Here is a 576,716-nt window from a genome sequence, read left to right as displayed (position 1 = left end):
AGTTGTATGGCAGTGAACCTCTTTATGTTGTAGTTTCCTCATCTCCAAAATGGGGATAATAATGGGACCTAATTCATAGAGTTTTTGTGACCATTTATCAAGTTAATGTATGTAGGGTCTGGTCTGGACAATGAATAAATGCTATATTAACGTTATTATCTATACTCTTCATAAGAAATAAATGAAAGTTAAAACAATTTCCTGTTCCAACAAGAAATCATCAAGCATCAGAAACTTTCAAACTCTTACTTTCCCTCAACTGATCTAGAACTTGAAGATATTCTCCACCTGGACTTCCTTGCTTGGAGCAAAGCAAATGAAGCCATTGTTTATAAAATACCTAAATTTTAGTAGTCCTCAATAAGACTTTGAAGCCTGCACTTTTTTCTTATCTGTCCAATTTTCCATTCTTTTATCCTTTTTTTCTGAATTTTCTATGTCATCCTTCTTAAATGCAAGATTCTAAACAATATGTAAGGACCTGGCCAGGAGTGGGAGTGAAAGCAGGATTGGCTGGGCTGATAAATCTTGGGCACAGGGACCAAATCTGTTTTGTTCAGTGTTGAATCCTATGCCTCGCCCACATCTGACATGTAGGAAGAGACCAATCAAAGAAGCAATGACTTGTGGCCTCCCAGGTCATCCTTCATCACAACCCATCAGTGTTGCTATTACAAATTCAAAGGAGCAGATAATGACTTGATAAGAGACAAGAGATCATTGCCTATGGCAGCATTGATAGGGAGGACCTCAGGAAAAATTTTTAATGAAAAATCTGAATTGGAAGAATATTATCAGACCTCCAACAACTACAGAGTTTAATAATTTATGAGCCAAAGTAGGGCTGGGAAAACAATGGAGATAAATAGAAGGGAAGAAAGGCAGGAAAGAAAAAAGGAAACATTAAAAATACAAAATAAAAATGATAAACTATATTTTGTCTTACGAGTAAACCTCTAGGCACATGCATGTTTAGAACAGCAGCAATTTATCAGGGAGAATTACTCACTAAGTACTGGCCATAGACGTTTCTCAGAGGTAACCATCATTAGGAAATATTTTGAAAGTTTATAATCAAGCAGAGACTAGACAAGTGGATCTGTTAATGTGACCAGTGTTCTCAGGGCCATACATTCAGTGTTTTAAATCATTGACCCGCTTTGACCCCCACTGAGCTCCTGAAGGTAGTCAGAGCATGAGGCCCCACAAATTCAGGACTTTCTGAATCGTGTTCATTAGTGAGACTTTACAAAAGGGAAGCACCGCAGGGGCAGCACGATGCTCTTCAGAGCCCATTAATGCTTCTGGGCTGTGATTGTTGAGGCTCCCATTTGGCTCAATGATAGAAAACTCTAAGAGCTGTGGATTCATTCATGAACCAAATCAAACCTCTGAAAAGGTAGTAAGAACAAAATACTAGAAGACCTGCAAACCCTCTCTTAAAAAATCCAAGATGAGTAGCCTAGGACTTGGCAGGGCCGCGGGTCACCAAGGCACAGCTAAGCCACAACTAGGCAACATCCCTCATGTCGAGTGGCAAGAAGCCAAACATCTTTCCTGACCCTGAAGACAGCCCTGGATATCATAAAAGAGCACTGCTTTTCAGGGCTGGCCCAGTGGTGTAGCGATTAAGTGTGCACGCTCCGCCGCTTCAGCGGCCTGGGGTTTGCAGGTTCGGATCCCGGGCGTGCACCGATGCACTGCTTGTCAAGCCATGCTGTGGCAGCGTCCCATATAAAGTAGAGGAAGCTGGGCATGGATGTTAGCCCAGGGCCAATCTTCCTCAGCAAAAAGAGGAGGATTGGCATAGGATGTTAGCTCAGGGCTACTTTCCTTCACACACACAAAAATAATAATAATGAGCACTGCTTTCTTTGATTACACAGTCAGGATTATCTTTGTATTATAAAACAAAACTATGTGAGTTTGGGAGGTGTGATGGTTAGTTTTATGTGTCAACTTGGCTAGGCTACGGGACCAAGTTATTCAGTCAATCACTAAGCTAGGTGTTTCTGCAAAGGCATTTTATAGATGTGGTTAACACCCACAACCAGTTAACTTTAAGTAGAGGAGATTACCCTTTGGAACATGGTGGGCCTCATCCAATCAAAACTGAGATTTCCTTGAGAAAGAAGAAATTCCACCTGTGGACTACATCATCCACTCCTGCCTTTGTAAGCTAATTCCTTGAAATCTAGCTATCCATCCATCCATCCATCCATCCATCCATCCATCCTCTACTGGTTCTGTTTCTCTGCATCCATCCACCCATCCATCCCTCCATCCACCCATCCATCCATCCATCCATCCATCCTCTACTGGTTCTGTTTCTCTGCATCCATCCATCCACCCATCCATCCATCCATCCATCCATCCATCCATCCATCCTCTACTGGTTCTGTTTCTCTGCATCTACCCATCCACCCATCCACCCATCCATCCATCCATCCATCCATCCTCTACTGGTTCTGTTTCTCTGCATCCACCCATCCATCCATCCATCCATCTTCCACTGGTTCTGTTTCTCTGTAGAACCCTGACCAACATAAGAGGGAGTCATTAAGAAAGCTAAAACTCCATAGGGGAAAATTGTTTTAACTAACAACAACAACAACAAAAGCCAATGGCCTCATTGCTGTCCTAGACCATCAAGTCCTAAACCAAGACCAAAACCTCCAAAACAAAATCATGTGCTTCTGAGATGATTCACAGAGAATTCCACTCTGGCCATCTCACTTATAGACCTGCTCTGCCACAGACCATGTATCTGGAGCAAATTTCTAAAACACACAGAGTCTTAGTTTCCTCATCTGTAAATGAGGAATTATCTATTTAAAATACACAATAAAGAGAGCAGCACTTGATAGGTATAATAAATATAAGTTCCTGTCTCTTCCCCCTCTGAAATGCTTCTCCGAAAGATCGAGCTTCAACTGTTTTGCTCCTTTCAAATAACCTCATGTAGAAATTGAGCCATTAAAACAGACACCTTGGATGTCCGTGATACCATTTTGGATTGCTTGCTTGCTTGTTTTGAGGTCTTCCTTTGGTATCGAACACTTGAGATTAATAAATCAGGGAAATTCAAAAGATAGACCCACACTCACGCATTTCCTTCCATAATTAATAACAAAGTCAGGCTCTCAGTCATTCACAAGAATACGTACGTGAGCACCAAAGTCCAGCTAAAGTATATAGAGTTCACTTATCCCATCTTGCTGATCTGAACACACTTCCATCGGAAAACAGAATTCTTCTTAAATTCACAGTTTCAACATGACAACACAAAAGAAGGAGAAATATTTTTAAGGCATCCGCTTTGCCAATCTCTCCCTAATCCTGCCATGTTCTGTTATGAGACCCAGCCCTGCCTTCAGCCCCATCCTACAAACTCCATCTAGTTGTTGCCCACACGAATTTTCTGCTCTCGTTGGTTCCAACTCCTACCTCATGAACAAGACTTAGTCCTACCTCCTTCTATATCCCAGGTGGAAAGCTGGTGGCACGAGGCCCATATATGGTCCCAACACCTGTTTTGTGTGGCGTTTGTGTCAAGTCCAAGGTGATTAAGGTACTAAGCTTGGAAGTACTGGCAGCAGCCTGGCCTTCTTCCTACCTGACCCATCAGTGCATGTCCCATCTGGGATCGTGCCACCTCACTCTCTACCTCTGTCCAGATTGCTCCATTTGCTCTGTCTCCCCTTCTCCCCATATCCTAAATGTCCTTCCAAACCTGATGGGCTCCCTGCTTTCCCTTGCCAACCCTCTGGGTCTTGGGTACCATTTCAGGCCATCTGTAATGGGAATGGCCTTCATAGCTTAGTCCTGGATTTTTTTCTATTTTAACACAAATAGCTATGCATATGCAAAAAGCTCCTTTTAATTCTTTGAACTGACAAGATGAGTAAAAGCATATGATTACCATATCCTAAGATCATTGTCATTGTTTCTATAGCAGTGGTGATGGATTGTCTGGGGCAATCTGTCGACTCAGTGACTCAAGCAGAACCAAAGGACACATTCAGAGGGCCCTGCCCGATTCAATCATGTCCTCAACGACGCTTTCTTTTGTTCCATGTCAGGAATTTGCTCCAGTTTCTGAAGTGGTTGCTCACCTCTTGACAGAATGCAGAAGGATTCCTGTTTCCCTGTTGTTTCCTGAAGAATAAACACTGACCCAAAGTCCCTTTAGTCAATAAGTCTGGAAGGAATCCGTCTTCACGTGAGCGCTTTTTCCGGTCCTGCTGGGGTTGTTTGTCGCCTCAAAGGCCACAGCAGGATGTTTCTCTCCTATGTTCCTCAAGGCTTCTCATCCCTCAGATGTCCTTGAACAACTAAACAGGCATGATGTAATGCTCCAGAGGTCTCCGAACCTACATCGACGAGGGTAAAATACCTCCCTCTGCCTGACCACGTAGCTTTGTCTTAGTAAATGGAGAACTATGTACATATGTGTATAGACGCATGCATATTTATATGTGCTTGTATTCATACATATGTATCTATAATATACACATATATATGCACAAATAATCATATGTGTGCATATATATGTATATGTATACGTGTGTGTGTGTGTGTTTGGAGTTTTATCTACTACTACAGTCCTACACAAACACTGCCACAAAACTATTCAGCTCACTGCTGAGGGCACCTTAACTTGTTTTTTGTTGAGGTCACACTGGTTTATAACATTATGGAAATTTCAGGTGTACGCATTGTATTTCAGCTTCTGTATAGACTGCATCCCGTCACCACCAAAAGAATGGCTATTATCAAAAAGACAAGAAATAACAAGGGTTGGAGAGGATGTGGAGAAAAGGGAACCCTCATATATTGCTGGTGGGAATGTAAACTGGTGCAGCCACTATGGAAAACAGTATGGAGATTCCTCAAAAAATTAAAAACAGGGCCGGCCCTGTGGCGTAGTGGTTAAGTCCATGCACTCTACTTTGGTGGCCCAGGGTTCATGGATTTGGATCCCGGGCATGGACCTACACACCGCTTATCAAGCCATGCTGTGGCAGGGATCCCATATATAAAGTAGAGGAAGATGGGCACAGATGTTAGCTCAGGGCCAATCTTCCTCGGCAAAAAGAGGAGGATTGGCAATGGATGTTAGCTCAGGGCTAATCTTCCTCAGCAAAAAGAGGAGGATTGGCAATGGATGTTAGCTCAGGGCTAATCTTCCTCACACACACACACACACACACACACAAAATTAACAACAGAAATACAATATGATCCAGCTATCCTACTTCTGGGTATTTATCCAAAGAACGTGAAAACACGAATGCATAAAGATTTATGCACCTCTATGTTCATTGCAGCATTATTCACAATAGCCAAGATTTGGAAGCAATCTAAGTGCCCATCAGTGGATGAATGGATAAAGAAGATGCGGTATATGTACACAAAGGAAAACTGTTCAGCCATAAAAAAGACAAAATTGTCCCATTTGCGACAACATGGATGCACCTTAACATTTTTGAGCGTCTACTATGTACCAAGTAACATGACTGTGTCCTATGATCCTGTGTGATGGGTACTGTTTTACAGATGAGCAAACTGAGGTCCAGATCACACAGCTCCTAAGTGACTGCACGGAGACACGAGCTCGGGTCCATCTGGCTCGTGGTCTTTCTCTCCACTTCCTCTGCTGCTCCTTACTCAAGCTGCTTCTTGTGGAAGGCTCTTTCCCTTCCTCCTGAACGTGCCCATCCTTTAGAACCTGCTAAGATTCTCTTTCCTCCTGAAGCCTTCCTTTCTCCGGCCCTTAGAGTTCTCTTCCTCAGTGGGATGCTGGAACCAGCACACACTGACTCCCAGGGGCCAACTGTCAGCGTCTCTTCCTGCTCCCTGTTCCGTGACGTCACATCGGAAGCTTGAAAGTGGCCATGGTGGGAATATTTACACCACAGAAATTGTGAAACAGTACAAATTAGGGTTTTCTTTTTGGAAAGCCAGTTATTATATATTTGCCAGGACAACACCCTCCTCCTCTTAAATTTAAACTTATATCCATGTGCCATGTATATATTCCTTTCAAGATTATTCTTTACATATGCAGGCCCCATCTCTCAATATTATTACATGAACTTCTTGAGGGGCGGGATTTCATTTCTCTACCTCTTTATCATCTTGAGAGACTCAGGGTTGTGGAACTAGAAGGCATCAATGAACTCTTGGTAGACAAATGGTGATGCACAAAATGTACGCTGATTCCCCTTCTGACCCATCTCCCTGCTATGCCCACTTATGCCTAAAACTTGGTGAGTTAAAACCCAGCTTCCCATCCTTTCTAACCCCTCCGAACACCCTGCCCCACCCTTACTGCCCCCAGCAGCACATCCTCCAGCTCTTCAGCCCTGGAGTGAGTATTGTCTTTTCTTTTCTCTCACCACCTGTATTATTTTCTTAGGGCTGCTGTAACAAATTACCAAGAACCTGGTGGCTTAAGACAACAGAAATTTATTCTCTTGCTGTTCCTTAGGATACAAGTCCAAAATCAAGATGTCAGCAAGAGCCATGCTCCCTCTGAAGGCTCTAGGGAAGAAGCCTTCCTTGCCCCTTCTAGCTCCTGGTGGTTGCCAGACTCCTCGGTGTTCCTTGGCTTGAAGCTGCATTGCTCCAATCTCTGTCTCTGTTGTCACATGGCCTTCTTCCCTGTGTCTCTGTGTGTCTCTCCACCTTAGTATCCACATTTCCCTCTTCTTAGACACCAATCATATTGGATTTAGGGTGGGCTCTAAATCCAATATGACCTCATTTTAACTTGATTACATCTACAAAGACCCTATTTCCAAATAAGGTCACATTCACAGGTGCCAGGGGTCAGGACTTGTACATATCTTTTGGGGGGACACGATTCAACCCACAACACCATCCCAGCTGACAGCACAATTTTTTGCTTCCACAGGTGGTGATGGCAAGGTTGCATCCAGAGGCGGGTAAAACAACTGGGATAGAATGAGTTGACTGGGGCTGAGGAGGTTTGGGCTCACACCCTGCTGAATTCACCTCATTCAATACACCACTTATAATAGCTTCTAGCGACTCTTTTACTCTCCACAAAATGGGTAAAACGGTGCTCTATCTGCTTCTTATTTCACAAAGACCTCAAAAAGAAACAAAAAGTGACTCAAACTCGGAGATAAAGGCAGTAAAAAGGTCTAAAGGTACTATTTTAAGACTGAACACAGCCTTCAGAGCAGCGCCACTAAGGTGAACCACAAGTAGGACGTGGGGGTTTTAACCTGGTTAGTCATTAACCCAGTTTGCCAAGTGAGCTTAAACTCACTCCTTAATAGAAATGAGATGGGCCTTGTGTTAGTTCTGAGCAAATGTGAAAGTTTGGACTCTTGCCTGGACGTTTCCTGAACCTTTGAAGACCCCTAATCACATTTGGTCAGGGGCATATGTGATTTTTGAAAAAGTACTTTCTGTGTTTACCTGAGATCACATCACTAACAGCTCAAGAACAGAAACCTTGGGCTGTCTTTTCAGGGGTGTGAAAGTCATGGGACAGCGGGTTGCAGCTCCCTCTCCCCCCAGTTCTTAGCAGGGCTTCCGGGCACTGGTGTATTTGAGGGGTTTAGAGAGCCTAAGACATGAATGTGTGTGCAGTTATGTTTTCACATCAAGGGTCAAACCAAAAAACCACAGGTTAAAAGGAACCAGGAAAAGGAAAAAACACACACACTTTTCCACAAAACGTATTTTTAAACATCTATTTTTCCTGTGCAGCTGTCTGGCCTGATTCCTCCACTGAACAGCAAAAAGTCAAAAATAATAATAGTAATTAAAAATAATTTTTTTCTACTTACCTGAGGATTAGAATATGTTAGCATTGGAAAAGACCTTATAGTTCATTTAATCAAACTCTTGTATGTAGGTGAAGAAATGGCACCAGGAACATGACTTGCTGGTTAGTGATGGGACCCAATTCTGCTGATACAGGGTGGCCCTAATCTCTTATGTGGGACTAACAATCTCACCTGCGAATTTCCAGGTCCTCCAGGAGGTGGGGAAAGTGTTGTCTCTTCCAGGTAACAGAGTATTGGAAACATTAGGTGACATGCTTCAAATCTCGCGGGGAATAACTTATCACACCCCTGTTTAAAATTCTTCAACGGTTCTCCATACATTTTGAGATGAAGTGCTGCCCAGCTCGCCCTCTCGCTGGCTCCGCCCTCTCGCTGGCTCTGCCCCTCACGTCCCTCCCACTTGTTGGCCCCACCCTCTCACTGGCCCCTCCTTCTCTCTGGTCCCTCACATCCTTCCAGGCCCTGTCTCAGCCCCAGCATGGTTTCCCACCTCAGCCCTCCTGCACCTGCCGTGCCTCCGATGGCATGCCCTCCCATGCAGAGGCTGCTGGAGCCAACAGCAGAGTCCCCCCCGGGGCAGGGCTGGGGCCTCAACTCCAACACTAGCTGTGCCAGTGAGCCGAGTGGCCCTCTGAAATCCAGCTTCCTCAGCCGTGGAATGGGAAGCTGAGACTAGCCCACCTCTAGGGCTGCCTTCTAGAAGGCTGACCTCTGGCTCTGACACCATACCCACTGTGTGGCTCAGTCATACAAAGCCCAAGGCCCACAGCCTTCTTAGCTCACCTCCCTGAGTCCCCTTCACTCACTTTTTCTATTAACATGTCAGGTGAAACTAAAAATGGGCTCCCGGGAAAGCTGTCTTCCCATTATCAATCTGAAGCAGCCACCAAGTGGTGGGTGTGCACTGTTTAAAGCTTAAGGCTATTTCCCAAAGGTTCTTTTCAATGCAGAAATTTTATTTTCTTCCATGGGGATTGTTGAATGAATGAATGAAAAATATAAATGTTTCCTTCAGAACTCAGTTGAAATGTCACTTTCTCAAGGATGCATTCCCTGATATCCTTAAGCGCCCTATTATTTCCTGGCATAATATCTAGTAATTTTCCTTATCACGACTGTAATTAAATAATTATGTGTGCAACTGTTTAACATCCACCTATCCAACTAGAATATAAATGTCATTTCTTTTTTCATTGTTTTATGAACAGCACCTAGTACAGTGTGTGACGCAGAGTAGAACCTCAATAAATATTTGTTGAATGAATGAATAGCCAACCTCATCCTAGTTTTCAAAGTGTGATTGGTCTGCTGATCAGCAGCAGCCAGCCACTCCTCGGAACTTTTTAATGGGCGGGGGAGCAGGAAGGAATGGAACCCAGCAATCTATGTATTAATAAGCCTTCCAGATGATTCTGATGCACACTCAAGGGTTGTCATGCAATAGGTTAAGGTTTAGTACAAGACTCTATTCCGTAAGGGATCTGAACTATAGGCAGAGGGGAAGACAGAAAGATACCTAAACCTGTGGTTTGGGCAAGCAAAACAGAGATAAGGAAGAGGGGGTAAATGTGCGTGTGTGTGTGTGTGTGTGTGTGTGTAGACTGAAGCTGCAGCTGCCTGGGCACAAAGGACCCCAACATACTAAATACACATTTGAGGACCAATTCCGATCCCCAACTAGCTAACAGTGTTCAGATTTGAGACTGTCCCCATGCATACTGAGTATACACGTCCCCAAGGAACAGGTTCCCTGGCCTCTTAAGATCTGTTTTTTCGAGAAGCCAAGTGTGATGGGGTCCAGATTTGTGACCTTTTGGTAGAAGAGATTGCTGGCCTGTAAGATCCCCAAAAAGTATCCTGGAAATTGCTCCCTTCAGCCTGGGAAATAAGGATGACTGTTAGTAATTTTAAAATCTGTTGTTCCTCCCTCAACAGCTGTTAGGTGGCTCCCCACAAGTCCTGTCTTGTGGTCTGAGGACTCCTGGCTCAAGACTGCCCCGCTCAGCTCCATATCCCCTCTTTCCAGAATTAGTTATCTTCAAAAATTATTTAGAAAATTTGACTTAGAAATTATAATTTTATAATGCTTAAGATTATTTTACTCATATGAATAAGAAAGAGTGAATGGATTTAACATTAGAGAAAAGGAGACTGGGACTCAACCACTTGGATGACTGTCCCCAAATGAACCAGATTCAAGTCCACCATCTTCCCCTGGACTTGAGGATTTGGACTCCGAGCCCCTCCTGGAGGGCGCCTGCCTTTCTGTTCCAGGTAGTGTTCTGTCCTCCCTACTGCCCCCTCACCTACTCCCCCCTCACCTACTCCCCCAACTCATCTTCACTTGCTACCCTGAGCATGGTCTCCTTCCCTACCTGGAACTCCCAGCATGCCATGAGGTTGAGGCTCTGCTCAGCCAAATTTGTGTCTTTTTTTATTGCTTTTTTCATTTAAAGAAGGTCAATGGCTATGTTTGTTTAGAAAACAGATTCATATTGGATACAGAGATTTTAATGGGAGAGAGAAGAGTCCTAATAAAGAGGAGTGCCCGACCATCAGCTGGACATTGTCAGGTCCGCGAAATCATAAGGTCTGATGGACGCATCAGCAATGTATCATACTGTGGAAATGGTACATTCGAGATCGGGTTGGAAAGGGGAACTTCTCAAGTAAGTTACATGAGTAGGTGACCAGAACCCCCCCATCACCAATCTCTGAAGCTCTGCAGCCTCTGTCTTTGTTCATGATTTATGGCCTCGTGAGTGTTCCCTATATCCCTCTAGGTGACAGCGGGAATTTAAAATGGGATACAGGAGCAAAATGCCAAACATCAAGTTTCACTTCTAAGAAAATTACCAACTGATTAAAATACACATAAAGTATCCACAGTGCCTTTGGAACAAATGTAAAACTTCGTTGTCTTTCTGGTCTCTTTCATTATCTGAACTGCTCTGTTTATTCTTTCAGACTATTTCCGGTAGTGAGAATGTTCTTCCCAAAATACTCAATTCTATTTCCAGTAAGTAAGAAAAAATGAGCAAAAGAGAAGCCAGAGACTGGGCTGGCCTGTGGGTCTTTGTAGCCCACCATTATATTAATAATCATTTCTTCATAAGTCTGTATTTATTCCCTATGGGCGTGTCCTGGATTCCACTGCAAACATCCTTGATGACCACAGCAGTGTCCTCTGATGAAGACCCAACCTTTTATCCTAAACGCCCCCACTGACTCAGCTCAGCCCCTGGGATGGATCACTCTTGAAACAGATGTTTGGCTTGCCCTGGCCGAGGAGTTTCAGTCCCTCCCAGGAGATGAGACACTTCTTCCCTTGGACATCAGAAGGACCTTCCTAATTTCATCAGACGAGATGAGATATTTATCTGGGGGATGACTCCAATGTCTTGGCTTAAGCAAACAAACCAAACATATCAACTTAGTAAGAGCCCAAACCTGATACATAAAATGTAGTATAAGAAAATTATATTGGGGCCTGCCCCGTGGCTTAGCGGTTAAGTGCACGCTCTCAGCCGCTGGCAGCCCAGGTTCGGATCCCGGGCGCGCAGTGACGCACCGCTTCTCCAGCCATGCTGAGGCCGCGTCCCACATACAGCAACTAGAAGGACGTGCAGCTGTGACATACAACTATCTACTGGGGCTTTGGGGGAAAAAAAATAAATAAACAAAATTAAAAAAAAAATTATATTGAACTGAAAATAACACATTCTTCTTCTGGTCAGCCAGTAACATCCCAAGATGATTTTGTAAAGGGAAGGATAAAATAATCTCAGTAAGAAATCTTCACTTTATGGGGGCCGGCCCGGTGGCATAGCGGTTAAGTGCGCACACTCCGCTGCTGGTGGCCTGGGTTCGGATCCCGGGCGCGCACCGAGGCACCATTTGTCAAGCCATGCTGTGGCGGCATCCCATATAAAGTGGAGGAAGATGGGCACAGATGTTAGCCCAGGGCCAGTCTTCCTCAGCAAAAAGAGGAGGATTGGCATGGATGTTAGCTCAGAGTTGATCTTCCTCAGAAAAAAAAAAAGAAATCTTCATGTTCTGGAGAAGGTAACCAAATGGGAGAATTATGGATGATGTATAATATTTCTCAATAAGAACTTTAAAATTTAGGGGCCAGCCCTGTGGTGTAGCGGTTAAGTGCACACGCTCTGCTGCTGGCAGCCCGGGTTTGGATCCTGGGTGCACACCAACGCACGGTTTGTCAGGCCATGCTGTGGCGGCATCCCACATAAAGTGGAGTAAGATAGGCACAGATGTCAGCCCAGGGCCAGTCTTCCTCAGCAAAAAGAGGAGGATTGGCGTGAATGTTAGCTCAGGTCTGATCTTCCTCACACACACAAAAAAAGAACTTTAAAATTTAATTAAAGCTTCAAAGCAACGATAGAGCCTTTACTAAATTCTGTGGTTAAAATATGTCTTCTGTGTTATCCAATCAGCACTTCTCAAACCTTAACGTGCCCTCGACTCACCTGGGATCTTGTTACAAGGCAGATTCTGATTCAGAAGGTCTCAGGTGGGGCCTCAGCTTCTGCATTTCTAACCAGCTCCATATACTGCAGATCCTGCTGGTCCGTGGCCCACATTTTGAGTAGCAAGGATGTACACTATTCTTAAAGCAGTGTTTCTCCAAGGGTAGTCATTGGATCCCTTGTATGAGAATCTCCTGGGTAGCCTGTTAAAACACAGAATCCCATGCTCCATCATAGTTTCCTAAATCCAGTGTCTAGGCGATGCCCAGGAATCTGTAATTAACAAACTGCCCACATGATTCTTGTCAATGGTAAAGCTTGACAACAGCACTGTCTAACGGATAAATGACGAATTTGGGATAACCAGGAAACGAGTGGGGTAGGCTTCGGCTGTGGAAGGAGGCTCTCGTGCAATCAACGGGAAGGGAAGGAACCAAGCAGCTAGGCAGGTGGGGCATTCATAGACTGGCAGGTGCAAGCCATTCAGGAAGTCTAGATGACAGGGAAGAAGCTCATATAAGCACTCGTGATGATGGGATACTGCACTAATTTCTATTGCTAAAATAAACTTTAATTTTCAGTACTGAGCAGATGCTCTTCACTTTAAAAAAATAATTATGACTTGGAAAAAGTTGCAGAAAATTAAGTTTTTATTTTCCTATCTTCTCATTGACTTACTTGATTATTTTAGAGACGTTTATCAGCATTTATGCGGATTCTTCAGTTGGCCATGTGCCCTCGTGTCTTAGCTTTTATGTGTTTCCAGTCCTCAGTCCCTATCTCCTTGATGGAGGAGAAAACAATCTGTAAACAAATGCTAACTTTGATCAAGTTCATTGCTTGTCAAAAAAATAAATCTGTTAATGATTGTACTTATATGGTAATAATAGCTAAGATTTCCCATGCATTTATGATGCATATAGAACTGTAGCAAGTAAATTAAGTTTACAATTGCAATTAATCCTAAATGTGAGATATGTGCCATTATTACCCCCAAGGGCAGAGGAGCTTCAAAGGGTCTAGTGAGCTGAGGGAGCCAGCATTCCTGGCTGGCTTTTGGCCAGTACATTGTCCCACACTGCTCTCTCGATCTTTTTCCCTTGCACAGAAACTTCCCAGGTTGCCAGAGCCAGGAGTTGCCTGCTCCCAAATCCAGACACACAGGCCCAAAGGGAGAGCTTGTGTTTGCCAGCGCCGCCCTACACCACGTAGAAAAGTCATCCCTAAGAGAAGCCAAACGTGATCCCTTGGTTTCTAAGCTTCTCACAGAGAATTATCGTCATGTTACGTTGGAAGAGGTGAAATTGATAGAGGTGACAAACTGCTTTACTTGGTGTCACCTTAGAAATGAACAGCCCCAGGGCCAGCCCCAGTTGCCTGGTGGTTAAGTTCGGCGCACTCTGCAACCATGGCCCGGGTTCGGTTCCCAGGCGTGGACCTACACCACTCATCTGTCAGTGGCCATGCTGTGCAAGCAGCTCACATACAAAAAGAGGAAGATTGGCAACAGATGTTAGCTCAGGGCCACTCTTCCTCAGCAAAAAAAAAGAAAGGAATGCCCCATCCTTCCCATATCAATTACCATTTATGATGGAGGAGAAATCAGTAGATGGAGAACATTTAAAATGAAATTTTTACATAGTGCTGACTACCAACTGGGGACAGTTCTAAGTTGTGGGTGGATTCAAACAAGGGTGCGACACCCTTATCCTGAAATAAACAGTCCCCTTGGGAAGATAGAGTTCACAAATGCAAAACTGTTAGAGAAAGACAGAGGAAGTAGAGATTAAGAGAGAGAAATTCTCTTTTGTCTGGAATTAATATAGCCATGGCTGCTGTCTTTGATATTTGTCTCATAGCTTTTTTCATCTTTTTAGTTGTTTTTTTTTTTTTCTGGTGAGGAAGATTGGCCCTGAGCTAACATCTGTTGCCAATCTTCCTCTTTTTGCTTGAGGGAGATTGGCCCTGAGCTAACATCTGTGCCAATCTTCCTTTATTTCGTATGTGGGATGCCACCACAGCATGGCTTGATGAGTGGTGTGTAGATCCACGCCCGGGATCCAAACCCTCGAACCCCGGGCCACCAAAGTGAAATGCATGAACCTAACACCACGCCAGCCCCACATCTTTTTAGTTTTAACCTTTCTGTGTGTTCATATTTTATGTGCTATTGTAACAGCATATCACTGGGGATTTTTTTTTAATCCAAGGCAACAATCTCTGCCTTTTGACTGGCAGGTTTATTGTTTTTACATTCATTGTCACTGCTGAGATATTTGTTCTGGCAAAACCTTGGGAGTCATCCTTGACTGTCTCTTTCACAACGCACGTGTAATCTCACAGCAAATCTTATGGACTCCACCTTCGCAGTCTAGCCAGACTCCCTAGCCCTTCTCACCACCTTCACCTGCCCAACTTACAGTCGCCTCTCACCTGGATTCCTGCAGTAGCCACCCAACTAGTCTATGATTTTTCTTCTTTCGCTCTGTTTGCATCACAGCAGCCAGAGTGATCCTCCTAAAAACATAAATAAATCAGATCATCTCCCTCCTTCCAAGGACTATCCATTTCACTCAGAGTAAAAGCCAAGTATTTTGAGTGGCCCCCAAGGTCCTATGTGATCTGGTGCTGCCGCACCTCTGATCTAACCTCTTCCTACTCTCCCCTCTGCTCTATGTGGCCTCCTCAAGCACATGCTAGCCTCAGGATATTTGCACTTCCTTCATCTGGAATCCTTTTCCCCCATACAACCACATGGTTCAATGCCTTACCTCCCTCATATTTTTTGCCATACCACTTTCTCAGCGAGGCCGCCCCTGATGAGCCCTCTTCTACCCTTAACATATCCATTGCACCTGTTTATCTTCTGCATATCATCATAAGACATGCCACATGGGATTTATTCATTTATCTTGTCTATTATGTTTCCCTCTGCTAGGATAGAAACTTCATGAAGGCAGGTGTTTTTCTATGTTTTGTTTACTGCTGTATTGCCAGTTCCTAAAACAGTGTCTGGATTTCAGTAGACACTCCATAGTATAATTGTTGAATGAATGCATTTGGGATTTTTCTACCATCTTAAACTTTGTACTTTGTATGGGGTTTCTCTCTTTTCTTGCCTTGTTTTTGGATTGAGTTAGCTTGTTTTAGTTATTCATTTGTTCCTTTCCACTCGTCTAAAAGATGTATTACTCCTCTATGTATATTTCTGTTCTTAGAGTGGCTAACTTTTCCATTTTAATTTTTAATTTTACTGTGCATAAATTTAATTGCATCTGATCAGAATCTTACCCCTGCAGAACAATATAGTTTTTACCTTTAAGCTACTGATTTCAAACTGGCTTCCTGGATCACCTCAGTACTTAATTATTTTTATAAGATGTGAATGTTCAACAACAAAACTAGTAGTTGTTATTAAAAGAAAGAAAAAGAAAAGCACCCATCTCTCCAGATGTTCATGTTTGCTGCCATAGAATTGCAGCAAAATATTCTAACGTTTCTCTTTGACTTGGGAGTTTTTAACCATAAATTCCACCTTATTTGATGCAAATAATAAGTAAGTAGGAGTGGCAATTGTATATTTTCTATATATATTTATTTGTTCTTTTCCTTTCTCTCTTTCCTTAAACTTTATATGTAGTGTTTATAAACAAAAAAATGCCTGTCGATCTTTTAATAGGAGAATTTAACCCATTTATATTTAATGGACTTACCAATGAACTTAACTTTATTCTTTCCATCTGGCTTTATGACTTTTATTTATGTCACTTTTTTTGGTTCTTTCTTCCTTTTTTTTTTTTTTTTCTGGTTCAGTCAAGTTATTATTTCTTCCCTATTTCCCCCTATTTTCAGAAGTCCTATTCTGTTTTACTATTGGGCTAAATGTTATCACCTCTGACCCTATACTCATAACACAACCCTTATTTTTCTACCATTACAATAAAGCAAATATTAGCCAGATAATGCCAACACCCACCACTGTTCATACTTAGACAATAGGGAGCCTAAAGAGCAAAAATAGGAATAAGGGGCAAAATTGAATCCTTTCTGTACCTTCTAAACTTCTTGGCAGCTATTTATTATTAATGCTTTTTCATATAAAATTCCTTCATTGATCTGGTTCCACTCTTTATAAAGGTAAGAACTGAAGAGGCTTCCAAAAGTAGGGTCCAAGGCAGAAGTAGAATATTCCAGTGAAAAGTGCACATAGGAGAGAATGACAGAGCAGGCTGGGTAATATTACGGCAGAAGGGAGAATGAGTCTTGCTCTCATCTCCAGCTTGGAAACTGACCAAGCCAGGCTGTGTGAGAAGAAAACTATCCACTGTTTTACTGGAGAATTCACACTAGATTCCAAAGACTAAAAGCTGCCATTTTTTAGAGGTTATTTGTACACTCATTATTATTATATTTATACTTTATGTTTACTAAAATAATATGTGCTCCTTGCAGGAAAGTTGGACAACAGAAGAAGTAATAAGAAGAAAAGAGAAATCATCATAAGCCCACTATATAGAGAAAACAATTGCTAATCTTTAGGTGTCTATTCTTTCAGTGTGGTTATTTTTTCCTGTGTTCACATGCATTTAGAATTTTGACTGTCTCACTTACTGTGTAACTTTGATCTAGTTAGTTAACCTCTCTGAATCTCACCTTCTCTTCTGAAAACTGGATATAAAAATGATACTAACCTGGGCCAGCCCCGTGGCCTGGTGGTCAGGTTCGGCATGCTCTGCTTAGGCAGCCTGGGTTTTGGTTCCCGGATGTGGACCTGCATCACTTGTTGGCAGCCATGCTGTGGAGACGACCCACATACAAAATGAAGGATGATTGGCACAGATGTTAGCTCAGGGCGAATCTTCCTCAAGCAAAAAGAGAAAGATTGGCGACAGATGTTAGCTAAGGGCGAATCTTCCTCAGGAAAAAAATAAATAGTACTAACCTCATAGAGTTGTTAGGAGAGTTAAATAGGTAAGGCACGTACAGTGTTTAGTACAGACCCTAACACAGAGTAGACACTCAGTAAATGTTAGCTCTCTCCTCCTCCTCCTCCTCTTCCTCCTCCTTCATCTTCCTCCATTGTCATGATGATAGAGCCTTTCTCAGATTGCTAACTTTATACATTATAAAGTTGTGAGAATAAAAAGAGATCATGACCATAGATGTCATCTTTGTAATCCACAGGTTCCCAAATTTATTTCTAGTATATAGAATGCCACAGATTTACAATATCCAAGACCAAATGTTTCCTCTTTCAAAAAATACTTTGCAATCACCACCATGTCCACAAAAGTTAGCTAGATTCTAGGGGGAATACAAAAGTATTTAAGACAGTCTCTCTCTCCTTGAATTCTAATAATTGGTTTCCTACATTATTTCCTAGGAGGACTCCAGATATGAAGTCATACTCTAAAATTAAGAAATTAAACATTGTGTTATTGGCACAGATATAAGAAAATAAATCAGCAGAACATATTACAGAGTCCAGAAGCAAACTCTTGTGCATATGGGAATTTAATTCATGAAAACCATGGCATTTCAAATCAGTAGTGAAAGAAACTGCAATAAATAGTGTTGAGAAAATTGGCCATACATTTAATAAAAGAAATAAAGACCCCTTAACTACCTCACACCATGCACAAAAATAAACTTTATATGGATGAAAGAATTAAGAACAAAAAACCCCGGGGGCCGACCCAGTGGCACAGCGGTTAAGTTCTCTCACTCCACTTCAGGGGCCCAGGGTTCGTAGGTTCGGATCCCGGGCGCACACCAAAGCTCCGCTTGTCAAGCCATGCTGTGGCGGTGTCCCATATAAAGTAGAGGAAGATGGGCATGAATGTTAGCCCAGGGCCAATCTTCCTCAACAAAATGAGGAGGATTGGCAATGGATGTTAGCTCAGGGCTAATCTTCCTCACACACACACAAAAAAAACGAAAAAACAAAACAAAACAAAACAAAATCTGGTGTTAGAAGAAAATATAGATGGTTCAGTTATTTACTGCCTCAAAATGAACTGCCCCAAAACTTAATGCTTTAAAGCAACTGTCATTTATTGTACATGTCTGCGTGTCTTACATGTACATGTCTTATAAGTCTGCAGATCATCTGGGCAGTTCTGCTGATCTGGACCAGAAGTAGCTGATCTCAGCTGGACTTGCTCATGAGGGTATGGTCAGCTTGCAGGCTGCCTGGGGCTGGCTGTCTAGGATGGCCTTACCCACGTCTGCTGGTTGGCTGGACCCTGGCGTGGGTGAGGGCAGCTAGGCCCCATGTCTCTTATCTTCCAGCATACTGCCAGCCTGGATTTTTCCACATAGCAGAGGTAGCGTTTCAAGAAAGAGAACAGGGCCGGCCCCGTGGCTTAGCGGTTAGGTGCGCGCGCTCTGCTACTGGCGGCCCAAGTTTGGATCCCGGGCGCGCTCCGAGGCACCGCTTCTCCAGCCATGCTGAGGCCGCATCCCATATACAGCAATTAGAAGGATGTGCAACTATGACGTACAACTATCTACTGGGGCTTTGGGGAAAAAAATGGAGGAGGATTGGCAGTGGATGTTAGCTCAGAGCCAGTCTTCCTCAGCAAAAAAAGAGGAAGATTAGCATGGATGTTAGCTCAGGGCTGATCTTCCTCACAAAAAAAAAAAAAAAGAAAGAGAGCAAATGGTGCATATTGTCACTTCTTCTGCATTCCATTGGCCAATGCAAGTCACAAGTGGGGAAAATAGGTGCCATCTCTTGAAATAAGAAGCAGCAAACTTACATTGCAAAGAGTTTAGATACAAGGAGTGAAAAACTGGCCATTTTTGCAATCTTCCACAACAGGAAGTTATTTTTTATTTTTATGCTTTCAGGATTGATTTCATAAAAATTTAAAACTTAGGCACAGTTGGGCCAGCCCTGTGGCTTAGCGGTTAATTGTGCGCACGCTCTGCTGCTGGCGGCCTGGGTTCGGATCCCGGGCGCGCACCGATGCACCGCATCTCTGGCCATGCTGAGGCCGCGTCCCACATACAGCAACTAGAAGGATGTGCAGCTATAACATACAACTACCTACTGGAGCTTTGGGGGAAAATAAATAAATAAATAAAAATTATTTTTAAAAAATAATGATTAGAAACACTTTAAAAAAAATTAAACTTAGGCACAGCAAGAGATTCTATAAAAAATGTTAAGAGAGAAATGCCAAATTGAGAAAAATACGAGCAGTGTATATGGCAGACAAAATGTTCCCAATAAACAGTAAAAAAGACAATATTCTGATCTAAAAATAAGCAAAGGTCCAAAACGGTAAATTCTCTAAAAGAAGAACACAAACCTCCAACAAACATATGGAAAGATGCTCAATCTCACTAGTAATCTAGAAAAGCAAATTGAAAGGATAAAAAATAAAATAAGGGGCCGGCCCAGTGGAGTAGCAGTTAAGTTCACGCGTTCCGCTTTGGTAGCCCATGGTTCACCGCTTTGGACCCTGGTCACGGACCTACTCACTGCTCATCAAGCCATGCTGAAGCGGCGTCCTACATAGAAGAACTAGAAGGATCTACAACTAAGATATACAACTATGTACTGGGGCTTTGGGAAGAAAAAAAGAAAAAGAGGAAGATTGGCAACAGATGTTAGCTCAGGGCCAATCTTCCTCAAAAAAAAAATAAAATAAAACTCATCACTGAAATGTTTGGCAAAGATGAACATAATTCAAAGTATTCAGAGTTGCAAGCATGCAAAGAAATGGACTTTCATATACTATTGGGAGGTATAAATTTGCATATCTTTCTGGAGGCCAATCAGCAATATGTATAAAAATATGTTTAGCATGTGGGTACTTTGTGTCCCAGCAATTTCCCTTCCAGGGATATTTCTTAGGGGAATGATTGGGCAATTGTTTATAACAACTTAAAACAACCTAAATGTTTAGTAATAGAGAGCGGGATACCCGAATTATGGCCGCATGTCCATGCATTGTGCTGATGTGAGTCTTAGTCCGTTCAGGCTGCTATAACAAAATACCAGGACTGGGTGGTACATAAACAACAGAAATTTATTTCTTACAATTCTGGAGGCAGGAAGTCTGAGATCAGGGTCCCAGCACGGTCAAGTGAGGACTCTCTTCCAAGTGGCAGACTTCTTGCTGTGTCCTCATGTGGCATAAAGGGCTCAGAAACTCTGTGGGGTCTCTTTTATAAAGGCACTAATCCCATTCATGAGGGCTCCACCCTCATGACCTAATCACCTCCCAAAGGCCCCACCTCCTTGTACCATCACCTTGGGGGTTAGGATTTCAACATATGAATTTGGGGGGACACAAACATGTAGACCATAGCAATGTGCAACCATTAAAAAGAATATGACAGGGGCTGGCCCCATGGCATAGTGGTTAAGTTCTCACGCTCCGCTTCAGCGGCCCGGGGTTCGCAGGTGCAGATCCTGGGTGCGGACCAATGCACTGCTTGTCAAGCCATGCTGTAGCAGTGTCCCATATAAAGTAGACGAAGATGGGCACGGGTGTTAGCCCAGGGCCAATCTTTCTCATCAAAAAGAGGAGGATTGGCATCAAATGTTAGCTCAGGGCTAATCTTCCTCACAAAAAAAAAAAAAAAAGAATGAGACAGATCTATGTGAACGATTGGAGAAAGACACCATGATACATTGGTAAGTGAAAAAAAAAGACAATATGTATCATAAGATCCTATTTTAATGATGGCCACCTTGGTTCAACCTCCAGGACATTACCCATGATATTCCTTCTGCTGGGAAACATTCTTCTCAACCGCCTATTTTTCAAAACACAACATGAGAGTCCATCCTGAATAGCCTCCAGCTGACACATCTTTCTCTGCCAGGAGAATTGATAACTTCCTCCTTGGAACTCCCTGCACCAGCATATAATTCTTCAGGGGCATTTTCGTGTTTATCTCTTCTACTGCCTAATCTATTTCTCTCTCTCTCTCTCTCTCTCTCTCTCTCTCACACACACACACACACACACACACACACACTCTATCTCTCTCTCTCTTTGTTGTTGGTTTGTTTTATGAGGGAGCGATACCCTAGGCTAGGATAGTGGAATGTACCTCCCAGCTGAAAGAGTGCTGGGGGACATTTCACCATATTAGTCTGCAAGAGGCAGGCCTGCTAGATGCTATACTGTGGCCTCAAGTCCACTCACATGCTATGTAGGTCTGAGCCCCTTCAGAAAATAAGTGGATTTATCTGGCATACGAACTTTATTTATTTTTATTTATATGAGTTAATCTACTGAAGCTTTATTTCAATTCCCATAATTCATAGGAATTAGAAGGCACTTAGAGTTTGAGGGAAAAAGGAGTCTGTTTGCTTGAACTATGCCCAGAAAGGTGGAGTGGGAACAAAGTTAAAATTCCATAGAAATAGAGAGAAGAAAGCAACGGTACAGCCCCCAGGAAAACCTGATTTGGAAAGAAGAGATGATTTTTGTGAGATGAGGTCACTTGGCGTGACAAAAAAAAGAAAGCACCACTTAGGGAAAAAATACACGTCGCTCGTTATACATTAAAGTGCAGAATTCCTGGTGCATTGCAATGTACATGCTTGTCTGAATTTTGAGTCTTAAAGTATGTGTACATTTTGTTAAAGTGTAACCATCTAGTGGTATTCTTTCCATATCGCCCCACCTTGAAATATATCCTCCGTAATGGTTACATTTTAAATCATGTATTCCTCTCTTCCCCTACTAGTGCAAACCCAAGAAAATAGACTTCAGTGATTTTTTTAAAACTATGATCACGTGGAGACTTGCATCAATTTCCAGATATGAGACAATATTCTAAAACCACTGCAGGCATAATACCTATCAAATATGGCACTGGTTTGGATGTCAGTTAGAATAATGATGATATATGGAACCTTGACAGTCTTTACTTGGTATAAAAATTACAGAAGACTAACAACTAAACCATGTCAGCATTCTTTCACTTTTCTGAAAGCATGAGATTTCATCTTAACATGGGAATGAAATCCCCCCAGGTGAAAGCACTCACAATTTCCCCATATTGTACACATCAACTTAAGTTCACTGGGTTACTTACAAGACATGTACCTTTTGGGGCCGGCCCGGTGGCGCAAGCAGTTAAGTGCGCGCGCTCCGCTGTGGCTGCCCCGGGTTCGCCGGTTCGGATCCCGGGCAGGCACCGACGCACTGCTTCGTCAAGCCATGCTGTGGCGGCGTCCCACATAAAGTGGAGGAAGATGGGCAAGGATGTTAGCCCAGGGCCAGTCTTCCTCACCAAAAAAAGAGGAGGATTGGCAGATGTTAGCACAGGGCTGATCTCCTCACAAAAAAACAAACAAAAAAATAAAACAAAAACAAAAAGACATGTACATTTTATGGTTAGATGTTACAGATTAGCTGTTGGCTTACTGCTTTTAATGATTCCCAAAGCATGGACGTGGGCTAATTTTTCTTTGTTATATCCGTATTTTCTAAGTTTTTCTCCTGCCTGTTCTCCTAGGACTGGACCCCATCTGGAAGGGACAGAAACTGGAGTTTTGGAAAGAAATGGAACAGGCATGAGGGCTATCACCTCCTGTTGATCCATGGTAAAAGAGGTGCACTTCTTATTCTTCCAGAGTTGAGAAATATCGCCAAATAGTTTATTTAGAAATTCCATCAACCTATTGAGATTACTTTTGTGTTGTTTCTGCATGGTGAGAAACAATGAAAAGAGTTCCTGCAAAATACAAGTCTAAATTTCATCATTTTATTCCTTTTGTTGATAAACTGCTTGAGAGTCATGGCCATATCTTGAATTTCTTTCATATCCTTCATATAGAAAGCGTAGAATCTCAAAATTTTTAAGTTCTAAAAGATCTCTACAATATATTGACAACAATATGCATAGCATTTGTACAAGGCTGTTCATTGTAAAACTACCTGTAAAAGCAAAAGACTGAAAACAACATAAGTCTCATTAAAAAGAAACTGGTTAGATGGAACATCTACACAATGGAGTACTATGCAGCTATAAAAAATAATGGAGACACCGATATGTTGCAATGGAGTGATCTCCACATATGTTAAGTTAAAAGGCTTAATACTAAAAGGTATGAAGAAAAAAGAAACCTGAAATTCTACCACCCAGAGGTAGCCTCTGTTAACAGTCAGAAATTTCTTCTAGGTAATTCTCTCTACATATTGTAATAATTGGATATAGAATCCTATATTACTTTTTACAAAAATGGTATGATACCTGCTGTGTTAGACCTTGTCTTTACGCTCAACAACATGTTGTGGATACCTTTTTGTAACATTACATTTTAATTCTATGTCATCACTTTAACAGTTGAACGCTATTTCATGGAACAGGTTACCCTTATTTATTAAAGTCTCTTGTAGAGGAACATTTAGACTAATTGCATTTTTTCTTGCTATAAACAACACTACAATGAATATCCTTTTCCATCGGTATTTTCCTATTCTCTGAAGTAAAATTATCGTGTGAAATTTTACTGTTTTAAGACTTTGGATACAATCGCTTTCCAGAAAATTTTCCACAATTTGTACTTATACCAGTAGTGTATGCTTATGCTTGTTTTCTAACACTTTGACCAAAATTATATATTTTTATACTTTTGATAGACAGAGATATTTGTCTGCTGTGTTATAACATATTAAGCAAATCCTATAAAATTGCTGCCACTCAACCTCTGTTGACCTATAAATGATCATTTCATATGGATAAACCTAATAGAAATTTCTATAAATATATTTCATCATCTTACTCTTACATATTATATTTTGTTAACCTAAAGAAAGTAATTCAATCAGTGATGAAGTCTTAGATTAACCTTGTTAACAGCCACCACTCAATTCTCTCCTCTCAGCTGTAAATATCCTGACCCCACACTGTTGCCAGGACGATACCTATAAATAAGTCAAGCTGGCCATCATTCTCTGATAAAAACCCTTCAACATCTCCTTGGGATATGGGGGTGCAGTCTGCGGAAATGAGAAAAAATGGGGAGGATCATGTTTATGGAGGCGGGAGAGAGAAATCACAAGTTCCATTTTAGACATGTCAAGTTTGAGACAGTGTGAAATATCCAAGTGGAGATGTCAAATAGCCAGTTAGATATTTGATTCTAGAGTTCAGAAGTGTTAACTGAACATAAAAATTTGGGTAACACCAGCCTAGGAACCGCATTTATATCTGTAAATATACCTGTTCCTCCCTCTGCAGTGCACTCGGTATGAACTGGTTCAGTGACTTTCTCCTAAGCAAACCTGTGCGGAATGACAGGCTTTCTCCCAGCCTGTCAACAAGTATAATTTATTAAGGAACATTTACACGCACAGAGGAAAGGGAGCGTAAATTCTCCCACCCTAAAGGAGGCACAACAAAAGTCATTGCAAAGATCAGTTAAGAGGTTGGCCAAATTTGCAAGAAAAATCCTTTAAGCAATGTTTCTTTTTTTTTTTTTTTTTTTTTAATTTTTTTTTTTTTTTTTTAAAGATTTATTTATTTTTTATTTTTTCCCCCCAAAGCCCCAGTAGATAGTTGTATGTCATAGCTGCACATCCTTCTAGTTGTTGTATGTGGGACTCGGCCTCAGGATGGACGGAGAAGTGGTGCCTCGATGTGCACCCGGGATCCGAACCCAGGCCACCAGCATTGCAGCGCGCGCACTTAACCACCAAGCCACAGGGCCGGCCCGCAATGTTTCTTTTTTTCAACTTTTGTCACTAACTTCTACATGAGAAGAGCTGCCATTTGTTGTTTAATTTGGTTTAGAAATGACTCCACCCTGATTTATGAGATGTGAAGAAATGCGACGTTATCAGGAAATGGGAGGATTTCCTAGTCAGAGAGACAACATGAATTCTCCATTACCCTTGCCCAGCACTGTAGCTTTGAGCATCCTTAACTTCTCTGCACCTCCTCACGTGTAAATTCAGGATAATAATGCCTGCTCTGATTTAGAGATTAAATACGTTCACAGTATAACACACTCTCGGGCCCATAACAGACCTTCAGTGAGTGTAGAATGTTATTTTCAGTGAGAAAGGTATAAAACTCTTCTTAGCACAGAGTTTTTCACCTGGAATATGGCAGCACATCTGCGTGACATTAATGGCTAGTTTATATATCTGCACCAACTCAGCCCAGGGGTGGGGGCGGGGGTGGGGGAGACCAAGAGGATGGCATTCAGAGCTCTGTCATGTGTGAGGGGGATGGAATATTCCCTGAAGGGCCTCCACCATGCCTGTACCCACCATCCACATGGTTACTTCTTATTCTGCTGTTGAAATTCAAGACGTATCTGTGGACACTAGAAGTCAATGCATACGCGTGCTGCTAGGTGGAAGGGGATAAAATGCTCTGCCTTCATCTCCTGGTGCTTGGAGGAGAGAGAAAAAAAGGCACATGTGAAAGCTTCTGTCTTTTTTCCCAGAGTGATATCTTAAAATTGTTGAAGTTGGAAAAACTGCCATTTGGGGGTGGGGGCTGCAAGTGATTCTGCATTTCGGGATGGGGGTGGTGGGGTGAACTATCTTCCCTCCCTTTGTTCTGGGAAAGAAACCTATGTTTTCTTAGTCATGAGGGTGTTAGGCAAGAGTGCGTTCTGTTCTTGGGAAAGACTTGAACCAGGGAAATCGTCCAAATGCAGATGTCTCAGACAGTGCGTGTTGACATGTGAGCAGAGGTAGAGATCTGCAGAGATTAGGAAGATGGTGCCTGACCCCTCTGCCTCCAAATGGCGTTGAGGAGGGACAGACACTCAGACAGGACATGGACAAGGAACTCCCACTGAAGAGCCCTCTTTAGAGAAAGACAGCCAGTCGGAGACTCCCGGGGTAGGCATGACTCACGGATTTTGGTGGCAATATCTGATTTTGACCTAAGTTTTCCTTTTTTACCAGTTCTACTAAACTCCTACACAACCACTAACAGCAACAATAATAATAAAGGCTAACACTTTTAAAGTGCTGTTCTAAGCACTGTACATAAACAAGCACACATAATCCTCACAACCGCAAGGGGAAAGTACTCTTATTATGCCCACTTTTCAGAGGAGGAAACTGACGCACAGAGAGATTAAGTAATTTACTCAAGGTCACTCAGATAAGATCTGTCTTCCCTGCACTATAATCTCCACACACGTTAGAGCCAAACTTTTGTTAAACTTCTATTGAACTCTTGAGTCGATTGCTAGCTGAGTTTTGGGGAATTGAGGTAGGAACTATGTCTACACCTTGGGTCAATCAGTGAAGGGCAAAGAGCAGGCGTAAAAAGGAGATGATGAAACAGAGAGAGTGAGTATAGAATATAGAATATTCTTGCAAGAAACTTGGCTGAGAAGGAAATGGGAAAGATGAGGCTATAGCTAGAGGGAGGCAAAGGGTCAACTGATACCTTTTTAGGATTGGAGATACTTGTGCATATTTAGAAGATCAAAAGAAAGAGATAGGGCCGACCCCGTGGCTTCGTGGTTAAGTGCGCGCACTCTGCTGCTGGCGGCCCGGGTTCGGATCCCGGGCGCCCACCGACGCACTGCTTCTCCGGCCATGCTGAGGCCGCGTCCCACATACAGCAACTAGAAGGATGTGCAGCTATGACATACAACTATCTACTGGGGCTTTGGGGGCGGGAAATAAATAAATAAATAAATAAATAAAAGAGATAGTAAAATGGGAGGAGGGTTGAAGATATGAGAGAGAAAGGGGATAATTACAAGATCTTTCCATTGGAGGTGGGAGGAAGTGGGATTAAGAGGGTAGGTGATGGGCCGGCCCTGTGGCTTAGCGGTTAAGTGCACTCGCTCTGCTGCTGGCGGCCCGGGTTCGGATCCCGGGCGCGCACCGACGCACCGCTTCTCCAGCCATGCTGAGGCCGCATCCCACATACAGCAACTAGAAGGATGTGTAACTATGAACATACAACTATCTACTGGGGTTTTGGGGGAAACATAAATAAATAAAATTATTTAAAAAAAAAAAAGAGTGTAGGTGATGAGCCCTTGGACAGAAGGTGGCATGACTCACCGGGAGTGCCTGGAGGGATGGAGGGAAGGAGGTATGTAGGTGATCCTTAAATTGATGTGGTTTTCAGAAAGTTGATGTAATTCACACTTGATGACTTTAGTTTTCTGTTTTTTTTACAACTTAATACCAATTTTTTTTGGAAGGGAAAGATTCGCCCTGAGCTAACATCTGTTGCCAATCTTCCTTTTTTTTTTTTTGCTCCCCCAAGCATACAACCAGTACATGGTTGTGTATGCTAGTTCTAAGCCATTCTAGTTCTTCTGTGTGAGCTGCCACCACAGCATGGCTACTGACAGGCAGGTGATGAGGTTCTGAGACTGGGAAGCGAACCCAGACTGCCAAAGCAGAGCACACTGAACTTTAATCACTAGGCCATCAGGGCTGGCTCATGACTTTAGTTTTCTTGATGAAATAGGACATGTCTTTGGCCAAGGGTAAAGACTAGAGTTTGGGTAGGGAATTAGAGGAGAGAAGTAAAGATTTGAAACAGTTGCTGAGTGGTCAGGGTAAGAGGCCAACAAAGGACAAGAAAAAGTATATTTGAAAGGTGTTAAGGGTCCAACTGAGGGAAGAGACCAGGAGTTTGCAGTGGATCCAGTATATTCCGTTGTGTGATTTGCTCCAGTGACACTTAGCAGCATTAGTGACAGATTGTCAGACTGATCCAGGGGTTTTGCTGGGCTGGGGAAGGGCAGGGGAAGGACAGGGGATTAAAGAGATGAGAACGTAAGAAAGAATGTGGTTTAGAGGATCAACACTGTGGCCCAAGTTGGATCAAGAGGTTAGACAAGGATAGGTCTGCTAGGTTGGAAGAAGTGAAGGGATATGTAGCAGCTATAGTCAAGAGCAGGTGTAGCAGGGACAAAGCTGAGAGAACGTTAGGTTGTGGCCAGAGAAGAGGATACCAGCACTTACAATTCCAGAGGGGAAACCCTTCTGGGTGATGACCAGGCCTGGGGTGTGGAAATACAACTGGGTAGCAGAGACAGAAAGGAGAAGAGGCCACTGGAGAGCAGGATATCAAGACTCTGAGGATGTGGCTGTGTGTGCTGCCCACTGGACACTGCTGTGACCTAAGAATGGTGGCAGGACATAAGACAGAGAGGAAGGCTGTGGTCCATGTGCTAAGGTCCTCTGGGAAGGTGGGGAGTGACCAGGATGTCAACAGAGAGCAGTGTTGAGCCCGTTGACATGAGCCACCAAGGAAGCAGCCTTAACTATGGGAAAGGGGAGAGTCCAGCAGAAAACCCTTGTGGGTAAGGGAATAGGTTTTGGAGTGATGCAAACATCAGTTCAAATCCCAATTTGGCTACTTAAAAGTCATGGAACTTGGGCTGGGTTACACAGCCTTGCAGTCCTTAGTTTTCTCATACCCAGAAGTAGGGATAATAGCACATACTCTGAGAGTTTTCTCGAGAACTGAGACCGGAGGTGTAGTGCGGCCAGCACAGTCCTGACACATGATGAGCCCCTGAGAAAAGGCAGCTGCCCTCTGCCTGGAATGCCGGTATTTTTCTCATTTATTGAAAATCCTACCTTTCAATTAGGATTCAGGTCAAACGTCAGCTCTTCTCCATGAAGTTTTCTGTATTCCATGAGCTCAAACTGCTCTTTCTCCTCACTGAACTCCCACAGCAGCTGTGTTGACTTTTCTCCTGCTGTTATAGTTCTTATAGTCCTCTGTTGTTTAGTTCTTTCTGAACATCTTTTACCCCTGCTGGATTACAAACTTATGGAGAGAGGGGATAATAGCTTACTTGTCTGTATTTCAACCAAATGATCAACAAGTATTTGTTGAATTTTTCCTATTTCCCTCTCAACATTATTCTAATAAATTGTATTATAAAGCCTTATAATCAGAAAAAAAACCAAAAACTTTTTAAGTTACTGACAAAAATCTTGGCATCAGATACTCTAAACACAAAGCCTACAGACTTTAAGGGAAAAATTGTGAGATCACACCCACGAATTATAGTATGTGGTGGTTCTGGGATTAAAAGATTCCACGTGAAAGAGACAAGTCATTCATAACCTTCACTGACAGTAAAAATGTTCCAAAATCAGTCAGTGCATTACAATTCAAGGCATATGTCTTTTTTTTTTTTTTTTGGTGAGGAAGGTTAGCCCTGAGCTAACATCTGTTGCCAATCCTCCTCTTTTTGCTGAGGAAGATTGGCCCTGGGCTAACATCCGTGCCCATCTTCTTCTACTTTATATGTGGGACGCCACCACAGTGTGGATTGATGAGCAGTGCATAGGTCCTGCAAACCTGCAAACCCCGGACCACCAAAGCAGAGTGCGTGAACCTAACCACTATGCCACTGGGCGAGCCCCAAAGCATATGTCTTATTATTAGTAGTATTATTTTTGTGTGTGAGGAGGATCAGCCCTGAGCTAACATCCATGCTAATCCTGTTCTTTTTGCTGAGGAAGACTGGCTCTGAGATAACATCTATTGCCAATCCTCCTCCTTTTTTTTCCCCAAAACCCCAGTAGATAGTTGTATGTCATAGTTGCACATCCTTCTAGTTGCTGTATGTGGGACGCGGCCTCAGCATGGCCGGAGAAGCGGTGCGTCAGTGCGCGCCCAGATCCAGACCCGGGCCGCCCGTAGCGGAGCGCGCGCGCTTAACCGTTAAGCCACGGGGCTGGCCCGCATATGTCTTATTTTGAGCCAATGCTTTAATTTATTTTCTATTGTACCTTAAACCATATAGAAATCCCGTTCATTTCAGGCAAAGGAAACAGTGTAGAATTTTATCCTTTCTTACTAGAGTATACAAGAATGCCCTGAAAGATAGAAATCAGATCTTCATTAAAATCTCCTTGACAGTAAGTACATGGTTTCACAAGGAAGCTTCTTTCCCCCTTACATATATAAAAGGCCACAAAAAAGAAGGAACTACTGATACACACAACATGGATGAATCTCAAAAATGGTATGTTGAACAAAGGAAGCCAGTCCCAAGAATAAACACTGCATGATTGCATTATGTGATATTCTAGAAAAGGCAAAACTAGTCTACAGTGACAGAAAGCATTGGTTGTCTAGGGGCTGGGAAATGATTGCAAAGGAGCAAATGGAACATTTGGGGATGATGGAAGAGATCTGTATCTTGACAGGAGTGTGGGTAACCTGGGTATATGCATTTGTCAAATTCATAGAGCTGTACATTTTAAATGAGTGCATTTTATTTTAAGTAAGTTATACCTCAATAAAGGTGATTTTAAAATAAAATTTTTAAGAAACTCTAGTGTAAATCAGGTTAGTCTGACCAATTCTGTATGCATCAGGACCCTCTGAGAACGATGTTATCAGCAATGTTTCTAGATAGTTGATGGGATGGAGAAGGCTCCCAGTGAGTTAATTAAAAAATTGTAAAATGTTTGTTTTGTGGCAATAAGAACAACAAAATAGAAGTTTTTTCCAAGGCAGGAATTTTCCTTTCTCTTCCTGTTGGACCCACAGAGATGGCGGAAGTAAACAACCGAGGGTAAAGAGGGCTTTCCCCCAAAAGGCCGCATATCCGGGTCCTTCCTGATCCACAGCAAGCACACCTTGGATGGGAGGCTCCTGTGGGTGCTTTGGGAGCAAAGTCGCATGGAGGATCCACAAATTGAGGAGCTAGGAACAAATCCCAGGACATTCTATAACCCATTAAACACACTTAAGAGTGGCGTACTGAGCAGTAATTGATAACAGCTGAAAATTAGAAAATTCGTTCATAACATCTTTGATGGGTGTTTCTTAAAATTTTTCTATACATGAATCATCTAACTAAATATAATAATTTGAAATCTTATCAAATTTCGTACTCGGTTTAACAAAGTTTTTGTTTTTTTGTTTTTTTTTCATTTAAAAAAATCAGATGTCATTGGTGGAAAAATTCTCCAGTCCTGTGTCTGGAAGGAATCCATTTGTTTAGACCAGGAGGCTTTTGCCCAGGCACAACCAGAAGTTGCTAACCAACTGGTGTAGACCAGGGTAGCTAGGCTTTGGAAGGCTAACCTGGCAAGTCTTAATCAAGAAAACAGAATTATCAGACGCTTAAATCTGGCGTTTTATAAAATGCTGTTTTCTGTGCTCCCCAATGGTCTCATTTGTCTTTTATTAGTTTTGTCTCCCAAACCAGGGGGCAGGGATCCTAGTTCGTGTCTCCCAGAATCCTTACCATATGCAAATTTGGCCCATAGACCCATAGTGCTCTCTTTCTAATGACTAATCTATTCGCATTCTCAACTCAGGCCCTCACCTGAAGCTTGAAGCTTGTCCCCACTTACTCGGCTCCAACCTTTGCTATGTTGGTTTCTAACATCCTGAGTACACACTTCTCCTTGACTTCAAACCCAGACCTAGGACTCCACATTTCTGCACAGTGCCCGAGAGGCACTCACTTCTCCTCTTCTTCCCCACCCTCAGCCAGATGGCCTGAGGCCCCATGTCTTTCCTTGATGCTGCTAAGACTCCCTGTATGCATCTTCATTCTCCAAAGAGATTTTGCTTTGCTAGACAGCATGAACAGGGAAAGTGAGTCACCTGTGGCCCAATGCAGGTGTATGTAGCTGCAAACACCAGGAGTCCCAGAATACAAACATACAGATTTAATTTTATTTATTTATTTATTTATTTTTGTGAGGCAGATCAGCCCTGAGCTAACATCCGTGCTAATCCTCCTCTTTTTGCTGAGGAAGACCGGCTCTGAGCTAACATCTATTGCCAATCCTCCTCCTTTTTTTCCCCAAAGCCCCAGTGGATAGTTGTATGTCATAGTTGTACATCCTTCTAGCTGCTGTATGTGGGACGCGGCCTCAGCATGGCCAGAGAAGCGGTGCGTCAGTGCGCGCCTGGGATTCGAACCCGGGCCGCCAGCAGCGGAGTGCGCACACTTAACCACCAAGCCATGGGGCCAGCCCCAGATTTAATTTTAAGAAAGCAATATTACCTGAGTATAACAAGTGTCTGTGACCTCATCTATATTTGGCATCCCTGCCCAAGTGTGATTGGTGACTCTTTATACTCCGAGTCCCCATTGTGAACTGAATCGCACCAGGCAATCACATTCCCACTCTCCAGGGATCACAGAAGATTGAAGCTTGGAACAGCACTCAATTCCCCACACAATGCAGAGATGCTGTACATGGAGTTTTTGTTTTTTTCCAAAAAGGAACTTTCTCTTTTATAGTGGAATTTATTCAGAAAATTGATTGTGATTCTCAGTTCTATAAGTTGGCAGTCCTATACTACAAAGCATTTTTTTCCCCCAAAAAATCTCATTTCCACTAATTCTAAAGCTTTAGGGAGTAAATATGCATTCTGAGAGAAGTCATCTTCCCTGTGGAAAAAAATAGTAAGATGTTTTCTTTCTATAAAAATTAGAGACCATCAAATATTCTTCCTACTCCATTAAGAAGGACACATAGGGCCGGCCCCGTGGCTTAGCGGTTAAGTGCACGTGCTCTGCTACTGGCGGCCCGGGTTCGGATCCTGGGCGCGCACTGACGCACCGCTTCTCCGGCCATGCTGAGGCCACGTCCCACATACAGCAACTAGAAGCATGTGCAACTATGACACACAACTATCTACTAGGGCTTTGGGGAAAAAAAGGAGGAGGATTGGCAATAGATGTTAGCTCAGAGCCGGTCTTCCTCAACAAAAAAAAAGAGGAGGATTAGCATGGATGTTAGCTCAGGGCTGATCTTCCTCACAAAAAAAAAAAAAAAAAGAAGGACACATAAAGTATAATCCTGAAATAGCTGCTATTCTAGAACAGAAGAGACAATCTAGAGTTCTCTGGCTCCCAAATACAGTTGGGAGGCAGGAAGAAAATGGGAAAATCTCAGAAAGAGCAGGACTATTTCTTTATTATCTTTGACAATGGGCAAATGCTTACAAAGAGAAATGTGCAGAAGAAATTAATCATAAGGGCAGGGACCTTTGCCAAATACTTTAAAACCATAATATTTGATGGTCATTTCACAGGATGGAAGGCTTTAAGTGAGAAGTCACATCATTTTATGATTAGCAGACACAAAACAAGAGAGAAAAGTTCTAAACAGTCATTGTAACCTAGCCGGTCCTCTAGCTGAGGACATCTAATGAATTTTTCACAGGGTTTTTAGAAGCCAATTTGGCCATTTTCATTAGTTCACTTTACGTTCAATTCACCACAAAACGGACAGATGGGAAAGCTGCACGACCCCTTACTAGTGTAGAAAAGAAAAAATATTTCTCTCTTCATGTGAGATGGCAAAAGCATGTGATCATTTTCAAAAAAAAATTATTTTTACTTGTTTCTGTTTTCTCTCCTTTGAAGAAAGCATGAGTATGGGGAATTTACATAAACACAGGGCCAAATAATTTACGACTTCAAACATGTTTTCTGTCTATATTCAAATAAAGGTGTGCCTTAAGTTCTAGGAATTCACATTTCTGGTTACCATCATATTTTCCATACATGCACAGAGCCTTGTTTCATCCAGTCCAGGGCTTGGTGTCTGATAAAAGCTATCAGTTACACACGAAAGACACAGTTAGCATCTCTCAAATGTTAGGACTGTAAAGGAAAAGTACCCATTTTCTTTAATAATCCAACATGGCGCTGACATTCTCTATATACCATTCCTTTCAGCCACCACACCTGTCCCGTAAAGGAGAACTAGAGTCCACGACCTTAGTTCTGATCCAAACTGTTCCAACCTCTTCTCGTCTTCCAGCTCTGGTTGTGGTTTCTCACCATTTCCATCCTGACTTTATCCTTCCAATGTGACCCTCTGCACAATTTCCCTACCTTGTGTCTTGTCTCCTTTCAACAGAGATCCTGGTTCTCCATCTTGGCTGCTCTCCCTCAGCCCCTTCCAAACTGTCTGCTTTAGACCTTCCTGTCCCAGGTTTATTATTGCCCTTTCTGCACAAATAAGCCCAAACAAATTGTAAATATGTATTTATGTGCCCATTCTGATCCTTTCTGGAGGTAATAAGTACAACTTATTCATTGTAGAATTTTGAATATGTAGAAAATTATGTAGACTAGAATAATCTTCCTGTTTTTCCAATACCCTTCCTAGTAATGTTTACTACTTGGCTGTTTTTGTGGTTCCAGCATGCCAATGGGTTGAACATTCTGTAGATGACTCCTAAATTCTTTCCTAGGTTGTGACAATTATTTCAGTGTTTATCATTTATGAGATAGAGTCATTTCCCTGCATGGACTAATTTGCACAAACCCACATGCAAACTCAACGCTACTCTTCGGCCACTCTATGAGTCTCTGGTAATTTTCTGGTTCATTAATGTCAGATCAACATTTGACTATATAAAACTGATTAGTACCATCTGCACTCTTTGAAAATTCATTGTGCATTTTCTCTTTATTTCTAATAAATAAATCAAAAATTCTTAGGTTCTGTTCCAATCTCATCTCAATTTTTAAAATCTAGCCTGTTTGGGATAAATAGTCCAGTCATTTGGTCAACTGGTCAATCAACTAGAGTTTATTGACAATGGGCATTAACGTGCAGGGGATGGTGGAGATCAGGATATTTACATCTGACCAGTTTGTAGAGATTGGAAGTTTGAGTCACAGTTTTTGGCTCCCAGGGTGCCCCTGAGTGCCTGCCTAGGGCTATAAATAACACTGACAGCTCAGCAGTTGTCTATGAAACACTGTGTTCCTATAAAATTAGGGTTGCATAAGTTGGTCAATAAGTCCACAATTTCATTCCACCCCTTCCAATGGCTAAGCTTCACCTCTTTTGTTAATAGATCTGCTATATCCTGTTTATCCACTTACCCATTTCAAAAGACAATTTAGGAGTTGGAATCTCCCTCTAGCTTTTTCTCCAAGGGTAATTCTGGAGAAGAGCACATTCTTCCTTGCCTTTTAAAAAAAATCAGACAATGAACAATCAGCAGCATCAAGTGCCAGCCCTGAGTAGCTTCTATTCTTTGAACAGCCTCTTAGTATTGTATTTGGATTCCTCTCAAAGGAGCTCTTCCTTTGCTTGGGAAGCCAGTCTGATTTTTCGTTGTTCCTGACCTGGAACACTGTCAGAAGTTCTTCTGGCTTGGGCCAACAAGGCATGCTCTCCAGCCTCCCTGGAGCCCCTGACACCGCCTGGAAAACTCGCTGCATTTTCTCAGAAGGCGTTCTCACTCGTCCTCCACAAGAACATTTCCAGTCTAACCTCTCCTTTACAGAAAGTGAAGACAAACCGTGGGATGAAATAGTGGTTAAGAGCCAGGTGACCTGGTGTGAATCTGGGCTACGTACAACCTTGGGCTGATTAGTGAACCTGTCTCCATGCTTCCGTTTCCTCGGCTTTAATGTGGAGATAATAATAGAACAGCCCCTCATAGGGCATTTCAGAGGATAAAATGAGTTAATATAGATGAAACGCTCAGAATAGTGTAGAATACAGCAAGTATTAATAATTTGCTAGTGTTGTTTAGAGTTGTTTAGAGCTAGTGTTGTTTAGACTATGTCAGTTGGAAAACCACTCAACTCCTGACACCAAACCTACCAACTAATTTGCATTTACTTAGATCTTTTCCTCTGTCCACCTATTATCAAAGGAGGGGTTCTTTTAGGCTGTCTAAGGCTAATTCCTCCCCCTATACTTCAGATATATCCCATGACCCCTGCTTTCTCAGGGACCTTACGCATTGTTACCCCTCACCCTCTCTCCCCTATATCTTACATCCCACCCCCCTCTTCACGATAATTTCTCTCATCAGCATTAAACATATTCAAGACTTTCTCATCAAGAAAATAACAAAGAGCCAGCCCCATGGCCTAGTGATTAAGTTTGGCATGCTCTGCTTCAGTGTCCCAGGTTCAGCGCCCGGGCGCAGACCTACACCACTCTGCAGTGGCCATGCTGTGGTGGTGACCCACATACAAAATAGAAGAAGTTTGGCACAGATGCTATCTCAGGGTGAATCTTTCTCATCAAAAAGAAATAAATAAAAATAAAATAAAATAAATAACAATAAACCCACATAACTCCTACTCCTACACTTTAATGATTACTTGATCTCTCACCATCTCTGCAAAGACGGAATGCTGGAAAGAGCTAGTTGTCTCCACGCTCTGGTACTCCCTCACCTCCCATCATGCCTCAACCCCTGCAGTCTGGCTCACTGTTCTCTCCCTCCGCTAAAACCGCTCTCATCCATGTCCCTTCCTTCTCATTAAGTCCAGTGGATGCTTTTCAGTCCTTCTAATCACTTGATCTCTCGACAGCATTTGACACCATTGAGCACTCTCTCCTTACAGCAGCCTCTTCCCTCAGTTCCTCACACTCCACACATCCTTAACTTTCCTTCATTCTCTCTAGTTGTTTTTCTCAGTTAAAACTGCTGGTGCATTTCCTCTGTCTTGAACTGGTATTCAGTGGGCCTCTTCTTGGTCTCTCTCCTTTTTCGATCAATATTTTCTTTGTAGTTAATGCTTTTGGAGTTTTGTTTAAGAAATTTTCCTTACCCTGAGGTCAAAGATATTATTCCATATTATCCTATAAAGCTTTATTTTTTTGCCATTCATGTCTAAAGCTCAATCCAACTGGAACTTACTGGTTTCTGTATAGTGTGATGAAGGGATCAATTTTATTTTTCTCCATGTGGATATCCAATTGATGCAGCATCATTTAATGAAAGACCATCATTTACCCACTGCTCTGTTGTGCCACCCTTGTCATAAATAGAGCATACATATTCATGTGTGTGGCTGTTCCTGGGCTCTGCATTCTGTTGCATGGTCTACTTGATGATACTTCCACCAATACCAAGCTTTGTAATAGGTCTTGATAACCAAAAGAGCAAGTCTCCCCATATTTTTTCTTCTTCATCAATTTTGTTGGGATTTTTTAATTGGGATTGGGTTTGCATTGAATGTATACATCAATTTGAGGAGGACTGATGTCTTTACAATATTGGCAATCCATGAACTTGGTATATCCCCTCATTTATTTAGGTTTTTTTAATTGATCTTGATAATGCTTATTTATTTAAAAGAAGTTTGCACATCTTTGTTGGATTTATTCCTAAGCATTCTATATTTTTTGATACAATTTAAATTATATTTTCTAATTGTTTATTGCTGGCATATAGAAATGAAATCAATTTTTGCAGTTTGTCACAAGGTCCAGCTCATAGACATGCTAAACTCACTTTATTTATTCTAATAATGTATTTGATGAATATTTTTTGGATGTCTGCATAAATCTGCACATAATCATAGTATCAGTTTTATTTCTTTTTTTTCAGTACTTGTATATTTCATTCCTTTATCTTCCCTTAATACACTGGCTTGAACCTCTAGTGTAATGTTGAATAGAAATGATGACAATGGGTATACTTGTTTCTTACCCTAATATTATTTTTCTAATATTATTTTCTCTAATATTATTTCTTTGATTAATCCTAAAGAGTAATAGTAGAATTACAGAATAATAGACCTGGAAGAAACCTTGAAAATCATCAGTTCAGATACCAAGACGTGAACTGAGTTCCTTAATCACCCAACAAGAGTGAACAGGGATCAGAACCCAGATATTCTGACTACTGATTTAGTTTTCTTTTCCCTATAGCAAAAAGTCTTTCCAAAAAAGGGATACAATCAAGGCCATTTCTTTTTATCTCCTAAAGTTAGGAAATGCTTGAAGCTCATAGGATTTAGAGTTGAATAACCAGTGGGCCACACCATTAGCAAAGCCACCACAGTGAGGCCAGAAACAGGGATGCCTCATTGCCAAGCCCAACTCATTCCACTAAGAGCTCCAGGCCTGTTTTACCTCCAGGGAGCTCCCAGAATGGGCACTGACTCTATTCAGTTAGGGAGTCTCTAGTCATTTCACTGACCTTTCTCCTTGATCCTATGTCAACCTAGCCTGGCAACGTAAGAGCAGTTGGTGGTGAACAAAGCTATTTATAGATACCTATTTATAGCCTGATTTCCCATGCTATCAAAGGACATATTGTGTCCAGTTTTCTCGTTTCTCTTTGGAGTTAAGAGCAGGACCCAGTGAAACTTTCATCTGTCCTCTTCCATTGCCAGCACCTCAATGCCATTGTCCCCTAGTCCTCTCACTGGCCTCTGCTTGGTAAACCCTAGCCCAATCTCACGTTCGGATTGCACTACTCCTTATAACTGGGTTGCTGAGCACTGCTGGGGCCTAGTAGGTATTAAATAGTGTAATTAATTGATTTCAAGAGTCCGCCTCAAAAGGCAGTGTAAATATCATACATAGTGCCAGACCTTAAAGAGTTTACAATCTAATTGAGGAGACAAGATTAACACACACGAATTAATTAAAGAGCAGTAAATGATGATGTACATTTAATCTCCGTTAGCAAATAAACATACAAATAAACAGCTCCAACAGTTGAACAAGTTCAGGAGTGTTTCAGCCTGATGCCCACAGTCCTGACTTCTATGTTGTAAGTGCTCCTACAGTCTCACGAACTGTTACCTCTCATCATCTTGGCTCCACTTACTGGTTCTTTCTTCCTCCCTCCCCAACCTACGTCGTTGAGGGAAGTGTTTGCTTTGGGTATTCTTGGTTGGAACTTGGAACGCATTTTACTCCAAGAAAGAGTGGTTAGGAATGACGTAAATAATACTTCAGTCACGTTACAGGTTCAATGGGCTTTTGTGAACTGACTATAGCTATTTCTTTGGAAAAGCTGTTTTGAATACAAAACGACCTGCTTTCAAATGAAGTTGCAGAACACAGACTCTTCTTTTAGCTCCAAGTACTCAAAACTAAGCACTTAGGAAATGTGTCCCACCAGTGTCATGATGTTCTTCATCAGCAATGTTGACTGTCTTCTTATTATATACATGCAAAAGAATAAATATGGCTGTATCCAGCAATAAAGCACGGTGGGACACATGTTCTTTGTTTTCATGGATTCTAGCACTCTTCTGCTCTTCATGGTCTTTTCCCGCACAAGGACAAAAGGATTAAAAACGTTGCAGGAGAACTGAGAATGGACTGCACATGCTTTGTGTACAACCATAGGTCTCAATCTGCAAAATGAACAATGTTACCTTGATTTGCCTCCTTGGCCTAACCCAAGGAAGTCAGCTGTTAGAATACATGTTGTTCATAATCCCGAGGCTGCTAAATAATACAAGTGGAGTCAGAACTGAGAAGAACAAATTACCAGCATGTCATTTGGCTACTCAGAGTGTGTTCTGTGGATCAATAATATCAGTCTCATTTGGGGGGTTGCCAGAAATGTAGATTCTCAGGCCTACCCAGAGTCAGAATCTCTGGGGTAAGGCCCAAGTATCTGGGCTTTAACACCTTCTTCAAGTGATTTTTACACACACCAAAGAGAACTGGTGCTAGGCTCGTCTTCTCTCAGTTCTGAGAACCAGCATTGGTGGTAGTCTGCTGGGACTTGGAAAGGTCCCATAGCCCCTGGGGGTGCCCTACCTGGCAGTGATAGGTCAGACAGTCTGCTGAGCACAGGGCCTGACATGGAGCAGAATGAATGAATGTGGCATGGCCCCCATGTAACTTCTTCTTCTCCGTATACTCTATATACTTCTTATTTTCTGTTATGGGCTGAATTATATCCCCCTCCAATTCACATGTTGAAGTGCTAACCCTTAGTACCTCAGAAAATAATCTTATTTGGAGATAAAGTCTTTAAAGAGGTAATTAGGTTAAAATGAGATCATTAGGGTGGATCTTAATCTGATATGACTGATGTCCTTATAAGAAGAGGAGACTAGAACACAGACCCACACAGAAGAAAGACCATGAAAGACACAGGGAGGAGACAACCATCCTCAAGCCAAGGAGAGAGGCCTCAGAAGAAACCAAGCCTGCTGACACTTTGATCTTGGACTTCTAGCCTCCAGAACTATGATAGAATAAATCGCTGTTGTTTAAGCCACCCAGTCTGTGCTACTTTGTCAGGACAGCCTTACCAAACTAACACACTACCCCGCCTCACACACCCGGAGTGCCATACACACAGCTCTGCCCTGAGTAGTTGCTAATTCCTATAGCAACACATCACTGGGCTGTAGAGTGGGGTTGGCGCATGAGATTTTCTGTGTTGGACCATATGTGCAGAACACCTGTGCCCGGTCCTGACTCAGGTAGAGTGTGCTCTTCTGTGCTCTGATGGCCAACCGGGGAGCAAGGGCAGCATCAGCCTAAGACCCGAGAGGCCAGAGTTCGTGTTTACCACTAACTACATGTGTGTCTGTGGGAAAATGCCCTCACTCTGGACTTGTTTCTTCATGCGTAAAATGGAAACACTAATGACCTTCATACTGGCAACAATTCTCTCTCTCTTACAGGGTTGTTGGAAAGGTCAAATGAGGTAACATACGTAAGAGCATTAAAATGCATTGTAGGGCCGGCCCCGTGGCTTAGCGGTTAAGTGCGCGTGCTCTGCTGCTGGCGGCCCAGGTTCGGATCCCGGGCGCGCACCGACGCACTGCCTCTCCGGCCATGCTGAGGCCGAGTCCCACATACAGCAACTAGGATGTGCAGCTATGACATACAACTATCTACTGGGGCTTTGGGGAAAAAAATAAATAAATAAAAATTTAAAAAAATAAAAATAAAAATAAAATGCATTGTAAATGGAAGGTGGGGATGTGGACTATTGTTTTCATTTTATTATTAGGAGTATTATCAGCAAACCTGCTCTAGTTCTACAACTTGGGCAGAGCAACAGCTGAGAGCCCGTAATAGAATATCTGCTTCCTTCAGCTCAGTCACCTGGTGGAACTTAAGGACCCTCAGATTCAACATGGCAGTCATATATTTGGAAACTTGCCAAAGGGTCACATAAATGTATTTGTATTTTTGTAATCTATTTGTCACTATACCTTTCCATCTCAACTTCAGAGTGTATGTGTGCATGTGCTCCAACTCTGAGCAGGCCAAGTCAACTGTCTATAATTTGGGTTCCATCTCGCCTGTCTCCTTAGTATAAACCATCACATTCCTTCCTACTCTCAATAAAGAATGCCTGTATCTTGGACCAATATGGGTACAATTTAATTGAAGAGAAAGGCCCCCTTATTTCTGAGTTTAAGTCATCAGAACAAAGAAATCATATCAAGGACTCTGTTCAGCCAGGAAATGCAGCAGATTGAGTGCTGACACCAGACAAAACAAGGGAATGTTTGGAGAGCTCATTGGTGGAGTTTAGACTCAAAGACTTCTATTTAATTCAAACCACATAACAAATGATGGTGATATCATTAAAATAAATATCCCACATGGACCATCCCTTTCCCTCCCATATCATAGCACTGACATCATTTTTGCATATTATATCAACGGCATTTTCCAAGCTCTGCTGAAAGGTCACAATTCTGTCAGTAATGAGATTCAGCCCCCAGTCAAGCTGTTCCAAGACACCCCCGCCCATTTCCAAAACAATGTTGAGGGTGGCTCCCCAGCAGTATGAATTCCAGAGAGCAGATGTCTCCTTGGGTGTGAGCCACAAGTTGAAGTGGAGGAGTCCACTCCAGATTACTCTGGTCATTGGAGCTGTGGCCAGGCCACCTAGGAGGACACATAGTAGCACGCAATATCCGAGAGGAGAGGGGTTCCACAGAGCCAGTGGAGGGAAGCCGAAAGGGCTCAGTGGCACCATGTCTCTGGGCTGACCCCTAGAATCTTTGATAGGACAGCCACAGTTGTCAAACAATGAATCCCGAAAACGAGACTGGTAGGCATAATTTGTCTAAAGATTGAGTTCTTTAGAGTGATGCAGAACTAGGATAGAGAACTAGCTCTGTTCCTTGCATAGCTGTGTGTCTTTAAGAAAATTGTCTAGCTTCTCTGAGCCTCAGTTTCCCCAGCTGTAAGATAGGGATGACAACAGTCCCTCCCTCATAGGGTTGTTGTGAGGATTACAAGATAATGCATGTAAGTCCTCCATAAATGCTGGCTGCTGTTGTCACAGTTAATGGGAATTTTAGGGTTGGGCTGAACTTGAAATCTGCTGCAATTGGGACCTACCACCCCTCTTGTCCCCTGCTGGGGCTGGAGGAAGGGACATAAGGCGCAATTGACGATGCTTGTTGAATTTGGTGATTCTTAGAACAGAAGGGGAGAGAAGAGCATATTTGTGAGCGTGCATTGGAATCCTCAGAAGCTATGTAATCAGTTACGTCTTTACTTCTTTGTAAATGTGGATCTGTGCATGGGTCCGTTCTTGAGCTCATTTACTAAGTCAGTAAGATCTATTTTCATTCCCCAATCTGTGACCACACACTTTTTACATTTATATTAACAACCTTCCCTTCACTTCCCTGAGTATCCAGTGACTTTCCCACTTCCACCTGAGTCAAATAGAAAGGGGTCTGTTACATCACTACCATGTTAGTGTGAATTAATGCCATTTGTTAGCCCTCCCAGGAGTATTTGCCTTTCAAAAGAGAATGCACAGGAGAGAGAGGATCTTTTGATTACTGTATCGGGGGAACGATACAGACATAGACTACCTGGATTTCAGCAGGGCGACTGACAAAAGCTCTCACAATATCCATGTGGAAGAGATGGAGAAATATAGACCATAAAAAAACACAGTTCTATTTATAACTGGTTCAACATCCCTGACCAAAGAATGCTTATTAAGAAAAGAAAGTAGAAGAGTTTGGTGTCCTTGCGGAGGGTCACAGAGCTCTTTCCAAGGCCATACCCTTGCCAACATTTTTATCGATAACTTCAAGGAAAACACAGATGGCATGCTGAACAAGGTCACAGATGGTTGGATTTGTAGCTGATACATTTTGATGATCAAGACTATTCTATGCCCTTATTTGATCTCATAGCACGGCATAATAGGCCCACCAGTTCTCCTTGATTGAGCTCCTGCTCAGTCCAAGAAATTTACAGGCAATTTACACATATTTACAGCCAGGCAATCTACACATATTATCTCTACAGCCTGCCAAATGTGGACTACTGTCTCCACGTTATAAATAAGGAGATTGATGCTCATCATGGTTAAGAAATGAGACAGGATCCCACAGCTAAAAGGAAGGACAGAACTGGAATTTGAATTCAGATCCATATAACTCCAAAGTCTATGCTCTTTCATGACTTCACTCAGCCTGTGGTAAGTTCTGCACTTCCCTGTAAAATACATGTGCAAGTTGTATAGTGGAGGAGGAAAGTGTCTAGCAGCATATCTGGCACATATAGATGCAGAAGTATTTGTGGGGAGAAAAAAAGGAGCAAGTGTGAGGAAGACAGACAGGAAGAGAATATCTGCTTCAATCTGTGCTAGCAATCATGACCAATGGAAAACAGCTGATGACATTTAGTCTGGCAAATGGAGACACACTGGTTCTCTTCAAACATTTAAAGGGCTATTATGTGCAAGAAGTATTTATGATTCCCACGGAGGTGGATTTTAATTCAATGTGAGCTGGAACTTTCTAAAATAACGAACATTGTTTGCACACGCTGCAAGCTCCCTCCTGAGGTGGCATCTCATCCCTGGAGCTCTCTAAGCTGGATCAGATCTCTGCTCACTGGAGGTGACAGAGCTGGGCCATAGAGCAGAGGCAGTGGGATAGATGTCCCCTACTTTTATAAGGCTTGTAGCCGTATTTCAGATACTTTAGTTCTTGGGGTGGGGACACATTTTGGAGCAGAGGAAGTTCTCTCTCTCCTTAAATATATCACACGGGTTTCTGCCTCTTCCACCGAATGTGCAAAAATTATGAGATAGCGATGGCCTCTCATCATACCAAATGCCAGCAAAACAGTGGCCTAATTTAGTTCTTTGTTTGAAGGAAAGGGCTAAAAATCCCTCAGGCAGGCTTCTGGGGAAAAGTAAAACCCTCGAAAGTGCAGCAGGGGTGCTTCGGGAAGCACAAAACAGGCTTTGTTCTGTGGCTGGAAGCTTGTGCCAGAGGCGCAGTGAGCAAATGGAAAAACGCCCTGACAGGCCATGTTCATACCCATGCCATCCTACGTTATTCACAGATTCTTGCAGACCTTGCTGGGGTGCTCCTGCTGATGAATTTGATCTATATGGAGATTTCTTTTTTTCTTTTAATCGTCAAGGCAGTCAACCAGGAAGACCTTTAGACATCCTCCGAGTAACTGGAATACTAACAATGAAATACACCAAGACCACGGCCTGCTTGATTATTTCCTAATTTTCTCTTTATGCTGGTTCCAGCCCGGAGACCCTGCCAGATGCAGAAAGCTTCCTTCATGGCAGCACAAATAGTTTCCATTTCCCAGTGGAGAGCCAGCGTCCAAGAGGATCTTCTGATTTGAAACTGAATGAAACAAAGGATGGCCCAGCACTAGACTGCCGCCAGGAAACAAAGGCTCAGTAGCCAGGGAATCTCTGCAATGTTCCAGAAGCCCCCATGGGGCAGAGAGAGAGGGCACATTGGCTACTCGACACAAGTAAGCGTGCCTGCAATATACAGCCCCCCAGCTACTTTTCCATCAAAGTTTTCTGCAAGTTCTTGGTGAAATTTTGTAAAAGTGCTTCCATGTTGTATTCCCAGTAGCATGCCCTCAGTCTTACTCCCTTCTCATTCATCTGTACAGGACTTCATAAATTCACCATCCACTCATGTATTTTTCCATTCACTTCTTTCATTTATTAATTCAGCAAACACACAGAACATCTTATAATTCATTCATTTCTTCAACATTTCTTGAGCACCCATCACAAGCAAGAATGGGGTTGGGTTAAAGAGATGAATACAACACGGTTTCGGTGAGTATCATCACCCTCACACATTGCACCCTTGCTAAATCCTCTGCACTTTCTCGAAGGGCTGTCACTTCCATGCAAAATGTTCTCAGCTGAGTATCTCTAATTCTGACAGCTTTCCAGAGCCACAGCCAGATTTCAGCATGCCTCTTAGATACAGTCTCATCACAAATGTCCCTCTGACACCTAAACTTCAACATGTTCAGAACTGAACTCATGCCCTACTCCTCTAAGCCTGCTCTTCTTCGTGACTTCCCATTTCTGTTAGGGCTGGCCATCTTCTCATTATATGGCCTCAGTCTCAGGGTTACCTACGTTCCTTTCCCTTTTACCCAAGATGATAGTGACTTTCACCTCCAAAATGTCTCTCAAACATTTGTTTTGTTCCATTTCTAGTGATACCATTCAAGACAGAACAAGAGCCTACTGTTTCTTACCTGGAACTTTGCCGTGGCCTTTCAACTGGTCATCCCACCTTCATGTTACCACACTCTGGTCCCTCCTGAACTTTGCCACCCGAATAATCTCCTTAATTCACATTCTCACAACGTCACTCTCCTACCATTACCTACAAGCTATTATCCTGGGGCGGCAGATCCTCTACAATATAGCCTTATCCTCCACTTCTCCCCAGACTTAGCCTTCCGGCCCAGGTCCTCCACGAAACCTTCTTCCCACCTCTCTTGTGATAAGTGCTCTCTGCTTCCTTGAACTCTCATTGCACTGATGGCAGCTCTCAAGTTTGTGCAACACTAATTCATATCTCGTCTCCCTTTCAGAGTCTGAGCTTCGTGAGGTCAGCACTGTGCCAAAAAAATCATTGAGAGGGATTGTCAAATTAAGTAAAATGTTAGTTTGCACAAGAGGGTAAATGGACACAACATTTTTCATGAAAAGGAATGAGTAGAGAATGAAAGATCCAAGATACAAAAGAGAAAATGGAAGGAAGAAGAACCTTGTAGCACAGAAAAGGATTGAATCAAGAGAAAGAGTTTTGTTAGTTTTAGATCAGAGGGGAAACATTTCTTTTTTTTTTTTTGTGAGGAAGATCAGTGCTGAGCTAACATCCATGCCAATCCTCCTCTTTTTGCTGAGGAAGACTGGCCCTGAGCTAACATCTATTGCCAATCCTTCGCCCTTTTTTTTTCCCCCAAAGCCCCAGTAGATAGTTGTATGTCATAGTTGCACATCCTTCTAGTTGCTGTATGTGGGATGCAGCCTCAGCATGGTGGGAGAAGTGGTGCCTCAGTGCGCACCCGGGATCCGAACCCGGGCCGCCAGTAGCGGAGCGCGCGCACTAAACCGCTAAGCCACGAGGCTGGCCCTCTTTCTTCTGACTTCTCAGGGAAGGATGAAGAGCGGAGGAAATGTTAAGGTGGTGATGTGCCTGGTGGAAGAAGCAGCACTTCTGTTGTGATGAGGGAGGGGTATGGCAGAGTCAAGGACGCATGTGCCACACTCTGGGACACAGGCAAGTCACACACACTCCAAGCCTGTTTCCTCCTCTGTGGCCCGAGGAGAAGAGTGGTACCCACCTGATGCATTTGGTGTGAGGAGTGTATGAAATAATGTAAGTAGAGGGCTTAGCACAGTGCCTGGCCCCAGTCACATTAACTGATGTGGGTGCTTGCTACATTGTGGGCGAAAGGGGTGGAGCTGAAGGTCTGGAGTCTAGAAATGGCAGCAAGTGTAAGGGAGGTGTAAATGGCAAGCTATGAAAGCAAGTGTTACAATTGAGAATATCACAAATCGGGGAGAGCGTGATTAGGCAGCAAAGTAAGTGATCAGTTCAGACAATCCCTGCCTTTATCTGGGGGACTGAGATAGGGACCGGCTATTGACCAACATTTCCCTAGGATGATAAGGTAGTTAGGTAGGCATTCGTAAGCAACTGGCTATCATATGAAGCCATTGTAGACAAGGATACAAACAAAAGGGAAATGCTTCCCTTCTGCATGCAATTCCCTTCATTGCATCATCAGTAAACCTCACTTCTTAATTCTTTCCTTCCTAGGACTCATCTCTCTCCTTCTGTTTGGACTCCAGTACTGTCACAGGCTCTTCATAGTGCATGAGGGACAAACTTCGATGGCCAGAGCTCCCGGCCACTTTTGCTTCTCTAACAGCCCACCTGGGGGTTCGCACTTCCCTATAGTATGATGATTTGGGGACTGAGGACAGGAATTAAAGGCAACTGCCCACCCAGGGGAGGACACTCAATTAATTATTAATCAGATACAGGAATTCTAGGACATCTACAGAGAGAATTATTTAGGTAGCCCCTGCAAGAAATTCCTCTGTCGCTTTACATGGTCCTAGTCTCCTTGTTAGAAAGATTTTCAGCGTCTCTAGGGTGCTGGGAGCAATCAGGTGGTTTTCCAACCTGTCTTAATAGAACTGTGATTGCAGATAAAAGCGATAAACCTGGGATTGTCCCAGAGCCCTAATGAGTGGCTCCAGCTGGCCTGATCAGTTGGGAGTGACCTGAGAAGCCAGCAGGCCCAGGACGACCCTCTCTGCCTTGGGAGGATTCATTTTCTAGTTCTGACTCCCACATCAGGATCAAGAGTAGAAAATTAACTCCAGGCAGTCACCTCATCATATGTGTTCTGGCAAATTGGCATCTCAGGGTAGACAGATGTCAGATTTAACTTGGGAAGACCAAAAACAGCACCTTTTCAACAGAAGCTGGTGGCTGAATTAGGACTGCAGGTTCTGAAACAGAAGGCATGGGCTCACTATTTTGGTTTATACTTCCTGGATACGAAAGGAAGAGTAAATTTCCATGCACTTTAACACAGAACTTCTGGGAGTTGTTGCAAAGAGCACATTCTTCCTCTCTTGGTTTTATTTTCTTTCAATATGCCTAATTCTTTTGTTGAAAGGTAAAGGTGAGGTTCAGTAACAGGGAGCTGATATTATTTTCCTTTCATATTCTCAAAAACATATGTATATTAGTCTTCTCAGGCTGCCATAACAAAATGCCATAGACCAAGTGGCTTAAACAACAGAAATTTGTTTTCTCACAGTTCTGGAGACTGGAAAGTCCACGATCAGGGTGCCAGCATGGTTGGTTCCTGGTGAAGCCTCTCTTTCTGGCTCACAGATGGCTGCCTTCTCTATGTGTCCTTACACGGCTGCGAGGGATGGGGGCTCGCTGGTGTCTCTTCTTATAAGGATATTAATCCTATCACATGGGGGCCCCACCCTTATGACTTCAATTAACCTTAATTTCTTCTGTAAAGGCCCCATCTCCAAATATAGTCACATTGGGTTTGTTGTTTTTTTGTTTTTTTTAATTTATTTTTCCCCCAAAGCCCCAGTAGATAGTTGTATGTCATAGCTGCACGTCCTTCTAGTTGCTGTATGTGGGACGCGGCCTCAGCATGGCAGGAGAAGTGGTGCATCGGTGCGCGCCCGGGATCCCAACCCCGGCCACCAGTAGCGGAGTGCGCGCACTTAACCGCTAAGCCACGGGGCTGGCCCCACATTGGGGGTTAAGGCTTCAACATATGAATTCAGGGGGAATACAACATTCAGTCCATAACAATATATGAAGTCTTATCATGAGTTAGAAATGCCAACAAGCAGTTAGGTTGTTAAGCATAAGCCCATTACTTGGGCTCCTAATACAGTTTCTCTTTCATCTCCAGCCCCTAGATGAAGAAAAAATAAATGTGTTACATAAATGCAAAGCCTAGTCTCACAAATTTTTTTTTCCCGAGTTTAATGTGATTCTTTATTCTTTCGACAATAAGTAGACCTTATTTTATTCAATACAATCTGCCTGAAAACAATATAAATACTAATTTGGTTTTATTTATTGTTTATTTCTACCCTACCTCATTCCAAACAGAAGTGTTTGAGGAGGTTTATAGAAATGCAGATAGAACAATAGAATTTTTAAATGAAATGATGGAAAGAGGAAACAAGTGTGGGAAAAGAAGACGGAGCCAAAAGTAAGGTTGGAACACAAAATATTTGCCATAAACTCCTGAGCAATTGCCCATGGCAGACCTCAAATTTAAGGTTGAGCTCCCCTAGTAGCCAAAGCAAGAAGAGAATCAGGAAGATAGGTTTTCTATGTTGATGATCAACAGCAAGTCCATGTTCTTTGAAGATTGACTAAGTGGGAGAAAGAGGAAAGGAAGACAGTTGACATGCTCTTAATGAAATTAAGGAACCTAATTAGAAGACAGACTAACCACAGGTGTGCCAAGAGCATATCTATGGGTAAGACCAAAATTTTCCTAAGACTGTCTTTTTTGACATAGAGCAGGGGTTCTCAAGCTTTCACATGCAAAGGAATCACCTGGGGGTAGTTTGTTAAAATAAAGCAGATTGTGGAGTCAGTCCCCAGAGATCTTGTTATAGGAAGTCAAGGATGGGACCTAGATATCTGTATGCTTGCTCAAGTTTTTCAGGTGGTGCTAATTCTGGTGGTCCACAGGCCACACTTTGAGAAACACTACCAGAGAGAGCTTGTCTGTGATAACTTTTCCAAGAAAATTTTTCAAAGCAAAAAAAACAAATTGCTTGCTGTACATAGAAGCATACGTCTGTGTGTGTGTGTGTGTGTATATGTATATATATAGCTGTATACACATATACACAAAGAGTCCATAGAAAGCTAATTTTAAGCAATGCTACTTCCTAGTTAACCTTCCAACATAAACTAGTTGTAAAATGTATCCCTAGGAAGCTAAATAAGTTGATTTGCTACACATGGATTTTGGATAGAAGCCAATTAAAACTCTCAGGTCTTTTTCACATGAGCTGTCCTTGAGTTATTGATTTTTTTTTTAACTCAAACAGAGGACTTTACATTTATCCTTGTTATTTTCCACCCACGGCTTCATTTGATTGGCTGGCCTAGGTCCACAGAGTTGGCCTCATGTGCCTGATACTCTAAACAGCTGAACTCATAGAGGACACTCCTACATTTAAGTCTGTTTATTAAAGCCAGTCAATTTTCTTGAATTGACAATGAACCACATATTCTATTTAAAGTTTCTTATTTTCTTCCTAAATTTAATTTCTTATTCAGGCAGTTAAGAACTAAAAAAAAAAGAAATGACTTAATGCTTCTTGAAGTCTCTCAGCTCATGGGCAATAATCATGTTCCATTCATCTTTAGGTGTCTCCAGTCTTCAGTGAAAGAGGGTAACAATTGATGGCTAAATGGGGGAACGAAGAAGGAATAAATTCACGTAAAAATTCATCTAGAATTCAAACTAAACTTTTCAAGAAGTTTTATACCTGATGCAAACAACCACAGTAGCACCAAAAACCAATAATCAATTAACCAACTAATTAACGCAGATCAGCTGTTCTCAAACTGGGTTTCTCCCCCACCCCCAACCCCACAACCAGCAGCGGCAACAGCGTCACTTAGAAACTTGTTGGAAACGCAGATTATAAATCCCACCCCAGACCAACTCAATTAGAAACTGTGGGTACAGACCCAGCAAACTGAGTTTTAACATGCTCTCCAGCTGATTCTGATGCAACAAAGTTTGAGAACCACTAAGAGATAGTATTAATCTCTCAGAGGGTGCACACATTACTGGTGTCTTATAAGGTGCCTTGCTCAATACACGTATATTTGTTGTTCAAAAAAATTTCACTGAGCATTTACTACGTGCTAGGAACTGTGCTAGGCGTTCAGGATAAAAATAATAAAGATGAACTAATACTTTACCACGTTACATTTTTCCTGGTCGTCAACATAATCTATATTCACGGTAAAAATTTTGAAGTATAAAGAAAGGGTACATAAGCAGGAGAGAAAAAGCTTTGCGTAATCCCACCACCTGGGGGATTATTCCAGTGACATTTAAATAGCAGTATTTAAATAGCAGTACCAACAGTGACCCTGAGTTCTGGACCTGGGGATGGTTTGAGAAGCTTCCAGAACTTGGGCCTCCTCTGCAAGCGTCAGCACAGAACAGCCCTGGAGAGGCCAGGGTTGAAGCAGGTAATTGGTACATGCTGGTCACTTTTCAGCCAGCTCACTGGGCGACAAACTGCCTCCCGGTGTGCCCAGCACTCTCCTAGTTTTAGCACTGAAAGTCCGGTCCCAGGGAGCCCCTCGTTCCCCAGCAAAGTAGGACAGTTGATGACTGTGGCAGATGTGTCTGCATTTAGATAGGCGTTCTCCTCTTAGCTTCTTCCTGTCCTGAAGAGAGAAAGGACGAGCACTTCAGCTACGGAATGAGGAAAGAACCCTGGAGTCAGAAGTTCTGATTTCACGCTGGGCTCTGCCACTTACTAACTGTGAGATCCTGGCAATTTATGGAACTTCCCAGAGGCTGTGAAGATTAAATAAGCTCAATTGGCTTCCTACATAGCTCGGAGTAAAAGCTAAAGTATTTACAGTGGCCTCCAGGGCCCCACACACCCACTCCCTCCCTCTGCTCCTCTCAGACCTCATCTCCTACTGTTCCTCCCATTGCCCACTCCATTCCAGCCACACTAGCCTTCTTGCTATTCCCCAAACATGCTGGCTGCTTCCACCTCAGGGCCTTTGCACTGGCTCCTCTCTGCCTGGAGCACTCTTCACCAAGAAATATACAGGCTTACTCCCATACTTCCTCAGGTCACCCAAGTGCCACCTTATCTGTGAGGCTTTCCCCAAATACCCACTACAAAAAAGGAACGACCTCCCCCTTCCCTTTTGTCCTCAACCCCAGCCCACACACATCCAGCAGTTCCTCGTCACTTCTTCTGCTTTATTTTCCTCTGTTATACTTATCACCAGCTGGCCTATACTTTATTTGTTGCTGGTGTATTTTATGTTATCTCCCATTAGAACATAGGCTCCATCATGGCAGAGATATCTGCAGTCTTGGTGGCTTCAGTAGTGCCAAGCACTGTGAGCAATAAATATTTGGTGAATGAATGAATGGTTGACATAGCATAAGTGAAAGTGCTTTGGAAAATGTAAAGATGCCACCATAAACAAGCTCCACAAATAAGTGGAAGGCTGGGGGACATTACTTGCAACATGTAGAGTAGACCAAAAAAATGGCATCTATACTATATTTTTAAAATCCTAGATATCAATAGGAAAAAGATCAGCAACACAATAGAAAATTGGATAAAGGATATTAATAGGAAATGTACAGCAGAGGGAATGTGGTGGTCAATGACCTTGGGCAGGTAACTTGAACTCTGTGTCTAGTTTTCTTAACCTGGTAAAATAGCTTCCTGCCTCCTAGGGTTGGAGAAAAAAATGAGTTAATAAAAATTAACTGCTTGAAAAAGTGGCTGGCACATACGTACTGCTATACAAATGCTAGCAAGTATCATTGTCAGCGGTAATCAGAGAAATATAACTGAAAACAAAATACCATTTTCACCAGATTGGTAAAAAATTTTCAAGTCTGAAAATAGCAAATATTAAGGCGATTCAATGGAACAGTCCCTTCAGAGAGCACTGTAGTTGTATCTAATAAAATTGGAAATATGCCCAACCTATAACCCATTCAACTTTTGAGTATATAACCTAGGGCAGCACTTCCCAGACGTTCTTAACTCTCAGAACTTGGAATGGTGGTTAATCATGCAGATTCCTGGAGCACACCCCAGACACACTGACTCAGAATCACCAGGGAAAGGACTGGGGAATCTAGAAAATTCACTAGTACCACAAGGGATTCTTGTTATCAGACAAATCTGGGAAACACTGAGCTAAAAAAGTTCTTGTCCTTTCATTCAAGACTTGTAGGAGGCCAAATGCAACATTCTTAGTAAAAACGAAATGATGGAAACAACCTAATGAGTATCAATAGGTGCATTAATTAATAAAATGTGATGCATACATATAATGGAATAGTCATAGTAGTTTAGAGTTATAGCTCTATATGTAAATACGAATGGGTCATAACAAAAATTGGGTGAAAAAGCCAAGACGTGGAACTATACAGCCACATGCCAGATAATGACGTTTCAGTCAACGACGGACCATATATATGATGGTGGTCCCATGAGATTAGTACCATAGAGCCTAGGTGTGTAGTAGGCTACACCATCTAGGTTTGTGTAAGTACTCTGTGATGTTCACACAACAACGAAATCACCTAACGACGCATTTCTCAGACTGTATCCCCGTCGTTAGGTGACACATGACTGTATATGGCACTATTTCATACTATAACTAGAGTATGGTATTATCTCAATACATTTTTTTTCTTTTTTTTTTTTTTGTGAGGAAGATCAGCCCTGAGCTAACATCTGTTGCCAATCCTCCTCTTTTTGCTGAGGAAGACTGGCCCTGGGCTAACATCTGTGCCCATCTTCCTCCATTTTATATGGGACGCCGCCAGAGCATGGCCTGATAAATGGTGCATCGGTGCGCACCTGGGATCTGAACCTGGGCCGCCAGCAGCGGAGTGCAGGCACTTAACCACTACGCCATGTGGCCAGCCCCTCAATACATTTCTTAAAACAACACAAATTGTTGGAAATGTAAATTGGCATTAGCACCTTGTAAAATAGTTTAGCAATGCTTACTAAAGCTTATTATAATCATATCATATGACCCAGCAATTCCACTCCTAGTTATATACCCAATAGAAATGTATACATGAACATCAAAAAAATCTGGACAAGGGGCTGGCCCTGTGGCCTAGTGGTTAAGTTCTGCACACTCTGCTTCAGCAGCCTGGGTTCGGTTCCCTGGCACAGACCTACACCACTCATCAGTGGCCATGCTGTGGCATCAACCCACATACAAAATGGAGGAAGACTGGCACAAATGTTAGCTCAGGGTGAATCTTCCTCAGGAAAAAACAAAACCCAGACAAGACTGTTCATAGCAGCATTATAATGACCTGAAACTGGAAACAACCCAAATGCCTATCTATGATAGAATGAATAAATAAATTTTAGTGGATTAATGTGACTGGATACCACACAGCAGTGAAAATGAATGAATTGGAGCTATTGGCAAAAGCATGTATGAATTCCACATAAATGTTGAGCAAAAGAAGCCAGACACAGGGGCCAGCCCAGCAGTGCAAGTGGTTTAGTGCGCACACTCCGCTGCGGCAGCCCGGGGTTCGCAGGTTCGGATCCCGGGCTTGCCCCAACGCACCTCTTATCAAGCCAGGCTGTGGTGGCGTCCCATATAAAGTAGAGAAAGATGGGCACAGATGTCAGCCCAGGGCCAGTCTTCCTCAAAACAAAAAAGAAGCCAGACACAAAAGATTCCATTTATACAGAATTCAGAAATAAGCAAAATTAACATATGATGTTACAACATGAGAGTGGGAGTGAGTAGAAGATGACACAAAGAGGGCTTCTGGGGGGCTGATAATATTCTGGGTTTTTTCTGGGTATTGGGTGCAAGAGTATGTGTGCTGCATAGAAACTTATGGAGCTGTAACTTTGATATGTATACTTTATACACACACACAGCTTTTGCTTCAGTAAAAAGCAAAATACACGTAAAAATGTGCCCTATATTTTATGGGTATGTAGTTCATGTAAAATATGAAAATGGGCTTGAATTATATACTCCAGGCTCGTCAAACCCATGGTATAATTGCATAGTTGGGGTGGTGGGTATGACAAAGGTTGGTGGGACCAACAATGGTGGTTAAAATGAACTTTTGCTACATCTGTCATGCTTTAATTATTTAAAAAATGAAAAACAGGGGTTGACCCCGTGGCATAGTGGTTAAGTGTCGTGTTCTGCTTTAGTGGCCTGGAGTCTACAGGTTCGGATTCCAGGTGCGGACCTACACATCACTTATCAAGCCATGCTGTGGCAGCATCCCACACATGAAGTAGAGGAAGATGGGCACGGATGTCAGCCGAGGGCCAATCTTCCTCAGCAAAAAGAGGAGGATTGGCAATGGCTGTTAGCTCAGGGCTAATCTTCCTCACCAAAAAGAAAAAAGAAAGAAAGAAGGAAAGAAAAGAAAAACAAAGAGAAGAAAAAAAAACTAGCAGCAAATATAATAAATATAAAATTGATGATTCTGGGTAACAGAAATATGTGTGTCTTAATTGTTATATGATTCTTTTTTTTTTTTTTTTTGGTGAGGAGATAGCCCTGTGCTAACATCTGCCAATCCTCCTCTTTTTTTGCTGAGGAAGACTGGCCCTGGGCTAACATCCGTGCCCATCCTCCTCCACTTTATATGGGACGCCACCACAGCATGGCTTGACAAGCAGTGTGCCGGTGCGCGCCCGATGTCCGAACTGGCGAACCCTGGGCCGTGGCAGTGGAGCGCGCGCACTTAACCACTTGCGCCACCGGGCCGGCCCCTGTTATATTATTCTTTATTCTTTATTTTTAGAACTCAAAATTTAAAAAAATATAAGAAAAACAAAACATTCTACAGAGCAAAATTTTAAAATATTCATGTTTTATAGATGAGCCACAAAGACATGAAGTAATTTTTCTAAGTCATTTTACTAAGAGTGACATTTCTTTAAAATCTTCATTAACAACTGAATTTGGAGAATAAAATGAAGCAGAATAGTTATACCCATCACCCCATCCCCCCACTGCTTATAATATGCCACAGAAATTCCCTGGACATTCACAATGTCTTTTGTTCTATTGTTAGTAACAAAACTGAGAAAATCTTGTTTGCTTGGAGGGACACAAAGGTTGGAGGTCACCCACTCCGGCTGATAGAGCTGCAGAAATAGAGAGGGATTAAAAGGATATAGAATAAGATGACGCTTAACCTTCTCATCTGAAGGAGAAAAATCATATTTCACATACAAGACGGAAACATTGTGAACGCTGTGGGACTCTTAGATGGACTTCTGGAAAGGCCTGTGCTGGCCCTGAGCAAACAGTTCACAAGTGCCAGAGGCTATGGGGCTGTCTGCAGCCCAAGACGTGGCTTGGCCCAGAGGATGCTCCAGCCAGCACAATTGACTTCCTGGTCTCTGCACTGAGATAAAGCCATCCTCAAGGAAGGATGCCGAAAATAGGAAGTCTTAAAATACAAAGGAAACAAACACTGTTTTTTCCTGACATTGATCCTCTTGACGTGGGCCACCAGAAGATAAGTTACCCCCCTTAAGAGAACATCTCCCAGAAAAAGAGAAAAAAATCCAACTACACCTGTGAGCCACCTGATTCTAGATTGGACACATCCGAGCTCAGCGGCAGCTTTGACTGTGGTCAAAATCTACCCAACAGCTGGATTTCAAGCATCAACACTTTTTCCTGTGTCTCCAAACACCTCCATGGCAGCTTTTAATGTCTGTAATTTACAACCAATGATTAAGCTTTTAATTGTTGTTCTTTTCCTGTGTGTTTGCTTAGAAGTGAAAACTACACTGCTCGTTTTTACTTAGCTTGATGGAGGGCCAGCCAGAGATGAACAGGCTGACTCAACAGTGGAGGGGTGAATTTGTGATCAGGCCCATCAAACGTTCATTCTGAAGACAAAGTCCCCTGCATAAGCCCTGAAACCGTGCTATGTTGGTTTGTTGGCTTGTGTTCTGTCCAGAATTCTTTTCTTTCCTTTCGGCCAGAAGTTGCTATCTGCACGTAGCATTAGGAGCAGAGGAAACCGGTGGTCCAGCGGCTCCAGCCTGATTCTCTAAGGATTTGGTTTCTTGCTTTCAGACAGCCACCACTCGCGTGTACGTTTTGGAAAATGTGAAAATAGATGCGTCAGTCGGCTTCGAGAAATGCTGCTCCTTGTAAAGTGCTCCCTACTCCTCCGGGGTCAGGCTGGCCCCTCAGTCCTGTCCTCTGCGTGGACCTCAGTTCCACGCGAACATCTGCACAACTCATTTCTCCAGGCCCTTGTGTCTTGTATCCAGGTGGCTGCCAAGGAGGGGGAGAGAGAAGGAAGGAAGAGAGGGAGGAAGGAAAAAAAAGAGGGAGAGAGAGGAGGAAGGAGGGAAGGAAGGGAGGAGGAGGGTGGATGGGGTCCAGGAGCATGGAGTCCCTGGAGGTGAAGGAGAGGAAGACCAGTTGGGGGTCGCGGGGGTGACTGTAAATAAGAAGCTGGTTTCTAATGTGGCTGGAAACGTTCTGAAAGGGAGAAGTTTGAAAAACTAAACTTAAGTGGATTTTGAAGCGGTGTTTTGGTACCGGGAGAAATCTCATGACCTTAGATAGATGCGTCTTAGTCAATCCTTATGTATACTTGGCAAGCAGAAAATAGAGACCTGGCAAAAGTTGCCAGAGGGATGTTCAGTGCAGGAAATGTGACAGGAACAAATAGACTCCTGATTTTCCAGCTTCAAGCACAAACTCTGTACCACATGCCTTAGACTTCAGTTCCAACTTCAGTCAAAATTTGAAGCTCCTTGACAATGGGAAGCTCCTTGACAATGTGCTGAAGGATCAAAAGTTGGACTATTTGATGTCTGACATGAAGGAATGAGCTGAAATGGCCCGTGACCATAAGAGGGAGACCACAGAGGACCCAAAGGCCCATCTCTATTGCCTGGGGGCATATTTACAATGAGAAGGAGGGGCAGCAAAGCCTTGGTCTGACAGAATTCTTCAGAGGTAGCTGTCAAAGTCAATTCAAATCAGCCTTCCTGAGTTCTAAGAGTTGATTGTTGCAGTGATCACATACACATATTATGTCACATAGAACACGTGTGACTGGTTACCACATAGCATTTTAGAGTTATATTCTCTTTAGGAATCTCCTTGGAGATGGAGGAAAGTGGATCTGGAGGGGCAAATGGAAGATATCAAGTCCATGCCCAGATCACTCTCTCTTCCCACGCTTGCCGATGTCTTCCATTGACCAAGCCCAGTGGGTCCCAGCGAGCAAACAAGCCCGTTGGCTCTGTCCATAAAGGTCAGCTTCTGAGGCACAGAGCAGGGTGACCAGAGTGGAGATGCATCTGGAAGAGCAAAGAGAGACGATCCAATACACCGCCCAGCTCTTTGTCTTGGGGGATGGGGGACCCCACCATTAGTGGCCCTAGAGGTTGAAGGGATTGCCAGCCCTTTGCCACAGAGCAAACAGAGGTGGCATTTAGGCTCATCTCATGGCCTGAATGGCCTGCAGAACCAGCCCATGCCGCCTCATGGCGACACCTCCAGCCTGCACTGATGTCCGCAGGCACCAGGTGACGTCTCCAGCTGTCATCAGAAGAAGGCAAAGGGGCCCTCCTCGGGTGTCTGAGGGGTCCACAGCTCTACTGGGTCCATCCCACCCTGCAGCAGCCCAAGTTTGGGAGCCATGGGGAGAATTGGATCAGCCATGTACAGAGAAACATCCACATATGAGGCTAGTGCCTCTGAAAATCGTGACAAAAAAATCCCACTAGGGACTGGCCCAGTGGCGTAGCGGTGAAGTTCACACATTTCACTTCAGCGGTCCTGGGTTCAGCGGTTCGGATCCTGGCCGTGGACCTACTCACCACTCATCAAGCCATACTGAGGCGGCGTCCCACATAGAAGAACCAGAAGAACATACAACTAGGATATACAACTATGTACTGGGGCTTTGGGGAGAAAAAAGAAAAAAAAGAGGAAGATTGGCAACAGATGTTAGCTCAGGGCCAATCTTCCCAAAGAAAAAAATAAAATCCAACCAAAAAGGCAATCAGAAACTTATAAAAGTATTGTCACAGGGTCTAAAACCAAAACTAAGTCTCATCCTCACATTTCAGGTCAACAATCATTCTCTCAGACCTTTGGCCTCACAGGCCCTTCTTGCTCTGGTGAGTTGATGACACATGAGGATGTGGTTTTTAGTCACCCTCAAGTCTTAGTCAGACAACGGTTTTTGGCTCTGGCTGTCTGGACCTCTTCATAGCACATGGGCTACTGTAGGATACAAGCCTCAGTCTTAAAGGACCTCTGCCCACTGGGCGTTCCCTCCCAGCAAAGTCCTCCCTCCATCTCTTATTATGAAATTCTAAAAATCAGAGCTGAGAGGACCACACTAGTCCTCTCATCCAACCTTCTCCTTCCCCAGGAGGAGCTGAGGCCACAGATTTGCACTGGATCACACAGCCACTCAAGCTAGGCCAGAAGTACATGGTGGACCCACACATCTAGCCCAGTGAGCTTTCCACCAGGATGCGTTCTCCTTTGAGAAAAGCTGTAGCTATGACCTTATTTTCCTACTTGGCTGCTTTGGAGGATGTCATAGGACTAATCATATTGCACCACCCCCTCATACTCTGTCTCTCCCACATCTCTTGGCCCTCATCCTCCTCCTTTTCTCTCCTCTCTTTACCCCTCCTTCTCCCACTTTTGATCATCTCTGCCTCTACTCTATCTCGGCTTCTCCCAACTGCTTACAAGAGATTTTTCTAGGGTAGGGAGCAAGAAAAAGGCAAAGAACAGGCAGGACTGGGGAGTGGGCAGAGGGAGGAAGTACCTGGAGCTTCCAATGAGCTGACTTTGTATTACTGCACTTTGAATAAATGACCTCATTTCCCAGGGAGTCTGTTTACGTGAATTTTTCATCGCACTCTATAACAAAGTTCTCCACATTCCAGTGACTAGAAGGCCCGTCTGGGTGCTCTCTCTTTAATTAAGTGCACCACTCTTGATCCACTTACTGCCTTGGAAAATTCTTCCAGAGTGACTACATCCCTTCTTTGTTGAACCAGTCTGGAAGAGAGGGGTGGGAAGGAGGATGGTGAGACGGAAAGGCTAGGCAGCAGGCTACGGCCCTGCCTCGCCCTGCTTGGGGCCTGACCAAGCCCCACAGTGGACACCACACACAGTGGGCACAGCTCACCTAAACGTGGCCTGTCGCCCTGCCCTGGTGTCCTCTGCTGCTCGATTTCCCAGACCCCTCCTTTCACCGAATATGGCGTGTTCCCTAAAAGACTGGCCTTCGACCTCCAATCTGCACACAGATTGGTTTTGTCAATCCCTAAATTCCTTCTAGCTCTAACCTTCTCTGAATCAAAAGTAGATTAGTTAATGGTACTGTTTGCACGCACGCGCACGTGCCCACACACAGACTCCAGGGCCTTCTTTATCAAATGTGCATTTATCATTATATTTTTTACACATGCATTTTGTTGTTTAACCCACAGTGGCAATTCTGGTAGTGCTCACTTCAAGCCAGATGGGCAGAATCTCTATTGCTGATGAGTAACAAATATATTTGGACAGGGGAAGCTCTTCAGTGAGGATGTCCCTGCAGTGACCGTGTAGCCACTACACCACATATGGGCCAAGATGGGCTCAGTACTCCCTTCTGGAGCCTGATGACTGCTTCTGGTCAGTAAGAATGTGCAATTCAGCCAAAGGGCCATTCATAGCCTCAAGGCAAGAAATTTGTCTTATTTTTCCTAGTGTAGCAGAAGTGTGTCTCATGGAAAACAGTCTTTAAGATTTTTCTAAAGCAGGAACAAAATTGCTACCCGAGAATTGCCAACAGATTCTGCTTTGAATGTAAAGGCTTGATTTTATGTTGTGGTAAAATGTCCTTTTTACGGGAAAAGCGGCTTGATCAGGCCATTTTAGTTCATTGGTTCAATTATTCAATATCGACTAAGTGCCAACACTAAGTTTCTAGGCTTGTGGTGGTGAATAACAGAGCCACTGCCATCCCAAAGCTTGCAGCATAGTGAAGTATAAATACAATCACGTAACCAAACAAATAATGAATTGCTCTGGCGGAAACAAATAGGGTCCATGATGCATAACAATAGAGGATGATCAATTTAGACAAGAGGTTCATAGTTCATGGAAAGTAAAGACCTAAAGAACGAAAAATTGTCAGTCAAGCAGACAGGGAAGGGAGGATGTCCCGAGCAAAGGAATGTTCCAAGCAAAGAAAACAACATGCATAAAGGGCTGGGTGGGGGGAGGCGGCAGCAGTGGCTATGGGGTAGACTTAGCTTGTTCAAGGAAATGAAAGGAGGTTAGTGTAGCTGAGGTATAGTGTGTGAAGTAGAAGGTGAGGGAGAAGGCCAGGAGGTTGGAGAAGAGGACAGAGGTTAGATCACGCGGCACTGTGGAAATCGGTTTCTATTCTATTCAAAATGCAATGGGAAACCATTGCACAGTTTTAAACAGAAGGGCAACACAGTTCAGTTTGGGTCTGGCAAAGATAACTGGCTGCTGGGAAAAACAAGTCAGAGGGAGGCAGGGGTATATGATGGAGACCAGTGGGGAGGAAAATGCCAGGTCTGGGCAGGAGATGGTCACTCGACCAGTGGGATGGAAAGAAGTAAACAGATATGAAACACTGGCTCCTGAAGGAAAAGATACAGTAGAAGTTGCTGAGGCATTAGATGTGGTGGGTGAGGAAGGAAGGAATTAAGAGTAAGATGTAGGTCTTGGGCATGAAAAACTGAGTTCATGGGGTACCATTCACGAAAATAAAGAAGCCCGGGAGAGTAGGAATTTGAAGCGACTATAGGGGTGAGTCAGGGTTTCCATTTTGAGGTGTATATGAGCCATTCTATTTCTGGACTTAGCCCATGCCTGTTAATTGTTGCTTGTTCCTGTGGCTATACATGCACGCTCTTTGAGCACTCTTTGCAGAAGAGGTGAGGTTTGGGCGAGGAGGAATGCAGGAGAGCCAGTTCTTCACCTCAGCAGACTTGCTGCTGAGATGGCCCAGTGTGATTTGGTGTTTTACACAAGATGTTAAATCTGATATTTGTGACATGGACTCTAGGCCCTGACTACACCCTGTGGATGAGTTGAGGGTGGGGGAGAATCACTACAGGAAATAGATATCTACACTCTTGGTCATCCTTAGAAGTCAGTGTGAAGGCAGAACATGAGGACTTGATGATGCCCCTCTTGAGTAATCATGTCTTCTCAATCTAAACATTCCACCTGTCACCTGAGACAGAATAATTGACACCTCAGCTCTCTCTTTTTTCAGAGTGTTCAAGGAACACTATGTTGCAGCATAGTGAAGTATAAATACAATCAAGTAACCAAACAAATAATGAATTACTCTAGCGGAAACAAATAGGTCGGAGTTTTTTGTGTGTGTGTGAAGAAGGGCAGCCCTGAGCTAACATCCATGCCAATCCTCCTCTTTTTGCTGAGGAAGACCAGCCCTGAGCTAATATCTATTGCCAATCCTCCTCCTTTTTTTCCATTTTTCTCCCCAAAGCCCCAGTAGATAGCTGTATGTCATAGTTGCTCCTCCTTCTAGTTGCTGTATGTGGGATGCTGCCTCAACATGGCTGGACAAGCGGTGCATCAGTGCACGCCTGGGATCCGAACCTGGGCCGCCAGTAGCAGAGCGCGAGCACTTAACCGCTAAGCCACGGGGCAGGCCCCAACACACCTCAGCTCTTAAAGCAACTACTAGACAATAGAAATTTACAAATAGTTCTGGAGTAGATATTGTTTTTATACCAGGGATATATGCATATAAACAGCTGCATATAGATATATAATTCATTTGAAACCAACTCAAGTATTTCAAGGTAGTTAAAAAATATAATCTATCCTAAATGACTACTTAATATACAACAAGTAAACTTTCACTTCCTCATCCAAATTGGGGAAAACACCCCTTAGAATTACTAAAAAGCTAAAATACAAGGACTTTAATCCATTTTGCAATCTACAACTCTAAGCAAATACTTCATTGTGCTATCTACACATCTAAGCAAATATTTCAGCAACGCTTAATGAATAAATAAACATTATATACAAGAGAATAACAGTAAAGACAGTGGCTGACTTCTCATTGGCAAAAATGCAGGCCAGAAAATAATATTACAATATCTTTACAGTGCCAAAACAAACAAACAAAAAACCTTGTTATTTTAAATGATATGGCCAAAGAAAATATCCTTCAAAAATAAGCAGTAAAACTACACTAATCAAAACAGTGTGATACTGGCATAAAGACAGACATATAGACCAATAGAATAAAATAGTCCAGAAATAAATCCTTGCATATGTAATCAAATGATTTTCAACAGGGCTGCCAAGACCATTTAATGGGGAAAGAACAGTCTTTTCAACAAATGATGCTGGGAAAACAGGATATCTACATGCAAAAGACTGAAGTTGGACATTTACCTTGCACCATATACAAAAATTAACTCATAATGGATCAAAGACCTCAATGCAAGAGCTAAAGCTGTAAATTCTTAGAAGAAAACAAGGAAAGGTTTCATGAATTGGATATGGCAATAATTTCTTGAATATGATGCCAGAAGTACAGACAACAAAAGTAAAAAGAGATAAATGGAACTGCAACAAAATTTAAAGCTTCTGTGCATCAAAAGACACAGTCAATAGAGTGAAAAGGTAACCTACGGAATGGGAGAAAATATTTGCAAATCATATATCTGATAAGGGAGATAGATAGATGATATATGGATAGATAGATTAGATAGATAGATAGATAGATCCAGAATATATAAAGAACTCCTCCAACTCAATTACAGCAAAAAAACCCCACAAATAACCCAATTTAAAATGAGCAAAGGACTTGAATAGACATTTCTCCAAAGAAGATATACACATGGCCAACAAACACAAGAAAATATGCTCAACATCACTAATCATTAGGGAAATACGAAAAAGAAAACAATGAAATATCACCTCATATACATTTGGATGGCTACTGAAAAAAAAGCAAAAATCAACACAAAATAACAAGTGTTGGCAAGGATGGGGAAAAATTGGAACCCTTGTACACTGATGGGAATGTAAAATGGTGCAGCTGCAATGGAAAATAGTATGAGAGTTCCTCAAAAAATGAAAAATAGAATTACCATATAATCTAGCAACTCAACTTCTGAGTATATATCCAGAAGAATTGAAAGCAGAGTCTCAAAGAGATATTTGTACACTGTGTTAATAGCAGCATTATTTATAACAACTAAAAGGTGGAAACAACCCAAGTGTCTATTGATGGATAAACAAAATGTGATATATACACACAACGGAATATTATTCAGCCTTAAGAAGGACAGAAATTCTTTTTTTTTTTTTTAATTTACCGTCTTAAACATTTATTTATTTATTTATTTGTGAGGAAGATCAGCCCTGAGGTAACATCTGCCAATCCTCCTCTTTTTGCCGAGGAAGACTGGCCCTGAGCTAACATCGTGCCCATCTTCCTCCACTTTATATGGGACGCCGCCACAGCATGGCCTGACAAGCAGTGCGTCAGTGCGCACCTGGGATCCAAAGCCAGGCTGCCAGCAAGGGAGCATGTGTACTTAGCCGCTACGCCACGGGGCCGGCCTCAGGACAGAAATTCTGACATATGCTACAACTTTGATGAATGTGGAGGACACTGAGCAGAATGAAATAAGCCAGTCACAAAAAATCAAATACTATGACTCCGCTTATATAAGGTACCTACAGTAGTCAAATTCACAGAGACAAAAAGTAGAATGACAGTTGCCAGGGGCTGGGGGGGAGGGGGGAATTGGGAGTTGTTGTTTAATGGGTACAGAGTTTTAGCTTTGCAAGACGAAAAGAGTTCTGGAGACTGGTTGCATAGCAATGTGAATGTACTTAACACTACTGAACTGTACACTTAAAATGGTTAGGGTGGTAAATTTTATATTATGTGTATTTTACCACAATAAAATATGAAAAAAATTAAGCAATGTCATTTTCAGGAAAAAAAAAAACCTGAGAGATTTTGTTTCTAGCATAAATCCACTATAAAAATACTAAAGGAAGTTCTTCTGGCTAAAGGGAAATGCCGTTAGCTTACAACTTGCATCCACATGAAGAAACAAAGAGCACAGAAAATGGTAAGTTTGTTATAACTATTTTTTTCTTAATTTCTTGAAAAGATAACTGAACTAACTAAAATAATAACAACATACTGTGGGCTTTATAAAGTAAATTGTAAGACAGTGATAGAATAAAGGAAGGGAGTAGATGGAAGTTATACTGTTTTAAGGTTCTTATACATGAAGCAGTATAATAATGATTCAGGACAAATTGTAATAAGTTAAGAAAGCACAGTGAAATCTTCAGAGCAACAACTAAAAACATAAAACAAAGAGGTACAGGTAATGTGCTAATAGAGAAGAAAAAATGGAATACTACAGAATATATAATTAATGCAAAAGAAGTGAGAAAAATAAGAAAAAAAACAACAACAAAGAAGGTGATGTGATAAATAGAAAACAAATAGCAAAATGGTAGTCTTAAATATGACACATTTCATAATGATAAAAGAACCAATTCATCAAGAAGAGACAACAATCTTAAATATACATGTACCTAATAACAGAGCTTCAAAATACATGAAGCAAAAAGAGAAATAGACTAATCCGTAAATATAGTTTGATATTTTAACACTCCTCCCTCAATGGTTGATAGAACAAGTGCACAAACTCAGTCTCAATCAATTTGACCTAATTGACATTTATGGAACACTCCACACAGAGTATTCACATTCTTGCAAGTACATGTGGAACTTTTTCCAAGGTAGATCATATGTCGGGCCATTAAAAAGTTCATAAATTTAAGATAATTAAATTATACAAAATATGTTCTCTGACTATAATGAAATTACATCAGGAATCAATAAGAAAAAGATATCTGGAGAATCTCTAAATATTTGGAAGTTACATTGTGAGATATAGCTAAAGCAGTGAAATAGAAAATAGAGAAATTTGATGAACCACATCTGTTTCTTTAAAAAAAACAATAAAATTGATACACTCAAGCTGGATTGATCAAAGAAAAAAGAAGAGAGAAGACACAAATTACCAACATGTAGTGTAGAGAAGAGACACCACTACAGATATTACAGACATTAAAAGGAAATAAGATGATATGAAAAAAAGTTTAGTCTAATAAATTCTACAACCTAGATAAAATGGACAAATTCCTTGAAATACACAAATTAGCAATACTGACCCATGAAGAAATTAAAAAATTGAATATCTCTATATCAGTAAAAGGAATTGGTTTTATATTTAACATTCCCACAAAGAAAACTCCAGACCTAGATCCTATCAAATATGTGAGGAGAAAGTTTATCTATCACACAAATCTCCTCCAGAAAATAGAAAAGGGTTAAACACTTCCAAACTCATTTTATGATGGCAGCATCACCATGATATGAAAACTAGACCATAATATAACAAAGAAAGAAAACTACAGACCTATGTCCTTCACGATCATAGATGCAAAAATCCTTAACCCAATATTAGCACATCAATTCCCCAAAAGAATAATATATCATGACCAATTGGGGTTTATTCCAGGAATGCAAGATTGGTTTAACATTTAAAAATCAATCACTATGAGTCATCGTAGTAACAGAATAAAGGAGAAAAACCATATGATCATATTAACAGATGTAGCAAAATCATTTGACAAAATTCAATGCCTATTCATGATAAAAATTAAACAAATTAGAAGTAGAAGGAAACTTCTTCAATCTGAAAAGGAAAAAAGCTTAGAATTACCATCAAACTTAATGGTAGAAGCCTGAATACTTTCCTCTTATGACTGAAAACAAAGATGTCTGCTCTCACAATGTCTATTTAACAGTGTACTGGATGTTCTAGCCACGGCAATAGGGCTAGAAAAGTCAATTAGATTGAAAAGAAAAATTTTACACCCTCTTTATTAACAAATGACGTGATTGTGTACATAGAAAACCCTATGAGACCTATGAAGAAATACTAGAACAAATAATAGAATTTAGAAAGGCCACAGGATATATAATTAGTACACAAAACATAATTTTATTTTTATATTCTAGCAGCAATTGGAAAACACAATTTAAAAATAATACCATTTATTTGGACATCAAAAAAATAAAATACTTCAGGGTAAATTTACCAAAAATATGAACAAAGCCTGCACACTTTAAACAATAATGCATTGCAGAGAGAAATTGCAGAAAGACCTAATAAATGGAGAAATATATTCATGGATTGAAAGTCTTCATATGGTTAAAATATCAATTCTTCCCAAATTGATTTACAGATTTAACATTCCTGTCTAAACTCTAGCAGGGTTTTTATAGAACTTGAGAGAAGCTTAATCTAAAATTTATATGCAGGGCCGGCCCCGTGGCTTAGCGGTTAAGTGCGCGCACTCTGCTGCTGGTGGCCCGGGGTTCGGATCCCGGGCCTCACTGATGCACCGCTTCTCCGGCCATACTGAGGCCGTGTCCCACATACAGCAACTAGAAGGATGTGCAGCTGTGACATACAACTATCTACTGGGGCTTTGGGGAAAATAAAAATAAATAAATAAAAATTATAAAATTTATATGGAAATGCAAAGGATCTAGAATAGCCAAAACAATTTTGAAAAACAAGAACAAACGTAGAGGAATTACAATACTGGATTTTCAAAACTTATTATAAAACCACAGTAATCAAAATGATACACCAGTTCTGGCATAATGGTAGACAAATAGGTAAGGAAATACAATAGACAATCTAAAAATATTACACACATATATATTGTCAATTGATTTTTGACAATGGTACCAAGGGAATTCAATGAAGAAAGGATAGATTTTCCAACAAATGGTGGTGAAAAACCTAGCTATTCATATCAGGTGAAAAAATGAATCCTGACTCATATTTCATACCATACATAAAAATTAATTTGAAATAGATTATAGACCAAAATGTAAGAGCTAAAACTTTTTAAAGATTTTATTTATTTTATTTTTTCCCCCCAAAGCCCCAGTAGATAGTTGTATGTCATAGCTGCACATCCCTCCAGCTGCTGTATGTGGGACTCGGCCTCAGGATGGACGGAGAAGCGGTGCCTCGATGCGCACCCGGGATCCGAACCCGGGCCACCAGCATCGCAGCGCGCGCACTCAACCACCAAGCCACAGGGCCGGCCTAAAACTTTTTAAATTCTAGAAAAAAACAGGAAAAAAAATCATTGTGTTAAGCAAAGATTTCTTAAATAGAACACAAAAACATGAACCATAAAACAAAAAAGAATGATAAATTAGACTTAACCAAAATGTAAAACTTTTGTCCTTCCAAATGCATAGTTAATATAAAAATGCAGAGGCCGGCCAGGTGGCCCAAGCAGTTAACTGCTCGCACTCCACTGCGGCTGTCCGGGCTTCCCTGGTTCGGATCCCGGGTGCCACCGATGCACTGCTTGTCAGGCCATGCTGTGGCGGCATCCCATATAAAGTGGAGGAAAATGGGCATGGATGTTAGCCCAGGGCCAGTCTTCCTCAGCAAAAAGAGGAGGATTGGCAGATGTTAGCTCATGGCTGATCTTCCTCACCAAAAAAAAAAAAAAAAAGAAGAATATAAAAATGCGGGACACAGACTGGGGAAAACACATCACAAAATATACATCTGATGAAGGACTTGTATTCCGAATATGAAAAAGACTCGTACAACCCAACAATAAGAAGATAACCTGATTTTTTTAGAGTTGACTAACACTTCACCAAATAAGTTACGCAAACGGAAAAAGCACATGAAAAGATAAACATTATTAGCCATTGCAAGAAATAAAAATTTAAATCACAGTGAGATAGTACTATATAGCTGCTAGAACGGCTAAAATTAAAAAGACTGACCAAACCAAGTGTGAAGACATATATGGAAGAAATGGAACTTTTATACATTGCTGCTGGGAATGCAAGATGATATTGCAAAAAGTTCTAGGACCCAATTCCAACGTGTGTGTGTGTGTGTGTGTGTGTGTGTGTGTGTAGGCTTCCCCACGTCAACAAGTAGTTCTTGGACTGTCAGCAGGGTGTCCAAGAATTCACCTCAATTCTGACACTATCTACCCAGAGAAAGCATCAGATTCCAGAGGTAAAGGGCTCAGTCCCACAAGACCATCCTCCACTTCAGACTCCAGTCACAAGCCCAGGTTGTCACCTGTGCTTCTGACCAACTGGCTACAAACAGGAGGTTCCAACAATCCCCTCCAACTCAGGATGCCAATCACAAGTCCAGGTTGTTCCCTGTCCTTCTGACCAACAGGCCGTTGTTGACACAAAATAAACAATAACCATTCTATAGATAAGAGAGGTGGGTGAGTTTTACTTGAGCCAAATTGAGGATGATAACCCAGGAAGGCCTTTTCCAGAAAGGAAGAAAGTGTACCTGAGAAGCATGGCCTTCAGTACAGCCTTATACTTTTTAGAACAAAGAACATACATTAAAGACGCCCAGGATACATAATCAAAGTTTGCAAAGAGGTATTCAGTCGCAAATTATCAGGTCAACGTGACCCTGAGGTTGGGAAAGGGACTAATCCCCAAGTTACCAATAGGGTGTTACCAATAGGGCGTGGGAGAAGTATGCATTCTTATCTTAAGAGAGTGAATTCTTTACTTTCAAGGTTAAAGCAGATGTACAATGTATGCTTGCTAGGCCATTAAGTCAGGCATCTTTTGTTCAAGCCGAATCAGTTTTGAACCATATAGTTAATCCATATACCTCAATATGTGAAAATCTCGTCACTATAAATCAGAGGTTCCCACCACCCCCTCCTCAGGTTCAATTAATTTGCTTGAATGGTTCACAGAACTCAGGAAAACCCATTTACTCGCTAGATTACTGATTTATTACAAAGGATATTAAAAGATACGAATCAATAGCCAGATGAAAAGATACATAGGGCAAGGTCCCAAACAAAGGAACTTCTGTCCTCATAAAGCTTGCCCAGCACAGTGGCACGTGGAAATGTTCTGGTTCCCGGGCATGGAAGCTCTTGGAAAAGATTTATAAGCTGTCCTTTTGGATTTTTATGGAGGCTTCATTACCAAGTCATGTTTGATTAAGTCATTGGCCATTGGCCATTGATTCAACCGCAAGCCCCCGTCCCCTCCCTGGAGATCAGGGATGGGGACTGAAAGTTCCCATCCTCTGGTCACTTGGCTGGTTCTCCTGGCAACAAGCCCCCACCCTTGGATGAGGCCCAACGTCACCTTCATTAACATAAACAAGACACCCACTTCACCTTTATGGCTCTGAAGCGTTTTCAGGAACTGAGGACAAAAGACCAGCTATTATAACAAAAGATGCTTCCATCGCTCTTATCGCTCAGGAAATTCCCAAGGTCTGGGAAGCTGTGAGCCAGGAACGTGGATGAAGACCAAATATATCCAAGAAATGTATTTCTTATAAGTCACAGTATCGTCGCAGATACAATCACTTTTGAAAACAATTTGTGGTTTCTTATAAGGTTAAACATACGCTTACATTATACCATAAATTCCACAATTGGGCATTTGCCCAAGAAAACTTATGTCTACAACAATACTTGAGCATGAACATTGACAGAAGCCTTATTCATAATTGCCAAAAAGTAGAAGCAACCCAAATGTCCATCAACAGACGAATAAATAAACAAAATATGGTATATTCATATACTGGAATGCTATTCAGCAATAAAGTATTGATACACATGTCAACGCAAGATAACCAATGACCATTCTATAGATAAGAGAAAGAAGGTGAGTTTACTTGAGCCAGAGTGAGGATTATAACCTGGGAAGGCCTTAGAAAGCGTTCCGGAGAAGCAGGGTTTTCAGTACAATCTTATATCTTTTTAGAACAAAGAACATACATTAAACACACCCAGGATACATTTTTATCAAAATTTCAAAGAAGTATTCAATTGCAAAATAGCAGGTGATGTCAGGAAAGGGACTAATTCAGGCGTTACCAATAGGGCATAGGAGGGGAAGTAGGCATTCTTATCTTAAGAGAGTGTATTCTTTACTTTAATGGTTAAGCATGTGTACAATGCATGTTTGATAGGCCATAAATCAAGCTTTTTAGTTCAAGCTAAATCTGTTTTGAACCCAAATAGTTACATATACCATATACCTCAATATGTGAAAATCTCGTCATACACGACAACTTGCGTTAATCTCAAGAACATTATACCGAACCAAAGAAGCCAGCCACAAATAGGTATATACTGTTTGGTTTTATTTTATGAAATCTTTGGACAGGCAAAACTAATCTATAGAGACAAAAAACTGATCAGTGGTGGCCTGGAGCATTTACTGCAGGGGGCAACAACACTTTGGAGGGATGGAGATATTCTATTTCATGGTTGGACGGTGCCTCCACAGGTGTAACCATTTTCAAATACATGGAACTTAGAATGGGTGCAATTTATTGTAGGTAGATTGCACCTCAATAAGGTGGAATTAAAAAGAAGAAAAAAAATACACATTGAGATATTACTGCATACCTACTTGAACGGCTAAAAATAATTAAAAGTAGTGACAATACTAAGTGTTAGCAAGTGTGGGAGCAAATGAACTCTCATTTGCTGTTGATGAGTGTGTAAACTGGTAAAATCATTCTGGAAAACTGTATTGCATTGATCATATGTGTAACCTTTGATACAGAAGTTCCTTTTCTAAGTACATGCCTAACAAAAATGTGTGCATATATGCACCAAAAGAATGCTCATAGGAGCAATAGCTAAAAACTGGAAACAACCTAATTGCCTGTAAATAGTAGAATGGATTAATAACTAGTGGTGTATTCCTATGATGGAATACTATATGGTAGTGAAAAATGAATGAACTTTTCATATATGCCAGAAACATGGGTGAATCTCACAAACTTTACACTGAGGGAAAGAAGCCAGATACAAAAGTCTGCATATTTTATGATTCCATTTATATAAAATTTTAAAATATGTAAAACTAATCCAGGATGTTGAAAGTTTGAATAGCAGTTTCCTTTGGTGATGAGGGAAGGGTTAATGATGGGAAAGGAGCATGAGAGAAGCTTCTGGAAATTGGTAACCTTCTATTTCATAACCCAGGTTGTTACTGGAGTGTGTTCACTTCATGACGACTCATTGAGTTATACACTTATGGTTTGTGCCTTTTCTGTATGTTCTATACTTTCATTTATACAAAAAAAAACTTTTTTAAGGGATTTATGAGTAAATGGGAATCAAGGGAGAGGAAAAAGTATTGACTTACTCGTCAATAAATTCACTGCTAAATGGAAGGATAAAAAAAGGAAGAAGATTGGGGTGTAGTAAGATTACTAAAAGATATTTTTCAGATTAGAAAAGATTTGAGCATGCTCATATTCTGATTTTTTTTAAAGCCAGTGAAGAGGAGGAATTAATGTGATAGGAAGTAAATGATTAAAATGATGAAATAGTGTTTCAAAAAAATTATGAAGCCGGGGCTCATAAGAAAGCAAAGAGGGTACACGTGGAAATGCTAATCTTGCACAAGAATGAATTTTTTCCCTCAAATCTCAAAAAAAAGATAATGATGGGAGCCACTCAGGGAACCTACAAAAGGATGGATGAAAAGTGGGAAATTTGGGGAACAAAGCTAAGGGAGTTTGTCAAATACAAAGGACAGCCATATGCTGGGAAGCTGTGGATCAAGCTCAGAATCTTAAGAAAAAAGTGATCAAAGGAGGCCCATCCACCACAGGGAAGAGTGAAGGGCAGCTGCTTAGAGATAAAAAAAGAAAAGAAAAATTGAGCTGTATTGAGGGCTCAGCTACATTTGGAAACTATGTTTCTTCTTGTGCTCGTTGGCACAGTCATTCTCCCGGACACCCTGGCGGGAAACCTTGACATCATTGATTTATGATACCCCTTTATTCCTCCTGCTCTTTTCTTCTCACATCCAACACTCCTTCCCTTTTAGTCTTCCACAATGCAGGCCCTATCAGAGAAAACCTAAACCGCAGTAACATCGTCCTGTTACCACCCAAGGGGAGTCATCTGCCCACCACGAGACATGCCAGTAGTTGAGAGGTAAGACAATAGGAAAGAAAGGGTTTTATTACAGCTGGCTAGCAAGGGGGAAGATGGCTGACTAACGTCTGAAAGAACCATCTTACAGAACAAAGACTACAGGCCAGTTGCATAGGGGGCTGGTCTCCAGGTGGGGGAGGCACCTGGTCTTTAGGTGGGGCAGATACCTAGTCTCCGGGTGGGGCAGACACCTGGTCTTAGTTCCTGATAATCTTTTGTTTTACTGGATATGCAGAGACCAGGGCAACGCCCTATACCCTGATTTAGTTTAAAGATAATAAGAATCAGAGGTCATTCAAAGTTACAATATAGTCTCTTTTCTACAATATGGCTTCCCTTATGTCAACCTTGGGTCAACCTCTGCCTCCAGTCTCTCCCAACCACATTTATTTTCCTGATAGGAACACTTAGATATTTGCACACTCATGTGCAAAAACCCTCAGTGGCTCCTGGTGTTGGATGCCAGTTAAACTAAAAAGCTTAGTTAACTGAACCTACCTCACCTCTCAGACCATGTTGGAATCTGAGAACATGGCACCTTCGCGGACCAGACATTAGCTTAGTCATCCCACAGTCAAGCCTTCATCTAGCTAAGTATAAACCAGTAAGAATTGCCATTTTTTGGTTCTTATGGTGTGTGAGACATTGTTCTAAGCACCTGGCCTGTGTTGGCCCATATAATTCTCATAACAACCTCTGGGGTGGGTTCTAGTTTTCTCATGGGCTCCAAAACCATGCACTTCAGCTCTACACTAAGAACAAGCATTTGTTTGGCTTCCAACACCTCTGTCTTCGGGTCTGCCTATTCAGGTCAAAATTTTGGTTCTGCAACCCACCTTCAGCATGGCCTGAGAGGATGTTGGTTTTCCTCTGGTTCCAGGAGCTACCTGCAGTCTTTTTGTGTGTGTGTGTGTGTGAGGAATATCAGCCCTGAGCTAACATCTGCCAATCCTCCTTTTTTTTTTTTTTTTTTTTGCTGAGGAAGACTGGCCCTGGACTAACATCCGTGCCCATCTTCCTCCACTTTATGTGGGACGCCACATAAAGTGGTGTGGCCTGACAAGCGGTGCGTCGGTGCAAGCCCGGGATCCGAACCTGGGCCGCCAGCAGCTGAGCGCTTGCACTTAACTGCTACACCACGGGGCCGGCCCCCTACCTGCTGTCTTGAAGCAGAACTCTCCCCCTCTTCCTCCCTCAGCTCTGTTCATTGGGGTCTAACTACCAGCAGCAGCCTTTGTCTGTGATGTTTTCAATGCTGTGATCATGTTTCTCAGTAGTGAGAAACTCAGTAGTGAGAAATGGTTACTAATTTTTAAATGCTGGAAATAAATATTAGGAAGTTAAAAAAAAAGAGAGAATAAGGATCAGAGGGGGAAATCCCATCCTTGTCATGAATAAGCGGTCCCCTAAAAGATTATTTTCATCTCCCCCGGTGCTCTGTAGCCAATTTCAACACAAAACGATCTTTATCTATTTTATTAATATCTCACCCAGTTCTGTTGGCTTGATTCTCATTCGCAAAAAAGGCTTGTTCTTTTATTCCTTGCTTTTCTTAAGAAAATCGTGGTTTGAGAAAGAAATGCTTAAAGAATCGGTTTATTTGCCCCCAGAAGCTTGCTCCCCCTTTCCAAACTAAAGTTACCCCTTTTTTTCACCCAGCACATTTTTTCCAGGATTTTTTTAGCGAGTTAGAGGTTACAACAATCTTTGCCATCTGAGACGCTCTTAAGATTCCATTGTAGATATCATCCTTATCAGTTTAAGTGTGTTTACCAAGTCACACAGCTCTGGTACAGTCAAAGACAAATGCTAATATTCTACAAACTAAAATACTCTAGCTTTTGAAAGTGAGGTTTTTCAGGCACAGCTCTGTCCCTTAATGTACTTCTTTCTTCCCTCAAGACAGAACGAAAGAGCTTGTCATGAATAGCACGAAACCTCCACCTTCCCACGCTGCAATGTGAAAACCCTATCATAAAAACATGGTACATTATCCTTAAAACAAATTTCTCTCTGACTTCAGTGACACTAAAATGCACGGCAAACAATGATGCTGGCATAGTTCCAGTGTTTCTGGACACTGCCTCTTAACATAAAGTGAGTTCACAGAGGCTAGGATTTCATTTCTGAGGATAACGGATACTTTAAATACTGCACACTTTTGTACCTACACATACAAAGTAAAGCAATGAATTAGGGCAATTATCCTTGTAATTCTAGTGCGCCCTTTCCTCCCCACATACATATTTTGGTTTTAATTATTTGAGCGTTTCAGACAAAAAGTGTCTTTTCTCCCATTCGATAATTGCTTCATTTCTCTACTTTATTTTGTGTATTAAATTCAAAGTATTCCCTAGTCCATATACATAGATGAGACTTTCCCAAGTAAATCGTTTCAGAAGCCTCTTCTTTTTTCTAATGGAGAACCATATAGAACCTCAAATGTGGTTCAAAACAGGCAAAAGATAGTTTACCTATGAGGTCGGAATCCCACCCAGGCAGGGACATCCTGTTCCCCATCCTCCTGGCCCTGAGGACAGTAGAGGCCCTGTCACCCGGGATCTGACAGAAGCTGTCATCCAGTAGGCAGGAACACAATTCACCTGTGGCCTGCGTGTTATCATCAGACGTGTTGACAGGCATGGGGGCTGGGGAGCAAGGCAAGGTCTTCCATGCCAGCCCGTGAAAGGCTGGAAGGCTCCCTCTCTTCTCATGCAGCAGGAGGGAGATACTGCTGTCAGCGTCGTTGATGGGCATGAACTTTCTAAGACATGGACAGAAAGTTCCTAGACGCTTTGTGGCGTCCTTCACAGGGCTTCGGGGTGGGGAGAGGGATTTGCAGGATGGAATTTGAAATTGTGCACTGGTCTTAAATGTTGCAGCACACACATTGTGTGATTAGCTGGTGACCTGAGGGCCTGGATGAATCACCCATCCCGATGTGCTTGCATTAGTTCAAGGAAAAAGTGCTGTGGTTTGGCAGGTGGACCAAGTAATCCTTTTGTTATTGTTGCTTGTCCTTTTCACTAAGCTATGAAAGGAATGTGTCGCTTTCTTTCAAAACAGTGTAGACATAGATAAAGACTTTTCCCAGGAACCCTTGATGGACTACAGTTGAGTAAAAGGAACACATGTTTAAAATACGTATTAAGTTCATTCTCAGAATTCTTACAATATGCCAGAATCTCTGAAAATGACTGATGTTTCGTGTTACGAAACATAGGACAGGGCAGTGTAATTCTAAAAGACCTCACGTAGATGAAGGGGAAATCTGCATGGTTTTTATTGTATTGTGGCTACGATTCCAAGGTTTCAGACTACAAGAGACTCAAAAATGTTCTTGTTTCCCTTGGTATTGAGCAGGAGTTTGTTGATCCCAAATAAACGCAGAGGGAATGAGCGTGGGTGTCTTCTGCTCGGAAGTCAGTTCTTTCGTAAACCCGCTGATAATGAAAACAAGATGCCCCGTTTCTGAAAATGAGGAATCTGTGGGGCCACATACCCAAGAGATGTCAAGAGGCTCCATTCATGAAAGCTGGGAAGAACGAGCTGACTGCTGGGAGCCGTCTGTGATGAATGGCCCGGATGAGAGGTCTGTTACCAAGCCCTGGGAATTGTCAGCAGCTGATGTGGCCACAAGGATGGAAGAAAGATTATCTCATGATGCTAAGGTTTTCGTTTTCTGGTTATAAATCAATATTTGTGTATGTCAGCTTACCTTAAAAGGAACTTTAGTCACACAAGATATTTTAACATAATTTATTATTGCTTCAGTCCCAAAGTACCAGAGGAGGCCGGAGATGCAAGGCCCTGTAGGGAATGAGTCCTCGCTCGGTGCTTGGATGTTCGGTTCAGTGCTCAGGAACACCAGCCACTTACTGAATGCCTGCGGGCTTCCTTCGCTTCCTCCATCGACAGGTTTAGGGACATTGGAAAACCATCCATTGCTTAAACTTAAGCCCTGTCTACCTACCTGCTATCCAGCCTCTCACATTTCCCTGCTAAAATCTGTGCCCACCCATTTAGTCCCTTCTTCCACCCCTGTAATTTCCAGGTGGGACTTCCCTTTTCAAAGTCTCGATCTCCCTCTCGCTCCTCCTACTCCTCCTCGACTTCCTCCTTCCTCCTCCTTTCTCTCTTCCCCCAACTTTCTCTCACTCAAATTCAGTGAGTTGGCTAATGTCTCGTTTTTCTCAGCCCTTCTTTGATCTTGGACACCTTTTTTTTATTGAGGTCACATTGGATTAGAACATTAGATCAATTTCAGGTGTACCTCATTATATTTCAACTTCCATGGAGACTACATCACGCTCACCACCAAAAGTCTAGTTTCCATCTGTCATCGTACAAATGTGCTCCTTTACCCCTGTGCCCTCCCCTCGCCCACTCTTCCCCTCTGGTAACCACCAATCTATTTTCTGTGTCTAAGTATTTGTTGTTGTTTTTATCTTCCACATATGAGTGAAGTCATACGGTATTTGACTTTCTCTGTCTGACTTATCTCGCTTAGCATAATACTCTCCAGGTCCAGCCATGTTGTCGCAAATGGCAAGATTTCATTTTTTTATGGCTGAGTAGTATTCCATTATATAATGATCTTGGACACTTTTGATCTCTATATCCTTTTAAAAATAATTCTTTGCCTTCCATGTTCTTAGCCTTTCTCTCTGTTTTGATCCTGTGTCAACTCTGCATCTCCCTTCTTCAACATCCTGCCATCCCTTACCTGTGAGTGCCTTCAAGTCTCTATCTTTGGCATTCTTCCCTCTCCCTGCCTCCTTCCCAAGACCCTTCATATACTCTCCAGCTCCATCTAAATCCTCATCTCCAGTATTAATCCCTTAAGTGCCAACAGTCAATTCAACCAACTCAGCTGGTGTTGGGCACCATCCCACGTGCCCAGCTGCCTACAAGATAGCTCTCACTGTCTGTCCTGATGGTACTGTAAGCCAAAAATTACCAAACTTAGCATCTTCCCTTCTAAAACTGCCTCCCCTTCCCGATGGCCTCATTTCTGGTACCTCTCATCCTACTTCCTGGCTTTGAAGTTAAAACCCCTGACATTGGATTCTTTCCTATTCCTCAATCCTCATATCCAAGGTGTCATGTTTCTCACTTCACCAGGGCTCCTCTGTACAGCCTGTGTACCCCCTCTCCCCACCTACAATTTTCATTTGGTTTCTTCCCTCTTTGACAGTTATTTCTACATCTCCGTACCGGTGTCTCTTCTGCTGCTTCTTCCTACACCAAGCCAACCTTTGGTCCTCCATATCTATCCCTCTGCCATCATTGCAGCCAGCCTATGGCAGCGACTATAACCCCTGCGTGAGAAGTCACAAGTCTCTCTGCAGGCTGTGAGATTCAGTGGCCAGTGTTTGAAGGCTAACTATAGTACTTACGGACTATTTACTGCCCATCCCTAAGAGATGTAGCTTCTTCCTTTGCAATGTCTCTGACATTTTCCTCTTCCTTCCCATTCCCGCTCCCACCACTTCAGCTCAGGCCTGCTCCATGGCTCACCTGGACGATGGCATCAGTTCCCCAACAAGTCCTCATCCAGGCTCCCCTTCTCAATCCATCATCATCATCATCATCATCATCATCATCATCATCATCATCATCATCATCATCCTTGTTATGGTTCTCTGCATCAGAGTTTACTGAAGGCTTTCATATGTATTCCTATCACATCATCCTCATAATAACTTTGCGGTATAGAGAGGAGAGGAGCAGATGAGTAAACTACGGATGAAGAAACTAATGTTTAGGATAGTTCAATGGTTGCCCAAGATTTCAGGGCAGGAGACCCACATCCCTCAAGTCCCGGAATCTGAGCCCTGCATTCCCTTAGAGCTTTCATAAGCTAAACGACAATCATGTCACTTAGCTGCTTTAATCTTCCAACAGTTCCTCACTGTCTCCAAAAAGCTAACATCATTAGCCTGGCTTTCAAGGTAGAACATCCATGTTCTGGTTCCAAACTACTTCTCCAGGTTTTTTTTCCTGGAGAAATAAACTAATTCCTTATGTACCAAATCTGTACACCATGCTTCAGGAAAAGGAAAACTATACAACTCTTAGCTCATCTCCCAGCTTCAGCCTATTTTCCAGTCTATTCTACTCTAGAAATGTGAGCGAGATCACGTCACTGCTCTGCTCAAAATGGTCAGAATAAAATACCAAGTAATTACTATGGTGCACAGAGCCCCACATGATCTGGTCCCAGTGCTCTCTCTAGCATCATCCCCTGTAATTCACCATCTCAAACACTTGCCCCCGTTGGCTCATCTGTGCTCCTCAGACACACCCAGTACATTCCCTCCACACCTGCTATTTTCCCTGCCTTGGGGGCTTCAGCCCCTGAAATCTGCATGGTGGCCTTTCTCTCTTCCAGCAGGTTTTTGTTTGTCAGAATGGCTTTGCCAACCACCTTCTTTAAAATAACACTTCCCTTGTCTCTCTCTGCCCCCTTATCCTGCTTTAAGTTTCTTTTCAGGGCCTAACACTACCTGGTATGTTATAGTTTTATTTGTTGCATGTCTTTCTCCCGCCACCAGAGAGTAAGCTCAATGAGAGCAGGGACTTTGTGTGTTTAGTTTATTCCTGGATGCCCAACACCCAGGACCATGCCTGGCCCACAGTAGGTGCTTAATAAACATTTCCCCAATGAATCAGTGAAGGAAAATGAGGCTGCTTGTCCTTTACTGTGTCCACATTCTTACTCATGCTGCTCTTTCTACCTGGAATGTGTGAAGTGTCTACAAATATAGAAATAGAAAGATAAATATAAATGAAAGATAATAGGATAAGTATAAAAGCATAAGTAACAAAGGGTAGAGAAAAATGGAAAGAAAAACCAAGAGAAGCATAGATTTATGATCTTTTCAAAGAATACACACCCTTCTTTGAGTTCAACTCTTTCCTTGAGAAAATGATCTGGGGAATGTGATTGGTTGATTTAAGATGACCTCAACTACAATTTGCTTATGCAAAGTCAAGGGGCTTGGCTGAGGAAGCTGGGAGAGCCGAGATAAGGGCAGATAGCTATCAGTCTTCCGTGTGAGGAGCCTGCTTTGCAAATGCCCATGATTGTCAGCACTTTTCCCCACTGGCCCTGCTGACTCTGTTCTGACGGACCTGTGCACCACCAGAAAGTTCACTGACCCTCGGCAAGCAGAGGTCGTAGGTCCGTTTCCTAGCGTCACTGGGGATCACTCCAGGCTGTGCACTGACCCGGCTCAGTGGTCAGCCAAGTCAGCCAGCAGGAGCCCAGCAGAACAGTCTCAGAACCATCCAAAACCTTTATTGCAGAGTCCCACGTGGTGGCCTCTGAGGGGAAGTCATCAGGAGCAAGAGGCAGGGGTGGAAGTGGAGGAGGTCTCTCAGCACTTAGGTGACAGCAGCAGAGCTTCCTGGTTTTCCAGGTGATGGGGCATCAGGACGAGGAGGACGAGTCCACAGAGAGCAGGCTAGCCTGGGTCTGACAGCAGCCCAGGAGCGCACAGGCAGGCACGGCTTTCCTCCGAGGGGTGTGGTAGTTGCAACAGCTGTGCTGGCAGCTGGTCAGCAGCTCTTGTGGCTTTGTTTCTTGCTGGCTCTATGCCAGCAGCCTTCTGCCTTCACCTCAAGCTCCTCTGCACCCATCCCCTGTCCACCTTTACCCCTCACCCCCTCCCATGAGAGGCAGTATGGAATAGGCACGAAGTGGCGTCTATAAAACTTCAAGACCTCGAGGAGAGCCAGATACCCCCACACTCCAATGTCCCCATCTATAAGATGGGTAGGATAATGCTTATGTCCTCCCTGTCTCAAATGAAGTACTTACGACAAACTGCCTGGTAGACCTTTGTGCTTACAGTTCTGATGTTAGCTTTCTTCAACATCCCAATTTATTCATTCCTTACCTTCCTCATTTTTCCTTTCCTTCTTCATTTTTCATTTCATTACCTGCCCCTTTACAAATCTATTCTCGTGTGATCAAATCATATTTGTAAAAATACAATTAAACCAAACATAAAGGTGCCAAATTTACTAAAGGAGATAGCTTTGTGTATAAACCAAAGCCAAAATTTTATTTTTGTTCAATATTCAAAAAAATTACAGATATTATGCTTTAGAATTTAAAATTATTAGTTACTTAAAATTGATTGAAATGAGGTTGCACTAATTTTATTTCAAATCACCTCTGGTGGGTGCAGGAAACTGAGCCTGTTCAGTGGATCCGAGCACCAAGGGTGACTTGTACAAAAGCAGAGTCCCAGGTTGCCTTTGTGGTATGAAATCTAAGTGTTGGCAGGAATCGTTCTGGACCAGCTGTATACCTCCTTCCCCAAAACTTTTTCTCTCTAGCCAATCTGTGATACCTGCAATGTCACCATCATTTAGACAAGGCAAGAGTTCCATGCTAAAATGGGAAACTGTTCACTCACTGGCATGATTGAATTCTAGCTCCTTTCCAACTAAGAACAGCTTTCTAGAAAATGATACAGATGATAAACATCCATTTGTGCATCTGACACAGAAGAAGGAGTTGTTAAAAAATGTTTGTGAAGGGAGAAAAAAAAGAAAGGAGGCAATTAGACACTGCTTTTGTCCTCAGAGGACGCCTGAGGGGGGAGGGAGAAGGGATTTGGAATTAGCCCAAAGGAGGAAAAAGTCAGATGGGATGTTCTTTTTTTTTTTTTTTTTTTTTTGAGGAAGATCAGGCCTGAGCTAACATCCATGCCAAGCCTCCTCTTTTTTCGCTGAGGAAGACTGGCCCTGGGCTATCATCTGTGCCTATCTTCCTCCACTTTATATGGGACGCTGCCACAGCATGGCCTGACAAGCGGTGCCTCAGTGGGCGCCCAGGATCCAAACCCGGGCTGCCAGCAGCGGAGCGCGCGCACTTAACTACTACGCCACGGGGCCGGCCCCTGATGGGATATTCTTGAATGCTGTCCTTGTCAATGGCTGAGTTTGGTCTGGTCATATGAGATTAATAAGAAGGAGGAGACATGATCTTGTATTTATTGTGTCCTATTCTAATAAAAACAGCTACTATTTATTGGTTACTCTCTCTGTGCCAAGTGCTATTCTAAGCACTTTCATTTAAGCTGTTACAGTAACTTTATGAGGAAGGACTGTCCCCATTTCACAGATGAGGAAACTGAGGCCCGGAGTTGTTAAACTAGCTGCCACAAGCCTCCCAGCCAGGAGGTGACAGAACCAGGATTTGAACCCAGGCACTCGGACTCCAGGGTCCACTCTCTGAGCCAGCTACCTGACTACCCTGTGCAAGGTAGTTTACACAAGGCCAGTGGAAGTTTTCCTCCTCTCAGGACACTGACACAGCCCGAACTACATCCTTCTCCTCTCTGCCCTCACCCGCCAGCTCCCCAGGGCACAGCCTAGCTCCATCTCATTTCTCTTTCATTCTTCTAATGGCTAAATATGTTCTCAAGAGTGCCCACCGCAAGGAGCTAGTCGGGGGCTGGAGTCTTCATCTTCCCTCCACCCTGAGATAGGGGCCAGGCCTTAAAGCCGCTGGTGGGGAAGGGCTCACAGGACCCAGAAGTCCTGCGGCCAGAGCCTAGTCCTCCTGCAACCCATCCAAGGAGGAAGGCCGAGTGAGGACTCGAAGCACCACAGGTTTCCCACAGCTGTTTCTCTTCAGACACACACATACACACGTACATTCACACGCACGCGCACACACACACGTGCACATGAGGGAGCAGAGAACTTGCCATGTTTACCTGTCTCCCCAGTGATCACACGGGTAAGTTACTGATTTCTGCTTCCATGACTGAATTGCTCACCTCTGTGTTATTTTACGCTGCCCTCTTCCCTCTCCACTGGAAAGGTGGGCTCGCCTCTGGTGTTCTACCCATGTCCATTGGCTCTGAGCAGAATGAGTCTTTCTCCAGTTTTGAGACACGGAGTTTGCAAAGAAGAGGTCAGACTCACGTGTTCCAAGAGTGGGTCAAGTGGGTAGAGACTGTGAATTTGGGAGCTGGGGGTCCATTGTCCTTCCCCAGCAATGTTGGTAATTATCTGGATCTCTAAACTATCAACTCCAGGAGAATGGGGACAATTCCTCGTCCATTTGTATTTCTCCAGATCCAAGGAAGGACGCAGGAATGGAACGTGTAACTCCAACAACACCTTGCCTTCACGGGGCTCACGCTCTCCCAGGGAGAATGTGACATGTGCATTTCTAACTAGACGTGGAGACGCTTCAGATGATGACAGGGGTTGGGGGAAGAATAAATGATGTCTGGTTAGGCAGATTCAGAAAGACTAGACGTAGACTCTGGCGCTGGAGATGGCCTTTGAAAGCCAAGTAGGATTTCAGTAGCCAGAAGAATAGGCGTGAATAAGGCGTGCTCCGGGAAAGCATGGGAATATTCAGGAAACAGGACTGGTTTCCTTTGTCTGGAGCACGAGGTGCATATAAAAGAGCCGTAGGAGGCAGAGGGAGGCGGGGTTTGGGCCAGGCTGGGAGGACATGATGCCTCTAGCAGCGAGGAGCTGACTGGGAGGGCAGGAAGGCCAAGGTGAAGGGGGCGGGCTGGCTTCTGTGTTGCCCCACCTCTATTTCTCATCTGGTTCCGAGAATCAGTTGTTCTGCGTGAAGTGGATGGAGGGACTTTCCAAGCCTCCTATCTGAGCCTGCAACTAGACTTAGTGGAGCCTGCAACAATGGCTTTCTATTTAGGACCAGAAATCAGGCCTCGGGATGGCATTCTCCAAGGAGGAGGAAGAGAGTGGATTGTTATCTATTTGTGGAAAGACTCTGTGGAGAATGTAACAATTCTGATTCTATCAAACTCCAACAGGCTGCTTTCTTTTATTAATAACATAATCATTTGGTCAAAAAGTATATACTCAACTCCCCAAAACTGAATTATTCAACTGGACTCCTAAGTGGGGAATGCTGAGGTGTAGGAATAATTGGCAAGCCTGCAGGGGTTTCTAGAAATAAGGCAAATGAGTAAAAAGTCTTCTCCATGTAAGATATTAAAATGTTACAAATAGGCTGAAGTCCCCTTTGACCAGTCCTTGCTCCAGCCTTGTTCCTCCATCCGTCCTCTCCCATCCCCTCAACTGAGTTACCATTATTATCATTCTGTTGTATATATTTCTGGAACTTTTTCCTATGTATTTACATATTTAGAAAAGTTATACTCAGGTTTTGTGCTTATATACCTAAATGTATTGCTTATGTGGTTTGGAAATTAGTTTTTGAAAAGCCTGAAGGCAGAAAATGAACAGAATACTGAGTGCATGCTCAGTGGAAATATGAAGCTTTTCATATTCTATAAACAAAAGCGTCTGCCCACTTAAACTTGGATTTTCCTTCCATGCTTAGGAAGATGTGGAAGGACAAAGTTGGTCCTGTATTTCCCTTCTTGGATTTTTTACCCTCTTCTGGAAATCTCTGCTAGATTCCCTGCCCCACACAATAGTCAGCGCATCTAACAGGTATAAGCAGAGGGAAAAACCCAAGATGGGCAGGACTGTCATCCATTCTGCTCACACAGAGGTGGAAAACCCTCTCTCAACCAACTGCTGGAGGGAGACTAGATGTGGGGGGGGTCTCCCAACACATGAAAACACACATTTTCAATAAGGAAAACCTGTCTCAGCCCAAGGGCATGGGAGTTCATCTCCACGTCTTGCTTAGATCTCTAGTTTGTTAGTAATATTGGGCAAGTTCTCATGCCACCTTTGAACTCAAAATTCTCTTCTCACACCAGGAGACACAGGGTTCAAAAGCCTTGCAGATAGAGGCTTTCCATCAAGAAAGACAAACAGGCTGGTTAGATAACTCCTAGACTGGAAACATTTAGGTGAATTATTAATAAATTTCACAATAAGGAAAACATCCTCACTTAAATCCTATAGCATAAAACTTAGAAAGTTAGAATGCATTTTCGTGTCACCTGTTGCCAAAGATCAGCTCTCACTCTGGAGGCATTAATGCTGATTCTTACTCTGCTTTCCTCAAGTGACACGGCTAATTTAGCCTATGAGAATTTCATTAGAGGGCAAGCTAAGGGCACCTCATCCTCCCCTGCAATTTGTCTTCCTCTTTAGTCCCATGTGGTCCGTGTTGGTTATTGTCAAGTATCACAAAAATTTCTCCTGCTTTCATTGAAAAGGCAAATGACAAATTGCTTTGGGGTCAGGTTTTATGATGATGATAAAATCCTCTAATGGGTTTCAGGTGCTTCTGTACCACCAGTCATGAGGCCACCTTGAGGTCACTGCACGGACATTATCATAGCTCAGTGATATTGATATGACAGGTGTGCCTGATGCTTTTCTTCTATCATCTCTTTTAAAGGATTTCCATTGAAATCTGGAGGACTTAGATGCTGAGATTTGCTATATGAAGGGAAAATGATTTTACCTTCCACCCTTCCTCAAAGATTCTATTTCTGTTGTGACTTTATAATCCTCAAGAGCAATTTTCCCTGCTGCCTCTCTTGTGCTATGAAGCGATGCATCTCTGCTTAGCACCAAGCATGGTTCCCCATCCATACATGGACCATGCCTGATGACAGTATTCCAATGGCCCACCAAGGCAGCATTGGCTTTGGAAGTCAGAAGGTCCTTTGCCTCCTATAGCTGCTCTCTTGCATGTGAGTAAGCGGTGAGGCAGCACTGCAGATTCCGGAATCTGAGGTCCAATCGGATATGGCAGCATCAGGAAAGCATATCTTAAAAAAGGATTGTGCTATTCTGAAATAACATTTTCTATATGCCCGTCCTGTAAATGACAATGTATCCATTACACTCAACTGTAACTTTTGTTTAATTTTTAAAGCTTCATATTAAAATGTTCAAGATTTATATTAAAATAGTTACCTCCAGGGGACTCTAAGCCTGATGAGTGAAGGCAATGGGGTTAGTGTTCCCTTTATCACACCTTAGAGTGACAAGCACACCCAGTGGGTGCCTCTGGAGCATCTCAGAAGGCATAGATGATAGAACTCTGCTCGTCCTGACTGTCATCCTCAGAAAACCAACGAGGGGCAGCGTTGCAGTGCCTCGTGGAACATCATCCTCTCGCTTGGTTTCTACAGCTCCTTCCCTGGCAGAGCACCACTCTCGTCCTCCACTTTCGCCTCCCACCCACTCCCCCTCATGCCTGGCTGAAGGGAAGAATGAACCCCCTGTTCTCAGCAGCTCACCCCAAGTGGCTCCTGACAGCCCCTCTCCGGCAGCTACAGCCAGTGATGACAAGGATTGTGGCCTCTCCTCACACTCCCCGAGGCTGGCAGGCCCCAGGCCACACCCCATCAGGACCTGGGTCTAGATCAAGCCAAAGGAAAGGATGTCCGTATGACGTCACTTGTCTGTCTGGTGTGGTTTCCTCTTCTGAAGAAAAGGCCTTTCAAGGAGTTCAGCCTGCCTTTAAAGCACAGCTTCCTTTCTACTGGGAGGTTATTACAGGCCATTATATTATGCATCACTGCCTAGTACATCCATCACCAGCCTTACAGCACCAGTGTCAAATAGAACTGCACTCAGATCTGAGCTCCAGCACCTTCTTGCTGGGTGGCCCTGGGAAAATTCCTAACCTCTCTAGTCCTCCATTTCTTTATCAGTAAAACGGAGGTGATGATGATGATGATGTGACATCTTTTTCATAAGGTTCTTTGTTGTATTAAATGAAATAATACAAGCAAAACACTTAGCAATACCTAGCACCATAGAAATCTCTCAATAAACAGTAGCTGTTATTAAATTTTCTTTTCCACCTCCCATGTTGTTACATATATTCTATAGCACACACATGTACTTTTGTCCTTTTTTCAAATTATTAAAAAATGCTAGCCAATGGGATGTTGGAGAACATGTCAGTCATCCAGATACTAAGTAGACCTCGGTTAAATAGTAGATGCATTGTGTGTGTTCCACTCATGGAGAAAGCTGTAAACTCAAAGAAACTAAGATATCAGAGACACAGGGTATTTTTAAAAGTGCCTTTTTACGATGAAGCCTGAGTGTCAGTTCAGTCTACCCTCAGCATGATCATCCTCAGCATTACACAGTAAGAATTAATATTCAGAAAGGTAACCTTGAGCTACTACAAGATCTGTATCAGTGAGAAAAAGATCCAGTTATTTTAAGATGACATTTTAAGGCACCAATATGTCTAAAGATTTTCTATATCATGTATTGCAAAGGAATGAGAGTTCTGGTGACCCCAAAATTCAGTAAGCAATAATACCCCATTTCCCAAGGTTTTATTTAATCCCGACTTTACTGAACCGAGTGGGTGAAGAACATATGTGGATTGGAAGATTTCTGGCTCCCATGGCTGAACTAGCATATGTCACATTTCTTTTTTCTGTCCTCCTCGAAGACTATGTCATTAGTCATTATCTGTGGCTTAGGCCTTGGAGTAGAGCACAAAAAATGCATAATCCCCAGATAATATGCTCCACGCAAAGCATTTCTTTTTCATGCTATAACATTAACCCTGAACATACTCCAATGAGGCAAATATGCATATGCAGAAATTAGTAATTCCTTTCTATTGCTGGAGAAATGAGGAACAGTAAGTAGTTGAAAGGCAGCTGGAAACTCACAATAGGAGCTACTCTTCTCCAACTAATACCCATATTTAGGTCTGTGGCTCCCCCATCACCTGTCCCCTACCACCTTGCCTTTGAAGGCTTGTGATGAGCTACAGTTCTGACTTCGCCTTAACCTGGATATTACTGATTGATGGGAGAATGACCATTTCAGGGAGGGTGTGCTCCGTCTCCCGGGTGGAAACACAGTAGCCCATTCACTGTGCTGATCTCCAAGTGACTCATAATGTAGCTGCTTAGATTTATGACCAGTTGATGGATTTAAGGACTGTTGGCTCTTTTGTTGAAATTCATATTAATAAAGAAGGGGGCTCTATAAAAACTTACTGTTGCATGGAGGGAATGCATAAAGCATCACAGTGCAAGGATTGTGATGTCTTCACAACTAAAGAAAACCATGCTTTCTTTCATCAGGTTCTGCAGTAACCCATCTTAAAAGCGGGTAGCTTTTGAGGGAATTTACCCATAAAATTTGCAGGACAAACTAAACTCCAGCAGTTATATATAAACCCCTGTTTTCCTCTTACCCACCACCACCAGCAAGAAGTTACTTCTACCGCCAAGACATATGTGTTTGTTTGTTTTTTTTAAAGATCAGATGCAAACACCCCAAGGTTGAATTCTGGCATGTTCAGCTCTTGTCCAAGTTCTTAATTTATAGCTACATGCAGCAAACATCGGTTTCCAACTACGAAGGAGAAATCAAATCTCGCTTATGCAATACAGAACATCCAAACTTGTAAGCAAGAGGACCCAATTGTCTCTCTCTCTCTCTCTTTTTTTTTTGTGAGGAAGATTGGCCCTGGCCTAACATCTGTGCCAATCTTCCTCTATTTTTTTTTTTTTTTTTGTATATGGAACACCGCCACAGCATGGCTTAATGAGCAGTGTGTAGGTCCACACCCAGGATCCAAATCCATGAACCCCGGGCCACCGAAGTAGAGCATATGAACTTAACCACTATGCCACTGGGCCAGCCTCCCAATCCTCTTTTTATAGAAAATTTTCTCTGGCATTAGGCATTTTCCAGGCTCTCAACGTACAAAAGTGCATGGGAGGTGCCAGGGAAAGGGCATTCACATTTGTTGCATATCTGCTACATTGTAGGCACAATGTCTGCTGTATTTTACTTATCAACATGATGATGCTTCAAGGCACAATTTCACTCCATTGTACAGATGAGGAAACTTAGACCAATAGAGGTTAAGTAAATCTCATCAAGGGCACCTTGAGAAATTGTGGTAGGCAGAATTCTGAAAATGGCTCCTAAGATTCCATGTCCTGGTCTCCGGAACCTGTGAATATGATGAGATATCACTCCTATTATTATGTTATACCATGTGGCTCAGTTGCCCTTAAAATAAAGGAGATTATCTGAGGACCGGATTTAATCACATAAATCCTTAAGAGCAGAGAGCTTTCTCTGCCTGCTACTGAAAAAAGAAGATGGAGAGATTCAAAGCATGAAAATGCCTGATGCACCACTGCTGGCTTGAAGATGGAGGACGGAGGGGCCACATGCAAGGACTAAAGAGATGCCTCTAGGAGCTGAGAATGACCCTTGGCTGACAGCCAGCAAGAAAACCAGGACCTCAGTCGTACAACCACAAGAAACTGAATTCTGCCAACAATCTGAATGAGTTTGGAAGTAGATTCTTCCCCAGAACCTAGATGAGAACACAGCTAGCCAATACCTTGCATGTGAGGCCCTCAGCAGAGAACCCAGTCGAGCCATGCCATATTTCTTTCTTTTTTTTTTTTTTTGGTGGGGAAGATTAGCCCTGAGCTAACATTCGATGCGAATCCTGCTCTTTGTGCTGAGGAAGATTGGCCCTGGGCTAACATCCATGCCCACCTTCCTCCACTTTATATGGGACGCCACCACAGCATGGCTTGATAAGCTGTGCATAGGTCCACACCCGGGATCCAAACCTGCAAACCCCGGGCCGCTGAAGCAGAAGGCACAGACTTAACTACTAGGCCATCAAGCTGGCCCCACCATTCCAGATTTCTGACCTATAGAAATTGTGAGATAATAAATGGGTGTAGTTTTAACCTGCTAAACGTGCGGAAATTTGTTATGCAATAGAAAACAAATACAGCAATTGAGTGGAGGAGCTGAGATTCAAACTCAGATCCATTTGGCTTCAACCAAGTGGCTGAGACAACTTCCAGTCTAAGCACAAAACTGGCTTCAATAGATTAACATGGAATAAAGAACTAACTCAGGGGCCGGCCCCGTGGCATAGTGGTTAAGTGCGTGTGCTCTGCTGCTGGCGGCCCGGGTTCTGATCCCGGGCGCGCACCGACGCACCACTTGTCAGGCTATGCTGTGGTGGCGTCCCACATAAAGCGGAGGAAGATGGGTACGGATGTTAGCCCAGGACCAGTCTTCCTCAGCAAAAAGAGGAGGATTAGCATCAGATGTTAGCTCAGGGCTGATCTTCCTCCCCTGCAAAAAAAAGAACTCATTTCCATAACAGATTAGAAAAGTTAGCTCTCGGCTTAGTATTTGTCTTCTCCCCTATCCCTTACCTCGTCCTCAGGAGCAACCACATTTCTGCTGCTGAACCTCTGTTTATCAATATTGTTTTTTTTTTTTAAGATTTTATTTATTTATTTTTCCCCCAAAGCCCCAGTAGATAGTTGTATGTCATAGCTGCACATCCTTCTAGTTGCTGTATGTGGGACGCGGCCTCAGCATGGCCGGAGAAGTGGTGCGTCGGTGCGCGCCTGGGATCCGAACCCGGGCCGCCAGCAGCAGAGCGCAAGCACTTACCCGCTAAGCTGCGGGGCCGGCCCTATCAATATTGTTATTTGTGTTATGTTATTACCTTCCTTATATCATGCTTCCCAATTTTTTAAAGTGCTTTCCCGTCTATTATCTAATTCTCTCTTCACGACTACGTTGTAAAGCAGACAGGGCAGGAATAATTATTCTCGCTCTCTGGACGACAAAACTGAAGAGCAAAGGAGTTAGCTGTTTTTTCTAATAGTCACTCTATCAGTAAGTAGGAGAGCCGGGAACCAATTCTGGCTTTCCTCCAAATGCAATCTTCGCCTAGAGATTAAGAAACCGAAACGCAGAGAAATCAAGTGACGAGCCCAAGGCCACAAATCTATTGGCCTCACAAATTCCAATCTCCACAGCACACTGACCTGGAATTCCTTCCGTCTCAGCCATCTGACCCCAATTGCTCTGCCTCCTGCAGCCAATGACTCAGCTCAAGCACCCACAGCCTCCATCCTAGTGACACCCTCCTGACTCGGGTCCCCTCCTTGCTCAAGCCCCTCCAACGATACAGACCTTTTTCCCAGCGGCTACCCACTCCTGCCTCAGGGCCTTTGTACTGGCTGCAAATGTTCTCTCTGCCTGGGACACTCTGTCTTGGCCCCTTCGCCTTTGCCATGTTGACTCCTGCTCATTCTTCTGATCTTGGTTCAAAGGAGTTTTAGGGACAACTCCCCTGAACCTCTAGGGTGGGTTAATTTCTCTGTATACATCCTCATAGTATCCTTTACTCTCCATGGTTGGCAATCTATGCTGATTCAGGTATTATGTCACTGAGGTCTGTTTCCTCCATTATGTGGCAATTCCGTAGGGACTAGAACGGGATCACTTTTACTCACCTGTGCCTTTTAAGGCTTTTAAGGTTGTTCTTGCATCAACTGCAAAATATTGTTTAAAATGTTTGGTAATAGGAATAAAATGATCTAGAACCAGGTTTTCATATTACAAATTTAATAAGTTACAACATGAACTTTCAAACTTAGCTCAATGTAGCTCAATCAATCCTGTAAGACAAATATAAAATTTAACAAAAAAATTTAATCTCATGAAATTCTCAAAAAAAAAAAAAAAAGGAAAATTCATTTTGAATGGGGAACATTGATATTTGAAAATATGAAGGCCTGAAATTGAAACAGAGTTTAATAATGAGAGAAGCAGTTATCAGTAAGTTCATAATGCTCAGTCTTGGAAGAACAATGTGACACTAGGGGAGCAAAGGTGAATTAAACAGCACATAGAGAAAGATTAAATTTCCATTTTATCTCTGGGAGCTTCTTGAAAAAGGAGAATTGAAGATGAAATCATTTTAACCCCAAGATACTTTCTTCAAGTTAGCATGGTCAAACTTTCTGATTTGCTAAAATATTATGGTGAACTGAGTTTTTGCCATATACGCAATTTATAATAAAATATCTCAAACTCACTGTTTTCTTTAAATTCTTTTGTTATTGAACTCGGGAACGATTTTATTCATCACCTTTAGCCATCAGACTCCATTAATGTAGAGTATCCTGGATAAACTTAGGAATTATTAAGAATTAATGAGCCAGCCCTCATGGCCTAGCAGTTAAAGTTCAGCTCAACTTTATTTACATTATCAAAATCTTTATTCCGTGAGCCTTTTCCTTCCATCTTAAATCAGCAAAACTTTATTACATAATATCAACATATTACGTATGAATTCTGAGATGTTCCACTTTTCTTTGGAGTTTTGTGATAGAAAAAATTAAACCAGAAGCCACAGAAACGTCACGCTTTTTCTAAATTTATCTTAAAAAAATCGTTCTTTTAAAAATTGATTTCCTCAGTTTTATGACTTGCTTTGACTTATTCACCATAGTTGGACAATGGACTTAGGTACAGTCAAAGACCACCCACCAAATATCTAGACAGAAACATGATAGAAGATGGAAACCCCACACGATCCGTGGACTCAACTGCCTGTGTAGATTGCAGTCTTTTGTAATGCCGTTAACTTCGGGCACACTCAGTATACGGGTTTCAGAGTAACTTTTCCTGTAATTACAGAAGGACTTTGTTTACGAAGAACCCAACTTCATGATCACTTTCCAGCAAGCAAATACTTTCCTGAGAGTTGACTCCCACATTCCTAGCAAGATGTTTTGAGCTCCTATTTCTTTGAGGAAATATATCCTCCAGCCTTTCAAGAACAGAAGGGGTCTTGTAAAACTATTCAGCAAGTAAAAAACAAATTTAAAAAAAAAGCTATTCATCAACAGAAGACAACCTAGATGTGGGCTAATTAAATTAACAAACATCTCCTGTAATCTTACAAGTGAAAATATAATATGTAGAGATGAAATAAGCATATACCTCCTGGGAGAACTACCATCTATTTCTCCTTTCCAGTCCTCTTACTAGGTTTTAGTTCAAGTCAAGAATCGCGTAATTCCCAGACTGGGATATGTCGACTTTCCGGCTCCCAAACACTCTGCACACGGCTGCCACCAGCCCAATCTCGGTAGGACACTGTTTGCTTAGCCAACAACACATAAAGGGCCCCCAAATGGTTAAAAGCAAAATTGAGCTGCATGGCCAGCGAGGGTTTTGAAAGGTGACCCAGAGAGTAAGCAAAGACTCAAAGACCTTTGAGTAGTGGAGAGACTTGTCCAATCGCCTGCAGCCTGCGCATTCTCTTCCTCCACGCTAACCCCTGGCCACTGCTCCTCCCAAGCCATGAGCGGCATCACCACCACCCCAGCCCCACCATTGCTGAGGTCCTGTCCAGAAAGGAGGCTGTTCCCTGGACAGTCACTTGGAGCTGGGGCTGGTGGTTCTGCAGAGCTCACATTGGAGGCGAACACAGTTAATTAAATGCCAGCATTGTCCAGACTTGCACAGGGGTTAAGCAGAAAAAACGTAGCTAGACTTTAGCATTATAGTTGAGGAAGTCTCTCTACTTACACACTTAACTTTGAAAAATTGCAAGCTTGGTTGAGAATTGATCTCTGAATAATATTCTGTTTTATCTCCAGTGCAAGGAAATAATCAACCTGTTGTGGGTTGTCATGGCATGGGGACCAGTTAGGTACCTGCGAGGATCACCAAATTATCCTAAATCAGGAAGATGAGAGAAGAGCTTTTTTTTTTTTCAGCGAAGGAGATTACCCTGAGCTAACATCTGTTGCCAATTCTCCTGTTTTTGCTGAAGAAGATTGGCCCTGGGCTAACATCCATGCCCATCTTCCTCTACTTTATATGTGGAACGCCACCACAGCATGGCTTGATAAGTGGTGCATAGGTCCACGCCCAGGGTCCGAACTCGCGGAACTCGCAAACCCTGGGCTGCTGAAGCAGAGCACTCAAACTTAACTACTACACCACTGGCTGGCCCAGAGAGAAGAAGAGCTTGACAGGCCTTGGACAAAGAGCTTTCCCTTCAAAGAAGGTGATGGATGTGAATCTTCATAATATCAATTAGTCTTCTTTTTTTGTGTGTGAGGAAGATTAGCCCTGAGCTAACATCCATGCTAATCCTCCTCTTTTTGCTGAGGAAGACCAGCTCTGAGCCAACATCTATTGCCAATCCTCCTCCTTTTTTCCCCCAAAGCCCCAGTAGATAGTTGTATCTCATAGTTGCACATCCTTCTAGTTGCTGTATGTGGGTCGAGGCCTCAGCATCGCCAGAGAAGCAGTGCGTCGGTGCGCGCCCGGGATCCGAACCCAGGCCGCCATTATTGGAGCGCGCGTACTTAACCGCTAAGCCATGGGGCTGGCCCTCAATTAGTCTTGTTTCACAAATATCTTAGTAAGCAGGACACTTATCTAAGATGTCTGCATACTATTTACAGTTCATTGTTTACATATTTACTTACATTCATTGCTTTAAAAAACTGGATATGGGTCATCCCTTAATATGTTAATTTTCAATTAATTTCTTGTTTGATGACTTCACAATACTATGTGTTCAAAGAATCTTTCAGATGGTTAAAGAAAGATGCTTGAACCAAGGGGACCCTGCTTGCAATTTGATACTCAAAGTGTACAGACATGGTAAGGAACACCTGATCTTCGACTAGGGAGCCACTGAAGTTTGCTCAAGGGGTGGCTGATGTGCATATAAGTGAGGTACACCCAGCCCTCTCCTGTTCTTCAGTGGCCCCATAGGTTAGAATCCAGTTCAAATGCCTTAGCCCAACATTCAAGGCCTGTTAATCTAGCCCCTATCTGACCACCTTGCTTTCCATTATTATTATTGTTGTTGTTGTTATTATTCCACCCACAGTTTCAGTTAACCACGTCTACCAATGAGTAGTATCCCGCATCATATCATATGTTGCGAATTTCTGTGTTTGTGACTTTCCTGTGTTCTTTGAGGAGATGTGCTCTTCCTCCAAGGAGAAGTTCTAGTTCCACATTTTTTTTTTTTTTTTGCTGAGGAAGATTTGCCCTGAGCTAACATCTGTTGCCCATCTTCCTCTTTATTCTTGAGGAAGATTCGCCCTGACCTAACATCTGTGCTGATCTTCCTCTGTTTTGTATGTGAGATGCTGCCACAGCATGGCCACTAACAAGTGGTGTAGGTCCATGCCCAGGAACTGAACCTGGTCCGCTGAAGTGGAGCGTGCCGAATTTAACCACTAGGCCACAGGGCCAGCCCCTAGTTCCACTTCTTGTATTAGGTTTTCCTAAACATCCCAGGGGTAAGCTCCTCACTCAGAATGTCCAAACCATGCATTGCCTAGATCCTCTTCCCCGCAAACTGTGACAAAGACCAAAATACTTTACCGAGTATACACTCAAAGTGTGATTTTTTTAAATAGAGTTTTTCATTGTCCTTATTTATTTTTGACAAGTAAAATGATGTACATTTATTCATTTATTCAACAGCTATCTTTGAGAACATACTACATATGAGTCACTCACTGTTCAAGGACCATACTCAACAGAACAAAGTGCCTGTCCTCATGGAGCTTACATTCTATATGGAGGAACTTCAGAGTGTGATTATCGACAGCGACAGACTAAGACAGTGAGACATTTAATTTCGTGAAGATCAGGCTTGCATGTGCATGATTTTTTGTTTTTTAAAAAACCCTATCGGGGCCAGCCCAGTGGCACAGCAGTTAAGCGCGTGAGCTCCGCTTCAGCGGCCCGGGGTTCACAGGTTCAGATCCTGGGCGTGCACCAATGCGCCAATTGTCAAGCCATGCTGTGGCAGCATTCCATGTAAAGTAGAGGAAGATGGGCACAGATGGGGCCAATCTTCCTCAGCAAAAAGGAGGAGGATTGGTATTGGATATTATCTCAGGGCTGGTCTTCCTCACACACACACACACAAAATATCCTAGCAAACAACATTGATGTAAGTGAAGCTAGCTACTCACATAACAAAATGTTTCTGGGGCCGGCCCCGTGGCTTAGCGGTTAAGTGTGCACGCTCCGCTGCTGGTGGCCCGGGTTCGGATCCCGGGCACGCACCGAAGCACCGCTTGTCCGGCCATGCTGAGGCTGCGTCCCACATACAGCAACTAGAAGGATGTGCAACTATGACGCACAACTATCTACTGGGGCTTAGGAGAAAAACAAGCAGGAGGATTGGCAATAGATGTTAGCTCAGAGCTGGTCTTCCTCAGCAAAAAGAGGAGGATTAGCATGGATGTTAGCTCAGGGCTGATCTTCCTCACACACACACAAAAAATGATTCTTTGATCACTTCTTTAAAGTCACAGCCTCTCTACCAAAGTATTTATTAATAGACAGCTAACTACGTAACTACTTACAGCAGAAGTATAGGCGATGAAGCTTAAAGTAGATTAAAAGTAACTTTAGTGCGTTACTCACATCCCTCTTCATAGAAGAGGGCATTCTCAAGTTAACCGTGTAACTTTCTGGAACCTGATGCTCTTCGGCTTCTTTCAGTGAGCGAGACGATGCTGTAAATCTACGGCTGCTCCATCTGAGGTGCAAAACCAGTAAATCACAGACGGATAGAACTTTTCAGAACTGGAAAGAAACTTAGAGACTGTCTAGTGCAACCTTTCAAAGAATTTTCCAAATAACTCTTGTCAAGAAAATGAAAAAAAAAGCCAATTTCTTCACGAATGACTAACATGTGGAGCAGTTTTTTTAACTGAACTCTGCTGTGAGAAGAGATAGACCCAGTCATGGGAGTAACAGTCTACACAGCAGCTTCCAGTGTGCATCTGGGTTACAGCCTGTTGCCTGGGGGAGGGGGAGGGTGGCTCTTTCCAGCATGTCTGTTAGAAGAGCTGTAAGTGTGAGGAAGTAAGAAATACTGTCCACACTAGCCCATGAAATGGAGGAAGTACTCGGGCAGTACAGGTTACTGTCCAGTCAGGATTGAGAAAGGATTTTTTGAGAGATGAGGATGTAACATTTTTACTGGAAAGGGCCTACACTCAACTTCTTGGGCTTGGTGTAGGAATAGTGCAGGTAGAAAGGCTTGATCTAGTATAGCCAAAGTATCCTTGCTAGCTGATCACTTGGAAGGGCAGTCCTTGATGTAACGGCTTGCCTACCTAAAGAGTAGCTACATTATTTTGTTCATGCATAAATGCAAGAATGCATCCATTAATTCATCCAATATTTGCTGAGCCCCATGTAGGTGCCAGGACCATGCGTTTTGGAACTTTTCCTTATAGAGTTTTTGCTTGGAATAAGGTATTTTTTATTCTTCAGGAAACATAGCCTGGCACCATTTAAAATGGAAATGAAAAAAGGAATAGCATTCTATTGAATATTTCAAGTCTCCAAATTTGCCAGCAGCTTCTAAGAGTTGTTACAGAGTCCTCGTTGATGGCCCTAGATAATTATTTCTAAGATGCTGTTGTGTCTGAAAGAACACTGCCAATTTATAGTCTCAAAGACCTTTTTTGGCATTAATAAATATGCGTAATTATGGGGCTTTCCCCCTTTCTGCTGATCACTTTGCTCTCTATAATTAGTCAGTTCCCTTTTTACCCCTCTCTACAGCATGCGCATTCAGGTTTGAATGTAAAATTCCTTTCCTCACAGGTAGTAAGGTTAAGTCTGAAGATGTGTAGAAGAGAAGAGAGCTAGATAATCAATAAACTCTATTTGAAGGCAGCAACATACAAGGGCTTCTATGGACTAAAAATATTTTCCCTCCAAATGTGGGTTAGTTTGTGTGTTAACCCCTTCTCCCACGTGCTCTTCTCTCAACCCATAAACTCCCCACGGCAAATAAGGTCCAAGCATCTTGCCTGGTTGAGTGTAAGGAAGGATGGGACCCAGGAGTCCCTATTACCAGCAACACCATAGGTGGCGCCATTCACTGGTCCTCTGCTCTGCCTCTGCCTAACATCCCAGAGCCCCTGTGTTTTTGGTGGCCTTTGGTGAACCATCTTTGCACGGTAAAACCTTAATCTTACTATTTTTCATGTCTTCCTTTAAAAAAAGGAGAGAGAAGAGAGAAGAAATTCACATCTTGGTCTTCATCACAACGCTTGTAAAACTGAGATTGCTCCATCACGCAAGCAAAAATTTTTTGCAATACCGAACTCCCTGGAGAGAATTTGGATGGACATTCTAAGGCAATTCCACAGGATCTTTTATGGATGCACCACTAAAACGTACTTCAAATGTATAACTCCTTCTTCCCTTGGACCTCCGAATTCCTGCTCTGCTCCTTACTCATCAGGAAACCTCGGCCACATTACTCTCTAAGCCCTAGTTTCCTGATGAGCCTAAATACATCAAAGAATCTTATTCTAGCACTGTTAAAATTACCCCCAAGACAAAAAGATAAAAAGCGTCTATGAAAAGTGGTCTTGGGGCCGGCCCGGTGGCGCAAGCGGTTGGGTGAGCGCGCTCCGCTGCGGCGGCCCGGGGTTCGCTGGTTCGGATCCCGGGCGCGCACCGACGCACCGCTTGGCAAGCCATGCTGTGGCGGCGTCCCATATAAAGTGGAGGAAGATGGGCACAGATGTTAGCCCAGGGCCGTCTTCCTCAGCAAAAAAAAAAAAAAAAAAAAAAAAAGAGGAGGATTGGCGGATGTTAGCACAGGGCTGATCTCCTCACAAAAAAAAAAAAAAAAGAAAAGTGGTCTGCTTGTGAGTGAAACCAAAACATTTTTCTCTTTCTCCGTCCTAGACCCTCCCTAACACCTTCCAACCTGCAGGGAAGGATCTACTGGGAAGAACCCATTGTATGACATTTTTTCCCCTTTCCTACCTCATTCCTTTTCAAGTGGTGTGCTGGTAAATGTTTAACATCCCCAACTCGGGGGAAGAGGGAGGCCCTGATGTGTAGCATTTTCCAATTTCCATGGTATAAATACTCCCACCATGGCTGATTTCAAGCTACCAACTTGACAGCAACTGGCTCACAAAATTCCTGAAATTTCAACAATCAGCTCTTGCAAACTAGTACAAACCAACTCCAACAGGCCACTGCTTCTTACCATTCATAAAACATAGTTTTAATAATCTCTACTGGATATAATGTGGGCTCTTTAAAATTTCAGATTCATAATCCCTAATTCAAGATTTTAGGGGTTTTTTGATGGGGGATTTTACAAAAGCAAAACAGTGCATATACCATATATTATGCAACAGTCCTACCGGAGGCTGGGGCAGCACTCCAAAATCAAAACCCCTTAATGTTTCTGCAGTTAAGTGAACAGAAATTCACAGTAAATGGGATTTAAAGAAGAAAAAAAACTACCAATAATCTCCAACCATTAAACGTGAGGTTTTATTGTGAAATGGGTTCAGGTCAGGCCAGATTTTGGTATAAATGGTTTAAGAAAAAACTTCCTACATGCAGGGTTGCTGGAGTTTAGAATTGAGGGGAAAAGACTGTAAACTGTAGCTGTGTGGAGTATATTCTTATCAGGGCACGCGTGTGCATTTGTCCATGAACTAGTATTCAGAAGTCATAGAAGTCATGTGACTATTGGTCATGAAGTCACAGAAGAAGGTGACCACAACGGAGAGATGAAGATGGCCAAGGCACATGGAATCTTACCTTGTGTTGACAAACCTCAACGGCACAGGGCACTAAAGGGAACAGGTTTGGGGTCACAGACCTGGTTCCAAATGCCTGCACTGCTTCTTCCTACTCATAAAACCTTGGCCACATTACCTGAGCTGTCTAAGCCTTAGTGTCCCCATTCATCAAATGGAGAAAATACCTAGTTGTGAGGATTCAACAAGATAATGCACGTGGAACACTTAATGTCTAGTTGGGACATGGTAGGGGTTCCAAAACCAGTAGGGACCATTACCGTGTCTACTAACTTGTAAGGACTTGTTGTACATGATCAAGATTGGAAAAGAGAAGAGATACTGGAGAATGAACGAGAGAAAACGCTTGAGGCCTCTGTCACCAGTTTATTGTTGATATTTTTAATTAATTTAATTTTTCATGAGTAAAAATAGTCTTATTTTTCCCACACATTTTTTTATTTCTGTTATAGCATTCATGGCATTGAATTCTTAGAGGAGGAGAAAACTATTTTCTATCAATCTTTCTGCATGTAGTTGACTATGTCTTTAAGAAAAGAAGAAGAGGAGAAGGTCAGGGAGGAGGAGAGGAAGGAGGGAGGAGTGATTCCTTCTTTTATTTTTGTCGGGAAAGTTATTCAAAAGCAATTGGGAATGAAAAAGAAGAAGCAAACTGGAGGTCCACAGGAAGAACTTGGCTTGAGAGAATGTGTTTGGCCAAACCAGTGTTTAAGAAAATTTGAATTCATATGCCTTAAGTGTGTACCACATGCTCACAACTCTGAGCTACTGAACCAATTTTTTTACGGACCAGGCCCCTGAAAGTGTTTAAATTTGAGATACTCAATCACAGTGCATGATTAGGAGATGCTGTTGGTCATGGGATAACCTTTGTGGTGCAGGACTGTTCCAACATGGCAGAAAGTTTAGCGACAACCCAAAAGACCCCCTACCACCACCACATTTGTCCTGCGGAGAACTTTTAAACTTCTAAACAAAATCAAGTTGGAAGTAGCTCCTCTCTCTAACCCATCTGACACGGAAAAAACAGCTCAAAAAATAAACTAACTTTCTAGGGCGGGCCCAGTGGCACAAGCGGTTAAGTGCTGCGCTCCGCTGCGGCGGCCCGGGGTTCACAGGTTCGGATCCCGGGCGCGCACCGATGCACTGCTTGGGAAGCCATGCTGTGGCGGCGTCCCATATAAAGTGGAGGAAGATGGGCACGGATGTTAGCCCAGGGCCAGTCTTCCTCAGCAAAAAGAAGAGGATTGGCAGATGTTAGCTCAGGGCTGGTCTTCCTCACAAAAATAAAAATAAATAAATAAAATAAACTAACTTTCAAAGCTCCTAAATGTATACCCTACTATCAACTTGTATCTAAAGGTAAGTTTGAAGCGGAAGCATGAACTGTCCAGTGTTGCTTTATTTCAGTATAATACAATTGAGAATGTTCTTTATTTCAAAGATGTTCCAACTATCTGCATAAAATAATATTGGATTTTGTTTAATCAAGATGAATTAACTCTAAGTTTAAAAGTTTCAAGTTCTGGATTATTCTTCTACAAATATAAATATTTATAAATAATGTACATATACATCTTACTTTACTATATTGGTCAAAATTGAGAAAATAGGCAATTAGAGGAATAGATCAAATTAGGATGCTGACTGCAAGCTATTTACACTTCTTATTTTCATAGGTTTCGGTTATCCAAGCACATTTCTGTCGTTCTTTTTGCATTTCTTGGTGTCTCTTTACTTTCTTCTTGCCCGGGCTGATATCTGGGCTCCTCCTTCTCTCCTGGGAACTTCTTTTTTTGTGTGTAAGGAAGATCAGCCCTCAGCTAACATCCGATGCCAATCCTCCTTCTTTTTTTTTTTGCTGAGGAAGACTGGCCCTGGGCTAACATCCATGCCCATCTTCCTCTACTTTATTATTTTTTTTGTGTGTGAGGAATACCAGCCCTGAGCTAATATCTGCCAATCTTCCTCTTTTTTGCTAAGGAAGACTGGCCCTGGGCTAACATCCATGCCCATCTTCCTCTATTTTATATGGAACAGCGCCACAGCATGGCTTAACAAGCGGTGCCTCGGTGTGCACCTAGGATCCCAACCGGCGAACCCCAGGCTGCCGCAACAGAGTGCGAGCACTTAACCGCTTGCGCCACCAGGCCAGCCCCTTCCTCCACTTTATATGGGACGCCGCCACAGCATGGCTTGACAAGCGGTGCGTCAGTGCGCGCCCGGGATCCGAACCGGTGAACTCCGGGCTGCCACAGCAGAGCACATGCACTTAACCGCTGAGCCACTGGGCCAGCCCCTGGGACCTTCTTTACTGGCAGGATATTATGCTTTTTAAGAAGATCTGATTGGGCTGGCCCCATGGCTTACCGGTTAAGTGCTCGCGCTCCGCTGCTGGCAGCCCGGGTTCGGATCCCGGGCGCGCACCGACACACCACTTCTCCGGCCATGCTGAGGTCGCGTCCCACATACAGCAACTAGAAGGATGTGCAGCTATGATGTACAACTATCTACTGGGGCTTTAAGGGGAAAAAAATAAATAAATAAAATCTTTAAAAAAAAAGAAGATCTGATGCACTCACTGTTCTAGTCCAGTAATGGGCAGGATAATCCTTCACTATATCATCCTTGATGGATAATGAATTTGCACTTGACTCCTGGACACCAGGTCCTAACCCACGAGGCTACTAGTGAGGGGAATTGTAGGCACACAGTGCACCCAGCAATGGAGAGCCGAAGTATCAGGATTTTCAGGTGGCCTCAAATTCCTCTACCTACTCTTAGGCGCAATTCAGCTAGATAATAACAATCATGGACATTTCTTATTTTATCTTTCACCCTTTGAGGTCAGCACAGCTTCTTGGTTTTTAAATCTTCTAGCTAATTAGAGGCTTGAGAACAAGGAGCGCCAGCACCAACATAGACTCTGATCACCACTCCTAGCTGGAGAGAACTTGAAGACACGTGTCACCTCATGCACTTACTTAACATTCTTGGCTTTCTGTCTTCCTACATGAGACTCAACCATAAGTCCCTAATCTCTCTAACTCGGTCAGAATATTCTAGATAGTTTCCAAACCAAATCTGAAATTGAAATAGCTTTTTTTTTTTTGCTGAGGAATATTGGCAACATTGTTAGCTCAGCCCATGTGAGCCACCACCCCAGGATGGCCACTGGCAGACGAGTGGTATGGGTCCTCGCCTGGGAACCGAACCCAGGCCGCTGAAGTGGAGTGCGCCAAACTTAACCACTAAGCCACCAGGGTTGGCCCTGAAATAGCTTTTTCAAAAAAAAAAAAAAAATGGGTAAATGTTGCCCATGTTCTTCCTGAGGTGCTCCTGTAATCCAGTGGACACGGTATTTCTGATCATGTGTGATCATAAATGCAATACAGCCACCGTCGGCATCATAAAAGTGATCGTCATAAGTCATAAAATGAAAGTGAGGCGTGAGTTAGCCTTTTAACTCCGTAAGCTTTGCAAACATTAACTCCCACATGTGCGAGGATTGGTGACCCTGAAATGTATTCTGTATAAGACTGTGCATGATTACGCTGCCTTTCATTAGAAACAGCTGAGGTAGTGGGACACCCAGAGACGGGGAATGCAGAGCTCCCTGTCTGAAACCTGCTCCGCCACGTACAGCTGTGTGGCCTTGAGCCAGTCACTGAGACTTCCTGAATCTCTGTGACCTCATATGTAATTTAGGGATTATGGTATTTACCTTACCGGGGCTGTATGAGGAATGAATGAAATGCTTTGGGAGACACCCAATCATCTCAAAAAGCAAAGACATTTCTTCTACAGAAATATAATTGATAGACCCAATCTTATTTGAGAAGGAAAAAAGTATGATTCGAGGGATATGCGAGGCCTAGGCTGGTTGCCCTCAGATCCTTCTTGCCCTTTTCCTGCTCAGCGTCACAGGATGGCAAGGGTGGCAGTGGGGATACCCCTACAGGCTGAAGGTTCCAAGTTCCCCTGTCAGCTGGGTTCAACCCATGGAAAGCAGTGGAAGGAGGGAAGAAACCAGGGTATTCTTTCCCCCTCTCTGCCAGTGTCTATGGCAGTGGCTATGTTTCCAGCTCCCACAGACAGCTTCCACCTGGAACACCCCCTCTCCCTGCCCCTCCAGCCTAGGGGTGGTGGTGGCTTTCTGCCATGGTTAATTTCTGGCCTGTGTCACTGTCTCCTTTCGGATTCTTGGTTCTTCCATCACCGATGGAGCCAATTCTATGCATTAAAGTCTCTCTTTTATAAATACTTTAAGTGGTCTCTGTTTCCCTTCTTTGACCTTGACTGATATTAGTGCTAGGAAGACCTCTCACCAAAAGAGTTTTCCTAATACTGGATATGCATCATTAGAAAGTCATTCCGTTGGATTCTTTTCCTTAAAGGGGGAGGGTAGCATATTACTAGCCTGGAATGCTACATAATAGCTTTTTTACAACCCTTAGGCTGTCCTGCATCCACCCATCCATCCACCCACCCATCAAACATTTTATATCTATTGTGAGTTAGGAGTTGAGCTAAGAGCCAGGCACACACAGATAAACTAGACACACAGTGTGTCAGACCAGGTGATTTCAAGATTATACTCTCTAATGATCTGAAGGGCAGAGTGCATTCACTTCTGAGTCAGGAAGGACAAGGCGGGTTAGATGTCTAGTGATGTGCTTGGCACTCAGTATCAACAAAAGAGATTTCACATTCCTGTTTCTATTTCCCACCTCCCACCTCATGAATAAACTGAGGCGAAGTGAAGTGGGCTGGATAGGAAATATACTAACCATTCTATCCATAAAGAAACAAAGTTCAGGGCCGGCCCTGTGGCTTGGTGGTTGAGTGCGCGCGCTGCGATGCTGGTGGCCCGGGTTCGGATCCCGGGTGCGCATCGAGGCACCACTTCTCCGTTCATCCTGAGGCCGAGTCCCGCATGCAGCAGCTAGAAGGATGTGCAGCTACGACATACAACTATCCACTGGGGCTTTGGGGGGAAAAATAAAATAAATAAAATCTTAAAAAAAAAAAAAAAGAAACAAAGTTCAGAATTGTTATCTGCCTAAGGGTGACAGCTAGTAAGCTGCAGTCTGCAACTGGTGCTCAGATCACACTGTTTCACTCTAAAGAAATGTGTGACTATGTGGGGCCGGGGGGTGGGGGAGCAGAGAAAGCATTTTGCAGGGAATCAGGAAACCCTGGTTCTCCTCTCTTCCTCTCCAAGTTGTCCTCAAACCCCATGGTTAGACGCAAACACACTCATCAATTAGCTTCTTTGAACCTTAGGTCTTTTGAAGCCAGTACCTAGCTCCCAGGATTGATGGAGACCAAAAATGGGGTACTAGTTCACAAACGTGCCGTCCAGGTGTGAGGCGCTTCTGCTCGCTTCTGTTGCAAATAACAACAGAGAAATGGGGTGACAGGCACATGTGAGCTCCTGCGTGAGCTCCACGTACTGGAAAGGGTCTCATTCAGCCTCCCGAGCCTCAGTTTCCTGTCTGTGAAAGGAAACTGGCACCTCTCCTGTCCACCTCACAAGGTTATTGCAAGACCAACTGAGACGATGCCTTGAAGACGGCAAATATCTGTTTTAGTCCTATTGTAAATCTTCCGTGGTCAATGTATTCCAAGCATAACCCAGTCTCGTAGCTTTAGGTAATACAAGTCAGTTGTGGAGACAAAATAAATTGTAAAACAGAACATAAACTGCACGTTGGAGGGAGAGAACTGTGACACTGTGTGGCCCTACTGCCCAAAACCTTATTTTGTTTCAAATATTTATTATAATTTCCATAACCACGAACATGCATAAAGGCCGATAAAAAGGGGAAATCAACAATAACAGCTAACTTTTTATCCAGGCTTTATTATGAGCCACGCAGTGTCCTAAGCTTTTCCTGCGCATTATCCTATCTAAATCACACACAGCAACTCTATGACAGAGGCGCTGTCATCATCATCTCCGTTTTACAGACGCGGGAATTGAGGCACAGAGAGGTTAAATAATTCCTTCAAGGCCACACAGCTAGTAACTGTTAAAGCTGAAAGTCTGTAAAGAAGTAATGTCAGAGCGCATTCTCACAAATTACAAAACCTAATGGAGTCAAACACGATATGTCTGCCTTTGAAGGGAGATAAGTTAAGAAATCACTTCGCTTGTCTTCGCCGTTCATCTTACCTTTGACTGAAGTCATAATTTTACTACAGAGCCGGTGCCTTTGAAGACCTATCTGGCAATTACAAAGGTTAGTCTTCCTTTTCGCTTTTACTTTCTCGAGGCAAAGGTTATTTGGTATATTAGCTGAGGTGATTAGGGTAACGATGCCTGAAAAAAGCGAACATCCCCCTCTTTTTACATATTATTGCCCCAGAGCTTCTGTGTCATACTACAATGTTGACTTAAAAGAATGACTTTTGGTATGACTCTCAAGAAATCCTACGGAAAAGGATCACGCCCAAGAGAAAGCTAAACCTGAGGCTCCCGGAAAATGAAGAAAAGTGATGTGCCTGCGAAAACAGTAGCAGGGATTTTTTTAAAAAAATTTTTCCCCCAGGGGCTGTAATTTGACTGCTCTCTTTGGCGACGCGCCAGAGACAAGTCCAAGGGCTTAATCTCTCTCTCTCCCCCTCCGCGCTCCTCCCCACCTTGCTCGCCGCGGGCCAGAGGGGCGGGGGCCGGGGAGCCGCTGCTCGCGCCGGCGGAGCCCGCAGCCCGGCGCAGGGAGGGGCGCGGCCGAGCGGGGAGCGCGGCCGAGCGGCGGGGCCGAGCCCGAGGAAGAGGAAGTCGGAGCCCGGGCGGCGCTGCAGGGCGCTCGGCGGGCGGGAGCCGGCGCAGCGCAGCCGCACCTTCCCGGCCCGACCTGCGCGCGCCCCCCGCGCCGGGAGCCGCCCCGCTCCGGTAAGCGCCCGCGGTGCCCGACACCCGGGGTCCTTTTCCAGGGATGGGACCGCTCGCCGGGAGCCCCGGGGAACGGGGAGGGGACCCGGGGAGCCTCCTCGGCGCGGCGCCCCAGATCCGCAGGTGGAGGCGGGCGGAGCCTGCTGCCCGGGCCCCTCTCCGGTGCGCGCTCCTCCTGGGGTGGGGGCACACCGGGTTGCGGGAGCGCCCCGCCGCCGGGATCCGGGGCCGGCCGTGCCCGCCGCCGCCGGGAGGGGGCGACCCGCCGCCGCCGCCGCCGCCCGGCTCCGGGCTCCCGGCCCCCGAGTCCCAGCCCCGGTCCCGGCGCTCCCGCTAGTCCGCCCGCAGCCGCGGTGGCTGCAACATTGGCTCCTCGGAGGAGGGGTTTCTGCGTGCACCCAGGAGTGTTGCAATACCCAGGCCCCACGAGTCAAACGGGACACTCCGAACGGGACCTGATTGCCACCTGAGGTCAACCCCCCAGCCCCGGTCCCCGCGCCTGGCCCCCCAGGACCGGTGAGCCGCGGTGCGAGGCGGAGGCCGGGTTGCGGCGGCGCGTTGGGCTTGGAGGATGCCTGCCTTTGTAGAAACGAGCCTTGATGTCCCGGCTTTGCAAATATGGCCCTTTTGGGGGCGGGGGTGGGAAGGAGGGCGAAAGCTGGTGACTCGTCCGTCACGGGGGTAAATGGTAACACCTGATCTGCTGGGACTTGGCCGACCTTTCTGGCCTCGGAGGACAGCGGGGTCTGCTGGTGATGCCCGCAGCCCGCCCCCTCTTTGTGTCCTCTGTTGAGAGTCTGGTTCTTAAACCAGAAGCTTAAGGAGATTCTAACCGGGAAAAGTTAAGCTGTTCAATTTCGTTCTTCCTGGGAAACAATGAGGTGAATGACTTTTTTTAAATGCGCTGGTGGAGCCTTGTTTGTGGAGCCGGTATTTCATTAAGTTCTGGTCCTCCACGCTCCCTTTGTACCACCCTCAGGTGGCCACGGCTATTGCACGTATTTTTGAAATATGTGAGTGTGAGTCCGGTGGAAGGCTGTTTCCAGCCGGCATCGCAGGAGACAGGGTCGATCTCAGAGCGCGAGTTGGTTTCGGGGTTTTCCGACGGGTTGGATACGGAACTACCTTGTGTTTCCTGTTTCAACCAGGAGAAGACCAGCATGTCGGCTCTAGGTCAGATTTGTCATCTCACCGAATTCCAGGCCTAGATAGGTCGTGCCATGCTCTCAGAATACTTATCAGGTGTTGAAATCGGCATCTTCTGGCTTCTCAATTTCTGAAGTTGGCATAGTTTTAAAGAATTTAGAGACTTTGGACTTTGATTAAACGCTATTAAAACATTCCCAAGCCCATCGTGTCAGGGAGTATGAAAACAGTCCTAACTTCGGCTTTGCTGGGTGAGATCTGAACAAGCCACCCCACCTCTGGTGTCCTTGGCTTCCTGCTTATAAAGTGAGTTATATGAACCAGATAGTTTCTAAAGCTTCATGCTCATTCCTCACCCCCCACCCCCGCCCCCTGGTATCTGTTTGGTCTACAGTATTTAAGACTTCCATACAAAAGTGATGGTTTGATGTTTGACCCTTTAAAATCTTTGAGTCTGTCTTCCCGGTTCCTCCTTTTGTTTTTTGTGCTATTTGAGGCCTGTGTCTAAGCCAGGAAGCCACCTGAAGAAATATTTTCCGAATTCTCCCGCCTCTCTGGCCTCGTCCTCCAATAGGTCTTCCACAGCAGTCACTGAATGACCTTCCTTTTCCCAAGTGTAGCAGCTCCCTGAAGCTCTCAGCTGAGGGCAGAGCACAGTGGGAAACAGTTATGTGGCAGTCAGATCCATGCCCCAGTCCTGCTTTTCCTTGATCGAATCTTCCTGCTCATCTCCATGTGCCCCATGGGCACCACCTTCCTTCAGTGACTTTAAGATGGATGATGTTGCCAGATACAGGCATAAATATTTCCGTGGAAGATGCAGTCTGTACTGCCAAGACGTTAAATGATCACATTTGAACCAATCAGTAGGAAGTGGCAACACAATTTTTCAAAGCCAAGAATAACCGGTACTATTTTGTTCTCCTCCTTGGAGGATATGATTTTTAAGTGATTTAATAAAGATTTAATGGTTCGTAGACTGACCCATAAATATGGGAAATGCTTGAGTAGCACTAAATCTTTTGAGCCCTTAGAAAACTAAAAGCAATTCCTGGGGCTATCCTCTGATTTTTAATGGCTGCAATCCACTTTTTTGCAGATTTCTTCCCCCTGCCCCCCTTCATTGCTGGTAGTTGGTCTTTCAAAACAGTTGTCATCTTGTAATCCTCCCGGAAGGGTGATTAGATGCGTGGAATATTAAAGCTAGAATGGATCTTGGATGATCTAGTTCAGCCGCTGCATCTTAAAGATTTAGGCAAATGCCAGCGGTGAAGATCCAGTGCTCTGGAATTAGCCGACCTGTGTATGAAGTCTGCCTCTGCAGCTCATTAGCACTGAGACCTTGACCCTCTAAGAAAATTATTTAGACGTAGATAGTGATCACTCTCTCTGGATTATCTCACCTTTGCTCATTTCTCCTCTGTAATTTCTGAAATTGTGGCCTTTCCATCTGGAGTCATGCTGAGCACTTGATGATGATTAATGAAAGAATCTATAGTAAGCATTTGGCACATTGTGTGCTTGAAAGGTGATTGTTGATAAACTGAGTCCCAGGAGTGATTTTGCTGGAGGTTACATGGCTGGCAGAGCCATGATTTAACCCAGGTTCACTTTTCTTTCCCCCAAAATGCATTACCTGGGAATGATGGTGGCATGGAGACTTTTTTTTTTTTTTTTTTTTTTGGTGAGGAAGATTCACCCTGAGCTAACATCTCAGGGTGCCAGTCTTCCTCTACTTTCTATATGGGTCGCCGCCACAGTGTGGCTGATGAGTGGTATAGGTCTATGCCCGGGATCCAAACCCAGGAGCCCAGGCTGCCGAAGAGAAACGTGCTGAACTCAACCACTACGACACGGGGCAGCCCCAGGAGACATTTTTAATTAAATGTAATGGTTCACTCTTTTTTTTTTTTTTTAAGATTTTATTTATTCAGTTTTTTTCCCCCCAAAGCCCCAGTAGATAGTTGTATGTCATAGGTTCACATCCTTCTAGTTGCTGTACGTGGGACTCGGCCTCACGTTGGATGGAGAAGTGGTGCCTCGGGGCGCTCCCGGGATCCGAACCCAGGCCGCCAGCATCAGAGCGCGCACACTTAACCGCTAAGCCACGGAGCCGGCCCTGGTTCACTCTTTTTTTTTTTTTAAAGATTTTTTATTTATTTTATTTTTTCCCCCCAAAGCCCCAGTGGATAGTTGTGTGTCGTAGCTGCACATCCTTCTAGTTGCTGCATGTGGGACTCGGCCCCAGGATGAACGGAGAAGTGGTGCCTCGATGCGCACCCGGGATCCGAACCCGGGCCGCCAGCATCGCAGCGCGCGCACTTAACCACCAAGCCACAGGGCCGGCCCTGGTTCACTCTTTAAGGACAAAAAAAATCACATGTCTCTTTTGATTTAGGAAAAATGCGGTTTCTAAAGCAAAATGTTGGGCCGGCCCCGTGGCTTAGCAGTTAAGTGCGCGCGCTCTGCTGCTGGCAGCCCGGGTTTGGATCCCGGGCGCGCACCGATGCACCGCTTCTCCGGCCATGCTGAGGCCGCGTCCCACATACAGCAACTAGAAGGATGTGCAGCTATGACATACAACTATCTACTGGGGCTTTGGGGGAAAAATAAATAAATAAATAAAATTAAAAACTAAAGCAAAATGTTCATGTATTCAAGCAGAGATGGGAATGTAAACATTTTCTAGACAAAAACCCCAAGCAACCTGGTACTTGTGTGTGGCAGGCGTCTCAAATATTAATATTTCATCACAGCCTGCATCAATCTTGCATTCTAAAATGAAAAGCTGATCCCAAACGATTCGGGCATTCAGAGCCACGAGCATCTGTGCCAAGTAGAACTCACCGACGGAAGAGCCAGCTTTCAAGTAATTCAGAGATGACTACATGTTCAGCTTGATATTGCTCATGCCGATGAAAAGCAACATATGCTTTAGCAAAGATGATAGAAATAGAGGCTAATCATCCTAGTGAGGGGGCCCAGGTTTGTTGCAGAATGACTGGGCTACAGATTATCCAGATGCGGCAGAACGGCTTCAAGTGTCCCCGGATGATTTCTATCCCAGTGATTAGAAGTTGACTGTATATCTAGAATTTCATGTTTGAGTCACGTTTGAGTATCTTTTCAATCTGTTTACACAGGGTTACCCAAAAATGTTTTTCCGATAAGATACAAGCCAAGTAAGAATTTCCAAGCCTAAACATCTTCTTTTGGTAAATATTGAATTACTGTTTGATGGAAAGTTAAAGTATGCTGGATTCGTGGATCCGCAAATCCATAACCCTCCTCTTCTCTCCCCCTCCCCGTATAATCCTAGAGGAAAGGCAATTTGAAGATTCAGGGTTAATGTTAGGCTAAGTTTTAAAAAGATTCCAGCTACGCCCACTTGGTGTCCTAACCTGATGGGAGGAGAGTCAGGGTTTTCACGGGTCTTTAATTAAGACAGTTGTTTGGGTAAACTTTAATAACCAGGGTGCTGGGGAGCCTACAGAAGCCACTTATCACCAGCCTTAGGAAGATCAAACCATTACAGCATTTGGCACAAAGTGAGTAAGCCCTTAAGTATAAGAAGGACATCTTTTTAAAATATCAAAGACAAAGTTAAAATGGGTATGAGTCTAATAATCACGAAAACTTTAGAATTCTCATAAGAGGAGTTACTAAATCAAGAAATCATCATACTGTTAAATTAGCCCTAATTTTTGAAGCGGTAAATAGATCTACTTCTCTATGTGCCTAGTCACGTTGAACACTGATGGTTAAATGACCTGTGTCTGAATAGAGATGGAGGAGGACAAAGAGAAGTTCTAGATTGGGGGTGGTAAACCTTTTTCTCTAAAGAGCCAGATACTAAGTATTTTTGGCTTTGTGGTCTGTGTGTGTGTCTCTGTTATATATTCTCTGATTTGGGAGGGGAGGGGGTTGTTTGCTTACGACCCTTTAAAAATGTAAAAACCAATCTTTGCTCACAAGCCATACAAAGCAGGCTGCAGGCTGGGCTTGTCTGCAGCCATAGTTTGCCAACTCTATTCTAAATGAAATATTTTATGTTTGTGATATCCTTTAGTATTTTCGTGGAGACCCAAAATGACAGATTTCGTAGGCTCTATCTAAGCTGACTTAACACCGACTGACTTAGAGTCAAAACTCTTTTGTCACTCCTTTGTCCAGCGGCTCTTCTTTATTTTCTTTCTTCGCAGGGTTTAGACGTCTCTGTTGGACATAGTCATCAGTTGACATAGGAATGGCAGTGCCAGATTTTAGCATTCTTCCTTGGGTGAGATGCTGAATGGGAAAGGAACTTGGCTGGGATGGAATAAAGCTCACAGTGAAACAGGTCATTGATGAAGATCATGGATCTTGTGAGATGAACTTCAAACCCTTGAGCATGGGCCTGAGCATGGCACCGAAGGTCCACGTACCTACTTTTCTTCCGGCACTTTCCCATGCACTTTCCCTAGCATTCAAGATAACTGGCTGAGCCCTAGGTGAGCTGCTCTTGTTCTCACAGATGGTGGGATCCTTCCATACAAAGTGTAAATATCCATCTCTTTCGTGGATGAGGTTCATCTTATTGGGTTGACACCTCCACCTCCATATTAACACGGGACCTTCTACGGGAAGCACTTAGAAAAACAGAGGAATGTGGTGATGCAGTAGACAAATGCTACCTTTCAAGGGTGGTGGAACGGTTTTATTCCTCCTTGTAGCTTTAGGGATCTCGCCTTATATCTTTGGACCAGTCACAGAATCAAGCACAAAACTGTTTCCAGGGCTTGTATGTGATACACACTATAGCATGATGCTTATGTGTCTGGCTTTGAAGTCAGCCTGAGCTGAGGTCCTGTCCTGTGGCTTCTCCACTTACCTCTTGCAAGTTCTCCCATCTTTAAAGTAGATAATAAGAATGACCTCTTAATTGCTTGGAATAAATGAAATTTTCCTCTGTAGAGCATTTAGTTCAGGGTCTGATATGTAGTCATTGCTCAATAAATGGTAACTTTTCTTCATTCCAGAGCCATTTATTGAGAACCTGCTATGCCTAGAATGATGCCTGATGTGGTTCTAGACATAGCAGTGAACACAAGAGAGACAGTCTCCGTAGAGATGTGATCAGTAAGTGGGGAAGAATCAGGGTGATGGATGGGCCACCTTAGACTGGTGCTCCAAGGAAGTCTCTTAGAGAAGGCAACATCTGAACCGTGACTTTAATGATATTGATGAGTTCCTGTTTCATCGAATTTAAGTAGCTTTTGAAATACACCATTTTAATGTACCACTAGGAAAAGAAATGCTGTCAATAAAATTGACACCACCTCCAGTAAGATGCATCCACAAGTTGTGAAAAATGTGCATCTTAGTATCAATGAAATGCGTTAAAATTGTGCTCAGTAAACATCCATCAAATGAATTAGTGTCACCCTATGGTTGCACACAAGACTTGGCTCCAATGGTTTACATCGTAGCTGAGTTTCTCTCTTCCGTTTCTTAGCTCGGAGCGGGTGACTTGGACTTGGCAAAGAGTAAAATAATAATCTAGTAAACAAAAGTATTGTAAGATGCTTGTGATCTGATGTATTTTAAAAATAGTTTAAAACAACTTTGGTCGCTTAAATGAACGGAGTGTATTAATGAATGCTGTCTAAGTGACGCTGACCTACGCATAACTCGAGTAGGAGTGTTGCCGAGCCACTCTTGCAGCTGGACAATTCCTTTTGGCAGCTGTCTGCAGAGATGTGTGAATCTTTAATGCACATAAATGCCTTCCTAAGGGCAATGAAGGCATTAGCCCGAGCTTACTTACTTCTGTTTTCTGGATTTAATTTAACATAAATACCCTATCTCTCCCTTGTATCCCAAGGGGCTGATCATCCCTCTTAACGGAGTAGGTCCTTTCTGACAATGAAATGGAGGGGCTCCGTTTAGAGCCAGCCTCCTTCCCTCCGTTGGTAAGTCTCCGGTTTTCATACTCCAAGTGATGTTCTCTTCCCATATTTCCCCATCCTCCTCCCTGTTTAGAGAGAAAAATACTGCTTGAGTCTTTGCTTTCTGACCACCCTCTAAACTCTGAATCCTCGTCAAGATCTTTCTCTGCTCCCGGTTTGGAGCCCATTGTTCCTCCTTCTCCAGCTCCCTTCTTCTGTCCCAGTTTCCTTTAAGTCCTCTGTTTCTGGATGACTTAGTGGGCGCTTTGGCAATACTTGGCTGTTTCTAGCTGTAATAAAGTGTACTTTCATGCTCTTTTGATTTGAATGTCAGCGTGTCACCAGAACCCTAGCACTCTGCAGCGTGCTGGCCCTCCACACGGGGTGCGCATGCCTTTCCTCATACCCCCTGGAATCTGTCCCTTTGGGACAGTTTTCAGCTCCTCCCATCCTCTTCCAACTCTGGGACTGAAGCCTGAGCAAAGTTCCCTTCCTGCGCCCTGCCTGACTGGGAGGGGTGGGTCAGCGTCCGGCCAAGGAGGAAGCAAAGGGCAGACATTTTGCCCTTCCTGATCCACCTCCTTCTTCCCTCCACCTTTTCGTGTGATCGAAGCCCTCATCCTTCAGGAGGTCCTCAGAACCGACAGCAACTCTAGCTGAAGTAGGAGTCTTTGGAAACAAGTAGATGCAAAGGAAAAGTCATTTGTAGGCAGTCCAGGGATGCGTATGAACCGCAGTCCAGCCTTAGGATGATTTAAGGCTGTCTCCAGCCTGTGACGAGAAAGCTGTTGGGGTGGAGGGAATGGTGAGGATGGGAGGCCACGGAGGAGTGGGTGGAGAGGCTGATCTGGGGCCATCACAGAGTTCAGCTTCCCGTGGCTGTGTCATTACAGACAGTCCTCAAACACTAACATCTGTGCTTCTCTGATGTGCTGGGAGAGAGGAAAAACTGTAATCTGGGGCATAAGTATACGATCCTGCGTTTGTTCCTTTAACCATGTAAACCTGTTATTAGTTTAAGCATCTATGTTGTGCTAAAATATTATAGCTGCCTCCAAGGAGGATATGGTAGCTGGTCTGAAACAGCTTATGGTTTAAATACTCAGATGTCTCACACTTTTAAAAATTTGAATCAACTAAATGCATGAAGTGTGAAGCATAAGACTCAAAATCAGAAATATCGGATTACTGAGTGGGTGGTGGAGAAGCCTGTGAGAGGAGACCTAGACTTTAAAAGTTAATTTTTTTAGAATAAAAACCTTCCCTTACATTGTGCCCTTCCCATCCTAGATCAGAGTTTTTAGAGAGTTACTTGCTATGGAATAATGAGGGTGGGGCTGTAAGGGTGATGAGATGGGCAGGGAGCTGATGGGAATGGGTGCGTGGAAGGGCTGATTAGGATCGGCTCTGTCTAGGAAAGTGCTTTGGGAAATCTTTGGAAGCATTTGGAGTATAGTTATGGAGGAAAATCTTGGTGGTCTTGGCTTTTTTCCACTTTTTTTCCCTGACTATATAAGATAAATGCTTATTTTCCCCCTCTTCTTTCACAGTTGTTTAAACACTAAGGAATGCCACTTAATCACAATATTTAATGATATCTGATCTTGAAACTAAAATGGCAAAGAAAGTAATGTGGAAATAATGTTTTTGTGGCACGTGGAACCCTTGTGGCCCACAGGTGTAGCCTATCGCTATGAAATATTACCTCTAGCAACTTAGAATCTAGATGGCTTTCAAAAAGTGTCATTATTATGAAGCACTCGTATTTTTTTTTGTTTCTTTCTTTTTAGAACTTATCCTGATATGAAAGCATATCCTATGAAGTTCTAAAAATTGAGTTGTGTTAAGCTCCATCATAGCAATGCCTTTCAAAATCCAGAATACCCCTGTGGAGCAAAAAGAGATTTGTTTCTCTTTGTGATCTGCCGTATGGTCTAGACTATTGTCTAGTCTAATACTATAGTTTAAGAAATTTCCATGGGCCGGCCCCGTGGCTTAGCGGTTAAGTGCGTGCGCTCCGCTGCTGGAGGCCCGGGGTTCGGATCCCGGGCGTGCACCGTCGCGCCACTTCTCCAGCCATGCTGAGGCCGCGTCCCACATACAGCAACTAGAAGGATGTGCAACTATGACCTACAACTATCTACTGGGGCTTTGGGGAGAAAAAATAAATAAATAAAAATTATTAAAAAAAAAAATTTCCAAATAGGAAGTTGACAGGTATTTATTTTTGACTTCTTATATAAATGAAGAAAGAACACATTTCTGCACTGCTAAAGACATGATAGCTTGCAATAACTATTCTAAAAACCCCCTTGGTTTTGGATTACTAGTATATGCAGAAAACATTCTTGGCACATGTTCAGAAACTATAGACCATACTTTGAATGAGAAAATTCTTACTTGGTGCTCCAATTTGCGTAAGAGATAGAGCAATCAAATCTAATACTTTATTGCTTTCTTTGCTTACTTATTGTCATACTAGTTCAAACACTGTTTCTGTGACATTGATATGGGAAAAAGGGTGTGCATGGAAGAGATAAGTTGTTTTTCTAACGTCTCAATACTCAGAGTTGAAATGTAGGAATAGGCAGTCTGTATGTCATTTGGAAGTTATTTGACAATGCCTTCCAAAATGGGGATAAAAATCATATAATAAAGATGTTATAAGATTTAAATGCATGATGTATACACAGCGCCTAGTACCTAATCAGCCTTTGATAAATAGTGGCTCTTGTATTGTGTTTACTGGGTGTGACACTTAAGTTTTATTCCCTGCTGCTAGACGACTGGAACAATAAATCAACATGAAAATAACTAGGCAAAGCCATCCAGGTGGTTGAAGAAGGGCCTTCAGTTTCCTTTGGCAAAAGTCAACCGTAAGAAAGGGAAGAGGAATGCATTTCTTTGTTTGTTTTACTGTAGTAGAGACATAACATTCATTACACTTGGGAATTCAGATTAGAGTTAGCTTATTCAACAAATATAATTTCCTAAATTCTGGGGATACAGTGATGAACAAAACAGATTGAAACTGGAGTGAAGGAAAAGGTCTATGGAACCAGTGCTTTCAAGAAGGGAAACAGGGGCATGGGTCGGGGGTGGGGGGACTCCATTTGCCTGGGTGGTCAGAAGGGCCTATGTGAGCTGGTTACATTGAGCCTAAATATGAAGAAGTAACACCGAGATGATCTGAGGGAAGACTGTTCTAGGCAGAGGAAAACAAATCAGTATGAAGGGCCTAAGAGAGAAATAAGGTCGGTGAGTTCTAGGAACAGAAAGGCAGCCTGTGTGTGTGAACGAAGGGAGCAGGGTTAGTGGGAGGTGAAGTTGGAGGGGTAGGCAGGGCCTGGATTGCATAGGTCTATAATAGCAAAGATCTCTACCGTGGCTAAGTAGTGCGATACAAAACAACTGAAGGGTTTGAAGCAGGGGAGTGATTAATGCCCAATTATCACTCTGGCTGCTGTGACTATAGTGGGAAGTTCTGGAAACAGGTAGAAAGGTTGGGAAGCTATCGCAGTGCTACAGAGAGGATGCTAGCAGAGGAGATGGCGAGAAATGGATTGATTCAGAACTGGAATGTCAGCCAAGACAATGCAGCTCAAGGAGAAGGCATTGATGAGAATTAGGAAGCAGTGTGGCACTATTATTTGCTTTGTCCTACCTGCCTACCGGTCTCCACCTTTTACTTCCACTGCCTTCCTCCTTCCACTGCCCTAAGTGAAGTAACCAAGGCAGCAGGTGGCCATGAGTGGTGCTCTCTGGGAAGCCATGACGGATAAGCTCACCTCCTCGTACACCCCTCAAATCTGAGTACCCCTTCCTTCCAGCTCCTTAGCGTCCTCGTTACCTCATTTCTAGCACTTATGATGTGGTATTTTTGCTTACCATTTAGTTGTCTGCCTTCCCTCACTAGACTATGAGCTCCTTAAGAGCAAGTGTTTGAACAAAATAATTTTTCCTTCTACTCATTGAAATGAGCTTTAAGAAATCTAGGCCAGGGCCGGCCCTGTGGCTTGGTGGTTAAGTGCGCGCGCTGCGATGCTGGCGGCCCGGGTTCGGATCCTGGGTGCGCATCGAGGCACCACTTCTCTGTCCATCCTGAGGCCGAGTCCCACATACAGCAACAAGAAGGGTGTGCAGCTGTGACATACAACTATCTACTGGGGCTTTGGGGGCAAAAAATAAATAAAATCTTTGGAAAAAAAAAAGAGAAATCTAGGCCAAAATCTCAGTTTTCACAAATTAGTTGAAGAAAGGAAATTCTGAGTAGGTAGCTAAATATTCAAAGGAGGAGGAGGAGGTGGAGGAGGAGGAAGGAAGGGAGAAAAAGGAAGAGGAGAGGAAGAGGAAAAGGAAGGAAACCCACTGGAGAAATCCAGAGGGGCTCTGAGTTAACACTTCATAAAAGTTTCTTTAGAAAAGTGTTTTGTTCAAATCATTTTGAGTAAGAAGAGTCCAGTAGCTATTGGTTTAAAAGTTGTATGAGTCTGCCGTAAACGTGATGCTCTATAAATACGTGTGTTCATTGCCTGCCTTTCACTGGTTTAGAGTGTACTTGGAAACTCAATACTGTTTATCCCTGAATAGCAACAACTATCACAGCAATTGTAGTGGTAAGGAGTCTTTCTAATGTTCCAAGCCGGCTGAGTGACAGCTATGCATTTCCACACAGGACATCAGCCTTACTCTGACCTATGCCTTCTTATGCATGGGGAGGGTACTCTAGACCTTTTGGTAGGTTGTGAATCTCCTGAGGCATAGAGATTATGCCATATGCATCCTTGTGTTCCCAGCAGAGAGCATGGTCACTGACACACTGTTGACCTTTAATCAATTGTTTGACTTGAAGTTGGGTCCAGTTCTCAATTTCCACTGTAAAGATGTTCAGTGCTATTCAAGATGTTCATTGTCTGATGTTCAATGCTAGTGTGTGGGTTTTGGATGAAAATCTTAATTCTGTTTTACCAACTTGGCACTTAGAAGTGTAAAAACCAGTTTGAGAAGTCTATATTTATGATTCTCATATTCAGAATTTAGCACTCTTACTGGAAAAAAAATGAACATAGCTAAACCACATTGTTTAGTGTTTTTTAAGTGGTACAATATTGCTCTGTTATTTGTAAATTTAGTTTATTAAGACAGGTTTTCGAAGGATCCCTTCATGTTAAAAGGGAATGGATTCTGGTAGCCTGGTTTTAGTTACTATGCCTATTAGAAAATAGTGAAATGAAATTTCTCTTGCAATATTCTGATTTAAATTTTCTGGCTCAAATAGTGAGGCCCAATTGTGTTTCAAAATAAATCAAGAGAAAAACTGTGCAGTAGGCCTGTCTGAGCCTCCCACTCTTATTCACATGCCTTCTGGGATTTTATTGGCTTTTGCACAATTGATTCCAAGTCACCCACCCAGAATTGGACTCATAATCTCTATTTCCAGACCTACCTCTAACTTCCTGGGGTTTTTTTTTCCCCTCCTTTTTCACTTCACCATAATTCATTGGTCACAGCAAGCCATTTTTCTTCCCTTTCCTGCCTTGTCCAATCAGTTAGCAATAACTTCCTAAATAGTTCTCAATCCATATTCACTTATTCATGCCTCCTTCCCATCCTTTTAGATGCTAATCTCTTGCCTAATCCATTAGAATAATTGCTGAGCCAGCATTGACTGCTCTTTTTTTTTTTTTTTTTTTTTTTTGTGGGGAAGATCAACCCTCAGCTAACATCTGTGCTAATCCTCCTCTTTTTGCTAAGGAAGACCGCCTCTGAGATAACATCTATTGCCAATCCTCCTCCTTTTTTTTTTTTTTCCCCACAGCCCCAGTAGATAGCTGTATGTCATAGTTGCACATCCTTCTAGTTGCTGTATGTGGGACGCGGCCTCAGCATGACTGGAGAAGCAGTGCGTCAGTGCATGCCCGGGATCCCAACCCAGGCCGCCAGCAGCAGAGCGCGCGCACTTAACCACTAAGCTACGGGGCCGGCCCTGACTGCTCTATCTAGAACACAAGTCTCACCAGTGAATGCATTTTCGTAGAGGCCTCTTCTAATGGCTTAACCTAAAGGAAAGGATGATGGTAGAACCTAAGGCAGAGATAAAAGTCCCAGTTAGAGAGCTTTTAGGGTTTCTCTGGTCACATTCCCGCTCTGATACGTCGGGTCCAATCCACAGGCAAACCCTGTGGCCTCTGCCTCCAAAACATCCAGAATCCTACAACTTCTCCCAGTCTTCACTGCTCCCACTTGCTGCAGTCCACTTACCTTCTCTCCCTGGATTAGTGCATTAGGTTCCTAACTGGTCTTTTTGCTCAGACCCATGCCCCCTATCTCTTTTCTATACCAGCCCAAGTGATCCTGTTCGTATCTCGGCTAATTCAGACTCTTCTAATGGTTTCCCATCTCACTCAAAGTCAAAAGCAAGTCCATGGGACAGCCTTCGAGAGCCTCCCCAATCTGGCCCTGCTCTGATTTCTCTCCCTCTGATCTCATCTCCTGCTCCTCCCCACGTGCTCACTGCCTCAGCTTGCTGGCTGCCAGACCAGCTCCAGCCTCAGAGTGTTTTCATTACCTCTCCCTGGAACATTCTTCCCCAGATGTCAAAGCATTACTGCCTCGCTTCATCCAGTTGCCCGCTCAAGTGTCCCCTTATCAAAGAAGTCTCCTGATCGTGCGTTATAAAACAGGAGCCCCGGGACCTTGCAAGCCACATCCTTCTTACCCCGCTTCATTTTTATGTATACCATTCATCCACACCCAGCAAAGGATATATTTGTTTGTTGTCTGTCCTACTGCTTCATGAGAGCAGCGACCTTGTGTTGTTCACACTGTATTTCCCATGTTTTGGAACAGTGCCCAGCACAGACAGAAACTTAAAAATTTTTGAATAAGTCGTATCACCTCGGCAATTGCCATCTCTTGCTCTAAGTAAGGTAGGTTCTGGGTGTCTGATGTTGCTCTACCATGTTCTAGAAGAGAGACGGACAGGCTAAGGTGTTGTGTGTGGATGTGGGTGGGTGGTGGTGGTGGTGAGTACATAGGAGTAGAAGTGGTGGAGAACCTGCTTTCCAACTGTGCCTTCCTCCGTTCCCACCCCCGTACGCCTGGGCTCCTGAAGAAGCTTCCTTAGGAGCTCCACCTGGGCCTTTTGCCTGCAGTGTCTGTTCTCTAGCTCTGTCCTACCCAGAAAACCTCACTCTTGGCTGTTCTCCCACATCTGCCGTCCGCTCCACTCAGTTTGCTCCCCCATACTCGGCCTCATTCGTCTATGGTACCCACAGCACTGCGTGTGGCAGACACTCAGAAAATATCAAGTCGCTGCTTGATATTTAGGCCTACTCTTTCACCCTTCGTTATCCAAATGCTGCTTATCCATCAAAATAGGCAGAGTGGTGTGACAGGTAAACATTCGGACTCTGGAGGTGGACCAACTGGATTCACACCATGTTCCACCACTTAGGGTTTGCATGACCTTGGACAACTGTTCAGCCTCCCTAAGCTTAGGGAGAGCATCTTACAGATGAGAGAAACAGTACCAGCTCCTGGGGTTATGATGAGGATCAGACCCAGTCATTCTTTAACATGCTTGCAAAACCTAGTTCTAATATATAAAAAAAGTTAGGTAAATGTTAGCCATTATTTTCATCAACATTTCTTCAAAACTGATCTCTTTCAGAAAACTCAAATTGTTCTCTTCTTTCTCAGAAAACCAGGTGTCCTTTAATTACCATTTTATTCAACTTCATGTGTATTAATGCCTTACACTGATGCAGGTTATTAACTCATCCATGTCTTATATTAATTTATAGGTATAAAATAAGTAAATCTTACATGCACATAGAAATATTATATTTATCCACCCTCCTCTCAGCATTTTCCACCTCCCTTCCTTGCTGATTTTTCTGCAGAGCATGTATAGCTGTCTGATTGACACACCATAAATTACTGTTTGTTTATCTTTTTAAGCTCCATGGAGGGAGGAGTTCATCTTTCATTAAGGAAATTTCCAAATAAACACAAGTAGAGAAAATAGTATAATGAACCCCCATGTACCCATCTTCCAGATTTAACAATTATAAACATTTGCCAGTCTTGTTTCGAGTGTTTCCCCACATGGTGCCCCCTCCCCCACTTTGACTATTAAAAGCGAATCCCAGATATCATGTTATTGAATCCATTTATACTTCAATATGCATTTCCAACTGATAAGGACAGATTTTTCCATATAACCACCACACAATTAATACACCTAATAAAAATAACAATAGAGCCAGTCCTGATGGCCGTTAAAGTTCAGCGAGCTCCGCTTCGGCACCCAGGTTCAATTCCTGGATGCAAAACCACACCACCCATCTGTCAGTAGCCATGCTATGGCGCCAGATCACGTAGAAGAACTAGAAGGACCTACAGCTAGAATATACAACTATGTACTGGGGCTTTGGGGAGGGAAAAAAAAAAAAAAGAGGAAAATTGGGAACAGATGTTAGCTGAGGATGACTCTTTCCCAGCAAAAAAATAAATAAATAAATAAAATAACAATAGTTCCTTACTATCAATTCTTACCCCATCCAAGGTCAAATTTCCCTGTTAGAACCTGGGATTTTTGCCTGTTTTGTTCACTGCTGCATCCCGAGTACATAATAGACACTGCAATATTTAAATGAATGAGTGGATAGGTTGTATTCTACAATTTTATTTTTGGAAGACAACTCCATAAAAATATTATAAATGGGGGTGATGATCTTGGGCTAATCAAAGAAAGCTGTCTTTAAACCCGCCTCTTTGCCTCAGAGGAGTCTGAAATTCCACCTTTCCTCCCCTTCTTGAGCAGGGAATGAAGATAGCATGATTCCTACTTTTCGAGTGAGTGGACTGTCTTTTGAATATAAACTGTACCACTTACTAGTTATTTCTTCATCCATCAAAGGGGGAAAATTATAACTACTGTATAGGATTGTTATGAACACGTAATAATAGTGGATAAACTCTTACACTTGGCCTCTAGCAGCTGTTTAATGGACAGTTGTGACCTCTCCCTTGTCACCAAGCTACTGTTGTTGACAATCTCCAGGGCCAACTTGGAGAACTTGGAGAGTTCCCAAGACAGAGGGGAAGGCCCCAAGGGTCGACTGGGGGCGAGAGAGGCTACCAAGTGGAAGCTAGCCCTCAACAGTGTCGCCTCCCCAGGCCCTGCCTCTCCATGCAGACTCTTTCTCTCTCTCTTTCTGTCCAGCTTGGCTCTTTAGGGTTTCTCACTTCTGCTGTGCTCAACTGTGGAATGGGAAAGCAGCATTGCAGTTTTACTTCTGGGCAGTACACTGTCCTTTTGAAAGTTGATTTGAAGAGCTTTTACTTCTAATAGTGAGACTTAAAGAAATCCTTAGAGCTCTACCTTCTCTTTTGAGTAAACACTAGGGGAAAAGAGTTACATGGAAATCAGGTTTTGCGCTATCCTGTTAAGTTTAGGTGGTTGTATCATTTCTCTGAATTCGAGCTCTATTCCTGCAAACCCCTGAATGAATGACTGCGTTACGTTTGAGATTCCTATCCAAGTAAGATTACTGTCAGGCACGCTGGGCTCCCTAATAAATTTTGAGGTCACAACTAGTCTTGTCAATAACACATTGGCAAATCATTTCCTGTAATAAGTTTAGATATGAGGTTCGTTTTCCTTTCCATCATTTATCTAATGGAGGCATGGAAATGCCTCCATTTCAAGTAGTTGCTCTCTATTTCCAAGACCACACCTTGCTCTGAGGCAGATTAACCTGGTATTTGAGGGGACAAAAGCTTTGGATAACCTATAACCTCAGCAGAGCTCAGCCCCTCTCCACAGCACAGAGGGTTTCAAAGCATTAGATCCGCCTCTGATAGCTTTGTGCCAGAACTTACACCATTGAGCCCTTGTCTGCATTACATGTCTGTGCTCCTCCCCTCAAACCAACCCCAGAGTTCAATCCAGAGTGTTCTGCTTGCTCTCGCTTGGCCTCCTTGACCCCCCGAAAGCTGGCATCTGCTTTATTGCCCTTTCTCCTCATCTGCCCCTTCTTTCTAAATCTCCCCAATGGAAATCTTGTAATATGTGTTTACTTAGATTCTCACAACAGGAAAAATATACAGATGCAAATTCACCTAGGCTAGAATTTCTTGTGAAAAGAATCAGAGCGAGGGGGGACTACAGTGGGTGAAGTCTGCCATAAGGAATAGAGAGGAAATTCTAAATAATGAATAAAACTGGAAGAAGCAAGGCATCTGGGGAGTGGGTATGAGGAGAGTGAAAGGCAGTGTAGAGGGCGAGGGTGGTGATTATGAGGCTTCACCTTCTGGTTCCCATTTGCCTCCTGTCTTGCAGCTCCCTGTTCTACCAAGGAGCAGCAGACCCTGGATTGATTGATGTGGTGGCGGTGGCAGTGGTCATGATAGCCGACATTGATTGAGTACTTACTAGTCCAGGCTTTGCATATATTTACTAATTTCATGCTCACAGGCACTTTGAATGTGTGCAATCATTCCCATTTCATAGATGAGGAAACTGAGGTATCAAAAAGGTTAAATAACTTATGCAAAGACACCCAGCTAATCAATGGCAGCGTTGGGATCAGCACCCAACAGAGTGGCTCCAGTTCTCATGCTCGTCGCACACTTGGCGTGTGGGTTAGAATTGGATTCAGCTGCAAGTGGGGAGGAGAAGGGAACAGAGGACTCTCAGATCTGAGTAGGTCCAAGGCTAGTAGGTAGCACTCTGCTCATGGGGACCCAGGCTCCTTCTATCTTGTTGCCTTGAGAGATGTCATCTTAAGTATGGGCAGCCATATACTAGTTAAAATTGAAGATTGCATTATGGTAGAAAAAAAGAATGGCTAGTTGGGGGACAACTCAGTTGATAAGAGACGGGAGGCGACATTGCAAGGTCAGTTGGCAGTCCGGAGAAGGAGCCAGGGTTGTAGAACTGTACTATTTGCATGCCTTGCAAAGCCGTTGCTCACAGTAGCTACTAGAGTACTTGAGTGACTACTGGGGTGTCTTTTCTAAAGGAAAAAACCCTATCTAAAATGTTTAACATCTGGTGGGATGCTCTCTTTAAATACAAATAAATATTAGATGCTAATGTTTGATTAACAACTGGGCATTTCCAGTGAACATTTCATTTTGGCAAGGGCCATTTACTAACAGTCAGAAGCAGTCTCTTCTGGAGAGGAAACGTCTCGAGATGCTAATCATCATAGGATGTCAGTCATTCATGGTACATCAGGAAACACCTGAAAATTGATATGGTCTACTTGCCTCTTTCAGCTTAAAGTCTTGTAAGAACTTGCTCTTCTGTCAAAGAGGTATAAGACGCTTGCTTGAAGGACTCCACATTTGAATTGATTAATCCAAGAAATAATTGAGGTTGCGAGAGTCTCGATCTCCTATGATCAAAAAAATTGGTACATGTTGAAGTTCTAGAATTAAGACTTAAATGGAAGGAGAGATGATTTAAATATTATTGAGAAGATTAGAAAGAAAATCAAGAATTTGAAAAACATGAGTTTCGCCAAGATTAAGAATTTGAAGACGTGTAATTGAGTTAAATCGTGTATTTTCAGAAATTTAAATTCAGTGAATTTTCGTCTATTGCATGTTCCCAGAGAATTACAGGAAATCCTTTGTAACGGGGTATCCTGAGTTGGAGGGCTTGTTACCTTAAAAAAACACTCATTTGGTGGTATGCTTCTGGTGAAGATTATAGAATCCATTATGCTTCACTGAATCTGAAGATAACAACCACTTTAATCACCAGTGGTGATTGTTTTCGTGGTGGCCCAGGGAAGAATTAAGAGACTTCCTTTTTAAAAGGTTTTTGCTGAGACAGCACTTTTAGTCTCCAGTTGAGTCAACGGAATTGTCTTCTATTAGAATTCCAAAGTCAAATTGATGTCCTCGTGAAATTTAAAAGTATACTGATAAGCAGTAATTAACCAGGTAATTCCTGGTGTGGCAAAATAGACTCATAGTTTGAAATGTTTAACTGCTCAAATGGCTGGGGACCTTTAGAAGAAGGCTGTTTGTTAATGTCATGAAACCTTTGCAAGTACAGAACTCGAAACCTCCTTGGCAATCTTTCCCATAGAACTCAGTAAGGTGTGGGTCTAATTTAAAGGTGTTTATCTCTTTCCAAGCTGCCTGAGGAAGTTAAGCACAGTGATGCTGAGGGTGAGTGGTGAATAAAGCTGCCAACTCCTGTGAGTGCGCTGTGCAGCGGAGCAACAGAGCGCTCACCAGGGCTTATAAATGCAAAGGATTTCCTTCCATTCTCTGAGGACGTTTGACAGGCAAACTATTGCAACTTATTGATGGGCATATCAGCAGGCATTGTTTTGTGGAGAGCCTGGGGTGTGGGAACAGGTCTTAGGGGGTGAGGGAGTATAGCCAAACACAGGAGGGATGGAAAGCTAATACAGTGTGTGCTGTAAATGTTTAACAACGTACTGGGGTGGGAGTGGGGGGCTGTGTGTGTGTGTGTGTGCGCATGTGTGTGTTCGTGCATGTGTACACCCACACACAGGAGACATACATATACACATATATGCATATAAGTTTATTATGAACTACTGATAGAAAGGACGTATAGCACACAATTGCAAATAATAATAAAAATGCAAACTGATTCTCATAGAAGGCTTTTATTGCTATTCGCCAAACTTCTCATATTCGTAACCAACTTATTAATAAGTGAATGTAGTTTTGACATGCATATTGTTAGATATTTTCTTTCATATTAATAAGACAAAAGTTGGGCGGGCCCCGTGGCTTAGCGGTTAAGTGCGCGCGCTTTGCTGCTGGGGGCCCGGGTTCGGATCCCCGGGCGCCCACCGACGCACCGCTTCTCCGGCTACACTGAGGCCTGTCCCACATACAGCAACCAGAAAGATGTGCAGTTATGACATACAACTATCTACTGGGGCTTTGGGGGAAAAAAATAAATAAATAAAATTATAAAAAAAAAAAAAAGACAAAAGTGAAACAATGAAGATGTATGTCAGAGCTTCACTCATTCATTAATGGCATGAGTGACTCCGTTGCTGAATTGAATGCTGGGTGAATATTTCTTCATTTTTTTGTGCTATTTATGCAATGTAACAGCTACAGGCATAACACTGTTTTATGTTTTAATCTGCATCATTAACATTTTTTCCATCACTGTCTTAGACATCAAGCCCAGATTTGTAGTGTTTGCCAACTTCCCTGGTGTAAATATGCCCACTGTGGCTGCTTTCAAGCTACTGATGTGACATTATTGAATGCAGAGTTGGGAAGAAATGTGCAATAGCATCCTATTAATATAGGATTTCTACCAGATAAAATAGATGTCAACAACTTCGAGAGCATAGGTAACAATAAAATACAGTAAAATAATTAAGCAGTGATGAGTTTTGAGCATTTATACCTTTGTTTTTAAAACAATTTATTTCATTTTAATTTATATTATTTGCATTATTATTTTTTTGTGTGAGGAAGATCAGCCCTGAGCTAACATCCGATGCCAATCCTCCTTTTTGCTGAGGAAGATTGGCCCTGGGCTAACATCTGTGCCCATCTTCCTCTACTTTATATGGGATGCCGCACAGCATGGCCTGACAAGCAGTGCATTGGTGCGCCCCCAGGATCCAAACCTGTGAACCCCGGGCCACCGAAGCGGAGCGCGCACACTTAACTGCTACGCCACAGGCCAGCCCCTATTTGTGTTTTAATGATGGCTTTATTTAGCAACTGGCTTCAACATTCCTGAAATTTAATAGTTGATTCTTGTGAGTTGCTGAGGAAAAGAGTCTTGAGTAGGAGAGTGTTGACTTGCACAGTATAAAGAAGCATAGAGAGAGCATAACTCAGAGTGGTCATCTGGAAGTTTTTGACCTGAGGAAACTTATTTTGGAAAGCAATGGTGACTTCCCTCCAAGTGTGGGGCAAATGCATTTAGGTAACTAAATCAAGGTGGTCTCCAAGTTACTAGTGACAATTAAAATCCAGAGGGTGTGCAGCCCCTGCCAGCCATTGCTGGAAATCTCCCTCTGGTTACCCCAAGGCTTTTTGCTTCCTTGGAGGTGAGAGGGGTAGTGAGTGAGGAGGGAATGTTAAGCTTGTGAAAAACCTGATTGTTCAGAAATCAAAGGAAACAAACTATGGAAAGTAAAAAACAGTGTAGACCTGCTTTGGGGACAGATCCTAGACCACTTGATTCAAGTGATGACTTTTCTCCAGACTATCTATTGTGAGATGTAAGTGGGTTAACGACTGGGGGTGGAGGTGGGGTCAAAGGTCATCTCTGTTCTGTGCCCAGGACCCCTCCACACTGCTTCAGTGCTCCTGCCTTCCTTAAGCCTTTCGCACCTCCACAAGTCCCTCCTCTTTGCCCCTGTAAATGAATTCACATTCTTTCACATTCTCCCCTATTCCGGCCTTGTAGAGAGATTTTTAGCTTTTTCCATCCTTGCCTTTGCTCATACCCAGCACCCAGCCCAACAAACAGCAGACCATCAGAATTCATACTCCCTTAGAGGGCAATAGAAGATTGTAAAAATAGATATATATTTTTTCTGACACATTTTTATTTGAATTAATTCAGTGTTAATTGCTTTATTCCTAATACCCACCAAGACCTTCCATACTAAGGGAGCAGATGATGACGTGGGAAGGAAGGCAGTTTTGGAGCAGGGAGCCCATGAGGACCCAAGGGCGGCTTTTATGGAGCAGGTGGAGGGGTAAAGAAAATAAAATGCATGCTTCTAGATGCTTTCTTTAGCAGACATGAAAGAAGAGATGTTCTTTTTTCCTCCCTCCCACTTTGTGCTGCCCACAGCTCCAGTGACCCATTGGCTGCTTGGACTGCTTATAGTTTTCGGCATAAATTGATTTCTCTTTCCCAAAAGATGAGTTTTGAGTTAAGGAGGCTGTTTTTGTAGCATTAACACTAACGTTTATGCTGTTGCATCTCATTAACGCTAGCATTAGAAATGATTCTAAACCCGTACTCCTCAAAGTCCTTGCCCTGCCATCAGCAGGAAGCCCCAGACACACCCCTGACTCAGTGGCCCCTCAGCTCTGCCCACCCCCGGCCACACCCAGGCCAGACCTGCAGGAGACTGGTGCAGCCGCCTAGCCTGTGCTTTGTCCCCCCAGACCCTTTCGGTATTTATGCCAGCGGGGAAGGGCTCTGGGTAAACACCGTCACTCCCTCTGTGACCATCGCACACTCCACACCCACTTAATCCAGCTGGGGGTGAACCGGGCCAATTGCGTGTTTTATTTTGCTTGTCTTTGAAATTGCCATATCTTTTTGACTGACCTAGCTATTTTTTTTAAGTTGTCTAGACTTCTGCTGTCATGAGGAGTACGTGTGTGTGTTTCATTCAGTAAATATCCGCGTGCCTGTGCTGTATGAGGCGTCATTCATTCATTGTGCAGACACTTGGGCTACAAGCATGAATAAAATTGAGGGTCTGCCCTTGCAAAGTCTGCATTCTCTGTGGGAGACAGATACAGACAAGTAAACATCAAATGTTCTGAGGAATGACCAGTGCATTGAAGGAAAGTAAAGCAGGGTGACAGGATAGAGAAGAATTTGGATTGGGGAGGGAGGGCGCTTTTTCTCCAGTCTCCCATGTTCATGTTAACAGTGGTAGCCAGAAGGAGTAAATAAAACTCTGCAATTTATCCTGCCTCTCTAAAGAAGAGAAGACCTCTGGCTTCTCTTTCTTGGATCGAATCTCCAAGGTTCCTGCTTTCATTTCTGTGTCTCAGTTTTCTAATTTTAAAATGAATTTAATACTAGTAACACGTTCCCGGAGTTGTTGCAAAGAGTAATTGCGTTAATACTTGTAATGTGCTTAGAACAGTGCCTGGCAAATAGTAAGTCCTCAAATGTTAGCTCTAATTCGGTATAATAATGGTATTTGGTGAGTGTCTAGTGCTTCTGCAAGGAGACTGTGTTCCAGAAAGTCAGGATGATGGAGCTGCTGCTTCGCTGGGAGATAGTGAGTGAGCACAATCTCTGTGGGATCCTGTTAGTCCCCCTTGAGTCACAGGGTTTTATTGTGCAATCAATTTAGATAATGTGAGAGCACAGTTTGAAAACTGGGAAATACCATATGAATATAATGGTGATACTGAGCCCTAATAGGGACCAAGGATGACCTTTTTAAAGTATCTAATTATGACTGCTATCAGCATATACATCTGTCATCATTTATGCTACACATCTTGTCTTCCTTACTTTATGATGACTGTTTTCCATTGATCATTGTTTTCCATCTTGTCGCCTGAACACCTTACAATTTACTGCGTGGTGCAGGGGTTATGCCTTATCACATTGTGCTCCTCACTGCTCACGTCCACTTGTGTCAAGTTAGTACAGTTGACCTTGAGCTGGAGATGAGAGAGGAATTCCTCCCCTGGGAATTCTCTCAACCTCTGGGGTCTGCTTGGTTGTGCCAACCAGCTCTTCACATTGTCCCAGGTGGAAGGAAGCAAAGGGCTGAATGAGAATATCATACTGTGGGGTGTCAGAAGTATACTTTGTTAAATGAATGGATCTCAATAAAAGCAAAAATATTACATGAACATTTATTATATATAAGGCACTATTCTAGATGCTATATGATAAGTGGCAATTTTAGCCCAAAGGTAAAGAATAACGGTTATATTACCTATAATAACAAAGAGGAAGCCTTCCCAGTGACAGACTTTTTTGGAAATTTGCAAAAATCAAAATAAGTGAAGACACCAGGCTGTGTTCCAGCGTGTGGGGCGGTGTGGTGGGGTGCCCATCCTGTGCCCTGTCTCTCCAGCTCACCCCACCCGCCATGGGGCAGTCTTTGGTGCCAAAGCTTCTCAGGCAGCATTGAGCTGCCTCAAGAATTCTCCCCGCTGTGCCGCAGTTCTTCAGCCAGGAAACCGAGCTGGACTCTGGGAGCCCACCCTTCAGGCAGGCCAACGAGATGTACGTTCCTCGGAAGGTGTTCCATTCCCTGGCCACCTCACCTCTCCCCAGCTAGAATCGGCAGGCACCTTCCCTTAATCCCCTCCAGAGATGTGTCCAGAGGGTGTGTTTTTGGAGATCCCCATAAAATTTGCTTGTTTCACTGCCACAGGAAATTGGGTACTTTTCCCTTAAATTGAAATAAGAGATCAACCAATATTTGTTTCAATACCTGCTAAGTGCCTAAGAGTGTGTAAGGCCGTTTTAGGGAGTAGAAAAACAAAGGAGGGGTTTTATAGTCGCACCGTCCCCCCTCCTAAGGAGAAAGACCTAGTCAACTGCATTGTTTCAGCCCCTCTGTCCAAGAGGGGTGGCACTTCCTTTTGTGTCCAATAGATACGGAGTCTTAATTAGCATCGTTTTTTTGTTGCCCTGTAGGAAATGAGTGAGCTTGCTGGGTGACTTCTGTCGTTTGTTAAGTATCCTGTATGTCAGGGACACGTACTTGAAGTTTCACTTCCCTCCACCCCTAGCCTCATTCTAGTGTAATTTGTCAAGTGACACTGAAGTCACATTTGATGTTATCGTGCATTCAACCATGCAGGTGCAGCCAGAAAGAGGAAAACAGATGGGGAGATTTTATTTTTTTCATTTTGCAAGTTAAATAACCCTGGGGAGGAAACATCACATAGTTTTATGAGAGCTTGTGCTGTTGGGGCCAATGACCGTGCCATCTTTTGGTAGGACTTTGTGAGGACCTGGGCACCATTTGAAATATTCCTCAGTGAAAAGCATCAGCATGGCATTTTGATGTTCGTACTTAGCCACATTTCCCCCATTCTCCACCCCTTAAAATTATTAGGATCCAGATCAGCAGTCTTCAAAGTGTGGTCTAGGGTCCACATGTGGGTTTCTAAGATCTTTCAGGGGGGTCCACAAAGCCAAAACAATTTTTATAATAATACTGAGACATTATTTACTTTTTTTGTGTGTGTGTGAGGACGATTGGCCCTGAGCTAACATCTGTGCCAATCTTCCTCTGTTTTGTATGTGGGACGCTGCTGGAGCATGGCTTGATGAGTGGTGTGTATGTCTGCGCCTGGGATCCGAAGCTGTGAACCCCACACCACTGAAGCAGAGTGCACGACCTTAACCACTATGCCACCAGCTGGCCCCCATTATTTGCCTTTTTTACTCTCTTCTTTCATGAGGGTACAGTGGAGTTTTCCAGAGACTATATTACATTTGATATCATCACAGGTTGAATTCAGAAGTAGATAAGAGCATCCCGCTGTCTTCCATAAAGCCAGATGTTCAAGAGACTTACAAAGCTGTAAAACAATACTGCTCTTCTCACTAAATGTTTTTGGCTTAAAACGTATTATTTTTCACTCAAATCTTCTTTATATGAATATGTCATGGGTTTATGATTGTTAATTTAAAATAAATTAATACATATTTAAAAATTTCAGGGCCGGCCCTGTGGCTTGGTGGTTAAGTGCGCGCGCTGCAATGCTGGTGGCGCGGGTTCGGATCCCGGGTGCACATTGAGGCACCACTTCTCCGTCCATCCTGGGGCCAAGTCCCACATACAGCAACTAGAAGGATGTGCAGCTATGACATACAACTATCTACTGGGGCTTTGGGGGGAAAAAAAAATAAAATAAATAAAATCTTTAAAAATTTCAGTTTTAGTTTCTAATGTGATAAATGTTAGAATTCATAACCCACATAGTCAAGAGCTGTGTCGGGTCCTCAGTAGTTTTAAGGATATAGAAGGATCCTGAAAAGTTTGAGAACCGCTGATCTAATTCAAGAGCTCTTCACAGAAGAGTAGGGAAGATCTGGATTTTCTATCCTGTTCTGCAGCATGCAGCGCTTAGGAGGGTACCATACCCGTGTAAGGTCCTACAGTGGTTGCCTATGCCTGTAGAATTTATTACACATTTCTCACTCTGACGCCGCAGCCTCTTCTCCCAGCTCTTCCTCGCACTACTGCCCTAGTCACAGCCCTATGCCCCAGGCAATCTGGAAGTACCTGAGCCGTGGCATGCTGGTGCCTTCAGTCAGGTGCCCTCCTCCTGGACTCATCTCTGCTCCTTGTCCCCGGGGTCCTGTCCCACCCCCCCAAGGGACACCCGCTACAGGAGAACCCTGCCTCCCTCCCCATACCCTCAACACCTGAGCCTCAGTTTTCCTCTTTGCTATATTCTATCAGGAGAAAATAGTACCGACCTCACAGAGTTGTTGTGGAGAACAGGTGAGTTTATTTCCAAAGTATTGTGCACAGGACCTAACACAAAGGGAGTGCTCAAATATCACCATCCATTCTGAATAAAATGATTCAATCATATACGTTCATCCCCATTCCGGTTGTAACTCCTCATGGGTGGAGGAGGTCTTGCATACTATGCAGGACCTGGTGACGTGGCTGCTGTAGGACAGTCTCTTTCAAGAATTTCAACCAGGAAGTTTTAGTTTGCAAAAGAAAAGTGGGGAGAGTCTGTTATCATCTTCATGCTTCTTACCGGCATAGTGATCAATTCTTCATTCTTACTTTTTGGATTTCTGTTTGGATTAAGGAATGAGAGGGTCATTTACTGACTCTCTACGCACCAGACACTTTCTGTAGTTTTGCTTGCTTTCTTAGTCATCACCACAGTTGGCCAAACTTCAGTAGGGGCTGGCAGTGTTAGCTGTGGTCTCTGATGAGGAAACTGAGCCCAGAAATCAGGAACTCACCTCAAAGTTGCCTGGCACCAAGGAAGAACTCTGTATTGAAGTCCAGTTTGTCTGAAATAAATGCCTGTAATTTTTCCATCGCAACCAGATGTAATGAGTGAACCTTGATTGAGCCATAGATCAAAAAAACTATAAAATAATCTTAGGATAGTATTTAGCTTGCTAGGGCTACCATAACACAGTACCACAGACTAGGTGGCTTTAAACAACAGAAATTTATTTTCTCACAGTTCTAGAGGTTAGAAGTCCAAGATCAAGGTGTTAGCAGAGCTGGTTTCATGTTGAGGCCTCTCTCCTTGGGCTTGTAGATGGCTGTCTTTCTATATTTTCACATGGTCTTCCCTCTGTGTATGTCTGTCCAAATTTCCTTATCTTATGAGGACAGGAGTCATATTGAATTAGGATCTACCTTAATGGCCTCATTTAAATTTAATTACCTCTTTAAAAACCCTATCTCAAACACAGTCACATTCTGGGCTATTGGGGGTTAAGACTTCAACATATGAATTTGGGAGGATTTGATTCAGCCCATAACAGACAACTGGTTAACTTTGAACATGGCCTGGATATGAGATGGCATTATAGAATTCTTGTTAGTTTTCTTAGGTGCAGTAATGGATTGTGGTTCTATAGGAAAATGTCACTTTGTGGAGGTGCATGATAAATGCATATGGGCACAGAGCGATATCTGCACATTACTTTCAAACAGTTCAGCAACCACAAAAAAGTTGCGTAAGTGATGAAAAGATACAAAAGACACCATCATGAGGACAGACTCGGAGAAAGTGTCTGCGACATAGGCAATAGATAGGGGTTTATTGTCCAAAATATATAAGAACTCCTGCTGGTCATTAAGAAAGACCAAAATAAAGAAAGGCCCATATTTTGCATATTTTGTTTCCAGTAATGAAGGGTGTATAGAAATATGGCCTATTTCCCCAAAGAGAGGATGTTAGCGTCTCCAGAGGTCTTCAGGCGAAGGTTCAGAGTTCCTTTGGCCTGGCTGAGTTTCAGTCTGGTCTTTCTTCAAGGCTAAGGATTAAACTCTGGCCTTGAAAGATCCATCCAACACCTTGAAACAGGGGCCTGTCTTGGTCTCCCTGGGTTTCTGTCTGTGAAGGGAGGCATTGGGGACACTGGGAAATGGGTTCAATTCACCACTTGGTGCTCAAGTGAAGGGAAAGCTCCCAGAACCACTGCACCCAGGTTGGCCAACTCCCTTTTCCTGACCCCGCAGGGCTCAGATGAACCCCGTAGGCAAGTGTTTTTTTATATTTTTAAGGTTCAGCTGTGACACCAGCCAGGGATTATGGGATAGGACTAAGGTAAGTAAAGCTCTTTGAGGAGATGTTCATCAATTCCATTTCAAAAGGCTTAAAGGCCTAATATCAAAGAACTCAAGCTTATTTTTGGTATGCTTGAGGAACAATAGCCTATCAAGTATTAGGAGTAGTTCCATTTTCATCCTGAAACTTTGTGTGTTTGTGCGTTGTGTGTGTATGTGTGTGTGGTATTTTTACCCTCATTTTAGGTCAAGGCTATGGAAAACTATTTAAAGTTAAATATCTTTGCATTCAGCTGTTAGTAAACTCAGGAAAGCTTATGAATGAAAAGTAGCACATAAACCATGCTTTATGGTGAATGGGAGACTGTGAGAGGAAGGGAAGACAGAAAGCCACTGTCTAGACTTCGTGGTGTGGTGAGTTCTCTTGTAATAGATCAAGGGAAGAGTTTACTCCCAGAAACCTGTTTCTAGAGATGTGATTTAACAAATTAAGTCAGCAAGTCCATAAACAGACATGTTTGTTTATACTATGTCAAATTCTGGACAAAATATTTATTTGAAAAATGAAAAATATTTAGGTCTTGAAAGGCATTTTTGTGGCCGACAGAGATGGAAAGAAAGTGTTTAATCATTTTCCTTCCTAAGCTCTATTATAAGCTGCAAAATCTGCTTTTAAATAACTTACACTTATGAGAGAATCAAAGGCGTCATTATCTCGATCCCTGAATTTCGCTAACGTTGCAACAAATCTCTGCTCCGAATTGAAAATTTTTCTTTGTTCAAAAATAAGGTTATTGTGGTTTCTTCCATTAAGAAGAGTGAACATTTCCATGGATTGTGATGCACCTCTCCGCAGTGAAGAGCAATGAAATTTGAGCTTACAAATAACAGTGGTCTTTTTTTTTTAATCAACGCTAACATCATTTTTGAGAAGAAAACTTAAACATCTGGTTTCCTTCTGGGAAACTGCACTGTTTTTTTGACCTTCATCTTAAAAAGAAAAAAGTCTTTACTAGTCTAGTCTGCAAGTATGAAGTTAAAAGACTTGCTACATACCCGAAAAATCCAACATTGACACATAGGTTTTGTTTATTAGGATTACAGGGTTAACAAATTGGAGATACATGTGTCCTGCCTAGAAGAAATGAATATAAATATCTGTGTCAACCTATGCATGCCACAGCTAGGAAGGATTTCCATCACTCTCTTGCCTTGAGCCATATTGGAGGGGTTTATTGCCATTTGCAATCATTAGAAACTTAAAATCCCAGATTACATAGATAATAATAAACAATTGCTCCTTTGTTGCCTTCCATACATGGTGCTGTGTAACATGCAGAGCGTTTTATGGAATGCAGGCTTTATTCTGTCCTTCAAGAACAGATATAGGCCTCCATTAATATTTATTTTTAATGAGATCCTTGTAACCAGATGATAATGGGATTTTTAAAGAGAACCGGTGCTTGTTCAAAATAACTATTGCAAATTTAACCATTCTCTTGTCTGACATATGGGAAACAGATTGAACCCAAAGTAAATGTTTTAAAGGTTTGGTAATATTGGAATGATTGTCTGAGGAAATGCTGGTTCTGGAGTAAAACTGAACAATGAAGCAATGATGTAGGCATTTGAACTCCCACTTTCAGAGGTTTGAAATGTAATATGTTTCTGGTTGTTTTCTTCCTTGAGTAGGGTTTTCTGTTTTACTGTAAATTGCCAGTGCTGTTTAATAGGTGTATATTTTTCTTGGTATAAACTTCAAGAAGGATGTTGACCTGGTAGAAAACCCCTCCCCTCGAAAAATAGCATAAGGCAGCAGCTCTGGCATTTTAATCCTGGTTTCTCTTTAGATTCCTTTGAGATCAATTTTCAAAGAGTCTTCAGCAAAATGGACATTTGTTTTGGGATGGTATGTAGGTAGGAAAACACACACTTGCTCACACATATACACTTGTCCTTGCCCTGGTGTATAATCCCTCTATATCTAGATTATATATTAACTTGACTCCGCTGGAGGGACTCAGAGTTGAATTCATTTAGTTCAATAGAGTTGGTTAATATTCTGCCCCAACTATTAATAGCTTTATAATCTAGCAGAGAGGATAAGATGATTGCGCAATCATTGTATTACCCTGTAGAATAAGAATTTGCGTTGTAACAGTCTTCCCCGCTGATTCACAGGCACATAACCTTAAGAAGGTCTGTCTGCGGCTGGCCCGGTGGTGCAAGTGGTTAAGTGCGCGCGCTCCGCTGCAGTGGCCTGGGGTTCGCTGGTTCGGATCCCGGGCGCGCACTGACGCACCGCTTGTCAAGCCGTGCAGTGGCAGCATCCCATATAAAGTAGAGGAAGATGGGCACGGATTAGCTCAGGGCCAATCTTCCTCAGCAAAAAAGGAGGATTGGCACCAGATGGTAGCTCAAGGCTAGTCCTTCTCACAAAAACAATTAAAAAATTTTTAAAAAAAAGGTCTGCCTAGATGACAAGTGGAAATTTCAGTGCTGTCACCCACGTGCAGATGATGAGGCCTCAAAGTAGACTGGAGAGCAGTGGAAATGGAGAAGTTAACCCAAGAGAAAGAGTGTATGTGTGTACACGTTGCACACCCATGCATGCTGGGGATGAGGGGGACCTGCTGAGAGACCAATAGAGAAAGAGCTGAGGATTCTAGCATGGAAGACTAGACTGACATTGGCCGCAGTGGAGTAATTGGCCAAGGAGCCAGTATGAACGTGAAAGGTAGGTTTCACCACACCGGCTCAGGGCTTGAGTCGACCTCAGTACCTCCAGGTGGGGCGTACGCAGGGCAGTTTGAAATAAAGGACTGAGCACAGGGACACATTGCTGCTTGAAGTATATGCTTCTGAAAGCCATTTGACAATATGTATCAAGGCCTCAATGTCTGTACTCTTTGACCCAGTACTTCCATTTTTAGGATTATACCCTAAAGAAATAAACCTTTCCGTACACTTGATTATGTGCGAAGTTTTACATTGCTGCAGTAAACAACCTAAACTGTCAAGAGTAAAGGATTGGGTAGTTTATAGTACATTCATCCAAGGGACTATTATGTGTCATTAAGATTTCCCAAGAACTATATGATAAAAGTAAAACATTTAAAATGTGTTAGAAAGGAGAGGATAAAATCAACATAGAATAATCAATTTAAAAAAATCTGTACTGCATTAAAGAGAATGGCAGGCAATTAGACCAAAATTGTAGAGCAAATAATAGTTATCTTTGGGCTTTGACGCTTTGATTTTTATTTTATTTAACTTTTCTGTATTTTTTAGGATTTTCAAGATTTCTACAATCAAAAAAAATTGTTGTATTTAAGTAGATAACAAATAAAATGGTGTTTATTTGATAAGGAGACTTATCTGGGCAGGCTTTTCCTGGCCAGAGAGGTTGAGGCCAAAGGCTGTTTGAGGGGGGGGATCATTGATGAGACCATTCTTTATATTTGAGCAATGCTATCCATGTGCTTTCTTCAAAGAGTTTCTACTTGTTCATTTGGGAGGCCAAGGGAAGAATGGTACTGGGGAATGGGTCTCAGTTAGGACTTCACTTTACCCTGGGTGTGATGGGAAGTCACTGGAGGAGTTTGACCCCGGAGTGCCATAATCTTGCCATATGAATGGAATTGCTCTGGCTTCTGTGTATAGAATCAGGCCTGGGGAGGCACGAGTTAGTCACACAGGGAGGTCAGTTAGTAGGAGGCCTGTAGCGGTCCAGGTGAGAGACAGTGGGGTTGGATCAGGGTGGGAGCTGTTGAAGTGGTGAGCCATGGTTGAGTATCTGCTGAGAGTGGAGCCAACGGGATTTGAGGATGGCTTAGTTGTGGGGCACTGGAAAGAAAAGAGTCAAGGATGAGGCAGAGGACATTAGCCTGAACATCTGAGTGCAGCTGGCATTGTTTGCTGAGTTAGGAAACACAGCGGAAAGGCAGGTTAGCAAGTGAGAAATTGGGAGTCTGTGGTCACGCTGGATCTCAAACAGGCATCTCGGCTTTAAGTGGTGATGCCAAGTGGGCACTTGGATGTGTGAATCTGGGTTCAGGAGAGAGGTCTGGGGAGGAGATATACACCTGGAAACTATCAGCAAATCAGTGGTATTTACAACCATGGGGCTAAATAAGATCTCTTAGAGCGAGTGTATAAAGAGGCCGGAAGGTAGATCCTGGGGCACCCCAGCCCTTAAAGGATAGATGAGGAGGAAGACCCAGCCCAGGAGACTGGGAAGGAGCAGCCAGCAGGGGAGGGAAGCCAGGAGTCTGTGGTCTCCTGGAAGCCAAGTGGAGAAAGTATATCATAACGCCTGCTAAGCGAAGTAAGATGCTGAGGCTCCATTATTGCATTTTGTGGCAAGGAGGTCATTGGTGACCTCGATGATGTTTTGATGGAGTGGAGCCGGTGAAAGCCTGATTATTCCTCTTACTCAGAAGAGAAAGCTGAAAAAAAAAAGAAGAGAAAGCTGAAACTCTCCAAGATTTTACTAAATATCGTGGAAGAGTAAGAGAGGCAAAGAAAATCTCATAGGCACAGGAATACGAAAGCTCGTAGAGTACAGGTTTCTGGATCTTCAGGGGCTGTGCCGTCCCAAGGCGTATAGGCCCCGGGGCTCTAGCCTGTTTTGAAAGAAATCTACTCTTCCGCTCCAACTCTGCAGTCGTCTGTCTCTGTTGCACCATAGTTGGTCCCCATAATTTCTCTCTTTTCTTTTATTTTTTCAAATTTTTATTGTGTTTGCTTGATTTTGGTGAGGAAGATTGGTTCTGGGCAAACCCCTATTGCCAATCTTCCTCTTTTTGCTTGAGGAAGAGTGGCCCTGAGCTAACATCTGTGCCCATCTTCCTCTATTTTGTATATGGGACGCCCCACAGCATGGCTTGGTGAGTGGTGTGGGTCCGCACCCAGGATCTGAACCTGCGAACCCCAGGCCACCAAAGCGGAGCACGCCGAACTTAACCATTGCACCACCGGGCCGGCCCCCCCTCTCTCTTTTCTAGCTATAACCAAGAAACCAATTCCACCTGCCCTCCATCTAACACCCTCCTTCCCAGGTCTGCTTTCAAGTGACAGACAGAGAGGACCATGTGGAGTGATGCAATGGATGATGTGGCCCCCAGAGGCCCAGCGTGACAGCCACACCTCACCCCTAGTGTCGTCTGACAGTCTTGAAGCTTGGACACTCATGTCATGGGAGCGTCTTTAGGTCACCCAGAAAGATGCCCAAAGTAACTGAACTACCATGCGCAGTGGGAGTTCAAGGAGAATCCCAGTGCTAAGTTTGCATTTCAGAGCACTTCTTCCCCTGCTACCATCGATTCAGGGTTCTCTTTCTTCTTGCCAGCAACCCCTCGCCACTTGGCTAGCAGGAGGATTACACATGCTTCAGAGCATGGGTGGGGGCTCTGAAGATGGGGATGAAGGGTTGAATCGGGCTGGTGAGAAGAAGAGCATTTGGGCTGGTGGGGGGGTGCATATAAGGGGGAGGGCCCCAGATAGCGGGGAACAGGGCCTTATAGGGGCCAGCTTCCTGCCAGGGCTTCTTGGCCCCAGCTGCCCCCAGGAGCAGGCTGCCTGCTTTCTCTGCCACTGCCACCAGGCTGTCCACCAGAGTTTCCCTGCTCGCTGGCCTACTGAGAATGGGAACAGTCTCACCACTTTCAGGGCTCTCTGGCTCTGAAAACAGGCATGCAGCATTTCTGCCATTTTCTGAAGAGTCTTTACTGCGAGTAGCAAAAGGTCAACAGTTTAAAGTTCCCTCCTAAGAAATGCCTGTGTTATAAGGCTCAGTAAAAAAAAAAAGGTCACAGTGCACTAAATTGTTTAATCCCAGTTCTCCATTATAAACAAACAAGACTGGAAGGAAAGTACCACAGTATTAGCCATGATTGTCTCTAAGTTATAAGAGATGGTATTTCCTTGTTTTTCTTTACTCTAGACTTTTGACAGTGTGCATCTATTATTTTTATAACTAAAAAAAATAGTAAATTTAAAGATTTCTTCCAGAGTTCAATTCTCTCTCTCTCTCTCTTTTTTTTTTTTTTGTGAGGAAGATCAGCCCTGAGCTAACATCCTTTGCCAATCCTCCTCTTTTTGCTGAGGAAGTTTGACCCTGGGCTAACATCCGTGCCCATCTTCCTCTGCTTTATATGGGATGCCGCCACAGCATGGCTTGATGAGTAGTGTGTAGGTCCACGCCCGGGATCCGAACCTGTGAACCCCGGGCCGCTGAAGCTGAGCATGAGAACTTAACCACTACACCACCGGGCCAGCCCCTCGATTCCCTTTTTATCCACTGTTAGTACCTGCCTTGGCAAGTTGGATACCCAGCGGGCTGCTCTCAGAGTCTTGGGTGCTGCAGTGGACGGTCAGACTTGGTGTGCCCTGGCCATTGGGCGCAGGCTGGGATGGGAATGGGAGAGAGAAGAGAGCTGAAGCTGTTGCCCAGGGTGGCCCCAGGGTGGCAGGGGCATGTGCCACTGGTAGAGAAGATTGTCCAGGGGGCATCATACATGAGGGACATAAATGTCAGGACTAATGTGCATTTTCTCTCTTGATCTACCAGGAGCCCTGTGAGGTAGGTAAGAAGGGTCCTCTTGCTTCTTGGCCAGTTATGAGGAAACTGATGTCTTGAGGGATTACACCGCTAGTAAATTCCAAAGCTGGGACCAGAAACTCGGAACCTTTGTTTCCCTGCACTGGTCATCAACGGTTTTCAAATCTTTTTAAGCTGTAAAATCTATGTTGAAACAATTTTTTTTTTTGTTTTTTGGTGAGGAAGATTACCCCCGAGCCAACCTCTATTGCCAATCTTCCTCCCTTTACTGGGGAAAATTGGCCCTGAGCTAACATCTGTGCCCATTGTCCTCTATTTTACATGTGGGACACCTGCCACAGCATGGCTTGATGAGCGGTGCATAGGTCTGCATCCGGGATCTGATCCTGCCAACCCTGGGTCACCAAAGCGGAGTGTGGTAACTTAACCACTGTGCCACCAGGCCAGGCCCTATATTGAAACAAAATTTTATATGGAAAAATGCATATGTATGTGAAAAGCCAGAAAATAGAACTGCTTGTAGCAGGGGTGAGAAGTAGGCATTTCTCTTCCCCATAAGGAGGGGGTCTTTATGATTTCCAGTGCTCAAGGAGCAAAGATGGAGACCCACTGACTCAACCCATGCTGAGCCAAGAGGGATGGAAAAAGGAAATCAAAGCCAGCAAAGGGCATGGAGAAGAGAGCAGAGCCCTGGGAGGTGCTTCAGGCAAACTCAGTATCAGACAACTTAGAGGAAACAACTTAGAGGAAACTCTCGTAGTTCAGTGTTGTTCAGTGTTTTTGCAGAGGGGTGAAAGATGATTGATGCCAGGTAAGAGCTGAACTTGCAGCAAAAGGAGGCTCGCATCAGTTATGGAAGAGACTCTGGAGTGGGAAACAGATGAATCTGCCCCAGGGAACTGATGTGTAAGAAGTATGTGGACTGAAAATTCTCTGCTGGTTGCTGTTTTCCTTTAAAAATGAACACAAACAGGACTCGCCAAAAGGATGAGCAGGCATTAAAAGAATATGGCCCTGAGCCCTATCTGGGAAATGAAGAGAAAGAAACTCATGGAGAGGACCAGATGAGGGATTGGTGGGAGTGGGAGGGGAGACGAGAAGGACAGAAATACATTCTGTTTCAGGGCATGCTTTCAGACTCACTTTATTGAAGAGAGAAACCCCTTCTTCTGAGAACGGGTGTGAGGATGAGAGGAAAACTGGAGGATCTGTTTGTTGAGGTGAAGTCCAGGGGGCTCTGGACTGATGGTCGCCATCTTGTCTGAAGTCAGAGGTGAGCGCATCCATGAAGATGAGTGTAGAAGGGGAGACATAGAGATATTGAGGGCCAAGGTTCTGCAGTGTGTTAGCACATCTAATATAGCTTTCTTCTTCCAGCTCAGCAAGACAGAATTTATCTGTAGCTCCCCCAGCTTGTCATTGGTCCAGCCATCCTTCCCCTGCCCCCACTACCATCATGTGTCTAGAATCTCAGGTGGGAGGCTGTGTATTTATGTCCCTGCACCTAACTCAAAAGCTGCTTCCAAAGCTTTGACTATGGGTATCCTTGACTCATGTAGTTCAATCCGTTTTTATTGAGTTCCAGATGTGTTCTGAACTCTTTGCCCCTTCTGACTTCCAAAAGCTATCAATCGTTAGACTCTCAACTGTCTTTGTGACTCCCTGACCTGTTTGCTTCCTGGCGGTAAGTTCCTTCAGACACTTTGTCTTCGCAGCGCCTGGCTTATTAATCATTGCCAGTCCTTTGGCCTAAGGCCATGTTGGGCGCCGTAATCCCGAGTCTTGATAGTGGCCTGGCCTCTGCTTCCAGAGCTCACTGCTGCTGCCTGGGTTCCAGCAGGAGAGAGGAACTGACAGGCCTGCTGAGGGCCATCTCCCAGGGGATATCCACAGCCTGGGAGCCCAAGGGAGATGGGCTAGGGCTGTGGGTTGACCCTGCAGGGTTGGGTACTAGCTGAGGAAGAAGAGAAAGTGTCTAGTGCTTCCGAGGGTAACATTACAGAAACTGGAAGGAAGGAGGGTCTATGATGGGCAGTGTGAAGGGAGACCACTCCTGAGTTCTGGAGAAGAAAGAAAATAGGCCTTTGGGTGCGTATGTGGTAGGGTGAGGGGATCTGTGAAGAAGCTGTTGTTAGAGAATCTTCTTCGGACATAGAGGCCACAAATGAAGCCCTGTCTTGTGTGGTAAAGTCTGGACTAGCACTGCTCCACTTTATTCTGCGTAGGCATTACCTGGGGAACTGGTGGAAATGCAGGTTGTGATTCACGAGGTCTGGGGCGGGGCTGAGAGCTGCATTTCCCACAGTGCGGCCCGGGGTCCCTCTTTGAGGAGCGAGGCTCCGAGAGCCCTCCCAGGTGTGGCTGATGGAGGTCTGCGCTGAGAGAGGCTGAGGCAGCTGGACGTGGCATAAAGGTAGGTGGTGCCAATGAGACCCCCTCTGTGGAGACCTGGACTTTCAGAAACATTCATTTTGATCTGACTTGAGAATGATGGGAACTCTTTGAATGTTCATGTTCTTTGGTCCAGTCATAACTCTTTTTTGACCAAAAGTCATACAGTGAAGCTAGTTGGCTTCTGTATGACTCTCCATTATTTTGGTGAATAGTAATACTTTTGTCATGAGAGAGCCAATTTCTGAGTATAAAGAACTTGTTATTTGCTGGAGAGCAACTTGTGCACACTGGCTATCAAATGTCCTGAATTTTAGACAGACCACTTGGCTGTTTGTGTCTATACTGTAGGCTCCGACTTTCAGAGCAGCGATATATTTATATATAGGTGTTGTACATATTTACATACGTGAATATACATAATTTATGTAAATATTATATATACATATACATAAAAATCACAGTATATAAATCCATGAATCTTGGAGCTAACTGGTAATTTAAAGATTAGTCCATCCTCTTATTTTGAACCATTAAGTTACAGAAAGAACAATAAATGACTTGGGCATGCTCATGTTTTGAAGTCTTACTGGTTCATTTAAGATCTAAAGTACTAATCCAGACCACATTATCACATTCTATTATGAATAGGATGGAGAGGGACCACTTCCCTTTTGAGAAAAGAAAAAGCAGTGTCAGGCTTAATAGTAAGGCTGAGTTTTACATTTCCATGGTCACCATCTGTTGGTGGCCTGGCATCCAAATCCTGGGAAGGGTCATCTTCTGCATAAATTGTATACACGGGCTGTGATATTGTAATTTTTAGTATTAAAAAAAAAAAACCCTTGCTATTTATTCTTGTAATTACTTTTTCATAAACCCTCTCTTCTTCATTATAAAACAAAATAGTCCTTTCCTTGTGTGGAGAATGGACATTTGAAAGTGACAAGGGTTCTGCTGGCCCTGATTGCCCTGAGGTTGGTGTCCACTCGTGAGTGTCAGCTGCCTGGGGGACATGGCTCAGAACAAGGTCTGTCTTTTGAATAGTTTGCCTCTATTTACTTGCTTTTCAAGGATGCAGCAGAGCTTTCCATGGTAACAAACACAGTGTAAACTTGTTCTAATAAATATATGCAGTTCAACTAAGTGAATAGTGACAACTCCTGACTGTTTAGCTGGTGGAGATAAAGGGGAACATAAGGAAAGAGACTCCCCTCTGACAATAGGTCTGCCAATACTGAGATGTGATTTGCCTGCCAAACAGGTGCAGAGACCGCGCAGGTAAATTCACTCAGCTTCTAACAGGCATCGCAGGGCTTATCATAGGAGAGCAGGAATGATGGCCAACCATCATTCCTGCTAAGAAATGAGCAGAGGAAGTCTGCTCAAGTCCTACATACTCCTTGATCCAGCAGAGCCTGAAGTTGCCTCTGTGACTATGAAAACTGCCTGACTGCTGTTCTGTGACCCAGCTGCAGCACAGTTCTGTAATAAGCTTGTGCCTCTTGCATGTTAGGTGAGATTCTTGTTCAGATATGAATCGGTCCAACGTGTTTGAGTATTACCACGTGAATGGCACTTTGGGAACACCCCAAATTGAGGTTATAACACTGTTCTCTGGCATATGTAGTAGGATAAAGGATGTATCCACGCTCGTCCATCTACAAAATAACACAAAGGTGTGTGGGGCGCTGTACGTGATTTATTGTCTGTATAGAAAGTGAGCACTGAGTTAAGTGGCAGGTGAGATCACTGTTGATCTGAAGAAGAATGACATCTTCCCTGCTCCCCAGGGGCTTCATCTGAGAGCGAGAAAGACAGAGAATAATGATGAGAAAGGCAGTGAGGAATTAGGCCACGTGGGGAGGGTGGGGAGGTTTAGAGAGATGTGTAATGTGCTTACTTAGGAGGCGTCTTTGTCTCAAACACACTGTGTTTTTTCCTGCCTCTGACCTTTGCTCTCAACATTCTCCTTTTAGGAGTTCTTCTTTCTGTTTCAAAGACCTGCGTGAGCTTCAGGACACACCCTCCTGCTGCCTTCCCGTGAGCATTCCTGGGCTATTCCAATCTAACTAGGAGGACTTCTGGTCGCTTGTTAGGCCAGTTTGTTGGGTATCCTGTTTCCACTGCTTCTGGGAAGGCAGAGTATTGCATACCCATCCTGGAAGGGCAACCACCCCACTATACCTGGGACCCAGCAGAGTACTCTGCTAATTCATTAGTTACATTGAACGCCTGTTACCATGTGTCAAACACAGTTCTTGGGCTGTAGATGATGAGAAAAGAGGAAAGTAGCCGCCCCCTTGGAGCGCAGAGTCTAGTTGGGAATACAGACGGGAATACAGTATTACAATGCAAGGGCGAGAATGCCAGGGAGGTTGGAGTGTGCAGAGTTCAAGAGCTCTTAGCTCAACCCAGACTAATCAGGGAAGGATTCCCAGAGGAGGTTACGTATGAACTGAGTCTTGAAGAATTAGGCATTAAGTAGAGATGTAATTATATACTTTACATTGAACGTGTAAAAGGCATTTAGAAAATCTTGTCAGACACAAATATGCAAATCCCTGAGTTTCAATCCCTTTCCTACATTATTATATTAACCCTTCTCAGCCCTCAGAAACATTGTCACCATTTTCTGACGGATCTGACTGGTGTCAAGGCTGATCTCAGGGCTCACTCAGGATGATGCCCCTCCAGTGAACCGTGTCAGGGAGACTCAGAGTGTCAAGAGCTTCTGAGGTCTGTGAAATGCATTTCAGTTTATTTATTATTTAAAGGACCACAAAAAAAAAAAAAGAATATATAAGTGATGCATGATGATTGGGGATGAGGAGGAAAAAACTCTCATACACTTATCCTACCAGCTGGAGGCATCACTGGTAACATTGTTTTACATTCTTCCAGATGTTTTCCTGCAAGCATATCTTCTTTTTTTCCTTCCAAAAATGGGATCCAACTATCCTATACATCTTGGTCTGCAGCCTGCCTTTTGCAGCTAATGTTTTGTGACCGTATTGAGCATTTCTTAGAGTATAAGCTTTGTAGAGAAGGAATTCCAAGGACTTCGTCAGCCATAACACCTACAGTTTGCTTTGTGAGTCCAACTTCAGGAAGCAAACAGAGACACAGATAATCATTTTTCAAACTTTTTGTTCTTACATAGGCGGTGTTGGTGATAGGGATACTGATGGTTAAAAGACAAGGAGCAGGGCCGGCCCAGTGGCTCAAGTGGTTAGGTGCGCGAGCTCTGCTGTGGTGGCCCAGGGTTCACTGGTTCGGATCCCAGGTGCGCACCGATGCACCACTTGGCAAGCCATGCTGTGGCAGAGTCCCATATAAAGTGGAGGAAGATGGGCATGGATGTTAGCCCACGGCCAGTCTTCCGCAGCAAAAAGAGGAGGATTGGCAGATGTTAGCTCAGGGCCAAACTTCCTCACAAAAAAAAAAAAAAAGACAAGGAGGAAGGGAAATGAAGATCTTTACCTCGAAGGGACATTTTAAAGAATACTTTCTAAGACATTTTGCCATCAAGTGATACAGATCACTAATCATTGATTTTATTGACCAAGAAGTTTCTGGAGAAACTAGCTGGCTTTAAGTTCAAGGATATCAGAGACTAAAAAAGTTCGCATGCACTTCTAGTATGATTTCATTTGAATTTCCCTTTTCTCACTTAGTTGATATTTTGGTAATGACTTAATTATTTATTTAGGCTTTTAAGCTATTCTGTGCAAATACCTTATGCAATGCCTCTTTTTTTTAAGCGCCGTTTGTGTATTTTGATTAAACCGAAAAACACACTTCACATCTGGGAGCAACCGATGAACAGATTTGCCCTCCTTTGAAGACTCGTAATTCAGTTTCACATTTTTGAATAGTGACTCTGGGCCTGAGGTCCCACAGAAGAGACGGAGTTTCTGCCCTTGAGGTCACAGTTCTATGAGGAGGCAGAGCAGCAGTATCATCTGGAAGCACTGTTCGGGGGTGCCCTCCTGGAGGAGGTTATTGGTGAAGGAGCTGAGTCTTGATGGGGGAGAGAGAATCGTGAAGGGTGGGAGTGACACGCCAGGCAGAGGCGAGAGCAGGACAGAGTCCAGAGGGGCTGGAAGAGGTGCATCCGGCAGAGGTGGCTGCAGACGGGGCAGCATTGCTAGAGCATGCAGCGCAGTGTAAGGCTTGCAGGAGCTGGAGTAGAGCTGGCCAGGATCAGGTGGGACGTGGGGCTTTACCCTGCTGGGTAATTAGCCCAGAGAGGGTCATAGAGCTGTTCTCCAGGCAGTTGAAGATACAAGTCTGAAGGCTTTGCTTAAAGCTGTAAGTGAAAATTCAGGAGCCGCTGAAGACCTGTGCCTCTGGTCATCTCAGTGGTGGACCAAGAGAATAGAAGCGTGGAGTCAATGAGAGATGAGCAAGCAGAGGGCCATAAACAGTGACTAAAACAATGTGCTTGAGTGAGGAAGATGATGCTAGTCGAGGGGAGGAGAGAGGGGGTACGGGGTCCAAAGGGGACACTTTTTAGCATGGTTGCGATGCCATTGTATGTATAGGCTGAGAGAAAACAGCCAATGGAGAAGCAGAGTTTGGATGCGTGGGAGAAAGTGGTGTGTAGACAAGATCGAGCATGCTGGTGAGGAGGTGTCCCTCCTTAGTTCTGACCATCGTCTCCTCTGAGTCTGTGTGCAGACAGGAAGGAAGAGGGGCGGAGGAGGTGGATTGCAAGTGCAAGGCTCAGCAAGGTGAGAGAGTTCATTCCTGATGGGCTCGTTTTCCCGAACATAGGAGACTGGGCTATCTTCTGAGACGAGGGGATGGGGTGAGTTAGAAGGTGGGAGGGGCAAAGTGAATGATACACTTGCTGCAGAGAGGAACTCGAGAAAGAGCTGAAGAAGGATCAAGGCAGGAACAGCTGATTCCAGCACAGTCCCTAGCACACACTAGGTGTTCCGTTAACATTCAATAAAAAAATAATGTCAAGAGATGGGTGAAGAACCTCAAGAACCCAACTGAGATTGGCAACCATGGATTTATCGTGGTATCGTGATGTGTGCATGGTTTTTCTTCAGTTTCCGTCCTCAGAGATATGTAAGTTAAAACAGAAAGATGGAAACTAACCCAGTGTTGGTCTTTTCTGGGCAATTGCAAAGTTTCTGGGCAGTCTTGCAACTTCGAGAATGGAAGGGAGTGAAGGATATTAAGAGAGTGGGTAGGGGGTGAGCCAGGCAGGGTCTGATCTACTTAGGAGAAAAAGGAGGGGTTCAGGGGTGAGAGGGGATGGAGGCGGTAAGAGTTGGGAAAGTGAGACTCACTTTTTGTTATGTGTCCATAACAAATTCCCTAAATACGTTTCCTCATTTTTCAAGTGATGATATTCATATATTGTTCATTTTAAGTTTTTGTAAGATAAAATGAGAAGCAGTCTAAACTTCCAACAACAGCAAAATATAAACTCAAGTTCAAGGTGATAATGAGAGAAACCATCCATGATGTCCCTGGGGATTTGTGATGGTATCACATTTGACTCAGGTAGATGTGACTGGGAGAATCTCAATGTGCAGCACAGTATTAAAAATCAGACCTCCTTATTTCTCTCTTCTGAGAATAGAGGACTGTGCTGAATGCACATTGATGGCTATGACATGTACTCACCCATTCAAAAACATGTGAGGACCTACTGTGTGCCGGTCACTATGTGGGACACCACTTATGTGCTGAGTGCCATGAGTAATTAGGAGGCGTGGGTGAGACTGCCTGACCATCAGACTGGTTTTTAGTTTGGTTTAGAAGAAAAGGTCAACTAACCTATATGCCTTTTAAAATAAAGTGTGTGATCAAGTGGCCACATGAGTGGGAGAGATTAATAAATATGAAAATGACTTTGTAGCGTAGGAATTAGGGTAGTCTAGGAAATCTTGATGGATTTGGTCAAATTTTAAACAGTAGTCGGAGAAAAAAAGGATGGGAAGCTCAAAAGGCACAAAGTATGCCCTCGATAAGTTTTCCGTTTCCGTTTTCTATTGATTTCTGTAATTGAACCACGTTCAAGACTAACTTGAAAACTACATAGAAGCCTGAGACTTAGCAATAAAGCTTTTTTATATTTTTAATAAAATGCATAGAAATAAACATAATATTTTAACTGAAAGAATAAATCCATTTCTCCATTGCTGGGGCAAATGGTTTCAATTCAGACATATGGAAAAATTTAACTTTCAATTCCAGCCTTTAAGCCTAATTTGGGGAGAAAATCCATTAAAGTAATGAAATAATTGAACAATAAATCTTTACTTTGTAGAGAATACAGTGAGTGCTTCGAGATACATCATCGTTTTTGTGCTTTTGGATAATTACAAACACCAGCATCTCTGCCTGAGAATGACAAGGCTGTGGTTTGTAAAAGACTTCAGGGTAGGGGAGGGGAGGGATTTATAGGATGTTATGCTTCCAAGAAGAGTTAGGAGAATTTTTTTTTGGATGCAGAAACTTAAAACAACCCGGATTTTAAAGGAGTGAGTGATGCTACCCCTGGAAAAATAATTAGTTCTCCATCCTGTTTAATTTGAATATTCAATAGAGCTGTCATTGGAATCAAAGGAAATGAAATTGTAGGCGGATATGGTTCCTACCTATAAAGGGCTTATACCAGAATACTTTGAGCTTCACACAAATGTTTTACATTATTTCATTAAGTTTACTCCAGTACATTTCAATTAATTTCCTGGAGAGCAAGTAAATTGCAGCTTTTAGTGCCTTTTTAAAATTTTATTTTGGGAAGTTGTGGTGATTTAACCTACTACAAATTCTACTTTTCATAAATGACATTGAAATGTTTTTAATGCCTTGAAATAATTGAATGAGAATTTTCGGAGTCTAGTAATTAAAATAAAAAATATAAAAGCCATGAATGGACATTTTAGAGGAATCAGAGTTCTGTTGTTTTTTCTTTTGGAGTTTGCGGGTCGATTATACGTGATTTGTAGCACAAAAGAATTAAGCAATGTGTCTGTTTAGGTCTAATTTTGTCCTTTTTAATGTTTCTAACCTCAGTTGTCTTCACTTGTAGGACCAGTATCTCAGTTTATCTGGAGCCACATTTTTATTATATTCGTTTCTTGGGTTTAAATATGTTATTCATCATAATGCCCATTTGCAGTCAGTTATGAATGTGGTAATTTTGGATTTTCTCACTTTCTAGACTCTGAATTTTTAAGACACACAGTGGATTTAACAGCTTTACAGGGAACCTAAGTAAACTCAGCCCCGTTAAATGGTCCTGTTAATTATAAGCTACATCCTGATTTCAGGTGTGTTTTAAAAATGTTAAGTGTATCTTAAAATAAGGAAACTTGACAGATGGGCGGTGATTTGGCAGGTACGCATTAAGTCGTTAAATGTATCGAGGGCCCTAGTTTCGTGCACCGTACAACACTCATAATGGATTTTGATTATGTCCTTGGTAGTTAGTGACTTAAAGAAGGCAGGACTGTGGGCTTTTTCCTTTTCGAATTTAAAATACATATCCTATCTTTTGGGTGTTAACAGAGGCCATTCTTAAGTTGAAGAGAATAAAACAATTGTTATCTTTCATGGTTGTGTTATCATTTGTAGATAAGTTAATGGCTTCCTGTGCAAATAATTGTGGATCAGTATACCTAAGATTTGGGTTCTCTTTAAAGACCAAGAAAACACGTTTATCTATAGAATCCCTCTTCAGGGTCATTAGACAAACTTCAAAGTGTTAATGCTCATGAAAAGAAACCCTATTTTGAGTTTTTTATATGAGTAACAATTTTGGCATAAAACAGCCACATCACGGTATATCATTTATGGCTTTTTTAAAAAGTTAGTGGAGTGTATACATTCATAAATAGTCACACTTCCAGAGAGAGAGTAGCGGGTCTTTTGAGCAGCCGTTAGGTGGAGGGACCCGGGCCACCCTGGTTTATCCAGCAGCAGCTGTGATGACAGTGTAGCATCTAATGGCCTGTTATGTGATTAACTTGGCTCACTTGGTCCCTTTTCTTGGTTTATCAAGAAATTCCTCCTGCCCTCTCCTGTGACCACCCATTCTTCATGAGAGTACAGGCCCTGCCCCTGGACGAGAGAACAGATCTTCCTGTCCTTGGTTTTGTTTAAATTCTTGCTTTCAAATCAGAATTTAGATAAAAATCCCTTGTTTCATCATTTTTAGTTAGCCTCCCGTGTTTGGAGCCCTACATTTATCTCATTTTGAAACATTCTCTTTGTTAGATGTTAGATGCCTCTGAATAAGAATTGACTTATTCTCCTCTAAATGGATGTATTGTTTTAAAAATCTAAATCGATTGGAAGAGGATGAAATCAAATATAAAAACCTCATTCCTCAAGTGCAGCCACCACTGAGAGTTGCTATATCCATGTTGGTTGTCACCAGCTTATTTCTTTTCTAAAGCATTTATTGAACCTCTGCTCTGCAAATTGAGGATATTAGCATCCTTCATTCATCTCTTGTCCCTTGTGACTAAGGTGACAAACGAGTCCTGGTTTACTCAGGACTTTCCCAGAGATAGCCCTGAAAGTCCCACGTCTGGGAACCCCCTCGGTCCCAGGAGAGTTGGCCCCTACCTATAACCTCCCAGTGTGTTAGACTGTAGTTTTTATAGTATCGTGGTTTAATACTGTTGTACTTATTACAGCGTTAACTGAGAATGTTTGATTTGTCCATGGATTATTTCTAAAAATCGAAAGCCAATATGCAAATATTATCACTATGGAGCCAAGTAATATAATTAGATGCATAGAGAAAGATTCCCATCCTGGATCACTGAATTTTGCTGCTTAAAGGAGATTTTTACAACGGCTTCATTTCTTTATAGACACCTTACTTTTTTTTTTTGCTTTTTTCTCTCTCTCTCTTTTTTTTTATTGATGTTTTAATAGTTTATAACATTGTGAAATTTTGGATTGTACATTTTTGTTTGTCCATCACCATATATATGTCTCCCTTCACTCCTTGTGTCCACCCCCTACCCCCATTGCCCCTGGTAACCACAATACAGTTTTCTCTGTCCATGTGTTGGTTTATATTCCACATATGAGTGAGATCATACAGTGTTTGTCTTTCTCTTTCTGGCTTATTTCACTTAACATAATACCCTCCAGGCCCATCCCTGTTGTTGCAAATGGGACGATTTTTTCTTTTTTTATGGCTGAGTAGTATTCCATGGTATATATATACCACATCTTCTTGATCCAGTCATCAGTCGAGGGACACTTAGGTTGCTTCCACTTCTTGGCTATGGTGAATAATGCTGCAATGAACGTAGGGGTGCATAAGCCTCTTTGGATTGTTGATTTCAGGTTCGTTGGATAGATTCCCAGTAGTGGGATAGCTGAATCATAGGGTATTTCTATTTTTAATTCTTTGAGAAATCTCCATACTGTTTTCCATAGAGGCTGCACCAGTTTGCATTCCCACCAGCTGTGTATGAGGGTTCCTGTTTCTCCACATCCTCTCCAACATTTGTTGTTTTTTGTCTTGGTGATTATAGCCATTCTAACGGGCATGAGGTGATATCTTAGTGTTGTTTTCATTTGCATTTCCCTGTGGAGTGATGTTGAACATCTTTTCATGTGCCTATTGGCCATCTGTATATCTTCTTTGGAGAAGTGTCTGTTCATTTCCTCTGCCCATTTTTTGATCAGGTTGTTTGGTTTTTTGTTGTTCAGTTGTGTGAGTTCTTTATATATTATGGAGATTAACCCTTTGTCAGATATATGTTTTGTAAATATTTTCTCCCAGCTGGTGGGTTGTCTGTTCATCTTGATTCTGGTTTCTTTTGTCTTGTAGAAGCTCTTTATTCTGATAAAGTCCCACTTGCTTGTTTTTTCTTTAGTTTCCCTAGTCTGGGTGGGCATGATAGACACCCTACTTTTGCGTTATATTTGGCTCCTACCATACTTTGCATTCTCTTCCTTAGATTCCTGTTCTCATTTGGCAGAATAGTCCCTCTGAGTAACTTTTTATATATAATATGCATGGATGGTAAGCTCTGTTACTGCATGTTTGAAAATGTCTGATTTTGCCTTCACACTTGATTGATAATTTCAGTCTAGATTCAAAATGATAGTTCAGCTTTGCAGGCATTGCCCCATGATACATACAATCTAGTGTAGCCAATAAGTCTGGTGCTAGACCAATTATTATTATTTTTTAATGTATTTTTTTTTGGGTGGGGGGCAGGGAAGATTAGGCCTGAGCTAACATCTGTCGCCAATCCTCCTCTTTTTGCTGAAGAAGATTGGCCCTGGGCTAATATCCGTGCCCATCTTCCTCTACTTTATATGTGGGACGCCTGCCACAGCATGGCTTATTTTAGCGGTATGTAGGTCCATGCCCGGGATCCAAACCTGCGAACCCTGGGCCACTGAAGCGGTGCTCGTGAACTTAACCACTATGCCACTGGGCTGGCCCTGCTAGACCAAGTCTTATAACAGTTGATTGTGTGTGCATGTACGTGTGTGTCTATCTCTCTACCTCTTTGAAGCTTTCAGGAATTTTTACTTTATCCTTAGTTCTGATATTTCATCAGTGATCTTTTTTTTCATCAATCCTTTTTTTGGCTTTTATGATCTGAAGTCTTCTCTAGCTCAAGATGTTTCTCCCCACTAATACTTACATGCTCTTCACCTAGAACGCCAATAGATGGATTTTGGACCTTTTGAAATTGATTCTCCATGGCTTTCACATTTTCTTTCTCTTTGTTTTTTGCTATATGTTCTGGAGATTTCTTGGCTTAAATTTTGCAGCCTACTGGATGAGTCTTTTGTCATATAACTTCTATTACTTAGTTCATTGAGTTTTCTGTTTTGGCACTTCTTTGTTTAATACTCTAAGAACTTTCCCATTCTTATTCTTTTTTCCATGAAATGAATGTGAATATCTATGAATATTATTGCAGCTCTTAAGAAAGTATTGTTCTTGGGCCGGCCCGTGGCTTAGCGGTTAAGTGCGCGCTCCACTACTGGCGGCCCGGGTTCAGATCCGGGGCGCGCACCGATGCACCGCTTCTCCCGCCATGCTGAGGCCGCGTCCCACATACAGCAACTAGAAGGATGTGCAACTACGACGTACAACTATCTACCGGGGCTTTGGGGAAAAAAGAAAAAAAAAGAAAGTATTGTTCTTGACAGTGATGATCTTGGATTGCTCAGGATTTTTCTTTTCCAGCATCAAACAATTTTCTAATTTGTTATTTTTAGATAGCATGTATTACTGTTTTCCACCAAAACTCCAGCTCCAATTAAGTTGCCTGTCTTGGTTCCTTGGAACAGTTTAGGCTTTTTCTACTTTCCTAAGCTCTCCCTCTGTTTTTGAATGTCTTTCCTTCCATCTCCAAACTCTTCCCTAAAAGCTAGTCTGATTGCCCTCCCCCAACCCCATTTACACAGAAGGTTCTGGGACCCCCCCCCCAGCCGGAAGCAGTTCCCCCCTTCTCTTAACATTTATTGACCCTTGCTTGAAACTTTCTTGTCATTGCTCCTCCCACTTTCTTGCTGAGGGTCACCACAGCTAGAGTAGGATTCCTGAAATGAAGGCAAATAAGACTGTCAAGAGAACAAAAATTCCCAGGCCTGGGAGAGAGAGGATGGAGAGTTCTCGTGAGCAGGGAGAGGCTGCCCCTGCAGGTACCTCTTGTGTAAAAATGGCCAATCGGTGGTGAGGAACTTATATTTCTACCTCTTATCTAGAAACTTAATTGGACTGAAACTTAATTTTTCAGATTATTTTATATTCCACGGTTCTTTAAGTAACAATTAGTCAATAGATGACCAAAATAGAAACTATTAAAATTCTCTTTATATAGCAGGGAATAGAATTATATAACCTGCACGCATTCCTGAAATTTCTTTGTGGTTTGGCTGCAGTAAATTACTACTTTACATACAGCTTTTAAAATATATTTAGACTTAAGTTTAAAGAGTGAGAACCACTTGTGTAAACATCATTGAATACCATTCTTTTAATGAATAGGGTAATGTTATTTATATTCTTTCTTCACTTCCTTTGGAAAGCCCACTTCTTTTGGGAAGGCTTTAACTTACATTGTACTACCCCTGAAACGTGAAAGGAATTCACTTTAGTATATTTTAACTCAGCCACAAAATTCTCACTATTGCTACTGAGAAGTACTTGGCCCACATCTCTGGATATGATGTTTTTCAATCGGACTCTGTCCTAAAACAGCAAATGACAATACACAGATCCCTAAAGTAGTGAATAGGTATGTTTAGGGGATCAGAACAACCCTTATTTTATTTATGCTTTGATAGAGAAAATCCTCTTTCTCTTTTTTTGAAAAACAGTTTTGCAATTAAGTAGTTCAATGAAGTGATGAGCATGGCAGGAACCGATGACAAAGGGCTTCCTAGGCTGGGCTGAGGAGTCTGGTTCATCCAAACAGCAACGGGGGGACCTTTTGAAGGATTGAGGCAAAGATGTCACATGATCATATTTGTCATAGAGATGACAGGATGGAAGTAGGATTGGAGGCTGACCAGAGGGGAGGTCGTGGTGTAATCCGTGTCAGAAATTAATGAAGCCATGGCCCAAGGCAGTCAACATGGTTCCTGTCCAATTCTAAATTTTTGTTCTGTATTAATTGTGCTGCCATTAGACTAACTTACTGGTTATTTTATAAAGACTTAGCCCTTTTTGAGCTGGGAGGGACCTTGGAGGTTCTTACACAACGTGTCATTTTACAATTGGCAAAAGCTAAGTCCTAAAGAAGTGAAGTGATGGCTCCAAGTCAGACAACTCATTACCAGTGGAGCCTGGGCTTGGACCCAAGTCTCCTGATTCCACAGCCAAAGCTTTGCCTGATGCTACTCGCCTGTCCTACCTGCTCTCTGCTAGGCACATGTGCGGGCCAGCGTCCCACCCAGGGATCTGTCACTGGTGGTTGATGACACCAAGTGTGATATTGACAGTTACTATGTTTCTCTAGTCAGCTCATGCTCAACTCTTCCAAATGACTTAATTCTGATTTTCCTTACTCTTCCCAAGTGCACATTCTTGCTCATCACATTCAGAAGATGACCGTGTCTCTTATTCCCAGACAAGGTAGAAATCACCTGGGAACACACTGGGTTACTGCCTCGCATCAAATCTAATACTTGTTATCTGCCTGCCCCTTGTTATGACAGCACAAGTGTCCTGGCCTTATGTAATGCTGGGTCCTGGGCCCTGGGTCCCAGTTCCTCCTGTCTTTTGGTACTTTTGATGATTTTTCCCCGTTCCAGTATTGTCAACCCCTTCTTCTCTAGAAGATCTGTCTTGTCAACATTTATATATCATCTGGACTTTTCCATTTAAACTTCTGCTTCGAATACCTATCCAGTGAGCGCATTTCACTCAGTTATTCGTTTAATAATTATTTGTCAGCAGTCACCACGTGCTAAGCATTGGGCCTGCTGTCGTGCACGAAAGAAATGGGGTCTTGTGTAGTCTAATGGGGGAAACAGATGCTAAACAAATGTCTGTACTTGCTGAGCACTTAGATTGGAAAGTGCAGTTCTAACTAATTTTATGGCAGTAGGTACTCTATTTCAGATTTTTTAGGTATTCTATTTCAGTTTCATAGTGAAATTTGTGGCAGTGTGTTCTCTCTAGCATATCTGTGCACTGCTAGATTCCCACCCCTGGTTCTGGGTTTAATATCACGTGACCCAATGCCCATGTTATTATAGACTGTTGTAACTTGTATATACCCAAGTATCTAGGCTAAAAATGCGCATAAGGGGAATCTGAAGAAATATTAATGTGCTCATGATGTTAGAAACTAGAAACCACATTGAATAATTAAATAAGTTTAATTCTTAAACCATAATTAAGTAAAATTAATTATTCAGTAAATAAACCCTATTTAATATAATCTAAACTTGTAAGATAGATTGAAGAAAATCCTAATGGTTTTCTGTGAAGGAAACCAAAACCATTAGGCAGAAAAGATGCTCTGTTAAGGTCAGACTTCTGGAAATATTTTTGAAATGGTATTCATATTAAGTTAGAACCTTTTTAAATCAGCAAAATCACTGGGTAAGTACACACTACATATGCTAATGACACGTTTAATAAAAAGAAAATTCATTTTCTCAAGGACGGATTTAAAACAACAAGGTTTCTTTGCATATGTCAATGATCACCCTCCAATTTTCCTCATAGGCTACATAATTCAATTTTAGCATTTCCTCTCTTTTTAGAAGTAAAAACAGACCACATTAGCAAAACCAAATATTTCCAGGAAGTACTAGTTGCTGTAATGGTGAGGTACAGAGAGATGAAAAAATCACTGTCTAGTAGGAACTGAAAAATGTTTTATTGGAAGTCTGCCCTCCATATTCATTTTCCGTTTTTTTACCCCTGAACCTGAAAGCTTGCTGAAATATCCTCAAGATGGATGTTAAATAAAAACTCTGTGATATATTTGGTAGTTCATTTTACAAACACTGATATGTCAAAGCCTGTTTTTCTTGACTGATGTGGAAAGGTTAAAAAAAAAAGACCTTTAGGAAAAGGAAATTACCTTTCTAAATATAACATTCTAAAGTGATGTAACAGTTTTTTCCATATGTTGCCTGAATAAAAGTAGTGTTTTTACAGAAGCCTGGTTTTAAAAAAAAAATAAGTACTTCCCTATTAAATAAACAGGCAAGCACAAATTCAGGTTTCTAAAGCTATCTCCCCAAATATTAGATTATTAAATAACTAGAATAAGAAACACGATATCTTATGTTTCCCTTTACTAAAATCTCTTTTACTGCTGAGACATTCCAACTTTGAAAACCACTACCATTGGAATTCTCTGTTCACTTTAGGGAATTTCACTATGTTAATTAACATTGTCCATTTTCACTGCTTGCTAACACATCTGAATTGCTTAAATTTATTGATCTAGGTTGGAAGAAGCTCTTGGACTCTAATCTAGAAAGATGTTGCTTATAAAATTTTTCTGCTTAGGAATATTCATCCATTTCTGTGAGTTCCTCCATTTTATTGAGTGCAGAGTCTGCCAAAACCTTATTAACGTTCATAGTCATCTCCCTTCTCTTTATTGATGTCTGGACTTGAGGATCTTTGGAAAGTCTTGCCTTACCATAATATTCTTTCACTCGGGTGCTATCAAGCCCCAAATTTTGTGTTTGTTTTTTTGTGTGAGGAAGATCAGCCCTGAACTACCATCTGATGCTAATCCTCCTCCTTTTTTTTTTTTTTTTTTTGCTGAGGAAGACTGGCCCTGGGCTAACATCCGTGCCCGTCTTCCTCTACTTTATATGGGACGCCGCCACGGCATGGCTCCACAAGCAGTGCGTCTGTGCGCGCCCGAGATCCGAACCGGCAAACCCCGAGTCGCTGCAGCAGAGCACACGCACTTAACCGCTTGGGTCACCGGGCTGGCCCCAAGCCCCAAATTTTGATATTAGAATTGTATTGTTTTTATGTTTTCAAGAGCACACTGTATAGCTGCAGCTGTCTCTGGGCATTGTTGCTAGCTAAATCTGTGCCCCCCGACCCCTCGCCTGGCTGGAAGTTCCATGAGGGTAAGGACTGCGTCTGTCCTAGTCATTGTTGGGTCCTCGGCACCTGTGCCTGGTGCATCGTTGATGCTCTGAGGCTGGATGCATTCCAGGCATTTTAGGAGTAGCACAGGTTGCGTGTGTGATAGGAAAGTGAGTTAGGAAGGTGTTAATAACTGTAGTATAGCCCTTGCAATATAGCAGCCATCCAGTCTGCTCGCTGGTGTGCCTCATTTCAAAGCCTGCTGTCTGGGGCAGAGGCTACATATTTTTCTTTGTAATCCTAGTGACTGTAACAGCGCTTGAATGAAGGTCATTCATCAAGAAATATTCACTACTTCACATTTTTGCCCAGTGTCATCGCCAGCATTGAAAAATAAAGGAAAATGGTGCTGGAATCCCCAGTTCTATTTGGCCAGATTTTCTTATTAAGAGGCCCACTTTTCTATAAAAATGAAAGAGAGGGACATGGAGGAGAATATGTGGAAGGAGTCACTGCTGGAACCCCAAGTCTCTGATCATTAGAATTAGTGATTCAAGTAATTATGCCAACTGTTAGTCTCTTTAAAAAACTAAGCAAGAAATGGCAACATCTAAGGTAGGGGCCATCAAAATCTGATAAGCAGAATTTTTGTTGTCTATCTGCTTTTGATTTCCTTTTTAAAAAACTCACAGCCAACTTACCATGAAATATAGCCCAGATTTGGGAAGCATGTGGTATCAGCATAACACATCTTAATAATGTACGTAGAACTTTAATCAATTCTCCCTAGTATTGATATGTGATCTTGTGGGACCCGGGAATTGGTTAAAAAACTCACTTTGTAACCCCGTGTCTGCCGTAGTGCCTGGCACATATCAGGTACTCACTACATAATTTAATCAAATTGTGGGTAAAACTAGTATAGTGTATTTACTTACTGGTTAGGAAATCAATAAATATTAGCTATTGAAAGATTTGTACTCCTTCTCCATAGTCTTCACTTCCAAATTCTAGGGTTTGGTTTTTTTCAGTGGTTGAGACCCACTGGGTTTCTTTCGACACAGAAACTGGCCAATTAGAGATGTCAAATTAGAAATTGAAATTGACTTGAGTTTGCAAGGAAAGCTATAGAGTGTCTGTCTTTGGAGGTCTCTATGAAAAGAGAAATGTGTGTCCGTAGATAATGGATCTTAAGTACTTGTTGAATGAATAAATAAAAACCAATTCTGAGGTTTTAAATAATGACCTACATGAATGAAAAATTCATGTGATTGTTTAACATTCTTATTCTAAAGTGTTTGATCATTTTAATTCTCCCCCCACTCTTCCTACCTTTGTCAACCAGTTTCTATTGTGGATTCTGTTGTTAGTGGGTTTTCTTGCTTATATTGAACAATTAAATGTACATATAGCATTCCAGAACCAAAACTTGGTTCTATGAAAGGACTAATACAATAAACTTCTGAAAAGAAAGAGCTAGGAAAAGAGAGTGTTCTTTATACACTTCTTATTTTTGCAACTTTTCCATATATTTCCATATATAATTTTTTTTAAGTTAATATCCTTCTAGAAGAAAGATACTTTTTAAAAAGATATCTTCTTAGGCCAGCCCCGGCGGCCTAGTGGTTAAGTTCAGTGCTCTCCACTTAAGTGGTCCAGGTTCGGTTCCTGGGCGTGGGCCTACACCACTCATCTATCAATTGCCATGCTGTGACGGTGGCTCACATACAAAAAATAGAGGAGAATTGGCAACACACGTTAGCTCAGGGCTAATCTTCCTCAGCAAAAAAAGGAAGACTGGCAACAGATGTTAGCTCAGGGCAGATCTTCCTCAGTAAAAATAAATAAAAGGTATCTTCTCCAGTAATAGTAAAAATAGTGTTCCTAGAAATATATCTAATGAAAGATGTAGAAAATGGAATAATTTATGTAAAAAATGGAATAATTTAACTTTATTGGAAGATATTTTTGAAAGACCTAAATAAATGGAGGGGGGATAATATATTCATAGGTAATCTCATTATTTTAAAGATGTCAGTTCTCCCAGATATAGAGCTAAAGAGGTCCCAATCAAAATCCAACATGTTTTTAGTGGAACTTAGGTTGACTCTAAAATTTATACAAAGATCCAGAAATAGCCAAAAGAATCCTGAAGAAGGATCAAGTAGAAGGATTTAGAGATGTTATTTATATTGTATAAAGGCATAGTAATTTAGACAATGTGATTTTGGCAGTAGAGGTAAGCAATTAGACCAGTAAAACAGTAGTTCTGAAACATGCCCCCATTTATAAAGAAACCTGATATGTGACAGAGCTGAACTGCAAATCAGTGGAAAGAATAAATTAATAAATGATACTGGGGTAATTGGTTATCTTTATGGAAAAGTGAAAATGGATCCCTGCCTCACAGCATACAAAGTAATCAATTTCAAATGGATCAAGGACTTAAATGTGAACTACACAATTATAAAGCTTTTAAAAGATATATAAAATATCTTCATGTCCTTGGGGTAGGAAAAGAATTTATTTATTTATTTTTTTAAATAATTTTATTTATTTATTTATTTATTCCCCCAAAGCCCCGGTGTATAGTTGTATGTCACAGCTGCACATCCTTCCAGTTGCTGTATGTGGGACGTGGCCTCAGCATGGCCAGAGAAGCGGTGCACGCCTGGGATCTGAACCCCGGGCCGCCAGCAGCAGAGCGCGCGCACTTAACCACTAAGCCACGGAGCCGGCCCCGGAAAGAATTTATTAAACAAGACAAAAAAGTCATTAAACCGTAAAGAGACATAAATAATTGCATCATATTTAAGAACTTCTGTTTGTGTAGAGAGAGACTGAAGATAAACCATAATCCATAACAGACATATGGATTTATATACTGAGGAATATATAAAGAACACCCACAAAGTCATAAGAAAAAGATAATTCAGTAGAAGAGTGGGCAAAATGTATGAACAAGTTTTTCACGGGGAAGGAAACATGAATGGCCAACACACATATGAAAACCTGCTCAATCTCATTAGTAATTAGGAAAATGCAATTTAAACCACAAAGATACCATTTCTCACCCATCAGAATAGCTATAATTAAAATTTTTTAGTATCAGGTTGGCTATAATATGGAACAAAGCGAACTCTCATATACTGTGGGTGGAGTGTAAATTGGTACAATTACTCTTGAAAAAAATTTGGCATTACCCAGTAAAGTTCAACATGTGTATGATGAACAACCCAGCAGGTCCAGTTCAGGTAAATACAATGTAGAAACATGAATACAGAGGCCTTGTACAACATAGCTTGTAATAGGGGGAAAAATGGAAATAGTCTAAAAGTCCAACATTAGAGCATGTAAATACACCACAAAGTATTCAGTGAAATGCAATGAAATACTGTCCATCAGGGGAAACCATTGCACTATATAGTTAGCAAAGCAACATGGAGGAATCTAACAAACATAGTATTGAGTGGGAGAAAGCAAGTCACACTGGAGCATGTATAAGTCTATTTTATGGTTCAAAAACACACAACATTTATCAGAATGGGATTCTTGCACGTTGGCCCATTTTCAGGCCTCACCTGTTTGCAGGATGACTGCAGCAGCTCTGGCCTCTAAATCCTCTTTTCCATATCTAGTAGGAGCAGGAAAGGGTCTGTTTCCCCAGTAATTTTAATAAAATACCCCAAATTAGGTCTCATTGGCCCTGATTGGTCTGGCTTAGGCCACGTGCCTATCCAGGAACCAATCACAGTGATCAGGGGGATGAAACATGATGAATGACTTAGCCTAATTAATATCATCAGAGCAGCGGGCTAGGAGTAGGACACGAAAGAGGAAAATGCTGATATGGTTGCCAGAAGGAGGGTAGATGGTTGTTGGATTTCTGAAACGAGGGAGGATAATATTCCGCCTGCTTTCACCTTCCAATTTGAGAAGGTTTGCATTACACTAGCTCTTGTTACTCGCTTCTGATCTATGAAGGACACAGTGAGGCAGCTCAAAACGGGCAGGTAGAAACGAGAAAAGGGTTTTTATGTTGCATGGACCTAAAGTCACAAGTTACTTTGCACCCCCAGATCAGAATGGACAGACGTGGAGTGACCCTCCGGGTGTGGGGCAGAAGCAGGTCTTGAGTCCACGTAAGAGATTCCTTTTGGATGTACGTGATCAAATTGTGTATCCCCTCAAAAATACTCAAATACTTTCTAGATACTTCGGGAGGAACATTGAGAGATTTGCTCCTCTTTGGCGTTATTACTATTGACTACGTTATAGTCTACACTGGTCTGAGGTTCTGTGATTTCTGGTGTGGATTTCCACCCCGCTTTGCTTCTTTTATGAAGTTCATGTGTTTTACCCAAGAAATAAAGATAACAGATTTCACGTTTATGAACAAATCTTTGGGGCTGCTGTATCTCAAATGGTTGATGTTTTAGGGAAAATGGTTATGCTTTTGGTGTTTGCACAGTCACTATCATAAGTTGAGTGTTGTTTATTTCAGATATGACTTTAAATAATTCCTTGTTTAAACCAGCCAAACTCAGACCATTAAAAGCTGCTTTACCTAGTCACTGGGTATTGTGGTCTTCCAAAGCTAACAGGCGTTTTATTTTTGTCCTACATAGAAAGAGCAAAATTGATCTCTTTTGTGGGTAATTTTCATTAACATTCATTCTTGAAGAACTAGAATTGATCACATAGTTATTGTCAGGGACACATAACTTTTAGTTTCTTTCCTCACTCTGTTGTCTAAAATGAAAGGGAAGCTTATTTTAGACACTGTAGCTAAAAGGGCATGGTGACGTATTGGACTTGTGTCTCTTTTTTATAAAACCAACCCTGACATTTTATTTATTTTTATTCTCAAACTCACATTCGTTGTGTTTTGCCTATATAACTTATTTTAAACATCACCTTGCATGTACTCCAGACTATCAAATAAGTTTAGCGTTGTTCTTTGGCCAAAAGCAATAAAACGTGACCGATTTTGATTCGGTGAAGTGCAATCAGCATTTTCTCTTCATAAATATAACATTGATGGCTATTTATAACATCTCCCCAGCCTTCAAAAGTGTAATGAAGTATTTAGGGTTTTTTAAACATCAAAGTTCTATTTGTAGTTGATGCCTTGAGTATGTATATTAGTGGATTTTTGCACTTAAGGCCGGATAATCAAATATTCTTAATGTGTTTTTTTCTAAAAATCCTGTCTTGAATTTATAGAACAGCCTCTGGGGTCCTCAAGCATTCACCCATAAATAAGCATCACTGATTCTAAAAGCTTCTTCCTATTCTCATATTCCTATAATGATAGGTCACCTTCTACAGAACAAAAATATAAATTCATTAGTTTACCTAATATTGAATTTCCTGGCTAGATGATGCTTTTGTTCCTTTTCTGAAGAAGTACATTTGTACTTATCATTTCTCCTGAGGAAAGCAGTGTTCTAAAGATTTCCTTAAATGTTTTTTACATAGATTCTTTACTATAAATATAGTTTTTCTGAATATGATCTATTTGCAGACCATCTCTGTTGTCATTTGTTTGTGACTGGTCATTTCTGCCGTTGCTTTTTACGTCCTGTGTTTCAGATCATCTTATGGTGCCTTTACTATTTCCAATAGGGGTTTTTAGATATTTCTTTTGCATTTTCTGTGTATTCAACCTTGTCACCTGCTGATGATGGTATTTGGTCTGTTCATTGCCTTTTACTATTGCATTCTGGGCATCTTTTATTTTATTCCTGACTTTTTCATTAAAATGTTGTCTGTTGGTTTCAGATCTTTGTAAAAATCATGGTAAATGATCTTTCTATTTCTAGCTTACTAAGAGGTGCTGAGTTCATCATATGCCGTCTTGACATCTTTGAAAATAAGAATATGTGTGGATCTCTTGTGACCTATTGATGGAGCAAAATAGATCCATTTATATAGTATTTTTGGGATAAGCCCAATTTATAGTTGTGCCATTATTTTAGTATCCTAGAAATTGAGTTTTCTGAGTACTTTATTTAGTATCCTTCTATCTTATTTAAGTCAAACAAGCCTCTTACTTTTTTTCTCTCCTTGTGTCTGGTCAGATTTGGTTGTCAGGCTTGGGCTAGCTTTGTCAAACCAACTGGGGAACCTCATTTGTTCTAAACCCTGAAAGCTTCTTATATAGTTTGGGAATTATCTAATCCTCAAAGTCAACCATATTTGTTAGTTTTTCAGCTTCGATATTTTTGGTTCAGTTTTTTGTTGTTTTTTTTTTGAGGAGGACTAGCCCTGAGCTAACATCCGACGCCAATCTTCCCCTTTTTTCTTGAGGAAGATTGGCCCTGGGCTAACATCCGTGCCTGTCTTCCTCTACTTTATATGGGACGCCGCCACAGCATGGCTTAGCAAGTGGTGCATCGGTGTGTGCCCGGGATCCGAACCTGCAAACCCCGGGCCACCGCAGCGGAGCGTGTGCACTTAACCGCTGTGCCACTGGCCGGCCCTTTGGTTCAGTTTTTTTTTTTTTTTCTGTGAGGAAGATCAGCCCTGAGCTAACATCCATGCCAATCCTTCTCTTTTTGCTGAGGAAGACTGGCCCTGAGCTAACATCCACTGCCAATCCTCCTCCTTTTTGTTTTCCCCAAAGCCCCAGTAGATAGTTGTATGTCATAGTTGCTCATCCTTCTAGTTGCTGTATGTGGGACGCAGCCTCAGCATGGCCGGACAAGCGGTGCGTCAGTGCGCGCCCGGGATCCGAACCCGGGCAGCCAGTAGCGGAGCGCGCGCACTTAACTGCTAAGCCACAGGGCGGCCCCCTTGGTTCAGTTTTAATAATTAAATGCTACCTTAGAAAACTTTCCGTTGAGATGTTCAAATTGATTCACAAGGATGTTTTTATATGGCACTCTTCGATTTTTAATCCTCTCCAAGTCTGTGATCTATTCCTCTAATAGTTCTAGTTTCGTGTTGGATTTTAAGACTAGATTTCCCTGAAATCTGTCTATGAGATATTTCATTCTGTAATGAAACATTGACTGCTTTTTAAATAATCTAAATCACAAATTCCTGCTTTTACTTTTATTTCTGCCTTTCCTGTATTATATTTATTGCTGTTTTCAAACTTGACTAAATTTAAATGTGTAGTTCGTATCTTTGTTCTCTCCAATTTAAAAAAAAACAAAAACCAGTTTCTAGTGTCACAAGTAAAACTACATTTTTTTACTCCTCATATACAAAATGAAATTAACTCGCTTTTACTGTCTACCCCCACTCATTTCCCCATTTTTCATAACATGATCTAGAATTTCAGACTTAGATGGAACTAGTTAGTGTAGTAAAGTTTTTTTATTAGATATTTTTTCAAAAGTTTTGAAAGTTCGCAGTCTATTTGGACTGGTTTTAGAAAAATTAACATACTTTATCCTTCATTTACCTGCTTTTTATGCTCTCTACCAGCTACTATGTGACTACTTTTCACTCTTAACTTTTTATTTTGATTCGTCCCTTATCAACTGGAATATTTTCAAGTGACTTTTTTTCATGAAGATAAATTTCTAGGCACATTTATTTGTCCTTTTAAACTCTACAAACATTGAAATGTCTGTGATTCTTTCTTTTCATAAATAGTGACCAGCAGAACAGCAACCCCAAATTTTATCAGATGTAAGCATCTCCCCCATGAACTTCTACCCCCGACCCCAATGACTTTGGAAAGATAGAAACTGAGAGGAATGATGGGATACAACCGTGGAGAGGAACTCAGGGATAGAGTAGCCAGGGCCTTAGAAAGTTGTTCCTATCCTGTGGAGGACTTGTGTTTCAGAGATAGGGATACACTATGGTTGAGACTGAGTGAATTCATCCATTCTCCTTCTGTTCCTCGGGTTCATCTCTCCTTTGGCTAGGAGAAATTCTTCCTGGCTTCTGGCAAGTCACTGAACTTAGTTTTTAGTGCTAGCGAAGGTTCAAGTCTGGAATTTTCTGAGTATTGGACAGCGTTTCAGAGATTGGACATCAGTAACTTTCTAACACCACACCCTGTTTGTTTTTTTTGTTTTTTAATTAAATTGTTATGATTATTGCCATATGTCTGTTATAGACCAGTATCCTAGATGTGGCATTTCCCTGGAAAAATTCTGGCCTTTTTTTGCATCCAATCTTTCTTTTGTCACTTAAAATTAACCCTGATATCTCATTCATGTTGCACTAAAATCATTCTGGAACAGTAATATTTGAGGAAAAAGCAATTTATTTTTTGTGTTTCTGCTACAGGTAAAGACTGGAAGTGAAGAAGTGGCCGGAGGTGAAGAAGTTAGGAGTTTGTGGGTGAAGACATCGGAAAAACTTCAGCTATAAAAGTGAGCTGTTTCATTTTTTTCGCCACTTGAGTATGAAACTTGTTAAAAGATTAATATATTCATAATTTAGGTTTGTTAGGTTGTTTTTGTATAAGTACCCTCTGTAGGCAAAATTTTTCTTGCTGTTAACTATTTTGTAAGATAAGATGACAAATATTGTAACCAAAGGATGAAATGCAAAAGAAAATGCATACTTCAAAATACATACGTGAGGAATAAAAATGGACCCCAGGAGAATAAACCATAGCGTGACCCAATAGGGAGTCGTTTTTTCTCGTTGGCCTTCCACTGTTGATGAGTCAGTCTTCTAGGTAATCTGTTAAATGCTTTTCATTGGCCAGAAAAGTTTTTCTTGTCCTTTTCACCTTTGTCTTCAAGACTTAAAATCTCAGTCCAATTTTGTGGTGAGAGTTCTTGAAAAACCACAATGAATGATAAAAGGCAAAGGAAGGAAGGAGATAGGCCTTTTTTTTTTTTTTAATCTAGGCAATTATTTTATTCTGCTTCTTTCCTGAGTACTTTACTTTATCATACTCTGACCACATTGTAAGCTATTTGTTAAGATCTGAAACGTTGAACTAACATTGCTCAATTACATATCAAATACTCACTAGAATGGTAGGAATAGATGAAGAAACCCAGTCTGGTAAGCATAGCATTATCATTTTTTACTCATAAGTTTATATTTTCAGTTTTATGCCAGGTTTTTTTTTTTTTTTTTACCAAACAGTAAAATAAAAACAAAATTAAAAGCGTACATGCAACAATGGGTTAGAGTTTTGTTGCCTTTAACTAGCAAAATAATACTGCTGTATTGGAGTCATAAATATTTGATACACCACATTATTCTTCTTGAAGTACTAGAATTATTAGAAAGACAAATGGTATTTTAATGGAGTAAAGATAACTTTGGTTATGTCAGAGTTCAGAGTTCATCGGTGTTTTGTTAACTGGTAAAACAGTGGTTTTCTTACTGCAGATCTTCATTACTGGCAAGAAAGTCCCAGTTCTTTTGCCTGACTTGTGACTAGAATGCTGAATAGCTTAAAAATCGGGAGTTTGTGCCCCAGAGCTGACTTACCCATTGGGCACGGTGCCCAAGAGCTCATGATATTTGTACTGGCCCATGAAAATGTTTTAATTTTCATTTCTTTCAAAAGCAGGAAAAAAAATGAATATAATAATAATGAACATATAATAATGAACCCAGCCTGGATTATGTTTTTCTTTATACCAACATGGTCATAAAATACAATTTTTAGGGGTTTTTTTGGTGAGGAAGATTGGCCCTGAGCTAACATCTGTTGCCAATCTTCCTCTTTTTTTGCTTGAGGAAGATTAGCCCTAAGCTAACATCTGTGCCAGTCTTCCTCTATTGTGTATGTGGGTCGCCACCACAACACGGCTTGATGAGTGGTATAGATCTGCACCCAGGAACCGAACCCGCGAACCCAGGCCACCAAGGCAGGGCGCACCAAACTTAACCACTATGCCACGGAGTTGCCCCCCAACTTTTAGTATTTTTTAAGGAGGAAGGGGACAAAGTGCCCAGGACCCACAAAAGTCATCATGTAGCCCTGCCTGGGTCACAGTCAGGCACACTTTACATATGTGACAGATTCAATCATTTGAATGCTGTTTTCCTTTTTGTGAAGAATAGTAATTATTTCTTTTTTAGAAATGATTATCTTCTCTGTAAATGAGTTCATAGACTTGTCTGCTCATCAGAGAGACACATGGTTCTATCTACAAAGAAAGAAATGACGTATTGTTAGGTTAGATAGCTGTGGTTATTCCTTCTCTTTTTCTAGAATAAAATAAATATTTTTTTCCCTTGAGAGACCCATTGATATTCTGTTTGCTTGGTAATATGATGCAGAAAATAAGGGAAGGGAAGGAAAGTCTCAACTCAGGATTCTTTGGTCCCATTTTGGACAAGCATTTTTGCCCAAGGGTGTGTGTTCCGTGGGAACAGTGGCTGACCCCACCTCCTCGCTGCTGTGGGAGTCTAGAATTTTGGTTCTTCCATAGTTGCTGATCTGTATTACTGAGTACATGACATTTTCAGTTACTGTGACTGATCTGGTTTCATTTGTTTCTGAAGCCATGATCTAGTTTTGGAGAAAATAGTTTTGTTAGTCTTTGACTACAGTGACTATATAAATTCTGCACAGAATATCTTCTGAAAGTCACTTGTTGATTTAAAGTAAGTGAGTTGCATGTCTGAAGATCTTCTTTTTCAAACTAGGTACCCATTCAAATATAAACTCCCTGAGTTCCAGGATCTTTGAATGTTTTGTTTGTTGCTATATACTCTAGAAAAAGCCAGACATCTGAGAGAGGCTCAAATGTTTGCTGAAAGAATGAATGAGCTAATTTCCTCCTTTGGAAAAGTCGTTTCCCCCCTCCGAATGTCAAGGCTCCAGGCCTCTGGTTTGAGGTGATAACCGTGGAGACCAGCCACTGGAAGAGCCTTGTCCCTAGTGCCTGGAGGGGTGACCCTGTGCTGCTCAGTCCCCATCTCAAGACGCAGCTTACCCTTTCATAAAACAGACAATTGGGCTAGAAGGAACCTTTTTACTCTTCTAGAACTTCTTGAAACAACAATAGAAAAGGTATTCTGATGGCCTCCTCCACCTTGGCTGTCCCCTCGGGCTCCCCTTACCCCATCGCTGGTCTCAGGCAGGTCAAGGCCACCCCCAAGGTCCCTCTTCCCAGTGTCCCTGCAAGGAAAAGTACTCCTGTCTTTCCAAAACAATTAATTTTAAATGTAAGTGTGTGTTATTAAATTTGTAAGCACCCCCCCCCCAACACACACACACACCCAATAGTCATGTTATACCTCTGAAGTGTTCTGAAATTATTTGGGATATGTACGTAAACTGCTGAACCTCTGGTTCTCAGACTAGCAAGTGTCTGGTTATGTGTACAAAAGTATATAGTACATCAGTATCAAATAGTAATCCACCAGTCGGTTACCCACACACTGCATGTGAGAGCTGTCTTCTCTAGGGAGGCAAGCCAGTATATGCCACTGGGCACCACTTAATCAAATGAAGCTAGGAAAGTGAGAGAATTCTAGAGAGAAGTGCCCTCCTTTCCAGCTATTGAAGATGGAAGTCTCGGGTGTAAACAGAAGGAATCAACTGATCTTAATTAGTAATACCTGATTAGGTGCTCCTGATTCTTGAAAAATCAGAAGAGTATAGGCCTATTTTGCATGGTTTGTTGACCCTAGAGGAACTAGAATGCATTAGTTTTCTGTTGGTATGACACGTGTGTTTGTGTGTGTGTGTGAGTTATTCAGCTTTGAGATTACATTTTGAAGTAGCACTGAAAAAATAGATGCATATAGGCACACTCATATATACCTAATTTTTTCTCTGAATATACTTGCCCCTACGTTGTATTCTGAGTGCCTTCTTGTCTAGGGTTTCCCCTGCCCCCGTTCTTGGATGAAAGTGTGTCAGGGGAGAAGCTGCCACTGGGATTGCACAGTGTAGAGCTACCCGAGGAGAAGAAAGATGCCAACTGACTGTTCCAAGGCACCCACCAGCACTGGGGTGCTCAGAGCACCCTGAGCTCTACTGTTTTTGTTGTCAGTTTCCAAGCCCTTTACACTGTCCAGTGGGGGAACAAGATAATGGGGTGCTTTTGGTGAGGATGCCAAAGATTAGAAATGGTATGTTGTCCCTCTGAGATTTGCCATTACTAAGCACGGCTGTAACGGTGCCTTGTGGCCCTACTGTGTGGTCCTGCTGTTCTCTGGAGGGTGAGCATCACTCTAGTCTCTTCCGCCCCCATCTGAGGACTCTTCCTGCCCTTTCATGAGCATTTCAGGAGGCCCACACTGAGCCCATCCCTGGTCAATAGCTGCTTCTCGAAAGTGTGTAGTCTTGAAGCTGAAGGCTTTGTGGGCTTGGAATATCGTGGTTCATTACCCCTAAGACTTACAAACAATGCGAAGAAGACGTGCTCAGGGAGGAATCAACAGTGTACATTCCCTCACTTGTCCTGTAAGTGACCTTGCCACTGTGTTCCCAGGGCCCTGTAAGTGTCTTTTTTAGGCCTGATAGAATTGTTGGAAGGGGGCCGGCCCTGTGGCTTGGTGGTTAAGTGCGCGCGCTGCGATGCTGGCGGCCCGGGTTCGGATCCCGGGTGCGCATCGAGGCACCACTTCTCCGTTCATCCTGAGGCCGAGTCCCACATGCAGCAACTAGAAGGATGTGCAGCTATGACACACAACTATCCACTGGGGCTTTGGGGGGAAAAAATAAAATAAATAAAATCTTTAAAAAAAGAATTGTTGGAAGGTAGCTAATAGAATTATCAGAGGCTACAGCATAAATGATTCACATCATGATTAAATAACTTGTCATACTGAGCTAGACATTGCTAATAATATAACGATCTGGCGGGGTTCTTGGCGCAGTGCTAGAAGACTGTGGGATCTTTAAAAGGCCATTGGGTTGCCTTCCTTCAGCCTCTCCCGTTGCAGAAATCTCAATCCTCTCTCAACATGGCGGTGTCATGAAAATGATTTTTTAAAGTGTATCATCGAAGATGAAAGGTGTTATGATAACTAAATGTAGTGGTTACAAAAATATAGCACAAAAGTATGGCATTCAGAAGGATGTTCAGATTTGAGTACCTAAGTACTGGGCACCTCTCCTCTATCAAAAAGTATCTCCTACTAAAGAGTTCTGGAGACTGGTTGCACCACAATGTGAATGTGCTTAATACTACTGAACTGTATACTTAAAAATGGTTAAGATGGTAATTTTGTGTTAAGCATATTTTACCAAATTAAAAATTTTAAAAATAGATCTCCTCGAAGTTTGCCTAAGCTGGTGGAGAGAGGAGACACCCTTTTGGGGGCAAAGGAGGAAGACTTCCTCATTGTAGATCCTTCATTATAGCTGGGGAAGGGTCTGAGGGAGTCCCCAGCCATTCTTGAGAGAAAAAGGATATAAGTTAAAAAAAAAAAAAGTTCTTCTCTTCTCAAGGGGTGACCTCTGGAATGAGGAACTGGTTCCCATTCCCGGCATTGAGCTGTAGGCCAGTCTTGGGACAGTATGTCCTCAGTTATGCGCAATTATGGTAATAGGTTTCTGTCAAAAGCAAGGAGGGGGGTGGGCTTCATGATCAAATAAGTTTGGGATTTAAGCAAAGTTAATGAGTTCCTTTTCCGCACAGTCTGTACCATGCTACCCTGAACTCATCTTCAACAGGGAGGTGTCACAGGCATGGTTTCCCAAATTTATTGAAGCAGGGAATATCTCCTCTTTCTCCACAGCCCCCTTGCCCCGCCTTCTAGTTTCTTAACCTATCACTATGTTGATCTCTGGAGGGTAGTTTGGTAAATGCAGATTTAAGGTCAAGTATGGGAAAGAGGAGTTAACCAGCGCAAAGACAGAAATCGGTTACAGGAAGAAATATAAATGAACTGAAACCATATTGTGACCTTCCCTGTAGGAGGAGCCAGGAGAGAGGGCATTTGCAACGCACAGCCCTATACAGTAGCTCCACGGCTCCATCTGGATAAGCAGGAATGGAGCCAGCCCTCGAGTTTGCTAGGTAGGGAGTCCCTCACCTTTTCTCTGCCCTCAGTCTGACCTGAACGTTCCATGCATCAAAATTCTGGGGCATCTTGAAGCATTTAGCTAAGCCACTGGCTCAAGGATCAGCAAAGGATGACATTCAGTTGTCTGAAATTCTAATGTAGAAGAAAGTTTCCTTAGACCTTTTGCTGTTAAATGGCCTCCAATCTAATAACATTTGGTAGATTCTGATGGACTCCTTGTGCAACACATTATTGGAAGAGAAGTAGCAGAAAATTACTTAGCGTAAGTTGTTATTGATACATTGTTACAAGTGATCTATTTCAGGATGACCATTTTATAAATGAGTGCCTATTTTGTATAAAGCACTGAGCATTGTGAGGGATGCAAAGGCAGGAACACAAGGCTTCTGCCCTTGGAGAGCTAATATAGTGAGTCAGAGAAGGTAAAATGTGTCTATAAATAACCATTCTGCAAAGCAGTATGTGATAAAAAGTGAGATCAGAAATTTAGACTACCAAAGGGGTCAGAAATGTGTTCTGAAGAGATGCACTTCACATATAAATTGTTCACTTGCGAACGTTACGTGTCTTTGAAAATAATGCTTATTTTCTGTTGGCTGGATACAAAGTTATCGATTAAATCAAAATCATTTAATTGTTCTTCAAATCATCAATATCCTTACTTAACTTTTTCTTTATTTGCCTTTTGGAGCTCTCGTTGTGTTAGTGGATTGTCAATTTTTTCTTTTAGTTCTATCAGTTTTTCCTTTACATGTTTCAAAGCTATGTTTTAGATACATGAAAGTTAACAAGTGAATAATTTGTTATATCGCTCTGTGCAAGGTAATTGTTGTATTTTAGAAACCAGACAGAGTATCGTATCCCCATGAAGTATGGGGTCACAGAGAAATTTTGAAAGTTTCATGTTTTTAACATCTGCAGCTAATGATGAACCTGGAATAGACCTGCCAGGGGCTTGCCCAGGGACCATCTAATAGGCGTGGAAAGGCCATCACATAAAATGTCCAAAGAACCAGGTGCGCTAAGTGGTGCAAGTCTGCTTTCAGCAGCTGTAAATAATGAATCCAGTGTCTGGAAGAGACAATTAGTTGTAATATTTGAGAAACTTGTAGAAGCATTGGACCAGATGCACTAAGCTTAAGAAGTCAGTAAAATAGAGTTACCCACTGCAGCTTTAGGTAATCAAGGCCTGCATTGACATTGACTGAATAAAGCCAACATCACCTCCCCCTCTGTCTTGGTCCCTTTCTTCCTGTCTCATTCCAGATCCCAACCCTCGAGATTTCAGTTGCATTTTCCAAGATCCGCATACTTTTAGAAATCTGTGTTTTATTGCCTTACGGCATCATGCCTTTTCTATGCCATAAGGAAAGCCTGTTCTGGAGGGAGATTACATTTGTGATAAAGACTTTTTAGAGTTAAGTAGGGTATTAAAGCAATCATTGTGTTTTAAAATTGAAAGACGCGGAGTTGCAATTGATCTTAAGTCCTGTATTAAGCAGAGTATTTTCTTTTAATATTCTTTGTCTTAAAAAATGTGGGGTCTGGTTTCTTAAAATGTTGTAACTTCATATATATTCCTTTGATTTCTAAAGCATAGTCATGCAAAGAAAAACAAGAGTCAAGCAATTTCACAAGTCCCCATAAATGGAATATTATAGCAACCAGGCTCTTAGACAAATGATTGCCAACTCATTTTCCTCTGGTTTCTCCCTTTTTCTAAGCCCTCTGTCTCATTTTTAACACTTTTCTGGGTGTTTTCAATTGGAGATCTTTCAGTCACTTCTAAGGTCCCTTATTCTTAAAACTGCTGCTACCTTCTAACTCTTGTTTGAGGAAATGGAGATATTTTTGTGCAGGCTTATCATTTCAAATGCACATTTGACATCTCTCTCCCTTCTTCTTCCCCACCCCTACGCCCAATATCTAATTTGTCACCAAATCGCACTAAATTTACCTCACCATCTGTCTCATCCCTTCTTTTCCTTTTCCATGGCCTTCATAAAAGGGAAAAAATGAACATCTGTGCATTTTCCACAAGCTACACACTATATACTTTTTCTTATTTAATTCTTTTAGCCTTGTGCGGTTATTATCCTGAATTGGACTTTACAGGTTAGGAGACTGAAGCCCTCAGAAATTTACGTCATTGCCCAAAGTCACACAACTAGTAATTTTTGAAACACGCTGAGTTATAAATACCCAAGTGCAACTCTGAGTCCAGTGTCGTCTTTACTGCCGTGAGATGTGAAATGCTGCCAGTGGCCCAGCCGTGCCGTGTGCCTCCGTGTTACCACATCAGGGCAGAAGGACCGATTCTCTTTCTCTCTGAGTTTTCTGAACTCCTAAACCTCCAGGTCATTCTGCCCACCAGCCCAGTCCACCCAAAGAGCTGGGTTAATTATGTCAGGTGTCTGGTCTAAAAGTTACAGTGACATGTTGTTGCTTGCTCCATAAGCTCCAACCTATTTTTTTTTTCATCTTTAAGTCAGCTATTCTAGAAAAGTGTATTTTGTGCTGCCCAGAACTCTCTCCACTCCTTGGAGTCGGTGGGAGAGAAAGGCAGTGGGCTCTGGGGTCAGCTGGACCTGGGCATGCGCCCCTGTTCACCTCCTTCCCAAGAGGCCATGGGCAAGGATTTTGCCGTCCTGCTCTCTAAAATCATGCCAATAAACTCGCTTCGGTGTACTTGTGGGTCTAGAGAGTGCTAGTACAGTGCCAACTGTAGCAAGAGCCTGTAGCGAGAGCCTGGCCCCTGGCAGGCTCTCAGATGGAGCCAGAAGGCAGTAACCCTGTTATGCAGACCTTATCTGTCCTTTTAAACTCGGTTCAGATTCCTGCTCCTTTTTAAATTGCTCCACCCCGATTTTATCTGCCCCCTCTTCGCAGTTGCTGTATCAGTTAACCTCTGAACAATTCATTTAGCAATTTTAATTATGTAGTGCCTCTTGACACTGCTTTGTGATCTTAAAAATCCTTCTCGAAATGCCTTCTTGAGTGCTGCTAATTCCTGCTCTAATGCACTAAAGTAATTCAAAGGCGGGACTAGGTCTTATCCATTGTTCCTAGCCTGGTGCCTTCTACATAACTATTCACAAGCTTTTTTGATTCAAAATTAAGAAATTTCGCATACATTCATAGGAAATCAATAAGCTGAGTTGGTTGGGTTTTTTTTTTTTTTTTTTGATGAGAAAGATTGGCCCTGATCTAACGTGTTGCCAATCTTCCTCTTTTTGCTTGAGGAAGATTGTCGCTGAGCTAACATCTGTGCCCATCTTCCTCTACTTTATATATGGGACGCTGCCACAGCATGGCTTGATGTGTGGTGTGTAGGTCCGCGCCTGGGATCCGAACCAGCGAACCCCAAGCCATTGAAGCAGAGTGCACAAACTTAACCGTTACACCATCGGGCCGGCCCAGCTGAGTTGGTTTTAAGTATAGAGGGTTCCCAGGTAGTTGCCTCCATTTGACATGATTAGCCCAAATTTCTTTGTTCATAGTCCTGAATGTGAAGAATATTACCGAGTAAATTTTAAAACTCCAAGGAATTTTACTATCCAGTATTTGCGATCAAACTGTCTTTTAGGGCCGGCCCCGTGGCTTAGCGGTTAAGTGCGTGCGCTCCACAGCTGGCGGCCCGGGTTCGGATCCCGGGCACGCACCAACACACCGCTCCTCGGGCCATGCTGAGGCCACGTCCCACATACAGCAACTAGAAGGATGTGCAGCTATGACATACAACTATCTACTGGGGCTTTGGGGGAAAAAAATAAATAAATAAATGAAATTATTTAAAAAAAAAAAAAAAAACTGTCTTTTAAACCCCGGGCAATCTTAAAACATGGCTATATCTACGGCCATGTTTTTTTCTTGGAGTAACTCCAAATTAGAAAATCTAATTTTCTTCATAACTATTATGTTCCAGGCTTAAATGTTTTCTCTTGGTCAGATTTTCATTTTTATTCTTTGCTTTTTCAGTCTAGATAGCTTTTTCTCCCCACCCCTCAACCAGGTTTTCCCTGGGATAGTCTGGTGGGGAGGATGGTGCTGTAAAAATATGCCTGAGGAAGAGTCATAAAAGGTCTTTTTTAGAGATAAAAATGTGGTGGCACTTTTAACCTAAAGGAAGAATTTTGTTACTTATGGGCTTTTTAGCTTTGTTTAATCACCCCATATTCAGAGCCAGTTTTTAAAACTCCATAATTTATTTATGATTTTAACTGGGTGTTTGGGGGCCTACTCTTTAAACAATATAAGGATTGGTGAAAGAAAAATCATTTGAAACAAGTTACAGGCAAGTTTTACCTGCTAAGGTGTGTGTTCCATCCTAAAGTCACATTTTAATGCACTTATACAAAGTCTATTTCTTTTTGCTTTTTGCTGGGAAAGATTCATTCTGAGCTAACATCTGTTGCCAATCTTCCCCTCTCTCTTTTATTTTTTCCTCCCCAAAGCCCCAGTACATAGTTGTATATTCTAGTTTTAAGTCCTTCTAGTTCTTCTGTGTGAGCCGCCGCCACAGCATGGCTACTGACAGACGAACAGTGTGGTTCTGTGCCCAGAAACCAAACCCAGGCCACTGAAGCGAAGTGCACCAAACTTGAACCACTAGGCTATCAGGGCTGGCTCCACAAAGTCTATTTCTTTTTTTTTTTAATTTTTATTTATTTTATTTTTTTCCCCCTAAAGCCCCAGTAGATAGTTGTATGTCATAGTTGCACAGCCTTCTAGTTGCTGTATGTGGGACGCGGCCTCATCGTGGCCGGAGAAGTGGTGCGTCGGTGCGCGCCCAGGATCCGAACCCGGACCGCCAGTAGCGGAGCGCGCGCGCTTAACCACTAAGCCATGTCGCCGGCCCCCACAAAGTCTATTTCTAAATGCAATATATATTGTTAATTTTGCAATATTTTGCCTACATAGAAAAAGTTATCTGAGCCAGCCCTGATGGCCTAGTGGTTAAAGTTCAGCACTCTCACCACTTCGGCGGCCCAAGTTTGGTTCCCGCTCGCAGAACCACGCCACCCGTCTGTCAGATGCCATGCTGTGGTGACGGCTCACATAGAAGAACTAGAGGGACTTACAACTGGGATATACAACCATGCACTGGGGCTTTGGGGAGGGGAATGAAAAAAAAAGGAAGATTGGCAGCAGATGTTAGCTCAGGGCGAATCCTTCCCTGCAAAAAAAAAAAAAAAAGTTATTTGTTGTAATATTTACTTAAGGAAAAAAGAGGTTTCCTTGGTCCGCCAGGCTTCAAGTTGTGAAATTGAACTGTGTGAGATCCTTTGGAAGAGCCCTTCCTGGGGGGAATGGCATTCTTCCTTCTTGGGGCCAAGGAGGGAGAGTGAGGAATTAGAAGCCACGTCCCCAGCTGTGGAGAAGTGTCCTCCCCTGGAATGCCTGGCTCGAGGAGTGAATTCTTTGCTTCCTGCCCTTAGTCTCACTCATCCGTCCGTGGAGCAGTGCTGGATAAAGCCTCAGAGGATACAGAGGCTCAGGCTGGCTCGGCCCACACCACCACTGGGATCTAGTAAGATCTCTCTCTTAGCAAAATGCCCTTTTGAAAGAAAATTTTCAGAACTTCAAAATTGTTGAAGAACATTTGAACATTCAAGACTAGAATTCTTTAGGGAAAGATTGGGATCTGGTAAGGATTCAGTCAGTAAATCTATGTTTATACACAGCATATGTTGTGTGCATGCGATCTTCAATTTAAGCCGGGGTTGTTTTCCAAAACTTCACATGAAAAATATTTTGGAGTGTATTTTTCCCTCATTAGACATAAAGCTATACATGGGAAGTCCTGGGGCAATCAGAGCCTGGTTAACCTGCATGCTATCTGAAATGTAGTGAGGGCCATTTGGGGGGTCAATTCCCATTACTAATGTTCTTCCTCATGGTTCGTCCTCATTCCCATAAACAACTGAAATTCTAATATTTGTGGACAAACTTCGTCTCCTGGAGAACTTCGCACCACTAGAGAATGTGGCATAAATGTTTTCTATTAAGCCAAGTATCTTGATATTGGAATTTAGAGATACGCATATGAGCTATAAAACCATAGTAATACAGACTTGGGTAATCGTGTATAAGAATGATTCAGGAGAGCTTCATCAACACATCAGAGCAATAACAGAAGCACATTACAATTATATAGCCCTTTAAAGTTTTATAAATTTATATTTTATCCCAGTTTTAATTTTGAAACCTTAAGACCCAGGCATTCTTATTTACTTTGTGGCAAGAGCATAGGTGGAATGCTTTGAAATGAAGAACAATATAGGGCCTGGTATGGGGCCAGCCTGGTGGCGTAATGATTAAAGTTTGGCGCACTCCGCTTCAGCAACCAGAGTTCATGGGTTCGGATCCCGGGCGCGGACCTACACTGCTCATCAAGCCGTGCTGTGGCGGTGACCCATATACAAAATAGAGGAAGATTGGCACAGATGTTAGCTCAGGACCAATCTTCCTCAAGCAAAAAAAGAGAAAGATTAGCAACAAATGTTAGCTCAGGGCTGATCTTCCTCACCAAAAAAAAAAAAAAAGACAGAGCCTATTATCCTGAGAAGAGAATCAGGAGACAATAAAAATGATGGCCTGTCTGAGCCTTTTAGGGAGAGGAAGGAAGAGTAAATAATTCAGAAGAGCGAGCTATAGAAAGGAGGAACACATATTGTGATAGTCCTATTTCCTCGTACACCCCAAGATGAGAATTTGCTAGTTATGGGTAATGCTGTGTTGAAGGAGAGAATAAGGAAGTCTTTGCCTTTCCCTCCTCTTTTCAACTCCTCATCTTCCCAGTCAGGGTTACTCCTTGGTATCTTAGACATATTCTTCCATAAACACACTGATAACCTATGGTTAGATTCCACATTTGAGGATCATTATGGGTTAAAAAGCTTTTATAGGCAGAACTGGGAGCCATATATACCATTAGAAGCTGGAACAAGTTTTCCCGTAGAAACAACCATTTACCAGGAGTGTTTTGGAACATGGTCCATGTTTAAGTTGGTTCTGACTGTATGTGTAGAGTTGAGTGAGCCTGAGAAGAGAATAGTAAAATGCTAGATTCTCATGGGGACGGAGGGCTCTTTTCCTTTGAAACTCAAGGAACTGTTCTACCAGATTGTATACCTAGAGACCAGTCTCAGCTCTGTGTTTCTTAGACACAAAATAAAATTTCAAGGTTTTCCACGTTTATGATTTTTTATGAACATGAGCTTTTCTATCTGAGAAAATTTAAACACTTCTGACAACGATTATGATGCTCATGGGGTCACTTTAGAGAACAAAAAACAGATGGTAAGGAGGTTCGTTGACATGACCGGCTGACCTGCTGTGAGATATTGAACACTTTAGTTTATTTTTCTTCCTCCATGATCGTTCTTCTGACCATCTTGAAAGACAGCCAAGAAAACTTTTTCTTCTAATTATTTCCAACTACTTCTCGGAAGTTCGTTCAGACCTACAATTAAACAGATCATCCACGCTTTGGCAGCACAAATTTAAACATCAAATATTTACATTTATATAGAGAGAAGATTAATTATCTCTCCCTCACTACCAGGTTTTAGCCTTAAAGGCCAGTTATTTAATTTTTCTCACTCTTGTATACTGAGCAGTTGCTCAGTCAATGGCTTAAATAATATGATATCTTGATTCAGGAAAATCTGGTTCCCAAGTGAACCATTTAGAGCCAACGGTGAGCATTTTGTACTTTAGATTTATAGCAAATTGAAGACTTGCATTCTAAAGAATTTTTATTTTAACAGATCAGGGCATGTTCAGGAAGAAAAGACTAGAGATATGTAAGGCACTTTCTTTCCTAACATTCAAAGAACAATTCACATTTATTACATCTTTTATCTCCCACTCCCTCATCCCCAGTGTTTCATGCTTTCACTGGTTTACTGGTTTCACTGATTTTTTTTCCCACTGGTTTTTCACTTTAACAGATAGAACATTTTCAACTGTAATAGAGACTCTTACTCAAATTTGCTAAAACAAAAAGAAATTAAACTATTCTTGTGGGAGTGTGGCCTTCCTTTAAGGTTCATTGAGTTGGTGACTCAGAAACATCACTGAGGTTTCAGTTTCTCCCCATCTTTTTGCTCTGCCATCTTTCTTGGCTTCTTTCTCAAGCAGGTTATCCTAAATGGTCACAAGATGGCTGCTAAACACAAATGGATTAACAGATTCCCTTGTCCACATGCACCGGGAGAAAGAGAGGAACCTCTCCCCAGCTCTGGAATACAAATCTCTTCTTCCAGTCTAATGAGGCTACTTATATCATGGAGAGCAATTACTGTACTAAGAGTGCCATGCACTGATTGGCTTAGATTAATCAGGATCCACCAGTAGATGGGATCAGCTGCACCTATACCATATGACTGTGAGTAGAAGGGACGAGAAGGTGGATACCTCAGCAAAGCAAGTTGTTGTTGGGAAGGGAGAAGTGAAGAATAGATGCTGGGTAAGCAACCAACAGTGCCCGTGCAAGTGGGGCTGTTGTACTTCATTATTGCATTCTTATTTTCTAAATAAAACATAGTTCTGAGTATAGTCTGTCAATCCCTGGCTCTTATCCCTACATGCTATTGCAGATTGCCCATCCTTCTACAAAGTTCCTCAAGTTATTTCCTGGCACCTTGTGGGGAGAGGGAGCATGTCTCCTATTATGAACTACTATGGTGTTGTCTTCATTTTCTCCTCTAAGTTGCAGTTTCTCCATGACTGGAAGGTGCGAGCAATCCAGTCAACACTGCCATCCAGAATCTCTCCTGCACAGAGCACCCCCCGGGCCAATTTGGGCTTTTTGCTTTGGAGCATGTGCCACAGTCATACTATATTCTGTGCAGAATTCAGGGAGATGCTTCTACTATCTCATGGAGTTTTAAGTGAAAATTACTCTTAGAAAATACTTTCTGTTCTCTATTCCTCTTATGTTTACGACTCAGACATAGGCTGTAGAGACAGGGCCTGAAGACAGTAATAATTGAGTTGCTGAGGATGGCTTCTGGCTGGGACAGCTGGGTGGAACTAGGTTGCAATCCGAAGAACAGGCTTCTTGTGGTATTTAGCACCCAAGTTAAATAGATCAATGTAGGCGATTTTGTAACCTCTTTACCCTTTATAATGCTATGTCTATGGGAAAATGTGTTCCACACTCCAGGCTTTGAGTGTGGACTCAAACTGATTGAGAACTCCATCTGTTTGTAGCTTGCAAGTTACTTAAATAAGTGTAGTCCTTATACAACTATGATCGCAGAACAAAATTCCTTGTTGTCCTCTTTTCCCAATAATACTTTGTTGTCAGAAAAGAAAGCTTTCGGGAAAAAAATAGAACTTTTTTCCTGCCTGTGTCAGGGCTTTAATGATTTGGTTTAATAATTAATGCCAAGGCTAGGCAGGGGGCTTTCTTCCTGCTGGATCATTTTTCTCGATTTCTTGACAGTACCAGCACAGACCACTGGGGAAATGCTGTTGTTTCTATAAAGTAGGTGGTAAACCCCACAGCTGCTTCTGGCATTTGTTTCTTTATTCCTTAAGGTTTGGCAATCCAGGGAAGTTGGTTGAGGTAGCAGGGGAGCCTCACTCTGGAGCTCAGGTAGTAAAAGAAAGGCACAGTTGAGGCCAAAGGAATTTGTAATGTATAAACTTGGCCTCAGTGAGCCTGTGTGCCCATGATGGCGCCTTGCTTCCACCTCTTAAGTGGAAAGGTTATCCAATAGATGATCTGATGCCTCCTTCCCTTCTTTCCACATTGGAAATGCTCTTGTTTGAGCAAGAATTTCCCATTTAAAGCAACAACACTAGCAACAACAAAACATTGCAATGTGGTTTGCAATGTTTGCAAACCACATGCAAGATTGCAACCACGTGCAAGATATGTGGTTTCTTCTGCATCTTCTCTCCACCCTGGCAAAACTCTGAGTAAAAGAGACAAGTTAGGGGCCGGCCCCATGGTGTAGTGGTTAAGTTTGGTGCACTGCACTTCGGCGTCCTGGATTCACAGGTTTGGATCCTGCGCGCAGACCTTTGCCACTCATCAGCCATGCTGTGGCAGCGACCCACATATAAAGTGGAGGAAGATTGGCAACAGATGTTAGCTCAGGGATAATCTTCCTCAGCAAAAAAAAAAAAAAAAGAGGCAAGTTATATAAATATAATGTAGACAAAATGTATTAAAAGGATCAGATATAGTCCAGTGGAGTTGTGCTTGTCTGAAGTAAGCCGGTATATTCAGATTGGAATGTTGCCCAGAGAAGAGAGTTTAGGAACAAGGGTAAACTTGGCCTTCCTCTCAACAAGCTGAGGCCACCACAAGACAACACTGGCTTCCCCCTTCACAACCGTCTGTGGTCTGCTTCTGTCCAGCGGTTTCTCCTGTTACTTCCCCCTCTCTGCTACGTTGGTCCATTCACTGCTATCTTGTGTCTGTCATCTTGCATCATTCATGACATGCCCTCTTCTCTGCTTGGGGCAGAATTCTACCTTCCAGATAACCAATGAGCCTAGTGTCTCTACCACTGTCTGTGTCACTTCAGCCTTACCTAGGTGTTAATTTTAGCCACTGAAAAGACCTAGCCCTATGTATCTCGTTACTTATGAGAAAATTGAGGCTCAGAGGCCACCAAATTTGCACAGCAAGTATGTGTCAGAGACTGAACTGGAATCAAGTTATCTTGTCTTCTAGCCTCGTACAGTTGCCATCATACCAACTGCATTGATAAGATTCTTTATTTTCTCCACAAAGGGTGTGTGTAGTGTGTGTGTATATATTGTGTGTATATATGTACATATATACACATACACATTATACACGTATACACACAGACACACACACATATATTTTAAACTGATAAGCAATAAGAAAGGTGAATTTTTAAAAATTTATTTGCTAAATTAGTCTGGAGCTGGGGATGCCAACCATGTAAATCTTACAACATGAAAATTGGGCCTGTTTAAACACATATTAAGGCTAGGTTTGTATCACCGTTGGTTACCTAACTACTAAGATTTCAAGTTTCTGGTATTCCTAAATATTCAATCACCAGCCTTTTAAAATATTGTATCGCTGTAGGCAGGACTTTTTAAAAAGAATTTCCACACATGACCTTATGGGTACTTAGTCTTTGACTCAAGATTGGCTCTAAGAAGGCAACTTGCTTCTATTATCTGTTCAGTCGAGTCTTGTATTTTCAGCAAATTGTAAGAGACAGCATTAGATTGTCTTAATACTAAAATGAGATTTGGGCAGAATGGACAAACAAAAATGGGTTCTGTTTGTTACACACAATATAACTTTATAAAGTATTTTGGAAAAGAGTAGTTTGAAGCACGCAATCCAGTGACTATAATTAATTTTCCTTCTTCATAGCGTTTTCAACACGTGTCTAAACAATATTTTATTAATTCAAGCAGAAATATTTTCCTGCATTAAAATTACCTAATATCACACGGTCTTCCTGACACAGCCTCTGTGCTGCTTGGGAACTTTTAGAGAAACTGAATTCAAAAGTACGGAAAGAAATGAAACGGTGAAAAGGAGAATAGACCCTCCTTTAGAACTAAAGGTGATATCAAATCCACCACCAACAAGTAAAAATACTATCTTATTGTCGTCGAGCACTACTTGTTCCTTGAAAAGATTTCTCAGTCGTTCAGCAGGTATGAAAGGTTTCGCTGTTGTCTGTTTGTGAGCTGTGTGTCTAGAGAGACACGAAGAGCCAGAAGTATTTGAAGACTGACTTGTATACAAGAGTGGCTAATATTTATATACAAATAAGTCTTTGCAGGAATATAAAAGTGAAGATTGCTTCTAAAAGTCTGCTTGCTGTTTTTTGAAGCTGGTTGCTGTTGGATGTGGAGCTTTCCTGTGAATTAGGGAAGGCGCCCTGAGCCCGTGTATTGCTATGTCCTGCCTACACATAGACTGAACGAGGACCTCACTGCCATCTGTAGCTGCCAAGAGAGGATGTAAAGCATCAGCCGCCCTCCCTATAACTTTTCTAAAAACAACAAAAAAAGCATCATGGGAGCATTAAACAACCAGAACACGTTCTAAACCAAGTGTGAAATGATTTGGTTCTTTATGGCTCCCTCAAATATTTTTCGACTCCCCGTAGTCTAGTTCCAAAGAAAGAATTATGGTTTTCTTTGAGAGCCAACAGTTCCCTTTGTAAATTTCTGGATTTTTTTGTGATATTTTGAGTTCTCCTACAGTAAAACTTAATGGTCCATTTGAGAAATTGTACCGTATTGAGCCTAGTTTCTATTATTGGGTGGTTAGAGGCTCTTCTTGAGTGCTACGCCCTTCTTTGATCTGTTGGGACTCACTGGTTTCCATGGAGTCTTGCTGGCTCGTGCCCAAGTGAGAGTTCAGCATTCCAGTCAGCTGGGGTTCAGTGTTCCTAATCAGGCCTGACCTGAAATGCTTGCACAAAGGACCTTAAAATCAGAATTCTTTATATATAATCATGAAAAATGAGTTGATTATTTTGGAGGAAGAATACGGTAAAGGTTTAAAAATTTGTGTTTCTTTCATTTATTTAAATTTTGATTTGTTTCTCGAAAAATATCTTAGTCTTCTGATGATGCAAAATACACAGTTTCTCCAGTCCTCCTACTTTGTACGAAGTAACACAAAACAGAATGTCTCATATGACCTTAAATGTAAATAAGACGGGGGCCAAATTATTGTGACCAATATATGTCATACATCTGGCAGTAATCTTTTTATTTTATGGTAGTGATGACTCAAAGTGATTGTTAATCCTAATTTATTTTTAAACATTTTTAACTTAAGCCTTCTTCTCAGGGTTTCTTTGTTTCTCCCCCACCTCGTTTTGTTGGATGGCTAAAATAAGATCACTGTAAATACCGACGTTCATTTTTTTAACTCAAACATTCGCACAGTTACACTGTGGATTCAGGAAAGACAAAAGGGATTTCTGACTTAGAGCTAGCCTTCAAATAAAAGGAGACAAAGGCCTTTAAGGCTCATAATTGTAGAGAGCTGGGATGTGTCTTTATTGTACAAAATGAGTAGAAGCAAAGAGAAAGAAAAGATAACTTTTGCCTGGATGGATGGGGGTTGAAGAGGCTTCTGAGTTGACATTTGAGCTCCTACAGAGGACATTCTCTGACCTAGTTTGACGCCGGACTCCCTTGCAATTACTTCTGCTTGAACCCATAAGGCTTCAGTCTAAGGGGAGAATTAACTCTTTAGTTAACATATAAGATCATGAGATGCTCTTTGGAGTAAATTTTTACCTAAGTTACTCTCAACGCCTTACTTGGTGTCAAAGTTACTTAAACTGTTTATTTAGGTCCCTTTGGCAGAATCCTGCAGAGCAATTGTAAAGAATGGTTCTTGAACTCAGTCAGCTTCTTACCAAAGGTGTTCACGTTGACTTTGCTCTAACCCAGATTTTGACCTTAAAATGTATTTCTAATTTCCTTTTGAAACCATTCCTAGGATTACTAAGGAATTTTTGTATTTAAGGAAAGCACTGTCTTTATTAATTTTTATCCCTGCTCCCTCAAAGAAGTAGGTGTTTATTTTTCCTCATAAACCCCATGGATTTTGATAGAAATATCAAGAAAAATAATCAAGAAAAAAAATTTATACAATATTTTCACATGTGTTTGTTTTCAAAGTAAATAAACGGTGAGGAATCAATTTGCAAAAATCAGTAATGTTGGAGGGTGTTTTTCTAATAAAAAATTGACTTAAGTAATTCTCTTTTCATAGCCTCTCACTGATTTTTATTTCATTGACTTTGTAAGGAATGTGATCCATTTAATCATATTTTTAAAGACATGCATAAGATAAGTGTTGTTTGTGACAAAGGATAAACCTAGGAGCAAAGCATAGAGCTGGAAGAATAATCTAGAATGGTAACATTGAGGAGCTGAGCCTACAGCTCTGCACACTCCCCCAGGGGCTGATCACAAACCCCTCTGTGAACGGGGCCCACTGGAGTTGTGCCAGCATGTCAGCCCTAGAGCTGATGGTTATAAAATGTTTTTTGCATCTTTATGTTTGTTCAGCACACTTTTGGGTTTATTAACTATCCTGGGAGGGAAGCGCACACCCTGAATCACATAAGCACTCATAGCTAAGGGGCCTCTTAGTTGTTCACCCCAAATAGTAATCCATTTGGCTGAGACAAATGGCATAGTGTTACAACTCTCATGTTGCTTGTTTTTCCTCCATCCTAAAGAGTATTCCTTTAAAGGGGAGAGGGCAGAGCTGTTGTGGGTAAGAAGGAACCAAAGCCCAAGGGTGTCGAGGAGTTGGTCAAGTCAAGAGTCCTTCCACACCTCACTTGCTCCGTCATTCACGCAGCCAACGCTTACAGAAGGGCTCCATACACCAGGCACTGGAGTGGGTGCCGAGGATACAGTGGTTAAAATAGAAGTGACACTCCCAGGGAGCTTAGAGTCTAGTGGAGCTGAAAAATCATTTTAAAGACCATCATAAGTGTGTAATTACAAATCCTGGCGAGGGCTATGAATGAAGAGCGCAGAGTACTCCTAAGAGAGTAGACTTTGCTTGGCAGGAGGAGGTTGGGGAAGCCTGTCTGAAGCTGGGACATAATGAATGAAAGCCAGAGAAGTAGCGGCTAGAGAGCAGTGGGCAAATGGCCCGATGAGATGGGGTTGGAGGGATAGGTGAGGCCTGTATCATGCATGGCCTTGCAGGCCACATTAAGGAGTGTGGCTTTTAGTCTAAAAGCAATGAGGATATGTTTATAGGTTTTAAGCAAGGGAGTGACGTTAATCCAGTTTAGCTTTTTGAAGGTTCACGTTAGCTCTTGGGTGGAGAATGAATTGCAAATAAGAGTGAAAAAAAGGGTAGCCAGTGAAGAGGCTTGTGCAGGAGGCTAATCTAGAGCTAGTGGTCCCTTGGACCAGGAGATCCTGATTTCAGAGAAATTACCCTCTAGGACACACACAAGATGTGCCGATGTTATCAAGGAACCACTACTTGGGTGATGAAAGGGAGAGTGATACCAGAAGTCTTCATCCCGGTATTTCCCTTACCTAACGCACCATTTATAAGTGGTGCAAGGATTCCCTCTGGCTGGGTTCTTTCTATACCATGGAGAAAACTAAAGTCTGAGTCAACAGATGTCCACATGAATAAATTAATGTTATGAGGTGCTTTGCAGTACTATGCAAATTCTAAAAATTGCTGCTGCCTTCTGCTTTCTTCTTTGTTCCTTTAAGTTCCTGGGGGAAGCCAGATGGCATTTATGTTGTTTGATCATGGAGAAGAGTGAACATCAAACTTGAGGATGCTTTTACAGTTGTCTTAGAAGTTGAGCACTTTGAAAAGATCTAATTGGTTGCTCATTGTAACTATAAGCCTATATTAAATTGATGCCATGTTTCATCAATAGTAGCATTTAGGTGAAATAAGGTGAAATAAAAGAATACAAAAAATTTTAAGTCATTATTGCTTTCACATGTGTAATATAATTAATATGAACTATTGAATATATAAATATACATATTAAATTTTTATTTACGTATCATATATATACATTAAATTGTTTATAATATATATGACATATTTGAGGAATGTTTTCCATTATCATTTTAAATATTATTAAGGCGTTGATACATAATATCTTCAGCTATTTGTTAGTGTACTGATTTTTTTCCTTTGAATGTTATAACAGAAAATCATATCAAAGACTTTAAAATGAGAAGGAATTTTTAAAGATGAGTAAGTATAACACTCTATTTCTTTTACAGAAGTGACATAAAAACACTCCCTTATCCTAGACTCAAAAAATCATGCTCTTCTCCTCTCCAGAAGAGAAATACAGGCCAAACTGGATAAATTTTTAGTTGATAATTTAAAGAATGAAAAGAGAAAAATATGATTACTTATTTTTTCTTTGTAGATGTTGAATTTCGTTTCCACACAGGTAATTTTTTAATGAAGGGAAGAGGGGAACTCCTCATGTGGCACGTTTGAGTGGGAAGAAAGAGCAGTGTTGATACAGAAGAAGGAAGATAAGATTTAAGTAAAATAACTGGCCCTTTCTGACACTCCCCTTTTTTAGTATTTCTGCAGGTAGACGCACAGCATGAATGTCTGCTTCTGCGTCGCATGAAATAAATAATTCAGCATTTTCTGCTACATATCAACTCTCTGCTCATTTCCCCCCCCCAAATTACATGTTCTGGCAAGATTTCTCACTTGTTAAAGCATTTAATTATTGTGTTTGGCAGCCATGGTTGGTTGCATTATATAAATAAATGTCTACTTCAAACATTGAAACTGATTTTTTTCATAGTCTGCCCGAAAACGAGACTATTTGATGTGCAGTTCGAATGCTCTATTTCTGATTATATAATTTAGGTCTAGGAAGAGAATTTTGGCATTTGTCTGCAGTCCTTATGCCATAGAAAATTAACCTTTTGCATCCTCTTTAAAAGGGCAAATCATCATGGCTACAAGTTCCAAAAACACTTTCAAGGTAAGCTTCGTTCTATAAAAAGGTCCTTTTATCGTCAAGCGTATGCGTATCTGTCTAGTACTGCCGTATTTTTTAACATTCTGTGTAATCTATGACCTCTGCAGAATTTTAGCTAATTTACCCCCCTTCCCATTCTTGTCATAGAGGGATCCCTAAGTGTTTAGATGAAGAGCCTGGTGGATAAAATTATCTTCTGCCTGTGTGTAGGCAATGCTTGCTATTAGATGCTGAGATGTATTCGAGAACACTCCTCAGGGCACTGGACTCTGATTTAGGGCATTATATACACCTGTAGTCGAGTAACATTTAGGTAAGCCAGAGCCCTTAGTGGACTACTTTATTCTAAACTCAGTTTCTAGAAGAAAATCTCACCCTCCTTCCCCACCGCACACACAAAATACTTAGACATAAGAATTTATTTAAGGAAAAAAGATAACCCTCCTGAAGTGTGTTATCCTCTCTGTCTTCGTTAAACCCACTTATCCCGTCTTCTCTTCCTGGAGTCTGCTGTGATCTCCGTGTTCATAGAGTTGACCCTGAGGCAGAGTGAGAGTCTGAATCTTCAGAGGAAGGTTAAATTATAGTTGTTTGGACACCATACTTACTTATAGAGGTAGGAACTTGTGTGACCCAGTTTACAAAAAAAAAAAATTAACAAGAATTGAAAGAAAGTTTTATTGTTAACCCCAAAGTGACCAGAAAGTTCACTTAAGCAGAACGTCTCATCTCTTGAGGAATTTGGATAATTGCTCTTTTACTCTAACAATCATGACAGAACTAATGACTTCAGAGGCCAAGCTTTCTTCCCCTTGACTTGCCAGAATCAACTTGCTACCAGAGAGTTATGTAAGCTCATCTGAGAATGATTTCCACCTAGATGAGGAGCAGAGGGCCAGCTGAGGTCAAGCTATTGTTCCACGTTATTGTAGAACTACATTTATGGCACCCGGGTCTCACTTTTGTTTCAAGTTGCATAATGCCAGATTACACTTCACACATTTCCCAGAAAAGGTACACACAAATTGGGAGCTGTTTCCTATTTGAAAACGTAGTGGTAAACTCAAAACTTTCAGATGAATTGATGAAGCTGAGAAATTTTTAATAGTCGCAGGTGACAGATTGGGAACTTACCATGTGCCAGCAGGCAGCAAGGGGTAAGTGCAGTGCGTGCACTTTATCGTGTCTCCTATACCGCCCTGTGATGACAGCCCTGACTGGTCTTCCTCTGCTCCTTCTCGTCCCTTGAATCCATGCTCCATGACATGATTTGGGAACTTGCCTAAGGTCACACAGCTCCTAAGTGGCAGAAGCAGGATTCACACCCAGATCTGTTGGACACCAAAGCACATGCCTTTAACCCCCTGCACCATCTCTGGTGCATTTTCTTGAATATGCTCCTTCATTCTTGCTCTTCTCTTTATTGTTATTATTTTATTGAAGTCTCATTGGTTTATAGCATTGTGTAAATTTCAGGTGTACATCATTATATTTCAGCTTCTGTAGAGACTATATCATGTTCACCACCAATAGTCTAGTTTCCATCTGTCACCATACATATGTGCCCCTTTACTTCTTTTAACCTTCCCCCACCCCCTTCCCGTCTGATAACCACCTATCTATTCTCTGTATCTATGTGTTTGTTTGTTCATCTTCCACATGTGAGTGAAATCACACAGTGTTTGTCTTTCTCTGCCTTACTTATTTCGCTTAGCATAATACCGTCAGGGTCCATCCGTTTTGTTGCAAATGGGATGATTTTGTCTTTTTTATGGCTGAGTAGTATTCCATTGTATATATATACCACATCTTCTTTATCCATTCATCCATTGATGGGCACTTGGGTTGCTTCCACGTCGTGATTATTGTGAATCATGCTGTGATGAACATAAGGGTGCTCCCTATGTTCTTGCTCTTTTGCGTGTTCTTTCTCTCTTGCTTTCCAGGTTGGGGTGGGGGGTTGGGAGCAGAGAGTTCCTACCCCTACAACCTCATCTTTCAGTTTCTTATATTTCTAATATATTTGGGGATCTTGATTGAGTCTTCTACTCCCTTCCTAAGATAGTTTTATTTTCGCCTCTTGTCTTTAATGATAAAACTTCTTTTTTCTTTTTTTTTTTTATAATTTTTATTTACTTACTTATTTTTCCCCAAAGCCCCAGTAGATAGTTGTATGTCATAGTTGCACATCCTTCTAGTTGCTGTATGTGGGACGCGGCCTCAGCATGGCCAGAGAAGCAGTGCATCGGTGCGCGCCCGGGATCCGAACCCGGGCCACCAGCAGCGGAGCACGCGCACTTAACCACTAAGCCACGGGGCCGGCCCAAACTTCTTTTTTCTTAGTGAAAGAATAAGCACAAGGATTATTTAAATCCAAGCTGATAAAATTAAATAGCAAAAATGAACCTACATAAAGATTTCTTGGAAATATCATGACAAAATACCTATAAACTACAGATGAATTGAGTAAAAAGCAAGTAAAGGTAAAGTTACTAACCACAAGAGATAACAGAAAAGGAAGATTTATACCACATACCATAAAAATATATATACCTCAGTGAACTTCCAATGAATTAAAGAATCATGGATTTGGAGTAGCACAGTTTCAGCTCTAAAGGAGGAAACTTTTTGTTGTTGACCAAGCAAAGTACCGTTTATTAAACTGACAATAGAAAGGTAGGGCATCAAATTGACTGTCTTAGTAGGGTCTCAAAATAGAAAATTAGAGCAGCATGTTTTTCTTTTTTCATTTAATTAATTGTTGTATTGAAGTCACTCTGATTTAGAACATTATATAAATGTCAGGTGTACATCGTTACATTTCGACTTCTGTGTAGACTACATCATGCTCACCACCCAAAGACTAGTTGCCAAGAAAATTCTGTTGAAGGAAAAAAAATTGGAAAGGGAAAGATGGACAAATGTATTTATATAAAATGTAAGCCTTTTTAAAGCTAAAACAGAATGAAAGCAACAAAATGAAAAAATATGCATAGCAAAAATTAGAGACTTGATAACGCACACACACAAATTTATATAAATGTGAGTTCAGTGTCAGATTCTAATTGGGTAAGTGGCCCAAGGATACAAACAACTGTGTCACCCGAAAGAAAACAAATAAAAAACCATATTTGAATATATATTCAACTTCAATAAATTTTAAAATGAAAACATTTACACCAAACAAGTAAACAAATGTCGAAGGCCAACGCTGGAAAGGTTTTAGGGAAAGCAGATATACCTCAAGCATTATTGTTGACGTGTAAATCGATTTGATCTTTTTGGAGAAAACCCAGCAGTATATAATAAGAATGATTAAAGTCTGACACTTTAAACCTGCAGTCCTCTTCGTGGGAATTTATCCCAAGGATATCATGAGACAAGCATTTATCAAGCAACTGCAGTGTTAGAAGGCGTAGACGTGGAGATGGAGGAGATAAATGGTAATCCGAAGGGGTAACTAGTACAATTCAAAATAGTGCATGTTCAAAAATGTTTTCAAAGGATTGATTACAATAGGGAAAAAAGCACTAGTGGTAGCCTCAATGTCTAAAAATGGGGAACTCGTTATTTTCCTGAATCACCCATCAGCCCACAACCAAAACTCCTCTGCTCTTCTACGCATACCCCCGTGAGGGCATACCCCTGTGAGTGAATGGCCATGCCCACAAGAGCCTCCTCCCTCTCCTTCACACCCCACCCCATCTAAGCAGTTCCCCAGCCATGTGCATCCTCACTCCAGCTGCCTTCATCCAGGCTACCCACGTTGCTTTCCTAGCTGCTCCTCGTCTCCCTACTCGCATTCTTACTTCCTCCAATCTGTGTTCCAACTTCATTGAGAGTCTTCTTTTCAAAACACAGATCTAATCATGGCACTCCTCACTTGAAAACCTTTCAAAACCTTCTCATTGCTTCAAGATAAAGTCAGACTCTTTGTTAAGCTATATACAGTCTTTTCTATCCTGGTTCCTGCTTACCAAGATAGTTTTGTCTCTTGTTGTTCCCCCTCCTTACAACTCCTACCACACACGCGCGCGCGCGCACACACACACACACACACACACACACACACACACACACAGTTTCTGCCCTACTGCTTTGCTTGTCATACCCCCAAATAGACATCATGGGTCTTTGCGCTTGGCACTCCCTACACCTGCTCCTCACCCATCCCACAACTCCAGGCTGGCTGACTCCTATTTATCCCTGTTTTTTCTTTTGGACTCAACTTGTATATCATCCTCTCTATTTCCAATTTCTTGAGAAATTCTAAATTCTGAAGTCTGATGTCTGAATAGTCTGTTTTCCGTTTAACTTGGGGCAAAATATATTAGCCTGCTTAATCCCTACTATGGTTAATGGTACTACTGTCTTTTATACTATTTTATTAACAGTAGTAGCTGCAACCATTTAAAACTATGTATAAGAATTGTGTTTCTGTGCTCACTTCCTTGCTGTCTACAGAAACAAGAACAGATTTCTGGGACTGCCTGATTTGGGAGCCTTCAACAACCACAGTAGAAGAGGAAGGAGAGGAGGGATATGCTTCCAATGGCATTGAGGGAGAGGTTTAGACCATTGGGAGGTGAAAGGGAGGTCACTACAAGGGGTTCACCTGGTTAAAGGTACTCCTCTCTGAGATTGCCAAAATTCTGTTCCTAGAAAATCCAGTTAGCCAACTGTTGATTAATTAAAAAATCTAATATCAGGGGCTGGCTGGTGGTGTAGTGGTTAAGTTCACACGCTCCGCCTTGGTGGCCCAGGGTTCGCAGGTTCGGATCCCAGGCACGGACCTACACACGGCGCATCAAGCTATGCTGTGGCGACGTCCCACATACAAAAAACCTAGAGGAAGATGGCCACAGATGTTAGCTCAGTGACAGTCTTCCTCAAGCAAAAAGAGGAAGACTGGCAACAGATGTTAGCTCAGGGCTGATCTTCTTCACACACACAAAAAAGTCTGATATCAAATATTTTCAGGAAGAGTGAAGAGGCAAGCCGTATAAGGTCTTTAATATAAATGGCATTTGTGACCCCTTAAATGTTGGTATGAGTAATATTTGATACTTAGAAACAAAATGTGTCAAAAAAGGTAACTAGATTTCCCCACTTATTCTAGTCAAAAGTTTTAAAACTTCCAAATGAACACCTCAATTCAACAGTGGCTGAATAAGCTCTAGTAATTCTATAAAGTGAGCGTGGAAATATCTACCTCCTTATGCCATTAACAACTCCCCATCTCTAAACAAGAATTACTCCTTAACAGAAATAATCCACGTTAACTTCAGATGCCATGGCATACAAGTTTTTATATTAGGTTCAGCCTGAATTACCCATCTTGACCCAATCTAATTGATGTAAGTGGTAGGAATTAATTTTGTGCAGACAGGGATAAAGACTAATCCGGGTCCATCAGCGCCTTGTAATTAATCCACTCGTTTTACTCTTTTTCAAAGAAAGAGAAGAATGTTGGCACATTCTTTGGTTTAAGGTTCTGCACCAATCTAATATAGAGTTCTACAGTTTTATGGGGTTCAAATTTCAGGGTGGAATTACAAATAACAAAGGTTTTGCTAAAGCACTTGGTAATTTCCAACTGCCAAGTGTTGAGGTTGTCTTGGAAATCTGTTCTAACCATCCGTGAGCAAATGAGTGAGTACGTGAAGTAAAGACAAAGCATTTCTAGGTGGTTTTTAAATATGATTAGAAAACCTGGGTTTTATCCTATTAGGTTAACATTGATATTGCAGTTTTTAACGGCTGAAATCTTTGAATACCAATTAATTGTAAACTGGAAATCAGCTAAACACATCACCTTTCATTTCTGAGAACATAGATAATAAATCCCTAAAAAAAGGAAAGGACGAAAATATTCATGAACAATTTTCTTCAAAATCAGTATGTTAAATTCTTATTAAATTTCATATGTAAGTAAAAGTGTCACAGTAATGTGAAGTAGCCTTGCCTTACTTTGCTGTAGAGGAGAAAGTAAATGTGGAAATCCTTTTTACAGTACATCAAGGGTTTGGCATGAGAAGGTTCCTTTGCCTTTTTTACTTGATTGAGTTGCTGTGTTTTTATTTTTTTTGTGTGTGAGGAAGACTGGCCCTGAGCTAACATTCTTGCCAGTCTTCCTCTACTTTTTGTATATGAGACGTTGCCACAGCATGGCTTGACGAGCGGTGCATAGGTCCACTCCTGGGATCCAAACCTGCGAGCCCTGGGCCGACGAAGCGGAGCGCGTGAAATTTACCACTACACCACCAAGTCAGCCCTGCTTTGTTTTTAATAAACTGCAAGTTTACCAGTTTTTCATATATTTTAACCTAGGTTTTAATCTTATAACGAATTCTAAGCTGCAAAGAGATGTTTAGTCATTTGTTAAACTTCTTGAGCTTTATGGCTGTGTTCAGCAATAGCAGATAGGATTTCTAGGGAAACAGAAGATGTGACTCTTAAATCTAAATAGGAGATAAATATGGGCAGCCCACTTTTCACCACGTGCTCTCTTTGAAGAATCCATCAAATAAAGTAGGTTTCGTAAAGTAGACCAGGTTTTCCCATGGGAATGATTTATAATTATGGGCTGTTTTCTTTACAGAACTTAGTATCTAATTATAACAATAGCATGTTTTTAAAAATTACAACAGCCATGATAGAAATATCACGCACACTAATTATTCCAGAGTCCTCAGGGCACCATACTTGTTCATTCGTTCACTCAACAAGTACTCACTGAGTATGTACTATGTGCCAGGCACTGTTCCAGGCTCTGGGGATTTAATGTGGACCCAAAACATATGGCCCCTCACAGTCATCAATATTAGAGTAGACGAGTTGGGGAGATGACTATTAACCTAATACTCATTGCAAACTGTAAATGCTAGAAAGGAAAAAATACAGGCATTGCCTTGAGGAAGTGGTGACCGAACTGAGATCTGGCAGATCAGTCATAGCTGCGGTGGGAGGTTGCTCATGGCAGAAAAGCAATGTGGAGAGACCATGACTCCCTGGAGAAACGTAGAGAAGAGTAATGAGTCTGGAGTGGTCCAAAAGAGAAGGCCAGTAAGGTTGGCACGGAAGCAGGGATGGGACATGTAGCGTGTTGGAGAACCATGTTAAAGATTCGATCACTGTCCTTGAAGAAATGAAAAGGCGTGGAAGAATTTTCAGTTGATGGGGTAACGGTGGAGTGGCACCAGATTTGCAATTTGAAAAGTTTGTGGTGTGATAGTCCTACGCCCTCCAGGAGCAGGTTTAAGAGAATATTATACTAGTGCAGTTGAAAGATGACCAGGGCAGAGATGGAGAAAAGTGAGTGATATTTGAAAGAGAGTTAAAAATAAAAATGACTGCAGGTGGTAATGATCTGAATATCTGGAGTGAAGGTGGAAAGGCTGGCTCCAGAATTTCTGGCTGGTATATCCACGCAAATGGTGGTGGCATTCACTGGAGGAGGACCAGGTTTGGGAGGAAGATTGCACTTCATTTTGGGTAGATTCCATTTCAGTTTCCTGTGCAATCTCAAAGCTGAAATTTCAAACAGTCACTTGGCTATACTAGTCTGGTGCTCAGATGTTTGGGCCAAAGATAAATATGAGTCATTGGATGGTCTTAGAAAGGAAATTGAAAAGGAATGTCAATCTAAGTAGGAGGAAAACCAGGATAATCAGGGACCATGGTCCCCAAGGGGAGACAAGAAGAAGGGAGAGGCCAAAAGTGTCAGACACTGCCAAGAAGTTATATGAGAAAGAGAGTGATAAATACCACTTAGATTAAGCACCATCATACTACAGAGGGGCTGTTTTTGATGGTTGTAGAACTTGTGATTTTTATTCTTGAGGAGAAGAGAGCTACCACTGGAGGAGTTGGACACGGGGAGAGTCAGGGACAGTCTTCTTAGATGGGTGAGTTGGAGCACATTTTCTTACTGTTTGGGTACATAGAGAAGAGATGCCTTTGACAGCTAATAAACATCTCTAGACAGCAAGACCTGCTTGTGTATGTAAGAATCCAAATTCTGTAGGAATTTACAAGTAAGTTTTCAGGGATTAATTTATATTAGCAGAAACCACCCATGTGTTGAGATTTCCCCCATACGTGAAGGCTACAATGCGGAGGACTTTATATATGGCATATGGGAGTTAGCGTATGCTTGATTGAATTTTGTACAGCACCCAATTCAGAACAATTCAGCCTGGGTTGTGTTTATCACTTAGAGGAAAGAAATGACGATAGAGCATCATCCTCTTCTTTTCATTTTCCTTTTTTTAAAACTTTGTAGAATTTCCTCCTTGTTCTTCATGTTGAGAACTACGCAAATACAAATGGCTCCACGTCCTCCAAATTTAGGAAAGAGGTTTTTAGTTCTGGTCCCCTGGAGCAGTTAGCTAGACACAGCTATCTTCCCTAAGTGCAGTGCTTTGATCCAAAGACCATTCCCAAGTGCAGAGCAGAGTCTCACTGGTACCTGAGTGAGAGAACCAAGAGATCTAGGGCCAACTTGAGGCCCCACAGTGTGGGAAGACTCTCAGATCTGTGGAGGGGCCACCTAAATCCAAATTCTGCCCCTCCTCAGTTTCCTCTTGGCCTTGAATGCAGAATGGGATTTGGAGCAGCTGATCCGGTGCTGCCTGGATGGGGCTGGCAATAACCATTTGAAGCCACAGCCTACTCAGCAATGCGTACAGAACTTGCTGCTCTGCAAGTTCTTGATGTCTAAAAGGCCTGTGAGCACAAAGACTCTCCTTTTCCTCTTGTTGACTCTTTGCTTCGATGCACCTGCTTCAGAAACCCTGCACCTGTGGAGGTCAAGGGTAAGCAGTGGTGGCCTGCTTCCTGAAGGTCCCCAGCATTAGGCTAAGCCTGCACTTGCTGAGGCCGCCCAGCCATCTGCTTAGGGGGTGAGGCCCGAGCCCTGCTTGTGACAGCCTGATGCCTGCAGGCCTGACACTCTAGAGAGAGCCACTCACCTGTGGGCAAAGCCATCTAAGCTGAATCAGCCAGCAACGTAAAAATTGTACATGGGATAAGGCTTAAGCTCACCAGCTCACCAAAAAAGCCGACTGCCTCACCGTAAAAGCTAACTATGGCACAAGAAAATTTGCTGTAAATCACCAAATCCACACCAATGGCTCACACTTCGTATAGCATCGTCCTGAAGCATCAGTCCTCGGGAGTTATTTTGTTCCCCAAAGGCCATGTCCGTGAGCCAGTCCGCTGCTCTTGGGGCCTAGGGGGAAAGGTAATAAAGACCCTCTCCCCCCGCCCAGGTTCTGAACCAATTTGAGAATTTGAAACAAAGGAGTAAGACAGATGGAGACTAAACCCTCACCTTCATCATTGATAAAGCTGACGTAGGAGATTGTGCCTTATATCTGTGGGCAGGTGGGCATCTTAATACTAAACTCAGAATCAGAAGCTTCCCCATGCAGTGGCTGAACTCAGGCAGCCCTCCCCACACAGGAGCGGATTTTACATATGTCACACTTATGGCATCGAGAAGTAAAGCAACTCGTGTGCTACCTGAGGGCGCCTCTCTGCCAGAGGAGCCGAAGAGTGGGGCTACATTACACCTGCCCAGTTTTCCCTTCTACACTCACTGATGTAATTCCTGATTCCTGCCCCCTAGAGAAGTCTGTGTGAGGGGTCGAAGAGGGACCAGAGCTCCTGGAACCCTACCCAGATGGAAGAAAACATCAGGAGTGAGGAAGAAATTCCCCACACACTGCCCCACCCTCCACCCCAACAGCTCCTTCCCAAGGTAAGAGTAGGAAGTCAGAAATTTGCTAGAGAGATGGAAGTCGTACTTAATTCTGATGGCTTAATGCACATTTTAACAGTTGACAACCGTATCCTCCCAGCTTGACATGCACTTATACAACCAGCGTTTGCTAAGTGCCCAGAACTGTGGTAGATCCTAAGAGATTCCAAAGAAGCAAATGGCCCGACTCAGCCTTCGTCTTCTTTAAAGGGTGGATGGGGACAGTATTTATGTTTATGAAATTCACAGAATAGTTGGTAACTCATAGTCACCATAGGATATTAGGAGCAAAGATCTATGAACTAAAGTTTGTTGTCAGCCCTATTGGCCTGTAAAAAGCTGTCGGCCTGATTCTGGTTTTCTAGATATCCTGTCTAAAGAAAAAGTGTGTTTCCTTCCTCAGTGTGTCGCTTTGCATGAGTGGAGGGGGAGGGTCTCTTATGACAGAACTGACTTGGGGGAAAATGACCTCATGCACTCTCGGTGAAGCTGTTTCCCTTTGCATCCTGGTGGGAGAACACGGTCGGCCTATGGCGGGTCTGCTGAAGGAAGCATGTGTGTGAATTGGGAAGGGTGGGGTTGACCCACACAGGCAGGACATTACTCTCCTTCCTCTTCCTGACCGCGTTGCCCACAGCAGTCATGGTCATCACTCAGCTTCCTGTGGGGGGAACCCTTGGAGGGAAAGCCTTGGATACTGAGCATCCATCTGCTACCACTAGCAAACTGAGGACAGCAGAGGGTTCGATGCTGCTGTGAAGCCTGAGCCTTGAGTTTACACACAGACCCTTTTCAGTGTCTCTCGGGCCTGAGACGTCTGAAGCAAAGATGGAGCCATTCTTTGTCGGCTGGAAGGGACAGGAAACTGAGGCCCTGACAAATCATGTTCTGGACCAGAACATCACAGGCGAGTGAAGTGTGGGCACTCCAGGGGGCCTGGGGTGAGAAGAGGCAAGATGATGTCATTAGATGGCACCTGCAGCCAGGGTGGCGTTGGGGGTAGTGGCAAGCAAGGGCGTTCATGGAGGGATAAAGGTATCAGGCAGCCGATCAGTGTGGAGACAAGGGGTGCGCATTGCTGGGCCCCCGGCCACACTGTTGATTCTCTTCATCCAACGAACTTTGTGCTGGGCCCAAAGGTAATAAAGGTCGTGGTCCCTGACTCCATGAAGCCCACAGTCAAGTAAGTTGGTTTCTTCACACCCTCCTTGGACTGATTCCAGGCTGAAAATGAAAGAAAGCATGGGGAGCTAGAGGAAATGCAGGCTTCCTGTCTTAGACTTAGTAGAGCGGTCATTTCAGGGTGAGCCCTGGGAATCTGTATTTTGGAGAGTGTTTCTGATGCACAGTGAGCTTTGGGGGTGGCTGGTTGAGTGGGACAGGCGTAAGTAAGCAGTCGAGTGTGAGAAGCCCTGGGGTTGTGTGCCGAGAGAACCAGGAGAACACAAAGGTGTGGGGTTTGGGGAATTTTCTTTGAAGTATCAATTGAAGTATCCATTTACCTACTTTCTCACATATTTCCGTGTCACCTCTGGTGGCTGGTAACAGCAGCTGTGCAGGGTTCTCTGTCTGAATTTGGGCAGTTCGCTGTGCTTCAGAAATGGCTCTGGCCACAAGTCCGGTGTCTCCGCCTTGGACTTCTGGGGACGGGTGTCTGTTGGCTCTAGGGATCTCAGATATGTGGCAGCAGTAATGATCAAGCCCTCCAAGGAGAGCTCCGTTTGGAGTGTGGTAGCCATTCTTATACTCTTCGTGGCTAATCTTTTGCTTTCAGCATCGCTGTGTCATCTCTGCCACTTCACCCCAAGGATTCTGCTTGTCCTGATAGAGCCTCTCCTGGAATCCCTGCCAAGCCTCCTCCCCAGTCCATTCAACTTCCTGCAACTGGACACAGAGTCCCTAAGAGAGATGATTCAAAGTAATTGCACATGCCCTGTTCCCACCTCCTGATTCTGTCCCTGACAAGTGACCCTGGACCATCCTCAAGATCCCTGCTTAATCCCTCGCCTCCCGGCAGAGACCAGACCCCAGGCTTGAGTACCTGGCTCCCCTACTGTTCTTCCCCAGACACCTCCCCACTCCCACAGGGAGGGTCCCCAGCAGAAGGCAGGTTCAGCCTGTCTTTGTGACTCTGGAGGTGACAGACACTGAGAGACTGTTGAAGGCCTCTTTGCCCTTTTCCCTAAGGGCAGATAGCATTGTCGCTGAGCAGCTGTCCGCTGAACCCCATCAGAGCCCCGCTCAGCCCTCTGTGGTAGAAGGAGCCGCCCATGGCAAAGGGCGCCCCCACTCCCGTGAAGGAGGAGAGGTGCACTGCAGGGAGGAATGGGGCTTGCACCTCTCATCAAATACTGCCCCCCACGATCGCACACTGCACCCCAGATGCGTGTCTGAACCACCCCCCCGAGTTGGGGTGTGGAGGGAGTAGAGCCAGCAGCTTCCTGCTCTCACACCATTTCAAATTCCCATCCTTCCTTTTTTACTTTCCTTCCATCTGCTATGATCCTAAAGTTCTTCTAAATTTTGGAAATGACAAAATAATGAGCAAATGAGGCAAATTTCAACTAAATGAATATGTAAAGGGTATATCCTCGAAACACTGCTACTTTTTAGTAAACTGTAGGCTTTAAAAAAAAAAAAAACTTGTGATGAATATGGAGAGATTTGGGGAATTTGCCTGCCTCCTGCAAACACAACCTCAGTCTTATTAAATAAGGTATAACTAGGGAAGGGAGAAAAAGAGTGACATCAGGTATGGATCATTCCGTCTGTGTAATCCATAAATGTCATAAGGACAGTAAATAATATCAAAACCTCTCAGGCTGCCTACAGTTAATTCAATATTAGTACTATCCAGGCTGAATGAGTATAGCATAGAGATACCCAAGGGATTCTAGAACTTTTGACCACTTGCCCCTCCCATGGCTTTAATGCAATCACTGGTCTCTAACCAATGTGCACCTGGCATCTGACCATTAGGGGGCATGTGTGAGCAACGTACTACATGAGTGAAGCTCGAGTCCCACCTACTCAGTGTGAGGCAACTCCAGCTAGCTCACCAGGAGAGAGAAAAGAATTAGGCCACTGGATTCGATTCATTTTTTAAAACCTTTGAGAGTTTACATGATTGTGAATTTTTACTAAATCCCTTAACAAACTTTCCGTATCCACAAAAGCTGAATTCTGTGAACACTCAGAACATTGGAAATACTTTTCATATATTGTAAACAAAATTCTGTTTATCTAGAAGAATGGTTCTCTTTGGAAAAACAATGGCCCAAAAGCTGTTCCAATTTGGGAGATAAAATAGGCTGGGAAAAGAGAAATAGGTACATAGGTACATGCCCCAGCCCACCCCCATACATGCAGTCATTTTGAAATGTTGAAAAATTAGACTTCTTTAAGTGAAAAATGAAGAATCGAAAAAAAAAAGCTCTTCTCTGATGGAGATTGGCACGTCTGTAATATTGACCATCCTCTTCTATTGATTGACTCTGTTCATAGCCTCATTTTTATTTCTGCTGCTGTCTGTTTTTTCTTGTCTCATCTCTCAGACTTTCGCAGGGCCTCCTGAGGGAGGGCTAACAACACAAGGATGAGAATGTGGGTGGAGAACGAAGGTGGGTGGACCTGCCCGGACCTGTCTGCCTTGGGTGTAGCACCTCTTCCCAGGTGGACATGTTTCTTCTGACCGTGGCAGCCTGACAGGGCCGTCCGCCCCCTCCCCGTCGCCCAGCAGGGCCACGGCTGCCTGGGGAGCATGCTGTCAACAACCATGGTGGGGGCTCTGGCTAGAGGATGGAGGAATCGAAGCTCTCCTCGAAGGGCCAAATCCAAGCTTCTTATTCCACAGAGCCAAGGTAGAATTCGGATTCGGGGTATGTTTGTGACACTTTGCTATGACTGTATAATTTTTTTTGAAAGGGTTCAGGAAGGTGATAATGAGCTTACCAGCTTTTCCCCTCCTTCAAATAGAATTGTCAAGTCTAGAGTCTTTTTTTTTCCTCAGGTTATTATAAATTATGGCTAACTCACTTGTGGAAGGTTTATTTTCTCCTTGCCCCGTCAATGATATAGGTACCTTCAATAGCCACACAGTAAAAGATCATTATTCCCACCTTTTTTTCCTTCAAAAGCTGCTTTTAAGATGTAATCCTTGTTCTGTGTTATTTGTATTTGACTAGTGGGATAGAAAAGGTTTACTGGCTTTTGGCAAATTCTAGTCTAAATCATATTACTTTGTTACCTCTGATATGAGAAATGGTAAAAGTAGTTAGATTTTGGGTGTCCCCATCAATTATTTTTCTTTTCTGTTTTGTTACTATTGTTTTGAGGCAACAGTAGAACTAATGACTAAAATGTAGCTCTCCTGTTCACTTAGTTCAAAAGGTTATTGTGGCCTTTTCTGAAACAAATTTTCATTGAAATGAAATACTTTTAAAAATACCTGATGGCCTCATTCTGTTCTCTCTAGACCTAGGGCTCCTTTATGATGCTTATTTAGAAGGGAACGCTTTGGTCTTGCTGATGACTGACCTATGGGAGAAGCAGAGAGCCAGCAGAGGAAGCAAGTATAAGCCCAGAAATCAACTCCCAGGGGCCTTCTGAGCTGGTCTGTTGCTCCTCAAAGTGCTGTTATCTGACCCAGAGTCTTGACAGTTTCCTAAGCAGTAAATGCAACTGTTCTCTCATATCAACAAATATGTATCAAAAGCCGATATGTGCCACCGGTTTTTCTAGATACTGGGATGCTCTGATCTGTAGTTAACCTACAGCTGAGAGGTATAAAAACTAAATGTTGTAGTTTGTTTTGTTCTGACAGTAGTTTCCAACCATACTTTTCAGGCTGACTGTACTCAAGGAGAATCAAGCCAAGAGATTATTTTGAAAATGGTCTGAGAGGCATTCATTGCAAGATAGTAAATTAGTTACATAACCAAGTATGCAGAAGATAGAAGGCTCTCCTGTGTTCTAAACTGCCAAAAGGATTAGTGATTATTTGTAAAACCTAAGCATTGGGTCAGAAGTATGAATCATAGTTTTCAAATATTGATCACCTAGTTCTGCTCCTGGTAAATTCATTTAACAATATTCAGAGCTTTACAAGATGACAAGGTAACATGTAAGGGATGGTCTTTTTTTTTTTGTGGTCAATTGACTTTTATTTATTTTTTATTTTTATTTTTCCCCCCAAAGCCCCAGTAGATAGTTGTATGTCATAGTTGCACATCCTTCTAGTTGCTGTATGTGGGACGCGGCCTCAGCATGGCCGGAGAAGCAGTATGTCGGTGCGTGCCCGGGATCCGAACCCCAGCCGCCAATAGTGGAGCACACTCACTTAACCGCTAAGCCACGAGGCCGGCCCAGGGATAGTCTTTTTTTAATAGTTTTATTGAGATATAATTCACATGCTATATAATTCACCCATATAAAGGGTACAATTCAGTGGTTTCTGGTATATTACATTATTCATTTTTTAAGTTGTAAAATATATATAACATAAAATTTGCCATTTTAACCATTTTTACGTGTACAGTTCAGTGGCATTAATGACACTCACAATTTTGTGCAACCATGACTAATTCCAAAACTTCTTCATTACCCCAAGCAGAAATTCTGTAACCATTAAGCAGTAACTCCCATTCGCCACTGCCCCTGCCTTTAGTAACTACTAATCTACTTTCTGTCTCTATGAATTTGCCTATTCTGGATATTTCATATAAGTAGAATCATACAATATTTGTCTGTTCGTGTCTGGCTTATTTTATTTAACATAATGTTTTCAAGATTCCTCCATAGCATGTATCAGAACCTCATTCCTTTTTATGGCTGAAGGATAGTATGTTTTAATTCTCTTCTATTTTATTCTCCCTCCCTTAAATATAGCTTAATTTCTAATCTGGTCATGAAGGTATCTTTGGGTATTTTTCAGTCTACCTGTATTTTTATATTTAAGTTATTTAAAGTATGAAGAGACTCTTAAGAAAGTATTTCTTTTCAGTTAGTTCTTTAAAGGCAGGGGCCGTAGATTAATCTTTTTAAGAATCTTTTTATCCCTAATGCCTAGCCCAGGTCCTGGCCTAGAGTGATTATTCAGCAAATTTCCCTTGAGATGGACAGATGAATGGTTTTTAAGGTTTTACTTTTAGGTACCAGGAAAGAGATTTTAAATAAAAAAGAAGATGGTCTTTATGCTTTAGTTCTCTATTCTCTGGAGCAAAGATATTTTCTTTTGGCATGAAAAATTTATAGTTGCAATTGTTTCACACTCCACAGAATCACTAAATACCAAGAGTAGATGTGTTATATAACATAAATATTTCACTGTGGCATGTCAAATCTGCCTTGAGTGAATATTTGGTGATGTTGTTTATTGAGGGTAATCGAAGTGTTCTAGCTGCTAAGCAGTGTGACTTGAGACAAGTCTTTTCAACTCATATCTGCTCGCAGCCCTGTCTACCTGGTTATTCTTTCTCAGGGCTGGGCTCAGGAACTGGGAGCAATCAAACTGCAACAGAAGCTGCTACAACTTGGAGAAGCCCTTTTACACCTCACTGGAGTAAGGAAACCGAAAGCAAAGGTGGATTGGGGTAATACACAGTTTTCATCCTGAAATACAAAGTGTAACTGTGTTTCTGCCAGTTCTGTCCAAATACAGTAAGGATGCACGTATTTGTATGTGGGCAGGCCATCATTCAGCACACCAAAATGGGCTCTTCTTGTGCTTTAACTATTTTAAAAGTAGTGACATAAGAGAAAGGATGAAGAATGCAAAACGAAGCCCTTGATTAGGACTTGAAAATCATCAAAGGATATCTTTGCTATAGATGATCACCCCACCCACTTTCTCAAAATCTAATCAAGAACAAATATTTGCAATTTTTTTTTTTTTTTGGTGAGGAAAACTGGCCCTTAGCTAACATCTGTTGCCAATCCTCCTCTTTTTGCTGAGGAAGATTGGCCCTGAGCTCATATCTGTGCCCGTCTTCCTGTATTTTGTGTGTGGGATGCTGCCACAGTGTGGCTTGATAAGCGGTGCATTGGTCCTCACCCGGGATTCGAACCTGGGAACCCCGGGCCACCAAAGCGGAGCGCGTGAACTCAACCACTACGCCACCGGGCCGGCCCCAAACGTTTGCCAATTTTAAATTGCAATGAAGTTATTTGCTTTGTGGAGTGGAATCATGTTCATTTTAGTGCATGTGCTATTTCAGAAATTCCGTTCTCCTTTGATGACACTCCTGTGAACAGACAAAAGACTTGGTTGTGTCGCTGATTTGCACCTTAGCATATGCAGCGTGTATCGTTCACTTTCCCTGTGGTCCTTCTTCCTTATCTAAATGATGAGTCCAGTTATAGCTCCGTGGCTTGATACTCTCTAAGTCCACCATGCCCAGTGTCCTACGTAGAGGACCCTCCATGACTATTTGATAGCAGTGACTTCAGAAACATGAAATGCGAGATGTTATAAAGCAATCAGCCTGGTTGTCATATATAGCCTGTGTAATCTATCTTGATGCTTTTTAAGTCACACCAGGTACTTAAGTTATTATTGCTTTTTCCATTTCAAAGGCCTACAGTCTACCATTGGCCTAAATATAAAATAATAATTTCTGACTGTAGAGCTGTACACCCTGTAGTCGAAAAGAAAGCCCTTCCTTCCTCATTTCCCAGTGACAGCCTGTAATCATCTTTGAGTAATTTTTCAGATTCTTTCTAAACCACCATTTCCTTCATTATGTCTGCTGGGGAGCAGCTTCTCCTTGTATCAATGGAATGGTTCTCATTCCTTCCCAAGCTGAACCACCCACCAAGCGAGAAGAGGTGCCTGTAAATCTCAGCCAACTTTCTTTTTCAATAGTTATGCTGGGAGAAAAGTCAGCTGATGAAGTCAGCCAACCACCACATATTTGTTAAGGCCCTGAGACAAGTTTCAGGTCGCCATTAAAGAGAATGTGACTGAGTTCTACTCAAACCTGATTTCCTTATTCAGTTCCAGCCTAGACTTGAAGGAACAGGGACCGGGGTGGATCTGGGTTCCTGTCCAGCCAAGACATGGCCCATTTCCTTCTTGAGGACTGGGAGAAGTTAGAAGTAGCCTGCTTTAGGCTTCTCTAGATCCCAACTGGAATTTTTTTTTTTTTAAAGATTTTATTTATTCAGCTTTTTCCCCCCAAAGCCCCAGTAGATAGTTGTATGTCATAGGTTCACATCCTTCTAGTTGCTGTACGCGGGACTTGGCCTCGCGTTGGACGGAGAAGTGGTGCCTCCGGGCGCTCCCGGGATCCGAACCTGGGCCGCCAGCATCAGAGCGCGCGCACTTAACCGCTAAGCCACAGAGCCGGCCCCCAACTGGAATTTTTAACCTCACCCCATATAAGGCCTAGCGTCTTCAGGCCTGGGTGAAATGAACACTGAGAAATTGCATGTCATAGCTTGGTGTATGGTTTGTTTATAAACTAAAAGTATTTTATCTTTGTAAACCAAAATTAATATTAATCCCATTTTATAGTTAATGGTAATGACTAAATATGACAATAATGCTTTAAAATAATTTACCATCTCAGTCACTGTGTTCTGGTGGAATTTAATGGGCTCTTATACTCTGACCTATACTAATTTTACATAGTTTAGATGACCTTTATAACCCTTTTCCCATATTTCCCCATAATTAAACATGTAATTACCCTTTGATAAAAGCCCCTTATTTTAATTAGAATGATCATAGGGCTCATGATTCAATAAATATTCACTGAGGAGCTGCTATGTGTAAGACTAATGGGCATGCTGGAATGATAAAAGAGTTGCAAAGGCTTATCCATTATTTTTATTGAGGTATAAGTGACATACAACATTACATTAGTTTCAGGTGTACAACATAATGATTTGATATTTGTGTATATTGCAGAATGATCACCACAATAAGTCTAGTTAACGTTCGTCATCATATATAACTATAGAATTTTTTTTTTCTTTGTGATGACAACTTTTTTTTTTCCTGAAGAAGATTAGCCCTGAGCTAATATCTGTGCCAGTCTTCCTCTACTTTGTATGTGAGTTTCTGCCACAGCGTGGCTGACGAGTGGTGTAGGTCCGTGCCTGGGATCCGAACCCATGAACCCGGGCCGCTGAAGCGGAACGCGCCAAACGTAACCCCTGCGCCGTGGGGCCAGCCCTGTGATGACAGCTTTTAAGATCTATTTAAGGCTTATTCTTGACCTGAAAAAGTGTCTGTGATCTAGAGAAAACAAATGTAAAGAAATACAATAAATACAGGTAGAATAGAGTAGGTAGAATTAAATAAGTGTTAAATGGATATCGTAGGAAGAAATGATTAATTTTAAGAGCCAGTATAGAGTTTCCCAAGTAAGTAGAACTTGAATTGGGCCTTCCAAGCTATTGAGGATACTTTCAACTCTGAAATTAGGGCTAATAGAAAGTAATATTGGCTCTTGTTACACTTTCCATCTTTTTTAACTTGTTACACTTTTCCATCTTTTTTAACTTCTACTAAGTCAAACCGAAGACTTGAAATTAATTTAGTTATATACTGTCAGGGGCAATTATAGTATATAAGCAAATTTAAAGGCCCAAAGTGCCTTGGTGATTTCTGTATTTAGAGAACAGTGAGAAGAGCATCCCGAGGGCAGGCACTAGTATGAACAAAGGCACAGAGATATGAAAAGCAAATGGCGTTTTGCTTTTGGGGAATGTTGAGTTGTCCAATGTGGCTGCAGTTCTGGGCCAGAACCTAGAAGACCTGAGAGCCAAGATAAGGAGCTGGGACTTGATCTGTAGACCATAGAGAACTATATCAAGCTTTCCTGGCAGAGGGGCACCTACATCCTGAGTTTTAGAAGATAGCTATGTAAAGAGATGGTTTGAGGAGACCAGAGATGAATTTAGCAAGATATATTAAGGAGATTATTGCAATGATTCAGGCCAAAACTATGAAAGTGACAGTAAAGATAGAGAGAAAGGATGGATAGAAGAGACATAACCTTAACTGACTCTATTTTATGACCTATTTAAAAGTTATTATGTCTGTTGTTTATTGAGCTCTGTTATGTCAATGATTGTACTCGTGGGATTTTAATTTATAGAGGTGACTCAGTAACAACATGGAGAGACTAATGCCACTGAAATATTTTTATTACTTACATTTCCTAAGAGGAGGGGCATGGCATGCCACGCAGGGCCACCTGGGGAAGCACCAGTGTCGATCAAGGAGGCAGGAAGGAGCAAGAGGAAAGCCTAGGCGGAACCGTTATTGGGGTTTCTATGGGGTTGCCGATGCAAGGCAGGGCAGGGTCCAGGGTCAACAGCTTAGGATTGGCTAGTTTAAATAATTCCAACAGGCCTTGGGGCATGGGGCTGCCTGGTACCTAGCCCTAGGCTGAGTAGGGCAAGGAAAATATTGGTTTGTTTCATGAGAGTTAGATAAGGAGGTGATTCAGACTATGGGCTCTGGATCACAGGGGAGATGTAAACAACTTTGGCTGTTAGTTTGGTCCTATAATTAATGGATGCCCAATAGACGAATACAGAATCTAAGAAAACACAAGTTAGAAAGTCTATCTATGTACCTACCAGGACACTGGGCTAAATGCTCTATATGCTTTATCTCATTTAATCCTCTCAGCAATCTGCAGCAAGTGCTAAATTGTCCCCATTTTACACATGAAGCAACTGAGACCCAAAGCAATTCAAAAACTTACCCAGGTTCACACAAGTAAAAATGATTTTTCCAGCCAGATTCTATCCTAGGCATTGTCAACTCTAACCTCCTGCTACTGATCGCTGTGCTTGTTGCACAGGGCCTTCTCTGCTTGATTATTCTTCCTCCCTCTGTGCTCAGGTCATGAGACTAGCCCTGCTGAAAAAGGAGTGGTGGAGGGGCCGGCCCACGGGCATAGTGATTAAGTTCACGCGCTCCGCTTCAGCGACCCGGGGTTCGCGGGTTCGCAGGTTCGGATCCAGGCACGGACCTATGCACCGCTTATCAAGCCACGCTGTGGCGGGTGTCTCACTTATAAAGTAGAGGAAGATGGGCACAGATGTTAGCCCAGGGCCAATCTTCCTCAGCAAAAAGATGAGGATTGGCAACAGATGTTAGCTCAGGGCTAATCTTCCTCACACACACACACAAAAAAGGAGTGGTGGAAACTTGTAGAAGCTTCCTGAAGCTCACTGGACTAAGGAACAGAGGTGGATTCTTGTGGTTCACTGTCTCTCTATAAGTCTTTCTGTTTCTACCTGCTTTGTCAGAACAGTGTAAGGATGTATGTATTTGTAGACTGGCAGCCTACCATCAGCATATTAAAAATAAATAAACAAAATATGTGACTTTAAGCGCTGTCTCCTCCCTTCTTGGGAAATTGCTTCTCGACTTTTGGCTTCTCTCTCTCTGATCATTCTAACTCTGGGCCTTGGAAGCTCTCGTGTCGGCAAACAAAGCTCTTGGCAGATTCCTTCCTCCCCTGCGTCATCAGCTAATGATCCAGATTGCCTATGGAATAATCTCTGAATTCCCTGGGATAGGCTGTGAGGTCCCGTATCAGTAACTGCTCTGTCTGGTCACACTCCAGCACAGTTCCTTGGTTCAGGCCAACCACTATGAGTTCCGTCTCTTCACAGCCGCCATGGCTTTGTTCTCTAACAGTTGGCTGCCTTCTCACCCCACCTCTCCTCACATCTTCCCACATCACTTCTACGAAGTGCCAGCTCGGTGCTCAGCCACTGCGGGAAGACATCCACAGCACGTGAAAGTCAGGGTACAATATCTATGTAGCTTCTCCTTTGCACAAAGCCATGAGGGGGGTACAGAGGCATGAGTGACCCAGGTCAAGATTTCAGGGAGCTTGTGACTAGCTTAACAGGCAGGGTAAATGGTAAAACCTGCAAATAACACCTCAAGAAAATGGAGGCCACGTCACACAAGAGTTTAGAAGTCATTCCCCATCAAATTGGTACCACTTTGTATGTAGTTATTGCTTCCCGCATCTTCATCTGTCTACATGCTGCTGATGGATTGTTAACCTGGGGCTTTAATCTTTAACTGAACTGTGAACCATTCGGAGGGAGGCATCACAAATCTTGCTTATAAGAACCTTTGTTGAAGGAACACAGCAGAAATTCCTGTTTTCTGTCCACCATGAGTTCAGTTATGCGGGACAGTCCCCATCTTTGCATGCAGGGCTCTGCTGCAGGGAGTTATTGTAAAAGCAGGGATAGAGTTTCAGCCCCAGAGTTTGACTGGTTCAAATACCAGTCTCACCACTTACTAGTTGTGTAACTCTGAAAGTTACTTAATCTCTCAGTGCCTCGTTTTTCTCAAATGCAAAATAGAGATGGTAGTAATACCTACCTTGTAGGGTTGTTATGAGAAATAAATGAGTTAATTTTTTTTTTAAAAGTTTATAAATGGTACCTGGCACACAGTAAGGACTCAATAAATGTTAGCTATCATTACTAGTTATTACTAGGTTATCCTCATGACTGAGTGGTTCCCATCTTTTAGATGTGTTCTAGTCAACTCCTAGTAACTGAAGCTGCCTTATCCTTAAAGGTCATCACTTCCATCAATCTTCTATGCTAGTAAATTTTTACAAAACCAAAGTTTAAAAACTTCAGCATAAGCATTTCCCCTGGAGTACTAGGATTATTGGTATTTTATTATTCCTACATTGACATTTTAATAGCCAACAGTGGCTTTTAAGAGAATTGGGAAGACACGTAGCATCTGTTGGTCTCCATATTGGAGTTCCTGTTGTGTTTTTGTTTCCATGTAAACCTTATTTTTTCAAGTTTGTAAGCCTTTCGCTCCATGGTGAGATTCAGCAACAAGTTTCCATTCCAAAGAACAGTATTTGTCCTACTTGGAAATTGACCCTGTTTCCATTTTCTTTACAAAGAGGTTGCTCAATGCTTTATGCTTCCAGAACTTGAGTTTAGCTTGGTGTTTTTACAAGTGTAATTTTTCATATTTGATAATTTTGAAAAACTTCTTAAAAGCTGCCAATACAGCACATTGTCCTTGGGTTTTAGATGCTTAGTTGCCTTTAGTGGGCTTAGTTTGAGATAAGAGTGAAGAAAATGTTATGAATTCACTAGAAATATATCTCTTCTAAGGACTAGGATCCTGGACTGCAGAAAGTATTTCTTCCTTATAGAGAAAACTGCTGATTCTTCTTTCCTTGAAATTTTAAAGTACAGGGCAGTGTTTAAGAACACAAGCAGCAGAGTAAGCAGTTCTGGATAGAATCCTGGCTCTTGTGCTTACCAGTTGTGTTACTTCGGACTTGTTACATGGCTTACCTAGGCCTCAAATTGCCCATCTTTCAAATGGGGATAATCGAACTCTTTTGAGGACTGAATGAGACAGTGCCTAACAAACATGTGTGCTCAAATGTTCATTATTGTCATTTTGCAGAGGTCTAACCCTAAAGTCTCTATGATAAACTATATCTGGTCATCGAAGTTTTCTTAAAACAAAATGTGCCCTCCTTGGATGGAGGGGGATTTTGTGTGAAAATATCTGTCAAGTGACCAAGTGTACTAAATTAAGTCACAGTAGTCAGGAAGAAAGGGGGAGGCGGAAGCATTAAAATAACAACTCAAATTTAGAATCTTCACCTTAAAAAATGTCAATTTATCGTTTTCTTGACCACTTTCACAACCAGTCCAGTGAACTTGAGGCACTCTTTATGGAAGTTATGCACAGTGTACAGAAAGCTGGTTATCAGCCTAAAAATAGTGTCAAAAGCCCTGGCTATATATCAAGATTGTGATGAGGAAGAATTCAGATCACAGAGAATATTCTAGAATGTCTTCCCTTGGTAAATATTTCAAAAGTCTATATATCCTTTAAATCATTTCTTGGATAGTTGAAGTTGAAAGTCTAGGAAGTCTGGCAGTGGAATTCGTACTAAAACCGAGAGACCATCAGTAATGCTGCTGGCAGGAGAAACGGAGTGCTCTGGGAGGGAAGTCTTTTTCCCCTCTCCCCAAAGCCCCGAGCCACTTCAAGGCCTGCAGTGATGGCAGGCTGCCAGCTCTGGAATAAAATCTGCAGTTTTTAATTTGAAATCAGAGGATGACATTTAGACACTTGTTAATCTTGCACCAAACACTTTGAATATCTAGTTACACACACACACACACAAATGCACATACATGTCTCCCTTCCTGGGGGATGCATTAGTGCTTGTTCCAATGGTCTGTTTTTCTTCAACCCCATTGATCTCACTCCGTGGGTGTGTTTCTAAACAACTGCATCTCTATGCAAGATGCACGAAAGGAATCTTAAGCCAACCAGAATTTGAAAGATGAATAACTGATTCATGAGTGTAATTTTACAAGCACTTTTTAAGTCCAGAGATCTAAGAAATCATCTGTGCAGAGGAAGAGAGTCTCAAGGTAAGTATCCTTTAAAAGTATTCTTTGTGTGCATGAGACTGAGTCCACTGGTGGTGTTGGGGTGGTTTTAGAAATCAAATTTGAAAGCTGTTACAGAAGTGGTTGTCTCTTTACACGTTATCTATTAAATAGAAAGATTTGTTGTATTTCAGAGAATAAAATTACTTTTGAATTACAAAAACATATGCAAAAATTATGCTATGGCCAATGAAAAATTCCTTGGTTTTGAGTATATTGGTGGTTTTTAATTTTATATATATATGTGTTTGTGTGTGTGTGTATAAATATACACACATACACACACACCCCACGTACACACATCTGTATATACACACACACACACCCCCACATACACACACGTGTATATATATATACACACATACACATATATAGATATATATATATATATACACTGTGCTAGATTTTGCCAAAGATTGATTGGAAACCATGTTATTATCAGAAGTACTTTTAAATATACAAATATTTTTAAGCATTTTAAAATTTCTCCAGGAGCTGAAATAGAATGTTTATGTGATCATTTGATTCTGAAAGAGGAAGGACCATTACAAGCAATTTGTAAATTCTTGAGCTTAAAAAAATGGATAAAATAGTGAATTTTCCACTACTTAGACCTGCAGACCAATTTGACCTGCTGTAGGCAGTGGAGAGAGCACTGAACTTGGAGTCTGGCTCACAGCTCTCTGGCTGTGTGCCTTGGGCACGTTATTTGCTCGTTCTCTCAGTGTCCTCAGAATCGCTGTGGGGTGGTGAGCTACCAGCCTTTGAAGGAGGGAGTCCCTGGGTGGGCATGATGAGGGGAATGGGGAGATTTCAGGACACTCAACTGGGAAGTAAGTCTGGGCGTCTAGGGATTGGGGAGGCGGTACCAGTGTGGTCCAGGACAAGCTTCTCCAGTTTCAGAATCTCGCCTAGGGCTGGCCCTGGGAGGAGCGGGGAGCCTTTGCAAAAGTTCTGCTTGGTCACTCAGAATTCAGATGACGCCAGTGGGGGTCCCCAGCTCTTTGTGTACAACTGGGGGGGAGTTTGGCTTCTCCACCTATTAAAACATCTGTTTACTCTGGCTGGCCTTGCTGGGGGGGAGATTGACACAGACAGCTCCCCACCGGGCAAGGGGAAAATGCTGTGTTTTCTTTCCTAATACCAGAGCAGATGTCTTAACGGTGAAGAGCCAGAAATGTCACTGTGTCATTACCTGCCTAGGAAAGTAGTTCTAGTCCTTTCTGATAGACCTGGAGAGCCTGTTTCTTAGGAGCTTTTGAACACGTTTTGTTCTACTGATGGGCTGATTCCTTTTTTTTTTTTTTTTTAATGTTACAGCTAAAGGCCAAATATTGGCAAATACATGAAACCAGGAAGTCAATTGTGAACTATCTTGTGTTATATCAATTTCAAAAGATAGTTGTTAGTCAAGGAAGTTGTTGCCATATTAATGATTTGAGTCCCTAACATGATTATGTATTATGAAAGTGAGATACAGAGTAAAACCTTATCTATTCCAGCTAATCGAAATATTCAGTTTTAATATTTCCACGTATATATATAAGAAAACTGTATGCTCAAGGGAACCTTTAAGGAATTGATAAGACTAATTTATAGCGAATACAGGAATGGGGGCTTCTAAAGATTAGTGGGGGAAATGTAGCAAAGTCCAGTTACCTCCTACGTGCCCCTCCAGGCTGGGCAATATAGAAAGTTCTAAAGTTCCTTGTTTATTCTTTCACAATTGTGTAGATTGTGTGTGTGTTTGGGCGGAGTTAGGATCTGTGTATATCAAATCTTGGGTTCACCTCTCACTTTTTCTAGGGTTCACCTCTTTTAGAGGCTGACTTCACTAATAAGCCTTCCTATCTACAGAAGTTTTGGAAAACAGGTTAATTTGATTATAATTGTTAAGCTCAGTCTCTGAAAAAAATTCTTTTAAGCCCTTTTTTCAGGGAGAGTATTATTTATACAATTTATGTGCTTAACATCTTTTTCTCATGGCTAGTACAAAGGCAAATTTCAAAGGGACATCATATGATATGACATTGGTGATTGTGTTCATCGCCTTTACATCTCCTTTTTATTTCTTTGTTTCTGTGCCCTTTACAACCAAGATGTAACTGTCCTTAAAACCGGTGAAATTTAAATATACTCTGTGGGCTGGACTGATGTCAATATCCTAGTTTGTTACTTTACTACAGTTAATGTAAGATGTTATCACTCCCGGGAAACTGCGTGAAGGATACAGGAGACCTCCTTGTACTTTGTTTTTTCTTTTTGCAACTTCTTATGGATTTATATTTATTTCAAAATAAAAAATTTTTTAAATGTTAACTGTCCTCTAGAACCCTTACCTGAGGTCTCCAGTGCCTAGCAGGTATTCAGAAAAGATGCTTTGGTTCAATGTTAAGTAACTACCAAATATTAAGTCCTGGTGAGGTTTCCCAGGTAACAGATAATTGCTTTGTAAATATTGGTGCTCCATAAGTGCTTCCTGAGTGTCATTGTCTCTAAATCACCTTGCTAATGGGGAAGAGAGAGTTTCGATTATGAGGTCTGTCTACTCATTCAGGTCTTGCTTACCTGCTTGCCCATACAAAGAGGCCAACCCTGGGCTTTCTCAAATAATAGGAGCAATAATGTTGAGAGTTCCTGACATTCTGTGAGCAGTTAGTATGTGCCAGGCTCAGTCATGCCTTACGCTCGTTAAATCGCTTAAGCTTAGAACACCCGTGACGGCACGAAAACGAAGCGATTTTAAATGTGGCAAGTTGGAAGAGTGGTTAAATAATGTCCCTACTTTCAAAATACTTCTACTAGGGATCTGAATGAAAGGCAGTGGATCCTCTTAGCTAAACAAATAAACAAAAAAATTTCCTTTTGAATTATAATGTAAACAAAAGAAAACTTTGAAATTGTCTAATCGTCCTCTTCTGAGAATAAATATTGGCAGTTGTCCGTGACCCCTGCTGTTTTTGCTAACTCCTGCGATGTTTCGCCTTGAAAGAGCCAAATTTTAGGTCGTAAGTTTTGGTAGATAGCTCAGAGTGAGAATAATCTTTACTGTTGGCCGTAAGTGCGTTTGTACTGTTTCAGGCTGGTGATCTGCTGGCGTAGGTAGAGAGGATCATAACGAAGTACCAACATTGTAGTGAATCATGGTGGTAATGTGCCACACAGAAGCTTCCAGATATCTCAGCTAAACTGGGGAGAGGAGAGCATTCCAGGCCTGTGCTCAGGGCTGCTCTAGCAGGCTGACCAACCTCAGACTCTCGCTGTTGTAGAGTTGCTGCTATCCACCATTTATTGGGAAGATGCAAAGTGAAGAAAACGGAAGCTTCATTCTGCCTCAGCCACTGACAAAGTAGGTCATTGATTCTGAAAATGGTTCCCAAGACCAGCAGCATCAACACCATCTGGAGACTTGTTAGAAATTCTCAGGCCCCACCTCAGACCCACAGAATCAGAGACTCTGGGGGTGGGACCCGCCGTCTGTGTTTATTGGCAAACCTTCCAAGTCATTCTGATGTCACGTAAAGTTTGAGAACCATGGGGCTGGCTTACCTTGGGGGATCCTCTTTCCAGGCTTCAGTTTCTTCTATAAAATGGAAGATTAATAGTAAACTATTTCTCAGGCCCCCTCTCTGAACTCCAAGGCGCACATCCCACGCTCTCTAATTCTACAAATCTGTGATGTAAGTTTACATATCTGGCAGTATTGCCTAGTGAGTAAGAGGGTTACTCACTGAAATCTGACTGCCCGGGGTTCAAATCCTGGTGCCTCCACTTAGTAGCATTGTACACCCAAGCAACCCACTGCATTTCATTGAGTTCTTCATCCCTAAAATCGAGATAATAGCACCTATGTCCTAAGCAGGTTGTGAGGAATGATCTAAGGTATGTAGAACAGCAGCTGGCACACGGGAGGAAATAACTCACACACTAGGTGTTAGCAGACCTCTCTCTCTCCCCCTAAAAAATTTTGAACTTTGAGGATGGGAGTTATAGCCTGTACAGCTTTACTACCTATACGTGACTATATATTAGAAGTGCTCTTAAACACTTGCTAAAGAAATAAGATAATATGGGGCTGGCCCCGTGGCTTAGCGGTTAAGTGCGAGCGCTCCGCTACTGGCGGCCCGGGTTCGGATCCCAGGCGTGCACCGACGCACCACTTCTCCGGCCGTGCTGAGGCCGCGTCCCACATACAGCAACTAGAAGGATGTGCAACTATGACATACAACTATCTACTGGGGCTTTGGGGGGGAAAAAAAAAGAGGAGGAGGATTGGCAATAGATGTTAGCTCAGAGCCGGTCTTCCTCAGCAAAAAAAAAAGAGGAAGATCAGCATGGATGTTAGCTCAGGGCTGATCTTCCTCACAAAAAAAAAGAAATAAGATAATAAATTGAACATGTTAAAATTTTTATTCATAGGAAGGCTCCACTTTGGGGTGCGTCTAAGGATGGCGTAGAAACTGAATTTTTAAAGAAAAAGCAATAATTCTTTAGGAAGGCATTGGTTGTCATTATGAATCTGGCGAAGGGGATGCAGGTAAGACCTGTGATGGCTTCCGTGTTCTAACTAGAAAAAAATTTAGACTTATCTGTATTTTGGGTTCTTTTTAGCCATTTGATAATTGTCTATCTATAATGGAAAAGAAGCTAATACTTTTGGGTGCCTGTTAGGTGCCAAGCACCATCATGGATGTTTTATAAGTGTCATATCACTTAAATCAAATGGTAACCCTATAAACTAAGATGGTCCCTGATTTTAAAGAGACTGAGGTTGACTGAAATTAACATCCATGATCACGCGGTAAGTTACAGGTCCAAGATTTGAAACTAGGTGTATCTTACTCCATAATTCACCCTTTGGCATCACCAGTTTAGCTGTTATACTTTTAAAATATAAAACTAAGCTTTTGGGCCGGCCCCATGGCTTAGTGGTTAAGTGCGCGCGCCCCCCTGCTGGTGGCCCAGGGTTCCGATCCCGGGCGCGCACCGACACACCGCTTCTCCAGCCGTGCTGGGGCCGCGTCCCACATGCAGCAACTGGAAGGATGTGCAAATATGACATACAACTATCTACTGGGGCTTTGGGGGAAAATAAAAAAAAAAAACAACTAAGCTTTCAACAAATGAGACATGGACATCGTTTGCTTCTTCGCAAACACAACTGGACAACGCAGAGGTTGTCGAAAGATCCAGTATATGGAGCACCTCTGAATGGCCCTGGGAACCCAGCAATACCTCTCTCATTTGCACCTGCAGAAATCAAAGGACCTCACCGAGGCCTGTGTTCTGATCTCCATCATTCTCCCTCTCTCTGGGCAGGCCTTCCGATGAGAAAATGGCCAGCGTTCTTGGAGAAGAACCAAGCTGCCAGGGAGGGGAAGCCACACCCAGGTTTTCAGTCTCACAATGGAGCAAACCATGCTGTTCTTTCCTACCTCTCTCCTTACTCACCTCTTTCCCATGATTTTATTCAAAACGAAAGCAGGTTAGACTACACAGATTATGTACTGCGGATTTTTAGATTTTGACTTAATACTTAAAATATAATTTCATTCTGTCCATTAGAAAAGCTCTATTCTACTTGAAGAGTACTTCTTGTAGTATAAAAAAATAAATCTAGAAAATGTTCTGCTTTTTTGTTAAATTTTGCCTTAATTGGGAGGTTTGGTAACATTCTTCGCACAGCCATGGCTCTCCACACTGGCAATATGTAAGAATCGCTTTAAAAATCCTAGTGGCCTGATTTCATCCTCTGAGAACATGCTGTTTTTCAAATAGTGTTTGATGGTTGTTTAATACCTTGATTTTTGAAGACTTGCAGGATTTTGTGTAGCATTTTTACATAGTTGAATGTACTTGGTGCCTTTGAATTTGCTTATATACTGTAATTATTCCTGACACTGTAACTAAATTCATTTCAAGTTTTTTCAGTTTGGCTGGCTGAGTAGAATCTTTACTCTGGTGATTTTCATGAGGAGTTTAAGAAAGAGTTTAACAATAGCAAATATTTATTTTCTATCGGCTTTTGAATTTTAGAGTTGAAAGTATGCTTAATGGTTGATGGTCCAACTCCATTTTTACCCGTTAGGATGTTGAAAACCAGTCTTGGTTGATCCTTTGAAGTGAGGAAGGAGATGCCAGGATCTCAAGTACAAACCCACTAGCACCCAACCAGCCATCTCCACACTGGCCCCTGAGGGGTGGGGAATGTCCACAGCACAAATGCTTTCTTACTTGTACCTTTAGCTTCAGACCCAAGTCCTCATCTGGTCTCCTTACAATGGAACTGGGCAGATCTCACGCGGGCCTCAAGGGCCCCTCTTGTCCTGTCAGAACGAGCCCAAATATAGAGACTGAAGTGGCTTTTCCTACAAAGTACCTCGCCCTGGACTCCAACCTGATTCCTGACGAGTTCTATTTATAATCTTCTATTCCTCTTATGGGGAGCCTTATTTTAGGGCTTGAGGTCTCTATTTTATCGTTGGCCCCATAAAGCTTTTCCTCTTTGGGGTGATGGAATAGGGGAGATTGAGGGAAGGGTTGGGGGCTGGCAGCAACCTTGAACCCCGTGCCCCCCCGCCCCCCAAACAATGGTTCTCAACCTTTACAAAGCCCAAAATTGCCCAGGGAGCTTAGTTACCAATGCCCCTTCTGGGTTCCCATCCCTAATGATTCCTATTTACTGTTCTCAGGGAGGGCCCAGCAATCTGGTTGCTTGTTGAAAATACAAGCTGATGGTAATTGTATTAGCCAGCTCAGGCTGCCATAACAGGATACCACAGACTGGGTGGCTTAAACAACAGACATTTATTTTTTCACAGTTCTAGAGGCTAAAAACCCAACATCAGGATGCCAGGAAGGTGGTTTCTGCCGAGGCCTCTCTTCCTGGCTTGCAGACGGCTGCCTTCTCGCTGTGTCCCCACATGGCCTTTGCTCTGTATTCTAGCAGAGAGAGAAAGAGAACTCTGTTGTCTTCTTCTTACAAGGACTCCAGTCCTATCAGATCATGACCTCATTTAACCTTAATTGCCTCTTTAAAGGCCCTATCCCCAAATACAGTCACGTTGGGATTTAGGGCTTCCCCATGTGAATTTGGGGGGTGGGGAGCACACAATTCAGTCCATAACAGTGACTTAGGAGGTGTTGAACCACACCTGGAAAAATGCTGGTTTAGAGCATGTACTAACAATCGCCAATTTCATTCATCATGCATCTGGTTTACAGCACCACGATGATAACTGATTTATTAAAATATCTAGATAGATTAAAATTTCTAAATATCTACCAAAAACTGAAATGCAAAGTATATTTTGAAGGTATACCATCAGAACACTCGTTTTCATAAATTATAAATGGTTTAACCCATCTTCAAAGGAACTTTTTTTTTTAAATAAAATCATGGAATGGGACTTACTGATGCAGAAGAGAAAAAGAACCCCCTGCTCTCTAACACTTTCATGTCACGGGGTTTCCAGAGAAGCATCCCAGGGGAAAGACACGGACACCAGCCTGTCCTCATCTGGCCTGAATCGGGGTCTTCCAGGCCTTGCCCTGCTCTGGCCCTCACTGTGACATGGCAGCTGAGCCTGAAGGCCAGGGGCCAGCTACAAGGTGTGCCCAAAACGTGTGGCCTCGTAAACACATTTCAAAATTGTGACGAGAACCGTAAGCACGTTAAGTAGCCTGAAGTTTCTTAGACGTACTGGATCCATCTCAGGCTGGAGTCGCTTTTTCCCTCAGGGAAGTTTTTAGCTTTCTCCTTTTTCTACCACATCAGGATTAGGGGCAAGTAGCTGGTTTTGTTTTTCAGTCCCCCTCACCCACCCCCTCCTCCTCATGTTCCTGAGGGAAGATATCACATATCAGAGACATTTCTTCTTCAGAAAGACTTGGGCACGTCCTCAAATCCTCAGGGAGGCCTCTGTGTATTAAAATTTTTATCTCCAGGGCTCAGAAAGCAGTAAACACTGGTGTGGGGTGCAGGGTGGGGTTTTTTCCCCTTTCTAGGAAAAATGCTGATGATTAACGAATGCCTCTGGGTATCTTTTTTTTTTTTTTTTAAAGATTTTATTTATTCAGTTTTTCCCCCCAAAGCCCCAGTAGATAGTTGTATGTCATAGGTTCACATCCTTCTAGTTGCTGTACGTGGGACTCGGCCTCGCGTTGGACAGAGAAGTGGTGCCTCGGGGCGCTCCCGGGATCCGAACCCGGGCCGCCAGCATCAGAGTGCGCGCACTTAACCGCTAAGCCACGGAGCCGGCCCGCCTCTGGGTATCTTAAACGCTCAGTGTCAGAAATGCACAAATGCACTTCCAACTTAGGGGGACTGCTTAATCCTCTTTCTTTCTTGCCCGTAAACCCCGTCTTACAGCTCTTGTTTATGCTGGTGGACTAGGATCTCCAGTTCTAAGTCTTCTGCCCTATTATTTTTTAAAAAACAAAACTGATGTTTTATGCGATTAGGATATGGTATGTAGATTTTGACATTTATAGTGGATCGTGGCTTGTTTTTCACAAGAGTATCAAAAACAAATCCCCACTTCAATACTTGTATGAGGGTCTGTAGATGGGAGAGACCCCCAAGTGTTGCCAGACAATGTGTCATTCTTCCAGAGCTGTGTTTTTTTTTTCTTTGCTGAGGAAGATTAGGCCTGAGCTAACATCTGTGCCAGTCTTCCTCTGTTTTGTATGTGGGACGCCACCACAGCATGGCCACTGACGAGTGGCGTATGTCCGCACTCAGGAACCAAACCTGGGCCGCCAAAGTGGAGCATGCCAAACTTAACCACTAGGCCACAGGGCCAGCCCCACAGAACTGTGGTTTTTGTCTTACTGTCCCAGGATTTTTAAATGTCAAAAACTATGACACCAAGTTATTTGGGTGTTTGGTTTGGCAGAATTACCAATTAAACTGCTTCTTCAGTCTTAATTTCTTCACAGAGACCCTGAACAAATTCTAGCCTTTATTGATATGTTGTAGGTTTATAAAAGAACTAGTAGGATAAAGACTTTGATTAATATAAAGAGTGGAAAAACGAAAATAAGAGCTCATGTGGTTAAATGGTAAAGGCAATTCAAGTTTCCTGATGAGCAATTAATATTCTCCCCACCACTCCACTGCAGACATTTTCCCTTCTCCCCTCATTAAATCTTTCCATGGTGGTTTTGGTCTTATGGCACATTTTTTTTGTCCTAATCTTGTATAGAGTGGCAAACAACAAGTGATATATTTAATTCTGTATATTTCATTTTCTTATGACTTAAAAGAAAAATAAATTATTCTTACCAGATTATTTCTAGGCATCTGCTCATTCCAGGATTGCTAACCTAGTATACAGTGTAGTATCCAAATGTGTCCATGTCTGTAACCAAGAGTCAAAGGCCTCCAGGCTCTGGGGCCAGGCAGATCATGTAAAGGAGTGAAGGGGGATGGGTGTAATACTGAAGGGAGTGGTGGGGACTGCGGCAAAATGTAAAGTTCACGGCCAGGGCAAAGGGAGCAAGCTTAGCTCCACCCATGGCTGCTGGGTGGGGATGTAAGACTAGTGGTGACTGATGTTTAGTGTTTCTTTTTTTGGCCTCCCCTCCCCAAGCAAAAATCTGGATTTTTGTGGAAAATATCCTGATTTTTAAAATTTGGTTCACTGATTCAAAGGAATTTAAATGCAGTGTTGACAAATAACAAGTCTTCAGGTCACACTCTGCCTGCTCAGCCTCAGATCACAACTTCTAGGGGAGTCTTCAGCTTATACCAGGCCTCACCGGCCCTATGGGTACGGGTTAAGTCACATTAAAAAACTAAACTTTGCCAGCTCAGCTGTCCCTTTCCACCAGCACAGAGACCAGACCCCACCCTTTCCCTCTACTCCCAGGCGGTGCCTCTCTCCCTGGCTCCCATTCCCCCTGCTGTGCTATCACTGCCCTTTACTCCAGGATGCCTACCCTCCCGGGAGACCCTGCCCTGAGATATTGGGAGTCTCCAAGCTCCCCTGGCAGTTCACCTGGTTGCCACCCAACCCCTACACCCGGGATGCTCACCTCTCTCTTGATAGGAGAAAGGGCTCCCTTTCCTCTTGTGTCTTCTTCTCTTAGATAGAAGAACCCCACAGCTATTGCTTGAGGTGTTACAGCTGTTATCTCTACCACCCAGTCTCTTCTTTCTCCAGGGCATTCGCAGGCTGCCGGGATGGTGGGGGTGAGGCCAGCCTGAGTACTTGCCACTTAGGAAATCAGAAACCAGTACCTCCGCTGACCCTCATGTCCTTGTGCTGCTTCTGTTTATCATGCCAGACTTCCTTCTCCGTCTCTCCCGGGGCCACCAAGTCTTTCGTTACCATCAGATCGCTCTCCTCCAGCCTTACCCTCAGCTCCCCACACAGAATCTGTGATGTACACCTGAAAATATCTGAATCCCGGTTTCAGATATTGTCAGGATTCTTTTTCTAGGAGCCATCTTAGACAAGCCCCTTGAAAATCAACCCATCAGTCCATCAGCCAGTCAATCAAAGCAAGTAACCACGTCGAGCGGCAGCTGCAAAGAGTCTCCCAGTCTTGCCCAATTTCCATGGAGGCTCAACTTGGACAGTCATTACAATGGATTTGTTCTAATCACCATAATTGCATGTGTTCTTAAAGTATATGAGCTCTTTAGATAATTCAGAACAAGCCATACTTTACATTATCTGTGTATTGTAGGAGCATAATTTTTGCAGTTGTACAGTGATATCAACTTTTATGTTACCACTCTTCTAGGAGTATCTTAGGGCAGGTACTTGGTTGGAATGCAACCCCAAATTATATATCCCTGTGGTAAACTGAACTACTGCATAATATTTGTTATAACCTGGTTTCCAGAATGCAATTTTGCAGAAAGTGGAGATGATGCCAATGAATAAGTAAAAAGCATGATCTTGATGCTAGACATTGGTCTACTGTAAGATGATATTGTTAAAAAACTTTGTGGGGAATCTTTCTGTTGATAATAGTTGAGTTACAGTGTTTATCACAAGTTCTGCCACATAAAGAATTATAGGTCATTTAAAGCAGTTTCCCTATATGAAGGAACATGCTCCTGGGTTTTGCATCAATTCGTGGTTATCTGACTATAACAATGGGACCACATTTAAGATCCTCAAGTTGTATGAGAGCCTCAAGAGAGACTGTCTGTGGAGGTAAGACATGGGTCATTGTGTCAATACATCACCCAAAACCACGGAATCTCAGATTCATAGATTTGGAAAGTCTTCTTGAATGTCATAGACCCCAGAGTTTCCATTTCACTAATCCAGAAGGAATCTGGAACCCAATAGTGACTTGCCCAAGATGACAAAATTGCCTGGTGGAACTGAGATTCCACACATCTCAATTCCTCCGGGTCTTGTGTCCTTTCCATGTGTCATTTCATGAGCAGTAAATGATGGTTTAGGTTGAACAAAATAAGTTCAGCTTTGGGGATGGTTTTTTATTATTACATCACCAGGCTGATAACCAACAGTCATTGGGAATAGCTAACTCTCCAATACTCTTAGAGCAGCTTGATACATTGGGGGTTGCCATTTTGTCATGTCCTCCTTTGTACAGACTCCTAAGCAGATGTCTAATGTTTGGAGCCATATTGGCAGTAGACATTTGTCTCTGGCTTTGGGTCCCTTAGGAAAGGTGACCACCTGGTCTTGGGAAATACTCAAGGGTCAAATGCACACGGTCAATTTTTAAGTCCTCTAGAAGTAGCATGACAAACTGAGTGGAGTGACCCCTCCCCCAGTCTGTCCTTTTGTGACCCCTTCTTCTTTTAGGGCTCCTTTGATGTTCATTTTAATCTGATTATACTTAGATGAAAATGCTGGGCACGGAAGTTTATGTTGTGAGTTGCTGTAACCACACCTACTAGGGGGCCCTGTCCAAATGACTGGGTAAGAACATAGTCATGGTTGCTGCCCAGGCAGCTCTGCCCCGTGTCTGGAGGAGGCGTAAGAAAAGCCGAGAAGAGAGAGGCTGATATTTGCAGATCAGAGGAAGAGGTCACCGCAGAGTAGAGAAGGAAACTAGAAGATTCTTTAATAGGGAGGCGTGGTGACAGTAAACATAGTTACTAATTGTGATATGCACTAGTATATTTGCAAACAAGATTGTCCAGAAAAAGATGTAGGTTGGGTGGTCTGTGTGGGCGTAATGCCAAGTCTCCCAGCAGCCTACGCTTCCAGGAAGTAAAACAATCCGGACGGTCTCTTCTCTCTGCCTGGTTTCCCTGAGTTAACCTCTTCTCAGCCTTCAGGTGTCAGTCCACACATCCCTTCTGCAGGGAAGCCTTCCCTGACCACCCCAAAGCAGGCCTGGTGCCCCTTTGCATGTTTTCATAGCACGCATTGCCTTCCCTGCATAGCACACATCTCATAGAGAATTAATCACTTACTCGTGCGGCTGGTCAGTGTCTGTCTCCCTGGCCACGCTCCGTGCCCTTTGAGGACAGAGTGTTGTTGCTGCATCTCAAAGTCTGACTCAGGAGGAGCAGGGAGAACATTTATTTCGCAGAGGACGTTCTCTAAAAATGGCCTCTTTTCCACAGTTTTTACAGTAGTAAGTTGACATGGGGATTGTTAAGATTCTGAAAAGACTTTGGTGGAAGCTTAGGAAAGCAAGATCTTGAGACACATGGAGAAGGTAATCAGATGCCATTTGTAAGTACTATCCCACGCTCCCCGCTCCCCACACCACACGGGGGCAACTCTCCGTCCCGTCCCCCCACCCTGTTGAACCCTGCCTCCAGGGATCGCTTAGGGCATTACTCAGTAAATATTTGAATGAGGAGACAAATTCCTATGGGAAACCTGATAGCATCTCAGATCTAATTCATGAACTTCAAAATGGAGGTGAGGTGAGGTGTGATTTGCCCTGTGTTTTCCTAGAGTGGTCGTTGAAGAACTTCAGCTTAGTGTGAGAAAGCATTTTAAAGATTAGAACGGCCACAAAGTGTGATGGACTATCTGAGCCGGGATCAAATGCCCAGAAACTGACAGTCTCCAAGCAGGGATTGGGCGTGCCCAGTGAGCTATTGTAAGTGATCATTCAAACACCAGATAAGGAGTTAGGTTAGAAAACTTCAAAGTGTCTTTCCAATGTTGGTATACTGGTATCGTAGGATTTCAGTTCGTTCATCTCCCACTCAAAAACAAACTCCATAAAGCCAGGGATATTTTTTTGCTGAGGAAGATTTGCCCTGAGCTAACATCTGTGCCAGTCTTCCTCTATTTTGTATGTGAGTCGCTGCCACAGCACGGCCGCTGACAAGTGGTGTAGGTCCACGCCCGGGATCTGAAGCCAGGCTGCTGAAGTGGAGTGCGCAGCCGAACTTAACCACTAGATGATGGGGCCGGCCCCAAGGCAGGGATTTTTATCTGGTTTGTTCTGTGTTGTATTTCTAGTGCTTAAGACAGTGCCTGGCACATCGTAGCTGCTCAATAAATGTTGCTGAGTAAATGAATATACTGGTAGATATCAAATTCAAAAATATGCTTCTGGCATAGAATAGGTTCTAATTAAGTGGTTGTTTCATTGACCTGAATCAAGCAGGCTGTAAATCAAAAAAGAAGCTAAAATTTGGCAATATACCACCCAGTAAAAAGCTATGGTCAACATTCTGACTAAGCATGTGAAGTCCAACTGTTAGCCTCTCAGACCAGAGATTCTGGAGTTAGTGTGACATTGTATCAACCAGGGCCCTGGCAAGAAACTGAATTAGTTCAGCTGGTTCCAACGGAGAGTTTAATGAAGGGGCTACTTCATTAAAGGGGATGTGGCTAAGGTGTGTGTGAGCCAGCAAGGAATGTGAAGCACCCAGAGACTGGACCAATGGCAGGAAGCCTTAACTGCAGTTCTTGGGGACAACTCACACGGACCCCCCAGGGACAAAGGGACAACATAGTCAAAGGAGCCCAATTAGAGCTGGAACTATGGAGGTAGGGTGGCCTCAGATGCAGCCACTGCTAAACACCAGATCCCTAAATCAGCCAGGGAGCAGGAATAAATGCACCTATTTCCCTCTCCTCCTGCCTCATAATATTGGCCAAACCCAACGGGGAGCAGCCAGTAGGGGGCAGGACGTGCAGACCTGGGCAGAGCAGGGCAGAGAAAGATGGGGGCAGGAAGGGGTCAGCACATGGGCAATAAACATCACGTAAACTACTTTTTGTTTTTCTACTTGAACTACACAAATAATACATATTCATTCAAGAAAATATAGAAACTAGATCACAGTGGGTAGTGAGGGTCCCCCATAATCCCACACCTCTCAACCGCTAGTGTGAATGTTTTGGCTTTTTCTCCTTCTTTCTTGTAAAGGATTCGAAAATTTCTATTCATAGTAAACCAAAATAAATTTAGTTACACTTGTTTCTTGGCCTAATTAAAACTGAACCTGCAGCCTGACAGAGAGCTCTGTTCCCTTTGTTCTGTTAACATAAACAAGTTACTTCATGTCCCTCTGTGGGAACTGGGAATTAGGCAAGTGTTTAGACTCAAAAACTTCCAGCAAGTTTGGCTTTCAGCTTGGATACCAAGTAATTAAATATGAGATGAAAGATGAGTCCAACCCAGCTCCCCCTCCAAGATTGGAAAGGGAACTATATATGAAGGCAACCTCCCTTAGCTTGATTTTCCTGTCAACATAAAGTTGCTATCCATTTTTAATGTTACTTGAAAGGCAGCTTGAAAATAGGGGGAAAATAGTTTAGGAAAATAGAGGAAATGTTTATGGACACAGTTCTTGTTACATCTGCAGCTGTTGAATGCTTCGTAACACTCATCACACTTGCCATTACTTATCTGATGCTAGCCAGGAGCTTCCAGAAGGCAAAGCTCATGTCTTTTCATGGAGCCCAGCGTGAACCTGGCATTGGGTGGGTCCTTGGTTAATGAGGGTTAGTAAGTGGTTGATGCTCTTAGTTGGAGTAGAGAGAAGGCGTGAAGGGAGAAAGGTCCGCAGATTGTTGCTGTGTGTGCTTTGAATGGGAGTGTTTAAGCCCGTTGTAATCATATCCCTAAGGTTGGCGGCCCTCATTGCTGTCTTTAGTTAAAAAAAAAAAAAATCCTGGGGAGTAATAAGTCATCTCAGCTCCTTTAGAGAGGAATAAGTTCTGCTTTCCTGGACTGAGATCTATATTTGCCCCTTTACAAATTTGTGCCCTAATAGGATTGTCTTCATGACTTGGTTCAGGAGGCCAAAAGAATAGAAGCTCAAACCACCTCACTTCAGTTCTAGAAATGGGATAGCCTCCCCTGGGGTAAATCCATTTGCTCTCAGGTCATCCATCTAGAGGTTAAACTGTCAGCCACGGTGACATTGAAGGCAGCCTTGGGATTGGGGGAAGAAGACTGATGGTGGCGATCCTAAAGGATGGCAGTCGCTGTCGGGAAGATTCAGAACCAGCTCAGAGACTGATTTATGGCTGCTCTGAGCAGCTTCTCTATGTCTCCCACACTAGCTTACATCCTCACCTCTGCTGCTTTTGATAAATGTCTCTCTGAGCCCACCATCGCAGGGTCTACAGGATGGGGGTACAGTTAGCCATGTCGAGCTTGGAGCTGTGGGGGGAAGCCTACCCAAGGGGGCTTGTCTCTCCTCTCTGCGGGGACATGAGATGGTTTTGCGAGCTCACGTAAAGGTTATGAACCTCCATGGTTGTTACTCTGAAACTATAATAGATTCTTGTTTTAATTATTATTTTGGAAAATACTGCTGCAGGATTTCAACAGAGTCTCCAAGCCCCTTCCACAAGTTCAAGTACATTTTTTAAAGAGTGTTTTCGAAAGTATAGATTGTGTTGAATGCCTTTCGTTATGAATGGATTAGATGTGTGTTATCTCCTGGAGAAAAATGCGTCTGGAAACAGACTGCATTCTTAGAGGGATAATTAGTTCATTGTGCTTAGCACAGCGAGTCCTCCCGGGGTGTCCTCAAAGATGGGACTGATCTAGTATGGAAAGCAAGAGACTATTTGTAACATATTGCTTGCTTGATATCTAAAAATTATTCAGTTCAGAAATAACTAAGACTTGATTTCATCATTTCTGGACAATAAAGACCAAAATATCCTGATAAAAGAACAGTATGAAAAATGGAGCTAATGATTGTCATAGAGACAGAAAAATGAGCCCATGGAGGATTTTAGAGTTCAAGAATGTGTGCCCCTCCAGGCGACCTCAGTTGGTTTTCATGGCTGACTGATACATGATGGAGAAGTTAAATCATGACTTGATTGCAAGGTAAGCATGGGCCGAGAAAAGTGTTGTGAATAATGGGCTTTGTGTCTTTGTTTTCTAAAATCCTTATGACCATGCCTCAGTACTGACATTTTAGTGCACTAGGGGATGAGGAATTATATTTTCAGTTGGATAATTTGAGTGCTGGCAACTATTTATTATTTATAGTTTGGTTTCCATTCTTAGATTCAATACTCCAGGACTAACAAAAAATAATACTTTCATTTAATTTCTCCTGTACTTGGGTATTTAGTCTGCCTTAGACCTATGTCTTTTGCTGAGAGTAAACACTTTTTAAATTTGTGAAGACAAGCTCACTTGCCATTAAAATCATTGCATTTTGAAAATAGTCCTTTAGAAAGAAAAAACCAGATTAGCTTTTTTGTTAGTTTGACAAAGTGTATAGTTTGGTTTGCATAACAATAGCAAGGCAGAATTTACAGTGGGTGACGTTTTCTGGGTTTAGGCTAGACTGTCTGGAAGAGTATATATAGATTTTTTAATAAACAACTTAATGCAGACGGGTGTTAGTACATTTCATCTTACTTTCAGGAGGAAGATTAGTGTGTCCTCCTAAGGGACATCAATGGGGATGTGTGACACCTCTTGGCTTGCAATTGACTTTAATGTTTATCACATTTATTCTGTGGCATGCACTTAGGAAATGTAATCTCGTGCCTTTTTCTTTCAAAGAAAAAAGTTCTAATAAACTAAAAAAAAAATTAAGAATATTTTGTCAATGGCCTGTGCTTTAGAAAATAGTTGGTTTTCCCATTTTTCTTGGGAAATGTGTCACACATTTCCCAAGAAATGTGATTAAGATTTAATATCTTAAATCACAAGAAAAACAGCTTCCCCCCTCCTCCAGCATTTAAATTGTTATCTTCCATATGTAAAATATTAGTTGTGTTTTGAAATACCACTTATAACTTCTAGCACCTTTGTATCTGAAAATGTAAGATTATTTTCTAAATCTGCCTTAGCCAGTATTGATTATATGAGGCAAAATCTTTCCTTGAATACAAAAAACATATGCATGCCTTTGCCCTGCTTCCTTTCTCTGGGCCATTCTTTTCATCCTTCATTGCCCAGCTGCTTGGAGCTGTTGCCTGCAAAGTCAGCCAAGTATCTGAATCAGGTCAGACCTTTTTAAGCCCCTAAAACCTCATGCTATCTGGGCTTCCTCCACTCAGCCTCCCCAGCCCCACCAGACAAGCCCATCCTGGCCTCCTTCCTACAAGACCTGTGGACTTCCTCAGAAGGATGTGCAGGCTAATTCACACTAATGTGGCAATGACTGCATAACCCTTCCCAGGGGATATGAGAGTTTTAACTGACAACTTTCACCTTAAATCAAAAAGAGCTGGTTTCTCATAAATTGCGGGCCCTGTGGCAGATTTCTGGGCAGTGACGTTTTTAAATGGTGGAGCTTTCTGGTTTTCCTCCAATGAGGCCACAAGGCTGGCCTGCACTTGGCTTGCTGGCTGGTAGACATGTCTTGTGGGCCCTGCTTTTCTGCCTCTTGGTCCCCACTCCTGGTGGGGACACTGTGAATAGTTCCCATACTTCCTGATTGTGTGACCAGTGCTGTGAGGGAATTAACAAGAGCTGCTTTCCAGTAAGACTATCTTTTTTCCCCAACAAGGCGCAAATGTGCAATTTATCTGTGGCCACTCTGACTATTATTTAAAAAGAGATTTTGCCAAGCAAAAACAATCTTTTCACCTACTGTTAATGTTGCCAAATCAAGTATGCAGCAGACAGCAGCAAAGCTACCTGTATTTGCGTCTTTTGCATTTCTTGGGATTGATTTTGCTGCACGCACAAAAGGCCAGTGGCAAGAGAGCAGGGTACTTGCAAGGACTGTTAAACGCCCCGTGTAACAGGTGTGTGGGATATGAGATGGAAAGGACGGGAGAGCAGAACCATCACAGAGCTAAGGTGCAACAAACAGGGGCTTTAAGAAAATACAGACACGGAAGGCTGGTCTGTTCTCAGGTATGAAAGAACCTTAAATGTTGCTCAAGAAATGTAACTTTCTCTTTCCTTTTCTTTCTCTCTGTTATATTTCTGTATTATCCTTGCACGAGCCCTATGCACTATCCATTTGTTAATTCATTCAGCAAATACTTGGTCCTAGGATAAATATAAAGGCAAAAAATGTCTGTGTGTGTGTGTGTGTTTGTGTGTGTTCCCTGCTCTGAAAAATAGCTTCATATAGCTATTTAGAAAACTTATTTTAGAAAACTAGCTTCAAAATACTATGAACCTTGCATGTTGGTGGATGTAATATAGAGTGGTTTCAGTTACTTGCAAGTGAAATAAGAGGTATTTACTTATACAAGTTGATGATTTTGCTAAAGCAGGAATCACAGGTGAACTGACAAATGACTGTCCCATGGGACCAAATATGGCCTGTGCTGTCACTTCGAAGCGGTCCTTCAAGCCAAGTCACTTGTGCAATGGAAAGGTTTACAGACTGCCCCCATGCACACTCAAAGCAGCTTTGTTGTGTTTGTTCACTTGCGATGTACACAGCATCTCTGAGAAATGGCTTTTAAAAAATATGTTTCTTGGCAAAAAAGAAAAAAAAATTCAAATACAATAATATTTTATTAGACGATGGAAGTAGTTAACTTGTGATCTGAGATATACACAGAAAACAACTGGGTCAAGAAGAAGCCAGGAGCCTCTGTATATACTACTGCATCTAAGAATTTAGATCTTTGTATCTTTTGTGTGAATATCAAGTCAACAGTATAGGAAGGTTCCCTGCTCCCCAAGCTGATAATCCAGGGTAAGAGAGAGATGATTAGAAAAAAAATTAAATATGAGACCGTGAGATGCTTACTCTAAGTGTGATGACTAGCCATTTAGCAAATGGAAAGACCAGTGGGCTGGACTTGCTGTGGAAGACTAGATGGGGCTAGTAAGATTTGAGCTGACTCTTAGCTAAACAGACACGGAGACGCGGTCCTGGGTATGGGGGACATCATTTGGGGACACGAGAGATTACTGTGGAGGTCAAAATGGAGGGTTAAGCGATTCCCCACAGCCCAGGGACGACTCTTCCTCTCAAGTTGCCTTTTCAGCATCTGTGAATTAGTGATTTCCATCAAACTAGTGAATTTTGTGGAGGAGAAATCATTGCAACACATTGTCTTCTCAACTGACTGATAAATCCATTCAAATGGCTTACTTAAGTAGCCCTGTATGTGTTCAGCCTTATTTGAAAGGAAATACGCATTAAAACAAATTATCCTATTATGTTGTTAGTTTAAAGTTACTTGATGGGTATGATAGAAGTAGCTATGTTAAAGGTGATCAGCTAATGTTATTTTCCGTAACCACAAATGAATGCTTTAAATGGAACTTCTATTTTAAGGATGTTGATCCTTTGAAATAGTTTAGTTTTAGGTGTCTATACATGGGCATAATCCATATTTTGAGTTATAGCTCCATGGTGCAGTGGTATCAGTTTTCAGTAACGTTTCTGTACTTCTGAAGACCTTCATCTAAAGAACTCAGTGTCTGTTTCAAATATGAACCTTTTGAATCTTTATATAAAAATATCTATAGCATTTTAAGAAGGAGAAGTGGCCTTAAGGAAATCAAAACCCAAAATAATTTGAAGGTGTCTCCTACTAAATAGTGGAAGTTAGATCATACTTAGTATTTATGAATATAAAATCACAGAACTTAACTGATTTTCTAAGAAATGCTTGTAAGTTTACATTTTAGGTATTTGTCTTCAGATCGATTTGTAAATACCGTTTTTAAAAAAGTCAAGCTTAAATGTATCCTTATTTAAGTTTGCTTACTTAAAACTGTATGAGAGGGCCAGCCCTGGTTGCCTAGTGGTTAAGTTCAGTGTACTCCGCTTTGGTGGCCAGGGTTCGGTTCCCAGGTGTGGACCTATACCACTCATTTGTTAGTGTCCATGCTGTGGTGGCAACTCACATACAAAAAGAGGAAGACTGGCAGCAGATGTTAGCTCAGGGCAAATCTTCCTCAGCAAAAAAAAAATACTGTGTTAGATATCTTGTTAATGGAAACTGCATACATTATCCAAACTTCCTTCAGCTAAGTATTATTCACCACCCACCCCCACCCTCCAAACTTCCCTTTAAAGCTTAAGTTAAAGATGTGTCCATTTACTTTGAAGCAAACTTGTAATTCAGGAAATGAACTTGAAAATATTAGAGCTCCAAGGTCTTGCTTCTTTTGTGGAGTTTAATGAGAACTGCGGCGGAGCCAGGAAGGTAGAGGCCCGCCTGCTTTGGACGAGTGTGGGTTGTATTTGATGTTTACAAAAGAATAGCAGTGGCAGGGTGTTGCTCAGTGAAGTGTGCATTTTCCAGTTACCCACAGTGGTGTCTATTGTCCTGTTTCTCAATTGAATGATGTCATGTTTCATTTAAGGCTCTTAGTGATGCTGACGCCTGTGGTCGGCACACTACGGGGAAGAAGGCAGGGAGAAAGTTGCAAATCAGGTTTTTGTAAAGCCTTTGTGTGTTGGGTTTTGAGAGATAAAAGCTGACTCATGCAATATTTCTATGGAAGGAGCTGCACAGACTAGTGCAGCCTTATTTTACCTGACTGAGCTCCCAGTGAGGTCACTGTATCAACTCAAGGCAGAAGATGTGGCTTAGCCTGGGTAGAAGACAGGTAGGTGCTAATGTGAATGTGCCAGAAGGATGCCCGGACAAGCTTGTTCCTTCCCTCTCGGAGCAGCCGGAGACGGGCCACTACGGTGAGAAACTGTCGCCAGGGATTTTCTGCACAACACTGCGGGGACAGCAGCTGGCTTGGATATATTACAACTGTTCTATTATAAACACGATGTACTGAAAAGAGTTCTCCAACAATGGAATTAGTCTAGAAGGTGATTTTTTTTCCTCCGTCTGTCTTAAATGGTTTTTGCCTTGTTTGGTTTGGTTTTTCTCTTTCTTTAAAGTTAGGTTGAAATATCTAGAGAGCTGATATTCGTGACTCTGGGGAGAAAACTAATAATCCTGAGTTGTCGTGCATCGAATGCTCAGTGTTTTAATGTGCTTTCTTTATGAGGTTCGTGCAGGCTGAGCTGGGGAAACAGAATAAATGTTTGCAAATTTTATGCTTAGCAACTGTACTGATGAAATTTAGTCTGAGTCTGGTGCTAACAAAAGTTGACTAAGGAAATGCAGGTTCTATTTTGAGTGTTTATTGGTAAGAAATACTTTTATTTGGAGGAATTATTGCAGAGGAGGTATGCATTATATTCAATGCTGTTGCCCTTTGAAATCTGGTTTTATTAATTATTGTAACTTAGTGATACTAATATTTTTGAAAGAAGATGTATCTATTGGCATTCCTTTTCATTCATCATATATTGAACGTAAAAATCAATTATTTTAATTTAAAATATTTAAATATTTGATACAAACTGAGGTGGTGATTTTAACTTCCTTAAATAACCTTTGCAGATTATGAAAGTAATACACTTGTGGAAGAAAAGTGGTCTTTCCAGATAAATATCAAAGGAAAAAAATCATCCATTCTCCTGCTTGGTAAAACCAATGTTAATATTTTATCATGTATTTTTTTAATCTTTTTCTAATGTGGGTAATAAATGTGGCATTTTAAATTTAAAATTGGGCTCACATATGTACATATGTTTTGTAAACCACCCATGTTGCTCAGCTGTATATTATGACCATTTTCTATACCCTTAAGAATTTGAAAGAACATGAAATTTGATATGATTTTGTACCTTCCAGATGGATTTATTTACTCGGGTATCTACTGTTAGACGCTGAGTTCTTTTCCTTCTTTTTCTCTAAGAAAATCTTTAGTGCGCTCTTCGGATGGATTTGTTTACTCAGAGTGCTGTTGTTAGTCACGTGGATTTCTCTTCTCCTTCCTCCTCCTTTTTCTTTAAGAAAATGTTATTTAGCCTAATGCCTCCCTCTCAGCTGCAGAGAGATGTTTTTGGAACTGCGTGTGTGCAATACAGATGGAGTCTGTATATATAACTATCGTTTTTTAGTTAGTCCTGAGACTGAGATTTCCACACTCCCAGGAAAATGCTGTTCCAAGTGAACCTGGAGCATAGATTATTATTTAATCTAAATTAAAAATAGAGTTGTGTAGCCTTTGGCAAAGTCAATAATATATATTTCATCATCCAAGACTTGGCATTAAGGAGGTGGAAGAAAATTGCTGTTTTGTGGTTACTGCTCTTGCTGTGATCCCAGCCAGGAAGGGGCACGCAGCTATGGCATCCAGTGACTTGTTGTTTATTTCAGGGTTGGAGGCATGTCCTGAAGGTTGGATGGGGCCTAGGGAAGTCATTTAGTCTGGCGCCCTCACTTACACATGAGGAAGCCAGAGACCCAAAGATTGCAATACAGACCTGATGGGGCAGAGCCTCGGCAGAAATGCAAATCCTCCAACCAAAGGAGAGAGTGTTGTCATAACTTCATTTCTGGCTGGTCCTCTGAGCTTTTTCTGTACACATGGTTGGGCACATATTCGTTCCCTTACACACACACACACACACACACACACACACACACACTATGGAAGCCTTTTTGGCGCCTTGGTACCATGGCTTTACACAAGTAGCTTATGTTTAATGCTTCATTTCCTGATCTTTAAGCTCCTTTTCTGCCCTACTATTTTATGCATCTATATCCAAGTCTAAAAAATAATAGACTAGAAATCAGAAACTGTAGTCTCTGATTCACAGTTCGACTTTGAGCCTGATGTTACCTAACCTCTCTGTTTATTTTTCTTCTATCTATAAAATTTTTAAAAGTAATGACACATGTGAATGAACATGGAGGCTTTGGTTTGGTTTGTTTGTTTAGGATAATTTTGATCTAGAGTTAAAGCAGTGGCATATTATGGTAAAGCTGACCTGTTCTGATAGAGACTGTTCAAGTTATCTCTTGCTACATAACAAATCGCTCTAAAACCTAGTAGTTTTAAACAACAACGATCATTTATAGTCTCTCAAAGTTTCTGTGAGTCAGGAGTTCAGGAGCAGCTCTGCCAGGTGGCCCTGGCTCAGGGACTGATGAAGTTGCAGGCAGGCATGACAGTGCTGGGGTCATCGTGAAGGGTTATCACTCACACGACTGGTGCCTTGGCTGGAAACGCTCCAACAGCGGGGGCCACACAGCTGGAGTTCCTTGAGCATCTCTCTGCATATCGATGTGGTCTCACCACATGGGTTCTCCAGCATGTCAGCCTCAGGAGAACCAGACTTTTTCAAGTGGTGGCTCAGGGCATGTCCAGACCCAGTTATTGCACCGTTCTTTCTGTCTTCATGCTCTGCCATACTCTAGGACATTGGTGTCACGTTCATGGTTCAGGCACATCTGGGTTCCACTGGGAAGGGGAAAGAATGTGGAAGGATGATGTCTAATGCTTGAGAAACGAACCCCAAAAGGGCACACACCACTTCCATTGGTGAGAACTTGACCACATGGCTGTATCTAATGGCAGGGAGGCTGGGGAGTGTGCTCAGCTGAAACTATTCATTGAAGAAGGGGGAATGGATTTTGGTGGACAATCAACAGTCCACTCTCAAAGTGATAACACAACCCATAGCTTAGCTTTAACCCTACCCCATCATCTCTTTCATCTTCCACGCTAAATCTCCACAAAAAAGCAGACAGTAAAAGTACAAACAGGTGCATTTGCATAAAAAAGCTTTAAGGGCATTCCCTTAGGTTCCCTTTTAACCAGACTGGTGTGCCTGTGCCCTCAAATGTAGAAATTCTGGAGTTACCACTTAGCTAAGGCAACTTATCTCATACATTAGCCGTATTAACTACCTGACTTAATCCCTACTCAACTGCAGTAGCCATGGTACCTCTTAGTTTCCACTGATTAGCATAGGAATCAATTAGTAAAATTCTCTGAATATTTAGTATCAGACTTCACAGCCTGCAGGAATCTTTGTTCCCCATTCAACTCCTCACCTCTTGTTTGAACAAGAGCACTTTTGCAAAATTTCTTTTCCCAGCCTTGATCTTCTGGTTCAAATACTTGCTTTACTGACTCTTCAGTGGTAACAAGATTTTTTTAACTATTTAAAATGCTCAGAATACTCTGAGCATTAAAGAACATGTGGAAGTATAGTCCTGGCCCTGCCATTACAGCAAGGATCACGTTGGTATTTTAGTAAACCAAGATGTGAAAATTCGTGTCGCAATGGAGTGGCTTTTATCTATTAAGCGATCCACTATCAGAGGGATGTAGGGGAAGAAGATTCTCCTCAAATACCTGGTGTTGTCTTTGAAATATATGAATGTGTCTTTCTTATAACTTTGACCCTTAAAAGTTTGGGGTTTTTTTTCGCTGAGGAAGATTCACCCTGAGCTAACATCCACTGCCAATCTTCTTCTTTTTTTTTTCTCGCTTGAGGAAGATTAGCCCTGAGCTAACATCTGCTCCAGTCTTCCTCTATTTTGTATGTAGGTCGCTGCCACAGCATGGCTGATGAGTGGTGTAGGTCCGTACCGGGGATCTGAACCAGTGAACCCGGGCCACCGAACTTAACCACTAGGCCACGGGGCTGGCCCCTGGATTTTTTTTTTTAAATCATGAAGTCAGTTGTTTCCAACTTTGAGGATCTACCAACAACTGGCTCTTTATTAAATGAGCTTTGCTGGCTGATAGAATAACTTCTTGCTTATACCTTAGTCTCTCTGTTGCCTCCCCTTTTTGAGTAGTTCAGGCAGTGTAATAAGGAACTATGTAATTTTCTTATTCCTTGGTCTTGAGCACAACACATTCTCTTGATTTCCATGATTGTCTTGCCAAGGAACTCACATTAGGTATTTGAAGTCTAGAATAGCAGTGAGCAGAATTTGGAAATCCTGATCATTCCTCAGCCCCTGCTGTGCGTAGAGCTCTGCCTTGCCTTGTAAAGCTCTCCTCGGGAGTCGTGGCAGAGGGTGGTCACTCTGGACCCATCAGTCCCCCCTTCAACATGTAAACACAGTCACAGGAAGCCTGGGCTTTACTTGCCATGGAAAGTTCTGCCTCAACCCTAAAGCAGCCTGAGAGACAAGTTAGAGCCAAGAAGTGCTGCTTTTGATTCTGGCAGTGACATTCCAAAGGAGAGCAATTAAAATAATAGAAGTTTGAAGAGCAAACAAAAGCCATGGAATTAGAGCTCTTTCACCTAGAAAAAATTAGAGAGAAGAACCTGTCGTGAAGTATAATGTGCGAAAGCACGTCTCCATGGGAGCTGTCTAGCCATTTTTTCTTTTTATTGAGGATGGCGCGAGAAGGAATATTTTATTTTGATGGCTTGTAGGCTAATTCTAGTAAGAATCGTTAGGACTCCAAGGTCCCTCTGCAAGTGCTTCCACCGCCACCACCTCCAGGTTTTCCAAGGGTCAGATGGACCAAGAGCCTTAAGGTGGGTAGGACCACCTTATTTTAGGCTATTCATGGTCAAAAGATCCACTGATGTGGGCCATTAGCAATGTCTGGCAAGTTCTCACAAGTTGCTATATTACTAGCCTTGTGTTTGGGAATTGGTTAGAAAGAGAAGTTGTGAGAAGGAAAGGAAAACAAAGTAGCAAATTACCCAAACATGAACACAACCTGCCAAGATCTTTCACTCTAGGCAGGGTGTGATAAAGCTTTCTTGCTCTACAGCTGTCTATATGGGTTTTTCAGTTTATCACGGGAAGTCAGCTGCCCCCATATCTAGTACACAGCGATTGTCTACCAACTCTGTTTTTGCTAACTCGTAACAATATTGTGTATTAATGAATAGATTTTTTAAAAAGCCAAACTTTGAAATGCATACACTTCTCCATTCACTATTATTTGAACAAAGCTTGATAAGGACGACAATTCAAATCTTACAGACTAATAGAATTATCTAGAAGACTTCTAGATCAGCATTGTCCAATTAAAATATAATGCAAGCCACATATATAATTTTTAATTTTCTAGTAGTCACATTTAAAAAAGTAAGATGAAACCAGTGAAAATAATTTTAAGAGATTTTGTATAACCCGATTCCAAAATAGTACTTCAACATGTAATTAATATAAAAATTATGAATGAAGTATTTTATACTTTTCTGTTTCATACTAAGTCTTTGAAATCTGGTATATATTTTACACTTAAGCACGTCTCAATTCGGACTAGTTGCATTTCAAGTGCTCGGTAGCCACATATGGCTCCTAACTACTGTGTTGAATAAATAGTGTGGCTGTAGAGATAAATATTAATAATCGATGAGTTGTTTTAGGAAGACTAGGCCAGACAGAGTGGAAATCTTCAATTATTTTGAGGGAGGTGAGAACAAGACTAGACAGTTTTGATGAGGTATTTTTCCTTATATGAGAAAACTATAATTTTCTTCTAAGCAATGAATCAACATAAAAAATGTTATCCATTAGCAAATGCAGTCTCATATTATGTGCCATTATATGACCTAGCTTTAAATGTTTCATTTCTGTCATTGGTAATTTTGGGGAAGTGTTTAATTTGGGGCAGTAAGCTTGGCTAAAAACTACAGATATGAAAGATCTCAGATATTCTATTTTATAAAGTGCCTGGTTGGCAGTCTGAAGAATAGGCTTGTGCAGTGGCCTAGAATACGTGGCCTGGTATTGGAATGTATGAAGACTTCCTTGGAACAGGGCCCAATTCATGTTGCTATTTAAGATTCATCCATGAAGGGATCCCCTGTTGACCTGAGTTTCACATCCTACTTTTTTCTACCTTTGAAAATATAAAAGGCACTGTCATTCCTGGCAGCCCAGCATGGACACGGGTAAAACATCAGGCAATTTCTCGTTCCTCTTTAATCCCTCGGTCCCAATATTGGCTAGCTAGCTTGGAGTGAAAGTAAGCAAAGAAATGAGTCTCTCTGTTGTGTTCATTTTTCACCAATCCTGATAATAAGTATTTGCCAAGAGTTATATAACTGTTAAATATAGTTTTCTATACTAGAGAGAAGGTTGATTCTTGTCTAGTCAGAAAGTCAGAGCTTGCCCTGGAGACTAGTGTATCCAGATCTTGGGGGGGGCGGGGGGGATGGTGTAGGTTGATCTAGACTTTTCCAGATGCCCCAGCTTTCATAGAGAGTATATCCAACTTAATGTTTGGTACTAACTCATAGCCTCTTTGGACCCTTGGAACCTGAAAGATTCCTCACCTATTTTCCAAGTTGGTGTCCAGTTCTGAAAGTAAGATCAACCTCGTGGTTACAGTTATGGTGGATGCCAATGGGAAGAAAACCTTGTGTCTGCTCCTACTCTGAACTGCCCAGGACTTGAACACCAGTCCTGAACGTGGGCAAGCATCCTTGGCTGCGAGCTTACCTAAATGTCTGGCTGCTTCTTGAATTTTTGCCACCTTCAAGTTGGATCAAGCTTTTTAGGGCAAGTGCATTTTAACTACCATATGGTTAACTGCATAACCAATCCATGTTTTATAGGCCATAAAGTTGTTATAGAGCAAGCAGAAAGAAGATTGCAAAAGCTTTAAAAATTTGCAGCAAACTTAGACCATGTGCTCGTGGCTTTGGCTGATAAATTACTCATTTCCTACATCTTACCATTACTCATTTCCTACATCCTACCATTTCTTCTTGTTGACCCAAGTTAGTGCCTTTATTTTATATTCATAACTTTAAAATTGGCATTATAAGTTTGCTCTAATTATTTGCCACGAATATAAACTATCTAGAAAAAGTCAGAATGTTGATTTGCTGGATTCTTTATATTCTAGAAATATTGGTACCAGCTGTGTGAAGAACTTTATTATAGAGTGAAACCAAATTCATGTTCCTTTTGAAAAATGATCGTTAATCTATATTCTTGTTATTGTGTTTGTCTTATTATAACCTTCCAAGCATAAGTTTCACTCTTCTGTTTTTCTAACAAAATCCATAAACATGGATTTTGCTGGTAAGGTAACGTGCCAACATGAGGTAAATTTCTTCATTAATCACACTCTTTATTGTGAGGCATTTTGTCTCTATAAACCTGTGATCTCATTACTAGGGGGAAAAATTGGTGATCCTGCCTTACAAATGAAGAAGATTGGAACTTGGTGTGTTTCACCAGAATAGCTTCTGAAAGGTTAAATTTCACGTAGGGCCTTTTTGGACCCGAGATTTAAGTGCTATGGATATTAACTGACCTTTTGACTTTACAAGTATTCTTTTTTTATGCCCTTTCCTACGCACTCACAGCCCCATTTCTTTAAAATGGCTCCTCTATTTATTATTTAATTGTATAATTACACTGTCACGTTATCTATCTTTACATGGACTGTTGTAGTTAATCAAATATAACTCTGTAATAGCATGACCCCACATCTCCCACAAATGGAATGTCAGCTTTCAAGTAGAGATTTAGAGAAATATTGGGTGAGAGGGTAAGTTTTAAAGGGGGTGTGGGTCTTAATATTTTGGTTTGTTTTTCTTGCCCAGTCTTAGAAAATTATTGTCTGTGCGACACTTTCTTTAATGCCATATACGAGTAAAAGGTAAAATGGATGCTTAATGACTTAAGCATCCGTTAGTCAAGTAGAGGTGGTTCCAGGATGGTAGCTTAAAATTGTGTGGAATTATAGTGGAATACTTAAAATATAGAACGGTGTTTTGCAAAATTCCATGAGAATCACATAGAATAAATTTTAAGGACATAGGAATCACTTGTGCTTGTTAAAGCTATAGATTCCTTGTGCCCTGATGGCTGAGCCCTTAATTTAGTGCATCTGGATTAATCTGCATCTATTAGTTATTCCACGTGGGCACACTCTGAGGCCATGGATGCAGTGCTTCCTGAACCTTAACGCGCATGCACATGTCACTGGCATCTTGTTGAAGTGCAGACTGAAGTTGAATAGGTCAGAGTCGTGCCCGAGACTCTGCATTTCTAACACACTCCAGGTGATGCTTTAGAAACTCCAGCTTTGCAACCCAACCTCCCCTGGGTACCTTTGCTTTTTCTTCTGCAGCTAACTCGCTACCTTTTTGGTTTTGCCTTTATACATTTGGGCTGCTTTTTAATCTCCTTGAAACCTTCTGCTTAAATATAATTTTAAAATCCTTGCTTCTTTTTCTTATCTTGTCCTTTTTCTTTATTTTTTTCCTGCACACAGATGTGCACCAGTTGCGTCTTGAAGTGCCAGCAGCTGTAGCAGAAGTTCCAGAGCCCAGGACCACAGCCAGGCGCGCCTCCTCCCCAGAACTGGCGACCATGGAGCTCTCTGACAGCGACCGCCCCGTCAGCTTTGGCTCCACGTCGTCCTCGGCCTCTTCCCGGGACAGCCACGGTTCCTTCGGCAGCAGAATGACCTTAGTTTCAAACAGCCACCTGGGCTTGTTTCACCAGGACAAGGAAGCCGGGGCCATAAAACTGGAGCTGATTCCAGCCAGGCCGTTTTCCAGCAGCGAGCTGCAGAGGGACAGCCCGGGCGTGCAACAGGACACGCACGAGGGCAGCGAGAGGCAGCCCCGGGCCCAGCGGAGAGGGGAGGCGAGCGGGGCGACCAGAACAGGTGCGGAATCGGCCACCAGCCCCAAGCTCCTCTACGTGGATCGAGTCGTTCAGGAAATTCTGGAGACCGAAAGGACTTACGTGCAAGATTTAAAAAGCATCGTAGAGGTAAGGCCAACCTGTTTGTTTAACGTTTGCCATGCAGGATAAAAATACTTGCAAAATAAAGAGGAAACCCAGGTGTCAGGGATGTGTTGGGAATGTTTAAACAGATCATAACGTAAGGCAAACCCTAGGGCCGTACTCATTGTGTTAAAATCCTCTTAATATTTGCATTAGCGATTTACACGTTAGAAGCAAGAATGATGATACCACTGCGCACACCAGGATGTTAATAAATCCTACACTGAGGATCTCAGAGTGCATCGCAGAGGATCAAGCAGGACGGAAGGCTCCTGACTTGCAGGTGTCAGGTGTGTCCTGGCTGAGCCCATCAGGCTGTCTTCACTGTAGTCACAATTGTCTTCTGGTATCTGGATGCTTCTAAAATGACTGATACCTGTGTCCCACCTCCAGAACCTGGGATTTTGTGGATCTGGGGTGTGGCCTGGGTGGTGGGCTTGTGGAGGATCCCCAGGTGATTCTTTTTTTTTTTTTTTTTTTTTTTTAAAGATTTTATTTATTCAGTTTTTTCCCCCCAAAGCCCCAGTAGATAGTTGTATGTCATAGGTTCACATCCTTCTAGTTGCTGTACGTGGGACTCGGCCTCATGTTGGACGGAGAAGTGGTGCCTCGGGGCGCTCCCGGGATCCGAACCCGGGCCGCCAGCATCAGAGCGCGCACACTTAACCGCTAAGCCACGGAGCCGGCCCTCCCCAGGTGATTCTAATGTGCAGACAAGGTTGGGAACTACCGTTCGATGCTGTTCTCTGTCTTGGTGTTTTGGGGAAGGTGGTGAACAGTAGAGAAAAACTGTGGGCTTTGTCTTGTCTTCAGCTTTTACTTCCTGTTCACTTCTGTAGTAAACAAGTTTGCATGAATTATTTGACTCCATGCAAATTGAGCTCAGCTTATGTGCCAGATGGCGTACTCTGGAAATTCAATTATTAACTTGACTTTGATTTATAGATAGGTTTTTAAGGATAAAGTAAGAATTACCAGAGCAGCTCAGATGTTAACTCATTCTCAATTAATGATTAAAAACATTAATATTTCGAAGGCAAATTGATGTATTATGAAGCTACACTCCCTTTGCTGCCTAGAAATATACCAAATTTTTTCATTGGTTACTGCCTACTTCCTGTTTTAGACTTTTAATCTAAAATATGTTTCAGAGTATAGCAGAATATTTGCTAATGAGCAGGTTCTCCACCAAATACATTCTTATAGCTTTAGAAAAAATATTCTAAGGCACTATTGTGTGTGGAGTTCCATAAATGATAGAACCAGACACTGTCTCCTAAAAATAGTTATGACATAACTTCCCAGGAAAAATAGAAAAATCAATTGATGCTCAACCAAAACAATATGTGATACCAAATGTAGAATAAACCAGGCCAACTGGTTTTTTAATTTCAACAATGAGGTCATTTGTACTTGAGAAGAAATACCTGTGAAATTGCCAAAAATTTTGCAACCTCAGGAAATTTATGATTGTCAAAGCTTTCTTTGATCTATCCTTTTTTTTTTTTCTCGGAAACTTTTCCACCTAGTCAAAACTCGCCATACCGAGAGAGAAACCTTTAGTTACTGAACTGGTATTCCGTGAACACTCTTGTTTTTTCTGAGGCTGGTTGATCAACTTTGGGTGAGAAGAAATAAGGTAGAATATGAATGAAAGAAAAGAGATCAAGACAATATTAGAAGTTCTATTTCAAGCTGTCCAAATGTTCTTGCCTTTTTTTCTTTACCCATGACTTAACCATGTTTTACACTAGGGGTTGGTGGACTTTTTCTATAAAGGGCCAGATAGTAAATATATTTTGGACTTTCTGGGCCCTAAGATCTCAGTCACAGTTGCTTAACTGCTGTTGTAACTCAAAAGCAGCCATAGACACTTTGTCAATGAACGGGTGTGGAAGTTCCAGAAAACTTTACGGCCAGGTTTGACTCAAGGGCCACAGTTTGGACTGTAAATTTGTGTCTATGTTGCATCGACTGTAAAATGGGATTAATAAATTGTATCTGCCTCATAGGTTTATTATTATGAGAATTAGGTTAGGTAATATATGAAAAGCTCACACAACACTACCTGGCATATGGTAAGCAATTAATAAATGGAAACTATCACCATCACCAGCTTCCTCTGAATTTGCTGGTTGAGAGTGATCACCATTGATACATGGGCATACCTCGGAGATATTGCGAGTTCGGTTCCAGACCACTGTAATAAGCAAGTATCACAATAAAGCGAGTCACACGAATTTTTTGGTTTCCCAGCATATAAAAGTTATGTTTATACTGTACTGTAGTATATTAAGTGTGCAATAGCATTATGTCTAAAAAAAAAAAAACTGTGTGCCTTAACTTTAAAATACGGTATTGCTAGAAAATGCTAACCATCATCTGAGCCTTTAGCAAGTCATAATCTTTTTGCTGGTAGAGGGTCTTGTAAAAAACACAATGTCGGGACCAGCCCAGTGGCGTAGTGGTTAAGTTTGCGGACTCCACTTGAGCGGCCCAGGGTTCGCAGGCCCAGATCCCGGGCACGGACCTAGGCACTGCTTATCAAGCCATGCTGTGGGAGGCATCCCATATATAAAGTAGAGGAAGACGGGCACGGAGGTTAGCCCAGGGCCAATCTTCCTCAGCAAAAAGAGGAGGATTGGCAATAGTTGTTAGCTCAGGGCTAATCTTCCTCACCCAAAAAAAAAAAAAAAAAGAAACAAAAAACACAATGTCTGCGAAGTGCAATAAAACAAGGTATACCAGTGTACCAGCATTTTTAGACTATATTTCACCTAAAGCCTTTCACAAAAATAATCAGACCAGTCACTTCACTGTAGCATAAATTTAATTAGGAAAAAATTTTTAACAGGTGATTCCAACATTATTTTGAATGCATTTAGATTATTTCTAATGAATCCACTGAAGATCTGAGGTGGCACATAATTAGGGTGAGGAAAGAGGAAGGGTGTTGGGAGGGAGGGTAGTTGGGGAAGAAAAGTCCACACGTGGAGGGACGTACCCATGTAGGAAGAAGTAGATGCTGCTTTGTTCCAGAAGTCACCCGAATGCTTTGGATCCTTGACCCTCTCTCCACCTGGAAAAATCAGAACCACTTCACATCAGGGCTTAGTTGATCACAGGCTCTTCTTCATATACTTGTGGTATGTGACCACCTCTATTTCTCAAGATCGCCATTTTAACAGAATGGTTAGACCCGTTTTGTCTAGTTCTTTCCTTTATGAAGAGTAACCAATTATTTTCCAGCTTGCAGAAACTCTGCCCAATAAATACTGTTGTAATGGGTATTTTAAAATACAAAGCGTCAATTCCTTTAAAATCTGTTTGCCTTGATCCATGTCAGCCTGTTTTTATCATTCTATGGCTGACTTCTCTAATATCCTTGATTTTTTTCAAATGCAGAATTTTAAATTGGGGAAAGGGCTGTCATTAACAACCTCCTGTGACAAGCTCTTACCACGCCTAAAACGCAGAGCTTGTTGGCTTTTTCTAAACAAAGATTATTTCTGAAAAAAAGAAAAAGAGTCTAATTGTAGAGATAACTGGTAAATCACTTTTCATGTACACAGTAGCACAGTTTCGAACTTTCTGCACTCTGCTTTGTTGAATCCCATCTAACTAATATCCTTCAATAGTCATTCTCAGTTTAATTAATCTCCCCCATAAGGGGTACATTTTAACTGTGTACCATATCGATACATAATCTTCACAGACCAGGTTTAGATTTTGTTTTAGGATTTACAGACAGAAATATTTTTGTGAAAGATCATTGATATACACATTGATTTCAAAGATGTTAACACAATGCTTCCACATTTTCAGCATGGTCCCAAATACCATCAGAGTAGCTTATTTCTGCCAAGAGATCCATCTCACCATTGGGGCAATAGGGTTTCCCAGAAAATGGTTACACATGCAAAGGAGGTTGTATGCCTTTTTCCCCTGTGTATAGAGACATTGTATTAAAATAATCCCAAATATAAGGTATTTTTCCTTTCCCACGCCATTTAGAGATTCAGAAATTGATTCTTAGTGCTGTCTGAAAATCAGCCATACAATGTCATTCTTACCTCTCTTCCTCTTCATCCTTTTCATTCCCCCCACACCCTTCTCTCTGGGCCCCCTCACCTCCCCACCATGGCTACTCAATCCTCTGCTCCTTTGCCCAACATCCTAGTCATTTACTTTTGTACACTTGACATTTTAGAGAGAGAGGTGAGGTTTTGTCTATCACCCCATGCTCAACCCAACAATGGAGCTGTTATTTTCATCTCTATATATGGCTCCTAATAGCATTCAGAGATAAAATGAGATATTAAATATGAAAGCAAGTTTTAAAAGTAAAATAGCCAATGATACAATTTGTAGAGAAAGAGAAATCCGTAGTTGGAAAGTAGCAAATAAGGGTCTCTTTCATGTTTAATGGGACCTTAGATTGACTGAGCGGGGACTCGCATGAGTCGAGTGGGTTTCTTTAATCTTTCTAAATGATCTGTAAAAGAGCCTTTGAGAACCTCATGAGATTTGGTCCCAGATATAGTTCATGGCCTGTTTCAACCTTTGAGGAAAGTTTTTAAATAGTTCATAATGTTACATAATGCTGTGTAATTAGAAGTTACATCTTTCCTGCAAAATGGCTTCTTTGAACTATAAGAGATGCTAAATTAAATCATTTAGGGGATGTCGAGGACGTGCATTTAGTGAAAAAGAAAAAGGAAAAATATTAAGTATAACATCAGTTTGATTTTTTTCTGTCATATTCTAGAGAGCTTAAAATCCTTTTCAAGCAGCTTTATCCATACAGTGTGTTAAAAAGCTAAGAAGTGAGTGTGATAGCCTTAATGTTTAAAATTGAAAGAAGCAGAGCCGTAAGCATAGCTTTGTCAAAAGCATTCAGCTTTATTCAAAAGCTGTAGCTAAGCAAGGATTACAGTGGTGACCTCTGACCCCCAGATCTTGTGTTTATTAGTCTATAGGGACTCTTTGTTTATTGCCTAGTAGTATAGACAGTGTCAGGGTACGTGCAAGAGAGAAGGATGCTTTTCACACATTTAGTGACATGAGACACATTGAAAGCTGTTCTGCCCAGTGCCATAGCTTAGAAAAGAGGCTGCTCTTAGCACGGGACGTATCAAATTAGTTGGAAAGAGCGCTGTGTTACACTTGGGAATTAAGCCTTCTCCCAAATTGGTGCAGAGCGAAGGCAGAAAACCCAATGACCAAGCCTACGGAGTTAGTGCGGTGACTTGACCATCTGCTCTTCCTGGAGTCTTAGCTCTCAGGCTTGTGAGGTGACCAAGACTTGGATAAAATGGAACTTGAGTTGGCTTTTGTCCTGGGCCCCCCCTCCCTCCAGGACAACACTGTCGCGTTTGGAGGTGGTTTCTGTTGAAGCCTGGCTTCGTACTGATCCTGTTGGAGAGACAAGATTGTGTGGTGTGGAAAGGGCAGTTGGTGTCTCCACTACTCTTCCCTTAGCCATAAAGAAATGATTCTGGGGGCCGGCCCGGTGGCATAATGGTTAAGTTCGCGCGCACCACTTTGGCGGCCCACGGTTCACAGGTTCAGATCCTGGGTGCAGACCTGTGCCCCCCTTATGAATCCATGCTGCGGCGGTGTCCCATATACAAAAAAAAAAGAGGAAGATTGGCGTGGATGTTGGCCCAGGGCCAGTCTTCCTCAGCAAAAAGAGGAGGATTGGCAACGGATGTTAGCTCAGGGCTAATCTTCTTCACCGAAAAAAAAAAAGAAAGAAATGATTCTGTGTGGACATTCCCTGGACCAGCCGTAACTGTTTAGGACACTTGACAAGAGGAGAAAGGTTTTGACCAAGGGAGAAGGCTGTTGAGAAGAGGTGAATTGTCATAGACTTTATTATCTTTTTATTTGCACATGTCTTCACTCAATACTTTCCTTCCAGTTTAAATAACATTTATTATACTGACACTTTTTATAAGGTTCATCTAGACTAAAGCTTTTTGAATACTGAGGGAAATATGTGTTCAATGCTAGAGTGTAGGACTTGGCAGGGACTGTTTTTAATGAAGGCTTATTACGTGGGTGGATTTCATAAAGAACTTGCTCTGTCGTACTTGGCACAATTTAATGTACTTTTACGTGGCACTCGAGCACTTTTATTTGAATGTGTCTCTTTATTTCTTTTTTCCCTCCAAGAGCTTTTATCATAGTGGGTGAATGAGATCTTTCTTAAAACCATTTAAGATCTATGATAATTTAGAAGAAAACCTGTTAAATAGTTTTCTGCTTCTGTGCTATTCCTCAAATAGCACATCTAATCACTGTAGATAATCCCTCAAAATCCCACTTTGACTATTCATTTCCATGTCTCTTTATTATTAGTGTTATGTTGTTATTATTATGCCCCCCACCTACCCCATCTACCTCACTGTCATCTCTTGCCGCCTCAACAACAACAAAAACTTAGAAGGTGGGAACGTAGTGATTTTGCATCTTCATCCCTTCTACTCGTTGCCGTCTAATGTGGGCGGTAGGGCAGGGACCTGGGCTTTGTTTTCTTTCCATTCCTAATAAGTTTGTCCATTTTGAATGTTCGGTTAATACGTTCTGATTGATTGCTAATGAGTAACAAAAATAGTTCAAAGTGAGCAGCATTTAGTAAAACCAAAGCGAGTTAAGGTTTGCAGAGTGGCTATGCAAAAGTAGCTGTTGCTGGGCCGGCCCCGTGGCTTAGCGGTTAAGTGCGTGCGCTCCGCTGCTGGCGGCCCGGGTTTGGATCCCGGGTGCGCACCGATGCACCACTTCTCCGGCCATGCTGAGGCCGCGTCCCACATACAGCAACTGGAAGGATGTGCAGCTGTGACATACAACTATCTACTGGGGCTTTGGGGGAAAAACAAATAAATAAATAAAATCTTAAAAAAAAAAAAAAAAGTAGCTGTTGCTGTTCACAAGAATTCATGTGTGTATAACGATTAATGCCAGGTTAGGTTGTTTGCTCCAAATCTTTATGGCCAGATCTTGAATCAAAACTTAGCAAAATTATAGGAGGCGGCCCCATGGCCTAGTGGTTAAGTTCAGCATGCTCTGCTTTGGCGGCCCAGGTTTGGTTCCTGGGCATGGACCTACACCACTTGGCAGCGGCCATGCTGTGGTGGCCACCTACATACAAAACAGAGGAAGATTGGCACAGATGTTAGATCAGCGTGAAGCTTCCTCAAGCAAAAAAAAAAGAGGAAGATTGGCAACAGATGTTGGCTCAGGGTGAATCTTCCTGAGCAAAAAAAATAAAAAAATAAACTTAAGAAAATTATTAAAGCAACCTATATTGGTCAGATTCTCCTGGAAGCATGGTAGACAATGCGTTTTACCTATGTGACACCTTAGGTTTTGTAACCATTCCCATCACCTCAATGGCTCCTAACAGCTGTAAACATGCTATGTAGCTTCCACTTCTAAATTTTCTAGAAAGGTGCCATGATAACAGCAAAAACACTAAAAAATAATAACATTAATAGCAACTAATATTTGAGTACTTACATCTATCAGGCACTGGATTAAGCACTTATGTCCTCACTCACAGCCCTACTGTGTGGTGCCATCATCATTTTCCTACTTTAGCACAAGAGTATTGAATGGACGGAGATTAAAGTAACGTGTCCAAGGTCCCATAGATGGTTAGTGGTAGGGCTGGAGCTGGACCCCAGGCTTCATCCCAAGCCCACTCTTTCTACTACTACACTGTTTTTGCAAATCTCCTCTTACAGTCTAGCAGAGGGTTCGAAATTTTCAGTCCTTTTCTTAAGCTCTCTAGAGCACAGTTTTGCAACAACAGCACCGCAGACATTTTGGACTGGATAATTCTTGATTGTGGGGGATAGTCATGTGCACTGTGGGATGTTTAGCAGCAAACCTGGCCTCCACCCACTCGATGCCAAGAGAACCACCACTATCCCCACTCATGACAACCAGGAATGTCTCTAGACATTGCCAAACATCCCCTGGGGGACAAAATTGCCTGTGGTTGAGAACTACTACTCTGAAGATTTGGAACACATAGTGTATGAGTAGGCTAAGGCACAGTAACAAATAGACCCCCAAATTTAGTGGCTTAATACAACAGAAATTTATTTCTTTTTCCTATAACAGTTGTGTGTGAGTGTTCAGATTAGTGAGAGTGGTGGTCCTCCACGCAGTCATTCAGGCACCTGTGCTGATGAGTCTCTGCCACCTTCAGCACATTGCTTCCAAGGTTGCTACAGTCTGCACCATCTCAGTCAGCTAGGCAGTGAGAAGACATGGAGACCTGTTTGGGGGAGATTTCTGAGACAGGCATGGAAGTGGCTTACACCCCTTCTCTCATTCCGTGGATGAGAATCTTGTCAGGTTCTACACCAAACTATAAGGAAGGCTGGGAGATGTAGTCTAGCTGTGTGCCCAGAGAAGGTAGGAAACATTTTTGTGAACAACTGGCAGTCTCCACCATGCATTATATATAATTGAAACATTCTCATTGTAAAACCTACACCATGTATCCCCCACCACAGCACCGAAAATAAAAATACATAGAGAAGAAAGCAAGAAAGATTTTGATGATGCTTACTGCTGAGATTATAATCACTCTCTCTACTAAATAACCCTATAGAATGTTTCAAATGGAATTATTCATTTTTCTACTCATTCCCATCCATATGACCTGCCAATAGGGCTCTTTGGAATTACTGAACACCACAGATAGTATTTCAGTTTAAGAAGAGGGCTGCTGGGGCTAACAGTTCGAAGGCACAGATTGTGCTCATCTTGCTGGTGTTCTGGAAACCTTGTGAGTAGAAGGGAGTCAATGAGGGTAATGGACTAAAGCCGTCAAACACTTAATAGAACGATGCTTAGAAGTGCAAGTTTATTGCCACATTGATGGAGTTGATAAGAAAATTGAATGCCCTCCTTTTTACTGTCCTGCCTTTCTTTTACATTCATTTCTGAAGCCATTTGAAGAAGCCAAAATGAGAATTTGGACACATCGAAATAGTAAGCAACGAAAAACCAAATTTTTAAAATTGTTTTCATATAGTCTTAAGTCTTAGACTCTCCAAAGCAACTGACGTCATTATGGCTGCTTTTCTATAAGAAGTTGAAGTCAACTTGTGCATCTTTTAAGAGATGAACTTATAGAAAATAAATTTACCATTGATAAATAGTAGTCTGCTTATACTGTGAATCTTCACCCAGAGTACAGTTTTTAAATTACTAAGAACTTTGTAGCAATAGTGTAATGATCATCAATTTGTATAATAATTATGTATGCGGTGATGTTCCTCTGTGTCTCCCCGAGAAATACTAAACCTCAGATAATGGAAAGGTCACCCTTGAGTTCCTGACAATTCTGACTTGTGATTTGCTACTTGAAACTTGGGGCTGGGACAGTATAAGGATGTCCAGGGCATTGGAGGCCCTGAGTCAAGCTTTGTAGGGCATTCTTACTGCGTTGCAAGAATTCATGATCTGAAAATAGTTTATAAATGGGATTGTTTATCATGCTCCTATCAAATGTCTAAGACCCGAGAGAGAGTACAGATGGTAGAAGGAAAGAGCCATAGGAGTTGCGTTTTATTTTATTTTATTTTTGCTGGAGAACATTCTCCCTGAGCTAACATCTGTTGCCAATCTTCCTCTTTTTTTTTCCCCTCACCAAAACCCCAGTGCATACTTGTATATCCTAGTTGTAAGTCCTTCTAGTTCTTCTATGTGAGCTGCCACCACAGCATGGCTACCGACAGAGCAGTGGTGTGGTTCCACGCCCGGGAACCTAACCCAGGCCGCCGAAGTGGTGAGAGCACCAAACGTTAACCACCAGGTCATCAGGGCTGGCTCCATATGAGTTTCTAAGTGCCTACAATTTGTTCCACTATCATGTGACATGACATATGCGTTGCTAAAAGTCACTCAGTGTGCAAAATCACTGAAAAATAGGGTTTATAGGAAAAATGGGTTCTGAGCATGACACTCAAAATCATCAGTGACACATAAAAAAAGATAGGTATCTAACAAAAATGGAGACAGTTTTATACATGTTAAATGGTTAAGAAATACATACCTACTATAGTAAATATAACACTACACCATGAAAAAACCCTGAAATTTCTTGTGGGAGCCCCTGGTCGCCATACCTGCCACCCTCTGTGTAAGAGGAAGAGAGAACAAATGGGAGTGAGAGAAAAAGAGAGAGAGAAGAGAGAGAGAAAAGAACAATAAAGAGGAAAAAGACCAGGGAAGAGAGGGAAAAATATAAGATAGGCTAAGAAGAAAGAGAGAAAAGTTAGAGAGGGGCCACCTGCAGGGTTGCAGGTTGTGAGTTGTTATGGAGTAGGGGTTACCTGACGTCCATGCAGAGTTGTTACACCTGACCTGATGGGTGTGGCTTATAGCACACACACGTGGCGGAGGTAGCTGGTAGGTGTTTGAGGTGCATGCGTGTGTTTTTACATTCCTAGGCTGCTCTCTGGAACTGCGTGTAGTTTTCTGCATTTACCTAATGTTTCTCGTGGATGAAATCCTGCCTAAGCAAAGGCAACATTTGGCAATTTGAATTAAATTCAGATTGTTCCCTAATATATTAATCATGTGGGAACAGATTCGTGTTTTCAAAACAAATGTTATAGAAGAGTTGGCTGTGCTTCTTCTTTGGAGTATTATGGCTTATTACAAATAGGTCTCACCACTCCCCGCCTCCCATTTGCTCCAACTGGAAGATTGAAGAATACTATACCTGGTGTCAGAAAACAGGGTCCTCCATTTATGTTACATAAGACTAATAAAGACTATGACAAATATCCTTAATGTGTGTTTTATTTCCTCCTTATAAGAAAAAATGGTTTAAAAGAATTTCAAGATCTCTTAGCAGTTTGAGAGTTTATTCATATTTCTGAAAACTAACAAATAGATTTTTTGTGTGTGTGAGGAAGCTAACATCCATTGCCCTGAGCTAACATCCATTGCCAATCTTCCTCTTTTTGCTGAGCAAGATTGGCCCTGAGCTAACATCTGTGCCCATCTTCCTCTGTTTTGTATGTGGGACGCTGCCACAGCACGGCTTGATGAGCGGTGCGTAGGTCCGTGCCCGGGATCCGAACCTGCGAACCCTGGGCCACCAAAGCATAACCACTATGCCACCAGGCCGGCCCCACAAATAGAATTTTTCCCCTAATCTGGGATCAACTAATGTGATTACTTGTAAATACAAATAGTTGGAAATTTTTCTTTTACTGAAAGGATTTGCACAATTTGGTCAAATATTCTTGCACAAACTATATAGCATTTGCTGTCTATGCAACCCTTATTACATCGAGGAGATTTAAGGGGTAAATATTAGTGTGTTTCTGATGTTAAAATCAGATTATTTTCCACCTGTACTTGGAGATTCAGTGTTACGCAATGTATTAAAGAAAAGGATAGACTTACAACATAAATGGGCAAAAAAGAAAATAGAAACTGTACTTTTCACAGACATAACTGAGTACATTCATTTCTTCTGCGTGATCAAGCACTTAGAAAAATACCTACAAGTAAAGAGTCGCTTTCATTCTGTTAAGCTTTTCTTTTAAGGCAACATTTTGATTTTTAATGAAAAGGCATTTCAAAAACTTCGGTTAACTCCGGTGATTGAGTAGCTATTATTACTGGTCTGCTAAAGAACCGCTAATATATTTCAAAGACTGCCTGTGGGCAAAATTCTATTGAAGATTTGCTAAAACAGGTCCTGTTCAGTTGGGTTAGAATCACGCTGCCTTTTGAGTATGTGCCATCTTGAATATTCAATTATACTGAGTGGGTAGAAAATTATAGAATTCAAGAAATTATGTTCTAAACAAACCAACCTTCAGCTGGGAGAAGTTTCCCAGGGCCAGAAATTTCTTCCAAAGAAAAGATGGTGTTTGTACCTTCTGAAACTAGTCACAGAGAAGAATTTACCCAGATCATGTGATAAGCGTAGAGCAAGTGTGTGTGTCAAAGCAACTCTGCTGTGTAACACCTAGAAAAGGAAGAGGCCACTCGGGCTGATGCACAACTCATCAGGCTACATCATTTAGTACTTAATTGTTTTCTAATCATTTATGTTTTCGATTTCTTCTCTTCCCACTAGGACTACTTTGCCGCTGAAGGGGGATAACATTGTTCTCTATAGCAGCTTGCGTGGAATTTTTTTAACCTCTTTTTTGAAGTGTGGTGAAATATACATGACATTTATCATTTCAACCATTTTAAGTGTACAACTCAATGGCATCAAGTACTTTTAGGTTGTTGCACAACCATCGCCACCATCCATCCGGAGCTTTTCTATCACCCCAAATGGAAACTGTACCCATTAAACAACAAGTCTTCATCCCCCCTTCCCTTAGTCTCAGACAGTCTTTTTTTTTTTTTGAATTGTGGTAGAATACACATAACATAAAATTTACCATCTTAACTATTTTTAAGTTTGCAGTTCCCTGGCATTAAGTACATTCATGATGTTGTGAAACCAATCTCCAGAATTCTTTTCGTCTTGCGAAACTGAAACTATACCTATTAAACAAGAACTCCCCATTCTTCCTTCCCTCCAGCTCCCCGTAAACACCATTCTACTTTCTGTTTCTACAGATTTGACTACTTTTGATACCTCATATAAGTGGAATCATACAGTATTTGTCTTTTTGTGACTGGCTTATTTCACTCATCATAATGTCTTCAAGGTTCATCCATGCTATAGCATGTGTCAGAATTTTCTTCCTTTTTAACGTTGAATAATATTGCATTGTGTGTATATACCACTTTTTGTTGATCCATTCATCCATTAATGAATACTTAGATTGCTTCCAATTTCCCAGAATTTTTGATTAAGTAGAATCACAGCAAATTTTAGAACTGGAAAATAACTCAGTGAGAGCTGACTGACTATCAGTTCTGAAAGCGTGAGGTGTGTTGGTAAGGTTTCTCTCCCCAGCAGTCAGCACTGTATCTGACACTCAATAGCCGTCAGTGAATATTCGCTGAATGGATTATCTAGTCCTACCTGGTCATTTTTATAGGTGAGGAAAAGGGAGATCCAGAGAACCAAGTGATTTCTCCAACTGGATGCAAATCCTGGCTCTGTCACTTACTACCTTCGGTCTTGAGCAGTCACTTAAGTCCTGTAACCTGTAGTTTCTTCATCTTAAAATGAAAGAGCTATTGTGTACTTCATAGGAGGTTGTGAGGAATGAATGAGGTGCTGCCTGTAAAGTGCTTCGCACGGACCTGGCACAACATAAGCCTTCAACAGCTGGTTGAAGACCAGATCCTGAAGCTAAGTATTGGCAGATATACGTCTCCAGGTCCTGCTTCCCAGCCATTTCATTTAGAAACAACTGGAAAACCAAGCATTTATTGAGTGCCCCTTACGTACCAAGTAAGGAGGGCTCTCATACATACTTGTTAATGGAATTTTCTGGAAAAATTTTATTGCCCGGTTTTCTACATCTCAGCCATTGACAAGGATAAAATTGACGTGGACGTGTGTGAAGGGAGGAGCTTGTCACTTCTACGTCTGGCTACGACATAGTTTAGACAAAACCAGAGCAGTGATATGGAGGAGAAGTGGCAACAATTGGGGTCACTTCCTTAGCTACTTCTTGGGACAAGTCTAAAGCAACCCGTGAAATTGCCCCTTTTTCCCCAGCACAGATATAGGCAGCCTTTTGAGGGTGAGAAATTGTCGCCTGTAAGACCAGAGACTCTCTGGACTAGTCCACTTGTGATCATTAATAGACCAGTGGATACTCTGCAACCCTATTTTGCCAACTCCTGTTCTGACATAGGAGCTGGCTCTGAAATTCCAGGTCCTATTTGAAAAGGAATAAGGAAAAGAGGATTACTGATAAAATGCATAAATTTACTTAATATTCAAAATTATCTAGAATGTTCAAAAACTGCTTATGGTAACAAAATCCACTAGAAGAAAATCCCTACTTCAAATAAGAAAAAGTAAACCATCATAAAGATCCCTTATGAGAAACATGCAATTAACTGGTCATCAGCTGGATTTTTACCGAGGAGAGTAAGCCCTCATAAACAGATTGAAAGGGGCTATTATTTGAGCAATTAAAAGCTATCACCTGAGGAATCTGGTGAGGAGGAGCAGCTAAAAAATAGGGATTTTTCTAGAGCAGAGGCTGCTCTTATTACCTGGGGAGCTTTTATAACTCCTGCCCCCTAAGCTGCACCCTGGGCTAGTGAAATCCAAATCTCGGGGGTTGGCATTGATTTTTCTCAAAGCTCTCCAGATTCCAATAGGCAATCAACGCTGAGGTCCACCGTTCTAAAGGGAATTTTTTTCCTTGTTATAAAGCAAACAACTGACATTTAAAGGCAGCACAAGTGAACACCCCATCCCCTGTGAAATATAACAAAATGATGAAAAGCTAAAATCTGCAAGAACTGAATCCAAATCCTGACTCCGCCATTTCCTGTGTGATCTTGGAAAAATTACTAAACTTTTGTAAGTTTTGGTTTTTTCACCCGTGAAATGGGAATACAGTCATGCACCGCATAACGACATTTTGCTCACCAACAGGCCGAAGATACGACGGTGGTCCCATAAGATTAGTACCGTATAGCCTAGGTGTGTAGTAGGCTATAGCATCTGGGTTTGTGTAAGTCACTCTATGATGTTTGCAGAAGGACGAAATCACCTAACAATGCATTTCTCAGAACATTTCCTCTTTGTTAAGCGACACATGACTATAATAAGATTGTTGTGAAAATTAAATATGACCATCCGTGCAACATGCTTAACACAGTGCTGCGCATACATACAGTAAGCACTCAAATGAGAGATGATTATTATATGATTATTAGTATAATTGGTATTATTTGGAAAGACCAATAATTTCTGGTAGGTTTTAAAGTATGATGTTGTGTTTGCTAATCTATGTTAAGGTATTATTTCAGAAAATTATTTTAACTTTGTAATTCAAAAAGGATATATTCTATCTTGCTGCGATTTTGCATTTACCTGACAGACCTACATGTAGTTGAGATTTATTTCAAATATCCTAAAGGGCTGCAATGGTGGAATGAAATTATTTTCAGAATTTCGATTTGAGCTGAGTCGATCTGAGATTGATTCAACAGACAGAGCACTGGTCTAGGCTCAGATCCCATGCTGATGGTCAGCCCTGTGCCCAGGGACAACCAACCAGGCTGACCTCAGCTTCATCCACTGTAAATGAGTCTAAGTCAAAAAGCCAAAATCTGGGCCGGCCCGTGGCATAGCAGTTAAGTGCACGTGCTCCGCTGCTAGTGGCCCGGGTTCAGATCCCAGGTGCGCACCGACGCACTGCTTGTCAGGCCATGCTGTGGCGCCATCCCACATAAAGTGGAGGAAGATGGGCATGGATGTTAGCTCAGGGCCAGTCTTCCTCAGCAAAAAGAGGATTGGCAGATGTTAGCTCAGGGCTGATCTTCCTCACACACAAAAAAACCAAAAAACAAAAAGCCAAAATCTAAAGATGGCCAGAGATTGCATCTCCTCCAGCCTCAGCTCTCAAGAATGTAACCAGGAAATCAGTAAGCCCTTTGAGCAGCCAAAATAGATATTTCAACCGCCAAACAGTAAATCCTGTGTCTTTACTCAAGAAGAGGCCCCAAGCTCTCACTAAGAGCCTATTTACCCTACATGTTTAAAATAAGCTTAATGATTTGGTTTCCTAGCCCACAGCAAAGGGCGGGGGTGGGGGAGGTGGATATGACAGCACTAAGGAGCCAGAGGAAAGAACTCTTAGATTAATTAATGGAAGAAGGCCGTTTAGAATGGGTGCAGACTTGCCTCCGTCACTCTGGTGAATTTTCCTTGTGAGTTATGGCCCAGAGCGTAACCAGAGTCCCTACTGATGAGCCTCAATAGTAAGAAAAATCTTCATTATGTTTGGTAGAGCATCTAAAATATATTGTCTGATGCCTGACCTCCATAAAGAAAGTGATTTTTAAATTTTAATAATTGACTTTTGAAATGTTTTTCACTTTTGTAAAATATACATATCATAAAATTTACCATTTAACCATTTTTAAGTGTAAAATTCAGTGGCATTAAGCACACTCACACTGTTGTGCAGCCATCGCCACTATCCATTTCTAGAAGTTTCGTATCATCCCAAATAGAAACTGTAACCATTAAACAATAACTCCGCATTCCCCCCTTCAGCCCCTAGCAACCTCTAGTCTACTTTCTATCTATGAATTTACTGGTATCAAACAATATTTGTCCTTCCATGTCTGCCTTATTTCACTTAGCATAATATTTCCAGGGTTCATCCATGTTGTAGCTTGTATCAGAATTTCATTCATTAGAATTAACTTTCAATACTTAGAGAAAATTCTTGTACAGTAACTGATCCCTTAAAAGTGAGATGACACTTTATTAAAAATGAGAATCCTCCATACTCTATAAGGGGAGGTATTATGGAAATATTAAAAGCGTGATGAGAAGTTGTAAGCATCTGTCCAACCCAGAGCAAAATGGAATGCTTGTTCTAAATGCTAAGAGTCTTGGTTTTGTTAAACTAATATAAAAGAATCCATGATGAATCTTGCTTGAAATTGACACACACCCCCAAAGTAGGCCACATAATGGAGAAGGGCTGTAGCCTGTCTGTGGTTTCAAATGGCAAAATCACGTTCAGGCAAAATTAATCCTCAGTTTTCTCTGCGTGTGTGTGTGTGTTGGGGGAGGGCAGAACGGGCTATTCCTTGAAACTACACTCTAAAATATTTTCTTCTGAAACAAACCTTTTTTTTCTCTTTGGAGCCACAAGAAATGTTACAAGTGTGCCTTCAGTTTTATAATGAGCCTGCAAGTTATACTGTTAAACTTTCAGAAAGCTTCAAGTGGGAGATAAGTCCGGAGGCAGCTGGCAGCAGCCTACAGTAAATACAGAATTGCTGAAAAGATGGCTGCTTTTGTCTCATTTTTCCATAAAGCAGTGGATAAATCACTCAACCCAGGGGTCTGTTTATAGCCTCTAAAGGGCGCTCCAAATGCAAATACACATAGAGAAAAGGGTGAGAGTTAATCTACTTTTGATTAGGGGAGCGTTTCCTTTCTTGTGCACAGGCGGGAGTTAGGTGGGTGGAAAGAGAGTTAAAAACGAAATACAGAGTTTAGGAACCTTTGTCATCTTGAGAGGTCGTGTGTTGTAAAAATGCTGTCCCCGAGACAAAGGGGAGGGGAGGGAGCGAAAGAGGAATGCTGGGTTGGGTTACAATTCAATACAACTTTGGCCACTTAAAGAGAGCCAGAGAGATTGGCCAGGGACTCAGTTAACCCGTGCCTTCCCGGGCTCTGCTTTGCCCAGTTAGCAGACTGATCAAGTGTACAGTTGCTCACTCTGCAGACATTCACTGGAAAGCTAAAGCATAACCCTGGTCAATGTTGACGACAGTTTTCTGGGAGAGAATGAACACAAAGAGATTTTTATAGCACTATATGTTGGTTACTCTAGCTTCCTTTATCATCGAAGATAAATATAAATGCTCAGAGGAGCGCCTGACCCAGACAGGGAGTAGGAAGGATTGGAGAAAGATTTCTGGGAAGAATCTCGAAGGAGGAATTAGCAGGTTATGACAGCAAGAGGGACAATCTTGGCGGTGGGAATAGAATACGTAAAGTCAGTGAAGTGAGAGGGGACAGGGGACATTCCTGAAAGTACTAGGAGTGAGTGCCTGTGTGTTGTGTTGGGCGAATGGGATGAGAGGGAGAAAGAAGGTGGTAAAAGATGAGCCTAGAAAGGTAGGCAGGGGGGTAAGCCTTGAAAGGCCTCCCTCTACGGCTGTGAGAAGTCATTGAAGGATTTTATGCAGGAGGCCTAACATTAAATTTGAGTTTTAGGAGGATTACACTGGATTCCTTCTGAAAAGTTGAGGGGGGTGGGGGGTAGGACCCAAAACAGAGGGGTGGGTTAGGATGTCCTGGCAGTGGTCCCAGTGGGAGATGAAGAAGACTACAGCAGTGATGACAGAGAGGAGGGTTCAGTTTCAAGAGAGAGAGAGGCAGGAGCCACAGGATCGATCATCCAGGTAGATGGAGCGAGTGGGAGGGCCAGGGTCTGGGAAACTTCCGAGTGTCGTGGGGACTTGTTATGTATGTCTCCGCTGACTATCTTCAGACCCTCTCCCAACAACAATGGTTAATGACAAGCGGCTCAAGTGCGTTAGCCTTCCTGTGGCACGTTAATACTGGTGGCAGAGAAAGGTGGTGAGAGAACGTATTGTAATTTGTCAGGGTGCAGATAGAGTGAATTTGCTTTTGAACGCAAGAGTCTCCAATCTGGCTACTTCCCTGCCCTACTGAGGAGAAACCTGGGATGCAGAAGACACACAACAGCTGCTGCTACCAGCCAGTGTGTGCTGGGTGTGCCGTGCAGGGCTCCTTGAATGGACCCTGTCGTTTAACCCCAAGAATGATGGCGAGGCATGGGTGGTTGTATTATCCCTACTTAACAGCTGAAGCAGCAGGGTCTCAGCAAGGCCAATGACCTGCCTGAGGTCCAGCTCTCAGACCGAGGCTGCCTGCCCTTTCCAGCACACTGCACCAGGAGCCGGCCCGGAGCTGAGGCCCTCCTGAGGAATCGGCTCTCCTTTCCCTGGTGTCCTGCTCCTTCCTCAGACAAATCTGCTGTCTTGGGAAAGCGGATGAGCAGCTGATGGAAACTGCATCTATTACAAGAAAAAGCATGTAGTGGACTTCTGTTCAGACTATAAAATTGCTGCTATAGAAATTCATCCTAGGGGCCAGCCCGGTGGCGCAAGCAGTTAAGTGCGCGTGCTCCGCTGTGGCGGCCCAGGGTTCGCGGGTTTGAATCCCGGGCGCGCACCGACGCACCACTTGTCAAGTCATGCTGTGGCGGCGTCCCATATAAAGTAGAGGAAGATGGGCACCGATGTTAGCCCAGGGCCTGTCTTCCTCAGCAAAAAGAAAAAGAGGAGGATTGACAGATGTTAGCTCAGAGCCGATCTTCCTCACAAAAAAAAAAAAAGAAATTCGTCCTATTTCTCTTGAAAAATCACTTATGGAAACCTCATCCTATGAGCTTGCTCTCTTTCTCTTTCTCTTTCTCTTTTCTGTCTCTCTTTTCTCTCTCTCTTTTCTTTTGTCTCTCTTCTCTCTCTCTCTCTCTCTCTACCCCCTTCTCTCTCTTTCTCTTTCAGTTCTGAGTAACAAGATGACCATGGACATTGTGCCTTAGATTTAAGAGAGGAAAAAAATCAGTTTCCCCAAACTCACACATTTCACTCTGTGGGCACAAATTAGGACCAGGCCTCAGGACAACAGAAGAAAACCTTTGAATTTACCCCATTTAAGAGGCCCCGCACTCTCTGAGAAAGTCAGGTTTCTGGGGTGCATCCATCGTGCTGGCCCACACGCACCCCCATTTGACCATCTGCATGGTGCCTCTCCCCGCTCCCCTGTAGGCCAGCAAGCCCGTGGCTGTTTCTGTGTCAATAAATAACTTTTGGTTCAGATTTTACTGTGATGAGATCAACAACACATAGCCAGAGAAGCAATAAGATATGTCCTTAGGGCTCCTCATCGTTTTTGGTACAGTGAACGGAACAGTTGAGCCTATGCATTTCCATAGTTAGCAGTGAATTACCTAATGCCGGCAGAGTATAATCATGTTCATCCACGTTGAAAAACTGCCCATAAAGAGGTCGGTCCTTGCATAGGTTCTTTAATATATACAGCCTCATTTCTTCGCAATTTTCAAGTAGAATAGCTTGACCTTGAGGGTTGTTATCAATCTGTGTGTCTCAGTAGATGGGAAGTTGGGCTAATAATGTTTTCCTGCTTTTTCCTCTCACTAGTTAATATTACCCCGGTAGTCCCTCCTTTAGGCCTGGTGGAAACTTTATTTTGTTTCAGGGTTAGAGTTCCAAGTAAATTAACAGAAATAGCACTAGACTTTTGTCTCTAAGGCCTTGTTTCTTAGCCATCAAGTGAGTGCTACTTGAGCACTGCCTGTGTACAGACCAATTGCTATGAGAATTACCTGTATTACAGTTTCTGTCTCAGAAAAGAGATGGGAAAGTGTTCCAACTCATTAAATTAGCTGTGTAATTACTGTCCAATACATGATTAAGTTAAGCATGTAATAACTGGTGATGTGTATGTGGCAAAACTTTGTCTCTGTTTTAATGGGCCATTATTTGGTGCCCTTATATCAAAACTTCTGGTCCTCCAGAATTAAGAGCCCTCAGGTGGAGCCAGCCCTGATGGGGCTTAGAGGTTAAAGTTCGGTGCTCTCACCGCTTCGGTGGCCCGGGTTCGCTTCCCGGTCACAGAACCACACCACCTCTATGTCAGTTGCCATGCTGTGGTGGTGGCTCACATAGAAGAACTGGAAGGACTTACGATTAGGATATATAGCCATGCACTGGAGCTATGGGGGGGCGGGAGGGAAGAGTCCTCAGGTGAAGTGTGGGTCGTGATTTGATTTTGTGAACAGGAAATGTTTTTGCTGCAGAGATCAATGCCCGCATTTTGATGATTAGTGGAGGCTTTTGGGCCATCGGTGTACCAAAGTGATGTGCAGAGCTCTGTGGAAGAAGTCAGAGCACCACTGATGAAAATCCAGACTGTTGTGCAAAAGAGTGTCCAGAAATTACTCTAATAAGCTTACTACTTACAAGCAGTAAGACACGCACCACAGTCACTTATGCACAATTGTAGGAAACTTTCCTCTGTGGGTCCTGCACCTCTTTGTGCATTCCATGCTAGTACATCAGTCCTTTACTCTGATGAAAGCCATGCTTTCAGAGCTGCTATTTCCCTCTTCATTTCTGATGGATCTGCATTTTATAGTGATTCCTAATTCTATAGTTTTTAAACTCTCAGCTTCCCAGGCTTTCCATCATGTAAAAAAAATTTTACGCACCTAAAAGTAGCATGCCAGGAGAGCGGGAAGAATTCATTGGCGGTGATTCCGCAAGACTGGTTTTGAAAGGAGTGAGTTCCTATGGGAGAGCTCTGTAGAGTCATGCAAATAAAGAGGGATGGAATGACCGACCACGGGGTGACTGGCAAGGGAAGTGGGACGTTTTGAAGGAGTAGAAAGCCATGTGAGAAGGAAGGAAGAGAATTTGTGAACCGGTTGGGAAGGCGTTAACCAACCTTGAAAGCAAAATGGCAGATGACTGAAAGCTTGTGTGCTTGGCTGATGGAAAATCATGCCCTGGGATGTGTGTGGATAAACACATGAAAGAAGTGAGTTCGGCATGTGAATGGACCGATACTCATTCAGATACAGTATGTGACAATCCTGGCACATGGAAGGTGCCTCGTCAGTGAGAACTGTCATCTTTCATAGGCTCCTACCTCATACCTAATAAAAACCACATTTAGTCCCCAGACTGTCAGCAGCAAGCCTCTCCTACTGTTTAAAGATACTGTATTAAGGACTAAAACCTTGGAATCATTAGTGCAGGGTTTCAGTGCACAGTTGGCTATAGTCAACTGTTTCTGGTTTGAATGCGACTGAGTCACTCACTGTGTGACCTCAGGGAGCCATCAAACCTTTCTAAGCTTCCAGTAAAATGGGATTAATAATGGGACCCACCTCCTGGGATTACTATGAAGATTAAGTGAGCTAATGCATATAAAACAGTGAGCTCAGTACCTAGCGATAAAACCCAATAATAATAATAATAATAATAAATAGCAATGAGGAGGAGTTAAACTTCAGATGATCTAATAATGTGAATTCACTTTACTGATCTTTTATTTTCTTTCCCATATACAAAACCCTTTGGGCTTTATTTAATTTTCCTTAATTACCATGTCTTAAATTACACCAGCAGTACTGTGATTATAATTGAGATGAATCAGTTTCTTATTTTCAGGTACTTAAAGCTTTGCCAGGGCATCATATCCCTCCACCACCTCATCAGTCTTCACCATTTTCCTCTATAAGGATTATAGCCACATTTAATGGTATCTGTCGGCTTCCTTACCTGGCTTGGGACCCAGAGAGTAAAAAGGCAGTAAAAAAAATTATGCTATGTAAGGTTAGCCGAGTGAGGAGGATGTAAAAAGAGAGTTGGAGAAAAGACTACCATGGTTAATAAACTTCCTTCACTGCCCTCTCTCCTCAGTGCCCACTGGGAGCCTGGTGCCCCGCTGCACTCCAGGCAGTTCTGGCAAACTCTGGTTGCCCATTTTGATGATTTTTTGTGTGTGTGTGTGAGGAAGAGTGGCCCTGAGCTAACACCTGTTGCCAATCTTCCTCTTTCTGCTTGAGGAAGAGTGGCCCTGAGCTAACATCTGTGCCCATCTTCCTCTGTTTTGTATGTGGGACCCCACCACAGCATGGCCTGATGAGTGGTGTGGTCTGCACCCAGGATCCAAACCTGCGAACCCCAGGCCGCTGCAGCAGAGCGTGCACTTAAACGCTATGCCACCGGGCCGGCCCCTGCTTTCCTCTTTTTTGATAGTTAGAAATGATGATAGGATTGCAGAGCATAGAAAAAAAGCAATGATAGGTTTCAAATAAATATGGAAAAATATTTCAGTATGCAACAGGACTTCTTCATGGGCATGTGTCCCCCTCTCCTATTTTAAGAGCTGTTGCATATGAGAATGTCATCAGTGTAATCTGAAAACTCTAAGCACGATTTGTAAAATATTTAACAAAGCAAAGAAAATTAAGTTTTTCTGCTGTGTTATTATTACAGAAGGGACTGTCATAAGAACTTTTCTACTTGTTATAACTAAGGGTAATATAAGAGATTAATTTTAGTGTTATGTTTGTGCCAAACTTCTGATTAATTATTATAACATTTTAAGATTTATTTACATTTATGTACATCAAATTCTTCCTCCTGATATCTGTATGCAGTAAATAAATAATTGATTTCTATACTTGACAAAAGTATAGGAAAAGATGGGTGTCGAGGTTGCTTTCGTAACTTTAGTATATGAATGCTAATCTTGTTCTTTTTTTTTTTTTTAATTTTTATTTATTTATTTTTCCTGCAAAGCCCCAGTAGATAGTTGTATGTGGTAGCTGCACATCCTTCTAGTTGCTGTATGTGGGACGCGGCCTCAGCATGGCCGGAGAAGCGGTGCGACGGTGCGCGCCCGGGATCCGAACCCAGGCCGCCAGTAGCAGAGCACGAGCACTTAACCGCTAAGCCACGGGGCCGGCCCTAATCTTGTTCTTAATATCTTGCTTATACCATTAAGATGACTGTAGACTCCCAGTTCATAAATGTTTTCTGCTTAAAGTCTTTGGGAAAAACCAAACAAATATTCCCAATTGTCGTCAAGCAAAGATGTATTTCTGGGCCCGTCCCCGTGGCTTAGCAGTTAGGTGCGCGCGCTCTAGCTACTGGCGACCCGGGTTCGGATCCCGGGCGCGCACCGTCGCACCGCTTTCTCCGGCCATGCTGAGGCCGCATCCCACATAGAGCAACTAGAAGGATGTGCAGCTATGACATACAACTATTTACTGGGGCTTTGGGGAGAAAAAGGGGAAAAAAGGAGGAGGATTGGCATGGTTGTTAGCTCAGGGCTGATCTTCCTCACCAAAAAAAAAAAAAAGATGTATTTCTCTTTCTACTCGATATTGCTGTTTTTTAGCAGAATTCCTGTGCCCCCACCCCCTCCCCAAGTTTCTCTTTCTGTGAAGAACTGCCCAATCCTCCAGTCCTCCCCTCTCTAGGTCTAGCTGTCCCATCTCCTTCCCTAGAGGAACCTCCTGGCTCCTTTTTTCGGAAGGAAGATGTGAGACAATAGAGGGACTGAACAGGCACATGTGTCATTTGTCACAGCTTAACAAGAAGGCCATGCTGACATTGTTTACGGAGGTCTTATGTCTTGAAAGTATTATGGAAGGTAAATGAGGCTGAAACCTCCCAGTTTTTTATTATTCTTGTACTCATGTATCTCAGAGCCGTTCACGCTGACTTGTACATAGAGCCACTTAAGATCAGCCTCTCTACCTTCCGTTAGGAAACTCTGGATGAGAATTGATGCCATATCAGCGACAGAAGCTGCTTTTAACTTTGAATTCTTTCTCTCTGCCCTTTCCTCCCTCTCTCCCCTCCCTCTTCCCTCCCTCTCTCCCCTCCCTCTTCCCTCCCTCTCTCCTCCCTCTTCCCTCCTCCTTCTCCCTCCCCACTCCTCTCTCCTCTTCATCCCCCTCCTTTTCCTCCTCCCCCTCCTTCCTCCTCCTTTCCCCTTCCCTCTCTCCTTTCCCCTTCCCCCCCTCCCCCCTCTTCCTTCCCTCTCTTTCTGGAGGTGCATAGGTGTGTGTCTTTCTCTTTCTCTCTTACTTGCTCTTTCCTCTTTCTCTTCTGTCTCTCTTTTCCCCTTCCACTCTTTCTTATCCCTTTCTCTCCCCTCTCTTCTTTTCCTCCTTTTCTTTCAAGTCCCCTCTTTTTCTTCCTTCTTTTTCCCCATTCTGTTCCCCCCTCCCTCCCCCCTCTATTCTCCCCTCCCTCCTCCTCCTGGGTCCTCCTCTCCCCCATTCTCCCCCCAACAACAGTGTTGGCAGAAAGATTTTGTCGTGTTGGTGATAACGTATTTTCAGTATAGTCCTCTATTGCAGGGGGGGCCTCATTATATAGACTCAGGAAAAACGTTGTTCCCACAATAAGAGCTTTTGTTTCCAGCCTGATGGAGTGGCCAGAGACCCCCAGCTCCCATTTCTTTGGCTGTACCCTCCTCCCCCATGGATGTGGATAGAGAAAGAAGAGAAAAGAGATTAAAGATTAGAAGATTAGACTTCTGATACTTTATCTGCAGGCTGCAGCAGGGAATTTTACTATAAACCCTGTATAGTGGCTTATTTGGAAGAAAGATAAAGGGTTTCTTTTATTTGAAAATCTATTCTTCTATACTCTCACAGCACTTTGTAAATAATTCTTACAACACTTACATTGTTATACTATGACTTATTTCTTTTACATATCTTTCTCCCTTAGTCTTGTGAGCACCCAGAGGCACAGGGGTCATATCTTACTCATTTCTGAATGCCCCCCCTTCACATAGTAACTAGCACATAGGGTGTGTGCCCCAAAAAACCTTTAAGTACATTATAATAAAGCTATTGAATGAAATACAGTGCAGCTATTGTAAAGAATGAGAAAGAGCTATGTTTACGTATAGGAATTATGTGTATTTATGTACACTGAGTAGGAAAACAAAATTGTGAATCAAACATAGGTTCTCTCTCTCTCTTTTTTTTTTAATTGGTGAGGAAGATTAGCCCCGGGCTAACATCCATGCCAGTCCTCCTCTTTTTGCTGAGGAAGATTGGCCCTGGGCTAACATCTGCACCCATCTTCCTCTACTTTATATGTGGGATGCCTGCCACAGCGTGGCTTCATGAGCAGTGCATAGGTCCGTGCCTGGGATCTGAACCTGCGAACCCTAGGCCGCCGAAGAGGAGCACGTAAACTTAACCACTATGCCACCAGGTTGGCCCCCCATAGCATCTCATTTTTGACAAATATAGCTATGCTCCAGAACAGAGCCCAGAAGCGTGCATACCACATCATTAACCAGAGTTAGCTCTCTGGAGAGTGACATTTGGGGAGGAAGAGAAGGTCCTTCAGGAGAGAAAGGGAACTTTTGACTTGATATGCTGTGACTGGTTAGAATTTTGTTTTCTACAGAAAAAATGAAGCTGACTAGTGTCAACTTGGCCATTCCCTGTCCCACTCAGATAGACAGTGTTCCCTGCCCAGACTTCCCGAGAGGTGCTCATCTTCTTATGCTCTGCCTCTCATCTCATCCCTTCACCTTGGCTCTAACAGTGACCTTCTGTCCTCTTCTGTGCTCACCATTGTAGGTTATTCCCCTCTTGTCATTCCAGGCTTCCTCTTTGCACCTTTTCTTTCCCTACACCAACCACCAACCTGTTCATGGATGTATGGATAGAAGGATGCGTGGATGGATGGGTGGATGGACGGATGGGTGGATGGATGCATGGATGGATGGTCATGTGGATGGATGGATGGATGCATGGATGGATGGTCATGTGGATGGATGGATGGATGGGTGGATGGATGGATGGGTGGATGGATGCGTGGATGGATGGATGGGTGGATGGATGTGTGAGTGGGTGGGTGGATGGATGGATGGTTGTGTGGATGGATGCATGGATCAATCAGTAGATCCTCCCTGGTCCTACATCTCTTCCAGTTACTGCCCCATCACTCTCCTTACAGCCCAACATCTCAAAATTGATGTTCCTCTATTACTCCACTTCTAAATCAGTCTGCACCTCTCTCTAGTCACTGGACTCGGGACTCCACTATCCCCTCAGTTTCCCTGAGACTGTTTCTGAAAGAGATGGGAAGCACATGTCTGGCTTTGTGCTCCAGGATCCTTGGAACGACAGGAAGCCCCTCACCACTGCTCTCACCTAGGGGTGCCATCTCCCATCAGTGTGGGCCACAGAGTTCTGTGCTACCCAAATTCAGGCCTTACAGCTCTGAATTTGCTTTGCTAATTTCTTTTGCAAGGGCCATTTGGTGTTCTCACTGCAGCAGGGAGACTCCCTGGAGGTGCCATGGCCTGCTGACCCGCAGCGAGGTTGCCACAGCTCTGGAAGCTGCTTCCTCGTGGCCAGGTGCTTGACATGGCCCGGGGCCCTGAAACATGGGAGAACATTTTGGCCCCACTGTTCTGTCAGTGCTGCAGAAGATGGAGCCCAACGCTGCACAGTCGGGCACTTCCAGCTCCCGAAAGAGCTCTCTGATTTCATCCCAGATCCTGTGCCTGACAAACCCCTCCATGGGGGTGTCCTACAGTCACCACAGTCTTCACGTGTCCAAAACTGATGCAGTCTTTCCCCCCAGACCACCACCCTCTTCTGTTCAGTTCCCTCATGAGTGGGGATCTGGGCAGGGGCCTGTGATTCTGAACCAGTCCTATCCCTCAGGATGTTCTCTAAGGTCACCATTTGTGCAGAGGACAATGGCTGAAAAATAAAACCTGGTTTCTTCTCAGATCTTTGACAATAACAAGAACAAGATGAGTGAGCTGGAGCCAGGTGAAGACCTACTATTCTGGATGAGTGAGGCCAAATGATAGGCCTTGTCTCCTTTTCACCACAAATCCCCAAAGATGGCTTTCAGTATTTTATCTGGGTGTGAGGAAGTCCAGTACAGAGAGTACCAGCCAGCCAGAAAGGTCTAGAACCGACCTGCCAGGGCGTCTGCAGGCTCGGCCCGCAGGAGCAGCCCTAGGTTAGTTTTACCTCACCAGCCACCTGGGAAAGAAAGTCTGAAGGAAGAATGAAAGCTGGAGGGTCCTTCTGCCCCGAAGGAGCAGCCCGGCTTTCTTTACACTGCAGCCAAATGGATGTGGAGACGAGGGGTTGGTCTCACTGCCTTTTAATTCACTCACTGCCATAGCGGATGAGAAAATGTCCTTGCTGGGAGCTAGGAGAATAGCACCCCTCCTTTCTGGAGAGGAAAGAGAAGAGAGAGGAGCCCCTACTCCCTTCTCCTGGAAGGCAACACCGACCCTCAGTCACCTAAATGGTGGCTCTCACCCTTGACTGGCTCCTTTCTCTCATTCTCCACAGCCAATTAAATACCGCTCCTCTCCAGGGAGGCTGTTGAGGACTTGGGTTGGTCTTACCTGCCCTGCCTCGCCCACTGGTCTAACTGGCCTCCCCATCAGTGGTTTTATACTTTCTGTTCTGTTTTCTTTACTGATGCTGAAATGGTCTTTGTTCCGATGACATCCTTCGGTGGTTGCCACCACCTGCAGAGCGCGGAAGATTCTCCAGGAGCAGTCCTGTCCTCACTCCAGCCTGTCTCACGTTGCAGCCCCGCCTCCAGGCTCTGTGTGCGCATGCTCGTGCCCTGCTCCCTCTAGCCCATCTCAGCTCCTTTCAGTGTCCTGCCTGCGCCCTGCCCCTGCGTTGCATTACCCTGGGCCTCTGTTTACTCTTCTCTGTCTTCCTTTTTACTCCTTTCTCTCCATTCAGACTCCTGGTCATCCTGAAAGATGCAGCTTCCCCATCACCTCTGCTATAAAGCCTCTCCCTGCCCTGGAATTGACCCTTCCTCCTCTCTCGATGTACAGTAGTCCCCCCTTATCCATGGGGCATACGTTCCAAGACCCCCAGTGGATGCCCAAAGCCATGGATAGCACGCAACCCTATAGACTATGTTTTTTCCTATACATACATATCTATGACAAAGTTTAATTATAAATTAGGCACAATAAGAGATTAACAACAATAACTAATAATAAAGTTGGCTTTGGGGCCATTATTAAGTAAAATAAGGGTGACTTGAACACAAGTCCTGCGTTGCCAGGACAGTGGGTCTGATAACGAAGACGGCTACTAAGTGTCTAATGGGGGGGTAGGGTATACGGTGTGGATTTGCTGGACAAAGGGATGATTCACATCCCGGGCCGGACCGAGCGGGGTGGTGATTTCATCACGCTACTGAGAACAGCAACAGCACGCAATTGAAAACTTATGAATTGTTTATTTCTGGAATTTTCTATTTAATTTTCGACCTGTGGTCAACCGAAACTGTGGATAAGGGGGGACTACTGTACTGAATATTTATCAGTTATGCTGCCTAAACACTGTATTGTACTGATTTGTTTACATTTGTCTTTCAACTACATAGGGAGCTCCTTGGGGGAAGGGATCATGTTTTATTCATTTTTTAAATTCCTAGCTTGTAAAAGAGAGCTTGGCACCACGCTTCTTATGTCCTCAAAAAGAGGGGGGAAGGAGGGTTTGTGTGAATGAATGTGAATGTGCTTTTAAACTGTAAAGTGGTGTACAGCTGTAAGTTGTTGTAGTATCAATGGCCTCCCAATGTAATACATGAAATGTGGAGGGCAGGTTTGGGGGTAAACAAATGACTACGTTCTAGAAAAGGTGGAGGGATTGGAGAAACAGAAAAAGAGGCTTCCTCCAAAATAAAGACAAAAAACATCCTACGTAGGAGTTATATCAAAGGGCTTGGAATTTGGGAGTGCTGACAGCAGAAGCTAGACCAAAAAGAGTGAACCATAAAAGCACTAGGTAGAATTTTGAAATGTGAGCAAGAGGATTCAGGAACAGAACATTTTTTGTTGTTTCTGCAACAGGACTCTCTACAAGGGAGAGGAGAGTGGAAAGGATATAAAGTACTGGTGGACTTGATAATTCTAAATAAATATCTTCTTCTTGTGGTTTATCTTCATTATCATGTTAAACAGGTGGTAACTTTAAAACGTTTTAAATGTTATTTTAGAGGAAAAGGGGAGATGGGGGCGGGGGCATTAATTTAATTCTTGCTGGGCGTCTTAAAGAAATAAGGCGAGGGCCCAGCCCATGGCCCAGTGGTTCAAGTTCTGCGCTCCGCTTCAGCGGCCCGGGTATTTAGGTTCGGATCCTGGGCGCGGACCTACACCACTCGTCAGCAGCCATGGTGTGGCGGCATCCCACGTACAGAATAGAGGAAGATTGGCAACAGATGTTAGCTCAGGGCAAATCTTCCTCAGCAAAAAAAGAAAAAGAGAAAGTAAGAAGGCCACCTGCCAAGGACATTGAATTTGAATTCTGTCCCTGTTCTGGTGGCATCCTTTCTCCAGCGTCTCTGCTGCATGGTTATCTAGACTAGGGATCCGCAAACCATCTGTGGTGAGGGATGTGTGTGTGTGCTAATCAGTCACACACTAACACTTTTGTAAAATACAATGAAAAATGAATTAGTAGAAACATAAAATAGAAGCAGTCAGGCATGCAAAATACAAGCCCAAATTTATCATTAGATTCAACAAATATCAGTCTGTTGAAATGCTATAAAAGTTGCTCCATGCTTGCTCTCGATTTCTGCACTTATCTTGCTGCAGATCAGTAACAAACAGTTTGCAAACACTCCTGTCCATATGCTACACTTCAAATAGCACCGCGTTAGACTCGACTTGGATATTTTCAGTAACAGACATTACAAGGAATGAAAAAGTTAACGAGAAGAGGATACTCGTGTACACATCTTATAATGATGGAGATCTTAAGGACATAAAGTGATTAGAAAATACGTACTTTAGGTGAAATTTAAAATAGTATAATAGAAAATCTTTCAAATGGTGAAAAGCTCTTTTTTGTGTCTATCTCCCCAGCCCCTCCCTCCCAAAAGTAGAGCAAATTCTTAGATCCTCTCTTGGACAATAATTGTTTTCAATGCAAAAGTTTTAAATTGATCTTTCATTGTTAACTGTGGGGTAAACATAGGGGCTGACATCAAGCTAATAAAATTAATAAGCAGTGTGACAGCTCTAATAGATTTCATTGGTGTCTTTACTCTGTCATTTGAGCACAGAAATGAACTGTTATTATCACTGAGCTGCAAACCTCTCATTTTGGCCTCAAATGATTACTGCTGTTAATGCAGTGCATGCTACAGTAGTTTTCAGTAACTGGTGTAGGGTTAAAGTATCGTATTTAAAAGACTTAATGATGATCAGTGGAGGGAATGAGTTGTGGCCACAGGACTTTGATCTGTTTTCTAGAGAGGCCTGCAAAAATTTGGACTCTCAACGATCTATTTTCTCAACAATTTCAGAAAAGAAGCAGCTTTTAAAATCTAGTTTCTCTATCATGGACTCGGGGGCTTTGAAACTTTCCTTTGGAGGTGGGCCATCATTCTTTGGAAGTGGGCCATGTCTCTGTCTCTAACCCCAGATGAAATTCTTCAAGCCCCTTAACTCAAGCTTTTCCCTTGCATGAAGAATTTAGTATCAGGTTTCTGCAAATGAGCAAGCTTCGAACTCAAAGTGAGAAAAAAGATCCTTCGTTTTCTAGATACACCATCCATTGCAGGCAGCCAGGTGAACTAGGCATGCATATGTCGTCCCTACCCCACCCTTCATCCTGCTATTTGGTGTGGATCATGCCTATCCATAGCCTTCTGTTTGACTTGTTAATTTCATCCCCATCTATAACCTTCTGCCCTTCTTAATTTTGCATACAATGTGTCCTTTTAAAATGTCAATCAAAGTATTACACGACCAGCAAAGATAAGCATTCAATGCAAGTTAAATATTAGCCCATTTTTTGGTACCATATGTAATTTTATGAAAATATCAATGAATCCATTTAGTTTTTTGAGGAAGTGTAGGTTAGGTTTCCATGTGGTTCAAAATATACTCTGATTTCAATTCTAGCCTTCTTTGGCATTTCTTCTTTGGGCATTAACTCTATATCCTATGCAGATGCTTAAGCTTCTTATAATTGTTCCATTCATAAAACTTAAGGAGGCTAGGTCTTGCTTTTGCGGGTTTTTAATGCCAATTATACTTAAACCTTGTGAATCTAATGTCTTAGGGAGATGACCACATTCTGAAGGAGAAAAGATGTTACCACAAAGCTTATTAAACGAAAAAAGGGCTTAGGAACATTGGTTCATGTGTGACAATGATTTTAGTATTAAAGAACTAGAATGGGAAGTTATTTGATGCAGTCTGTGAAATTTGCTATTGAGAAAATTAATGATGAAGCCTGGCCTGTTTTTTATTTGAGGAACATTAAGAGGATGAGAGAGTGAATGTGACTTATTGAAATATAAAAGAAATCATTATCTGATGGTTCTTAAATTTCAGTTTCTCCTTTCTCTGGTTGCACCCACATACTATGGTGTTTGTGATTGGACGTTGGAATGCGGTTATAATGCTGGGATTTGCACGGTCTGGCTGACTTTTCACGGGGTTACTTCCTCCACATACTACAGAACACCCTGTGACGATTGGTAGAGAGCCATACTACATTGTTCATTCCAGAGCAGAGGATTGTGTTTATTTTTCATTTTACGTTATTTCAGCTGTTTTCACTTTTTTCTTTATTGTTTTCTTGCCTCCCACAGAGTTCTTTTTTCAAGCATTGCTAGGGGAAGGGGAACACTCCGTTATGAACTCTTTAGCACGCCCTCTCTCAGCAGTTCAAATAGCTTCTAAGCCACGTACATTTAACCCACTGTGGGTCTGAGCCCACATTAGCTCTGTTGGGGAGTCATTTCTTTGTTAAAATATATAAAATCATTTCAGAGTTTTCCATGGCTCATTAATATAGCCTATTAGATAGCATAAGTGAGTTTTTGTGCTTATTTTATTTTAAAAAGTGGGGTTTTTTTTTTAAATAAATTGGTATTTGAGGATGGATTTAGTTCTATACTTTAACAACTGATAGCTTTCCAACTTAAAGGTTATGTTTAAAACAACTGTCACATTTCAAAATTTTTATTTCTGGTTTCCCGGTATATGAATTTTGGAGTATCTTTTTAGCGTATAAATCAGTCAAGGAAACAGTGGATGATGTTGTTATGCATCATTAATAAGAGACTCCGTATTCTCATAGTAGAGTTAAGGAGCACATTCGTATAATAATTACTTGAAACTGATGTGAAAGATCCGTCTTGCATAACTGAAGATGACTTGGAAACGCCAGGAGTGTTTAAGACATCCTTCTTGTTGATTTCACAGGATTACCTTGACTGCATCAGGGACCAAACAAAACTTCCTCTGGGGACAGAAGAAAGATCAGCCCTTTTTGGAAACATAGAGGATATCTACCACTTTAATAGGTAAGTTAATACTCAAAAGACTGTTCTCACAAGGGAACATTATGAATTTCTCTCAAATGAAAGTGGCCTAAGAACACTTTACCTCTAATCCCTGAGGTCGACTTCATGGATTTTTGTGGGCTATCATGTCAGGAAGTCTTCTACCTGCAATCATCCTTGTTTGTATCCGAGCCTCACATTTAATCAATATGCTGACCCGCTCCATCCTCCTGGCTCAGAGAAGAGACCTCTTTGCCCTGACAGAGCAGTGACATATTTCTCCCACAACACAACATGAACAGAGTATCCAGAAATACATGGTGGCTTCGTCCACAGCATCCCTACCTCCACTAGATTTTCAAAAAATGTTCTTCTGCCTACAGAGTGGGCAGGCCACAGTAAACACACAATGAATACTTTTAAGTCCTAACATGTATTAATTCATATTAATTAATAATTAAAATTAAAAATGATTAATTCAAGCACATTTTAAGTACCTACTATGTAGCAGGCACTGGGCTTAGAAATTTACGACAGTGAACAAGATAGACAGGGGCCCGAAGGGCATGGGACAAGCAAATCAGTTATTATATTGTGATACTTCTTGGAAGACCAGGTAGTAGGCAGGTTAAGACATATCTGGTTTTGCCAGCTGAGCCATGTCTGTATCCTTGGCTGAGTCTTTATTTTTTATTTATTTTATTTTTTAAATTATTTTTTGGAGGTCATATTGGTTTATAATATTGTATAATTTCTGGTGTACATGATTATATATACCTGTTTCTGTGTAGACTGCATCATGCTCACCACCAATAGTCTAATTTTCATCCACCACCATATATATGTGCCCCTTTACCCCTTTCAACCACTTCCCCACTCCCTTCCCCTGTAGTAACCACTAGTCTGTTCTCTTTATCAATGTGCTTGTTTATCTTCCACATATGAGTGAAATCATGTGGTGTTTGCCTTTCTCTGTCTGGCTTATTTTGCTTAACATAATACCCTGAATGTCCGTCCATGTTGTTGCAAATGGGATGATTTTGTCCTTTTTTATGGCTGAGTAGTATTCCATTTTATAAATATATATATATATATACACCACATCTTGGGTGATTCTTTAAGCAGAGTAGAATAACTCCCTCACTTCAAGTCTCTGCTCAAATCTTCCTTTCTCAATGACGCTTTCCCAGCACTCACACACACACCTTACCTGCTCTGCTCTTTCTTTTTGTCGCGGCTTTTATCAATTTCTGACATACTATATGATTGACTTTTGTGTTATGTCTGTTGTTTCTTTCCTCCCCACCTGCACTCACAGAACACCCCCCGAGGGCAGGGGTCTCTCTGCTTTATTACTGCCCAAGTGCCTAAAACAGTGCCTGGCCCATTGGAAGCATCCAGTCTTTTGCAGAATGAATGAATGGAAACATAGAAATATCTATTTCATATGATTATTGTGAAACTTCAGTGAGCTGATACACCTAAAGTGCCCTCCTTGATGCCAGCAAAGAGTAATCACCAAAATATTAGCCATTCATGACGTTAATTTTGTTATAGTAAAATCCCATGATAAATTCTACCCTCTTTGCTTACTGCAGTTGGTATGTGTGAGCTCCTTGGGGACAGGATCCACATCTCCTTTGCCACCTTTGAATCCTTAACACCTAGCACAAACCTGGCCTCGGGGAGACATGTTTATTGAATTGCATCAACTCATCCTTTAATTTCAGAAGTCTAGGATGTAAAATATGGCAGTATTGCAACATCTCTTTCATTAGACTCATTCGACTTTGAAAACCAATTATCATGGTCCAAAATAGTGATTCTCAACCTGGGCTACACACTGGAATCACTTAGGAAACTTTTTAAAAAAATATGATAGATTCTACCCCCAGAAATTCTGATTAATTGGTCTGGGGTAGGGCCAGGGCATCAGATTTTTTTTTTTTTTTTTTTTTTTGGTGAGGAAGATGTGCCCTGCACTAACATATGTTGCCAATCCTCCTCTTTTTGCTGAGGAAGATTGGCCCTGGACTAACATCCGTGCTCATCTTCCTCTACTTTATATGGGACGCTGCCACAGCAGGGCTTGATAAGCAGTGCATAGGTCCACACCCAGGATCTGAACCCCTGAACCCCAGGCCCCTGAAGCAGAGCACGCAAACTTAACTGCTGCGCCACTGGGCCAGCCCCCAGAATTTTTTAAAAGGTCCTCAGGTGTTTATAATGTGCAGCCATGGTTGAGAAACACTGTCTAGATCAAATAAACATAAGAAAAGAGAGAAAGGGCATAAAAAAACTGAATTAGGAGATTTAGAGTCTGCATGTTCATTAGTAATATGTTGGTGTTAAAGCACGCTTCCATTTAGCAGTTGATGATGGTAAAATCCTGCGAGCCCCTGCATGGCTTCTCCTTCCAGAGCCCACCAATGGCTCTGTAACCTGGGAAGAGGGACGAGGCCTCGATGCTGGGAGGCCCCTGGTGGTTTGGCTGTAAGTTGATGGTAGTGACTGTTTATCTGGTGTTCACTTCATGCCAGAGGCCGTAGAGCTTTATGTGCAATATCACTTTTTATGCTTCATCTGGGCTCCGCTGACTCCAAACCCCAGTCTGCCAAAGTTGGAAGACTCAGAAGACCTTTATATTCCTGAATCAGTTCTCTGTTCTTTTCTCTTTGGTGATCTCTGAACGAGGAAGTCAGACATGTCTAAAATAAACCTGAGTCAGAGGGAATGAGTACCCAGATAATGATATGTGAGGCATCGGTGTAGTGACACAATTAATACATGACTGTGTTCGTGCCTGTCCCTTTTTTTTTTTTTTTTTTGGTGAGGAAGATTAGCCCTGAGCTAATATCCGTTGCCAATCCTCCTGTTTTTGCTGAGGAAGATTGGCCCTGGGCGAATATCTGTGCCCATCTTCTTCTACTTTATATGTGGGACACCGCCACAGCATGGCTTGATGAGCGGTGCGTAGGTCCGTGCCTGGGATCCAAGCCTGCGAATCCCGGGCTGCCGAAGGGAAGCACTCGAACTTAACCACTACGCCACCAGGCCGGCCCATGCCTGTCCCTTTTTTAGATCACATCTATATATCCCCTGCACATGCATTATCTCATTTAATCATCCTAGCTCTCAGAGGTAGATAGGATGCATCTTGGATACACATCTTAGTGATGAGGAATCAATTGTAAAGTGTAGAAAGTCTTTTGCTCAAGGTCATAGAGCTGGAATTCCAACCTAGCCTATTTTGAATACTTGGTTTTGTCAAATCCCTGTTGGTATTATTATTTTTTATTATTTTATTTTAGTATTATTTCAAGAATATCTTATTGTTTAACTTTTACTGTTGAACTGTCTGTACTGTTTCATCCCTATTCATTTTTACTTCCTTTCTCTTAAATCTAGAGTCTAAATTTAGAGCTGAAATGTCTTTGCTATTATATTTGGTTAAGTAAGAGGATTGATGTGAGTTTTTGTGTGAATACCTCTTATGAATCCTTTATTATATACCCTACGTCAGTTGATTTCAAAGATACAACTATCTGGCAAATCTGTGATTGGGGCTTGAAATAACTTTAAAGTTTCTTTTATTAGTTCAAGTCCAGGTTTTTCAACATAATATAATACTATTGTGACCGACTAAGCAAGATTTAAATCTCTAAAATTAAAGAGGGCAAATAGAAAATGGTTTTATGCTGAACTGAAAAATTCAGCTGACTCAATTTTGTTTTTCAGGAAATATTTTCAAAATACGGAAAAGCAGAGAGTAATGTGATAACCACCCATGAACCACCCCCACTCTGTCAAAGCTTTTCCTTGTGCCATATTTGCTTTGGAAATTCTTTAAAGCATAAAGACATGACAAATACTGTTGAAGGCTCTCATATACCTCTCCAAATTGCATTCCCCTCTGGGGAGAATGGCACACCGATGTGCTGGTAAACCAGTTCTCCAGGGTGTGGACAAGGGATGGGGAATCTGGAATTTATAGCGTGTGCCAATTTCTATGGTGTAAACACTCCCATCAGAGCAGATTTCAAGCTACTAACAAGATACCACTGAACACAGAATTAGGAAGAGATGTGCAGAATTGGCTCAGGCAAGCCGATATATACCACTATAACTGTAACTGCTACCCAAGACTTGGTGTTTCATTCCCAAGTATGGTTTTGTTGCCATGACTATATATGTAACTATTTGTTTAAAATTTCATTTATTTGAAACATGGAATAGGGCCAGCCCCGTGGCTTAGTGGTTAAGTGCATGCGCTCTGCTACTGGCGGCCTGGCTTCGGATCCCAGGCATGCACCGACACACCACTTCTCCGGCCATGCTGAGGCTGTGTCCCACATACAGCAACTAGAAGGATGTGCGGCTATGACATACAACTATCTACTGGGGCTTTGGGGGAAAAAAGGAGGAGGATTGGCAATAGATGTTAGCTCAGAGCCCGTCTTCCTCAGCAAAAAGAGGAGGATTGGCATGGATGTTAGCTCAGGGCTGATCTTCCTCACACACACAAAAAAGCATGAAACATGGAATAAATTGTGTCAACCTTTTACAAATTTTTTTTTCAGTCAACATTATTTTTGAGATTTATAGCTCTACTTCGTTTGTTTTAACTGTGGTGTAATATTCCATTGGGGGATATGTTACTTCTCATTTTGCCAGTTGTAGTAAGACTGGGCATCGTTTTTTGCTTGTTGGCCACTTAGATTTCTGCTGTGAATTTCTGGATCATAATCATTGCCCATTTTTCTGTCAGGATGTTGCTTTTCCTTATTGTTGTGTAGGAGTTCTTGATGAATTTTGGCTGTGATCTTTGTGGATTATGTGAGTTGCAAATCATCTGCCAGTATGAGACTTGTCTTTTAACTTTAATTATGGTTGTTTGAAGATAAGCTGTATAATTCATAAGTTTGACTACATTAAATAAATGTATTTTTTGTGTGTGTGTGAGGAAGATCAGCCCTGAGCTAACATCCATGCTAATCCTCCTCTTTTTGCTGAGGAAGACCGGCTCCGAGCTAACATCTATTGCCAATCCTCCTCCTTTTTTTCCCCAAAGCCCCAGTAGATAGTTGTACGTCATAGCTGCACATCCTTCTACTTGCTGTATATGGGACACGGCCTCAGCATGGCCGGAGAAGCAGTGCGTCGGTGCACACCCAGGATCCGAACCTGGGCCGCCAGTAGCGGAGCACACGCACTTAACCGCTAAGCCACGGGGCCGGCCCAATAAATGTACTTTTTATAGTATGTGGATTTTGTGTTCTCTTTAAAAGATTATCTCCTACTCTCAGTTCATCAATATACTCTATTTTTTCCTAAAAGTCTTAAAATTTTGCTTTGCATATGTGTCCTTAATCTAATTAAAATTGTGGAATATGGTAGGAAACCCAAATTCTGATTCTCATATGGCTAGCCAATGGTCCCATACCACTGGTTGAAAAGTACATCCTTTCTATGCTGTTTTGTAGTTCCACATTCCTCCCATGTCAGGCTTACATGTATGTATGGGTCTGTTTTTCCATTCTGTATTCTATTTCATTGGTCTCTTTGTCCATCCCTGCCCCACACCACATTGTCTTAATTATTAAGCCCACTTTGCTGTTTTTCAACATAGGCTTAGGTTTTCTTCGCACTGTCAAGTGATTTTTTTTTTTTTATCAGTTTGTCAAGTTCCGTGAAGAGCTGTGTCAGGAATTTTATTGGAATTACATTTAATTTATAGATTAATTTTCACATCTTTACAATATTGAGTCATCCTATCCATAAACATATATCTCTTTAGTCAAGCCTTTTAAAAATGTCCTAAAATAATTTTCATAATTTCTCCATCACATTCATACATGTAACTTTAAAAAAATTTATTCTTTTTGATGTTATTTTGACCAGAATATTTTTTATATTTTTTAGTTAGTGATTATTATCCAGGAATGCTTTTGATTTTTGTATGTTGATACTGTATCAAACTAACTTTCTAAACTGTCCCATCAGTTTTGATAGTGTCTTATAGATTATTTTGGATTTCCTAGGTGACAATGTGTCTGAAAATGAGAATCTTTTGTCTTCCTTTGTAGTTCTTCTACCCCTATTTTTTTTTTCTTGTCTTATTGCTTTGGGTAAGTCTTCCCATACAGTGTTGATTACATATTGGCATCCTTATTTTCTTTCTGACATTAGCAGGATTTCTTTAACTGTCTTACCATTAAGCATAATGTTTGCTCTGGGATTTAGATGAATACTTGTTCCTATTTTGCTAAGATTTTATTGTGAACAAATATGGAGTTTTAGTGACTGCTTAATCTGCCTTTAAGAAAATTAGCATATGATTTTTCTCCTTCTATTCATAATGTAGTAAATTATGTTAATAGGCATTCTGATTTAAATCATACATACATTACTGGAATAAACCCTACCTGATCATGATGTTTTATATATTGATGTACTGATGAGTTTGATTAAGAATTTTTTCATTCATGTTCATAAATGACAATAGTATATAATTTCTTTCCTTGTACTCTCTTTATTCAGTTTTGGTATATGACTAGATTTAAATTGTTATCTCATGAATGTTCCAACATAAACTGTTTTGGAATACAATTGATACTTCATTTTTGTTTTCTGTTGGGTAGCCAAATCTCTCTTTCTCTCATAATCCCTATGATAGCCTAGAAATTTAAGTCTCTGGTTTGGTGTATGGAAGAAATCCCCGAATGATCAGGAAACCAGGTCAGTCAAAAGAAACAACTTTCCCCATTTTAACTTGCCTCTAAAATCCCAAAACTTTTTTTGTTTTTTACTGCCAACTAAAGAAGAAATGCTAGCTGTTTTATACAGCATCTCTCTCTTCGAATAGAGAAGAGTTATCTAAACTGTAATGTGAATCTTTAAGAATGAAGAGTAAGGAAATAGAGACCATTCCTTCATATTGAATTTTATTTTTAAATTATTTTTTAGCAAATTAAAATATCTAAGCTCTCTTCCTTCCTCAAAAGATGAGAGTAAAATTTTCCTTTTTCCTTCAACTCTTTCTCTTTATTCGTATACCTATGTTGAGTCACCACTGTGTGTAAAACACTGGGCTAGGTCTAGTAGTATAAAGGTGAATGACACATTATTCACAATAGCCAAGACTTGGAAGCAACCTAGGTGCCCATCAAGGGATGAATGGATAAAGAAGATGTGGTATATATACACAATGGAATACCACTCAGCCATAAGAAACGATGAAATCCAGCCATTTGTGACAACATGGATGGACATTAAGGGTATTATGCTAAGCAAAATAAGTCAGAGGGAGAAGGTCAAATACCATATGATCTCACTCATAAGTAGAAGATAAAAACGACAAACAAACACATGGAGACAGAGATTGGATTGGTGGTTACCAGAGGGGAAGGAGAGAGGGAGGAGGGCAAAAGAGATGATTAGGCACATGTGTGTGGTGATGGATTGTAATTGGTATTTGGGTGGTGAACATGATGTAATCTATGCAGAAATAGAAGTATAATGATGTACACCTGAAAATTATACAATGTTATAAACTAATGTTTCCACAATAAAAAAAAAAAAAGATGAATGACACCATTGTATAGCAGAGGCAGTTAAGTCGTATAATCAAGGAATGAGCAAAACGCTTTGAGAATTCTGAGGAACGTGCAATTAATTTTGTCTGAGGGGGCTAGTGAAAGCTTCGCAGAGCCAGTAACATATGTCTTAAGACAAAAACATTATTTGGGCCTTGCTTTTTTTCTCCCTTGAAATATAATTTAGAAAGTGAATCATGGGACACATATAACAATAAGGCAATGAAAGGTGAGGGCAGCATTCTTTTCTTTTAGTGCATTTTCATGCCACCAAAATGTCTTTAACTTCTGCTCAATGGTAGAAATATTTTTACTCACAGGCTTTCTTTCAGTGAAGTTAATGGAACATTCAGTGCTGTTAACCTCACCCCATTTTCTGTTCGCACATGCACATGTGCCTCTGGATGCAACAAGTTAAAATGCCACCTGACCTAGTCAGATGGGTGGGAAAAGGAAGTTGTGCTTAGGGTCTTTTGCAGACTGGAAGGGGAGATGCCTCATTCCTGAATCTCGTTCAGTGTAAGGCAATAGAATCCTCAAGGTCAAAAATACAGTTCCTGCCTTCAAGTTCACATCAGTGGTCACCAAAAATTTTACATGTGATGTTCTGCAAAAGAGAAGAATGTTCCTCTAATTTCCCACCCAAACGAGGGACTTGAGCTCAAGGAAGCAATTGTATCATTTTCTTTTTCATGATCCTACTCGAAAAGGAGGAAATATTTTGAACTCAGGGAAAAGAGAAAATACCCCCAAACTGAAGGTAGGATGACTCTAATTTTAGCTTTGAGTACAAGACACAGTCTGAGTCACTCCTTCCTGCTAATGTACGTGTAGAGATGTTCGTTAGTTACACAATGCAATGAGAAACCTAGACCCCACCCCATTAGGCTGTAACTCGAGAAGGACAGCCCTGTTTCTGGTTTTCATGGAGTATCTTCAGTGGCTGATATACCACATTCCGTGGCCCCATCTCTGCTCCCCTAGGACGTGGCCTGTTATTTTATAGTTAGTCTTCTTCCTGTATCTCCCACGCTCCCTGTTGTTCACCAGACTCCAGCCAAGTGGCTTCCTTTCTGTACCTCACACAAGAACACACCAAGTTCCATCTGTCCTGGACTCGCAACTGATTGCTGAAATGACTTTCTCTTCCAATTCTCCCTGCCCTCAAATATCACCTCCTCAGAGAGCCCTCCATGACTGCTTCAGTGCTCTGCCACCCCCGTCCAGCCTCGGTTGCTCTCTGTTATTTGCCCTCTCTATTTGCTTCATATCACATAGTACAATGTCATATTTATGTTGTTTTGGTTTTGTTTTGTTCTTCAGTAAAACCAGTACTTTATTATTTTTCATATAAACATTTTTTGTTAAGCAGTAATGTATTATGGTGTTTCTATTGTAATCTCATTTAGGTTTTTGGTTTTTTTAGCAAAATGGATTTTTTAAATTTTATTGTGTGAGAATACTTAACATGAGATCTACCCTCTTAACAAATTTTTAAGTGTACAATACATTGTTGTTAATAGGTACAGTGTTGTACAGCAGGGCTCTAGAATTTATTCATCTTGTTTAACTGAAACTTGGTGCCCGTTGATTAGCAGTTCCTTCATTTCTTCCTACCCCCCAGCCCCTGGTAACCACCGTTCTGTCTGAGTCTATGAGTTTGACTATTTTAGATTCCTCATATAAGTGGAATCATACAGTATTTATCTCTCTGTGACTGGCTTATTTTACTTAATATAATGTCCTCAAGGTTCATTCATGTTATCGCACATTGCAGCATTTCCTTCTTTTTTTAGGCTCATATTTCATTGTATGTATATACCATATTTTCTTTATCCATTCATGGACTTAGATTGTTTCCACTTCTTGGCTATTGTGAATGCTGCTGCAATGAACGTGGGAGTGCTAATATCTCTTCAAGATCCTAATTTCAATTCTTTTGGATAAATACCCAAAAGTGAGATTGCTGGATCATATGGTATTTCTGTTTTTAATTTTTTGAGCAACCTCCATACTGCTTTCAAAAGCTGCTGCACCATTTTGCATTCCCACCAACAGTGTACAAGAGTTCCAATCTCTCCCATCCTTGCCAACATCTGTTGTCTTTTGTTTCATATCGTGTTGTTTATTTATTCAGTTACTAACACTTATCACCCCTGATCAGAACATAAGCACCATAGGACAGGGCCTTTGTCCGTGTTCTTTACCCCGTAACCTCAGTGCCTATAACAATGCCTGACACAGGAGGCTTTCAATAATTACTGTTGAATGGAGAGCAAACATTCAGTGGATGGTGAGCCAACTTTATCGGGATGATAGCCCTGATGACAAGAGTACGAAAGAAATCCCATTACTTCGCCTCTTCACTCTTCCCATTTTTAGTGTGTTTATCCTATTTTAGAAAAGGATTTTAAAGGAAAGCTAGCCAGGTGACTCAAACAAGGCAGGACCATGTTGAAGGCATCATGGTGCAGAGTGTAGCCCTCAGCTTTCTCGAGTTGATCAGGAAACAGATCTTTCAATAGATGTATTTATGTTAGAGTGCAGGACTGGGATTCAAGAGCCCTGATACTAACCCCAGCTGTGGCCATTAATTATTAGCTCTGTGAGCGAAGGTAAGCCACCTCCCTTTTATGAGCTGTGGTTTCCTCACCTTAAGATTAAGGGTTGAGACTGAAAGGTGTCTGAGCAACCTCCCAGCTCTGTGGTTCCTGAGCAGTGAATGCCAATCATTCATTTACAGGTGAGCTATAGAGCCTGGGTGGGTCCCCTGAGATACTTGCTCCAACCAGCAAGTCCAGTCTAGCTCAAGTCCATCAAGCTCAAAGGGGAGCTTGATGAGCATAACATTCAGAAAACAGGGAGTTAAATATAAATATCAAGCAGTATTTCTGTTAAGCTATGAGGAGTAACATGATGGATTCTGCTCAAAATTCTTCTGGGCTCAGAAAGAGAATTTATATTGAAAGACCTGGACACAAAACCTATATCCAGAGCACTCCATCCGCCAGTAATGGAAAACACTGGCCCAGAAGTGTTGCTTCTTTGGCTGTTCTTTTCCTTCAGCCTTTTCACTTCATCCAGTGTTTAGGTCCCAATGATTAGATTTCAACTATCTTTAATTTAACCACACTCGTCTTTCTATAAAAGATTGACACAAATATCAGAACTATATTTTCCAAACTAATAATAATCTTACAAAGGGAATGCTTTTATAGGAATATTAGGAAAGAATGTTTGAAATTGGGACTATTTGAAATCATGCGTTGGTAAAGATCCTTTCAAAGTGCAAGGTAGACCAGTGGATTTTAAAGTAACAGGGTATAGTGCATTGGTATGGTTTCATAGTCCAGCAAACCTCTAAGTAACGGCTGCTTCTTGAGTTTCAGTGTAATATCAAAGAAGGATATCCACACCTATTTGAAAAGGGTGTTAATTGGTGCAAACCCTGTGGCGTAGCAGTTAAGTGCGCACGCTCTGCTGCTGGTGGCCCGGGGTTCGGATCCCGGGCGCGCACCGACGCACCACTTGTCAGGCCATGCTGAGGCTGCATCCCACATAAAGTGGAGAAAGATGAGCACAGATGTTAGCCCAGAGCCAGTCTTCCTCAGGAAAAAGAGGAGGATTGGCATGGATGTTAGCTCAGGACTGATCTTCCTCACACACAAAAAAGAAAAGGGTATTAAAATACTCCTCACTTTTCCAATGACATATCTGTGTGAGACTGGATTTTTTTCTATATACTTCAACCAAAATAACAGATTGCAGTAGGTTGATTTCAGAAGCATATGTGAGAATCCATCTGTGTTCTATTCAGATAACATTAGAGATTTGCAAAAAAGGTAAAACAGTGCTGTTCCTCTCACTAAATTTTTTATCTTATAAAATCTAATTTTTGCCAAAAAGTTATTTGTATTAACATGTATTGGACTTATTATTAAATGAATTGATCAATTTTTTAAAATTATTCAGTTTTAATTTCTAATAAATATTGATAGAATCCACATAAAGAATTTTTAAGAGTGTAAACAGATCTTGAGACCAAAGTGTTTGAGAACCACTGCCTTGAGTGAAGAGCACCCCTTGAAAAGCTCCATTTCTGCACAGAGTTTATGGTCAGCATTGTGGTGTCTCACCTTCAAATAGGAAAGGGCAAAAGAAGATCCCCAGATATCTGGAGAGCCTTTAACATGAACGACAGAAGTCAAAATGATCAAACAGAGAAAAGAGAGCTGGGCAGAAATCAAGGAGCAGGAAAGAAAAGTCCATCACCATCGTCATCATCATCATATCATCCTTGGAGATAAGAGAAGATTTTGCAGCCATAAAATAAGGGCAGGAACACGAGAAACACTGAAAGAGCGTATTAAAAAAAACAATTTGAAATTAAAAATCAGATCCTAGAAATGAAAAAATTCGATAGAAGAGATAGAAAATAAAGTTGAAGTATCCCAGAAAACAGAACAATAAACAAGAAGATAGAAAATAGCGGGGACATCCCAGTGGTGTGGTGGTTAAGTTCTCATGCTCTGCTTTGGTGGCCCAGGGTTCACAGGTTTGGATCCCAGGTGTGGACCTACACACCATTCATCAAGCCATGCTGTGGAAGCATCCCACATACAAAATAGAAGAAGATTGGCACAGATGTTAACCTGGGGCCAATCTTCCTCAAGCAAAAAGAGGAAGATTGGCAGCAGATGTTAGCTCAGGACCAATCTTCCTCATCAAAAAAAAAAATAGGAAGAATAAGAAAAATTAGAGATGTCAAATGTAAATAATAGGAGCTTCAAAAAGAGAGAGAAGAGAACATGGAGAGGAGGAAATATGAGACATAGTTCAAGAACAGAGATTCTTAAGCTTTTTGGTCCCAGGATCTCTTACGTACTTAAAAATTACTAAGAACCCCAAAAGCTTTTCTGTTTATGGTTTATGATGTTTTGTTTACCATGATAGAAATTAAAACTGAGAAATTGTTAAAATATCAATTTATTCAATAATAACAATAATAAACCCACCCACAAAATTTTAGAAAAATAGTTTTACTACTCTTCTCACTAACATTTTTTGTATGTTGGAATTGTTTTACATTTTTACAAATCTCTTTACTGTCTGACTTACTAGAAGACAGCTGGATTCTCATAACTGCTTCTACTTTCCATCAGCTACGATATCACAGTTCATGTAGCCTCTGGAAAAGTCCACTGTACTCTCATGAAAGAATGAAAGTAAAAAATCCAAGTGTCTAAGTATTTTTATGAAAATAGTGACCTTATGGACCTCCTAAAGGGGTCTCAGGAACCCCTGGGGTCACTCTGAGAACTGATACTCAGACATTTCCCAAATATTCACATTGGCTCCATACATGAAAAACGACCTACCCCAAAGCTAACCATTACAGAATTTCAGAATTATGTTAACAAAAGAGGAAACTCTAACAGCTTCCAGAATGGAAAAACAGGTCATATGGCACCTGGATCGTAGATCGGAATGATATTGGACTTCTCAGCAGCATTGAAATTCATAAGGCAACAGATAGTTCCTGAATACTCAGAGAAAATGACTTCCAACCAAGAATTCTATATCCACTAACATTATCAGCCAAGTGTGAAGGCAGAACATTCTGAAACGGGACAAGTTTCAGCAAATTTACTGCCTATTACGCTTACTCACAGCTACCGGTGTTGTAATCTCCCAAAGGAAGGAATACATCTGACTTGGTAGCTAAGAAACAAGATCCAACACTGGACCTAGGTGAAGGTCATTGTCAGGGTAGTGTTGAAGGGAGAACCAGCAGCCTGGGGAGCAACCTGTTCAGAAGGCGGAAGGACAGAGCGCTCCAGGAGGGAGGTCACCAGGAAAGAAATGCAGCCAATAGATGATCTGATGTTTGAACACCGTGAGACGAGAGATACCCTTCTGGCACAAAATTCAAGGATAAATTACTGGTGTGTACTTTGAAAACAAAGCAAAAAATGAGACAATTTTAACTCCAGGGAAAACGTGGTTGTACAAGAAAGGAAATGTAATTATGGTACATTCCACGGCTGGACGGAGAATAATGTTTACATACCCCCAAAAAAGTAAGCTGTTTTAATCTAATCAACTTTCCTAAACTCGTTGAGAAGATGGGAGGAGGAAGAAGTAAATAATATCTAAAACTGAAAAATAATGAAAATGCAGTGTCCACATGTTTAGAAACATGGACACACACAGCAGAAACAGCAAGAGTTGAAAATGCTTCTGGAGGGCCGGCCCCGTGGCTTAGCGGTTGGGTGCGCGTGCTCTGCTGCTGGCAGCCCAGGTTCAGATCCCGGGCGCACGCCGACTCACTGCTTCTCCGGCCGTGCTGAGACCGCGTCCCACATACAGCAACTAGAAGGACGTGCAGCTATGACATGCAACTATCTACTGGGGCTTTGGGGAAAGATAAATTAAAAAAAAAAAAAAATTTAAAAAAAAAAAAGAAAATGCTTCTGGAGAGTGGCAGTCAAGAATGGGGAACAGAAAGCAAGAAACTGCTTGTTTTTATCATAATTCCTGTAGAATTATTTAACTTTTTGTTAAATATGTAATATACAGCTAATTACAATAAGCACAACATAGGAAAATATATATTCTTACAACTTATATGGAGTGCAATTTGGAAATGCATTAACATTTACATTTACCCTGCGATGCCCTTTTTTTTAATTGTGGTAACACTGGTTTATAACATTATATAAATTTCAGGTGTACATCATTATATTTCAATTTCTGTGTAGATTACATCATGTTCACCACCCAATGACTAATTACAGTCCATCATCATACACATGTACCTCATCACCCCTTTCGCCTTCCTGCCTCCTCCCTGCAACGCCCTTTGACCCAGCAATTCCATTTATAGAATTTTATCTAACAGTGCGAGATTGGTTATATTACTGCATATGTACTGCATAATGAAATATTATGTAGTTCCTTAAAATAATGAACCATTAAAAATAGTATAGATTGGGCCGGCCCCATGGCTTAGAGGTTGGGTCCTTGTGCTCCGCTGCTGGCAGCCCAGGTTCGGATCCTGGGCGCGCACCGACGCACCGCTTCTCCGGCCATGCTGAGGCCGCGTCCCACATACAGCAACTAGACGGATGGGCAGCTATGACATACAACTATCTACTGGGGCTTTGGGGGAAAATAAATAAATAAAATTATAAAAAAAACACAATAGTATAGATTTACATCTGAGAAAAATATTTTCTCCCCTAGCATATCTTTCCTTTAGAGCACCATCTCCATTTATAATTTTATATTTGTTAGTGTGATTTTTCATTGAATGTCTGGCTCTTCCAATGGATTCCAAGCTCCAAGAGACCAGGGACCATATCTCATTTTGCTTACCGATGTGTTTGTTCTTAATGCCTTGCACAGTACCTAGCATCTAGACAGCCATTTGATGAGTGAATGAATGTGTGTGAACATGCAGGCAGACAATGACAAACATCTGGAAGACTTAAATGTTAGGTATTTCTCTGGGTGGGAGAGTTACAGGTCAGACCTGTGTTGAAATCCCTCCTCTGGGGGCTGGCCCTGCGGCGTAGGGGTTAAGTTCGCACGCTCTGCTTCAGCCACCCAGGGTTCTTGGGTTTGGATTCTGGGCACAGACCTGCATGCCACTTATCGGGCCATGCTGTGGCGGCGTGCCATATAAAGTAGAGGAAGATAGGCATGGATGTTAGCCCAGGGCCAATCTTCCTCACCAAAAAAAAAAAAAAAAAAATCCTTGCTCCACCATAACCTTGGGTAAGTCCCTTATCTAAGCTTTGGATACAATGACAATAGGTCCTTAGTTATCCAATTAAATATGATTCCTTGTAAATGCCATGTAAATGTTTAAACTTCTAAGTTATATAAAATGTCCTCAACCATCAGACCACAATCTAATACTTTCTGGCTATTATTTTTTATTAGTGAACTTCTGCAAGATTTGGAAAACTGTGAAAATGATCCTGTGGCCATAGCAGAATGTTTCGTGTCCAAGGTAAGCACGGTTCATTTCTTGGGGCCAACCAAGACAGATATAGAGTACAAATTGTTTTCATTTTAAAGTTAAAATGACTGGTTTGTTCCATGTTGGATGAAGTTAGCCAATAATCTCTCTCACTCTGTTTTTTTTTTTCCACCAGCAAGGAAAAAAATATACTGTTAACAGTCCCCAGTAAGTTAGGAAATGCTAACTTGGTAGTTGTCCTACAACTTGCGTAGTAGCTGAATGATGTTACTCATCTTTCCTAGGAAAAACTTTAAGCTTGGGGGGAGGAGAATCTAGAATAGAAGAATGTTAGAAAAATAAATACATATAAAATACCACTAGACTACTTAGAAAAATCTATTAGAATCTAAATATTTTGTATATAATATATGTGGCACTAGCCGAGGCTGAATAATTATCTTTTGGGGGAAAAAGAGAAGTAGAATTAATCTCCTACATCTTAAAAATGCACTTTCATTTTCTTAAGTTGCACTCATGGTTTAGAAAAATACAAGGAAAGGATTTGATTTTTAAAGATTAAATGATAGTCAGTTCATGCTCTGTACCCGGAAGGGAGACAGAGTTCTGAAACCTACAAGGTGATTGTATGTTTTTACGTATTTATGTGGTAATTAATACCACATTAATTTCTCGACATGCTACCTACTATATACAGAATTCTATCTTCAGTTTCTCTTAAAAATTCAACAGCTTTTTCTTGGAAAACCCCTAGCAGAAATTATTTTGCAGCAAAACTTCACATGATTTCTGCTGTTGTGGTTTGAAATGTACAGAAGTTTAAGTAAAGTTCATGATGCTGCTTTGGGATCAACTGAGAATTAGCACCTCGTTTGGAGCTCCTGAGTCCAATGTGACCTGTGAAGTGTCTTCCCAGCCTGACCTGGCTCTGGACTGGTTCCACAGGGCCATTTCTGATGACTGCAGATCCATCCAGTGGTTTTAAATCCAAGCATAACACACTGGGTTTTACTGAAGCGTGGTTCCTTAAAGGCAGTTGATGGGCTTGTATATAAAACACTCCTGACTTTGTGGGTGGGTGTGTGGGTGTGTTAACAGGTCAAATGTTTGTGCACACAGGCTTACACACACAGTTCTTTTCACAAGATTCTTGTATCATAATTAATTCTCCTAAAGGGTAGGAATTTGAAAAAAAGAAGGAAAAGGAAAGAGGGAGAAATGGGTAAAAAGATATACCATGTATATCAAAGCAGATATGTTAAAATAACCACAGCACATAAACAACATAGAAGCTTTCGGAAATGTTTGGGCTTTTACTAGTGACTGTAATCACAAGTTGATTAAAGACGGTCCAGCATATGCTTAGCTCTGACTTAATTATTCACATAAAAGTTTGTGTATGTGCTACGATGCCAACTCCCAAATCTTATTTTTCATTGTAATATTGCCAAGTTTAATTACAAGACGGGCTTCAGCGCCCCACACTTTCGCATGTAAGCAGGGAATTGTGAGGGAGTGTTTAGTCCTGGCACGACCTGCTTTTCACTCAGCACCCTGAAATTTAGAAGATGGTACGTTTTCTGAACCACTACCAGCTGTTCAACTCTGGGGAGGAGTGGAAAATAGCTTTAATTGAGAGGCCATTAATGGAAGAGGGAAAGAAGCCGGTTGACTTCTGTTTTTATCTGAACCACTGGGGCTTACACCAAGTTCATCCGTGACCTTGCTTTTGCGGTATGTGTAGGTTACAGAAATCCTTACTGACAAAAGGAACATGTAGCGCTTCCTACCTGCTGGTCATAACAGAAGGACAGGGGCTGCACAGGCCATTCTCTGGAGGGGTAGAAATAAAAGTTCCCTAATGGGCAGGCCAAGCTGTCCCCCAGCTGAGCCTTTGTCCACCCTTAGGACTCTGGAAACTCCTGGAACAGGTTTCCTGGGTTTCCTGCCTTCGCCTTCACCCTCATTTCCAACCCTTGTCTTGACTGTCAGCCGGGCAGCATTTAGGAGGAAGGCAAAGTTTGTCTTCAGAGACCCAACCCCCCACTTAACCTCCCTCCCTCGATGCATGGCCCCCGTCCCCATTGGTACCTTTTTTCCTTCAGTGCCCAGGCGCACACACACGTACCCCACCCACTTATGGAAATTATTCTCAAGAAAGTACTGATCTCAGATATTCATGTCATTGGAGTAAATTCAAGTCAATGTTACCTTACCCATATGCTGTTTACATATTAAGCCTTTCTCACAGGATCCAATGCAGACTTCTCAGGAATGTGTGTGTGTGTGAGAGAGAGACAAGAGTGAGAGAGAAGGACCCTGTAACAGAAGAAACCCTCAAATCATACAGATTTCTTTACTCTGGTTATTCATTCAATAAACATTTGAGGGGCCGGCCTGGTGGCGCAAGCGGTTAAGTGCACGCGCTCCGCTGCAGCAGCCCAGAGTTCGCCGGTTCACATCCCAGGCATGCACTGATGCACCGCTTGTCAGGCCATGTTGTGGCAGCATCCCATATAAAGTAGAGGAAGATGGGCATGGATGTTAGCTCAGGGCCAGTCTTCCTCAGCAAAAAAGAGGAGAATTGGCATTGGATGTTAGCTCAGGGCTGGTCTTCCTCACAAAAATAAATAAATAAAAAAAAAATAAACATTTGAGTGCCTTGTGTACTCAAGTGGCCAGCCCTGACTATCTTATATTTTGGTTTCTTCATAATTAAATGTCTCATTTTGACATCGTGTCTAATTGCAATTTGAAAGAGTTGAATAACCAGAAGGAAATATCTACTTTTTTACAATTTCTTTATCATTGCTTTCTTTTTCCCTAAATACTTGTGGAAAGGATTTGGAGCAGCATATATAATAAGTAATAGGTCTTTAAGGATTAACTGACTAGGGGCTATTGGTTTTTGTGTAATTGTTTGAATTGTCCACAGAGCTTACAAATCTAAGATCAAATGTGCATTGGATTCTATATTAAGAATTTACAGCTGATTTAAATCAAAATCCTCTAATTTAAGGTAGGAATTGAGCCATGATGTCACCAAATGCACAGAAATTCAGTTGTTCAGAAGTCTTGAGGCTTTATTAGGGATAGGTATAGGTAGGTCAAGTTGATGATGTCATTTAGACATATTTTCATTGAGGCCATGGTTTTTAAGTTTGGTATTTCACATGATCCTAAAGGTTCCTAAATTTAAGGAAAGTCAGCCTGATATTGTTCAGTCCCAGGCTGAGTGCAGCAGGAGGCAGGAAGGAATAAGCAAGGAACTCTGAGTGTGTGTGAGCAAACCCAGAGAAAGGCTTCAGTCTGACATAAATTTACTAGAAAACCTTGGGCAAATCACTTTGCCTTATGCATGGAGCCAGGGCTGGACACTCAGTGCCTTTAAGAGCAAGCAGGTGAACACAGGCATAAATGGGCCCAGGTGGAGGCTAGAGCTGTCAAGGGACCTATGTCATGGGGACATAAATGTCACGTGAAACTGTAGGCCCAGGGCCAGTGGGTCTTATACTTCTTCAAAAAAACCATAAATCAAGATATTTTTATCTTCTAACTTTTAGAAGTTGGCAACCAATTTAGATTTTCTTAAAGGACTATGCTTGAAACTTTGGCAGCATACTAAGTTGGCGAGGCCATGGGGAATCAGGCACTCCTGTAATTGTGGGAAAGCAAAATGGCATGGGCCCTATAGAGGGGAATTTGGCTAGATCTAGCAAAACTACGTCGGAATTCACCCTTTGATGCAGCAATCCTATTTCCAGAAATCTATTCCAAAGATACAGTGACGGGGCCGGCCCTGTGGCTTAGCAGTTGGGTGCGTGTGCTCTGCTGCTGGCGGCCTGCGTTCGGATCCCGGGAGCTCACCGACACACCGCTTCTCCGGCCACACTGAGGCCGTGTCCCACGTACAGCAACTAGAAGGATGTGCAACTATGACATACAACTATCTACTGGGGCTTTGGGGGAGAAAAAGGAGGAGGATTGGCAATAGATGTTAGCTCAGAGCCGGTCTTCCTCAGCAAAAAAAAGAGGAGGATTAGCATGGATGTTAGCTCAGGGCTGATCTTCCTCACAAAAAAAAAACACAAAAAAACAACAAAGATACAGAGACAAAAATTCAATGTGTGATGCTATTTTTTGCAGTAATTATTGTTACAATTTATAGATATATACAACATATAGAAATATATATGCATATATTTTATATATGCATACATATACATATATGTATATAAATAAATATGTGTGGAAATATACAATGTACAGAAATATACAACGTATAGAAACAGCCCAAATGTCCATAAATAGCAAGCTGCTTGAATAAACCGTGGTATATCCACATAATGCAGTACTATGAAGCAGCAGAAGCAAATAAAAGATATCTCTGTATACTGCTAGAGTGAGGAGGTGGATACAAGTGTGATAGCACTGTAGTTCTCAAAGTGTGGTCCCAGGACCAGCGACTTCAACATCATCTGGGAACTTGTTAGAATGCAAATTCTCGGGCACCACCCCGTAGCCACTAAATCAGCAAGTCTGGGTATGACCCAGTAATCTGTGTTTTAACAAGTCTTCCAGGTGATTCTGATACACACTCAAGTTTGAGAATCACTGACATAGCTTGTTTTTATTTATCTAGGAATAGGGGAGAATATGCCTATATTTAAATGTGTATGTTTTTTATAAAAAGGACAGATTGTAAGATTAAAAATTGGGTACTGGGCCGGCCCCGTGGCTTAGTGGTTAAGTGCGCACGCTCCACTGCTGGCGGCCTGGGTTCGGATCCCGGGCTCGCACCAACGCACTGCTTCTCCGGCCATGCTGAGGCCATGTCCCACATACAGCAACTAGAAGGATGTGCAGCTATGACATACAACTATCTACTGGGGCTTTGGGGGGAAAAAATAAATAAATAAAATTATTTAAAAAAAAAAGTTGGGTACTGATAGAGGAAGGGAAGGCATAGACTAGAATGGAAAGGAATAGAAGCTAGACTTCTTTGTATATGCATTTCCTTGTAGAGTTGACTTTGAAACCATGTACAAATTTTACATAATTATAAAGCAAAATTAAAGTTTACAAAAGCAGTCTCCAAAAATTGAAAGCAAAATGAATCAATGAGCCTGATTGTGTGTCCAGTTTGTGGCATAACCATGCAGAGGAAATTCCAATCAACTTTAAAAATATACCATGAACAAAATACAGCAAATACATCCTTGACTGTTTTCAATAGTGATATCATATATGGTGGTGTTGATATTGTTATTCTGAAATTATTGAGCGTATTGTGGGATAAAGCAAATGAGTACTTCTGTTAGTGTCATTGAGAACTGGAATTGGTAGAAGAAAGAAAATATAGAGTAAGAATGAGAATAGTTATTATAAAGAATAATTAAAAACGCTGTAGTCTTGAATCTGAATTGCGAGTTTGAACTAAGGATGTATTTTATCTTTAAAAAACACCATATTCCTGACTCGGTCTACTGAAAAGGCCTAGAAATAATGATTAACCTAAGAGCAAGAACGTCGCTAATGCCCAGATTGTGGTCTCCAAATACTGCTTCTTACTGGAAGGAATCAGTGCTCCGTGAAGAATGAGTGTGGGCAGGAAATGTACAAGATGGCCTGGAACATCTTGTCACACCAGACAACAAGGAAGCTGCTGGAGGCTGTAGGTCAGGTCACAGATACTCAAGAAGAGGCTCCTACTGGCCAAAGATGGGATCATTTGAGCGTTAGTAAAGATAATTAACTGAATACAACTGAAACTCATTAAATACGTTTGTTAATAAATTCACAGTAATGTTAAAAATTCCAAACTAGTGGCCTTTGCAGGATGCTAGAGAACCAATGCATTATTTTGAAAATTAAGGGATAGAATCAAGCATTTATCCTGCCTTTCCCAAATAGTTAATATAAGGAAGTTCCTGTTTTGGAGGGATTCTGGCTAATAAATGAAGAAGGAATAGTAAAGTTAGAAGTATCACCATTTTGCAACTCTTATGAATTAATAGATCTAGTCAGTAATTACCAATAGTTGTTAACATCACAAAAAGAGAGACGACAAGACGTTATGTGCTTCCTGATGGAAGTACGATACAACCTGTGATGTATTTGTGCCAAATTATGAAACCTAAGTCTGTTCAAGCCTCTACTAAAACACAAGGAGTGCAGGGGGCAGGGGAATATGTTAAAGGAAGCCACAGGGATGTAATCAGCAAAATCGAAACTATAGGAAACTCTGCAGGACAAACCATCTGGTTTCTTCAACTAAATTGCAAGGGGGAAAAAGATAAGAGGTGAAATTTTTAGATTAGAAGAGTCTTCGTGTTTTTTTTGTTTTTTTTGTTTTTGGTGAGGAAGATTAGCCCTGAGCTAACATCTGTTGCCAATCCTCCTCTTTTTGTTGAGGAAGATTGTCCCTGGGCTAACATCAGTGCCCATCTTCCTCTACTTTGTATGTGGGATGCTGCCACAGCATGGCTTGATAAGCAGTGCGTAGGTCTGCGCCTGGGATCCGAACCTGCGAACCCTGGGCAGCCAAATCGGAGCACGTAAACTTAACCACTACACCACCGGGCCAGCCCCTAGAAGAGTCTTAAGAGATATCAACCAGTTGCTGTGTGTAGATGTTATCCAAATCAAGCAGGCAAACTATAAAAAAAAATTAAGAAAATAGGAAATATGAATAGTGACTGATGAACCTTCATGATATTATGGAATTATTTAAATATGATAATGGCACTGTGGTTATGCTTCTTTTTAAAAGTCCTTATATTAGAGACATATACTAAAATATTTACAAGTGAAATGATATGATGCCTAGAATTTGTTTCAGAGTGATGAAGGCACGGGAGTGGGTGGATACAGATAATGAGTTAATGATTATTGAGCTCAGATGATGGATACTTGGCGATTCATTATACCACCTCTACTTTTGTATATGCTTGAAACTTTCTATAATAAAATAATTTTAGCCTAATCCTCGTTGAGTTTAACAGAAAGGATTCTAAGTGGAAATTCCTTTTAAATCAGAAAAAAAATAATTAAAGCACTAAAGTTACAAAAAACAAAAAGGTGCTCTCTCGGAGTTGCATGTAAATCCGGCATGAAGTGGTTTAAAAAGTTAAAGGAAATAAAAAGTCAGAAAAAGCAGAATGTGAAATACCACCAAAATAGACTGATTCTTTTTCAAAATGTAAGTCCATTTTAGAGTTTGCAAGAGCTGGTAATTCATTGGCCTTAAATTATTTATTCTGACCAACAGTTTTACAATTAAAAGTTTAAAAACCTAGCTTCTGCCACCTCACTCACCCACCTACATATACTTCTTTCCCTTGGCAGTGTATGGAAAAATTTCAAAAGACTTTGAAATCAACCTAAAAGATTACTGGATGCCTCCAATAGAAAACTTAAGTATTTTCCAATTTACGCTTCTAAATTATATGATTCAGTGAGATCTCTGCACCTTTCCTTGTCTTTGAGCTATTTAACAACTGTAAATTATAGATAACTGATAGAAATGTAAATGATTCTTGACCACAGACATGCAAATGAATACTGTCTGTAGAGGGACAGTTGATTTCTTTACCCACCCATCTGGAGATAAAGCCAGGTTTGTATCTATTTGTAAGTTCATTTCACCATTGCTCATTGACCTATCTGAATGTGATACTTTTATTTCTCTTTTGATCCAGTGGTAATATCTTACTGCTTTCCTCATTAATTAATAGGTTAAATAAAATCTTTGACAGTGTTCATGTTATATTTGCATGGAAGTCATGGTTTTACCTTTTTAAAAAATTATCCTTTCATAGCAAGAAGCATTAGTTTAATATTTCCCAATATTTGATAATATAACTAGACATCTGAAAGATGCTAGGGAACTAGAAATATGATTATAGCAAAAGGCAAGAACCCCACATGGGTTAGGCAAACGTTTATTGCATTTGAGACATTGCTGCCCTGCTGGAGCATACAGATGAGTAGATTTGGATCCTGCTCTCAATTTTCAGCTTAGTGGGAGAGAGGGAAATTCAGTAGTTCAACAAACATTATGTGCCAGGTGAACACCTTATGGCCCCTACCCCACGGGAACTCACAGCCTAGAGTGGGAGACAGACAGGCACACAGACAGTGTCACTGTCATTTGGTAAATGCTACAGGAGAGGTAAGTATTGGGTATGGTGGAAACCCAGAGTAGGAGCAGTTGGCTCTGCCCAAAAGCTCAAGGAAGACTCCTTGGAGGAAATAAAGCCCAAGTTCAATGTCAAAGGATGCATGGTGGCTCTCCAATGAAAAAAATGGGAAAGACCGTGGGCAGAGAAAACCGAATACACAAGGGCTTGGAAGTGTACAGCAGCTTTCTCATGCCCTGCACGTGCTTCCAACATGTTCTCACCACGTGATATTTAAATTATATACTTGTATTTCTCTCCCACTCTGCAAATCCACCGGAGGACTGTGAGCACCGTGGGGCAGAACCCTTATTTCCCTCCTCTTCCTGTTGGCCTTCCGATTCACCATAACACAGCAGGTGCTCAATACATGTTTGTTGAATCCAAGTGAGTTGAAGTGCGTGTGGATTCTAGGTATAAAACAAGGTAGACAAAAAGGCACAGATGATTGCCACAGGGGCTCGGGAGACAGGCCCGTGGGATTAGAGAAACAAATATAAAGGTATGAAGGATGTTTCTTTTGATTGTTTTTAAGTGAATGTTGTTGCCTGCGCTTTTTGGCCCATCAAAGTCTCTCTTTTGTTTCCTTGCAGAGTGAAGAGTTCCACATTTACACCCAGTATTGCACTAACTACCCGAGGTAACGCGTTATGGATGTGCGGGAGGGCTCTTGTTCGTTTTCACATTGTTTCAGGTCCCTCGGTCCAGTATATGTGGTCGTTAGGCGTTATGTGGCTGGCACTGTGCTGAGTCCTATGGGAAGACTGCAGGACATGCTGAAAACATATTCCAGGGGCACCCAGATATTGACCCATGCAGGCTTTGGGGCTCCCAGCACGGCCAGTGTAGAGAAAAATTGTAGAAGATGTTGCAAGAGTCCAAAAAGATTGCTAAGAGTCATTCAGTAGAAAACTAAGTAAACCGGTTGTGTTTGGCTATAAGTCTTGTCTGTTAACCTGTCGTATGTGTGCCATGTTTTTAAGAATATGGTAAGCACTGCCAATGAGTTGATATAATCTAGCTGGGGAGAGAATGTGTTATATGTTTGCTATATAAATTGTATGAACTATGTAAGTTTCATGAAGTTCCGAGAAAGGAAAGATCAAGCTCATGTAAGAGGACTCCTGGTCTCACGTGGATCATTGCTTCAGTTTTGCTTACACTGGGGGTGACGGCAGGAGGGCAGTTTGGGAGCACCCCCTGGGCAATATATTGACCATTTCAGTAAGGGAATCAGGCCCAAGACCATGGGCCACACTGTAAGAATTTCGTTTTTCTGCAAAAGACATTTTTTGGGCACTGACTGATTCCTAAGCACTGAGTTAAATGTTGTCAATGCAAAATGATGTTGAATTTAACTTGCATAGCAATCCAGAGATATTGAGGGATTCAAGAAAAGCAGATCATCCATCCATCACAGTGCCAGGGCTCCTATTCAGTGCTTGATAAGTGTAGTTCATTGTCACCCCCGCCCCATCCCCATTGTATGGATGGAGTCACTGAGGCTCCAGTAGGCTTATTGATTTTACAAGGGTCACATAGCTGAAGAGTGGCCCAGCTATGATTTGAACAGAGGTTTCTCCGACCTCAGACCTCATGCTACTTACATCCTTGTAAGGTTACATCCTTGTAAGGTTTCTGAAGCTTTGTGAATCTGCCCATGCCTTTTACTCTGCTTTCCCACATGATCAGGACTCCAGTTGTTATCTTAGGGACCAGGAGGATGAGAGCTAGGGAGATTTTAGACACTCTGTAGCCAGTCTTAGTAGAGACAAGTCCCTAAGGATAATGTGGGTGGTGGGATCCATCTAGAATAGAAGCCAGCAGGCTGAGCCCCTGTTGCTGCTGTGATAAGGAAGAACAAATGCCTCCCCACACACCCTGCTCTGGCATGGCCCCCTCAAACCAGTCTGGATTAAAAAGGATGTAGCCGGAAATTCAGACTTACTGATGGCCAAATACTTTCCATTGGAGCATTTTAGTCTCCTTCTCTAAATATTGGTCAGGACATTGTGCTGTGGTGATTTATTTGGTTGGTGGCCAACCCTGCATTTCCCTTAAAAACAGAAAAACAAAAAAACCCCACATGAAGATTAAAAACCCACCATGTCCTTTATCTGTAGACCCACCCACACTTGACAGAATTTCACTTAAGCAGTGTTCCCTCCTAAAGTATTTGTTTCCAGCTCTGTGCTGAAGATAGCAGGAAATTGTAGGATGCCCCTACTAAATCCATGATCCTTAAGCTAAAAACCAGCCTTGCACCACACCCTAATTCAGAGAAATCGCAGAAACGGCCCTCATCTTTTCCACGAAACTTCTTCCTGAGCGAACGGAAAACACATTCAAACTCAGAAGAATCAGCAAAGTTTACCAATTATGAGGATCTGAGATGCTAGAGGAGATTGTTTAGGGGATTATGTCTGTGTAATTTCATTATAAACATGTAATTTGAAGAAATAACTTCAGAATTTGCAGTTTGGGAAGTTTATCTTAAGATTTTTCTGCCTTGGTAATAAGAGAGGGTACAAATGAAGGCAGACTTTACATACTATTCTGCTGTAGGGTCAGGGAAGGCCAAATCCTTTGTGAAAGGACATTTTTAAGAGCCTGTCATTCACGAAGCGCAGTTCCAAGCTTGGTGTGTATTGGCAGGAAATTGGAGCTGGTGTCTCTTACCTTCTAGCAGTTTATATTCTTTTGAGAGTCAGAACTCAACTAAATGTGATAGTGGAATAGCAGGTAAGGGAAGATCAAATCAATAAATACAAATGAATGCAGTACAAACTCAGTAATGTGTAATAGAAACTAAAGATGCGTGAGATAAAGGTGAGAATGTCAGGAGAATTAAGGACAATTTCCTGGAGGAAGTGGGGGTTTTTTTGTTTGTTTTTGTGAGGAAGATTAGCCCTGAGCTAACACCTGTTGCCAATCCTCCTCTTTTTGCTGAGGAAGATTGGCCCTGAGCTAACATCTGTGCCCATCTTCCTCTATTTTGTATGTGGGACACCGCCACAGCATGGCCTGATGAGTGATGTGTAGGTCTGGGCCTGGGATCCAAACCCACAAGCCCCAGGCTGCCAAAGTGGATCGCGTGAACCCGACCACTATGCCACCCAGCCAGCCCCATGGCAGTGTTTTTTTTTCTCTCTTTTTTTTTTAATCTGACATTGAAGAAGAAAAGAAATGTGTTAGCAGAGAGATGCTCGAAAAGCATTCTCAGTGAAACAGCCATGTACGGTTCTTGCCCGGCTGTATGGTTTTCAAATTCATAGAAAAATATTTCCTCTTGTCCGCTTGTCTCCAAGCAGTTTGCTCTCTGAGGCCTCCTCTCCCTCATCTTAACAAGCTAAGACTTTGAGCCAGGTGTTTCAGCCCATCTGACAACTTGTCTTCCCCTTTGGATGCAGGCTGGTGGTATTAAATTTCGCCGGCACACCTTCACAGATGTCCGTCTTCTTCATACCAGTCACGCCCCAGCGATTCCTCTGTGAAGAGGCACAAGCCCTCCCTCTTTCCCCCAAGTCAGGTCATTGTCCTCAGATGTCTCCCGGGCCCTGAACCTGGGCTTCAGTGTGCTCAAGATGAGTGCAGGTTTCTTATTCTTGGCAAGAAAGCCGTCAGATGGCTAAAGAGTTACTGGGCAGCTGATTCTGACTCTAAAGAACCTTAGAAAAGTTCTTAGGCTACGTGATGAAGAATAGTTTTGAAATCTCGACTTAGGGGAGAAATAAACCCGTTTGAACAGATATTTCTCAAAGCGGACAGGCATAGAGGGGATTCTAACAGCTTCATTAGGAGACCTCCATTTCACTCTCTTCCAAGGAGTCTTATTTTGCTTTTTGGCTCTCTCTGATTTTCTAAATTAATCCTGAAAAATATTACTGACTTGGGGAGAAAGGGGCTGAAATTACTTCCACCTGCTTCCTTTGACATTATGAAACCATAAGATTTTAATTTATGCGTGTGAGACTCCACAAGCCCCCTAGCTTGCTTTGTGTATAAGGTATAAGCACTGCTTCAACTCCTCCCCTAGGATGTTAGGGGGCCATACGTGGTAGCTTTGGGGGAGCTTGGATGGAGAAGGAATCTGACCCGCTTTTCTAATACACTGCAGTGAGGCACGCTCCTTAGGGAGCAAGGCCATCTAGCTGTCCCAGAAGCTGAATTTAGAAGGAGGAGAGCCACTTGGAGGTGGAAAGAGGGATCTGTTCACAGATGCTCAAAGGAAAGTTCCCTGTAAGATGAAGTCTTTAAGGAACTGCATATAATGTTATGCAGTTTGTGCATTATACAAAGGCCATCAGCAGAGGGGGTGACAAATGTCTGACAGCGGGCTGGATCTACTTGGAAGAAGGAACTACATTTTGTTAGTACAAAGCTGCCCGCTCCTCGCATTTCACCTGTGGAAATTGAATACAGATGTGCGATTTGAGCACTGCACAAAGACACCCAGATGGGGCACAACTGGAGGCCAACATCCAACTGGGATCCCCTTTGCGAAGCCGTGTGTCCTGGCAGGGGGCTGCATCTCCTAGAAGGAAGGAGCTTGCTGCTTAGAAGCCATCTGTCCTTGTACTATTCCCTTTAAATAGTGCCTTTTCCTAATTCACCCACCCAGAGGGGCACCTTTTTCTAACTAATGCACCAAGAGGCGTTCTAGTCCAGCCAGAGCTCTGTTGCCGCCCTACCTGTTTTAGGACGTTTGCATTGAAAACTTGAATACCCACACTGAGCATTACAATGTAGATGAAAATACTTCTTCTTACAGATCAGTGGCTGTGCTCACAGAGTGCATGAGGAACAAGATGCTGGCCAAATTCTTCAGGGAACGTCAGGAAACTTTGAAACACTCTCTGCCTCTGGGCTCCTATCTCTTAAAACCAGTTCAGCGGATTCTCAAGTATCATCTCCTTCTGCATGTAAGTGTCGGCCTGTGCTGAGTACTTTCCAGGGGATGGGGATTTTGTGTGTATATATTAAGTTTAGGGGGGATAAAAAATCAGAACAGGCTGGGGACATATGGAAACACTTTCTGTGCTCATACTTTACAACTGACTAATCTGCTTTGAGGAATTAGAGATATTTATATTCTAGGCCTGCCGCCCCATTGACAGCAGCCAAGTAAAAAGACTCATTTTAGCCCTGATTCTGATAGGGCTTAGAAGTACCTGACACTGGGCAGTGACAGGTTCAGGCAGGGAGCTATCATCTTAATGGAAAACAGAGTTTTTATGTTTTATTTTATTTCCATGAGCCCAGATCCAGTAGGCAGTTGGGAAGGAGAACTCTTTGTCATAGACCGGCGTTTGTATGAGCAAAGAGAAGGGGCCAAAAAGAGAGAAGACACAGATGAGCAGTGTGGTGAATGATCTTTGAGCTGGGCTTAGCATCACTTCAGGGCATCTTTTCTTTACATTGTTTCCCATTATTTATACAAAATTCAAGGAGGCTTTAGAAACAAAGGTAGACGTGGCTCTCACATTCTCATTTTTTATCCTCTAAGGAAAATGAGTTTACTGAAAGTAATTTTCATTCTATAATCGGATTGCCCTTCCAAGACAGTTCAGCTGAATGGTTAGGAGCCGAGCTCTGGGGCAAGGGTTCCTGGGTTCAAATCCTGTAAATTGCCCATGTTCCCTGTGGCTCAGAGACAGTCAATAAAAATAAGCTATTATTTTTCACACTACATTAAAAATCTTAAAAAGATTTTAATCCAGAGCTCCTCTCTATATCGACGTGCCTGCAATTTATATATATCTCTTTTTAAATGATTCTAGGTGTCTTAATTGGATAATCATTCCAGGTTTGCTCAGTTCACACACATTTAAAATTTTAAGAAATCTTATGGCGCCACTTGGTCAGAAATTTCTCAGCTTTGTCTGTTTGCCTGGGTGACTCATCTTTGAAGAATCTTGTCTCCTGTGAAGCCACATCAGGGATATTACTTTAATTGTTAAATTGATACTAATGACCTCTTAGATTAGTAGGATTAATTTGCTAAATCAGTGTCCAAATAAATCTTAAATAAATAATGCATGTTCCAGGATAGATCTCCGCTGGCCTCTGCTAATATGGTGTTTAAGACTAATGTGTCCCTAGGGGCTGGCCCCATGGCACAGTGGTTAAGTTTGGCACACTCTAGTTCGGTGGCCTCGGTTTGCAGGTTCGGATCCCGGGTGCGGACCTACACCACTTGTCAGCCATGCTGTGTCAGCAACCCACATACAAAATAGAGGACGATTGGCATATATGTTAGCTCAGGGCTAATCTTCTTTAGCAAAAAAAAAAAAAAAAAAGTCTAATGTGTCCCAAGAATCTCTAATTATGGCCTTCTATACAGTAAGGTAGCCTTCTATTAAAAGAAGAGTCTAAGATCTCAGTCATTTAAGCATGTCAGATATAACAAGTCAAGATCCTTACAAAAAGTTAATTGATAGGAAAAACAGCCTTTACCCTCTAAATTAAGAGCTGGTGTCTTAGCTCAAGATACTATAACAAAGTGCCATAGACTGGGTGGCTTAAACAACAAACACTTACTTCTCACAGTTCTGGAGGCTGGAAGCCTGAGATCAGGGTGCCAGCACGGCTGAGTTCTGGTGAGGACCCTCTTCCAGGTTGCAGGCTGCTGACTTCCCCTTGTGTCCTCACATGGTAGAAAGAGGCAGGAGAGCTCACTGGAGTCTTTCATAAGGGCACTAACCCCATCCGGGAGGGCTTCCCCCCTCATGACCTTATCCCCCAAAGCCCCACCTCCTAATACCAGCGCAATGGGGGTTCATCTTCCAACATACGAATTTTGGGGAGACACAAACCTTTAGTCCATAACAGCTAGTAATGAAGAAAAGGAGGAACAGTGGTTAAATTAATGGAAAACTAATTTCTAGTTGCCTTTGAAGTATTTTTGCTTTTAGAGTTGATTCAGAGTGTTCCTTCCATGTCATTCACATCACTTCAAAGTTGTGTAGCCATCCATGAAGATCCCCACAGGAACACGCTCTGTACTCCTGAGTCTGTTTATTGGTGAACAGGATTGCTTCTCAGACTAAAAGTTATTGTTTTTTTAAGTTTGCTGTTGTTCTTGAACTTACCTGGGAGTTGTTAGTCCCAGAAAGGTTCATAGCACCTTTCTAACAGCTGAATCTGAGTGTGGAAGGAAAATGTAAATTCCTTTCCAGGTTCTAGCTAGATGGAAAACTTGAGTCCTCAGTAAAAGTAAACAGAGATTTGTAAAGTATGGCTATAAAATAGTGGAACTATCTTCATAATTATACCATAAGATTCAATCTCCATCTTTAACTTGACGATTATGCATGATAAATGTCATAGAAACTATCTAATGGACTGTAATATCTTCTTACTGTTTTACATAAGTTTACTGTGTTATTGTTTTGAGAAGATATAGCTTCAGTTTAATAAGCATTTATTGACCACCCAGCTCTCTAGTAGGCACTGTTGAGAAGATAAAGGATTAAAGGAACAATGCAGTAGTCTCTATCCTTAGAATCTTGAGGATTCTAGGGACGTGAGTCTTATGTTCTGGAAAGAATTAGAACAGAGGTCATGTCCCTTTCTCATCTCCCTGGGATTGTGGGACTCCAGTGCTAAGCTGTTTGCTGATGTAACATACTTGGGACCATCAGAGAGTGAATACTTGATCCATGAGATCTTTCTCAACACTCTGAAGGATTGTCTTTAGTGAACTTCTATTGGGCTTTAAGGCCTTGACTACATGAAATGTACTTGCTATAGAAATATTTTTTTAAAGATAATATCCATTATATTTCAAGTCTGTTATATATTAAGTCCTGTGTGAGACATTTTAATTCCTCTGGCAGAAAAAAAATAAGATGTTTTCTCTCTTAAAAGAGTTAGAACTGTATTCCTGAGAACAATATTACATTGGCCACCAAGAAGCTCAGAAATCTCCAGCTATGCTATCAACTCTCATGTCTATTATAATAACTATAATATCTCTGTGAGACTTAATGGCCTGTACACATGTTTTATTTTATCTTCCTTGTCATAAAATTCTAATCTACTTCTGTTTTTCCTAGCTTCCTTTTTATTTTTTATTTTTTTATAATTTTATTTATTTATTTTTTTCCCCAAAGCCCCAGTAGATAGTTGTATGTCATAGCTGCACATCCTTCTAGTTGCCGTATGTGGGACACGGCCTCAGCATGGCCGGAGAAGCGGTGCGTTGGTGCGCGCCCGGGATCCGAACCCGGGCCGCCAGCAGCAGAGCGCGTGCACTTAACCGCTAAGCCATGGGGCCAGCCCTTCCTTTTTATTCTTATCTTACCATGTTGTTGCAGGTATTTCTGGTGAGTGGTCTCAAAATCTTAAGGAATGATGGTTATGTGCAAATAAATAAGAAAAAATAAAATATGAGAAACTAATCATGGAGGTGCCATTTGTTTCATTGGCTGTATGAGGAAAAAATTGAAAATAACTAGTTCTTTTTTTTTTTAAGGAAATAGAAAATCACCTTGACAAGGACACAGAAGGCTATGACGTGGTGCTTGATGCCATAGACACGATGCAGCGAGTAGCCTGGCACATCAACGATATGAAACGGAAACACGAGCACGCTGTCCGGTTACAGGTGGGCCCTGGAGACGGCAGTGCCTGGTGGTGCTGTGGATGCGCTGACTCACTGTCGTTTTCCAAATCAAATAAATATTAAGGTTGCTCAAGTATTGCACCTCATTCGTGATCTTCACCATAGTTATCCCTGAAGAAAGATCAGGACACCAATCACACAGATCATTGTTGAACCTGGCTATTTAAGAGAAAGGTACATTGTAACTTTGTAACTAACAGCTTGCTCATAACCCCTTCAATGACCCCAGTTAAAATTTGAATCTCCCACGGCCTTATTGTCTGTTTATTACAAATAAGTAATTTTTGTTACAACAAGCAACTTTCTCTAAACTGTTTAAAGGGTTTTTAAGCCTCTGTTGCTCTTGCACTAATTCCTGCAAAATCGCGAGGTGGTGATGTGTGGTAATGAGGCAGGGGACTCAGAAAGAAGAGCTAAGTCTGGAGCTAGGTCCTTTGGAATGAGACTTTACTATTTCATTTTAGTTTCCTCATTTTTAAAATGAGACAGAGGGGCCGGCCCAGTGGCACAAGCGGTTAAGTGCGCGTGCTCCGATGTGGCGGCCTGGGGTTCGCCAGTTTGGATCCCGGGCACGCACTGACGCACTGCTTGGCAAGCCATGCTGTGGTGGTGTCCCATATAAAGTGGAGGAAGATGGGCATGGATGTTTGTTAGCCCGGGCCAGTCTTCCTCAGCGAAAAAGAGGAGGATTGGCAGATGTTAGCTCAGGGCCGATCTTCCTCAATAAATAAATAAATAAATAAATAAAATAAAATGAGACAGAGAAGGGATTTGCTAAGATCCCTTCCAGCACCAATATTTTTGAGCCCTGATTTCTGGGAACTTCTGATAAACGCTAAGCCAGTGATCATGTCTGGGGACCTCAAAAGGTCACGTGGGCCCAGAGGCTAGTCCTAGGCTCCTGGTTGTCCCTGGAGTGACACATAAAAGCCCAGAGTGATTCCATGCTCTATGGAGCGCCTACACGCAACTCAGGGGAAAAAGATACATTATTTGACCCATAAGTCCAAACAAAACTCTAGGCTTTTCTGTAGGCAGCCAGAGTGTGGCTGTGATACAATTGACCATCAAAAATCAAAGGAAGACAACGTTCTAATCTTTCAGCCCATGTCTGGTTGCAACAGTAAGAGAGGTTTCATGCTTCATCATTCAAGTGTTTTGTGGACGTAATGTCAGACATAATGTCTATTGCATATTTAGAAATGGCTCAATGACTGGTATTTCATAGCTTCTGAATTTGTTTGGCATTCTGAAGACACTACTGAGTTAGGCTCTGGCTCAGACTTATCTCTATTTCTATCAATTTCTACTTTCAATCAATGAAATTTTAGGTTGCCTTGAGGGCTGCTTAATTAAATACTGTTTGTGAATATTTTCATTTTTCAAATAATAAAATCAGGAGGCCGGCCCCGTGGCGTAGCGGTTAAGTGTGCGCGCTCCACTGCCAGCGGCTCAGGTTTGGATCCCGGGCGCGCACTGTTTGTCAGGTCATGCTGTGGCAGCGTCCCACATAAAGTGGAGGAAGATTGGCCAGGTGTTAGCTTGGGGCCATTCTTCCTCAGCAAAAAATAAAAAATAAAAATAAGATCAGCTTTCTTAAAAAACATTGATATGGATGTACAGTAAATCCCAAAGATACTTCAAAGCTGTGTTAATCAATTTATATTTACCAAGTTCCATGAAAAACATTGTGGTGAAGAAATGCTTATTTCCTTTCCCCAGATAAATGGGATTAATATCAGGAAATTTCTAGGAAGATGTATCTTGTGTGATTTTCCACAGGCTTTAGGTTTGCATTCCTTTTATGTGGTGTGGACTTCAGTTTCTGGAAGAAGGTTTCCAAGTCAATACCTCTGAAGGTTTTTGTCCAGAGAATAGGGGTGAGAAAGTCAGGGGAAGGATTCCCATCTGAGAAGGTCGTATGCCAGCGGCCTCTTTACCTAGCTTTTGAAAGACGTACCTGCTGCTGCCAGCCATAGTACAGGGATTATCAAAGAATGGAAATAAGTAATTGGCAACTTGTCAATTGACAACTTGATACATTTTGTGAACACTTAAGTGACACCACCCATAAATGGAGATTTATGTCGTGGATCATTATACACTGTTAGACACTGCATACATCCATCAGACGCTGTCGTAGACATTTAGTCACCCTTCTCAAGGCTCAGCCAATGGGCCGCCTTGTTCTCGCTGCCTTACCTTCCCACCTCCTGTTGAATCACACGGAACATTGACTTTTCCAGGAGATACAGAGTTTGCTCACTAACTGGAAGGGACCAGACCTGACCAGCTACGGGGAACTGGTACTCGAGGGAACCTTCCGCCTCCAGCGGGCCAAGAATGAGCGGACCCTCTTCCTCTTTGACAAGCTGCTTCTCATCACCAAGAAGAGAGACGACACGTTTACATACAAAGCTCACATCCTGGTAGGTCTGAAGACTGGTCACGGGCAAGGACTCCAATCGCGTGTCCGTTGTCTTCCATGGCTGCCTCACCCTCTTTCTGCTCTCCCTTCAGTGTGGCAACCTCATGCTAGTGGAAGTGATACCCAAGGAGCCGCTCAGCTTCAGCGTCTTCCATTATAAGAATCCTAAGCTGCAGCACACTGTTCAGGTAACAGCAGAGCCCCCGCCTCCCTGCAAGGCTCACTCTTGGGAATGGTGAGCACCATGTGCCAGGCGGCCTTTCCAGAACTTTCTGGCCACGTGGAGTATTTCCCATCTTGTCAGAGGGTTATAGGAGCGTCTGAATCTTGTGAGTGATGGAGGCGTGAGTTCTCTCACTGTCCACATCTCCTCCTGGCAGGCCAAATCCCAGCAAGACAAACGCCTGTGGGTTCTGCACCTGAAGAGACTGATCCTGGAGAATCATGCGGCAAAGATTCCGGCTAAGGTAAGGCAGGGAGGTCAACACACGTGTAAAGGAATTCAGGTCCTAGGAGGGCAGCCTGACAGGAACAAATGTTCAACTTCAACATAAAATTGAAAGAGAGGATACATGAGGGAGCAACTAAACCACCCATTTATACTGAAAAGATTCACGTGTAGGGAGACTCTGTGGAGAGTTGTTGGGTTTTGTGTATTTTTTACTGATGTTGTTGTTGTTTTCCCTTTTGGGGCTTGAAAGAAGAAAAAAGAAGGAAAAGGTGGTAAGAAAATGTCTCGAGAGCTAGTAGAAAATAGAGTTTTGAGAATTATTCAAAAGTGTACTAGATACCTACGGCAAATAAAGCTAGCTGAGGTTCTGTGGGAAATCTCCGGAAACAAGATCCTGACTCAGCTATGAAGGAATTTGTAGACAAGGGAGCTAGCCATATAAACAATGAACTGTTGGCTAAACATGATGAATTAATAGAGGTGTAAGCCAGGTGTTGTGGAAGGTTAAAGAGTTCAGTTACAGTGGAGTGGGGAAAAGGAAAATGCCTTTTACCTCAGTCTGGAAGGATGAGGAATATTTTTATTAAGTGGGAGAAAAGGAAAAGGAAAACCAAGCTGAGGGAACAACACAAACAAAAATAAAGAGATGTGAATGGGTGTTCAGGGCACACAGATTGTGCCTAGATGGAAGGGCTGAGTCCTCAGTAGATGGAGTAGGAAATGAGGCTGGAGAAGTGGAAGGCAGTTAGTTGACCTATGGAGGGCTTTTTTTTTCTGCTGAGAAAGATTAACCCTGAGCTAACATCTGCTGCCAATCTTCCTATTTTTTTTTTTGATATCTGAGCCACCACCACAGTGTGGCCACTGACAGACTAGTGGTATAGGTCCGAGCCCGGGAACCAAACTCAGGCCACTGAAGCGGAGCGCACTGAACTTAACCACTAGACACCAGGGCTGGCCCTATGAAGGGCTTTGACTAAGGACCTATGAAGGGCACATACTAAGAAGTCTGGATTGTACTGGTGGTGGGAAACTGCTGAAGGTTTTAGAGGAAGGGGATGACATGGTGTTCCCTGTGTTCCAAGAGTGTAACTTTAAGGTCAAATAAGACATGTGAGTTGGAGGAGTGAGATTGGAGGCAGGAGAAGATTTAGCAAGCCACCACAATGGTCTAGAAAAATGATGGGCACTACCAGGCTGCCACAGCAACAGACGGGGGGGCGCAGGTAAAAAGCCCGTCACGGGCGCAGAGGGAGCAGGATTCTGCCCATTAGGTGCATGAGGGGAGGGAGAAATCAGAGTCAAGGATGAGTCAGGCATCAGGCCAAAAGGATGGTGTTGCGAGTTCCCAGATAGGCCACAAAGGAGAGGAACCAGTTGGTTGGCACTGTTGCTCGTGCTGGGGCAGGTCAGCTGCAGGTGGAAATTCAGGTCTAGGAGGCTGGGGATCTAGAGGCTGTCTCCACACAGTAACTGAAGCCCTGAGATTTGATAGGATGGCCCATAAAAATGGGTAAAGGAAAGAAGAACCTTGGGAATCCCAACATCTAAGTGGTCTGCGAGGGGGTGGGATTTGGAGAACAACCAAAGGAAAGTGGCCAGTGAGGTAGTAAGAAAACCGGAGAGGAAAGTGTGGGAAGGAAGGACGGAAAGAGACTCAAAGAGAGGGAGCGGAGCAACAGTCTCAAATGCTGCAGAGCTCAAAGCAGATGCCAACAGAAAAGCAGATGGTAGCTTTGGCAACTAAGAGACAAGCAAGAGATTGCAGTGGGTTGAAGAGAAAGGGGGATATAAGGAACAGACTGCATGTAGATTTTTTTTTTTTTAACAAAGTTAGAAAAGACAAAAGGTGGTAGTTTGAGGAGAGACAAGATCAAAGCAAGATGCTTTGTGTAGATGAAGAATGCCATGGACATAAATAGGCTGAGGGGAGGGAGACAGGGAAGGAGAAAGTAAAGATGAGAGGAGGAATGCTGGTCTGAATGCGACCCTGGGTAGGTGGCATGAAGGGATTGAAAGCACAGTAGTAGAGCGGCTGGCCCTGTGGCCTAGTGGTTAAGTTCGGCGTGCTTCACTTGAGTGGCCCAGGTTCAGTTCCTGGGCGCGGACCTAAATCACTGGTTGGCGGCCATGCTGTGTTGGCAACCCACATACAAAATAGAGGAAGACTGACACGGGTGTTAGCTCAGGGCAAGTCTTCCTCAAGCAAAAACAAAAACAGTAGTATAGGGTTAGTCTTGGAAAAGGCCAGACACATCTTCTCTGAGTTGGGAGAGAACAAAGATGGGGAGATAGAGAAACTTTGAGGTAGATTTGAGGGAAAATAAAGGGTTTGATTTCACTGAAGATAGGTTTGATTGATGGTGTCATCTGCTGGGTGAGTGAGGCAAAGATGGCATTGGGTGCCTGAGGGAAAATGGAAAGGTTCAGAACACTTGCTTAAAAAAATGGACTGGAGAGTGAGGAGGGATGACCACAATAATTTGTGAAAGGCATCCGGGACCCAACTGAAGCTGGCCATGCGAATCAGTGTGAGGAGGTAATTTTAAAGTCCGCCCATGGGCCAGTCCCATGGCTTGGCAGTTAAGTGCGCGCGCTCCGCTGCTGGCGGCCCGGGTTCGGATCCCGGGCGCGCACCGACGCACCGCTTCTCCGGCCATGCTGAGGCCGCGTCCCACATACAGCAACTAGAAGGACGTGCAGCTATGACATACAACTGTCTACTGGGGCTTTGGGGGGGAAAAAAAATTAATTTAAAAGTCCACTCAGCAACTTGGAAACTAGTGTTGAGGAACCGTGGTGCATGTGGGTTCCCCGAAGTTGGGGATTGTCAGAGTGAGAGGAGGAAGGTTAGCAGGGCAAGAGAAGGTAGGGTGCCAGTCAGCACGTAGTTGCAGTGGTTGAGCATGATTTCCAGGCTGAGTGGAGAGTGCAACCAACTGGGAATGTAGGCCTGGCTTGAAGGATCGCTGGTCTTGAAAAGTCAGAGAACTGGTTTAGCAGGAGTTAAAGGTGGAGAAACTGAAATGTAGAGCTCTATAGTTGAAGAAGGGACTTTTGGCGTCCTGCCATAGAGGTAGGGCAGTTCTGGATGATGATAAGGCTCTGGGGGTGGCTGTGATTATGTGTTGCTGTTCTGGAGTGGAGGAAAAGGTTATCAGGGATAAAGTGGCAGGGAACTCAGGTGTGGGTGGAGAATGGATTATCCACGTGGATGGTGAAATGGTCCATGCTGGGGCGGGGAGGAGGGAAGTGGAGCAGAAAATGAGATGATGATCATGAGAGCAGAACTGGGTGGAAATTAAGGAGAACTGAGATTTCCGAGAAAGGAGTCTATTTTGTTCTTCGTATATTTTTGGAAAAGCCTGTGAAGCAAGTTCTGATGGGCTGTCAGCAGTGACTTTGAACCTAGGAAATGAATGGGCATAGGTGTGTTCTTTGACTTAAGCATGAGTCTCATTTCATCAAGGTGTTCCAAGATGTAAAGGAGCTCATGCAGAGAGAGAAGTGCATTTTCTTCCTGGTTAGTCATTTGGTTGCTGGCCCTGTGCCTTGGAAAGCCCTTCTGGGCAATGGTGAAGTGTCTTTGATATGCCCCACTTATTGTTTACCTGTCTACTAGGAAAGTCAGAACTGCCAGAGGGATTCTGAAAGGCAGATATAGGCCATTACAAAACAAGATTGGCTTATGTACTGCCCTCTTTCTCCCACACAAAGGGTGAGTGTTCCAGGCAATTTTCCTTTTATGTGTTAAAACAGTAATACAGTAACAATAAAAGTGTACTTTTTAGCCCAAGTTCTTGATCCTTTTAGAATCTAAACATGTTTTTTAGCTACAACTTCTTGAGCACACATACCCCGTGCTAACTATTCTTATTTCTCCCTCTGCAAAACACCCTGTGAGATAGGTCTTATTCTCCCCATTCCAGAGAAATGAAAACAGAGACTCGGTGACTTTAACTAAATTGCCCAATTTATACAACTAGTACATGACCGAGTCCGGATTCAAACCCAGGTCTGTCTGGTCCAAAGAGTGTGTTAACCACATTGTTCCCAGAGGACAATGAAAGCATACTTATTTAATATACTTTATCCACTAGAATGTTATAATGATTTTCTGTTTTATTTAAGCAGGGTTATTACTTAGTTGAACTTTTCACTTCTTTCCTCAAGACTACTTAATAGTATTAACAGAGCTGTTAGGAATGCATTAGTGTGTGTATTCCAGCATCCTTCTGCGCCCTTCATTCAATGATGGTCCCAGGCTGACTCCTAGTGGAAAAAGTGGGCATAGTACTTTTTTGAAATTAAATGTCAAGACAGGAAAAGAAAAATACTGAGTTCTTGAAGTCAAGTTTATAGATACCAGGAAACTTCTTGGAAATAGCCATATTGTCTATTCATACACATGGTATATAAACTAACGCTTATCTGGATTAATTGAGAATAAAGGTGAAGGTAGAGACTTCTGTATTTTATATGTTCACGTGGTTCTGTAAATGTACTTCACAGAAACTGAGCTAACCTTTGTGTTTGAAATTAATTCCAACCAGCAATCTCAAACTCTGTGACTATATGATTACAAATATCAGCATTATAAAAAAAACTAAGAATTTTTTTTCTCAAAATTAAGGTGACAGCTGTGTCCTTCAGAGCCCTTCCCCCATACAGCAGCTCTTTCTCCCCCTTGGAGAGATTCTAGGGCACACAAAAGGAATGGTAGGTGCAGGGGTGCTGTAGGGAGCCAGGAGAGTTAGCTGATGATAATTCCATAGCATTTGGAAGGAGGAAAGCAGGAAACTTGCAGCAACCTTTCTGCAATCAACTCAAAATAGCTATAAGGCCCCAATGAAATGGGGAGGGTGAGTGGTGTAGACCCTAGGCCCTATCCTTTGAGCTTTTGGTTCAGTAGATCAGGGTTGGGTAGCAGGAATCTGCATTTTATGATAAGCTGACCAACAGATGCTCATGATCAGCCAGGTTTTAGAAACATTAGTGAAAGGTTCCCGTTCTCTCTTTCTCTTTCTCCCCTGTCTCCCTGACCCTTTTCTCTCTCTCTTTCTCCCTTCCCCCTCCTACCTCCCTTTGTCTCCCTCCCTCCCTCCTTCCTTCCTTCTTCCAGCCAGCCAGCCAGCCAGCCAGCTATCTATCCACCCACCCACGTGGGGGCTGTACCCTTAGCTCTGGAGCATCAGTTGTGCAGCACCTACCACCCACATGGGGGCGCTCATCTGTTTGCATCCCTTGACCTATGTATTAATGCCTAAAAGAAATTAGTTTTTTTAAAGCTTTTCAAAATCTCCTTATTCAGGTGGGCTAAGACCCATATTAGGATTGGTAGTTTAAAGAAGAAACAAAAATAGATAATTGCAATTATAACTACACTTTCTTTCTTTCAGGCCAAGCAAGCAATACTTGAAATGGATGCCATTCGTAAGTTTCATCTTCTAAACACAATTTGAAATTTCATTGTCTACTTGTGCCTGTCATATTTTCAATCTTAAAGTTTATAAAAATGTCATTTCTAAAAAAGTAGCAGCTCTCTATTCACTGTTTTAACAAATAGAGCCGGTAGACGGTATAATCTCTTCCTAACGCATTGACTAGTTTCTACACTGATTTCGCCTGGTTTATCTGTGAGTCACCTGGCCACATGTCTAGGTCTGTGTATCAACTAACACTGTAAAGTATTCTTCCAGGGTCAACTCTTATCCTCACCTCCACCACACCAAAAATTAAGGTCCCACAGTGCTTTTTTCACCTCACCCATCGATGGAAAGTTTATGTTGATTATCATAAGAATCATGCTAACTAGATAGTTATTGGTTTTCCTGATGCAGCATAAATTTTAAAATTATAAGTGCCCCCTATGTGATTGTATTTCTAGGCTTATAAAAACAGGCAGAGAATAAATATAAGGGAGGTCTTTCCTATAAAATAAAACCTTTTTCAATAGCACTTACCACATCCTTGTTACCTCCCCGATTAAATAGAATTAAAAGTGAAACGATGACTTTAAAGACTTACAACCAAGTGTGACAGAAACTTTTACTTAAAATATTCAAAATAACTTACTTTTGAGGAATCTTTCCCCAAGTGCAAACATTGATTCAATTACCCTCCAACCTGCTGGTGGTTAACCCTCCGGGAGAAACAAGAAGCTTTCCACCAGAGTGGCAAGATGGGCACCAGAGCCACTGGGCTGAGATGCCCCATTTCATGTCCAATAGATTCTGAGAAGTGATGCAAGGTGGTCCCTACCAGGGGGCTAGGCTGGGCTCACTCACAAAATCCTACCATTTTGTTCACTGGAAATCTCTTTAGGATTTTTTTTTTAATAGAAGCACTCTGAAGACAGGGCGAGGCCATGGATGGGCAAATTAGGAGGCAAGAGGAAAAAGGTGGAGGTCTGGAGAAGTCAGCTACTCCTGTGACTAGCTCCATTCAACAAAATTATTTTCTTATTCCCAGGCTATGGGCCAGCTCTTAGAAACCAATAAGATTCTATGAGGGCACAGAATGATTTAAGCTACTAACATGCTTCTCTTCTAGGCCCAGGGCTAGGCCAGAGCAGCCCAGCCTACGTAAATAACCTTATTCGCCCTAACCTCTCTTTGGACTTGGCTGAGTGTGAATAGAGTAGCCTGTCCATTGGGCCAACAAGCCTCATTTGTTTAACTTTGCCGCTGACATTGGAGAAGAGTATGTGGTCTTTACAATCCTCAGAACTCTCTGGAACTTTAGACACCTATGAGGAGCCTTAACCCCAATTTGAAGAACACCAGTTGACAGTTACGTCCTAAAATTTTTTATCCTCAGGCTTCAGGGTGCAGATGATCATTGAATATGCTGCAGTACTTTAGCATCAGACCAGATTTTCTCAGTCTGAAGTCTGTGTACCCCTTAGACGGGGAAGAAAGACATAAACTATGAAATTAAATGAAAATCCCTTTTCTGGTAAGAGAACCTAAAGTGTTCATCGAATGTTCCAAGGAGCAATGTCTAGAAAAATGCTAAGAGTCATGCACTGGAGGACAGCTTCCGTAGGGGCAGGAAGGAATTGACATCCTCCACCACTGCACCGGGCGCAAATGGCTGAGAAATTGTCACTCAGATTGAATTCTCCAGATGGTTTTACCTGGGCAGGGCCTCTGTTGCGGCCCATCATTGAAGTCTGTCAGGGGCCTTGGTAGCAAGTTCAGCCACAGGGATTTTTATTTGAATGGAGTTTTCTGACCTCTGTGGGTCATAGAGTTGCAGATGCTTCTGAGTGGCAGGAGGGAGTTACTGTGCCTTACACATTTTAACTAACTTTCTAGGAAGGGTGAAGCCATTGGTTATAACTCTTTCTGCTAGAGAGTGGAAAAAGAGAGTACATAGAGAGCTAGAGCCTGCGTGTGTGTGTGTGTTTGTGCATGAGAGAGAGGCAGCTTAACCTGCTAACACACTCCTGGAAGTCTCACAGTACACAGAAAGCCCTGAGATACATATTAAACACCAATTATGGAAGGAGGGATGTATCCATGTCTGATGAAAAAGAATAAATCTCTAGCTATCCAAAACAAGTCACCCCCATTTTCTGAGAAGTCCCTGAACACCTCATTCTTACAGATGCATGTGGTCATCTTTCCAGATTATCCGGGCTTCTGTTACAGTCCTGATGGAGAGATGAAAACATTTTGTGGTTCCAGAGATGGTTCTGCCCCGTATCGGCTGAGAAGAAAATCTGGTAAGTAGGGTGTTGTAATCAAAATTGAATCATTATGGGGGACTAGGAATGAATGTCCCTTTCAGTCTGACAAAGGGCATTTTCTTTCTGGTCTTTGAGCTCACTGTCTGAATACATTTGAGGCTGCCCTAAGAGGGCCTCTCAGGCTTTTGTTCTAAAACTCTTTTCTACTTAACTCTCTCTTTTCTAGTGAATATAAAACATATCCATCAACTAATTTTGCTTTGCATAGCATCTTACATTAGCACACAGGTACTTAAACCCTATTTACTATCTCTCGTGGAAAACTGTATCCTGTAAATGACACATACAAAAGATTATTCAAACCTAAAATTTTAACACACATTTGCTGAACCAGACTCCATATAGTATTCCCTTAGCCCTCCAATTTTATTATTTCAGTTAGTATTTGTTGAGTACCTGTTTAATCCCCTGCACTGTGCTAAGGACTGGGAATGCAAGGATAGATAATATACACCATTCCTGCTTGCGAGGAGTTCATAGTCTAGTGCGAGAGTCTGAGAAGGGGAATAAATACCAGTGTGTGTGCTGGAGCTGTGGCAGAGGTGGATGGATGGACGCGTGGAGAGACACAGGCGAGAGGAGGCTTCCCAGAGCAGAGGACAGTTCCCCAGCGGGAATCTGGGGGCTGAGGAGGCAGATGGCATGCGAGCAGCACGTGCAGAAGCCCTGAGACTTGAGCCAGAGTGCCTTAGGTCAGACATCATTGCCATTCGTTCGGTCTGGCTGGAACGTGGGATGGAGCTGAGGAGGAGGTGGAGTTGGTGAAATCGAAAGAGATGTGGCTGGAGATGCAGATAGGGGCCTGATCACGGGAGGCCGAGTAGGCCACACAGAGGGTTTGAACTTGATTCTGCAAGGATTTTAAGCAATGAATTATGAAAAAAGAGAATTCTGGCCTGATGTGGAGAATGACGTAGGCTGGGAGACCAGGTAGCAGGCTGTCGCTTTGGTCTGGGTGAGGCTGGGATTAAGACAGTGGAGACTGGGGTGGAGCGTTATTGGGATCCCACTAGACTGTGGTGGATGAAAACAGGAGACATTTAGAATGATGTCCTGGTCTGTCACTTGGGAAGGTAATGTTGATGACAACCAAGGTAGGAAATACAGATGAAGGAGCAGAGTTGGGGGAGGCCAGTGAGCTGAGACTTGCTGAGTTTGCTAGGTCATGGGCACATTGGGGAAATGTCAGATTGGCAGTTGGCATCTGAGGTCTGAGGTTTGGGACAGGCGTCTGAGATAAGAATATAAAATTAAACATTATCAGCTTATAGGTGGTAGTTAAAGCTAAGGAAATCGCTCTACTAGTTGGTGGGGTTGGTTTTCTGTTATGTGACTCCTGATTGCACAGCTTAATGTTTATCTTACAATTTTGACGGAGTAAATGTCTTGCTGCTAAGTAACTCGAAACAATGGGGATGATAGAAATTTTCTAGAGCTTGATTAATTTGCCTATAAAGTAATAATTCATTTGCAAAGAAAAAGTCTTGATTTGGTTTTGCAAATGATGCTGGCTTTCCTTTTTTCTCCCAGAACCTTCCTCAAGATCACATAAAGTTTTGAAGACCAGTGGTAAGTCCTAAAATACATTTTCTTTTTTCCTTCTTATTGATATCCAGGTGAATTACAGATTGACAGATTTGATTACAGAAAGATTAACTTCTCTAAGTGAAAGTATTCCATGACAAAATGTAAAGCAAATGACATAAAATGTTTGCAACATGGAAACAGGCATAAAAAGATTAATGTTCCTATTATATAAAGAAATCCCATGCTTCAGAAAAAGAGACAAAGGACTCTTTCTTAAAAGGCAGAGAATATAATTAGGCAGTTTCACAGAAGAAATAGAAACTACCTATAAAATTGTAAATGGTCACCCATATTAGTAATCAGAAAAATCATACATTTAAGTGACACAAATTGGGGGAAAAGCTATGAGCTCAGCCAAAAGATAGAGAAAAATAGGCACTCTAGAACTATTGGTGGGAGTATAAATTTCTGCAGACTTTTTGGAGCAGGAGTCGGTAATGCCCATTTAAATTTAAAATATGCACTTGCCCTTGACCCAGCAATTTTGTTTTTATCAATTTCACAATGTACACTTGCCGTATAGAAGTACTCACCCAGGTGTGGACAGATCTGTGTCTGTGTGTGTATGCTTTGCAGCGTTTATAGTAGGACACCACGTAAAATGCCCATCTAGTGGGAAATGGTTCAATAAGTTGTAGTTTATCCTCGAATACTACATGGAATGTTCTGCAGGTGTCAAAAAGAATGAAGCACATCTCTCTCTACTGATGGGCATGTCCATATATATTTGCATATTGCACCTCTCTTTTAAAAAGCAAAAAAACTATGGGCTGTGGTGGGATGGGGGCAGTGTGTATGGGACCTGGAAAGATGAACATCAAACTGTTAAGAGTGGTTACATCTATGAGGTGGGATTTGTGGAGAGGGTTCCATCACTTTTTACTTTATGTGCTTCTGTAGTTAAACAGTTTTTAAAGATGAAACACACATAATAAGGTTATCTATGAAGATGTAAATCTCTCCCCACAATCCTACTTGCACTATGCCTTAGCACAGTGCTAAGGTGCCCCTGTTGATAAATGTTACATCTTTCAGTTAAAAGCAATAAAATGTTTAAAAATTTGGGGCTGGCCCCGTGGTGTAGTGGTTAAGTTTGGCGCATTCCACTTTCGCGGCCCGGATCCCTGGCGCGGACCTACATCACTCATCAGCCACACGGTGGCGGTGACCCACATATAAAGTAGAGGAAGATTACCACAGACGTTAGCTCAGGGCTAATCTTCCTCAGCAAAAAAAAAAAAAGAAAAAAATTAACAGAAGCATAGTCTTATGTTTAAATGATTTTCATGGCTTAGGGCACGTGGATTTTTTTAAGGTAATATATATTTTGGGGGGAAGGTTTTAAACTTATTAACATGGATTGGTCCATTGCTCTCAGGGATTAAGGAAAATACTTAAGACTCAAATGTATGTCAGATTGTTTTACATATAGTACAGGATATAAGATAACTGAGAGGCATTTTCTGAAAATTGGGTCTAAAGAACCCAGAAGCCTCTTGGGCTTCAATTATTTATTTTTTTGTGAGGAAGACCGGCCCTGAGCTAACATCTATTGCCAATCCTCCTCCTTTTTTTTTTTTCCCCCCAAAGCCCCAGTAGATAGTTGTATGTCATAGTTGCACATCCTTCTAGTTGCTGTATGTGGGACGCGGCCTCAGCATGGCGGGAGAAGCGGTGTGTCGGTGTGCGCCCGGGATCCGAACCTGGGCCGCCAGTAGCGGAGTGCATGCACTTAACCACTAAGCCACGGTACCGGCCCTTGGGATTCAATTATTAACAGTGTTTAAAAGTCTTATAAAATATCAATGCTTACCTATGTATGAGATAACATTTTTAATTCTCAAACATAAAAACAAAAAACTTTTCTTTTTCAGAAACAGCACAAGACATCCAAAAGGTAAGCACTATTACATTTCTTATTTTGGAATGTTTACTTTAGGCACCTTTTGTAAGTACCCTTCTAGATCTCAGCCCCGGCCAGTATGCCAGGTGGAAACAATTATTTTACATTTCAAAATAGGTTTAAGTGAGGACTTCCCCTTATCAACATCCTCCCTCCCCCTGCTGCCTCTCAGAACTAAAACAATGATTTCTTCATCCCTTTGCCCCACCTCTCCCCCAGAAGCTATAAGGTTACCTTAGGATATTACACTGCACAGTGCTAGTGTGGCCCACCTCACATTGCCCTGTGCCTCTGTGCATGTAAGACCTAGGCTCTTGCATATTGAGTATTGATCCCTTCTCAGAGCATTAGCCTTCGGTCACCAAGATCCCCTTCTAAGGATCGGGTCTTGCTGTTGGTGTGAGAGGTGTGGTGAAATGTGATATAATGAAACTTCCCTATACCAAGTTTTGATTTTTCTTCCTCTGATAAAAGGTTAGGAGATGGGGAATAAAAAGGGTGTGCGTTATTAGAAGATGTAGATCCAGATTTATTACCTGTGAAGACTAGATATTCTATCCTGACCTGAGGAGACCATGTCCAATATGGCTACTGATCAACTGTCTCAATTAACAGTTCTTAGAGAACTGATCGTGGCTTCTTGTTTAATGTCCATGTATCTCTCAGGCTATGGCTGTGAAAATCTCTTCCCACAGTTCCACTTGCACCCTTCCTTAGCTCAGGGCCAAGGTGACCTTGTTGATAAATGCTATATCTTTCAGCTAAATGCAGTAAAATGTCTAAAAATCAGCATAATCTTATCGCTCAGTGATTTTCTTAAAATTAGGGTGTGTGGATTTTTTTCACGTAGTATATATTTTTGTTTGGAAGCTTTTGAAATAAGACTAATTAGTTCATTGTCCTGAAATATAGCTTGAGATTTTGATTTTCTTGATCTACTTAGTTTTCATAAACAAACATTGCAGAAGGTGCCTGCTGTTTAAGGCGGTCAAATTAGCTCATGGAGCCAAGCCCTGCTCAGTACCAGGTGGGGGAATCACTCTGTCAGTTCTAGAGATACAATCTCAGCAGCTTCCTGGAAACTTTCTATAGTAGTGATCAAGCCAAGTCTCCATTTGGGGACTAACTAAACCTAATGAAATCTGAAGACAAGAAAGAAAGAAAACACCAAAGTACTTTTTTCTTAGTGATAAAATTCCGTCTCCTAACAGTAATGAATGTGTACTAAATGCGAGGAGAGCAGATATTCCGAGGCCTTGTGTATGTATATGTGTATGTATGTATATGTAGATGGATGGTTGGCTAGATGGATTGATGGATGGATTGATGGATAGATAGGGAAAGTGAGAGAGGTTAAGCTCGTATATAAGCTTTGGATTAAGACATGGATTCAAATCCATTTTTGCCTCTTATAAGCTGTATGGACTGTAGGCAGGTTGTTAACCTTACCAAGATTTAGTTTCCCAGTTTACAGAGTTGTTATAAAGATTAAATGCAATAATATGTTTTTTTGTGTGTGAGGAAGATCAGCCCTGAGCTAACATCCATGCTAATCCTCCTCTTTGTGCTGAGGAAGACTGGCTCTGAGCTAACATCTATTGCTAATCCTCCTCCTTTTTTTCCCCAAAGCCCCAGTAAACAGTTATATGTCATAGTTGCCCAGCCTTCTAGTTGCTGTATGTGCGACGCGGCCTCAGCATGGCCGGAGAAGCGGTGTGTCGGTGCATGCCTGGGATCCGAACCCAGGCCGCCAGTAGCGGAGCGCGCGCACTTAACCGCTAAGCCACGGGGCCGGCCCCTGCAATAATATGTTTTTAAAAGTGCTTACTACAGTATTTGGCACAAAGCAAGTGCTCCATGAATGATAGCTATTATATTATTATTAAATAGCTGTAGTGGTGAGAATGTGGAAAAACAGAAAAAAAAAATGTTCATCCTGGCTCTGGTGAAGTCGAGGTATCTAAACTACATGCTTGTATGTTGTTTCCAATCCATATACTGATTATTTCTTAATCTAAGAGCTTCCTCCATTCTCCTGATGATGTACTTGCTGTAAATTTTCGGCTGACAAAGTCCTGCTATCTTCATTTCAAGTGTGATTATCTTAAAAATATACGTTGATATTAATAGTTCAGGTTTCTTGATTTTCTAAAACACCTGGGAATTTTCTGGGATGAAATATTTTAAGAAGGTGTTACTTCTGGCTGTGCACAAAATCATTTTGTTGCACTTTCAAAGTGTTTTGTTGTGATTTAACTAGTTAATATTAACTTGTTTTATTTTATGAAATGTAGTTACTGGTGCCTATATTTTCTAAACATTTTACCAGTGCAGTGTAAGATGAAAAGGGAGAGATACTAAAGGATTAAAAAAGAAACATTAAAACTCTAAATATAATATTATATATGTATATACGTATATCCATATGTGTGTGTATTCATTTATTCCTAGGCCTCAAATAGTCCACAGTTTTACTATGTGAAAAAAGTGAACAAAAGATTAAATGACCAATTGGATTCATTTTTATTTTAAATTTTTAATAGAAAAATGACATTCAGGAGGAAATTTTATTCTTGCCCTCCTGACTCTTCTCTTCCCTCCCTGATAGATAGGCACACAGACAGATAGACATATTTATAGATAGATATTCCAAAGCATTATGTATCTAGTTTCACTGATAAGTGATGAAAAGTTCTTGCTAATTTGACATTTCCAATAGGTTACTATAGGGTTTTGATCAGAAAATATGTCCCTGGTACTCAGTTTGAATGGGTCTTAACCCTTTCAATTCTTTGAAGCAAATCCTTATCCCTACAGAGAGCAAGTGTGCAGTCCACTCCCTGTCTGTATAGTTGAGCTCCATCAGGAAAGGTTCCAAGTTATAAAAGACCCGTTGTTTTCTTTGATTAGAAATCATTAATGTCACTCATATTTTATTTCCTAACAGGCATCTAAATATTACTTAATTAAACATATTTTGAAAGAAAATAAGAATTTAAATAGCTCAGTAATGGATTAAATTGCATTCCTTCAACGAAGGCTCTTTGCCTAGAATCTGTAAACCTAGGCAGTGCTGGTCAGATTCATGGCAGGTCTGCAGATTTAAGGGATACCCTTGGATCTGCAATTAGATCTGCAATTGCAGATCTAATCTGCAATTAGATCTCTGACAGGGGCTTCTGGTATACCGGAAACCACAATAAGATGCCTAGGAGTCAAGCCCCCCATAGAAACAGATACTGTGGCCCTTGACCACAGTATCTATTCATTTATATAATGTTATTTGCCAAGTGCACATCGGAATTATTTGAATTATCTGAGTTTTCTGTATTTAGCTAATTCCCTGCATTGGGGCAAGGGATTTGGATCAGACCCAGGTTTGTGTCCTAGCCTTTCTACTGACTAGGGAGAGCAAGTTACTGAATCTTTCTGAGCCTGGATTTCCTTACTGTGAAACTGGTACAATCATATCCAATTCATAGAGAGATTGTGAACATGAAGTTTGGAGAATGTCTGCAAATGGCCTAGCCTATTTCTAAGTAAATATCAATTCCTGTCCTTTCTGCCCCTTTTGCAAAAATCTGAAGTGCTTTTCAACTCAGTTAAAATCAACAATGTTTACTTATCATTTTCTTTAAGAATATTACAGTCTGGTGGCAGAGGCAATGTGTAAATACAGGAGAAGGTCATAAGTTATGTGTCCATGGTGCCGTAATTCAATCCCTATGTTTCTGTCCTCAGGTTTCCAGAGAGGAAGGATCTCCCCAGCTGACTTCAGCAGGGCCATCTCCCGCCCAGAGGAGCAGTCAGCCAAGTGGGTCTGCCATTATCAGCGTGCTTCGCGGGGGTGGGGCCGTCAGAAACATCTGGACGGACCATCAGATCAGGCAAGCCTTGTTTCCCAGTCGACGGTCCCCACAGGAGAATGAGGATGATGAAGATGATTATCAGATGTTCGTGCCATCCTTTTCCTCTTCAGATTTGAACTCGACCAGACTGTGCGAAGACAGCACTTCGAGTCGCCCTTGCAGTTGGCATATGGGACAGATTGAGTCCACGGAGACTGCCAGCTCTGGACACAGGGTTGTTAGGCGGGCCAGCAGTGCTGGCGAGAGCAACACATGCCCCCCTGAAATAAGAATTAGGGACAGTGATGGCTCTCAGTACAGCCCCCGGAGGGAACTGCAGAGTGACCCTAAAACAGAAGGGCAGGATGGAATGACTCCCTTTGGGTCTTCTATAGAGTTGACTATTGATGATATAGACCATGTCTATGATAACATAAGTTATGAGGACTTAAAACTAATGGTTGCTAAACGGGAAGAGGCTGAATCCACTCCCCTCAAATCAGCCAGGGACTCTGTTCGCCCCAAGAGCACCCCGGACCTAGCCTTCTCAAAGAGGCAAGTTGGCCATGAGAAGAGCTCTCTGCACACAAAGAGAGATGGCGCTCTAACAGGTCAAGAGATGTCGAACCAAAGCACCCCTGAGCTGCAGGTGGTTGAGGAAAACATCTATGATACCATCAGGCTCCCAGACCCACCCTCACTGGATTTCAAATGCAGCAGCCTAAAGCGCTCCAAGAGGAGCACCTTCTTGGGTCTGGAAGCCGACTTTGCGTGCTGTGACAGTCTGAGGCCCTTTGTCTCCCAGGATAGCCTCCAGTTCAGCGAGGACGAGACACCTTACCCCCAGGGACCCTCTGATCATGATTATTTGAGTTTGCTATATAACTCTTCCAGCTGTAACTTGTCTGTGGCTGATAAGTCTATATCTGATAAACTGTCTGAAGAAGTAGACGAAATCTGGAATGACCTGGAAAATTACATCAAGAAAAATGAAGACAAAGCCAGGGACCGGCTCCTCGCAGCATTTCCGGTTACCAAAGATGATGTGCAAGACAGGCTGCATGCCGAGAGCACGCCTAAGCTAAGCAGAGAGGCAGGGCATTCCGTGTCCATGCTCTCACTTCCCCAGAGCCATGCTTTCCTTTCGCCACTGAAAGACAGGCCTGGCCGAGCTGGCCGGGCGCACTGCCCGTTTGAAGATGACCTGATTTCTAAAGAAGGCTCCTTTATGAGTCTGAACCGGCTCTCTCTGGCCAGTGAAGTACCTCCCATGGAAAACCCCTACGACTTGGCCCACGGCAGCCTGTCCCAAACAGACCTGGACAACCCTGACCCTGGAATGGAAGCCACAGATAAGACAAAAAGCAGGGTTTTTATGATGGCGAGGCAGTACAGCCAGAAGATCAAGAAGGCAAATCAACTTTTAAGAGTGAAAAGCCCAGAGTTGGAGCAGCCCCCGGCCAGCCAGCAGCATAAATCCGCGCACAAGGATCTGGCAGCCATCTTGGAAGATAAGAAGCAAGGAGGGGCGGCCATCGGTACGTTCCTTCACACTGCTTCTCTTCCTTCTCGAAAGTAAGATGTGAGAGCAGCTTTCAGGTTGTAAGTGTCCTTAAATTTGAGAACATTGTCACTCAGACGTTCACGCTTTCGCAGTGAGACCACAGGCTGACTGACTAACAGACGGGGCTGTTACTCACCTTTTCCCACTTCGCCGAATCCCACAAGGCGGAGGTGATGTGGTCTCAGAGAGTTTCGTTGTGCATGTAACCTGGTCACTACAGATTTGATGTTGTAGGAAGTTTTCTTAATTTCATCTGAAGTGTGAAAAATAGCAATTGGTTTCACTTGTGGCGTCCAGAGCTGCTGCTTGTGTATCAGTAGTGTGTTAGGAGGAGTAGTTTGTGTAAGCTTTTAGGGTTTGAAGCATATGGAATAGGATTGCTCTTGGCTCCTGAATCCCAACAAAAATGCCTACGCATGCTAACAAAGACAAAAAGGAGCCCTCTGTGCATTTTTTTTTTTTAGCTGTTCACATTCTAACTCAGTTGTTTTCTCACGTATTTTGGGTATTAGTTGATTTTTTTTTTTATTGGTGAGGAAAATTGGCTCTGAGCTAACATCCGTTGCCAAACCTCCTCTTTTTGCTTGAGGAAGATTTTCGCTGAGCTAACATCTGTGCCCATCTTCCTCTATTTTCTACGTGGGACGCCGCCTCAGCATGGCTTGATGAGCGGTGTGTAGGTCCGTGCCTGGGATCCAAACCCTCAAACCCCGGGCCACTGAAGCGGAGTGCACGAACTTAACCACTACGCCACTGGGCCGGCCCCACTAGTTGAGTTTTTAAAATAGCTGCTGTCATGCATTTAAGACCATCTCATTTGGTATTCTCATGTATGCTTCTGAGAAGTTGAATTCTTTTCATCAAGCCTTCTTCGTGGGGCAGAACTAAACCAGGATCTCAGGTATGATATTGGTAGGATTAGGATTAAAGGAAGGATATGTTCACGGTTTGACATTTTTCTCCATTATAAAGAAGCACATATTCCCTGGCTAAATTAGAGAAGGTTCTGAAGGACAAAACTTAATACCAGTCTCCACGGAAGAGCATATATGTGAATAAAGCTCATGGTTGTTGTGGAAAGAAAAACCCAAGGGCCGTGGCCCTCACCTGAGGAGCCACAGATCCAGAGAGGTTTCTGGGGGTAGGCCTAGGAATCTGCATTTTTAAACAATGTAGGCTTTCAGTCATATTTTAAGAATCTTTGCACTAGATTTTCTGACAAAGGGCCAGCTCAGTATCAAATGAGAGGAGATAGTTCTCCAATTAATGGCAAAACCAGGTGGCCCAGTATCAGGGCACATTCAGATACCCAGCTTGATGGTGACATGGCTCATCTGGCCAGGTTGATGCCACTAACCTCCATTCTTTGGGGTTGATTTCTTTATCTCCATGGAAACCAAAGAATAAGAAGGGGATCTCCAAGCCCTCCACGAATCTACAAGTGACGTGACAAGAATCTATAGGGAATCCTTTTTTTTTAAGTTTGGGAGTATTTAAGGATTGTCTAAAGCTTTACTCTTTTCCTAGAACTAATCATACAGTAAAATTGTATTAACAGACAGGGATGGGCCAGCCCCGTGGCTTAGCAGTTAAGTACTCGCACTCCAATGCTGGCGGCCCGGGTTCGGATCCCGGGCGCGCACTGATGCACCGCTTCTCCAGCCATGCTGAGGCTGCGTCCCACGTACAGCAACTAGAAGGATGTGCAACTATGACATACAACTATCTACTGGGGCTTTGGGGGAAAAATAAATAAATAAATAAAATTATATTAACAGACAGGGAAGTTAAGCCCTGGAATTGCTACCTGAAGGATTTTACAGACTCTCTTTGAGTTGTTGTTCTTCCTTTTAAAGAAAATAAAGGTTAAAATTGATTTTTGTATGAATGTGAGAGAGACTAGATGGCATGTATTTTTCTCCTTGCAGTAATATGCTGAATTAATTCATGTCCCCTTTCCAACACTCATGTTGCTAAGCTGGTTTGTCATATGTAGAAAAAGTGACCGAGTTCCAGGTGCAGAAGGAATATTTTGGGAGCATAGATGGCATTGGAAACAGTGGTGTATTGGCAGTGCAACTGTTGACTGAATCTAGGTTAGGGCTCCTCAGAATGAGAAAAAATATAATACTGAGGTTTCTGATGATGATGGATTATGACAGCAAACTGTCATTTGAAAAATGGTATTGTCCTGAGCCAGGTTATTTTGAATATGGATCATCCATTAAAATGCAAAACTCTAACCTTGAGAGAAGCATGTCCTTCAATACTTAATCATTAGGGCTTACAAAATAGTCTTCTTTTTTTACCCACCCTTTTTTTTTTTAAAGATTTTATTTATTCATTTTTTTTCCCCCCAAAGCCCCAGCAGATAGTTGTATGTCATAGGTTCACATCCTTCTAGTTGCTGTACGTGGGACTCGGCCTCGCGCTGGATGGAGAAGTGGTGCCTTGGGGCACGCCCGGGATCCGACCCCGGGCCGCCAGCATCAGAGCGCGCGCACTTAACCGCCAAGCCACGGAGCCGGCCCCCACCCTTTAAGTATTAATAGAGTTCCCTTTAGGGTTTTCTTTTGCTTCTTTTTGCTTTTGTTTTGTTCTCCTTTTTCGTTTGCTTGCTGGCGTCTTCTTGGGACCCCATAGGATCTTTTCTTTTGTGTCAGGGTCCTTTCTTGACATGGTGGGCTACTATCGACGTTCTCCCCAACAAAGAGGAGAAGATCTCTCCAAAGTCATCTTCTGAGAGTGGAGTCTCCCCCTGCTGTCTGGCAGGAGCACGTCCCTAGGGCCTGCCATCTCTTGGACCTGAGGAACCTTCCATCTGGGTGGATCGAGACCACTTCCTGTGCCCACTAGGCTTTCAATCAGTTGACGTGATGACTCCTTTTCTCTCTCTTGTTTATCTGGGCACAGGACGTCGTAATCGACTGGACCGATTCTCCAGACTTCTTCGTATGGGCCTTGCCACTTTGCCAGGAGCTTGCTCTCGGTGTTGTACGGAAGGAGGAGCACCCTATTCACCTGCTGAAACTCTCGAGCACCTTTATTGACCTCTCTAGCCGGGGTCTACAGGCCCCGGGTCAGATATCCGCCTATAAATCACCCAACCAGGTCTAGTCGCTCCCACCTTTTAGAGCCTGTTGTAGCATGCTGGCCATCTCATTCAGTCAGGCTCCTCCTGATGGTCTTTGACACCAAGGAGGCCTTTGAATTCCGATTTTCTTGTGATGTTTTACGTAGGAGAAAACTCCATACAGGCTTGAGGAATTTTCCTCCTTGTGTCAAGTAGGGAACGCAACATAACATTTTATGCTTTGGTCTACATCTCAAGCAACATCAGAAACATTGACTGTAATATCCTCTGTCTTGAAACAATATTTCCTACTTCTCTCAGCAAGGATCACTTCAAATTTTTATCTGGAATCATAAGAACTCTACCTTTTAAACCTGCAAAGGAGAAATAAACCAGAGACAGTCTGGGGTTGTCACATAATGATAATGTACATGTTCTATAAAGATTATTAATACCAAACTAAGGATTAGGGACAACTTTGATCCAGCTGGCTAATACTAAGCTTTTTAGGCTAGAGGTGTCCTCTCGGGCTGGCTATTTCCTATGCATGTGGCTAAGGGAATCTATTTAATGACAGCCGTTGCTCTGGAAGCCCGTCTCTTGTTCACATTGGCATCAAGCAAATTATAGACTCTCTTAAGAGGTGAAGCTGAGACCAAAAAAACAAAAACTTAGATTGGCACAGTAAATTGTCTATTTGTGAGGTACTTTTTATTCTGCATTTATAAATGGTCAACTTTTTATTATCACAAGATAAACTGTGCCCATTATGAGTTATCTATAGGAAGCGTTTTAATCAAAGGCTGTCTTCCTGCTTCCCCCTTCCTGCCATGCCCCTGGTGTCTAGGCTGCCTTTCCACTCTCAGTGCTGTGGTCTTAGGGAAAGCACATCTATTTTTAACACTATGCTTAAAATAAAAGGAGGCAGTCCAGAAATTATCTGAGTGATTAAGTAGTTCTTAAGACCACTTTCTATCTAGAACTATGCTTGGTGCTCTGTGGGGATTGTTCTCCAAGATTAAAAGCTCATGGACTAGCTGGAGTAATAAACTAGCCCATATAAAACAACTAGCAACACAGGATTGTATGCGTGCATGCATGCATGTACATGCATGTGTGTATAACCAATAGCTAAGTATTATGGTGCACATTAAGTACATAAGTCATCAGAGAAGAGAAATCAGTTGGAAATGGATTCATGGAAGGGATAGGGCTTATGGAAGGTCTTGAGAGGTAAATAGGAAGCAAAGGAAGGAGAAGAGAGTGTGATAAGGAAGAAAAAGACAAGAGAAATTCTATGGATATTTTGGATAATACATGGTTTCAGATAATCTGGGCCACCGTGTTCTCAAGTCAAGAGCTAATTGTTCTCACAAGACTTCATGGTTAAATTTGGATACTGGAGTAGTTTAACTGAATTTTTTAATTAGCTTTCACTGCTTCCCCCAAAATTGTCATCTTGGAACCTTGTGAAAGTTCAGAACCTTCCAGATTCAGCTGTGGGATCAGGCTCAGGGCCATAGTGTAGATGAGAGTGGCTTGGGCAAAACCATCTGGCTTTCAGGTGGGACTGCTGACCAAAGGTCCACCTGCCTTTGGTTGGGTTTCATAGTTAACAAAACGTTGTAGATTTCAGGATGGCTAACATGGGCACCTTGGTGTCCATGTAGACTTTCAGTCTCTTAAGGGGTTGCCAAATCTTAATTGGTGTTGAGAGTCTCTAATATGTTCTTTAAGGAATAATAGCTCAAGTTTTTGTTACTAAAAATTCTAAGCTAATAATCTCTGTCCTTAGAAGGAATTTAGACTTGAAAACCTGAAGGATCTGAATATAGGATCTATAATGAGATGTTAAACAGACTATATACCCTGATTTCAGGGACTAGGGGGCAAGCAGTTCGAGGGGGTTGCAGTTAAAGGGCACACAGAATAACAGATTGTTTTCTGTCCTCATAGAAGATAGACTGGAAAGAAATGGCAGAAACTCAATATTTAGTTTAAATTCAAGGAATAATGTACTAACAACAGGTTACTAAAAATATAGATAACTTAAAGAAGAAAATGTGATTTCACTTGCTGGTCATCCTATGTAGGCTAGATTCCCTTTGTAGAGACTCTGTAGATGTGGTCTGAGCAATTTGTAGGGCACATGGAATTCTTTGATTCTGGGGTGGTCGTGTGAGTACCTGGATTGAGGAGTGGAGGGGAAGACAGCTCTCAAAATTGACATCTCTGGGCTTTTTTTCTTACATCATTCCTAGCCCAGGAGAATGCTCTGTCCATTTCGTGGTTCTGTTAGTGTCTTTAGAAATGTCTGTGTTCAGAAGTGGAGCTGAGAGCAGAATGGCCACATAGCTTCATTTGAAGTGGTGATAGCTTTTGTGGAAGTACCAGTCAAATCCTGTTCTGGAACCAATATTAGAGGACATTTGATTATCGATTATATGCACAGATGGTTCATTCCTAATGTCTTGGAAGCATCGACTTCAGTGCCTGGCTTCTTGGAGATATGAAGGGAGGTGTGGGTCAGTCAACACACATGGTTTTGAAGAACTGGAAGGGAGGACCTCCCATAGACATTGGTTCTCCAGATAGAGGCAGTAGAAGGCTGCCTGGAAACAAGAAGAACGAGAGCAGCCATTGGGAGCGGACTTTTCCGGGAGTGGTTGTCTGAGAAAAATCAAGTCTGGTGAGAAGCCAGGGGTAGCCATTGCTTGGTGGATGGTGGTCATGCTTCTTTTAATGACTACTTGAGCTACTTTTCATTGACCAGGTTTAAGTGCCGACAGTCTTGTTTTTATAATGTCTCTTTTTAGGACTGCCACTATTTCATGCTTGTAAAGAACACTAGAAATTTTCATTACAAGTAATGAACATGTGCAGACCTGCTGTGGAAATAAAATAATCCAGAATTAGATCAAATTAAATCAACTTTTAGGCGGCATTTTTATTTTTTATTAAACAGCGGGTTATTTTGTTAGTGTTGCTTTGTTTTCAATGGTTACACATCCTCAAACTTAACTTAAAAGTCCTGTCTACTGTTTAAGTTTTTAAAATATGTTTGTTAGAATGTGATATTCTAGGGCCGGCCTCGTGGCTTGGCGGTTAAGTGCGTGCGCTCCGCTGCTGGCGGTCCGGGTTCAGATCCTGGGCGCGCATGACGCACCGCTTCTCCGGCCATGCTGAGGCTGCGTCCCACATACAGCAACTAGAAGGATGTGCAACTATGACATACAACTATCTACTGGGGCTTTGGGGGGAAAAATAAATAAATAAAGTTTAAAAAAATAAATAAATAGAATGTTATATTCTTATTTGCTTAATCTTCACCTGTAGAAATAATCCTGTGTATATTTATTGTTTCAATATTTGCCTTCCAGGTGCCAGGATTGCTGAGTATTCCCAACTATATGACCAGATCGTATTCAGAGAGACTCCCGCTAAGACTCAGAAGGATGGCTGGGCCAGCCCTCAAGAATCTTCCATCCTCAGGTCTACATCACCTTCCCAGGCCCAATGTGGTAGCGAGGATTGGCTTCTGCATTCAACCTATAGTAACGGAGAGTTAGCAGATTTCTGTCTCCGACCAGAGCAAGACTTGAAGTCCAAATATCCCACTTTCGAGATCAATACAAAAAGTAGTCCAAGACAGTTGTCCACAGCTTGCTCCGTGCCTTCTCTTCAAACCTCCGACCCTCTGCTGGGCTCCATACAGAGACACAGCGTGGTGGTCAGCCAGCCCCACAAAGAGAACTCACGTCAGGGCCATCTTTACAACTCTTTGGGTTGGAAAGGAATCAGCGCTAAGTCTCAGCCTTATAACAGGTCCCAGTCATCTTCCTCAATCTTAATAAACAAGTCAGTGGACTCCATCAACTACCCTAGTGAAACGGAAAAGAAACAGCTGCTGTCTTTACACAAAAGCTCAAGGTGCGAGAGTCACCAGGATTTGCTGCCAGGTATTACTGACTCGTGTCAACAGGGCACCGAAAAACGCTCAGATCTCACACTCCAAGACTCACGGAAAGTTCTGGTAGTGAATAGACATTCACCTTTAAATGCCCAAATAGCCACACAGAACTATTTTTCCAATTTCAAAGAGACCGAAGGAGATGAAGATGACTATGTGGAAATAAAGTCAGAGGAAGATGAGTCAGAGCTAGAGTCTTCTCACAATCGTAGAAGGAAATCTGACCCAAAGATTACGGATGCTGACTTTTCTGAGGTCTGCAGCAACAAGACGTCGTGCTCTTTGAGTAGTCCGTGTACTCCAAAAAAGTCAGTGAGCGGCAAACTGGGGATTTCGCCATATCTGACATCGTGTGATGATTCTGATAAACTGAATGACTATCTCTGGAGGGGGCCTTCTCCCAATCAGCAAAATATTGTCCAATCTCTTAGGGAAAAATTTCAATGTCTTAGTTCAAGCAGCTTTGCCTAAGGTTCTTAGTAGCAGCTGCCTGAATTAATTTCTTATTCTGCTCATAAATTACAAATACTGAGAGGTGTTTTATATGTACCAAATTAAAACAATTTTGTAACAACCAGAGGTGTAAAATATACTTTCTTTTAACAGCACAACTTTTTGAAATGGCTGAGGATCCAGCCAGGATTGTACTGTAGCAAATATCAGCATCTAACAGTGTGTTTTCTGATACTGATTGTCTTCATGTTTCATGTAAGTCAATCTTACTCGAAAATTTGTAGGCATTTTTTTTTTTTAACACGTGGCCATGAGATTTTTGCCCCCATATCCTGACAATTGTGCCCAGACTTTAAGAAATGCAATAATCCTCTCGTGTTATCCAGAAGCCACGTTTAAAGGATGATGTTTACATCTGACATTTTTGTTACATTTGTGGCAAGACCCTAGAATAATTGAAGCTAGAGATCTCTAATTGGAGTATAATCTATGGTGTCCATTTTAGGGTTTCTAGGCTCGTATTCCTACATCAGTTCATTATAATGCAGAAATTGTGTAACTATTGGAAATGAGAATGTAGCAAGACCAGTTTTCTCTAGCAAAAATCCTTAACTGTATTCCTGGACAAGGCCTGGAGAATGTGCTGCTTTTCACGTTTATTTTTTGATGTCTGGGGTAAAATGAATGATTCCTTTAATGGCTTAAAACCAAGCGCAAGAAAGAACACATTGACTTATTAGAAATGACGCGTCGACATCTGAGAACAACTTGATTATCTCATCATATTACAATTGAAAGAGGGGGGAAATAGAGCCCTTCAGACTATTTTTTGTGCCTGTCTAATCAACACGAAGTAAACCATAAGCTAAAATAAAACAAAGCACTTTAAAGTTACCCTGTGCAAAGCAGCTTTGTATATGGACTTGCGTGAGTTTTATACTCAGCCAAATGACCTGATCCTAACCTTGAAGATTTCGTTGACTGCAGTGAAATTTATTTTCTAATTCAGACAAAGCATGGGGGCCCTTTTTTCATTGTTGTGAGGTGTATAAAAAAACAGAATCTTTGGTTACCAAGTTCTAACTAATACCATCTTTTATGTTGTAATTATGGTCTTTAAATAGCGGTTCATTGTGATACTACATACTAATATAACTCTTTATGGAAGGAAACAGAAAAACAAAAATAAGACCTTATGAGTAAAAAGCAAAGTCAAAGAAGCTAAAGAGAAAAATGAAGGCAGATTTATTGCTACTTTATAAAAATATTCTATTTTATTGAAGACTCTCGTCAATGCAACAAGAATGTTTTCTCAAACAGTGGCCTTTGTATTCTCATTTTAAGCCATTTTGCATGCTGTGGCTCCTCCGCCAGCCTCTCAGTTTTCGTTTTAAAAGATACGATAATATGTGTAGGGAAAGGGGATCTGGGCTTTTTATTTAAAGTTGAGCGATGATGTTGATTTGAATCGGTGACATCTTAAACCATCATTCACTTCCTCTTTTTAATTCCTATGCCTCTTTTTCTTAACTGTAAAACATAAAATGTGACCATCCTTATGTTACACACAGGTACCTAAGGCATTCGTTTTTTTTTTTTCAATAACAAAAAATTACCCCAGTTTCTTGCTTTTCCATACTCTTCTTCTTGTAGCTTATGAAACAAAGTCCATATTGACTAGCATGGTTCTGCACACATTCCTTTCATTATCTTTCCTTAAAAATGATAGGAGTTTTCGAGGTAAGCAGCATCAGAAAAGAGAAGCATAGTAAGAAAGCATATTCTTAGACTTACAAGAGGTATTTGTAAGTGCTTTTACAAAACAAAGTTACCTGCCTCTCGTCCCAGGAATGCTGTTTCCCGTTTTTGCTTTTTAGTTTGTATGACCCAAATACTGTATTATCCATATTACTGTGGGGTCTTCCTCTCAGAAATTATTAATTCTTCACACCGGTGTCTTGTTGCCTGACCTTGATGTCACCTATAGGACTACACCCCGCTGCACGAAGGTGGATGTCTTACTGTATAAAATGTCTCGGTGGTTGTCTGTAGGTTCTAGGACAAATCTGTACTTTTATAGAACACTTCTGTCAGCCAGGATGCAGATTTTGAGAGCTGTGTGTATATATATAATCATGTTCTTATTTTTCCTCAAAGTTATCAATTAAGTGCTTTTGTTTAAAATAGTTTTTTTTTTGGAAGTGGGATAGGGATGTATATAATTGGGGAAAAAAGTTATATGTACTTAAAAGTATGTCAAGTTCTTATTAGGTCTCTGTACTGAAGGTTCAGTTTTTTTTATAAGTTCACTTTTCACGTACTCTATTCTTTGTGCAAAAAAAAAAATGCATCTAGGAAAACATAGTTTAAATACTGTATATAAGATAATGAAAGTTAGTAATGCTCATTATTTAATAAAGTTTGTAAAGTACAAAGTAAATTACAGTGTGAATTTATGTGTTTATTCTAGAATGGTCAAGATTTTTCCAAGTGACATTTAGTTAAAATACTTGGTCTTGCCTTATGGGCCATGCAGAAAATGGTTCAGGGTAATGATGATATCCCGTGTTTCAGTGGCCCGTGACAGACCATTTCCTGTGTCTTTGGATTTCTTTTAAAATGTTGAATTTTGTTCGGGATGGTATTTGTTTTCTTGATAGGTGGCTAAGTTAGATCAATCACTAGATTATCTTTTTTATTTTTTTACTTTGTAGTAACAGAAGGCATCCTTTTAACTATTTCATTATTGAATCAAAAATTAATATAAAATTTTTTGGCACAAATTAAGGTTTTTTTGTGTAACTTCATGTTCTGAATTTTCTTTGATAGACAAAAATTTTACAGGGAACAAAGCATGCTAATAAATTTGATAATTACAGACACTTTCTAAAGCAATTTTATTTCCAAATATAAGCATAATACCCTACCCCATTAAATGAAAATATAGGTTGCCTAACTTTCCTCATACAGAGGAAAATGGTCTCACGGCCTACTGGTTAAAGTTCCGCGTGCTCCACTTTGGCAGCCTGGGTTCGCTGGTTCAGATCCCGGGCGTGGACATACCCCACTTGTCAGCCATGCTGTGGCAGTGACCCACATATAAAGTAGAGGAAGAGTGGCACAGTTGTTAGCTAAGGGTGAATCTTCCTCAAGCAACAAAAAGAGGAAGATTGGCAGCGGATGTTAGCTCAGGGCAAAATCTTCCTCAGCAAAAAAAATAAATAAATAAATTTGGAGTAGAGAGTTTCTAAACATACTGAGGATCCATCAGACTTACCTAATCTTGTTGTTCTACCTTGAGGTTGAAAATAGATGGAGTTTTCTGTAAGTCATAAGAGTTCAGTTGTAGAGAAGCAAATGACATTAGAAAACCCATGCCCATGAGGCTGGCCCCGTGGCTTAGCGGTTAAGTGCGCACCTTCCGCTACTGGTGGCCTGGGTTCGGATCCTGGGTACGCACCGACGCACCGCTTCTTCAGCTATGCTGAGGCCTCGTCCCACATACAGCAACTAGAAGGATGTGCAACTGTGACATGCAACTATCTACTGGGGCTTTGGGGAAATAAAGGAGGAGGATTGGCAATAGATGTTAGCTCAGAGCCAGTCTTCCTCAGCAAAAAGAGGAGGATTAGCACGGATGTTAGCTCAGGGCTGACCTTCCTCACAAAATAAAACAAAAAAGGAAAACCCATGCCCTGTGTAAATTCTACACATAAATCCTTAGGGGAAAGAAAAAAAATCTTTAAAATCAGCAGGTTTGTAATGAGCTATATATACAGCTGTTAAACATGCATAACATTTGTCTGTTAAGTAGTCTTGATGTAAAGAAAAATTTAATTTCTATTTTCAAGAGCAAATGTTAATACTTCAAGAGCTCTCACATTCTCTATGCTACATAACTTCCTCTATCTGGACAGCGGTAGCTACACTCAATTCTATCAGCCAGAAAGGGGTTACAATAAAAGAAACTGCTTCAACTTCTTTGCTAATTAACATGTCTATATGTCTTTTATTTTGTTTGCTGAGGGAGATTAGCCCTGAGCTAACATCTGTGCCCATCTTCCTCTATTTTGTATATGGGACGCCACCACAGCATGGCTTGATAAGCAATGCGGAAGTCCGTGCCTGGGATCCGAACCCGTGAATCCCAGGTTGCCAAACCGGAGCACACAAACTTAACCGCTACACCACCGGGCCGGCCCCCGACTAAGTTGCTTTGTAAAATTCACAGCACCCACCCTCCAGAATCCAGTGTCATCCACTACCTATCATTAGAGTTCCTATTCAGTAGGTCAGGGAAAAGACTCTGTGCCCCTTTTCCATCTCTTGGTTGATAGAATACCAGAGTGAGATTTCCAGTAACCTTTTAAGCTAAGAATCTACATGGTCATATGAGAGTTGGATTATCACACCCTTCCCTGAAATTGTTTAGACCAAATGCCTTTCCCAACACCTGGTTTTGATGATGTGAGAAGAGCATAGAGCAACCTAGCATGCAGCTGTGGGGTTGAAGTCAAGTGAGGTTGGAAGAGAAGAGCCCAGAATGCTGAGATTTTTTGGTGCCAAAAGACAAACTTGCCCACTTTACAATAGTGGCATATGCCCTTGGGCAAAGTTCACTTTATGTATCTATGAAAAACCACAAAGCTCGATTTTCCTGACGATGGCTTAGTCACCATGCATCATACAATAGGAAAGAGAGAAGCTAGCAGTTCCACTTCATTGGTTGTAAAACCATGTTTATTCAGCTCAACGTAAAAGAACACGGCTTGGATAGTGAGCAAATTATCTGCTCTGTGGGTCAAATACAAGCCCGCAAATATCCTATTGTTTGTATGGCCATGTATGGCTCTCCATGTAGTTCTCATATAACCACCACAAGACCATGGGGTAAGCTGATTCCTTTTCGTATAGACCAGTTAAATCAGAGGCTATAAACTGGTGGCCCAGAGGCTGAATCTGGCTGGCACAACTTTAAAGAGGTTAAACATAAAAATCCAAATTGCCAGCTTCTTTAAAAAAAAAAAAAAAAGATCTGGCCTGGATTCTGATGAGGTGACTCTGAGATCCAAGGAGGGAGTCCAAAGATGAAAATCACCCTAAAAGGTAGTGACTTGCCTTAACCTTTGAGGAGACTGTTCCTTTGTCTCTGTTATAGACTATAGACTCGGTCAGCAAATTTAAAACAACCATGGAGCACTTGAACGCAAATGTTTTAGACAGAAAGTAAAAGCTCTCCTCTTAACGTAAAGTGAACATACGTCATAGAAAGTCTGCAGAACCTATTGCTTCTTGGGGCAAATTTTTCACCTGGTCCACTTCACTAGTTTATATCATCTGCCTGGCCTCTGTAAGCCTCAGGTTTGTGAGACCAGAGGGTCTCCACTCCATTCACCTCTAATATCGTGAACTCACCTAAGGTTGAAACTACCATTTATACTCCATCTCCTAAAACACCATCTCTACTTCAGACTTGCCTCCTGAGTGTGAGGAGAATTTTTCCCACAGGACATCTCCACCCGAGTTGTCATTCTCCCCAGTCTAGCACTCCTAATTCCTCTGAAGCTCCTTGCTCGAATTTGTACCTTTGTCTTGGCCTACTACCACGGCTTCCTCCCTGGCTGTCTTGCCACTGTTTTCCCCACTAACACACTTGCTCACCTCTATCCCTCCAATCTTAGCCAGCATAATATTTCTAAACACAAACAGAATCAAATCCTCTACAAAGCCCTCCAAAATCTGTCTCTGCCTTTGTAGGAGCTGCTCCCTTTTTCCGCACGGCCCTTCCCTCACCATCCAGGAGAAAACCTGCGTGTTCCTTAACACTCAGCTCCGAAATTACTGTTAGCAACTGTAAAGGGTCTGAGATTGTGCTCGGTTTGCAAGCTAACATGTTAGCCTGCCTCAGTTTCATGGATGTTGGCAGAAGACACAAGACTCCTAGGTCGGAGCTAAAGGATGTCTTGACTCCCAGCACAGCAGGCAGCAGGAGCTTCTCGAGTGCCTCGGTTCCCCTTTTGCTCCACCAGGCCCACGGGGGGCAGTGCAGAGCAGCCCAGGTGCACACTAAACACAGTGGCTTTGTGTCACAGCTCAGGAACCCTACATTTAGGAATCCCTAATCTTAAATCAAAAATCCCTAACCTTTGCTACTAGCAAACCTGCCCAATCTTTGCCCTGAAGGGAGACATTATCTTCACTCTCTGGACAGCAAACATATCTGCTCCTGCCCCAGAAGGAGACACTATCTCTGTTTTCCAAGGCTGTTTACTATACAAATGTCCTTGCAATGATAGCCTGGAACAAGACTAATACAAGACAGGAAGAAATGCGAAGTGCAAGAAACCCATAGAGAGTTGTTGCAGAACAATCATGTAATTCCATGCCATACAGAAATTTCGTTAAAATTATTACCCCAAATTGTCAAGGATGGAGAGAGATGGTTACTCCCAAATAAATGAGACTATAAGTTGGTGTAGATTTTTCAGAAATGAATTTGGTAATATGGAGCAATAACATCAAAAATTCATAATCTTTGACCCCGTAATTATACATCTAGGAATTTATTCTCAGAAAATCATCAGCTGTGGTTAAAGATATATGTACCAGGCCGGCCCCGTGGCTTAGCGGTTAAGTGCGCGCGCTCCGCTGCTGGCGGCCTGAGTTCGGATCCCGGCGCACTGACGCACCGCTTCTCCAGCCATGCTGAGGCCGCATCCCACATACAGCAACTAGAAGGATGTGCAGCTATGATATACAACTATCTACTGGGGCTTTGGGGAAACAAAAAAAGGAGGAGGATTGGCAATAGATGTTAGCTCAGAGCCGGTCTTCCTCAGCAAAAAAAGAGGAGGATTAGCATGGATGTTAGCTCAGGGCTGATCTTCCTCACAAAAAAAAAAAAGAGAGAACATGATCATTGGAGTCAGGCCAACTTCCAGCTCCGCCAATAACCCAACTGACTTCTGGCCCCGGTGTTCCCCAAGGCTGAAAACCAGGATAACACTCATTTCATTTTTAGGATTAAATGAAGTGTGTTTCCAGCACGTAGCACAGTGCTTAGCCGATGGAAAACCAGTGTTTATCATTTGGACTAGTTTTATTCCCACTTTACTTGGGAATCATAATCCTGATGAAATTATAAACACAGTATCCTTATCTCATCATTTTAACTGATGAGGCAGCTCAAGCTCACAGAGGTTAAGTACTTTGCCTAAGGCCACAAAGTCAGCATTTGAACTCCAAGGCCCACACACTCTTCACTGTTAGGCCACCTCCAGCTTAATAAACCCCACCCCTGTATCTAAGGGCAGGGTGGTATCAGCATCCTAGGCCGAGGAAGGATGTACTTTCTCAAGGCCCGGCCTGAGCCCCACCCTCCTCTGATCTTGCTTGCTAGCCACCTTTCAAGAAGCGATGAAAATGCTGGAAAGCCTGCGCTTGACGTCCAGGCGACTCGGATGAGCAACCCCGCGTCCGGCAGGCCCCCGCCCTCCCACGTCACGGTCGCTAGGTGCAGTGCCCCCTAGGGGCCCCGCGCCGGCTGAGGAGGAAGAGCCAGGTCCTTCCTGCCACCGGCCCGTTATTGGCCAAGCCGGGTTCCCCTGCCTGGCGCCCGCCCGGCAGCCCTCGGGAGGAACTTGCCGCCGCCGCGTCCCTGTGCCCGGCAGCCGCATCTCCGCGTCGCGGGAGGTCGTGCCGCCCCTCGCTCGGCCGCGTCCCCGCCGTATCGCCATGAGCGCGCGCCTGCCGCTCCTCCTGCGCCGGCTCCGCCGCCCGCCGCAGCCCCCGGGCCCGCCGCGCCGTCTCCCCGAGCCCTGTCGCGCCAGCAGCGGCGGTGGCGGCGGATGTGGCGGCGGGGAGGGCCTGCTCGGGCAGCGGCGGCTGCAGGACGCCCAGGCCGGGACCAGCCGCGGCCAGGGCAGCCGGGCGCCCCCGGCGCGGGACTCGATCGTCAGGTGAGTGTCCGGAGCTCGCCGCCGCCCAGATCCCCATCGGCGGCGGCCGGGGACCCTGGAGGTGGAGCACCCGGAGAGCTCAGGTCTCCGCAGGGCCCGGGGACCTCCACGGGGGCTTCGCAGGGCGCGGGGCCGCGAGTGCTTGGTGCCAACTGGTTCGCGGCGCCGGCGGCTTGCGGGGGAGCGCGGGCACCGGGAGGGCGAGCGCGCCCCCGGGCCCGACCCGGGACGGGGGATCGCGCGGGCGCGGGCATCTCCCCGGCGCCGCAGCTCAGACCGCGCGCGCCGCTCCACGTGCGCCGCTCCCGCCCGCTCTGATGCAACCGCGCCGGGCGCGCCGGGGCGGGAAAGGGGCGGCGCCGCCGAGGGCGGGAGCCGGGGAGAGGCGCGCGCGCCCGCCCGCGGGCTGGGGCCGCGATGCTGCGGGCCTCCCGGGCGCCTCCCGCCCCGTGTCCGGAGCGCTGGCTGCGGGCGGCTTGCGGTGGGATGAAGTTTGTCCTCTCCCGAAACGCCGCAGCCTCCTGAGTTAGGTAATCGTTTTCTGGACAAGCTAAGGTGGAGCCAGGTACCCGGTAGTGAGCGGAATGCGGCCCCAGAAGTCGGGCTGGCTGGCGCCCGGCCTCGCTGCACGGTGGGCGCGGAATCCCCGGCGCAGCTGTATTTCGAAAGTTCTCTCCGGACCTGGAGGCGAACGGTGGGAGCCCGGGGCCTGCCTTTCTCGGCCCCCCACCGGAGAGCGCGCGCGCGCACACACACACACGGTGTGAAGTGAAGCGTTCAGGACAGCCCTGGCCTCCCCACCCCCCACCCTAGGAGCACCCTAGGATCCCTTGTTCCAGGATGCCATGTCACTGGGCAGGCTGTTGCACCTCCATCCTTTCACATCCTCTTCCTTTTTCCTTCCCTCCTTCGTTCTAAAAGTAATTGCCTTTTCCCCCCCTCTGTTTCCAGGACTCTTTATGATGTGGCTGATGATTCTAAAGAGCCTTTTGTTTAGTTTACCTTGGCTTCTTGCTGAATGTTGTAGTGACTTGAGGCCTCTTCAGGTCGTTAGATTTTAACCAGTGTACAGCTGAGCTCGTCTTAGTGGGTGAGGGTCTTAAGACAGTATAGGAGACAAAGACCACCACTCCATCACCCTCTTTTATTTTCTGGATAGCTCTTGTCTCCACTTGAAACTTTCTTGTCTGTTTATTGTCTGTCTCCCCACCTGGAGTGAAAGCTCTGTGGGGTCAGGGGCCTTGTCTGTCTTGTTCACTGTTAGATCCTTCCCACTGGAAACAGTGCCTGGTAGGGGGTAGGCATTCGTGACAGGGTGGGTGAATGAATGAGTGAAGATTTGGGGTCGTTCCTGGGTTTTATTGATGCATGTTCTTTCATTCAAAGCCAGGACCGACTTGGAGATGCGTCGAGTGGTCAGTAGGGGGCGTGGGTTAGGATTCTGCTGTGCTGGGCTGGCCAGTCTCAATTCTCTCACTAGAGTGGGGGAATTGATGGTGTCTCCCGCAAAGCATTGTGGAAAGGATGAAATGAGAGAACACACACAGAATGCATAGTCCAGGAACTGTCACATACTAAGCCCTCAACAAATGTTGGCTATTATTATCACATATTTTTACTCATATATTTTTACAGCTCTCTAAGCCAGGGGTTGGCAAACTTTTTCTGTAAAGGACTAGACAGTAAATATTTTAGATTTTGTAGGCCAAGAGGTAAAATCGGAGATATTATATAGGTACTTTTGTAAGAGAAAAAACAAATTTTCATAATTTTTTTTATTGATGAAATTCCAAATTTTATTTTTGGACACTGACATTTGAATTTCACATAATATTCATGTGGCACAAAATATTATTATTATTTTGGTGTTTTTTAACCATTTTTAAATGCAAAAGCCATTCTTAGCTGGTGGGCCGTAGTTTGCCAGCTCCTCTTCTAAACTAGAAGAAGAGAGCGCTGTGCAATGAATTACTGCTTCATAGGATTTGTGGTTAAGAGACAGGACCCTTGCTTTGAATAGGACTCCACCACTTATTAGGTGTGACAGCTTGGACAAGCTGTTAGATCTCAGTTCTTCCTCTACAAAGTGGAAACCATAACATCACCGGCTTTATAAGATTGTTGTGGATATTTCTGTACTGTAGTGATCTTATGAAGGACATTTAAAAAGATTTTTCTGGCAGTTTTTTTCTGTTGAATTATAGCTGATGTACTATACTGTATTAGTTTCAGGTGTACAACATAGGGACATGATATTTTTATACATTATGAAATGATCACCACGATAAGTCCAACCACCGTCTGTCACCACTCAAGTGATTACAATATTATTGACTCCCATGCCGTACTAAAGCACATTTTTAATATCTCCAGAACTAGTATTTATCTTTCCGTTGGTTGTGTTTTTTTGTTTGTTTGTTTGTGAGGAAGATCAGCCCTGAGCTAACATCCATGCTAATCCTCCTCTTTTTGCTGAGGAAGACCAGCTCTGAGCTAACATCTATTGCCAATCCTCCTCCTTCCCCCCCCCCCAAAGCCCCAGTAGATAGTTGTACATCATAGTTGCACGTCCTTCTAGTTGCTGTATGTGGGACGTGGCCTCACCATGGCCTGAGAAGTGGTGCCTCGGTGCGCGCCCTGGATCCGAACCCGGGCCACCAGTAGCGGAGCGCTTGCACTTAACCGCTAAGCCACCGGGCCGGCCCCAGTTGGTTGTGTTTTTTAATTGCTGTTGGCCAGGTGGCTGTCACAGCATATTTACATTATCTGTACCTCTGGGAACTTGGTCAGAGCCATGCACGTCGTTGTACCTTTTTGACTTATGTGCCTCGTCTAACAAAACTAATCTACAGGCCGGCCCCATGGCTTAGCGGTTAAGTGCGCGCGCTCTGCTGCTGGCGGCCCGGGTTCGGATCCGGCGCACACCGAGGCACCGCTTCTCCGGTCATGCTGAGGCCACGTCCCACGTACAGCAACTAGAAGGATGTGCAACTATGACATACAACTATCTACTGGGGCTTTAGGGGAAAAAAATAAATAAATAAATTCTAAAACTAATCTCCAAGGAATTCCCCTAGGACTTGGAGGAAAGGGGGGAGGTGGGTCTAGCTAGATGTCAGCTGGAACCAATATATCTTAGTTCTCAATTTATTTCATGGACGTATATCAGAAAACTTAAAGAATAAGCGCCCTCAAAAGCATAGTGACCTGTTATTTCTGGTGGTGTGACTAGATAACCATAATCCCCAATGTTTTTGTCAACAAGTTGTGGAAGGGCCCTTTTAGGAAATAATGATTTCTGGTTGTTATCCGACAACTCTCCATTGGCATCTGGTAGAATCGAGAAAACTCCAGCATCAATATGTGAAGAATGGGTGTCAGCAACTTGATGAAAACCCCAGGGACAAATATGATGTTGTCTTTTAAGAAATGCTGTATCACCACACCCTTGATGGCAATGAGGGTGATGAGGTGTAAAAAAAAAAAAGGACACTGACGTTAAGGCCTCTGAGTCAAAAAAGTGCCTCAGCAGAGTCAGATCATGAATGTGAAGAAGTTTTAGGAATAATTCAGTCAATTTGTTTGATGCATTTTTCTTTTTATGTTTGTATATGAATGGTTTATGGCAAATAAAAAAATCTTTGTCTAAAGAAGTCTAAAAAATTCTCTTAATACTTGCAGAATAGTCACGTGCCACATAACATTTCACTCAACAACAGACCTCATATACAATGGTGGTCCCATAAGATGAGTACCATACAGCCTAGGTGTGTTGTAGGCTATACCATCTAGGTTTGTGTAAATATACTACATGATGTTTGCCAAACAACAAAATCCTCAAAATGTATCCCTCTTGTTAAGTGATGCATGACTGTAAACCCTGTGTTAAGAAAAGATTGTACCAGGGGCCAGCCCCGTGGCGTAGCAGTTAAGTGCGTGTGCTCTGCTGCTGGCAGCCTGGGTTTGGATCCTGGGCGCGCACCGACGCACTGCTTGTCAGGCCATGCTGTGGCGGTGTCCCACATAGACTGGAAGAAGATGGGCAAGGATGTTAGCTCAGGGCCAGTCTTCCTCAGCAAAAAAGAGGAGGATTGGCATGGATGTTAGCTCAGGGCTGATCTTCCTCACGAAAAAACAAAAGAAAATGAAAGATTGTACCATGGTTTAACTGGCAGCATTTTTTTTCTTTCTTAGTGGTTCATAAAACAACAGTGTATCTTTCATTCTCTGTCTTAAATTGGATGTAGCACAGTAAATAAGATTAGAGCTCCCAGATCAGGCCTGTGCATAAGTAGGAAACAAGCTAGGCTGCTTTAATAAAGATACCCCCAGGGTCCGGCCCTGTGGCATGGTGGTTAAGTTGGGCACGTTGCGCTTCAGCTGGCTGGGTTCGTGGGTCTGGATCCCGGGCACGGACCTCCACTACTTGTCAGCCACGGTGTCTCAGCGACCCACATATAAAGTAGAGGAAGACTGGCACAGATGTTAGCTCAGGGCTAATCTTCCTCAAAGCAGAAAAAAAAGAAAACGATACTGCCAAATAACTATGGACTTTACTGTCCAGAGGGAGGCAGTCAGGGAAGCTGGATGACCCTGTGATAGCTCCTCGCTGCTCCAGCTCTGGGCGAAAAGGCAGCTGCTCGGCTCTCCTAGCCAGCAAGAGGGAAAGGGGCCAGGTGGCTGGTGCACCTTTCTCTTACCTGCACATTCCTGGCCTCTTCCTGGCCGGTAGGTGCTCACAACCTGTTGGCTAGTAGTCACACGATCCCGTCAAAGTGCAGGCAGGACTGGGAAATGTGCTCTCTAGCTGGCTGGGCATGTGCAGCCCAAACTCAGAATTCTCTTATTAAGGAAGAGGAAATTGCATGGAAGTATTATTCATAGGAAGTACCTAATAATGTAAGCCACCATTATCAGCTTTATTATTCCTACTGTTACTAAATACGGAATGTATCTTCTGGTTGCCGTGGTGTATGAAACTGCTCCATGGTGCTTTTAACCTGGTCTGTTTCTCAGAATACTGATGGCTGTCTTTGGAAGAGACCGTTTTGGAAATCTTCACTATATTTAAAGACAAGTACCTCTTTTGCCTTTGAAAACGTTGAAATTAAAATATTAATAAATTGGCCAGCATCCAGGGATATACTTAAATTGGTAAGGTTTTTGTTTTTTTTTTTTGCTGAGGGATGCCACCACAACATGGCTGACGAGTGGTGTAGGTCCACACCTGGGATTCAAACCTGAGAACCTGGGCTGCCAAAGCGGAGCACACCAAACTCAGTCACTCAACCACTACGCCATGGGGCCAGCCCCGGTAGTGGTAGTTTTTAATAACATTGTCAGCAGCTGCCTCCCAGACTCTTTGGCGTGGCCACAGCTAGCCACAAGGGAGGCTGAGAAATGTGGTCGTTATTCCAGTAGCCTCGTGCCCAGCTGACACACATTATTTCACAGACTCCCAGAGGGATACCAGTGAGAATCAGTGGAGTCAGGGGTAGTAGATACTTCAATGTAACGGTAAGTAATAATAATAAAGCTGATGATGGTGGCTTAAGTGAGTATTAAATTATTATCTTCTATACTAGTACATTCTGAGTTTTAGCTACACATGGCAGCCCAGCTGGAGAGTCACACATTCCTTCCAACTGGGCATTGACGAGGCAACTTTTCATACAGAAGGGCAGAAAAATCTCTGATTAGAAATATTTACGCCAGATTTTAGATTTATTGAGCCTGGTGACTCCTTTCTTGTGTACTTTGCTTGTCCCTGTAAAAATAATGAGTAAGCCCAAAGAATGAAACATTACCCGTATAACAAGTTGTGGGGAAATTAGCCAACTGTGTTTCATTAACTTAGTTGGCGACAGGTTTGCGCTTCTGTGAAAGTGTTCACTTCATTTTATTGAGGGGTGGGCAAGACTACAGATGTTTCTGGAAAAATTATTCATGTCAGAATGAGGGTTTTTCGTGTTCAAGGGTAGCTCTGAGAGACAGAAAAAACCTGTACAATTCTAAGAACAAAGGTGAAGAGCCACTGTGGTACACCTGTCTTGCAGATGAGGAAACCGGGGTTCTGTTAGAGACTCAGCAGATTGCCCAAGCTAGTCAGTGAAAGGCCTGAGTGCTGGTCCAGGGCTGTGTTTTCACTCTGTCAGCGCCTCAGAGCTACCTGGACCCCGTGTTGAAAATGCACATTCCTGGGCTGCACCCAGACCTATTGAATCAGACTTCCTGGGCGAGACACAGAAACCTTTTTTTTTTTACCAAGCTCCCCAGATGATCCTTATCCACATCGCCAAGAACCACTTGGTACGCACACTCCAGTGCCTTCTCGGACTAGACAGAGATAAGGACCTAACATGGCCCAAATTAGCAGCCACAAAAGGCAGAGAAACAGCACAGCACGTGGCCACACGTTGTTGGAGTGCCCTCCAGTTACGTTCAGCTTCCTCTCTGAAAACTGGAGAGGCTGGCCGATGCCTTTTTGCCCTTGGCGACTTATTGCTGATGCTATCTGGCTGGAACTTCGCCTTGCGTTTTTTGAAAGCTGTTATGTGCCGGCAAGACCCTGTCAGAGACAGAAACCAGAACTTGAAGATGCTCTTCACCCTGAGGCTTGGGGACTGCCTCGGCTGAGCCTTTTGTCTGTTATGAGAGAGAACAAAAGGCAACTTCAGGTGCAACTGAGGAACATTTCATAGTGATGGTGTTGAAGGTGGTCCCTGAAATTGCTCCTCCCAGAAGACTGCAGAGAGCCTGACCATACCGCATTATCTAGGCCTGCTCTGCCCTGGGCCTGCACCTCTCCTCCTCCTCCCAGTGGTGCTAAAGTGGAGGTGGCCCCTGCTGGGACTTTTAGGAGATCCAAATGCAGACTGGGGGGGCCCAGAGCAGTGAGACGCTTGCTCCCTAAGAGGCCTTGGGAGAGTATCAAATTCTGATGCATCCCCAGTGTTTCTGGAACATTCCCTTCCCGACTGTTCCTTCCCATTCCTTCTTTAAACTCTGGGACCTGGAATTTATCCTGACCCACTACTTCTTACCCAAGAGCAAACCCCCACCCCAATCTCCTGTCGTTGCTACCCTTCCCCCACCAATGTTTGCTTTCCCCGTGGACCCCCCAACTTTTTCTGAAGCGGGGGGATATGGAGGAGCAAGGGGATTATTTAAAAAAGAAACCCGAACTTTTTATTACAGTAAACTTGGAAAATACGAGAGAAAAATTCACCCCTAGAAAATTACTGTTAACATCTAGTTTGTCCACCTCTGCTTATTTTTAAAATTAGATTGTCCCATTTCACACCGCGTGAATATTTCATGATTGTTTTCCTGTCCCTCCCCTCCACACTTGGAGCACATCCTTGTGTTACCGAACCAGGTTCGTTTTTGCCCATCGCCCAGAAAGCCAAACACGGAGACCATGAGATTGCAGCAGAGAGAGGGTTTAATCACAAGGCAGCCAAGTGAGAAAAACGGGAGAACAAGTCTCAAATCCGCCTCCTCGATAATGGGAACTCAGGGATATATTTTTGGGGTAGGGGGCAAGGTCCTCTGAAATGTGGAGATAGATGATTGGAGGGGAGGAGAGGTGAGGTAATTGATGATCTGCGCAAGTGTAGTCAGACTTCATGCCTCTTCATAGGACACATGTTCTCAAAATGGCGGCATTGGCATGACCTGAGGGTAAAGTTTTTAGCCTCTTGACGTCAGAAGGTCCTTTATCGGACATCTACGTGGGCCCATTTGATGGGTTGGTGGTTTCAACCGGCCTGAAGTGGACAAGGGGTTCTAATTCCTGAAAAACAGCTCAAACACCCATTGCCATAGTAACCCAGGCTTCAAGGAGATGTTATCTATAGGAACCTAGTGGGAGTCAGATAGCATATTGTCTAAACAGCACAGTTGACAATGGGCGGGTAAACAGCTAAAAGCTATAACCAGTAATTGCAAAAAGGAAGAAAAACTTAAGTTCCTAGGTACTTAATCATCAATGGCTGTTTGCCTGTTTCATTTATGTCGTCTATTTTCACTTATAGTAACAAACTTGCACTTTCGAAGGAAATGTGTTGTATCTACCCTTCTAGTCATTAACAAAGACGTGACTGTATGTGGTTTTTCTTTCTCATTGTAGAGAAGTTATTCAGAATTCAAAAGAAGTTCTGAGTTTATTGCAAGAAAAAAACTCTGCCTTTAAGCCAGTTCTTGCTATTATTCAGGTAAGCTGAGAGCATGGTTCAGTCCTACTATTTTAGGATGCCTTTCAATCTAGAAGATAATTGTATACAGAAGACCAGCTGTACTTCTTGTCACAGAAGTAGTCTTTGGGCTTAGAGGAGGGAAGAGAGGGCACGGCTGGAAATGCTGTGATTTCCCCCATCCTTTGGTCATTTTGTTCCCATAGGGTTACAGGTGAGGTACCGCTCAGCTTATCATATATGATTTGAAGGTGATAGGGGAAAAAAGTTCCCCTTTGCCTTTGTGGAAGGCAGATGCCAGCTGAGACATGGTATTTGGTAATCTTTCTACTATATCTTTTACAGCCTGCCCTAAGTTTGAAGAGCCAAAAGTCATTACACGTCAGAAGGACTTTGCATTCCATGTACATCTTCTGGCTGCAGTCCCTTCGTGCCTACTGCACTTGGCACTGTTTGCCATCCTCATTGGCACACCCGTGTGATAACAGGTGCAAGGAGATGACGAGGCGAGCCAAGCCTGTAATCTAACACAGCGCCACAGTCGGGCTGCCAGTGTCGTTTTTGGCATGCACTTCATGTGTCAAAATAGCAGCCTCTAGTTCCTCAGTGCTATGATTTTCAAGACTCTAGAGCTAGGCTCAAGTCCCTCGCCTTCTTTGGGGTCTTCTCCACATCCCCTCCAAAGGTAGGCGAAAGACAAGAGTAGAAAACAAGTGGCTATGGACCTTGGGTCTCCTGGGATTCTGCTTACTCGATAGCTTTCCACCTAAAGGCAAGTAACCCAAACTCCCGTCTTTGGTGTCCTCATGTAGGAAGGGACGCTGGCGCTGTGGTAGTATATGCCTTACGAGGGCTACTGTAAAAAAAGCGACATAATTTGAAAGCCTGAGAAACTGATGTGTTAATAAATACCAGTCATTAGTCCCCTTTTATGAGCAATAAGATTCTTTTTCTGCATTTTCCTTATCGTCTTTGTAAATAACTTGTAATCACAAAGTTAGTCTCTGTATTATGTTTTGTGCTTTTTCAAGATATTTTTATGCTGTTACATTCTCCTTCTTACTCTCCTCTCCTAAGGCAGGTGATGATAACTTGATGCAGGAAATAAACCAGAATTTGGCTGAAGAGGTGAGGGTGGCTGCTTTTCAAAGGTTCATGATCATTTTTTGAGGGTGCGTTCTCTTACCGTGACACAATAACCTTGTGTTCTCTTTTCAGGCTGGCCTGAACATCACTCACATCTGCCTTCCTCCAGACAGCGGGGAAGATGAGGTAATTACAGCAGTGCACCTGAATCCTTAATTTGCTTTCCTGTTTAGACCTACTATTCCTGTTGGCATCTCTTACTTGTGGTTGGAACAGATCAGCCTTTTCTTGTGACTGAACCTTGAGAGGGAAGAGTTCACTTTTCCCTCTAGTGTAACCACCCCTTGATCTATTTGTCCCCTACTGTGTGTTTCTATTGAAGACGTGAGCTATGGCGTGGTGACTTTGGTTGTGTTTCTTCAGCTGTAGGAGCAGTGTCGTCTAGTGGACATTGTCTGGCTGATGGTGCGTGGAGGACTAGTTCTGGTTTGCTCTGTCCTGACAGGTTGTTTGACCTTGGGCCCTTTGGTTTCTCTGGGTCACAGTTGCCCTATCGGTAAAATCAAGGAATAGGACAAGATCATCTTCAAGATCCTTTCACAGGTTCTGTGAATCTTTTTTTTTTTTTTCTTTGTGAGGAAGATCAGCCCTGAGCTAATATCCATGCCAATCCTCCCCTTTTTGCTGAGGGAAACTGGCCCTGGGCTAACATCCGTGCACATCTTCCTCCACTTTATGTGGGACGCCGCCACAGCATGGCTTGCCAAGCGGTGCGTTGGTGCGCACCCGGGATCCGAACCGGGCCGCCACTAGCGGAGCGCCAGCACTTAACCGCTAGGCCATGGAGGCCGGCCCCTGTTCTGTGAATCCTGTAGTGGCGTCTTGGGGCAGCTGATAAAAAGCAACCAGAGGATTCTTTTGCTGCTGTTGCGTGTGATGTAGTTGTTTGTGCAGGGAGGGAGGAACAGCCTTCACCAGCATGTTCTCAAGCCTGAGAAAAGCAGCCACCCCATAAGTGGTGAGGAAACTGGACCACAGGCCATGCTAGGGTCTGGTCCTTCTGTGGCTGGCTTTTTTTCAGACTGGCTGTGGCAGTGAAGATTGGGTTTGTCTTCAAGTGACAGAAAACCTCAAATAACAGAATCTGAAATAACATAGAAGTGTATTTTTCTCATACCTGAATAAAGTTTAGAAGTGGCTGAGGCGGCTCTCGTGGAGGTTCTACGGTGTAGCGGTGAGCACATTGGACTCTGAATCCAGCAGAAGTTGGCATCCCCTGGCTGGCGTGGTGGCATCACAGAGTCATTAGAAACTCAGGCTCCTTCAGTCTGGCTGCTCTGCCGTCTTTGTTGTGCTGCCTCATATCCAAGATGGCGGACTCAACGCTATGTATCACATCTGCTTTCTAGCCAGAGTCAAATAAAAAATAAATCCTGACTTAGTCGCAGGAGAGACATATTGCGAAAGGATTATTGCAAGCGGGGGGAAGGGACTATTGAAGTAGGGAGTGCACTCTGACCACGAGATAGATCTGCAAGCCTCTGAGAGTTAGGCAAAAAGGTTTTTCTTTTGTAAGGTGGGGTAGGGAAGGCTCAAAAGACCAGTTTGAAAAAGTGGGATGAAAGGGTGCCTTGAGGAGATAGTAGGTCAGAGAATGTTTTGCCCTGGGGCCAGCCTGTTCTCAGAAGGGGCTACCTGCTAGCCAGCCTGAGGGTAGGCCAAAGTTTAGCAGGAAAGAGAGAAGCTTACCCAAAGTTTAATTAATAAGCATTTTGTTCTGACTGATCAGTGGAGGCAAGTAGTTCAGCTAATCACTTCGGAGACAGAGAATGGCAATTTGTAGGGCCTGTGTCTGGCCTTGTCCTGGGTAGACATATGGGAGCGTCAATGAGTCTTGTCTGAGTCATATGGGGAGGGTGGTTCTTTGCAGTACACAGAGGGTGGGGGCATTTCTTAACCTTCCCTGTTTTCCAGGATCCCGGGATTCAGTTCAACAAGTTCTTGTCACCAGGAAGAAAAAAGAAGGACAGAGACCAAAGACGGGTCCCCAATCTCTTCCCTTCAGGGACAGTTCCTGAAAATCACAACTCTGCTTCCATTCCATTGGCCTGAACCTAATTGCTTGGCCACACCGCAAGGGAGGCTGGGAAATGTAGTTTTTAATACCAGGTGGCCTTAGATCTTTTATTATCACAGCTAAAAATTAAGAGTCTTCCACTAAGGAAGAAAGCGGGGCTGGCCCGGTGGCACAAGCGGTTAAGTGCACGCGCTCCGCTGCAGCGGCCCGGGGTTTGCCGGTTCGGATCCCGGGCGCACACGGACGTACTGCTTGGCAAGCCATTAAGGAAGAAGGGAAACCAGATATTGGATAAATAGTTCTGCCACACTTGCCATTATAATATATTAGAGATATTTGATACCTGTCATTCCAGTGTTAACAAAACGCAGAGACATTTGTTGTCCCTTTGCAGAAGGACACCCATTGGCTGCAGTCGAATTTGCATTTCTTTAGGTTGTTTTGCCACTGGTATTGATAGCCCTTGACTTTTTTTCCCCTAACTTATATTGTAACAAGGAGTCATTTATTCCCTATTTTTCTTTGAAATTCTGATAAATGTGAATTTGTGTGGTAGTGTTATTATTATGTTGGAAAAGAGTAAGGATCTTAATTTATTAATTGAGATTTTGTGGTTGTTGCTGCTTCTACCAAATCCTTGTTCCAGGTGACAGTAGTACCCTCCCTTCATTCTGGGCTCTATTTAGGTGTCACCCCCTCTAATCACCCCCCGCCCGCCATCACTCTGTTAGCTTTTTACTCTGCTTAATCTACTTTATTTTTCTTTACATCATTTACCACTTTCAGAGATTATTCTATTATTATTATTATTATTTTTGGTCTTGTCTTCCCCACTAGAGTATATGCCCCATGAGGGCAAGCATTTTGTTGACAGCTGTATTTCCTCTACTTAGAACTGGTACAAAGTAGGGGCTCAAAACTTTCAATGTTTATTGAATGAATGAAAGAATGATGAATAAAAGAAATAAAAATTTTCCTTCGGAATTTTGTTTCTCAAATAGCTTTTTCTTCTCTTACCAGGTAAAAATACCATAGTGATTTTTGCTAGACGATGAAACAAAAATGGTAAACCACCACTTCCTCATAGTGAGATCCATGGGCTAGTATCTCTCTTACTTAGGAACAAATAATATTGTTAAGTGAAATGAATCAGTAAGCTATCTCCTGGTATAAAATAGAGATAAACAGAGAGGACAGAGCATTGCTTATTTAAAGAGATACCTATTACTACTCAGCCATAACAAAAGCCAAAATCGTCCCATTTGCAGCAACATGGATGGACCTTGAGGGTATTATGTTAAGTGAAATAAGCCAGACAAAGACAAACACCACGTGATTTCATCCATACGTGGAAGATAAGCAAACACGTGGACAAAGAGAACAGATTAGTGGTCACCAGAGGGGAAGGGGCTTGGGGGTGGGGGAAAGAGGTAAAGGGGCACATATATATGGTGACAGAGAAAAATTAGAATATTGGTGGTGAGCACGATGCAGTCTATACAGAAACTGGTAAATAACAGTGTACACCTGAAATTTCACAATGTTATAAGCCATTATGACCTCAATAAAATAAAAAATTTAAAAAAAAAGGGGAAAAAAAAAAGGGGCCAGCCCGGTGGTGTAGCAGTTAAGTTCGTGTGCTCCGCTTTGGCGGCCTGGGGTTTGCAGGTTCAGATCCCAGGCGTGGACCTACGCACTGCTTATATGCTGTGGCGGCGTCCCATATAAAGTAGAGGAAGATGGGCACAGATGTTAGCCTAGGGCCAATCTTCCTTAGCAAAAAAGAGGAGGATTGGCAACAGATGTTAGCTCGGGGCTAATCTTCCTCAAAAAAGAAAAAAAAAAGACATACCTAGCCATTCATTAGCTATTACATTAGTTTCCCAAACTGTACTTTGGTCTTTTTCATAAATAGTGAATTATTTTAGTGTTTCCTATAAAAAGGAGATATCTATGCTTAGAGTTTATCTATCATAAACCTTTGGAAATGCTTTCTACCTGTCATTCAGGTCCAAAGAACATGAGGGCCTGAGTGACGACTTCTTGGATGTCATGATTCATGAGCTTTTGTTGAAAACATTGTGTTTGAAACACAGGCTTGTCTGGGCCAGGTTGGAATGCTCGAGTTTTGTGCTTTCTGGCCTCCCTGAAAACTGGCAGTGTGTTTGGCTTAAATATGATTGTTGACAAGGAATTGTCGTTTGCGTATCTAAACTGTATTAACTGTTGAGCTTGGGTTTGGTTTGGTTTTGTTCTGTTCTGGCCGAGATTAGAGCGACAAGAAAGACCAAGAAGTTGCTAAAAAATTCAGCCAAGTGTTTTTTTAGAGCTTTTATAAACATGGTAAAAAGAGAAAATAGACTTCTTCATTGTTTTACACTAAGTCTTTCACAGGGAGTAAAAAAAGAAACTAGAAGAGATGCATTTTTATGAATCTATTTTTATATAAACCTTCTTTCGTTGGGGCTTATGTTCGCAAACTGACTTTAGTTTTTTTCCTCTTTAGATTATAGATGAAATCTTGAAAATTAACGAAGACACTAGAGTACATGGCCTTGCCCTTCAGATCTCCGAGAACTCATTTAGCAACAAAGTCCTCAATGCCTTGAAACCAGAAAAAGATGTGGATGGGTAAGAGAATATGAAAGAAAATCAACTCTTATTGCTAAACAAGTTTTTCTACTGTGATTTTTGTTTTAGTCCGCTGTTTCCACTACGTCAGCAGTTAAGAGATGAAAGAAATCGTTTCAAATATTTCCAGAGTTTGAGGGCTTGTTAAATTCTGTGTAAGAAAGTTACATATTTGGGAAAATACTCTAGCTGTTTTGTAGTGCTTGGGTGCCATTTTGAAAATAATCATTTTCCACCATCATATTCATTTGAGAAGTTTCTATAAGTTTATTTATTTATTTATTTATTTATTTTTTCCCCCCAAAGCCCCAGTAGATAGTTGTACATCATAGTTGCACATCCTTCTAGTTGCTGTATGTGGGACGCGGCCTCAGCATGGCTGGAGAAACGGTGCGTCGGTGCGCGCCTGGGATCCGAACCGGGCCACCAGCAGGGGGGCACTCGAACTTAACCACTAAGCCATGAGGCCGGCCCATTTGAGAAGTTTCTGTGGGACTTACAGAGTCCTTGGCCAGCTCTCCTCTTCTAATAGCTTCGTTGCTAATTCTATCAGACCAGAGGAGAAAACCCAGAGATCTTATTCCCCAGCAGTACGATATTCTGCCTTGGTCCCAGGCCCGTTGGGAAAGACAAAACAAGCGCTTGTATTGATAACACAAGGTTTTATTTGAAATTTGAAGGGAAAACTATAAATATCAGGTGCTCTGATATTGGTCTTGGACTTACATCATGGTGTGACATGAGCTTTATGGGACAAGGAATACTGCCCATCCGTCTGGGAAATCAGGACTTTTCCTGGGGATTAAAAACCTCATCTTCCTACGTGGAAGTGGGAAGTATTTTGTACTGTGGCCAAAAAGAACATACTATATTTAGCATTACAAGGTTGTAAGCAAATTTCTAAAGTTGATCTTGCAGGGCTGGTTTGAGAGACGTTACTCTAGCCTTCTGTTGTGACTCAGACTTAGGGGAGACCCAAACACGGGTCAAAAAGTTGTCTTGAGGGCCAGCCCTGTGGCTTAGCGGTTAAGTGCATGCGCTCCGCTGCTGGCGGCCCGGGGTTCAGATCCCGGGCGCACACCGACGCACTGCTTCTCCGGCCATGCTGAGGCCGCGTCCCACATACAGCAACTAGAAGGATGTGCAGCTATGACATACAACTATCTACTGGGGCTTTGGGGGAAAAAAATAAATTAAAAAAAAAAAAAAGTTGTCATGAAAATCTCTGATCCTGTACTAAAAGGGAGAAGCCCCGATCAATTAGAAAATGTCGAGAACCTGAAGGTATCAAGGCATAGTTTCAAACCTTTCATAAAAAGAATTATGAAAACTTTTTAAGTGTCTCCATTTTGTTACTAACCTGTATTGAGGTCATCAGTTTAAGTTACATAGTTAGGGACTGTTTTATCCTAGATTTGAACAAGGAAGGGCACAGAAGCCATTGGAAAGTACATGTCACTCATTTTTATTCTTGATTTCCTGAGGAGATAAGTACTGATGTCAAGTGGGGATCAGACCTATGAATCCAAGTCATGCTAGGTGACCCTGGATTTCTAGGAATGATTCTGGCTTTTGATATTGATTGAGATATCAATTTCCTCAAGGATAAAGTGGGCTCTGCTGCAGGACCGTGGCATTGCACACTCCCAGGGGTTCCATTCCATGTGGTCCATTGACCGGAGCTTCTGGGAGTTGTGCAGTGAAGCCCCACGTGGCCTTAACCTGTGGTCCTGCTATACAGGCAGAACCAGAACATCCAAGGTTGGCCCAACTCACAGGACCACGTTGAAGTTTCCTGAAGGACTACTCTAAGGAGCTGATGGCCTTTATTCCTCTCCACTCTTTACTTTATATTTATTTAATATGTCCTATCTATCAAACATTGACTTGGAGGTTATTTGGGATCAATCCATGTGAATTACAGATGAGTGAGTTTTGATTTACAATTCCCTTATTTTCGCACGCAGGCTAACAGATGTAAACCTAGGGAAGTTGGTACGCGGGGATGCCCATGAATGTTTTGTGTCACCTGTGGCCAGAGCTGTCATTGAAATTCTTGAAAAGTCAGGTATGATGCTCCTTCAGAAATGCTGCTATTTTCTATTTATTGGTATTTACGTGGTTTTATTTTATTTATTTAATTTTTTTTTTATTGTTTTTTCTTTTTTTAATAATAGCCATCCTAATAGGTGTGAGGTGGTATCTTGTGGTTTTGATTTGCATTTCCCTAATGACTACTGGTGTTTAGCATCTTTTCATGTGCTTATTGTCCATTTATATCTCTTCTTTAGAGAAATGTCTATTCAAGTCTTTTGACCATTTTTTAATCAGGTTGCTTGGTTTTTTGTTGTTGAGTTGTAGGACTTCTTTATATATTCTGGATATTACCACTTATCAGACATATGATTTGGAAATATTTTCTCCCATTCTGTGCTTGCCTTTTTTTTTTTAAATTTTTTGTTTATTGCAGTAACATTGGTTTATAACATTGTAAAAATTTCAGGTGTACATCATTATACTTCTATTTCTGCATAGATTACATCATGTTCACCACCAAAATACTAATTACAACCCATCACCACACACATGTACCGAATTATCCCAGTCACCCTCCTCCCTCCCCCCTTCCCCTCTGGTAACCACCAATCCAATCTCTGTCCCTATGTGTTTGCTTATTGTTGTTATTATCTACTACTTAATGAAGGAAATCATATGGTATTTGACCTTCTGCCTCTGACTTATTTCACTTTGCATTATACCCTCAATGTCCATCCATGTTGTCACAAATGGCTGGATTTCATCGTTTCTTATGGCTGAGTAGTATTCCATTGTGTATATATACCACATCTTCTTTATCCATTTGTCCCTTGATGGGCACTTAGATTGCTTCCAAGTGTTGGCTATTGTGACTAACGCTGCAACACAGGGGTGCATGTACCTTTACAAATTGGTGTTTTCAAGTTCTTTGGATAAATACCCATCAGTGGAATAGCTGGATCATATGATAGTTCTATCCTTGATTTTTTGAGGAATCTCCATACTGTTTTCCATAGTGGCTGCACCAGTTTGCACTCCCACCAGCAGTGTATGAGAGTTCCCTTCTCTCCACATCCTCTCCAACACATGTTGTTTCCTGTCTTGTTAATTATAGCCATTCTGACGGGCATGAGGTGATATCTCATTGTAGTTTTGATTTGCATTTCCCTGATAGTGATTTTGAACATCTTTTCATGTGTCTGTTGGCCATCTGTATCTCTTCTTTGGAGAAATGTCTGTTCAGGTCTTTTGCCCATTTTTTAATCGGGTTGGTAATTTTTTTGTTGTTGAGATGCATGAGTTCTTTATATATTTTGGAGATTAAGCCCTTATCAGATGTATGGTTTGCAAATATCTTCTCCCAATTGCTAGGTGGTCTTTTCGTTTTGTTGATGGTTTCCTTTGCTGTGCAGAAGCTTTTTAGTTTGATGTAGTCCCATTTGTTTATTTTTTCTATTGTTTCTCTTGCCCGGTCAGACATGGTGTTTGAAAAGATGTTGCTAAGACCGATGTCGAAGAGCGTACTGCCTATGTTTTCTTCTAGAAGTTTCACAGTTTCAGGTCTTACATTCAAGTCTTTAATCCATTTGGAGTTAATTTTTGTGTATGGTGTAAGGTAAGGGTCTACTTTCATTTTTTTGCATGTGGCTATCCAGTTTTCCCAACACCATTTGTTGAAGAGACTTTCTTTTCCCCATTGTATGTTCTTGGCTCCTTTGTCAAAGATTAGCTGTCCATAGATGTATGGGTTTATTTCTGGGCTTTCGATTCTATTCCATTGATCTGTGTGTATGTTTTTGTGCCAGTACCATGCTGTTTTGGTTACTATAGCTTTGTAGTATATTTTGAAATCAGGGAGTGTGACACCTCCAGCTTTGTTCTTTTTTCTCAGGATTCCTTTACCTATTCGGGGTCTTTTGTTGTTCCATATAAATTTTAGGATTCTTTGTTCTATTTCTGTGAAAAATGTTGTTGGAACTTTGATAGGGATTGCATGGAATCTATAGATGGCTTTAGGAAGTATGGACATCTTAACTATGTTAATTCTTCCAATCCAAGAGCACGGAATATCTTTCCATTTCTTTGTGTCTTCTTCAGTTTCTTTCAGAAATGTTTTATAGTTTTCGGTGTACAGATCTTTCACCTCTTTGGTTAAGTTTATTCCTAGGTATTTTATTTTTGTTGCAATTGTAAATGGGATGGTATTCTTAATTTCTCTTTCTGCTACTTCGTTGTTAGTGTACAGAAATGCAGCTGATTTTTGTATGTTGATTTTGTATCCTGCAACTTTACCATATTTGTTTATTACTTCTAAAAGTTTTCTGGTGGATTCTTTAGGGTTTTCTATATATAAAATCATGTCATCTGCAAATAGTGACAGTTTCACTTCTTCCTTTCCAATTTGGATCCCTTTTATTTCTTTCTCTTAATCAGCCAGAGCCTGATTGCTCTGGCTAGGACTTCCAGTACTATGTTAAATAGGAGTGGTGACAGTGGGCATCCTTGTCTGGTTCCTGTTCTTAGAGGGATAGCTTTCAGTTTTTCACCATTGAGGATGATATTAGCTGTGGGTTTCTCATATGTGGGCTTTATTATGTTGAGTTACTTTCCTTCTATACCCATTTTATTCAGAGTTTTTATCATAAATGGATGCTGTATCTTGTCAAATGCTTTCTCTGCATCTATTGAGATGATCATGTGATTTTTGTTCTTCATTTTATTAATGTGGTGTATTACGTTGATTGATTTGCGAATGTTAAACCATCCCTGCATACCTGGAATAAATCCCACTTGATCATGGTGTATAATCTTTTTAACGTATTGTTGTATGCGATTTGCTAGTATTTTGTTGAGGATTTTTGCATCGATGTTCATCAGTGATATTGGCCTGTAATTTTCTTTTTTTTGTGTTGTCCTTGTCTGGTTTTGGTATCAGGGTAATGTCGGCTTCGTAGAATGAGTTATGGAGCTTCCCCCCCTCCTCAATTTGTTGGAAGAGTTTGAGAAGGATAGGTATTAAGTCTTCTTTGAATGTTTGGTAGAATTCACCAGGGAAGCCGTCTGGTCCTGGACTTTTATTTTTGGGGAGGTTTTTGATTACTGTTTCGATCTCCTTACTGGTGATTGGTCTATTCAAATTCTCTACTTCTTCTTGATCCAGTTTTGGAAGGTTGTATGATTCTAGGAATTTATCCATTTCTTCCAGATTGTCGAATTGGTTGGCATATAGCTTTTCATAGTATTCTCTTATAATCTTTTGTATTTCTGAGGTGTCTGTTGTAATTTCTCCTCTTTCATTTCTGATTTTACTTATTTGTGCCTTCTCTCTTTTTTTCTTGGTGAGTCTAGCTAAAGGTTTGTCAATTTTGTTGATCTTTTCAAAGAACCAGGTCTTGGTTTTATTAATTTTTTCTATTGTTTTTTTGGTCTCTATTTCATTTATTTCTGCTCTGATTTTTATTATTTCCCTTCTTCTACTGATTTTGGGCTTTGTTTGTTGTTCTTTTTCCAGTTTCTTTAGGTGCATTGTCAGATTGTTTATTTGAGATTTTTCTTGTTTGTTGAGATAGGTCTGTATTGCTATAAACTTCCCTCTTAGAACCGCTTTTGCTGTATCCCATAAATTCTGGCATGTCGTATTTCATTTTCATTTGTCTCCAGGTATTTTTTGATTTCTTCTTTGATTTCTTCGTTAACCCAGTTGTTGTTCAGTAGCATTTTGTTTAATCTCCACGTATTTGTGGTGTTTCTGATTTTCTTCCTATAGTTGATTTCTAGTTTCATACCTTTGTGGTCAGAAAAGATGCTTGGTATTATTTCACTCTTCTTAAATTTATGGAGACTTGTTTTGTGGCCTAATATGTGATCAATCCTGGAGAATGTTCTATGTGCATTTGAAAAGAACGTGTATTCTTCGGTTTTTGGATGGAATGCTCTGTATATATCTACTAAGTCCATCTGTTCTAGTGTGTTGTTTAAGGCCAGTGTTTCCTTATTGACCTTCTGTTTGGATGATCTATCCGTTGGTGTAAGTGGAGTATTAAAGTCCCCTACTATTATTGTGTTACTGTCTATTTCTGTTTTTATGTCTGTTAATAATTGCTTTATATATTTAGGTGCACCTACATTGGGTGCGTAGATATTTACAAGTATTATATCCTCTTGTTGGATTGTTCCCTTGATCATTATGTAATGCCCTTCTTTGTCTCTTTTTACAGTTTTTGTTTTAAAGTCTATTTTGTCTGATATGAGTACTGCTACCCCAGCTTTCTTTTCATTGCCATTTGCGTGGAGTATCTTTTTCCATCCCTTCCCTTTCAGTTTGTGAGTGTCTTTAGGTCTGAAGTGTGTCTCTTGTATGCAGCATATATATGGGTCTTGTTTTTTATCCAGTCAGCCACCCTATGCCTTTTAATTGGAGCATTTAGTCCATTGACGTTTAAAGTAGCTATTGATAAGTATGTACTTACTGCCATTTTTTAACTTTTTTCTTTTTCTCAGTGTTTTAGTAGTCCTTCTCTGTTCCTTTCTTCTTCTATACAGAATTGATGGTCACTTTAGTTTGACCTCTGTCTGAAAGCTGTACAATTTAACTTCCCTCCTCCCTCCTTTTATGTTTTTAATATCATATCTAACCTCTTTTTTGTGCATTTGTATCCATTACGTTCTTATCATGGAAATAGATAATTTTTCCTATTTGTGGTCTTCTCTTTTCCCCTTAAATCAGTCCCTTTAACATTTCTTGTAGCACTGGTTTCTTGGTGACAAACTCCTTTAATTTTTGCTTGTCTGGGAAATTTTTGATCTCTCCTTCCATTTTGAATGATAACCTTGCTGGGTAGAGTATTCTTGGCTGTAAGTTTTTTCCTTTTAGCACTTTAAATATATCGTGCCATTCTCTTCTAGCCTGTAAGGTTTCTGCTGAGAAGTCAGCTGATAGCCTTATGGGGTTTCCTTTGTATGTAACTTGACATTCTCTTGCGGCTTTTAGGATTCTCTCTTTATCTTTAATTCTGGACATTTTGATTATGATGTGTCTTGGTGTGGGCCTCTTTGGGTTTATCTTGTTTGGGGCTCTCTGTGCCTCCTGTACCTGGATGTCTGTTTCCTTCCTTAGGTTAGGGAAGTTTTCATCTATTATTTCTTGAAATAGATTCTCTGCCCCGTTGTCTTGCTCTACTCCTTCCGGGACACCTATAACACGGATGTTAGTGCACTGATGTTGTCCCAGAGGTCCCTTAGACTGTCCTCATTCTTTTTAATTCTTTTCTCTTTTACCTGTTCACCTTGGGTAATTTCTTCTAGTCTTTCATCCAGCTCACAGATCCGTTCTTCTGTATCCTCTACTCTGCTTTTGAGTCCCTCTAATGAATTTTTCATTTCCAGTATTGTATTCTTCATTTCTGATTGGTTCTTTTTTATATCTTTCATTTCTTTGTTGACATTCTAACTGAGTTCATCTATTCTTCTCCCCACATCAGTGAGCATCCTTAACACTCTTAGTTTGAACTCTCTGTCAGGTAGGTTGCTCATTTCTGTTTCACTTAGTTCCTTTTCTGGGGTTTTGTCCTGTTCCCTTACTTGGAATGTATTCCTTTGCCTCCTCATTTTGCCTCTTTCCCTGTGCTTGTGTCTGCGTATTAGGTAGGTCAGCTACGTCTCCTGCTCTTGGATAGGTGACCTTATGTAAGTGATGGCTTAGGGGGCCTGCAGTGTGCTTCCCTCAGTTCTCAATGTTCCAGGGGTGACCCCTATGGGGGCTACATGTGTCCTTCTGTTGTGGCCTGTTTGCTCTCCCTGTAGGCACCCAGGGAGGCCGAGTTATGCTCCTGTCCAGCTGTTGTAATGCTCAGCTGCTTGTAGTTGTTGTGGGCCCTTCAGTCTCTTTATCAGGTGTGGGGAGCCCCAGCACAGTTGGCTGCAAGTTCTAATACCACATTTGTGTTGCAGTATTTCTTTTAAGTGAGTAGGCCCCCAGCGTGGCAGGTTGTTAGGCTCAGGGCCTTACAATTGCTGTAAGCCTCTAGCCTATTAGGTCTCTTGTCAGCTCTCTGAGGATTGCAGCTGGGTGGGGCTGGCCTCAGGCACAGGAGGACCCAATTGTTTCAGGCTTTGGAAGGTGGGGCAAACCTCCTATGTGGGTCTTTGAGAAGCACAAGTCTTCTGCAGCTGACAAGCCCTGCCGCCCACAGGTCCACACACACAGTCAACACAGTCCTGCCCCATGTGCGCGCCCGACCTCCCCAAGTGGACCCAGTCTCTCCACGGCGGGAGCCCCACACACTCCGCCACCGCCCCATACTCTCCACCCGCTCCTTGTGCACTCCCTGCACCACTGAAGTCAGTTCAGTTGGCAGGCTGCAGAGAATCCAGTCACCAATCTATGCAGGCCCACAAGTTGCCTGAGGGCTTGTTGTTGGGTGGGACCAGTCTCTAGGGTGGGCTGCCTGCCCTGGCTGAGCTGGATTAAATCGGTGCTCTAGCGGGTGGGGCAGACCCTGGGCTAGCAGGCCTCAGGGAGAACTCCAATGGCGTCTGTGTCAGCACGCCCACACCAGGCCACAACAATGGCTGCCGCCAATGTTCCAGTCCCTGGAGAGGTCTCACCCCTCACCGAGATGCACTCAGGGCCTATTAGGTGAGTCTCTTTTCACCACAGCACTGTGCACCTTTCTTTCTGGTGATTTTAGGTTGCTTTCTCAAACTGGTGAGTTTGCGCGCAGGCCCTTTAAGAGCCGGTTTTAGTTTCTTTGTGAACCGGGTTTTCTGGGGGTGCTCCCCAATGCTTTAGTAGCAGGTGCAGTCAGATATTATGCCACTCGTCTCGATTGTGCTGGGTCCACTAAATGCCCGCTGCGGGGGCGCTCCCTGGCTCAGGGCCCCGCGCCTCCAGGGAGGCTGCGTACCTGTGGGCTGTTCCCGGCGGCCGTGACGCTGGCGGCTTGTGAAGGCGGCGTTTTTTCTCTCCAGAAGGGAGTCTCTGCCTCTTCCACCTCAGTTAGGATTGTCCGTTGTTGCAGGCGTTCCTCTTATCCAGTTTTCAGTTCTGTCTCAGGGGTGATTTTTCCACGAGTAGTTGTAAATTGGTTGTGTCCGCAGGAGGAGGTGAGTTCAGAGTCTGCTTACGCCGCCATCTTGACTTCTCTATTTATTATTTTTTTTTGTGAGGAAGATCAGCCCTGAGCTAACATCCGTGCCGCCTCTTTTTTTTTTGCTGAGGAAGACCGGCTCTGAGCTAACATCTATTGCCAATCCTCCTCCTTTTTTCTCCCCAAAGCCCCAGTAGATAGTTGTATGTCACAGTTGCACATCCTTCTAGTTGCTGTATGTGGGATGCGGCCTCAGCATGGCCGGAGAAGCAGTGCGTCGGTGCGCGCCCGGGATCCGAACCCGGGCCACCAGCAGCGGAGCATGGGCACTTAACGGCTAAAACACGGGGCTGGCCCTACGTGATTTTTTAATAAGGATTTGTTTCTGGAAGATTCTAATTGAAACATGGAATAGTATTCAATATTGGCTTTCTTTATTTTTCTCATCTTTAGGGAGATACAAATAACTGTGGCAGATTTTTCTAATAATATTAACTGTATTACAGTTTTAAAGAGAAATTGGTAAAGATGAATGATTATTCTGTTTTAAACAAGTTTCTCATGAAGTAGTCAAAATAACTACATTGAAAAATGTTGCAAGTTTCTACTTCTCAAATCTGTCAATATGTAGACCTAGATAAGACTTATATTTAAGACTTAAATGAGGAAGCTATGAGATATAGTTTAGGGTATAGAAACCTAGACTGGGATTTATCAGTGAGCAGTATCTCTTTCAGGAATCGGTATTTAATTTCCATCAGTCTCCCTTTGACCTTGCACGTTTATGTCAGTGACATAGAAATGGATAATTTCTTTTTCTTCGTTATCAAATTTAATGAGTAAAGTATTACTGGTGGTTTCATATATTTAAGGGCTTTCTAACTGGGTGCATAAAAATTCAACTAAGTTTTTCTCTACTCCAGCTTGAGTAAAAAAGAGGCAAATGCCCCTCCCTCACACCTGAACTTGCCACAAACGAAATTCCAAAATATATGCCAGTGTTCTATTAGAAGAGTAACTTTCAAGATATACCTTTAGGACATTAGCCATTTAGCTTAAATCTCTGAGATGATCCAAATAGTGTTTTTCCATCATATGGATTATCAGGATAATTATTCTCAGTCATTCTACCATAAAATTCTCAAAAAAAAAGAGTAAATCATGGCTAGTAAAATATAGTAATGCATTTTAGGAAGAAATTCAGTAAGAATTGGCACTAAAAGGGTTTGAATAGAGAATTTTGTTTATTTGCAACATGACTCCTGGCTTATACAGTCATGCGTCGCTTAACAATGGGGATACTTTCTGAGAAATGAGTCATTAGGTGATTTTGTTGTTGTGTTCACATCATAGAGTGTACTTACACAAACCTAGGTGGTATAGCCTACGACAGCCTAGGCTATAGGGTGCTAATTTTCTGGGACCACCATCATATATGCAGTCTGTCGTTGACCGAAACGTTACAAAGCACATGACTGCAGCCATTGTAGGTTGGTACTCACAGGGCCAAGTTTTAAAAGATTATTTTTCCTTAAGTTAAAGCTATATGGGAGGAAGGCTCTGAAGTTTTGATTATAATACTGAATTTCCATTTGGCGGTTAGGTGTCAACTTAGATGGGAAGAAGATCTTGGTGATAGGAGCCCACGGGTCTTTGGAAGCTGCCCTACAATGCCTGTTCCAGAGAAAAGGGTCCATGACGATGAGCTCCCAGTGGACAACACCTCAGCTTCAAAGCAAGGTAAGCATCTCTCATGTTGGAAACATAATCTTAAACGCTGTATTAGAAAAGGAGAAAGACTGGAAATGTGTAGGCCAGGCATTTAACCTCAGAAGTTAGAGAAAGAACAGCAGAAAGTCTCAAAGGATGAAGACAATGAAGAGCAAAGATTAATGAAATAGAAAACAAATATGTATGAGAAATTCTCAACAAAGCCAAAAGTTAGTTCTTGGAAAAGTCTAGCAAAATAGACACATCACTAGCCAAGATAATCAAGACAAAGAGAGAACACCAGCAATGTTAGGAATGAATAAGGGGACATAACCAGTGAAACAAAAATTATTTTTTTAAAAGGAGAATATGAACAACTTTATGCTGGTGAAATCGAAAATTTGTATGAAATGAAAGTTTTCATTTCATACAGAACTAGAAAATGTAACGACATGGACTTAAGTAAAATTGAAGAGACTTGTATACATTAAAGATAGTGAATCAGTCTACCCACCAAATAAGCAAACAAAAAAGGCAATAGGCAGTGTTATAAATGAGTTCTGCCAGTCAAAGAACAGATCATAATATTTTCTCCAGAGAATACAAAAAGACAGAACACTTCCTAACTCATTTTATGAGTGCCCAAACCAGACAAGGACAGGATGTTAAAGGATAATTACAGGCCAGTTTCACCTATGAGTATAGATGAAATAATCATTAGCAAAATATTAGAAGATCAGATCCAGCACAAGGTTGGGGTTTTCATAAGATTGTAAGGGTGGTGTAACCTCAAAAAATTTGTTAAAATCTGTTAGTGTAATTCACACATCATCAGATTAGAAACTATGCTCTCACCAAAGTAGATGCAGAAAAGTCATTTAATAAAATCTAGTACCCATTATGATTTTTTTCTAAAAAACCTTTTAGCCTAGGAATTTAAAGAAATTCTTTAACCTGATAAAACATCTATAAAAAGTTATAGCAAGTATCTCATTTAATAGTGAAATATTAGAAACATTTCTTTTAAAATTAGGAAAGACAAGGGTGCTTGTTATCAGTACTCTTAATCAGCATTGTATGGGAATTCCTAGACGATGCAGTAATATAAAGAAAGGAGGAAAATATACAACGATAGGAAAGGAAGACCCCAAACTGTCATCTGTCCTAGATAATATGATTATCTACATAAAAAGCCCAAAAAGGATCTAGAAAAAAATATGAGAATTAATAAGAGTTCAGCTGAGCTCTTGGATATAAGATCAACATGCAGAAACCAATTACGTTTCTAAACACCATACCCACATTTAGAAAATTCATTCTTCGAAAAATACAATTTCTAATAGCAATGAGAATATAAGATACTTAGGACTGTATTTAACAACAGTTATTTCTGACCTTTTGAAAGAAATATAATTTTGAAGGAAGTCATTAAGAAGACCTAAGTAAAAGCAGAAAGCGTGTTCATGGATAAGAAGACTCAGTATCTTCTCCCCTAAAAATCTAAATTTGAATCAAAATCCTGACGTACTATTGTTTTGTAGAATTTGACAAGACAGTTTTGAAGAAAGCTAGAGCTGTAAACATCAACATGGAAGACTTTTGTAAAACAGCATTCATTGAAGAAAAAGCAAGTTGCAGGAGGATATATTTCATGTGACACCATTTATATTAGGTCTAAAAAGCAATAATATATATATGTATTAGGGCTGTATACATAAAAAGTCAAAGTATAAAGAAATGAATGGGAACTATGAACCAAATCAGGAAACCATTTACAGGGACAAAGAAGATGTGGATGTAGCTAGAAAGGAGACTCACTTATGTTGGTCATGCCTTTTTTCTTAAACTCAGCAATGGGTGGGGTGTCCAGGTATGTTATATTATTCTTTTACATTTTCACGTCTGAAATAGTTAATAAAGTTTTAAGTTCAAAAAATGTCGCGCATTTCACAAATTTCAAGCAAAGTGAAGTTATATGAAAAGCGCATTAAGTACGATAAATTACTGCAGAACAAAATCTAAAAATACACGTTCCTCGCGTTGCAGTGTGAGAATGGAAACAAGGAGCAAGTTGCAGCCCTGCCCAGGGAAGGCAGGTATCGAGCGAGACTTGTAATGTTTGAGTGCAGGCGGATCTAATATATGCAGTTCTTTCTTGTTGTTAAGACCCCTCAGAAACGTGGTCTTGCAATTAAAATCGAACCTGTGTGCTTTTTTAGTGGTCACCACGTGGTGGCAGCCTATTCAAGAAAATTCAAGGACGATGTTTTGTGATTTAGAGCCCAGAATTTCTGATTTGGAAACTTAGTGGAAGAGGAAAATAAACCTTGCCTTGAACTGAACAGCTGCCGTGAAAAAGAGAAAAAAACCTTCGTTGGCAATTCACTGTTTTCACAGCTGTCACAGATACTTTTTGCTAGTTGTATCTGTATTTTTGAAAAACAAAGACATCTTTCAAAGTACTTTTTTATTATGGGAATAAATCCCCTGGACTCTTCTTTGGGATAAATCTCATCCTAACTTTGAGAACAGTTGAGTGGCCTTACTCTCTAGATAATCTAGAAATTTGGGTAACATTCCTGTTTTCATCCTTCTGAGAAAGTTTTCTTTCATAGTTGGTGGTGCACACACATTTTGTTTCCTGAGTTCTTGGTATTTAGAACGGCATCGCCGTGAATCTTAGACGCTGTCAACTTTGAGTCTTTTTGTTTTTTTTTTTTTTACATTTTTCATTTATTTATTTTTCCCCCAAAGCCCCGATAGATAGTTGTATGTCACAGCTGCACATCCTTCTAGTTGCTGTATGTGGGACGCCGCCTCAGCATGGCCGGAGAAGCAGTGCGTCGGTGTGCACCCGGGATCCGAACCCGGGCTGCCAGCAGCAGAGCGCGCGCACTTAAACACTAAGCCACGGGGCCGGCCCCCAGTCTTTTTGTTTTTTATTGCTTCATCTTCATAGCCAAAAATATGGAAAGAAAGGTTCAGGGCTTCCTGTACCTGTCCTGAAGTTTTTATTTGGTCTCTGGTACTTGGCCCCCTCTACCTGGCCGACTTGTATATGGCAGGCTCCCTTCCCGCCACAAGATAGAGCCTCTCTTCCCAATTTTCACGCTGGCAGCTACCACTTCACTAGCCGTGTACCTCCCCATGATATGCCTCCATGCTCCTGCCTGATATTTGACTTTTCACTATTCCAGTGTTTTATTTCTAAAACACAGGCCATTGCTGGGCCTCGTTCCAAAGGGTCAGCAGGCCCTCTGCAGACCACAGTGGTGGCAGTTCACCTGGTACAAAGAGCACCTAAGCAGGGCTAGCATCCTGGGGCACCCGGCTGGGACAGGCTGTGTCCACCCTTGCCACACCCTTGGGAAAGCTTCACTGTGAAAAACGCTGAAAGTACAAATTTAACAACAGATTGGGATTTTTGTCTCATTTCATCATCAACGAATAAAACATGCATTTTAAGGGTATAGTCCCTTTAGCTTCTCATTGTCAGCCGTGATAAGTGTTGGGGAAAGAAAAGGGCAAGCAAAGGATTGTGGCTATTAGGTCGAAGGAAATCATCTTTAAAAAGCATTTCTTACATGCTTATTTGTACCTGACATGGAACAAGACCTGCTGTTGGCCATCTGGTGGAGATTCCCAAAGCCAAGGGCATGAGGGTCTGGGGATCAGGGGGTGGCCATGTAACTCTAGAGTCCTGTCTACACCTCCCAAACCGCACATGGCCTTTCAAGTCTGGGATGCCCTGCAAGCAGTCGCAGCCCACTGCACCCAGGAGGAACTGCTTTCGAAGGTGTGGACTCAGACACAACATTTGTGTCCTCGTTAAGCAGTAGAACATTGGCTTTGGTGACGAACAGCCTTAGCTGTTACTTAACTTCTCTGAGCTGCTTGTCTGCTTGTGCATCGAATGGGGGTCATAATACTCCCTACCTCATAGGGCTGTTGTGAGAATTCAATAATCATGTAAGTTGACTCAGCACAGAACTTGGCACCTGTTAACATCCACATTAATAGCTTGGCTGCTGTTAAATGGTGAGTCAGGAAAGCCACTGGCAAGTTTCACCATGCAGATGTGTAATTGATCCACTGTGGGTCGGCAGGTGGGTCAGTCAAATCGTAAGGAGATAAACTGATAAAATAGCCTGACGTATGTGTTTCCAATGTTTGGCCCGGGGAAGGAGAGAGTTGCTCTATCTGTGGGGTCTCCCAACAATATGTGGAAGCCGAGGGAACTAAACCAATGCAAAACTAAGAGATGATGTCCCAGTGGGAATAGGTGCCCAGCTTCGGTCAGCAGGATTGTTAGCAGCTTTAAGGAATGGAAGGGAGAACCCTGTGCTCCCCACCTGTGGGCCTGTTCCTTCCTGTGACTCCTGTGTCATTCGGAAGATGCTCCACTTCCATTTATGTCTTTTTTTCCCCCCCCAAAGCCCCAGTAGATAGTTGTATGTCATAGTTGCACAGCCTTCTAATTGCTGTATGTGGGACGCGGCCTGAGCATGGCCAGACAAGCGGTGCGTACGTGCGCGCCCGGGATCCGAACCCGGGCCGCCAGCAGCGGAGCGCGCACACTTAACTGCTAAGCCACGGGGCCCCATTTATGTCTGCTGGGGATTCCTGGTTTACCAGTTGTTCCTTCCAGGCCCTACAATTTTGAGGAATAGTTCCATCAAGTCAGCTAAATAGAGATGGATCCTTTCTCTGTCAGCCTGCCTGAATCTAAGGGTATTCTTTGGATACTGATTATGCATAAAGTCTCTGCAGAGCCTGAGTGTGAAGAATCGAGATTTGCCTTTTTAGAGTTTTACAGAAAAGAGTAGACTTCTGTATTCGGTAGCTTTGTAGCTGATGCCTGTCTGAGTGTATCATTGAAAATGAAGACTAAGTTTCCTGCTGTGGGTCTGAGCATCACTCCTGGGCTTTGAGATGCATTGTGCATTTTCATGCAGGGGAGGGGAAGAATGTCTGGGCATTTGTCCAAATTAGCCACATGCTCTGGAGCATCAGATGTCAGGAAGCCAGAGCACTGGGTGTGGTGTTTTTGAGTAGGGCTTAGGAATCACCATTTTTCCTCTACCCAAATGTAGGCCCCACAGTCAGCTTCCCAGGGCCCTGGAGTGGAAGGGCACCCCTATGTGGGGACGGGACAGAGCCATCTGCCCAGTGAGAATTGGCCTGGATTTGGAGATAATCTCTTCCCCACCCTAATGAGTTCACCCTGATGCCAAAAGCAATCTGATGTGAGAGAATGTTCTGCATTTAGTGTTTATGAGGCAGAGCGGTACCCCTCTCCAGGGAAAAGGGGTTGACAGGTACCTCAGGACTCTGCATGCACACCCATCCCTCGTTCCACTAGCTGGGGAGCCTCTTCTGAACGTGCAGTTAGACACAGCAGGAAGATGGTGGTGAAACAGCTCCAGCTGTGACGAGTCAGGTCCATCCCAGCTGTGTGTGTAAGAAATAACCTAGAAAGAAAAGAACCGTTTTATTTAGTTTTTCCCAGAGGATCTCGTTTCTCCTTCTGAGCACAGAGACCCTCAAAACTAGTACTAACAGAAGAAGGAAAAAATATAGGTCTGTCACATTTGAAGGATCAAAGTGTAAGTTTTTTGAGCAAAGCTAAATTATCACGAAGTCATTTCCAGTGTAAGTTTAGTGCATAACATGGCTCACAAAAGGCTTTTAAAAGTGAATTGGAAGATTCTATGTATATTTGTATTATACCTATGAAATCTTGAAAAAAGAATAATCTCTTTTCCAAAGATTGGGGGAAAAAAAACCTTAGCTTTTAAACTGGGCTAGATTAGTGAGTTACATGATAATTCTTTTTCTTTTTTTTTATATTTATAATTTTTAATGCACTTATCTTTTAAATCCTGTGGGAAATAAGAAGTGGAGTTACAAAACAAAAATACAAAGATACTGGCTTTTCTGGAGGTCTTTATTTCTTCATACGGCTTGGAGTTACTGTCTGGTGTCCTTTCCTTTCAACCCCAAGGATTCCCTTTTGCATTTCTTGTAAGGCAGGTCTAGTGATAATAACTCCCTTGGCTTTTGTTAATATGCAAATGTATTAATTTCTCTCAGTTTTTTGCAGTACAGTTTTGCTGGATATAGAATTCTCGGTTGACAGATTTTTTTTTCCCCCGGCATTTTAAATATGTCACCCCACTGTCTTCTGGCCTCTAAGGTTTCTGATAAGCATGATAATTCTTTTTTTTTTTTTTTTAAGTTTATTTTATTTTATTTTACTTTTTTTGTGAGGAGATCAGCCCTGTGCTAACATCTGCCAATCCTCCTCTCTTTTTTTTTTTTTTTTTTTTGCTGAGGAAGATTGGCCCTGGGCTAACATCTATGCCCATCTTCCTCCACTTTATATGGGACGCCGCCACAGCATGGCTTGCCAAGCAGTGCGTCGGTGTGCGCCCAAGATCTGAACCGGCGAACCCTGGGCCACTGCAACGGAGCGCGTGCACCCAACCGCTTGCGCCACCGGGCTGGCCCCCCTGATAATTCTTTTTAACAAGACAGGGTACACTTAAAACAGTATCATATTGTAACAGTGATACATTAATTGCGTTAGTGGTTTCTGTGAACCAGACACTCTCCTTTACTCATGTTATCTGGTTGATTCCACACAGTCGTCCTATGACGCAGTTCTGTCCTTCTCTCATGTTACAGATGAGGAAACTGAGGCTCAGAGAATTAGAGACTTGCCAAATATCTATAATTTTAAAATGATGGACGTACCACCTACAGCCTGGATTTTTTAGCCACTGTCCCATGTCAGGTCTTATTCCGGATAATCACATAAAGTCTAATCTCTAATCTTTTTTTTTTTTTTCTGTGAGGAAGATTAGCCCTGAGCTAACATGTATTGCCAATCCTCCTCTTTTTGCTGAGGAACATTAGCCCTGGGCTAACATCTGTGCCCATCTTCCTCCACTTTACATGGGATGCCACCACAGCATGGCTTGATAAGCGGTGCGTAGGTCTGCGCCTGGGATCCGAACCTGCCAACCCCGGTCTGCCAAAGCGGAGCGTGTGAACTTAACTGCTGTGCCACCGGGCCAGCCCCTCTAATCTCTAATCTCTAAAATGCAAAAGTACCCGACAGCTTGGATGTGGAACGTTAGAAGGACCAGGGCCCAAGACACTGGACTTGTGTTGAGTTCACTGTTGTTTTATCCAATAGTTAGTAATCCCACAGACATCCTTTTAAGAGAAGGGAGCTGAAGTGGAGTGAGTGTCGTTTCCTCCCTGAGGCCTGGGCTCGTCACTACTCTTCAGAAGGGCTGGAGTCCACCCTATTGAGAGGGCAGGGCAGGGGCACCCTGGTCCTGTGTGGACACGCAGGACAGCCTCATCAATGGGAGTGCCTCTCCTCCCACACCTGTGATGAGTGGATGGAGGAGATAGCTTCCGACCCCGGGTACCACAAATCTTGTGCCGAGCAAATACCAAGGTTACTCTGTGATGTGTGATTAAATGACCTGAGCTTTCCTTGACAGATTTTTCTCTGTTCGTTGGACTGCGAGTGCCTGTGGCTGTCAGCTCCCCTTCTTTTCACTCCTGCTTCTGCCTGATCATTGTTTTACTTATTCACACCAGAAAAGATGAATAGAACATTTTTTAAAACCCCCAAATCAGGCCCTTCGTATTTAGCAGTGTTGAGAGAAGGATTTGTGAGAGAATCTATTGAAACTAATGGGCGTGCAATCAAGAGGGAGCCATGTAAAGTGACAGACTTGGTCATCTTAGGTGGCTCAAGGTGTATATTGCACAAGAGGAGCAAGACTCCAGGCTCTCCTGCAGAGAACAGGCCAGTAACATCACCTCCAGTCCACCGACGTATCATCCTGTTTGCCTTTGTATACCATCAGCAGAGCCTGACTCGGTCTTTCACCCCCTCTTCTCCAGTGCAAATGCCTCTGAGGGATGTAGAATTAGAATACTTTAATCGGAAGGTCTTAAACTTAATCTGTGATAATAAAACATGTTTGTGTAAAGGTTTAGTTTCCAAAGCTTTTTCCTATATTATCTCATTAATGTTACACCCTGAAAACGAGGTGTTATGCAGGGTGTCCTAACCCTGGTGTTCCGTGAAAAGGAGCAGAGTCTGGACGTGAATCCACGTCTTGTAACCCCACCCATAGCCCTCCTCCCACTGCACCTCAATTCCTTTCTTTTTTTTTTTTTTTTTAGATTTTTTATTTATTCAGTTTTTTCCCCCCAAAGCCCCAGTAGATAGTTGTATGTCATAGGTTCACATCCTTCTAGTTGCTGTACGTGGGACTCGGCCTCACGTTGGACGGAGAAGTGGTGCCTCAGGGCGCTCCCGGGATCCGAACCCGGGCCGCCAGCATCAGAGCGCGCGCACTTAACCGCTAAGCCACGGAGCCGGCCTCAATTCCTTTCTATCCAGTGCAACTTCCTCCCTATCCAGAGGAGGCAACTGAGGCCTGGAGAGTTAGTTACTCAAAGGAAGTGGACTGCAGAAATCTGTTGATGTGCAATCTGAGGTTCAGAATTGGAAAGCACAGATGTGTCAGGAAATGCAAAGCTAAATTTCCCACAGCCACATCAGTTCACATCAGTTCACATCAACTCGAACCCGCTACAGATATTTATGTATGTGGTTAACAGCACAAACATGAATCGTGAGGGCCGTCCTGCCTCTGTGAAGCATGGCTTGTGTAGTGTTGCCCTGGGAACAGCAACTTGGGCATTTCCTCATTTTTGTGCTACATGGTTCTGAGCCTTTGTCATGGTAGAGTCCCTCTCAGCACGCGCACGCACACACACACATACACACACACACACACATGCACACACACAGGCTTTCTCTCTCCCTCTGCTTTACTTTTTAATTTTATTTTATTCCCAGGGTGTAAGGAAGGGAATTATTTATTTATTTTATTTTTGCTGAGGAAGATTAGCTCTGAGCTAACGTCTGTGCCCGTCTTCCTCTACTTGGTATGTGGAACACTGCCACAGCATGGCTGGTGAGTGGAGTAGGTCTGCGCCTGGGATCTGAACCGGCAAACCTGGACCACTGAAGCAGAGTGCGTGGAACTTGAACCACTCAGCCACAGGGCTGGGGCCTATTTTTTTTTTTTTTTCGCTGAGGAAGATTTGCCCTGAGCTAACATCCATTGCCAATCTTCTTCTGTTTTGTATGTGGGACACTGCCTCAGCATGGCTGACGAGTAGTGTAGGTCCACACCCAGGATCTGAACCCGTGAACCTGGGCCGCCAAAGGGGAGCGTGCAGAACTTAACCACCATGCCACGGGGCCAGCCCCAGGAATTATTTTTGATCAGTTATTCAAAGTATGTCCGTTAGTAGATTTGAAGTTGCATTTTCCTGATTTTATCATCTGTCGTAACTTATGTGGGTATCAAGCTCATTTGAAGAGGGGTTAACTGTCTTTTCTATCATTTTGGACACAACTGAGTATCTTGGATATTCTCTTCTCATACGCTGAGTGGTAAATACCTTGAATGATGAAGGAAGAGGTGAACTTAGGAACATTTAGAAAAAGGAAGGTCATTTATTATCCTCTAGGGGAAAAGTTTGGTAGATAGTGCTGTAATCGTAATCCCTAATTGTCCATTTGGCTTGTAGTCATTCTGATTTATGAAATAACCATAAGAACAGTCTTTTAATTTTTAAAGCCAGTCATCTGTTCTACTGATCACAGATGAGAGTGGGAAAAAGAAACATACTCAATTCCTGAAAGGAAAAGATTCTCCCAGGGTGAGATCACTTGGCGTGTGTGAAGTGCGGGAGTACCTTTTGCTGAAATTGTCATTCTCTTATCTTGCCAAAGTATTGCAGCATCTGAATGAAAGTGGTTTAACACACTTATTTTAGAGTTTTTATACAGTTATTTTAATGTTTCTATTTGGTGGTCTGCTTAATATTTCAGGAAAATGTGTATATTGATCCATAGATAGAAAGCAATAATCCTGTGGTAGATGTTCAGTTAATTCAAATAAAAAGTTAGACATTCTAAGTTAGCATAATAAGTTATGAATAAACAGGGGCTCTGCTTATGAAAATCTCTGCCTGAATGAAATCTCCATATCCAGGGAACACACTCAACTCAAATGGCAAGAGTTTACCAGGTATGGTTGCCAATGCCCATTTCTATAATAAAGTCATTGATGAATTCCCAGTTGCCAAAAATGGACCTTTTATTGTATGTGGGTTGTCGCCACAGCATGGCTCCCAACAAGTGGTGTCAGTCCGTGCCTGGGAACCAAACCTGGGCTGCTGAAATGGAGTGCGCCAAACTTAACCACTAGGCCATGGCGCCGGCCCCAAAAGTGGATTTTTTTTTTTGCTTTTAGCTTGGTTGGCTACTGGGCGTCATTCAGACCTGTGGACCACACCATTTTCCCTTAGCCTGCATGAGAACGCCTTTCCTCTTTTGTTACCTCCTGGCCACACCACAGTCATGTCATTTTTTCCTCTTCTCTTACCATTTAAGATGAGGGCTCCCCAGGAATGCACATTCATACCTTTTTCTTCCCATTCTATCTGTGTCCCTTGGGGAATCTTATCCAAGCTTCTGGTTTTAACTACATCTCTATGCCAGCGATCCCAACCTGCATCCCCATCCTCCCCGACCATCCTCTGTTCCAGGCCTGTGCATCCAGCTTCCTACCAGGCATCTCGTCTTGCATGTTTCAATATCATGCTCTCACCTCCTCCAAATCATTCTCAGTCCAGCTTCCAGAGTCGTCTTACTAAAACACGTCTGATGGTGTGAGGGCAACCAACCAAATAGCCCAGTCTGACAGCTACTGGTCTGTTTTCAAGAAAACGTCAGCAAATTTGGAAATTTAGCATTTATTGAAAGAAAAGTGACATTTCACAAAAGAGAAAAACAGTTCATTCTTTTTAGGCCTTGGCCGCGAGATGGTCAAGGAGCCTCCACGCTACGTAAGATTTCACGGGCACTCCCTGTCATCACGAAGCACTGTGAGGACCCTGCTCTGGAACGTAATGGCATCTGTAAAGCCACTTAACTGGGCTCACGAACCACAGTGTCCCAGTTCACGGAAAGTGAAAGAACAAGTCGGGGCCACCTCCCTCCCGCAGGACCCCTCCCTGTACTCTCTGTGTGTGGCAGCCGCCCGGGGACACACAGGGACTGATCAAGAATGCTGATGTTGATCCAGACTAAATGCTAGTAAAGCATGCTTTCCGAACTGTGTGGGCAAAATAAGTAGAAATCAAATGTTGAATCATTTCTTTTCCTGTCCCAGTGGTTTGCCCCATCCCCTGCCCCGCATCTTGAAGATCCCAGCTCTAAAATATTGTAGGCAGGAATTTATTTTATTTTATTTTATTTTGAGGAAGATTGGCTCTGTGCTAATATCTGTTGCCAATCTTCCTCTTCTTCTTTTTTCTCCCCAAAGCCCCAGTACATAATTGTGTATCCTAGTTGTAGGTCCTTCTAGTTCTCCTATATGGGATGCCGCCTCAGCATGGCTTGATGAGCCATGAGTAGGTCTGCGCCCAGGATCCGAACCTGCAAACCCCGGGCCGCAGAAGCAAAACGTGTGAACTTAACCACTGCGCCACTGGGCCAGCCCCCAGGCAGGGATTTTTATTTTCCGATTTTCACCAACCTCAGTGTCTGCCCCAGGTGGCACTTTAGCGATGGGAAGTGAATGAGTCTATTCACTAAAGATGCTGGATCTCTTTAATTCTCTTTAGTCCCTGTAATTTTAGAAATGCGTCTTTGCTGGAGAAAGTGCCTGTTGGTGATTTTTAGAGTAATGCTCTTCATGTTGAACTTTGTTTTCTGAACTGTGTTGAAAACTTTTGAAGGATATAGAAGCAGGTTTCATAGGTCTCAGGTAATAGAAATCATAATTTTTCAAAAAATATTTCTCAACCTTTTTTTTGACCTATGCCAGCTTTCAGTATATATACAAATCTCATACCTGAGATTCTCATATGTACCTTTTCGAAACACGTTGATAGCAGAAGATAAATTCTGTCTTCTAGCCAAGAGGGTGGGGCTGTACTTTTTATAGCTTAAATGTAAAAATTTTAAATTTAGCATTTTATTTGCTAAATACAAAATTATGATGTTGTTTATAACAGCGAATCACATCTGCCTTCCCTTTCCCCTCTTCATAATCTGACTCTTGCCACCCGTCTTCAAAATCAGTGAGTTCGGGAAAAATATTTTTCATGTTATCTACACTGTAGAGTACTGCCACATGCTCCGAGTTAACTGTCTGCATATCTGTGTCTCACTATTGTTTTAACATTTGGTCTTCTGCCTGGGGAGTGGGCGGTTCTCTTGAAGCTGCTTCTACTGGAGCCTCAGCAGAGAAAGCGATATTTTGTTATGAGGTAAAGTTTCAAGCCAGGCTTTGGCTAGGATCTCCCCCATTTGGGAGGAGGCAAGTAGAAACAGCCAGCGAGATGGTAATTCTCCTTGAATTTTAGCTCATTAAAACCTTTCCTGGTCCTCAGTGGATTATTTATGGATTTAAGCATCTAGCACTTCTCCTTTCCAGAAAGAATTGGCATCTCCAATGTGATCATTGCGAAGGGAGGAGATTTTTGTCTTTTCTCTGTGGGATCAGCTGTCCCCCCGTTGCTGGTTAGCACAACCCACTTCAGAGTGGTATTTAGGTACGGAGTTGAGGGGTCAGAATGAGATTTCCGAGATTTATAGGTAATGAAAAGAACAGGTTGCATCAAAGATACCGCGTGGAGGAAACTAAGTGTTCTTAGGGGACTTGTGTGAACCTGTGAGCTCTAGTTTTTTCCAGAATGAACATTTCAGTCTTGTTCTTATTGACTTCCGTTTTTAATATATTTTCATATGTTCTGGTTTTGCTGTGATTGTGCATGAAAATGTAGCAAAATGGTGTTTCTTATATCTGCTGATCATTTGCAACAGTGTCAAACGCTTGTTTCTCCTGAGAGTTACTGTGGGTGAATATCTGCGATGGTAAGGGTCAAGGAAGAAATGCATTTTCTTATTCAGATGTTTAAAATGCTCTTTCCCTAAGGACACTTTTTTCCCCCTAAATATAGTATCACCCAGAAGTCTAGCTGCTTTTCAGATCTATGTATAGAGAACACGTGTGGTATTAACAGGCTAGATTGCTGATAATATTGGCTGTAAACTTCCTAATCCAGGTTCAGGGTGTTGTGGCCCTTGTGGCATACGTTTAGGCAAACATTTCAGTAAGGACTTATTTTCTTTTTAATGTGATTATAATATAGTCGATGCACCATTTCAATGCAACACCATTTCCATGTGATACAATTTCTTCTTCTTCCCATGCCTTGATAAAGTATGGTGCTGAAAAGCAGTGAGCACTGTTTGGCTCATTCGTGAGTACTCAATGGATATTAGTTCACTTTTCCCTATTTGCATGATCAAATTGATCAAGTATCTGGGATGTTGATTTTTAAAAGCCAGCCTTGGTGGTCTAGTGGTTAAGATTCAGCTCTCTCACTGCCATGACCCGGGTTTGTTTTCCAGTCGGGTCCGCATCACCCCACCTGTTGGTTGTCATACTGTGACAGCTGCCTGTTGCTGGGATGCTGAATGCTATGCCATCGAGATTTCAAATACCAGCAGAGTCACCTATGGGGGACAGATTTCAGTGGAGCTTCCAGACTAAGACAGACTAGGAGGAAGGATCTGGCCACCCCATTCCGAAAAAATTGGCCATGAAGATCCTGGGAATAGCAACAGAGCGTTGTCTGATAGAGCGCTGGAAGGGGAGAGGACGGTGCAGCAAGGCTGTGGAGGATTCCGCTCTGCTGTCCACAGGGTTACTAGGAATGGACTCGATGGCACTAACAACAACTTTTAAAAGTTGGCTTTAGCCAGTCTTTGAAAAGACATGCATTAAAATTGTTACCATGCTCCTCCTCTATCAGGGGAACTTGGAGCTGCCCTAGATCTGGGCTTTTTTGTTCATAAACCAGGTAGGACTGTCTTGGATTTGCTTCCCCTCACTGCCATCTCTTGTCTCAAGACTCCTAAGAGACTTTAGCTGATGCAGCCCAAACAGTGTTACAGACTCCCAGGCTGAGGAGCTGACCTGGTTCTTCCTTGAGATCTTCAGCCATCAGCCTGTCCAAGCTGGGAATGGATGAGGATGTGTGAGGCATGTTCATGTACGGGGTGGTTGGATGGTTGGGTGGTGGTAATGGCAGCGGGGGTGCTTTTGTGTTTTGTCTTCCACTCTGATTCTAGAGAGTCTGCAGTCCATTGCAGGGTGTCAAAGTCTGAGGAAAGAGCAATGGGGGAAGGACCAACAGTGTTGGAGATGGGAGGGTGGGCAGCTTCCCTCTTTCTACCTCATAGAGTATTTCCAAGATGGGGTCTGCTAGGGGAAACAGGACATACCATAGAGGTACTGATACTCGCTGAGTCTCAGTCTCCTGGTCTGTTAAATGGGTGTAGTTACACCAACCTCACATATTTGGGATATTCAACGAGATAATATTAACAGCACTGGGCTGACGCACACAACTGTAGCCATTTTCCCCCCTGGGTCTCAGATTCCTTCCTCGCCTCTCTCCCTCCACATGTGGATCCAATTCGAGATCGTCGGTTGCTTAGTTGGTACCGGGACAGAGGTCAGAGCCAACCTCTTCCCCTACTCTCTATGTAACCTGCCTACCAGAATGTTCCTCCAGCACCGTGTTATCAAAATACGATCAGGACGGACATGATGAACGTGTTTCGTAGTAGTGGATTGCATTCTTTCTATTTTCTCAGGAAAAAAACTAGCAGTTTGACAGGAGACTAACCAGGGCCTCAAGGAAAATGAGATTCTTTCTCAAGCTCTTGAAAATACTTCCCTGAATCTAGTAAAATTCCATATGGGTCCAATTTGGATTGTGCAGTTGTACAGGCCGGCAGGCCCCCTGCCCTGGTCAGATCTTCAGGGGGCTTCGCTGTAATGACGCCTGTTTTCCTCCTGAGCTGCTGCGTGAATCAGGATGCCACCCACCCACGTACCTCTCAGGCTCCTCTTCCCATCAGGATAGTTGTCTTTGTCCCGTCTTTTTTCTTGATATCGTGGTTAGTGGTGAAAACACGTAAATGATAATACTCCACATCGTGTACATGAAGTACTACCCTGAAGAAATTTTAAAGTCTCCTTTTCTGTCTAGGATGTGATAATCACGTTCTGTTTGTCCTAGAATGTGCTACGTTCGTAAATTAGTAAGGTGATTCTGTCCACGTCATCAGTGTGGAACTAAACTCTGGAACTGCAGTGGTCATCTCTTACCTTGAGGTCATTTGACATCAATGGTTAGTCAGGTCTTTATGCTACAGATTAAAACATGTGTGGTGTTTTTCTTTTCTTTCTAGCTTCACGAGGCTGACATTGTGGTCTTAGGCTTGCCCAAGCCGGAGGAGATTCCCCTGTCTTGGATACAACCAGGAACGACTGTTCTCAACTGTTCCTATGACTTCCTATCAGGTAAATGTTTGAAAATTGGTGCCCGGCCACTGATAAAAATAGGTAAGATTGTTGTGAGAAATGTCAACCTCATTCAGAAGAGAGTATATTTCTGAAATGTTGGTCATTGTCAACATATGTACACAGGATAGGAGACTTAGAATGTTGGTGTGCCTACCTTTTGGTCACCTGATATTGGAACCATATTGTCGGGCAAAGAGAAGGCAAGGTGCCATTGCAGTGGCTGCCTCCTCCTCCTCCCGCATTGAAACGTCCCCCTGCTGCCCTCCAGCATCAAGCAGTCAAGGAGGGTGTGACCTAAAGTAGATACTTTGTACGTGTGTAAGGTGAAAAATAGTGGTTTTCGCCATCTTTTAGAAAGCAGCAGAATCCTTTCTCTCAAAGAAATCTTAGCTGAATCTCAACAGGTAAAAGCAGATGGAAATAGAGTTGTTGGGAGGGATGGGAATGGAGACCAGCCCTCATGTCTCCCTGATTCCCTGCAGTGACCCCTCAAGCACTTCTTGGAGCCCCAAAGAACAGTGTGCGAGTCACCATTAGAAACAGAAACTGTCTATGGATTGGTGTTGATATTTGATGGTATTTCTCCAAGGGATCTAGGAATGCCCTGGACCCCACCAGGCCCACCTTTAGGGGAGCTCGAGCTGTGCCAGCCCCAGGGCTCCCAGCCAAGGGGCCAATAGGAGCAAGCCCAGAGGCAAGACCCTTTTCTCATTCACAGAAAGACGCTCTGAGGCTAAGAAGGCTTTGGACCACACCCAGCTGACTCCCTCAAGTTCCTGAGTAACGTGTGTGCTAGACATTGGCAGAGAGAGGCAAAGGAACCCTCCTTCCTTGTTAACCTTCCGCCTCCAAATTTCAGTGTGGAGAGGAGGACTGTACTCCAGGCCAGCGTTTTTTTTCCTCAAAGCTGGTCAGAACTCAGGCCAGCATGCGTGGGCGCCTTGGCCCTCTTTCCCCTCTGCTGGTACCACACTGGAAGTCTAGATCCTGGAACCTACTAGACAGCCCTGCAAAAGACAGTGAAATAGGAAATAGTATCCAGAATAAAATATATATAACTTCTGACCTAGGCACCTTGAGATAACTATTTTACATTTTTCTATAAAAAAGCATTAAACTTAATTTTATTGGAATATAATAGAAGGCAAAGAAAATAATATACTAAAAGCATTACTGAAATTCAGATAGTTGTTTCTTTAAAAAGAGAAATATTGGACCCTCCCCTCTAGGAAAGGTAGCTCCTCCCAGAATTGACCAATCAGATTAAAAACCCCTTGGGGCTGAAGGAGGTGAGATGGATTGGAGAGTGCAAGGTGAGATGCTCAGGAAATTCCCAGAATGCTCATGTACTCAGCTCTTAGATGGAGAGTACACGGGTGACGGAAGCAATTAGAAGTGCAGTGTAATATGAATAGAGAGGATTGATGGCTCTTTTTAGCAAATAGAAGGCATGTGCTAAATAACTTCTTGGAAGTATATGTAGTTTCTGAGTATAACTTTTTTTTTTCCCTGAAAAAAACAGTGCCTAACCCATCAATGGTGGACATGGCAGATTTGCTCCTCTGCTCAGAATCCTGGTTAGATTAGGAAGGTCAGTTACGACATTATTTATTTTTTTTAAATGAATGCTTCTTTGCTGTAGTATTTACTTGCTATATTTTTATTAGAGTTTATATATTTAGGACAATTTTGGCACAATCCTGTCTGGAGATAGGAGAGTCAACTTCACTGTTCTTTTGGAATCCCTGTGATTATATGAAAGTGACATATTTTTTATTAATGAAATTGTGCCTTATTTTTATGTTTCTTTTTAGGACCTTTATTAAAGGCATTCTTAAAAACATTATATTTTGATTCTCTTGGGGGAAAAAAAAAGACTAAGGCATTATGTTTTGATTTAATGATTCTGCATGTAGACTGATGGCAGTTGGTTTTTTTTTTTTTTTTTTTTTTTGGTGAGGAAGATCGGCCCTGAGCTAACATCTGCCAATCCTCCTCCTTTTTTTGCTGAGGAAAACTGGCCCTGAGCTAACATCCATACCCATCTTCCTCCACTTTATATGGGACGCCGCCACAGCATGGCTTGCCAAGCGGTGCGTCGGTGCGCGCCCGGGATCCGAACCTGTGAACTCCGGGCCGCCGCAGCGGAGCACGCATACTTAACCGCTTGGGCCACCGGGCCGGCCCCCAACAGTTGGTTATTTTAAATTAGTCTGGTCCAGTAGTGGCCGTTTTCCTGTTGATTTTTGAATACCCAGTGCCCAGAATAGTGCCTGATGCATAGTAAGCACTCGGTAAATACCGTGTTGAATGAGTGAATAAACGTGGACTCAGAATTGTACTCTGATTGATTGCATTTTAAGTTAGTTATAGATTTAGACATTTCCTTGAACTTGTCTCTCACGTAAAAACAGGGCCGACAGAGCAAGACAAAGATGGAAAATGCTATGCTGCTTAAATGGATGAACATTCTCCAGTTGGTACTATTTGTAATAACATTATATTTCTCAATCATCAAAGTTTTCATTTTGGCAACTTTGATTAGTATGAAAATTTAATCTATAAGTAAATTGGAGAAAGTCTTTTTCCCCTCTTTTATATATCATCTTGCCCCTTTAAACAAATGAATAGACTTTTTCAAGCATTATTAAAAGGAAAGGTGCTTTTATTTAAACTTAAGAGCAAAAGAATTTTTAATATACTTGTGATTCGGTGAAGGCAGGGTTTTATAATGAAATTTTCGTACTCATCTTAATGGTACAGGGTTCCACTCCCCCCTTGTAAAAATAGATGGGATATGGTGATCTATGATGAGGTAATTCTATAGAGGCATTTTATTGTATGTATAATCCCAGGAGAGATTTTCCCGATGGCTGATATCCCAGAAGCAGTGCTTGGAAAACAATTACAAGTAACTTGTTGGATCTGTTCACTTTTCTATGGCATGAGTCTAATGTTTAGATTTAAAACAGGGTCATATCAGTGTTCAGTTTTCCAGCTGTAAGAATAACTAAATTTTTTTATTATTAAAAAAATTATTTTGAGTGAAGGAAGTGGGCTGTGATTTTGTAATGCTCTGTTTGCTAAAGAGCAGAATTCCCTCCCAGCAAGACCATTTTGTACCCCAGTATTAGGGCTTATTTCCTGATGTACCAAATCAGACAAGGGAGAAGCAGGTGTGATATCTCCAGCCCAGAGAACAGCATCAAAACAGCGACTTTGTGGATCAGAGGAGCTGACAGCTTCATTTTAAGCAAACATAATCCCATTTAGTGAGGAGCAGGGGCAGAAGCCCGGGCTGCATCCCAGGGCTCATGCTGATGAGCTGGGGCATCCTGAGGGACCAAGAGCCTTCCCTCTTATGGCCCTGTAGTGGAAAGAGCATGGAATTTGGAATCAGGATTGATCTGACTCAAGAAGAAGAGAGAGTTTTGATTTGCTTTTTAACTCTTAATTGCATTGTACTAGTAGGCTGTGTGACTTTGAGCAAATAACTTAAGCTCTCTGATCTTCAGTTTCCTTGTGGGTAAGATGGGAGCAAGGATGTGGGGAGGAGTAATGAGATACCACCTCAGGTACAGCCGCTCTTTCATAGCAGCTGCCAATCATGTTGGGCCACTCCCTCCACAGGCTCGCTCCACTGCATTGTAGCCACGCCACCAGCACACAAAATAATTTTGGGGCATCATGTAAGCAGAATATTTCAATATTCGAAAAATCAAGCCCAAGGAAGGAAGAAGTCCTATGATATTCTGAGAATGTAAGATAGGCAGCATTAGAGAAATTAGGCATGCATGTAATTTAATCATTATCCTAATGCACTTAGAATAAAATAAGGATATTTGCTTATGACTTTTGAATCTATTACCTATTTTCCTTAAATTTTTTCCAGGAAATTCTGGATCTTTTGGACCCATCCCTGAGAGATATTATTGCCACTTTTTCATTTCAAATTTTAATTCGTTTTCAATGCAATATATTTGATGTTTTTAAAAGGTTCAAGCCATTTAAAATATGCAAACTGTATTAATTCCTTCTTGATTTGGTTTCAGTGATTTCAAAAAAGCTGCTTCTCTAAGTCGATACTAATATTTTAATTATGTTCCTTTCTCTGAAGTTTCTTAATTGTATTCCTTTAAAAAATAGTAATACACTGTCATTTGATGGTGGAATTCAGATATTTTAAGCCAAGAGTGAAACTCTCGAGAGCATTGTCTCAAAAATGATACTAAAATTTTGTTGATTGCATTTTACTGTTTATTCTGAAAGGTTAATAGATTTAACTTAAACACTAATCACCAGTGTTTTTTGAAAGTTCTATCTGTACTGATTTGTAATTTTTAGCTCTTCGTGTTTTCAAAACTTCACAGAAATCTTTTTGGGGTAACTCGTTCTCCTAGAGGAGGAGAAAATGTTCAGAGTTCAGTTTGCGGGTTCGTACAGTGATTTTTGTGATAAGAAGGGTGCCCTGGGCCAGAGAGCAGAAAAGTTGACACGTTTCCAATATAGCAGAGATGGCAGGAGGACTGAAGAATTTGTCTTGGTCCTTTTCCCACTTCATTTATTCTGGCAAAATTCCCAGGGTGGTCTCAGAACAGCTCATCAGGGAAAAGGCTGTTCTGATTTGCAGAGAAAGCATTCTAACACTTTAGCCTTAAAGTTTCTTATTGTAGAAAGTTGGGTTATGATAAGAAAAACTGTAAATGAAAAGGCCATCTTTTAAAGTGGTTCATTGACTTGTCCCTGGAGGAACCAGGAGTTAATGGGGAAGTGAAAAGACCCATTTGGTTTGGGATGGGACCCAGGCTGGACTCGCAGGCCAGTGTAGACAACCCTCTGGGTGGAGCCCTGCCACTACACAGGCAGGGCGGTGAGGTAATGATTTCCTTTCTCGATTCTCTTTAGCCGTGAAATTTATTAAGAACGTATTCCTGATTCACTGAGTTGTCATCTTAATTGCTTCAGATTATCTGGATTGAGAATGCTTAATTCAGTTTTAAGATTACCTTGATTCCTACCAGAAAAGCAATAACAATGTTTGTGATAGAAAATTTGTGAAATATAGAATAGTACACGGAAGAAAATAACAATAACTTCTGATCCAGTCGTCTTGAGATAAGCATTGTACATTTTTCCATTAAAAAAGCATTACAGGGGGCCGGCCCAGTGGCGTAGCAGTTAAGTTTGCGCATTCTGCTTCTGCGGCCTGGGGTTCGCAGGTTTGGATCCCAGCATGGAGGTGCTCACTGCTCATCCAGCCATGCCGAGGCGGCATCCCACATAGAAGAACTAGAAGGACCTACAACTAGGACATACAACTATGTACTGGGGCTTTAGGGAGAAAAAAAGAAAAAAAAAGAGGAAGATTGGCAACAAATGTGAGCTCAGGGCCAATCTTCCTCAAAAAAAAAAGGAAAAAAAAAAGCATTACGCTTTGGGGTGGACCTGGTGGCATACTGGTTGGGTTTGTGCACTCTGCTTCGGCTGCCCGGGTTTCGCGGGTTTGGATCCTGGGCGCCGATCTACACACTGCTCATCAAGGCATGCTGTGGTAGCATCTCACATATGAAGTAGAGAAAGGTTGACACAGATGTTAGCCCAGGGACAATCTTCCTCAAGCAAAAAAAAAAAAAAGAAAAGAGGAATATTGGCAACAGATGTTAGCTCAGGGCCAATCTTCCTCACCAAAAAAAAAAAAAAAAGCATGACAATTTTATTGGCTTGAATAGAGTAGAACGTAAAGAAAATAAGAATCTAAAAGCGGTACTGAAATTCAGGTAACTATTTCTTCAAAAAGAGTAATATTGGTTCCTACAAGAGTATTCTAAAGTTTAAAATATATGTGTATGTTCATTTTGTGTTGTGTTTTAAAATCTTTGTTGATTTTAGCTGTGTTCTATATTATGCAAGGTGGTGGCTGAGATTATGGGAGGAATTAATCACTATGTAATTCTGTAGGTGAAATATTCTTCATTCATCTGGTTGTTTGTGAGTCTGTCCTGGGAACATGCGTTTATAAATTGATACTAGCTCCTGGAATGTAGCTTTTCCTTATTTCTCCTCCGTTTAAAGATAGAGATAAGAAAGAGAGAAGCATATTTCTTTTCCATAGTGGTTGGACAAGACCTTCAGATTAGATCTCTAGTGGTTCAAACAAAACAAAACAAATCTCTCATTCTCTAGACTCTTAGCTTTTGCCTAAATATGATTTATAAAACTGTAGTGTTGCTAATCTTTAAACAGTACCTGGGGGATATGATTTTCCAATGCCCTTAATACATTTGACAATAGAACATCACAGAACACTTACTCTTAAGTGTTTTCTGCTCTTTCTTGCAAAGGACTGTCAGCAGAATGGATAATTTAAAAGTAGAATGGTCCAAAAAAGAAGAAGATAATTTCTTAATTCAAAAAAGTTCCATTATAAATGTTTCTTTTCTCTACGGGAGGATGTAGGCTAAAGCATTTTGTATGTGTGTTTGCTTTTCATAAACTTCGTAAGTACCAACTAAAGGAGGGAAAAGTAGTTCTTATAAATGCCACTCTATTTTGAAAACCAAGTAATCTCTAAAATTAATACGCTAAAATGTAATTTTTCAGTTTTGATGGAAAATTGGTCACATTACTTTATATCAGGGATTTTTTTTTGGCAGAGAATGATCTACCCTGAGCTAACATCTGTTGCCAATCTTCCTCTTTTTTTTTTTTTTTTTTTTGGCTCCCCAAAGCCCCAGTGCATGGTTATATATCATAGTTGTAAGTTGTTCTAGTTCTTCTATGTGAGCCACCACCACAGCATGGCAACTGATGGGTGGTGTGGTTCTGTCACCAGGAAGTGAACCCAGGCCGCCAGGGTGGTGAGCAATGAACTTTAACCACTAGACCATCAGGGCTGGCTCTCAGGGAGTTTTTAAATTATCAAAGAAGGCCTTATCTTTCGCATAACACTTTGGCTGGGCTCATCCTAGAGGAGTTGTAGTCCCCCCCCCCTTTTTTTTTTTTTGGTGAGGAAGATTGGCTCTGAGCTACCGTTGGTGCCCATCTTCCTCCATTTTGTATGTGGGGTGCCACCACAGCGTGGCTTGATGAGCAGTGTGTCAGTCCACACCTGGGATTCGAACCTGCAAACCCTGGGCCGCTGAAGTGGAGTGTGCGAACTTAACCACTACGCCACTGGGCCAGCCCAGTCCCCCTCCTTGTACTTTGTATTCATAAGTGAAATTGCTTTTATTTTATATGTATTGTTTAAACATACACACTACATGCCAAGCACTTTACATACCATATATCACATTAAATTCTCACAAAATTCTGAGGTTGATTAACATTAATTAAAAGGCCCAAAGTCACAATTGTTAGTAGGAGGTAGAGGCACAATTTTAATCCAGTCTGACTCTAAACTCTGTGGCCCCATCAAGAGCCCCAAGGCTGTGTCAGGGACTATGGCCTACTTATTGCTGACATCCTAACGTCCTTGGTTGAAAATGGGAACAGCACTCAGTGTGCTGGCTGTTTACAAGGAGCAGTTGGTTATCAATGCCAATATGCTGACAGTCCTTTTTTTCTCAATTTTTTTACAGGGAAGCTTGGATGTGGTTCTCCCGCGGTACATTTTGGTGGTCTTGTCGCAGACGATGATGTGAGTCTCCTTGCTGCCGCTCTGCGGATCCAGGTGAGTTTGGCACAGCTGTTTGAGAATTTTTGAGTTTAGAGCTTTGATTAATAGTTGCTAACATTTTGCGAGTGTTTGCTGTTTAGCAGACACACTGTTAAATACCGTACACACGTAATGTCATTTAATTCTCACAATCCTGTGAGATAATGTTATTCTCATTTGAGAGATGAGGAAATGGAGACAGAAAAATTGTTAGTTGCCTTTGGTCGCATGAGGTGTGAGGGAGTGACCCAAAGCAGGGTTCGTTATTAGTTGTCTATTGCTATGTAATAAATTACCCCCCAAATTTAGCAACTTAAAACAATAAACATTTGTAATCTCAGAGTTGCTAGGGGTCAGAGATTTGAGAGCAGCTTAGCTGGATGGTTCTGGCTCAGAATCTCTCATGTGGTTGAAATCAAGAGATCAGTGGGGGGGCCAGCCCCGGTGGCCTGGTGATTAAGTTTGGCATGCTCTGCTTCTGTGGCCTAGGTTCAGTTCCCAGGCATGGACTTACACCACTTATCTCAGTGGCCATGCTGTCTTGTGGGCTCACAAACAAAATAGAGGAAGATTGGCAACAGGTGTTAGCTCAGAGCGAATCTTCCTCAACAACAACAACAAAAATTATTTTAAAAAATTTTTAAAAAGAGATCAGCCAGGGCTGCAGTCATCTGAAGGCTTGACTAGGGCCAGAGGATCACTTTCAAGATGGCGCCCTCACATGGCTATTGGCATGTAGTATTTAATTCCTCATTGGCTATTAGCAGGATGCTGTAGTTCTTCATCATCTGGACTTCTCCACAGGGCTGCTCACAACGTGTCAGCTAACTTCCCTCAGAGTAGGTGATCCAGAGGAGAGAGCAAGGAGGAAGCCGCAGTGGGTTTTATGACCCAGTCTTCAAAGTCACATGCCACCACTTGCTTTTTTCCTCTTTGCTAGAAGCGAGCCACCAAGTCTAGTTCACATTCAAGGGAAGGGGAATTGGGCTCACCTCTTGAAGACAGGAGTATTAAAGAATCTGTGGACATCGTTTTGAACCACCACCATCTATGTGACCTAAAGCCCAAGATCTCCAGCTCTCGTGTTCTGTTGGTGCTGGAACCTGCCATGGTGGTGTCTGCCAGCAGTGGCATTAAATAGCAGTGAAGAAACCTGAGCCTTTAATTCTGCCACATTAGAATTAAACAGAAGCAAGTTTTAGTTTCTTTCTTTCCTACACACATGGTAATACACAATTATAACTTTTCACTTCAAAATGGCATATAATATGTTTCTGTAAGGATTGTGTGTTACATTTCAACTCAAGCCAAATTTTATTTCTATATATTTCTGTGTATGTGTCTGGTATCACTATTTAATGATTCAATTTGCTTGTTCTGTTATATCAACTGTAGAAGGATTGTACTTGAAATGGTGTTACAGATTTTGGAAGCTGGATCTGGAAGCTGATAATTCATGCAATCTCCTATTTTCCTCATTTTTTTTTTCTAATTGAGATGAAGATTACATGCCAATATAATTTCATCCATGTACTTGATGTCTTTAGCGAATGCTTAAACTATTTTCATGGTGCGGCAGCTCACATTTTCCTTTTTAAGACAAACCTACAAATTTAATTACACGTGCATAAAATTATTCCTGATATTCACTTGGGTTATGGTGCAACTGTATAATCTTTTTCATGGCATAACACCCCCAACCAATATTTTTATAGTTTAGATACGGCCCTTGTCAGCTTTGACTTATGACATACCTTCCTTTCTGTCCCTACTGAAGAACGTAGTCAACAGTGGAAGGAGATGGCTTCGTGAGCAGCAGTACACCAGGTGGCGACTTCACTGCTTGAAACTTCAGCCTCTCTCCCCCGTACCGAGGTATCCGGGAGATTTGTGTATACTGACGTCAGCTCACCAAAGGGCCTTAGATATCCGAAGTTATCCATTGGGTGGGGACACAGCTCGTGGTATTATGGCTTTGATGGTAGATAATTTTCTCTAATCAAATTGCTGCACTATTTTTCTATCAATTCCTCCAAAATAAGTAATAATGAACATTTTTACCATCTTCTATCAATCCTAGGATGCATATTTTTTCGTTTCTGGAATCAGGAGGCACATTACCGTTGATGACGTATTCTGCATTTAATGCCAATGTTTTTTCTTCTTAGCGGTCCACAAAATAATGGCATCTTGGATTTGACAAAATGCAGTAATGTAATATTTGGAATATGCTTTTTAGTGTTAGAAATGCCCAAGACACATGTCAGCTTGGTCTTAAGGGCCAGGTCAGTTTCTACTCGGGGGGTAAATGATCAGTGAAACCAAACTCCATTCCCTGTGGGAAGTGAGCTCAGCTCTCATCAGAATGTGGTGATATCCTCTATGTGACAGGATGCTCTGTGAGAGTCCAGATGGGTGTTTTCGTCAGTGGTATTTAATGAAGTGTAAGCTACATATTCTGTCTGTATAAATGTGGAAATACAGACTGCAGGACATAGTCTCAGCATGTGATTTAGAGCAATTAGTTAGATATGGTATCTGAGCCCGAGAAATGCACTTTCCAGCCTCCTAATGAGTCCTCTCTGGCTGCCTCCCCTCCAGTGAATTGGCCCAGGCCCCTTCATGCAGGGCGTGCATCATGCCAGCCCATCCCCACATGATTCCGTCCACCAGCATTGGGATACACAGAGTGTCAGTAGATAAACCCTCCAGTAATTGACTAATTTTTCACTTGATAACCAGTTGCTTTTTAGAATTGACCTCTGTTTCCTTGGGCAGTCAGCTGAACACTATGGTCTGATTATACCCACCAGGCTGGTGAAACCCTCCAGGCTATGTTTTCACCCCTGAAATAGACTAAACATCTGACTCATCTTCTGTGCTCATCAATACATGGGTTCCAAGGAATGTTGTTCTTTGTAGTATCATCCCTGAGGTTGTACAGTCTGTTTCATCAAATATCTTATTTTTTGAAGTTACTTATGTTGTTATAGGACTTTGATTTTTACAAGTAAATGAGTCAACTCTCCTTAGAGGGAGCTAAAAAAAATTAAGATGGACCCCGCCAAATCGTGTACCAAAATCTTTGTATAAATCAAAATAACTTCTACTTGGGGGAAAAAGTGCTTTGATTGCTTAACCAAATTTGACTTCTAGAGCCACTGGGGAAAGAAAGGCAGGCTGAGTAGTTTATAAATCACCCAAAAAGTCAAAATAATGTCACTATCACTCTTTAGGTAGCGAAGAGAAAACCTTGGGGATTTTCCAGGAGTGGGCTCTTCAATGTAGGAGATTGTGGCAGGGGAGAAAGAAAAAAATATAGCCAGAAAAGCAAAAATCAAGTAGGAGCGTAGACAGAGATGTGAGACGCAGTGCGGGGAGGAGAACTGGAAAGGAAAATTCAGGCGAACCTGGGGAAGGGATTACTACCTGACTGGAGGCGCAGAGCTCAGCCCACGTCTGGCCTGAAGCATGCTCTCTCCCCTCTCCAAGCTGCTCTAGTGCCCTTCAGAAAAGTCGGGGTTGGAGATAGGATTACTGTTATCTCTTGCACCAAAGTCAGATGCCTGTGGGTTCATGGAGGGTAGTATGGGGGCTGAGAGTAGCTTGTCAGCTGTAGCAACAGGAAAATACTAGAGGAGAGGCTGCCTGCCAGTGGAGAGGGTGATCAGCCGCCCACTGCAAAGAGACTGCTGTTGCCCCCAAATAAGGGTTCCAGGACGAGTCAGGGAAGTGCTGTCTTCTCAGAAGGCAGCCTGTAAGACAAAGTGTCTGATGCCTGCTCTCCCAAGCTCTGGCTTGTGCCTGCTGGGTCTCACTTTAACAGCTTTTCAGACAGACAGATGGATGGCCTGAACCCCCAGTAAGAGAAATGGCTGAGCTCAGGAGCCCCACAAGGCTGTCTCTGAGAAGCTCAGCACAGGCTGCTGTTCATAGCACTCTTGTAAGATGAGCAGGGATGTTCTCATCTTGCCAGTAAAATAGAAGAGTTAAATCATTTGCCCAGCAACACTCGGGGGTTCCTAAAATTTCCTGTGTCTGCAGTTGAGCTTTGGGCACTAGGTCCATTTACCGACAGTTATGTAATTAATTAAACATTTGGAATACAATTTTGGACTTGAAATAGGAAAGAGAGAGGGAAAGTATGGACATAGATAAAACAAAATAGCATTTCCACATTTTTGAATAGCCAAGGGACGCATGAGGCTAGCCCAGTAAGAGCATTATGCAATAGCCCATCTATTCGTGGTTAGCCAATACAGTGATGACCCACAGAAAGCATCGTACTCTGCAATGGATTTATACTTATAAGAGGCCTTTGGACACATTATAATAGACAGGTTTCATCTTTTATGATGTAGATGTTATCTTTGTACCTGGGCAGAATTCTAGGATCTTTATGAGTTTTTAAGAGTTGCTTCTCTAAAGAAATGTACCATTTTCTCATGCACGTTAATTGTTAGCAGTTGTGCTTAATACTACTTGGGAGAAAGGACCACAAAGCCATTGCACTGATTTAATTGTTGGCATGGTGTCTGGCTGTTTTTCACTCGAGCAGCGACCACCTAAGCTGAGAAGACTCTTGCCTCTTATGTGTTTCCCCCCAGTGATATTGAGATTTCAAGAGCACAGACTCCAAAAGCCGTGGATGTCCTTGCCAAGGAGATAGGATTGCTTCCAGATGAAATTGAAATCTACGGCAAAAGCAAAGCCAAAGTACGTTTGTCCCTGCTGGAGAGGTTCAAGGATCAAGCAGATGGAAAATATGTTTTAGTGGCTGGGTAAGACTACTTTTCAAATCTATTTTACTAAGAAGACATGTTTATAAAACTCTCTTCTGTCTTTATATCTGTCGTCACAGCCCTCAAATCCATCCTTTTCTCAAATGTGACGTTATTTTGTCCATTTCAATTGGCATTCCTTCATTGGACATGAGGTAAGTTTTTATTTTCAGTGCAAAACAAATTAGTCTCCTCCACAAAAGATAAAGCAAAAGGAGTTCCCGATCCAGCCCTTTATTTTCTGTTTCTCATAATGTATTTCGATCACCCTTGTTCCACCTTGGATTTTTCATTTAGTTTTTCATGATAAAAATCAAAATAAGAATTGAAGGTAAAATATTTTGAACGAAGCAGCAGTTTTTGTTGTGTTCTCCTTAGAAAAAAACAGTTTAATGGAAAATGTACAGATAATTTTGTGAAACTCGTGTTTCTCTATTAGTATCATTAATCTTTCTTATTGTTGTATTTGCATTACAAAAACTCATTATTTCTCTTTTCTTGCATTTCAGAATTAATGTTGGCCATTTTCATTTGGTTGGTCATTTTATAAAAGGCAAATGTGCAGTTCTTGTGAAAAAGATTGTTTGCTTTATTTTCTCTCTTTTTAAAAAAGAAATACACTCACTAGCTGAAAAATGATAGAAAACAAGGGATTTCAAATATTCGTTCAGTGTGACCTAAGGGAACATCAAGAGACCATATAAATTCCTCTGTTGTCTTGAAATTGCATTACATGGACTTGCTAATGATACAGAGGCCAAGGCTTGAGGCTCAAAAATCTGTTTGTTAACAGGCAGAGACATTTCTTGTAACTGGACTTGTCTCATCATTAACTTTGTTTTTACATATTTCGTTATTAGTCTAAGTGCTTTATTTCTTTTTTAATTATAAAAATTATGCATACTTATTGTAAAAATATTCCAAAAATATGGAAAGTATAAACAAGAAAGTAAAACATCCCGAATCCTACCACCCAGAGGAAACGGCTGTTAACATTTGAGACCATCTTGACACTGATAACAGATTTCGTAAATGAGGTCATCCTACACATGTTGTCCTGTCGGTGACTTGATTAGTCAACAGTGTGTCGTGTGCCTGGCTCCATGTGAGTCCATACAGAGCTATGTTGTCCTTTTTCATGACTACATAACATTCCACTACTCACAGCTGAGATTCTTAAAGTGCTGTGGAAGGGGGTCCTAGGGGCAGGGGGTGGTAAAAATGCCTGGGATGAGGGTGGATTCCATTTTACACGTTTTCCTAGCACTGAGAGGCTCTGCTGTGACTAAACTGCTGATAGTACTGCATGTTTCTAATTCTTCAAGTGTATTGAGGCAGTTAAGTGATTTGAAAATATCATAAGGATGTCCCATAATTCATTGAACCAATTCTCTATTGATGGACACTGAAGTTCTTTCCCATTTTTGGCCATTATAACAGCACTGACATTAACAACCTTGGGCATGCGTATTTGTGCATTTGGCCAGTGTCTCCTTAGGAAAAATGCCTAGAGGTGAATTCAGTTTTTTAAAACAACAAATAAAGCAAGATATCATCCATAGTGTCACCTCTTTAATGGCATAATAATTTCTTCATGTCTCCTCTCCCTCCCCCTTCCCCCCCATCCTCCTCCTCTTTCCTTATCTCCTTCTGTTATGGTTTTGTAAGAGGAGCGGACAGCCAGAATCTTTCAGAGTCACTCGGCAGCTGTCGTTTTAAGGAATTCATCCCTTGCTGTAGCACCTCAGTTGCCTGTGGCTTAAGCCTTCTCCTTCAGGCTTCCCAGCTCACTTACAGTTGGACTCCCGACCCTAATGGGGTCCTTTCCAATTTAGGACCCCAACCCCAGTGTCCCTGTAACAGAGCTGCAGGAAAGCTCCTTGCTGAGGGGACACGTTGGTCCCGCCTGCAGGCGTCCTCTGGGACAGATCCGTGAAAGGAGCCAGCTGCCTGGGGGGGACTCCTGGGGCCCAGAGTTTGCAGCACACATCTAGTCAGTGTTACTTTTATGGAAGTATGCTCCATGCAATTTTGTTTGCAGTGAATAAACAAACTCTTGGACATTGAGAACTTCAGAAGCAACTTTAGCGTCTTGTCTGCGGATTTGCCTTTCTTCTTCCAGGCTTTAGGTGATCTTGCTGGTTTTCTCACCTTGTTTAGGGTAGGAAGACCTAAGGAAAACTCAGGAGGGTGTGTTCGCAGTTTGCAAAGGAAGAATCCTGCAGGAGTTTTTCGTATGGCATGGCTGTGATTTACTCAGGTTTGGGCTTGTCAGTATTGGAAATAAAAAAGCAGATCTAGACATGTCCGTGGCCTTAGCTGGGATCACAGAAGTGATACTTCTGTACACAAGCTCTGATGGTATTGTCATCAGATTTCTACCTTGACATCGTATGTCACGGCCTGGCCTCCAGCCACCTGCTAGAGAGTGACCGCTGGCATGGCTACCTAGGATTACGGCTACGTGTCTGTCCGTACCCAGTAGAACCTTCCTCCACACCGTCTCTCTGCTGGCGTTGCTGTGTGTAACTGAGCTGAAGAAGCCAGGCTGCCGCGTTGTAGAGGAAAATTAAACCTGAGTTCTCAAGTACAAATTTAACCCCAAGAGATCAACATTCTTTTTCCAACATTGTGGTATGAGTTCCCTTACTTAACAAAGACTGATGAAGGAACAAAAATTAAATTGTGTTCTTTTCAACTGCGTTGAAAAAAAAAGCTGTGAGGGTAGGATTTTGAGATACATATGCATCTCTAGCAGAGCTTGATGGTTTTTAGAAAATACATGCCACAGTGTATTCTATAAGGGAGGAATAAACTTCCCCCATGAACACAACAAATGTTTATCTAATCTTTTAATGGCTGGATGCTTGAGAGCAGTTTAGAACGCTATCATTTTATTTCTAATCTAAAATGAAGAGTTCACTTGAAATAAAAATCACTTCCATATGTTTACTTTTGGTCAGTAAAAAGTAAAAATGACACTAGCAAACCATTATACACGCTGTTGCAACTTCCTTAAAAATATATATGACCCCTCCATTAAATGGAGAATCGCTTCCTTTTCCAGAAAGCTTTTTTATTCTGAAAATATCAGCTTATTGTATAAAAATTTAACATAAAGAGAAGTAAAAGAAAGGAGAAAACTAAATCTCTCATTACTCAGAAGTATTAAAATTGTTTATATTTCCTTCAAGATTTTGTCTATGCATTGAGATCATGCCATAAATACCATTTTGTGTCCTGCCTTTTTTCTGAATACTATAACACAAATCCTTTTCCATGCTTTAAAATTCAAATACTCGAGTAATTTTTCAATAAACCTAAATAACAGTATATTATTGTACATTTGAATGTATGTATAAATGTGATTTAAATGTATCATCAGTGGGATTAAAATATAAAATGAGATTTTCAAGAAAAATCTTTTACTATTAATAACCCAAATGCAGAGCAGATTAATTCATTTTAAAAAGCTGTTCTTCAAACTTGAGAATTTCTTACTCTATCGGACTCATCTGTGATTCATCAGCGTCACATTGCATGGTATTTACACCTACACATCACTGTATTTGCTTTGCCTGACAAAATGAGAAGTATTGGGAATTGTTCAAGGAAATATGCCAGAAAAATCTGAGGGGCTCTTGAGTTTTACATATTTTCCCAGTTACACTAATGAAAAGGAATTTGTTTGAGAACTTGACTCGGAGTGCAGCTGTAGGGCGTTGAATGTGTGTGCAGGATCGGTCTCCATCGGTCCGTTACCGATTTCTGTGCAGAAGTTTCTAGAACTCCTCTGAATTGCTTGGACACAGCAGTTAAAAAAGAAACCCAAAGCGGTCTGTGAGTAGATTGAATTTCCCATTAAAGAAAAATGAAAATCATTCATGTCACTTCATTTTTTTCTGTAGAGAGCCAAATACCTGATTTGATTTTTTTTCTTTTTTTTTTTTTAATGTTTCAACTCATTATTTTGGTCAGTGTAAAAATAACTTTTCTGAAATTTTGGGTAACTATTTAACTATCTGTGAGTTTTTCTTTTATTTGTACTTCTTGCAGAATTTAGTAGAAACCACTACTGACAGGGCCTTGGAACTATTTACTCAGTCAAGTGTGATGGGAAACACAACCAAACGGACTAGGGAGTTTATTGCTAGATAATACCAGGCTTTTTAAAAACCTTCCAAATCATGAAGATGCCTGGGATGGCTGATATATGTTCATATAAGCTAACATATAGTTTTGGAGTTCATGGTTGGACCCATGGCTAATGACAATAATAGTGTTGAACAAGATTCTAGATTTTTGAGAGCGGTTCAGAGTTTTGTGACTTCTCTCTGCGTAAGCGATCTCTTGGACTTTTGAGTAAATGGTAAACTTCTTCTAGATCATGTCCAAGTTGTCACAGAGTGCTTCGATAAATTTTCACTGTAGTTGACAATAAATGTTTGTCTTAGAAAAGGTATCATTCCTTTGTCACCTGTTCTTTGCTCCTCAGTGCCCTGGACAGGTGACAGAAGTGCGAGGAGAATGGGCATAGTCCTTCACTTCAGCAGACATGTCAGGAATCTTATAATAATGTCCTCTGAAAAGTTATATCGTAAACACACAATAAATGCTCTGGGATATCAGCAAGAGCAGATAAGTCTGCTGGGAGAAGTTGAGGAAGGAATGAACAAAAATTACCATTCCCTCTCCATAAACTTGAAGCTCTTACGGAAAAAGAAATTAGGTTGACATGGCGCTTGGTCTTTTCTAAGTCAACTTGATAATTTGGAATCCGAGCTAAAGATCCTGGGACAACAATTAAACCAAACTTTGATACCAAATGCAGGAATGAGGTGAAGTAAATTTTTATTGGAGCTCTCCTTTCATTGCTCCTCATAAATACTTCCTACTTTCTGACTTTCCTGAATTGTATTAGTTGGCAGAAAGCGAAGCAGCCCTGTGTTTCTAATTAAGAGTTGGATGGTTAGCTGAAGTTCTGAGGAGGTCATCTCTGGGCGTGTCTGCTTTGGGCTGTCTCCAGTAGCTGCGTTACCATCTCCGTGGGGATAAAAATGTAATCCTTCATGTGCCACATTGAAGTCAACCACCTAGTCCTTTGCAGACAGTAACTGCTCAGAGTGGTACTTCCACTACCCTGTTTCTGACACGGCGTTTTCTTCACAGGCTGTGGTAAGATTGGGATTCCTGTGGCTTGTTAACTGCTTTTATTCATGTCGTATCTCGGGAAGTAGAAAGCTGACTCAAAGCACAAACACCTTCCTGTGACTCTGAATCTTCATGTCGACCAAGTGTCGTGTGGCTGGAGGAGTTTGAGGTTGACCTCACCAAGCAGAGTTCAGGCTGGCTCACCAGCTCCCCACCACAGAGGTCACCAGTGACCACTTCTTGGACCTCACCCGGCCTCAGACCCTGAGGCATTTGACCCTGTGGACACTTCTTGGTTTCCTTCCAAGACTCCGCTGTCACGCCCCTGCCTCCTCCTCACAGTTTCTGTAACTTTCTAGTGCTCCTTCTTAGTTTCCTTTGGTCTCTCCTCTGACTATTCCTTGGGAGAAAACGTTCTTAGCAGTTCTGTCCTTATCTTTTTTCGCACTGTCACTGAGTAATCTTACTCATTGCCATGCTTTAAATTGCTATAGTTAATGATTTCCATCCATAGAAATCGCTTAATAACGTCAGGGGACTTGGCCTAGATTTGATTCCTGGCTCTTCTGCTTACTAATTGTGTGACCTTGGGCAAGTTACTGAAACTCCCTGTGCCTCAGTTTCCTCATCTGTCAAATGGAGATAAAAATAATTAATCCAATAAATATAAAGCACAAAGCCTAGCATATTAACTGCTCCACATTCACCCTCAGTTTTATCCAGCTAATATTTATTCATTTGTCAGATCTTAGCTTAGATGTGACTTCCTCCAGGAAGCCTTCCCTGATGTTCCAAATCTAGTTCGATTCTCCTTCCATGTGCTCTCATAATACTGTCTAATTGTCCTATCCCTCTGTCTCAGTGTTTATCACATTCATTGTAATTGCTGATTTGTCTGGGCACATATCCCATCAGCCATGAGCTCTGTGAGGACAGCGATAGCATTCAACATGGTCGTCGTTGTGTCCCCATGGTCTAGTAGCCTGGCACATAGTAGTACTTAATGAATATTTGGATTGGCTGTGGTGGTCTGAGATAGTACCTGAGGGCGTTACTTCTTTGTGGTCACATCACTGGATTTTGTATGTCAGAAAACTCGATCACCAGTTTTGTTGTGGTTGAGTGTCCTAGACAACCTGATTCACGCCATTTGACTCACGGAAGACAAAATTGGAGGCCCAAATGACGGTTTTTAAAACTTGTTACTGTGGTTAGAGTATGCTAAGTACCTATTTTATGAGGCCTCACTTGGGAATGTAACACACACCCGTCCTATTGCCTAACACCATGATGCTGTGAACCTGTGATGTTTGGTTTTGTAGGGTTTTGCAGTCAGCAGTCAGCTCCTCAGAGCCTTAGTGCACTGAGAGTCTTTGGACTTACTCTTTCCAAATGTTTGAGGGGCTGTGGTATTGGAAGGGGGTGGGCTTCACGTGTCTGATTCCAAGAGATAGGAGGCTACAGGAACGCAGACATCTCCTCTTTAGGAAAAAGAACTTTCTGACTGTAAAAGCTGTCTGGAAATGAATGGGCCACCCTGGAGGTCCATCACTGCTTGTGTTCAAACATGGCGGCTACACCCCTGGGTACTGATATCTAGAAGGAGGTGGACCAGTGGGGATGTTGGAATCCCTTCCAATCCTGAGAGTTTGGCCGTGCCTCACTCACTCATGGACCGTTGACTTAGGCCCTGTGCCCACAATATGCCCCCAGCAAATGGCCCTGGCAGAAGGGATGCTAAATTACCCATCAGCAAGAAATAACATCCGCTTAATTATTTAAACCATTTTGGTGGATCGTTCTATGCCATTTCTTGACGTTGATAATGTTATTTTATTTATTTATTTTTTTAAATTTCTTGAAGTTTTATTTTTCAATCAATACAAAAATGATCTGGTTCATGCTGTTAACTGCCAGTCAAACTTTGTGTTTAAAAAACTAAATATTCTTTGTTAAGAGCAGATTACAACAAATGTTTTCTGGACTCTTATAAAACAAGATTCTGATATAATGAATCTAAACCAAAATTCACAAATGGTGGCTGAAACTCTGTCACCTTGCAGCCCCAAACAACATACATCCACAGTTATTATGCATAAACAATTCAAAATTAAAGTTTATAATGGAAATGTCAACAAGTCATAGCTACTACATTACTACTGATGAGTTCCACTATACTTCACCCAGGCACGGCAGATGTGCACAGCTGATGGACAGACTGCTAGAAAATTAAAGCTATCAGAGCTATAAATAAGGAATACATAAATATGAACAGAGCAATGCTGAAGCATTAGAGCCGTTAAAAAAAAAGATGTGACAACCACATCTGATAGTTCTCTCTGTAAGCCACTTGCCACTGATTTATAAAGCTATGGTTTTATAATTCTTTTGAAAAGGAAAATGTTTCTACACTGCTGCATGCGGTCATTTCATTGTACATTCCTGACTCCAGTGCAGTCTTCAGATCTTCTTGCAGAGCTTGACATATCTCATCAGATTTCTCCAGAAAGTCAGCGTGTCATATTTTCAGCAGCCTTGAGTGCCTCAGTGGCCTTGCGAAGTTCCTTAATAACTGACGATAAAGCTTCTGGGTTAATTCCTTGTTCACAAAGCCGTACACAAATAGACAGAGTTTCCATAACTAAGCCAGTATTCAAAATTCTTGAAATCTCAAGCAGAATGTCCGTGGAGTCCCTCACTGCGTTCAGATGCGCTGCCATAGCTACTGCTGCTACTGTTCGCCGTGGTGGAGGCTGAGGGAGCTGCGACATTGATAATGTTGTTAGCACCACTGCCGAATAACTTTTTTTGGTCTCTTGGCAAAGATGTGTCTGTATCTAGACTTTAGCTTAAGCACGGCCTATGTGATGTGGGTAGACCATATGGTCCAAGAAATTTGAATTATTAACTGGATTTTGGACTAGTATGTTCTCTACCAATATCCTCTGATTTAGTTGATTTTGCGTAGGTTGATTTTAGTTGATTTTTCATAGGTGTTTTTTTTTTTTTTTTTGGTGAGGAATATTGGCCCTGAGCAAATATCTGTTGCCAATCTTCCTCGTTTTCCTTGAGGAAGATGGTCGCTGAGCTAACATCTGTGCCAGTCTTCCTCTACTTTGCATGTGGGATGCCGCCACAGCGTGGCCTGATGAGCAGTGTATATATAGGTCCACACCCGGGATCCGAACCCACGAACCCTGGGCCACCAAAGCAAAGTGCCGAACCCAACCGCTATACCCCTGGGCTAGCCCCCATGGGTTGATTTTGTGTAGGTTTTCCAGGAAGTATTATTAAATTTACGTTTTCCCCCCAAACCAGGATCACACCCACCCCTCTTGGAGAAGGGAAAAGTACAGTGACCATTGGGCTTGTCCAGGCGCTGACTGCACACCTGAACATCAACTCCTTTGCCTGTCTGAGGCAGCCTTCTCAAGGACCAACTTTTGGAGTTAAAGGTACTTTATTTAATCACTAGTGTATTTTTCAGAGCGAAATTTTCAGAGGAGACAAGTTTAAAAAGAACATCAGCAGATGTGGAGTTAAGGCTTATCAGAGGAACTGGTGCATTCCCTCCCTACATGCACCCCTCCTGCTCACTCAGTACGTGGAGGTCACCCATGTTGGTCCTCCCCCAGAGGGAGCTGTAGGGGGGTTCAGTGGAGCCCTTGGTTCCCCCGAACAATGGCGAGGCTCTTGCTCAGGACTCTGACCTAGCACAGAAGCTTTCTGTTGCATCGGTACCTTCTTTGCCAAGCGATTTTTTTAAAATTTTATTTATTTTTTATTTTTTTATTTTTTCCCCCAAAGCCCCAGTAGATAGCTGTATGTCATAGCTGCACATCCTTCTAGTTGCTGTATGTGGGACACGGCCCCAGCATGGCCAGACAAGCGGTGCGTCGGTGCACGCCCAGGATCCGAACCTGGGCCGCCAGCAGTGGAGCGTGCGCACCCAACCGCTAAGCCACGGGGCCGGCCCGCCAAGCGATTTTGAAGCTGCAGTTTGTACTGGTGTTTTATCACCCCAGCCACGGTGAAGGGCTTTCCATCCAAACAGTTAGAGGCCCTTTGGGCTGGGCTCTAAGTCTCGTCTCATCAGAGTTGCCGTGTGGGGCTTCAGGGGCTCTGGGAACTGACTGGCTGTGGACAGAGAGATGTGATGAAATTCCTCTGTGGCCGTGGCTGGGCTGATATCTGACCCCCTCACGTTCACTCCTCTTTCTTCATTCATTTATCATGAATCATTCTTCAGCTCACTTTACAATAGCATTTATTGCTGCGATTACTGTTCCTTCTCGGCACGTTGTGGGTTTTAGCAGTGTTGTATTTATATTATTGTTAGAAATATTAATGATTCCTAACTCATTAAGTATTGATAACTCATAGAATGTCATACATTATGTAGTGGAATGAACACTAGACTTGGAGCAAGAAGGCTGAGGTTTTATTTATGGCTGCACCTCTTACCGCTGTGTGACCTTTAGTTAGTCACAACTTCTCTGAGCCACATCTGTGAAAATGTAAAAAGGCTCATAGGACTGGGCTCACCAGGTCGTTGTGAAGACCAAATGAGATGGCCTGTAAAAAGCAGGGTAAACTGTAAAGTGGTATGCACGTGGAAGGTATCGTTGTTTTAGGAAAGAGAAGACTTTTTAATTTAATAACTTTACTATTTTGAGGGTGAAACAGCATGACAAATCTTATCTACTGTTATCTAAACTAAATTGAAGTTTATTATGGGTTAGTCTGAGTTTATCAGGTGGACTTTTTTTTAACAAAGTTTTCTTTTTTTTTAAACTATTTATTTGTGTGTGTGTGTGTGTGTGTGTGTGTGTGTGTGTGAGGAAGATCAGCCCTGAGCTAACATCCGATGCCAGTCCTCCACTTTTTTTGCTGAGGAAGATTGGCCCTGGGCTAACATCCGTGTCCATCTTCCTCTACTTTATATGGGACACTGCCACAACATGGCTTGATAAGCAGTGCGACAGTGGGCGCCCGGGATCCGAACCTGCGAACCCCAGGCCACCGCAGCGGAGCGCGCGCACTTAACCACTACGCCACCTGGCCGGCCGCTTAACAAAGTTTTTGATACTTACATGCATGTGAAAATTAGCTGAAGCGTAGCCACATAGATCTAATAATAATTGATAAAATAATCTCCTATGCTGATATATGTTTTGCTGTACTGACATTTGCTGTATTATTTTTAGTCCTTTTCTTTTTCTTACTCTTTTTTTTTTTTTTTTAAGATTTTTTATTTATTTTATTTTTTCCCCCCAAAGCCCCAGTAGATAGTTGTATGTCATAGCTGCACATCCTTCTAGTTGCTGTATGTGGGACTCGGCCTCAGGATGGACGGAGAAGTGGTGCCTCAATGCGCACCCGGGATCCGAACCCGGGCCACCAGCATTGCAGCGCGCGCACTTAACCACCAAGCCACAGGGCCGGCCCTAGTCCTTTTTTAAACAGAAAAAACACAGTCCTTAAATTGCATAGTTGGACATAGGGTGAACTTTTGTCCCCTTCTGCTCTGCTTTGATTGACAGTTAATGTTTCTCACTGCCTGTTGTTATTTCATCTTGGGGGTACAAGCCTCCCTGTTGGGTTTGGGGAGCTGTGTCCCTAGGGCTCTGTCCATCCCGTGCAGCTGTACTTGGTGACTCATTTCAAATGGTGCCTGCTCTGTTGTTTAGGAGGAGCCGCGGGCGGCGGATATGCCCAGGTCATCCCCATGGAGGAGGTAAGACTGCAAAGAGACACGTGTCACGTGCCACTGTTTTTCCCTCCTGACACCTTTTTTCTGTGCTCCCATGAACACAGGCCCATAGTCCTTTATCCTCAACCCCCCAAAGTCCTAAAGACTCAGAAAACCAAAAATGTTTGCATGACTCATTTGGTCGCAAAACCTGACATTTACTCTTATGAGCTATTTATGGATTTTGTGGATGTCTCTTGGTGTGACTTTTCATATATTTTGCTGCAGAAATATTGCTTTTGATTAATGAATGTTGACCTAGATCCTGCTTGGGGTGTTTTATAAATAAGTTATATGTCCATCACTCTACCTTTCTTAAATTCCAAAGTATTCTGAATCCCAAAACTCATCTTGCCTCAGTGGTTCTGGATAAGAGGATGTGAACCTTTATCTTCATCAGTCATCTTTTATACTCCCAAGTTCAGGAAGACTTGGACTCTTCAGTTCTGTAAATTGAGACTCCAAAATCAAATAGTTCCAAAGAAAAATGGGCAAAAAGGGCCAATGGTGTAAATTCTTATTTATCCAAGAATTCTTTCTACACCCTGCACAACCACTCCATCATCTCTTGTATCTAACCAGTGACTAGGTCTTATCAGTTCTACTCTCTGCATCAGCCTCTTAGTTCAGGTCCCGAGAAAGCTCCCTAAAACTTAAGTCAGAGCAGGTTACTTTCCTGTTTAGTGTATTTCAGTAGGTACTCCATCACTCTCCATCCAGCATCTCATGGCAGGTCCTCGTGGGCTGCTGCCCCCGCCTTCTCTCCAGCCTCCCTGTCTCAGGTGCCTGTGTGCATCCCCCCTCCATCCTATCGATTCCTTGTAGATTCCTGCCCTGTTGCCTCTGGATTCCAAGCTTCTTCACGTGCCTAGAATGTTCTTCTCTTCCTTTTCTGCTCTTCTTGCCCAGCTTGTACTTCCCTAGATTCTGTTCCACCCCACAGATCCCCACATACTCTGTGTTTGCCTCCATCTGGTTTGGTCAGTGGTGGTGAGTTAGAGGCCATAGACCCCGGCACTTAGCAGAGTGCCTGGCACATGGTGGGTCCTCACTGGGAAATATGTTTTGGCTTTGCTGAAGGAAGAGGAGTGGTGTTTACCCATAGAGGCCTAGGTGTCAGGGACGCTCAAGGGAAAGCGTGGATAATCTTCAAGAATTGGAGGTGGGAGTGAAAAAGAGTAGTCCAAGGCCTTGCTGAGAGAAACAGCCCCGACCTCGCGTCTGGTGGAGCTGGAGTAACGTCCGCAAGCCTGGAAGATCCAGGGCCAGGAGGCCGGGTTGAGGATGGAGTACAAGGGGCATGCCCACTACGGCTCAGGATTTAGCTAGCAAATACAGCCATGCCTTGCTTAACAACGGGGGCACGTTCTGAGAAATACCTCATTAGGCGATTTTGTCGTTGTGTGAACATCATAGAGTGCACTTACACGGACCTGGATGGTATAGCCTGCTACACACCTAGGCGAGATGGTACTAATCTTATGGGACCACCATGGTATATGCCATCTGTCATTGACTCAAACGTCATTATATGGCACATGACTGCATTGAAAAGGCATTGGTGTCCTGCTGTCATATGGCATTAGCTGCATGGCTCAGAGTTGGGCCAACCTTAAGGCAAAAGATAGTTGGAACAACCTCATGATAGTTGAGTAGGCCAAACACAATCAGGCAATTTGTTCTTTAAATTCAAGGGCCTCTCGTGTCTTCTTCATCCGTCTATCCCCAGCTCTGAGCACAGTGCCCGACACTCAGTAGATATCTGACTGAGCACCATGAACAGACAGTGCATACTGGAAGATACTTATTTAATAAATAATCACAGAAAATGTTAGAATAAATTCCAGATGAGGACTTAAAAGTGAAAATACTAAGACTTGAAGGGTGAGAAGGAGCCAGCCTTGTGAAGAATGAGGGAGAGCATTCCAGGCAGCAGGAAAGGGCTTGGCCTATTCAGGGAACCAGGGGACACCAGCGTGGCTGGAGCCCAGTGGGCCAGCAGGGAGTGAAGGAGATAAAGTAGAGAAATTAGCCACCTCTCTCAGGCTATTGCAGTCCATGGCCAAGAGGCTAGATTTTATTTGAAGAATCATGGTTAGCCATTGAAGGCATCTTGACAGGGTACTAACATGATGCAAACTGGATTTTGGAAAATTCACTCTGGCTTCTGTGCAGAGAATAGATTGATGGAGGCTCAGAGTGGACACGAGGAGTCCAGTAAGGAGTCTACACAAGTAGCCCAGGGGAAAGATGGTGGTGGCGTGGCCCAGGATGGTGGCAATGAGGATGGAAAAAAGGATGATGATGATTTTAGACATGTTTGCAGGATTAGATGTGGGGGCGAGCAAAGGGGAGGATTCAAGGCTTATATCCAGGATACTAAATTGAGCAACTCGATAGAATTATTTGTTGAAATGGAGGACTGGGGGAGTAATGCGTGTGAGGTTTGAACTGTAGTGGTGTAGGGGGACAGTGGTCCGAAGAAGAGAGTCCTGTTTGGGGCCTCTGGACGTCCAGGTGGGTATCAAATAGCTAGAAAGGAAAACATATACCCCAATTGTAAAATGGGCACAAGATTCAAAAGAAACATCAGAAAAGAAATATTAACTAACCAATGGTTGTTGATTTTCACTAATAATCAAATTAATCTTCATTAAAACTACTATCAGTTATCATTTGACTTGTCAAATTGACAGAGTTGGATTTTTTTAAAATAGTAATAATACCAAGTTTTGGCAAAGAGATTGAAATCCACTCTTATACCCTGCTGGGAAGTGTATGTCGATAAAACTTTTCTGGAATGGAGTTAGAAATATGTGCCTTAAAACCATTCATACTCTTTGGCCCAAATAAATTCATTTTTAGTTTAACCTAAGGAAAAATCAGATGTACGGGCAAAGATTTAGTTTTAAAACCATTTATCTTCACCTAGTTTGTAGCATTAAAAAATTGGAACAATCTTAGATGTTTAATAATACTATCAAGTAAACTACATTTTGAAGACTATTTAGTGATGTAAAAATGCTAGTAATAACACTAGGTGTAAAAGCTAAGGTCTAAGCTATTATGGTGTTATAATATCGGTATTTAAAATTACAAATATATTTTATAAAATAAATAGACATGTAATTTTTCATATTTTCTAGTGAACATGTATTTTATAAGTAGTAAAATAAAATTTTAACAAGAAAATATAAATGTTCAACGTTCCAAGAGATTAGAGAAGTGCAACTTAGAACACCACTTTTTCGACTATTAAATTAACTTATATTTTTAGTTCAAAAGTTACTCTGTTTCTGAAGTAACCGATCTACTCATGTTTTGCAGGTGGCACTTCAACCCATTCAAAAAGCAATTTGGTGATCTTATCAAGATCCTGAACCCAGTGACCACACTGCTGGAAATACATTGCTTATTAGCAATTAATTTTTTTAAAAAACTACTGGCTTGTATTCTTCATAATTGTAGCCTTCTTTGCAAAAGTGAAAATGTGAAAGCAGCTTAAATATCTAGGCATAGGAGACGGAAAAATGTTGGTACATCTACTCACTTATACAGCCCCTATAAACTGTAACTATACGTAAGCAAGATGATTACATAAGAATGTAAGTTCTTTAAAAAAGAAGGTACTAAATTATAAGTATGCTGACTCTACAAATAATCTTGTGTGCACGTTAAGACTGGAAGAAAAATAACAGAATTAATAGAGTTGTGAGGGTGATGTATTTTCTGTTTCTGAGACTTTCTGTCGAATCTTATGTTGTTCTGTTGTTGCTGTTTATGTTATTCCCTGCCTTATTCTAAAGTACATTTGATACAGTATTATTTTCTAAATCATAAAACAATGCATAAAAGTCAATGAAAATAAGGAAACCAATGTTAAGTCCATCAGATTGTTTTACCCTTAACCTAAGAAAGGAAGAATTTGCAATAGAGAGTCTTCTCAAGTGTTCTTTATGGTCGAGTGGAAGACCCTGACATTGATTTTCTAATTTAGGCTGTTTTGTGGACCTAGCTCATTTTAAGGATATATAATTAGCATATTTTATTTATTCAGAAATTCCTTGAATACTGCCATGGTTGTTTGAAACAAGTAGATAGATGTTTTCATGTTGTTTATAGTTCAACCTCCACTTGACTGGGGACATCCATGCCATCACTGCTGCCAATAACTTGCTGGCCGCTGCCATCGACACAAGGATTTTCCACGAAAACACTCAAACAGATAAGGTGAGAAAGGCTTCTTGTGGCCATTTTGGACATCTTATCGTGGGATTCCTGGATTCTTAAGGAGTTCATGGAAAAAATTCTGGGGTCTGTAAACTTTCTGAAAAGTTTATTCAAAATGTTGTGAATTTTATATATGTCCTTATTTCTTGAGGAGAAGATCCATACTTTGTTCAGATTCTCCAGTGAGTTTATGACCACTGCCAAGTTGTTGGGTGAATTGTGTCAGTTGTACTTTTCAAGCCAAATAATCTTTGAGAGATGAGTCTTTAGTTTTGAAGGTGGTTGGTAGACCAGTTCTCTTCATTCTGCCCATAGGTCCAATCTCTGGTCTATACTAAGGGGATTGGAGAGAGATCTTTTTTAGACTCTAACATTACATGCAGCTCTCCTAGATGTGCTGTTCAAGAGGACAGACCCACTTGTTGAGCTTCAGATGCAAGCAGTCTGAGATGTAAATCACCCACCTGAAGGGGACACGGTGCCAGGTGCTAATTCCTAATAGATATGGGACACGGATAAAAGTGAGACTTTCTGGCACATTTTACAAGGGTCCTGACTACCTCCAATTAAAGTAACTCCACGGAGGTTTTTGAAGCCAAATACAGATTAATACTAATTTGATAGTTATAAGGCTGTAGATCAAGAAATATATATTTACATAAACTCTTTGCAATGTGCATTATTTCAGTTCTAGTCAGATTTATTAAAATGACAGAACTTAAGTCTGCATTGTTCATATTAGCCAAGAATTTTAATAGGATCTGTAATCTAAACAGTTTGGTTATAAATGTAATGAACTTTGTCATAGCCTATGAATTGTCCAAGTTCATGGTTGGCCCTTAAGCTCGTGTGGGGTTTTATTTTTGTTTTGTGTTTTTAGGCTCTGTATAATCGACTGGTTCCTTCAGTGAATGGTGTCCGAGAATTTTCAAAAATTCAGCTTGCTCGGCTGAAAGTAAGTTTCCAGTTAGTGATTCTTTAAAAAGAACATATCCCAGAAAAATCATCAAAGCCGGAGATTTTGAACTTGATTTGATTTTGGTTTTGGATACTCTTTTGGGTGTTAAAGTCTAAAAAGACAAAACAATACAGCCAAGAGAGCACAGAACTAGAAGCCTAAGACCAGATCCTGCGCCAAAGAGCCGGGAGGGCAAGTTAGTTCACCTTTTTAGCTCTCTGTTTCTTCCTGTGTAGAATGAGAGGACTGCTTTTCTGATCTAGAGTACCCCAGTCAACTAACAAATCAGAATTTCCAAGAGTTCTTGTCTTTCATGAAATTTCTTAAATTTCTAGGAAATAACATATAGCCTTTGAAAATTCATCTACCTCAGTTTTTGCGGCAGCAAGATACTAAGATTGTACTTGTGGAAGTGGTCTTAATTCTTGTCCATATTATCATTTTCCAGTGCTGTTTGCTCCTTATCCTACTAATCGCCTTGATTTCCCCTGGCTCTTTTTCAGAGACTAAAAAACAACTCTACTGGTATAATTTACAAGCCACTGGTTGGTAGTAATTGGTTTTAAAAATTCACCCCCTTGCCTCTTACTGAACCAAGTTTAGTTTGTGGAGAATAATGCACAATATGCTATCCTCAGCAGCTGCAACATGTATAGTTTCTGTTTCCCAGATTCTTTTCTTATACTTCTTTACTAAAAACCACTTTTTTAGAACGTTTCCTTTACAGAGATAGATGCGTTACAAGTTTTAATTTTTCCTCAGTGAATTAGAAATAACTTGTTTTGAAAACATAGACATAAACTTTATTTGAATTATTGGTATTTGTATTTGGAGAGCAGAACTAATGAACTGGAGCATCGTTTATGTGGACAGCAGTGTCCCTTCTGAGCACAGCACACGGAGACCCTGTGGAGCAGCCCCAGGGCCTCAGGCCGAGACAGACAGCAAGCAGTGTTCTTTGTGTGCTGTCAACCGCACTGCATTTTCAGAGCTGTCATTTTAAGGGTAGCTTACAAATATCAGTGTCTTCCATTTAGGAGATATTTGGACTTAGGCATTTATGAATTGGCCTAACCTACAATTTACTCAAAGTTCGGTTTTTAAAAGGCTTTACTTTAGTCACAGAGAAAATAAGGGTAGAGAGACCCTTTTAGTTCCAGTTTGCTTTCTGTTCCTTCTAAAACCTATCACGTTTTTTCTTCCAAATCCTTAGAAATTGGGAATAAATAAGACGGATCCAAGTGCACTGACAGAAGAGGAAATGAGGAGATTCTCCCGTCTCGACATCGACCCCTCCACCATCACGTGGCAGAGAGGTAGGTGCTGATGGCTGCATCAGGAGGATGACACATGTTCCAGCTGAAGCTCTCAAATCAGTTGCACAGATGCATCATTTTATTTCTTCCCAGCTTGTATGTCATGATCCCTCCCTTTATTTCAGTCACTGTTATTTTACCTCCTCTCTCTCATCCTTGCCTCCTGAATAGGAGAAAAGGCTGCGCCCTTCTTAAACCAACGTCTCTGTCTGGGCTTGGTCCCATCCACTCCCACTTCTTCCCGATTTCCAAGGAAAATTACTTGTCTCCTCTGTCTCTTTCTTCTCTGGCCTCTTGTATTAAAAAAAAAAAAAAATTGAGTGTCTATGTCTCCCCTTATTTATCCCGCTGCCCTCCCTACCCAGCATCCTAATTTCTTCCCTTCACTTCCTTACCACTAACTCTAAGCAGCTCTGGAATGTGTATTTTCTGTGCTGAATTTTTTCTCTGAGTCTGGGACGTGCTTCCCGCCACTACTAGAATATCCTCTAACTCTTCAAATGCAGCGTAGAGAGACTTCCTGTGATCTCCATCCTGGCCTCTCCGCTCCCCTCTTAGCTGTGTCACCCTCCCTTCCCCCACACTGCCCTCTGCAGTGGTGGGACCGTGGGAGACGCATTAAACGTGGAGTCTAGAGCCTTGAGTGGGTGTCTCTACCCTGCCACTAACTTACTGCGTGGCCCTGAGCGAGTCACGTGCATGTTCTGGGCCTGGGTCTCTTGGAGATGCAAGTGGAGATGCTAACATATACTTAAAGGGACGTGGTAATAGCACTTGAACTTGATGCAACCTAAGGTGCCACAGAAGGGTTAGGTGGTGCGTATTCCTGACCCTCTCTATGTCATTCTCAGGCCTCCCCACCACATGGCCCATTTCTGCCAACTTCCAGAACATTTTTATCAGATGCCTGACTTATTGCGGTTACCTTTTAATAGATTTTGTTGCTTCCGTTTCCATCTCTCAGTTCAGTAGGCTCGTGTTATAGAGATGTCGTCCTGTCCCTTCCTTGCTCAGAAGCCTCCACCCCGTGTGGGAAAATCGCCATCACGTAGCTGGGTGTTCAGGACCACCGTGTGGCTCCATGTACCTTTGCTCCCTGTCTGCTTTCCAGTCAGACAGACCTGCCTTTGTCCGTTTGCCCACCCTTGTCCAGCCGTCCCCACCCCATCTCCCTGTCTTGGCCCTCCCAGACACAGCTCAGTCCACCCCTTCATGAAGCTCGCTTCCTGGGAATCCATAGAACCGGTTCATGAAGAAATCAGCAAGGTGGAGAGACCAAGACCAGAGGCCCAATCTTGGCTCTACCATTTATGGGCTGTGCAGCTTTGGACAAACAACTTACTCAGGTCCCTCATCTTTAGGATGGAGTAATAATAGCAGCCTCCCCCTTGCGCGGCCCTACTGAAACATGAGAGTACTTTCCAGACTGAAAAGCACTCCCCAAATAGTCATAGGCGCCATTGTGGTAATAGTTGTGTGATATGGTTGTTCTGTGTGTGTTTGTCTCCCAAACTCCTAAAGGAAAGTAAAATCTCTTTGGAATCTTTTAAAGATTTTTTTTTAATTATAAAAGTAATAACATTATAAAGATTTTGGAAATGTCTAGAAGAATACTATACTTACTATACTAATAAAACTACTATTCATAGTTTTTGTGTATATCTGTGTTTTCTGTCTAATTACAATTATAATTATACCCTACTAGTTTCATTTGTATCATAATATACATGTTCCATTTGGTTAGCTCTTTGTTGTGATAGTAATTTTAGATGGCTCTAGAATATTCCTTCGTGGATGAACCACAACTTACTTAAGGCACTGCTATTATTGAACAGACCAACATGATTTTTAATAACTGACATGAATATTTTCAGCATTTTATTGGGAAGCCTACTTTTTTTTGTAACTGGGAGGATTAATTATTATAATACCATTATATCCAAAATGCGTAGTCAACTTTTTCAAGGCATTTGCAAGTTGGTGTTACTCTTTAAAGCTTTTTCGGAGATTTACTTATGAAAGAAAAATCATGCAGGTTTTGAACCTGGTGTATGGATATGCTAAAAGAGAAATTTTAGCACAAGTGGGCCTTCTTCCACATCTGCATTGTGGTTCCAGGCAAGGCAGCCATCAGAAATTGGGCAGTGGCTCACACAGTGGGTCTTGGAAAAGAACGGCTACATGATCCCTTATACTTGGGGCTGGCGTGCAGAAGGAGACTGACGTGTACTGCGATAGCAAACCAATTTTAATGGAAGTGACATCTTTAAAAAATTATTCCAGATAAATACTAGAATCACATTATTGTTTAGGGCATGAAAGTGAAGAAAATGTTATTGCTCTAGACAAGCTGCCTGGGTCAGAGGAGTTTGGGATGACATTTGATAAGTAGTTTGGCTCTTATGCCCATGAATTAATATAAGAAATAAAACTCTTGATCAAATGAATTGAGGTCATTTAATAGTAGAGTTTTTTTTTAAGGCAATATGGGCTTAGAGCTAGAAATAGTGTAACCTTTATGATGAGATTAGATGCTTATATGATTTGATAACCAGAGAGGGGACACTGAAGGACCATGTGGGGCTGGAAACCTCCTCTCAGACCGTATGGATGTCACATATTAATAGTCATTCCTCTCCTCTCAGCGTGTGAGAAATCTAACTGATGGTTGTTTCATTCTATGCCTTATCTCAGAAGCTTAAAGGCCTTGTGAGTGCCTGGTAAGGGGGTGGAACTGGGAGGCTGTAGACTGTTCCAGAAACACTTAACATAGGCAGAAGAAACAGTAGACTTCCATCCTTTTTGTTGTTCCTGGAGGAGCCCGCAGCCCTCCCTCCCTGAGCATCAGAACCCCCCCGGGGGCTCACAGGCTGTTAGACCGAGGACCGACAAGCCTCAGTCACCCCCAGTGGACTGACATTAGGTTACTGGTTCCCAACACGACAGCCTTTTGGGGAACGGGTACAGTTCTCCCGCTGACCTGCTCCTGGTGTAGTACCTTGTGCTACCCAGATGCTGAGCTGGTGGTGCCTATGTAATTAGCCATTAGGCACGCTCTGCGTGTTCCTCGAGACATAATCAGCCCTGTATTACTCAAGGGACCGTCTAGAGCAATGAATGAAAAGTCAGATCTCCCCCCCTGCACACTTGCTGTGCTCTCCATACCTCCCCTTGGCCGGTGAACGCCTTTGATCAGAGACTGATGTCTTGTTCGTCTTTGAATCCCTGTACAGCTCACATGGGACCTGCCACAAGCTGGGCCCTCAGTAAATATTCCTGAAATGTATAAATATGTTTCTCATTCCACCTTTAGCTCCATCACTGAGAGGCCAGGCATTATGTATCACTAACTTAGGGTAACTTCCTGGGATCTCTCTCTCTCGTGTGTCAGCATTCAGTCTTCACGTGTCTTCTCTTTCATGTTGCTGATACTTCGCACGTCGCATGTCTCTTTCCCTGTACATCAGAAGCACAGGGGGGGTGAGACGCCTGCTCTGCCACGGCCAGGGTAAACGCACAGCTGGGCTTTTGCTGCTGCTGATTATAGTTGATTTTGCCAACTTTTTTTTTTTTTTTTTGGCTTGTTTGTGTTCTCTTTGCTAAATAAAAAACAGCTGAATTTCCAATAAAACGATCACAGCAATCTTGTGCCAAGATTGTGTGTACTCCACGTGAGCATAGGAAACGTTTTTGCTTTATATGACTGTACCATAGGTCTTGGAGAATAAGTACTAGCTAGTGATAACATTGAGAATATTCCTTTCTCTGTATGTACTCTGCTTCTATCTTAAGATCATAAAGAAGGTTTGATGAGTGTTGTCTGAGTGTCTGTGTGAGTGTGTTAGTGTGTCTGAGTGTGTGTGAGAGGGTGTATTCTATATAGAGGAAAAGACTGGCAGCTGCTGAGTGAGGGCACAACAGAGGTCGACAGGGTGGCAAGTCTGCTGGTATTTTGTGTGTGAAAGGAAAGGTTAACATTTTTCATCCTACAGATGCTTTTAGTCCCCAAATACATAATTCTTGTCACCATTTTTGTCAGTGCCCTATTCTATGTTTAATAGATTGGATCTAAGTTGTCAGTGTGGACAGCTTGTTATTTGAAGCCACATAAATTATCAATGAACTCTCTGTCTTTCTGCCTTTGTTTCCTGGTGTTGTAAATTTGGTTTTCACTAAACCAAATCCAGTTTTCACAAACAAAATGCAAATCAGTGCAATTCAAACAAGCCAATGGAAAAAAATAAAGATAATTGGTGCCTGTTGGAAACATGATTGACTTCTTCCCCCCCAATACTACTTTATTTATTTTGTTTTCTTTATTGTGGTGGAATGTATATAACATGTCATTTTAACCATTTGTATGCGTGTAATCCATGGCATTAAATATATTCACAAGGCTTACAGAGGTTATACCATCACCACAGTCTACACCCCAAACCTTTTCATCATCCCCAATAAAAACTTTGTACTCGTTAAACAATAACTTCCCATCTCCCCTCAGCCCCTAGTAATCTCTGTTCTACTTTCTGTCTCTATGAATTTGCCCATTCTAGGTACCTCATACATAGTATTTGTCCTTCTGTATCTGGCTTATTTTACTATGCGTAATATTTTCAACATCTATCCATGTTGTAGCATGTATCAAAAGTTCATTCCTTTTCTTGGCTGTATAATATTCCATTGTATGGATATACCACATTTTGTTTATCCATTCTTCTGTTCATGGACTCTTGGTTGTTTCCACCTTTTGGCTCTTGTGAACAATGCTTCTACAAACATGGTGTACATGTATCTGTTTGAGTCCCTGCTTTCAGTTCTATTGGATGTATACTTGGCCGTGGAATTGCTGGGTCATATGATTGTTCAATGTTTAACCTTTTGAGAAACTCAGTTGGCTTCTTCTTGTGACTCAGGTCTCAGTGTAAAAAGTTACCACTTCAGAAGTGCCTTTCCTTACTGCCTAGTCAAAAATGGCATCCCACCCCACCACCGCCCTGACACACTCTCTCATATCACTTGCTTTATTTTCTTCAGGCTCTTAGCACTGGCTGATATTTTCTTGTTTCTTTGATCTCTCTCTGTGTCTATCCACTGGAATGTCAGCTCCATGGAAGCCAGACCTTGTCTCTTGCTCTCCACTGCTTCCCTGGCACAGACACGCACTGGGCGGCCAGTCCATGTTCATTGATTGAATAATCTGTTCTCTTCTCTTTCAGTATTGGATACAAATGACCGATTTCTACGAAAAATAACGATTGGGCAGGCAAACACAGAGAAGGGATGTTCCCGGCAGGTAGGTGGCATTTTCTTTACAGGAGTGGCTCTGTTCTTATAATCCTGGGTCTATACCGGCCCAGGAGCTGGTTCTCTCTTCTCATTCTTCCACCTGCAGTGGCCAGTGGGTCTCCCACCATTTCGAGGTGTTTCCGTCCCTCAGCAGGACTGAGAGAGGAGGAGAAGGCAGAAAGCCTCTCATATTGTCTTACGATCCTTTTCTTCTGTTGTCTTAGTTCTGTTCCTGGGAAGAACAGCATGTCCCTTGAATATAAATTTTTACATATTTTATTGCAAACCTACCAAGTTAATACTACATCTTCATAACAGCTGAAAAATGAAAATCTCAGACACATTATTCAAATTTCACAAGCAAAAGAACAAACACCTAGTTATTTGGCTTAATAGCCTGAGGAGTTTTTAAGGATAATGTCTTATTACCCAAATGCAGAAAACATGGAAGATAAATTATGATGTTCGCCTTCATTTTAAAAGGTCTCCGAGGTAGGGCAGTGGCGCTTAGGGAATATAAATTCATTCCATGATTTTTCTGCCAGGCACAGCAAGCCTCTAAATTATTTTTTTTTTAGAGTAAACTCAAGATTTTAAGACACTTTTAGATTTATGGCCTTTACATTGTTAAATTTTTGTTAGTGAAAAAAGAATCACTTTCACTATAATATTTAGTCCTTGTACCAGATAGACTCGTGGACCTTTTGAAATATTTTGAATTAAAAGTGAGTATGTTTCACCAGACATTTCCTGGAAAAAAAAAAAGTTTTAGAAAGGCTGTTTAATTCCTAAAATGCTATCCTCAATGAAAACAGAATTCACAGCAACCTCAGAAGTCTTCTATAATACTCAAGACGTTCCATTTAAAATAATTTCCTAAAAGGTCTCCAAATATGGCAAGATTGGAATTCTGATCCTATATCTAGAATGCTCAGGTTACGTTTCAAAATATCTTGGCTTGGTCTTACAGATCTAGAACATAATAATTAAAGGTTTCTTCAAGCTAGATGTCTATTTGGCCTCACCAATTAAACAAACTCCTAAATAAAAAAAAAAAAGTGAGTATGAGGCTTGAATCAAGAGGACAAGCTAAGCCCATCCCCCTTCCCTCTTCCTCCAAATCCTGGAATTTGTGCATATAAACAGATTTCAAATAGTCAATATCCGTGCTAGAAAACCAAAATCATCGCCATATAATTTTGAGAAGCTTCTGAAAGATAGGAAGATGGAATTGGATAGTTGGAGAAAAGCACAGCCCAGAATATAGTGGGAGTGTCTTCAGGGTCTCTAGATTCAGGGTAATAGGTATCCTATTTCTCAGAAACAGGCGAGGGTTGGCACACCCTTCAGGGTGAGTGACTGGGGACGGCTCCCAGGAAGCAGGTAGACGGGCACCTTCTCACGACGCCTGTGCTGAGCTGGCAGCTCGGGACCTGAGTGTGGTCCTGAGATCAGTGCCTGGCGTGCACTGCCCAGCCCGGGGACGCCCCTCACATCGCAGTCACAGATTTGCTTGTGTACCCTGCCTCCTGTCTGGCGGTGAGAAGCGTCTTGTTCAAAGAAAAGCAGGATGTTGTGGCGCTTTTCTAAGGAAGGGGCAGCCTTTTCTCGTTTGCACAGAGAGCCCCCTAAGGACTACAGTGGCCCTGTGAGTGACCACAGGACTGGAGGCCAAGCAGCAGCATGTCCTGTGCCCTACCCTCCCTAATCTCTGGAGACAGGCCCAGGTCGTCAGAAATCGGGTCCATGGATGGGTAGAAAGGAGCATCAAAGCCAGGAATCACCAGCATTAAAAGAAAACCCGCAGGAGGCTGGCCCTGGGGCTTAGTGGTTAAGTGCGTGCACTCCACTACTGGTGACCTGGGTTTGGATCCCGGGCGTGCACGGACACACCGCTTCTCCGGCCATGCTGAGGCCGCGTCCCACATACAGCAACTAGAAGGATGTGCAGCTATGACATACAACTATCCTGGGGCTTTGGGGACAAAAAGGGGAAAAAAAAAAAAAAGAAAAGAAAACCCGCATCATGAAGCGTGACACCCACCAACCCAGCAGGAGGCTCATGCGCCCAAGGAAAACGAGATGGCAAATCAGATGGAAGGAGTACCATTTAAAAAGAATACCGTCAGTATCCTCAGGGTTAAGAGGGCCATCATACAAGGAGTGCGAATTGGCTGTTGTGAAACAAATAGCTTAAAATCTTGGAAATAAAACAATGATGTCAAAATAAAAATCCAGTCAGTGGACTGAATAAGTGAATTAGAGAGGGAAGTCCAGTCCTAGGATTCTCTCAGCACATACCACCAAAAGGAAAGCCATAGAAAATAGAAAAAGTTAGGAGGTGTAGGACACACGTCAAGAAGTTCTCACATGCCTCTCGTAAGAGTTACAGATGGAAGTAACAGAGAATGGAGGAAAGAATGTTTTCAAGGAAATAAGATAAAAGAATTTATTGACTCGAAGGAAAACATGAATTTTCATGTTAAAGACTCTTAATAAGTGCTGAGCAGGATGAATGAAAAAGACTTACGCCTAGACACGTCATGTTGAAATTTCAGAACACTAAGGGAGAAAAGAAAAAAAATTCTGAAGAGCTGCCAGAGAGAACACAGTCCTGATTAGTGACGAAAGAGGAAGACCTAGGTTGACATCAGATTTCTCACTGATGGCACCAAATGTGAGGTGATGCTGGGAAAATTGATTCGGAATTGTGAAGGGAAAGGATTTTCAACGGAATCCTTAAGCAGAGCGAAAAACAGTAGCAGCAACAATAAAACATGCTGAATAGAAAAAAAACAAGCTGGAATAAGTCACACTCAAATAAGTAGTTGCTGCAGATGAACTGGCACTGACATGAAATGCAGAAACTAAAGAATAGATAATTTTGACATAATCAAAAATTTAAATTTTCAGTATGAAAAATTGACAGATACAGAAAAATAAAAAAATTGTAACAGACTGGGCAGGAACATTTGCAACGTGTATAACAAAGGATTAATGTGCCAAACACAAAAAGAGCTTCCACAAATTAATACTCAAATATTGCTCTCGATACGTCTTCACTGGTCACTTTCTTTACAACTGCAACCGTCTGTCCCAAAACTCCTTCTTTTTTCCCTATCATCCTTGCTCATCTTGTCTGTTCTCTGCCTCCCACCCTAAAATGTGAGTTTCATAAGGGCAGAGGTTTTTTTTCTGTTCACTGCAGGATTCTCAGTGCATAGAACTTGGCTACATAGTAAGTAGTAGGTGTTTCATAAATATTTGCTAAATAAATGAAGAGAATAAGTAAAAGACAATTTAAAAAGGCAGAAATAAGGGGCCAGCCCAGTGGCATAGTGGTTAAGTTCACACCCTCCGCTTTGGCGGCCTGGGGTTCGCAGGTTTGGATCCCGGGCGTGGACCTATGCACAGCTCATCAAGCCACGCTGTGGTGGCATCCCATATAAAATAGAGGAAGATGGGCACAGATGTTGGCTCAGGGCCAGTCTTCCTCACCCAAGAAAAAAAAGCAGAAATAAAATGTGAACAAGTAATTATAAAATTGCAGATTAAAACTACAATGGAGTCTTATTTACCTGTGGGCTTATCAGAACGTGAATAAAATTAATATTAAATATTAGTAGGCAAGGAAATAGAGTCTTTTGAACAGGATTGGTGGGAGTGTAAGTTAGTAAAGCCCTTTGTTAATAGTAAAATTTGAAATGACCCAACAGTTCCAACTTCAGAACTCAAGATGTTGAAAAAGGGAGGATGAATATTTGCTTATATGAAAAAAAATCTCTATATAAGGATATTAATTACAGCATTATTTGTAATAGTGAAAATCTGAAACAATCCGAATGTCTGTGAGCAGAGGTAGTTATGTATCATTGGCACATCTTTCTGCACTACAGATACATGTGGCTGTTGAAGATAGTCAAGTTTATATAGAAGGAGTGATGACAATAGTGCTCTTATACGGATTGTGAAATGGAAAGGTAAAAATATACCCCACACACTAAAAAAATTGAAGTAAAATAGATATAGTGTAATTCAGTTTATGTTATGAAAAAGCCAGCATATATATTCATGTATGTATATAAACACACAAAATGGAAGGTAGAAAGATGTACATCAACATCTGACATGAGTTACCTCTCGAAGGAGGATTGGAAAGGAAAGAGGGTCGTAAGGAAGGCCTTTTACATTTTCTCTGTATTTTTCTATGTAACTAGGCACTGGAGAGGTGGGAGACTAATAATGGCTATGATTTGAGTGCCCACTACGTGCCATGTATTGGCAGGCCCATTACATACATTAGCACATTTCAGTTGTAAATCCAGTTTACAAATGAGAAAAGTGGGCATGTTATGAAATAACTTGCTTTATGCATACATTTTTTTATTTATATTTATTTATTTATTTTTTGCGGAGGAAGATTTGCCCTGAGCTAACATCCGCTGCCAAACTTCCTCTCTTTTTTCTTTTTTTTGTATGTGAGCCACTGCCACAGGATGGCCACTGACAGACGAGTGGTGTAGGTCCACACCCAGGAACCGAACCCGGGCCGCTGAAGCGGAGTGTGCTGACCTTAACCACTAGGCCACCGGGGTTGGCCCATACATAATTTTAAATAAAAAAGGATTGTATTATATTTAAGAGCTTTAACTGCTTTTTTTTTTTTTTAAGATTTTATTTATTTATTTATTTTTCCCCCCAAAGCCCCAGCAGATTGTTGTATGTCATAGCTGCACATCCTTCTAGTTCTGTATGTGGGACACGGCCTCAGCCTGGCCGGAGAAGCGGTGCGTTGGTGTGCGCCCGGGATCCGAACCCAGGCTGCCAGCAGTGGAGCACACGCACTTAACCGCTGAGCCACGGGGCCAGCCCTAACTGCTATTTTTAAACTGAAAGACTCTATTAAGGACACCTTTTTATGTTAATAAAGGTAGATCCATATCATCATTGTTTAATGGCTATATAATATCAATTCAACTAGGTCCCTGTTAATGGACGTTCAGGATGTTTGCAGTGTTGGGTGATCATAAATAAACTGTAGGAGACATACACACATATTTGTGTGTATTGTGGCTGATATCCTTAGGACAAAGCCCCAGATCTGCAATTGCAGAGTCACGGAGGATGCAGATTTCAAATGTTGATGTGTATTTCCACATTACCTTGCAGAAAAGCCATGTCCATTCACATCCTTGCCAACATTGCATATTGTCCTTTGTTTAAATTTGTGATAAATAGTAAAAATAATCTCATTGACACATTTATATGACTGAAATATTTTATTTGCAAAACAAAAATGAGCAGCTCTCTAATAGGTACATCATTGAGTCAATAAAATGAATAAGAATGATATTTAAATTGACCCAATTTGTATCATTGTGTATGTTACTCAAGATGCACAGTTTTGGGCCGGCCCTGTGGCTTAGCGGTTAAGTGCGTGTGCTCCGCTACTGGTGGCCCCGGTTCGGATCCCGGGCGCGCACCGACGCACCGCTTCTCTGGCCATGCTGAGGCTGCGTCCCACGTACAGCAACTAGAAGGATGTGCAACTATGACGTACAACTATCTACTGGGGCTTTGGGGAGAAAAGAGGAGGATTGGCAAGAGATGTTAGATCAGAGCCGGTCTTCCCCAGCAAAAAGAGGAGGATTAGCATGGATGTTAGCTCAGGGCTGATCTTCCTCACAAAAAAATAAATAAATAAATAAAGATGCACAGTTTTGAAATTGTTACCAGTTACAAATGAAGTTCTTCATTTCGTGAACTTAACCATTATGCCACCGGGCCGGCCCTTTTCGTCATTTTTTTATGTGCACTGGTTATAATGGAATGATGGTATAGAGAATCCTAAATATCATACAATGAAAAATCACTATGTTTGGAATGGGTTATATGAAGAATATAATAGTTGAATATAGTTGTATTTTCTTTCAGGTAATATCTTTTCACTAAATCAATAACTAATGAAATCTCAACAGGAAGTAGCCAGAAAGCTCCTTATTTCCTTCATTTCCTTTCTTGTCAGTGACAGAAATGCACAATAAAATGTCTCATAAGGTGATCCCACCAGTGCACAGCCATTCTCTTGCTGTGTAAGCTTGAACTTGTCTGGCTCACACACACCCCTTGGGGAGAAAAGAATTCAGCCCAAGCATAATGAAGTGGTTTTGTCCAGTGGCTGAATTAGGAGGAGGAGGAGGTACGCATTCCTTGTGTCTCTTTTAGTTCCTTTTGGACCTTGTACAGCTTGGAGTTAGAGCCAGGAGAGGGACTAGGAAGGCCCAGGAACATCTCACAGCAAGTAGCTGCTCTCCAGCATTTGTTGCTGGGCGCTTCAAGATCTGATGTTGGGGCTGGCCCGGTGGCATAGCAGTTAAGTGCGGGCACTCGGCTGTGGCAGCCTGGGGTCCGCAGGTTCGGGCATGCAGCAACGCACCGCTTGTCAAGCCATGCTGTGGCAGCGCCCCATATAAAGTAGAGGAAGATGGGCATGGATGTTAGCCCAGGGCCAATCTTCCTCAGCAAAAAGAGGAGGATTCGCATCAGATGTTAGCTCAGGGCTGGTCTTCCTCACAAAAAAAAAAAAAAAAAAAGATCTGATGTGGCCATGCCTTCGTGGATAGCTGAAAATTGATTCTGGGTATCACCTTTTGGTGGATTACACAAGTCAGGGTGTCCTCACTGCTGTGTTGAGCTCTTACTCTAGGAAAATGGCCTCAGAACCGTCTTCTTTCACTGTCTGCTCCTCATCTCTTTGCTGGACGGACAAATGCAACCCCCTGACACACCAACGAGTAACAGCGGAGGCAGTCAGTGAGCCATTCATTTGTCCAGTCAATATGTCTTGAATGCCTACTGGGTTTCACACTCAGTCCTCTAAGGTGGGGATTCAAGAGTGAACCCTCCCCAAATGGTCCCTGCCTTCATGGCGCTTACAGTGTAGTGGTGGAGACATGCATGAGACAGATAATCACATTAATCATTAACAACAAGTCTGAGACGTGCCACAAAAGCAAACCACATAGTGCCATGAAGGGGTGTAAGTGGGGGGCCTAGCCAGGCCAAGACCTGCCTCGCAGAGCAGTTCCAAGAAGAGTGTGGCCACCCTAGGGAGGCTGCCCTCAAGAGCACCCAGCCCAGGACCACGCATGCTCTAGACACTCCAGAAACTTGTGCATTCAAAAATGGCCCCTCGAGGATAGACCCCAGGGCCTGCGAGAACATAATCGCTGAAATACGGCTCCTTGTGGAATTGGCCGTCCAGATGGCGATGTAACTGACCAGTGCCTCTGCTGTGCCATTTCAGGCGCAGTTTGACATTGCGGTGGCCAGTGAAATCATGGCGGTGCTGGCCCTGACCCACAGCCTCACGGACATGAAGGAGCGGCTGGGAAGAATGGTGGTGGCCAGTGACAGAAAGGGGCAGCCCGTGACAGCAGAGGATTTGGTGAGTATGCCCATCTCAGAAGCTCCAGAGAGCTCGCCGTCCCTGTCCCTCTGTCATCAGGAGAAGGAAGGTTTTCTGCCTCTTATCACTCTGTATCATGGGAATTCAGAGAAGTTCTGCACACACATTTTTTCCCTCACAAGCCTCTTTGTCTTACAGCTTCATAATGATCTCACAGACATTTATAATGTGTCTGCACCTGGCTGCAACCGAAGCATGTGGAATTCATTTCGTAAGCTTCTCCTGATTCTTGCCAATCCTGATCTCTGCTCTGCCTGGGCGGGGTGCCGTCTATCCCTGTTTCAAATTGAGGGCAAATCACCTTTCCAAGGAATAAGAAATACGTGGCTCCACCTTCATGAAAGGGAAGATAAAGTGAAAATTGGCACATTTTTGGCACAGCCTACTCCCTGGGCACCCCGGCTTGTTTCATTTTGTGCCTTAGATCGAGGTTTCGCCTTACAAAAGCAGATCTCCACCTCAATCAGTGTTGCTCATCCAGCTCCCTTTTGAGTGGAATGATGGTTTCTGTAAAGCTTTTATGATACCCTAGCACACCACCCCCTTTTTAGTCTTTATTCTAATTTGGCACGCTAATATTTTTTCATCTTTTTAATAACCACCTTTACTGTTAGCTTAAACCCCATCAATGGTATAGCTGTTTCATTTGCGTGTACATGTTTATAAGTGCATAGGTAGGACGTAGGCCTACTGGACAGCCGTTGCTCTGTATTTAAGCTGACTTTCCCACAGACTAAGTCACATACCTAATGGAATCTAAAATGCATACTGACAATCGAAAAACAGCTGTGAGAGGAGAAAGGCAGATTAATATTTTATTATTTCTAGGAGCTTAGGACATAATTTGAATCCCTTGCCAACATGTCTTGATTACTTTTTGGCGACTTTTGAAGAGATGACTCTGCCTGACTCATCTCATAGGTCTTGTCGAGTAAATTGGATAGATGTGTTTCTCTCAGCAGCCCTGTGGAATGCTTAGTATAAAGCTTAAAGAGAAAATCCAAATTCAGCTTTCTGTAAAATACTACTTTTTAAAAATTATCAACATCTCAACATTTCTGTCTAAACTAACATATTACAGTTTCTATTTAAATCTATTTCTCTGTATCCTATTAATCTTAGGTATCAATAAATGTGTGCCAGGAGTAGTTTGAAACTTAATCCTCAAATATTATTTCCCTAAATTTATTTGTATGTGTGTGATAAAAATCTCGGGTCCAGAAGAAACCCAAAGTTTACTCTTTTTAGTTATCTTTTGTGTTTCTTATTTGCAAAAAGTACCTAATTTCTTCAGATGCATTTAATCCCGTTGGAGCTGTCAATGGTTCGTCCTCTGTAGAAAATTGAGGGAGGATCTTAGGAACGTCTATCCTTTCATTTTACTGCTTTATAGCCTGTTTTTGATTAGGTCAAGAGAATTTGTGTATTGCAGTGAGAATTGGAATAGAGGGCCTCTGAAAGTTGCTTACAAGATGATTGATTCTGATTTCCCCTGGCAGAATACGTCCAAGCTCTCCCCTCCGTGGACTTGGGATATGGAATGAGTGGCATAGCTTATAGCAGACATGATGGTCACAAAGCTTCTCCCATCAGTGAAGTTCTCTTTGCATGGGTTTAATAAGTCAATTTGTAAGGAGCAACAAAAGAGTTGTGTCACAGAAAAATCAGCAGGTGATGGGTAACCTGCCCGTGACAATCCAACAGAAATATCCAGCTTCCTTCCTACTTTAGTTTCTGAGCTGAGTTTATTTGACTGGGAAGTATAAGCAGGGAGAGCGTGCAGAAAAGTAGACCAACTACTGCCCCCTCTTCCGCCTGCTCTGCGTTATGAAAAGAGAACTAATTTCTCTGAGCCCTTCCTGGCCAGCACCTTTCACGTTAAAACATCCTAGTATATTTATAATGGATAGGTTACATTTCTTGCAATGTATGTTTTGTACAATAAAGGAGAAAATAAATTGGATTTTCTTTAAAAATCTCAAATGAGTAAATATTTTAAAAATAGAAATTGATCACGTAAGAGACACAATATTGTTGGTGATAGAGATAGAGGGAGAAAGTAATAAACTAGTGCACTTTGGAGAAATGAAAACGCTCTAGGTTCTACCATTTGGTCTGTTAAGATCTGTTGCCTGCCATTTTAATTTTTTCAGGGCTACCTTCACATGCAGTTTCTCATTTTATAGCCTTCTGGTAACTGACTAGTTTGTTGAAAGACACACCCAGTGTCTTTAGCAAAGGTGAAGAGGCTTTTTTTTAAAAGCTTACCTTTGTGGCCTTCTTTGGCACACTTTTTTCCATAGTTCTCACACTTCATCCCTGTTATCTCTTCCTTCTCTCTTCTAGGAATGGGGAAAGGGGACTTAGAGGGAGCCAGACCCAGAGCTTCGTAGGACTGGAAGGAGGCAGCCACATTTTATGTACAAGTAGCATCAGCTTTATTCTAGGCAGACAGATAGCATGAGAGGCAGAAAACAAGAAGCCTGTCAAATGCAGCAGTTTTTTGAGTGCCTTCTGTCTGTGGGACGAGAGGTTGAGAGAGGGTGCGAGAGCAGAATGGGTGGATGCTTTTAGACATTTCTCTTCACCTCTCTTCGTTCCCACTTTGTAAATAGTCTTGTTTTCCTTCTTCATCTAATTTCTTCAGTCAGTGATATAATCTCTGGTAATGAAAAAATAATGTGCATGATTTCCAGAAAACACTTTTAGGTAGTCTAAAATATCTGCTTTGTGGCAAGCCTCTTAAACACCGTCAAGGAAGGTTTTGAAAAAAGTGCAGCAACTGCTACTTCCCCATCACTCCTCACTTCTTAGAATGGTTGACATCCATTCAAGTGAGGAGAGATGGATGGAGGTAACAGCGCTGTGTCACCTGTAGCCCAACGGTGACAGCAGCCCGTGGGAACGCCCCCCCAGGAGGCAGGCTGGTGAGAAACAGCCAAGGGATTCACCCTTGCACGGATCATCTTTTGTCAGTAATCTAAATAAGTGTTTTCTTTTTGTTTTTTTCTCTCCTTTAGGGGGTGACAGGTGCTTTGACAGTTTTGATGAAAGATGCAATAAAACCAAATCTGATGCAGACCCTAGAAGTAAGTGATTTTCTTTTTATAGACATTGTTGACGGTGTTTGCATTAATTGGATTCCTTGCGTGTCCCCATGCAATGTGAGCATTTCTAGTCAATATGAGCTTGCAAGGAGCATCAGAGTAACTCCATGGTCATCCAAAAAAAACTTACAAGTATATTTATAGATTTTTTGATATGATTCATATCTCAGCTAATGAAGTACTAATTGACCAGAGTAGAAACTTAGAAAGTCAGTGTCTGTCTAATATCTCAGTAAGTTGTGTAGCCACGTTTACATGATGTTTTCTATTTCGCCTTTAATTTGACTTAGCCTCTCATAATCATTAGGTTTTGGGTTTGTTTTTCCAAAGCAAAACACATAGTAAATGCTGAGAAATGTTTTCCAGGAAAGTATGCTGTGCTCTACTTTTTTGTGTGTGAGGAAGATCAGCCCTGAGCTAACATCCGTTGCCAATCCTCCTCTTTTTTGCTGAGGAGGATTGGCCCTGAGCTAACAGCCATGCCCATCTTCCTCTGCTTTATATGGGACGATACCACAGCATGGCTTGACAAGAGTGTTTCGGTGCATGCCCAGGATCCGAACCTATGAACCCCAGGCCGCTGATGCAGAGTGCGCGCACTTAATGGCTACGCCACCAGGCCGGCCTCCTGCACTCTACTTTTATAAGGGTGTTGTTTTTGTATTTGACTTGCCTTGCTCTTGTCTTCATTGAACTTAAATTTTCTCATCAAAATATCCCTATTTTAATCAAGTTTTCTAGTCCCTCGTCTTGCTCCTTTGATGTAGTAATTGCCCAGTTCCTTCCTCCAGCTAATGAGACCCCAGGATTTGGGTGCAAGCAAGGAGGCAGTATCTGGCTCAGGCTCACAAGGAGACAAGTGGAAGGGTGGGAGTGGGAAGAATGGGGAGACAGTGGTGTACTGGTAAGTGTTTTAACAGCCAGCTCTCTGGGGGGAGCTTCCTGGTTTAAAGCATTTGCCAATTTCCATGGTGTAAATATTCCCATTGCAGCCAATTTCTGGCTCCCTTCCAGATGTCACTGAACAATGGAGTTGGGAGGAAATGTGCACCATCAGTGGTGCAAATGGGCTGTTTCTCCTCCAACTATAGTGAGAAAAAGGGAAGTGGAGGTAGCCAGAGGGCAAGTACGTTGGGGGAAGACCTAGCAGAAAGACAAGTGGAGTATCCATCCATTTATTCATTCATTCAGCTGACACAAAGTTTAGTTTGAGCGTACGCCCTGCCATTTACGAACTGTAACTGTAACCTTGGGCAAGTTTTTTAACATCTCAGCCTCTGTTTTCTCCCATGTAAAATGGCGAGAGTAACAACTGCTAACCTAAGAGGGTTATTGTGAAGATTTAATATTTATTGAGCACATAACCAGCAGGCCTTGTAGGAGGTGCTTAGGACACAGCAGGGAAAAACGAAGTCCCTGTCCTCCTGGAACTTGCATTTTAGTGGGAGAGACAGATGGTGGGGAAATAAATCAAAGCATAGCATGTCAGCTGGTGGAAAGGACTGAGGAAGAAAAAGAAGAGGGAATGAGGGGACGGAGAGTGGTGTGGGTGTCTGATGAGGTGATGCAGGAACACAGATGGGAATAAACCAAGAGAGTGAGCCATGTATGTGTCTTGAGGAGGAGCTTTCCAGACAGAGGGGAACATTTAGTGCAAAGGCCCTTGGGCAGGAATGTGTTTCTCAACTGGAAGGCCTCCAGCAGAAGTGAGAATCCAGATGCAAGACGTGACAGAAATGGTGGAACCAGACAGAGCTAGAAGGTCCAGAGACGGTGAGGTGTGGAGACGGCCCCTGAGCTGGCCTCACCTCCTGCAGCTTGAGTTCCTTCCTCTCTCCTGATCTGTCCATCATTCTGCAGACATGCTCTGATATAAGCCATCTTAAAACCAAACAGTTCCAGAGACCTCCTGTAACCCTGTGGCCCCACCCACCTACCACTCCATTTCTCTGGTCCTCTTCACGGTCGGATGTTACTGTCTGTAACTGGGGTCTCCACTTTCTCACCTCCACTCTCCTCAGTGACTTCAGCCTGACCTCAGGTGCCATCTCTCCCGACTGCTCTTGTCAAGGTCGCCTGTCCCTGTGTGTGACCAAGTCTTCCTTTCTCTGTCCTCATCTACGTGACCTCTCAGCGGGGTCTGACACAGCTGATGTTTCTTCCTTCTGGAGCACTTGCTTCCTCTGGCTTCCATGACACCTCACTCTCCTGGGCCTTCTAGGTAGCCTCTCCTCTGTCTCCTTCACTGGCTTCTTCTCGGTTCAGCCTCTAAATATTGGAGGGCCTGATCTCTCACTCCTCCAGCTACACATTGCCCCGTTATCAGCTGGGTGATGACCCCCAAACTCCAGTTCTGAACCTCCTGACCTCAGAATTTCAGACCTATATGTGTAGTTACCAAAAGCCACTTGGGTGGGTAAAAGCCATTTCAAACTTATGTGTGAAAAAGGATCTTTGATTCCCAACCACCTCTGCTTCCTCCCAGCTTGCTCCTTCTCCCAAACCTAGTCAGTGATTCAAGCCAAAAACCTAAGAATGGTCTTGAGTTCCCCCTCCCTGTTTCAACCCTGCAGAGACTTCCTCCTTGATGATCTCCGATCTGTCCACTTCTCTCCCTGCCTCCTCCCTGCTCAGCCACCAGCACGCCCCCTGCGCTACCAGAGCAGCCTCCCGGCTGGTCTGTCTGTTTCCACTCTTTCTTCCATACTCCTTTCTCTGCTCAGCAGCCAGAGAACTCTAAAACATAAATCAGGTCCTGTTGCCTTCCTGCTTAGAGTCTCGGGCGGTTTACCCTCGTCCTCTGGCTTGGAAATCCCACAGGATCTGGTCCCCCGCCCCTTCCCTCTCTCGCCCCTCATCCTCATCTCTCTGTGCCTGCTCAGGCCCGCTCCACGCAGACACCACTGCCTGGGCTGCTTCTCCCGATCCTCATATACCTGGCTCCTTCCCGTCCCTCAGGTCTCATGTCTTTTAAATATCGGCTCCCCAGAGAGGCCTTCCAGGGCCCCTCAGTCCAACACAGCCCCGGTCACTCTGTCCTGTCACCGTGTTGTCATTCTCTGCATGGCACAGCATATTATCTGAGTGTTCCTATTTCTTGGTTTACTGTGTTTCTTCTCCCACCAGGATGAGAGCAGGACTTTTTTTTGTCTTGTTCACCACCATATCCCTAGCTCCTAGAAAGTGCCTCATACATGTTAGGGGCTCAGTAAACACTTGTTGAATAATTAAAAATGGATACTTATTATTTTTACTATATTGTTCCTAAAAATATGTATATATGTTAAATAAATAACTGAATGAGTGAGGAAAAAATATATAAAGAGATGTGATATTGCTTCCTCGTGACACTTCCCCCTCAAAAAATGAGCACGTTATTATTATTGGGGATAATCAGTGTATTGTTTTAAATAATTATCTTTCTTAAATTAAAAATTACTTCTACCTTTAAGATGTTTCCCACTCTAGGGGCCGGCCTGGTGGCGCAAGCGGTGAAGTGTGCGCGCTCCGCTGTGGCGGCCCGGGGTTCAATGGTTCAGATCCTGAGCACGCACCGACGCACCGCTTGTCGAGCCATGCTGTGGCGGCGTCCCGTGTAGGGTGGAGGAAGATGGGCATGGGTCTTGGCCCGGGACCAGTCTTCCTCAGCAGAAAAAGAGGAGGATTGGCAGATGTTAGCTCAGGGCTGACCTTCCTCCCCCCCCAAAAAAAAAAGATATTTCCCACTCTAAAAGTCTACTTTCCATTTAGTGAATGAATTCGTGGGTTGGACTGCCTCTAAGCAATCCTTATTATACTCACATTTGTGTCTATATTTCTATTTAAGACATAGGCCATTTTGACATTACTTTGACAGACAGTGGGCATTGTTGGAAAAATGAACACAGCATTCAGTTAAAATATCTGCATATATTAACTCGGCCACACGTGTCTTAAATAGTCATTCTAGGTTAACCTGGCTGTTCAGTGGTACTCGGAGTCTAAATTAGCAAATACGATCTAAAAGTCATTGGTTAATGTACAGATGGTGCTTACGTGCTCACGTTTGAACACGCTTGATGGTTAATCCCATAGGAGGTTATCAAAGGATGCATTGCTGTAAGTTGCTGGGAGCCCAAGAGTTCTCAACCTTGGCTGCACATTTGAATCTCCCAGTAAGATTTAAAGGTCCTGATCCCAGGCTCCACCCCAGACCAAGGGAACCAGAATGTCTAGGCTGGTAAGGCCTGGGTACCCCGGTGATTCTCATGTGTAGCCAGGTTGAGAACTTCCCTGTGGAAGACTTAAGCAAGAAGAGAGAGACTCTGGGGCCGGCCCAGTGGTGCAAGCGGTTAAGTGCGCGCGCTCCACTGCAGCAGCCCCGGGTTCGCCAGTTCGGATCCCGGGCACGCACCGACGTACCACTTGGCAAGCCATGCTGTGGTGGTGTCCCATACAAAGTGGAGGAAGATAGCACAGATGTCAGCCCAGGGCCAGTCTTCCTCAGCAAAAAAAGAAGAGGATTGGCAGATGTTAGCACAGGGCTAATCTTCCTCACAAAAAAAGAAAGAAGAAGAGAGAGAAATGGACCAGTCTTAACATTTATCCTGGGTTAGCTGTACTTGGCTTTGAGGGAAACACCCTGGTACGAGACTGTGCTGTCCAACATGGTAGCGACTGGCCGCATATGGTTATTTCAATCTAAATTAGTTTAAGTTACATAAAATTTAACATTCAGTTCTGCAGTCATACTAGATACATCTCTATTATATATTTATTTATTAAAAAAATTTTGGGCCGGCCCCGTGGCTTAGCGGTTAGGTACGCGTGCTCTGCTGTTGGCGGCCCAGGTTCAGAACCCCGGGCGCGCACCGACGCACCGCTTCTCCGGCCATGCTGAGTCCACGTCCCACATACAGCAACTAGAAGGATGTGCAGCTATGACATACAACTATCTACTGGGGCTTTGGGAAAAAAAATGAATAAAATTATAAAAAAATTCTTTTTTACTAGCTACATTTTTTTTAAATTTTATTTATTTATTTATTTATTTATTTCCCCCCCCAAAGCCCCAGTGGATAGTTGTATGTCATAGCTGCACATCCTTCTAGTTGCTATATGTGGGACGTGGACTCAGCATGGCCGGAGAAGCGGTGCGTCGGTGCGCGCCCGGGATCCGAACCTGGGCCGCCAGCAGTGGAGCGCGTGCACTTAACCGCTAAGCCACGGGGCCGGCCCAACTAGCTACATTTTAAGTGTTCAGTAGCCACATGTGGATGGTGGCTATTGTATTGGATGGTGCAGATATAGAATATTGCCAGCGTTGCAGAAAGTTCTTTTCGACAAAGCTCTTTTAGAGCTCTGGCAAGCAAACAAGTCTTCTAAGTGTTAATCTTATGAAATGTTTGAAAAGTCCATTATGGAGAATATCCATAGCTTTGTCATCACGAGAAGCCTAGATAGTTCTTGCATTGCTTTCCTAAGTGTTCCGCATATAAAATAAAATACCGAACTCATGATAGATATTTTTACATCTTTGGATTAGACAAAGTGTTCAGCTCAGTGTACCGTATCATATAGCTATAAACATCAGCTGAGCGTGTGTGCATGTGTGTCTCTGTGTTTGAATGTCTAACAATGACGTTCCTTGAATTTTTCTATTCAAACTCCATTTTGGGAGTTGCAAGACCAGGGCTCCAGTACTCCTTTAGTGATTAACCCTCTGTGTGGCCTTTAATTTTAAGTTAAAATTAAAATGCTGCTGATCTGGTCTTTAGAGAGGTTATCTCAGGAACAATGATGTGTTTAGGCTGACCCAGCCACACCCTGTCCCCTGTCCCCCCTGGAGGAGGAGCCGGGTGCTCCTCACACACTTGGCCACGGTGAGGGTTGCACGTGTAGAGGCGTGAAGCCAGCTGCCACCCAGGGACGGAGGCTGTGACCTTGTCCTCACTAAACTCTTCCCAACTCCACCAGCTTACCGTAGGTGGCCATGTTCTAGGATCAGCTAGGTTAGGAGGTGATGGAGACCTTGGTTTTTGAATAATATTTACTTCAGAGCACTTAAAAGGTTTATCTGGATGCAAGTGAGAAGTTATAGATAGGTAGACAGATAGAGGTCTACACACTAAACATACATACATACATATCCATCAACACGGACGTTTGAGTTTGAGTCTCAACTTTATTTCCACATACGTTTGTGTGACCACTTTAGGACTCTGTTGTCCCTCCTGAGGACTTGGGGAGGAAAAGCAAATAAAGAACTCACAGAGTGGCTTTGATAAACTCTGTCGTTTTCATTCTGAGAGATGAGTTTTCTTTCCCTTCTTTTCTTCCTGCTTTTGTTCAGTTTTCTCATCTTTGAAACATGTTCGGCTAACAGCCCATCACGGTTCATGGGAATTTTCCGTGGCTCCCAGGCCCCACCCCCACCTCACTCCCTGTCATGTCAGTGAAAGGGCAGCCTGTATTTTCACAGGTGGAGCCACGGTTCAGATACACAGACCCCGGTGGCCATGGCTGGGCTCCGAATAAAACCTGAACATTTTAATGCATGTGGATAAATTCTTTTGGATAGAGCTACAGTCTGTTCTCATTGATAAGGGAAGGGAAAGTATAGAAATGGCATTAAAAACGAATATATAGATGGATTTTGTTTAAAGAATTAAAATCTAAAGTTTTCCATAATTCCCTTATATTGACTTCCTTTGTAAGAATTAATCTAACATTTTACTGAGTGACGTTTTTCTTTGCTTTTGTTGTTTTAGTAGTTACCAGATTTTTAACATGAGACAATTAAACAATGAGAAAGACTTGAACAGAATTTTAAGAAATCAGAATAAGAAGTTTATTACTGTAAATATAAAAACAGCCTATAATAAACTTAAACTGTATGTAGTTGCCCTGCCTTGACTCCCACAACTCATTAATTGTTTTGATTTTTTTGTTTGCTTTAGATTTTTCTTGAAGTGATTAATTTCTTAATGGAAAAAAAGCATTTAAGTAAGCCTCTTAGACCATCAGTGTCTAATTCCATTCTTTTTAAAAATATAACGTAGAATAATATGAAATAAGGTCAATAGTTAATTTCATGGTCACTGAGGCAGCTAATACAGTGGCTTATCAGAATTATAGTAGGAGGGGCCAGCCCTGTGGCATGGTGGTTAAATTTGGCTCACTCCACTTTGGCGGCCTGGGTTCAGATCCCAGGCTTGGACCTATACCACTTGTCGGCAGCCATGTTGTGGCACCAACCCACATACAAAATAGAGGAAGATGGGCACAGTGTTAGCTCAGGGCCAATCTTCCTCAAGCAAAAAGACGAAGATTGGCAACAGATGTTAGCTCAGGGCCAATCTTCCTCAAGCAAAAAGACGAAGATTGGCAACAGATGTTAGCTCAGGGCCACTCTTCCTCAGCAAAGACAAAAAATATATATATAGTAGGAAGTAACTGATTCTTGTAGCTTTTTCTCCCTGATGCAGCATTAAGTGTAGAATAACACTGTTCTAGAATACAGGGAATTTGGTCCTTTGAGTGAGTCAGAGTGTTTTAACTTTCCTTGAGAGACTTTGTGCATTAAAAATGCAGTACTAATAAAGGCAGAATGGGTTAGGTAAGTCTTTAAATTCACAACGGTATGTCCCACCTTGCTTGCCCCAACTTGATCTTGGTTTACATGCTTCCGTTTGTCTTTTGGGGTTTTAATTTGTTCTTCAACTTCCACAGGGGACACCTGTGTTTGTGCACGCTGGCCCCTTTGCTAACATCGCCCATGGCAACTCTTCAGTGTTGGCTGATAAAATTGCCCTGAAACTGGTTGGTGAAGAAGGATTCGTAGGTAAGTCATTTCTTTTCAATTTAGTCATTGTAGAATATGGAAGAAATCTAAAAAATGATGACTGGAATAGAGTGATATCCATACTGACTTGAAATATATTCTTTTAGGCCCACGTTTCCTAGAAGATCTCAGTATTGGAAAAGCCCTAAGGTCTGGTCTATACTCGTGAAATGATGTTGTGGTTGAACCATAGATTCTGATGTCAAGGACATATGGGTTTGAATATAAGCTCTGACACTTGCTGGCTGAATGACCTTGGTCACATTTTAATGACCTCTGAGTCTCAACTTTCTCGTCTGTAAAATGGTGATTACAATGTTTTATGAAACCTTATAGGGTTATTGTGAAAACTAAATCAGATTGTTTATTCATTCAGCAAATATTTATTGAGAACCTACCATATACAAGGCAGGCTACTCAGAGTTGGGGATACATGGTGAGCAAAACAGACCGGGCCCCTGCCTTCATGGAGCATATTGTCTAATGGTGTATATAATTTAATAGGAGACAGTGCTCGTTAAATATTAGCCATTATGAGCAGTAATTGTACTACTAATAACTTGAAATGAAGTCAGTTTGCTGTTCCTCAAATCGGAGTGTGTTTTTGTGGCCTAATGGGAGGGAGATTCCCGACCATTAGACTTGGAAATTTTAATTGGTAGAACTTCATACTTTTCGCTGTTGTCAAGCTCGCCTTTGTGGTATGTACTTCTCTTTGGCTTTTTTGGACATTCCAGCCAGAAAGAGGGGGAAACTGCTGTAGAGTTTGCTCAGTCGTTGCCAGCCCCAGTCTTAGCCATGATATTAAGGCTGTGAGAAAACAAAAGACAAACAAACAAGGATTTGTAGAATAACACCTTAATTTGAGATCTGAGGGATTACACTGGCAGATTTTCATATGCCAACAGGTAATTTCCATTTGCCACATTAGTGCCTATAATCAGCAAGTCTAGGAATTGCTTCTTTCACACTAATCATCAGCCTTGTATCAAATGCAGAAGTGAGTTATTTTACTAGAAAAGATTCTGCTGGACAAAAGAACTTAGCTCTGCACTTTTGCACTCAGCCATTATAGAGTTCATTCAAGGTTATTGAGACTGTTTTAAGAATTCCTTATAGACATGCAGTCAGAGTCAGATGAGAATTTGTATAGTTCCTTCCTCAAAGGTCTGTATTATACAGCTCTTGTGTACTTTGCTGCTTTGGTACCTAATCCACTAGGAGAGTGGCTAGACATGCCATCTAAATGGATTTGCTCGATTGATCACAGCATAATTATAGAGCTAATGGAAAAGGAGGCTGTCAGGGCAGGCACTGAGAAGTTGGGTACTTACGTGGAGTGGTTCTAATGCATCAATTCCACAAATAAAAGAACTTCTAGAAGAAAGCACTCTATTTTATGCTGACAGAGCTCTCTGCCTCTGTACCAATCCTTACTTTGTCAATACATATTTATAGAATATATGTTATCCTGGCAAAGCATCTTTAAAGGTATATGCTGATGATGTATGAAAAACATACTAGTTCTCTTTGTGACCTTGGACAAGTCATTAGCCTCTCTCAGCATGTCCCTTATAGACATTCTCATGTGACAAGTGAGAAACTGGACCAGATGAAGAATTGAATATAGATGGTTAGCCATGGACTCTGTTAGAAGTTGTAGGATCACAACCCTAACGGGTAGTCTGAACTGAGGCCAGTTACTTAACTTCTCTAGGGCTCCATTTCTTCTTCTGATGAAAGGAGATTACCCATGTTGCAGTATTTTAATGAGTTGTATTGAATGAGAGATGACTTTGTAAATCAGAGAACTGTGTAGATGTCAGTGATTGTGCTAATGATTTCTATGATCTCTTCCAGTCTAAGAGGCTGTAAGTTGGGGATAATCAGTGATAGTGAAATCTGTCCACTACCAGATGCTTTAGAGGGCTAGCTCTAGAGTCAGAAAAGTATCTGGTTCAACTCTTTTCAAGTTGTGTAACTTTAGGCGAGTTAGCCATATCTGTAAACTAGAGCTTTTCGTAGGACTTGCTTCATAGGTTTGAAATGAAGATTAAATGAGACCATACATGTTAAGTCCTGGCACAGTGCCTGACACATGTTAAAACTCAATAATTCTTGTCTACTTCTCATTATTATTTTCCCCATTATTGATACATGACTAATAAAGATTAAATTTACTTTTTTTATTTAGGGTTTTTTTTTTGAGTAATGATTTTATTTTAACTGTGGTAAAATACATAAAACATAAAATTTAACATTTTAACCATTTTTAAGTCTACCACTCAGTAGTGAAATACTTTCACATTGTTGTGCAGCCATTGCCACCATCATCTCCAGGACTCTTTTCATCTTGCAAAACTCAAACTCTACCCATTAAACCACAACTCCCCATTCCGCATCCCTCCAGCCCCTGACAACCACCTTTCTCCTTTCTGTCTCTGAGTTTGACTATTCTAGATACCTCGTATCAGGGTACGTTCTGTTGTGAATGGCTTATTACACTTAGCATAATGTCCTCAAGGTTCACCCATGTTGTAGCATGTGTTCAAATTTCCCTACTTTTTAAGGCTCAGTAATACTCCAGTGTATATATGCCACATCTTGTTTATCCATTCATCTGTCTATGGACACTTAGGTTGCTTCCACCTTTTGGCTGTTGTCAATAATGCTGCTATGAACATGGTGTGCAAACAACTCTTTTATGTAACTTTTAGTGTGTCATGCTCCATTATGTATAACTATGTGACAGCAGTGACTTACGTAAATATGTATTGACCACAAGACTCCAGACCTGTACTGTTAAACTCTCACAAAGGTGGTAGATTGATGTTGCAGCTCTGGTGGAATGTTGGAAGCAAAGCCAGTGTATTGAACAGCAGGAACAGGGCGTGATCAGGAAGCAGTACTTTTTCCCCCATTGCTCCGTCAAACCTGCTCTGTGGGTTTCTTCATTCCCTGCACGTGGATGAAATTTATGGTCAAGTCCTCTCTCTCAATTAGTATCAGGTGCCTCTAAAATACATTTTTAAAAATTCCTCTGGTCCCTTTCAGTCATAAGAATAGTCTCATTTTAATAAAAAATGTGTGTCCAGTCTTATATAAAAATCAAAAACTCCAAATTTCATTCAGATTTAAGTTCCTCCTCTGCCCCATGTTGGCCGACAGTGGGAAGGGGAAGGTGGCTTCGTCTCTGTCTCCCCGACTTCTTGCACGTAGGCTGCCTCTGGCCTCCTCGAGGCTTGAAGCTTTTGCATTCAGTGGTCCGCTCCCAGCCTCTTCCAGCTGAGGTCCCACTGTCTTGGCAGAAGCCCTCTGGGAACAGAATTCCTTGTAGAAAATCCTGCTGCTGGTACCACACCTGGGCTCCAGGCACCGCAGACCTTCAACCTCTGACCTACCATGGGTGGGAGTGCAATTACATCTCTCACAGGACCCTGTGTTCTGCTGCCATGGGCGATTTCTTTTCAGCCCGTAGACTTCTTTTCATACCCAACCCACCGCTCTGTCCCCATAAGGCAGGGACACCGTATTGAGCGTTTCTGATCACTCTTTTAAAGCCTCCCTCACTAGCTTGAGAAAAGGGAGAGCAGCTTCACATCCTTCCCACTGGGAGGTGGGGAGTGGGATTCGGCACGTTGATAACTTTCTTTGAAGAAATCCTTTCCTGACTTCTAACCTTGTCAACCCTTTTGAAACCTCAGGGAGGCTGTTGGGCTAAGGAATGCAAAATCTATTTTCAAACAATTTCTTTGTAAATGCCGCTGGGTCTAGCATCATCCAGCATGTGAGTGACACCGTTTTGAAGCCTCAAACAAAAGTGAAACCAAAAGAGCCCCATTTTAACATCCTTCTACAGAAGTTAAATGCAGTAGGCATAGGTTTATCTGAATCCTGAGGAAGAATTTGTGTCCTAAGCAAGGCGTTGTTTATAGGACTGTCTCTCTTAAGATATAAAAAGCACAAACCCAAAAGGAAACGATTGATAATTTTGGTTACATTAAAAAATAGGTTGTGGGGTCGGCCCAGTGGCATAGTGGTTAAGTTCGTGTTCAGTGGCCCAGGATTCACAGGTTCGGATCCTGGGCATGGAGCTGTGCACCACATATCAAGCCATGCTGTGGCAGGCGTCCCACATGTAAAGGAGAGGAAGATGGGCGCAGATGTTTGCCCAGGGCCAATCTTCCTCAGCAAAAGAAGGATTGGCAATGCATGTTAGCTCAGGGCTAATCTTCCTCACCAAAAAATAAATAAATAAATAAGTTGTGTATGATAAAAGACACAAGATGAAAAAACAAGTGACAGATCGGTAGAAAACATTTGCAAAGATAATGGACAAATGACTAGCATTACAATGTATAAACCACCATGGACTACAGACTGATAAAAAAATATGAATAATCCAATAGAAAAATGGGCAGAGGATTTGAAAAAGTAATTTACAGAAAAAGAGCAACCTGACAGAATTTCTGGGTCAAACTGAAAATAAGCAAATGTTCTAGCAATTTCACTGCTATGTATACCTTAGAAAAGAAGTAACTGAAAATATATTTAAGTCCTTTGAAATAATTTACTTTGGTACACATTTATTGCTTCTGCTATATGTTAAGTAATATCTGGTAGGAGCTGGAAATCAAAGATGATTAAGACAAGATTCTTACCCTCCAGTAATTTATAATATGATGTGAGAGACAAGCCCAGAAACAGAGCATCAGTGGTGAGGACAATGCCCTTATGAGATTAAGTATCATATTGATTAACAAAGAACCTTAAGACATGATGGGCATCTCTTAAATAGAATTTTCTCCATACTACTGGTTTTGCTGAGGTGCATTTAGTCTAATTTTTTGTTCTATCCCAACACACACAGGGAAGGAATTATTTTGTCTGCTCTGCAATAATTATTCCAAGATAATGGAATCAATATTCCATTTAGACTTAAAACAGAGTAAAGTTTATTTAATTAATTGCATGAATTCGTCAGACTAGAGCGAAACACTTGATGAGAATTTTGGGAAAAGTGCTGTGGTCACCGTGATTTCTATTTCTCCTTTTGTCAACAGTCCTCATGGGAGTCCACTTAACTTCCACTTACGGCTATAAAGGCAAACATTTCTTTGGCATCAAACCCTAATCAAGTGTTATTTTTAAAAGGAGGAAAAGAAGGAAAGAACAGGAAAACAACTGAGTTCCTAGATTTTTAAAAATTATCTCATGTTTAAACTATTTGTAGGGGTTTCAAACTTACGCAGGAACCTTGGTTTTTTAAATTTGCTTTCTGCTCTCTTAACTTAGTTTTGATTCCAGTTTCGAATGAATACCTTTCTTTCATTCTGGCATGCAGCGTGCACTCATACATCTTTATAGCCAGGGGTTCTTAACTGATGGTCACCAGGCACCCCTCCCATAATTAAATACAGAATTGTACATATGAGTATATGTACTTTTTTTTTTTTAAAACCAGAGAAGGGCTCCACACTTCTCATTAGATTCTCAAAGGGAACTATGACTCAAAAAAGATACAGAACCAAGGTCTACATCTTATAGCCTAAGGGATGGTGTGAGCTGATTAACCTTACTTTACAGTGATCTCTGTGAAGCTTTGGTGAATTTAATGTTCCATCCACATTTGACATTTACACTCTCGTCCAAAGTGCTTGTGGAGAAGTTACCTAACTGATTATGAGTCTCCTCCTGGCTGGCTGTGGACACTCACACAGCCCCAGGCTGGCTTCTCCAGGGGCTGCCTGGGTACACAGCGCAAACAGACACTGCAGCAGAGGAGAAAAGTTAGACCAATGCCCCATTAACCATGCGCTGAGCCTTTGCCTCGAACAGTTCAGGATTAGGATTTAGCAATCAGAAGGAATAGCCGTAGCCGTTCCAAGACAAACTGAGTAGGATCAGGAAACAGAGCTTTGTTAATATTTTCATTATAAATGCTTCATTCTCTGAGCAGTTCCTGAGCTCCAGACCTGTGCTAAAGCCGTCACACTCATTCTCACTTAATCCTTAAACAGTTCTGCGGGGTGGGCGTTATTAGCCCCATCTTACAGATGATACAGCGGAAGCCTAGCACGATTATGATCCGTGTCCGCCCTCACTCAGCCAACAAGTGGCAGAGCTCGAGACCTCAGGGCTTCTCTCACCAAAACCTGTGCGGAAGATTAAGCCGCTCTTCTGCCTACAGTGATTTTCTCATCTCTCCTTAACCGGTTCCCATCCACCCCCATTAATAAATAATTAGTTTCAGATGACCTGTCTACAGCAGATGGTCACATTTAAAAATAGTACCAATAGGGACTGGCCTGGTGGCCTAGCGGTTAAGTTTGCCCGTTCTGCTTAGTGGCCCAGGGTTCCCAGGTTCAGATCCTGGGCGTGCACCTACTCACCACTCATCAAGCCATGCTGAGGCGGTGTCCCTCATAGAAGAACTAGAAGGACATGCAACTAGGATATACAACTATGTACTGGGGCTCCGGGGAGAAAAAAGAAAAAGAGGAAGATTGGCAACAGATGTTAGCTCAGGGCCAATCTTCCTCAAAAAAATTTTTTTAAAAGTCGCTAAAAGTATACATTAAAAAAAATAGTACCAATATAATTATATCGTGCCGATATGTAATAATGTCTGCCAACAATAGTGGAATACTTTTGATTTTTGTTTTTTTTTTTTTGGGGGGGGTGAGGAAGATTGGCCCTGAGCTAACATACATGCCCATCTTCCTCTACAGGAAGCCACAGCACGGCTTTTGATGAGCAGTGTATAGGTCCGCGCCTGGGAGCCAGACCGCAAACCCAGGCCACCAAGCCGAGTTTGTGAACTTAACCACTATGCCGCCACTGGGCCGCCCGTTTTTTTTTTTTTTCCCCTTTCTTTTCTCCTTACTGCTTCAAAAGATCTTTCTCCCTAATATGTTGCTAATTAAAGATTATCTTATCGAGTTGCACTCTGATGGCAGTCTTCTCCTTGGGGCTCCCCTCACCCTGCATCCTTTTGCAAACAGTGCAAATCTCACTACTTAGTAGGACTTCAGGAGACTCTGCTGGTGGCTACACCCACTTCCTGGTTTGTTCTCTGTTTCCACGTTGATCGCCACGAAATTTTAAATATTCCTTTATTTTGGTAGAAGAGAACCAGACCCACCCAAACATTCCTATAATTTCATCCATTCTTAGGAAAAAAAGCTGACATCAGGTGATCTTCCAGCTTTCTAAGCGTTAATTCTCCCAGACCTCACTGTGTTGACATTATTTAGAAACACTGATCTCAGCCCACGCTCCATTGTGTTATGATCCTTCCAGTTTTTTTCTGTAGTGACTGTGTCCATAATCAAATCAAGAAGGAGAAGTGCTGAATTATTGGAGACCCTGGCTGAAGGTCATGTGCAAGCTTTCGAGAAACTGGTAATCACCGGCAGTGTTTTTTATCCCCTATGTTCAGGAAAGCCCAGTAAGAGGATTTCCTTCTTGTCCCAGGAGTTCAGACTTCTCTCGTGCAGCTTGGGCCCTAAGCTCGTTCCTCCCTTTATTCCACCTCACCTTTCTCTTCCCTGCTTTTGTCTGAAGAAGCTCTCTCTTCTTTCATCCGCTAGTCTTCTGTCCTTAAAAAAAAAATTAGTGACATGTTCTGAGCATACAATATTCAGGAAAGTATGAAGATGAATGTAATAAACACCCATGTTCCTACCACTCAGCCGTGTCACAATCATAGCATGTTGCTGTGTGTGCTTTAGTTGTTTTTGTTTGTTTTTTGACCCTGGTAACCACTGTTCTACTTTCTGTCTCTATGAATTTGACTACTCTAGGGACTTTATAAAAAGTGGAGTCAAACAGAATTTGTCCTTTGGTGATTTGCTTTTCTCATTTAGCATAATGTCCTCAAGGTTCATCCATTTTGTAGCGTGTGTCAGAATTTCCTTCCTTTTTAAGGCAGGATAATATTTCATTGTGTGTATATATCATATTTTGTTTATTCATTCCTCCATCTGTGGAGACGTAGGTTGCATCTCCCTTTTGGCTGTTGTGAATAATGGCAGCTGTGAACACGGGTGTACAATGTGTGGGTATTGTGAATAATGGCTGCTATGGGCATGACTGTCTTTTTGAGACACTGCTTTCATTTCTTTTCAGCAGTGGAATTGCTGAATTGTATGCTAATTATATTTTTTAATTTTTTGAGGAACCACTATATTGTTTTCCATTTGGGTTTTTTTTAATAAAACTTAGAGACGTTATTAAGGTTCCCATGAATCCTTCCCTCTTCTTGTTTCCTTTTCTGCTTCTCTAGAGGAAGCCACTATCCTGATTTGCAGGGTTATTTCCAGGCATGCTTTTATACTTTTATCACATATGTATTTATCCACAAAAGATTTACAATAGAGATTCTCAAACTTTCTCTATTGATGACACACCTAGTGTCTCAGCAATTTTTTTCACAGCACCCCAGGCCAAAAGAAATACTTAACACTTTCATTTATTAGGTAGTTAAGTCCAAACAACTTAATGGGTATTTGTGTCCTAATAACTTAGTAGCTGTCTGAGAAAAGAACATATAAATTGAAAGAAAAAATAATATTGTTGCATTCTTAAATAGCCACCATAACTTATTAATGAGATGTGTGTCCTTGAACAACTTCTCAATCCTCAGAGTCCGTCGACAATTCAAACCTCATTTCCTGGTTCATTGGTTTTCACACAGTTCTTGCTTTTTATTGCAGCGACCACCAAAAATTTAGCATCGAGAATATATGATGTCATTGAAAGGAATGCAGAGCGATAATGTTGAAACGGTGAACTACCTCGAACTAGAGGAACTTGCAGTGTCCAATGGATGTCACGTATTGACAAGTTTCCCTCCAAAGTTTAAAATATCCCATGGCTCCTCTGAGTTCATTGCGGTGCCTCAGGGCGCCTGAGCACATCAATTTGGAAACTGCAGATATGCAGCATGTTTTTGTAGTATTTTTATATGTTTTAAAATTTTGTATATTAATAAATGTTACTATCTGCATTGTGCTATAACAGCGATCAGCAGATTTTTTCTGTAAAGGGCAAGATAAATATTTTAGGCTTTGTGAGTCATAGCATCTTTCTGCAAATACTCCATTGCAAAAGCAGCCATAAATAAAACATAAATGAATGAGTGAGGCTGTGTTCCAATAGATTTTATTCATGGACTCTGACATTTGAATTTCCTATCATTTTCATGTGTGATAAAATATTATTCCTCTTCTGATTTTTTTTAAACATTAAAAAATGCAAAAAAAGTAAAAGAAGTTAAAAAAAATTGCAGGCCACACAAAACCAGGAAGCATGAAGGCCATAGTTTGCCAATCCCTGCTCTATAACTTGCTATTTTTGTTCAGTGTTACATTTCTGCATTTATCCAAGTATCTATGATCAAAGAAGCCTCATTTTATTTGCAATGTAATCTTCCTTGGCTGTTTATAGAGCATGTATTTGTGCATCCTTCATTGAGGGGCATTTAGATTCCTTTCAGTGTTCTGTTACAAATCATGCTACGAGGAACATTCTTGTTTATGTCTCTGAGACCATGTGCGAAAGGTTTTCTATGGTCTATACCGAGGAGTGAGATTTGGGGGGTTATAAGTATGCTCACCATCAACTAATAGATAAAGCCAAATTGTTCATCAAAGTCATAGCCATTTATAGTACCACCAATCATTTATGAGATTTCTGATTTTTCCACATTCTTCCCAACATTTATATTGTTAGATTTTTTTTTTTTTTTTTTTTTTGGTGAGGAAGATTAGCCCTGAGCTAACATCTGTGCCCATCTTCCTCCATTTTATGTGGGACCCTGCCACAGGATGGCTTGGTAAGCGGTGAGTAGGTCTCTGCCCGGGATCCGAACCTGAGAACCCTGGGCCACCGAAACGGAGCACAAGAACTCAACCTCTATGCCACCAGGCTGGACCCTATTGTTAGATTTTTTAAGTCTTGCCAATCTGGTGGTGGTGAAATGGTATTTCATTATAGGTGTGAGTATAAGCATATTTACAGACATTTCAGAGCATTTGTGAATTGCCTATTTTCTTTTGGGTTGTTTATCTTTTTCTTATTAATTTACAATATCCTTTTTATATTTGGAATATGAATACTTTGCCATTATGTGTTGCAAATATTTTCTCCCATGTGTGGCTTGTCTTTTAAATGTGTTCATTGTACCTTTTCTCTTTCCATCTTTGTTCTTCCTGATTTCTGCTTTTGGAGTCATAAAGATAGTCTACATTGGCTTATAAAATGTTGCCTCTCACATGTAGGCCTTTACTCATCTCAGAATTTATGTCAGTTTATGGGATCCCTTTTCCTTATCATACAATGTGTGAAACTCTTCTTCCTCAGTGATTCTTTCACAGGTGGCTTTCAGCCCCAGCCCTAAAAAAATGAGCCACGAAGCCTCAGTAGATCTAAATCAGTGGCGAGCTCTGCTCCCCTCGTCCTGTGCCCCCAAGTGTTCCAGGCCTGTGCAGGTAGGGGCCGGCTGTTTGCTGTCGGGACCTGCCTCTGCAACTGCTTTTAAATCCCCTCACCCTGGCAATGCCAGGCTCACCCTCTGCTCTGCCTCCCCAAGGAAGAGGAGCCGGGCGGATGCTCTCTCCAGCCTGCGTATCAGCTATGGAGACCAGAGCTTTGTTCTAGAAGGGCTTCCAAGCGTCGTCTCTTCCTAACTCTTCATCTGTTAATGCTGAGCTTCACTTGGCAGTGGTGCCTGGTCTTTCTGGAGAAGGAAAGATCTCTAGTCTTGCTGCCCGTGTTGATCCTGTGTTGTCCAGTTCTGAACATTTATTGTAAGGGGTCCCTTGGAACTTTGAAAAGAATGGGTTTAATTTTATGGCCAAATTCTACCTTGTCTATTTACTTTTCTATTTTTACAAGATGCTTTGAAAAAAATTCCTTCACCTTTACCTGGAACACTTTCAGTTTATCTTTTTGATTATTATTTGTATTGCTGATATGTTCATTAAATATGAATTAGTCCAAAAGTGTTTTGAGATAAGGAAGAAAGAAGCTTCACTAGTCAGGATAACAGAAATTGAAGGCTTTTATGATCTGGCTCAGCAGAAAAAGAAGTATGTGATGATAGCAGTTTTCCAGGACGGATTTTCAGAAGAAAAATACAAAACGAATATGAAGTAATTACAAAACTTTTTCCCCTTTATTGTAGTAAAGCAACTGAAGATTTTGTAATTAGAAGCCTAGAGTCTATTTTCTTTTTCTCTGTGGTACGTTTGGGATACGAAATCATTAGATGTCATGACCCCTCGTTGACCCCATCTTGCTCCCTCCCCACTAGAAGGCCCACCATCCTGAATTTTGTGTGTTGATGATGTTCAAGTTTTTTAATTATTGCTACTAACTTACGCATATTCTTTTGTATATATCAAATATTTCATTAAAATTTTGTGTGTGTGTGAGGCACATCAGCCCTGAGCTAACATCTGTTGCCAATCCTCCTCTTTTTGCTGAGGAAGATTGGCCCTGGGCTAACATCCATGCCCATCTTCCTCTACTTTATATGGGATGCCACCACAGCATGGCTTCACAAGCGGTGCGTTGGTGCGCGCCTGGGATCCGAACCTGTGAACCCCGGGCCACGGAAGCAGACGGCGCGTGCTTAACCTCTTGCGCCACCAGGCCAGCCCCTCATTAAAATTTTTAAAAACTTAGAAATAGGATTTCTCAATTAAAGACACCAGAGTTTACAACCTGATCTTTCAAAGCTTCAGTGGAATGACGTTAGAGTAATATTAAGTTAGAGTAATATTTTTGTAGTGCATTTGGATATCAATATCGTTTCTTGGTCATTTTCTGCTATAATACACTGAAAACCAAGATAATGGAGATGATTGTCTTCAGAGCAGCCGTGTGTATTGGACTGCAGGCTCCAGCCACCTGGGCTTGAGTTGCCCTCTGCCCTGTGCTGGCTGTGACCTTGGGTAGGTCACGTAACCTCCCCAAATCTTGGTTTCTCCTTACCTACCTCAATGCTTGTTCTGGGGATGAAGTCAGTAATGCTGGAAAAAGGACAGACTCTGCCACAAACAGAACAGTTGATGCCAGCTGCTGTTACCACCTTAAGATGCTAAGGATCCTTACTTTCAAGAAGAAATTCACAGATGCTAATTCAGTCTTTTAAGTGAAAAGTATCTGCTTGAGTATACTTGTTAAAGTGAAACTCAGAGCAATTAGGGTTCTGACAATGGAAAACACTACTGCTTGTATCCTTTCTCATACAAAGGCATTTAGGACTGTTATCGATAGAGGGGATCTGATTACTTCCAAAACCCTCCTTTGGGTTAGGGGAGTTCTTGTATAAAGCCTTGTTTAAAATGCTTGGTAGTTAACCAGGGAGAAAGCAAAATGCACTGGAACCCAGCAGATTCGCAGGTGCCTGATATTATTCCAATATATTTCCCTCTCTCCCCTAAGCCTTGCACTGCTCTGGAATGCAAAAGAGTAGAAGAAACTTAAACATGAAAATTATTTTGAAACAATGCAGAGAATCTTTGCAGTGGCATTAAACATTAAAATTAAGAACATATGTTCTTAAATTCAACTGGCATATTTAACATCTCAAATATACTTTTGGTGCCAAAAGGGATGTGAATCAAAACATTAGAGATTCGGCTCCTTATTTGGGAAAGACCATCACTGCCAAGGGGAGGAAGACAGGAGGAAAATCTTTCTGTGACTTGAAAAAATGGAGGAGCGAAGTCATTGAGTATATGTTACTTTTAGCCAACCTTGTAGAGTCCCTAGGTCCGTGTAGCATAGCATCTGATTATACTCTCAATTTATTTACTTTAATGAAAGTGCTAGTAAATAATGCAAAACTTAATTGGGCAACTTTTATAAACGTATTTGCTTTGGTTGAATTTACAACCTGTCTTCTGAAGTTCGAATATCTTCTAGAGGTCTGAAATCAAGGACTTTCATTAAAAACAAAAACAAAAAACAACTAAACTAAATTAACTTGCATTATAATGTAACCCTTAAGTTCCAACCAATTCTCATGAGGAATCCCAAGACCTAAAGCTGACCTGTATATGCTGTGTTTAAGTATATTTACCATGCCAAATGCATTATGCGGTAAAACAAACAGAAACAAAGCTTTTAATTTAAAAGCTTTATTTCCTCACTACTGAAATAACAGAAAAAAAGTTTAGAATTTACAAAAATAATGTGATATTGTATTGTATCTTCTCTAACCTGGTGTTTATTTAATGTTAGTTTTCTAAGATTCATCCAAGTAGTTGCATCTAGTAACTATGAATACGCTACAATCTATTTATCCATTCTCTTGTCAACAGATATTTAAGTTGTTTCCAGTTGTTGTGTTATTATAAACAATAAATGCTGTGATGAGCCAAGCTTCTTCCTCTTACCTCCTGGTGTACTTGTGCAAGAGTTTTACCTAGGAGAAATTTAAATATGTTGATAACATCCTACATATGCATAATATAAAATAATTTCAAAAATAACTTTCCTTTCTTAAAGTAATACTCTAATCATTCTAGAAGAATCAGAAAATCTTCATTAGTAAAGAGGAAAATTCAAATCATCTCTAATATCTCCATTCAGAGATGATTCAAATTTTGTTCTCATACTCCCATACTGTTATGTGGGTTTCTTTTTAGAGGACTGTTATAATCCTATTGAAATGAATTGCTCAGTTCAATCCTTGAGCACTTTTGTGCATAGAACAGTGTACTGAACCGTGATTATCTGAAGAGTCAGTCTTCAAAACTGTTTCTCCCGCTTCTGCCCTTCAGATCCCCCCGATCCCTGCAGTGGTATTCACCGTGGCTTATTTAGGGCTTAGCCGTCTTCCATCTCTATCTCTGTCCACAGCACTTCATACAGACCTCTATTTCCTTCACGTTTTTGTTTGAATATTTGTCTCTCTAATGCTCTGATGGTCAATTCGTACCCTTTCATTTCACAGGGCTTCTTTTTCCCTCTTTCTTAAAGCACTTTCTAAATGTCAGCCTCTCGGCTCTCTTTCTCTGGCTGCACCTTCCTGCACAGTCTCTTTTGTTGGAGCGCCATCGTCCAGATCTCTGAACCTTGGAGTGGCCCAGGGCTCATCCTCAGGTCCTTTCTCTTGCCTGCCTACACTCTCGCCCCATAGCATGAGCAACCATCTGCCCACTTCTGTGCCTCTGACCAGGACTTTTCCTTGACTGCCAGGCTCATGTGTCCAGATGCCTGCTCAGACTTAAAATCCCTAAACCGTGTTTTTGATTCCTTTCCTCAGGTCCCAAACCTGCTTCCCTCTCTCAGTTAATGACAATTTCGTTCTTCTGGATGCTTCTGTCAAAAGCCTTGAAATCATCCTTGCCTCTTCTTTTTCATCCACGCCCCACACCCAGTCCGTCAGAATGGATATGACCCGACCACTCCTGTCACATGGCTGCCCCACCTGGTCCAGGTCACCACCATCTCTCACCTGGGCTTTGTGACAGCCCCACCCCCCTGCCACCCTGACCACAGAGTCAGTTTTCATAATACCACCAGAGTGATCCTTTTGAAGCCTGAGTCAGATCCCTTCCCGCCTCTGCACAAACCCTCCAGTGTCTTGTGTCTCTCAGAATAAACCCAAACCTAATCTTTCCCCCACCTACCCCTCAAATCTCATCTCCTCCTGCCCTGCCTAGCACCTGGTTTGGATACACCAGGCCTCCTTCCACACCGGGGCCTTTGCACATGCTGTTATCACTTTCAAAGCTCTCTCATAACTACATGGTTTGCTCCCTTGCTTCATTCAAGTCTCTGCTTAAATGTCAGAGAGGCCTTCTCTGTGCATTCTAGCTGAAAGAGCACCCCTGCTTTTCAACTCAGAAGTACAAAAATTATAAACATGGGTTCTAGCGACAGCCCAGGTTCAAATCCTCGCTCCATTCCTTATCAGCTCTGTGACTTTGAGCAAGTTATATAGCCCAGTGTGGTCTCAACCTTAAGGCACCTGTTCCCTCTTTTTATAACCAACACTAGACTTTCCTGAAGTAAAACTCAGGTACTATAACTTGCTACATATAATTTCAAAAAACAATATACTGTGTTAGTTGTGATATAAAAGTGTTTTATGATAACACAGTACGTATTTCAGTGTGTATTAATTAGAAGACGTATTTCAGCTACGCTGGAAGATGTTCTGAGTGGTCAAGTGCTTGCTCATATGCAGGAGCTAGGACACGGGACAGCCACCAGCGCAGAAGGACGAGGTATGTAGGTGGCAACTCAGATGTCACAAGTGGTTATTGGCATTGGTGAGGCAATTTTCTGAAAAAGTGAACAGCTCTTGGCAAAGTTCCAAGGAAAACAAAGTTAACCTTCCTCGATGTTCACTCTTGTTGGCATTCCTTAAAAATTCAGTACAGGGCTGGCCCTGTGGCTTAGTGGTTAAGTTTGGCAGGCTCCACTTGGGTGGCCTAGATTCGCAGGTTCGGATCCCGGACGTGGACCTATACCACGTGTCGACCATGCCATGGCGGCGACTTACATACAAAATAGAGAAAGACTGGCAACAGATGATAGCTCAGGGCCAATCTTCCTCAGCAAAAAAAAAAAAAAAAAAAAAGTTTGTGTTTTTATGTAGGGGGCGGGTTCTAGGTTCGTATAATCACAACTAGGTTTTTCAGCTGTGGGAGTGTCTGGAGGGAAAATCGTGTGTGGCAGGGACAAATCTTTGTGAGACTGTCCTGCACGTTGCAAGATTTCCAGCTTCTTGGCCCCACCCGCCAAGTGTGACAGTTCCTCCCAGTCACTGAGATAAGTGGATGTACCCCTGGGGTGGTACCCCCTCCATTGGGAGCTGACAACCCTTTTGCGCCCCAGCTCTGTCGTCTGTAAAGCTAAGAGAATAACATGACCTAACACGTACGGCAGCTATATAGAAACGATGCATATAAAGCGCATGGGGCAGATCCTGGCATGGATGAGTGTTTGCTATTGGTAATAAGAGTTTACCTTCCTTGACGACCTGCCGGGTGCTTCACCTGTGTTATAACAACCCTGGGACATAGTTACCACAACAGCCCCCATTTTACAGGTGAGGAAACCGAGCATCATTGCGAGTCAGCAGTTGCCCAAAGGCAAGCAGCTGGTGCGAGGGAGAGCAGGGATGTGAACCTAAGCCCTGGTCCCAGAGCACAGGCTTTTAACACTGTGTGTCACGGCTTCCTCCATGTTCACTTTCATTCCATATCGTCATCACATAGCCCTGTGCATAGAACGTCATGGGCACTAAATAAATGTTTTTTGAATGAAAAACTTAATACACATCAGTTTACTAAGTGATTTATCTACTGGTAAATGTATCTGAATTTCCATTAGGCTTTTTGTGGTGAACATAGGCATATTTGCCAAGTGTTGGGGTTTTTTTTTTTTTTCGGTGAGGAAGATTCGCCCTGAGCTAACGTCTGTGCCAGTCTTCCTTTATTTTGTATGTGGGTCGCCACCACAGCATGGCTGATGAATGGTGTAGGTCCGCGCCCAGGATCTGAATCCGAGAACCTGGGCCACCAAAGCGGAGTGCGCTGTAACCTCTACACCACAGGGCTGGCCCTGCTCGGTGGTTTTTTGAAGCAGTAATTAAATAAATTGATTAAAAGAGTCATTAAATAAAAGAGAGTGAAAAGTTTTGAAAGAAGTTTTGAATTGTAGGAACGTCTAACTTGACCTTGACTGTTTGCTTTTACAAAATGCAAATTTATTTTCAATGCGCTGTCTAGCCCATCCCTACTTAGGATTTATATATATTCTAAATGATGTGCTCAGAATGTAGTTCTGCTTACCATTGTGAAATGTGGAGTTAAAATAAGATCCGTGTCAAAACATTGTGTTGGAGAGATCAGTGCTGTGAAAGTTAACATAAAATGATTTTAAACTGTGATCTAGAGGTTGAACTTGAGTTTTGAAATTCACAAAATGCATAGATGTTTTAAGGAGTTTTTTTTAATTAATTTTTTTATTACGGTAGCATAGGTTTATAACATTATATAAATTTTCAGCGTACATCATTGTATTTCAACTTCTGTGTAGAACATGTACATCATGTTCACCACCAAAAGTTTAGTTGCCATCTGTCACCGTACACATGTGCCCCTTTACCCCTTTCTCCTTCCCCCCGGTAACCAGCAAGCTGTTCTCTGTGTCTGTGTGTTTGTTTGTTGTTGTTGTTTGTTTATGTTACACATATGAGTGAGATCATATGGTAGTTGACTTTCTCCCTCTGTCTTATCTCGCTTAGCGTAATACCCTCAAGGTCCATCCATGTTGTCGAAAATGGCAGCATTTTTTTTTAGTCATCTTTTTTATGACTGAGTAGTATTCCATTGTATGTATGTATCACATCTTCTTTATCCATTCATCCGTTGATGGGCACTTGGGTTGCTTCCACATCTTGGCCATTGTGAATAATGCTGCAGTGAACATATCTTTTCAAATTAGTGTTTTCACGTTCTTTGGATAAATACCCGGAAGTAGAATAGCCGGATCATATGGTAGTTCTATTTTTGATTTTTTTGAAGAATCTCCATACTGTCTTCCATAGTGGCTGCACCAGTTTGCATTCCCACCAGCAGTGTATGAGGGTTTCCTTTCCTCCACATCCTCTCTCACACTCGTTATTTCTTGTCCCGTTAATTATAGCTATTCTGACAGGTGTGAGGTGATGTCATTGTAGTTTTGAGTTGCATTTCCCTAATAGTTAGTGATGTTCACCATCTTTTCATGTGCCTGTTAACCATCTGCATATCTTCTTTGAAAAAATGTCTGTTCAGATCCTCTGCCCATTTTTTTTTTTAATCATTTTATTTTATTTGTGAGGAAGATTGTCCCTGAGCTAACATCTGCCAATCCTCCTCTTTTTGCTGAGGAAGACTGGCCCTGGGCTAACATCCGTGCCCATTTTCCTCCACTTTATATGGGACGCCACCACAGCATGGCCTGCCAAGCAGTGCATCAGTGCGCGCCCGGGATCTGAACTGGCGAACCCCGGGCCGCCGCAGCAGAGCGCGCGCACTTAACCGCTTATGCCACCGGGCCGGCCCCTCTCTGCCCATTTTTTAATTGGACTGTTCATCTTTTGTTGTTAAATTGTATGAGTTCTTTATATATTTTGGATATTAACCCCTTATCAGATATATGATTTGCAAATATCTTCTCCCAATTCTCAGGTTGTCTTTTGGTTTTGTTGATGGTTTCCTTTGCCATGCAGAAGTTTTTCAGTTTGATGTAGTCCCATTTGCTTATTTTTTCTCGTTTCCCTTGCCTAAGGAGATGTGGTATTCAAAAAGATATTGGTAAGACCAATGGCAAAGAGCATACAGCCTATGTTTTCTTCTAGGAGTTTTATGGTTTCAGGTCTTACATTCCAGTTTTTAATCCATTTTGAGTTCATTTCTGTGTATGGTGTAAGATAATGGTCTACTTTCATTCTTTTGCATGTGGCTGTCCAGTTTTCCGAACACCATTTATTGAAGAGACTTTCCTTTCTCCATTGTATCTTCTTGGCTCCTTTGTCGAAAATTAGTTGTTCATAGATATATGAGGAGTTTTTAAAAAAATATCCACTGAGCAATGGCTTTTAACTTTACATTGTATGACTGCTGTCTTGCCATATCTTGGCTGAGAATTTTCAGCCTGAAAAGATTCAGATTTCTCTTACCTACTGTATAAATTGCAGTTTAGAAAATTACAACTATATGAGGTTTGTTTTTAAGCTTTTAGCAATGTTTGGTATAATTACAATATCGTACTGTTCTTATACAAAGAAAACATAATAGAATTTTGAGCAAGGAATATTAAGAAACTGGCCATTGCTAAAGGAGTAATGGATCCTTTTGTGGACCACTTGACGTCTTTTTGGGGGCAGGAAAAGACACATTGATTATTAGTGCCTTCTAAAAGTCTCAGCCTCTTACCAGTTTCAACCATAAATATTGTTTTAACCGTTAATGCTTTGATACAAGTAATATCAATTACAAAAAAAACTACCTAAGGTTTAAAAGAACTATGTAAATTGCAAAGTGCTTGAGTATCCAGTTCAAAATAAAGGAGAGTAAAGAAGTAACTTTAAGCCAGACCTGATGGCCTAGTGGTTAAAGTTCGGCATGCTCCACTTCGGCGGCCCGGGTTCGATTTCCGGTCTTGGAACCACACCACTCGTCTGTCAGTAGCCATGCTGTGGGGGCAGCTCACATAGAAGAACTAGAAGGACCTACAACTAGAATATACAACTATGCACTGGGGCTTTGGGGAGGAATAAAAAAGAGGAAGATTGGCAACAGATGCTAGCTCAGGACGAATCTTTCCCAGCAAAAAAAAAGAAAAAAAAAGTGACTTTAGGGATGAAAGAGGTGTCTCAATGAAAAAATAAAGACAGACCTCATGCAAAAGAAAAATTTAAATAGAATTGTAAAACAGACACTAACAGTGAGCCTTACATTAAATAATGAAGCCTGAAAGGTACAGCTAATGTATTCAGGAACATGACAAGAATGCTTATGATCACCACTCTTATTCATTATTATTCTGGAAGTCCTAGCCAATGTAATAAAACAAGAACAATAACAGAGTATAAATATTGGAAAGGAACAGACAGATTTTCTGTTATTTGTATTGAGTATGACTGTATAACTAGGTAATCAATCTAAGAAATTTATTTTTAATAATGAAAGTTTTGGTTGGCTAGTCAGATGCCATGTAAATATGTAAAAGTCAATAGTTTTCAGCAATAAAAAGTTAGATACTGTAATGGGGAAAATATCCTATTTATATGTGTCCCCAAAACTATAAAATACCTAGGAATAAATGTAACAAGAAATGAGCACATAGGAAAAAAACTATAAAATTTTATTGAAAGGCACAGAGCAAGACCTGCATTGATTTGAGACATACACCATGTTCTTGGATGGGAATAATCTGTATTAAACAATCATCAGGGGCCGGCCTAGTGGCGTAGCGGTTAAGTTTGCACGCTCCGCTTCAGCAGCCCAGGGTTCACTGGTTTGGATCCTGGGCGCGGACCTACTCACCACTCATCAAACAATGCTGAGGTGGCGTCCCATATAGAAGAGCTAGAAAGACCTACAACTAGGATACACAACTATGTACTAGGGCTTTGGGGAAAACAAAAAACAACAAAAAAACAATCATCACTCCTCTGTCCAACTAACATATAAATTACTGTAAATCACTATACTATACCGTGCCATAATATACTATACTACACATTACTATTGAATATTATGGTATATTATATAGTTACTACAAAAGCTATGGACGAAGATGAGCTTCGTTGTTAATAACGACATGTGTCTAGATTCTAGAAGAATAAATTCATGAGGATAGACAAGAAAAAATTTAAAAGAATAATGATGGATGACTTACCTGACTCCAGATGTCAAAACAAGGTATTACTGCCACAATTATAGAGAGGGACTGATGAAGAGAACTCATATCAAAAGAGCACCTAGAGTGTCCCTAAATAGATTTATTCCATTATATGTAGAAATTAATAATTTGATAAAGGTGACATTTCTAATCAGTGACAAATGGATGGATTAGTGATTAAGTGACGTTTGGACATTTGGCTATTAATTTTAAAACATATGCTTTAGAATCCTGTATCGCAATATATTCAGAATGAAGATAGATTAAGTTTTTAACATGAAAATTAAAACTTAAAGCTTCAAGAAAAAAGCAAAAAAAAAGTTTAGTATTATTGGTGTAAGATCAAGGCTATTATTACAAAGAATAGATTTATATGGAACAATGTGCATGATATATAAAGTAAAAAGAAATCAAGTTGCAAAACAATATTTATAATATATTTCTCATTTTAAAAAAGTTATGAAATAAGTGTTTGTCTATGCAATGAAAAAGTATCAAAGAATTATATCAAATGATTACTTTCATTTGTCTGTGGAAAATGGCATCATGGTGACCTTTATGGTTTTTGGTATTCTTGAAAGTTTTACAATTAGTATGTGTTATTTTTGCAAATTTTTTTTTTTTTTTGGTGGGTAAGATTCGCCCTGAGCTAACATCTGTGCCAGTCTTCCTCTACTTTGTATGTGGGACGCCTCCACAGCACGGCTGACAAGTGGTGTACGTCTGCGCTCGGGATCCAAACCTAAGAACCCAGGCTGCCAAAGCAGAGCACGCAGAACTTTAACCACTTGGCCACAGGGCCGGCCCCTGTAATTTTTTTAAAAGACAAAATTGACTTGAAGATGTGAAGTAATTGGACAGGCAGAGTTAGGGAGAAACGTGTTCTAGGCAGAGTGCACAGAACGAGCAAATGAATGTAGATGGAAAAGTGTTGGTGGATTCTGGGGATAGTTTAGCTGGAGTATAAGACGTGGGGGAGATGAGTTTCACTGTTAGATGAGGTGATTTTGGAGGGGCATAAATGCTTATCTGAAGTGTTATGCTTTCAATTACTGGTGGAGATAAATTGACAATTTTTTTTTTTTTTGCTGGGAGAGGTTCCCCCCTGAGATAACATCTGTTGCTAATCTTCCTCTCTCTCTCTTTTTTTTTTCCCCCTCCCCAAAGCCCCAGTACATAGTTGTATATTCTAGTCGTGAGTCCTTCTAGTTCTTCTATGTGAGCCACCACCACAGCATGGCAACTGACAGACAAGTGGTGTGGTTCCGTGCCCGGGAACCAAACCTGGGCCACCGAGGCAGTCAGAGCGCCGAGCTTTAACCACTAGACCATCAGGGCTGGCTCAACAATTTTTAAATAGTGGTTCCAGTAAGGCTCTCCTGAGAAGATGGCATTGGAGGCAGTCCTTGAAGAATGGTTAATATCTAATCCAGTAAAGCAGGACAGAGGGGAGAGAGGTGGCTGTGTTCAAGGAATCGGCAGTAGTTCAGTTAGCCCAGAGCCGTGGCAAACAAAGCAGATTAGAGGTATATTTTCAACGTCCTTAAAAGTCATGGAGAAGAGTTAGTATAGTTTCTTCTCCATGAAGACTTGCGGAATGACTTTGTAGAGTTATTGTTACCAGGACTCCACTTGAAGATGGTGTTTCTTTCCAACCTCTCTCCCCCATCAGCTAAATCATTCCACTTTCCCGAAGTAGAATAAATGAGAAGAAGGAGAGGCCGAAGTCGTATTTAATAGGACTCCCTCTCTGGGAGAGGTCTCCATCGGTAGTTAAAGATGTGAGTACTGTGTAACCAGCACTGCCACTTCTGGGTATTTCCACAAGGCGAGATCTCAGGAATACGTCATTAAGTGGAAAAGCAAGTTGTGGAATTATAAATACAGTCTAACACATTTTTTAAACACAAAAACAATACCATATTTTGGTTATGCCTTTGTGCATATGCAGAAGTGTGAACACGTGACCAGCACAAGCAGCAAGTTGATAAGAGTGGCTGGCTGTGGGAAGGAGGGAGGGAGCTGAACCCGGGACTGTGCACGGGTGACTTGAACACCATCTGTGCTGTTTTACTTCTTTGTAAAAGGAAAATAAGCAATTGTGGCAAAATGTTAATGTTTGTTACTTATGCGTGGGGGGAAAAAAAGAAGGAACTATGCTCTGTAATTTAGGAGAGAGGCTGAGGCTAGAGCCATAGCTTGGCAGTTGCTGTTAACTATATGGGCAAGTCTTCACTTTTTTCAGAGCTAAATCTGGATATTAATAGCCATGTTTAGTGGGGCCAGGAGTTTTATGTTACCTTCTAGAAGGAGTGATGGTTTGCATTTAGTACCCACACTCTTCCATTTCCTTGAGATGAATAGTAGAGGTGTGGACAATAGCTGACCGGGGAAATCAGGCAGACTGAACCCCCGGACAAGACTTGCTGCAAACTGAGCTGGGAGAAACAAACAAGGCTGTGCATTTCTCAGTGGTTCCCTCTGTCGCCTGCTCTCCAGGGGCAATGAGGTTACTTTTTTTAATTTTTCATAGGTTCACGCGTTCATGCACATAAGCATTCTGAATTTCACACACCGGCGATCTGAGTCCCTTCTTTTGATATTTTTCCCCCCATCTTGTTTAGTCTTTTTGTTTATTTGTTTTATAAAATTGCATGAATGTTTTGGTTGACTGTGGATCATTTTTACTCTTTAGAGTCAGGCAGTAATTTAATGACATAACTTCTAAAAATACTTAAAACAACTATAAAAATATTTTTTGCCTCCAAAAAACATTTCTTTGGGGCCAGCCCAGTGGCATAGTGGTTAAGTTCGCATGCTCTGTTTTGGCAGCCTGGGGTTCACAGGTTCGCATCCCAGGTGCAGACCTATACACTGCTCATCAGCCATGCTGTGGTGGCGTCCCACATACAAAATAGAGGAAAATTGACACAGATAGTAGCTCAGGGCTAATCTTCCTCACCAAAAAAAAAAAACAAAACAAAAAACCACCCACAAAAAACGTGTTTGTTTAGCACATACACACACAAAGGAGAGAGACTTTAGAGTAACCAGTTCTTGAGGTCAGATGAACTCTCTGGAGAAAACCCTCTGGAGTCCTACACGTGGATCCTCTGCTACTGCAAGCTGACGTACATGTTGGCTTCTGCTGGCTTGATTTAATTCTGTGTCTGGAGGCTGTGAGCAGCCCCTCTCTCAGTTCCCTGCAGTGGCAAAGCTTTGGGGCATCTATCAAAGAGTTATGGCCACATCTCAGCCTCCAAAATTTCAGCACTTTTATCAACAAAACTTTGAGCAAATCTCACATCTTTTCTAAATTAGAAATGTAACCTGACTTCAGTCCCAGAGTTACTGTTGTGCAGAGAAAGAAAACACTGCGTGATGTTCAAATAATGTGCAAACTGAAATGATAGAAATGAAAAATGCTATAGTGTTTCTAAGCAAGGTCTGTTTTCACAAACGAATCCGTTAGGATTAGGGTCACCCACAAATAATAGCAACAGTGAGAAAAAGTGGCCCAAAGCAAAGAGAAGTTTATTTCTCTGTCACATAAAAAAAATCCAGGGTAGGCAGTCTGGGCTGGTATGGCAGCTCCTCGATCTTCAGGGCCTGTATGCTTACCTAGTAGTCCAGAATGGTTGCATAAGCCCCAGCCATCATGTCTATATCCCAGCCAGCAGAAAGGAAGAAGAGAGGCAAATTCCCTTTTCAGGAGCCATCCTAGAAGTCACATACAACACTTCTGTTTACATCTCATTAGTGACCTTGTTCCCACAGCCATACCTAGCTACAAGAGAAGCTAAGACATTTTCTGATTCTCCATGGTCTTCTTCAAATAGAAAGGTGAGTTGCTAATCCACTGTCATCATGACATAGTTCAGAAGGTTTTCCCAGACACAGAATTGAGCTGATGCCACGTCATCCATGTCACCCTCTCCATTTCCTTTTGACAGATTCTGCCCGATGGCCAGGCAGGGTGTAGGAGAGCAGGCCTCTGACTTCTCTACGCAAACATGCTTAGGATTGTCTTCTAAATCAGCCAGACTGACCCGCCCACCTTCATCCTTACGTATATCAAAGATCATTTCTGAAAACGAGTTTAAAACATGTCCAAAAATAAGACTCATTCTTAGAGTGGAATATTATACAATAAAATATGATTTTGAAAAATGTTACTATCTGGGGGAAATGCTCCACATTGGGTTAATTGAGAAGATCAGGATACAAAAGTGTCTTTAGGGGCTGGCCCAGTGGCACAAGCGGTTAAGTGCACGCGCTCAGCTGTGGCGGCCCGGGGTTCGCCGGTTCGGATCCCGAGTGCGCACCGACACACAGTTTGTCAGGCCATGCTGTGGCGGCGTCCCATATAAAGTGGAGGAAGATGGGCATGGATGTTAGCCCAGGGCCAGTCTTCCTCAGCAAAATGAGGAGGATTGGCAGATGTTCGTTCAGGGCCGATCTTCCTCACACACAAAAAAAAAAAGTGTCTTTAGAACGTGACACCCATTTGTTGAAGATAAAAACGTATAGATAGAGATCAGTGTCTTTATGGGGACAGCCCCTAACTGTTCTTCAGGAAGCTATCTCAGAAACTTGCAAGCCGGATGGGCCTAAGGAAACCTGTTTTAATGCATATCTTTTGCCAGTGTAATAAACATAATAATAAAATATTTGTATACATTTAGCGTTTTCCTGTAAAACACAGATAATCATAGTTTTATCAGCTGCTTCATGCAAGTCAGACCCACTTCTAGATAAAGGCCAGCCGGGGGACATACCATGAGGAGGGGAGCAGAGAGAGGTGACAAATGGAAGTTGTTCTTTGTTTATACAAAATGAGAACTGTAGTAAACTTGATTTTCAGCTCCTTCTGGGCTTAGGGATGGGGTAGAATTGGAGAGTTGGGAACCTGAGAATTATTCCTGATTCTTTGTTCCCTTTTCCCTATGAAGGATGTTTACCTGGACATCTCAAGGGGCTCATTCCTCTGTCAAGAGTGGAGAGACAGCCAGAAACATAGATTACAGTGAAAATAGTTCAAAGCGCCTGTTTGTTTTGTTCTTCACATCACATTTTCCGATCGTATATCACTAATTATATATTTCTAAAAATATATTCATTTTATAAACAGGAAAAAGTTTATTTTGAAAATAAGCCAAAGAAAAAAGTATGCTACTTCCTCATTTTCAAGGCTGTTATCTTCAGTTTGAGTTTTTTACAAATATAAATATAAATTACTAGCCTTTTCAGTGTGTCCTCATTTGTTCTGTTAAATCGAATCGTTTCAAGATCCAATACCACTGGACCGCCTGTGGGGCACGTCTCATGCAGTGCCCATGTCAGACTTTCTGAAGGAGAAAGCAGGGCAGTCAGTGTAGGTCGGTCTTGCCTCCAGCTCAAGACTAGAGCCACAAGGGTAACATTGCATCTGTGACCCTGAATATAAATATAATGTCTGATAAGACAGAGTTCAGGGCCATTATTTCTTGTGAGCTACCAGTTCTATTTCTACCAACACTGAGCAGAATGGAGCCAGGCCTGAATAATCATCAAATTGATCTTCTTGTGAGAATCCAGTGGGGCTAGACATGACTGTAAAACCAGCAAGTCCGTCTCTTTCCTTCCTGGATAAGAAATCTGCAAACGTAGAGTCTGGGCCAGTGACTCTTGGATGTTTTGACTGAAACCCAGAGCATGAAGTACATTTTATATCCCAAATGCATGCACATGTGTGTGCATGTGTGCAAAAACGGAATCAAATGTCTTAGGAAACAATACTACTTTCTCTTATTATGTGCGATGTACCCTAATACGTCCTATCCTGTTTCTTTTTCTTTTTTAAAATTCCAGTTGCAACCCAGTAAATTGATTTTTGTGGCACTAACGGGTCTCTACCTTCAGTTCAAAAATCCCTGCTCTGCCTGTTTGTATTTAGTAGATATTTGTATTTAGTAAAGATTCTACTAATTTTCCAACTTGCAAATTTAAAATGTTTTCCTTCTGTCTTAATTTCTTTTTATATAATAGAAGTTGTCATACTGAGAATGTTGGTATATTTATTTTCAAACTCAGTTAATCATAGTTTCACTTGCTGGGTTTCCTGCACTTGCAGAAAAAACTATTACAGGTTTTTTGATGTTGTTTTTTCCTGGGCACCTTTAAGATCAAATATATTTTGGGACCGGCCCTGTGGCCTAGTGCTTAAGTTCAGCACACTCCACTTCGGCGGCCCAGGTTCAAATCTCAGGCGGGGACCTACACCACTTATCGGTGGCCGTGCTGTGCCGGCATCCCACATACAAAATAGAGGAAGATCGGCACAGATGTTAGCTCAGGGCGAATCTTCTTCAGCAACAAACAAACTAACTAAATAAATAAAATACATTTTACCTTTTGATGTTTATACTTTTTTCCTCCTTGGTTTGTTTTCATAAACTGCTCAGTGAAAAATGTTCTATTTCATCTTTCCATTATTTTAGGTTAAGGCATGTTGGTAGTAAAGCCTTTCAGAATTTGTTTCTGTTTTTAGTGTCCAGTTCTCAAGGGCTGCAAGAGAACAGCTCTGCCCCTGTCCAATCGTCCAAAATTCCAGGCCTCCAGCCGGAACTTTGGGATACTGCTGTTTGCTAAAAATGGAAGGGTTAAACCCTGATCATAGCAATGACATTGTACAAATGCTCATGAGCCCTACAAGAAGATGGGAACTATTTGGATAATGGATTTGTGGATTTAATTCAGTTTGATTTTTATAAGGGAGGTAAAAAAATAACATGTATAATTTAATTTTCATCTAAAAATTTTTTTTCCAAAATTAAATTTCACTTGGGTCAAAATCATTTTACAAAACAAGATGATTAACAGTGGTTCCAAATAATGAGAACCAGGGTCTATAACTAATTAATGCTCTAGAGGAAGGAAATTCTATGTCCTGATACCAGAGTACATCTAAGTGGCATTACTGGTATTTTCAAAGATTTTATTACGACCAAAAAGATATGGTTCAGGGGGATCTATGTCCTTTTAACACTTTGCTTATCTTCTCTTTGCCTTTCCCCAAATAAATCTCCAATAACTCTCTCATGCGTTCTATACCACTACCAAACTTTCCCTAATGTGTATAAACATTGCCATCACCAAAAAAGGTAAGAAAGAGGAAGGGCAAAGGCTAATATTAATATTGGGTTTTTTTTACCGTTTCTTCTTCCTTTATGTCTCCTATTGTGTGCCCAGTTGATTCTGTATATTCGATAGAAATTTGACCCTAAGACATTTAATAAAACCAAAGAGGATCATAGATTGAACAGACAAATCCAAAACAGCGGAAAGGATTTAATTTTTTGCAAAATTTCATAGACTTAAGATGAGTTGGATCCCCAAAATTAATATGTTCTAAATCGAGGTTCATTTTCTTTTTCACCTGTCGTAATAATGCTGAGTTTCCCTTGTAATTAATTGAATGATTCATCCTGGTTTACTTATTCTCCTTCTAGTCACTGAAAAAAGTAATTAAAATTCTCAAGGGCTTGCTCACCTGGAGCTCAAGTTCAGAATTCGTGTACTTCTGTGACTTTGAACTCAACTTTCCTGAGTTTATCTGCAGACAGCTGCAGCTGAATAGACATGTTTACATAAGGCAAAAGAGGGCAGTTTGAAGAGTCTAGTTTCCATTTCCTTTCATATTGTTCAGGATTTATAACCCACTGTGCTTCAGAATGAAGTCTGGTCCAGCATATACCTTGCTTCTTCCTGTACAAATGTTGTATTTTTACTTCTGATTTGTCGTGAGAAAGTAAAGTGCTGACTGAATGAAGGCTACAGTTTTATTTCTCCCTCTGTTTACAAGAAATTCTTTTGACAATTAAGTAAGCAAAATCTGCCCTGTGCAGACATATTTTTTATCTCAACCCATTCTGAGCCAAGCTGATTGTAAGGAGTGGTTCTTCTGTGAGACCTCTAATAGGCCATAAATTCAAGTTCATGTCCATATTGGGAAACTCAATATGTTGTATATTTGATATGTATGTTTGTTGCATGTATCATGGAGAGAAAAATTATTACCATTATAAAGTGGCTATGAAATCTGAAAGTTCTAATCTTCTGAGTACCCGTGGAATAAAGGACTCCTTCGTGACGTAGCGAGGTGGAAATTCAATTTGCAATTCTAGTGACAACATTCAGGCATATCGAGTAGCCAGAAACTCAAGGAAATATTCTCTTGGTGCCTCAATTTAACTCTATATCAGAGTCCAAGGAGGGTTTTCCCCAATGTAAAAGCAAAAATGAGAATTTCAGATCTAAAGTATTTGCTGCCTTTTCTCGCACAGTTTGCTCATGGTGATAATAACAGGAACGTGCAGTTTGGAAAAGAAAACCCAAGCTAGCAAGTTGGAATGTCTCACTTCCCCAACCAGTGATGGGAGGGTGGACGCCTGGCAGGAGGAGGTTGAGAAGTCGCGTCTGGGGATCTGACCCACCCAGTGAAGGGTGGTGAAATACCTCCCGGCCCCCAGGAGACCATTTGGTTCTCAGGAGGCCAGGTTGCAGAGTGAGTGTTCTCTGCCCATGGCCTCTTGCTGCTGGTGTTGGGTACTGAGCCCAGATGGAACTGGTCCTCAGAGCTTCCTCTCGGGGAGGTCTTTCTTTGTTCATCAGAATACACCCTGCCACTACCCAGGACTCAGCACTGTTGACACATAGCCCAAGATCTAGGAGAGGACGTGATTCCTTATCCCTAAATGAAGTGCTCTAAGAGAGAAAGTAAGTTTCTGAACTGAATAGACAAAAAATGAAAGAAAGGCTCATCGTAACAGAGAAGACTCCAGGTTACATACTTTCTCTATCGCAATTAGAAAACAAGCCTGGACATACTTACCTATCAGAGTTCAGGAAAAGAATTTGGAGCTACATGTTATATATCAAAATATTATTGAAGTACAAGGTGTTAAGATTTTCATCGTGGTAAGCGCAACTGGCCAACAGTTAAGCTGGAGAGATGCTGCATGATGGGTTGATATATTGACAAGGCAGAGTCGGGTAGGGACTCCGGCAGAGACTGCAGTCAGATGGGGTTTCAATCCAAGCTCTGTCGCCTTATAGCTGTGTGACCTTGGGAAAAATTTCTTAAACTTTCTAATCTTTAGCTTCATAAGCTGTGAGCAGAGGACAGAGATACCTCACAGGTGATGAAGAGTGAAATGAGACCGAGGAGGCTAGTACGTTGCCTGGCACATAGACAGCGTTAGTAAATGTTGGTTCTCTGCCTCTCCCTGTGCCCCAGTCACTATTTAGAATAGCTTTTCCCCATCATAGATATTTGTTCTTAGCAGTAAGACTGACCATTGCTGTCACCTGTACTGTCTCATATTGACTTTCTCTGTCCTTCCCTCCCTCCTTCCTTAGGAAGTTAGTGACACGGTCACCCAGTGACACACTACTTTTCATTGCCAGGAACTGCCACGTTGTAGTGAACGCACCGTTGATGCAGCACATCAACTGTGCTGGGCGGAGTAATGCTAGGATTATTCATATTTCAGATCTTCTGGTGTAAAGGTTGTCATTAACATAATAATCGTGCACAATTTTTTTTTGAGGAAGATTGGACCTGCGCTAACATCTGTTGCCAATCTTCCTGTTTTTCTTTTTTCTCCCCAAAGCCCCAGTACATAGTTGTCTATCATAGTTGTAGAGTTGTAGCTCTTCTATATGGGACGCCGCCTCAGCACGGCTTGATGAGCGGTGAGTAGGTCCAAGCCCAGGATCTGAATCGGCAAACCCCGGGCCGCTGAGGCGGAGTGCGAGAACTCAGCCGAATGCACGAACTTAACCGCCACACCACCCAGCCGGCCCCACACAATTTTTTATTCTAGCATCTCATGCACTTATAGCATTCTCAGGAAGAGTATCTAGAAAGTACAAAGCTACCGCAGAATGTCTCAACCTCTGTTGGCATTTTGGGTGGATAATTCTGGTTTTGGTTTTTTTGCGGGGAAGGGAACTGTCCAGTGCATTTTAGGTTGTTTAGCAGCATCCCTGGCCTCAGCCTACTTGATTCCGGTTACAACAACCAATAATGACTCCAGATGTTGCCAAATGCCCCCTAGGGGGCAGAATCGCCACCAGTTGAGAACCACTGATCTACACTTAACGGTTTGTGATTCCGTAGAAATGGGTTCAGTAAATGTACTAAAGCATGAGAGCATTCAGAAGGAAATGTGAAACAGAACTGAATTCAAATTGACCTGCATACTGGTAAATAAATAAAAATTTTAAATATTAAAGGGAATTCAAGCAAGAAAAACTGAAAAAGGAAAGGTCAGAAAGATGCTCCTTTTTCATCAGGCGATTAAATAATTTTCCTCAACTTTGTCGTGTTAAAAATGTGCTGTGTCGGGGCCGGCCCCGTGGCTTGGTGGTTAAGTGCGCGCGCTCCGCTACTAGCGGCCTGGGTTCGGATCCCGGGTGTGCACCGACGCACCACTTCTCTGGCCATGCTGAGGCCGCGTCCCACATACAGCAACGAGAAGGATGTGCAACTATGACATACAACTATCTACTGGGGCTTTGGGGAAAAAAAGGAAGAGGATTGGCAATAGATGTTAGCTTAGAGCCGGTCTTCCTCAGCAAAAAGAGGAAGATTAGCATGGATGTTAGCTCAGGGCTGATCTTCCTCACAAAAAAATATATATATATATGCTGTGTCTCCTCACTAAGTGAAGACATGAGTACGTAGATGATTGCTTAAATGCCAGGCAAAATAATAGAAGTTCAGTGATTGTTGAATGAGAAGAAATGAAGGCTTTTCTTCAATCCTGAGATGCATGTGTTTAATCAAAAGTGCTTTTGAATAGAATGCCAAGTGGCAGAGAATGTGCCAGGCAGAAAGGAGAGCTCTGGACTGGTCATCAGAGGGACCTGGGACACGGCAACGGGCTCTTATCTCAAGAAGGTAACTTGCCTGGCACACAGGAGCCCAGCGGAGGTTAGTTTCCTTGTAGCTCTAGAATTTTATGAACCCATAATTTATAGGGCCCGCCTATGACGTGATGATGTTGATGCCTTTTTTTTTTTTTAAGTTAGCAGATGAGTGATTACTTATCTAAGTCCTAATTGTCATTGAAACTTTCTTCTATGTGTCCTGCAAGTTGGAGACATGATAGAATAATTTGAGATATAAAAATCATCTCTCTGCTTCATGGGAGAATTTCATAGATATCATGTGTGCCTGCCAGTAGTGTTTTGTTGTTGTCGTTGTTGTGATTTCTGTTCAGTTTGTACAGCGTGACTCAGGATGCCCTAGCTGATCAGCATGGAAAGCCAGCTGCCTGGCTGTCCAGTCTTCGTTTTTATTCTCCAACTGAACCCAGAGCTGTTTCCTGTGTATTAACAGGATTTGTCCAAATTGTCAGTCCTTTCCCAACCCAGACCCACTGACACTTCCTTTCTGAGCAGATTGTGGGTTTTGAAGTTTGAATCAAGCCATGCTGTAAATCGCTATCTCATAACTCCTGTGCTTACACAATAAGAGTATCAGCCAGCGTTTCCTGTTTTCATTCATGTTGTAAGTTGAGTAGCTGCAAACCCCCCCCGAAGAAAGAGATTTCCAAGACAAATAATTGTCGTGGCACGTGCAAACATTTTCTTGCAAGCCTTTTTAAATATGCAGCTTTCAGAAGCCTGCATTATGTGCTTTTCAGGAATGCTCAGTCATGGTAAGTGTACTTGCTCCGTGACTCAAGAACAAGTCTATATGAAAATCAACATTAAATAATTCTTTAGCCCTTATCTCTTTTAAAATTTATTGAGAGCATCAAATACAATAAGGGAATAAATTGCTTATTTCAGATCACTAGGAAACCTTAACTTACAGGTTTTCTATGTTGACATTTCCCAGGGAGTGCCTAAGAAATGGAAACTGCCAGTAAGAGTGGCTTATCCCCTTCTCATATCAAAGCCCCCTGAGGTGCTAAGACACAGATGCACAGCACTTCACAGTGTCCATTTCCAAGATAATACCTGTTGATGCATTAAGTGGTCCTTACTTTTTTAATTACTAATTGCACATCAGCATACCTTTCCCATGCTCTCTGTTTTCCTTAGCAGCCTGATACTTGAAAACAAATAACATAAAAGTGATTACATGCAAGTATTTCAGAACAGTTTTCCAAGTGTGAGAATTTGGCACTTTTCTCTGTTTTCGTCACATCGTTTGCCTCCATATTTCCTTTGCGTTTGGAACCACGGCTTCTGGCCCTTTATTACTGCATCCTGTTTTCCTCCCTACCAAAGTTCTGTTACTGCTTTTTTTCCCCCCAGTTTATCTCTTAAAATATGCGGTTAAGCTTAGCTAGCCTATGTAGACATTTGAGATGGGCATATCTTTATCAGATATGATATTTATACCTTTTATTAAAAGTGTTTTGGGGTTGTTAGAAAAAATACGACAGGAAGGAATAAACATATTTTTAGTTCTGTTTAATTCTGTGTGTCTACCTATCTCCGTTGAATGATAGCCTTTCCTTTAGATCGTCATTGGATCTGAGTCCCACGCTGATAGTTTCTTCATATCTTTGTCAGTTCATTCATTTATATGTGCCAGGTACTGTGTTAGGTACTGGAGACAGAAAGATGGATGAGATATGGTCCCTGTCCTCCAAGTGTGAGCTGATACATAAGTCTAATTAGGATGCTGCTTGCTTGATGTGGGCCCATGAGGGAGCACCCTGGACGGGGAGGAGGGACAGGAGGGGTAGCTAACTCTACCTGAGGGGATCAGGGCAAGCTTCCAGGAAATGGGGCATCTGAGCTGAGACTTGGATTATGAGTTCAGGAAGGGAGAGGGGAGAGAGGAACATTCCAGATGGGAGAAGAGGGGCAGAGATGACAAGTAACAGAGAGTGTCTGGGCTCTACAGGAAGCTTGATATTCCTAAAGCATGAAATTTGAGGCAGAGAGTGAGGAAGATGAAGGTAGAGGTGTGTGCTTAAGGTTACATTAGGGTGACCTGGGGTTTTATGTTAAGGAACTTGGATTTTTTTCCTGTAAGCACTAGTGAGCTGATGAGGGTGGAACATGGTGAGTACATTGTGAAGGTTGAGGAAGAGAAGAGATGGGTTTTTGAAGTGAACTTGAGCTTGGAGCTTTGCAGGGGAGTTAAATGATTGTAAATGAAATGTGTTACTACTATATCTGTGACTCCCTTTTATTTGGTTTGGAGATACATACACTCGTTCAGTGCCTACTCTGTGCGTTGCAGGGTTGATCTCTCTCACAGACATGGTCTCTATCCTCACGGAGCTTACAGGCTAATCAGGGAGCTCCAAGTGGAAACGCGCATCCAGTTGGAAAGACCTTAGAGATCACTTGATCAAACCCCATTATGTAAAATGTACACAGTGATCAACTTCCGGCTATTGGGCAACATAATAAACAGTTTGGAAATATCACAGCTTTGGAAAAAACACGTAAAACGTTGATTCCTTGAATCCCTCCTCCTCAGAACTGATCAGACCAGAGAACAGCTCTTGCTGGTTGAAATAATGACTTCGGTCATCACAGATCATTTGTCTCCGTCTTGACAAGTTGATTTCTGCTCTTGCTCTCTCCTTTATCTGTGAATCTCTTCATTCCTCTCTCCCTCTCTTCCCCTCGTCCCCCCTCCTCTCCTCCCTCAGCTCTCTAGAGCTCTGGAGAAATCCTCCTTATCCCTCAGGACCTGACTCCATTGTCGCTTTTCTCCAAACCTCCCCAACAAATCCACCCCTCCCAATGCGCTCAGCTCCAGTTCTCTCAAGTCCAATAGCAGATGGTCTCTGCCCCCATGTCCGTGGAGTGCTTGAGGTTAGGGACCCTAAGACTGGGCTTCTGCCACTGCGAAAAATGCCTAGACATAGTAGGAATTCAGCAAATGCTTCAGAATTGAATATGATTTCTAGCAAGTGGGAAAATTGTTCTTTTGGTAATAACAATGCCGACCATTTTTGTGAGCTCCCGCTATGCACCAAAAAGCCAGTAACTCCGTACTTTATGTGTGTTCTCTCACTTAATCCTCCCAGCAAGTCAAATGAGGACGTTGAGACTCCAATAGATTGAGTAACTCGCCAAGGTTCACTTAATTGTCATTGTTCAATTGTCAGCTCACAGGCGCAGCTGAGAGGGATTCTGGATCCCATCTATCTGCCTGTCTGTCTGTGATCCTAACCAGTAGGACGGTCACCTGTAATCCAGTACTGATGGCCTTGCTGTCCATCTTTACCCCTACGGGGAGGCCACTCTATAATGACCCTTGACAAAGTCAACCGAATATTCCTTTTCTGGGGTCTGCTGTCCACCACCGTGCTCAAGTTAACATTGGTTTTACAGAAGTACCGCTGAGGTGGGGAGCATTACTGTCAACGATCTTCTCTGGTTTTGACCACAACTAATAAAATCAGAACCAGAATGGCCCCAAATACTATATAAAAAGGAATGTCTTTTACGTCTTTAAATTGCTCTGCTACATCCCTTGTTCAAAGAAAATATAATAAAGGAAAAAATGACTTTGTAGCTATATTCATTCCAAATTGAATATTTTTAAAGGAATATTTTTCAATTTGTCAAAAGCCTATCAACAGTCATAAAAATTTTTTATATCCTCTGGCACCATACTCTCACCCTTGGGAATTTATTCCAAAATATAATTTGAAAGAGGTTAGAGCTCATATGCACAGATATTTTGCAGCATTGTTTATGCTGGAAACAACCCAAACGTCTAATAACAGGGGGAACAATTTTCTAAATCTTGGTACATCAGCTTAACAAAATTATGAGCCGCCATATATAATCATAAATTTTGAAAGTTTATAGTACAGCAAGAAAACTCGGTGATAATTTTAAAATAAAGGAGCAGACTACAAAATTCTACCTATTCTATAAAAATTATATAAGCATAGGAAGTACTTAAAGGAAACCATAAAGAATTAGAACAACTGCTTGACGTATTTAGAGTGACATTTTATCATTTTTGTTTCCTTAATTCTTGTTAAAATGTGTGTATTCAGTGAATGCCACGGACAAATATCTTCCTTCATTGACATTTTAAATGTTTTTGATTTTATCTTAGTAAATTTTTTTTACTGCCAGTTCCTATCTCTGCCATAAATTATGGCCTTGGTTGTACTGTCAGTATATAGTTCATATTTCATAAATATTTACTTTCTATTATATTAATAATATTCCTGTCCCAGAGCAGTGTGCTTTTTGTAATGGGCATTCATCTCACCTGCGGATCTTGGTAAGATGCTGAGTGATTCAGTAGGTCTGGGGTACCTAGATTAAGCCCCGAGTGGCTGCTGGTCCTAGAGCTCTTCTTTGTGTATGAAGATGCTGTTGCTGACCCAATGTCTGCAGTATTATCTTGGAAGACAATGTTAGATATTCTGGGGCCGGCCTGGTGGTGTAGTGTTTAAGTTCGCACACTTTGCTTCGGCGGCCCAGGGTTCACAGGTTCGGATCCCGAGCGTGGACTGGTGCACCGCTTATCAAGCCATGCTGTGGCAGGCGTCCCACATATAAAATAGAGGAAGATGGGCACAGATGTTAGCTCAGGGCCAAACTTCCTCAGCAAAAAGAGGAGGATTGGCAACAGAGGTTTGCTCAGGGCTGATCTTACTCACCAAAAAAAAGAAAAAGTTAGATATTCTCTCTGCTACCTCTGTGATTCTCTGCTACCTCTGTGATCGCCACAGTCACATTTCTAGCAGTTTGGGGAAAGGGGAGATGGGATGGTTAAAGATAAGTATCCTCTGTGGTTATGGAATAAAGATGCTATCTTATATTAAGCCCAATGATAAACCTCCTTAAGCCACTGAACTAACTTGAATTTTGTCAATCGACAAAAATGACCACGTAGCACTTAAATAAATGAATTCTCTGTGTATGTTATAAAGACTGAGAAAGGATCTTCTATGGTAATCATGCCAGCAATGTCCTTTGATGCAATTCGGAACCTGATTAAAAAGTTGAAAATCCCATCTGTATTAAGAAAAGCTTTGTTCTGAGTTATATACTGGAAGAAAAATCTTGGCCTTGGCAATGAATCCTTACATCATGGTGGTGTGAAGCAGAGTAGAGGGTTATCTTTTTAGGGAATGTGACAAAGTAGAACATTTTCTAGAACTATGGGAAAATCAGTTTACCTTTGCACACGAACAAGACACTATGCTGTGTGGTAACCTGGAAGTGGACGGGAGTTTCAGCTATCCTTTGGACTTGAATCAGACCAATGATTGCCAAAACCAATTTGATTCTCCACAGTAACTGAAGCTGGCTTTGGTGCCGATATTGGGATGGAGAAGTTCTTTAACATCAAGTGCCGGGCCTCTGGCTTGGTGCCCAACGTTGTTGTGCTGGTGGCAACAGTGCGAGCTCTGAAGATGCACGGAGGCGGGCCAAGTGTAAGTCTCATCCTTCCTAATAAAACAAATTTTAAAATTAAGATAAAGCAGCCCCAGGCGCCTAGTGGTTAAGTTCGGCACACTCCGCTCTGGCGGCCCAGGTTTGGTTCCTGGGTGCAGACCTACACCCCTCGTCTGTCAGTGGCCATGCTGTGACAGCAGCTCATATACAAAAAAAGAAAGAGGAAGATTGGCAACGATGTTAGCTCAGGTAAATCTTCCTTAGCAAAAAAAAAAAAAAAAGTTAAGATAAAGCAGAATTCAGCGTTTGGAACATTCAAACCTGCTTAATAACTAGAGTTTTCTGAAACATCTCCTTTTTTACAAATCATCATTATGGGGCACTTAGAGTTTAGTAAGTTCAAGTAAATAGCAACACCCACAAAGTTATTTCTAAGGAGTGTTTTGGAAAGGAGCATCATGTAACCACTTTTTAGTCCTGAGATTTATATCTGAGACTTATGTCAACCTTTTATAACCCCATGGTTATGGGAGGATAGAGGGTCTGGTTCCTGAGCAGAGAGCATAAGGATTAAAGTGATTGCTTTTGTGGGTGAGGTTTTTCATTGTTTGTACAGATAGTTTTTTGGTTCACTGATGCTACATCGTATCACATTTCATCTAGAACTATTTTCTTTCTGTTTCTGTTTATTATGGTTTCATTTTATAACTCTGGGATAGCACTGGATTACTTCTAAGAGAGCTTTGCTTGGAAAACACAAATTTTAACATTTTTAAAGACTTTTGTTATTAATCTATCTTATCATGGATAGAATTTACACACGTCTGAAAAGAAATTCCTTCCTTAACACAGAAAAAGTGTAGGTTTTTTTCTCTTTTGTTTTTAGATATTTCCCAAGAGAGAAGAAGAAATGTTATACTGATTAATCATTTTGGAAATAAAATAATTTGAAGTTTCTTTATCACTTATATTATTAATATGTTAGACAAACTGCCAAATCTGATATCTTAATTGGTATGCTTTGTACACAAAAGTCATATCATCAATGAATAATTACATAGCAAAAATAAATAACAGGTTTGCCATCATGAAACACTATAATGTGCATTGTTTAATCATCTTAGCAATTGTTTGTCCTAGGAGAGGCAGACATTATTTTATACCATTTACAGATGAAGAAGCTGAGGTTGGATGGGTTTAGGGAATATGGGCAATGTCACCAGGTGAGCAGAGAGCCAAATCTGGGACTTAGATCCAAATCCCCTTCTCTGTCCACCATGAAGAGCTGAATATTAATGAAGGGTAAACATTTTCTGAATCCCAAATCCACTCGTAATACCCGACACTTCATTTTAGCCTAAAGCCTCATCATTATTTCAGGTGGAAGATTGACATGACACGTATTATAAGATAAAGTAAATCCTAAAGAATTTTGATTTTGCTCAAAACACCACTTGTTGCTACAATCACTCTTTGACTTCAGACTTCGAATCTGTATACCAACTTCCAGCTTCAAAAAACTATTTCTACCGATATAAGATGCATTTAAAATTCTGCCCCCCTGTTTTGCACCCTGAAAATTATAAAATCTAAGGGCTTTAATACTGGAAAGGGCTTCAGAATTATCTAGTCTGATTCAATCTTTGTAAAGATGAAATGACTGAGGTGGCAGAATGATTCAGACACTTGGTTAGTGTCACACATCTATTTAGGGGACGAATCAGATGTGAAATCAAGGTTGCTTGACTTCTAGGCCAAATTTTTTCCACACTCTAGTCTCTGTGCTATAAAAATCTCTACATGATTTATAATCCCTATTGCAGTTCATCTTAACATATGTGCTCTGTTTTACAGTGGTTGCATTTTCTGCTTACCTTAATTCTTTGTACCTCTTCCACTTCACTTAAAGTCGTGGTTCCACACCAGGGGTGGCTGTAACAGGGCTCAAGCTTAGTAGGCAAAGATATAGGGGAGGAAGCCAGGCAAAGCTGAGCATCCTTCTGCGTCATATTGTTTTCTGAATGTCTGTATGTGTGTCTGCCAACTCAACTCTGAATTCCTTGAGATTAAGGACTATGTCTTATTCATTTGTGTATCCCTAGTGCCTGGCATAGTCTGTATCAAGGAAATGTTTTCAATAATTGAATAATAAATGAACTCTCCTCTTCTTAATCCTATATTCCATGTTATCCATCTCAGTGTCATTCCCTCTTACTTGAAATAGCTCTGTGGTAATGTTTTTGATCCATTATAATTTCTACTTCCTTTTGATATCATTACACAAATAACCATGGCTGCCTTTTATGTTTATTCAGCTTGTTTTTTACCATAATTTGTGCAGTGGAAAATCCTGTGACCCTTGAACTTGCCCATTTTAGCCCCAGTCATTTTAAATTCATGTTCTGTCTTCCAAAGTGCTGACGACTCTTGGTGCAATATAAGAACTAAGATTGTTATGTTATAACATATAACATATAACAATATAACATAACATATAACAATAAATATATATAATAATCTTATACTTTTGGGTCCAGATATTCCTTTCACAATTAGTTCTTTAAACCTATTGTATTATGGAGGGTTCTCCAGAACGAATAGGATATGTATTTATATAAAAAGTGATTTATTATGAGGAGTTGGCTCACGTAATTGTGGAGGCCTACGAGTCCAAAATCTGCAGGATGGCTGGCAGGCTGGAGACTCAGGAGAGCTGATATTCCAGTTCAGTCCATCTGAAGGCAGTCTGCTGCAGAATTTTCTCTTGCACAGTCTTTTTGTTCTATTCAGGCCTTCAGCTGATTGGATGTGACCCACGTGCCCTATGGGGGACAATCGGCTTTACTCAGAGTCCACTGACTTAAATGTTATTCTCATTCAAAAATACCCTCACAGAAACACCCAGAATAATATTTGACCAAATATCTGGGTACCCAGTGGCCCAAGTTGGCACATAAAATTAACCATCACACCCATAATTGCTGATTTTGGGTGTGTGGCACAAGGACCAGATCTAATTTCACTTTTTCTATACATTCACGTGCTGCATAATGACATTTTGGTCAACAACGGACCACGTATACGATTGGTGGTCCCACAAGATTAGTACCATATAGCCTAAGTGTGTAGTAGGCTATACCATCTAGGTCTGTGTAAGTACACTCTATGATGTTCATGCAGTGACAAAATCACCTGACGACACATTTCTTGAAATGTATCCCTGTTGTTAAGTGACGTATGACTGTGTTAATAACCAATTGGCCAGCACTATTTATTTACGTAGTCCCTCCTTCTTCCTTATCTTCAAGCCTACTTTGTGATAAGTCAATTCTCCACACGTGAGTAGGTCTTTTTCTGGGATCTCCTTTCAGTTACACTGATCTATTTACATATAATTGTCTGTGCTACACTGATACTCTGTAGGGCAAGCTCGCCAGGTTCTTCATGCATGCCTGGCCTATTATTGGCTTTTTTCACTCATGAAGTTGGAATTAGCTCATGAAGTTCCACAAAGAATCTCTTTAATATTTTTATTGAATGACGTTAAGTCTATTTGACAGCTTTCCATCTAAGAGCGTGGGAAATCTCTTCACTGATTTAGGTCTTTAAAATGTATCTACGATGCATATATGATGGTGGTCCCATAAGATTAGTACCATATAGTCTAGGTGTGTAGGAAGCTATACCACCTAGGTTTGTGTAAGTATACTCTATGATGTTCACACACCAACAAAATCGCCTAACTACACGTTTCTCAGAATGTATCCCCATGGTTAAGTGACATGTGACTGTGTATTGCTTTTATATCCAATGACCTCTCTAAATTCTCTCACTAATTGTGCTAATTTAGTTATAGATACTTTGGGGATTTCTACGTGACAGTCATATCTAAAAATAATGACAGTTCTGTTTCTTCCTTTCCAATCTTTATACTTTTTTTTTCCCATATCGCTAACCGTGTCTTCCTAGTTGCAAGGCTGTATTAAATAGTGGTGAGAGGTGGTACCTTCTTTTTATTCTTGATCTGAAAGGGAATGCTTTCAATAGTTCATCACTAAGTATGATGTTTTCTGTAGATTTTTAGTATATGTTTTTTATCAGGTTAAGGAGATTGCCTTCTATTCCTAGTTTGCCAAGTTTTTGTACTAAATAGATGTTGAATAATTTTCTTCATCTATTGAGATGATGATATGGTTTTTCTGTTTAATCTATTAATGTTGCAAATTATTATTACTTAACTTTCAAATATTAAATGAGTTTTACATTCCTAGAGTAAATCCAACTTGAGGATATATTATCTTTTTTTATGAATAACTGAATTTTGGGTATTGGTTTCCTAAATGTCTTAAGTAGGATCTTTGTGTCTGTATTTATGAATGAGATGTTAGCCACATAAAATAAGTTGAGAAAGATTCCTTCTTTTTTATATACCCTATAAGGGATTTTATAACATTAGAATAATCTGTTTATTTAAAGGTGGGAAGAATTCACCTGTAACACTGTCTGGGCCTGTTGCTTATGGATGAGGGCTAAATTTTTAACTACAAATTTATTTATTTATTTATTTTGCTGAGGAAGATTGGCCCTGGGCTAACATCTATGCCCATCTTCCTCTACTTTATATGTGGGATGACTGCCACAGCATGGCTTGATAAGCGGTGCATAGGTCTGCGCCTGGGATCCGAACCTGCAAACCCCAGGCTGCCAAAGTGGAGCGTGCGAACTTAACCACTAAGCCACCAGGCTGGCCCCCCAATTTAATTTTTTGAAGGAATATAGAACTGTTTAGGTTTTCTATTTCTTCTTAAATGAGTTTTAATAAAAGGTATACCCCTATGACCTTCTCTATGTTTTTAAATGTATTGGTAGAAAGTTGGTCTTAGTATCATATTAGTTCTGTCTACAGCATGTTTAGTTATAATATTTTTTCATTCCTTTTTTTAAAAATCTTACCAGAGGGTCGGCCCCATGGCTTAGTGGTTAAGAGTGCGCGCTCCGCTGCTGGCGGCCCGGGTTCGTATCCCGGGCGCGCACCAATGCACCGTTTGTCAGGCCATGCTGAGGCCGCGTCCCACATACAGCAACTAGAATGATGTGCAACTATGACGTACAACTATCTACTGGGGCCTTGGGGGGGGGGAGGGGAATCTTACCAGAGTGTTGTGAATTTTGTTTGTCTTTTTAAGAATCAACATTCGGTTTTATTGATCGGTCTACTTTTTGACATTTGCATTAATTTTTGATTTTGCAGAACTTTGCATGTGTGCAAGCTCAACAATACTTTACGTTCTTTTTTTCTTTTTTCTTGGTGAGGAAGATCAGCCCTGAGCTAACATCCATGCCAATCCCCCTCTTTTTGCTGAGGAAGACTGGCCCTGGGCTAACATCCGTGCCCATCTTCCTCCACTTTATATGGGACGCCACTACCACATGGCCTGACAAGCAGTGCATCGGTGTGTGCCTGGGATCTGAACCCAGGCCGCCAGCAGCGGAGTGCACGCACTTAAACGTTCTTTTTTTAATCTGGCATTTTAGTTGTTCCAATTTAGTCCATGCCCCTGCTGGAAAAACCCGTCTGAAAAGACTTCATTATGTTACCACACATGATCAAAAAAACAATTTATCACAGAGGTAACTTGTTTTTAAAGGCTTTCTAGTATTCTCAAGGCCTCTTCTACTGAGAGGAGAGTCAATCACCACATCCTCGGTAAATCTAAATGTTTTCTAGTGTTTCCCACCAAAACTAGTAGCGGGCTGTAGACAATAACAATGTGGGATGTGGAAAGATACTAAATTGGGGTTTCAGAACCCTGTGATATCAAGTCCCCATCTGCCCCTCATCTGCTGTGTAACCTTGGGCAAGACTCCTGTCTTCTCTCCACTTCATTCTCCTCATCTTTATACTGACCTGCCAACCCCATATGTTGTTGTGAGGAACTAGGCCAAAAAAACCCAAAAAGTAATGGCAATTACTTTAAAACGATTTAGAATTTATTCAGGGCTGGCCCCGTGGCTTAGCAGTTAAGTGCGCACGCTCCACTGCTGGCGGCCCGGGTTCGGATCCCGGGCACGCACTGACGCACTGCTTGTCTGGCCATGCTGAGGCCGCGTCCCACATACAGCAACTAGAACGATGTGCAGCTATGACATACAACTATCTACTGGGGCTTTGCGGGGGGGGATAAATAAATAATTTCAAAAAAAAGTTAATGTTAATGAAAAAAAAGAATTTATTTAGAATGAAGATGCGTTCTGTATAAATCAGGTATTTAATCATCTTATAAATTCCACTTTCTGCTAGGATAATGGGCAGCAGTATGTAAGGTCTCAATATTGGGTCGAATTAGAATCACCTGAGGAGTTTTTATGTGTTTTATTATTTTTTTTGGTGAGGAAGACTGGCCCTGAGCTCACATCTGTGCCCATCTTCCTCTATCCTGTGTGTGGGACACTGCCATAGCATGGCTGACGAGTGGTGTAGGTCTGCGCCCAGGATCCGAACCCGTGAACCCTGGGCCGCCAAAGCTGAGTGCACTGAACTTAACCACTGCGCCACTGGGCCAAGCCGTGAGGAATTTTTAGATGTTACAGGTCCTGGGTCCCCCTCCCAGAAACCCTGGTTTCATTGGTCTGGGTGGAGCCCAGGCACCAGTGTTTTGCAAAACCTTCCCACCAGACTTGATATTCAGCCAGGGCTGCCAGCTGCTGGTGTAGAAGCACAAAACGTGCTTTTAAATGTACCTTCCCAAAAAGCAACCGTGATTTGTTTTTCCTTCAGGTCTTTATCAATTAGAGTAAGCATGTTAATCGGGTTATTCTTAATTTTGTCTCTTACCTCAGGTAACTGCTGGTGTCCCTCTTAAGAAAGAGTATACAGAGGAGGTAAGAGTGACTGTTTTAAAAGGCTTATGTGAAGGATCATTCAAATCCAGTTAACCGTTGTCTTGCAGTTGGATCTCAATCAGTGAATGAGTCCCCCACCAGGGGTCTCTTAGAAAGTACTTTTCTAATAATCCAAGAGGGAGCGGGTGGGAGGAGGGGATAAAATCTGTTCAGTTAACCCTTCCATCTTAAGAAATGATGGATACGAGCTTTCTGTACTGTTCCCCACCCCCTGGGGAGCCAGCAGAGCAGGAGCTCATGGTCTCTAGCACAGAAACAAACATGAAGCTTATTCTCATGTATCTTTTGATATGGAAAAAACTGACTTTGGAGGGTATACAGTTGGCTTTATGACTTGCTTCAGTTACTTCACTCCTTTCTGTAAATAGACTTTGATTTACTGGCAGCAGTACCTCTTCGTTCCTACAGGTGGCGCTACGGCTTCGAGCAGGGAGTAGCTGGACAGCGCTCCTCACCCTCCTGGGCCTCGTGCCTTCCTGTCCACCAGCCTACAGAGCGTGGGCACGTTGCTTATGTCCTGGCCGCCACTCAGCAGCAAAAATAGCTGCCTGGCTCAAAACCCAGATATGCCGTTGCACCCAGAGTAATTTTAGAAATTATTTCGAAAATGAGCCTTCTCCTTCTGCAGTCATCTTTCTTGGAGGAAAAAGTGATTTATGGTCTTCTTTCATAGCTGCCAGGACGATAAAGTGAGCAAAGACGGGAGCAGAACCCGCCAGAGTGGGCCTGCCAGTTGAGTTTGGCAGGTTTGGTGGGAGGAGATACATGGGGGTCTGGTTTTCTTACAGAACATCCCGCTGGTGGCAGACGGCTGCTGTAACCTTCAGAAGCAAATCCAGATCGCTCAGCTCTTTGGGGTTCCGGTTGTAGTGGCTCTAAATGTCTTCAAGTAAGTCAAGCCTCCCACTTTAAATGCGGTCACATCGCTGGGCCACCCTGTGAACTATATTTGTGTCTCCAGGCTGTTTCGTCTTTCTCTGCTTCATCTAAAAGTATACAGAAATACTCTGCTCTGTTTGGTTGGTTGGTTTGGTTTAGATTGGTTTCATTTTAGCCAAAATGTTCTCAAATGTTATTAGGGAAATGAAATCTATATAGTCAGTTACCATTTCTTTGGCTTTTTTTTTTTTTTTTTAATTCCACCCAGCATTTCTGTCTGAAAGGCTGTGGATGATCAAAGAGACATGTTATGGAATTTTCTTGATAAAACCCTTACCAACTTGAAATATTTGAGTCCTATTGGAGAGGATTGTTTCCCATGCCTTTCTTTAAGTCTGATTTATTTAAACACAATGTAACCACTTTTGATGTTTAAAATATATTCAGTGTTAGGGAGCAAAGTTCTGTATAAGCAGCTAGTCTTTCTTTAAAAACATGGCTAAATGAATACAGATGCGAAACCACAAACATTTTCATCGCTAGGACCGACACCCGCGCTGAGATCGACTTGGTGTGTGAGCTTGCGAAGCAGGCTGGTGCCTTTGATGCGGTTCCCTGCTATCACTGGTCGGTTGGTGGCAAAGGGTCGGTGGAGCTGGCTCGGGCTGTGAGAGAAGCTGCAAGTGTAAGAAGTCGTTTCCGCTTCCTGTATGATGTTCAGGTAAGATCCGGCAGCGATGGTAATGGTGGCTAACATTTCTTGCACCTTAGCTGTGTGCCAGGCTAGGGCTGAGAGCTTTGCGTGGATTGTTCCATTTTGTCATCACTACAACCCTACAGATAAGAAAACTGAAGGTGAAAGGGGTTAAGTCATCTGACAAGGTTGCATTGTCGAGGGCAGACCTCAAATCCTGGTCCCAAAGCCTGTGCTCTTGAAGGCTACATGCTCTACTTCCAAACAGCAGGCCTCAGTGAGAGAGGTCTTGGAAAACAGGATTCAACAGCGAACACTCAGGGTTTGCACAAGAACAAGACTTTTGAGCAACTTCAGAAGGCTTGTGAAATCATGGGTGGTATTTTCCTTGTCCATTTCTGCTATAGCTCTTTTCTCTCATTGTAGTTTAGTTTTTAATTGTGATAAAATACTCATAACAGAAAATTTACCATCTTAACCATTTTAAGTGTGCAGTTCAGTGGTGGTAACTGCATTCACGTTGTTGTGCAATCTCCATAGCTCATTTCATCGTGCAGAACTGAAACTGTACCCATTCTACAACAACTCCCCATTCGCCCGTCCTCTCAGCCCCTGGCAACCACCATTCTACTTTCCATCTCTATGAGTTTGACTACTTGAAATATCTCATATAAGTGAATCATACAGTACTTGTCTTTTTGTGACTGGCTTATTCACTGTCTCAGTCTTTTCAGGCTGCTATAACAATACCATAGACTGTGGCTTATAAACAACAGAAATTTATTTCTCACAGTTTTGGAGGCTGGGAAGTCCAAGATCAAGGTGCTGGCAGATTCGGTGTCTGGTGAGGCCTGCTTCCTGTTTCACAGGTGGCCGTCTTCTCTGTGTGTCCTCATATGGCGGAAGGGGAAGGGATCTGTGTAGGGTCTTTTATAACAACACTAATCCCATTCCTACAGGGTCTGCCCTCATGACCTTCTCTCCCCCAAAGGTCCCACCTCTTAATACCATCACCTTGGGGATTAGCCTTCAATATATGAATTTGGAGGGAAACAAACATTCAGTCTATAGCATTTACTTAGCATAATGTCCTCAAGATTCATCTATGTGATTGTATATGTCAGAATTTCCTGACTTTTAAGGCTGAATAATAGTCCATTGTATGTATATACCACATTTTGTTTATCCATTCACCAATGGATGGCCACTTGGGTTACTTCCACTTCTTAGCCATTGTAAATAATGCTGCTATGAACATGTGTGTAAAAATACCTCAAGACTCTCCTTTCAATTCTTTGGGGTATATACCCAGAAATGGAGTTTCTGGGTTGTCTAGTATATTTTGTAACATATCTGGATAATGAGCCTTCAGTCAGAAAATCTGAACTTCCCAGGACCTCTCCCTTCCCCTCAGTTTATCCTGGCACCACGTAAACGTCTCTCTTCTTTTTTGTGTGTGTGTGTGTGAGGAAGATTAGCCCTGAGCTAACATCCTTTGCCAATCTTCCTCTTTTTGCTGAGGAAGATTGGCCCTGGGCTAACATCTGTGCCCATCTTCCTCTACTTGATATGGGATGCCACCACAGCATGGCTTGACATGCGGTGCATCGGTCTCCTCCCGGGATCCGAACCTGCAAACCCCGGGCCACCGAAGCAGAGCGCACAAACTTAAGTGCTATGCCATCAGGCCGGCCCCTAAACGTCTCTGTTCTGAATTTTTTGGTCCAGCTCTGGCTATTTGATTGTCCTCATAGGTAGTCCATGATTGCCAGAGTGCTCAGCCTTCGAGCTATAGCTTCTTCTCCCATTCCTCCATCCCTCACAAATTCTGTTGGTCTGTCTCTCAGATGTCACAGACAGTAGCATGACTCCTCTTTCCTGTCCAGATGCAAAACCCAACAGCGTACATGAAGAGAGGGCTTAGCAGCGTTATCTGTAATCACGAGTTGCATCCACAGGAGCGTGATGTTAACCTTATTGCTAAGGCTTCCACTTAAGGAGGGCTTTTTGTACCAGGTACATGGGCACTTTGCGCACGTTAACTTCTTTAGTCCTAACATCCCTGTAGGAACTGTTGATATCCACCCATTTGACAGATAAGAAAAGTAAAGCACCGAGAGATTAAGTCATCCGCCCACACAGTGTCCCATAGCCAGAAAGACACAGAGCTGGGAGAGTATCTAGATGATGGAGGTCATCATCCTGCTCTGTTCTTCAGAATTCAGGACTATGTTCAGAAGTGGGGCTGGGGGTGGGGATACTGCTTAAAGGGGCAGTAACTGAGTGACCCACCTGAAGAGGAGGGACGACAGTGGAATGAATCCATGCCAAATGTTTGTGGAAGCACGGACTTCAGGAGTGAATTGGGATGGTTAGCTCAGAACAGGTTGGTCCTATTGAAAGGCCATTTTGTGAATGAGAGACTAGAATGTTCTGGGTTACGGAGGTGATGGAGATCAATAGGGGAGGAGACTTGGGTTCAACATAAAGAAAAATGTTCTCATCACAAGCTGTGAGTTCCCTGCCCCTGGAGACGTTAAGCATAAGATGTAGAGCCCTGCAGTGGGCATGTCAGGGTGGGTGAAGCCAACTCCTTCCTGCGCCTGGCTGCCTGGGGAAGCCTTGCTGGGGCGGCTACATTGCCTAGCATGGACCATGGGCGATTTACACAAACCACAGTCAGGCAACTCCCTCTCTCTAGCCTGCTCTAAATGCCTCAGACCTCCACCCTCTGACTGTGAACCTTCCCCTCTGAGTGGCAAAGGCAGTTTTTTTAATGAATGATTTCACAAAGTGTGGCTGTCTTCAAGGAAACCATCCCAGGTGAAAAAAAGGTCAGTAAACAGAAGAAATGTTTCAGAGTGACGCTGTCTCAGACGCACACTAACCCTAAGATGAACCCTTTTCCTTTCCACCGATATTTTAATTATTTTTTTTTCCAGAATTCCCATTCTTCATGGAGATAATGCTGTTAAAATGTCTGCTCTCCTGTGAAAGGGGAAAATGTTATAACTATGTGGTCTAAAGTCCTACATTTGCTAGGTGGCCTCAAGGCCAGGATTCTTGCCTCCTTTGCCAACATTCTCTTCTCCCTTTATTCATAACACAGAAATTAGATTTGAGCTGCATAATTGTTTATTAGGTAATCAACGTCTCAGGCTCTTGCTGCATGAAAGTTTATGAAAAGAGCCATTGCTGCTTCTGGCTCACTGCGTGCTGCCTCCCTAAGAGCTGTGTTCCTCACCCTGGCAAGACGACTTTAGATAATATAGGCTCATTTACAATGTTGTAATAGTAGAGAAATTTAAATTCGTTGGTGAGTCAGTAACTGAGCTCGGACATTTTTTTTTCCCTGATTTCTTGTACATTCAGTGCTGGTGAACCTTTATGGGCTGAGTAATGGTTTTCTTGAAACCCTTTTTATTCCCTTTCTTTTTTTCCCCCACCACTAACCCTTCGGTGCTTGGCAGCTCAATGGATGTGGGATTGCCCTCCAGGAAAAAAGGTGGGATAAAATGCTTTTGGATAAATCATCCTGCTGCCTTGGCTTCTCAGCGCAGACCGGGCTTCTATGTGCGTTTTACTGTCTTCCCCGACTCTGTTCCACCAAGTGTGTATTCACTATAGGATTGATGGTGTCTTATTTCCTGCTCCACCCCCGCCCCGGTCTTGTTGCAGAAGAGAGACACCTGAGATCATTTGGGGGCATTGGACATAGTGTAGGAGCACAGGGCCTGATTGCTTTTGTGTGGGGAGGAGAAATCGTCTCCAAGCCCCAGTGGAAAAAGGGACATTAGAGAGAAGATGCTGTGAGGTGCAAGGCTTTATGACAACGAGCCCATAGTTAAAGCAAGAAGCAAGCTGCACTCTGACTTGGCAGTCTGTGCTGAACTTTATAGAAAATTGAGTTAAGCAGACTCTGTTCTCTAGAGAACGATTCTGCACCTCTTTTACCAGAGCAGCTTCTGATTCAAGAGTAGACAACTTTTGAGGATGGTACTGGAGGCACCTATGATTAATTCAGAATAATAATTTCAAAATTATGGAATAAGATGCAGTGGCCTGATTGCTCAAAGGAGGTTTATCATGTGAGAATTAATATATTTAAACTTGACATAGTGCATCATTTCCTCTCAACCGTTTAGGATGATCACAGTTCCTTGAAGAAGTTAACAGTCCCCCACAAAATCATCTTCTCTTTGAATTTTCCTTTTCTAATTTTACTTTTGACAATTATATCTTTATGGTTGACTAATATGTCTCCATATCTGCAAGCACAGAGGAAAATGTACAGCTGAAAGAAAAACAAATCTGTGTTTACATTTGATTAGCTAACAAATCCCTCTTCTGTACATTATTTCAGGCATATCCCACCCAGTCCCACGGGGTGTGCATTATAGATGCAGAAACAGAAGCTCAGAGAAGGTGAGGGTCTTGGTAACATATTATGGTGAAATGGATAAAGCTTTGGGGTCATGCAGAATTGAGTTCAAATCTTGACCAGGCATGCTACTGCGGATTTAAATTTGGGCAAGTTAGCTAATTTCTCCGAGCCTCAGCTTTCTCATCTGTAACGTAGGGTCTGATATTAACACCAACTTCACCTGGTTGCTGTGAGGACCAGATGAAATGTCTCGGAGTAAAATGCTGGAACATAGGAAGCTGGCGATCAACGATAGCTCTTCCTCCTGTCAGTTCACTTCAGGGAGTGAAAGGGCTTCCTGAATTGACCTTCAAGGAAGGTCTTGGAACTCAAGGTAACTTTGATGGGTTTCATGTTCAAGTAGATTAAAACCAGGAATTAGAAGCCGAGGCTCCCAGTGCACCAAGAAAGAAAGGCACCGCCAGATTAAACCAAGATGTTTAGCATTCTTTCTCCATTAGAATTCGGAGCCATTAGTGATATAATAAAAAGTCTGTCGCTTTTGCAACGGATGTGTGGCGCGGAGAGTCAGCTTGCAAATCAGAGTCTGAATATTGTTTGTTAAATCAGGAGTTAAGGTTGAAAATCATCTCCATATCCTTCCTCTAACCTTGCAAACATTTTGAGGTGTAACCTTGACAGCAAGACAGGGTAGTGTTTGTTTTTATTAAAAGGTCTTTCCTGTTCTTTGTGTGAAGCCATTCTCTTGATCACAGCAGGGCTGGATGAAGGGAGATCAAAACAGAGCAGGAAAACTCAGCCCAGGGCCACCGCCAGCATCCTGATTTCTGTACTAGTGCACTTTCACTGCCCCGATGGTTAGCAGTTTTCTCTCTTGCTGGTCTTTTTAAGACAGGATTGGCTTTTTTGTGTTTGTTTTGTTTTGTTTTGTTTTGTTGTGAGGAAGATTAGCCCTGAGCTAACATCCAGTGCCAATCCTCTTTTTGCCCAGGAAGACTGCTCCTGGTCTAACATCCATGCTCACCTTCCTCTATTTTATATGGGACACTACCACAGCATGGCTTGACAAGTGGCGCGTCGGTGTGCGCCCGGGATCCGAACGTGCGAACCCCAGGCTGCCGAAGTGGAGTGCACACACTTAACCATTGTGCCACCGGGCCGACCCCTTGTTTTGTTTTTTTGATTGGTTATTGAGGAATTATTTTATATTTCTTTTTTTGTGTGTGTGTGAGGAAGATTGGCCCTGAGCTAACATCTGCCAATCCTCCCCTTTTTTTTTTGCTGAGGAAGACTGGCCCTGGGCTAACATCCATGCCCATCTTCCTCCACTGTGGGACGCTGCCACAGCATGGCTTGCCAAGCAGTGCGTCAGTGCACGCCTGGGATCCGAACCTGCGAACCCCGGGGCACCGCAGCAGGGTGCGCACACTTAACCGCTTGCACCGCTGGGCCGGCCCCTATTTTATATTTCTTAACAATTCAAACTTGAGCATATACCAGTTGTTGGTGGGGTTTTGAGAGTTATTCTTTAATTGGACTCTGGGCATTTGCAACAAGAGCCTCAAATTTTAGATAAATAAATACAGATACATATGTGTAAATACTTGTATGTATATATATATATATATATATATATATATATATATATATATATATATATATATATACTGTTTTTGAAATTGAGGTAAAAAATATACATAATGTGAAATTTCCCATTTTAACTATTTTTAAATGTACAGTTCTGTAGTATTAAGTACATTCACACTATATATAGTTTTAATTGTAGAATTTAAAAACTTAAAATGATATTTATGCACATCTCTGTATGTCTTTTATATTTCACAGTGATTGTAAAAAAAAACCCTCCAGGGAGAAGGGGCATTGTTTCTCATTGTTGCTCTTGTGTCTGTACTATTGTCTCCCACTGGGGGCCTTTGACCTCCTCTGGCTCTTTCCTCCCTGTCTTCAGACTTACTATTGGTATGCCTGTTCCCCCAACCCTTTCTTCAGCTGTCTCCTTTCCCCTTTCTGTGCAGTGGAATCTTTGGAGTGTTCTATAGACAGCTGCCCCTTGCATTTTCCAGTCAGTTAAGTATCTATTCAGAAATCCGTTTCTCTTCCCTATGCCCCTTCAGTTTCTGTTCTCTTATTTATGATGAAGCTCTGGTCCTCCAGTCTGAACTGCTTTGAGCCCCTCAACAGCCTCTTCTACCCTGGCCTCCTTTCCATGATTCAGCTCCACATTCCCACATTGCCTCCCCTTGACCATACCACACCCTTCTGCACACACACAGCTCAGGTCTCTATCAAAACTAGATTCTTCTCCAACACCGGCTTCTAGGTTCTCTGTCAAGTCTCCTTTGGGCTGTAGTCTATCACTTACCCTCCTTAGCCTACCTCACTCATCTGTGTTTGTTAGGTCTCATCAGATCTGAACCTGTTGTTAGAACCAGCCCAGCTTCCTCAGTGCATGTCACAGGCATGCACAGCATGCCCCAGCTGAAGCAATGGTCTGTATCTGTTTCACTCGTGCCCCTCAGAAGGATTCCTATCATTTCATTTAAGTGCTTTCTTCAAGCATGAAAAATGGAATGTTACTATGATGGAAGTTTCTAGAAATGTATTATTTCATCTAAAATATGCACCAATCAAGAAAGACTGAGGGGGGCCGGCCCTGTGGCTTAGCGGTTAAGTGCGCGCGCTCCGCTGCTGGCGGCCCGGGTTTGGATCCCGGGCGCGCACCGACGCACCGCTTGTCTGGCCATGCTGAGGCCGCGTCCCACATACAGCAACTAGAAGGATGTGCAGCTGTGACATACAACTATCTACTGGGGCTTTGGGGGCAAAATAAATAAATAAATAAAATTAAAAAAAAGAAAGACTGAGGGATGCAAAAATGAACTGTCAAAGTCCCACCACATGTTTCCAGTCACCTTCTATCACCACTCCATCCATCCCCTGGCCTTTCTGACTTAAATTCAGATAACATGAAACTGTTGTGTAGGGTTAGTATTCAACCTAAAAAGCAAGCACTTAAGGAACATTATTTAAATATTATCACAGATGTTATCATTAAAGGTACCACAGATAACAGAACCCTTCAGAAGAGAAAACTACAACCTTAGGATTTAGGGGAAAAAAACACTCAAAACAGCACAGCTGCCAGTCACCCCAGTATCTGAGAGGTTGGGGATGTGTTTTGTAATAATTTTTTATCAGAAAATGATTTCTTTTTCCTTTCATGTAGGTAGTTTACTCCTCTCTTGAGTGAGACTTTCAGTCTTAGACCTGGATTTTTTTCTTTGGAAGCACATCTCCGGCAGACCAGCGGGGCCGCTATGACTCCTGCTGTACAATCAAGAAAAAGAGCCACTGGCAGGAAACAAGGGCTCCTTGCACATGAAAATAGAACCCAGATTGCACCTGGGTTCATTGATATTACTTTAACACTTTGGGGTTTATAAGTAAGGTTTGTGGAAAGAGGAACAACAGATATGTCGTAAAAATACGTAATATTAGGTTAATAGTTAACTATTAACTAATAGTTGTTATTAGTTAACAACTGGCCTGGTAGGCCAGGCAGAGTGCTCAGGCCTCTATCAGCCCTTCCCCCTCATTTGGGTGAGAAGAGATCATTAAAATCACCTATTCCTATGTATCCCTTTCCTTTGACGTTGCTGGAATGTTCTGTTTGAGAGTATAAATAAGATCACCCGTGTGAATTCCTTATTGTCATCACTTCACACAGACAAGTGCACGTTTTCTGGCTGTGAGCCTTTTTCCCTTTCCCAGACCCCTGCTATCTCCACCGCACATCCTGGTCGCCTTAGGAGAGGGAGATTCTGCTGGGAGTCTTCTGGTTAACTTGTTGCTCAGGGCCAACGAGCCCACAGGGAGAGCCACTTGGTGAGCCAGCTCATGGAAGCCGGCACGTACACCTTTGGTAGCTCAGATGTGCCGGTTTTCAGCCGAGAACATGCTTTGTGTCAGAGATGCAAGGGTCTGTTCTCAGTAACAATGCAGAGCTGCTCCCGTGGCACGAGGAGTACGTTGTAATGAATCCCTTGCACCATGTGTATGCTCAGTATAAATTAACATCAGTGGTTTCATGTTATATTTTTATTTGAAGTACAGGAAAGGCTATTTACCGAATTGCACTTGTAGAACATCTAAAATTCATGCTTCATTTAAAATACAAAATACAAATTGTAATAATTACTGTGTGTCAGAGACTTATTCAACTTACAAGTTTATTAATTGATCCTTCTTTTTAAGTCTTTTATGGGCATTGGAATACATTTTCCCGATACCACAGCATAGGAACATTTAACTTCTATGAATTCCACTCTATGGCTTTGGTAAAACAAAAGAACAATGTAGTTTTCATTCATTGTGGCCCCTGAAGAAACGGCGATGTGTTCCAACACTTCAGCAGTTGTGGGCTTAAGAGATAGTGGAGTGTTGATAGTAGAGTGTTGCGTAGTGTTTTCATGCGTCTTCTAAGAGACTTTCAGGGCTACTGACTTTAGAACCTGACCTCCAGGGCCAGCCCCGTGGCTTAGCGGTTAAGTGCGCGCGCTCCGCTGCTGGCTGCCCGGGTTCGGATCCCGGGCGCGCACCGACGCACCGCTTCTCCGGCCATGCTGAGACCGAGTCCCACATACAGCAACTAGAAGGATGTGCGACTATGACATACAACTATCTGCTGGGGCTTTGGAGGAAGAAAAAAAGGAGGAGGATTAGCAATAGATGTTAGCTCAGAGCCGGTCTTCCTCAGCAAAAAGAGGAGGATTAACACGGATGTTAGCTCAGGGCTGATCTTCCTCACAAAAAAAAAAAAAAAAAAAAGAACCTGACCTCCAAGTAAGATGAGATGCCACTATATTATAAAGTCTTCATACTTCCTTATTCAATTCTAGCAGCTTGGTTTTTAACTTTTGTTTTATTACACTTTATTTCTGTCCATTTTTTTCTTACCAAAAAATAATTTAAAAGTTTAAGTGACTGCTTTTCTGGAATTTGTAGATCAACTTTATTCCCCTGAAAACCAAGTCTTAAATTTATTTTAATAATTCCAGCGAGCTTTCCTAGACCTTTTCAAGGACAATATGCTATCTAACTTGGAATGACTCAGCTTCTATGAGCCTAGATCTCCACATCTACAAAATGAGTATAATGAGGCATGAAGGCCACCACATCCTCCAGCTTACGTTTATGGTGTCACTCAGCAAGTGTTTATGGTGTGCCTACTCTATGCAAGACTATACAAAAATATAACAATTGGTCATGGTTATTTTCTAGAGCTGTGCTGCCCAGTACGGTAGCCAGTGGTCACAGGCAGCTATTTAAATTTAAATTAACTAAAATTAAGAATTCGTTTTCTCCATTGTACTAGTCACATTTCACATGCTGATAGCCACATGAGGCTAGTGGCTACTGGACTAGGAAGCATGGATATAGAACATTTCCATTGTCACAGAAAGTTGCTGTTGGGCAGCTCTGTTCTAGAATATTTCAGTTCCCTAAACATACATTTAAGAGGTTTGAGAGGGAAGTAATGTAGAATGTGTTCAGACTTATGTTCTTGGTGAATATGAAGATTTTACATAGTAGTAGTTCAAAAATGATCAAAGATACTAGTGTAGACACCAGGCTTTGAAAAGGAGCTTTATGAAGATGTTAAGCAGTTGTGACTAGTACAAAACGAACAGTCACTATTTCCAGAATAAGCCTTGTGTTTGCTGCCATTCACACCTTGACTAGTGCCTTTCTCTTTGTGTGGAATAATCTTTCCTTTCATTGCTTATTAAAATCTTTCGTGTCCTTCAAGTACCATTCAAACACCTTGCCGGTTTTTGCTGATTTCTGTGCCTTCCCCTGCAATCTGTTATCTCTGGCTTTTTTTTTTTTTTTTTTTTTTAATTTATCCCCCAAAGCCCCAGTAGATAGTTGTATGTCATAGCTGCATGTCCTTCTAGTTGCTGTATGTGGGATGTGGCCTCAGCATGGCCGGAGAAGCAGTGCATCAATCCGCGCCCGGGATCCGAACCCGGGCTGCCAGCAGCGGAGCGTGAGCACTTAACCGCTAAGCCATGGGGCCGGCCCCATCTCTGGCTTTAATAGTAACATTTATGCAGAGCCTTTATCACACTGTCTGTTCTGTCGTACTTGGTTATTGTATAATTGTCCCCACTCCCTCAGAAGTTCTTTGCACACCATGACATCTTGAAAGTACTTGCCATAGATGGCTATTTATTCACTCAGCAGATGTTTTTGAAATGCCTACTCTGTGCAAGCCACTATCCTAGACAGTGGAGATAAAAGGATGAAAGATGTGGCAAAGAAATCAATTAGTAAATATTTACAGAGCCAGAGGAGAGCCAGGGCTGATTAATGCATCAACACTCATAATTTATTTTACCATTTTATTTGTTTCATAAAAACTATCATTTACCACAGAGCAGTATATGTGAATAGTATCAAGTTCAGGTCAAGATCATTGGACTGAGATTAGCTTTTTTTTTTCTTTAAAGATTACACTTCTCCCCGAAATCGACCAGAGAGGCAGCAGGAAGTTACTTGCCTGCTGACAGAATATAAATAGATTGTATGCACTGGGAGCTACCTTATCAGGGCAGTTCTTAGTTTTTATATTAGACCCAAGAGATATGTTGACTGAGATATTCTTTTTATTTATTTCCTTGTACATTTGAGTGGAAAAAAAGTTGTAGTAGGAGTCGCAAGAGGACTTTGGTCTTGGGACTTCTAGCTGCACAAGCGGATGCACTTTATTTATGCAGCATGGAGCTGTGGGACACACGCCCAGGGTGTCGATGGTGCATTCTCTTACTCATGTCAGACGGCATTGTACCTGTCGAAGCCGTCAGGGAGAGCCTTCATCTTCTCCAGGGGCGACGAGGCTGGGGCTGGGGCATCAGAAGCGTGGAATGCCAGTGGGTAGGTAACAGTGCCTGTTGGGAAGTGCGTGGCTGGGGCACTGAGGGTGAGGAGGGAACAAGGCTTCCCAACTGGGACTCGCTCACACTGCTGGCCCCTTCCTGCTCTCCTCTACTGCGTCTGTTTGGGTCATCTGTCATGTAAGTGGTTGCAGTTTTCCTACAGAAAATAAAACTACAACTACACAGCTCACAAAATCAGCCTGGCACCTGCTTGAAATTCCCCAAACACTTTCAAATCAACGTTAGAAAGGAAGGCAGTTTAGTTGTTGCAAAAAATATGTAATTCCTCATGCCCAAAAGAGTTGAAAGCTGGGTCTTTTTTTTTTTTTTGTGAGGAAGATCAGCGCTGAGCTAACATCCGATGCTGATCCTCCTCTTTTTTTGCTGAGGAAGATTGGCCCTGGGATAACATCCATGCCCATCTTCCTCTACTTTGTATGGGACGCCACCACAGTATGGTGTGACAAGCAGTGCATCGGTGCACGCCCGGGATCCAAACCCGCGAACCCTGGGCTGCCGAAGCGGAGCGCACGTACTTAACCACTTGCGCCACCAGGCTGGTCCCGAAAGCTGGGTCTTAAAGAGCTATTTGTCCCCCTCTGCACACAGCAGCATTATTCACAGCAGCCAAAAGGGAGAAACAACCTAAGTGTCCATTGATGGAGGAATGGATAAAGAAAAAAGTGGTATGGGGGCTGGACTGGTGGCATAGCAGTTAGGTTCGTGCACTCCACTTTGGCGGCCCTGGGTTCGCAGGTTCAAATCCCGGGTGTGGACCAACGCACCGCACTGCTCATCAAGCCATGCTGTGGTGGCATCCCATGTGCAACGTGGAGGAAGATGGGCACAGATGTTAGTTCAGAGATAATCTTCCTCAGCAAAAAGAGGAAGATTGGCAACAGATGTTAGCACAGGGCCAATCTTCCTCACCAAAAAAAAAAAAAAGTGGTATATACATGCAATGAACGTGCAGGGGGGACACTGCCTGTTTCCTGGGACCCACTGTTACACTGCTTGGGGAACACAGTATCCTGAGAGCTGCCTTCCCCTGACAAAGCATGGTCATTGTGCTTGCTGTGTGGGTGCTAGAAATACCTTCCAGCGTCCTATTAACTTTTATTTCTTAGAAAGGGTTGCTCCTTGCAGGCATTTATTGACCGACAGAGGAGATCACGTTAGCTTAAGTGCAGTGTGGATAGCAAGCACTTCAGTGCCCATCAACATATTATGCTGATGAGTGACAGCTAAGATTCACATTAGAAGTCCTCTCTCACTGTTGCCTTCAGCACATCACCACCTGAACTTTCTTACAATCTTTTGTGACTGTTGCAGCGCATGGAATCCTTGCTTAGTCAACAGGAAGTTCAGAAATACTCCTTCATTTGTTCAACTGTATATTGAGGGTCTACTCTGTACTCCGGCGGCTGTCTTATATCCCACTTTCAGGTGAACAAGAGGTGGTCCTCCTTTTCTTTGCTGAGAGAGATTCACCCTGAGCTAACGTCCGTGCCAGTCTTCCTCTATTTTTTTAGTCTGTGGGCCGCCAGCACAGCATGGCTGCTCACAGAGCGGTGTAGGTCCTCACCCAGGACCCGGGCCTGGACCACTGAAGCTGAGTGCGACGAACTTAACCACTAGGCCACTGGGGCTGGCCCAAGAGGTGGTCCTCAACCTCAGAGAGTTTAAGGGCCATTCTTTCTTCTTCGGCTAATATGAACGTGAAATCTTTTACATAAGAAGTTACCCTCAAGGGTCTCTCTCTGGCCCAGCCTCAACTTTGCACTCATGCAGTAATTCTTTCTACGGCATTCCTGTCACCGTACTTGGCTTATACTAAACTCTGCTGCAATGGACAGGTCACTATTTAGTGAGGCAGCTCTGGCTATGATAGCTTTTCCTTAAACATTAGGCTAAAAATTACTTCTTTCTCATTTCCTTCCTTGCTTCACATTCTGCCTTCCTGGAAAATAATGATCATCTCTTTCCAGAGTTTTCCTTGAGAAGGTGGAGATTCTTCTCCGATTTCTCCTATGACATGGTTTATAGAAGGCCCCTTGCCCTCTAGTAGGTTTTGGTGTCAGAGTTTGATCCTGGACTGTTACCATTTGAGGGCCATCTGTGCACCCTAAGATAGCATGAGCTTTGCTAGTAGCCCCTCATTGCCAGGCCCTCTTGAACCTCTGCTCCTGTGTAACACCTGGGTAAGAGCATTACAGGAGCATCTGGACAGCAAAGCAAAGAATGCCTACATGTGCTTGCGGAGGATCAGTGCAGGCTTCCTGGAGAAGCTGGCCTTTGAGGTCGGTCTTAGAGAGCTCAGGGAGTTTTAGCAGAGGTTGGTCTTTGAAGATTACAGGGAAAGAGGCTTTATGTGCAGGACCTAGGAGGAAATTTTAAGATACAGGGACTTATCTAGTGATGCTTCAGAGCACATGTCCTGCAGATGCTTCAATGTCAACACCAGATTTTGTCCTTCAGTAGGCCATGGGAAGATGATGATTTTTGAGTTTTTCTTACTTAGGTCCATTTTAGGAAGGTTAGACTTGCAGTAGAGTGGAGGGTGTATTAGAAGTGAAGAGACCGCTTAGGAAGCTTTCAGGGAAGGCCAGACCATTAGCATCTCAACCAAGAGCACTTAGAAGGACTTAGAAGGATGTTTTTCCCCACATCCTCACCTACACTTGATATTCTTATACTTTTTGGTTTTGCTAATCTAATGGTGTGAATTGATTTTTCATTTTAATTTTCCTTTTCTTGATTACTAATGAGATGGGGCCTTTTTTGATATGGTTATTAGTCACTCCTTTTGCCCAGTATTAAATATTTGTCTTTTTCTTGATTTGTGGGAGGTTTTTTATTCATTCTAGTAACTAATCTTTTGATTTTTATTTGCATATATCTTCTCCCAGATTGTTCCTAATCCTTTAACTTTATTTATAGTATCTTTTTTTTTAATACAAGAAGCTTTAAATTTTGATTTTTAATACAAGAAGCTTTAAATCTATAAATCATTTCCTTTAGGGTGTATTCTGTTGTTACCTTGTTTAAGAAATCCTTCCCTGCCTTAAGATCATAAAGAGAGTTCCCAATGTTTTCTTTCAATATTTGGAGTTTTGATTTTGAAGGTTATGCCTTTGTTCCATATTGGCTTTATGGGGGGCGTGGCGTGAGGGAGGAATCTAATTTTATTTCTCTCCAGCCAAAAGTCAGTGGATAGTCAGACTTTTCTCTATTTGTGCCATTTTTACTATATACTATCCCTGCTGAGATATCCTTCTGGGTTCTTTCTTATCTTCCATTGATTAATTCGTCTAGTCCTGGGCCAATACCACATGGAATTAATTAACATAGTTTTGTAGTATGACTGACACCTAGTAAGGCAAGTCCCATATCCTTGTTGTTTTGTCTCATTTACTTTAGAGGTTCTTACCTATTTCTGCTGTTACTCTTCGTTATGAATTTCAGAATTGGTTAGCAAAGTAACCAAGGTGCTCTTGGGGTTTTTATTGGAATAGCATTTAACTAATAGATTAAGTTTGAGAGAACTGACGTCTGTACAATATTGAGTCTCCTCATCCATGAACAAAGTATTCCTCTCCATGGATTCAGACCCTCTTTTACGTCCTTCAATGAAAGGTTATAATGACTTACACCTTCATTTCTTTTTTATTTGTTGAAACGTCCAATATTTAAGTTCTGGACCACAGAACAACTCTACAGTAATAAAAACTAGTAATGAAAACACATTTGAAAGCAGTTTGGGGTTCTGTCTGATTGGGAGGGTGCAACTAGCTTTTATTTTCTGCTGTTGGATAACTCTCCTTCCTGTATATATCAACAGTAATTCATACAGATGTACCATTTGCCATTGCCAAGCAAAGTCTATGAGGCAGGCCACGAGAGACTTCTGCCCCTTGGTTGACATCCATTCCATCAATGGGCACTTGGTATGGCAGCTGTTTACTGACCAGTAAATCCACTAACTGTATCATGCCTGTGTATTTTCTACCCACAGTAAAATTATGAACGATTTTGTCCAGTGCTTTGCTTACGTTAAGAATCGCGTTATCTATGGCATATTCCTTTCCCAATGAACCCCTCTTGTTTCTTAAGATCACGTTTACTATTTTGCCAGCAATCTCCATCCAGATTTTCCATCTAGCATTATAGAAGATTTTCCATCCCTCCCCCACCACACACACTTATTTGCCCATATCTAGTCTTCTTGGATTTTTGCCATTCTCTATGATTTCTCATAATTTGCTAAAATGACACTAGATTCAATCTCTGATTTTCTAGTAAAGTGATTGATCACATTAGCATTTATATTAAAATTTCAGCACATTCCTGCTCACAAAAAAATATACCTGTTCTTTAGTATTGTTACGTTCTCTGGCGTATAACTTGAGTTGAGACTCACTTAAAAATCAGCACTAAGTATTTAGTTAGGAGACTCTTGTTCTGACTTATAAGACCATTAAAAAGCATAGAACGAACTACATCTTTTAAAAACAATGCAATGGATAAAAATGATTAACTAAATAAGCAGACTCTGAATTGGCTGAACATCTGAGGCTTCTTAAATGCTAGTTGATCTCTGATCTGAAAATTTCATACTTAAAGGATGATAGAAGGAGGAAAGAGTGTTTGCTTCTCAAATGCCATGGTTGCTCTGGAAGGAATTTTAAGCAATTACAGAAAATCTCACTAAGCTTTTTCTTAATTCTTTCACGAGATTAAAGTTAATGATTTTGTTGTCATTTGTGTTTCTGCAGCTTCCAATTGTAGAAAAGATCAGAACCATTGCCCAGGCTGTGTACGGAGCCACAGATATCGAACTCTCTCCTGAGGCACAATCCAAAATAGATCGTTACACGCAACAGGTAAAAGTTATACTCTTAGGAAAAAATCCACCTTAGGCTCTTGAAGTACTCACCTTGACTTGAGGACTGACCAAGTCTCACCAGCTGAACTTGGCTTGATCTACTTTATAGTCTACAGAGATTGAGTTAATGTCCTTGGGTAGAACGTTCTGGTGAGGCTAGATACCCCCTGATATGTACACCATTGACTTCTGTGGTCATAAATGTGTGTAGTATGGGTGGTATCCCTATTTTCTGTGGTGTGTGGTCTTCAGTCCCTCCTGCTCAGCCAGATACATTGAAACCGTCCGTGGATGTGCAGCTGTGGAGTCAGATTTAGATGATCTGTGGTGCTTGCTCTTCACTGCAGGCCTCTTACCACCTTAAAAACGTCAGCATCGCGCCAGGTTAGGCAAATAGGAGAGCGGCATATGAAGATGGGGATGTTTGGTGTTCTTTTTTGTTGGCTTGGTGCTGAGATTGTCCACCAAGGTTGAAGGCCCCATCATCTTCCACCTCTAGAGAGTGACAAAGCCAAGTCGACAAGCAGTTTCAAAGGTGGCTGTGATTCAGCAGCGCGAGTCTAGTCCTATAATGGTCACGTCTAAGGGACTCCGTTGTAGCGTGTTCAGCTACCCTGACCAAAATGACCATAGCCTCGAATGCTCTATCAGTTTGCTGTGATAAGATAAATAGATCAAAGCATTTCAAGAGCTTGCTGGCCAAGGAGCTTCATTAGGAATATCATTGATCTCTATATTTTTTAATTCCCGAACTCCTAAATCCTGTTTTTAAATCATATTTAATATTTTTTTTAAATATGACCAGTGCCAACCAGAGTATTCTCCCAGGTTTGGTAAGATAGTCAGCACCTCATTTTTTCTGAGAATTTTCCATCTGTGCTCTTGGCTTTTGCTTTAAAAAAACAAATGTTTCCCAGACATTGCTCTACACACTGGCATTATTCTGCGGTGAAATTTTCACTCCTGTGCAATGAAATGCGTGAAATAAGGTCATTGTCATGAGTTTTTTTCCCATGAAAATTTCTTTCTTTTGTGAAGTAATATAGTGATTGTATATGGCATATTGGGTTATTTTTTTTAATATCTCTACTGGCAAAATATTAAATTGGCAAACCTATATCAGTTCATAGGTATTATTTCGATATCTGATGCATCTCTGAAACCCAAAATTTGGGGCACCACTTCTGTAGAGCTATTCTGATTGTTCCCCAGGAGAATTCTGATCAGTATAAATAAGAGTATTACAGCATTTCGAAGAGAGGATCGCCCCACTGCCCAATTGATAATACTCTAAAATCTTCCAAATAGTTTTAAGTTGAATCATAAGAAATTCTGCATGGGTTACCTCTGACGATTGCATTCCTTTTCTCTCTGTCTACCAAGGGAATGTTCCTTAAAAGTTCCATGTCAAGTATGTGGTCGCCATTAATTAGCAAAGTCTCGAAAGGGGCACTATGGACCCTTTAATGGAACCAGGCTGCGAGGACACTGTCCTTTTTGTGAGACACCGCATGTGACTTCATGCCCTTTCACCTTTGGAACTCTGGGTCAGGCGTCGCCTTTGGTCCTTAAAAATAAGAGGCTTAAATGGTGACCTCATCTTAGTTCATATAATGTAATCGCAGATCAAATAGCCATGATTCATAAACCAACACAAAGAGACCCTTTGCTTCCTGACGGCCTTCCAGAATGAGCAAACAACGTGACTAAAAGCCTCATTCCGGAGCCTTTCTCCAGATTACCTTTCTGAGTCCCGGATATTAATATCCTTGGAAAGTGGTTTCTGCAGCTGCTGCTGCTTCCCCTTTGCCTGAAAATAGCCCATTTTCCCCCAAACACGCACAGAATGCTGACTTCCCTTAAAGAGAATTCTCCAAAATAAATAATAGGGCCCCTCAACCTGCCAGGTGGTGATCACATGGAGATGAGGTTTTGTTCCATCTTTTGCTCAATGAACAGGTAGTAACAAGCACTTCATGTGTGCCTGGGTCTGAGCCTCTGGGCTTGTATGGCGTGTAAGTTAAACCAATACAGGAGACTAACATTTATGCTCAATGAACACATTTCCTTTCCTTTCTTACAGGGTTTTGGAAATTTGCCCATCTGCATGGCAAAGACCCACCTTTCTCTGTCTCATCAACCTGACAAGAAAGGTGTACCCAGGGATTTCATTTTACCCATTAGTGATATCCGGGCCAGCATAGGCGCTGGGTTCATTTACCCTTTGGTTGGAACGGTGAGTAACATTTTCCAGAAACCTTCTCCAGTCTGTGTTGTCACGATGCCTAAAATCCTTATGCTCTGCCAACGCTTTGCAAATCAGGTATTGGGAAGTAATGATGGTATTTGCTATTTTTCTAAACACTCTCTTCCACCGTAAAAAACACATCTGCCATTTTGGTTTGGATTTTTCTTTTTTTTTTTTAGATCATGTATTCAGGATCCCTTGAGTCATAAAACTGATTCCCCTCATAGAAAACAGAAGGGAATAACTTGGGAGAATTCAGGCTGCTATTTGAATGGTCGAATGGCTTAGTATAGTGCTTTTGGACCTTTTTCCCATCATTGCACGCAAAATGATAAGATTTTACTGCAGTGGGATAAATGGAGTTGACTGCTCGTATCAGATGGGACCAGCCCAGCCCCCCAAGAGCTCAGTGTCTCATCCTCTGCCCTCCTCCTCAGCACATCACGTGGCAGGCTCTGCCTTGGAAAATGAGCGAATCACATGATTTCTCATTTTTGACATTATTATGATGGGACTGCGTTGCTATGGGGTGATTATCATGTTATTTCAGGTTCTCTATGGGTAGAGGGGAGATAGCAAGGAAATGAAAATTTATCAAAGCACTTAAAATCCGTGATGGTGGGCTTCATGCATAAAATGCTTCGTTACAGCCACACAACGATTATAGCCTTTCCTTGATAACTGTCAATGGCCGAAATTTGACTTCTCCTCATGGGAATGCTTCTGGAATAGATTTAGAACAAAGAAGTTCTACGTCATCATTAGTTGATGTGGTTACAGATTGATCCAAACCCCAACAGGAAGCATTATAACAATTTTTTAATAAACCACGTGGCTCTCTTGTTATGTAAGCAAGCAATAGATAGGCCAAAAGTGCATAAAAAGTACATAATTCTTGCCTTGATATTTACACGTTTCATCTAATATTGGGCAAAACATTTTCAATAAGTGTTTTTTGAATTCTTACAGCATGTGAGGCATGGGGGTACTAAGAGGATAAGTGTGAGGAGCATATGTTTGAATAGCACAGAAGCATCTAGAACATGAGGTGTTGAATGCCCTCAGAGCACAGGGGAGGCACCAGCTAGTTCATAAAGTGGTCACCCTCCGACTGGGGAAACAGTGAGTTTCAACTCAATGGCACAGAAGTCCATGATGTGCCCTGCCTGGGCTGGTGTGGTGTGGCCAGAGTTGGACAAGGGTGGGGAGGCTGAGAAATGGCATTGGGAAAGCAAGACAGGGCCAAGCTTTAAGGATCTCAACTGCCATCGTAAGGATCTTGGATTTTATCCTGTATGCACTGGGGAGTCACTATGGGATAGTTTTTGTGTTTGTTTGAGGTTTTTTATTTTTATAAGAAGGAAGAGAACAATGTGGTCTGATTTGTATTTTTAAAAAATGGCTCTGGCAGCAATGTGGAGAATGTTTAGAGGGAAGAGAACCAGACTCAGGGAGCCAGCGGCTAAGGCCAGAGATAATCAAGGCTGGCACTGTGGCAGCAGAAGTAAATGTGGAGAGAGAGACGAATTTGAGGCATATTTTAAAGGTAGTCATCTACATGTGGGGTTCATGGAGTGGGACACATCTAACTCGATGACTCTGGGTGGTGATGCTCTCAGTCGTGGAAGGAACACAGGAGGAAGGCAGATTGGTAGGGCCAGAAATAGTCTGGCTTGGACATAGACAACCAGAAGGGTTAACAGGATATATAGGATAGTCTGTGGATCTATTAGAAATACAGGCACAACACACAGAAGAAAGGAACAGTAAGGAAGGAGGCCTTGAGAGTTTTCAGAATATAGATGTAGGTGGACATGGGACAAGGGGCGAAACCAGGATAAGCACGAGGGAAATGAGAAGAGAGTAAAGGACGATACTCTCAAAACATCTACATTTATGAGCCCCGACTGAGAAACGGGAGCCCTCCTAGGAGTCTGGAAGGAACCATCAAAGGCATGGCGGGAGACCAGGGAATTCCACAGGAGCCCTGGAGAGAGCTTCCGGTTGGGGGAGGGGTGGCAGCAGTGTTGGTATAAGGAGAAGGGTCCAAATAAAACGGGAACTGAATGACATTTTGGAAAAGATACTGCTGAAGGTAAAAAATTCAGTGGGAGAGGACTAACTGCCAAGGGGCACGGGGGAACTTTTAGGGTGATGAAATACTCTGTATTTTGATTATAGTGGTAGTTCCATGACTGTATACATTTGTCAAAACTTATAGACCTACACACTAAAAAGGGTGAGTTTTATTGAATGTAATTTAATTATGCTTCAGTTAACAAAAATGGGTACTGAGAAGAGCTTGCTTTATATTCCTTAGAATGGCCTCAGCGATGGCAGCCCCGTGGTGCTAAAGATCTCCTGGGCTTTGGTTGGTGGAGGCCTTTGCTTAGGAGTAAGAGCACAGTCAGGTAGTGCAAACCCAGAGAGCCCGGACCACCCAGAGGGATGAGGGCCGTGAGAGTGCCCAAATGGAGGATGCAACAGGGGGCGTAACTGAGGAGAAAATTAGCCTAGTTCACGATCTGTCCTGTCTTGTCCTGTACAGATTTGAAATCTTGCAGTAGTTCACCCAACAAATTCATTCATTCATTCATTCAGCCAATGTGCGTAAGGCACCCTGCTCAGTGCTAGGAAAGCCCGGAAATAAAGAAGCTTTCTCTACTTTAGGCAGCTTACAGCTAGTGAATTAACAAAGAAAATGGTTTGGTATAAAAATAGTGAATCCATAAATAATGCCTTAACTAGTTTCTGAGCATTTAATCGTCATTAAATAAAAATCATAATATAATTTAAAATCTTTGTGGTCACTAAACACATACAGGCTATGAATCTTCCTCCATCCCAGCTAACACCACCACATCCACAGCCATGAAATCCAGTTCTGGAAAATCATAATTCTATCAGCCACAGCTCGCATGTGAACACTGGTCCATCCGTCCGTCCGTCCCTCTGCTCCTCTTTGACGTGTGACTATTAGAAGATGAATGTGTGGAATGGTCCTGGAGGGGCGGCTGCAGGCCCGCTGGGTTTCCTGAAGAGAGCCCTCTGGGGCAGTTATGGTGTCTCCACACCAGGCCACGGCAGTGGACGTCAGTGCTCTGTGATGAAATCCTCCAGAAACAGTCAAGTGTGAGGATCCAGGAAGGAAGTGGTGCTTGAGTAAGGAAGTTCCTGGAGGTCAGGAAACCGTCGCATGGAGGCGATGGCCTCAGAGGTCTGCTTTCTATGACACAGCAGGAAGCTGCGAGTGTGTCAGGCAAACGCACCGCTGGAGGCCAGGATCGCCTAATAAGGGCTGGTATTTACTTTTACTTGACCCCATTCTGGGCCCCGGCCACAGTCTGCTAAAATGCTTCTAACATTCATCACCCGTGTGGGAGACACAGTGTAGCAATTTCCTGCAGAGATGACCGAGGGAAGAGGGAATGGGGACAGTGGAGGCACTGGCTCCTGTAGGTGGGAAAATTCTAACATAATGAATCACCCTTACTCTTAATCACTCAACGTGTGCTTATTTGAGTGCCTTTGAAATATGTACTCATCTATCCACTCCAGAAAGAAAGCCCAAACTGAGACCTCAAAGTCAGAATGCCCAGTTTTCCTGCAGTGTCTATTCATTCATTCATTCATTCATTCATTCATACCTACAGCATGCATGAGCTGTTGTCAACCACGTGGAGATGAACAAGATCCAGTCCTTCCCTCCCGGGTTTCATGATAGTAAATAAAACCATGCAAGTCCAGAATGCTGTGGGCTTTACAGCAAAGGAGAAATCCCCTCTTGGTGTGTCCTCAAGGGAGGCACGCCACTCTGGCTACCTAGTAGGTCTAAATGTGGGGAATCTCAGCACAAACAAGTCCTTCCTCAAACAATACACATCTGCAGCCTCGCTGGCTGTGAGAGATCATGTGGTGAAATGCTGGAGATTTCAGGTTTTTTTCCCCGCCAGATGTAGCTTTCTAAATATTTACTTTTATCCTCCATCTTCACTTACAGGCCAAGGTTTTCTACCATTCAATTATTTCATCATGTTCTGTTTAGTTACTGCTTTAATTGGCATTGATCACCACAATAAAATAATAATGATAATAAATATCATTAACTGGTATAGACCCTTCACTCATACATTTCACTTCCCCATGCTGTTGTTGTTTTTGTTTTTTTGTGGGTTTTTTTGGTGAGGAAGATTGTTCCTGAGCTAACACCTGTGCCAGTCTTCCTTTATTTTGTATGTGGGTCACCACAGCAGCATGGCTTGATGAGTGATGTAGGTCCAAGCTGGGATCCAAGCCTGTGAACCCGAGCCACCAAAAGAGTGTGCTGAACTTAACCTCTACCCCACCAGGCTGGCCCCCCATGCTGTTTTTATAGAAGCACCTGGTACAGGGATTTCTCAGCTTATGGCCATCTAAGAATTTTGCTATGATTTTTACATTCGTTGTCAGTGTTTTCCATCTTGCCGTAGCTAATTTTTTCTTCCTAAAATAACTGTCTTCATTCCTACTACGCTCCGTGTGTTCTTTATATGACATTATACTTATATGTTCTTTCCAGCATATTATTGAAAGCTACAAAATAGTACAAGATTCCTGACCAGCCCCTCACCACTTAGTACATCTCCCTGTAAGAAACAGTTGAGCAAATACAGATCTTTGATGTGGAGAGAAAAGAGCAAATTGTTTTTAAGATTTTCCAACTCCGTATTCTGCAGATCACCCTGCTATGTTATGTTTCCAAAATTCTTTCAAACCTTAAGGTTTACAGTGTTCAATAAACCTAATAGCTTCTAAAACTTTTCCAAAACAATCTCGTGCCAAAAAAAAAAATTTAGTAGGTGGTCTTCATCTTATGGTCACATTGTTTTGATATTGTCTTTAAGTTTCTGTAATTTACAAGAGCTGTTTAATCATTTGGCATAAATTTCGTCACATAAAAATATTAATGTGTAAGCAAAGCATATGAAATGATATTACTGAGAAGTAAATTACATTCCATATAGGAAAAGACGCCAAAATGTTAACATCGGGCTGTGATCGTACGAATAGTTTTTTTCCTTTACTCTTCTGCTTACTGCAAATTACTACACTGAGCATATGTCACTTTTATAACATGCGAATACAATAAATAGGGAAGTGATAAACTAAAAGTACTTGGAAAAAAATGTTTAACTAGGGCCAGTCAGTTGCAACGGAGTCAGAACAGGTGTACGGCAGGTGGAATCACCTTGCCCATCCTAGCTGTCTTATAGTGTCTTAACACGTGAAAAGTTGGGACACCAAGGAAAGGACAAAAGAGCTAGAATGTTCCTATAAGAAATGCACTCCTGGGGCCAGCCCGGTGGCATAAGCGATTAAGTGTGCACGCTCCGCTGCAGCGGCCCGGGGTTCGCCGGTTCGGATCCCAGGGGCGCACCGACGCACTGCTTGGCAAGCCATGCTGTGGCGGCGTCCCATATAAAGTGGAGGAAGATGGGCATGGATGTTAGCCCAGGGCCAATCTTCCTCAGCAAAAAGAGGAGGATTGGCAGATGTTAGCACAGGGCTAATCTTCCTCACAAAAAAAAAAAGAAAAGAAAGAAAAGAAATGCACTCCTGAGCGTGGTTTGTCTACTTCCATCTAATGTTCGCTAGCCCCAGATTCTGCTAAGGAAATGCAAGACAGTTTGTCCCCTGTTGATTTGTCCCAGAGCTCTGCTTGCTTCCTATTGTCAGGTGGAGAGAGGATGAGGAGCTCCTTTCTTCTCACAGAGCTTTCTGACACAATGAAGCAGTGTCAGAACAGTTGGCATGGCGAGGTGTCCCACTCAGCGTGAATTCCTAGCAGAAGTTCATTTGAAGTGAGTTTTCGGTGTATCGGACTGTTTTCCTTTGAAGTCACATTGAGGCAGTGAGCCAGGCGCCTGAAGAGCTTAGGAGTCTTGGGCCGGCCCGTGGCTTAGCGGTTAAGTGCACACGCTCCGCTGCTGGCGGCCTGGGTTGGGATCCCGGGCGCGCACCGAGGCACTGCTTCTCCGGCCATGCTGAGACCGAGTCCCACATACAGCAACTAGAAGGATGTGCAGCTATGACGTACAACTATCTACTGGGGCTTTGGGGGGAAAAAAATAAATAAATAAAATCTTTAAAAAAAAAAAAGAGCTTAGGAGTCTTCTTGTAGACGTGAGGTCTTCTGGAATGTGAAGTCGTCTTTATTGACAAACATAGGGTGTAAAATTAGGGCATGATGGCTGTTAAGGACAAGAATCTTGGCTAGCATCTTAGGGTGAAGCTGTCTCGCGCTTCACCCAGAAGGAATTAAGACACCTTACAGCGTTTATATGGTGGTGAGTTCCAGCTGGAGCATTTCCAGCGGGCAGAGTGGCTGCTTGAAACTGTAGAGAAACAGACTATTAGTGCTTTCGTCTCAGACTGATGAGGACAGAAAGGCATCTTGGCTGGGGGACTGTAGGAGGCAGCGGGTCAGAGCTGCGGGCCTGTCGGGGCAGTGGTTCTCACTGGGCGGTTCCCTCCCCCCCGCCCCTTCACTTGGGTCCTTGCAGTCTTTCTGGAGCAGAGGCTGCGATCGTGGGCACTGCAGATGGGTGTATGTGTCTTTTTCTCCTACCGTTGGTCTGGCCTGGACCCGTTGCAGCGTGGAAGTCTGTGCAAGGAAAAGGGACTAACAGATCAGCCGTAAATTAGCAAGCAATTTACTTAACGAACGAACCCTGGCGTGGCCTCCATTTCCACTCTGTGTGACCTGACCCGGCCACACCTCTACCCAGGTGCACCCCTGACGGTATCACTGGCTTGACTCTGGAAAGCAGGAAACTGCTGATCGGCTTTGGGAAATCGGTGATGTCATCCACAACCGATGCTGGGTGGAGAGTTACCGGACTGGGGCAGGAGGGGTGGGGGGGGCTGGTGAAAAAGAGAGCCGTGGCCCCACCCAGCAGAGTCAGTGCCGCTGTGTTCTTTCTCACGTTTCAGTTAAGCTCCCTTTGATTTCCGTTCTACTCCCTCTCCTGTAAAAGTATGTCCTGAATGTTTAGTTTCCGCTGGATCCGATTCAGGTCAGCGATGGAGTTATTCCCGAGCTCAGTGAGGATGTTTTCTCCTCGGTGTACCCGCCCCACTTAGGGATGCATGGGTATGAACCGGCTTCACTCGGTTAGGCATGATGGTGAATTATTTCAGACCTTGTAGGTTTAAATCAAATGCATTACTCCTCACATTTGCCAGAGATTTATGGCCAGTTACATAGTGAAAAAAATTAAATATTCACTCCCAAAGCTGCACTTTAAATGAAATGGATGAGCAGTCGTGTAGTAAAGAGCTCACCTTCATGCGGAACCCTGTTAGCCCAGAACATCCCTCAGAAGCTCAGCATGAGACCTGTTTCCTACAAAATCACCCCCTCCTCCATTCTCCCTTCCCTCGCTCTCTGCTTTCCCTACCTTCTCACTCCTGCCCCCACAAATAATAAAGAAACTCTTAGTTTATTTTTTAAAGTTTCTGCAAATGGCCTTCGCATCTCCTGAGCTTGGTGCCAATTAACCTGACACCTGAAATAAACCAGATTGGACTCTGTACCTGCTTACCAGCCGCCCCTCCCCTTCTGGCGTCACTCTCTTGTATGTATCCCTGTGTCCTTTCACTCTGTTCCTGGGGATCTGATCAATTTCCTCTTCCTCACCCAGCCTGGGTCACTGTCCCACTCTCTTCCTTATCTCCACGTGGGGAATTTCCTGCTTTCTCCCAAACATTCCAATCGTTTCCCTGGCCCAGGAATCCACTCACTTCCTCTTATCCTGATGTCCCTACAGCAGGCCCGATGGCTTTGTGACCACGCCTTCCTCCCCAGTGTCCACAGGAAAGCCCCACGCATGTCTGTCCAGTTGGAGAGAAGTCGTCGTGTCTTTTCAGCATGGCGTGCTTAGGGGAAAGGAAGGTGACCAGCAGCATTCTCAATTTCCAGAAACTATTTATCATTGACGAGACAGAGGAAGCTCAGCGACTCATGAAAACCTTTACGTCTCCATCACATAAGGTTATCTAGGTCCAGTCCCTGTGTTTCAAGAGGATTTTTTCTCCTCTGGTTTGCCGCTAATTTGTTTTTAACATAAATATAAAATTACCGTAAATGAAATCAGCCTCAGCTGGGGAAACGTGCTGAGTAATAACGTTGCCAGATATTTCTATTATTGAGTTAAATGCTTTTTAATTGAGTTAAATTTTTAACCCCCTGCTATTAATCCCCATGTGTTGGCTCTGTCTTTCTTACTTTTTACAAATCTGGAAAAGGGTGCTTGTAATGCTTAAATGTCCAGCCCTACGATCGGCACATTGATCTTTGTTTTCTCTAGGGACTGGTGAAATATTGGTCCATGCCTCTTCCATTTCCATCTACATCCTCCTTCTTTTCTCCCATGTTTAGTTTGGATTCAGAGCATAAAATTGATAATCAAGACACACCCCAGGTCAGAACTTCTGCAACACACCCATAAAACCATCTGGTATTCGTGGACCTTCTTTTTATTCTGTGCCTCTTGGTTACATTCATTATACTTTGATATCCTAGTCTTTAGGAACAGGCATCTAATCAGAAGCAGCTAAGCAGTTTAAGCAAGGGAAATAAAATTAATAGAAACCAAAATATCAGTTTTCAAATGAAATAGCCAGGGCACCCTCAGAGTCAGTGTGAGGGTTTAGTGGGACAAATAGAAAGAGAAGCTAAACTTACAAGAAAAATGTCACACTTTAAAACTGGGATCGTAATTTGGGGGAGAAATATGATTGATCATATCTGGAACTCATGGCAGTTTACAGGCTTAACTATATATGTGTTCATTAAATTATCCACCCATGTGTATCAGATTAACTGTTAAAATAAATAACTAACATGTTATGTATCCCTATAAAATATTGGCGATAAACTGCTTTTGAGAGAGTTGTTTGTCCCTGACTTTTTTCTGGGTATCATTGACAATTCAAAGCATTTTATACCAGTGAGTGTAGCCAGATCTAATTAAATCAGGGAACAAGTGTGAAGTAGGTATTAGTGAAATAATCTGTGTTGGGTGAAATGATCAGAGGGAGGTATTTATAAAGTCCTTGGAAGACCCAAAATGAAAATTCATAGCCACATTGCCAGCCCCCTGGAGTGCCTGCATTAAGTATGCTCCCCAGGCCATTTGTAATAAAGGTCCCACAGTCTACTGAGGAGGAAACCACGGGCTGAGAACATAAATTGCTGAATCCATCATGGACGTCAGTCTCCTGTTTGAGACTCAGCCCAACTCCAAGAACCAGCTCTAGAGAGTGTAGGACCCGTGAAAGATACTTACCAGGCTTTGCAGCTTCCCAAATCCGTGATCCAATTCCCAAATTTATCTGCATTTCTCCTCTGAAGGCAGACTTACTCAAGCTCCAGAACCTTCCCTCAAGACTGGCGTTGTGGAGATGGTGCCCCTGTGACACTTCCTCACCTCCAAACACTCCATCTCACGCTCAGGCACATCCCTAAATTTGTGCTGCCGGCTCCACCAGCTAAGATTTATTGTACTTACTTCCGTTGAGTGTCTATTCCTTTACCAAATCGCTCTGCCCAGCAGCTCCTGTTAACCAAGACCTCCCCTGAGTAGGGACCATCCGGTTCTCTTGACCTTTCCACAGTTGGAAGTCCAGCCTAGAACATACTGTTGGAGCCAAGTAAGTGTGGGGTGGCCTGCCAACTCGGCAGAGAACAAGGGAACCTTTAAGGAGTCCTCTGCCAGAGGGAACTCACCCGCACTAGAATCCTGGCTCAAGTTCCAGTCTGCAAAAGCATGTCTTTTAAGAAGCTAATAGGACAGGCTCAGGTGCCCACCAGTCTCATCTGCTCGTAACTTCAACCTTTCGGGATCAGTGCTGTAGCCTTTCCTGTCGAACCAGCAAGACTATAAAATCAGGTGCAAATATATTTTTATTAATGTGCTTAGATATGCACTTACAGAGCAAATATCCCACCAAATTGTGTCACTTGGCAGTATGGCCATTTGTGTGGAAAGCGCTTGTCCACGTTTTATATCACTGTATCTCAGTCCTCATGTCAGTCTGCATCAGCATCATCATAATAACAATATTAATGGCTGTTCTTACCACAGGCCAGACACACTCTTCCAAATGCTTTATGTAGATTAGCTCATTGCTACGCATGCCAGTCCTGTGAGCATAATGAGTGATAAATGGCAAAGGAGAGTTCTAGTGTTCCGTGAATATTAAAGCTTATGAGATCTTTGCCCAAGAATAACTTGGTCAGTCAGTGTGTATTCATGGCACTGTGTTTGCTGAGCATTGAGACACATCACATTGAGCACTAACGTGATGCCACCCTCAGGGAGCAGCATGATGTTTGGATGAAAAGGCATCAAAACCAGAAAATTAAAGCTAATGGTTTATGAAGTTTGCTTGCCAAAAGAAAGGTGTATATGCTAAATGTAGTAAACTTCAAAGAGAACAAAGACCACACTGGGTCTTTGGGTAAGCTGAGTAGATTGGTTAAAGAGATTGGGGCCTTGAATGACATACTGGGTGTACCAGGGCATTTGAGATTTTGGAGACAGAGGAGCACCTGGCAGCAATCTCCTGAAGGAGGGAGAGACTGAGCTTGGGGGACCTTGAGGGGCCTGTGCGAAGGCCTAGGTGAATGTCATGGGCCCAGGACAGGGGCAATAGCAGAAGTGGACAGGAAGGTGTGTGAGGCTGGGAGACCAGTAGAAGTCACAGGAACTGACAGGGAATGCAATATGAGGAAGAGGTTCAAGGTGACTCCAGAGGACCTAGAAGGATGGACCTGCAAAGTGCAAAGATAGCCAACTGGTGTTGCAGTGGTTGTGATTGACTGGTGAGCGCCATGTTGTTTGAGGTGCCTGTTGGACTTCCATGTCAAGTTGTCCATGAGACAGTGAGAAATTAGTTTCTGGAGAGAGGCCAGGGTTAAAACTTGGGAGATTTTTACATTGGGGTGATATACAGTCTCTGAATTCCCTTCCACTTCAAAACATTCTCGCATAGCTGATATGCACTGTCCACTGAGGTCACCCACACAGGAGAGACTCACTCCCTGCCCTGGATGCTTAGTGCTGGGAGGAGGCAGACAAACCACTGTGTGCGAGCAAAGTGCTGAAGGTGCCAGGACGCAGAGGGACACTAAGGAAGGGGCGCTCCCTTCGCCTGTGGGAAAGGGCAGCAGCGCAGAGAACTCTCCGGAAGTGCCCTTGGGTGTCCTTAAAAAGGGCAATGTTTATGGGGGTGGGCACAGGGGTGACGCATTCCACACCAGCAACGGGCAGGAGCTTGACCACAGAGAGCCTCAGACGCCGTAGCTGGGAGTTGGGCTTGACCCTGAAGGCCGTGGGAGGGAGCCTTCGGAAGCCCTTAACCAACGGAATGATTGGCCATTCCAAGACCTCTGCCTCGCACAGCTCCAGGGCACCCTTCCTAGCAGTCTCTGTGAATGGTGGTCCCTGGGGGTTTGCAGGGCCACCTCCTGTGTGCCCACGATGCAAGGTCTCCGGGTCATTCTTCACTGCCTTTAATGCAGAAAAGCAAAACTTCCAGCAGTTTCCTTTGCCCAGGCTGTATGAACTCTGTTACAGGATGGATCTTGTGCTAGACCAAGAAGGCCAGAAGTGTCAAAACGGGCAGCTCCAGGTTGAGTCAGGGGACAAATGAGTTGTTTCTGCACCATGGGATCGCCTGCGGAGGGGGTGGTAAAATACTGTTTCTATATCCATTTAGTCATTAAGCCTCAATAATTTGATTTCCGAGAGGGCTGTTATTTGCTACACGTCAAAAGCTTTTAAAGTTGTTTCAGACTGCGTTACGTGAATACAGAGAATTGTCTTACAAATAAAGGAAGACATCTCTGCTCTGCTTGAGGCGCCATGCATTGTTTGTCTGACTTGCACAAATATTTCCAATCCATTAGAATCCACTTTCAACTTACTTGCTGCTCCATCACAATTATCAGAAGTCCACTGGGACCAGTAACCCGGGTTTCCATTATCTTTGCTCTCTCTTTTTTATGGCACAGTTGAAGCTACTTCCAAGTGGCAAAGAGTTAACTTGTCATCAAAGCTATAAAATCACAGTGACATATGAAAAGTTCTCTTTGGGGCATATGGATCCCAACTATTGCTCAGGTTAAGAGTTGGCTTTTAGTTTGGTCCCAAAAGTACTTGTAAGGACTCATCAGCAAAAGGTCAATTCTCCAAGTTGAGGGTGGTCAATCCAGCTTCCAGATCCATGATGTTGTTGGCGTTCCCTCCCAGGTTTCTACCTAATGAGTTTAGCAGATGACTCCTTTGTAGTCTTTCATGCCATTTAAAAACAATTTACTTAAAAATACTTTTTACATGGGTAACAGTCATTGCATTGGTAGCCATAAGTTCTTTGGTATTTATCATAACCATAACTACTTCTTCTCTTGAAGCTGTTTTGACAGCTGGAGGTTGTTATTTTAATTTTGATAAGTTGGTCATAAAGAATGGAATGTGCTCCTTTTTGGAGATGGAAAAGTTTTGGCACAGAGAGAGAAGAGAGACACCACCTGACAATGGGATTTCAATAGGCGATCTATTCGGCATCTTTGAAGTGCTTTTAGTTGTCATTCGAGGCATAAATTGGAACCTTATATCCTTCTTTGGTGTAGGAAGTGTTTCAGACAGAAAAAAAAAACGGTGCAGCCACATCATTGGAAAAAGAACAGAAGGCTTCAGGAAGGATGATAATAAGTTTATGAATTAGAACTTAGATATCTTCTTCTTTTCTTTGAACAGTAAATAGTTACAGGTACATGGATACCATGATGCAGAATCTCTGTGGCACTAAAAGCAAATATGCCCATAAATCCTTCTCTAGCCCATCTTGGTGATCACAGATTCAAGCTGAGGACAGTGATGGAGTGGTCCAGTTCATCTCAAGTGCACTCGTCTACTTTGCATCTCACCCTGACATCCTGTCCTCCCTCCTGTGTTATCAACATGCAGACGCTGCTCTCTTGTGTATTATTACTTTAAAAACAAAGCTCTGCCTACGGTAGTTCAGTATAATTGCACAGATCTTTGATTATAATTTCCTTTTTATTTCTTTCTGTATCTTCTCTACTGAGCACATGAGCTCACATCTTTCCAGCCCCCAAATAATCACTTCTTTTCCCCTAGATGTACTGTGTACTGTGTAGTCCAAAAAAGATGCGTTGAAAGGAGGGTTAAAGATACTGATGTCTGGATAGTTTCAGGACCAGATGATTGTCTCTAAATAGATACAGTGATTCTCTGTTTATAATGTGTAATGACTTGGAAAAATAACTGATTTGTTTAGCGGGAAAATAAATGTGATTCCTTGTGCATAATGTCAACAATGTAAAAATGCATAAAAAAGCAAGTAGAAACAAAGGAATGTTTACATAAATTGTAATAATAATTAAAACCGTAATCAGCTAACATTTATCGAGCATGTGCTAGGTGCCAGGCAGCGTTCTGAGCAGTTCGTATGTAGTAACTCATTTAATGCTCTCAGCAACCCCCTACCAGGTAGGAAATATCACGTCCTTGTTTTACACACAGGGAAACTAAGACACAGAGACATTAAGTTACTTGCCCTGATCATAGAGCTGATAACCGGCAGAATCAGGATTGAGCTCCAGCATTGCCTCCTCAGAAATATTACATCATCTTTGTGCTGATTATATGGTCTTATTTTCACATCCTATGAGTTACTGAAAGGGACCCTTGGTTCTAGTAACCATCCAATTAGAAAGAGTGGCTTCAAATGATCTAGTCTAAAACTAATACCATTAAGTGAGCAGATCATGCCCAAAACCCTATTGCTTGATAATCCATTAATTCCATATAGCCTTTAAAATTTAGGTATCTTAGGATAAATTTTCTAACTGGTTTCTCTGGTTGGTTAGCAGAAAGCTATGTTGCTCAAAAGGTAAATTTTTAATTGTGACATGTTGAGATTCTTCTATGGTTTTTCTGATTGAGACTCTTGCTTTGAGCACCTTCTAAGCCAGAATCATGTCAGCCACTGTTTATGGTGTGGACCTTGGAGTTCCTGTCGCCCATAGTTAATGTGCCTGAAGCTAGTGCAGAACTGTTTTCTAAAAGTCCTGGCCTTTCTCTCAATTTGGGATGATTTGGTCATATCTTTAGTGAAAGACTTGGTTTGGTTCTTCGATTTCACTAAAATATTGACCACTCTACCTGCCTGCCAAAAGATTGATCTGCTAGGCTTAGAAACACAGCCAGACAGCACGATAGAATAGATTGAGTCCATGCCATCGCCAGAGATTAAAACCTTGAACTGCCGGCTGCCTGACTGGTCATCAAAAGCCTGCTTTCTGGAGGGTTATCTGAAGCCTCTGCAGCCTTGTTCATCTGGAGCAGTGTCCTCTTTTGAGGGACACTGGTGCTGTAAGGAACGACTTTATCAACGTGCTGCTGCAGGACTCTGTCCTCTTACCTGGGCTCCCTGCTGGAAAGCTCACAGACGAGGGTCCCATGGGTTTAGTGGACTTCTGTATGCTCCTTGTGCTCCGGGACTTCTCCCGTTAGAACATCTACAGCTCCAAGTTATGAGGCCTGTGCGCATGTCTGCTTCCCCATAAAGTGTTCGGTCCTGGGAGGGCGAGGACCACATCTTATTCATCTCTGAGTCCCAGATGCCAGGCTCAGCACTTGGCACACAGTATGTTCCGTACTTGAATGAATTTCTTCTGGCCCTAAGTGACAATAACGTTTGGGGTTTTTTTTAACTTTTTCATTGCTCCTTTCCCCTGGGAATGAAAATGCCTTTTCCATATGAACGAGGCACGTTCTACGGTTGAATGTTTTCTCCTTTTTGCTTTGGTTGCCAAGAAGCTCTAAAACTAATCAACAGCTCAGCTCTAATAATTGTAGGATGCCCTGACCGCATACCTACTTTCCCACCGGATCTTGGCTTTTATTCAGTGTGTATTTTCCATGTTCCTGATTTCTATCAATCTAATTCTTAAGTTTTGTTATAAGGTAAGCGTCCTCAGGTTCTTTGCTGAAAACCTCCACCTTCTGGAACAGACACACAGAAGATTAGGGGGCAAAATATAAATAAGGATACCTCCCCAGAATACTCCAAGACTGACAAGATCTAGACTTTCCAAGAAAAAAAAAAACACACATACATACACAACAAGATGGTAGTCCTACCTTATCTTTCTCAATTAAAACACTCCAGGGAATAGTCTTACCTCTGAGGAAAGCAGTACACAAAATCCTTATTTTCATTGCCATCCAGGGGCAACCTATGGCTTATTTATTGAGGGTTTGGTTTTAACTTCTTTTCTTGTTTAATTTCCGTACCTAGTAGGAGCCTAAGCTGATTTACCACATTGATGTTTTAATGAAATATAAATAGCTTCACAAAGAGAGATAGAAAGATGTCTTATCTAGTGCAGCTTGACACTCTGGGAGGGTCAGGGCCGTGTTGGGGTTCGTAGAGGAGCAGGAAGTGTGGGAGCACTCATTGTCAGAGTCTGTGACATCCATTTTTGGCCCTTGTCCTGGTGGTGGAGGCTGCACTTCTGCTCTTGCAGAAAGCTCGTCAGTACGCTTTGCAGAAATGTGTTTTGTTTGCCTGCTTTTAAGGATGACCTGCTGGCTGACAGCCAGCCAGAATCATTAATTCCATTGTACCTTTGCAAATTTTTTAGTTTGATAGATGGTAATTAGCCTGCAGAAGCCCATTTAACCCCCGAGATGGAGCTGTATCCTGAAAATTACGGTTTATGGCGGTACATATAATTTGCCTGAGTGAGAAGGGAGAGCCGTTGTTCACACAGACACCTGAGCCCATGCCTGCAGCAAAACCCTGGTCCCCTCCTTTCTGAGGACTCCTGCCCCCGCCTGCATGGCTGGGCATGGCCAGGCCAAGCGAGTTGTGCGGAAAGGCATCTGCAGGTGTGGACCAAGGGTTGTTTTTTACTGTCTTAACTTATTTGATAGCACTTCACCAATATCTTGCATTTCCCAAAGCTTCTAAAGAAACTTGTTTTTTCTTTTTTTTTTTTTGACCAAATGCAAGACAGCATCTCAGTGAAGGGCGTGGTGGTGCACGGGTGAGCACACTGAACAAGGACTTGGGACGTCTGGACTCTTGTCTCAGCCACAGAGCAAGTCCCTTCACCTCCCTGTCCTCTGTTCCCATTCAGGACCAAGCATCTGTGGTTCTAACCTGGGTGTTGATTGGTTTTTGTAAAATCAGAATATAAAATTTGAGAATATTCTGTATTATGAGAAATGACAACTCCCAAAGGACTCAAATGCTGTAAAAGCTATCGGGTACTTCCCAAGTATTAAGGCTCTTCTCTTGCCAATTTGTTAACTAATTTCTTTTTCCTGAAAACTCTTAGAGAGATTAAGTATTCTTGCTAATCGAACTACACGGAGATTGGCATTTTCCAGAGCAGTGTCTCAAGTGTACCCGGCACTGCATTTAAACCACTCAGTCTGGGGTTGGCTGTGCTCTCTGTCCCGTGGGCATGTATAGATGAGCCACTAGATAGTAAGGAAGGGCTCTCCCTTGGTATATGACATAATGCGCCAGGGGGTCATCAATTTTATTTATGAGTAAGTCAGTGCTTCCAATGGATTTTGGCTTTGCTTGCTTCCAGATTCAAAGCCTTCATGTAATGTAGGGAGGGAACGGTAGAGACTTGGAGAAGGACATTCAGATTTAAGGGAAGGGCAAAGCAGGCCAAGGTCAGCAAGCAGACATCTCTAAAACAAACAGCACTGAATTTGTGGGAAGCAATTAAGAAAAATCTGCTGAAAACAACTCAGTTAATATTTACGTAGTAAGGAATCAAATGCATTGCCCGGGGGTGGGATATGGACGGTAGAAGGTAGAGGACCACGTGGGATTGAGAAAAGGTAGCCTGGAGAATAAGGTTTTCTGGTCTCACCGAGAAGAGTCCAGATGAGAGTTCTCTCATTGGAAATGACTAATCCCCTTCCTTTAGATACACTTCAGATACTCAGGCAAGCAGTGATGATTCATTAGGCCATTCTAGCTTAATGAGTACATCACTGTGCGACCACACAAATGCTGTATTTCTGACTCATTCCTTCAGTATTTATTGAAGAGTGCTGTGCATTAGGCCATGAGAAAAAACAAACAAACAAAAGAACACCAAAGGCCTGGACCTTGCCCTTGAGGAGTTCACAGGCTAGTGAGGGACACCAGTTAAATGTATAGACACCTGAGAGACAGGAATGCTGAGGTGCTCCAGAGCCCATGGGAGCAGATGGCATTGAGGGCTGGCAGGGTTCAGGAGGTCAGGTTGGGCATTGGGTTGCCTAAGCTCAATTGTGATGGATGAGAACAGGTTAGCCATGTGATGTGGGACAGGAAAGCAGCAAATATGAAGCATCGAGGCAAGAGGGAGCGTTGCTAAAATCCTGTAATATGGTGATCGTGTGTGCAGGCAACAGGAGATTTGGAATGAATGTGAGTGGTGACACTGGGCAGGAAGGCAAGACCCAGGTCATGCAAGCCCTTGAGGGTCAAGCTTAGGAGTCAGACTTTATTCTGCAGGGCCTGGGGATTTTAAGCAGAACAATATCATCTTGTGTGCACGTTTTGGAAAGATCACTCAGGCAGCACCTGAAGGGTGGACAGAGAGAGGGGAGATTAGAGGCATGAAGACCTAGTTAGGAGGTGGTAGTGGTTATGAAGGCAAGAAATATGCAGACCTAGACTGAGGTGGAGGCAGGGAGATGAGAGGGGGAGACCCGTACAAGAAACATTATGGGAGAGAATGAACTGGACTCGATGAACAGGAGAGAAGGAGAGAATTCCAGAATGGCTCAAATTTCTGACTTGTTTCCCTGGTGGGTTGGGTTGTCATTTACTTAGGTAAGCAATAAAAGAGGAAAAACCAATTTTAGGAGGAAAATAATTGTGTTGGGAGTACCCAAGACCACCCCCAGGTTCAGTGATTCACCAGAGGGCCCTGCAGACTCAGCAGATAGTCAGATTCACAGCTGTGATTTATTGCAACAGAAGGATACAAACGGAATCAGCCAAGAGAAAAGGCACGTGTGGTGAAGTCCAAAGGAAGCCAGGCGCGAGCTTCCAAGAGTCCTCTCCCAGTGGAGTCACACAGGACTCGCTTAATTCCTCCAGCATCAGATTGTGACAACACATGTGAAACGTTGTCTACTGAGGAATCTCCTTAGAGACTCAGCACCTAGAGTTTTGTTGGGTGCTGGTCACATAGCACCCTCTGCCTGGCACATCCCAAATTCCAGACTCCCAGCAGGAAAGCAGGTGTTCAATATAAACCATATTGTTAGCCATCCTTATGAGTTAGAGGATGGTGGGAACCCTCCAAAATCCAAGTTCCTAGACACCAACCTTGCAAGCAGGTCTAAGGATAGCATCCTCAGGCCTGCTGTGTAAAGTCTTTTTGCAGAATAATGAACTTAGTTTTGAACATGTTGAGTCTGAAGCGTTTGTTATAAGTTCAAGTGAAGATGTCCACTGGACAATTGGTTATTGGAGCTAAGGTTTGATAAAGAAATATGTACTATAAATTAAAGATTGTGGAGTCATTAACACTTCAAATGGGTATGAAAAGCAAAGTCACACCGAGAGAAAACCCAACCCTGTGTTTCTCCCAACCACCATGCTAGAAATCATCTAGTTCAAGTTTCTCGTTTTATAAATGAGAAAACTAAGGTCCTCATGACGTGGCTTGGCTACACATTTTTCTGTTTCAAGTCTGTTGATCTTTCCGTCATTCCACACAGCCTTCTCAAGATGGCAGTGTCGTACATTGTCCATAATGAATAAAATGGCATTCAGATTATAAAACAAACTCTTGTAAGTTTGCTTAATTTGGCTTATTTATAACAAGCCTGATCCTTGGACCCTAAAAAGTAGAATTGATCCCATCAAGGGTCCACCTGGAAGGAATTTCTAAGCAGCCTCTCAGTCAACCAATCATGATCAATCAACCTGGATTATCAATGGGCAATAAATTATTATTATTTTTTTTTGGGGGGGAAGATCAGCCCTGAGCTAACATCTGTGCTAATCCTCCTCTTTTTGCTGAGGAAGACCAGCTCTGCGCTAACATCTATTGCCAATCCTCCTCCTTTTTTTTTTTTTTCCCCAAAGCCCCAGTAGATAGTTGTATGTCATAGTTGCACATCCTTCTAGTTGCTGTATGTGGGACGCGGCCTCAGCATGGCCGGAGAAGCGGTGCGTCGGTGCGTGCCTGGGATCCGAACCCGGGCCGCCAGTATCGGAGCGCGTGCACTTAACCGCTAAGCCACGGGGTCGGCCCTGGGCAATAAATTAAGACCTTTCTCTCCTCTTTACTCTTGTGTCTGTTCAACAAATGTTTATGTTTCCAGGCACTCTGTTCACTACTAGGAATAAAAAGATAGATGTGGCAAAATGTTTGCCCTCAAGTTACTTATTTTCTAGGGCCAGGAAAGAGAGACACACAGCTTGTCTATTAGGAATGTGTTGGGGCAAGAGTAGGCAGGGTGACCCCTTTGATATGGGAAATGAAAATAAGCTAAACTTCAAAACATGTTAGTTATTTGCTTGAAGCTCTGATAAAGGATAAAGTGGAACTTGAAAACCGTAAGATGAGGTTGCTGCATATTTATTCAGTTTTGGATTTCATTCTTGGGTGGCCTTACATTTGGAGAGGAAAGTACTAGAAAGCAATACGACTGTGAGTCTGTAAGACATCCATTTAGCTCAACACACAGTAGTTCGGCTTTGGTCTTAGGAGTTAACTTGGGTGCAAAGAAGTGACCTTCTCTGATGCCCACTGTAGCCTTTTCATGCTAGATTGCATGCACTTACTTGTGTCTGCTGCTTTTTGTGTGGTTATTAATAGACAATTTTGTATTATTCTGAGTTGTCTCAGGATATCATGAAATATGTGCAAAGTCAAACTTAATAGTAGAATGTAGATTTTCAAATAAGTTGCAGGGTGGGGCGGGCCCCGTCTCTTAGCGGTTAAGTGCGCGCACTCTGCTGCTGGCTGCCCGGGTTTGGATCCTGGGCGTGCACCAATGCACCGCTTCTCCGGCCATGCTGAGGCCGCGTCCCACATACAGCAACTAGAAGGATGTGCAACTATGACATACAACTATCTGCCGGGGCTTTGGGCGGGGCGGGGAATAAATAAATAAAATTATTAAAAAAAAAATAAGTTGCAGGTTATTTGAATAGTCTCAAAATGCATATTAAAGAAGAAACAAAATATTTCCCTCTTGAATCTTAATTCCTATCTGAGCTTCATTTACTGCCTCATTTGTCATCTAAACAGTCTTTGTTCTTCAAGCTTTCAAACATGATTAATTGATGTTGTGCAGCATAGCATAGGAACAAGGCTGAATATTTTGTAAGATGAGTAATCTAGTTAAACGCCCATCTTTCTTTTCTTTTATATTTTACCAACAAATATGTCTTATGCAGATGGAAGGGCAGTTTGCATACTTCCCTGTTCAAAATTTTGTGCTTTAGCAGAGCATGTTTCCTTCCCATTAAGCTAGCCAAAAATAATATTGACAAATCCATGAAGCCTTCCATCTGATACTGTTGTATACTTATGCAAATATATTTAGACAGTTAAGTGAATAGAATAATTAAACATCCAAATGTCAACAATGGGAAGAGGGAAGTAATACCAGCTGTCATGTTACATTATCTGGCCTCAGGTTGAAAGTTAATGAGTGTTTGAAAATAACACCTTTAAAACCAAAGATCTGAATTGTGTTCCAATTTTTTTTTTCAACAGGGCAATAACTTGAATAAAGTACAGTGTCATATTATATAGTTGCTGCAGGGCGTTATGAGCATTTCTGGGAGTGTTCATTTTTAGCACATGTTGCTTAGAATTTTTAAAGATATTCAGTGTATTTTTGTCATGAATCTTTCCACTGGGACCAGGCCACTCCTGGATGAACTCACAGATTGAGAGTTTCTCAGAATACATAATCAAATTGTTTGTCTTAAAAATAAACTATTTTAAAGTCCCCAAAAATCGAAGAATGAAAATAAGGTTAATATTTGGCAAAAATAGTCAATTTGAGGAGTTGTCTCTTAAAAAACTCTGATTTCACTTATAGAGTTTGCTTCCAAAGAAATTCACTTCGTATGTCATAATTCTAAAATTTTTCTCTTTATGCCATTTCTTAAATTCCTAGTAAATTCCTTGAAGTGTTAATTTTTTTTTTTTAAAGTGTTGGAAATAGGGAGTTTTTTCCAATTTAGTGAAGATTGGTTTAATGCTCAGCATTGTTCAAAAAAACCTCTTAGGGCCGGCCCCATGGCTTAGCGGTTAAGTGCGCGCGCTCCGCTGCTGGCGGCCCGGGTTCGGATCCCGGGCGCGCACCGACACACCGCTTCTCCCGCCATGCTGAGGCCGGGTCCCACATACAGCAACTAGAAGGATGTGCAGCTGTGACATACAACTATCTACTGGGGCTTTGGGGGGAAAATAAATAAATAAATAAAATCTTTAAAAAAAAAAAAAAAACCTCTTAAAATATTAAACTAAATAGGAGCTTATAACTTTTCAAGGTAGTAAATGTTTGCTAATCTTGGAAAATGTGTTAATATTTTTAAATGACCTCCTACACATTTCTTTACAGTTTTGTGCCTGTGCTGTGATTTAATTTAGGAGTATCTGAAATGCCACTCCAGTCTAACGGCTGAGGGCCTGTTGGCAAAGGAAGAGCTTCTCAGGCAAGCGAATGAGCACAGACTTGCTGACCTTCTTTTCTATGGGAGGGAAGGCCTGCTGGGGGCTCAGGCCGCTGGAGCTACACCTCCCCTGGCAGCTTCTCTGTTGTCCTGCCTTCCTCCCGCACTTCCCCTTCTGACGGCCCTGGGCAGGGGGCTCCGGCAGAGTCATTCCTAGCCAGTGAGGCCTGACGCTCATTGTGCTTGTCAGAACTGTCTTTTGGTGGCAAGTAAGAGAAACTCAACTCAGACTTATATAAAAAGAAGGAAGGAATTGACCCAGAAAACAAAATAGTTCTAGCGTCTGGCTTTAGCCACAGCTGGGTTCAGGATTCTGGCTTTCGCTCTGTTTCCCAGCCCTGCCTCCCTCAGAGTGGTGCCCCCCATCTCACTGAGCGACACATTTCAAACGTAAAACTCAAAACTCGCTATCCCAGAGGAAGAGGAACCTTCTCTCTCCCACCATCTGCATATCGGTGTTCAGGAGTCACCTGACGGCCCTGTTTGCCTCATGTCCCAGTCCTGACTCATCACTGTGGCCAGCTGGGGGGGACTGTCATGTTCATCCTGTGAGTGAGGCAGGGACACACCCCGTGCACTCCATGGTGTGCAGTTATGAGAGGACCGGGACAAGAGTGCTGGTCAGGCGAGACCTCAAAGGCTGTTGCTCAGGCTGTGCCTGGTCTGCAGAGTGAAGAAATGTGAATAGATCAAGTGTCTCCCATAGGCAACAACTACTAGTTGTTTAATGATAGGTAGATGTTGGTATATATGAAATACACCAAGTCATTGAAAAGCAGAACACTCAATTTCTAGTAGCTCCTTCTCGTTATTCATTTTCATGTTGAGTGGATTCTGCCACATGGGAATTAATTTTCTACTTCAAAAAGAGATCTCAGGGCTAGCCCAGTGGCATAGTGGTTAAGTTTGTGCGCTCTGGGGCCGGCCCCGTGGCTTAGCGGTTAAGCGCGCGCGCGCTCCGCTACTGGCGGCCCGGGTTCGGATCCCGGGCGCGCACGTACGCACCGCTTCTCCGGCCATGCTGAGGACTCGTCCCACATACAGCAACTAGAAGGATGTGCAGCTATGACATACAACTATCTACTGGGGCTTTGGGGCGGGGTGGGGGGGGGGAGGATTGGCAATAGATGTTAGCTCAGAGCTGGTCTTCCTCAGCAAAAAGAGGAGAATTAGCACAGATGTTAGCTCAGGGCTGGTCTTCCTAACAACAAAAAAAAAAATGTGTGCTCTGCTTCGGCGGCCCGGGGATCGTGGGTTCAGATCCCCGGCATCGACCAATGCACTGCTCATCAAGCCACGCTGTGGCAGTGTCCTGCATACAAAATAGAGGAAGATGGGCACGGATGTTAGCTCAGGGCCAATCATCCTCAGCAAAAAGAGGAGGATTGGCAATGGATGTTAGCTCAGAGCCAGTCTTCCTCACACACACACAAAATGAGATCTCTATATTCATAAAAGTTGGATAGCATTCCGTTTTTAAAAATAATGCTATGACTTAAAAAGAACCATGGGGAAAGTGGATTGGTCCTTAGTGTATTGCTGGCCTTTCTAAAGAGTCAACAACCAGAGTGCACCCTTTTTGTGATGCTTGAGTCTCCCCCCAGCCCCAACTTGTGTCTTCTCAAACTTAAATTTTCTCATCTTATTCCCACAAAATTCCTACAGTTACTCATCTTATTCCTTGTTCATATTCAGCATTAAAGCCGTGTATGTAGATCTTTGTAGTCCATATTAGTAAGTGTTAAAAATGTATCGATTTGATTATTATAAAATCAAATTATATTAGTTTGACCACTTAGAAATATCACAAATTATTTATTCATTTTTGTAAAATCACAATTTTTCTTAGGTTCATAAGTAATAGATACCAGCTTTTTCCCTCATAACACTGGATATAAGATTGTGTGTTAAATATAGGTAGGTAACTACATATATAAACACATCTCCACGTACTTGTGGAGTGAAATCTCTCAAACCCAGTGACCCAGGCTCACCGTGTGGTCGATTCTCCTCCAGGAATTGGACCACGGTGGCCACTCGCCAGCTTGGCATCACCATGAATTCCTTTCCTTTGTGCTGATGTCGTGAGGACACTAGCCACATGCACTCTGACGTGTCCCGTGTATTGCATGTGGACCTCTGGTGCGTGTAAACGGTGGACGGTTGTTCTTGATTGCACATTAGTAACTTTCGGTCAGACTCTGCGGGAGATCCAGGAGGACTTGAGAGTAGCATTGCAATAACAAGTTTATTCTCAGGCGTGGCTGCATAAAAGAGAGGAGGAATGCTGGCCAGATAACACGATTCTGATTAATTCCGTTGGCAACGGAGGAGACTTCTGGGTAAACAGACCAAAATAACAGCTAGAATACCGATCTGATAAGCGCGCTGTGCTTTGATTAAATCAAAAGATGACAAAGGAAGGTTTATGCCAGTCCCCCATCTGTAGCAACAGAGGCACGCTCGCCTGACCACAGTGAAGCAGAAAAGCCACATTGTGATTCTGGCGGGGGCTGCCGCCTCCTGCCCACTGAGCCCTGAAGAGGCACTTGAGCCAAGATCTTATCAATGGTGGAGATGGAGACACCTCAGGATTTTCCAGTATCATTTTTCACTTTTTGTTCTTGGACATGGTTAATAACGCTACCAGATCTTTCAAATCCTGAGGCATTTCCTCATGGCTCCAAGTAGCTGCTACAGGTCAGGTTCTTCTTGAACTGAAGGTTCAGTTACAGCATCCATATGCTTTCCAGCCCGCTCTCTGGCCTTCACTCTTTTTCAGTATTTTTTCAGGCTTTTAATGTTTCCATCCACTCATCCCAGGAGACTCTCTCAATATTCTGAGTATACAGCCTGATTATTTCTGTTTGAAAGTTAAATAAAAATTTCTTAAGCTTGATGTGAATTACATAAATTTTCTAACTTAAAAATCATTTACCTACAACCTGAGTTAAACTTGACAGTATATAAAAGCTAAATATTTCAGAACTTTCTTAAGTAGGCCAGACATTACAATTTCCCCACACTTAGTGTCAACAATGACACATTTGTGGAAGGGGTCATCAATATCCTTAAGAATGGTATCAATACTTGTCTGCAGTCTTACTTCTTTTGAACTCAGCTTGGTTTCTTTGAAGCATTGATCTTGGTATCCAGCTCTGATTCCTTTCCTGTGGACTTGTGCCAGTGTGCCTGATTTCATTAAGTTTTTGGAAAGGACTAAAACTATGGTATGGTTTTATTGCAATGCTCACATCAATCATAATTTGGGGACGGTCTTGGTGAAAGATGAGGAATTCAGCTGGGGAGACTGGGGAAGGCAGGGCCGGTGGCAAGGGGGATGGGGTACAGCGAGTACTGATTTCATATTGTAAGTTCAGCCATCTCTACCCCATGGTTTTTTAGCTGTGGCTTCGTCCCAAAGTGACTGCAGTCATAAGGCCCAAAGCCAGGTACTTGGAGACCACACAGTTTTTAATTACGTGCTTTTTTTTTTGTACAGCCAAGAAGGGCAAGGTATGGTTAAGAACAAGCAAGTTACTCCCTGGCTGGCTGGATAGGCCAGAGGACTTTTGGATGCTGGCTGTTCATGGCAAAAGCTAAATACAGAACCCATACAGCAGATCTAGCTTACTCGGTGCTTTTTCCCTTTACTGCTCCTCACCCTTGACCAAATTCGCCATTATATTGTTTTCCTATTGCAGTCGTCTCTCCTGGATTTATAACTTTGGTTTTTCATCTTAGGAAAGTACCGCCCTCCCATTATTAGCTACACCCCTTTGCTATGGTGACTTTTCTTCTTCCACAGGCCTGTGTTTCTTCACTTAGCATCCTGTGTCCTTGGTTCTAGTTAACTGCCTGTCCAGGGATCACTTCCTTGTTAAGGTCCCTCTGGTGACCCTCTTATCTCAGAGCCAATTGGGGCCTTTGGTGCCATTTGCCAGACAATCCCGTGTGACAAAGAGCCAGGTCTAAAGGGACATTAGCAAGTACTGGGTCACCCCACCGCCATTTCAGAGTTCTCAGATCATAGATCCCTCAACAGGTCCCACTGACACACTGAACGTGCTGCAGAACCTGTGTTTGTTACTCCGGTACGCAGTAGAACACCGCCTCTTAAACATCAACGCATAAGTGCTACTCTTGCGTTGACCCAGAGGACCTGGTTCTGTGTTGACTCTGAGTCAGCAAGAGTAAGTCATTCTTTCAGGCTTCAGATGACACAGAGATAGGCTTCCACCTCTAGCCCAAATGGAACAGAAGGTTATGCCCTTTGGTGCAGGGAGATGTCACATCTCCAAGAACTCAAGTGTTTAACCAATTGAAGACAATTATATTCCAAGTAAAACTTGTATGTAGAATCTACAAATTAGGTTTAATGAATTAGAATCGGTGAACTGTATGCTGCAGATTAGAACTCTCTGAATTAAAATCTATGCAATAGACTCTAAGTAAAAAACACTGTAAAGTAACGTACCACCACTTATGTTTAAATATCTTTTAAACTGAGACTGAGTCTCCCCCAGCAGTTCTCAGAAACACTGAGAATATACCCGGTGAATGCCCTTGACCTTTCGCTTTTGTAAAATGTGTGTGTTGTTGGACCAGTAATGTAGATTCAAAACACCATCACCTGCCTCTCTCTCTCTTAGTTGACATCTGCACTTTATGAGTTATGAAATGTTTTTGGTGTCTTTAAGTTGTAGAATACCCACGTTCTTCTCACATTCATCTTTCTTGGTGTTTATTAAGCCCTTTTGTCTGTAACATTGTCTTTTAGGACAGAGGTCAACAAACATTTTCTGTAAAGGGCCAGATAGTAAATATTTTAGGCTTTGCAGGCCATATGGTCTCTGTCCTCACTACTCGCCTCTGCTGTCATAGCACAAAAGCTATTATAGTGTAAAAGCAGCCATAGACGATATGCGAACGAATGAGTGTTACTGTGCTCCAATAAAACTTTATTTATAAAACTGGACAGCTGGCCCAATTTGGCCAGTGGGCCATAGTTTTCCAACCTGTGATTTAGGAGAAAAGAGAGGCCCGTACAATTTTAAGTTTGGGTAATAAGCACACAAAACTGTTTCAGGACTCCATAACGTCTTTCCCATTGGGAACTGTTTTTACTTTCCCGGTGTCCCCAAATACTGGTGGGAATGAAGTGAAAGGAGCCAAGGATGCCATTCCCTAAGGCGGATAGCCAACCCTATTCTTTTCCCCCGTGGAAATCCCCACTGACTACAAAGAGGGGAAGCACCTGGCCTGGAAGCCCACAGCAAGTCCCAGTTTATTTAGGGAATTTGAAGCCCTGCTCCAGGTCACCTTGCCTCAACTCTCAAATATAACAGCATGCCAAATAAATGCTGTTGGTAGTCTTGCCACATCTGGTAGATATATGTGCTTGAAATTAAATTTTCACATAAGCGCCAAATTCACTTTGGCTTATAGAAAATTACACTGCAGTAGGTAGAATGGTTGTAGGAGGTGGGGATAGAAGGAGGAGGAAGTAAAAGTGAGATTTTAGTCAAAATGGGATAGCATACTGAGCTGGGAGACAGGTGATGCTGACTGAGCTGTGTGCTGTTGTCAAGGACGTCGACGTTAATACTTCGTGTTTTTTATATATAAGTATATGAAAAATTCAGGCTTTATTGGCTTGGTTTCTGTGGGAAAACAGCTCATGGGCTGATGGATCGCTCTACTTCAGCGTGCTAGAGAATTACTCAAACGCTTGTCAGACGCCTGAGCCACATATTTATTTGAGAATGTGCCATCATGGGAAGCTTTCCTTCACCAAGGTCACTGGGAGGGCAGCAGAGGGAGGCTCGCTGAACTTCAAATGGTTCTTGCTGCTTGTGTCAGAAGCAGAGCCATGAAGTAAGGAGCCGACTTGCCAGAAAAAGAAAACTTCAGAGAAAACTGACTTGTTTTGATTGAGAAAAGAGATAACGGAGCCGTGACTAAAGAATCCTAGTTTTTATTTTTGTTTTTCAGTTTATAAACTTAAGCGTAAAATGCGTGTGGCCTTATTCCTAGTCATTTCTACAATTTTATTTTTAAAAATTGTGCATGTTATATTAATCTACATTATAAGTACAGAATTTCTCATGCCTTCTTTTAAAGATTGTGAACAAACAAACAAAAATTCTGTATTTATTTCACATGTTAGTAGATGAATGGAATTTTGGCTGTGGGTTTAAGAAAGTAATTTAGTTTTTGGCTCATTGTATTGTGCCATTGGACCTTATTTATTAACATAATTTTATTCTTGGACTACTTATCTTAAAATCAAATTCTGTGATTATATGTAATAATATAATATTTCCAATAACTTTATTCTTTAATTAGGGAGAGTGAGTGGCATAATAATCTTTAAAACCTCCATCAGCCTATAAAATTTCATACTCACATAAGGCAATAATATCTCACCCAATGATATATAATATTCTTAAAAGTAAAGTGCATTCTAATGAAGGTAGAGTGAGAGGGACCAGGTTTACCCTCCCATTTGAAACAACTAAAAATCTAGATAAAGTATATGAAAAAACATCACTTAAGACGTTGGATATCAGGCAGCAAAGGACACTGATTCCTGAGAAACAGGAAACAAACAAGGTGAACCCTAAAATTGCCCCAGCCTACTGCCTGGAAAAGGATCTAGGCTGCTGTGTAGGGAGAGGGAATCCAGGCAGAGCTGTTTGCAGAGAACCTGAGAGGAAAGACTGCACAGAGAGAGAGTTCTGAAGGTCTGCAGAGGGTCCTCCTTGAGTATGCAAGTGAGTCCTGATCAGTGCATGTGTGTGAAGAAACTACCTGAAGCCAGGGAAAGAATCACCCAAAAGAATTCGAGGGAACAGTACATGGCTCCCACAGAGGGCCAGGAAGTGGTGCCTGCTTCCTATGCTTCAACCTCATCATCAGAGCACACTGGTTAGAATACTGAGAAGGGTCTTGCCTCAGTAGTAGGGAAAAAATTAATCCTAGACCAAACACAGCTCTCGTCCCACCCAACAAAGCTTTAACAGCAAAACCCAAAAAGATCAAATTGTGTCCAAGTAACTATACTGTGTCCCCAAAGTATAAAGATATTTATAAAATAGAAAAATATCCAGTACCCAGCAAGATAAAATGTCTGACATCCAATCCAAAATTATCAGGCATGCCAACAAGTGGGAAAATACAACCTATAATGCAAAAAGTCAATCAAAGTTAACCCTTAAATGACACAGATGATAGAACTAGTAGACAAGGACATTAAAACAGTTATTATAACAGTAAGTCATATGTTCAAGAAACTAGAGGAAAGATTTAACATGTTATGTAGAGACAAAAAAGACAAATCAGACCTCTAGAGATGAAAACTACAATGTCTGAGATGAAAAAATACTCTGATTAATGTCAGATTAGGTGTTGCAGAAGAAAAGATTAGTTAACTTGAAGACATAGCAATAGAAACTGCAAAATGAAACAGAAAAGGGCTGAAGAAAATGAAGACAGCATCAGTGAGCTTCGGGACAATTTCAGGTGGTGAAAAATACATATAATTAGAGTCCCATAGGAGAGAAAGGAGGACTGAAAATATTTTAAGAAATAATAGCCAAAATTTTTTCTAATTTGATAGAAACTATAAACCCACAGATTTAAGAAGCTCAACAATCCCAAAGTACAAGAAATGTGAAGAAAATTACAGCAAGGCACATCTTAATCAAATTGCTTAAATGGGTGAAGGGGGTCAAAAGGTACAAATTTCCAGTTATAAAAATAAATAAGTCCTGGGGATATAACATACAACACAGTGGCTATGGTTAATAATACTGTATTGCATATTTGAAAGTTGCTGAGAGAGTAGATCTTAAAAGTTCTCATTACAAGAAAAAAATTCTTGTGATTTTGTGTGGTGACATATATTAACTAGACTTAGTGTGGTGATCATTTTGCAATATATACAAATATTGAACCATTATGTTATATACCTGAAACTAATATAATGTTATATGTCAATTATAACTCAATTTAAAATTAAAAAAAAAATTTTAATTGCTTAAAACCAATGATAAAGAGAAAATCTTGGGGCCAGCCCGGTGGCACAAGTGGTTAAGTGCACGCACTCCACTGTGGCGGCCCAGGGTTCGCCGGTTCAGATCCCGGGTGCACACCGACGCACTGCTTGGCAAGCCATGCTGTGGCAGCGTCCCATATAAAGTGGAGGAAGATGGGCACGGATGTTAGCCCAGGGCCATTCTTCCTCAGCAGAATAAGAGGAGGATTGGCAAATGTTAGCACAGGGCTGATCTCCTCACAAAAAAAAAAAAAAGAGAAAGAGAAAATCTTAAAAATAAGCGGAGGATAAAAGACACATTATGTACAGAGGAACAAAGGTAAATTGACAGCCAATTTCTTCTCAGAAACAATGCAGGCTGGGAGACATCTTTCTCAAAATCAAAATTCTCGTACTAGAATTCTCTACCCAATTAAAATTAGTCTTTCAAAAACTAAGGTGAAATACTTTTTTAGACACGTAAAAGCTGAAAGGATTCATCACTAGCCAACCTGAAGTACAAGAAATATTAAAAGAAGTCCTTCAGGCAGAATGAAAATTATACCGGACAGAAACCTGGATTTACTCAAAGGAATGAAGAGCACCAGAAATAGTAACCACATGGGTAAACATAAAGACTTTTGTCCTTATTTAAGTCTCTTTGAAAGATAAATGACTGTATAAAGCACAAATAATAGAAATGTAGTGTGGAGTTTATAAAATATGTGAAGAAAAATATATGACAAGAGCACAAAGTCTAGGAAGAAAGAAATGGAAATATACTTTTGTTAGATTTTTATACTATGTGTAAAGCAGTATAATATCACTTGAAGGTGGACTGTGAGAAGTTAAATGCGTGTATCATAAACACTAAGGAAACCACTGAAATAACACAGCAAGGAGTTACAGTTAATACACCACAAAGAAATAAAATGAAATCATTAAAAATATTCAATCCAAAGAAGGCAGAAAAAGAGGAGAAAAGGAACAAAGAACAGATAGGACAAAGAGAAAAAGAATAACACGATAGTAGATTTAAACCCAACTATATCAATAATTATATTAAATATAAATGGTCTAAATGTCCTAATTAAAAGACAGAGATTGTCAGATTGGCTAAAAATGCAAGATCCAACTGTATGCTGCCAACAAGAAAGCCACTTTCAAGATGTAGGTAGGTTAAAGGAAAAAGGCTGGGAAAATGCTAATACTAATCAAAAAAAAAAAAAGCTAGAGTGGCATCAAAATAGAACTAGAGCAAAGAATATTATCAAAGATAAAGAGAGTTGTTTCATAATTGTAAAGAGGCCATTTCATCAACAGGAATAATAATCCTAAGTGTTTGTGCATCTAATAACAAAGCTTCAACATACATGAAGCAAAACTACATGGAAAAATAGACAGAACCACAAATTATAGTCAGAGATTTTAAAACCCCTCTCAGAACGAGTAAACAGAAAGTTAATAAGGATATAAGAGACTTGAACTATGGTCCAACTTGACCTAATGGCATTAATAGAACACTCCACCTAACAACAGCAGAGTACACATTCTTTTCAAATGTACACAGAGTATTTGCCAAGATAGACCATATTCTGGGCCACAAATTAAGTCTCAATAAATTTTAAAGGATTCATATCATGCAAAATATGTTCTCTAACCACAATGGAATTAAATTAGAAATCAACATAGAAAGACATCTGGAAAAAACCCAAATATTTGGAAACTAAATAAGCCACAGAGAGGGAGAATACATTTGCAAATCATCAAACGTCTCTTTTAAAAAATGAGTAAAAGATTTGAACTTCACCCAGGAAAATATATGGGTAGTAAGCACATGAAAATATTAGTGAAATGCAAATTAAAACCATAATGAGATACCACTACGTAGCCATTAGAATATCTAAAATTAAAAAGACTGACCATACCAAATGATGGTGAGGCTGTGGAACAGCTGGAACTCTCATACAATGCTGGTGGGAATATATAATAGTACAACCCCTTTAGAAAACAGTTTGGTAGTTTCTTTAAAAGGTAAACATGTACCTACCATATGACCAAGCCGTTCAATTCCTAAGTATTTACCCAAGAGAAACAAAACATACGTCCATATAAAGGTGCATACACGAATGTTCACAGCAGCTAGTTTTGTCATAGCATACGGTAAACTTTACACTTGAACGTGGGCAGCTTATTGTATGCCAAGCTGCTAAACAGTGCAATGTTTTTAAAATAAAGTTCCAGAAAGTAGGAAAACGAGAGAAAAAAGTTTAAAAGAAAAAGATAATTTTCCAGTTTTAGAAAATTAATCTATTAATTTTAAATTATTTAAATTAAATCTATCAATTTTAAATTATTTTATTTAATTAACTAATTAATTTTAATTAATTTAATTAATTAACTAATTAAATTTAATTAACTAACTAATTAATTTTAATTAATTTAATTAATTAACTAATTAATTTAATTAACTAATTAATTTTTAATCGAAGAAAATCTATTAATTTTCTATGCTATATAACAGATTGCCACAGATTTACCAGCGAAAATGGTACATGTTTGTTATCTCACAATTGCTATGGATCAGGAGTCCAAGCACAGCTGAGCTAAGTTCTCTGCTTCGGCTGCAGTAATGGCATCAGCTGGGGTTGTGGTCTCATCTGAGGCTAGGGGGTCCTCTTCCAAGCTCGGGGTTGTTGGCAGATTCCACTTCCTTGCAGTTGTAGGACTGAAGGCCCAGCTTTTGCTGGCTTCAGCTGGAGGCCACACTCATGTCTCAGGCCACACATGGTTCTTGCCACGTGGCCTTCTTCTTGGGCTCTCTCACAACATAGTAGCTTATTGAAAGCCAACATGGGGGGAAGTTTCGCTCTTGAATCTGCTAAGACAGAGGGACATCCCATCTCCTTTGCCATGTTCTCTTGGATGGAAGCAAGTTGCAGTCTCACCTGCACTCAAGGAGAGGGAGTTATTGGGCGTCACCCTAGGCTGTATCCGCCCCAATATGGGTCCAGCAAATGGAAAATGAGACAGTAGAAAGTACTAGAAGAGAATCCTTAGGATCATGGCAAAGCGAGATCCTAGTAGGCCTAGAAGGTGAAAGGTACCATCAGGACGGCTGCAAGGGAAACTAATCTCATGCTTGGACATACACAGGGGTGACGTAAGCTGTCAGAGTTTATTGGTGCATGAATGACAGGGATATGGAAAGCTAAGCTGAGCTATTAACTCTAGGAGAAACAGGAGTCGTACCACTATGTCAATGTATGATGTGTGTATGAATATGTATGATGGCCTCGCTGTGAATAGTATTTACGTAGTCCTAATAAATCTTGGTCTAACCAACGGGAATGATAGTTCTGTATTTGAGAGATGGAAAGAGGAGGGGAGAACATGGGTAGTAGGCTGTAAAAGAACTGAATCCTCCTCTTCTGTCTGAGAAAGCCAATAGACAGTATCTGAAGCTGTGCATGAAGAAGGAGCAGTGAAAGGTAGAATGAAAAAGCTGAGTGTTGATAGTGGTCACCTCCAAGGGCTCAGAATGCAGTTGGGGTGGCCCTGGACAGGGAACTGTCGTTTTTTATAGATGCCTTGAGGAACGATGTGACCTTTCAAGCCTGGTACATGATTTACTTTGATAAAAACTAAATTTGAAAAAAGAGAATCTGTCATCTTTGCTCTCTTAGTGTTTCTCCTTATTTTTAATATATTCTGTGCATTTGTGAGAAACAAAGAGGAAGAAGAGAATGATTTGTGAATGATTTAAGGACATTTGGTCCACAATTTTCTTTCTCTTCCACTGCATTAATCCAAACGGGGCAGGTCTGGGCGGCTGCTCTGTCCCCACAGCATTGGAGGCGTTGGGGATGCCAGGTAAGGGAGGTAAGGAGGAATCCAGAAGGAGCTGAGAAGGAGGGGCAGCTGGCTGCACACTTCCCAGGCAGTCACTGCACACACATAGTCCTTTAATTATTGTCTGCCCTCACAATGAGAAAGAGCGTTCCGCTTAGAGAAACCGTTGCAAGTAGCATAGTTAGGACTCTCAGTCCAGGAATTGGGGAAAGTTAAAGTAGGGGGAAAACATATTTTGTTGATATTCATTGATACAGTGTATAGAGGGAAGGAAGTACCCATTTAAGTATGATGTACGGTCATGCGTCAGTTAACAACGGGGATACGTTCTGAGAAATGCATGGTTGGGCGATTTCGTCGTCGTGCGAACATCGTAGAGTGCACTTACACAAACTTAGATGGTGTACAGCCTACTACACACCTAGGCTATCTGGTAGTGATCTCATGGGACCACCGTCACACATATGCGGTCTGTCGACCGAAATGTTGTTACGTAGCGTGTGACTGGATTAGTTTGCTAGGGCTGCCATAACAAAGTACCATGGACTGGGGGGCTTAAACAACAGAAACTTATTTTCTCCCAGTTCTGGAGGCTGGAAGTCCAAGACCAACGTGTCTGCAGGGTTGGTTTCTCCTGAGGCCTCTCTGTTTGGCTTGGGGGCAGCCTTGTCCTCACACGGCCTTTCTTCTGTATGCATGCGTCTCTGATGTCTCTTCCTCTTCTTATAGGGACACCAGTCCTATTAGATCAGGGCCCCAGCTTTCTGACCTCAGTAATCTTAATTACCTCTTTAAGACCATATCTTCAAATACAGTCATGTTGGAGGTTAAGGCTTCAACATATGAATTTGAAGGGGACATAATTCCATCCATAACATACTGTAAGTCACTTCTAAACCCAGTCTGAGGTTAAGCATTCAACTGGCATCTGATCTGAACTACCTTTAAAAAAAGTTGCGGAACACTGTAGGCCTCTCGTATTTAAAATAGTTACATTAGATGGCAGGGTAGTCATGAATTCTTTCCTAATTGGGTTTCCTCATCCAGCCTTGGCCGAGTGTCAGGTTAGTGAACATTAGATGAGGCGACTCCCATTCCTTCCCCTCCAGCCCGCAGGCTCCCTCCCCCAGACCACTCCTTTGCCACTGTCCCGGGAGAAGCATAAAGGGGACGTTTAAATAGTGGCTACAGTTTCCCTTTGTCTTGTTATGTTTTCTTGCTGCAACAGCTCATTATCTCTGGGGAGGAGCTTTGCAGGGGTTGGAAGAGGGGGAGTGAAAACAAAAGGGAAATGCTAAATTACATGGGCAGCTGTGTCTTTGATAACAAGCTCCTTGGAGAGAAAGACCAGATCAGCTAGGTAAAAGCCATTTTAGTCGTCCCTCATGTCTTCCTTCTCTTCCCGTCGCCTCCATCTTCTCTCTGCTTAAAGGGGTTACAGAATGATGATTTAATTGCCAGTAGGACCTTGGGATAAAACCCATGCACAGAACATCATGGTTCATTTGCAGAAGATGAGCTTCTGAGAAACCAGAATTTGATTACTCAATATTGAGTTTCCAAACAGTGAAATATTATTAAATTGGTTTGTTTTGCCAAAGCTGGTGGAGATGCTCATGGCATGCCACCTGTCAGTCAGATGGCCGCTGAGTGAATACGCTGCGGACATCCTAGGAGAGGAGCAGCCTGTGGCGAATCGAATTCCTGCTTCTGCCCTTCACAGCATCTGCTTTGGCCTGCACAGAGAGACTAGTCTTCTTTTTGTTTCCTAAAGACAAGCTCAGTTTAGAATCATACCTGTTTTTAGTTTTGTCACACTTCTGAAGGTTTTTCTTTTAAAATAATACTTGTCCTCTTTCAGAACGGTCCCTGCTTGCTTGAATATTTTAGGTCTTGGCTATTGGGTTTGGCTTCAGATCTGGTTGCCATCAGTAGGAATGACAGAAAGTGTGGCTTTTAAAATCATTTGTAGGGCCGGCCCCGTGGCTTAGCGGTTAAGTGCGCGCGCTCCGCTGCTGGCGGCCCGGGTTCAGATCCTGGGCGCGCACCGACGCACCGCTTCTCCGGCCATGCTGAGGCCGCGTCCCACATACAGCAACTAGAAGGATGGGCAACTATGACATACAACTGTCTACTGGGGCTTTGGGGGAAAATAAATAAATAAATAAAATTATAAAAAATAAATAAATAAATAAAATCATTTGTAGAGCCAGCCCTGATGGCCTAGTGGTTAAAGTTTGGTGCTGTCACTGATTCAGTGGCCTGGGTTCATTTCCCGGTCACAGAATCACACTACCCGTCTGTCAGTTGCCATGCTGTGGCAATGGCTCACATAGAAGAACTAGAAAGACTTACAACTAGGATATACAGCTTTGGGGAGGGGGAAAAGAATAGTTTATAGAGACAGAAAACTGGGGAAAAATCTCATACGACTAATGAACACTTTTTTCTTATTAAAACATATAATTAGTCATCGATCAGATTTGTTTTAAAGTTTTCTTTTTCTTTTTCTATCATACATAACTTACAACACACTCACTTCAAATAGACAATCATGATTGTGCATTCTTTCATAAAATGACAATAGGATCTATGATGTATTAAACACTAAATTAAGATCCTTTCTTTATCTCATTTTACTTTTGAAGTAGACCCTATAATGTAGATATTTTTATACTCAGGCCGTATTTACAGATAAAGAACCAAGGCTCGGTGAAATAACTTACCCAAGAACACGCAAGCGTGCAGGAGTGGAGCCCTCCCCACCACACTTCAGAGTCGTGATTGGGTTACTGCAACCCCTCAGACGTTGATTATCATTTCGAGCCTTTGCTCTTGCAAGTCTCATTCCTAATTGGCCCAGAGAAAGCCACACAAGTGTCCAGAACCCGTTTCTGCACCTGTTAAGTGGGAATACGAAAGTCTTTCCTACCTTACCTGTCTCACAGGGCTGTTGACCTGCTCAGCCATGGTCATGATGGTGAAACGAGAAAAGGCAGGGCGGAATCTCCACAGCACTCCAATGGAAATATGAAGTATGGAATGTAAGCAATTTAACACCTGTGCAAGAGGGACCTTTATGTATCTTTTTACCAACGAATAAAAACAAAGCATGTAAGTGATTGAGAAACCAACTGGTTGATCAACAGTAGCATTGTTTTAGAACTGTCTGTCTTGGATTTTGCCAAGCCACTAAAGTCAGTTACCAGAGCAAATTCCAAACATAGTTATGCAATATTTTCCCTGAAATTTTTAAGTAGAAATTGATATGGCTCTTAGGTTATTTCAGTGGACAATGGTATTTACACTTTTCAGATGGGAGTAAGTAATCCATGTCTCACAGCTGGTCTCTAAAGAGTAGGAAGCCTATTATTTTTAAGGAAAAACGCTTGATGTTACTCTATGTGTATCATTCTGGAAATTTTTTTGACAGTCATAAGGTGTTATTTACTCACTGCTAACTGCTATGACTAGTTTTTTAAGATGTCATTTGGAAAGATACTACCTCGAGTGTAAGCTGTGTAACATATTCTTAAATAAATGTTAAAGTTTAAAAGGAATCAAGACTAAAATTATAAAGAAAATGAATTTACAAATTCATGTAAATTTACTTACATGAATACTGTAGCTGAACTATCAGCAGCTTGATAGGACGTGTAGATTCCCACGGCAAACACAGCTCATAACATTTCTTTGTGCAGTTTCAGCCCTGGTGAGTTCATCCCTCTGTGGTTTAAACACACACGGTGCCACCAAGGGGCAGCGACACTAAATGCCATGATGTAAGGGGAGGGCAGCAGGGATCAGTGGATAGGGCCGGGACCTTGGAGTCACACTATCTGCATTTGAATTCCGGCTCCATCAGGTATAAGCTTTGTGATTTGGGGCGCATTATTACACTTTTCCATGCATCATTTTCCTATCTGCAAAATGAGGGTGCTGGAAATATAGTAACACTGACCTTGTGGGGTTGCAGGAATTAAATGAGATACGGTGCACGTAAAGTGCTTAGCACAGTACCAGAGGTGTTAATACCATTGGAGTTGCCAGGGCACCAAGTTATTACTTTGGTAATTGATAAATAAAAGAAATGAATCAAGAAAAAAAAATAACCACGAAACAAGACATTCTTTCTTGCACTGTGATGATACAATGGGGTGTGGCTCTTTGGCCTGGAGCTGCCCACACAGAGCAGGAGGCCTGAGGATGAAGCCAGCATCCAGAAGACAAGAGAGAGAAACCAGGGGGCTGCAGGACTCAGGCACGCCTGCAGTGTGCCACCTCTGGTCTTCCGGGCACGGGGACCAGAAGGACATTGTCTTACTGAGCAAACCAGTGTAGGGAGCATTCCTGGTAGCCCCAGTTGAAAGCACACTGAGGGATACCATCCTTACAGTCAGAACAAATAAAGGAGAAAAAATTATTTGGGGTGCGGGGAAGATTTCTCAAATGCATAGTAGTCTTTTAACTTAAAACTGTTACTCCTTTGTAATATGTGATTCTTTTGCTTGTGCTCAAGGCACTGCAAGAATTAGCAGAACTTCCTCATTTCCTTTGTCTGCATCTGGTCCGTCAGACTCTTCTGCCTCACATTTATTTTTCTTTCCCTCTAAAGGAATTCCCTCTAATCTCTCATTTTCCCAAAGGCCAGCCCGTTGACTTGACGTATAGAACGTGTTAGTGACAACTCTTCTTGACTCTCTCCCTCCAGCGGCATTCCCTGGTTGAGAAATTAGCCCAATTACCTATTTTAAGTTTTAATCTCCCTGAAAATCAAACTTCAGAATTGTACATGTGGAATACCCAATTTCGGCACATAACTGTATAAATATACATTACGTGGCACATTGCTTATATAGGGATAGAAAATGACCTGCGAGTTTGCACGAGAGATTGTTCACAGGGTTACCTCAGGGAAGCAGTATTAGGGGAGGAGGACTTGATTTTTACTTCCAGTGTTTTTTACTTTTATGTTGAAAATATTTTTTTAAGTAAATTTTTTAAAACTAATAGAAAAGTTAGTGAGGGACAGGCTTGCTACCACTAAAAGAAAACTCTTGTTTCCTTTACAAAAGAAGAGAAAAATAACTGTACTTATTCAGTTTTTCGTTCAAGGCCATTGAAGTAAATTGGAATAATCTGAGCCATGTAGTACCCGCACAATATGGTAATTTTTATAGTAATTGGATAGGACTTCCATCTTAGAAAGTCATCAGTTAAGAATTTATGTTCAGGGGCCGGCCTGGTGGCACAAGCGGTTAAGTGCGCGTGCTCCGCCGAGGCGGCCCAGGGTTCGCTGCTTCAGATCCCAGGTGCCTACCGACACACTGCTTGTCAGGCCATGCTGTGGCAGGCGTCCCATATAAAGTGGAGGAAGATGGCCATGGATGTTAGCCCAGGGCCAGTCCTCCTCAGCAAAAAAAGAGGAGGATTGGCAGATGTTAGCTCAAGGCCGATCTTCCTCACAAAAAAAAAACAAGAAAAAATAGAATTTATGTTCATTCTTTTTATATAAAAAGCAAAGAATGAAAAAGATTTTTTTTTAACTAAAAAGTAGAGTGACTTGACCCAAATGTCCCAATGATCTACTTGATTGATCTGTCCCTCTGGAAGCAGGGACCAGGTCCTGGTCACCTTGGTGCCCCATAGTGAGCACTCAGCAAAGGTTGGTGGGTTGAATGAAACATCACCGTGTCCTTTCACAGGGTGACAGGCACTCACTGGCCACCAGGAAAGATAAGTGCACTCTGACAGGACATACTGCCAAGCTCCCAGAGTTGCCCTGGCTACGAAACAGAGATCACCTTTGGAATGCAGCCACAAGCTGTCATACAAATACAGTCATGAGTGGCTCAACGACAGGGATAGTTCTGAGAAACGTGTCCCTAGGTGATTTCATCGTTGTGCAAACATCATAGAGTGTACTTACACAGACCTAGATGGTACAGCCTACTACACACCCAGGCTACATGGTACTCATCTTATGGGACCACCATCGTTGACCGAAAGTCGTTATGCAGCGCATGACTGTACATGTTACTTAACTGCCCAGAAAACAATTCCAGAACATCCGTCTCCACTAAGTCAAGAAATTGGAAATCCCAGTGGTAGCAGCACCATCTGTTTTCATTATAATGATTTTTAATACCTCTCTCTTCTTTCCTTTCAGCCCCTGAGTGTTTATACTGGGCCCTGTTCCCTCATGCATCATCTTAGAGTAGCTTGTTTAATTATCTAAATGACCATTAGATATAAACAGTCTGTCCCTCACATTCAAAGAAGGAGAAGGGAAGAAATAGAAAGAAAAGGCCCAATCCCTGAGAAGTTTTCTTTTTGCTAGTTTATTTCCTAATTCTCTAATCATCCTCCATTTTTACTCGTCTGTTTTAAAAAGTATTTATTAAGTGCCTAATGTCGTCAGGCACTGTATGTGCACTTGATCTTAGCCAAAAGGCCGAGAAGTGATGGGCGCTGTATTTACAATTCAGGAAATACTTTTGCTTAATAAAGACTTTAAATTTTTGAGTTATTATTTCATCAAAAAGAAAATCTTTTTATTTAAATTACACCATAATGTAGTTAACCATTATAGTCTTTTGGGTTGTTCTTCAATTTTTAAAACAAGATGATATCTATCAGCTGTGTTCAGTCACCTATTAGAAGAGGAGAGAAATGGATAGAAGGGATTCACTTCAGATCTTGAATTGTGGGAACAAAACAGATGCAAGTAAAAATGCTTCTTTCTGGGCATGGTGGTTGAGCTCGGCACGCTCTGCTTTGGCGGCCCGGGTTTGAGGGTTTGGATCCTGGGTGCGGACCTATACCACTCATTAGCCATGCTGTGGTGGCAACCCACATACAAAGTAGAGGAAGATTGGCACAGATGTTAGCTCAGGGCTAATCTTTCTCAGGAAATAAAAAATGCTTCTTTCTTTCCTTAACCAAAATAAAACTGGATGATTTATTCAGTAGGAAAACATAGTAGACCTGAGGACAAGTCAGGATGGAAATTATTTCACAAACACAACAGAATTGACTACAATGTTATTTTGGTTAAAGTAGAAATTATGATTCCATCACTTTATGAAACAGAATTTTTAATAATTTTTCTACTCATGCCAAGACTATTTACTTTTATTTCTTAATGACTGCTTTTAACTATAGATATTTTCTCTTTCCTAGTTTTAATGTGTGTTTATAAAGGCTCTTCATGGAACTCATCGTTTTTCCAAAATAAGCTTAACCGGAAATCGGTAAAGATTCAGAAGATTCACTGTAGTTGGAATTAGGGTCATGAAGGGCAAAAGCCCCCGTTTTTCAGCCTTTGTAAAAGAATCTATTAATGCAGCATGACAAGTAAATACAATTTAGTGGTTCCCTCGTTATTTTAAGCAGGAGGCCTCCCTAGAGGGCACAAAAATAAAGTCAACAGAGATCACCACTGACCCCGGGCATGGGGCCAGAGGTCAACTCCCGAGGGCTGTCCGAGTCCTTCTTTCCTGTCGTGCTGCACTGACTTGTCTTGTGGCTACAATGCTTTAATAACAGAGTTTTTATTGGGAGAGAATTTGATGCAAATGTACAGGTCTTGTTAACATAATTCTATATTATGACTGCTCAGCAGGAGTTGTATTTAAAAGCAGATTTAGGGCTGGCCCTGTGGCTTAGCGGTTAAGTGCGCGCACTTCGCTGCTGGTGGCCTGGGTTCGGATCCCGGGCGCGCACCGACACACAGCTTCTCCGGCCATGCTGAGGCCGCATCCCACATACAGTAACTAGAAGGATGTGCAGCTATGACCTACAACTATCTACTGGGGCAGATTTATTGGAGATGGCTCTTTGTCCACCGGGTGGAGAGTCCTTCGGCTCTATAGACTCTATGTGCTCTCTGGTCTGTTATTGCTTATCCCAAATAAGTAGTCCTGGTTCTTAGAAGTGATGATTGCATCATTGGAAAGGAACATGGCAGTCTTCTGCTTGAACTCAGTTTTCCGACATTTGAGAGAAATAAATTGAAAATAGAGGAAAGACATTTCACACTACCCAGCATTTAATATTTGGCTACTTTTAGCTCCCAGTTTTGTGACAATCAGAATGACCAAAGATGTGTGCTCTGATTCACTGTGGCCAGTAGGTCAGCTCCAGGACCACATGAATCACGCTCAACCTTTGGCAGCCTTGGTCTTGCATCAGCTAAAAGTTAATGATGGAGAGTTGAATTTTCATGTCTGTAAAAATAATGTGTAAACAAGCAGACAGTGCAATTGTGTTATCCGCAATAGAAGCTTCCATTGTAGCTTTGGTCTGATGGACCCAAATACACAGCCTTCAAGGTTCTTCCTGGGTTTTCTCATCTCACCTGGATGTAGACCTGCCTTATACCAAATTCTGCCTTCAAATGAATAGTGTTGCAGCCTCAGAAGCAGCAGCCATAAAGTCTGGATAACGTCCTTACTGGGAAATGTGTCTTCGACCTAGAGAGTTAATTTAAGCGACAAGGCAGTATCATTGTGGCTCAATATGATCATTCATTTCTTTCTCTTAAATTATAAAATGCTGGTTCCTTTTTCCAAACCCATAGCCCCACATGGATTATAGAGGCATCTTAAAATACCTATGTCAGAACGCAGCTAGGCAGGAAAATTGATGTAGAGGACTGGTGTGAGTTGTACCCAGGTAACTGGAAAAAATATGAACTATTCCCACCAATGTCCCTTGCATTTGGTGTCCCAGTGCTAAACCAGTAAGCGTGGGTTTATTTCTGGGGTCTCAGATGTGTGTAGCCATCCATGTACCTACAGTTTTAAAATACAGGAAGTCCCCACCTACAAGCAGGTTGTGTATTGAAAGTTTATTTGTAGATAATTGTTTGAAACCCAGAGCACATTTTCCCGATGTCATGTTATAAATGGTACCTCTGTTCCAGGCAGGCCTCAGAAGCCTTTTTAGCCATAGTATACCTAAAGTACAGTCATGTGCAATTAGCAAAACAGGAGCTGGCCACCATGTATCACAGTGTTTTATGCATTGGGCCACATGGAGAGCCTGTCCCGTTGCCCTCCTCACTCACACGCTCACGGTCCAGGTGGTTAATGAGGCCTGCAGGTGCACAGATTTCTTCCCCCACCTGCTGCTCGGGCAGGGAAGGAGAAGTGGCAGCACCAGGAATGAAAGGAGCTTTCCTCTCCCCTTCCTACTCACCGCCTCTCCTGCTCCCCCACGGAGCTCCCTTGCCTGGTGCTAAGGGAATCGGGAGGCAGTCAGAGGCATCCTAGGCCACGTTGTCTAAGCCAGCCCTTTCCTGTAATGCGCACGCAGTCACCTGGGGAGTTGCTGAAATTGCAGCCTCTGACTCAGCAGGCCTGGGGTGGGCTCTGAGCTTCCGAATTTCCAACAAGCTCCCAGTGATGCTGACGCTACTGGTCCACAGACCCCAGTATAAGTAGCAAGCGTCTGTCAACGTCATAGAGGGGAGGAGAGGGTGGCGGAGAGGGAAATCCCGAGTCTCTGGGAAGGGAAGTGGAGAGTGAGAGAGCTGAGCTCTATTATATGGGCCTTATCTGGGTTCGTTTTTTGCCGAGAACTTTCTGCCAGGGAGGAAGAAGCGGGCAAACCCTGGATGACATTAAGGGCCACAGCTTCATCTCATTAGAGCGTTCCCTGGCCAGGGCAGGCAGGAGTTTTGAGTGACACAGCACTTAGCCCTCGGAAGGGCCAGGCCGAGCAGAATCCCAGGTGTCTTTCCTCCGAACGACTGAATGCAACATTGCTTTAACAATCCTTTGTATGAAAAGTGCGATGTTAAAGCACAGTAGGAAATACGAAAGTCGATAAGGGGTGGGTCCTCCAGGAGCCTCACAGTCTAGATCCTAGAACATGGCTAGTGTGTGAGAATCACCAGTTTGTTGTTAGTGCCATGGAGTCAATTCTGACTCCTAGGGACCCGGTGTATGGCAGAGCGGACCCCTGCCTGGTCTTTTTGTGCCATCCTCTCGCCTTCCGGTGCTGTATGAGACAATGCTCTGCTGCTATTCATATGGTTTCATGGCCAATATTTCAGAAGTGGGTGGCCAGATCTTTCTTCCTAGTCTGTCTTAGTCTGGAAGCTCTGCTGAAGTCTGTCCCCCATGGGTGATCCGGCTGGTATTTGAAATCCCGGTGGCATAGCTTTCAGCATCACAGCCACACACAGCTGCCACAGTATGACAACCAGTAGATGGGTGGTGTGGGTCCCTGACCAGGAAACGGACCCAGGTGGAGGCTGTGAGAGCACCGAATCTTAACCACTAGACTCCCAGGGCTGGCTGAGGACCACCAGTGGGAATCGGCAATCTCCCGCAGCCCACCAAGGCTTTCTGCTGCAGGTGGGCAAAGAGCCCTCTTTGGAAAACTGATCTGGACACAGTGGAGCAAAGCAATGAGGAGCATGGGGCTGGTTTAATCCTGTCTCCACCACTAACTAGCTGTGAGTCCTTGAGCCCGTGCCTTTGTGCCTAAGCATCCTCTGTCCTCATCAATAAAGTGGAGCTAAAATTACTACCTCCCTCTAAGGGTGATGGGGAGCTTAAGTTACCCAGGTAAGACTCACAGAGTGCCCCAGTGGGTGGTGGCGGTAGTTAAATGAGTAATTTGAGATTACAGACGTGGAGTCAAATTCCCCATTTTGCTGCTTATTAGCTAGGTGACCTTGGGCAAATGATTTAACCTCTTTAAAGCTCCATTTCCTTCCTTGTCACATGGAAATAACAAAAGTACCTACCTCATAGCATGGTTGGAAGGATAAAATAAGTAACGCCCTCATAGCAAGTTCTCGATAAACATCAGTTACTGTTATTCAGGAGGCCAGAGAAATTGCTGTCTGGAGAACGGGAGTTTGTAAACTGTGCTCCAAGAGTTGTAGATTTTACAAAAATCTGTCTTGGGCGCCGTAATTAGGGGTGAGGTGGAGGCCATCGTTCACCCACACCACTGTCGCCTTCAACCGGAGGGGCTCATCTTTGTTGGGCTTCAGCATTAAGATTTGATTTAGGGGAAAAAAAGATTTGAAAATCTCTGTGTTGGAGCTACAATGTGCTGTGGGACCGTGGGGAGAGGTAAATGGTCTCAATTTTCAGGAAGTTGACATTGGCCTTTTCTATTTAATTTCCTTAAAGATGGAAATAGCAGATGGCGGATTTAAAGAGATACATGGATATATGACCTAAAGTTATATGAGGCTAAATTGAATTATCTAGTTAATTTATGTCATTAGAGGTCCAGTGTTGGGCGTGATCACGTCGTGGCATCTGCTAACGTACAATACTTTCGTTTGCTCCTCCCCCAGATGAGCACCATGCCAGGACTACCGACCCGGCCCTGCTTCTATGACATAGATCTTGATACGGAAACAGAGCAAGTCAAAGGCTTGTTCTAAATGAGCAGATTTCACAGGAGCCGATTCAGGTAGGCTGTTGTGCTTTTTACTTTCTCTTTCTTTCTTTTTTTTTTTTCCCAAGTCTTTTTTAGTTTTATTTTTCTGATATTCATTATGAAAATGGTCTGGTAAGTAATTTCCTGACTTGGTTACTAGAAATTTCTATCTAATAACAGCCCATGACTTGGGTCACTCCTGGGCGTGGATATGCAGTTTAGATGGTCAAAGCACAGGCCCTTGGTGTCCCTGGACATGAGTCCAGTGAAAGTCAAATCAAGTCATCTCTGAATGTAGATTTATTTAAGGCATCCCTTGCCATAACAGAGGAACCCTGTAAACTCATTATTCTTTTTCCAGAATTGAAACTAATAGCGGCTATCATTTTAAAAGAATAACTGTACCCCTTCCTACCACTTATCTCTTGGCACAGAGTTAGGATCATGTGTTAGAGGATCTCGGTGTGTTCGTTTCCTAGGGCTGCCATCACAGAATATCACAACTGGGAGGCTTAAAACAACAGAAATGTATTCTCCCACAGCTCTGGAGGCTAGAAGTCCAAAGTCAAGGTGTCAGCCGGTAGAGTAGACTTGGGTAGAATCCTTCCTGGCCTCTCCCCAGCTGCTGGTGTTTGCCATCGGTCCTTGACGTTCCTCAGCTTGTAGCTGCGTCGCTCCAGTCTGCCTCCGTGGTCATATGGCGTTCTCCCTGTGTGTCTCTGTCTTCACAGGGCATTCTCTTATAAGGACACCAGTCATACTGAATTAGGGCCCACCTCACTGACCTCATCTTAACTTGATTACATCTGCAAAGACCCTGTTTCCAAATAAGGTCACTGTCATACGTACTGGGGGTCAGGACTTCAACATATCTTTTGGGGGACACAGTTCAACCCATAACACTCAGCTATGGCACAAGAGGTGGATTAGCCTCTTAAGCCACTAGAAAGACACGTAAAGGTGGGACAGATCATCTAACTCAGAGGGTCCTGTGAGTCACAGGAAGGAGAGGGCAGCAGAAATTAGACCCCTTGATGGCTCATGGTCCGCACAGTTTAAGCGGGTTGGGCTTGACTTGGAGCTGGCTGAGGCAGCCCACAGCAGGACCCCTTGGTCTTACTCATGTCTGCCCCTCAGTACTGCAGCCACACCTGCTGACTTCTGTCTTAGCTTCCCATCAGAAAGAAAAATGACCACCCTCTCTGGAAAACTCGCTGGAATCAGAAGTTTTAAAGGCATGGAGCTGCCTTTCCTCATCCCATATATCAAACATGTCCTCACCATATTCTCAAGGCACATTCCTTCCCCCAAAACACCCCCAGTTCATTCTCCCCACTCACTCCTGTTCCTGTTCCTTAGCCCAGCACCCCTCCCTCTTGCCAACATATTCTGGGCCTTCCAGATGAGCTTTCTTCACCTAAAGACCCTTCTTTCCAATTGCCTCTGTGTTATGTTCCCAAGCCAGGCATACAGTATTCTCACTTTCGTTTGTTTTGCTACCAGTAGTCAACATGGGGAGATTTTTATATTTATATGTATATATGTCTTTGTTACTAAAACACTAAAGACCTAGGCCGTGATTAGAAAGGTAAGGGATCACTTATATGAAATTACATTGATACACAGTGTGGAATTGTTTAGTTTTAGTTGTGTGTGTGGTGTTTGTATATATTTTTTTGCTAAGGAGTGGGAGCTATATTTGGTGTTCACCACCACCACATTTCATATCTTTGTCATTTCTGAAAAAGAAAACTTCAGAAAATGAACCAGGGGAGACTAATTTAACAAAGAAGCCCATAAACTTGAGCCTTGATAACAGTGTTATTTTGGTCCTTTGGTATGACTGTGTGTGCAAATGTCTTGGGTTTCCCAGCTGGGCCTTGGGAAAATAACAATATCCTTCCTCTTAAACTGAAAATTGACCCCTGTCCTGACTAATCTCCCTTTTCATGTCAAGAACCCAGTATGCTACATTTCTGCTATTTATCATTTTTCTCCAGAACAAGTGTGTACAATCCTTTCATCTCTCTTGGATAGTATTTTTCCAGCCTTTGGGTCCGTTTCCATTTGCTCTCACTTATTTAGGAGCTGCGAAACCTCTGGCCCAGAGAGGTCAACGACTTGCTCGAGTTGCACAGCTAATAAGTATAAAAGCCAAGATTCAACCCGGATCTGCTTACTCTCCGTCTCAACCCATCTTTTATGCCCCAGACCAAAGGATGCCCCTTTCATTTCAGTCACAGGGTAAATGAACTTTGGCCCATTCTGGACGCTGATAACCAGCTATTTGAACAAACCTGTAATTTGGAGATAACTGGGTGATTTTTTTAAATAACAACGGATAATTATTTGGGTATTAAATGCTCTGACTTTCTCAAAATTCTTTTTAGTCAAAGCACAACAGAGCTCCCTTACTGCACTCTCTCATTCACTGGCATTTTCCCACTCACTTGTCCTGGGCCTCTCTCTTCTTTGTGAACTGCCAAATCCTATTCCAGGCCTGGTGGGCAGTGGCTCAGAACCTATCACTTGACCCGTCTTGAACAATTGAAATTGGATCCGGTGTCGTAAGAGAAAAACCACTGTACAAAGCAAACATTCCTTCTCAGGGACTCCTCGATATAATGATCCCACAAACGTTCTTTCTGTTTCCTGTCTTCTCTCACACACAGCAGTCAGGGACCTCTTCTCCTAACAGCCAAAGGTCTGTGGCTATTAAAAATGCATAAAATAAAAATGTTGAAAGCTTGGATGACAGTCAACTTGGACCAATTTGGGCATCAGAAGAGGAAATGTCTGGTTGGTTGCTTTGCTCACATAATGGTCAGGCTCTAGATAATTCTGTGTGCTCAGCTGCCGAGCAGCACACGGATCATTCCTTGCAGAACGTGTCACAGACATGTGCCACATGGAAGACGCCTGCGCTGGGTGGATGACTGCTTTCTTTCCTTCTGCTTCCTCGCCTTTCCTGCTTACCTCACCCTCAAGGAAACTGTGTGAGACTTAATATGAACGGGAGATGCCAAGAAATCACCAGAATTTGTGGCCCTTTCTCCTCCTTTCCAAGGCTTCCCTGTGGTGCGTTCACTCTTGTTAGAAGAAAGGGCATGATTTGTTCTTTTGGAGGTCACCCAAGAGAACTAATTAAAATAAGTTGTTTGTCCCCATGAAACTGATCCTGCCACATTACTGTCCAGTCTTTTGTTTGAAGATGGCTGGATTTGGGGGTTTGATCCCCATCCCCACCCCACTTTTGGTTTCTCATTCTGAACCTTTATCATGTTTTGGAGCCTTGGCAGGATTCGAATGAACACGATCAAGTCTGGCAGATTTCCTGAAGAGTTCAGATACTCCCTTACATCACACTGATGTGCAAAGTTATGTTTAGTGCAGAATCAGATCGACTCTGGTCCTGCTACAAATGTTAGTTACTTACCAAAGAGTTGTTTTTGTGGGATTGCACAGGCGGAAAGGAGTATAACACCAGCTCCTCTCTTCCCTAAACTGCCTTTTGAGCAGAAATTTTCAGCAATATTTAATAATCATAAGTTAATCTTGGGTATGGTTGCTGCCTGCAGCCCTTCTATGGACAGGGTTTACTTGGGATTCCCTTGGTAGCACTTGGGCTCTGTAATTTTGGCCTTTTTTTTTTTTAGCATAATTTGAGCATATTTATTGATTAAAAAAAGAAGAATTTTTTGACTCAATAACCAAGAGAGAGAATTTCACTAATAATATGGAGTAACATCCTTTGGTTACTTGCCTCCATTCCAGCTTTTTTACAGACATTAAATTACCGTCTTAATTATGGCAGTTTGCCGAGAATTACAATTACAAATTAAAAGTCCATTTTGCTATAAAAACCCAAAATATATCTGAACACATCGGAAGCAAAAGGCTACATTTTTTTACAGGACTCGCAAGCTACTTTTTTTTTTAATTTATTTTTTTTATTGAAGTAACGTTGGTTTATAACATTATATAAATTTCAGGCGTACATCATTATATTTCGATTTCTGTGTAGATTTGTGATTTTGGTTTTGAAACTTGATCTTTTCAAGGAGCAGCTCAAAAATTGTTCAGCACTGTTGTGCTTCAAGAAAAGGTCCCTCCTCGGTTCATCACTTGAGCCATCCTTGGAGTAAAACAAGCCCCTCTTCTTTTCCCACTTCCAGGCAGGAGCCAAAATAAGCTGGGAGCCCAAGCCACTTAAATAAAAAATTGTGATCATTAAATCTAAAGATGACATCTTTAGCATCTCATTGACATCTAAAAGATAATGGTAATTAAATCTCCCCTCTCTAACTAAGATGGAATGTTTTCAAGCTTAACAGTTGGCAAATTCTTAATTCCCTTTTAAAGAAACTTTTTCTAGGGACCGGCCCCGTGGCTTAGTGGTTAAGGGCTCACGCTCCACTACTGGTGGCCCAGGTTCAGATCCTGGGCACGCACCGACGCACATGCTGTGGCCGCGTCCCACATACAGCAACTAGAAGGATGTGCAACTATGACATACAACGATCTACTGGGGCTTTGGGGAGAAAAAAGGAAAAAAAGGAGGAAGATTGGCAATAGATGTTAGCTCAGAGCCAGTCTTCCTCAGCAAAAAGAGAAGGATTGGCATGGATGTTAGCTCAGGGCTGATCTTCCTCACAAAAAAAAATAATAAAAATAAAGAAACTTTTTCTGGGCCCTCTGATTTCTTCTTCTTATTCTCCTATCAAGATAGCATGTTTTATATAGTCTGTCTTCATTAACTTCTGAAATTGTTTTTTCTTCCACTGAATAAACAATAAACAACTGATGCATTTTTACATTCTCACCTTAGCTATTGCATTTCCCATTCTTTTAATCTATAATCAGACTTTCTATACTCTTTGTGTGTGTGTGTGAGGAAGATTAGCCCTGAGCTAACATCCGATACCAATCCTCTTTTTGCTGAGGAAGATTGGCCCTGGGCTAACATCCATGCCCATCTTCCTCTGCTTTGTATGGGACGCCACCACAGTATGACTTGACAAGCAGTGTGTAGGTCCATGCCCGGGATCTGAACCTGCGAACCACAGGCTGCCGAAGCAGTGTGTGTGAACTTAACCATTATGCCACCAGGCTGGCCCCCAGACTTCTATACCTTTGCCAACCCTTCGAGTTTTCTTAAAATGTGGAACCACAGACTCTAAGCCCCTTTCAAGACAAAACCATTGGATAAAAGGTAACGTGGCTAATCAGCTGGTCTTCCCCCGCCCACCTCTGGAGCTTCAAAGACCTTGTTCCAGCCGTGCCTTGGGTCACCTCCAGTCCGCCAAGCCCACCCTCTTCTTCCCTAGCTCTCCTTTTTCTCCCCAGGAGTCACTGAGCCTCAAGTCTAGGTCACCAGAGCCACCAAAGTGAGGCTGGCCACATCTCTGAGTGGAGGGGTGAGGCCACACCAAACATCTAAGATAATTCCTTTATGTTAATGTTTATTATGCTTGCAGTGCCTCTGTTTTCTGTTTACTTCCCTGACTTGAATCAGACTCCAGGGAGGATTCTTAGTTTCCTAGTCCCCGGTCTTCATCACTGTCTTCTGTTCTGAAGGTAATCAAGCATCCTTTCTGGCTCGAGACCCCTCACCCGTCTGTGGGAGGCCGACTTGCTGTATTCCAGCCAAGTTGGAACTCTTGGCCCAGTAGATAAACTCTTCTATGTATAAATTCAGATTAAAGGCCAAATGCTTGCGTTTACATTTCTTCTGGAGTGAACACATTTTTTCTGGAACTTAGGTGTTTTATCTGTTTATTCTTTTTAACATGTAGTTGGATTGCTTCTCTTTCTAAAAGATTGCGGGGTTCAACAGTGGCAGAGAGTCTTAATATTCTTCGAGAGAAAGCAACAAAGCTTAACAATAATACGAAATTTCAGGTCTACCCCCTTCTGTTCTCGTCCTAAATGCATTTTTCAGACCTTGCTCTCTGTGCCTACCATAAAAGAGAAACTGAAATTCAAGGCAACAGGATTCCTAAACTAAAATCCTGAACGTTCTCGCTCGACAGGATCCTGGAGACTATGGATTCCAAATTTGGAAGTCGCAGAATTTCTGCTTGATCTTGTAGGAAGTTCGGATCGCGGCCTGCAGTGTCCATGCTGACTCCGTCACAGAGTGGTGCAGAATTGGATTCTCCACTGCTCATAATAACAAGATTCCAGACAGTGATCCCAGCCTTGTGAATAGAGTCACTTATCTGCTCTTGGATTTTCTTTTAGTCTCTGACTTTAGAACTATAATAAATTAACAGTTTAACACCAGAGGAAAAAGCTGTTCTTAAACCACTGAAACATTTTTTTCTGTTTTCAGGCTCCTGAAATGCAAACTGCTCCTTCCCCTTGGCTGCAGTTGGAGAAGAAAGTGAATTTGAAATATGCTTGTTACGCAATGCTGGAGAAATGGTGAAATAGGCCAAAGATTTATTCTTCCTTCAAGACCAATTCTGTTTGCAGCAGAGTATAGTGTTCAGTACAAGGACCTCCACCAAGTTTGAAAGAAACTAATTTATTTTCTGTTTCTGCAGAGTTTACGTTATCTCCCCCTGCTTACACTTTAGAATGTTTATTTTATGGGGACTGTGGGATTAAAAGAGTGTGAACTAAAAGGTAACGTTTTCCACTATAGAGTTTTCTATTTTGTCTTTGAACTGAAAATAAACATGTATCTAGAAAACCAACCAGCAAGTTTTCAGCGCCAGATAAAACTCTGCTCTCTAGAGGTAACTGTTCATGTTAGGGTTGTTACCTGACACCGATTTTCTGGAAAATTGTGAATGCAACCATATAGCAAGAAAAATATCACACATACACATACACACACACACACAGAAATATCTGGTCAATTGTGAAATCTTCTGACTGTTGGGGAATTATAATATCCTTTAGAACGAAGTGCATTTTATATCCACAACTATTTTTCAGTGCCAGTGAAATTTGCATCACTTACCTAAAAACTAGTGGGTTTATGCTAGTTTCTTCCACCGATGAATGAGTCTCGGTGGCCATTAAGGTTTCTAAGGCCCCTGGGCAAAGAAAAGTGACTCTTAAAGGTCAGGTGTTTGGCAAATGTTTTTCCATTTGTCCAACTCTTAATTTGTAGTAAAGAATGTTCTATGGCCTATTCCCCCCTCCCAGGAGTTCCTGACTCTTTTTTGTCTCCATTTTTTCCTACAATAATATAAAATTATATAAAAGTTAAGACAAAACCAAGGATTCAGGAACAAACAAGAAGTGATTGTCCTCTAAGCAGTGTAAGTAAAATAGTCACCATAAATATCTTAAATGTCCCCCAGGCACATCCTGCAGGAGCCCTCGCCTTTGGATCTTTCCTGCATGCCCTTGTACTGCCTCCTTCAGTGACCCTGCGCATTAGTTGCTCTGCGCATAATGTATCTTTATGCACAATTTAATTTGTTCCAAAACACTGCTTAATAACTGAAAACCTCCCCATGCAAAGACTGTCTGTCCCAAGAATAATTTCACTTTGTGTTTCTGAAGTCCCCATCCTCCCCCGGTCCCTACCCTTCATTTGGGAGAAAACCTCTCCAAGTATACAATGAACCTAGTATCTTCAATATATAAATCTAGTTGAAGATTATAAGGGTTGACGGTAAATCTATTCTCTACATAATGCAGTCAGTAAGCAGTCTTTCTCTTGAATTGATTTTTAAGCAGTTGCCTTTTGCTATTTGAGTTTTATTTCCCTTTGCCGTTTAAAGTTTCGTTGTCTTTTTTATTTATTTATTTTTTTGGTGAGGAAGATTCACTCTGAGCTAAGATCTGTGCTAGTCTTCCTCTATGTTGTATGTGGGTCACTGCCACAGCACGGCTTGACGAGTGGTGTAGGTCTGCACCCAGGATCCAAACCCATGAACCCGGGCCACCAAAGCAGAGCACACCAGACTTAACCACTGCCACGGGGCAAGCAAGGCCCATCATTGTCTATTTTTGAAAGTGTTTTAGAAAAAAAGAATTTTAGAAACCTGTATTCTAAGGAGTTTAGACCAGGAATTTCCTTCCTTACCATCTTTCATCATGCAGCTCACCAATTCACCAAAATGAAAAGAAAAGCCTCCTGAACACAGATGTGGGAGAGCTTTTCAATGCTAACATTGCACGACCCTGTAATCCAGGTGTTGCTGGAAACGCCAGACTGTTTTCCCCTCACGTGGGCTCGTTTTAACTTCTGTAGATGTCGTAATTCATGCTCTGATTGAGTCACTAACCCTACTGGAATACCCGCCTGCTCAGTGATAAGCAGGTTCCTCTGACAGGCAAGCGCTTTGGCAGGTGAATTAATGGGCTTATCAACTCACGATGACTCCAGGCATTCCTAGAGAGGAGAAGCCGTTATTTTAAGGAAGACGTAGTTATCTACTGTCTCTTCTGAGGCCAAGGCGTGAGAAAAAAATTCACATAACCTTGAGCATGGGGGGTTTAGGTTAGAAATCTTCCCAAGAAGGGTAGATCCTGATTTCTGTCTGCTTCTGTAATTGAAGTATAAGAAACCACTAACAGATCAGACATGGTGAGGGGCCCCTCCGCGGCATACAGACCTGTAATCTTGCTCCCTCTCTGCTCACAGTCCTGTCAGAGCAACACCTGCAGAGGTTAAGACCCAGACAGAAGAATCCTCTGAAAGCTCCCAGGCAAACACACTATCGGGATTAACTGATAACGAGGGAGAGATGAATGGGGTCTCAGGAAAGTTGCAGCAAAGCAACTAGCCAATCCATTCATGAATGTTCTTTTTATTCCTCTATTTCCAGGCTTATTTTGTTTGTTGCATCCAGGATGTGCTCCACCGTTAAAGCAACACATGAGTAGTCTTCACAACAGACATTTGAAGAGAATCCTCCAGTCTGACATTAGCCAGGGTTTGGTTTTTATCATAATTTACAGATGCCCATAAATAGGATGGTGTATGAAGCTTACCTTATTTATTCCGGAAAAATCCACATACACGTATTTGTCCATTGCTTATGTATAGGTGTGTATGTACAAGGGAGTAAAAAGTAATAAGTGCATTTTTATAGCTTTCGTTACAAACCTATAATCCACATCCAATGAAAATTTTAGGATTGTGGCAGAACAGTTGGTTAATAAACAGATCTTCCTTAAACTCTAATGCAGCCACAGACAGAGAGACCTCCAAAAGCTCGTATGGCTTCGTTGTAAACAAAGAAGAATGGACGAGAATTCAGGAGTCCGTGAACGTGGATGGGGGAAAAAAATTACATCTTTGTTTTCACTGACCACTAACTGTAATGTAGCATTTCCTTCAATTATGAATGTCAGCAACAAACCACAGTGATATTAACAGTACCTGTGTCTGTCACCTATAGAAGTCACTGATATTTTAATATTACATTACAGTTTCTGCAGATATTCACAGTGGCATTTAGGCTCATCACTACCTCAAAATTATGATAGTTATTAGATCCTTGTTATTTCATGAGTAAAGAGCCCCATAAATTGCTATAACCAAATTTGATTACCTTTTTAATATTTTAATTGCATTGCATATCATTGGTTTGCTTTATAATCATATGTGGTTTAGTTTAGGCATTTTAAAACGTTATTCTGGGGCCAGCCCTGTGGCTTAGCGGTTGGGTGCGCGCGCTCCGCTGCTGGCGGCCCGGGTTCGGATCCCGGGCATGCACCGACGCACCACTTCTCTGGCCATGCTGAGGCCGCGTCCCACATACAGCAACTAGAAGGATGTGAAACTATGATGTACAACTACCTACTGGGGCTTTGGGGGAAAAAAAAAAAAAACAAAACACCTTCTTCTGAGAAAAAAGAGTGGGGTTTGGAGTGCTTCCAAGTGGGTGAACACGTGGAGCTCTGGGGAAAGTGGTGTGCTGCAGGGGACAGGGAAGCCCTGTGCCCTTTCCCCGTGCCTTGCCCTGTGCGTCTCTTCCATCTGGCTGTTCCTAAGTTACATCCTTTTATAATAAACCAGTGATCTGGTAAAAATAAATTAAAAACAAACAGCCTAAATCGCGGTTCTGTGGCAGCGTTGTGCTGCTCTTGGATGCTAACATGTCTACATCTCTGCTCCGGGCCCTTCTAAAGAGTCCTTCCTCCAGGGCTCCTGGTCTGTGTCTGAGACTCTTGTTCTGGGAGCAGCACAGGCAGCACCTGTCACTGGAGCCCTCCCAAGCCTAACTCAGAAGATATAGAAGCAGCTTTGGAAACTGTAGAGTGCTGTGTCAATGTACAGCTTGGTTAGCAACCCCTCCCCTGAGCCAGCTCCTGAGCTCCCACTCATACCCTGGTCTGGGGCCAGACTTCTCCACGTGGCTTTAGATGCTGCCCCTGGCGACCAAGTCCCCCCTCACCCTTGTCCCTCCGTGGTTTGCACAGGGCCTCAGCTTGAGTCCTAGTTCTGGGGACTGTAAGCTCAGGGTAACCAATAATGCTGTTTCCACAAAGCCTCAGGTTTTACACCTTGGTTTTCTTGATAAGGGATCTCACCATTGTTGAATAACATCATTTTTTAATTCATTAATTTGTTCATTCATTCATTCTACAAATGTATTCGGCAACTACCAGGTGTGAAGCAGAATGTTTTAAGAAGAAAATGAAATCAACATGTAAGTTCCATGACTGAAGGGGACATATTGGGGTGTCCACTGTATCCCCAACCCACAGACTAGTGGACTGGACGGTAGAAGTTGATCAGTGTGTTTTCTGAGTGAATTCATCCATCCATTCGTTGTGCATGTGTCAGCCCACTTGCCACTGGTGTCAGAAATGGGAGCAGTCTTATTGGGAACCCTGCCCTTTTACCTGTGGGGTCTGCCCTAACTCCACGTAGTGGGTGTCAGAATTGAATTTAATTGAGCAGGACACCCAGTTTGTATCAGATGTAGTGTCAGAGCGTACACCAGTGGGGATATTTAGTTCATGTCATGAGAAAATATTGAGACACAGAAATGCCAACAGTTTCAGAAATCATGGGGCGGATTTCATGGCCTACATCCTGTCCCTGGTGAATTCCCCACAGACCCCAGATCACACTTTGAGAACCACTCTTTTTTGTTTTGTTTTGGTGAGGAAGATTGGCCCTGAGCTAACATCTGTGCCAGTCTCCCTCTTTTTGCTTGAGGAAGATTGCCCCTGAGCTAACATCTGTGCCAGTCTCCCTCTATTTTGTATGTGGGATGCCACCACAGCATGGCTTGATGAGCAATGTGTAGGTCCAGCGCCCAAGATCCAAATCCACGGACACGGGGCCTCTGAAGCAGAGCGTGTGAACTTAACCACCAATCCACTGGGCCAGCCCCTTGAGAACCACTCTTAAAGGGAGGCCTTCATTTTCAGATTTAGCTATTGATCAGTTGGATATTTGTTTTGGTTTCAAGCCTTTATCCATGAAGAGATAGGCAACATTTCTGCTACAGCCCATAAATTTCCTAAGAGCAAGCCAGTGTCCGCAACTCTGGGCAGACACCATTGGTCATTGGAGATGGGACAGAGCTGAATAGCCAATATCCCTTGCTGAAAGGCCAGAGTCCCCCTACATGGCAGCTGTTTGTGGGTGTTACCTACCGATGCCTCACATTCTGAACATGCATTAAAATACCCATATATTCAAGGGATTGACCAAAGAACCATTCTTAATTATGACTGCTGGGACCTCCTTCAGGAAGATGATTGATTCTAGGACAGAAGGTGGATGTCATGAACTAAAAAGGATGGGGAAGATGATACCTCACAAAAATGGTGTAGGACCATGTAGTTGAGGCTTCAACATGAGACAAAGGAATGAAATTCCTCCCTGTGCACCCTCCTGTGACCTCAGCCTTATCAATGTGGGTCATCTTCGTAGGTAATTTAATGCTTGTTCCTTTGTGCTACTTATGCTTTGAGGTAGGCACCCTCCCCAGGTCCAAAGTGTGGTCACCTAACCTTGCATTGCTTTCCTGAGTCCGAGGCTATGGGTGTGCTGTTTCAGCTACAATGGACACTTTTCATGGGGCTGCTGCATGTCTGGCTATGTCCAGTGTATTCAAGGTAAGCCAAATCCATATGAGCTAGTTGAACATAGAAATCCTGTCTGGGGCCGGCCCCGTGGCTTGGTGGTTAAGTGCACGCGCTCCGATGCTGGCGGCCTGGGTTCGGATCCCGGGTGCGCACCGAGGCACCGCTTCTCCGTCCATCCTGGGGCCGAGTCCCACATACAGCAACTGGAGGGATGTGCAGCTGTGACATACAACTATCTACTGGGGCTTTGGGGGGAAAAAATAAATAAATAAAATCTTAAAAAAAAAAAAAAAAAGAAATCCTGTCTGGGCAATTAATAGCAGACTCCCAAGCATTTAGGCTAGTTTTACTTACAGGTTTTTTGTTGTTGTTTTTAACTGATCCTAGAACCTTCTGCATTAGCATTACCTGAGATGCCTGTTAAAAATGCAGCTTCCCATCTCCATGTAGACCTAATAAATCAGACTCTCTGGAATTGATCCTGGGAATCAGTATTTTAACAAGTTCACTAAATTATTCTCCTGCATGCTAAAGTTTTGTTAGTTAAAATTTAAGAATTAACCTAAACTCCACTTTTGCATCACCATTGTGCCTAGAAAAATGCTTCACACATAGAAGATGCTAAATAAATACTTGTTAAAAGAATGAATAAACGTTTATAGCAATCTCTGGCCCATTGTGGCCCCACCTGCAGGTTGTGCATAACCATTACAGCCCTCTCAATACCTGATACCCCTTCAGAGCTAAGGAATTAAATTTTTTGCATGGCACGTCTCTCCTCTGCCTTCCTCAGCTATGGTTTCTGTAGGCTCCTAAGCCTCCTGAGTTTAACGCTATGCCATCTCAGCAACCACGGACCTCTTAGGAAGGCTCAGCAGGCAATGAAGTGTATGGAGTCAGTCAAGTTCAGGATCTCCCACCCCAGAATCTTGTGTAACCATCCAGGATGGGTTGACCGCCTACCCAGGCAAGATCTCACACTGGGCTCAGTGGATTAAAGAAGATGAGCAAGGCTGGGGGAGGGGTGCAGGTGAAATGATCCCAGAAGCCATTTCGAGCATCCTGGCGGGAGGTGCCAGGGGCTGGCAGGAGCCCCTGCAAACAGCCTGAGGCGGCCCTGGGGGAATGGCTTTTCACCCATCTGCTGAGGGGGTTTATATCCATGCTTTGAGTTCATTTTTTATAAAATCACACTTAGTATTAAGGCTTCTCTTCTCTAGCATCCTAGGTTTGTAGTTTAGTCTCCCGATATGCTTTAAAAGTACAAATTTTCAGTTACGTTGTCAATCATATTTCATCCCACGATTAGAATGAGACTAAAGGCAGGTTTGTTCTGAAAACAGCCCATTCCTCGTCTGTTTTGGCAGGGCATAGCTCAGAGGACAGCGATGTAATTGCTCAGACTGAGTTTGAGGTTGGTGTTTATGTAACAAATCAGCTAAACTTAAATATTTCTCATGGTGTGGTCAGAGCCACAAACCTTTGCCCGGCACACCACCATGAATGTCGTCTGTTTACCCAACCCTGTGTGGGCATCTCTACTTACGTGAAAGGACCCTGCTAGTTTTAAGCCAGTTAATACTTTCAATCATACATCACATTGCTTACATATTTTACAATAAGGATCGTGAAGACAATTTTTCAAAACAATCAGACCCGTTACACTGGTGTGTGCAATCATGAGCAGACCAATTTAATGCATGTTCGTTTGGCAAAGTCTTACAATTAAGGAATTTTTCTTCCTCCGATAATTACATGAGCCCTGATCATTTTTCTCCAAGTCAGCCTCCTGATTACTTCCCCCATTCATAGAGACTATGTGTACCAGACAAACAGCAGAGACAGACACCCTGAAGGGACTGGGAAGGCTCTCCTGGGTCCGGAACAAGCCAACTACAAGAGAAGTGATGTTTTCCAACTTCATCATGGAGCGGGAGCCAAAGGATGTTTCAGGGGCCAGGGGAAAAAATGCTGAATAACTCCCCCGCTCCTCCCTAGGCGTTTTATACTGTGGCTTCATTACTGAGTTTGAAATATGAATTCCCAGAATATCAGACACCCCCAAACTCAAATGCAAGTCCAGAAATGCATTCCAAAACCAAACGTAAATTATTTTTAAGTTATTGGTGCCACCTAGATCGCCATTAAAACAGACAATTGAACTAACTGTAAATATGTATAAACAAAAGTGACAGACACAGAAACATTCACAACAAACTACAGAGGAACAGAAAAATCCACTTAAGTGCTAAATAATTAGGGAGGAGAGAAGCCAAGGAAGGTGGGAGGCCATAGTTCTGGAGTGATGAGCTAGCTGGGACTAAACTGGGAACAGCCAGCGAGATGGAAGCTGGCTTGAAGAAGAGGAGGGCTGGGATTTGGCAGAGAGAAAGGGGGAGTGGTGAGGAGCTTGTGCAGAGAAAGACAAATCTGTGGTGGGTTCTGGTTTCTGACAAATCTGAACTCAGTGAGACAAAAGTGACAGAACGTGACAAAAAGAAAGTGTGCAGTATATGAGATGTTTGAGGTCCTCCTGGAAGCTCAAGACACAGCGCAAGGAAGTGACACCATCTGTAGTGTTCCACCCCAGGACAGCCCCGCTCCTCTGCACAGTGAGCCAGGGACAAAAATGTTCTTACAAGCAATGTTCTCCTAGAGTGAGTGGCGATTTGGGAGCAAGAATGTGCTAACTGGTAAGTGGTTTTGGATTCCCCTATTTTAAAAAATTTAGACAGTTCAAAGCAGCTGGTTAGAACACAGGTTTTAAGGTAAAAGAATGTGATGTGCTTCCCCAAAATGGCCCGTGTTCACCACCACGGGTGTTCCAGTTCAAACACACGAAGGCAATTGACAAAAAGAAATTCCGTTCAAGTCCTAACCAAGTCGCAGGCAACCTGAGAATTAAAGCTCCAAATTAGCTAGCGATATGGATGGGGAAATCAAGCACAAAAAGTCCAGTTCTTAGCAGATTTTGAAGTGAAAGCAGGTTTGAGCAGATGTCCCTCATCCGGGCAGACACCTGATGTTGGCTGGCAGTTCCCAGACTGACCAGGTCAACTGCCTGTGAGAACTAAGAGTGGAGGAGACCAGCCCCACGGGGAAGATAAGGAACATTCTAGATGAAGGCTCACAGCTACCCAGATAACAGGAACAGGAAATAAGTGAGTAAAGTGAGGTCTATTTATTTAACTGCCAGACAGATTGTGTCCCACATGTGTAAGAAGAAAGTACCTTTAACACGGAGCTTGTGCCCTATCTTACCCGGCCACCAACCTCTTCACACCGGGGCTTTGAGCTCAGAGCGACCAACGTGGGCAACTGTCACAGGAGGCAAAACTTTCTCCCCACCAAGTGACCTACGCCCCCAGACCGAGGATGGAAGTGCAGTGAGCCATGATTTGTGGAAACCTACCAATTCCACAGCAACTCCCCCTAGATATCACAGGCCCTGACACTGGTCTTAGACCTGAGTTATGGGATCAAAACAGAAAAATTAACATTAAAATTGGTAATATCTCCACCCAGATATTTTTAGGATAATCTTTCTTAAAATTCTGTGGTCTTATGGAAACATCTCTGAATCATTGTATCTAAGAAATGAATAGCATCATTTATGGGGTATTTGATTCAAATTAGGAAACATGTTTCAGTGTTTGCTTTTTTTGTGAGGAAGTTCAGCCCTGAGCTAACATCCATGCCAATCCTCCTCTTTTTGCTGAGGAAGACCGGCCCTGAGCTAACATCCATGCCCATCTTCCTCCACTTTATGTGGGACGCCGCCACGGCATGGCCTGACAAGCGGTGCGTCGGTGCGCACCCGGGATCCGAACCCGGGCCGCCTGCAGCGGAGCATGGGCACTCAACCGCTAAGCCACGGGCCGGCCCCTGTTTCAGTGTTCAATACTTATCCTACGCATGGTACTGATCCTCAGCTGGAGGCAGATGCAACCGGGATGAGCAAGGACTCACACAGCACAGGCAGGCAAGTACACAACTGAAATGTGACACACGACAAACGAGTGATTCCTTATTATTATTACTAATGATCATTATTACTAATAGTAGTATTATTTGTATTCCTGCTGTCAAAAATCCAGAAATAGGAAAACTAAGACCATCAGATTAACAAAATAGTAATTAGTAAGGGTTTGTTGTGCACATGAGAACAGTTCACAAACTGGGAACTTTCAAACCAACAGTGGACTGAAGCTCAGAGCTACACGTTACGGGACAGCTTATATGGTGAAAAGGTGGAGGCTATTTCTTCTTTACAGTGATTGATTGTAGCATTGACGTTTTTCCTAATGACAGGGGATTGGTTAAAAGTGGTTATTATATGCCAATTTTGGAAAGTTTAAGTTAAAGTTAAGTTTCATTTATGCTTTTCAGAGGCATTTACAAGAAGCGACACAAGTTAACGTCTCTTGCATTGCAAAATAAGCTAAATTAGGTTTCACTTACATGGCTTAACTGGTTTTGTCTGTTCAGGGAATTTTCAAGGCTGCCCTCCATTTTGTATTTTATTTTAACACTGCTTAGTAGCCAATAGTAGTAGCTGCTCAATAATTTTTTCATTGAATGAATGGATTAATCAAGTCATTGCATTGGCCAAGCAGACATTACAGTGGCCCAAGATGGCAGCAGGAAATAGGACAAAGAGAGAACCCTTGAGTCAGGTGTCACCGTGAAAAGTGTAGACTTGTCCTGGAGGTTGGTAGAAAATGGCAGTGAAGGATGGATACACCCACCTCACCTTGGCTGAAGCGTGTCCAGGGGTCACAGTGATGCAGAGTAAATAATTTATAAAGTTAAGGAATAAGACTTTTTCCTTAAAGGCTTCCTCCATCTGCTTAAATACTGTAACCAGGTTGAGACTTGCAAGCCCCAGGGGCAGAATGCAGTAACATGCTGGAATCTGAGTGACGAGCAAAGGGAGTTGGAGGAGCTAGGGCCCAGAAAGCCTTGGAAAGTGCCTGCCCACTCTGGGATCCCCAGCAGAGGTTGCCAGGAGCTGTGAGTGCAGATGCCAGGCAGGGCCGGGCCGGGGGGCGGGGGAGGCGCAGGAAATCCCCCACCCCACCCCACAGAGGCCTCACCTTTTAGATGGGATGCCCACAGCCGAGGACCAACCTGAGGGCCAAGGCTGGAAAGCTGATGACACAGCACTCTGCCCCGAGGCCGCTACTCTAGAACAATCTCTTCCTCCTCCTCTCAAGACACCTTTAGAAAAGGACTGGAGAGAAAATGCACTTACTGGGGTGTTTATGAGTGAATTTAAACCAATATCACTTTATTACCTGCTTGCTGGGGGTGTTTCCGTTTTAGCGTGACCTGGTTACAGGGATTCAGGACAGATTAAGGCATCAGAGTGGCCAGGAGGGCATTTCCAAAGTTACAGCTGTGTCCCCTGGCCCACACCCCACCTGCCTCCCCAGAGACTCGTCCCGCCACCCACACACTGAGTCACTGCAGGCAGAAAAAGTGCTTTGAACTGAGCAACAGGAACAAAGCTGCGACCTGATATTTCAGAGGAAATGGAGGAATTTGAGGAGCCATCGGCCTTCCTGGATTTGCCGAGACTGCTCTTAGACGCCTTTGGCAGTGGAACCAGGGTTTTCAGAACACCTCTGCTTTCTCAAACTCTGGATCACCGGCAGCTCCGAACTTTGTCTCCTCTGATTCACTTGTGACCTTTCAGTGGCCAAAGAGTAACTTCAGACAGAAACCGGTGTTCCTGCTCCCCACCATCATCCCCAGTCAGAGCCTTAGAAGTTCCCCTTCCTTCTGGCTCCAACTGTCTGGGACTGTCTGAGTTTTTAATACAGTTTTCACAACAATCCAGTTATTTCTTATTTTGTGTTATCGAATTAAAACTATATTGTCAAGAATAGCCTTGCGATTCTAAACCACAAATGGGATTGTTTGCTTTGGTTTTTAATCATACCAATGAAATTTACTCCATGAAATTGCTGTGTATCTCCTTTTTTAAACCTGTTTATTTCCATAGCAAAAAAGAATTCCTCAACAAGTTAAATATAGAATTGCCATATGACCCCGCGATTCCACTCCTAGATATATGCCCAAAGAATTGAAAACAAGGGCTCAAACAGGTACTTGTGCGCCGTGTTTGTAGAAGTGTTGTTCACAACAGCCAAAAGGTGGACACAACCCAAGTGTCCATCAACAGAAGAGTGGATAAACAAAATGTAGTATATACAAACAATGGATGAAATTCTGACACATGCTCCAACGTGGATGGACCTCCAAAACATTATGCTGAGTGAAATAAGCCAGACACAGCAGGAAAATATTGTATGATTGCACTTACGTGAAACATCTAGAATAGGCAAATTCATAGAGATAAAAAGTAGATTGGACGTTAACAGGGGCTGGGGGTTGTTGCTTAACGGGTGAAGAGTTTCTATTTGGGGTGACGAAAAATCTTGAAATTAGATAATGGTGATCGTTGCACAACATTGTGAATGTAATTAATGCCATTGAATTGTATGCTTAAAAATGATTAAAATAGTAAATCTATTTTTTTTTTTTTTGAGGAAGATTGGCCCTGAGCTAAGACCTGTGCCAGTCTTCCTCTATTTTTGTATGTGGGATGCCGCCACAGCATGGCTTCATGAGTGGTGTGTATGTCTGCACCTGGGATCTGAACCCATGAACCCCTGGCTGCCAAAGCAGACCACGTGAATTTAACCACTACGCCAATGGGCTGGCCCCTAAAATAGTAAATCTTAAGTTATGTGTATTTTAGCACCAAAAAAATGAAAAAAAATCAAGTTCTTTATTAGTATGACAATTTTTGTCTTCTAGAGCAATTATTTTTATTGGCTTGTATTTAAAGTCATTGTAATGACATTTATTTCCAACATGCAACTCCAATTTTGAATGTCTTTAGAACTCCACTGACATGACAATGTAACCTGAGACTGCCTGTAAATGGCCAGATGGGTCCAGAACGAGTGGCAGAGCCAGAGTGGTCTGGCCTGGTATCCAGCCCTCTGCTTCCTGCCTGTGTGACCACGACAAGTCTCATATCCTCACAATGCCTCAGTTTACACGCAGTACAACAATAACAATAAATGTCATGAGATAAAATGTGTTGTAAGTGCAACGTCCTTAATATAGTGCTGACACACAATAAGTGCTCGCAGTTAAGCTGTTATTCTTATTACTATTATCATGACAGAATTCTGGTTTTTTTAATGAGTTATTGAGATTTAAGGGGGAAACACGATGAAGAAGCACTATCGATTTCAAAGAAAGGAACCATAGAGAACGACTCAAAGGCTTATGATGAAACTCAGTCCCAGGAGTTGAGAAAGGACGTGAAGCTTTCCAGAACATTCCCCAGTGGCAAGGATGAGCCTGCCGGTGGCTCCTTGGGGAAGCAGAACGAGCCGAGGCTGAGTCATTCTCAGGGGTCCCTCAGCCTGATGGCGCGGGACTCTGGTCCCCAGCAGCTACGAATCACAGCTGTGGGCAGATGGACCTCAGGATCCCTTTCGTTATTATAATTCCATTTGCTCTTACTATTGGCACTTTGTCCATTTATGCTTCCAGGCGGCATAACCTTCACCTTCTGTTTCCCTTAGCTCTCCAACCTCTTAACAACCATCCCACTCCAGACCCCAGTCACATACAGGGAAGCATGTGAAATGGCCACTGGCTCAGTCTGGATTAACATCCAGCTTTGAGGACTGGCCCGGTGGCTTAGCGGTTAAGTGCGTGCGCTTGGCTGCTGGCGGCCCGGGTTCGGATCCCGGGCGTGCACCGACACACCGCTTCTCCAGCCATGCTGAGGCCACGTCCCACATACAGCAACTAGAAGGATGTGCAACTATGACATACAACTATCTACTGGGGCTTTGGGGGAAAATAAATAAATAAATAAAATTATTAAAAAAAAAAAAATCCAGCTTTGAAGGTGTCAAGCCTCGTAGGATCTCTCTGGAAATCATTCCAGAGAGAAGCGAGTTTGGGCGGAGGACCAGTATCTGTGGCATAAACAGACCTGTCAGCCTCTGCAGCTTAAGTTTCACAGGAGCTCAGCCAGTGGCGGGAGTTTTCGGGTTTTGAGACATAAAGATTTGGCTTGAATTAGTTTGGCCGTCATTGTGTCCTGATTGCTTTCCTCCGCGTGAGTCGCATCTGCTGCTTCCAGGCTGTTCTTTTTCTCTCTGTGTTACATAGAATTCAGCCCTTTCCTGTGAAGAGAGAGTACGTTTCTTGTTTCCCTGAATCAGTGCCTCACCATCAGTGCCCACCACTCTGTAGGAGGGACCCCAGTGACTGAAGAATCCTGGATAGATGCGAGGGCAGTGGCTGGAAGCAGGAACACATGCTGTAAAGACTTAAGTCCGGCCGAGGGCAGAGCAAGTGCATGCCCAAGGATGGAGAGCTGAAAACAGAAAGCGCCCATAGCCTGAAAATGAGCAAAATATTCCTAAATAAAAGTGACCGAAAATAATGCAATGCTCCACTAACGGTTGAAGGTGAAGAGGAGAACCCGTAAGATGTTAAGTCATAACTATATGCTAGGATACCCTGGAAATTTATTTTCCCAATTCAAAATGTTTTTTTTCCTGATTCAAAAGGACATTACTGATTGTTTACTGGGTACAGAGTTTCAGTTTGGGAAGAAGGAAAAAATTCTGGAGACGGATGGTGGTGATGGTTACATAGCAGTGTGAACGTACTTAATGCCACATAACTGGACACTTAAAAATGGTTAAAATGGGCCGGCCCCGTGGCTTAGCGGTTAAGTGTGCGCGCTCCGCTGCTGGCAGCCCGGGTTCGGATCCCGGGCGCGCACTGATGCACCGCTTCTCCCGTCATGCTGGGGCCGCGTCCCACATGCAGCAACTAAAAGGATGTGCAGCTATGACATACAATTATGTACTGGGGCTTTGGGGGGAAATAAAATAAATAAATTTTAAAAATCTTTAAAAAAAATGGTTAAAATGGTAAATTTCATGATAGGTATATTTTGCCACATTAAAAACAATTTTTTAAGTATATTAACTGTCAGACACCTACAATATTTTGAATCACTTGATAGAAATTTTGACTCCTCATTCTTATCCATTTTATCTCTGGGGTTTAGGTACGCTCTGGTTCTAATTAATAGACTCTAAATAGCTGTGTGACTTTGAATAAGTCATCTCATCTTTCTGGTCTTCAGTCGCTTCACTTGTAAAATGAGAAATTTGAGAAGCATTGTCTGTTACGGTCTCTTACAGCTCTGATAGTTGAGGATTAATAGCAACTACCATTTATTGAGAGCGTGGCATGTACCAGGCTGTCTGCTACACATTTTATCATCGTGACCTCATTTAACCCTCACAAAGATCCCAGGAGGCTGGTATGATTATCCTCATCTGAAAGAGAGGAAACTGAGGCTTAGAAGGTTCGGTGACTTGTCCCTGTACAGTGGGCATGTGGGAGGAGCAGGATTTGGACTGAGGTCTGTGGGACCCCTGAGCCCAGCTCTCACCTGCTGCTCAGTCCTGCAGCAGGAAGAACGTCAGGGCCAAACCACCAAGGAGCTTTCTCCCTGGAAAAACTATTAGCCTGGAAAATAAGACCTGCGTCCAGCCAGGAGCTGTGTCCGCTGTGCTTCCTTATTCCACTCGGTGACGATGCTGCAGCCTCATCAGGGATGGAGGCTGAAGGGCATGGGCAGGAAACAAGACAGGCCGGCTGGTCAGCCTGCTGGCTCTTGCCAAGTCAGATCTTCAGAGTAGGTTTCATGATTTCACCCTAAACTAATTGAAATCCCCCCAAATTAGATACATCCTTATTTCAGTGTAATTAAAACGTGTATGAGAAAATAGGCATTGTTTTTAGATTGTGTTTACTCCTACTCACCACCATTAATACAATCAAGAGTTAATCTCCTGAGCGTCCAGGCTCCAAAGCAGACATCAGCTAACTCTCAGCTATGCAATGAAGATTCACTGACCTTCAAATTTCCTCGAAGTCTGTTTGAACCATCATCTTTTCTTCACCCTTAATCACAGCAATAATTAGGGCTCTTAGCAAGAAGCACAGTGGGCACGTCCATGTGTTTTCCAGTAACACGTAGGCAGAGAAGCAGGAAGAAAAGGCAGCAACAGTACAGCTGAGCACTGGCTGCCTGGGGGATATGGCAAAACCATGGAGTATTTACATTCGTTGACTAAAATCATTGAAAATCAACCTGGAAATTAGATAACAGAAAAAAAAATCATTGGAACAGCCATACAATGAACCTATGTAGACATTAAGAATGAGTCAGATCTCTAATGGAGCAAATCAACACCCAAGTTAATGGATGAAGCTTGGGAACTTGAAGCCAAGTTGAGCAATCGTCCTTGCAGACATGGAGACAGAGCTAAAAACAGTGCTAAGATCCTTCAACAAGAAGCAACCAGTGCCACAACAAACAGCCTGGAAAAAGAATCGCATAGGATGCAATAGAGGAACAGCTCAATGGCAAATTCAACTGCACCTTGAACTCCCCAATACCAACGACTAAAGCTCCTCACTAGGACTCAGTGAAGAGGAACTGATGCTGTAATCAGAACTCCACTGACTAGCATTGGTACTCTGTTATATTTATTTATGCTTAAGATACTAAACATACACACACACCCCCCTCGTTTCATTTTGTGTGTGTGTGTGTGTGTGTAAGATCAGCCCTGAGCTAACATCCGTGCTAATCCTCCTCTTTTTTGCTGAGGAAGACCGGCTCTGAGCTAACATCTATTGCCAGTCCTCCTCCTTTTTTTTGTTTTTTTCCCAGAGCCCCAGTAGATAGTTGTATGTCATAGTTGTACATCCTTCTAGTTGCTGTATGTGGGACACGGCCTCAGCACGGCCGGAGAAGCGGTGCATTGGTGTGCACCCGGGATCCGAACCTGGGCTGGCAGTAACGGAGTGCGCACTTAACCGCTAAGCCATGGGGCTGGCCCAGACCCCTCATTTCTTAGTCGGCATTCAAATATTCTCTTTTTTTCCTATAAAGTCCATAATTTAAAAGGTCTTTGATGACACCTTTATATAGAGATTTCTGCATTGCATACTAGCTACCAATAACCAAGATCTGTTAGTTGGTGTGAGTAAAACCAGGTAAGTAGCAATGTATTAGTTAGCTATGGCTGCATAAAAAATTATCCCAAACCTTAGTGACTTAAAGCAACAATTATCATTTATTGTCTCTCATGGTTTCTGTGGGTAGAAATGTGGGTCACCGAGGGAGCACAGTTTTATCTCTGTTCCACAAAGACTGGGGCCTCAGCTAGAAGCCTTGCCAGGTAGGAGCTAGAATCATCTGAGGGCTGTCAGCTGAGGGCCTAACTGGGGCTGTTGGTTGGAACCCCTACACATGGCTTCTCCACGTGGCCTGGGCTTCCTCACAATATGGTGGCTGGGATCCAAGGGCAAGCTTCCCAAAAGAGAGAGAGCCAGACAGGAGCTGTGTCCTTGTTCTGACTTAGCCTGGAAGTCACACAGCTCGGCTTTCACTATACTCCATCAATCAAGGCAGTCACAAGCCTCCACCCAGATTCAAGGAGCTTTCTCCCTGGAAAAACTACTAGTTGGAGAATAAGGCCTATGTCCAGCCAGGAGCTGTTTCTTCTGTGCTTTCTTATTCTGCTCAGTGACGATGCTGCAGCCTCATCAGGGGTGGAGGACTGAAGGGCTCAGGCAGGAGCCAGATTCAAGGGAAAAGAACATAGACTCACACCTCAACAGGATGAATGTCAGTCACACAATACAAAGAACTTATAGAGTGGGATACATATATAGGTGTGCCCATCTTTGGAAAACACAACCTGCCCTTACAGAATTCTGCTTTAAAGCTGAATTCTATAGGGATATGCTCCATGGTACAAAGACTTCATGAACAAGAGACTCTTAGGTGGTTCCTCACAGATGAAGGGGGAATATTTGGTGTCTGGTAACATGACGGGAGATAAGATTAGAAAGATAGGTTAGGGCCAGATTTCAGAGAGCCCTAAATGATGTATGAAAAGTGTGAATTCCAGGGACACTGAGGAGCTGTTGAAGTATTTTCAGCAAAGCTTGCCCTCATGGCCCTGGAGAAGATGGATTAGAGAAAGGAAAGGCAAGAGGCGGGGAGACCAGTTGGGAGCTAATTAAAGAGGTCCAGGTAAGATATGTCAAGAGTCTGCAATAACATCTATCTACATCTCTGAGCCACCAGTCTACACCATCTGTCCATTTTTGCTCCTGTCCAATTATAAATTCAGCGAGGACCCCAAATAGTTCCAGCATCCAATATTAATGGATTATAGGTCTTAAAGATATACATTTGATATATAGTTTCATATTTGCAATCATACCGCATAAAGCAGTTTGCATTAAAATTACATTTACTTAACACGTGGCTAGGAAATTTTATAAAGCATTGATTTTGCTTATAAAACCCACAAACCTCCTCTTACAGCTTTTTCTTGGACCTGTTTTTAGTGCATTATTTGCACATATTACTTTGGTCCCTCTGTCCGCTTTTCTGGCTTTGCTTAACCCTTAACCTAAGCCAAAATTACTGAGCAAATTATGTCCCTGGTTCTCTAGAAAACTTAAGTGAGGGCCGGCCCCGTGGCTTAGTGGTTAACTGCGCGCGCTCCGCTGTTGGCGGCCCGGGGTTCGGATCCCGGGCGCGCACCGATGCACCACTTCTCTGGCCATGTGAGGCCGCATCCCACATACAGCAACTAGAAGATGTGCAACTATGACATACAACTATCTACTGGGGCTTTGGGGGAAAAATAAATAAATAAATAAAAGAAATAGTAACTAAGGATTAGAATTTATAAAAAAAAAAAAAAAAAAGAAAACTTAAGTGATGGTTGGACTATGATTCAGGAGTTCTAGATATTCATAGAATGAGGGGAGAGGCAGGGGGCATGTCACAGACATCTCTAAGAATTGATGAAAATTCACAGTGCGTATGGGCACTCCCGGGTGAGCACGTGTCTCAGGAGGTGGGAAATAGCTTTGGGGTACTGGCCTGAGTCAACAGGGTCGTATGAATCAGCTGTACATTATCACCTGGATTAGGTCAGAGTGGTCACGGGTATTCCTGGCCCCTGAAATGAGGGCTCTGCCTGACTTGAGGCCATCGCTCATCTCTTTGGACTTCAGTTTCTCAAGATGAGAATGATAATGATGACACTTATGTCCTGGCAGCAACGTCCTGATATGCTGGCCATCTGCTTGGAAATGTGGATTCGCTCGTGTGCGCCATCCAGGCAAGTGTAACCTGTCCTTTCAACTGACCTGCTGAAGTTGCTTTTACAACGATGACTTGTGGATTCGTTTACCCTTTGATGGCTTTATTTAAACTCTAATGTAGTTATATAAACATAACTCGGCACAATTTATAGGCTTGCGATTCCTTCTATCACAGCTGGCTTGTTTTTCTTCTTGAAACAAACTCTTGAGTCTAGACTTTGTCAGGTTGATACATGAGTTTGGGGACTGTTTATACCGACACCATATACACATTCCAGAAACGTGCCTTGTTACTGATCTAAAATAAAGACGGTGAGCCTTTGACTCATAAAGAGACACCCAAGGAATCGTTTGAAGTGCGAACTCTGATCTATTACTAAAAAGAGGCACAAAGAGGTTCTCAAAATTTGCTTTGTTGCTTTAAGATGAGGCAGGTGGTAGGAAAAGAGCAGCTTTAGATCAGTATGGGAGAGAACTGTCTCTTGATACAAACTTTCAAAATGAAAGGAGTTGGGGAATCTCTAAGTAGTGACTTTCCTCTCAGGGGAAGTATGTAAACAGAACTGATTGACCATCTTGAAGAAATGGTAGGCAAGGATTCAGTCAGCCAATGGGAAAGAGGATGGATTTGGAGGTACCTTCGATTCAAATATCCTAGCTTAGGTTTCTCCAATAACCCTGGGAAGATGAAGACAGGATTGTGCTAATGACTCAGTTCCAAAGAACAGATCTTTGTAAGCAGTGAATGTGGCCATCCTACTGGTAATATGTGTGGGTGAGGGGTGGGGTGCATGTCTGGTGGGACACTGTTTTAGGCCAAATGTGTAGTCCAAAGAACACATTCCTAAGCTTTCAAAACACAGATAAAGTGTACTCACTAAGTCAGTGTTCAGAGGCTTCTCCTTTCTAGGACTGAGAACACAAACCTAGAAGTGCCAAAGTTTACTCAGCCAACCTGTCACAGACTTCAGATTATTGGGAGGGAGGGTTCCAGTAAAGGTTAGGGCTAAGGCAGTGAGGAAGGAAGGGGAGTTCTTGGTCCTTCAGAAGTGACTGACCTTCACCGCAGGCTGACAGTCAGACTAGCACTAACCTACATGAGAAGCGAATCAGTCCCTGAGGCTCAGCGGTACACAGTCGGCCCTCCATATCCGCGGGTTCCGCATCTGCGGATTCAACCAACCACAGATTGAAACGCCTACGATGGTTGCGTCTATACTGAACACGTACAGATTTTTCATTGTCATTATTCCCTAAACAATACAGTATCACAATTATATACATAGCATATACATTATACTAGGTATCATAAGTAATCTACAGATGATTTAAAGTATGCGGGAGGATGTGCGTAGGTTATATGCAAATACTACTCCATTTTATGTAAGGGACTTGAGCATCTGTGGATTTTGATATTCACAGGAGTCCTGGAACAGATCCCCACAGATACTGCGAGAGGACTATATTCATCACAAATAAGCCTAAATGTCATTACCTGGTCTCTTCAGAACCTCATATGGATCAGCATACGAAGAGTGATAAAATTCGGAAGCTGTGTCTTCTAATTAAAAGGGCAACATATATATACACGTATGAATGAATTCCTTCTCTGTGTGCTAGCAGAGAGTAAAATACAGAGAGGGAACTATGCTCTTATGACTTTATCCTAGCTACTGCTAGCTCACATCCGGGTGTGTGGTGGATGGATTTTACTTTTGCCTGCCCAGGATTCAATCCCCTATTTCTAGAAACAACACCTGCTTTTCCTTTGAGAAAACACATCTCTCTACTCTTGGGTGATTCTGGTGGAACAAACCCCATACCTGGCCCCAGGTATGAGCTAGTGACCCTAGTCTGCCAGTCACCAGGATTGGAAATGTGACCTAAATTAGGATTGTGAAAGCCAATCCTAGGACTCCGGGGGGAGGGAGAGAGAAACAAAGTACTAGTTTTTTCACTGAGGTTGCTGAGTTGGTGGGAAGTAAGCCTGGAGCTGCCAGGGTACCACCTGGAGACTGGCATCTTGAGAATGAAGCCAACAGAAAAGAAAGTAAAAGATGGAGAAAGGGACCATGTCCTGATGACATCTGTGTAAGCCTGTGGATTCAATCACGACTAAAGCTGAACCATTCCTTAAACTTTTCAGTTACTGAGCCAACAAAAACGCTCATACATTACACGCCCATTTGAATTAAATATCTATCACATACTATCTCAAGAGACTTAATAAATCAGAGCAAAAGCTGAGCTATAATGATGCACTATTCAATCCTATCCCCCAGAATGGCACATGCCAGGGCGTCGAGCTGGTCTGCCTTGAACAGGCCGAATGAGAAAGATTCAACTTGGTGATAGCTTTGAGACTTCCTGATTCATGTCTTAAAGCTTTATTGTCTGGGCTTTGGAGATATAATTATATTTTTAAAAATATGACTTGCTTTCCAATAGGAAAGACTCATGAATCATTGGGAGTTCGGTCTGTGCAGTGATTTTGGAAATATAATTGGTCCAGCAGGTGACTCCCCGTGCATCCTCAAGGATTAGCATTTTTATAAGGAGCACTGAGATATAGTTATCTTTAAAAAATATTGCTCATTTTAACTTGATGTTTTGCATTTGCTGAAGTAAAGCAGGTTTGCGTGGTCTCTAGTGAATTGGGTTTGGGCCTGGACTATTCATTTCTTCATCCTGTGCTAGCTCATGTACATGGGGAGTTCTGTGTTCTCAATTTACACTGAAGTGTGGAAAACTTAAGAAAATTATCTCATGCTGGGGTCCAAGGGAACGGGTTGGCCATATAGAACATTTGGAAGTTCGTTTCCAAATTCACTTTACTAAGTACACATATTTAATTTGCATTCAATTAGATACAGCAGTTGGGTAGAACATGCAGCGCCTGATATTAATTCATTAATTTGGGTGTCAGAGTGGGAGGTTATGTACAGCCATCACCCAGATGAATGCATTTAAATTGCTCTAATCTACAAATTGGAGCAAATTCTCTGTAGTTGGAAGCTTGTAAATGTTTTCTTTACAACATATTTTCCACAACACTCCAAATTATGGTGCTGATGTAGTCCCATTTTTTAGAAACAAGCTTTTTAGCCAAGACAGTGATGTGATCATTTTTACGTTTTACTTATTTTTTATTTATTATTATTTTTTTGGTGAGGAAGACTGGCTCTGAGCTAACATCTGTGCCAATCTTCCTCTATTTTGTATATGGGACGCCACCACATCATGGCTCGACAAGCAGCGTGTAGGTCCGCGCCTGGGATCTGAACCTGCAAACCCTGGGCCACCGAAGCGAAACGTGCGAACTTAACCACTACACCACTGGGCCGGCCCCAGACTTTTACATTCTAGAAAAATCATTTTGTTGCTGCCCAGAGGATGGGCTGGAGGAGAGCAGGTAGGGCAAGTTTTATGATAGTCCAGTCAAGAAGTGACAGGAGGTGACACAGGATAGTGGGAGAGGGTATCTGAGAGACATTTGCCTAGCAGGGCGCTGGTAGGAGGTTGAGTAGTGGCACCCCCTAAAAAGATATGTCTACCCAGAATCCGGGAATGTGACCTTATTTGGAAAAAGGATTTTTGCAGACGTAATTAAGGATCTTGACATGAGATCATCCTGGATTAACCAGGTGTATTTAGCATCCTCATCACAGGGCCAATTATATTAACCATATTTTCTTATTTTCTGTATTCTTGATGCTCTGGTATTTGGGGACCTTACAGGCCCAGGAGAGATTTCCCCTCCTAGGGCAAGCGATTTCCTAAAGATGATAACCACTCGCCCAGAAGCACACCTTTCATATGCAAACCAACCAATCCGGAGTCTATGGATCCAGCCACCTCCTTAGCTAACTCTCACACACCAAGCCAATATTTCCCCTGCCCCAAATCATCCCATGGTCAGGTACCAGGCAACTAGACACCACCCCTATAGCCCAGAGCCTGGCGGAATTATTCAAACTGGCCAACGCTAAGACGTTTATCCTGCCTTGTCTTTCCTGCAGAAACTCCAATAAAGGCTGGGATCTGGGATTTCCTCTCCTGCTTTTCCCTCCTGACCAAACCTGGTGCTCCCCATGTGGCCCTGAGTGGCATAGTGTGTCCCCTTCTCTTGGGAAATGTAAGTAACAAATTCTTCTTTCAATGGCATTGACCAATCTGTGTCATCACTCAGTCTCCGTAAATAAAAATCTCGCAAGTACAAATGAGACAGCTGGCCCTAAATCCAATGATGAGTGTCCTTATGAGAGACAGAAGAGGAGAAGACGCTGAGACACACACAAAGGGGAAGGCCATGCGAAGACGAAGGCGGAGATTGGAGCGATGCTGCCATCGCCAAGGAATGTCTGGTGCCACCTGACGCAGGGAGAGACGAGAAACGGATTCTCCCCCAGAACCTTTGGAGGGAGCACAGCCCTCCCAACACCTCAATTTCATACTTCTGGGCCTCCAGAACCGTGAGAGAATAAATTTCTGTTGTTTTAAGCCACCAAATTTGTGGTAATTTGTTGTGGGAGCCACAGGAAACATTATAATACAACACCTTACCAAGACGCACTTCTAGAAATTACATTTTGGTTTTCTTGTCTTAAAAGAGGGGTATTACCACCAGTTTTAGAGACTAAAAATCGCCACCTTAAGGCAGATCTGCCTCATTCTACAAAGAATTACTTACTGCAAAGGAAAGTTTCTCCCTCAGACCTAGAAGAAGAATCTAGGTCTTCCCTAGGTCTAGGTTTCCCTCACAACGTTTTTGTGAGGGAAAGAGGAGTAGCTTCAAAAATGCCACTTCTCAGGCCCAGCTCTGTGGCCGAGTGGTTCAAGTTCCACGCATTCTGCTTTGGCGGCCCAGGTTCTCAGGTTCAGATCCCAGGCACGGACCTGCACCACTCACCAGCCATGCTTTGGAGGTGTCCCACATACAAAATAGAGGAAGATTGGCACAAGATGCTAGCTCAGGGCAAATCTTCCTCAGCAAAAAATCCGAAAAACAAAAAACTGCCTCTTCTCTTTAGGAGTAGGAAAGGGTGGGAATGCAGTTACTGGGAAAGATAGGCAGATGGTGGACAATGGGAGGGTCCAGCTCAGGTTTGAAATTAAAGAAAATAATAATATCTAAAATTTATTGAGTTATTATTTTCCAAACGTTAGGTTAATCACTTTTTGGCATTATCTCATTCAACCCTTCCAATAATCTTATGAGTACTATTATTATCCCCATTTTTTGGATGAGGAACACGAAAGGATACCAGTATACCCCATTGAATAAATTTTCCAGCTGGGCTTATCAGTCAGGTGTAGTAGCAAAAACAGGTAGATGGTAGGATTGAGTCACAGCTGAGCGTCTGTTGGTTGACATGCAAAGGAAGGACAAGGAAGTAAAAAACTTAAGGGTTTATTCATTTACTCAACAGGATGCTAATGCGTGAAAAATTAGTTCAAGGGATGACTCAGAAGATTTGGATGGTGTTGTCCATAGAACATTCTGCCATAATGGAAATGTTGTACAATTTGTGCTCGTCGATACAGTAGCCATTAGCCACATGTGGCTATTGTGCACTTGAGATGTGGTTAGTATGACTAAGGAACTGAATTTTAAATAACCGTATGTGGGGCCGGCCCCGTGGCTTGGTGGTTAAGTGAGCGCGCTCCGCTGCTGGCGACCTGAGTTCGGATCCCGGGCTCCCACCAGCACGCTGCTTCTCCGGCCATGCTGAGGCCGCGTCCCACATACAGCAACTAGAAGGAT

The 576,716-nt window shown here is 42.4% G+C and overlaps 2 protein-coding genes across 11 annotated transcripts; both read left to right on the top strand.

The window, feature by feature from the left end:
• The first annotated feature begins 105,801 nt into the window (after window positions 1-105,801).
• PLEKHG1 (pleckstrin homology and RhoGEF domain containing G1) lies at window positions 105,802-337,451 on the top strand. Of its 7 annotated transcripts, none has more exons than XM_087425136.1 (17): window positions 105,802-105,950; window positions 166,746-166,831; window positions 242,499-243,004; window positions 275,514-275,614; window positions 291,136-291,205; window positions 299,949-299,995; window positions 304,127-304,277; window positions 307,832-307,963; window positions 310,228-310,410; window positions 310,502-310,597; window positions 310,790-310,876; window positions 316,260-316,293; window positions 318,494-318,589; window positions 320,144-320,182; window positions 322,075-322,097; window positions 325,845-327,489; window positions 333,969-337,451. In XM_087425136.1, exons 3-17 carry the CDS (start codon window positions 242,597-242,599, stop codon window positions 335,027-335,029), a joined length of 4,173 nt encoding a protein of 1,390 aa, XP_087281262.1. In that variant the 5' UTR covers window positions 105,802-105,950; window positions 166,746-166,831; window positions 242,499-242,596; the 3' UTR covers window positions 335,030-337,451. The 7 variants fall into 7 exon arrangements, with proteins under 7 accessions (XP_087281262.1, XP_087281265.1, XP_087281261.1 ...); XM_087425139.1 differs by lacking the exon at window positions 105,802-105,950 and adding an exon at window positions 106,340-106,466; XM_087425135.1 differs by lacking the exons at window positions 105,802-105,950; window positions 166,746-166,831 and adding an exon at window positions 202,319-202,534.
• A 4,975-nt stretch (window positions 337,452-342,426) lies between these two features.
• On the top strand, window positions 342,427-552,381 carry MTHFD1L (methylenetetrahydrofolate dehydrogenase (NADP+ dependent) 1 like). Of its 4 annotated transcripts, none has more exons than XM_087425142.1 (28): window positions 342,428-342,969; window positions 351,101-351,185; window positions 352,242-352,292; window positions 352,383-352,436; window positions 356,834-356,958; window positions 358,926-359,026; window positions 367,687-367,823; window positions 383,176-383,287; window positions 390,871-390,962; window positions 392,725-392,822; window positions 395,555-395,728; window positions 404,198-404,334; window positions 406,570-406,616; window positions 410,754-410,861; window positions 411,742-411,816; window positions 413,033-413,135; window positions 418,352-418,428; window positions 425,728-425,868; window positions 428,910-428,978; window positions 436,707-436,818; window positions 473,530-473,669; window positions 480,472-480,513; window positions 481,323-481,423; window positions 481,957-482,134; window positions 498,226-498,333; window positions 500,419-500,571; window positions 545,595-545,713; window positions 552,015-552,381. In XM_087425142.1, exons 1-27 carry the CDS (start codon window positions 342,746-342,748, stop codon window positions 545,682-545,684), a joined length of 2,934 nt encoding a protein of 977 aa, XP_087281268.1. In that variant the 5' UTR covers window positions 342,428-342,745; the 3' UTR covers window positions 545,685-545,713; window positions 552,015-552,381. The 4 variants fall into 4 exon arrangements, with proteins under 4 accessions (XP_087281269.1, XP_087281268.1, XP_087281270.1 ...); XM_087425144.1 differs by lacking the exon at window positions 342,428-342,969 and adding an exon at window positions 343,481-343,499; XM_087425143.1 differs by lacking the exons at window positions 545,595-545,713; window positions 552,015-552,381 and adding an exon at window positions 503,408-506,082 and having other exon boundaries at window positions 342,427-342,969.
• Window positions 552,382-576,716: the final 24,335 nt, after the last annotated feature.

Source organism: Ceratotherium simum, chromosome 38 (genome assembly GCF_057802395.1).
Source record: "Ceratotherium simum simum isolate JZ-2026a chromosome 38, ASM5780239v1, whole genome shotgun sequence".
Lineage (NCBI taxonomy): Eukaryota > Metazoa > Chordata > Mammalia > Perissodactyla > Rhinocerotidae > Ceratotherium > Ceratotherium simum.
This window is presented reverse-complemented; position numbering and strand designations above follow the sequence as displayed.

Excerpts from the sequence above, each read along its gene's own strand:
- MTHFD1L (XM_087425142.1), top strand. The coding sequence starts at position 342,746 with ATGAGCGCGCGCCTGCCGCTCCTCCTGCGCCGGCTCCGCCGCCCGCCG. Across the intron at positions 473,670-480,471 it reads TGCACGGAGGCGGGCCAAGT|GTAACTGCTGGTGTCCCTCT; the intron begins GTAAGTCTCATC and ends CTCTTACCTCAG. Across the intron at positions 498,334-500,418 it reads TAGATCGTTACACGCAACAG|GGTTTTGGAAATTTGCCCAT; the intron begins GTAAAAGTTATA and ends CCTTTCTTACAG.
- PLEKHG1 (XM_014795487.2), top strand. The coding sequence starts at position 202,435 with ATGCTGTCAACAACCATGGTGGGGGCTCTGGCTAGAGGATGGAGGAAT. Across the intron at positions 243,005-275,513 it reads ATTTAAAAAGCATCGTAGAG|GATTACCTTGACTGCATCAG; the intron begins GTAAGGCCAACC and ends TTGATTTCACAG. Across the intron at positions 291,206-299,948 it reads CAGAATGTTTCGTGTCCAAG|AGTGAAGAGTTCCACATTTA; the intron begins GTAAGCACGGTT and ends GTTTCCTTGCAG.